Source organism: Nymphalis io, chromosome 13, assembly GCF_905147045.1.
Source record: "Nymphalis io chromosome 13, ilAglIoxx1.1, whole genome shotgun sequence".
Taxonomy (NCBI): domain Eukaryota; kingdom Metazoa; phylum Arthropoda; class Insecta; order Lepidoptera; family Nymphalidae; genus Nymphalis; species Nymphalis io.
Window position 1 is genome coordinate 4,708,709 of NC_065900.1, and position 556,910 is coordinate 5,265,618.

Here is a 556,910-nt window from a genome sequence, read left to right on the forward strand (position 1 = left end):
AAAAGCTATTTGAAAATCAATCATTTTCATTTTGAAATCCTGCTTTTGAGGTGTAGTTTCGATGTGATTTATGATTTTATGAACATTGTATTTGGCTTAAAAATTATAAAGCTCCCAATTCGATCGTGTATTAAATTATTTTATTCTGTTGCATACATATATTGGAGGAGTTGTCTTTTTTTAGTAAACTACTAAACCAAAATACATAAAACTTATACCAGAAATTGTAGCTCATTTCGAAAACGGTTTTTGTATATAATATTATTTCTTCGTAGTTTCACTTGCTTTAAATTTGAACTATTGACGTGACATGGATAGATATAATTTTTTTGTTTATGAAAGTGGGAAGAAGTAAATATCAATGATATTTTTTCCACCTTCACATAAGATATTCTATTTATGGTAAAAACCATTATCACTTTCGATATACATTTTTGTTTGCTTCTCTAATCTATATGTATCTCTACAATCTGTCAGTTAAAATATGCCATTTTATGACATGTCTTTATAGGTTAAATTTTAAATACATTGACTTGTCAGTGGGATATCATTTTTATTGCTTACTCTCAAAATTCGATGGGCTGGTACAAATTCAGGCGCTGGACTATTGGCTTTATTTATTTTTTAAATCCTTAGAACTAGTCCACTTCAGGAAAGTAGGTACGCTCCTCATTTTTACTTTCCAAATTTTGGGCTACTGCTAGGAATTTTCTTTCTGTAGATACGCCAATTTAATTTATAACGCCAAGTTATACTTATATATTTTTTGTATCGATTAAAATATTGCTGCATTAAATACGACTGTTTGTGTATACCACATTATTATAAGTCACCTATATAAAAACTTTCGCAAATATACGTAGTGTGTTCTACTCAAAGGAGATTGCCTCGAGATTTTAAACTTGCTGAAAACGAGAAATACGTACGTGATGTATTTTCAAAGACAGCCAATTGATGTTCAGATCAGTATTCTCTTTAGATAAGAATTGTCGCCGATATTACATTAACAAATTCAGAAAATTTCAATCCTTTAATATTTGTGTGTAATACTTCGAACGAAGTGTAAAATTAATTAATGTAAAACCCAACCCTTGTAATAAACTTTTCGCATAATAAACAAAGGAACAACTCATATTGTATAAGAAAGTTACAAGATTTGTGGCTTCATATGTAGAGGTAATATTGTGGAGAGCCTTTGTTATTTTGATAAATTTCATTTAATTATAAATGAGCCGATTACGGAAGTTCACAAAAGCTGAAATATCCCAGTGGATGTACTACTTGGAGCTTAATAGAAATAAAGAGTCAAGATTCAAGCATCACTGAGTTTTCATCTTCTTTATTTGTATTTATAAATAGTTAATTTCGTGCTCAACAGTGAAGGAAACAAACATTCATGTTTTGGATGAAATTCTGTCGCATGTGTGACTACTAGCCGCAAAGAAGCCACACTTTTAAGAAAAGGGGTAGGCTTTACCCAGAAATGGGATAAATACAGTCTCTTGCTCTACTTTATAAGCATTATTTAGTAGTATTAACCAACATTTAATATTTTAATACATTAACATGATTCTATAGTTTACTACATTTTACATACAACTAACAAAATGACGGGCCAGTTGGCGTGGTTGGTGGATACTTGCCTTTAACAGCGAGGATTGTGAGTTCGAATCCCACCCAGGACAGACCTTTGTATGCATGAATATGTATGTTTGTCCTGAGTCTGGGTGTAATTATCTATATAAGTATGTATTTACTAAAAGAAAAGTAGTGTATGTAGTATGTAGTAGTTATCTGGTTCCCTTAGTACAAGCTCTTCTTAGTTTGTGATCAGATGGCCGTGTGTGAATAATGTCCCAGGATATTAAAAAAAAATAGTCCGGCCCATTTTGTTAGTTATAACATATAACGCATGAATCTTTACCGAAGATGCGGTTCCTGGTGGGAAGGGTTTCAGACCTGGACAAGCATAATTGATTCTTCTGCTTTGTGCTTTATTTGCATTTATTATTCATCTCGTGCTCATGTATCAGATGATAATCTTTTACATGTGTAATGTGTTTACACATACGCACTGGAATAACGTTACGACATAAGATCCAAACTTCTTCAAAAGGAGCAGAATATATTTATTTTCAATAAAGTAATTAAAGCCTTTTTCGTACATTGTGAATGTGGTAACCATTCTTAGACTAAGTTTAAAACTATGTATACGTAACATACTATCACCGCCTCAAGTTAGAAATATTAATTAAAATACCTTTTAACATTACACACCGCATAAATCTTTGACACAATAGAAACTAGGTTCTGTTCCTTGCACACCTTTGCTATGTAAATTAGGTCGAACCACACGTTGAACAAAAGGCCTATGTTTTCCAACTGGTATTTGATCGTATTTACCTGAAACGAACTCTCTTTGTTTTACTGGGAACCATATTTGAACTTGTAAATTTTGTTCAAAACCAAATGACATTCATTTATGTGTGTGTTCCTTTTCATATTTGACTTTTTCATCCGGCATTATTATATTTACTGACAATGGTTTCTCGTGAACGCTTAGGTATGTTCGATTAATATTAATTTAGGATAACTCTTCAGACGACAAATATCATTCAGTGGAAAAGAGAGATTCGATTTTTAAATATTTTAGGAGCTTAAGACTCTTCGTATCTGGATTCATGAATAATAGTTGCGTCACAATATCGAATATTGTAAACGATATAACGTATATCGATATCAAAATAGTTTGAAAGAAACTGTAATTCGATACAAGCCCCGTACAAAACATGTAGATAAAAATAAACTTATAATGCATTCTCGAGACGAAAGTGTTTGATCTATTTTTTGCATTGTCCTATTTATCGCACAAACATTTAAATAAACTTTATTTCAGTTATATAAGATGCAAATCCGTGAATATTGTAAGGGAATGCTATTGAAAGAAACTATTGTAAAACATAAAAAAATCTTAAAATATTTATATTAATCCGGTATAATAATAGATACGACAAACGTACAATTATTTGATTTAATTTAATAGATAATGTGGGTAATAACTTACTTGATCCAATTTATAATCAGTATTTCGTTGAAACTATTACTTGGCGGAAGCTGAAACAGCAAAATTTACTATTGTTATTATCCGATTTGAAGGATGAACGAATCAGTGTGACCACAGACATAACGGACATAACATCTTAGTTCAAGGTTGGTGGTGCATTAGCTATCGCTAATAGCCTATAATAATAATGTCTACGGGCGTAGGTGACCACATACCATCAGGTTGCCCATTCGCCAGATTGCTACCTATATTAAATAAAAAAACAACAAGCGTAAAAAAATACTATCGCAAAATAACATTAAGAAATTCTACATATTAAAAATAAATTTGGAACGTAATAACAAAAATACGAACATTTTTTAAATTCACATTATCTTACATAACATTTTGTAAAACGAAATCTGCATACGAAATTAGGGTAAGCAGGTCACTGTAAAGTTCCTTCTCTATTCATGAAGCAATTTAAATAGCTCGACCGTTACGGCTAACGTTTACGGACGTGGATGAAACTCACGCACTAAGTTTCGCCAACGAAAGTACAATGGGACGGTATGGCTACAACTGTGATAACTGTAGCGAGTATAATTTTATTCTAAATGTAATGCTTTGCTGTATTTTATTTAAAGAAAAAATACCGTGATTTCCATGTATCCGTTACAATTTCGAATTAAGTTAAAATAATTAAATAATATTTAATTTAAAAATATTAGTTTTTTTTTCGCTCCCTGTTGTGTTAGTTTCTTTTTTTTATATAGGATTGGTAGGCGGACGAGCATATGGCCCACCTGATGGTAAGTGGTCACCAACGCAAATAGACATTGTAAGAAATGTTAACCATCGCTTACATCGCCAATACGCCAAGAACCTTGGGAACTAAGATGTTATGTCCCTTGTGCCTGTTATTACACTGGCTCACTTACCCTTCAAACCGGAACACAACAATACCAAGTATTACTGTTTTGCGGTAGAACATCTAATGAGTGGGTGGTACCTACCCAGACGAGCTTGCACAAAGCCCTACCATCAGTGATTCATTAAGATGTAATATCAACAGTGCTATTGTGTAGAGACTTACTTCATTACTCAACCGTGAAGTATTTGGCTACCGACTTGTTATATACTATTTCGATGCGTAATTTCTTGAAATGATTAATTATGGTCGATGTCGCGTATTACTTTCTTAAATTTCACGGCCGTTTTCTGCGATGAGTTTCGAGTTTGTTCTTGCATGTTAGCCCTACATTTCGCTATAATAATACGTCGTCTACACTTTCGATCACAATTTTGTCATTATCACCAATTCACACGAACTGTTTTATATACAAAGCGAGCTATGAATCTTTTTTTGCTCAACGAGCGACTAGTTAAATAATGCTGTGTCTTCTTCTTTCGAATGTCAAATCAATAATGTCAGAAAGAGCGAAATCAATGTTTAGCTAAGCTGCCGTTAATCAAAGTTTATAAGTAAGGCCGTTAATTTCTACTATCCTTAAAGTAGCAAATTGTTTATTATCGCGGTAAGATACGTTTACTACCTATATAAATTAATAATAACTTATAGGATCAATGTCATATATAAATACACTAATCTGCTTAGCGTCGTGGTAATTGGTTTAGCTTCATAGGCAAGGTTTATTAGCTTTTAGTGCCAACGTGGATAATAACCTTATGTAATTTAATCATCTTTATGTTAAAATGGATTATTTACTTTAAAACATTGTTTATAATATATAAGACGGAGATGGGGTAGTTGAAGCGGCTGCCTTCTTAGAAGACTTTCAATGTTACTACAATTATTTTCTCAACTCGATCCTTTTAATAGTACAATTAATAAGTTTTGATACTATAATAAAATCGGTGACCTGAGAAAAAAGTATCAAAATATTTTTAACGCTAATCCATTCAGTTCTTTATAGTCCAACTTAACAAACACTTGAATGGAAATTTGAATCTCTACAAGAGTAAGGGTACGGCAATTGAGAAGGATCTAATATCCTCACAATATATGAGATCCAGGGGCTTGACAACATCAAAGAAGAATACAAATAAAAAAAAATTGCAATCCAAACATTTTGAATGTGATGCTGCCTGGTAATAAGAACATTCAGGAATATTTCTAGGAAACTATTTGATAGTTTATTCTAAACTAAGAAAGATACACTAGAGGCACGGATAACACAAATGTGGAGAATACAAAACAACATTAAAAAATCTTTGAAATTTTTATGTAAGCTTAGAAATGCATTTAGTAAATTTTTATCGACAAAAATATTTCAACCTCTAAGTGAAGCAAATAAATATTTTTATTACATGATTGATGATAGTGCTCAAAAAAAAATTCAAATTAACAAATGAAGACCGATTAATAAAAAACAACATGGCTTAAAAATTACATCTTGAGCGTAGCGTAACGTAGCGTTGACCAAAACTAACAGCGTTTGAGAAAATATGCTAATTTTTTTATTAATATGCTTAATATAGTACCGATGACTGCCTCGTTGGTCCATTGGTTTGATATAAGGCCGCAGACCCGGAGTTCCTGGGTTCAATTCCCAGGTCGGGCCAATAAAAAGTTATTGAGTTTTTCTGTCAGATAAATTCAGTAGCATTCCGGAGTCTTGAAATTGGAAGTGTGTACACTCCCAGGCCACGTAAAGCACGTAAAGCTGTTGCTCCTGCGCCTGAACTTTTTCCGGTCACGTCGGATTACCGTCCCATCGGATTATGAGAGTTAGGGAATAGAGAGTGCACCTGTGATTGCGCACACACTTGTGCACTATAATATCTCCTGCGTAGTTGGGTAATCTCTCTTGAGATTAGCCGCCGTAGCCGAAATTGGTCTGGACATTATTATTATTATTGTAGTACCGGTATAAGAAGTATTTATTTGTAAAGATAATAATAAAATAAGTGTAACAACAATATTATATGTAAGGTTAATTATATTGAATTATTTATCTATTATCTCTTTACTAAAAAAAAACTTTCTTTTGTATTTTTTTAACGGTCATATAAGCCAATATTTGTCGAAATGCAAGTATTATAAATACTTGTATAATTTAGTTTTGTTAAATCACGTTTTCAAGAACTTCCTTAAACAATACTCGTTACGGCTCAGGTAATTTTATTTTATAGCTTTCGTAAGAGAAAAGTTACTTCTCTTAAATTGTTTTGAACTCTGAAATTGCTTCAATATTCTAAATAAAATTATGTTTCCTAATAATTAGTTGATATAATAAATAAATAACAAGGTTGAAAACGTTTTTGTTTTATTATCAAATTTTCGTATAGTAAGTATTACTTGCTTATTAAGATTTAAGGTACTGTCTGTAGACCCAAAGATTTCTTTAAATTCTTCTTTCTTTTAAAGAAAAATTTCGAAGATTATTACATTATTATAATTATTATTTGGAGTGGGTTTTGCTGGTTAGTAAATGCCTATATGGAAGAAACTCAATATTGGTTAACATCCTCCTGTTCTATACGCTCGGCCATCTCATCTCTCAGACTACAAGGAAAGGATTTTGTAACTACCAAAAATAAGTGGTGAAACATATCCATCTGTTTGAACACTCAATATGTTTTAATTGGTTTCTACTGAATGGATATAAGTAAAATCAAGAAACTTGTAATTAATGTGTTCTCTCGAGATTAATTAATAAAATACAAATAAATGGGAAATATGATAAAATACATATTATTCTGTTATTTTATTTTATTGTTCTGATCAATATCATCTTGAAAAACTTGCTATATTGTTAATGCTATTTTTTAAATAAAGACAAAAAAAATCTAATATTACAGTGTAAATGCTACAATAATATAACTAAACGACAAAAATATATCTGTCTGTAAACATAAAAAAACAAATGACCTTATTTTTTATCTTCATGGCAACCCTTACATATTCACAAAACGGTTTCTTATTTCCAGCATAAATATAATAATGTATAGAATTGAAAACGCTACCCTAAACAAGTAACATAGAATTTTGTAAACAAAGACAATTTTAGATAATGAAGTGATATCAGTTCAGCTCTATTTGGCTATATTTTTTCTATATTTTTCTATGTTTGGCTATATTTTTTCATTCTCTTTGCAGTTGGAAAAAATCTTAATGCTTTCATCAATCTTAATCCTAACATCAAAAAATCATCCGATATAATATTGGTAAGTCTGGATCATTTTCGCCATTTCTCGGTTTGTGTATATTGGATTTAGTTATCTTGTTTATATAACATTTGTTATTGTTTTCATGATTAATGGCATATTATTAATAATATCTCAAAATTGACGTCTAACTTTAAAAATGGTATAATAATAGCAAAGTAATTAATTAGCATTCCAGAAAATTAAAAAAGTATTTACTTGAGAAAAAAATAGCAAAAAGCTCTCTCACTAACAGCAATTACACTAAAAATTAAGAAATATATATAAATTTTTAAAAGGTTTCATTATATGTACTACAAAATTGAAAACGATGCCTCTGTATTTAACCTCCTTATTTTAAAATCAGTTATAAAGGAGATAACTTGAGTAATACTAGAGAACTCGTAACGAATAGTTTTTGATATTTTATTTCCATAAAAATATTGGAGTAGTTCTGATCATAAACATCAGGTAAACCATAAAACCACTATTTGATGTTCCATTTTACGAACTCAAGCTTGTAATATAGTTTGAAGACCTGCTACGTCGACTAATTTTGTTTGTCTGGACTTTAGATGCTGATCAAAATGTGCTTTATTCTAGTCAGCTTTCACGAGCACTTTAAAATGTAATTTTTAAGATTATCCTATTTTTTTTTACACTGGCTCATTTACCATTTAAAGTGGAACACAGTGATTCAAATTACTGCTAATAACACCAAATCGTATATGTAAATATATTATTAAAATAATTGGATTACTTTATTAATTTAAAAAAATCTCAATGCATAATTATTATTGGTAAAATGTTAAAAAGTAGTATTTATATAGGACACGGCGATCCGCTACAATTTCATTTGATATATAGATTTGGTTGGATGTTTTGGTTTTATCACATTTCTTTATGTTCCTGTAATAAAATAACGACTCAGTAATAAAGTTCTACAAGGAATGTAATAATAAAGTCTGACATTTTGCTATTACTTCACAATTATTGTTGTAATTCCATTATTCTTATGACGACAAACCAATAAAACACTGCACGGTATATAATCATTACCAAACGATGCATCGTACGTTGATTTCTAAATAGACATCACCTCTGGAATACCCTCTGGAATACCCTCCCGACTTCCGTTTTCCCCACCACCTACAATATGGGTACCTTCCTTAAGTCAAGAGTGAATAGGCATCTTCTAGGCAAGTGCGCTCCTCCTTAGACTGTATCTTCACTTTCCATCAGGTGTGATAACAATCAAGCGCTAGCTTATACATTTAAAAAAACCTATACACATTAAATTTGATTTGATCGTAATACCAATTTTTTTTTCTATCCTAAATAATGATTTTGTGAATAAATTACATGCAGTCATTTTGTTGTCTTTTGGATGTTAATGAACAAAAAAAATATGTTATGAAATAAATAAATTTTATTAACTTTTTGTAGTTGTAAGGTGGTATCCACTCTGCCTATCTGAATATCTGGTCTATGTATTTAATTAAAATGTATGTTGTGTACTTATTAGTTTGATAAATATTGAATAATTTGTAGATAAGAATGACGGATAAGATTATTTTTTTGTTTCGTACTTTTCAGTGTTTTTATTTTCCATAGTCAAATTTTAGTTCTTTAACTTGTTTTATGTTTAATTTTAAATTTTTATTATTTTATAATTATTAAATAATCCAATTTCAATCATCATAGAGCAGACGCGTCAAAATCATATCAGTGACGTGAAAGTCGTAATAATGTAAAGCAACTTGATTAGTTATCTATATTTTAAAACGTTAAGAGAAAACTGTTCACCCTTATTATACATGTTGCGCGTACGAAGGAGTGTGAGATTTAGCATAGTTACAGTTTATATGGAGAACAAATGTAGAAAGCTAAGATTAAAATGTAGTACGTGTTAAATGTGTTTTATATAAAGTGTATTCATGTTCATACTGTCAAAGTCAAATATATAATAATCTGTGGTCAAACTTATAAACCAATAACGCCTTTTTCGACGTTTCCTCGGGTTTATTATAGCCACATGTACTGACCAAATTTCGCCAAGCTAAGCACAATTTGAATGTTTTTAATAAATCGAAATTAATTACTTATAAAAAATCTAAATGTCAAATTTCATTTTTATTACCTAATTATTAGAGCCACCAGTTAAAAATATAATTAACACTAATAATTTAGCGTTCTTGAGTATTTTCCTTATTTAAAAAGCGTTTATTTCGAGCATTAATACTGCCTCGGTTATACTTTCAATCACTTACACATGTTCAAAGAATGGACACATTAAACGGGATATCATTTCGCTAATGGACCATTTATATTTCTACGTATGGCTGTAGATGTAGTCGCGAAAAAATCGTATGCCATGTCTGTGGGCGTTCTTTTGTTGTCGCCTCGAGGTGTTGACGGGGAGAAATGAGGATATAAATATTACTCGTGACGGAAAAATTGCACCATTTAAATGAGACGCTGTGTTTTAATTTAAATGTAGGTGTTTCTTAGTATTATTTAATTAAATATTTTTGTAATGCAATAATATTAAGAATTTACTTAAAATCTTTATTCCTGAGTAAAAAATTTAAGAATTTTATTTAACAAATACTTGAAGACATATAAGAATGAATCAATCCAGTGATTTCATCATAACTTTTCATGACATAATAACTACAAAACGAATATGAAATTAGAAAAAAAAGTTACATAAAATTAATTACCAGTTGTTATTTTTAATTTTCTATTTTATTCGATATAAATAAAATGTGATTTACATTTTAAATAGTGATTTTTGTGATTTACATACATTATCAGTTACGACGATCTCAAAACCAAAAGGTCTTTAAAGGTTTGATTTATCAAAGCATTTTTTGCTCAGACAAATATAATTTCGATAATGAAACCTTCATAACACGATGATGAACTATAATTTAATTAATAAGATGCGACATTGAACTGATTGTAATGAAGTGCAGAAACAATTTTAATTGGTTTTATGAACGTTCAATACAAGGTGAAATTAAGAAGATGATTTTGTTTTCGCCTAAACCTAGAGGTCTTATTGTGTAAAGATAATTGCAAAATAACTTTGATATTAAAATATAAATATAATAAATATATAATTCTTACATGATTTATTTATTGGTAAAGCTATCCTGTCCCTTGGATTACTCCACACTACTCGTAAAATATAATTATATAAATACAGTACAGTAACAGCCTGTTAATGTCCCAAAGCTGGGCTAAGGCCTCCTCTCCCTTTTGAGGAGAAGGTTTGGAGCTTATTCCACCACGCTGCTCCAAGGCGGGTTGGTAGAATACACATGTGGCATAATTTCAATGAAATTAGACATGCAGGTGAATTATAAACACAAATTAAGCACATGAAAATTCAGTGGTGCTTAGGTATGTGCATGGCTTTGCTTTGTGTTTAAATATATCAGTCTCATCCACGGATGCTATGTATGTTACGTCATTCTTGTGTCGACAGCGTATGCTGCGCCTTCATCTACAACCGATGTGCGCTGCTGGGGATGATGCCTTATAACCCATTGCATTTCACGACCACGCAACTATAATGCCATTTATATGTAGTACTGTTTTGTCCAATCATAATTTAAATAAAATAAATAATTAAGATAAATCAAATTTTATCTTGGAATTTTCGGGCAAATAATTTTACAAATGATTACGTAAATGAAAATTATTTAAACGTGAATGATATCAGCTAACGCATTTGTTGCGAAGCAACCATTTAAATAATGACTACAATATCTTGTGGGAAATTTGTTATGAATAATTTCAAGTTATTTACATCTTTATATGAGATTCAAGTATTATATATGATTGAAGCTTGTTTGAATAATTTATTAAAAGTTCGAGCTAAATTAAAGTCCCCACTTAAAGTTAAATGTAAGTACTTGCTTTATTTGAAACTTTACTACTTGTTAAGAGAGCGCTTAAATCCAGAAAATTTTCAGATTTCGCCTGCGCGTCCCTTACCCGCCCCTCTCAGCGAGCGATCTAATTTCTATGCTTACTGTATTTACAAATTAAGTAAATAATTTGTCTCTAATTACACAGTACAGATGACCAATATACATATGTATGTTGTTGCCTTAATTTTGCAAAATTAACAATATATTTATATTTTTATTATATTAGACAATTTTGAATTCGATGTGCCGATAAATGTTTACTTTATTATTAACAAAAATAAAATAAATCGATTCACGATATTTTTTTAAGTTAATCACAACAATATTGCCGATGATTTACTGCCCTTTCTAATCATTTAATAGACACAATAATTTCATTAATGGCTTGAAAATAATTGTTTTTAACTGATACGTATAAGTTACCCTTATGAAGATCCCTTAATATAAAATACATACAGACACGAGACATTCTTAAAACAAAGGATTTAATCGTGACAGAATATGTCAGGACTATTCCATAATCACGTATTTTCATCTCATGGACGAAGACGCGACCTATCATACCATGTCATCTCAAAATTGTGTTCAAAAATATTTTCTCTTGATTCTATGTCTATAAGATTACTATCTTCCTGGTTTTCATGGAATTAGACCAACCGTATTGTTTCGTTTCGATTAAGATTAAAGCCTACACAAACAAAGGACCTTGTGGTTAGCGTTGATGCAAGATAAGCCGAATCTATGGCTGTCGGGTTCTACGAATGGGAAGTAAGCGCTTATCCCGAGTTGCTAACTTGACTTACGATCGAATAATCAAACCAAGATGACACAGCTGTCAAGCGAAAAGTGACCTAAATATAATTTGAAAATAGAGCACATTTCCAATTGTCATTTCTTCGTTCATTTCTGGTGTAAATAGTGTTGGGCTGTATTTGGATATTCTGATATTTCAGCGAAAAAGGTTTAAAACGATCTCGATTTACGGTAAGGTGGAAGGTTAAATTTGTGAGCACAATAAAACATTTTCAAAGTCTTCGTGGTTTACCTTCACCTTCATGTCTTAATATATGCACTCTAATTCAAATATATTAAAAAACCTTCTTTAGTAATTTCAGTAACACGATATTGATTGCCATCTAACCTGAAAAAAATGTGATTGTACTCTTCATTATTATTATTATTATTGATAATGCTCTGATTGAACCTGGCGACGGCGTCCATTCTCAATATACTTGTGAATAAATATACAGGAGATATAACAATTCTCTAATATGTGCGTAAACACAGATGAACCCGCTATTTCCTTATATATAAAGAACAGGGTTTACGTACTTTCCTAGTCACAGGAGTGAAACATTGAACTTTTAGAAAGTCGATAACAAAAACATCTCGACAGAAAATTAGTTAACCATTTTTTACAGGTCAGACCTGGAGTTAAAACTTACAAACTCAGGATCTACAGCTTTATAATCTTGCTACCGAACCAACCAGGCCAGCAATTAAATATTTAATAATCTATTACCTATAGCCCAACTTAATACCACAAAATATTTAAGCACACACTCACATACAAATTTAGAATTCGTTTAATAGTAGACAAACATGTTCCGATCTTATGACGTAATGGCTCGCAATCATGACTTCAATGACATAAACTAAAGTTTATTTATATTATTTTCATTTAACTAAATTTATCATGGCCTTCCTTAGTAGTAGTAGATTTCGTTCTTTCTATCATTATTGATTTGAAATTCGACAGAAGAAGACATAGCATTGATAATATTTACGAATAAAATAATAATATACGAATATACTAAAATGACAACAAAAATAATACTAATAATTTGAATTAAATTGCAATTGGGCTCAGAAGTACAATTATTACTGGTATTGAGATTTTATTCTGTTTATTTGATTTTAAGTGTTTTCCTCATAGTTTATTTTTTCTCAATGCCATGGGAAGTGGTTTGGTATGTGATTATATTGTCGTATTTGTGTGAGCGACTATTTATGTGTATATTTATATTAAGTAAGTAAAGTAACAGACTAAAAGCCACTGCTGGGCTTAGGCTTCCTCTCCTATTTGAGGAGACGGCTTGGAGCTTACTCTACCACACTCCAATGGAGTTGCTAGAAACACGTGTGTTTTTTTTTTTGTTCCCTACGTACAGGTATCCTTATGCTGTTTTCCTTCACCACCTTGCACGAGATAAATTAAAAACAAAAATAAAGCACCTGAAAATTTAGTGGTAGCCGCCTGGAGATGAACTCGAAATAAACTTTTAAAATTCTCATCGTCTAGCCATCACGGCTCTTGGTATGTTTATGTATTACAATAAACTTAAGTTGATGGCTCATAACATAACATATTTTTTTAGAACATTATAATTGACTTTATTTACATAACGGTTATTCAATGCATTCCTATTGCCTTGTTACAAAAGTAATTACATTATTTCTTTCCATACTCTTTATAAAGTGTATTCCAATAATATTTAACCACACAATTAAAAAAAACATAAATGTATTATATATTTTATAAAGGAAACACAATTTTAATAGAGAAGTTAGGTAATTAACGAAAGAATAATCTTAAATGTTCATTTAATTTAAATTGATATTTAACAATCTACATATGGTACACAGATGCCATCGCTGTTCCTCAAGTAATCGCGCTTACACTCGCAGGATGGTAAAAAGCAATCACTAGAGATACTTGGACACGGGGGTGGATTTTTCAAATGTTCACATGTTTTGTAACATACTTCAAGGGAACATTTGTAATATTTTTCATTCTCTGGACAACCTGAAAACATAAAATGAGTTAATGTTACATACAAGTTACAATAGTTTATTAACATAAAATTAATGTTGCGAATAATATTACGTAACTTTGGTACTAAAAAGCCGTCATATCGTTTTTTTTTTATCATATATGTATATGGTTAGGTCCCATTGGTTCTAGGGGTTTATGCAAACCCGTCTGTTTCGGTAACACCCACTAATCATGTATTCTACCGCTTAACAACAATACTGTTAAGTGCCAGCCAGTGTAGCTACATAGACAAGGGGCATAACATTTCAATTTTCAAGGTTGGTGGCGCATTGGCGATGTAAGAAATGGTTACTATTTCTTACAGCGCTAATTTCTGTAGCCGATGGTCCCACTTACCAATACAATAAGAAATATATATCTTTATGTATTGTCAAAATAATTCGCTGCCTTAATGGTTTCTTTATACGGATGTAGATTCCAAAGATCTTGTTTCACGTATGACGTGGTCATGTCTTTAAAAGTTATTAGGTTTTTTGTCGGAAAGTTCTCAGTGCCAGGAAGTTTGCCGTAAATTTTTCTTACCGTCAATTTGCAGACAGCTTTTAAAAACATAATATTTTTGCTCGCGTAAGATAATTAGGTAAGTAACAAACAAAAACTAAACATTTGAAAAAGCCAGATGCGATTGACACGTAATACTTACTATACCCATATTCAAATATAATCTACAGCCTTTATTCAAAATAGGAGCATTACACGTACGTATTGATTGTCAAACTAGAAACTAAACGGTTCGAAAAAGAAATACTCTTACCTGAGAAGAAACGAAGAAAGAAACTGATGTATTGCAATTGTTTACAAATTATCAGTATAAAAAAAGAATAAAACTAAAAGCACACATGCTTTACAATTTATTTATTTTTTAATTTAGCAACAGATGCATTCTGAACGCTTTCTGGGATTTTCATACATATGTAGCGTTTGAAGTATATTGAAGAAATATTACAATTATTGTAAAGGTTATCGAAGTGTGTTTGTTTATATTTGCTTTAATCTTTGCCCCTAATAAAATTGAAGGACAGCTTGACTATAAATATTGATATTGTAATGTGCATGGGATTACTTGGAAATTTGGATCAATTCCGTTGGAATTTTCTTTTGTAATGGATATGTAACTCAAAAATATTAATAAAAATATTAAAAATAAAAAAAATGTAATATATCAGATTTTTAATTACCGACGTAAAAAAAAGTTATGTTATAAGTTTAATAAGTATCTGTGTGTATGTCTGTAGCATCGTAACTACCAAACGAATAGACTGATTTAATATATCAATATATAATATAATGATAAAACTGTATCAATATCGTGATCAGTTTTCACCCAAAGGTTAGAAGTTCAGTGACATTCCACGCGATCTATTTTTAATGTTAAATTTATTTATTTTATCTTAATTATATCTTTATACAATTGTTCTTACTTAGAGGAGTGTCTTTATCCACTGGCACCGCAACAACAAAAGACACAATAAGCACAGTCACAAATGCAAACGCGTAAGTCATGGTTATAGCTAGTGATTTCAAACAGCAATGATATTAATTATTCTCGCACGTTATTTATATACAACTAATTACGGTAAAAAAACAACCGCCGAGTCTCGTTTATTTATTTACATATATGGATATAATTATACTAATACCTATTATATTATGTAACGTATGTGTTGTTTCTTTTCATAATTAAATATAATTTCAGTGCGAATATAGATTGTATAGATCGTTCATATATTGAACATTTTTGAGAATATAGTTGTTTTTTATCAACGTAGTTGGAGAGAAATCACTGTCATTTTCTGTTTCTTCCTATTTTGATTATATTTATAATAAATAAGCCACAGATACCATATGTTGTTATAAGCGAGAATAATAAACTATGCGATTTCGACCAATAATTAATTTATAAGTTTTTTTTTACACTTAATAGGCCAGCGTTTGACCGTTGACTTGCGTGATGTTAAGCACTGGCACGGTCTAGGATGTAGCACGCTTACCTATGAGAAACCTGTTCACTCTGGATTTGAAGACACCAACACATATATAGATTAAAATATTTATATAGACATGAAAAAACGATGCCGTGTAGTAAAATATATTACAGGCGCGTAGATCTCTCGGCTGATTGTATTTCAATAATTTTGTACAATTTATACAAAAAATATTGGGCAAAATTATATCCATGCAAAGTCGAGGCCATTAAATAATATTTGTAGAATTATATGTTTATAATGATTAATTTCAATCACTGGTGACGTATATATTTACATTTGAATTGGCATCAAGGAAAATCCCCTTAGAAATTATAAAGCATACTCAACAATTATTTCTACAAAATTGCCACTATGCTATGCCACTCACAAATATCTTACAATAAATTTTAATAATATATAATATAAGATACGGGCCATTCCCAATTTTAACAATATTTTTTAACAATAGGAATAATACTGAGATAATATTAGGGTCTGTATTCAATATGTCGTCTAGGGTGGCCGGGACGGACATGTGAGCGTTATCATGGGAGTCAGACATAGCGGTTCGATAGAATTGAAACGAATTCACTCAGTTTCTACTAACCCGCATTGGAGCAGCGTGGTGGAATAAGCTCCAAACCTTCTCCTCAAAAAGGGAGAGGAGGCCTTAACCCAGCAGTGGGACATTAACAGGCTGTTACACTCAGTTACAATTTTATTGTCTTTCACAATCACAAAATATTATTCTTATAGCAGTCTTAACAAAACGATCACTTTTATTAAAAATGAAAAAACGTATGACCAATCTTAGCGTTGATGACAGTCTCTTTTTTTTTTGAGCTTTATGACATTGCGATGCTGCCAGTACTTCTCCGACAAACTATGACATCTAACAGATTTTAATATTTATATTAGTTAAGTAGGGTTCAAAGATATATGTTTTTTTGACTGCTCGATAATAAAAGGTATACGGCTACGGTATTTAAATAAGAGAGATACCTCTTGGCATATGACTTTTCTCAGAACTGAAGCTGGCTATTTCTACACTACTCAAGGGGGGGGCAGGAAATTGTGTGATGAAGGTTTTTCAGATTTTAATAAAATAGTATGATAAAATAGTATCATAATATTTATATTACATTCGCTTAACATTAAGGCCCTACTAATTTGAGTTTTAATTATATTTTTCGCCTAGCTTTTTATAGCCTTTCTTATTACCATGGAAGATGTTTTAAAAATATTATTTTATTTGTGTGCGTGTGTATATTTAAATTGACTTGATGGTTTAAATAAAAATCTTTTACCGACTTTTAATACTGTTTCAGATACGTAATGCTCATCTTATTCCTTGATACGCGCTGGAATAATTATTTTGAACTTCTTGAAAAAGTGTATTGAAATATATATAATATATAATTAAGTAACTTTCGAGAACGGAAAGAAGTAATTAAAAGTAAGTCTGCCCGTGGCATTACCAGCGTGTAATTCATTTTGTGACAAACATTCTTCGAAATCTGGCTATTGGAATTAATAATATAGTTTTTTGCATATCTAATTTTTAGCTGATTCTCTCGGACAACAGATAGACAAAAATAAAAAAAATATTGTTTTAGTAACTCGCAAATAACTTAACAAGAGGCAGTTGTTTTGAAATCACAGTATATACTTCAATTTTATTTATTTGTATAGATTAACATTCAACATTCTAAATACGGTATACAGACGCCATCGCTGTTTCTCAAGTGATCGCCTATACACTCGCAGGATGGTAAAAAGCAATCACTAATACTTGGACACGGCCGTGGATTTTTCAAATCTTCACATGTCTTGTCACATTTTGAGAGAGAGCATTCGTGATACTGTTCATTTTTCGGACAAAGAGAGATAAAAAATAATGATTAATATTACAAAAGTTAAATCACTTAATGTTTATCTTTGTATTCAAAAATAAAAGTCTGCATTAAATTTAATACACTAACGAGCGTGTACTATAAAATAACGTAATATATCGGATTTTTTAAAACGAGCACTTGAGATAATTTTTATTTTAATTATTGATTTATTTACGAGAGAGCACATCTTTATATGCTAAGAATATTAATGTGATACCATTTAGATGAAGAATTAGATTAAGCTTTAAATGTTTCTTATTTTATTAATTAATATAATTAAACTGTTTGTTTCCCAAAAAAATATACTCATTAATGCCCTCAAGTATTAGGTCATATAAATGTAATTTTACCCACTTAGAGGGGTTCCTTTATCCACTGGCACAGCAACTACAAAAGACACAATAAGCGCAATTGCAAATACAAACACGTAAGACATGGTTGAGGCTCGTGAGTTAAAACAGCAATGACTGGATCGATTATTGCCTTTTATTTATATTAAACACATTACGGTGAAACAAAGCTAGGCCTCCGGCCTCTAGGCTAGTCTCCGTATTAATATAAAGACATGATGATATTCGTTTTTATGAAAAGGTAAGTTCTGTTTGTTAGCGGATATAGGTAAAAGTTGGCACAAAAAAAAGATTCTAAAGCGTATAATATGATAGACACTAGAATTTGAACAAAATCTAATTAGTATTTTTCTACCTAAGAGACAATTTAGAATTATAGCATTTAAAATTCCTGCCTGTCTAAAAGTGGTACAGCATTTTTTCTCTCTCTGTAACCGACAACTGACACATTTAAAAGCGAGATAACAAATTAGAAACGATTTTTATTAGAATCGATCGTTAGAAGAAAAAAGATGCTCCTTAATAATAATAATTGTTAATCAATTTGCGATTCTATGGTCTCATGAAACAACATGTAAAAGAGACCAAATTTCAGAACAACCTATAAATTTAATCATTTAAATGTAACACTAAAAAAATAAGCACTTGTTATTGTCTCCACTGGAAGCCACAAGCTTAACTCCTGAATGTTTTTGAACCTGGGTGGTTAGCTTCTCGCCTAGATAATTGCTATTAAACAAAGGAATGCCACCAGAATTACATCTATCATTCCACACGGTCACGGTCACGGTCACGATTTGTACACTTGATTTTTTTATCCACTGACACCACAAAATATAACATCATAATAAGGTTGTATAGTGTATTTAATATGTTGCATAGTTTAAGAAATAATATTAAACTAACGTCGTTGATAAGATAATTGCCAGCCAAAGCTATACTAAATCACAAGAAAACTTTGCGTTCAAGATTTGTAGTTCTCCGTGTCTCTCTTTCCCTCTCGCTCTCCTGCATATACAAATATTAATAATAAGTCATAATCACAGTTTTTATTAAATAGTGAATAGGAATCCACAGTTAGTATTATTTACGAACAGCATTATCAAAATATTTACTTTAATGATTTACTAATTATAATTTAAAGAATGCAATGCTTTTTGCAATTTGGACCAGTACTTTATGATGAGAAAATATTTAAGTAAGTGTTAGAAAAAAAAAACGGGCTGATAGATCTTTTGGCTGATTGTATTTAAATATTTTTATACAGCGTGTTTTAAAAAAAATATTTTTGGTCAATACCTATACAAAGTCGGGTCTGGGGCCTAGTAAATAAAATAAAGTGTTGTATGCTTAAGATTTATAAATATTGCTCGTGCCGTAAATATTTACAAATTAAATGGCGTCAAGGAAAATCCCAACCGGAATCATAAAAATAGTCAATAATTATTATTTCTACAAAATTATATGCCATGCACATATGAAACTATAAATTTTAATGTCACGTCTAATTGTTTGAACATCATTCCCAATTTTATAACAATAAGAAAAATACTGAGAAAATCTACTGGTTATGTATCCAATATATACAATTATAAAGAGAACTATAACAACTTAATTTACATAATGATTATTTACACAATGACCACAAGTATATCCACATAAAAATTAAAAATATCTACTGTACACATGACCGAGTGGAACGGTGATATGAATGCTAGGAATTCTTAGTAGGTACTGTTGTGTTCCGGTTTGAAGGATGAGTGAGCCAGTGAAAGAGGTGCGAAGAACATAACACCTATTGAGGTGTTATGTTCTTCGCGCCTCGAAGGGATCCCTTCGTTGGGGATTGCCCCAAGGTTGATAGCGCATTGGCGGTATGAGGGATGGTTGTTGATATTTCTTACATTGCCAATGTTTTTGAGGTGAGGTGACCATTCGCCGACAGGCGCTAAATACTCTTAACCAGTTTTTCGATCAAATAAATCTTTTGTTGATGTATAATACTTTTCAATTTTATTGCTTCTAATTATTTTATTGATTAACTACTGTTGATCAGTTGATCAGTTGATTGCAGCTAAAATCGAAACATGTGAACATACTAATTGTGTATTTTTTATTATTACATTCGTGCGATGTGATTTCCACATTCATTTTCATGAATTATTTTTACATAATTTATATGCAAGAACATATACTTTTAATTTTCCTTTTCAATTTCATTAAAGTAACAGGTACAATATCGGAATGAAAAGGTTAAAAGAATTGAAAAATAGCTTTAATTCTGAATATATTTTTATTTATCTTTTGAGAATTCAATTTAATTTTCTCTGCACTTAATATCAATCAGCTTAAAGTCGTGTCGTCTCTTAAACCAAATAATAATTCATTTGTTACAAAGGTTCCATTATCAAAATTATATTTCATTGTCGTGCATTTTGTCGAATTCTAACTGTATTGTTTGGAAACAAATGCTTTGACAAATCAAACCTTGAAGATGTTTTGTCTTTTGAATTGAAATTGCTAACATGTATAATGTTGAAATAATATTACGATAAAGAATATTTGCCTCCGAAACTTAAATAATAGCTTAAAATAATAATACATCAATCGAAAATATTATAAATATAAATAATTATAATTTCTTTCCTTGGAATATTTTTTATGTAAAGTCAAAATCGAATCGTACATAAATGTTATAATGTTTATTTTCAATCAATTTCTTAAAACTGAACCAGTTATAGATATTAACTTTTTCTCCTTTTTTCTTAATTCATAAAAAAAATAATCAATAATCTTTTAAGGCCTCACGGCCACGAGTGGAACTTAGCCTAATCAAGTAGATTTCTCCTACTCGCTTTGGCTTTCTACCTCCAGTTCTTCAAGCAGATTCTATTCAGATCCAGCCATATGATCTTGGGCCTGCCTCGACTTCTACGACCGTCAGGTTTGCCGTCTAGTAAACTTTTAGGTTCTATAGTCTCATAAAAAAACCACTTTTCAATAACATATAGCGAAATGAATATAAACATAAATTTTAATTTAAAAAAAAATTAAAGAATTTGTGTAAGATGTCAAGTAGCATTTACATATAAACGAGTGCATTAATATAATACATATTGTATTTTAAAATGGAAGCAAAAGGTCTTTTTATTTCTAGAACACCAGTATAATTAAAACTTAATATAATAATATGTTTTTTATATCGCATTAAAAATATTCAATTTCAATAATATTACATCTTTCCACAGATAAAATAATTTTGTAATAAAAATTCATTAACCGCCTACAAATGATGAGATCCCGACTTATTGTAATGTTAATGAAGCAATTACTGGTACAATTGTGGTAGCGGTTTGAAAGATTTATTCTTATTAGTAGTTCCACTTCATCAACCCTTTTCATAATTTATGATATATATTATTTAAATTGAAGACTGAACAATTAACACCGATTTAAATTAAATTTACTACTACCATAAGATCATGTCTTATGAAATGGTGACAAGAAAGCTAGCCAGTGCCTGCGTTAGGGCCACTGATACCCTGAGCAAAAATCTTGTGGCACCCACTTAAGGAAATCAAATTTGAGTGTTAATGTTTTGCTAATCCAAAGAATTTCATCTTACCCTTTTTTTTTTTTTTTTTTTTTTTTTTTTCGGGGAGGAAAGGCATTTACGCCTGCCGCCCGGTCCGGGGGGACCGGGACGGGTATGTGGGACTCACGGGGCAGAGGGCCACCGTCCTACCCACTAAAACCTCCCCGGATTTCCGCCTCTCCGCAAGGCGGCGGGGTCACGGGAACGTTGTGACTTACAACCGCAACCCCGCCAGCGGTCGTCGCCATAAGGCGACCCATCTCGAGAGCGCGCCAGGATGTTAGGGGCGCGCCTCCCTCCTCTCTGTGCCTCCGTCCTGTTACGTGACGGACTCCCCCGAGTCCGCCACTGGAGGCTGGGCGTCAGGGCTTGAAGCCCCGCGGCGGATCAACAGACTGGCTCCGCCGCCAACCACACCTTAACTCTGCGGCAGCGTCCGGCCTGCGAAGGCACGTCGCCGTCGAAGAGGTCTCCTTCTTCGTTGCGGGAGCGAGTCCACGTCGTCCTCCCGCTCCCGCTCTGCCTCCTCCTTTTGCGACATGACACATGCGCTGAACCGTGACACTGCCGCCCAGATCTCTTCGCTTCCGGCCATCTTCTCGACGACGGCCGGAAGCGACAGGTCCCCACCTACAGCCGTGGATAGGACCGCGCGAGGCTCCGCCCAAGCCGGGCACTCTACGCGCGTGTGTTCCGCCGTATCCACGGCTCCTCCGCCACAATGGTGGCACTCCACCGTCGGCTCCCTACCGACCACCTCACACAGGTACCGGCCGAAACAACCGTGGCCGGTCAAAAGCTGTGTGAGGTGATACGTGGGTGGGCCGTGCTTGCGCTCGACCCACTTCCTCAGCACCGGCCGAATGGCCGCAACGAGGTCCCGGCTAGCACCCGGGACACCCAGTCTCTCCGACCACTCGGCGAATACCCTCTCGCGGGCCTCCTCTCGCCACGTCCGAACCTCACGTGGGTGGGGCCGGTTCTCCTCCGCTCTCACTGCCGCCTTGATCCGCCAATAGACCCTCGAGTTAGCCTCGGCCTCGAGGTCCCATGGCGGGCTTCCGGCGAGCAGGCACGCCGCGGTGTACGACACCGTGCGGTACGCCCGAGCCGCTCTGAGCGCCATCGCTCGCTGCGGACGTCGCAGCGAGGCGACGTTACGGGCGCTCAGAGCGTCCGCCCATATCGGCGCCCCGTAGAGCGCCATCGAGCGCACGACGCCGGTGTACAAGCGCCTGCAGGCACCTCCTGGCCCACCCACGTTCGGGAGGATCCTCCCTAGCGCCCCGGCTGCAGCCACCAACTTTGGGGCCAAGCGCCGGAAGTGCTCTTCGAACTTCCACCTGCCGTCGAGCACGAGTCCCAGGTACTTCATCGTCGACCCGACGGCGATGGAAGTTCCGCCCACCGTTATCGCCGCCCCCGGAGGTGGCGCGTTCCGAGGCCCGTGAAAGACGAGGGCCTCGGATTTGTGTAGGGCCACCTCGAGGCCCAACGCGCGGATTCGGTGGACTACGTGCGCCACCCCAGCCGTGGCGCGATAGGCCGCCTCCCGGTATGAACTGCCGCGGGCCGACACGAGGGTGTCGTCAGCGTAGCACGTGACGCTGACCCCCCGCAACGTGGCCCCGCGCAGCACCCAGTCGTAGCCGATGCACCACAGGAGCGGTCCTAGTACCGACCCCTGCGGAACACCGCACGACAACGACCTGACGGCCCATCCGTCCGCAGTCGGGAAGGCCACCGCCCTGCCCGAGAAGTAATCGGCCACGGTACGCCGCAGGTAGCCCGGCACACCGTGGAACCGCAGGGCCTCCATCACCGTTTCCCAGGGCAGGGTGTTGAAGGCATTGGAAATATCCAGCGACACTGCCAACACCACCCCGCCCCGAGACACCTCCTCCTCGGCCAGGCCCCTCACCCTGGCGATCGCGTCGAGCGTCGAGCGGCCGGGACGGAACCCGTATTGCCGCTCGTCGAGTCCCGGCTCCATACTGCCGACGAGACGGGCAGCGAGCACCCGCTCGAAGAGCTTGCTCACCTCGTCGAGCAACACGATCGGGCGGTAGGCTGACGGCTGATCGGACGGACGCCCGTCCTTGCGGATCAGAACGAGCGTGCCCGTTTTCCACCGTCGCGGGAACCTACCCTGAGACAGGCATGCGGTGAAGAGGCGCCGCATGCTCTCGCCGAGTTCCTCCGACGCGATCTTCAGGGCTCGACCGGGGATTCCGTCGGGCCCAGGGGCTGTCTTTTTCGACCCTAGTCTGATGACAGCCGCCTGCAGTTCCGCCTCGGTGATCGGAGTCACCGGTGACCCGTCGTCCTCCTCTTGGGGCCTGCTCGCGGGCGGCACCATGGCCGGTGGCACGAACTCTCCCCGCTCGGGGAAGAGCGTGTCCACAACCCTCGCCAAGAGCTGCGGCTGGAGACTGCTGGTCAGCGGAGGAGCCCAGGGTCGGAGCTTTTGTCTCAAATTTCATCTTACCCTTAGCGTAACCCAGAGCTAACGGGGTGGACGTAGATTAATGGATGGATAGTTTTGTAGCTCCTCTTTTTTTTCTTCTTATGTTTTTTTTTCAAATATTTTTTTCATAGTTTGGCGGCCCCGCAAGATGCTAGCAACATTGAATCGCAATTCCGATTAATAGTTCCATCGTAAAAAAGCCTTCATGAGCTTGACTAAATCGAATCTTAATTAAATAAAGTAGTTAGCAGGCTATTATTATTTCAAAGAACATATTATATTGTATTATATATCTACCTTTTCAAAATGTATAACAGAGCTAAGGAAATTTGTTTGTGGTCTCTTTACCGCCGTAATTGATGTTATCAGAAGATAATAAAATAGCCCTCACTAAGGAATTCCATGAAAGTTATAGCTCTTTCAAATACAAACATTTAAATTATTATTCCTTATATAAATATACTCGTTTTCATGTATTTTATCTCTGTAATTCAACTCTATAATGTACACCTAAATTAATATAAATACTTACTTATATTAATTTAGATGTATATTATAGAGTTGTATTAAGGTATTTTATCTCATGAACATGTTATTCAAAAAAGAAGATATATGTATCCTCTCTCTTTCATATATCAATCGGTAATGACAGAAAGAGATAAACCGGTGTTTAACTAAACAATCGCTGAGTAACGTTTATAAATAAAGGCCGATACTATAATTACTACACATGTGAGCAAATACAAGTGGACTCTCTTAGTCCATTAGGGCGGCAATTCGTATTGATAGGCTATTTATTTTATTTTTTTCTTGGTAGTAAAATTTTGTGCAAGCGCACCTGGATAGGTACCACCCACTTATCACATATTGTACAGTCAAATAACAATAGTTAGTATTATTGTGTAACTACGGGAATAAAGGACATAACACCTTAGTTCTCAAAGTCGGTGACTCATTGACGATGTTAGGGATGATTAGTATTTATTACAGCACTAATGTTTTTGTCTCTAGGCGGTGGTGACCACTTACCATCAGGTGTCTACCTATGATGGACAAAATCTCTCAATGGTAACAGTTACGACGTGGTCATCGTGTACATCCTAAAATCTCGCTACTGTAACTATAATAATAATAATAATAATATCCTGGGACATTATTCACACGGCCATCTGATCCCAAATTAAGCAGAGCTTATGCTATGGAAACCAGACAACTGATATACTATATATACTAGTTTTCTTTTGTAAATACATACTTATATAGATAATTACACCCAGGACAAATAGACATATATACGCGCAGTGGCTGGGCGGGCGGAAACTGAGGAGAGGCGGGAGAATCTTGTCATTGAACTCGATAGGACGTTAGAGCTCATCGCCAAATGGGGCTCTGGATAATCTTGTTGAGTTTAATGCTAAGAAAACACAGGTATGCGCTCTCACGGCGAAAAAGTCAACATTTTCCCCTCTTCCCTCCCTCTGTGGTACTCCGCTGGTGATACAAAGCAAAATCGCCATGCTGGGGATTGACGTTCGCTGCGACCTTAGTCCAAGGGATTACATCGAGGCTGTTATAAAAACAGCTTCACGGAAACTCGGAGTTCTGAACAAGGTGCGGCGCTTTTTCACGCCACAACAACTGTGCCTGCTGTACAAAACACAGGTACGGTCTTGCGTTGAATATTGCTCGCACCTTTGGGATGGCTCCGCTAAGTACCTACTTGAGGCCTTGGACCGGTTGCAGCGACGTGCCGTACGCATTATTGGCGACGTAAAGGTCACAAACACCCTTGAACCTTTACAATTGCGTCGTGAGATAGCAGCACTGAGCGCTTTCTATCGACTGTATCACGGCGAGTGCTCTGAGGAATTATTCTCTCTAATTCCTGCCTCCCCCTTCCTTCTTAAGTCCACGCGAGCTGGTTCTCGATGTCACCGCCTAACTGTGACATCAATTCCATCGCGAACAAAGAAATTTGGCAACTCCTTTCTTTGTCGCACTTCCAAAAAATGGAATTCCTTACCAGCTCACGTGTTCCCCTCCTCTTACAACCCGGGTTCCTTCAAACGAGGCGTGAAGAGGCATCTTGCGGGCCGGCAAGGCGAAGGCGGCTAGTGCAGAACGTTTTTCCCGTCTGTACTGGCCGTCGTCGCGTTTGGACTCTACTACCACTTACCATCAGGTGGAGTAGAGTCATTTGCCCTCCCGGCAAATATAAAAAAAAAAAAAAAACATGTTCATGCACACAAATGTCTGTCCTGGGTGGGAATCGAAACCACAACCTTAGGCGTGAAAGGCAGTTATCTACCAACCACGCCAAACGGCTCATCAAAGTTTAAGTATACGTAGATAGTACCCAGCCTAATATGTATGTAGACAAAATTCATTATAAACAAAAAGACATAATACTCGCTTAACCTGTTTTAAATCGTTTCGAGTCAGCAAATAATTGAACAATGAGAAATTTGAAAGGCAGTCTTCGACGATAATGAACTACTTTTTTTCAATGATGGTAATAAAAAGGTCAACTTCCGCTAGTTATGATTGTCACCAACAATCGAGGGTTCCGGATGAAGTCCGTCATTTAGCATTTTGTAACTCTGCATTCTTCAAACGCCTCACACTGGCCGATTTGCTTAAAATGTTTTATAAAATTTTTAAATAGCAACATTGCAATAAAATGTGTACAATTTTTTTTAAATTTTATAAAATTAAATTTAACATTAACATATATGTATATGATATATTTTAATATTATGTGTAACAATTTTATGCTTCATAATATAAACATTACTATGATTAGAGAAATAATAATAAAAAAATATGCATAAAATGGCTTGCGTAAATATGATCAGAATAAACAAAAGTATGCCATAGTATAACACATATTATGTCTTAAAATGTTATGCAAATGGATTAGAGAACCCTAACGAGCCAGTTATGAAATAGGTAACGGGTTCAAATGGAGAAAAGTAAACACTTAATTATCGATTGTCAAAAAATATCGTTTTGGAAAGAAAAACCTCAGATTTGAAAAAAAACCCGTGAAATAAACTCGCATTTTTATTTTTAACAATTGTTATTTAAAATGTATGTATGTATTTATACGTTCATCGTTTTATTCCTATATTGTTATCAATTAAAAATTCATTAGTTTTGTAATATAATTTAATACAAACCTATTTTTATGTCTTCAGAAAATTTGTGATTTATCTATTAAGGTACAAAGTGTTAGTAAAACAGTTATTATGAGTTCAAGTATATGAAAATATATTGCTATAAAATATGATTGAATGTATATCTATAATCGAAGGTCACACTTATAAAGTCAAGAAGGTCACGCTTTAGTTACTAGCTAGTTATATTCTATAAAAACGTATTTACATTTTTTTTGTTAGAAGTTAGAACTATATTATTTAATTCATAAATAAAATTTTTGTACTGAATCTATTTTAGATGCATAGTCAAAGCTCATGGTCAATTTTGAGAGCAATGTTTTATACGTAGCATTTTAATAAGGCGCTTTTAACGCGAACATTTTTCATTTCTGTCTTGTTTACTGAAATTGAAGGCCTTTTTATCTATTTAAATAATAAATTTAATATTTAGCAAATATCTATATAAGTCACTTGTTGTAATCAAGAAAAACTTAGACCTTTCATATTGTGACGTCACAGTGCATACCTACTAAAATATATTCGTATACGTCTTCAGATTGGCTGGAAGAGACCGCAATAGCATTAAACTCATGTTTTGTGTAATTTTATACATATATAAAATAAATAAACAAATTCTTTTAAACGTGTAATAATTTGGCCTTGTAATTTCATCTTCAGTGCGACAAACCAGTGACTTGGGCAATAATTTTTTTGCAATATACAATAACATATAATATTTATAAGTGTTCATGTAATGTCATTGCATAAAATGTTTGTAAACGTAACTAATATTAAAAATCGACCCGTGTGAACTATTTTATTCCAATTCGGATGGACTCGTCGCCTGTCGCGGGGGATTATTAAAACTTTCCTTTCCTCATAATAAAGTTTCTTATTGAAAGAGCTTGGTTACAATTTTGCAGCATTAAGCTTTTCTTAATTGTAAAAATCTCATTTTTCTAATATTTTCACTTATCAATAATACATGAGTATTATAAATTATTTTGTGCCTCTTTTATTAAATACTATCGAGATATTACAACTATATTTAAGCCAATCAGTGAATACATAATAAATATGTTGATAATTATTATTTTTTATAGAATAGGAAGGCGGACGAGCATATGGGCCACCTGATGGGAAGTGGTCACCAAACGCCCTTAGACATTGGCATTGTAAGAAATGTCAACCATCGCTTATAGCCAATGCGCCACCAACCTTGGGAACTAAGATTTTATGTCGCTTGTGCCTGTAATTACACTGGCTCACTCACCCTTCAAACCGGAACTCAACAATAACAAGTACTGCTGTTTTGCGGTAGAATATCTGATGAGTGGGTGGTACCTACCCTAGACGAGCTTGCACAAAGCTCTACCACCAGTAAATATAGTACTTCACTTGGTAGTTGGGCTTTTGGGTAGGTACCCAATCATCATATCTTTTACCGGCAAACAGCAATACTTATTATTGTTGGTTCCGGTTTAAAGTGTGAGTGAGCTAGTGTAACTAAAGGCGCAAGGGATATAACGTCTTAGTTCATATAGTTGGTGCCGCATTGACGATGTTAGGAATGGTTAATATTTCTCACAGCGCGAATGCCTATAGTTGTTCGAAAAAATTTACTATCAGGTGGTGTCCCTATACATTTGAGAGCGTGGGAGCGTGCACATGTGTTATTGTACACACATGTGCGCTATAAGTCCTGTGTATTGGCTGGTCTTATGAAAATGGCTTCCGACGTGAAATCAATCAAGAATACATCATCACAGTTGGTGATGTATCATAGTCGGTAAGATATAAACGCTTTACATAATACAATATGAATGTTTAAGTTTGGCTTAAAACAATTATGATTGTCAAATAAAATTATACTTATAATTAATTTTCAACTGGTTATTTAAGTCAACTGCTTAAGATTTATTTTATGCCTCAATAATAGAAATCCTCGACTTCAATTCTAATGAAAATTTATAGAATTTATTCAAATTGAAGCATTAATGAGTGTTTTGTTATCCGCTCTAACTTCGCAGCGGTTTGATAAATTATTTCGAGGTTTTTTTTTTATATTTATTGGAAAATTTTCTATATAAAACTCAATATTATGATATACATGAGATTTTATCTAATATATTTAAATAACTTTATCATCTTCAATGTGAAACATGTGATCGTCGTCTAACTTTTTGATGAAAAATTAATGCAATAAATCAAAAAACAATTTTTGTATATTCCCAATTTATTCGTGTCTTGTTTCGTTACTATATTATTTCTAAGTCTATGAATATCTTTGAAATAATAATTTTCAATCTTATAAGTATTATTTCTTATAGCAAAAACGTTGCAGCTGTCCTGTATCAAATTTCCAACTTGTATAATATTATCCCGTTTAGCTACTGAGGGTTGAATATATTGCACCATTTGCGTCACGAATGTCTGGTGACAGATATTGCCGCTTAAAAACATACGTCTGTCGATACGATGTATATTATTCTTATTCCAACGCCGTACACAAGATGACTAAATATAATCTATTAATATAATATACAAATATACCCATAAAAATGCTTAGCCGGATTTAAACGCGCGACCTTGAGTTAAGATGTAAGTATTTTGAAATCCATAAGGAAATTTCCATGTATGATTTTTTTTAATAAATAATTACCAGTGCAAGGAGATTTTATCCGAGCTGAACCTAAATATAATATTGAAAGAATAATTTAGTGCTAAAAATATCTTTTTCTTTAGTTAGAATTTTATTTTAGTTAGAATTTAGCGAAGGATTTGTATTATACGAACGATTTTAAATTTAATTTGACTTCTTTACTAAGCCAATTATTTATGTTCTAAATTTAATGAAAACTTCAATTGAATAGAATATGTAATTGAATTTAAGCATAATATTTCTACATAATTTGATGTCATTTTTATTTCTAGAGAGACTATTGAATACGTGGACTTAGAAAACGCTAGTAAAAATTCAAGTAACATTGATTTGTTTCGTGATCATATTTTTTTTTATTTATATTAATATTTCTCCACTGACACGTACGTCCTCGCATTGGTTTATTTGCTTTCATTATTTGTATCAAATGTTTGCTCCGATTTTAAAATTTTGAAAACTCAATAACTTTGATTGATGACTCGAGCACATTTGCAACTGTTTACATTTATATTAGTATTTAATTAAAGCATAGGCTGAGTTCTAGAAACTAGAAAACTACAACTAAACTATGTAACATGCTACATTCTTATTTCTAAAATATATATTGAGAGGTGAATATTAACTGTGAATATTAACCAATATATGTTTTGCAAGGTAGATCAACGTTATCAGAAAAAATTGTGTGTTCGGAGGACCCCGTTTTAAACGAAGTTTTTTTGCGTAAATTTAGATTTTTATTCATTATATTACAGATTTTTTTTTCACTAAATATACAATTTTCTGATATTTTCCAATAATTATTGGAATATATATTTTTCGTAATTTAGACATTTATAAAATAAAATAACTTAAGTGATAACTAAAAACAAAAACATTTAAGAATTTTCATAGACGTCGAGTGTTTGTTTTAATTGATAATTTATATCCATATTTTTTTATCATGTATGACCTATGCTTATAACATATCATGTAGCTTTGTACTTAAACTTATTATTTTATTTTTATTATACATATGTTTTCGGTTTGTTCTTATTCGAATAATGAGATCTTGAAACATGCTATCTGTAGCAGTTTCTACGTAATAGTTCAGTATCGCATATGATATGACATCGTGATTCTATAAATAAAAATTTCAAACAGCTTTTGTGTGATTGTACCCGTTAACTATCTGTCTTTATTATTATTACTCTTCTTTTTTGGTGTGTTAGATGAAATCCTTTCATATGATAAGCATGCATTATATACTTAGTTCTGTTTTAGTATTTTTTGTTCCAATTTTTGTTTTTATTAATTTTATTATTGACGCTTCTAATTGATTATTAAGTCTTTGGAACACAAAGATTTTCTGAACAAGTAGTTCCATATTGTTTGATTAGTTGAAGTCAGCAATCGTTCTTATCCGATTAATGAGATCTTGAAACTTTTTGCTTGTATTGATTCACGATCAGAAAACCCAAATAGTTGTCAGGGGAACGCGATTCTTCGTGTAATTGAATTTGGCTACTTCATGTTTGCTCCCACTTTTATTCAGTTTCGAAGTATCTCGGCTCTTTGTTGACCGTTCTTTGTTTGGTTTCTTGAAACTTGCTGGCTTTCTACTTGAAATAGCTCGTGGCTACGTAAGGATATGACTGTTTGATGGTCCTCTAAGATAGTTCAAATTCCAGCGAATAAACATTTGTTGGTCGAAATGTAATTAGGAAAGTTAAAATAAAGCTAAATCTTCGTAAATAATAATGACGATTCTTAATTTAAAATAAGCATTTAATATGTACCATTTAACTAAACAAAAAAAAATAATTCTCCGTATATTATTTATACTAATATGTTATTTTCAACTCAAAATGTTATTTTTTCAATTAAAAGTAGATAAGCAGACTACACTGGTAGTCACACGATGTTAAATGATCTTCACTGCCCATAGTTTTTTTTTTTATAAGAATTATTAACAAGCCATCACCTAATAATGTTACACTGGCTCACTCTACAGAACTTAACAATATTAAGTATTGCCGTTAGGCGGTAAAATGTGAGATGAAAAAGTAGAATCTAGATGGCCATGCACATGTCCGATCACCGAGGATACACATAGAAAAATGTTAAAAAAACAGTCTGTAGTATTGTGAAATATAACAATATTTTTAAACTGAGACTAGATGACTACAGAGAAGATAAAGACATAACAATAAATATTTCTCCTTTACATAACTCTCTTTTATGATACCTCAAAAAGACATCAGGTGCAGTATCCATAGATACAGCCTCATGTATTTTCAATGTTTACTTTCCAACTCCAAACTGCCATTGAAAATCTTAACAGGAAAAAACAACTTGTTCATTATTTCGACTTGAACCCAACCCTGGAATCGAATCCTGGGAAATGGGCATCCGTATTCGCTAGCCGAAATAGCCCAGTGGCTAGAACGCGGGAATCTAAGAAGATGATAGTGGGTTCAAGCCGCCCGAGTTTCAAACACCACTGAATTTTCATGTGCTTAATTTGTGATCTCGGGCTTTACGGTGAAAGAAATGGGCATGGTGAGGAAACCTGCATGTGTCTAGCTTCACTGAACTTCTGCAACTGTGTATTTCACAAACCCGCATTAGAGCAGCGTGGTGGAATAAGCTCCAAACGTTCTCCTCAAAAAGGAGAGGAGACCTTAGCCCAGCTGTGGGACATTCACAGGTTTTTAATGTAATTGTTACTGTATACGATAGCCACAAGATGATTGAGACAGTAAAATTAATCAATATTCGACTATCATACAAAACCAAAGCACAATATGTTTCACAATCGAACAACGATATAGTTTGTCTCCAATGTTTATTGTAGATCCACTACGCACAACAGCGATTAACAAACATTTGAACACGATGCCCACCCAACAATTCAATTAAATAGATGGAACGTGATGTAGTGATATCTCAAAAGGATTAACAATAGTCTACATATATGAATAAACTCTCAAAACATACATAACAATTATTTATTCATTGAATAAAAGAGAAGCCGTGAGTTTTTTCTAACGAGGCATATAATTTAAAAATATTTGATATCTAAATTTAAAAAAATATATGTATAAACTATATTTTTATCCTTTAAAGAAAGGCAGGCACGTGTTTATAAGATACATACACAATTGCACATATAGATAATGTAAGAAATAAAAAACATTCCTAATAGTGTAGCATAGATTTAAGATGTAATAGCTAATAGAACTAGTAGAACTTTGTCTTAAGATTTTTATCTAAACCCAGGTTTTGCACAAAGCCCTACATTTTTATTATCAGTTAGGAAACAGTTTATAGAACAGGAAATAAGCCGAGATGGCCCAGTAGTAAGAACACGTGAATCTTAACCGATGATCGTTGGTTCAAATCCGGGCAAGCACCACTGAATTTTCACGTGCTTAATTTGTAATTATAATTCATCTCATGCTTTACGGTGAAGGAAATCATCGTGAAGAAACCTGCATGTGTCTAATTTCACTGAAATTCTGCCACATGTGTATTCCACCAACCCGCACTGGAGCAGCGTGGTGGAATAAGTCCCAAACCTACTCCTCAAAAAAAGGGAGAGGTGGCCTTTAGCCCAGCAGTGGGACTTTTACAGGCTGTTACGGTAGGAAACAGTTGGGCCACTTGATAGTAAATGGGCACCATCCCTTACATCGTCAATGCGCCTTAGGATCGTTGTCTCGGGACCTAAGATATAATGTACATTGTGCCTGTACTTACACTGGCTTACTCGCCCTCCAAACTAGAACACAACAATATTAAGAATTGCCGTTTGGCTGTTGAATGTAGTATAAAATCCTACCACCAAGTAAAAAACATCAGTAATATACATATTAAATGTTACATGTTTTTCCTTGACTTATCTTATTTACTTGCGTAGAGAGTAGACAGTATTTGACTTAACTTTTACGGCCTTTCTAACCTAACCTCCCTTAGGTGCCTTTTCTGGTGGATCGGTTTCCGATTTATATACACCTTAAGTCTTATAACAAGCAAAGGTTGAGAAATGATAGGTCCATTCTACTCTTCGGATACAACGAAACCGTTATAGAAATTTTCTAAACGTATTAACGAAATAAGCTTGAAATATCTTGTTGTTTATACATTTTAATTTAATTAAACGGTAAATCGGGTATGATTTATTTAAGATTTTTTTCATTTTTATTTGGTTAAAAACAGCGCTACAATTTGCATATTGTTCTAAGTTAACTCGTTAATTACCTCCTTTGTCGCGAGATAAAAAGTGTGTCAAAATGATTAAAGTGTTTTCTTTGTTTTAGATTTTTAGATTACGTAAACATTTAATAATAGAGATAAATATAACGATACTAATGAAATATAAATAGTTTAATGAAACTTATATGATTTAATTTCGCCTATCGGGTATGTATGTTGTTTTCGTGCTCGAAATTTGAATAAACAAATGAAACAAACGATAATATCAATTAAAAAAAAAAAGAAATGTGTTGGCTTAGATTTTTCCGCTCACAATCCGTAGTAAATCCTTCCAAGTTCGGACGTTAAAGTGTCTTATACCGATACAGCTTTCCTTCAATTCTCTTTACTTGTCTCAGTATACTTTCAACCTCCATCGGATTTATTTGAAAAGCCTCTTATCCCATTTCTTGTCTGTATGGTAGTTTCAGCCCCGCAGCGTTGTTTGGATGTTATTTGTATTTTTTATCTTCGACAGCTCTTGAACGGATCGTTGTATATTTTGCTTCTATTATTCAGATTTGTAGAGAATACAAAACCTTTTGATAAAAGATTTTATCTTTAATTGACCCATCTTATAGATAAATAATATGGGCAACTATTTCAAGATAACAAATACAAAATTGAATGAAATTCGATCTTTAAAACTCTGGGAAAGACCAAATGATGGCCTCAAATTATAAGTTTTTTTTGTACCAAATTTAGTTACAATACGTTTTTTCCATGTGGTTATATTTATATCTCATTTCCTCAATAAAATATTATTTGTTAATAAAAAACAAATGTTTTATGACTCAGTCGTTCGTCATAGACAATTATGTAACAAAATTGTTTTTATATATGTATGATTTCATAAAAAAACCGTTATAAATCAATTTCAATTGCAGCTATTAACGAAATTTAAATAATATATATTATTATTATTATTATATATATATATATATATATATATATATATATATATATAATAATATATAAAAATATATATTATTACATAAATAAAAATTTAAATTGGCTGATGAGCTGGTTAGCGTGGTTGGTGGATGCTTGCCTTTGACGCCGAAGGTTGTGGGTTCGATTCCCACCCAGGACAGATATTTGTGTACATGAACATGTCTGTTTGTCTTGTTTGGGTGTAATTATCTATATAAGTATGTATTTACAAAAGAAAAGTAGTATATGTAGTATATTTGTTGTCTGGTTTCCATAGTACAAGCTCTGTACAAGCTTAATTTGGGATCAGATGGCCGTGTGTGATAAATGTCCTAGGATATTATTATTATTATTATTAGAAATACAAAAAAAAAATTTTTCATTTTTTCCTCATCAATTAAGCATTCAGATTGTACTATGTGTGCTTAATAAAACAATTATTCGTCAATTTACAACAAAGTGTATGGGTATAGAGGTAAAAGTGACCTCTCATTAACTCAACAAATTTTCTACTTCCTTAAATAAATAAATAAATAAAAAAAAAACATTTGAGTAGTAAAAACAGAAATTAATATTTATTATTATTATACATGCATAAAAAATAATAATTTATTATTCGTAAAGAAAAAAATTTGTTATCCATCAGCCCCAGGTTTATAAAAATCTGCACTTTTCATCCCTTAATTTTATGCGTCACTTGCTGTAAAAAAAAAACTTATTAGAGCACTCGGAGCAAATTTCATTAACAAGTCATAACCAGGCGACGTCTAAGTATCCATTAGGGACACGGAACCTTGTTAAGTTAAAATTTAAACCAGCGCAATCTTTTTCCTTTATCATATAACATTATGTACCATGTGTGATAATAGGAGTTTAGTTTATGAGATATTATTTTTTTATTAAATATAATGATATTATATTGCGTAGATCTTCCTACAAACCAGACTTATAGGAGCATGTATGCTTATTTCTAGTTTTATAAGTTTATGAAATCGTAATATAAAATAAAATGAATTGCAATCATTTTAATTAAATTAACTTTGTATTATTTAAGCTTTCGTGATAAATAATATTATCCATAATAATTTTATTTAAAAACCATCATCGTCATCAGATCATAAACAAAATTTGAACTATAATAACTGCTATAGTGTAAAACTGTGATGCAGTTTTTAACGCCTGCCAACAAAGCGACAATTCTCTATTTTGAAAAATAAATGTGTTGCAAAAAATATATATAAACTTATAGAGGGATGATAACCAATTAAAAGAAATAGTAACTGCAGCAACATTTTGTTGTCAATATGAACTAATGAACGTCAAAATAAATACGATTATAAATTAATAACGAATATTCTCAGAATATCCAAAAAAAAACGACTAAGACAACAGCATGTATCAAATATTATCCATTTGACAAAATCGTAGATAATATTAAAAAAAATATCAACTTACCGCAATCAGCAGTGGGTACACAAATGTCGTTATCATTTCTGAGGTAGCCATCTTTACATACACACTGAGGCTCACAGTATGAAGGACCAAATCTTATACATTCTTGAGGCGGCTCACTTAGATCTCGGCATCGCTCAGAAAAACATGGCGGTGGACAAGGATTCCATACTTCATTGGCTCGTGTACAGTTTACTGGTGCTGTGTAAGGGTAATAAATTAAATATACGGCCAAGATACGCACAGACACACACAAATGTAGATACTATCAAAATTATTATTCATTAATTTATCTTTATGTTTTTTACTCGCACACATATTTTAGCTCAAAAACAAACGCATGTTTTTAAAAACATATTCAGTGAAAATCACAAATTTATCAAGTTAGAAAAGTTTTTATTTCAGATGCAAATTAAAATACTTACGACATTCAGAAGCTAAAATGCATCGGTTATCTTTTAGGCTGAGGATTTTATAATTCGCTTTGCAAGAACAGCCGGACGGACATGGGTATGGAGGAGAACAGGCAACAATTCCCCGATTGTCATTTTCAGGACAATAACTTCTTGGACATTTCGCGTTACAGAACACAAACGTTTTATTTTGACCACATGGGTTACCACCTGGAACATATTAATCAATTAAATATTTCTAAAATAACCTAAATAAATATAATTTACCAAAAAATAATAAAATATTCATAAACTTTACGAATATTTTGACCCGTTTAAGTACCATACCATGTGCCCACAACATACTGTATTAGTGCACAATCTAGCACAATATTATAATATTGTTTTTGTTGGCTGCCTCGTTTAAGCTCAGCTAGGTTTTAGACGCACAGATCCCGAATTCATGATAACAAAACCGAGGTCGTGCCAATAAAAAAATATATTAAATTTTTTCTGTTGAGAAATTGTCAGCAGCAGCCCAGAGTCTGAAGTGTCAACACTTCCGTGCCTCGTAAATACGTGGTCGTGCGACTGAACTCCGGTCTTATAAGATTTACCGTCAAATTAGGATAATAGAGTGAGGAAATAGAGTTTGGCACACACACTAATTACTCTAAGATATATCCCGCCCAGTTGCTTACCTGGACAGTCGTCTGGTAAAATACATTGATCTTCGTTAGAAAGAACGTAAAGGGGTTCGCATTGACATCCATAGGTTTCACACTGTCGTTTACAAGTGCCATTTGGGTTAGAACATGTTGAGACACATTGCCTTGGACATGATGTAAACGATGCGTTACGATCGTCTCTGCATTTTGAATATTCTGGTAAAAATATAATGCATTGAATACGACTTAGGTTAAACATTTAGTAATTCGTATCTCCAAATGTATGAGTCCAATATTTGATCATGTACTTTTAAATTGTCATGTATTAAAACAAGACAATACAAGAACAAAAAGTGGTTAATATTTTTAAAAACTGCACTCGACTCACGATCAGAAGTTATTCTTTTTATCAATAACAATTTGTATTCAAGGTCCAGTAATAGTTAATTTCATTTTTTTTATTAGTTGATAGTTAGATTAGTTGATAGATAGAATTTAGTAGTATTAGTTAACTTACTTAATGTTGCTACAATATAATTTCAATAATCTAGAAATTGTAAGGAAACAAAGAAAAATAGCAAGTTTACAATAAAAATAAAAAATACGAAAATAATTGATATACTAACTAACAGTTTACACAAATTCTAACAACCTACAGTACCGTATTAATGTATAAGTTTATGAACATATGTACGTAAAAAAAGCATTGTACTTCGCAAGTGAGGTATGAATCAGCTTAATCTGAATACAGAATTACTTAAGCTTTTATTTGTCATCAATATTTTTACTTATTCACATCTTCTCTTTCTATTAAAATATGATGAACCTTATTTTAAAAAATATTAAGAGAAATGAAATACAAAATAAGGCTTACTTTGGCATTCCTCGATCTTAACACATTGTCCTCCTTTTTCAGATAAAATATAACCCGATTCGCATTTACAGAAATCAGGCGTGGACGACAAAGTTTGTGGACAGTTCGGAGGGTTTGGCATGGAACAAGTTGGTGTGCAATCACATGAACTTTCACCTGTAAGTAGATTTGGAAAATATTTATTATAATATTTATTTATATATAAATTCTTCTCGTTATGTAAAAAAGCCAATGAAAAGAGAAATCATCCATACACATATACCTAGAACACTTGAATCTTTGATCGAAGATTACGGGTTCATAACCAGACAAGCACTACTGAGTTTTCGCTTTCGAAGCGCTTTGTTTGTTTATAATTTATCTCTCATTCATCGGTGAACAAAAACATAGTGAAGAAACTTGCATGTGTTCCTAACCTTCACCTCATAAGGAGAGGAAGCCTTTACTTATTAGACATTAGATGGAACTCACACGACATTTCAGTTACTTACTAATTTTCTATATCAAATGCTTACCGTTTATAAATATTTACAAGTCATTGAATGCTGTTTGACTTTTACTGAAATAGTTTAAAATACAATTTGACTTACTTGGGGAATTTGTTGACGATGATGAGCTTCTTGCTGATGCAAATGATGATGACAACGACGGTGATGATTGCGCTGAAGCAGTTGCTGATGAAAATGATGAACTTGATCTTGGATTTTTGTTTTCATCTGAAACTACATTCATTAATACTGTAAAAAATCCTATTATGTAATTGAAAATAATGACTTAACAAGATTATTACTGAAAACACCATCAAGCCCATTCTGATAAGTATCAAATAGTTTGATACAGTTAAACCTCAATATCATATCAGACCAGACCTGTTGATAAACGGAGTAAACAACATTTTTGAAGAAATAATTACTAAAGTTATTTAAAAGCTGTCTTCTATTAGCTATTACTAACCAGTATAATAACAAAGGACAAATTGTCTTATAATAGTATAATATATTAATACTGCGCATGCCCGACTATTTTCTATACAAACGTAAAATGTAATAATTTTACAATTTAACGTGATTCAGCAAAAACTTAACATTATATTAATAAACCGCGCACAGCTGTGAGTTCGTTTTTTTATTTTTTTTTTATATCGCCGGGAGGGCAAATGACTCTACTCCACCTGATGGTAAGTGGTAGTAGAGTCCAAACGCGACGACGGCCAGTACAGACGGTTCAAAACTGTCGTGGCATGCGCACTTTTATGGATTGGAATCGTACTTACATTTCGGTTCTTCGTAACCACATGATGCATCAGGCGATAGAGCTAAAAATAAACAGTTAAAATTGAAATGATGTAATTGATATGATATATAATTATTTAAATAATTTAAAAATTTAAATTTTAATATTTTAAATTTAAATTTTATTCTAGGAGACTGATTTCGTTCGTTATTTTTCCATATTGCACATCTATACTTAATGTTAGCAATATTACCACATTTATTACGCAATATCTTGTCGTACCAAATTAATTCTTGATGAAGATTATAAAAAAATATATATATTACTTACACTGGCCTTCTGAAATAAAAAAAGAAGCTGACACTAATATTACAAAAAACACAAGCATTGTGACACTTGTATCTCGATAAACTCATAACAAATAACATCACTAATCATATATATATATATTATCTATATATATATAGAATATATATATATATATATATATATATATATATATAGAAAAAAACAATACAAAAGAAACAAGTCATTGAATAGTTCCGTTATTTCTGTAACTAAAATAAAAGAGGGTTTGTACAATTAAATTGGATTACTTTAATCCCTCATTTGCTTTGGGATTACAGACTTTTAAGCAATAAACCAGTCGTTACTTCAAATGTCCTAATAACAATTAAATATTGTGAAAACCCCAAACTTTTTGTTAAAAATCATTTTGGTATCATATTTATATAACGGGGTCTTATTTTTCAGATTTTAGTTTCAATTAAAAATGATTTCATTTAATTATATAAAGCACTATACGACCTCAGATTTGTTTATTGATATTTGCATGGAGCATGTCTTAATTAATATAACGCACATTTTTCGAAAGCTGTGGAGAGATATGTAGAAGAAATAAAATGGATTGCCTAATATCCATACAAGCCTATATTTTCTGGAACAGGCACAGTTTAAATTGCGCTATATTATTTGTACTAAAACATTAATAAAATTTTTTCCAATGAAGTCAGAAGATAATTAAGACGTAGTCACGAACTGTTTTTATTTATTTTATGAAGGCAGATGAGGCTATGATCTATTATCATCTGATTGTAAGGGGAAACCACAAGAAATTTATCAATTGTATCACCTTGGGATCTAAGACATTATGAGACAGTCATTACACTGTGTAACTCATTATTCGAACCGGAATACAGCAATACAAAATAGTTCTATTAAACGGTATCTATTTAACTGCATATAGCTGTTATATTCGTAGACACATATATTATATACCACAATAGGATAATTTGTTATGTGACGGAATAAATGGTGAGTAGAGTCGAATCAACAACAAAGCTTCAGAAAAATATTTTAATATTTTTTTCTGCACGACTAAAGTCATTCTCATTTACCATATTCATAAAAACGGCTTCTTAATGGCAAATTTTATCGGTTTCCAATTCCACGAACGTGTCGTGTATCACGTCCACATTTTTATTCATTTATTTCAAATATTGTAAGTAATAAATTAATATTTAAAATATTTTTATCGACATTTTTATTGCAAATAGTCGGTATGTTTAATTAACAAGACATTTAATTGAATAACACCAGCTGTTTAAATAATAAGACCAAAATGTATAGCAACACAAAATAAATTATTTAGGTAGAAATTATTCTATATACTTCTTTACGAAGATTACGCAAATTCTAATTCTTTAAGAAAATAGCATACAATTTTGAATATTATTCTGTGCAATAAAGTTTTTCTATACCTATTACATGTCACAGGTGTTAGGGCTATATACATATATATACTAAACCAATTTTATTTTATCGCTACATTAATACGTAATGCTATGTTACGGTTTGAAAGTTCTCGTATTAGTACTATTAGTACATACTGGTGGTAGAGTTTTGTGCAAGCTCGTCTGGGTGGGTACCACCCACTCATCAGATATTCTACCGCAAAACAGCCGTACTTGGTATTGTTGTATTCCGGTTTGAAGGGTGAGTGAGCCAGTGTAATTACAAGCACAAGTGACATAACATCTTAGTTCCCAAGGTTGGTGGCGCATTGGTGATGTAAGCGATGGTTAACATTTCTTACAATGCCAATGTCTATGGGCGTTGGTCACCACTCACCATCAGGTGGGGCATATGCTCGTACGCCTTCCTGTTCTATAATTTTTTTTTTTTAAATAGTTCATGTAGTTGACGGTGTAAATATTATAAAATAATTGTAAATACAGTAAGTTCGTAACGTGTATGTTTTTCAAAGAAGGAAAAAGAGAAAAGAATGAGATCTAAATAAACAAGAAAACTTGTGTTAGTACGTTACGTTGAACATCATAATTCCTCATTTTCTCTTATAAATCCTTTCGACACCAAATTGTCTCTATTGTATAAGAATTCTCGAGCTCCTACGTAAAACTGAAAAGTGGAAGTAAATCCCAGCTTTTAGGGAAGAGGCGAGGCTTAGCGGAAATCCTGGGAAAACAGATTCGCTATTGCAAAATAAGTCATCTGGAAAACAAACGTACAAAACATGAAAGGAAAAGAAATTGCTCAGCTCAGGATCAAATTGTTTGCTTTAAAGATTTTTTTGAATTGAAACCGAAGGTAAAGTAAGGTACTTCTGCTTCAGGGAATTATTTTAAATATATATATTTTAACGAAAAACTGCTTATACAATTGACATTTCCACGAACATTCAATGCAACTAGCATGTAAAGAAATTGTATGTAAGTTAACGTTTAGCTTAACGTTTAGCTTTTCGAACTGCAATAAATATCTTATATAAACTTTTTAAAAATTATTTAGTGTCTGAAATTAGTATACAATATATTTCTTATACAAGCTTATATTCGAATCAAAGGAGACACAATTAAAGGGTAAGTAGTCTTTACACCAGTAAAGTAACCAATAGTAACCAATAGTAACCAAGAGTAACCAAGAGTACCAACGTAACGTATTAGTACTACATACGATACATATTAGTACGTACATACTGGTGGTAGAGCTTTGTGCAAGCTCGTCTGGGTAGGTACCATCCACTCATCAGATATTCTACCGCAAAACAGCAGTACTTGGTATTGTTGTGTTCCGGTTTGAAGGGCGAGTGAGCCAGTGTAATTACAGGCACAAGGGACATAACGTCTTAGTTCCCAAGGTTGGTGGCGCATTGGCGATGTAGGCGATGGTTGACATTTCTAACAATGCCAATGTCTATATATGTCTATGGGCATTGGTGATCTCTTACCAGGTGGCCCATACGCTCGTCCGCCTACCTATACTCTACCTATACTTCATACAGTATCATTCTATGAAAGATGGTTGACACATTATAATCAGGTGATAAGATTTGTTATCTGCCTTACGAAAATAAACGAAAGAATATGTATAAAATCGACTTTAAATTTTTTTATCAAAATTAAGTCATCAGTTTTGATACCCATTGTTTGAAGTTCCCAGTTAAACGTAACGTAAAATAAATCACAACAATTTTTTTATAGGAGTAAGTCTTATAGGGGTTGTGTAATTATATATTTATATAAAGCAAAACTCACATTCATTGCTATTGTTTTGAAAATGTTTTTTTTTTTTTAATTTTATTAAAGTTCTTATTAAAGCGAACACTTAAAATACAAACCATAAAAACTACTTTATTTAATAAATATATATGATATTATTTTTATTTAAAATATCCTAATTATATATAATATAAAATGAACTTATAAATGTGAACCTGGTGAAACGTAATTTTTGATGTTCATGTAAACGAGATCGTTACGAGGTCTTTCGCGACGGCATAGTCCAATCTTACTTTGAATTAATGTAATATACATTTGTATGAAGCATTTCATTTATATTTTGTTATTAACCATAACGGTAGTATATTTTTCTTTCATAATATCTTTTATATGCCAACAAAATAAAATTTACTAATAAATTTTTACCACATCACAAACAACCAACGCTAATCCAATATTAATTATTTCTAGACACATTATATATATTATTTAAATATAAGATAAACTAAAGGTTTTGCAATCATGGTCAGGGATAAGATTTTATGCAATGGTGTTAGTGATATCAGAGCAATATCACGACTGACAAAAGTTCAGCGGCTTGTATAGTAGTGTTCGATAGCGTTGATATTAGCTGCGTTTTAATGGAATTCGGATTATTGTCACTAGATGGCGCTTTTTTCATTCTACACAAATCGCAGTTAACGTTGATTTTATCGAATAAGTAAAAAGAACTCGACTAGGCACATAGGTGGACATATGAACATTTTAACCTTTCGTTTTATATTGTGTTATCAATTAATACTTCCGGTCCTACATATACGGCTAGTTCGGGTACATCTTGATGATTATTTATAAGTATAGAACTTCTGTTTAACAATTTAATTAGTAATTTCATAATCAAATAAATAGTTGATTCATATTTGTTTATACTTGGAACATTTTATTATATATTATTTATTAATGGCGCCTTCTGCTTGTCAGCTTCCGGCGCAATTAATAAATAGTGCTTATTGTTTATTTATATTTTCTCAAATTATGTCGATTAATCAATGCTATAATAATTTTGTCTTATTATGTATAATGTAAGGATTAAGCTACTAGAATCTTATTTTACTGATCTGGCTAGGTTATCTGCTGCTCAACTTCCGGTGTAATATATTAATCTCTAATATTTAATGTTACATAATCCTGTATTATTAAATAATATTTGTCCGTAAATAATCATTAGAATAATTAAGATAAACAATGTTTAATATTATCTTTTAAGTTTGTAAATTTAGTATTAAATTAGGTCAAGATGTTTTTGTATAAATACCGCCAGTTTAAATATATCGGGCATTGGTATTGTAACCGTTGTAACGAGCATTACAAGTGTTTTCTTATATAACGTATCGTCATTTTCGCCGCCACCCTGGTAATCCACCTTCTATACTTCAGAAGTGGGATAATGTCTGGCCCATATATCGACGGACTTGGTACGAAGATAAGGAGACGCTGCGAGAACGCTGTACTCGACAGCGACGAATCATCAAGTTTTTTTTTCTTCATCCGATGACGAAGAGATCTTGGAGAAACACAGGCGATATAAGAAGCGGCGTGTCACCCAAACCGATGCGGAGGTTTTTCCAACGTTCCGACCGGATGAAAAATCTAGCAACGTCAAGGGATGGTTGCATAAGATCGACCAATTGGGCGACGTGTACGGATGGGACAACAAAGATCGACATTTCATCATGCAGGTACGTCTTCGAGGGTCGGCTAGAGACTGGTATGACGATCTGGATGACTATGACCTCACATGGATGGAGTGGAAGGACGCTTTAGGGACCGCGTTCCCACGTTCTACTGACTTTGTGGATCTACTTGAATCTATGCTTGCTAGAAAGAAAACGAATACGGAAACTATGACAAAATATTTCCACGAGAAGGTTTCCTTATTAAAAAAAATGCAATATCATTGGCGAGTCTGCAATTTCGTGCATAATTCGCGGTCTACCCATGGAAATAAGAGCCAACGCGAAAGCTTTCCAATGCAGTACACCACAGCAACTATACTACGGGTATTTGTCGTCATTGGAAAACTACAGACAAATTGAAGCCAGCCATCCGCGACCGACTACCACGTGGCGAAGAGCGGACGCCATTGCTACAATTGCAAGAGGGAGTGACTTTCAACCGAAGAAATGTTACGCCTGTCGAAGAGAAGGTCATGAAGCAAAGGACTGCAAGGTGCCACGCTGCGAGGTGTGCCATCGCCCGGGTCACACGTCTGCCAGCTGCTGGCATGCGGCCAGCTCTTCACACCAAAAAGTAAGTGATGTTTTATTTACAACATACAACATATACATAGATTTGTATAAAAAGGTAGTAGCAATTAATGGTTGGTCTCATCGCATACATAGATACGGGCAGCAAATTAAATATTCTCACTATGGCATATGCTGATAAGCTAAAATTAAAAATTCAGCCGTCCGTTGTTACAATGAGAGGTTTTGGAGGTGCACATTCGACCTCTTTGGGAACATCCCACGTGGATATTCACATAGACAATGTTGTTCTAAGTGGATTCGTAGAATTAACCAATTACGATATAGCTGATATAGATTTAATAATCGGACAATCAATGATAAATCAACCTAATATCAGTTTAATTATATCACAAAATTCTGTTAAATTTATTGGTAGTAGTGATACTTATATATATATATTATATTTATATTTATATACTAGTACTCTTAGTGATATAAAACTATGTGATACAGACTTTATAACAAAATTTCCAGTGTATTTGAGACACAGTTGTATAATACCACAACAAAGTGCTGCTTTGGTGCAAGTTTATCTCGATACTAATAGTAATGAAACATATCTTGTGAGTTCTGTATATGTTGAGTTAGGCTGTATGTCCTATGTAATTTTAGGGGGACTTGTAAGGTCGAAAGATTGCTTTTTAAAAATAATTAATATCGGAAACGAAGTTATTGAATGGGAACCGATTAGACTAATAGCACGCGCGGAAATTGTTACTGATAAACATGACAGTTTACAAAGTTATGAGATTTATAGAACAAAACTTGTGCAGAACAAATATTGTATTGAGAAAAATAAACTGTTATACAAAATATTTATCCATTCTTTCTATCAATTATCCGATAAAAAAAAAATCGAACTACTTTAGGATAGAGGTTGTATAAATTACATTAAATAAAAGCCGGGTGCTGTGTAATAAAAAAAAAAAGAGATATAGGATAAATTGAAGCTGTGTGATGTAGAACAAATAAAAGCTGTGTGATGTAGGACAAATAAAAGCTGTGTGATGTAGGACAAATAAAAGCTGTGTGATGTAGGACAAATAAAAGCTGTGTGATGTAGGACAAATAAAAGCTGTGTGATGTAGGATAAATTGAAGCTGTGTGATGTAGATCAAATAAAAGCTGTGTGATATAGGATAAATAAAAACTGCGTGAAGGAGGACCAATAAAAGTTGTTATCTAGGATAAATAAAAGTTGTATACTTAAATTAGATAATACAAGATTTAATTACGGCTTAGACATGTCAACTTCAGGTGTCGTACAGCAGCGACAAACCAGGCGCCAATAGCAGCGCTGATCGCCGTGTGACACGGCATACACAGGATAGCCGAATGCTATCAATTAATACTTCCGGTCCTACATATACGGCTAGTTCGGGTACATCTTGATGATTATTTATAAGTATAGAACTTCTGTTTAACAATTTAATTAGTAATTTCATAATCAAATAAATAGTTGATTCATATTTGTTTATACTTGGAACATTTTATTATATATTATTCTATTTATTAATGGCGCCTTCTGCTTGTCAGCTTCCGGCGCAATTAATAAATAGTGCTTATTGTTTATTTATATTTTCTCAAATTATGTCGATTAATCAATGCTATAATAATTTTGTCTTATTATGTATAATGTAAGGATTAAGCTACTAGAATCTTATTTTAATAGCCGAGATGGCCCAGTGGTAAGAACGCGGGAATCCTAACCGATGATCGTGGGTTCAAACCCGGGCAAGCACCACTGAATTTTCATGTGCTTAATTTGCGATTATAATTCATCTCGTGCTTTACGGTGAAGGAAAACATCGTGAGGAAACCTGCATGTGTCTAATTTCACTGAAATTCTGCCACATGTGTATTCCACCAACCCGCATTGGAGCAGCGTGGTGGAATAAGCTCCAAACCTTCTCCTCAAAAAGAGGAGAGGAGGCCTTTAGCCCAGCAGTGGGACATTCACAGGCTGTTACGGATTACGGAATCTTATTTTACTGATCTGGCTAGGTTATCTGCTGCTCAACTTCCGGTGTAATATATTAATCTTTAATATTTAATGTTACATAATCCTGTATTATTAAATAATATTTGTCCGTAAATAATCATTAGAATAATTAAGATAAACAATGTTTAATATTATCTTTTAAGTTTGTAAATTTAGTATTAAATTAGGTCAAGATGTTTTTGTATAAATACCGCCAGTTTAAATATATCCACCAACCCGCATTGGAGCAGCGTGGTGGAATAAGCTCCAAACCTTCTCCTCAAAAAGAGGAGAGGAGGCCTTTAGCCCAGCAGTGGGACATTCACAGGCTGTTACGGTAAATATATCGGGCATTGGTATTGTAACCGTTGTAACGAGCATTACAAGTGTTTTCTTATATAACGTATCGTCATTTTCGCCGCCACCCTGGTAATCCACCTTCTATAATTGATAATCTTGTTAATGTCCTCTAAATAAATTTCAGCCACGGCGGCCAATCTCAAGAGAATAAGCCAACTACGCAGGAGATATTACAGTGCACAAGTGTGGGTGCAAACAAAGTTGCACTCTCTATTCCCTACTCTCATAATGCGATAGGACGGCAATCCGACACGACCGGAAAGTGTTCAGACACAGGACAAACGTCTTTACGTCCTTTCCGAGGCACGGGAGTGTACACACTTCCAACTTCCAGGCTCCGGGCTGCTACTGAGAATTTTCTGACAGAAAAACCCAATAACTTTTTATTGGCCCGACCTGGGAATTGAACCCAGTACCTCCGGGTCTGCAGTTTTACATCAAGCCACTAGACCAACGAGGCAGTCAATATCTTGTTAACACAGTAACAGCCTGTTAATGTCCCACTGCTGGGCTAAGGCCTCCTCTCCCTTTTGAGGAGAAGGTTTTGGAGCTTATTCCACCACGCTGCTCCAATGCGGGTTGGTAGAATACACATGTGGCATAATTTCAATGAAATTAGACACATGCAGGTTTCCTCACGATGTTTTCCTTCACCGTCAAGCACGAGATATCTTGTTAGGTAGCTCATAAAGTTATACGAACTATATGTATAATATTTAATGCCTAGCACTAACCCTACTTATTGAAACATCCTTTTAAATTAAAATGAAACGCTTGACTCATCTAGTGTCAAATGGGGAATGTATATTATACAAAACATAAAATGCCGTTATTCAGAACTTAGAGACAGAGTGTTATTTCACGCTATTTCGTTGTAAGTGAGGACGGCATTATTTATTGATGTGGGTAGCGGCCTTTTTCTCTTAGCGTACCATGAGTAGATATGTCTCAACCTTAAAGAGCTTTTAAGAGAACTCCATTTTAGGGTTGGATGCTACTGACCCTACGTTTAATTAATGCTCCAGGTACGGTCAAGGGTGATATATAAAATATTGAAGTGCGGAATACGTTATGAGCGACAGTTCGGGGAGTTACTGAAAATTTGATAGCGCGACACTTTTTTTTCAATCTCCAAAAATGCTAAGCGACGGAAAAGTTTAAACTGCCGCTGTATGATTTAATTAAACTGAAAATATTTAGGTTTTTGAACATATAATTTATTTTAAAATACGTTGTGTGTTTTTGTTGATATATTGATAAAAAACTATTTGAACAAGTTAGAATCAAATTAACATATACGATTATGATTAAATTGTGGGTTTTTCTAGTCTAAACGAAATCTTAAGTTTTATTTATCTTTAAACTTATTCTTGCTCTTATTGAATCACCAGTGAGCAAATACACCATGACACCATATTACGAAAGAAAATTGAAGTCACCCGTCAACTCACAATAATATGATGTGTCAGCATTCACTATTCCTTTTTAAATAAAACAAAACATACACATCACCGAGTATATTTATTTCATATAAATCACATTATAACATTATACATTAACACAGTAAATATTATAGTAACACAAACATCGTACCTTTGATTTTGCTACCGATGCACAAGACGAACTGAGAGACAAATCAATTCACACGGCCCTTTTTTGTCCTTAACTTTTCATTATTCAGAGTACAAACAATAATATTATGTCAAATATACTTACTTTTCATTACTATCACCACTACTATGCCTATTATTATCGTTAACACTAAAAACTTAGCCATGGATATCATTTGGAAAAACTTTCAATATTCTGTAAGGACCAGAGCACTTTGATATTATTATTTTTTTACTTTTTCCTTGGCAAGAAACAGTTTTTTTTTTTAATTCTTACTAGCTTATCCACACAAAATCGTCGTGGCTTTCATCTTGATTTATAAAATTATTGTTTAAAATAAAATATTCGTTTATCTACATCCAAGCTATTTTTTTAACAAATTTATATCATCTATTCCTATCATTATCCAAAACCGACGTTAATTTACTATCTGATATTCCTGTTAATTTTACGCCAAGCACTACTTCTGCTGGGAAATAACTAATACTTTTATTAATCGTGTAATTAAGACCCTATTGCACATTTAAAATATCATTATCCTATAATATTTCTAAGTGTCCATGATTAATAGCAGTTAAAACGTCAAGTAAATACAGAGCGAATGTTTCCACTTGCTCGTTTGCACGACTGCATTCCTAATATGTTGAATGCCAATTCTGACAAAAAAAATATTATTTACTTTTTTTTCCCACAAAACTTGAATATCAATCTTTGAGAAACATTAAACGTTCCAAAGAACTATTTATATTGTGTTTTTTTAACAGGTTTTAAAGATATAAATTTGTTACATATATACGCGTCAACAAGGAATAAAATATGTTTATTTTTATTCTTACTAATATTAAAAGGGTCTGAATGGTCAGCATGAACTGAGTGAAATGTCTTGGACACTTTTGGTATTTGATGAAAAAATCCGGATTTTTTTCCTGACGGTAGTTTACTATGTGCGCATTTCAAACATAAAACTATTTATTCTTTTGGAAAATTTTATCATTTTGGGAAACCACTAATTATATTTTATTTTTGAAAAAGTTTGCTACTACGAAAAATCTCCAATATCGACATGATTTGATTTTAAAACTTGTCCCCGAACACTAATTTGGAACTAACCATTTAAGACCATCGTCAGTAATTTTGAATACAACATTATTTATAAGACAGATTATTTTTAATATTTATTATATCATTACTTTTTTAAGTCAAGTAGTATTATTTTTGCTATTACATAATTTAACAGCTTATTACCCAGACAATACAAAATTGATGATAATTTTATTAATAAAAAGGAAAGTTTATATTTATTTATTTATCTAGTTTGGTATAGTTTCTCTGCTTAGTGCATCGACGTGACACGGTTTTAAGCCAGATTTATAAATGATATTAAATTCTTTAATAAAAAACCACTAACGGGCAAACTTTTTAGAAAAGTAGCACGCAAAATTTTACAGTCCGTAACGATAGTAAAATTGATTCTCAAGAGATATGGGCGAAATCTAACTAAAGCTAGAAGACGTTAACAGTGGTGTCTACCACTGTTAACGTCTTTAATTCGTAGAACGAGAAATGTTGTTCCTCTGGAGAAGTTTTAAGAATAAAACATGCTACATGCTTAAGATCATTGGTCTTTTGCATTAGAAGTAGTATCGCGCCTATTTCCCGCTTGTTAGCATCGGTGTGCAACTCTGTATCGAGATATGGGTCATACAAAGCAAGTATTGGTTTGTTGTCGAGTTACTAATATGTTTTCTTAAATCGTCAAATGCTTGTTGTTTGTCCGAAATCCACTTAGAATTATTTTTAAGTAAACATGCAAGAGAATTTGATTCGCGAATTATGCCATTATTACTTAGTCATCTATCATTCGTAATCTTCACTGTGGCCAATCTATAGGACTATAAATAACTGGTAATTTTTCAAATAAATAGACATTTTTTTTCAATCTAATTACAGCCTCATTCGCCTTAAGTATTAAGAATTTATTATTTCAAAATTTCAATTTAAAATTATGAGGGATTTCTCCAACATTTATTTGAGATAAATAAAATAAAATGTTGAAAATTTCGATTCAATTCTATTTACTTCAATTAACCCAAAAGATACACTATTTCAACTCTGGCTTTAAGTTATCTATCTATAAATTGGATAGGCGTGGATATAACTAAAACAAAACCATTGACTATTGATGACAATGACCATTTTCAATTTAAAAATAAACATCCTTCTGTTATATACTCATTTGATCGTACCCGGCAACTACTTTTTATATAAATTGATCCGTGTACATTTGGGTCACTTATGACTTTGATCATTTCTGGGGGTCCAATTTTACTAACAAATTGTCAATCGAAGCCTGATCGTTGCCGTTTTTCCGTTTTCCTATTGTTTAATTTAATTATCGACTATTGCTATAAGGGGAATTAAGTTTGGTTTTGACACAATGGTATATGTTAACATCATATCGATTCGGTTCCGATCCGAATAAATATAGATTAGTCATAGTTTGATCGGAATTGAATAGGGAACTTATCGTAATCGTTATAAATTAGTAGAAATTGGCCCCTTGTTTGTTTAATTGTAATGTTAGAAGCAACTTTTAATTCTTTTTTTTTTTGCTGACTACATCATAGGTTCTCAATAATTAGTTATCCTTTGTTTTTTTAAATATTAACATGGGGTATAAGTTTGACCTATAAGTAAAGAATACGTCAATAACGAATCCGATACTACAATATACTATAACAACGTACATCAGCGTTATCGCCCTGAAAACTTATATTAGTTATACCCGATCCCAGCGAATGAATAACCGTGCCACCGAATCCTACCATAGGCTTATTATCACCGTCACCGTTTTAAAATTACTTTTCGCCTGATTTACGTATCGATGTTAAATTACTCCCCAAGTCAATAAATCCGATTTTTCTAATGATAGTATTTTTATATCTTGTACATATTTATCTACATTACTTCGAAAATTTTGGTTTATTAAAAGAAAGTATAATTTTTTTTTTCAGGTTTTTTTTTCCTAGGAAATGCATTATCCAAGTATCCTAACATTAAACATTTTATGCATTTTTAAAGGTTTTTGACTTTTAAAAGCTGAATGAACCTCATCTTTACGATTATAATACTTAATTAAAGTTGTATTGCTACAAATATTCGTTTTATAAAACGAAACTCCATAATCGTGTCTTAAGACACCCTCCTGGTTGCCTGGACCACTCACATAGTCTACTCTGTTGATCAGAGAGGTACCAGGAGCGGTCCGTGTGGCATGCAATCCCTTAGTCGCCTCTTATAACACCCACGAGAAGAGATGGGGCAGTGTTATTCTAAACCCGGCACTCCACGGGGAACATTCATTAACCTTAGTTAACCTATTCCTTATTGTCCAATTTATGTTAGATGGGTCAAACTCGGGGACAACATTAGAACTTGAAAAGTATTCCTTACTCTGACTACCATTTATACTCTGAATAATATCGGTAAATTTTTGAAATTAACTCACTCGCTGTATCCATCTACCTTCCACGAGTGCGAGATCGATTTCATGTTACTGGTCTCGGTGAATGATGTCACTCCCTGCTGACATTACACGTTCTGTGACCACTACAACGGTCTCGGTCCCGTCTCCGGCTGTGAATTCAACTTCGATTTCGAGGTTCGATTTCTCCCGCTTATCTTACCTTCGCTTATAGCTAATGCGCCACCAACCTTGGGAGCTAAGATTTTATGACCCTTGTGCCTGTAATTATACTGGCTCACTCACCCTTCAAACCGGAACACGACAAGTATTGCTGTTTTGCGGTAGAATATCTGATGAGTGGGTGGTACCTACCCAGACGAGCTTGTACAAAGCCCTACCATCAGAATTGGTTAGCATTCACTATTCTTTTTTTAAATAAAACAAAACATACACATCACTGTGTATATTTATTTCATATAAATAGATATAATCATTATTTGTCGATTACGGCGCGGTGACGTGCTGTTACTGTTTAGTTCTGATACAGGCCACCCTGCTTCGATGTAGTTTAGCAATGCTTAACACTGGAGATTCTGACTGACGATTTTGTTTCTTTGAATCGTTCATTATTCTTGCTGAAATATTTAAAAATATTCGGACATAATTTGTTACACAACAACACGACGAATTCGACGAATTTTTTTTTTTTTATAGAATAGGAAGGTAAACGAGCATATGGGCCACCTGATGGTAAGTGGTCACCAAACGCCCTTAGACATTGGCATTGTAAGAAATGTCAACCTTCGCTTATAGCTAATGCGCCACCAACCTTGGGAGCTAAGATTTTATGTCCCTTGTGCCTGTAATTATACTGGCTCACTCACCCTTCAAACCGGAACACGACAAGTATTGCTGTTTTGCGGTAGAATATCTGATGAGTGGGTGGTACCTACCCAGACGAGCTTGTACAAAGCCCTACCATCAGAATTGGTTAGCATTCACTATTCTTTTTTTAAATAAAACAAAACATACACATCACTGTGTATATTTATTTCATATAAATAGATATAATCATTATAACATTATACATAAACACAGTAAATATTATAGTAACACAAAAATCGTACCTTTGATTTTGCTACCGATGCACCAGACGAACTGAGAGACAAATCAATTCACACGGCCCTTTTTTGTCCTTAACTTTTCATTATTCAGAGTACAAACAATAATATTATGTCAAATATACTTACTTTTCATTACTATCGCCATTCATTCATTTTTGTCCTTAACGCTACTTAAAATTATAATTTATTTGACTACCCGTCTTGTTGATTTTCTTACATTTTAATAAAATAGTCAAATCAAAACTATATTTATGGACAATATACTTTTCTAAAAATTACATAGCTTACAGATGGATTCATTGGTGATACTTTTAAACAACTTTTTAGGAATTTCTACGACATCAAAATAAATAAGTTCCATTTTTTACTCTCAACCGGTAAACTTTGTTTGCATTTTTATTATTAGCTTTACGTTCTTAATTTCTAAGCGGTACTTAAATAAAATTCTTTAACTTGTTTTATAAGATAATGAACTAAAATTGTGTTGGGGTAAAATTGCTAACTTTAATTTCATCATTTAAAAGTGAGTGTATTTACTGAGTGACAGCCATCTTAAGGACTTAGCCGTCGCCGAGCGCCAACCATCGCCCTTTGCTAAAGTGGTGGATGGTAATTCGGAGATTTCTTATGGGCAGCCATCATCAAGACAAGGGCTGGATTATTTACTGAGTAATTACAATTATAATTCTGTATTAAGATTAAGGCAAGTGTTTGATGATTGTTTAGTGAATTAATTTTTGATATCTATACCCTATTCCAATCGCAATAGGAATTAAGGTAAAAAAACCGTAGATTTACAAATTGCATGCGATTTTTTGATTGTTCTGTTGTATTACGCACTATAAACAGTTCTTGATTGATTTACTTTTATTTATAATACAACACTATTCCACTTAACTAGTTATAACCACATTAATTTAACTTTCGAAGTTCCGATTACAAATTCGCGGACATTGAAATCGCCATTTTTTTGCGAATCCGTAGTGAATATCATAGATTCTTCAAGATCTCGACCAATGATATCGCATCAATTGATATCGGTAACCAATGATATCGGTGTTAAAGTTGTTAATTTGGGTTTACTCCTCTTGTGGCTGGAATAGGCTATACATATCTTGTGTTTTTCATATTCTATTATGGATAGTAGGTGAGGTCAGCCATGCTGAACTGTTCCTAAAAACTCGGTTGAAGATCTTAATCCGTTATATATAATCTCCATGTGTCCTATCACTTTTTTGTATTTTGTTGATCAGTCTCTTTGCTCTAGTGACTTGTTTATAAGGCCGCTAATACCATCACGGTAAGTTATTCCTAAAGTGATTTTAAGCAAATCAATTAATTTCATTAATTTATTCATTGGATACATCTCGTGTACATACGTGTATGGTCTATTCCAATCGAAGGAGTAAAGGTAAACAAACCTTAGATTTACATAATACGTGCGATTTGATAATAGCTCTGTTATATTATGCACTATAAACAGTACTTGATTAATGGGTATATCTATACAAATAAATAAAATTGAAGTGTATGTCTGTGATTTCAAAATAACTGCCTCTTTTTAAGTTAATATAGCTATTTGTGCCTTACCAAAACAACCATTTTTTTTGTTTGTCCGGCTGTTTGGGCAGTAGCCCGCACCACCAAAGCTCCGGAAATTACATGTAAGAAGAGAACCAAGTCCTTAAAGGTTCTCAAGAACGATTCAAACGTTTCAAACGAACTAGATGCCTCAGGACTAATTTAATTCCTATTCCCTTGAAGTAAAGCGTTTTGGTCCCTGTCCAAGTCGGTTGAGACGAACTTCTGTCGTCCCTCGCTGCCTACGCTGCCGAGGCCCGACGGATCCCTTCACGGCAACAGAAAAGGCTCACTTATTTTCGGCTCTGTTTTCCGACAATCATGCCAGAGATACGAATTTGCCGAAGGGAGGTTTTAAACATTCTCAGCACCTTGATTGTGAATAAGGCTAGTGGCCCTGACGGGATTCCAACAATAGTCTTGATAAGTTGTGCACCTGAGTTGTCTCCTGTTCTAACACGCTTGTACCGCCTCTCTCTTAAATCCGCTCAAGTTCCTAAGGCTTGGAAGATTGCCAACGTACAACTTGTACCTTAAAAGAATAGCCCCATACAGACCCATAGCAATCACCTCTATACTTTCAAAAGGCTTGGAACGTGTATTAAATAACAAACTCCTAACGTACCTTGAAAAAAACGATCTCCTATCAGACCAGCAGTACGGCTTTCGTCGGAATCGATCAACAGGAGATCTTTTAGTTTATGCTACTCACATCTGGGGCGAAACTATGGACAGGTACGGTGAAGCGTTAGCCGTTTCACTTAGCATGTCTAAAGCTTTCGACCTGGTCTGGCATGAGGGCCTTCTGAGCAAGCTTCCTAGCTACGGGTTACCTGGCCTTTGCAACTGGATATCAGATTTCCTGATCGGACGATCATTTCGAGTTGTCCTAGATGGCTTCTCGTTTGATCTAATGGCAATTAATGCCGGTGTAGCCATCTTAGACTGTATCATCACTTTCCATCAGGTGTGATAACAGTCAAACGCTAGCTTATATATTTAAAAAAAGAAAAAAAAATCTTGCATAAATATTGTTGTACTAGCAAATGGAATTACTATACTAAATATATTACACAAGGAGGTATAAGAATTGTTATTTTTCTTTAATTACAAGAATAATAATAATCGCATTAATATTATAAATACGAAAGTTTGGGTGTTTTCATAATATTTGTTACTTTTTCACACTTTATCGCGGCTTTCGGCTCTTTTTTATAAAATATAACATAATTTATTAATTAATTAATTTGGCTTTTATTATAACGCGGGCGAAACCCCGGGTGACGCGCTAGTCTTTATATATAATACAACCCTATTCCACTTAACTTGTTCTTTCCATTTTAATTTTACTTCGAAATTTTTAATAACAACTCAAGATGCATTTTTTTCGAAAAGCCATAGCAAAAGTTATAGATTATTATTTAACTGTGATATCACGTGAATCCAATGTTAAAGTTTTTACTTGTCATGTAGTTGGAATGGCCGTACATAGGTACACATCGCTCGATACCGAATAATGTTCGGTATTCGCATATTCGGCAGGTTTAATTTAGTTGAAATTCGTAATCTGTTAAAATGTTTTGATAAAATGGCCAAATTTATTATTTACCTTATACCTGATATTTTACAATAATTGGATAATAACATGTTCTTTTTTTTAAACAATTCTAATAGATTGATTTTTCTATTATCTTAATTCTAATTTTCATTGGAATTGTTTATTTTACTTCTTTCAAATTATTGTTTCGTCAGCGGTTTCTAACTCCATCAAACTCCTATACCTAAATATGTAATTTTAATGACTTGTGTTACCAAAACTCTTACCGAATTTTCTATCATTCGATTTAAGATTATTAGTACTAAAGCCATTTGCGACTCTACTACCGTAATTCATTGAACATTTTTAATTAAACAGGAAATGATATAATAATAAAGTTTCTGATATAAATAATTGAAAAATTACCATTCGAAAAGAAAATCTCAACTTGTCCTAGTCGTCGTAGTTATAAAATGGATGTGATATCATAATATTAAATAAAAATTTATAAGGATATTAATCTAGCTAACTTTAAAAGAGGAGATTGTAATAAGCACAACGACGATTTTTATTACACATAAACGTAGAAAAAAAATCTTTATAGTACAAAATGTCATTAATAAAGAATAGAAATGTTTCGGCAGGGAAGCCTAGTAGCAGAATTTTTTATTCCCGACGTTTCTGTAATTTCGCGAGATATAATGCTCGCCGGAGACTGCGGTACAAAGAGATATTAAATTTAAAAATGTACGCGAACGCAAAATTGCTGCCTGCACGCGTTTTGGGACATTTGAAAAAAAAAACGTAGATTGGTTTCGAAATTCGCAATAAAAGTTACGCCCATGTAGTTTCATGTATTGTTAGACTTGAAAGCTGGTCTCGATGATTGGATTTTAAAGTGAATTTTTTTGATTGATGCTTTTAAAAAACATTTCGATGTACATTTTGACGTTTGCTTAAATAATTTTGAACTTCATTGGGTTCTGTTATACATAGTCAATAGTTGCTCTTTTAAAGAAACAACGCTTTAAACAAGCAATTATTTATTATATTACGCATTACAATATCATTAAGAAGCTTTAATTAATTATTTCAGAACTCTAATCTTTTGTTTTATGTTTAGGTAGGTGGACGAGCATGTTTAGGTAATTGGCCACCTGATGGGTAAGTGGTCACCAACGCCCATAGACATAGACATTGCAAGAAATGTTAACCATCGCTTAGATCGCCAATGCGCCACCAACCTTGGGAACTAAGATGTTTTGTCTCTTGTGCCTGTAATTACAATGGCTCACTCACCCTTTAAACCAGAACACAACAATACCAAGTACTGCTTTTTTGTGAAAAAAAGGTAGATATTCTACCGCAACCTACCCAGAGGAGCTTGCACAAAGCCCTACCACCAGGCTAATATCGTAGTAAGGAGCACCGATCGACTCAGCGATCAAAATTCTAAGAATAAATATTAATTTTAAATGAACATATACTTTATGCTGGCATTTTTAACTGTAATAAAAGTACTGAATTGTATGGAATGCCGTTTTATGCTTTTACCCCAGTAATAGGGGTCATAACAGTGCAAAGAAATTGAAATTTCACGATCGAATTTTAGCACTATTATCTATGAGTTATACGTGAAACGTATCATAAAATAGTTTCACTGGCTGTCATGTATATCGAGTTTCACTTGCTTTAAAAATAAGTGATCCACTGCTGGGCTTAGTACACTGTTGAGAAGACCATGTGGAAGCTTTATACCACACATGTAGATGCGGCAGATTTTATCCGCCACATGCAGGTTTCCTCACGATCTTTTTTTATTGTGTTAGAAATTCAAGATGACCAGATGGTCTCCTGAGATAAAGTGGTCCCTGTCTGTGGACTTTTACATTTTAAATAATAAATGTGTCAACAATAGACATTGTTTTTCGACTCCCTATTATATCAACTATTTATAAAAAAAGTTTCAGTCCGCTTATTATTTTTTTCATTTTTTTTATAGAATAGGAAGGCGGGCGAGAACATGGGCCACTTGATGGTAGGTGGTCACCAACGCATTGACATTGGCATTGTAAGAAATGTTAACCATCGCTTACATCACCAATGCGCCACCAACCAGAATATTAAGATGTTATGTCCCTTGTGCCTGTAATTACACTGGCTCACTCACCCTTCAAACCGGAACAAAACAATACTAAGTACTGCTGTTTTGAGGTTTAAGAATTTATTCTCAAAAAGACAGATACACTTACATGAGAACAGTATGATAAATGTAAAGATGACAAAAAATATATTCGCCTTATAGATACTTAGTTAACGGAATGTAATATAGTAAAATAGATGTGTGTATTTTAATCGGTACAAATGTGGGTATTCTCTAAAATATATTTTGAGAGTTGAGACTTGAACCCGTTAACTGAGCTTACATTTTTTTATATAAGATGGTAATTTGTTATATAGTTGTGCTCCATCGAAAGTTATATTTTTTTTTGCAAATTTGGTTCTAATTTTTGGGAGTACTAATAAGCTTGGTCTAAGGGTGCTACGTTTATTGCTTTGTTTTATAAATGACAATTCTGAATGTATCGATTTATTAATAATTTTTCTAATGAGAATACAAGAATTATATACATAAAGTTGTCGTAAGTTCATAATATTTGTTTCTTTGTAAAGTTTAGTTGTTGATGTCAAAGGTGGATATCTAAAAAGTGATGATCAGATTTGTGTATAGGTGTTATTTTTGCGACCTTTAATGAGTCTGGGAATAGTCCCTCGGACATAAGCTTGTTAAAACAGCGTGCCAGACATTTTGATATTAAATTACATAAACATTTCAATACTTTTGTGCTAATCTTATCTATACCACTACTTGCATTCGAATCAAGATCCCCTATCAGTCTTTCAATCTCACAAAAGCTACACGGTTTGAATGTTATAAGTTCATGTTCATTGATTGTATTAATTGTGTGTAGGATGCTGTGGTGTCGTGTTGGTATTCTTTTTGCTAAGAGGAAACCTATTGTTGCGAAATATTTGTTAAATACGTTACAAATATCGTTTGTATCAGAAATTATTTTTGATTCTACTATTATTTTAGAGGGAGCACAACTTTGACTTATTTTATTACTACATAATTTATTAACTAAGGTCCAAATTTTATTAGGATTCTTTGCGTTGTTTGTAAATAGTTTGTAATAGTATGTATCTTTTGTATTTTGTATCAACGTACCTATTTCATTTCTCTTTGAATAAAATTGATTTTTTACATACTCATTGTGGGATTGTTTTTATATTGCGTCCATAAAAAGTTCCTCTGACTTATTCCATCGACGATATCTTTGCTTATCCAATCATCTCTTATGTGGTTTAAAATTTTGGTTTTTCTTTCTTTACAGTCCATAACATATTGTTTTATTATATTTTCAAGCTCTGTATAGTTCTCAATTGAGTTAATCAATTGCGAGGACTCTAGGGAACTGTACAACTTTGTGTAATCTATAGCTTCATAAGTGGTTCGTATTCTTTTTGGAGCTTTGAATTTATTCAATTGAACATATATGTTTTTGTGATCTGATAATGATGAGTTAATAATAGCAAAAGTGAAATTATTCGTGCTTAAATTTGTACTTACGTGGTCTATAATTGATTTTTTGTAGTTGAGTCTCTTGTGCAGTGTAATTCATTAATTTTGTTCAGCAGCCTATGCCCCGATTCTTGTATTATTTGTTTATATTTGGTTATTCGTTTGTCTTTTTCCAATAAATTGATATTAAAATCACCAAATACTATCTATCTTCTACGTAGTTGTAATTGGCATACTGGGTTATTGGGCATATTGGGCATATTGGGTTTTGCGGTAGAATATCTAATGTGTGGGTGGTACCTACCCAGACGAGCTTGCACAAAGCCCTACCATCAGTATTTAAGTTCCAGTAGAATTCTTAGAAAACATATTCATAATGTAACACCTTTTGTTAAATTATTAAATGTTTTTTGAAAGCCACAATCACAATTGCAGAATAATATACAATAATATATAATGACTATGCTTGTATTTTTCTCTAATAAATGAAATATGATTTATACTTTTATTTTGTGTTTTCCTATACCAAAAACCACATAATTTAACTGTAATAATTACAACTGTTCGCTGTTTTAAATAATCTTAAGTTTTTTTAATAGTAAGATATATACACTTATTGCCTGAAATTCGATTCTAATCTAAGTCTAATCAATTGTAAAGCCACGTTCTTTGAGGTTTTTATCTATTGCAATTTAATGTACCAATATTCACGAATATAAAACACCACAACCCATTGGTGTGCATTAAATTCGATACCTATGCAAAGGCCCATACAGAAATTGGCCTTTAGTCAGAAAATATTCCAAGTCATCTCCCTGCTTACGCTTTAACCTCTGTAACCTTATTGTTACGTTGGAATCTCTGGTAATATCCGGATGAATGAGAATGCTGTAACATAGGAGTTGGTGTTTTTTGGGGGGAGTGTTCAATTGGCATTTTCCCATATATGCCTTGGCAAAATGTCACCCAACTATATTTATAACAATGTCCCCTAGACAGATCTAACGATATTAGCCAACTCCGCAGGACATATTATATTGTGTACAAGTATGTGCACAAACACAGGTGCACCTTATTCCCTAGCTCTCATAATCCGATTTGACGGCAATCCGACACGATCGGAAAGAATTCAGACGCAGGATCAACGGCTTTACGTGCTTTCCGAGGCACGGGAACGTACATACTTTCAACTTCCAGACTCCAGGCTGCTACTCAGAACTTTCGACAAAAAACTCATTAACTTTTTATTGGCCCAACCTGTGATTTGAACTCATGTCCTTCGGGTCTTACATGTAGCCACTAGGCAACGATTTATTGTTTTAAATTTTAACTATTTTAAGAACAAATTTATCTACATAATATAAGCCGTCAAACACATGCACTCAGCAAACGGTCCGAGAGGGAGAGGGTGAGGAATGGAGTAGGTAGTCTTTTATAAATATAAATTAAATATAAATAAATAAATTTATTTTTTTATTCTCTCCCACAGACAATAATGTTTACATTTTCTTTTTTTATAATATATATAAATACAGTTATATGTGGGATACAGGACCCCAAACTAGGTTGCCCTGTGCTAAGGGTCTCCTGGCTCCCCCTCTTGAGTTAGTGCGACAAAGAAAGGAGTTGCCAAATTTCTTTGTGCGCGATGGAATTGATGTCACAGTTAGGCGGTGACATCGAGAACCAGCTCGCGTGGACTTAAGAAGGAAGGGGGAAGCAGGAATTAGAGAGAATAATTCCTCAGAGCACTCGCCGTGATACAGTCGATAGAAAGCGCTCAGTGCTGCTATCTCACGACGCAATTGTAAAGGTTCAAGGGTGTTTGTGACCTTTACATCGCCAATAATGCGTACGGCACGTCGCTGCAACTGGTCCAAGGCCTCAAGTAGGTACTTAGCGGAGCCATCCCAAAGGTGCGAGCAATATTCCACGCAAGACCGTACCTGTGTTTTGTACAGCAGGCACAGTTGTTGTGGCGTGAAAAAACGCCGCACCTTGTTCAGAACTCCGAGTTTCCGTGAAGCTGTTTTTATAACAGCCTCGATGTAATCTAACTTGGACTAAGGTCGCAGCGAACGTCAATCCCCAGCATGGCGATTTTGCTTTGCATCACCAGCGGAGTACCACAGAGGGAGGGAAGAGGGGAAAATGTTGACTTTTTCGCCGTGAGAGCGCATACCTGTGTTTTCTTGGCATTAAACTCAACAAGATTATCAGAGCCCCATTTGGCGATGAGCTCTAACGTCCTATCGAGTTCAATGACAAGATCCTTCCACCTCTCCTCAATTTCCGCTCGCCCAGCCACTGCGCGTCCGTGGTATCCACCATGCACTGTACTATCGTCTGCATAGCAATGTATGTTCCCAAGAGAGAGCATATCATTGATATGCAAAAGAAAGAGTGTGGGAGATAGCACAGATCCCTGGGGGGGGAGCCCAGCATTCACTACATAGAATTGTGAAGCGCAACCATCAACTAAAACACGAAGGCTACGCTTGTGTAGGAAGCTGGCAATCCAGGTGCATAGCTGAGCAGGCAGACCATATGCCGGCAGCTTGGAGAGAAGACTTCTGTGCCAGACCCTGTCGAAAGCCTTGGAGATATCGAGGCTGACAGCCAACGATTCTCCATGCTTGTCGATAGCTTCACCCCAGAGCTGCGTTACGTACGCTAGAAGATCACCTGTGGACCGTTTTGATCGAAACCCGTACTGACGATCATCAATTAAACAGTGATCCTCTAGGTAATGGATCAGTTGGTTGTTTAAAATCCGTTCCATCACCTTACAAAGTACTGAGGTGATAGCTATTGGCCGACAGGAGACAGCTCCGCTGCGCACTTCTTCAGCACTATGGCTGGTATTCCATCGGGACCGCTAGCTTTCCGTACATCAAGTGATTGCAGCTCCGCACGCACATCACGTTGCCTGATTTTAATGTCCGGCATCGTATGGCCACATGAAGGTATTGTAGGTGGCAGCGCACTACAATCATCGATGACGGAATTGTCGGCAAAGAGTTTAGCCAGGAGATCAGCTTGCTCTTGCGGACTGTGAGCTAGCGATCCGTCCGGATTTCTGAGCGGTGGCAGCGAAGGTTGGCAGAAATTGTTTTGCACAGACTTGGTCAGACGCCAGAAGCTACGGGAGCCCCTAGGATTCGAAACAAGGTCATGACCAATCTGCACAATGCGCTGTGCATCCACTCTCGTGTATGCCTTTCTACAGGACTTGGAATTTTTATTATAGTTTGCTTTCAGTGAGTCAATGTTAGATGCCCCGCTAATGCAGCCGTTGATCCACTTGCGATATGCCGCCTGCTTAGATGATACAGCATCGGCACATTCACGAGTGAACCAACGTTTACGCGTACTCCTACTGACGAGATCTGAGCTAGGAATGTAGTATTCCATTCCCAACATGATCTCGTCAGCAACAGCAGCGGCACTAGTTGTCGGGTCATTCCCACTGAAGCAACGTTCCTTCCAAGGGACCGACGCATAGTAATCGCGCATACCGTCCCAATCCGCCGACTTATACATTTGACTTATATAATTGATTGAGTGCTTCTTATAATTAAGTTAAAAAAGAAAAATGAGTACTGAGTTTGTGATGTATATGTGTGAGTGTGCAATGTGTATACAAACAATAGATTAATAACTAAGAGAAAAGAATACAGTAATAATAAGCCCGAGTCGCTTATTTAGTTTCCAAGCGCTTGAGGTCTTGTTCGTTTTTTAACCGAATTGAGGGCTCATTTTCTTTCTTACGTAACAATATATTACCTGGAGTAGCCCAGCAGAACTTGTACTTGTTTTTCGCAGCAAAATCTCTTGCAAGGAAATAGAGTCTTTTCATGCTTGGTGTAAGGAAGTCCGACACATAAACTGTTTTTTGAGGTCCATCGAGGCTCAGGTGCTTGGTGTTCAGTCTGTCGCCATTATTGTCCTTAGTGAAACGTTTTGCCGAGCTCAATATTTTGCCCTTAATGATTACCGACGAAAATTCCACAATTAATGGTTTAGATTTCTCATTTTTTGAAAATCCCCTGTGGATGTTTCGTATTTCATAAGGGTCAATCTCGACTTTGAGCACATCACCAAGTGATTTAACAATATCTTGTAATACCTGCGTTTTTTCGGTTTTCGCACTCGGAATATTTCTAATTTCTATACAAGTAGCACGACTTCTTCTTTCTAGTATTTCTATTTTTTCCTCCAAATTTCTAATTTGTGCTTTGTCTTCTAGATTCTCTTGTATAAGTGTGTCGTATTTAATTTTCAGCTCTTCGTATTTGTTACTCATGAACTCAATTGACGATGAAATTTGTGAGTTCTGATCTCTGATTGTGTTGACGGTACTTAGTAGTGATTCATACTTCGCGGCCTGTGCGGCTGTCCATGTAGTGAACATATTTTCAAATTTGCTCAGAAAATATTCCAAGTCATCTCCCTGTTTACGCTTTAGTCTCTGTGACCTCATGTTTACATTGAAATCTCCGGTTATATCCGGAGATGATTGAGAATGCTGTAATATAGGAGTAGGTGTTTTCGGAGGGGAGTGTTCAATTGGCATTTTTCTATATATGCCCCTGACAAAGTGTCACCCCAACTTTATTTTTAATAAATAATTAAAAGTGATTGTATTTAAAGTACCAGGGCAGCAGGATTTCGCAAGAGGTAGGCGGGGCCTTATAAATCGTAGCCACGAAGCGGATTGTACTAGGCGCAAAGTACCAGGCGCCGCGATGAACGTATACCTTCTTATTGGTTATGCACTCCTATTTTATAAGCCATATAACACATGCACTCAGTAAGCGGTCCGAGAGGGAAGGATTATGTTTTATTGTTGTTGTTTCTTTTTTCTGTGATGTCTAACTGTTTATTTCTTGTGTAATGAAATAAACATCAAGGTTTGTTAACAGCGTAGATAGAAATAGAAAACAAAATAAAAATAAAAATTAATTTATTCGGAAATCTATTAAACAATCTTATACAGCTACTTTATTCAGCTTTTCACATTAAAACGAAATATATATTAATTTACAAAATATTTAAGAGGTAACATAAAGACCAAAAATAAATACAGCACAGATAAAAAAAAGATATATCAAAAAACGTTTGGCACAAATCACTTCATTCTGATTATTATTTTTTTAATAAAATGAGCATTTCTTAATTATGCTTAAAAATAAAATAAAAGTTATTACTTCGAGTCGTTTTATTTACGAATTGTAACTGGCACAAATTTCATACACATTCTAGAGGTTAATTTATAATGGCGGAAATTTAGTAACAAGTAATTCACACAATATTTAATTTTGTTGATGTTCATTTTAATAGTTTTATTTCAAATCTGATGCTTAAAAACTTAAACCACCTGCGAAGCAAATTTAAATTCATTTAAAATATAGTGTCCATAATACATTTGAATTTTTTCGTAATTAATTAAATATCAAAAAGCTTTCGTGGCAAGTGTGACGCGCCATTTATAATTAGGGTTGTCGCAAATTAAACGTGCATGGCACAATGCGTCATTTTTAATCTATAATTCTATATAAAAATATAAAACATCTGTACAAAATATTTCGTACCTGTATTTACAGATCAGGTACCTAAAAAATATACACGTAATGCCTCTATTATTTACAACACTTTTATATTATGCACAAATTGTTCAATGAAAAGACTAGCCTGCGCTAAGTAAAATATTACAAATTCATAAATTTATCTAAAAATTCGTTATTCACATTAACAACTAACATTTGAAAACATTCAGTCGCACATTGATATGAAAACTTTCGTTGAACACAAAATATAAATTGTCTTTAGATTATATTATATTGTTTTAAAACTTCACTTTATATCACTTTTCACTAAACCTGTCTTAGTATAACTAAAGCTCCGTAGTTGTTTCCACGTGAGACTGGTCGTAAGTAAATCCGTTGAAATTTCTTTTTCCGAACGTAACGTTGTCATTATCTGTGGATCTGAAAATCAATGGTTAAGTTCGAAATTTAAACATCAATTATATATTTAAACCAAAGTAAAGGTTTTGATAGAACGTTTATATTGTAATACATATTATTCTATTGGTTTACGCGGTAAAACATCTAGTCAGAATGATTTTTTCATCAATCCTCATATTTCAGCCAATTTACATAAAATCCTATATGAATAATACACCTAAACTTTCCTCATGACTCGCATAGTCCATTGGCGAAAACCTTATGAGAATCTGTCTGTGTTATCTTTTTTTAACAGTATAATAAATATATATTAACTTTTTTGAAAAATAGATTTAACTTTATTAAATTTACACTTTATATAGTGTAAACATAACTTAAATTAATCATATGTCAGACACATATGGAATGGCTTTAGTTGTACTCGAATTCGACATTTAAATTTTACTCTTATCACGCCCAAAAAAGTTTTCTTCAAAAAGTATTTATGTATATCATTATATCACAACACAAGTTTTCATATATATATATATATATATATATATATCACAATATATATAATATACACACCTTTGCAAGCCAGGGATTTCATCATACGCCATAATTGGTTGCGTAGATTTCTTCTTATGGTTGTTCCCATTTATCTTCCTACCAAGAGTAGCGGCCAGCAATCCTCCGCCTATATTATTATTGTTAGCTCTCGGTAACGTTCCCAGCGCATTGTTCAATGCGTGGTTATTTGGTGTTCTGCGGTTGAGAGTCTGGGTGTTCCGCGCAATGGTCGAGTTGTTTATGTTGTCAAGGTTATGGTTGTGATTTTGGACTTTGTTCAATGTACCGCCATTTTCGTTGACACTTGAAGCTCGAGCTGTTGTCGCTGTTTCTGATAGGGTCGGGCTACGTTCACCTAAGATTTAAAAACAAGAATTTATTTGCCGATCTAGGATATATTTGACATATTATATTAAGTATTATAGTAAGAACCTCACATAAACCAGTTCCCTCAGGGGAGCCTGGTCAAAAAAAGTTAACCCAACCTGGGACGACTATTTTATTTACGAATTTCGATAAAAAATTAAAATATAAAAACTTATTTTTGGATAACTTACCATTATCTTTGGATAAGTATTGCACGCTATGAATATTAAACGCGTGGTTATTTGGACTAAAGTCTAATTGCAAATCTGCGTCATCCACAGCCATATTCAAAACCTGTAACAAAAATGTTATTTTTTTAACTATATATTGTTATATATATTTATAATATTAATGCTAGTAGATGATTGTTAAGTGGGCTTGTCTGAAGATACAGCTCTCCTAGCTAAGAATACCCGACTCTTACAACTTTAGTAAGTCAAATAATTGTTACATACCTGTGTTTCATATCTCGGTGCGGGTTCATCTTCACTGGACTCGTACCCTGAGGGCGGTCTCGGTGGTGCCATGCTCATACTAAGAGTTCCATATTGTTGCAACGCTTGCTCCTTGTGTTTTTTATATCTGGAATGAGTTCAAATTATTATTTATTGTCTTAATATAATACCAAAGAATTTAATATTGGGATTCGATTTTATATTATTTTGTACTTCCATAAAGCACGGTCGCAACTACGATATAACAGCGCCCGATTTTTACTTGCGTGTTTAATATTGTGCGTAACGTCACCTTACACGCACTGTGATATAATTCATTGCGAATTTTGTATTGAGTAAAGTAAGAGATAAGGATGACGTACACCTGCATCTATATGTGTTAACTAACGGCCGCGTGAAGCATAAAGTTTGTAGTTTACGGCCGTGTCACGCATGTAGTTGGGTGTGTGTGTGGGTGTGTGTGTGGGTGTGTGTGTGGGTGTGTGTGTGGGTGTGTTAGTGTGGGTGTGTTTGTGTGCGTGTGCGTGTGCGTGTGCGTGTACTTGTACGTGTTTGTGTGTGGTCACCTGTTCCACGAGGCGCATATGTAGACGGTGGCAGCGGTGGCGGCGACCAGCACGAGCGCGGCCAGCGCCAGCAGCGCGGCGGGCAGCGCCGAGCTGAGCGGCGCGGCGGCGAGCTGCGGGCGGCGCGGCGGCGCGGCCGGCGACAGCGGCGCGCGCACCGACACGCCGCGCGACACGGCGCTGCGACGCGACACGCGTTGTCAGTGGGGAGATTCGCAAGTCTCATTGACCGGGTTAATATTTGTTCGCAAAATACGTTAAATTACCGTACACGAATTTAAAAAATAACGTTATATTGTAGGCACTTTAAACGTTTGCGATTTATATTAATCATTTTGTATCAATTGTTGTAACGAATACTTTGAGACAACATAGATAATACTCTTTCTCATCTGGAGGAGTGGATTTTAAGCGAAGCGTGTTTAAATGATCCCAAGAACCACCGAGTTTGAAATATTTAATTTTTGTTTAAAAATGTGCATGTCCCGGGTGCTATTCTGCAATTTATAATATGTTCACTCCGCCTCTTCTAGAGGGCATCACAGGATCGCTTGCACATACTACTGTGATGCTGCGACGGTTGGGTCGCCTAAGCGGGCTTCTATTCCTAGGGAGTTCTCTGGGTACAGAACCCCCCCCCCCCGTGCCCCAAGAACGCTTACGGCGTGGGGAAAAAGTGCGTCGTCATTAGCGTCTGCTTATCCTCCCTGGTCTTCTTCGGCGGAACGTGTCATCAAAAGCACTCTCCTCACGCTCTCACTCCGCGGTCTCTTTCCACGTCATGACACTCTGGTAGCGTAGGAGGAGTGTAGTAGGTGGTAATGGCTCTGAGCCCCCACGCAGACACAGCACACTGTCAGGATGTGGTATGCCGCGTCCAGTGGGATACCACACCCTGACAGTGTGCACCAGGGACCATTTATGGGATATATTACTTTACTTTTACACTTTAATTTTAACACTATTATAACAAAAATAATACTCACTTCTTAATTGGTAGTGATTCCCTCGTTAGTATGTCTCCCGTATTCGGATCAAGCAGATACAGCCATACATTAGTACCCTTAGGATCACTTTCTAGTGTTCCATTCTCCCCCAAATATAACCTAGGTGTAAGTTTCTCCAGTCCAGCAACTAGACCACTCTTTTCTTCTATCGAAGACAATAAGCTACGCGCTTGTGACGTAGTCATTGCGTCCACATTTAAATCAGCCACTTCATAAATTAACTGGTTTTCTTTTTGGAGAAGGTTTATCTGAAATGGAAAAAATTTACATATCTTCTAAAAACTACGTATAACAAATAATATTGATTGAAAATATATATCTAACCCACACAAACGACGAAGTAAGAATTGTTGATTTACTACACGAAGTTTTACTCCATGCAATTTAATAAATTAAACAATTTTATAACCTGTTCGTAACAAATTTTTATAAACACTGATTTTATTTGGACTCCAGTCAAAACTAAATTAAATATATATTTAAGTAATTCAACTTTCAAAGAGATCGTTACCAAATGTAGTAATTGTTAATTACGTATAAATGATGAGTAATTCTATTCGCATTAACTATAATTTAAGTCGCAATTAATCATCTTGTACCATTAATTATCATTAGTTGAAACAAAAGCCTTAAAATTTCTTTGAAATTGCTAAAGTAGATGTAATTCAAACGATATTTACATTTTAAGACATAATTAAATAATATTTTGATAGAAATTACGAAGGTCTAAGTCTAAATTTGTATCTCACCTAACTTTACAGTTTGACAAATTTTAATTTAATTTTGATGTAACGTATAGTCTGATAATCTAATTTTGCTAAATAAAATTAATTTTAGGGGTTAAAATATATATATTTCCTTTAAATTTCAAAGCAAAGGCGCTATGGTCAATTACCGACCATAGATAATAAACAAAATATAAAACTCTAAAGTCAAATCCTCGCCAATCATTGCATATATGTTACTTGATGGATTGTATAAACCTACCTAAGCATACTTTAAGCAAGCACTCCTACCAATAAAAATATATTTACATATGTATGTATTGCTTAATCATCTTATTTGTTCATACAAGTAATAGAATATTTACATCGCTACTGTGGCTCCCTCTATTTTTTTTTTAAATAATCGCATACAACTTACCACAACAGATGCTCGAGCAGTTTTATAATCATCAGCCTTTGGATTATCCCTCGCCATGATATTGAATTTAAAAGGCAGCACTTCCTTGGGAACATTCTCGAAAGCTTTGATGTTGGTGATAACGCCCGTGTCTGGGTCGAGATTGAAATGTTCCTCAGCGGCTTTTGTCCAAGAGTTTTTACGATACTCTATCTTGCCATAAACACCGCTGTCTTTATCTTTCGCCTTAAAAAAAATATTAAAAAAAAACATTGAGGTTTATTTTTTTAACAATATTGATTTGATATCATATTATCTTATACAAAAATACACATAAAGTGTAATCTTTCTATACGACATCTAAATTCAACGGCTTGCTTGACATTACTCAAGCAAAAGCACTAAACAAATTATATTATATTATCTGAGCAGAATGTAAAAAAATATATATTTATATCTTTGTAAGAAAAATATAGATTTAAATATATTAATCGACTTGAAAATAAACACAAAAAAAAAAAATTACCTTGACTTGTAACACATTAGTTCCTAGTGGCATATCTTTAGTAGCGATAGCAAAATATTTTCCCTTCGCAGCTACGATGGTGGATTGTTCGGGAAAAATGAACACGGGTGGATTGTCATTAACATCTGTGACATGGACGTTGATTATCGCTTTACTGCCTTCAGGGTTTATAAGACCTTGTATAGATTCCAGCTGGACTTCTAGAGAGTATTCGGTAAGCGTTTCATAGTCGAGCGAATTGTTGAGGTAGATAGCGCAGTCTCTTTCTTGTGTTAGTTTCACGTAAAATACACCTTGGAGAAAATAAAAATATAACATTATGGACATGAAACCGAGATGGCCCAGTGGTAAGAACGCGTGATTCTTAATTTCGTGCTATACGGTGAAATAAAACATCGTGAGGAAACCTGCATGTGTCTAATTTGACTGAAATTCTACTACATGTGTATTTCACCAACTCGCATTGGAGCAGCGTGGTGAAATAAGCTCCATGCCTTCTCCTTAAAAAGGGAGAGGAGGCCTTAGCCCAGCAGTGGGACATTCACAGGCTGTTACTGTTATAGACATATGTGCACACGAAGACACACACACACACCAGAGTATTAATAAAATAAAAATGTTAGTTCAATATAATAAAAATTTAAGCAAAACTTGTACTGTATTGACTTTTTAAATTAAAAACAAATTACGCTTTTAGTGCATAAATTGTTAAACCAGTAAATAAATTATAAATTAATTTTAATATACAAATATTGTTACCTTTTTGTGACGAGTCTGTCAGCAAACACTTGAGGGGAGTATCTTTGGAGTGTTTGCTTTTATTCCATATCGGGAGAGTTCTAACGAGCGTGCCGTTGGGAGAGTTCTCCGCTACGTGTTCCGTGTACACGCTATCCGCAAACCCTAGACGTACCTGCCAACAAAAATATTTAACGTTTAAATAAGCTAAAATAAGCGTCAATAAGGGCCGCCTAGTGATTTAAGAGTCGCAGGTTCCTGACCCCATTGGGTTATTGTCGTCTTCACTCCTAACACAAGCTTAATTCGAGGAATAAATAGGAATATTAGTCATTTCTAAAAAACAGGCGTTGAAAGTACTAATTTAATATAAATATATATATATATATAATATAATATATATAATTAATATTTAATTATATATATTATATATATATAATATATATAATATATATATATATATATATAAAGTCCAAATATTGTAATTTGATTAAGGATGGTAAAGGAAAACACACAAAAATATTAAAGGTCATTAAATATATTAGAAAAAAATAACCATTGACAATGTATCAATAGATTGCAAAAACAGTGATTGATTATCATCAGCCCTCAGTAAATAAAATGTTTAGAATTACATTATTTTGATGATTATAAAATTCAAGATAAAAACTATTCATATCAATTAATGGAATACAAAAAAGATTAAAATAATATATAAAACTCACATCAGGCGGTACTGTAGCTGAATGACTAACATACACTGTTAGGCTTACAACCGAAGACATCACAGGGTCGCCTTGATCGGACGCTTGAACGTCCACCTGGAATTAAATATAAGGCTATTAGGAAGATGACGATATTCTCCTGGCTTGTTATGACCACGGCGGCATCCAAGGGAATGTAGCTAATGGTGCAGGATATAATATAATGTAGAAAAGTTTGTGGAAATAGAAGTATATTGTATATTAGTTCGAAACCAGGATCTTAGAATCCGTAGCCATAACAAATTAATACGTGAGTGTTGTAGCTGACTAAGGGGAATATTTGTTAAGAACGTCCTTCAACCTGGATGCTGTCAAATGCCTATAAATCATTACTGGTGGTAGAGCTTTGTGCAAGCCCGTCTGGATAGGTACCACCCACTCATCAGATATTCTACCGCAAAACAGCAGTACTTGATATTATTGTGTTCCGGTTTGAAGGGTGAGTGAGCCAGTGTAATTACAGGCACAATGGACATAACATCTTAGTTCCGAAGGTTGGTGGCGCATTGGTGATGTAAGCGATGGTTGACATTTCTTACAATGCCAATGTCTCTGGGCGTTGGTGACCACTTACCATCAGGTGGCCCATATGCTCGTCCGCCTTCCTATTCTTTAAAAAAATAATCATCAGCAGGTATAGTCAAAATCAGTCTCACGGTATATTCGCTGTCGGTCTCCTTCCGGAGGTCGTCGCGGACGCGGACGGCGCCGGTGTCGGGCTCCACGTGGAAGTACTTGGAGGCCTTCCCGCGGCCCGCCAGCGCGTACCGCACGCGGTTGTTGGGCGCCGTGGCGTCCGCGTCCAGCGCCACCACCGTCTCCACCAGGCTGCCGATGGACGCCGTGTCCTCCACCGTCACCGGCCGCGGTACCGACGTGAACACCGGGGCGTTGTCGTTTTTATCCTGAATATTAAACAAGAATAATAAGTACAAACGTCTTCATAGTAAAATATTGCTATCACTTTCTAATGAGCGTGTTTAAAAAGGATAGCAAGTCAAAATAGTACCAACATTGGGTACAAAATAATAAACGATATTTATAAAAAAAACAGAAACAGATTTAGTCATCAAGATCATACAAAAAATAGTACGTGCAATTTGAGCATTTGCACACGTGTGTGAAACACAATACACAAAGAAACGTTTGCTACAAATTCGACCTTGAAGTTTAACTTGTTAGTTTATTTGTTAAAGTAATCGCAATAAAACTGTAATTAAAATATAGAATAGCATTGTTAAGAAAATAGCGTAATGTAATTTAAAGAAAAGCTTATAATAAGTTTTGTTTACTTTCATAGCAAAATAAACCGTTTGGAAGTTTAATTGTAATATCATATATTCCACTACAAAATATCGAGTATACTAAACTATTAAATGTTAGCTCGTCTGGGTAGGTACCACCCACTCATCAGATATTCTACCGCAAAACAGCAATACTTGATATTGTTGTGTTCCGGTTTGAAGGGTGAGTGAGTCAGTGTAATTACAGGCACAAGGGACATAAAATCTTAGTTCCCAAGGTTGGTGGCGCATTGGCTATAAGCGATGGTTGACATTTCTTACAATGCCAATGTCTAAGGGCGTTTGGTGACCACTTACCATCAGGTGGCCCATATGCTCGTCCACCTTCCTATTCTATAAAAAAAAAAATATATTAAAAAAGTTGACTCACATCGACCAAAACCTCCACTGTAGTGGTAGCCCCATTTCCTTCACCACTATTCTCTTCAGTGCCAACGAGCAGCTCGTGCCTCGCGCTAGTTTCTCTGTCTAACATTCTTAACGTCCTGATGAGACCAGACTTGCGATCTATTGAGAACAAGTCTGTATCTCCCTTGAGGATCGTGTATGTGATCTCTGGCATTGTATCTGGGTCTTCAGCCTAGACAAAAAAATTGATATTATATTTTTTGCTGAATACACCGATTATTCATACAGATAGCCATACTTTGTTGGTTTTTTTAAATATCAAATTATTAAAAAAGAATTAATTATTGTATTTATGATATACCACCAAACAAACAATTTCACATTTATCTAATAAGTATGATATTTCATACAGAATCAATTCGCACGTAACAGAAAATAAATTCGAACACCATGTATAATCATTTCAAGAAATACACTTTCAAATTTATATACAAATACTTACGTGGACTTTAACAACGGGATGGTTGGGCACATTTTCCGGGACATGTACAGTATACAGGGCCTGAGTAAACACGGGAGGCTCATCCGGCTCATCCTGGACCTGAACTGTGACGGAGGCTGTACCCAGACGTTTATCGATAGCGCCGTCTGTAGCCGTCACTACGAAGGAGTAATCCTGGAAATTAAAAATATGATGTTTGAAATTGTTCTAAATTGTGTTAATTTTGCGAAATCTTAATATGTAACCGACAAACATATTTGAGGTTATTTAAAATATAAAAGGCGCTTCAATATTGTTCCGGAAATATGATAGTCGTTATTATTTTATAGTCATATATTTAGTCAAGTAAAAATTTAGTAAATTGTAAAAATTCCAGAGTAATAACAATAATAAATAGGTTATTTTTATTCTATACTAAATTATTAAAGTTAAAATTAAATATATAAATACAAGAGAAGGTTAATAGAAAAGGTCAAACAACAAAGAGCATTGTCCTAGATATTCTTTAAAAGTTACTTTTGGGTTAGAAATGAAATTCCAGTCAATATTTTCGTTAATAGCATAAAAAATAACAAAATACAATAAGTTAAATCTCGTAACAAACTTATATCTTATGGTAAATGACCTGATGGTAAATGGTCACCATCACCCATATACATTCGCACTGTAAGAATTATTAACCATTCCTTACATCGACAATGCGCCACCAATCTTGAGAACTAAGATGTTACGTCCCTTGTACCAATAGTTACACTGGCTAACTCATCCTTCAAACACAACAATGCTAAGTATTACTGTTTGGCGATAGAGTATGCGATGAGGGTGTAAATACCCAGATGGGCTTGCATGCAGTCCTACCACCAAGTAAATATATAATATATTAATATCTATAATATTGGTAGCGCTTGACGATTCATAAGTACTTGTTCAAATCTATTTGAATAAAAAATATTTTAATTTCGATTATTTATTATTTAAGTTTTTTAGATTATCAATTTATTACCTTGGTTTCCTCGTAATCTAGTTCAGTTTTGGTGCTGATCATACCCGTAGAATTGTCGATGATGAATGGCAAATGAGATGGGATACTGTAACTGACCATCGCATTGACGCCCTCGTCGATGTCCGTCGCATGAACATACCCAACAGTCTCGCCTGACACACCTTTAAAAATAAAAACATTATTTTTTATCTTGCTATTACGCCAAGAACTCTTCTCTTGATAGTTATATTTATGATTTAGTGTTCCAGTACTAGTAATAATAATAACAATAATGGTCCTCTAGAACGATTTCGGCCACGGCGTCCAATCTCAAGAGAGATTAGCCAACTGCGCAGGAGATATTTTAGTGCACAAGTGTGTGCGTAAACACAGGTGCACTCTCTATACCCTCCTTATTCTCATAATCCGATGGGACGGCAATCCGAAACGATCGGAAAGAGTTCAGGCGCGGTACACTTCCAATTTCCAGACTCTGGACTGCTATTTAGTACACTTACAAATTTACGAAATGATATATATTACCTTCTTTAACATGGAACAGATATGAATCTTCATCAAACTTCGGGTTATTATCGTTGATATCAGTAACTTTTATATTAACGGTTGCGGTTGTTGACAATCTTCCAGGATCTTCAGCTCTCACCATCTTATATTTATTAAAAAAAATTGTTTTAAAAAAGGTTTCTTTTTCATTATTAATAATGCTACAGACATAAGTTTTCATGTGACCATTATTTTTACATCGAATGTCAGACCGACTCAATAATTGAATACAAGGTCAATGAAATAACGTTACAAATACAGTACGAGTATCAAAGAAAATTTACTTTTGTCCATAGAATACCTACCAATTGGTATCTCGTCAGCACTTCTCTATCAAGTCTTCGTATAACTGTGATGATACCTGTATTGGAACCGATTGCAAATTGTCTCAAGTCGTTGCCCGATACTATCGAATATGATACTAATTCGTTTTCTGGATCTTTAGCCTGAAATAAAATTATTGAAACTAAGACAAGTTGAAAAACATTCCGTATTATACGAAACTTCGGATAACTTCGGTAATGGTTAATTTTTAATAAAAATTGTATATAAATTACATTTAAACACTGTATACGAAGCACGTTCCTAATTATTAAATAAATAAATATTATAATTTTCTATATTAATTGAACTATTAATCTATGAATGATCTTATTAAAACTCAATATATATCACAAAATCTTAGTCGGTCAGTAATTAGGTTTGTAACTGATCGCATCGCATTAAAAAAGTAAATCAGATATATTTTTATTATTACGTATTGTAAACGGTCTCGTTTTCAAATGCAATTTTTTTCTATATTTTTCTTAGAATCAAATTGTAATGGAGTCCCGTGGTTTTTTATTGTCGTGTCGAATTAAATGCAATCGTGATTTTTAATCTACATCTCATGTGGTTAATTTATATATAAAAAATACGAACAAGATGTGGAAATAAGCATGAAAAAATATATATAGAAGTGGTTTTTTATAGAATAGGAAGGCGAACGAGCATATAGGCCACCTGATGGTAAGTGGTCACCAAACGCCTTTAGACATTGGCATTGTAAGAAATGTCAACCATCGCTTACATATCCAATGCGCCACTAACCTTGGGAACTAAGATTTTATGTCCCTTGTGTCTGTAATTATACTGGCTCACTCACCCTTCAAACCGGAACACAACAATATCGAGTACTGCTGTTTTGCGGTAGAATATCTGATGAGTGGGTGGTACCTACCCAGACGAGCTTGCACAAAGCCCTACCACCAGTAAAACTACTTCGAATTAAGGTTTTAAATTCTAGGATATATTAGAAGTTTCGTATACAAAAATATCTTAATTAATCCAATAAAATGATACATTAATCTATAACTTACCGTAACCGTTATAACTGTGGAGTTAATCGCTGCTCCTTCAGAGACTGGCGCGTAATAATCCCTGGATGAGAACTGTGGAGGTCGTGTATTCGGTCCTGGTGCGACCAGTAATTCCACTATGCCTTGCGAACTAAGACCCTTGGCATCTGTCGCTCGTATTGTTAAACTGTACTGCTCACCGGCCTGAAGACGGCCAGTACTAGCTGTTAGGAGAACAGCGTGTTAATCAGTTGTCATATTATTTGTTCGTCTACCGTTTTGCTATCAAAATATCAATGACAGTGATTATTATTATTATTATTTCGTGACAAATATCATTAGGAAACGCTGCCGAACTGCAGAAATAACGTTCTTTTGATAAATAGTATGTCACGTGATCAAAGTGCTTAATATCTCAAAATTGTTTTGAATTCAAACTTGTTACATTAGTATCAGTTCACACACACACACACAACCACGTGTAAGAAAACAATAGGTGAATATTTAGTTTTAACTTGCAAAAACGAATTAATATATATTTTTAATAAAATTCATGCAAATATAACTATATTTTTTAAATTAAATATAAAACAGTACGCATATCTGGTTTTACCTTAAGCATCTAAAAACATTTTTAACCTTAAAAGATTATAATATTTCTTTTTTAAAAAAAAAGGTCAAACAAATATGAGCTCTATGTGAATGTTAATAAAGTGCAAAGTGCAACTCACAAATCACACCAGTTGTGGGATCAATCGTGAACTTGTTCCCTCCATTGTTAGATACGTGATGGATATTGTATGAGATGCGGGCGTTCTCACCCTCATCGATGTCAGTTGCCTCCACCTAGAAAATATGAAACAATCTTTTAACAAAAAAATATATATTTGAGAATCGATGTTTAATTATATGTCAATTGTTATAAAGTAGTTATTTTTAAATATAATCAATCCTCAATGGAAATCATACTTACTAAGTTGATTTTTTTATAGAATAGGAAGGCGAACGAGCATATGGGCCACCTGATGGTAAGTGGTCACCAAACGCCTTTAGACATTGGTATTGTAAGAAATGTCAACCATCGCTTACATAGCCAATGCGCCGCCAACGTTCGGAACTAAGATTTTATCTCTTGTGCCTGTAATTACACTGGCTCACTCACCCTTCTAACCGGAACACAACAATATCAAGTACTTATTGCTGTTTTGCGGTAGAATATCTGATGAGTGGGTGGTACCTACCCAGACGAGCTTGCACAAAGCCCTACCACCAGTATTGCATTTTAATTATTTCATACCTTATACACAGCAGTAGGTTCCAAGCTAGCAGGAACCGTATGAGGTTGGGTCTTGGGTATAACGGGCGCATTATCGTTCTGGTCTAAGAGTTGAACTGCTAAAGAATATGGCGCTGACGCCGCTCCGCCGTTCGCTTCACGAGCCACGACCTGAAAATTAGAAAATATAAAATTGTATAATAAGTATTACTATAATTGATACAAGTAATTTAAAATCATTGCTGTTCAATCAAGTTTCTTTGCTTTACATTAAATAGTATATTAAACATTTATAAATAGCAGTACTGTGTAATAGTACATTAATTAATGCCAAAAGTATGAAATACGTGTACTGAAATTTTAAATAAATATATATGTATATAAATATATAATGGCATATGGCATGTAATGTTTACATTTGAATTGTTATTTACTATATTTATTAACCGACTTATCCGGAGTAGAAAGCTAACAATTCAACTTTATATAGTTATATTTTAGTGCATCTTTATGAAACGCCTTTCATAAGTGATCCAATCTCTATTTCACATGTACAAAATTTATTAATTTATAAATTTTTATTAAAAGCAAAAATTATATTAAATGTTTCTTTAAAAATATTTTATATAAGTATAAATTAATTTGATTACAAATTGAGACAATAGTGTCAAATTTAAACCAATCAATGAAATAAACTAAATAAAACCAACACAAAGAGAAAACATTAAAATAACAAGGAAATATTTACTTTTTTCAATGAATAGGTAGGCGGACGAGCATATGGGTCGCCTGATGGTATGTCACCAACGCTCATAGACATTGGCATTGTAAGAAATGTTAACCATCGCTTACATCACCAATGCGTCACCAAACTTGGGAACTAAGATGTTATGTCCCATCCGCCTGTAATTACACTGGCTCAATCACCCTTCAAACCGGAACAAAACAATACCAAGTACTGCTGTTTTGCGGTAGAATATCTCATGAGTGGGTGGTACCTACCCAGACGAGCTTGCACAAAGCACTACCACCAGTACACACGTAAAACTTACTTGAAATCTAAATTTGCCTGGATTTGGGGGGTCTCGGTCCAAGCGATCGTCACTAACAACGAGATAACCATCTTTATCTATATCGAAGAAACTCGTGGTTAACTCGAACGTGTATTTTGGTATCAGATCTCCTGGACCCTGAAAATAAAACACACTTTGAGCAAAATAGAATTTTCGCATATAGTATTAGAAAAGTTTGTAAGCGATTACAGGAACTATTTTTAAGTAAAAGGTTAATTTAATTATAATTAATGTTATATATTAAGTTTTTGTACATATTCTATAAATTGCTTTTTTAATATGAACGGTGTAAACCTCCTGTTCATTTTATATGGCAATATTCGTGGTGTTCGCTTAAATATTATAGAAAATAATTTTATGTGCTGCAGCATTAAGGTGGCGAGTTATAACAACGTGAACCAGTTTAAAAACGTTCTCTATGAAAAATATTATATTAATTTTATTAATATCGAAAAGATATACCAATATCAATTTTTATATTCAAGATTAAAAGCATAGATGAACTTGTAAGTTCCCGCTCAAAGGAACGCTTGTGTGCTAAAGGATATTACACAACCAATGACTTTTTAAATGATTGCACACCTTAGGAATGAAACTGATCGCCTCTAGGTTATTTCAAATTAAAAAAAAAATTATTATTCTACTCTTGATGTATTTCTTGCAACGGTAAAGGATGAGATACAAAAAAATCCCGCTGAGTTTCTTTCGCCGGTTCTTCTCAGGTCTGAGGTGTTTATTTCCGAACCGGTGGTTGATTTATGACAATCAATAATTAAGTGTAATGCGTCTATATTGAATAAAGATTTTTGACTGACTGTAAAATTCTTCTTAAATAAACATTTTATTTATTGCAAAAATTATGACGAAGCAATTTTAGATAAGAAACTGAATTCTTACCAAGTCCGGATCAGAAACGCTCAACTGTATCGGCTGTCCTTGACTATCGAGCACTTTTGTCCCTTTTGGAGAGTTCTCCTCAACCTGTCCCTCGTCTGAAGTCGCAGTGACAACGGGCGGACTCGCGTCGACTGGTCGCACAGTAATGGTGAGCTTTGCTGTTGTAAAGCGTTTCGCTTCGGATGTTTCTTCGGCCTGTAATACAAGATACTTCAAGTCATGATTATTGTATCAAAACTTTTATATATATGTAATACATTAGCATATTAACAGTAATTTAAGGATATCCTTAACAAAGACAACAATGCTTTATATGTCTAATCTGATTAATGAAATATTGTGTAATATTTGTTTTATTTAGTTTTATTTCTCATCTTTTGAGATGATTTTGTATTTATTTGCATATACAAACATACAAATTTAATGGTACCTTAAACATAAGGCAAATATCCACCTTAATAAACACGTAAGAAATATAGCACTAGGAATATTTTAAGTAACTTATCGTTGCGTCATTATTAGAAAACTGTCTTGTAGAACAAATTTATTATGTACTAATTTCCGCTCGCGGCTTCGCTCGCGTTTTTTTTTGGTTCAAGCTTTCTTCATACCAAATTTCATCAAAAACAGCTTAGTGGTTTAGGCGTGAAACCGTACCTTAATTATTAACTGGAATTTTTTCGCGATGCTCGTATCCACGGGCACTAACTGCCTCACTGCGCCTGTATTGGGATCTATATCGAAGTACGTAGTCCACGATTCAGGCTCACCGCTCTCTATGGTGTATTTAATACGAGCATTCAAAGTATCCATATCAACCGCCTGAATCTTTTCCGGTTCTATCGTTAATATACCTGCTAATACTCCACCATTGACCTGAAATTTAGGGTAACATACGTTTTAAATAGATTATTAACAAATATTTAACAAAGTCCTAAAACTTTGATGTTGCTTGGCTTGGATCTGTTTCCAGCGCTGCATAATATTTTATTATAAGTATACGATTTACTACGTATAAGTGTTAAATCATAACAAAGAAAGTTAACGGGAATACAATCCACACATTTATGAATACTCATTGTTGAATAATGCTTGTAAAAAAGTGAAAATAAACTTAAGCAACTATTATCACTACAGTTTTAAAGTATCACGAAAAGTACTTACGTAACTGGTGTATTCCGGATTAATACAAGCGCCCTCGTGCAGCGTACAACCTTTATAAATAAAGGAAGGGTCTTGATCGTCATCGTCTTGTACGTTCACAGTTAATGTTGTAGTGCTTGATAGGCGACGTTTTGTATCGCGAGCGCGATCCTAATATATGTGAACATTTTTATATTAATTATTTGTTTAGAAAAGAGCGACTATTTTTTTTTCGAATAGTCAAGTCGTTTTAAACGAAGAGTTGAAATCATTAAATTTTCTGCTTATTTTGCTTTTATGATTAGTCTCTTACTCAGCAGAGTAGGAATGTAATTACAAGGACACCTGCACGTGTCGGAAGAAAATCTGGAACACGCTCATGCACCAACCCGCATTGTAACAGCTTGGTGGAATAAGCTTCAAGCCTTACCTTAGCCTTACTCAAAAAGAAGAAGAGACCTATGCCAAGCAGTGGGAGATTTGGGCTGTTTAGATTACGCCTTTTGTAACTGACAATTTTACAAAACAAAAAATATTCGCTATAAATAATCTAAAGTACCAGGCTAACATAATTTATTAGAAGTTGCGTATCATACTTACAGAAGCAACAATTGTGACTAGATACTTCTTCGTGCGCTCGTAATCCAATGTTCTATTAACTGTGACTTGCCCTTGATGCGGTAAAGGTATAGCAAAGTATCCATAGCCGTCCACAGCATTAGCAGCTTCTAGGGTTTTATTGTCCCCTGTTGTTATGAAATACTCCGCAAGACCGTTCACTCCTGCATCAGGATCTACTGCTCGAATACCGTCAAATATCGTTGTGCCTATTGGAATAAGCTGTAGAAAAATATGATTATGATGTCAAAAAAAAAAACTCTACTAATGATAATTATATACATAATATGATAAAATTAAAAGAATATTTTTGGTTTCTTGTTATATTTAATGCGCCAACGCAGAAATGGATCGACCTGATTTTTTTTTATAATCTATGGACTGGAAATTAGCATTAAAATTATTTTTTACTGACTTCTAAGAACTTTTTTTTCATAAACCTAGTTTGTCCTTTTATATTAGTGTTTCTTTGGTATTGAATATTATTAAGTTTTGATTTTTATATATATACAAATCTCTTTTTGTTTTTGATGAATGGATGTTGTCTCACGTAAAATTTTTATACCAACCATTTTATAATAATGCCATCATTTATTATATATAATTTTTTCTTTGTTTATGATGTTAGATTAATTTTCACAAGCTAGTTTTTCTAGCTATGTAAAACCATATCATTAAAATCAAAGCAACCTACCTCAGATATACTTGTTTCATAGGGCGTGCCCTGAAACACAGGCGCATTATCATTTATATCAGACACTCGCACAATCACTGGTATGGTTCGCCTCTTCTTTGTCGCTTTCACTTGACAAACCAGCTGCGGGCAAAATAATTAATTGATATTGATACCATAATAAACAGCGATAGCTTCAGGCGTTTATTTTATTAATGAGACTTTCGATACGCTAACAAATTTTGATTAGTAATTATGAACAGCTTTATGTACGAGCGATGAAAGTTAATAGACGTTACACGACAAATTGCATTTATAAATTGACTACATATTATTACGGCTATTTAAACTACGTGTTTATTGTATAACTTTATAAGTTTAGTGAACATTCTGTAACTTTAAATTAAGTATTGTCATTGTTTCATGTACATTATTATTATTACTATAGTTACTATATAAACATAAAGATTACACAATCACCATTTGTAAGCCTTAAGCTGTTTCTAAAATTAATAAATTAGTTTTAAGATACTGGTAGTATTAATGTATATGTATACAAATAGCTTTATCTAAAAAAATGTTTACGAGTGATTAGTTAAACAAATAAATTAAATAAGTAAAGCTTTATAATAATAACTATAATAGTTTTTAGAGTAACGTCAGCAACTCGAGTAACATTTTTGGCATGTCTGTTAATATATATATTTGTATTGATATTAACGTAAATGAAGTAAGTATATATTATAACAAAAGTAATAAGTAAGAAACATATACCTGAAACACCATATGAGATAAATTATCAGCATCTCTATCTAAAGGCTGGAGCAATTGCAGTCGTTTGCCATCGAGCTGGAATAAAGTCGGGCCCTTCGGAAACACGGTGGACAAAATCACGTCTACATCTGGGTCGCCAACGATTGGTAGCTCAGCCGGTACTGTTGTTTGATTGACTTCTGTAATTATAAAATAATTTCGTCAATATTCGTTGGCATTTAGTTGATTAATGATCTAATAAAAAACAAAATTAAACCATTTGTCAAAGATCTTTAGATTTAATTCTTATTCATGATAAATTTTATTTTTTGATGTCTTCCTGAAATAGTCATTTGATTTATGTGTATACTTCAAATCCGATCAAGCACAAAAGATGAAAGATGGCGGCTCATTAACAGTGGAAGGAATGGTCACTTCCCAACAGGCCCGCCATTCTTATTCAGATTCAGATTCACCGGTCTGGTCAACTGGTATAAATAAACGAATGTTCTAAAATACTTACGGTCCCCTCTGCTTTCTTCTATGTCAACGATGATGCTGGATTGACCCGTTTCCACCTCGCACGGACCTGCATCAGAATTTAATTGTGATTCATGTTCATTTCATTTTTAAAAATCGAACGTGATAATTGTGTATTGTAAGTGTAAGTACGACCTGTGCACTGACAATCCATCACTCTCATAAATTGATGGAATAAAAAAACCGAAACGACCAGAAAACGTTCAGACGCAGGAACAACGGAACACGTACTCTTCAAGACACAAGAGTGGTAACACTGTCATTATACAAATTCAGGTTACTTCTTACAACCTCAGTTTTGACAGATAGTAGATACCTTTTTTAATATTACTCGGAGTCCTAAGGCCTGAAAATGTACAGCCTTAAAAGTTAATGACACCGATCGAAATAATAATAATGATTGCTTATTGGACATGACATGAAAATATTTTACTATATAATAATATAAGTGCAATATAAAACACTGTGGTGACCCAAGCGTGATGTTATATAGAAAACGTAAACTAAATTCAACGATATAACTTTTCGTCTATAAGAAAATAATTTGTTTTTTAATTTATTGATTAATAAATTATTAAATTTTTAAGTCAATAATTTATTAAATAAACATAGAAGATAATATATAAATTACCTAATTATAATCTGTCATCTCATAAATATTATTGATTTGTATAGAAAATTTATAGTCATGAAATGTCAACATTTATGTCACGTAATTTTGTTGAAATTAACGAGACAGTTAGGGACATTTTCTATGATTCCTACGCAAGGTTCGTTAGTTGCTAATTGAGGCTTTACTAACTTGTTTTCTACTTAGATAGAGTTTTATTGGTACAGTTTATTTTAATCACCTTAGTCTTAAGCTAACTATTTACTTTACGTTTCATGAATAGTATAAGATGCAATAAATACTCTTTCTTTTTTTTATAAGTTCATATTTTGGAAATTATTAACTGATTAAAAAGTTATACTATTTTACATATCTAGTTTCTATTCGCGGTTTCGCCTGCGAGTGAGAAAGAAAGATAGGTACCCTATCCTTTTCTGTACGCCCTAACGACGTATATCCAAACCATCATGATGATCAGGTGAGTCGTTAAGACGTAAAAGCGTAAAAAGGAAACAAATAAATAAACTTACTTCCCCATTTATATATTTGATTTAATATTGATTTATGCAATCAATGGAAACAATTGAAAATCAATACATTTAATTTAATTAATAATACATGAAATTTCACAAACGATCAACACACAAACCAATTTAAAATAAATATACAGTTCATATATTCAAGTGTCGGCAGCTTAAGGTGAAAATCTCGTAGCAATTTGTTTTAAAATAGCAACTACTGTGTTAAATTTCGTTACATAAGTGACAACATAAATCAGTTGTAGGGAACGATACGTTGAAAGCGGTAGGCGCGCCTGAGACTACTAATTAGAAATTTATTCGTCATTATATAATTTCATAACTCGATATGAATCTTAAGGGTTCGATATAAAAATAGAATAATGCTTTTAATTAGATCACGACTGTACCACGAGTCTTCCTATTTAGGCGTGATTGCGCACAAACAACGTGTATCCGTTCCAATTAAGAGGTATCCACTTGTTTTGGCGACTGTATCGAATTCACTTGCAAATTGCTAGCGTGTTTACGATCATTAGCCATTTGACAATTAATTAGTCAGATAGCTAACAACATTCTTGTTAGGATCGACTCCTAGATAAAGTAAAGCAAGGTAATAAAAACTTTCAAACTTTTTAATTTTACATAGACATTATATAAAGCAATTATTGATTAGCAAAAAATATAAGAAAGCAGTCTTTAATTTTTATGTTCTTAAGTAGGAATGCTTGGAGCTAATTCCACTATGTTGCACCAGTGCAGATCGGTAGATATACGCTTTGGTGACGGATGTGGCAGAATTTCATCAGACACATGTTTTCTTCTGAGGATTTACTTCACTACAGAGCATGAGATTATAAAAACATAGGCTCACAAAAACTGAGCAATTCTTGCCCCGATTTGAACCGTGGGCTTCGGTTAAGATTTAACGGTTTTTATCAATGAACTATCTCGGCTCAGATTCAAATTTCTATAACTTTTATTGACATTGATGCAAGCAATTATTAACTCATTGATGTTTTGATTTACTTAACATAAACTTTATTAGATAATAATCAGCATTATTTTTGGTTTTTATACGACCTTCTTCGACTCAAATTTTAATTTAAATGATGTTATGACATTTGGATTTATGTTATGACATTTATTTATTTATTTTATTTGAACTAATATCTATATCAAGTAAACACTGAACTTGTTGTAAAAAACATTTCATCTTATTATACAGAGTGACCTTTACAATTAATTATTAGAAAAAAAATAATATAATTAATAGATAAAGTTCACAGCGGCAATAATTATTTAAGTAAAAAACATGTAACAATTATTATACTTAATTTCACACATATATTTATAAGTAATGAATATAAACATAAAAATAGAATAACTGTACTGGTATATAGAATTCGTTTTCCTTAAAAGCAGAGAAGGCCTTTGTTTAACATTAGGGAAATTTAAGCAGCTATTTTGAGCAGTATTATTGAACCAATGAGCTGTGGCTCGGGCTTCACTTCACTGAAGCCACTTTTAGATTATATTCATAACTAACCTGGCGTAGCCCATGTTGTCGGCACCAGACACGCGAGAAACCAAATCGTTGTCAGCCGGATAGGCGCACTCCACCGCGCCATCTCACTGTAACAAAAATAATTATAATTACACAAGTGCGTATATAACAAGCGAAACAATAGTATGACTATTTATTTTTTTAAGAACATTTGGAATACATATAAACAAAAATATTGTATATTCATAATTACTTGCATTACTGTTGCACTGTTTTGCTTTTATTAACGGCCGTTTCTAGATTGATTATTAAATAATATGAAATAGTTAATCAATTATTAAGTTTACATTGAAAGATACTATTATAACAAGATATAAAGGTATGTAATATCGGATACATTCTTTTGAAGTAATGAAAACTTTCCTAACAAGTTATTTGTGACGATTCACACGAGAAACTGATTGATATCCGACCGACAATACATTATGTATGATCAGCTGAATATGAGAATAAGAACTCGTGTACATTTGCAGACATTGATTTTGATACCTGATTCTTTACACAATAATGAAATATACTTTTGAGTATAATTCATTCAATTATTCTATTGATATAGAAGCTAACTTTATAATGGAAATAAAAAATATAAAGACTCCGCAAAGGATTTGCTGGACTAATGTCTCCTTTGTTTTTGAGGTAAGATTTATAGCTCATTCCACCCAGCTGTTCGAATTGAGCGAGTGAGTGGAAAAGCATGTGTCAGATTTTGATCCGACACATGCAGGTTTCCTAATGACGTTTTTCTTCTCCGTATTGCAAACAAAATTTCATATGAAAATTTAGTGATGAAAATTCAGGTTTGATACCTTCAAGCTGAAGGTATTATTACTATAAAAGATTATTAATATAAAAAAGATCGCTTATATTAATCACTACGCCATCTCACCTTTACATAAACAATATAAAAAAGACAAGAATATATTTCGTAATGATACACCGAGTTAAGTTTCAAGTGTCCAAACCGTTCACACATTGATAGCACGCACACATATAGCTTAGTACAACAGTAATATGAATAAAATACGACATCATTACTATTTTAAAAATTAAAATTAAATGTTGTTTTATGTGTGTGTTATATACATATTATATATTATAATTACAAGTTTTTTAACGACACAATATCGCACGTTAAGCTAATAAAATCGTAAATGTATTCTGGCACAAAGAGCATAAAAGCTTGTTTTATGCAAATGTCCAGTTGTTTCCACAAGAAAATAAATTAATTTAAATTCGAATAAAAAATTTACATATTTCTTCAAAAATTATTTCTGCTGGAATTAAGTGTAACATAATTAAGGAAAACATTTTCTACTATTTTAGTTTAGTTTTGATTGTTAGCTCCATTATATAATCTTTATATAATTACTAGACAAATTGTAGACGCCTATAAAAATAGATTAATTACTTGTAAGTAAATAAAACTTGTTAGCAGTGTAACACTTCAGCCGTGAAATATTGACAACCGACTTATGGTGATACTATTTTGATGCGTACGTGCGTATTCTTGAAATATTATGATTACTATGGTCAATATCGCTTATCACTTTGAAATTTTACGACCGTTTTCTGAGTTTCGAGTTTGTTCTTACAGAATAACGCTGCAGCTTCTACATTGTCTAAAATATCAAAATATTTAATATATAATTGACCCTATTTACGTTGAAAATATATAGTTTTATAAAGAAAAATAAACAAAATCAACCAATAAAAGAATTACGATCTCGAAAAACATTACGTAGTATAAATCCGTTTATTTTAATGCAATTACGACTGTTGAAATCCCGCAATGGTTACGGAGCAGAAACAGATATAGTTACACTAATATTATTTCAAACTGTAATAAGGTTTCACGGATTTCAAATTAAATACTAACTTATAAAAGTACCTTCATTTCTGCTTATAACTATATATTTTTTAATTAACTCCATGGCGTGCGATAAAGAAAATTACTTTTCAATTCTATTCTACTATATCGATGAAAATTTATCAGCTCTCAAAACCGGTTAATAGCTATCCACGTTACTCAAAACAAAAAGTAGCTCGCTTGATTACCTATGGACATTATCTCGTGCAGTAAATCATAAGAAAACGTTCGAATTAACCGCCGCTTAGTTAACGCGAATATAAAGTGGGCGGTGCTAGTGATAAATAAAGAATACGATACGATAAAACTTTATTGCAACGAAAAGGTAATTTTGCTTTCGTGTTTAAATTTCTATAATGCTTCTACTTTTAAAATTTCATGTGTACATCCTGCGAGTTTGAAATTAATAATGATATTGAAACACTACTCATATAATTTATTACCATAATTATCTACCAATAAAATATTGTCAAAAATGTGTGTCACGAAAGGAAAAGCTGTACAGTTTGAAAATATTAACCATATTTTCAAAAGCGAGATTGTATCCATATCGATTAGGTCTGGGCACAGTCTCCGATGAATCGAATCTAGTTACAGCACGTACCGTTAATATTTCACGTGCCTTATTTGCATATGAAATACTATTGAAGTATTTATGCAATGAACTATTCTTATGAATTTTATATAATCCTACAGCGATTCTTTTTTTTTAACTTGGCTAGGACATAAACATGTTCTATTTTTAAAATTCATGAGGTTAAGGGTGTATATAAATTTTTTTAGAATACATTGTATTGAATATAAAAAACAAAACTAAATGCTAATCTAAATACTTATATTTAGATTTTCTTTTTCTAAAAATAGCATTTTGATAACAATTTCCTTAATTATGAATTTGATTTGGATTTAGAATTCAAATAGAATCAAATCAATCAAGTCAATAATAGTTTATCATAAAGGTAATGAAATGTTCCAGCAATTCCAAAGGATGAAAATGTAAAATTTAGAGGCGTGGAAAATAATAATTTTGTATACAATTTATATTATAGTACCGAAGCCGTTACCCATCCATTGTTTGAAGTTCTAGCGGTTATTCTTGCGCACGTTCCAACATAATAGAAGATCAATAAACGTTTAGTTTGAATTCATCTTGAATTACAGCCTTTACAAATGCAGAAAATATGTTGACATTTGTGTTTAAATATATGTTTAAATGAGAAATAACGAATCAGACCAGTTTATATCTTTGTCTTGAAGTTATCCAAAGCTTAATACAATAGTGGATCTAACTTTGGTTGGTTTTCAAATTTTTATCGATTTTTTTTCTTTTTTATTCAAATTTCATACCAATTGAGAAAAAAAGAGGTAATAATGTTGATATTTTGTTAGTCGTTGTTGACTTGTAAATTTTGGCATAATAAATCCAGATACAAAATCAAATATAATTTCATATATAGTAGGAAGAAACTATGGTTTCAAATAAAGTCATGTTTAGGCAAAAAACATTTCTCATCATTGTGAGAGCATCTACCTTTCAAACTAAAGCTGTAACCGTTAGCCCGTTATCGAGTAGGTACATCTGCTTCCGCGTCTTCCCTTCGAATTATAAAGCTACATGCGATTATTACTGACTCAGATTAAGTATATGTACATATATGATAATATCTCCTGATCGATTTCAGTTGGCCAATGTTAAGAGAGATTAGCCAATTGGGCAGGACATGTTATATTGCACAAGGTTATGTGCAAACACAGATGCACTCTTAATTTCCATACTCATAATCCAATGGCAGAGCAATTCAACACGACTGGAAATAGTTTAGGCGCAATACGACTTTACAAGTTTTCCGAGACACGGGAGTGTACACACTTCCAATTTTAAGACTCCAGACTACTATTGTGTATCTTTGATAGAAAAAACCAAAAAGTTTTTTAAATGGATCTACCACCTTCCGTCGAGGTTTGAACCCAGGGCCTCCAAATCTGCGTTCTTATTTCTAGCCACTAGACTAACGAGATAGTTTTTATTGTACCTACATGTGTAATAATGAATACCTGATATTATCTTTTTATCTATTTATATCACTGATTTAAACTGCCTTAAATGTGACAAATGTCAACTCTCTGACAAAAATAATTTTGTTAATTATTTTTGCATTAGAAATATTAATAGTTACAGCAAAGCTAAGCGAACACCCTAAGTTCTTACAAAATATTTTGCTCGTCATTGATATAAGCGAATAATATTACCGTCTACATTTATAGCTTAGATCGTCTAAGACCTAGTTTAAGTAATATAACCTTTAAGAAATTTGTAATTCTTGTGGTAAACTCGAATACTAACTCAGTTCAGTAAGAAAATAAACTATAAATAGCTACTGCTAGTATAATATAGATAAAAAATGAAACTAAAGTAAAGGAATTATTATTCATACATACTATAACATTAAAGCAGCAGTCAATTTAAAGTTAGATAAAAAGCTGATTTCAGATTATGCGAAGTCGTGATATTGGTAGTGGAAATGTCGATCGACTCCAAATAACGCGGCATTTATGTTTATCTCAACGATCTCATTAAATTATCAGCACAACGCCTTAAACTAGTTGATTTCTAAACAAACTTGAGACCCTTTTGCATTGAGCATTGAGTGTGAGACCATGAACAAGATTAAAGTTTCTTGATCCTTCGTGAGACAGGTGTATAGTATTATGGAGTTACTGCGCTACAATCTACACTTTAATGACTTGGGGTAAAGGTGGTTTTAAATTATGGTTAATGCGAGTAAATTTGATTCTATTATTAGCAACTCTCGACCAATTTTGTCAGTAATATTTACCATGTTCTCAACACGATGTAAACTCATTGATAAAAAGTACAAATAGCTGAAATGAAAAACTATTTGCAGAATTGATAATGTTCCAAGATAGTTCGCCCACCCAGCACGAAGGGATCATCTCAATAGCTGATTTTACGATATTTTAAACGAGCTTGTTGTAACGACACTACTAAAAGCGCTAAAATCTGATGATATATTCATAGTATTCTTGTATATACTATTACATTATCATTAAGTAATGTTGTTTTTATTATAATAACATCGTAAAGTTTATCAAATAATTAGAAATTTAACTTAACGAATGGAAAATTAAATTGAATTAATGAATGAATATTACGAAGAATGCAGAATTCGAATAAGTTCAAGACTCAAATAATTACATCCCATTAATGATGTTGTCCATGACTTGCGACGTGAAAGTGTTTATGTGAAGACAGCTATGAATCCTCGCTATTTGCCTGACCTTACGTAATAACTCCATCTGGTAAAGATCAACAGGTCAACGCTTAGATGATGCGATCGTGAGTCAAATAGGTGTTTAAGTTGCAGTCTTAAAATTAAACTCTTTATAAGCACATATACCACTTTTAAATCCGAAAATTATTTTAAATTTAGAAAATATTGTTATAAATAAAAAAACAATAACGATACCTACGAAATTATTGTAGCAGCCTAATCATAACAATAATTGCGTAAATAATTTTTTTTAACTATATAATGTATATTAAACATAAAATAGGAATTTTATAGTAAACTAATCTGTTGGATTTTATTCAAAAAATATGAAGTAATTATGAAAACCATTTCTCGACGTAAGTCACACAACCTTTAGCCTACAATGTATTACTTTCTGAAACTGTTGGCTTGAAATATATGTATGTGTATCTGCTAACAAACATATCCTGATAGTGAATCACCTGGCAACACAGCGCCTCATTATAGCAAGGAGATGGGATCGGCACGCGAGGAAGATGCGATCTAGATGCTATCAGGGCATTGCCACTGTCCCTAGCACTAGGTACCTGTCACCATCTGTTCTTCATTTTAATCTAGCCCAGAATTTATTTAACTAGTTTTCTATTTAGTTCTTCTTCGAGATAATTCAAATTTGCTCCCGACTGGGAATAATGAGACTATTGTTCTAAAACTTGATGCTCATATTTATTAAATTCTCCTTAGTTTTCAATGCCATGATTTAATAAAATAATATTGAATACACAATTTAGCAAATGTCGTGAAAAGATCATCTATGGATTATTTAGCTTGCCTTTCTTAAAAATATCATTTCACATTAAAAGCCATTTTATAAATTGCTCAATTCTCACATTAAGAAATATACCTGATTCGAGTAATTTAGATATAGTACCTTACCATTCATTGCCTGTGTTAGGAATTTAAATATAAAAGCTAATAACCATACCGTTGCAAAGATAATAATTCCATAACAGTGAACGTTAATCTAGAATTTATGTTATGGGAGGAAGAAGGTGGCATGAATCTTAGCAAATAGATATTTTACGTTCGTTAGTAACAACTCGCAGGGTAACTAATTTAGTGCGACCCTCACTGTACTAGTTTTATGAACGTTTAAATTTAGTTTTTAATTATTTTTATTACAATTTATTACCCAATAACCTGCAACCAAGAAACTTAAATCAGTCAGTAAGTACAGTCTATTAAACTTATGCGTATTATATTAAAAGGCATTTACGAAAGTAAAACTGTTTTAGAAAATATTCATCGGCTTCCATAGCAGTTAGTTATGCAACTAAATATGAACTTGCCGATTTTACAAAGCACCACTCTGATCTAACACGGGTTGATACTTGGCTATCATCCGATATCTGCATGATTTATCACAATTTTTTCCTTTACAAGTCGAATTGTAAGCACGAAATAAGCAGCTAAACACACCAGTGGTGATTGTCCAGATCCGAATTCAGTTAAAATTCACGTGTCTTAAACATAACGCTCTTTAGGCTCACAATGGACATTGCCGATCATATGTAAACGTTAAAGACAGTTGTATCAACGCAGAACATCATCGCATTTTGTATGCCACTACGATTTCGATCGATTTGAAAAATAATTGACGGTTCCCATGAATATTTACAAACAGCAATTGTCCTGCCAAGCATATCCGATTACTGATATCCCTTGCCCTGGACGAAGAAAAGCCTCTTAAGGAAATAATCCATTAACATATTAACCGTGACTACGTATTCAGCGTATGTGAGCAATCCGACAAAGCGACAATTTCTTACGGTGAAAGAACATTATTTTACGGTGGAAATGCTGAATTTGTGGTCCTTAATGTCTTAAAGGTTAATAGATACGATAAGAAAGGGTACAAAATGTATCGTAAGTATACTGATGTATTTATTTTTAATTATAACTATTAATGAACTATAATTTATATTTGCATGTTATTATCATAAACAAAAAAATATATTAACTAAACATTAAAAAGTTTTATACTGTTTTTTTTTTCCTTTTTCTGTGATCAAACTTTAGGATTTACCATTCAATAACAGGGCTAAACCCTGCTACAAAATCGGATAAGGTGATCTCATAAAAGAAAAACTAACTTCTATTTCTCAAATTTCCCAATCAGTTATTTGAGTTGATACATCATTAAATGCTATATTTGTTTATATTATAATCAGCGAATGCCTCGTAATAAATTTGAGACTTTTATATATGAGTTCGGTAAAATAAAGCCAATATTGTTTTGAATGCATATTCAACGTTATCATTAACCTTGATATTTAAACATGCGATCGCAGAAAAGCTTTTTTGTTCTTAATAAATATTTATATTTCTTAATTTTGTCTCTACATTTATAAATAAAAGAACATCTTTTAAATATGTCCCAGACTAAGACCCGATTAAAGATATATAGCTTTACAAATATTTAGATCGTTTAATATTATAACAAGTCGCTTATAATTTCATTCACGCTACCACGGAGATGTGAAGTTGGATAAGCAGTATTCACACCATTCTATTTAATGGCCAATAGATATTGTCTTCGTTGGGGAAGTATTTAACGCATTCCTAAGCACAAAGCTCCAGTTTGTAGTACGCTCATTATCCTCAGAAACTGGTAGATGGTACGTAGTCCCTGTATAAATTCATGCAAGATGAATAAACCTTATTGTAAAGAAGATAAAGGTTATATTCAAATAAATGTATTGTAGCTTGCGCTGAAATATGTACGGCTGGAGCGTTTACTGTACCCCGGTCTGTAATTTCATTCAAGCATGAAATGTAACCAGCAACTATAGTTATAAGTGCTATTTATTAATCATTTCAATAGATTAAGCTGATAATTCTAGCTTTCTTATATTACCTTCCTAATACTGTTCCTAAATCTTTAAAAGTGACCACTTATTTTTTTATATATGTAGGTATCATAGGTATTTAAACATATATACGTAAATTAAATCTTCTTTTCCCTCGAAAAATCTTACGATTAGCTAAACTATCTATATGCGTTCCAAACCAGTGGCAGCTTTATATTAAATGACTTTTTTAAAATTCCAATTTCAAACTATCATATCGTCATTTAGTTCTTCATAGAAAGTCTACTAAGACCAATTTTATCAAAGACAATATGTGAGAATAGAAATTAATTCTTCACATAAATAGTTAATATTTCAAAGACAAATATCATAAAAATCACATTAATCACTGCCGAGTTAAACGTTATTTATCAAACACAACACACATTAAGTATTGATAGAGTTAGCCCGAACTAACCGCTTAATAATATTTATGATCGTTGAAACATTAAAGTTTATATGTAACTATGTAACTTTCGCTTATATAATGAAATAATAATAATTACCTGTAAAATAAATAATGCATTATATCTGTTTTTAATGAGCTATAAAACGAGCTTTATGAATTCAATACGAACATTTTCATTCTTACCTGAGATTAATTCGATAATCTTTCCTTATGATGATTTTACATAATTAAATAAATTTTATATAATTTAATAAATTACATATTTTTTATGATTATTATGATTACATATTAATATGATTGATTGATTTGAAATATTTACATATTTCAAATAAACAAATAATATAAAATTAACTTTTTGATAATAATTTGATGATATAATTTATAATTATATTATATTATATATTATAAATTTAATTCTATTATTTCATTGATATTGTCTGTCTATATTAATATATATTTAATTAAGACCAAATATTCAACCTAATGGGACGTTTTCCTTTGCCCATAAACACTGGTACTGCAAGAAGTATAAACAATTTTAGATCTTGTACCCATTTTGTCACTAACAGCACTAACTCAATTGCCCTCAAGTTGGAGCACAGAATAGAGATGTAGTGAGATGGGAAGAGAATTAGACGGTTCGTAAACCATTAAACTGCTGACAACAGTCAATATTATAAGTCATATCAACCAGCTACTTATTTTTTTATGTAAATATAATATACTGGTTTAACTGGTGGTACTGCTTTGTGCAAGCTCGTTTGGGTAGGTACCCACTCAGTACTTGGTATTGTTGTGTTCCGGTTTGAAGGGTATGTAAGCCAGTGTAATTACAGGCACGAGGGACATAACGTCTTAGTTCTCAAGGTTGGTGACGCATTGGTGATGTAAGCGATGGTTAACATTTCTTACAACGCCAATGTCCATGGGTGTTGGTGACCACTTACCATCAGGTGGCCCTTATGCTCGTCCGTCAATCAATTCTATAAATATATATATACAATACCAATAATTTAAAATGTTTTAAGATTGAAAAACATTTTTGGAACATACATTAGATAACAAAGACACTATCCAGATATATTCATAAATGTTTGCTACGAAATTCTATATTCAAATTATTTTTACGTATATATCACCATATATCAAAAACTAAAAAAGGCGACAATCATTGATCGTATCAGTAAAAGACAAATTTTATAAGCCTATTTACATGAATTTTATAAATAAATATTCGTTTAAAATGTTAGGTAATATTAAATTAACATTTGAATAAGACGATGTATCAATTCTTAACGCGGCATTAGAAAGCAACATAAGTTATTAGATGAAGCGAAACGTTTCGGAACTACAAGCATAATTTGCCGAACCTAACCTGTTCTCTATCTCGATATGTTTGTGACTTCGGGAGAGAAGCATAAATCACACTAATCGTTTTATTCTCTGACATTCGCATGACATTGAACATATATGACTGGAAATAATATGACGCGAATGTGAATATGATACCAGTGCACGAAAGGTCATATTACCTGGTCAAGGATTTCTTCTTGATATTTTTACACTACTGTTGCTATCGTAGTTAGAGAACTAGCTAATTAAAGTATAAGAGTACGTACGAATGTACGTACTCTTATATACTCTTATATATAACGTAAGTATATAAGAGTACGTACGAATGTACGTACTCTTATGTACTCTTATATATAACGTAAGTATATACGAATGCTGCGCCGTGGAGTACCGGCTTAGAATAGTACTCCCCCAATCTCATCCCGTGGGTGTCGTAAGAGGCGACTGAGGGACGGGGAAAAGGGGGGATGGGCAGCAGCGTCCCCCCTCCCATAAACATCTTACCCCCTACTGCGCTCGCCAACACGCCTGCCCAGCGCGGCGAGTATGGGCAAACCCCTCCCTCAATGGCAGATGCGCCCAAAAAAAAGGCCCCCAGTTACCGGCAAGCCCGCTAGGCCCGACCAAGGTAGCGGTCGCGGTATCGGCAGGGCAGGGGGTGCTAAGAATCACCGGTTCACGGCAGGCTACCGTATAAAACGACTGAAAATGGCAACGTATAATGGACGCTCGATGAGGCTGGACCATCACCTCGCCGAATTAGAAGTAGAGTTAAGTCATATAAACTGGCATATACTGGGGTTATCTGAAGTCCGAAGACAGGGGGAGGACACGATAACTCTAGAGTCCGGTAACTTACTCTACTTCCGCGAAGGTGATAACCTCTCCCAGGGTGGTGTCGGTTTTCTTGTCAAAAAGGATCTCATTAGCAGCATTGTGGAAATCAGTAGTGTGTCGAATCGGGTAGCGTACCTTGTCCTAAAACTTTCCGACAGGTACTCCCTGAAGGTTGTACAGGTATATGCGCCAACTTCGACATACTCTGATGATGTGGTCGAAGCGATGTACGAGGACATCGCAAAGGCCCTCAACGACACCTCGAGGGCCCACTACAATGTTGTTATGGGAGACTTTAATGCTAAAGTGGGAGTACAAGATAGCGGTGAATCGAAAGTCGGACCTTACGGCTTGGGCTGCAGAAATCACAGAGGGCAAATGCTGGTAAACTTTCTCGAAGCGCAGGGGCTTTTTTTGATGAATTCTTTCTTTCAAAAGAAGCCTCAGAGGAGGTGGACCTGGCGAAGCCCCGATAACGTGACAAGGAACGAGATAGACTTTATCATTTCGAATAAAAGGCACATATTTAGAGATGTTTCAGTGATCAACAGGTTTAATACCGGAAGTGATCACCGCTTGGTTCGAGGCACTCTAAATATCAACTTAAAAGCCGAAAGATCGAGAATGATGAGGTCTACTCTCCGACCTACCATGCTCCAAGCTGCTCAAGGCTCCGAAAAGTTCCAAATGGAACTTCAAAATCAATTCACCGCGTTGGAAACCATAAGCAGCATTGATGAGAGAACCGACACGCTGGTCAAAATACTGCAAAACACATCCCGCAAGTGTTTTCCGCCACAGAGAAGAGACAACGCACCAAAACTCTCTGCTGAGACACTCGAGCTCATGAGAAAACGACGAGAACTACCATCGTTTTTGTCAGATAAGGCCTTAAACCGAACAATAAAAACGCTGATGCGACGCGATCTCCGACGCTCCAATACCCGTGCCATCAAGGCTGCGATTGAGCAAAATCGGGGATCGAAAGTGTTCGCTCGCAAGTTTGGGAGGCCGCGTCTGACAAAACTTAAAACTGAAAATGGTGGGGTCGTTACCTCTAGGCCTGAGATTATCGGAGAAGTAGAGAGGTTTTATGGGCAGTTGTTCTCTTCAAGATCGGATAAACCCGTGGGAATCAGTATTGATGACCAGCGCGCCCCTCTTATGCGCCATTACTCCGAGGAGCTCCCGGTCGTTGACCAAGGAGAGATTAGGGCGGCTCTAGAACAGCTTAAAAACAACAAAGCTCCGGGAGATGACGGAATCACAACAGAGTTGCTTAAGGCAGGCGGGACTCCGGTCCTGAAAGAGCTAGCAAGCCTCTTTAATTCCGTCATCCAACATGGCAAGACCCCGGCAACGTGGAGCGGGAGTGAGGTGGTACTGTTTTTCAAGAAAGGTGATAAAACCCTCTTGAAAAACTACAGACCAATCTCCCTCCTGAGTCACGTGTATAAGCTGTTCTCAAGAGTCGTCACGAACCGTCTCGCCAGACGACTTGACGAGTTCCAGCCCCCAGAGCAAGCCGGCTTTCGATCAGGCTACAGCACCGTGGACCACATCCATACTGTTCGGCAGATTGTGCAGAAGACCGAAGAGTACAATCAGCCGCTGTGTATGGCATTTGTGGACTACGAGAAAGCCTTCGACTCCATCGAAACCTGGGCAGTGCTCGACTCATTGCAGAGATGTCATATCGATTGGAGATATATCGAGGTACTGAGATGTCTGCACAACGCCGCTACAATGACTGTCCACATCCAGGACTGTAAGACGAAGGCGATCCAACTGCGCAGAGGGGTGAGACAGGGGGATGTAATATCCCCGAAACTGTTCACCAACGCGTTGGAAGACGTTTTCAAAACGCTGGATTGGACTAGGTATGGAGTCAATGTAAACGGCGAGTACATCTCACACCTTCGATTTGCCGACGATATCGTCATCATAGCAGAGTCGCTGGAACAACTCACCGAAATGCTGCGTAGCCTAGGCGAGTCTTCCCGGTGTGTCGGTCTCGGTATGAACTTGGACAAGACCAAGGTCATGTTCAATAGGCATGTCGTGCCGGGACCGATATACGTCGAGGGGAAACCTCTCGAAGTTGTTAGTGAATATACCTACCTAGGACAGATAATACAAGTCGGTAGGAACAACTTCGAGAAGGAAGCCGATCGAAGAATTCGCTTGGGATGGGCAGCATTTGGCAACCTTCGTCAAGTCCTCAAGTCGTCTATACCGCAATGTTTGAAGACGAAAGTCTTCAACCAATGCGTCTTACCTGCCATGACATACGGTGCCGAAACGTGGACACTAACTGCGGGACTAGTCCACAAATTCAAAGTCGCTCAGCGTGCTATGGAGCGAGCTATGCTCGGAGTATCTTTGAAGGATAAGATCAGAAATGAGATTATCCGGAAAAGAACCGGAGTCACCGACATAGCTTGCAAAATTAGCAGGCTGAAGTGGCAGTGGGCTGGTCACGTATGTCGTAGGACCGATGGCCGTTGGAGCAGACGAGTCCTAGAGTGGAGACCGCGAATCGGCAAGCGCAGCGTAGGGCGCCCTCCAGCCAGGTGGACCGACGACCTTAAGAAGGTGGCGGGCACCAACTGGATGCGGAAGGCGGAGGACAGGGAGCTTTGGCGCACCTTGGGAGAGGCCTATGTTCAGCAGTGGACAACGATTGGCTGTTGATTGATTGATACGAATGCTGCTTTTCGAAAACGGCTCTTAAATTTTCTTTTAAAGATATGGGGTTTATTACAATAAATCTATTTATATTTACAGAACATTTAATACCTGTTGCCTAAGAATAATTTTTTTTTTGTTATTTTTAGGGATTTTCAAACATTCGTTTTGGTTTAAACGTTTTATTTTATTTTATTAAATAGGAAGCCAACGTCATATATTCAGAAAAACACATTTCTTATTGCATGTATAAAAATATTGTATTAAAAATAAATATTATTAAATATTTTATTAATAGTGTGACAAAAAGCAAAGATCTTGCATTCGGCGTTGAAGGAAACACCGTGAGAAAGTATGTATCGGTTAAAAGTTTTGGAAAAAACGAGATTGGAAAAGATGTTTCCGCTGCAACAGAATATTTCCAGGCAGTTACTATTTATTACAAAAATTAAGTATCTAAGCGCCTCGATCTCTGAAAAAGTACAGTAATAATATTTGAAATTACATTCACACGAGTTAAAAAACTTTGAAAAAAATATAATGAGGAGATAAATTAAAAGTAAGTAGTATATAATATTTATATATTTAAATATAGGGCTGCATGATTAAGTGCCTTAGAAAAGTAATCAATGGTTTTATAAGATATTTAATACCTCGGCTTTGAAGAATTGTTCTGACAACTGTACAAATAAAACTATATAAAATTGTCTTTTATATGGTCAACATCTGACACTGGAACAGCAATGTGGGAAGTCGGAATGTATAATAAGGAATAAACAAACAGAGGATCACATTTACATACAAGGATACCGGTATTGAAAGCCTTGATTGATGCTATCCCGTTGTAAAACGCATCTCAAAGCCAGATGTTCTGCGAGTCCAACATAATAAATTCTAATGCGCCCATAACTCTGAGATCATCGTAAAATATACACATCTAACATGTTCACAACATATTTTAATATGCAATCGGATTTTTAGCTTTACTATTTATGACCATATTTTTTAGTTTTTGTTTATATGGTTGGCCAATAAGCCTCGCTTAAAATTTATCAATAAATATACCTTGTATTTTCTCATAGAATTATTAACTACTGAAACTGCATTAAATTTTTAGTAATGATATACAATATTGATTTTATATATACGATAGAATGAATAGAATTTAATACAATAACATAGAAATACATTGATTGCATCTTTTGTAAGTTCAATACATTTAAAACATGCGCTAGTGTTGTACGTCAAAATTATCGACAATCTTAGGCCTACAAAAGCAATTTATTGTTTCAGTGATGCACCTACGCCAGTACGAACGTTTTAAATAACCCCAGCCGTGCTATCGATTAAGCATCCTCGAAAGGACATGGCCGATGTATTATCCTCCAAGAGCATTTGATCTCAGTACGCATTACCTTTAGAGGCGGAAATGTAAAGCAATACTGTATAAATCCTAACCGCATGAGTGAATATAGGAATTTCTGAAAAGCAAGTTTGATTTATAATGTTTGATTCATCATGTTAGAGCTCGGACTTATATTATTTAGCATGTTTCTGCATGAATTATTTTTCTTGTTCTGCAGTTTCTTAAGAACTCAATAATATTCATTGCATTCTGACCACTAATAACAGAGAAAATAAAACTACATTGTCATTTAATGTCTATAGCTTGATTTAAACCGTAACCGTACCGTAACAGCCTGTGAATGTCCCACTGCTGGGCTAAAGGCCTCCTCTCCTCTTTTTGAGGAGAGGGTTTGGAGCTTATTCCACCACGCTGCTCCAATGCGGGTTGGTGGAATACACATGTGGCAGAATATCAGTGAAATTAGACACATGCAGGTTTCCTCACGATGTTTTCCTTCACCGTAAAGCACGAGATGAATTATAATCGCAAATTAAGCACATGAAAATTCAGTGGTGCTTGCCCGGGTTTGAACCCACGATCATCGGTTAGGATTCCCGCGTTCTTACCACTGGGCCATCTCGGCTCGGCTGATTTAAACACAAAATGTCAAAAGATTCCATTATGGACTACGGATTATTTATTAAAACCAAACTAACTTAACTAACTTAACTCCAAACCTTCACCTCAAAAAGTGGAGAGGAGGCCTTTAGCCCAGCAGTGGGACATTCACAGGTTGTTACGGAAAAAAAAAATTACTAAACAAATTTGCAATCACGATTATTTTATAATCGAATGTACGGAAAAAATAAGAGTTTACTGTTTGATTTTGAAATAAAAGAAACAATATTTGGCTTTTGACTAAATTTAATTTGTGACGTCACGATATAGCAAATATCACTATCAGCAAGTTATTATTTTAAATTATAATTCTTATAAATAAGGGTTATCAAAAGCAAACTATCGAAGTTATTAAAGAAACATTTATTGACAGCCACTTATCTATAGAGAAATCATGGATAGCAATTAAATTAAACATGCATACGCGACTAGAATAACTAACAAGCAATTAGAAAAGCAACTCAATTCACATTGGCTACCTCATTAAAGGTTTAAATAATATTCGAATGAAGCTTGCTTATAATTGCACTGTATTAATGCGATCATTATTGTATTGCATAATACACTAATATGACGTTTAATTTGTCACGCCAACACGGTGAAATTTGAAATTTTATTCTAAGTATCGCCGTTCCGAGAACATTTTAATTTATTCATAACATTTATTTTTTAAATCCTAATATGAATTATTATGTCAACTATTTGATACAAATAAAGTGCTTGTTCTTAATTATGATCTATTGATTGTCCGAACGACTTATTTAGTAGTCATTTAATCATATCAACTCTTTCTTTGACTAATCGTGTGAAGAATTTCGAGTTATTCCATAACACATTTTAATATAAAAGCTTAGAAACAAACTCACTTTAGCATTTTTAACAGCTTTTTTAAAAACAACTTAGCTAGTTGTCTTTAATATTAGTTTTAATGCTCGTATATCTATGATCTCTGTCATAAGGAAATATATACATATAAGGTGCATTTCCCAAGGAATTTGTACAAGATATAAAAATGTAACTTAATATCTTTTTTCACTGAGGATACCCCAGAAGGAATTTAGAAAAAACACTAGAAATGTAATTCACATATTATTTTTATTATATCTTTTAAACTACATTTAGCACACGTTATCCTTTCTAACCTAACGATGACGATCTAATGGCTGACAGTCAACTGTCAAGTCATGTCATTGAATATATATTAATTATACATTGATATTACAGTGTATTTGGACATATATATTCGACATTACGGTATGTAGTGTGAGTGAGCGAATACGCTCACTCACACTACATGTACGGTATGTAGTGTGAGTGAGCGAATACAGATACGCTATCACCGCAATCTACCGCTAACTTTAACATTTTACTTTGGTAAAACTTTGTGCAAGCCCGTGTGGGTAGGTGCCACAAGGGACGTCATATCTTAATTCCCAAGGTTAACCGTGCATTGGCAATGTCAGGACTTGTCTTACAGTGCCAATTTCTATAACCCGGAGTGACCACTAACTATCAGATGGCCTACATATTTGAAAAAGCTCACCAACGATTTTTTGGTACTTACTATTTTGATATTCACATGATTTTGCTTTACTCCTATTTTTTTATAATTCTAAGCTTTAAGACGTGTCATAAATATTCAAGCATAGGTTTATCTTCTCTTTGTTCGTGAATGACTTCATTAGCGAGTGAGGCGTATTATTTACTCGTCTCATATTTATTTTAACTTTCTACAGCTACGTATACTATACCGCAATAAAGAACGCTAATAACGATGACCTATATGGACGCGAATCAGTTTTAGAAGTTGTTCTTCGACGTATTCTTGATACGAACATTTATCGTACGATAAGAAATGTGAAAGTCTGGATATTTGGTACTCAATCACGCAAAAATAATTTCCTCCAAATTTGTTGTGGAGAAAATTTTGAATAGAAATAACTTAAGCCCTAACTTAAGACTACGGAACAATTGAAACACGAACTCCAAGTTGACAGAACCGCGAGCGGTAGCTGGTAGACTATTAATATTCAAATCAACGAATGTCAATAAATTTACTGAAACATATTTAGACGTATTTGGTTATAAAATTACAGTTGGAAGTTTAAGCCGTCTCGTTACTAGTTATATTATCCTATAATTTGAGCACGTATTATAATTACCAAGTTCCTGTGCATGGGAAATTTATTTATCATTAATTACCGGCGGAATCACTTTTATATCAATTTCGTCTTCGTGAGAACAGGTCGGCTCGCAACACGAAGCCCTAACGAGGTACGTGATGATTTTTCAAACTCCTCGGTATTTAGCTTAACGAGAATGAAGTACGTTTTAAACTAAAATATAAGCCTCCTTAAACTGTTAAAGATAAAACTATAAATTAATATATTATTGAGTATGAAACTGGGAAATTAGAAAGTTGAAAACTCACATAATCAATTATATAAAGTGGATCGTAAATCAGCTTGTGTAGTAATCAAAAGAGATTAGACATATTTGGTAGAGTTTCCAAATTTATAACATTCAGAGACAAAATATGTAATCGAATAAAAATCATCTTATTAGTTGATGCTAACGTAAGCGATAATCTTCGTAAGCAAGTTGTAGGCGTTATATATGGTGAGAAGGGTGACGTGGATAAATTGACCGTTGAAAATGTGACTACTGTTCAAGTTTCACAACAATACAAAGAAACTGCAAAGGAGGTCGTGACCGTACGTGAATTCATTGGGTGCTAGTTCGCGGAACTTGTTTCGCGAAAAGGATAAAGGAAAAAAAAGTGAGTAGTCGCAATTACATAATAATATTTTTATGTAACGTTACTACTCAGATATGAATTGCAAAACAGGTGGATCATATAGCAATCAATATGAATATACAAAAGGCAGTTGATTGGATTTAGGACCTAGAACGATTTGCAATACAAGATCAATGTAGATAAATCGAAGTTGTTAATTATGAAATTCGTCCCAATCTATTAGTTTGAAAATAATATCTAACTGTTAGTCCTGCTTTCGCCAATATATCATTAGCAATTTGTCACACGGATAGTTAAAGAAATTGAGACGACATAGATTTTATTTTATTCGTGAATTAAGCCACGACAGCATCTTTTCTAAAACAGCAAAAAGTTTTTTTTTTTAATTATGCTATAAATTTAAAAATAGAATTAGATAAGATTAAATATTTTAACAACAAAGTTCATTGTGTATCGCAAATCTTGATTAAGGAGTAGTATTTTGTGGTCAATAGGTCAGACGTGTTCGCTAGTAATTGATTTCGCTTTTAAAGTCTCGACATCGATTTCAAATAGAGCAATAATAAGCCAGGAATTGAAGTTCACAGGAGCCATTGTTTTATTTGTCAGTTTAAATTATTTAAATGATAATGTAACGGGACTTGTTTTAAACACAAGCTAACAATTGCATTATTTTTCTTCAAATCTTCAATAAAAAGTTCTTCTATTATAATAGTTTTATAGTTTTTCACTTGAGGATTTTCACCTACATGAACTTTCTTTCATTTAAAAATTAATTTCGATTACGGAATCAAGTAAAAAAAGAAAAATATTATCTAACTTAAAACTCATTTGCTTTAATTGAACAAATCAGACTCATCAGAATCAGTTTCGATTTATCCAAAGAAAAAAAAAACCAACCGCAGGAAGTATCATCGCAATTATACTACCCCGGATGTTCTCTGGTCTTATGATATATAAATATGGTAGTATCGACATTAGCGGAGATAAATGTAAGATATTACGATCCATTTAAGAAGGGGAAAAGGGTATTCATAACCTGCTGCGCCCGAGTTCAAAATTATTGCTCGACCAACAAACAGATGCCATGGCTTCGCGCCGTATGTTAAGAGAAATGACGGGAGGCTTTGATTAAACACATCTTAAGGCGATGCATCGTAAATATTAAGATGAATATCTGGTTATGTCAACTTTAGAACATACTAAAGTAAGAATAACAACAGCCATTCTTAACCGGTTATAGATTACTGATAATCAGAATTTATGATAATTATAATTTATCAGAATCGATGATATTTTTATGTTAATTAATAAATAATACGACTGTCGCTACTATATTATTGTATTATATTGAATTAATATATCATATTCCTATGAGTTATCATTGGATCTGAATCATAGAAAATACTAATAATATTTTAGGCTTTTTGAGTTTTTTGTGTTTCTTGACCGCGTATATGATGTATAATTCAATCTTTTTATAATATCCCGGGAACTCCCTGACCCATAACACGTATACGCTGTATATACGTGTTTTGTACAGCTTATATACCAATAATAATATACATATGTATCTATATCAATATATATTTAAACTATAGTACGCCAGCGGCTTCGACCGCATGAAAGGAGGAGGTTTTGACAGGTGTTAGCAATGATAAAAGTGGTATATGTCCTTCCTTGGTGTTCAGGCTTACTCTATACCAAAATTTATCTAAATTGGTTCAGTGGTCAGCTATGAAAGCGTAACAGACAGATAGAGGTACTTTCGCATTTATAACAGTAGTATAGACTTCATCGATAGTTTCATCATCCACGTATAATCGCTGTCTATAGAGAAAGCAAGGATTTACTCAAAAATATGATAGGACTTTTATGACAAGTCTATAATATAATAAATAATGTTCCCGAGTTCTCTTTGTTCTGTCGGACATAAACATTAAAGGTAGGAGACAAGTCGTTTAATTCGGCGCAGGCGCAGGAATGTGGCGTAGTGTCGAAACGCAAGGCCATGTTTGGTATGCCCTAGTATGTCTAGCTATAACGTTGATAGATTGTATACTATTTATTTAAAATGCTACTAGATTACTTTACTAATAGTAATAGCATATGCCTAATTTTTTTAACAGCATTTTCCAAAACTCACGATAAATATGTTCATATTGCAGTACAAACATACAAAACAAAAATTCTACCATTAAAAGTATCCCGGGCGTACACAGAACAACTCACCAAATTTTCATCATATTTAGACCAATGGTTTAAAAACACATAGATAACTATCATAAAAACATTCATTTTTATTTATATAGGTCATACCAAAATTAATAACACAGCGCGTCGTAAGCCCTCATGCTTTCGCGAATTACGTCTAAAGTGTTTAGATTCTGTCGCATGAGGCATAAATAATTACAAACATATTATCTACCTGACCATCACAGCGCCGTCGTCAAATAAATTATCTCATTAAAGCTACAATAATTATGTTTATTACATGAATATGCAAACAAATCGCTTAGATTATAACTAAAAGCATAATAAAAATTAAATACAACGTGCATCTCAGCCCCCGCTGCGAAGCCCGTTTAAAAGACAGGTGTATCGCATTTCTCTATAACAGTTTTTATATGAACAGATATCTGAATCGATATTTATAACGATGAACGATATGAATTCCTTTTTCAATATTTTTTGCAATGTCCTCGTAATATAATTTAAAAAAACTTTATTTTTTTGCTGTAAGTATGCTTTGTTACTGAAATGGATTTCTAGCAATGCTTATAAATAATATAATGTTTTCCGACAAATACAATAGAATGTCTTATTTAATAGTGAATTGAGTTTAACTGTCGTTATTTATGAACTTGCTATTTTAAAACCTTTAACTCGAAGCAAATTCAACAATGCCGCAATCATACCTCGTAATTTATTGAACTTTACATTTTAAATGTTAACTGGTACAAACGAAATAAAATTCAGTGGTACTGGGATAAGTATTTATTTAGGTGTTTTGGACGAAATGAGTCACGTATGAAGTTCGTGAGTTGATGAATGGATTGAATTGTTTTTCTTTAACAAATATTGAACATTGAATATCAGACTAGATGTTTATTTTAAACCTGGCACGGTTTTTGGGAATTATTGACATTTTGGTAAAACCTTACACATATTTGTTGATAAAACTTTTTTATTTTTATCTCTATTTATAGTTTATCTCTTATTTATACTTTATTCAAATTTGTTACTTTATATAAGATGTTTAGTAGTTTAGTACTAAGTATCCTTTTAAATTTATATATATAATATAATTTAATGTTCTTAATTTGAATTTTATTATTGCTTTGGTTGCCTATAAAAATGAAGCGGCGCACATAGTCATATTACTTATTACTCTAGTGTAATGTAAGCTTGTGATTGTATTCCTTGTTGCGAGATCCTAATGAATTGAAAATTGAAATACGAACATTGCTTTTTGAAGTAGATAATATTTAAGCAGAAATTATTCTTAAAGTAACAGTAGTCTACGTTTTTCCATACTTGCAAAACAAGTGTGATGTTAATTAGACAAGATATTATCGAACATTACCCTATAACTTCGTTTGTATGGATTTGTAAAATAAAATTTGCTTGTTTGAGTAGTATTCCATAAAAATAATTTAATTGATTTAAACGCGAAAACACAACGGATCTTATCTCGGGTTAGACCAATAACAACTTTTTAAAGAAAACTATCAACAAATTCGGGGTAACAGAACGTAGTTAGGGAGTTTATATAACACAGCCGTGTCTAAGAAAGTCCGCGTAAATCCTGATATATATTTCTATTGTTACGAAACGTCACATTTGATTATGAATCTGAGCGAATAGAATCAAAAAACTCCCGATGTCCCCGATAAGTCTTTAGTTTTGTTCTCTTTAAGCTTATATCTTATACTAGGGAGACTTTGGGAGTTTTTGATTCGATGATTGAAATACGCCGAGACCGAAATTGAGTAAGAGATCGCCTTCTTTACTACGAAATACTTAAGAATCTGTTAATTGCAATAATGCATTTTGTAAAGGTATTTATTTTCTGATAAAGTAATATAAAAATTAGCGATCATTTGAAATAACTTGTTGCCATTGCGTGTATTTTTAAAGATTCATTTATACATTTCCCGTAATGACTTGGTTGCATGCTTAAAATCAATTGACATAAAACAGTATAACCTTATCAAGGTGTAACACCTTAGTCTGTACTTTAATGGCAATCATTAACGCTGATATTATATCAAATAGCTGCGACGTGTTCACAGCTATCATAATAAAATACGTAATTAACCCAATTTTACAGATCAAAATACATTTGCGATATGAAATAATTAAAACGCTTTTAGTAATATTTATTACGAAATAGTACATATAGTAATCTTACAAATATTATTTATGAAGAAATATGTCTTTTTTTAGCCCTACCACCTTTTTTACAAGCGATTATCCGATACTGCTCGCGCACCACCGATTGTAATTTTTATTGCACAAGAGTTACAATAACTTTATTTATCACCAATAACTAAAATTAAACAAAAAAATATAATAAAAAGAGTCAAATGATAATGTATTTAAAGTAAGGGTAACAAACGACAGGAGATGTCTTTTTTCACAAAATTTAAATGTAATTATAATAACTAAGTGAATAATGTATTTTATAAGAAATCCTGTGTAAATATTGCATTATCCAGTTATGTCTTTCTAATCTATACTATTAATGTATTCTTTCGACGTTTCGTGATATAAAATGAAATAAAAAATTCGCTATTCTGCTTACTGCAGGAAAGAAAGTTTATAGTTGAAATAAAAATAAAATGCTGATAATAATAGGATACTATGGAATAGGAAATAGAATATTTTTTAATATTTAAAAATACATATTATATTTATATTTCGTACAACGGTGTCGACAATTACAAGTGGTAATATCATAAAACTGTAATAATAGTTGGTATAATTACGACATATTATTTAATAAGGTTAATCGTACGCGACATTACTAATGATACAAAGGCGAAAAACAAAATGACTAACTGTAGTACATACATTGTTTATTGATATTTAAGTTAGATCATCCGATCTTTTTTGTTAACTTTATACAATGAAACGAATGAACGAATTGGTTGCATATGTATTTAGTATTTGTTTAAGAAGAGACACAATTAAAAATACTGGTTTAGAATACAAAATAGTCAATGGACGGGAAGAAATATTTAAAAAAAGGCAATGACACTGTCACTCGGAATGATGTTATATGTATGTATATGTATTCTAACGATACCTAATATCCAAATCTGTTCATGTATTGAAAGGTTATAGCGGAACAAAACAACTCACAAACATAAATTACCCCCAAAAATACTGCACATTTTTTGGATAATTTATTAACATTAAACCTTTTTTGACAAGGAAGCAATCGGTGTTAGTGAATCATATTGAAAGTCAGAGAAATAACAGCTCATATAAATTGAGATGTTAATATTCCCATATGCACTTAACATTTATTTCTCATTACATATCAACGGTCATATATATAATGGTATTGTATAAACACATAGCCATTAGCATTAACCTACGTTAATACATGTTACTGTTCAAATAAACAAAAGAAACAATGCTTTTAAAAGGTTTACGCTGCGTTTAAACCAACAATACTAAAGTTAATGTGATGGATAACTGCACTGCAAAATCGTACGACACCTATTTCGAACTATTATATACTAAACATTATTCATTTAAAACGCAAATTTACAGTGTCATAAATTATAGACCCTATTATAACACGTCTCTGCTTCAATGATTTTTTTTTTTCGAAACAGCAATTGCTATCTCTTGGTTATGTTTTATTTTAAGCCGGTATATTGCATGTAAAACCTCTTAACGAGAACTTATCTTGGTACAAAAGTGATATTTCGCTTATGTGGTGCAACTGGTCAATAGAATCGTGGTTCGATACCTCGGAGTAAAACTATTATTCAGCACTACTTTTTTTTGTTATTCAATATGAAAATAAAATTTTATATTATAAGAAGATGTTGTAGCCTTCTATTTCGCAGTCCCCAAACTTTTAGTCAAATAAAAAGTTATTAGGTTTTTTCTCACAAAATTTCTGTCGCAGCCCGGAGTCTGGTAATTGGAAGCGTGTACACTCCCGTGCCTAGTAAAGCACATAAAGTTTTTGGTCCTGCGGCTGAACACCTTCCAGTCGTGTCGAATTGCCGTCCCATCGGATTATGAGGGTCATGGAATAGAGAGTGCACTTGTGTTTGTGCTCACACTTGTACACTATAGTATGTCCTGCGCAGTAGGCTAATTTCTCTTGAGATTGGCCGACGTGGCCGAAATCGGTCCGGAGGACATTATTTTTAAGTAATTGTTGAGTTCTCACGAAATCTCTTTAGAATAATAATATAATTTTAGTAAAAAAATAAAGAACTCTATGAAATAGATATATACCTAAATGAATATAAATGAATATTGTAACCGATTGCAATTTATAGCACTTCCATGAACTAGTTCATCGCCAGTGTTAATTTACTTAACACGTAATTGTATACAGTTTTGTGAAATTTATATACTATTACAGGAACTTACCACAAATGTAGTAATATTTCCTTGTTAGTGAAAAATCATTTATAATAAGTACCTATACATTATTATATCGCATAAAACCACATGACGCTGTTAGTTGTTTATTTATTAAATATATTTTTCAATAAATCCGAATAAATTTATTCAAATTCATTGTGTAAATCTGTTAATGGTTAGTAACATAAGTACAGTTGAGCTCTTCTGTAAGAACATACTCGAATCTCACCGCAGAACACGAACGAGAAATGTCAAAAAGTTACACTTTTTTATGGAATAGGTAGGCGGACGTACAAATGTGCCATCAGATGGTCATCAATGTCCATGAAATTAGTGCTATAAGAAATATTAACCATCTCTTACATTCCCAGAGTGTCATTAACTTTGGAAACTAAGGTTTTAAGACCTCATATGTGACATTAGCGGAATATTTTGCGCTCAAAAGCGTAGATACACACCAGAAATAGATCAAAAAAATTAAATACCAGGTACAGTGCTTAACGTTACTTTAAAACAAAATGGCAAGCGGCAGTCATGAATCATGGCCCATGATGTAAAACAGTAACAGCCTGTAAATGTCCCACTGCTGGGATAAGGCCTCCTCTCCCTTTTTGAGGAGAAGGTTTGGAGCTTATTCCACCACGCTGCTCCAATGCGGGTTGGTGGAATACACATGTGGCAGAATTTCGATGAAATTAGACACATGCAGGTTTCCTCACGATGTTTTCCTTCACCGAAAAACACGAGATGAATTATAACAGAAATTAAGCACATGAAAATTCAGAGGTGCTTGCCCGGGTTTGAACCCACGTTCATCGGTTAAGATTCACGCGTTCTTACCACTGGGCTGGCTGGTAAAACGTTTAATACAAATTATCTATAATATATTTTAGTTTTTTTTTTATTTATTACATCATTTTAATTTTAGAGTAAATTGCTTTCAAGTTGATACATATTCTTAAATCTATTTGCATACGTCGATCATACATATAGATATCCGTAGCAGCTGTGACACACCTAATTTTAATAATTCAATCTCATTTGATAATCAATTTATTGGCATCTCGGCTAGAGAAATTGTATGTTAAAACAGGTTTCGTACGAGTTTTTACCATATTTACCGCTTGCTTTAAACTAAACCAGTCTATGGGACATCGATTTTATTATCAAAACTTACAAATATTCATCCTAAAACAAGATCATAGAGATTTTTATAATAGTAGATTTTATAATAAGACGTCATGGAAACAAACAAACAGTACCAACGTTATAATAACATCCATACTAACTTAAGTTTATTACGCTTTCACATCTTAACTACTAAATCGAACATTCAAATTTTTTTTTCAATATGTCAGCGGTACAGAAAAACAATAAGGGTATCTAACACTTACATTCCATTTTTAAAGTAAGTTATCATAAAGTATAAGCGATACTTGTGTGAAAGTTTCATGTCAATCGAATCTATAAACAAAATTGACAGGAATAAAAAACATGTTATATTTTTTAAACTCTCACAGTAGAAAGAGATAGATATGGTTTTATCATGTTCAAACTATAAGGTATCAATTCGACATCTATCTAGCATGATTGGTGTTGAATAAAGGCTGATGCTTATTCTGATGAAAACAATTAAAAGTGAACAAATTTTACAGGGTAACTTGCAGTTAAACTTGCTATCCTTTCCAAGTCATACATTAGAATGAAATAGCAATAGCTGTAGCAGTTACATTAGTAACGACGGAAGTTTTAGCCCGAACCGAAACAAAAGAAATGAAATATATTTTTTAATTAGTGATGCAAACTTGATTGTCTATGTGAGTGATATACATCCATATAAAATAAGCAGGAACCGTTGACAACTTCATAAAATTTACAATTTCACAATATACCTGGTCTCATTAAAGTAACAGCTACAGCAAAAACAGCAGTAATCATGTAGTTTAACAAAAATGTCATCCAAGATAACTAGACGGAATTAGACGTACTCTTATACTTTATGATTATTCTAGCTAATAGGATGTATTTACTTTTAAAGCTACAGCTGAATAGGTTGCCGACGGACAAAAAATATAAAGAGATACAATTTTTAAGTTATAAGTTTCGCGTTTAATAACCTCATTGGTCGGTACTATTTTCGTAATAAGCATACACATTTACAGCTTTATAATTGCATATGTTTGAATTAAAATAAGAAAACCAGATTAGTTTGTGTTAAATTGAGCAGTTATCGGGAGTTTCTTTTTTTGTACAGATATTTCGTGTTATGAATTGAACAAAAACATACTTAGAGAATGATAAAATATATTAATTAATTTAAAACTGTGATGTTCGGCATCAACTGCTTGGTTTAATTTTCCGCACAAATAATTTAGAGTTGTTACCACGTAAAAACATTACTGGCATTTTAACGCACGTCACAATTTAAGCAAAAATTATAAAATTAAATTTCAATCTGCAACTATTTATTTGTCTTTTGTTATTTTTACATGTTATTGTATGAGACAGCGACAGTTAAATATTAAGTTAACACAATTTTTTAAAGTAATAAGCAAAAAGCATCTATGTAGCAATCAGTTAACTCGGGAAATTTAACTTTTTCGATCCCTCATAAGACGTTTTTGCCCATTCCGTCACGTGTTCCTATGCAATTTATCGTACATATGGCAGAATTTTATCTGATATTTATATAGATATTTTTATAGAATAGGAAGGCGGACGAGCATATAGGCCACCTGATGATAAGTGGTCACCAACGCCCATAAACATTGGCATTGTAAGAAATGTTAACCATCGCTTACATCACCAGTGTAAAACAACAATACCAAGTATTGCTGTTTTGCAGTAGAATATCTGATGAGTGGGTGGTACCTACCTAGACGAGCTTGCACAAAGCTCTACCACCAGTAAATATCCCCAGGAAGAATTATTATAGACACTCAGTGATGCTCGTATGCGAAGCAAAAAAAAAACAGAATCTTCTATTAGGATTCTCGATTCTATCCATTGTATTATATCAGATCGTATTCGTAAGACGAATAATAGCAGATAAAAAGTATGCCAACTAATTAACGTACAATGAAACCGAAATGCTTACGTTTATGTTACGTACTACAACAATTACAACCGTGTATTTAATTTTAATTCATCTGAAAATGTTTCGTAATCTAAAACTCTGAATAATTGAAATAAAGCTGTATAAAATTTTACTCACGCAATGATTGTTATTCCCCCTTGTTCGCATTCCTCATACTATCCTTTCCAGTGCTCCATCTGTAATTGAACACATACATTATAACTTTATTAAAAGATCATCATAATATTTTATCTATGTATCCAATTGTATATAAGGAAAATCAAAAATCAATTACAATAAGTAATCATTTTTTTAAATCCGAGGTTACTATGTAATTAAATGGGTATACAGAATTCAGAAGGTATTAATAAATGATTATAAAAAATATAATCCTAATAGGATAATTGTTTTGTTAAAACCAAAAAGTGAATTGCCTTTAAATCTAAGACCATATGAGAATTTCGGCAAAACAAACCTTTAAAATATTCTATAGGTTTTAGTATTTGCTATCTTAAGTATAATTCTGATGTACCTAAATTCACTAAACAATTGGTCACATTCAACTAAAACTCCGTAGACACAAAGATGAAAATACTTTCTTCCAGATAAAAATACTTAAAGCCAAACATAGTTTTAAGAATTACAAAAGTATAGCTCTGATAAACCCAAATGCACTAAAGAGATCACCTTCAAATTAAATATCTCGTACTGCACTAAGATCAAAATGCTTTCTTGGCCGGATAAAAAGGCGTTGCGTCACGTCCTGAGGTCATCTCCCAACATTGTTTAGCCACAATGGCAATTGTGAGAAAGAATCGCCGTAAAACAATAGAGCCAGCTCAGTAATTAGCTACCAATTAAATATTTGTTTGAACACAACGCATTGTTCCCCACATTCTATTTATTAGATACACAAATAGAAGTCATTGGATGCCACTTTAATTGTCATTCTTATTAGTGTCATATAAAATATTTTAATGCAAACAAGGTTACGAATCGAGCAGTGTCTTCAATGTGAAACAACACTAAGACACTGTTGGGCACCCTTAAGTTCAAGTCGGAAACAAATTTTTATTTTAATATTAGAAATATAATATATTTACAATGATGAAAATCTTACAAAATCTGCTAAATGTTTCAGATGGTTATAGTCAAAATATGTTTTCAAAATTATTCAATATAAAAGTCTCGTTTTAAAGATTCCGCAGCGATTTGGAGAGTAAGGCTAATTTACATTGTATTAGAGATTAGCCTCTAATAAGGCTTTATGAACTTTACTTTGTATGATTATAAAATGCAAGCCGCAGGTGCAAAAACGTGGACTAAATAGAATATGAGGAATCAACGTCATTTGCATAAGGTATAAATTCCAACTGATAAATTTGAGCGCAGGTAGGAGTTGGTAATGACTCAGTTATAGAAGATATTTTTATGTTATAAACACTTTTTGTAAATATAACAAGAAAACTAACAGATAGCGATAAAATCTACTGATAAGCTTCTTAATACTATAAATGTGTGAGATAAAATTCTAAGTCAGGTAAAAACTAGTCAACTATTAATTATTATTAATGCGAAAGTAAATACCTAAAAAAACTGTCTTGAACAATAAAGAACCTCAACGACTAGATAAGGACATAAGCGTATAAATTACTGCACTTATGGAAAAATACAGGATCTATCGATCTAAAAGAAAAATAAAATTGACGCGGAAAGAGTTCTGGAGATCAGCTAACTAGTTATCTATAAAAGCACATTTAACAAAATTTATTACGAAATAAACACTAACTATTGAAAGAACGATATAGGAACAATTCCTATTTTCCTCTATATATATATATACACATAATAATTCCTCTTTTTATATATGATTTTTTAAATATAAAAACCGACGACCGACCAAAATTTTGCCTGATTGTACACTTTACCCCAAGATGGCCCAGTGGTAAGAATGCGTGAATCTTAACCGATGATCGTAGGTTCAAACCCGGGCAACCACCACTAAATTTTTATGTGATTAATTTGGGATTACAATTCATCTCGTGCTTTATGGTGAAGGAAAACATCGTGAGGAAACCTGCATGTGTCTAATTTCACTGAAATTCTGCCACATGAGTATTCCACCAACCCGCACTGGAGCAACGTGGTGGAAAAAGCTCCAAACCTTCTCCTCAAAAAAATTTTTTACAAACAGTTTATATATACTAATTTAATGAATGCAAAAGTGCCTGTCTATCTGTCTGTTACCCTCCCACGCCTACACCACTGAACAGATTTTGATGAAATTTCTATTAAGCCAGCTTGAACCCTAAGGAAGGAAAAATGAAACTTTTTAATACCAACATAAACTACGTACTGCTTTAACAAGCGGCATGAAACGACTTTTGTGAATAAATTAATTATACCCGAAATACATTAAAACAAGTAGGGTTTTATAAAAATGGCATTTTTTTAAAAACAATTAAAATAATAAAACGAACACGACATTTATATACATACAAAACGAATTTTCGATTACTGAGAAATCAAACAAACGATTACAACATCAGTATATACAGCTGTTTGTTTAAAATATACTGATATTGACAATACATGAAAGAAAACATAATAACGCACTTAGAACTCGTATTCAATTTCGTTAACGTTGCGTGGGTCGATGGGTGTGACAAGATCCAAAATCAACTATACAAATATGAACAGGTTGTTAGATCACAAAAGTATAAGACAAAGTTATCGTCGAATTGCATAAACTAGGATGTAAATCTAGACACATGAAAACCTGCTAATCTTTACAATGGGACAGGATGACAAATTTCAGAATGAAGCAAAATCTCTCTTTGATAACATTTAAGCATTTAAAACGTTTCGTTTCCCAGATCCAGGGACTGAGTTATTGAAATCTCTTAATTATATTTTTCTTAATAATATTCTCTAACTAATTTGGCAATTGTAAGCTAATTTATATACATATGAATATGGTAAAATTCGATCCTGTTATATTTGAGAATTGTTCACTTCCAACGTTTTTAAATAGGTAGTAAGAAAAAAAATACAAAATAATATGTGTCATATTTACATATGTATGAATTAATATTATAATTCAATTATTTTGAATGTATATATAATGCACCGTTAAAATATTTATAGATTTTAATTTGGGCAACATTAAGGAGCTTTTCTATTATCCCTACATAAACAATTTTAAACAACTCACAGTAACTTAGAAGCCTTGTATGTATTTTTTTTCTTCTGCATAACAAATTAAAAACCTTGTGCATGCCACTCTACATTAGCATACTGTCATAATATCATAGCATGTGCTGTGCTTACACGTGTTGTAATGTCAAGTAAATAAAGTATAAACGGGCATTCCAATGTCATCGAACTATTTAAATTATAGAGGGAAACAGAATAACACGACGTCCTAGTTTATAATTATCATTATTATCAATAATGTGATAATAGGAGACTAGATGTCTTACCACTTCTACATACACTGATGTATAATTACGATACATTTAAAAACAATTCAAGTAATTTATAGACTGAATTTATGTATCATATTCTTGATATATTTTTGCATAGATATTAATTGCGATTATACTCGTATTTAATAAAATTGCATATAACTCTATTCAAAGCTTTATTACCTTGTATAGTTAACAATTACTTTGGCAATTTCGTTATTTAAACTGAATTATGTAGTAAGGATTTAAACACACTCTAAAATTGAGTAGTTTAAAGAAATAAAACGTAAATTTTACACGGTTTATAAATATAGTAGAAGATTATATACATATGACGATTCTTATGTGTGAAAAGAACGCAACTTTTTACTGTTTAGACAGAAAAATATTAAGAATCTGATTTTTAATTTCTACTGAATTGAAAAATTTCGTATCGCACTAGATATCTTATTCAGTATATAACATCAAACCATTTCACTGCATACTATAAAACAAAGTCCCCCGCCGCTTCTGTCTCTCAGTATGTCTGTTTGAACGCGATAAACTGAAAAACTACCAAACGGTTTCTCTTTCTGTTATCGGCAATGGACGGAGCAATAAGGCAGGTTTAAATCATTTCGGTTTTGTGTAAATTGTCTAAAATGTGAAACGTTTTATTCTATCCGTGCGAAGCCAGGAAAGGTAACTAGTATTATGGATATCAGATGTTATAGATAGGTTTATAATGATTGTAACATGATTATTGCAGATAGACGATTAACATTATTAGGTCCTTTAATCAATCATCAAATCGATCAAAGCCATGTGTCTATAGACTTTCGAATTGCTGGTAATTACCTTGTATCATATATTACAACTTGAAGTAATACTGGTCCCGTCTACGTATTGACAACACATTATTAGTATCCCACGATTTTATTAGCACAATCGTCTGTCTTAGTCTGTAATAAAATATCATTAATGTTGCGTGTTAGCGAATCAAGTGATAATATAATTCTATATATAAAGTGACAGCCTGCAGTTACTTTTAAAGTCACAGGATTATCTGGATCTTAAAAATCAATAGCTTAGCGTGACGTATAATTTAAAATTGTCATTGGTAGCATAGTATAAAATAAATTAGTTTATAATGATCACTATTATATATTTAATATCCTATTATATATTAAAATCCCAAGAGAATAATGAGTTGTTTCCAAATTTTAGTTGCATCGTCTGCTAGAGCCACATAACAAATGGATAAATAGTATAATAAATTTCTCAAATATCAAACAAAACCAATTACCTTACAATCAATTGTAATGTCAACATAATTAACATAAACGAGCTCAAATAAAATCGCACTTAACAAATACAATTACGTGAACTATATTTTATAATTAAATGCAATTTGTAACTGCGTTCAGTTCAGATTGCATAAACGAAGTTAAGACTGGTTGAGATAAAAAAAGACATATCAGCCGAAAACCTGATCGAAACGCGTCCGCTCACTTTTTATCGAAACACGTGTTGCGTTGGTTCGAACTGCCCTTTGAACACCGACAAATATAACACCAATTGATTGAAAAGTAATTACTAAGTCGTGAATTAATTAACACCATAATAATTGACAAATTATATGAAGCAATTTGTCATTTGTTTGATGACCCCGATCTTCTGGTTACAACTGCGTATACTTAAGCTAGCATTGAACGCAATTATCATTATTTACCTCAACTGAATAAGGCAGCGTAATATAAACGAATGTTTAATGCGGAGACATAAATACTGAATACTTTATAATCGTATCGGCTTTGTATGATGCTCATTAAATCTTTTGAGTCGGACTCGTATCTGTGGTCCCTTACGTAATACCTGATAACATCAAAGCACAGTCATCTAAAGTACGATTGTCAAGCAAAATGTTACAATATGTCAAATTACAGAAATAAACTTGCCATGATAGATAAAATATGATGTATATATGAATAACAAAATTGTTCATATGTTGGGTCATAAGTTGCAATTGTACTGTAATTTTTGTATTAGCAATAATGTTTTTGATGCAATAAAACATAGTAAATGTCATCTCAGATAGGAAGACCTTTCTCATCGCTTTCTGTTTAACACGACGAGTCGGGTCCTAGTGACATTTAAAAGCAATAGAAAATCAAAGAGGCATTCGTATCATTGTTGGGAAAACTATAAGGATTCGATGTTAATAGATTTTATCGGTAACAAACATTTATGTTTTAGAAAACAAATTCTTTTTCATTGCATTACTTATTTGTTAATTTCTATGTTTTGTTCAATTTTATTTACTATCATTAAAAACATTTAGATAACACAAAAATTAATGATTTATGAAATTCCCATATAGTAAAATTAAGCCTTAATAGTAATACAACATTATCAATATCATCATCATTGGAACACACAACTTTTCGGGCTATATTTATACCTTTACTACGTTTAACTCTTGAAACATTTACCTTTAAAGAGAAATAATCTTACGACAGCCTGTAAAGGATGGCACGTGAAGCGCTGTTCGGTTTAATCTAGCAAGGTCCCGGCATCTCCGTTATCGGGGCAACGTTGTCACGATGCTAGCGGGGTCTTTGGAGTTGGATCCGTGAAAAGGAATAGTTATTGATAGACATCGGTGAATGGGTTACCATCGTGCTACATTAAAACTTTTAAAAAAATATTAAATTTTACTTAACTTGTAACACAGCATATATAAATGAAGTCCATGTTAAAACAAATAAGAATTATATTAGTCAAACAAACATTTTATTATTTTTTGTGTAAATAATGATAGTCATAATTTTATTTTAAGGCAATTGTGAACGAAATCATTAGAAATGGATAATATATCATGTTGTCGGATATCTTTCAATACCTGTTCATGATGTAATGAGCGATCCCGTTATGAACGAGTAAGACAGGCATCACGTAGGCTAGAATCATTTATACCCATGTATCTCCTTAAATAACATGAGCTCTGCTATATGTTCGCGTCTAATAAATAATGCAAATATAGTTCCATTAATATTAAAGCCGTTCGCGAGTAAATCAATTAAGTGCCTACTCTTATAAAATACTTCGAAGTAATTGCTTCGGGGCTGTACATTCAACTGTATTTCTAATTTCCTTACTGGTGGTTAGTTTAACTGTATGCTGTTTTGTGATCAGCGATTATATTAAACGCTGATTTTCATTACATGTTTATAACATCATATAATATTAATACAACTATGTATTTTTTTTCATTGACGATGGAAATAATGTCTTTCACTGTTTATGTGTTTACATATTACAGTTACCGTTCTCATTCACATTGAACAAATCATATATTTGCAAACTATGATTATATGATCGAAATGTGTTTATAACAAATTTTGGAGCCTTGTCTAAATACCTGAATCATCAATAAAACAATCGCAGTCCCAAAATTATCGGAATTCAAATTAAATATCGGGATTGCATTTGTTGAAATTGTGACTAAATTTCGAAAAAAGTTAATCTCAAGAACTATCTAATAGTTTATTTGATATTTTAATAGTGTACAAGTACAGTGCTTGCACTCTCATAGTCCAATAGTACGGTAATCCGACCGGAGAGAGATCATGCTCTAAGAGTAATGGCTTTACGTGCTTTCTGAGGCACGGGATTGTATCACAACCAACTTTCTAACTTCAGTCTGAAACTAAGAATTTCGTTACGGAAAAACCAAATAACATTTATTGACACGACCACAAATTATAACACTGTACAGTCCTGGTGACTGTAATGCCTTAGAAACTAGCCACCAGACCACCGATGTAGTATCGCTAATATGCCTAATATTTTTATGACTTTCTGTAATAGATTACTCGTATTTGTCCGATTATTTAAATGAAACTAACACGTTGATAGCCTCGGGGCTATAGGGGATTTAAGCAAGATTAAAAGTAGTAATGGTATCAAATTACAATCTTTAAACGAAATGGTAAGTGGTAAGCGTGGTTGGTTATTTTTGGAAAGTTGGTGATCAGTTTTATGTCGCGTTGTTTTCGAACATTTCCCGTTAAGTTTCTCGAAAGTACGCATTTGAATAAATCTAATTATTATTGATTATATTATTAGTTTAAGTAAAATATACCTGTAACTGAACGTATTTGTTTATGAAGTTAAAATGAAACTTGAACTCGACACGAAAGTGGTTTCGATTTCGTTTTCAATAGTGAATTGCCTATTATTTCTTTGGTTCAAAGGCGAGGTCGGTATCTTTTGGTCCGTCACGATAATGTCGCGGTTACAAAAGTCACGCGCCTTCTACCAAATCACATTTGTAAGCAAAAAATAGAGACACTTAAGTCGGATAATTTGCTACAATTGCGCTGTGAAACGGAATGGGCGGTAGTTTATATTTTTAGGTTTTTCTATTCGTTTTTTCCCAACGTTTTTCTGTTACAATAAACTACTAGTGCGTACACTTTTCACTTCAATTGACAAGACTTTAAACTTATTTCCATTTTTTTCCTCGGTAATAAGTCTTAAGTACAATCAAGTGCGAGGCTAATTCGCGGAAAAAAATATTTTTTCATTATAATTTATGTAATATAAGTATAACCGAGTTGTAGATTATATTTTTCTATAAAACTTTTACTCCAATATTAGAATTGATTTTCTTAATCTGTCTCTGTATAACTCAAATTGTTTTTGTTTTAAGAGAAACAACATTATTCTAAAAACTATAACGTCAGATTGAAAACATACGTACTGTATACCCCTTTTATATATCTAATTGATCCCATTTATTTTCAATGGTAGACAGTGTTGGTAGCTTCAAGTAAAATTTTACTTAAGATTATTTACGATTCCTTTGTTTTACGATTTGCATACATTCGCATTATGAAGACGTATTGTAAACACAAAGAACAATAACAGAACGTGCCAAGCTTTCTTAAGTAAGCGCTGACACAATACGACAACTTTATCTGCTTATTCATAAGCGAAGGAAATGGGAATAAGTATTTTCAATACACGGTTTGACAACAAGAGTTAGAGCAACAAAATATATTTAAAATAATAAAATCATTATAAAAACGACCAGAGTAAGTTCATAATGTATGTAACCTGATTAATATAACTTTGTCACACTTATGATGATATCTTATTCTGGCTATCTCTTATATATCTCAATACAAACTAGCCAATATTATAGTGCACAAGTTTGTACGAAATCATACTTGCAAACTCTATTCCCTCACTTTCTTTATGCGATGTAAATTTAAACCCAACACGAACTAACACAGTTCAGGTACAGAAAAATGGTTTTCTAGTGTTTTTCGAGGCTCGAGAGTAAAAGCACCTCCTAAACAAAGTCAAAAGTTAGCGTCACCTTTACAAGTAGAATAATATTGTTTACTTCTTTCAGTATGCCTTAGCATACTTCTGTTATATTTTGATCTCTTCATTCTTTTAAAATATTGCGTAATAAGATCATCGGCGATTTCTTTATCGTGCAATTAAATTATAGTTCGTGTAATGTTAACAATTACTGAATTCAATTATTTAATAGATACCTTATATTAAAGAGAAGGTTAAGTGCTACAATTTCGAGTGCCATTTGAATTGAACGTCAATTACCAATGAACACCTTTGAATTAATAGTTCATTAAAATGTATATTAAAATCGTTTTCAATTATATTAAAGCAATCATCTAAGATTTGATTGAATATTTTATAGCAAAGTATAATAAATATTTGAAATGTTTTATTTAATTTTACCTTTTACTATGTTAAGCAAATCTTAAGATTGAATTTTAAGCCACTTCCACCTTTTACTAGGTGATAGGGCTTTGTACGAGTCTGTCTTGATGTATGGTATTCTGCCGCCAAACACCAATACTTTTTATTGTTATGTTCCGGTTTCGAAGATGAGTGAGCCAGTGCTGGTGACTATACAAACAAGCATACCAAGTGTTTTGTAACAATATTTATGTTGTAATCTTGATGCTTTATCTGCTGGCCGTATATTTTATTCCTATTTATAGGTTAGATAGTTAGTTCATAGCCACGTACACAGTGCTACAAAATAACCACGCCTTGGGTGACATAAGCTTGAAGCCAATAATGTCAATTGTACTAAAAATTTGCAAGACGAAAGAAACATCAAAAAACAAACAAGACAGATAATTATTTATTTAATTAAGAAATTTCTAGAACAATGAAAAAATTTATAATCAAGAATGAATACAAAATATAATACGTGTCTTAAATATTTTATCATTAAAATCCGATTTCCAATTTCTTACAGCGATTTCACCATTGATTTTGAAATAAAGAGATATTACAAGCAATAGTCGACTAAAACAGTTTCAGAACTGATTAAGCAAAGCTCGTTTACTGAAGTAACACACAAATATATGTATTTAGGCTTCTCATTGAGAATACAGAAGTGACTGCCGTAATCATTTACGGTTAACCATTCAGACGTTGGACTGTCTTGTTACTAATATTCCGTAACTTAGAAATGTAACGAGAAGCGATTACATGTCTTCTAAAATGTAGCAAAGAACTCGTAATAACGGGAATGATGCAATATTCTGATTGTGTATTCGATATAATTGAAATTGAATTCAGATTCGAAATGTTTAGTAATACAGATCTATGAAAATAAATTAATCTATCGCTAATATTAGCTGAGAGTAAGCAACGTCTTATTTTTTAAATTATATATTATTACTCATAGTAAAAATAATATTCTATGGCGGTATGACAAACCTTGAAGTGCACAACAAGATGACCATCATTCAAAACTAAAATATACTAGGCTTTTGCAATTTTTTCTACAGTTTCGAAATGTAGATTCTATTAAGAAAACAGAACTCAGTTTATAACTAATCTATCAATCCTGAAAATCAACGAATACTAACTACACGACTCATCTATACAGAATAATGACATAGAAATGGCATGAGCATATTTAGGTCGAATATCTTAATACTGAATCAATTAGAATGTTTACTAACAATCTTAAAAGACTAGCATTGTTTAAGTTTATGCTAATAATGACACGAACACACAATAGAATTTAATCAGCATATGAATCCGGAACGATGTCAAACAAGGATGTTTACACGACAACAATAATAAAAACACGATCAGCAACTAAAACATAAGCATTCATTTTATTATAGTTTTAAATATTTTGCTGTTTATTCATGAGTGTAGAGCATTCACTAAGATTTGTCAATAAATTCTAAATAAGTTCTTATTTAGCTTCGAAGCAAGAGATATTGCTGTAACAAGTAGGAGGTAGCAAAGTAACTAGTGACAGGTATCGACATTACTTACAAAATGGTACCTTTTCTGTACTTCAGTGGGAATGAGCCACGCCCACGTAGCACCACCAATAGACGAATAAATAACCAATAAATAAACTAGATTATTTAGTTTATAAGTCGAACGCTATTCTGAACCAGTTTCTATTGGTCGAAGACAAACGATCTAATAAATTTATATCGGTCGCTTTGAAAACATCAATAAATATGGGAGCCTGTGAAAAAGAGCTCGATTGACAAGACTATGGCTGGTTTTTATCGTAGTCCATGGCGAACGAGTCGCATATTGAAGTGTCAGCTTCCATTGCGCGCACGATGTTTTTTTCTCGAACCCATGTCATCCGTATAATGCTTACACGATATTTTTTTCACGTAGATCGTATACCCAGTTCCATTGAGGTTTATTGCAATGTAGCTCCAACAAAGATTTACAGATAAGTGTTTATTTTGTACGCCTTAAAAAGATGTATTGGTGAGGAAGCTAAATAAAAATGTCTCGGTACACGTACAAAGTTCTCTGGTTGGTCGGTAAAAAGGCCACCTGCCGATTCTGTTGCCGCTCTGCATAACAAATCGCAATTTATAGAAGCGGTATTACGTAGGCGGGAACTAAAGCCAACATAACTCGCAAGGGGTATTTAGACGATCGATCCCTTCCTGGCTGATCTTCTTCAGTCACCGTTTTAATAGAGGATAAGATGAATTCAATTTAATGATACCGGGACGTTGGCTCTGATGACCACCTTGGTAGTCTTAACGTTAGATATTACATACATGTTAATTACACCAAGAAGCCAACCTTTATAATCCATTATAAGTTCCTGTAGGCTTACCTATACTATAAGAACAAACTCGAAACTTGAAATGTCAGGAAAATGATATGCAACATTAATCATAATAATTACAACATTTCAAGAATTCACTCATCAAAATAGTATATCACCATAAATCGGTTGTCAATATTACACGGGTGAGTAATGAAGTGAGTTCTTAGAATAGCAATGCTGATATAAATTTGTGCATATGTACACTAAACTACTAATGGAAGACTTCAGTGCAAACGTTTAACAATTATTCTACCATCAAATATAAATACTTTATTATACATGCGTAAAGGTGATTCTAAGCCGGTGTCACAAGACGCCACAACAAAAGCTTAGAAGGACTTGGAACTAAAAACAGTTGATATAATCAAGTCCCAATGTAAGAAAACCTTTAGTTAAAACAAATGCACTGACTTTTCTTTGCATACATAATAAATGTCAATTATGAAGATAATAGTTGCCTGCCACTATCACTTGTCCCTTAAATAAGGTTTAATTTAAGGCACATAATTAATAAAAAAATATATATTACTATTTATGTTATTACCAACCTACGCCTTAACAACAAGCAAGTGTCCACTTTGTCATTTCTCGGAAATATAGAGGATTGCACCAGTTGAATGGGAGTAACTACGAATTGTAGCCGATTGTGTATCTAGCGCATGATTCATTCGCAATAGAAATTATTTTCAATGACTCCTAATTCAAAATTTACATTTGTGATGAGATATTAAATTTCCGTCATTCTATATTAAATAAAGAAGCTATCGAGTATTCGGGTTGTTATTTCTGTTAAAAATGGTTTTATGACAGCGTCTTTATTGTCTTATAAAAATGATTACGTCAAATGCTTCAAAATGTTTTATCGTAATTTTAACATTTTTATTTATCAATTTATAAACATCCCATTTAGGAATTACATTAGAACAGATATTATTTATGTAAGTTATCAACTACAAACCAATTATATCCGAAGCGTATAATTATACTATATAGTTAACACTACAATAATTCATGATGATTCATTTAATATTATTTAATAAAATTTTCGTTGAGTAAAAGGTTTGTATAGTCTCTAAAAAGGTAGTCGGGACGTCACGGTAGAATGCGCAAGCGATCCCGTGACGTCGCCCGAAAAGACGGAATGGGTACCGCTGGTTTTTAGTGGTTATTTCTACGCTTACAGCGCCGGCGTGAACCTCATGTGGGAGAAACGCGTTAATGCATTTTTTCAGCGGAAAAAAGTTTTTGAAAAAGTAAAGCATTTGACATACTTATTTATAATATGTATTCATTGATATTTGATGACATAGTAAATGAATTAGTTTACATATTTTTAAAGTAAAATTCCATTATCCCTTGTATTGATAACAAGCGAGTAAGCCATTAATTAATTCAACTGTCACTAATATAATACAAGTTATCTCGACATAAAAGGCCACCAGGAACATTCGAAATTGATTCATTAGATAAATTGATTATAACGATATGCGCTTACGATATACAAAGCTGTATGATAAGTAACGAATAATCACAATAGCTATTATCATATACAAAGACTAGGCCTGCCAGACGCTGTAAAGTGGAAATACCGTCATAAGTCCTTTTAATTTTGTCAGTTATGGCTTTATTTTGTTTTTTTTTATGTAATATGCGTAGGGTTTTATAAACACTATGAATTGTCAGTCAGACAAAATTTAATAAAAATATAAATTACCAGAAACACATTTTTTTAAATTAATTTAAAATATAATAAATTGAACATATTTAATTATTTTAAAAATAAATGTTTTAGTTTAACTTCATATTAACGTTGTATAAAGATAATTTTAAATTAGCATTATTGTTAATGTAACAATTTTAATTACATTTGTTCATTTATTTAAATTAAAAAAGAGTTTTAAACAAATAATACAAAATCATTCGATATTCGACAAACATTTTTTTAAATACAACCGACATTACACTGGCAGGCAATAATTTGTTTTAAAAATCGTTTCATCTTATATTTCTAAACATTTGATAATATCGGAAGAAAGTAAGGAAGGACATGTCGTGTCAATAAAATGTCACGTTAGTCATAATGTCTAGAATACGAAGCGAAATACAAAACTGACGTTATGTGAAGTTTGAATTGAAATATATCTATCTCTATGAATAAATTACAAGTCGTTATATCTTGGGAACGACCTTTATCGTCATACAAATCTAGTCTCTAATAGAATCTAATTTAACACGAACGATTACAGCATACAACTGTAACGGGACATCTTTATGCAAAATTACAAGATGCTTTTATCACGGAACATTACATATCACGCAAATCGCATAACCGTAAGTAACTCACTCGGCTCGTTAGTGTTTGTGACTGGCTGCGCGTGAGTGTCGTGCTGAGGATTGACCGATTTAACGTGACGTCATACGCTAATAATTAAATCTTTGATCTATATTGATATTATAAATGCAAAAGTAACTGTCTATATGTCTATTTATTTATTTATTTATTATAATATCAACGCCAACAAGAAGTACACTTATAAATACAATTGAGTCTTTAAACATGACGTTATACAAATCAAGTGTCTCCTAAATTATAGGTGTTGCAAAATATATCAACATTTCGAGTTATATAAAATATTTATAACAAATAGAAAAGACTCTTATACTTATACGACGGAGCCACTGAGCCGATTTTGATGAAATTTTTATGAAGCAGCTTGAAACCCAACGAAGACATAGGAACTTTTTTTGTACTTAACTGCCTATTCTCCAAACATGCGGGCTAAGCCGCTGGTGAAAACTATTATACAGATTACGCCAGTAAAAAATCATAAAAACCGTTAATGATTTGCCCAAGAAATCGTGATAGAATTTCTTGTAATTAAACCAACTGACCATATGTACGTTCACCAAGCTGGTAAATACTATCCACGATTACAACAACATATTCGAATTATACCAGCAGTAACAGGCATGAGATTATTACATATGATAACACTTACTTCAAAGCGCATTTGCAAAAGAATGGCTGCCTTTTATAATTCCACTGTTAGGCAGATATGAACGCTGACCATCAGATAAACGAATTGTTTGACTGCATTTCTAACATTTATAATAACGTAACAATTGAACATCTACTTCTACTTTTAATTGTTTAAACGCTGATGGTTGATGTTTTAAACATTTTTTTAAATTACAACAGGAATTCAGACGAGCGACTGAAGCACCGCATGTTCAGTGCATTGCAAATGGAGCTTTAACCTATAAGAAATATGTACTACATTGCTGTACTTGCTTGTTGTGTTATATGTGGTGATCGATAAAGATTATTTGATTGTCAGATATCCCTTGTGCCTGTAATTACACTGACTCGTCCATCCAAACCGATACACCAAATCTGAATATAATATGTTGATATTTTTAGATATAATATTTGTCAAGGTAATAAGTAATAATTGGTAGTTTAGTATTTATAGGTAAAATGATAGGGAATCCAGAACTTACCCAAAATACGAACCAGTAATCTTATCCTAAGATCGCGAAATCAAATAAGGGCAAGCAGGAGGAATTTTTATACGTGTAATTTGTATTTAATATTTATCTCATGTTCAGCGGTGAAGGAAAACATCGTGAAGAATTATACATGCGTCAGATTAATCGCTCAACCCGCATTGGAGCAGGGCGTCGCAATAAGCTTACGATCTTCTTAAGAAGCTTTTAAATTTAATTTTATTCATACATGATAAAATTAATATAAATAATATTATTGCTTTAAAGTTTAGTACGATTTATCATTCTAGTTTATCTCATTATTTTTGATGAGTTTAATAGTAACTCGACCTTATCCTAAATTTAACAATGATCATTTACTAAAACAAACCGACAGTCGAAAATCTTCTCTTTTTACAGAGAATGTAAGAGAATGTGTTGGTTGCAACAGTTAAATATAAATTTATTTTCAATGTAAAACTTTTATTTCTGCATCAATTTATAGTAATTTGGTTAAACTAACTACTGTTTATTGTGTGTATATTTTTTATTATTAGCTACTGTTTGGTTAAACATTGATTTCGCTCTTTCTATCATTATTCAATTGACATTCGAAAGAAAAAGACACAGCATCGTTTAACTAATCACCCGCTAAACAGCATATATAAGTAAGGCCGTTAGATTATGATTTCGCTCTTTCTTTCATTATTTATTTAACATTAGAAAGAAGAAGACAGCATCTTTTAATTAATCACTCGCTAAGCAACGTTTATAAGAAAGACCATAAGTTTACATCTATAAGAGAAACGTCATCTTCAAAGTGGATTATCTTCGGTTTCGGTTCGAGTTTATTTAAAATGCTACATTGTCATAATCGTTTCAAAAATATCACTACAAAAATATAGTACGATAATTTCGCGCCGTTTAAAATAAATGTCTTAAAAATACCTTACAAATGCATTTCTTAGAATTATGTGGTGTTATAATAATAACTTATTTTCTTGGAGAAGTAAACTGCATATTTTAAAAATTACTCAATAATTTAGACTTGTATATTGCGTAATATTATGAAGTTTATTTTCTGTCTCATTGCACCTGGCTCAGTCACGCAATCCTTGTCTCATGAGACAAACGAAGTGCGAAATTAGAATCGATTAATTGGTTTTAAAAGTATTACGTTATTGTCAACAATACTTTTTAAGTCACTAGAAGTGCATAGAAATTGCTGAAATATGTTTAAATTAATACTTTACTTTACTATTGAAATTAATACTTGATAAATTTTGTGTTTAATAATTTTTTACTTAGCAACACAATATAAAAAGGTCTGTGTTAACTTATATATTAATGTTTTTCTTCAACTTATTTGATTTTATTGTTTTTTAAAAAGAAATTGTTATTTATTTAGTTATTATATTGTTATACAAAGATATTTTTGATGAAAAACAGTTTTGTAAAATCGTTTTTTTTTTTTTTTATATTTGAAATAATTACTTCTTACAAGAGCATATCATCGAATGCAGAACTAATACTAACGGCCTTACTTATAAACGATGCTTAGCGACTAGTTTCGCTGATTTCTCTCTTTCTGTCATTATTGAATTGACATATGAAAGAAGACACCGCATTGTTTAACTAATTACTCACTAAACGATCATAAGGTAATAATATTTTAAAGCAAATAATAAATCTATAACAGAACATTATTACTCATACTCCATTATAATCTCATTATTATAAGCCTACCACTTGACTACACATTATGAAATGAAATACATGTTTGAGTAGGTATTCAATATTGAGATGAGTAGAAATTTAAAACATCAAATAAACAGACGTGCATTATCTACGTGATAATATAAATAGGTTAAACGGGTCCTTCTGAACACGATTTTACACAAAGAACGTGTGAATACGTGCGAGTCTTGTTCGAACACGTTTAAGTTAAACGTGTTGTTGACAGTTATATATAATGCGTTTATTATTCTATTTAGATATTAGAAATATTTTATATATCATTTTAACAAAATTTACAATAAAGTTTCGTACAATCATAAAGTTTGATGACATAATATTTATTATATTTATAAAAGCCGAGATGGTCCAGTGGTTAGAACGCGTGAATCTTAACCGATGATCTAGGTTCACACCCGGGCAAGCATCACTGAATTTTCGTGTGCTTAATTTGTGTTTATAATTTATTTCGTGCTTGACGGTGAAGGGAAAACCTGAGTGTGTCTAATTTCACTGAAATTCTGCCACATGTGTATTCCACCAAACCGCACTGGAGCAGCGTGGTGGAATAAGCTCCAAACCTTCTCCTCAAAAAGGAGAGGAGGTCTTAGGCCAGCAGTGGGAGATTCACATGCTGTTACTATATTGATAATATTGTATTGCAATATTGTTTACATAATATTGTATTGTTATATTTAATTTTCCTCAGATATAAATTGCTGATGCTAGTTTCATTATATAAAATCGCTCTTCTTTTGATATATAAATAATTATTACCATATAATATTACCCACTTCTGTTTGTACTCATAATGAGACCACTATCAGACAATATTATCTCTGAAATAAGAAAGTAATTATAAGCAAACGGACTGGCTGTATTTTCAATATCGAAAATAGGAGAAATTAAGATAAGCCGTTACAACTAAAATGTATTAAGCTCAAATTTAATGCCACTATTAATTCTAAAGACTGATCTGATTATTAATACCGAGTTTCTAAACGAAGCTTTCTACTGAATATTATTAATAAAAAAAATATATTATGCAAATTTCACGGTACACAGTCACTAATTGGAACAATTCGCAGGCAATTTAATACCAATTACTTAGTTACAAAACAATTGTATCTATTTGATCTTATTTGATGATTTTGAAAATCGAATTTTTTGTCTATATTTCCCCTTGGCTTGGGTTCTTCTTATTTTCTTTTTTTTTTATTTACTTGCTGTTCGCTATTGAAATTATACTGTAAATAGCGATAAATATATATACGATTCCATATAACACTAATGCGCCAATAATCAAAAGATGCGTTTACAGCGATTACATTGACTTATTCACTCTTCATACCAATAGACAGCAATTCAAAGGGTTGGAGTTTTGTGATAGGACAAACATGAGATACCTACCCAGGGTTTGAACAACACCCTACTACCAGGATATATAACAAATAGTTTCCATCTGCGTGTGAGGGAGCAGAGTTTAAGATATATAGTAGTTTTTGCGTAAAATAGTAACAGAGATCCATTCATCCATCTTCAGAAACATTCGTGTATATAATATTAGTATTCTCTTCATATTCACAGTTTAATATGAAACTCTTGACGTTAACCTGACTTTTGATTAGGATCACCACTTCCTTTCAGCGTTTACAATATTCGTTTCATTTCATCTCGATTTTAATTATATTTTGGATAGTAATTTAAATAATATAATAATAAAAGTTAATGTCCCGACTTATTGATTTATTCTATCTACAACTTCAATCGAACAGTACATTGTGTATTTTGTTTTATCAAAAGCCCAGACAAATAAACATGTTAATACATACATATATTACATTTTGAAGACTAATTAAATGTAGCAATAATAACGTAATAATAATTACTAATACTAAAGCTTACAATCTGGAATTAGAAAATAGCAAAAAATATCCAGTTTTGACACGAATTAAATTGAGGGCACTTGTACTTTTTAACTAATCAAAGATTTATTTGTATTGGAAACTTTGTGTACTAACTTGGTATTATTGACCGCGCGAAAGTTTTTCTCGGATGACGCAACTTGCAATTACGGCTAGGTCTAGGATTTCGAGGTTTCAAAACAGTGGAGGTACAAATTGTCCACAAGATGGTGTAACCGAATCACAAAATTACATAATTAATATGCTTACAGCAAAATTTACAAATAATATTGGGATTTGTATTAGGCTAGAATTTCTCGCATTAGCGTCTACTTTTATTGACTGACTGATATTTGCATTGCAGTAATGATAGCTAAAAAAGCCGAGATGGCCTAGCGGTTAGAACGCGTGAATCTTAACCAATGATCGTGGGTTCAAACTCAGACCAGCACGGCTGAACTTTTATGTGCTTAATATAATATAATGCTTTTTATAATTCATCTCGTGCTTGACGGTGAAGGAAATCATCATGAGGAAACCTACAATTGTCTAATTTCACTAAAATTATGCTACATGTGTATTCCACCAACCCACATTTGAGCAGTGTGGTGAAATAAGCTCCAAACCTTCTCCTCAAAAACGGAGAGAAGGCCGTAGCCTAGCAGTGGGACATTCACAGGCTGCTACAACGATAGCTGGTTCTGTCACCTTCATCGTAATTATTAAACAAACCATTGATGTTTTGTGTTGATGTTGCGGATATCAGACAACAGATAGACTTAATATGGAGATATTTTTGGATACTAATCTATAGTATTACATAAAATAAAGAGGTTTACGGACTAAAACTAATCAATTTTATAAAAACGTGCTTAATTGCGATTATGACATTATTTGCCTAACAGAAACTTGGCTTTTACCTGGAATCTTTGACAGTGAAATATTTGATGCTCGATATAATGTTTATCGTAACGACCGTGATTACGAGCAGTTAGAAATGACAAAGGGAGGTGGTACTCTGATAGCGGTCCGTCGCGAAATTGATGTTGATGTGAGAAATGTTCAGTTGCCTAATTTTCCTAGTGCTGAAGTCACTTATATAAAAATTATAACTAAACGCGGTATTATTAGGAAAATTCTGCATCTTTTTTGTTGTTACTTTCCACAGAATAATTCTCAAACGGATTCACAGCTTAATTTTTTTGAATTTATATCTGATTTGATTATAGAAAATTCACAAGATGATATAATTATTACAGGTGATTTTAATATACGAGATGCTGTTTGGTCATTAAATAATAATAATTCAATTTATATTTTAAATCCCTCGGAATGTCTCCTTGTACATCAAATATTTGTTTTTATGAATTTTACTGGATTACAACAATTAAATTATATTCTTAACTTAAATAACAGGCTCTTAGACTTAGTACTTTCCAATCTGAATTGTAACATATCTCGTGTGGACCCTTTATCAGAACCTGAAGATGAACATCATCCTTCCCTTTGTATTAAAGTTGATATGAATACCATTGAGCGAAATTTAAATCCAGCTATTCGTGTTGTACGTCGCTTTCACAGCGCTGATTATGATAAAATTAATTTTGAATTAGCTAAAGTTAACTGGCAACACGAATTTAAAAACAAAGATATTAGTCAGGCAGTTGATACGTTCTATCTTATCGTAAATCACATTATAGAGACATTTGTCCCGTCTAAGTGTATAAATGAGATCAATAAATATCCACGCTGGTTTACGCGACCCTTGATAAAATTAATTAATAAAAAATTAAAATTCCACAAAAAATGGAAAATTTATGGCCAACAAAACGATTATAACAAGTTCTCTGAATTACGTCTACAATCAAAAAACTTAGAAGGAACGTGTTATAATGAGTTTCTGGAACGAGCAGAGAATAATATTCGTTTTAGCTCAAAACAGTTTTGGTCCTATATAAAGACTAAAAAAGGTCATACATCTGTACCTAATGTAATGTATTTTAACTCTAAAGTTGAATACAATGGACACGATATAGCAAATATGTTTAATTCTTATTTTCATTCAGTTTTTGAGGATAATAGTGGAAATCAAACAATGGATCACTATTCTACTAGCGCAAATCAGACTATCATCAGTTCTATCGAGATTGTTGACAAAAAAGTAGAACGATATTTATCGAACATAGATACATCCAAGGGTTATGGTCCAGATGGAATACATCCCATTTTCTTAAAAAACTGCAGTAAAGTGTTATGTGTGCCTTTAACAATGCTTTTCAAAAAATCATTGGACAACGGATTATTACCAACTATTTGGAAAAAAAATCTTTAATTACGCCGATTTATAAGTCTGGAAATAAAAACGATATAAAAAACTATCGCGGTATTTCTAAATTGTCAGTTATTCCAAAACTTTTTGAAAAGATTGTCTATGATAAGATATTTCTATTATTAAGGCCTCTACTTACCTGTAACCAACATGGTTTTATTAATAAGCGATCCACTGAGTCCAATCTGTGTGAGTTCTTGCATACAGTATTAAGTGCTATGGAAGTTGGTTTCCAGGTAGATGTCGTATACACTGATTACTCGAAAGCATTTGATAAGATATCGCACAATTTGTTATTACAAAAACTTAACAACATCGGTATACATGGTGACCTTCTACGTTGGCTTACATCTTATCTCCGCGAAAGATCTCAAGCCGTTGCTATTAAAGGATATACGTCTAGTTTTATTCCTGTAACATCGGGTATACCACAAGGTTCTCACCTTGGCCCTTTACTTTTTAACATTTTTATTAATGACGTAACTAATTGTTTCAAAAATTCTCAAGTTTTATTATACGCTGATGACACTAAAATTTTTAAGATAATAAAAAATAATCAAGACTGTTTTCATTTACAAGAGGATTTAAATAAATTAAGACAATATTGCATTGCTAATAATTTGCAGCTTAATGTTGACAAGTGCTGTGTAATTACATTTTCGAGAAAAAAAGAACAAATAATTTTTGACTATTCCATATTTAATACTAAATTAAAAAGGGTAACCGAGGTGAGAGACCTTGGGGTACAACTAGACAACAAACTTATATTCGATAAGCATATTGAGGAAATAGTGATGAAGTCGTATAAAATGCTTGGATTTATCTTTCGGCAAGGGGCAGACTTTAAAAATATTCATACCTTTGTAATTTTGTACAATGCTTTCGTTAGATCACATTTAGAGTATGCGTCAACTGTTTGGAATCCACAATATGCAAAATATGTCAACTTAATTGAAAATATACAAAACAAATTTATCAGGAGGTTGCGATACAAATTTACTTTTCCTGACTCTGTTTTTATGCCACTTGAAGAACGTAGAGAACAAAGAGACCAAATGTTTCTTTACAAAATATTAAATAATTTAATTGATTCTCCATATCTGCTCAGTGAGATTTTATTTAAGTGTCCTCGTTTTAACGCTCGCTCTCAGGATACTTTTTCAATACCCATTTATAAAACTAATTATTTCAAAAATTCTTTTATTCTAAGATCTTGTAATAGTCATAATAGAAAATACAACCACATTGATCTGTTTAAAAATAGTTTATAATCTTGTGAAAAATACTTATTAGTAATTAACCATAACCATATTTACGTTAAAATTTTACTTTGTCATAAATAGTTATATTTTATGTAACATCAAAATTAGTCCACTTCCCTGTTAAAACAGTAGTGGAAACTTAACTGGCATAAGTGTTAAAATATGATTATTATATTAAGTTGTAATATACGATATGCTGTATGTTTCCCTAATAAATAAATAAATAAATAAAAAAAAAAAAAAAAAAAAAAATCACTTACTAATTCTTGCTTCTGCATTTATAAATAGGATTATAACGGAAGATAGGCAAAATTTGTTTTACACATGGTCGATTCTTTTACCGTTACAATTTGTCAAGTAATTATAGGAATTCATTCGTATTTTGTCATTCTCTTCAGTCTAACAAAAAATGTAAAGAATTCTTCCATTAAAATGTAGTGATGATTTTTCTAGTTTCGCTTCCGTTAGCATTCACTATAGACTTGTTTCCGTCTCCGCTTTAATTATGTCACAACATACGTTATGATCTCTAACTTTTTATTTATTTACTCACGATCTACAAAGGATCACTTACGAGTAAATTACATCGTAGAATAACTCTTTAAAATATGTGTGCTTCTTCAATTATAGGAGACCCACATCGAGCAAATTAAATAATACTCAAAAAGCATTAAATAAGAAAATAAAAAAATGTTACATAGTGGTACTCAATAAATTAACATTGAAACTACAAAAAGGTACAATAAAAATATTAATAGTTTAAAAACTCTTTATCCGTTTCGTATCTAAAGATATCAGTTGAGATGCTGATATTATCTAAACAAAAAATCAAAGCAACCGGCCCATAATATATTTTTTTAAATACTCTAAAGTTCGCGACATGTGAAAATTAAGTGTCCAAATCGAAAAACGATTCAATATACTAAAATAAGCGATCTTAGCGTAGTTTCAATTCGTGCGTTTTATTTAAATATCATAAATCTTTAAGCATTTCATTTGTTTGAGTCAATTTAAACATTAACGTAAACAAACCGAACATATTACTTTCAAGAAAGCCTTCACTTCACTTGATAACAAATGATCAGATACAGCATGTACTACACGATATCCCACAGAACAAAATTAACGTCAACTCTTACTGAGCGCAACAATAGAATAATGGCGTTATTACTTTAGATTTATTACTTTTATCGATAAACAATACGGAGGTGATTTCACCGTTTCTGTAACGGTGTTAGCACCGGCCAATTTTAACGAGCACTGAAAACCTATCAAGTATTGCTCGACCGCAATTACACCACAGTGTAACGATAATTGGCTCAATATGTTATGGTAAAGATATTCGAATAACAATATATTTAACATTCTCTGATTATATTTTAATTGAAATAATAATTTCGAAAATATCGTAATCCAAAATCGACCTCTTTATCAAATTTTATTTAAACATGTATGCAATGCATAATTGGACTGCAAATCTTAGGTTATATAACATTAGCACCGTTTATTATCAAATCATACTTACCTTAGAGAAATTGTTAAATAGGGTTAAAGTACAGTGTATACCATCCATTAACTAGTTATTTAGCACCAAACAGTAATGCGTTTTACGATCCAGTAAAGCGAATGGAAGGAGTTAAATAATGAACATAATGTAGAACCAATGTTTTTCGCTAGAATCCAATCCACTTGGTTTATATTTATATTTACAGGATGAGATAACTTACAATAGTATATAAATCCACACGAGAAAAATAAACTCGACAAAAACTTAACTTGTATTACACGTTACCATAAATAAGGATGATATAATAAGGATGTTACCATTTATAAGATACATAAATGATCGTACTTATAGTATACATGAAATATTTTTAGTAATACATAATGCACACACAAGCAGTCATTGATACGATCAACACTTGACACTGAAATATTAATCGTGGGAATTCTGCACGTGTGAGAAGCAATTACTAAGAACGCGACGAGGTAAAGCAGAAGCTAAAAGATGTTAGATAACCTGTATCGACCTCAAAATAACCTCCATAACCGAGACATATGGTATCACGATCTTAATTTTACTGTTTATAATTAAGATTATATAATTGAAGTAATTTTCCAAAGCTGTTTCGATTCATATAAAATTGAACAATTATGGATTTTTTTTGGAAATTGGTACCTTGTATGATCTCCTTCATGTTTCACCTTTCATGTACCTATCATAATATTAGATATTTTGCAAAGTTTCACGAGCGTAAAACGTTATTGTTCCGCCTACATGGGTCGTGGCGTTTGATATATATAACCTTTTTTTAGTAAATTGGCTATCTAACGCGATATATTTATCTTTTTTTTTTAAATCTCGATTCTTAGATCTTCGATTTCTCTTCGACGTTCAAACAAACAAAATCTTCAACTATCTCTCTTGATATATTATATAACAGCTTCACGTGCTTTGCGAGGCACGGGCGTTAAAGCACTGTTACCTTCCAAATTTCAAACAACTACTGAAAAATTCTCGACAGAAAAGCCTTTTTATAATTTCACCAGCGAACCAGTCCTTTAAAAAATATGTCACTCAGATAGTAGTGCAATGCAAAAATTAAGTCGATCACACGATTACAGTTTAAAAACATAACAAGCAAACATACCGGCATTTATAATATTTGTAGATTCAATAGATCCTTTCATATCGTTGTGATAGATTTTAAAAACGTCGTTATTCAAGTGAACCGTATTAAAAGGGCGCCAGCGGTAGCGAAACGTGAGCGATAATTTAGCGATAGTACTGCAACGGTACCACGAGAGAGATCGGTATAGCTATCCCTTATCTTGAATCACCACGATCAGAATTTAAGCTTAGAATAGAGACCACGTTATCTCAACTCTACAATCCAATAGAGATATTCTTCAACTTTTCGGATTTCGTTTTAAGTAAATCCCTTCCAATATTAAGTTTGTTTATACATGAAAATTACATAATTGATATATTTTTTCAAACTTATATAATATTATATAAGTGGGTTTTTGTTAATATTGCAATGTAACATTTTGATATTATAGAAGAATAACCACAATAAAGTCATTTCTAATGGTTATTTTCTTGGTAAATCGATAGTTATATAAACGACGCGACGGTCGAAGTAAACCCAATACAGGCCCCTAGGCAAAGCAATTCAGTGGCCCTTCTAAACGGTTTTTCTAACAAAACCATAATTTTTTACACTAACTTTACTACATAATCTAATACGATTATGAAATAATGAGTTATAAAAGTAAATTTAGTTTGATACATTGAACAGTTTTTGTTTTAGTGATAGTTTTTCTAGTATGAACTCTTTTTGTATGCTATTTTAAATCTAACTGGATTTTGTTTACAGCTGCCCAGCAGTGACCTTAATGATGAGCCACTAGCAAAGGCTCTAAAGATGTACTTTTACAGTCACGGCTGCCCTTTTTGTATTTAATTTCAAAAAAACAAACGATTATTCTTAGTATTTTCTAGATTAGTGAATTATCAATGAATTGTATCACGAAGCAATACATTATATATAGTAGTGTAAAATCCTTTTGAATGTAAAGATTTATTATAATTGATATTATATAGTTAATTTTAAGTAATTTAAATATTTTAAGTAATTTAAAATTCTTATTAATATAAAACTATGAATAAAAAGAGAATTTAAAAAAAATAACTATTATCCTCTCTCAAGGTTCAAGGTGAAACCATTTAAGCGGTTTAACCGTGATGACGTAACAGATAGAAGTACTTTCGCATTTATAATATATGTATGGATTCTCTTTAGAGATCGATATACATCAATGAACAATTTAATGATTTACAAAATTAACAAAATTTACATTATAATTAATAAAAAACCGTTACGAAACTTGTATGGCTAAATATTATATCAAACAAGTCTCATCGATTAATGGCAACATGAGTACGTTTCAGTCAAAATCTTACGCACAATAACACGTAGTAAAAACAGTTCATTCAACGATGACTCATAATTCGTACGTGCTTCGGACATCGAACTTAAATGTAGCGGTTGTCTTGTACTTACGATTCCTGATCGTAATATATTATAATGTATGTTACATTCGAACTCTTTCCATTCAAAATGACTGCTTACAAAACGTACAAACGGTCAAACGTACTTTTGTCTAATGTCAGTGGTTACTTTTATTTCAACATGAGGATAATATGGGTATTACATTACCGAGTGGCCCTACTACTGTAAACATACATAATAATAATGTCCTCCAGACCGATTTCGGCCACAGCGGCTAATCTCAAGAGAGATTAGCCAACTACGCAGAAGATATTATAGTGCACAAGTGTGTGCGCAAACACACTTGTGCACTATAATCTCTCTTCCCTCACTCTTATAATCCGATGGGACGGCAATCCGACACGACCGGAAAGAGTTCAGGCGCAGGACCAACGGCTTTACGCGCTTTCCGAGGAACGGGAGTGCACACACTTCCAACTTCCTTTCCGGGCTGCTACTGAGAATTTTCAGACAGAAAAACCCAATAAATTTTTATTAGCTCGACCTGGGAATTGAACCCAGGACCTCCGGGTCTGCGGCCTTACATCAAGCCACTAGACCAACGAGGCAGTTAAACATACATACATAAACTAAACACTACACATAGAGTCGCAGACAGATGACACATAACCAAATCTATATTTTAGTTATTTTTGACACACGGATAGTAAAAACGTCGATTTCTGTCATAGATAGATTGTTCTATCAATGTGTAATGTGGATCATATTATTACAAATTAATCAGTGTATTATTTGGTCTGTCCACACTTACTACATACATTATAATTTATATAGTCAGATACGGATCGAAACTTGCCCGCCCTGATCTGGTGCCGTATAATACCGCCACTATACCAAAGACTACATCAACCGTTTAAGGATAACTCCGGTATGAACAGACACAATTCTCTGTTGAGATTTGATTGCTAATACATTTTGAAACAGGTTCCTTCACTGCGTGTTTATTGGTAGAGCGTGAGATGAATAGTTGATTTAAAGTAAACACTTATAAAACCACGAAGATGCTTGACCGCATTTTCATATGTCAAAATACATTTGAACACTCTACATTTTAAATAAGATGAAAAATGAATTAAAACCAATCAACTATTAAATATACGATATACTAATATTGTACGGACAGTATCGCCAGACTAATTAATGGAGTAATAAATAATGTGTAACATAAGATGATAAGATAAGAATCAAACTCTCACACTTTATTTAACAAAGTAATTAAAACATTAATTAAAAAATTGTTCGATTGGAAATAAAGAGACGCGGCTAGAACGTGCAATTAAAATCTTTAACGTCTATAAATTTATAACGGTATAAACCCATCGATGTTTACGTATGTGAATGTTTTATTAGAAATAAATTTATATTCATAACTAAAATAACGCATCATAAACAAAATTCAAGTGTAAACAAATTAAAAACGTTAATATATGCGATTTCGATCCTTTCAATAATTGTAGATTTTTTTATTATTTTAAATTACGCAGCGGTCGTGTCTATAGTGTAACGACCTTTTAACATTTACTTTCATTAAGTAACTTAGAACAATCATGCTCTCAAATCAGTATTGCATTCTATTGATTATATTCACTCTAATTGATACGATGAATTTTTAACATCATAGAAATCATGAGTAATATTTCATTCGAGTTTTTGTTGATAAAAAAAAAAAAAGGAACTAATAAAAACAGAACAGACCCTTTTAACGAATACTATTACGGTATAAACAAGCTGTTAGTATAAGAGCAGAGATGTAGGACGACAACTAAGAGAATTGATGATAGTGACCAAGACAAAGATAGAATGTATGTTGACTAACAAACGACATGACTTGAACAATAACGATATATGTATTAAGATTTGAATGCTAAATGTTATAAATTTCACATTGCCAACAGGTGAGATTTGAAATCATATAAACAGTATTAAATTTGCTCTTTTATTCAAAATTATACTTTTTTTTTTAATAAAATTGGCGGACTATCAAGTGGTAATAAGTGGAGCCACAAGTCCATAGACATGGGCGTTGTAAGAAATAATAACCATTTCTTACCTTATCAATGCGCCAGCTTAGGGACTTAGGTATTATGTCCATCGTGCATAGTTACACAAATTCACTTACCCTTCAAAACGGGACATAACAATACCAAGTACTGCTGATCGGCGGCAAAGTACGCGATAAGTAGTACCTAAAGCCTTATAACCTTGCACTACCAAGTAAACCTTTAAAAGGCGATGCCAAATATGTACTTATTTAACAAGTAGAATAAAATTTAAAATTTAGTATTTAAAAGCCGAGATGGCCCAGTGGTAAGAACATGTGAATCTTAACCGATGATCGTGGATTCAAACCCGGGCAAGCACCACTGAATTTTCATGTGCTTAATTTGTGATTATGATTCATCTCGTGCTTTACGGTGAAGGAAAACATCGTGAGGAAACCTGCATGTGTCTAATTTCACTGAAATTCTGCCACATGTGTATTCCACCAACCCGCATTGGAGCAGCGTGGTGGAATAAGCTCCAAAACCTTCTCCTCAAAAAGAGGAGAGGAGGCCTTTAGCCCAGCAGTGGGACATTCACAGGCTGTTACGGTTACGGTTACGGTTAACAAGTAGCCTTGCATTAAAGTTTATAAATATACACATTTTTAAAAGCGTTAATGTGATATTTTATAAGCTATTCCTTTCGAAATTACAATCAGTAATTTTCTTGATAGGCAATCGATTTTAAGCATCCAATTCATCGAACCTATAATTTACGGTACGTCCTCTTGCTCCTTACTCTAATCAACAATCGGTTAGAGAAACATTATCACCTCAAACGAGGCCAACAAAACACCGTTAGTTACTTGAAATACGAAGCATACGAGCAAATATTTCAAATATGCTCTTGGAACGTGTAAATGCATTGTTTGTTTAGAACGGCTTCTTGTTATTATACATCTTGTGTAACCAAAATTTTCGTGTCTCATATATTTTTTGAATGTTTAATAACAGTGAAAAACAATTCAATAAAAGGCATATCAATTTCAATGCATAAATTGTTAAATGGAATGTTTCCATAATAAATAATGCCACCTGTTTTCTTACAAATACATTCGGAGAGCCTTTTGAAACTGTAAAAGACCTTATTAGCCTAAGGTTCGTGTTCGGCAAAAGATTTACTTAATGCGATTTCAAAGTAGCGTGCAAAATTACGTGTGGTCCATAGTTATTTGGTAGTCAATGAGGCAATTTAACTGAAACAGTATAATAGACAGAATTAAATACGTGAGAACATTGAAATTTTATTTATGAATTAATTATTGTAAAAATGGAAAATGTGACTAGATTTTTTTCTTTAAGGTTATGAAACTGACGCGAGTTCGCTTCGAGATCTGGTCTACATTACAAAACGTGTATTGTTAGCCAGAGGGCTCCAGGCGGTATTTCTAGCCTCACAAACAATCTAGCAGACTGTTTTAAACAGCAATTGGATGCTTGTTTGCGTTGTTCTCTATTATTAAAGTTAAATAATTTACATCCTTATAGATTACTTAGATATTTAGTTATAAAACCTATTCATACTTGCATTTTTTAATGTTTAAATGAACTGTTTGTCGTTTGTGTCGAAGCCTTTGTGAGGTTTATGTGTCCAAAATCATGAGTAGTTTTAGCATCAAAAATGCGTTCGCTCTGCATAAAATCCCGCTTCTCGATTTTTCGATTGGATTAGGTTAGAATGTCTAAAAATCTAAAAATCTTGGACTAGAGTCCGAAGTGCGTTCATACAAAGCCGTTAGCACATGAATTAGTACAACTAAACCATTTGACATATCTGTTCACTAATTCTACTCTCGTATATTCATTTAAATAATAGCTCAGTGAATTGATTTATAACTGATAAATATTAGGTAGAATTTTCAAAGTGCACGATAAAGTGCGTCTACATTGTCATTTTAAACAAGTGTGTTGAAACTGGGCGTATTTGCGACATTACTAAGCTCCGTATTCAAACAGCATGCGAACTATAAGCTTACAACATAGCAATCATCTGAATCTTATTGAACGAACACGAATATAATTTAAATATGTTATTGGAAAGACATTATTTTTTTTGTAGTAAATAATATATTCAAAGAGTTAAATTAGTTCGACAGAACCTGTTTATAATTTCTTAATCGGACGTAATATGCTCCAAATCTTTCTCATTTTAGCAAGAGAATGCAAAGCAGTAAATCGTTTCACGTGTCAATATATATTGATTAATTTCATCTTTATAAAATGTGTAGGCTGATAGACTAATTCTCAAAGCTAAGCCACACCTTTACTAGTGGAGCAGACATCAATAATAGATTATCGATTATTGCCAAGCCAAAATAACCCTATTATATTATGGCACAGCTTCGTTTGCACAATATATTTCGTTTGTGGACTTACCTGGAAGCAATCTATTCTTCATAACTTCAACGTCATTTATATCTGTAAATAAGAATATATATATTAGAATAACATACAAAGGATACATTATATTTAACTGAAGAGATAAATGAATAATTTAAATCCAATAAAAATATGATCGCGTGACAGTAATGTTAACATTTTCCTATTAAATTGCATCTTGCATGCACTCCAAATTGTTCAGACTTTTTGACACCAATGATAACAAAAATGTATAAATTCATGTAATTAAAAATCTTAAATTCTAATTACCGACATAAAAGTAACATAGGCAATATAACTCTCTGACTCGTATTAAGTACTGGCACCAATTCTAATTAGGATTATAATACTGGTTTATAATTAATTACAAGAAGCATTTACGTTTTTATGTGCACCTACATGATATAATTCTAGATTAAATTGCTATCATTGCACTTATTTACCTATTAAATGTTCCTCCTATGAGGAAACATTTGAACTATTCGAAGCTATTCGTTTTTACACCGACTTGGAATCCATAGCCCTAAAATTTATTAGTATAATATCGGTTATTCAATTGCACATGTCAATCCAATGTAGTGGCAATGAACGCAGACCCATAAGACACGTGCGAAAGAAAGATATAAGGATTGGAATGCAGATGAGAATGACGTAAATATACGTTTTGCTCTCATAGTGTATTGGATCACGTTGAGGATGAAAAACTTTTTGCTCTATACCATTTCCTTTCACAGAGGTTCGTAATAATTTAATACTGAATATAAGATACTATCTGCGTCGAAAAACACTTTTGTCGGTATACCTTCTTTTATATCATTGTAAAAATTGTATGAGCGTCAATTCTTAAAGATATTCGTCAAAGGAACTTATACGGTCCAATTTTATTGTGCTTGTCACGTTTTGCCAAACATATTTACAAAAAAATCGCATAAATATTGAATGAACTTCATTTATTCTACGTCGAAAACCTTTTTAAAAGTACAAAGATATATCAAAAGACGGCATTTTAGTTTCCTTTCACATGCATGTAATATGACGTCACAAACTTACTTTAAAATGGAAATATTAAAAGTCAAGGTTTACGACAAATGAATGATAAGGTATGGACAAAAAAAAGTAAACGCAAGGCACACCTAGTTGCAAAATTATACAAGATTCTTAATCGTGGATTCGTGATCGCAACTACGTGACTAACGCAAACAAATGTTAACTATTCCATACGAAACGACTAAATATGTTAAGGACCGTTTTGAAGTAATTCAGCAAAATTTTAAGACTGGGTGCGCCGATCATTCGCGTGTCTTCATCCAGTATGTTGATAGCTTAAACGATTATATAATTTACTCATAAACTATTATTACAAAGCGCCTTAATTTAAAAAGTTTAAAATATTATTCCATTTTGGTCTAATTTTATCTTTTCTAAGAAATATAATCGTATTTATCTGTTATTACTAAAATATTAGTCATATTAAGATTATACATCACACGAGTGCTATATTATGTAAAAATACATTTCAAAAAATCTATAAAGTCCGTCTTCGTCTTAAAATGTGTAATTTGCATTTTCCTGCGATAAAATATCCACTCATCATACCTACCTCAATATGAAATCAGGTAGACGGAGAATTACAAAACTTTGCATTCATGAAGATATGTAGTTAAAATGTTCATTGTTGCTTTACATCAAACCCTTCGCATTCCTTGACAAATAGTCTCATAAGCAGGAAGAAAATTAGGCTTGGAGCTTGACGAATGTATAACGTGACTGTTCGCATTTTGAGTTCTAAATGTTTAAATGTTCTCCCACGATCGTGATTTCGTTATTAAAATTATAAGGATGTTCATGCTCAAAGTGGGAATTGCGCGTGTTGTCTAACGTTTATTCCTTGCGTAAATAACAACGCCTATTACAAAACGAAATATGTTCTCGTCTTCTATGACAGACGAATGGGTGCGATTTTAGTTTAATTTGTTTTATGTTTATAACAATAGGTTTTTCTTGCTTAATTGTTTTAACTTATATTTTATTTATACCAGATACACATAGGAAGACGTCATAGTTGCGGAACGTAAGATTTAAACAACAGATAACAGGACAATATTGCATCAACACAAGAATAACAAAGGTTTATTATCTTAAGTATGAAAATTGATGTTAGTTTTATCTGTTTGAGATTAATATTTTTCAACACGACCGATTACCATGAAAGTCGACAGTTGGCTCATATAATTATGCATTATTTCATGGAGACGGTTTTGATTCTTTTTTAAACCATTTTGTTGTAACTCCCCGCTATATAACGCTGCAGCGTCAACTTTATACACTTCAAGCAATCGCCGAGGTAATTGGTATACTTTTGAACAAGGGCATATTTTAACGCAAGTTGCATCGGATATAAAGTTTGTTAACAATTTATAGAGGCATCACGTAGCATGCCGGCTAATAAGCCGCATAATATATATATACAGAAATATGTAAAATATTATGTCTGATAAAGTCGAGATGGCCCAGTGGTAAGAACGCGTGAATCTTAACCGATGAACGTGGGTTCAAACCCGGGCAAGCACCTCTGAATTTACATGTGCTTAATTTCTGTTTATAATTCATCTCGTGCTTTTCGGTGAAGGAAAACATCGTGAGGAAACCTGCATGTGTCTAATTTCATCGAAATTCTGCCACATGTGTATTCCACCAACCGCACTGGAGCAGCGTGGTGGAATAAGCTGCAAAACCTTCTCCTCAAAAAAGGGAGAGGAGGCCTTAGCCCAGCAGTGGGACATTTACCCTCAAACCTCACCCTTCAAACCGGAACACAACAATATCAAGTATTGCTGTTTTGCGGAAGAATATCTGATGAGTGGGTGGTACCTACCCAGACGAGCTTGCACAAAGCCCTACCACCAGTATTTACTATGGTTAAATAAATGTAATCCTATGCAATTCTGTCTTATTATAGTTGTATGGATATAAAATATAACAGATAAAAAATTGAAAATTAATATGAAAAAAAAAACAAAATAAGATTAATAATTACAATGTGTTAGTCTTTGTGTCATACATCAACGCTCTTTCCAAAGTTATATATTCAATATTCTAAGGACTACTTATTTTGAATCGCTCTCAAATTTAAGCGATGGTTAAAATTGACGTTTGTTTCACGACGTTACAATGCGAGGTCGATACACGTGTGACAGAATTTCACGATATTTTAAACTAAATATAAAATAATCATTTATTTCTAAAAAAAAAAACAAAAAAACAATATAGTATAATAAAAAAATCGTAAAATAGGTAAACTTCAAAATCGCTTTTTATGATAAATTTATATACTTACCTTATATGTACGATTACTTACCCCACTGTGCGAGGTATGTTTAAACTATTTACATTACCTCATTTGTCATAGCATATGGACATAAAATTATTCAAATACGGAGTCATAAATATCGTATTTACAACGACAATTTAACTAAGACCATAAAAATTCATTACATTAATCTAAAAACGAATGTATGTAATAGGAGAGGTACCTTAAATAGTTGCAAAGCTTGCATAGTACAGTTAGGTTCTTATGTCAATTAATTATACGAAAAAAATCATGCATTAGACGAAAGTGATGATGACGTATTAAACATTTTCATTTTGGATACACTTAAAAAAAATTGTGTCAGTTCGTAAATCGAGAATACACTAGATAGCTCGGTTAAAGTGCAGTTTTTATTTCAATAATAGAAAACTTAAATTAACTTTAACCGACAATAATAAGGTTTCGTAACACATATAATGAACACAACATCACACATGTTTTTTTTTTTTTTTTTATATGCCCCGGGATGGCAAATGACTCCACTCCACCTGATGGTAAGTGGTAGTAGAGTCCAAACGCGACGACGGCCAGTACAGTCGGGAAGAATGTTCTGTACTAGCCGTCCCCGCCATGCCGGCCCGCAAGATGCCTCTTCACGCCTCGTTTGAAGGAACCCGGGTTGTAAGAGGAGGGGAACACGTGAGCTGGTAAGGAATTCCATTCTTTGGTAGTGCGGCAAAGAAAGGAGTTGCCAAATTTCTTTGTGCGCGATGGAATTGATGTCACAGTTAGGCGGTGACATCGAGAACCAGCTCGCGTGGACTTAAGAAGGAAGGGGGAAGCAGGAATTAGAGAGAATAATTCCTCAGAGCACTCGCCGTGATACAGACGATAGAAAGCGCTCAGTGCTGCTATCTCGCGACGCAATTGTAAAGGTTCAAGGGTGTTTGTGACCTTTACGTCGCCAATAATGCGTACTGCACGTCGCTGCAAACGGTCCAAGGCCTCCATTAGGTACTTAGCGGAGCCATCCCAAAGGTGCGAGCAATATTCAACGCAAGACCGTACCTGTGTTTTGTATAACAGGCACAGTTGTTGTGGCGTGAAAAAACGCCGCACCTTGTTCAGAACTCCGAGTTTTCGTGAAGCTGTTTTTATAATAGCCTCGATGTAATCCCTTGGACTAAGGTCGCAGCGAACGTCCATCCCCAGCATGGCGATTTTGCTTTGTATCATCAGCGGTGTGCCACAGAGGGAGGGATGAGGGTAAAATGGTGACTTTTTCGCTGTGAGAGCGCACACCTGTGTTTTCTTGGCATTAAACTCAACAAGATTATCAGAACCCCATTTAGCGATGAGCTCTAATGTCCTATCGAGTTCAATGACAAGATTCTCCCGCCTCTCCTCAGTTTCCGCCCGCCCAGCCACTGCGCGTCCGTGGTATCCACCATGCACTGTACTATCATCTGCATAGCAATGTATGTTCCCAAGAGAGAGCATATCATTGATATGCAAAAGAAAGAGTGTGGGAGATAGCACAGATCCCTGGGGGACCCCAGCATTCACTACATAGAATTGTGAAGCGCAACCATCTACTAAAACACGAAGGCTACGCTTGTGTAGGAAGCTGGCAATCCAGGTGCATAGCTGAGCAGGCAGACCATATGCCGGTAGCTTGGAGAGAAGACTTCTGTGCCAGACCCTGTCGAAAGCCTTGGAGATATCGAGGCTGACAGCCAACGATTCTCCATGCTTGTCGATAGCTTCACCCCAGAGGTGCGTTACGTACGCTAGAAGATCACCTGTGGACCGTTTTGGTCGAAACCCGTACTGACGATCATTAATTAGACAGTGATCTTCTAGGTAATGGATCAGTTGGTTGTTTAAAATCCGTTCCATCACCTTACAAAGTACTGAGGTGATAGCTATTGGCCGATAATTTGCCGGGTCAGACCGATCCCCTTTTTTGGGAACCGCTTGCACATTAGCTCTTCTCCAAGCCTCCGGCACACATCCCGAAGAGAGAGAAAGTTGGAACAGGCGCGTTAACACAGGAGACAGCTCCGCCGCGCACTTCTTCAGCACAATGGCTGGTATTCCATCGGGACCGTTAGCTTTCCGTATATCGAGTGATTGCAGCTCCGCACGCACATCACGTTGCCTGATTTTGATGTCAGGCATCGTGTGGCCACATGAAGGTATTGTTGGTGGCTGCGCACTACAATCATCGATCACAGAGTTGTCGGCAAAGAGTTTAGCCAGGAGGTCGGCTTTCTCCTGCGGACTGTGAGCTAGCGATCCGTCCGGATTTCTGAGCGGTGGCAGCGAAGGTTGGCAGAAATTGTTTTGCACAGACTTGGTCAGACGCCAGAAGCTACGGGAGCCCCTAGGATGCGAAATAAGGTCATGACCAATCTGTACAATGCGCTGTGCATCCGCTCTCGTGTATGCCTTCCTACAGGACTTGGAATTTTTATTGTAGTTTGCTTTCAGTGAGTCAATGTTAGATGCCCCGCTAATGCAGCCGTTGATCCACGCGCGATATGCCGCCTGCTTAGATGATACAGCGTCGGCACATTCACGCGTGAACCAACGGTTACGCGTACCCCTATTGATGAGATCTGAGCTAGGAATGTAGTATTCCATTCCTAACATGATCTCATCAGCAACAGCAGCGGCACTAGCTGTCGGGTCATTCCCACTGAAGCAACGTTCCTTCCAAGGGACTGACGCATAGTAATCGCGCATACCGTCCCAATCTGCCGACTTATAGTGCCAAACGCGACGTTTGCATACCGCTGATGGCGGCAGCTTGGCCTGTGGCACTTTGGTAGATATAAGGCCGTGATCCGAAGAACCAAGTGGAGCCTGAACCACAACCTGATATTCCACCGGGTGAGAAGTCAGCAGAAGATCCAGTAGAGAAGGCGCTTGCCCATCAATGTCCGGGATCCTGGTGGGCTGATCAACCAGTTGGGTCAAGTCGTGTGTGAGAGCAAAAGCATGAGCAGTTCTTCCAGCATGGTCAGTTTTGAGGGATTTCAACCATGATTCATGGTGAGCATTAAAATCCCCCAAAAACACCAATTCCGCGTTAGGAAACTGCTCTTGCGCAGCATCTGCCAACCGACTAAGATGGTCGAATAATCGGCTTGTCTCCAAGTCACCATTGTGGGATCTGTAGAGGCACACGTAGACTCGACTCTGACGAACCAGGTCCACACGTACCACCAACATGGAGAAGGAGGGGTCCTCCAAGCAGCGCAATCGGTGACAACAAACATCCGCCCTGACGAACAAGCATACTCCGGCTTTCGCTTTAAAAGATTCTTCCAGCATGTAGCCGGGATAGTTAAGGTAGCTGGTGTCGGCAGGGCGGAGTATTTGCGTCTCCGTGAGAAACAACATTGCTGGCCGTGCTGTCTCGAGATGGTGGTGGACAGCGTTGAGGTTAGCATGGAGTCCTCGGATGTTAGAGAACTCGACCTCAAACAGCGTGGGTATGGTGGGGGTGTGCACCGCTGAACGACCGTTATTTCTTATTTGCGCTACCATTTGGAAATTAGGAAAAGAGACGTGAGGCGAGCGACGTATTGCCACGATAGGGATGGGCAAAGTATGGAGGCGTGTTTTCCCAAATGTTTGCCAAAAAGGAAAATATACTGATCCGCCGGACGGAAGGGCCCCCGAACCCCCCCGGAAGTGGCCGCCGGGACCCCACCTTCCGGTCACCAACCGGCACGACGGTCCACCCCGAGATTATGCGTGGCCTGGTGGGGCAGCCTCGAGAGCTGGTTAGGCACGCTCGGGCCCCTGTACTATGCCACGGGCGGCCAGCGGAACAGCCGTTTCTTCGGGTCTCCCTGTCCGGCAGGTCAATACAGTTTCCCCCGGCATTGGTTCAACAGCCGTCTCCACTGGACCAACACCCATCGCGGCAATACTCGCTCGGGCACTGGCTGTACGCTGGCTGACCTCGAAACGCGGCTGCAAGCCACTTCACGAGTTTTTCACCATGCGTACGGTGGTAACAAGCCAGGCGGATGTTAGCATCCTACCACCAAATAATAAAAATAATACAAACATATTCATTCATACACGCATACATTAATACAAATATATGTTCATACATTTAAAAGAAAAAAGCTTTAATAATACAAGACAGTTTTTTTTAACATTCACAAAATGGTTTTAATATGCACAAGTCCTGACTAGCTAGTTTGTGCGACTTCACTCGCAAAACGGTGGGATTTATCTCCGTTCTAATGGCAGTTGTTATTGTAATGCTCTTAATAAGTAACAAACCGTAAATGTCCCTCTGGGGGCAAAGGTCTCCTCTCCCATTAAGGAAAAGGATTCGGTGTTTAATCTTCGCTGCTCCACTAACGGGTTGCATTCAATGAATACATCTTAGAATTTACCTATAAATATTTCCTCACGAATTAATACCAATTATCATAAATATTTGCACAATTTTTGATTATTATTTACACTATCCTATGCATTAAGTATCCATCCATACGACGAATCCATCTTATACGACGAATAAATAACATTGACTTAACATGAGAGAATTGGTTAAGAATTAATTTAAGGTTTGTTTATCTTTCCTCCTCTTGCCATTGCCATTTTATACATTATTTCTAAAATAAATACTAAGTATTCAAAAATACGACAACGCTCATACAATTATAGATGCATTAAACGTTAGATATATTCAATTAAAATTCACGCATTTACGTATCTCGTACTTTACTAGTACGCTATCTCCCTATCGCCGTGTAAGCGATTAGAGATAGGAGGCGTTGAGCCATGAGATAATGTCAATAGAGTGGAAGCGGGCTGTATGTTGGTCGCCTAACATATTAGATGTGGGGATTTCTGCTAATTTGTATACATAGATATAATTTGCTAGAATAAATAAAGTTCGTTACGACTTTTTATGCTTTTGAATATTTTATTTAATGCGAATATATTCTTTGTTTTTTTCTGATAAATTTTCACGTTTAATACCGTGTGCTGTAGCTGTGTGAGTTATTAATTTAGCGTTTATTATAGAGTATGAATTTGCATCACAGATAAGATTTTAAAATTCGTATTTAGTTTTTCACTATTGGCTGTTTTGTTATTTTTTTTATGAATTTCGACTATAACATTAGTTTAACGATATTTTCGTTTGCTAATTAGAGAACTGCACCAGTATTTATCCGTAAGCGATTAGTATATATACCCCAGTAATTGTAGAACAATTGCCAACGGCGGGAAACTAATTATTTATATCTATGATCAAGCTTCCAACTATAAGATTTATTTACTTATCTTAATCTTAAACGGGGTATTCTAATATTTACATAACGGGTCCGATCTATATAATAAAACATTCGACATATACGGGTACGACTCGAGAACAGTCTTTATCAGATATCATTACGTATAATTTGTACATTCCTTTCCATTGGTTGATAGCCAATTGAAATAGTTTGAATGAAAACTGCCGAATATATGACGAATATATTGCGCCTTGGGCGGATACATAAGGCCGTTTTAGTACCTGGTACTTTAAAAATATTTTAAAACTGGTACTATTAAAACGTTTTAAAAAAAAAGGTGACTAAGAACTCGCTCGTATCATACGTCCCAGGGGATGGGCCTCACGCCTTCAGGAAATTATAATGGATAATGATCAGTCTATATTTTTTTTATATTATTTTAAGCGATTTTATAGAACAGATTATATCGCGCTTTAATAGATATGTCCGTCTAATTGCTAGATAGATAGAATTTTGTTCTGGGTTACGAAAGGGTAAGATGTTTTTTTTCTCTCAGATAGTAATAGACAAAAGACCATGTCAAGAATACATATATTAGCGTTTGTTTATATATTTATTAGTTTGTTACGCTATCACTTCTTAACTACACAGTCGATCATTCTGAAATTTTGCATAAACATTGTCAGGATACAGTTAAACAGTTAGGGTGCCTAACAAAAGCTCACCTTCTCACGCGCTATTGAAATTATTATTGTAATAAAGCATGAAAGCATTTGCTTACTTATTAACGACGTTAATTAAAGAAATGTAATAAATACTATTAAGAAGATCAAGAATACTCACAAATTATAAGGAATCGTCTTGAAGATTCTAATTATATATAATTTATGCTCATGACAGCTAACCTGCTCTAAGGGAAATGGTACGCAATAATAAAATTACACTCGATTCTCGTTTATGTGTTTTCTTAACTATTGTTAATAAAAAAGTTCGTATGCAAAATTTAACGACTTAAAAAGTCGCAGCTAACTGTATTTTTGATGTATAAACGGTGTATAGCGGATATTTAGTCGAACACTGATTTCTCACAAACTGTCTACATTGATTTGATTATCTTAAGAAGAAACAGCAATCTTTAACTAATCACCGCTTGAACTAATATAAAGATGAAGCAATTAAATATTAACCTAATCATAGTTACCATAGAAACAGTAGATGGAGAATTTTAACACCTTATTAATGTAATGTAATTTTAACACCTTATTAATGTAATGTAATTTAATAAACTACAGGGAGAAAAACAGTTTGATTGACTGTGATCTAAATAATTCATAGTACACATTTTACTTACAACTTTTGCACTTAAAAGTAAATGAAAACATATGTAAGAGAATTTCAGTAAAATTAGACCTTTGCACCAAGATGACGATCATCCTCACGATGTTTTCCTTCACCGCCAAGCATGAGATGAAATATGTCTTGGTTTGAACCCGCAACCACCGGTTAATATTCGCGCGTTCTAACCACTAAGCCATCTCGGTAACTATATATAAACATAGTAAGGCGATAATGGTATGTCGATTTGAGTATTATTCGAGTTCTTAACCGTAACACCAACTAGATCAAAATCAATGGCTCAACAACAAATCTTTGTCAAATGTGCACAAGTTCATCAAATCGGTCTACTAGACTTCCTTACAAAGCCATTAACTTAAATGTCAATAAGAAATCAAGTGTGCCGTCCCGTTACACGCACAAAAAGTTGTTTTGGGTCAATGGCACAGCGAGACGCTCGCATCTCCAGTAACCGCGTACAACGCGTTAACTTTTTATTAATTGAATTTGAAACGGTCTGAATCAACCTTTAACCATCAATGATTGATACCAGATTGGGTTTCTTATACTTTACATTAGCTGAAAACATTACAAAACCCACATACTCGCGTTCCGTTTCAGTATTCTAATATGAAAATTATTGAATGACCTTATATAATATATTTTATTTATTATTACTGCCTCGTTGGTTTAGTGGCTATATGTAAGGCCCGTCTGTCTGTCGGAGGTCCTGGGTTCAATTCCCAGGTTGGGCCACTAAAAAGTTATTCGGTTTTTCTGTCAGAAAATTCTCAGTAGCAGCCCGGGGTGTGCAAGTTGGAAGTGAGTCCCGTGTCTCGGAAAGCACGTAAAGCCGTTGGTCCTGCGGCTGAACTCTTACCGGTCATGTCGGATTGCTGTTCCATCAGATTACGAGAGTTAGTGAATAGAGAATGTACTTGTGTTTGCACACACACACTTGCACACACTATAATATCTCCTGCGCAGTTGGCTAATCTCTCTTGGCCGCCGTGGCCGAAATCGGTCAGAACATTATTATTGTCATATAATAAATAAATTACTAATAATTATATTAATAATATGTAAAATTCATAAAATAAGTAAATTGTATGTAGTTAGGTTTATGTTGTTTCAATTACAAAATCATAATGAAATTACTTCATTATTTTGTTACTTAATCGATTTGATCACTTTAATGTTACGATATAAATTACTCTGATTGTTAATAAAAAAATCAAGATCTGTACTGAGATTAATTAAACCCATTAACTTTTTAGTATTAAGAATTGATTGACGGCCTTAATCGTTTAGTCGTAAAGCGCGTAAAGCACGAAAAGCGGTTGCCTGCGACTTCATTCTCGCTCATGCAGTGTAAATAGAGCACACATTAATGCGCATACGTTTGTGAACTATATATAAAGGGTATTAAATTAAAAATAAAATATTAATACGGTTGAGATCAATAATCGCCAAAATCAGTCTTGAGGACATTATCGTCATCATCACCTACATCTGTTTCCGACAGTTTTTTTTTAAATTATATTTTATAGTACTGATAGTATAATAACTGATAGTATTGATGTTCATGCAGGGTATATAAATATAATTGTATAATATGATTAATAAATGTAATATTTTGATTCTTAAAAAGAGTAACTTTTTTTTTATAGAATAGGAAGGCGGACGAGCATGTGGGCCACCTGATGATGATAATTGGTCACCAACGCCCATAGACATTTTAAGAAATGTTAACCATCGCTTATATCGCCAATGCGCCACCAACCTTGGGAACTAAGATGTTATGTCCCGTAACCGTAACCGTAACAGCCTGTGAATGTCCCACTGCTGGGCTAAAGGCCTCCTCTCCTCTTTTTGAGAAGAAGGTTTGGAGCTTATTCCACCACGCTGCTCCAATGCGGGTTGGTAGAATTCACATGTGGCAGAATTTCAGTGAAATTAGACACATGCAGGTTTCCTCACGATGTTTTCCTTCACCGTAAAGCACGAGATGAATCATAATCACAAATTAAGCACATGAAAATTCAGTGGTGCTTGCCCGGGTTTGAATCCACGATCATCGGTTAAGATTCACGCGTTCTTACCACAGGGCCATCTCGGCTTTTTGTCCCATGTGCCTGTAATTACACTGGCTCACTCACCCTTCAAACCGGAACACAATAATACCAAGTAGTAGTGTTTTGCGGTAGAATATCTGATGAGTGGGTGGTACCTACCCAGACGAGCTTGCAGAAAGCCCTACCACCAGTAGTTTTGTTGTAGTAGTATATATATATTTAATGGTGCATTTTTTATACATTAATATGAGATTAAAGTGAAGCGTGAAACATTTGCAATTCAAGAACGTTACCAAATGTAATGCTACTCGGTTGGGACTGGATGTGAATACCTAAAACAGATGATCCAACTGTTTGCCTATTCCAATACAAATACTATTTAAATTAGAGGCGAATGAACTCCGTACAATAACGAAGATTACCATAAGGATTTTGTTGCACTTGTATCGGAATTAATGAATTAAAAATGATTTATGTAAAGTAAATATTGCTATTTAAAAGTCACGTTTGTGGTTGATCTGCTAAATGCAAACTATCTTAGATGTATTTGGTAACTGAATTTAAATAAATAATCAATTGAATATTTATTATATTTTATGATAAGCTTTCTTCAAATTAACTCTAACCAATGGAAGTAGCTTTGTAAGAAAATCATCATGTTGATGAATATTTCAGTACCAAGTAATTATTGTTTTAAACTTTAAATGATTTAAAAATAGAAAAACGTAAAAAAAAGTATAGTGCAAGGCCAATCAAAAAGTGATAAAAGTAATTTGTCTCTAATCAAAAAAATCCTATTCCATTTTCAAATGGTATACATTTTACATATTAAAACGATATGGAATCAACATAATCAATAAAATATTATATTTATAAAGCATTTATTTGCAACAAATCCGTCATACACTCTGTTACTCACGCCTTCCGAGAAAGGGGCCGCTGCAAACCGGTCTCAGCTTTAACACGGAACCAGCACAGCGTAGTGAAGTGTATAATTCTTAAGACATCTGACTTAAAACTTACATTGCAACAGATTGAATGCGTTTGAACGTGTTGCTAAGAACACTCCTAGATATCTAAGATCCGTCTTTAAGTTATTAGTTCAGATGTGAAAAAATATAGACAAGAGGAACAAGGTACAATAATGGCGATTATATATTGAAATAAAAACTACACACGAACGTTTTCGAGCAAGCAATCGTCTAATTTTTATTTCTTTATAATTCCATTTCAACTCATCGATATAGAATCGAGAGGTAATCTGTATGAAATTCTACTGATGAGTATCCAACAGCCGCAAAGGAGCAGCCCGTTGGAATAAGCTCTTAATCCTTTTAATATACAGAGGGACTTCACTTAGACGTGTGTAATTGATTAAATTTAATTATTACGTATAATATATATAAAAGTCGAGATGGCCCAGTGGTAAGAACGCGTGAATCTTAACCGATGAACGTGGGTTCAAACCCGGGCGAGCACCTCTGAATTTACATGTGCTTAATTTCTGTTTATAATTCATCTCGTGCTTTTCGGTGAAGGAAAACATCGTGAGGAAACCTGCATGTGTCTAATTTCATCGAAATTCTGCCACATGTGTATTCTACCAACCCGCACTGGAGCAGCGTGGTGGAATAAGCTCCAAACCTTCACCTCAAAAAAGGCAGAGGAGGCCTTAGCCCAGCAGTGGGACATTTACAGGCTGTTACTGTTACTGTACTGTTAATTATTACGACACATACAAGATTATAATATGTGGAAAACAAGATACCAAAGATGAGAATCTTATTAAGAAAGCATTATGGAATCGGAATGTCCTGATAGCATACCTCAATATGCAAATTGTACATCGGATACAAGATGGTTATCTCTGTACAGGTTACGCAACATAGAACCGTTTCGGTTTGCGTAACCACCTTATTTGAATTGAATTTAAATTATAATTTTCTACACCTTATGATCGATTTTGATAAAATATAAACAAGAACGTAGCTCCCTAATAAGAAACATGAAAATAATTATGAATACATAATATACTATCTATATTTTGTCGCCATTAGAACACTTGATGTTTATATTTTACACTAAATTTATCCTGTGAATTTATTTGCGTGTGTATAAATGTAGATATATTGACATGTGCGTATGTTACGACCAATAGATGGCGCTAATTGATAAGTTCTAGTTTCTGAATAGTGCAGGCAAGGTTTTTGTATCGCATATATATAGTCTAGAACAATATTTGAAACTAAGTCAATTCTTAAGAGAATTTTCAATATATATAAACGTTGATTACTGAGTTTCTTGTCGGTTCTTCTGAAAACTCGATTCAGAAGTACTTGAGGAGCTATTTTTACTTCGATATCCCCGATAACCTATATTGCACACGTAAGAAACACTTGATGATTCAGCGTGATATCTGCAAATATAATGCATTATGTCCATTTTTTTTAAAACGTCCCTCCGTGATTTCCGTCTTTTAAAATATTAGTACAAAAGCTCTAATAGAAGTACGGGTATATGCTTCGTAAACCCATCGCGTGTCGGACGCTCGCGTAACAGGTTTCATTCATTCTCTACCTCGTTACATTTAGCAATCATTAATTGGCACTCGTAAACTAACGGCACAAGACTGTTGAAGGGATGGAATTCAATATTACTGTTAAGCCTGTTGGGTGGGCTACACACGACATCTAGCGAGCGAGTCACGAAGATGAACAAGTTTCAAACAAACTGAACGTTCAGACGAGAGTTTCCGTCAAAATGAAAGATTTTATGAGGGACTATTATTGCAATTAATTTTAAGTGCAGTTAATTGCACACACAATATTACTTTAAATACTAGTAGTTTATTCATAGATAATATTTTAACGATATGTTCATTTTAGATACATTGGTTAGAATACGTAAATCTTAATCGAAGAGAGCGGATTTAAATCCGGCCAAACACCATTGAATTTATCTGTGCTTAATCAAATTTCAGTTCAGTCCTAAAAAAATCATATTCTCAAACCAAGTCTGACAGCGTTATAAAATCTGGTTATACATACATATGTATATTATAAAAAAACATTCCGTTTTTGAATATTATAAAATCGATTTGATATGCTACCATATTGATGAAGCTAAATAGCAGACGCCAAAACTTGTACGTAAATACATCGAGTAAACAAGTACTCAATAAGCAATTATAGAAATATCTACCGTTAACAGTAATAATATAGGATGTGCAATCACAATTAGAGTCTATCATATCACAGCTTTAGCAAAAACGCTAACAGTTGATGTTACTCTATTATTTTCAAGTTGTTATCAATAAATTAAATTCCTAACTGTCATAGACGGTAAAAAGTAACCGCACCCATCGTAGCCTTTACAATAGAGTTAAAAAAACACACAGCTACTTCCTTGTATGAAGTCTTTAGAGCTATTACATATTTAATAAAGACATGCTTTAAACACATAACGGAATAGATTAAGAATCTCGCTATTCTGTTCATATTAAAAACCGTTTTTTTATTATCTTCAAGTATTATGGATACCGATAAAATAAAAGCAGGAATCAACAAATATCAAGAATAGGTCAACATAATTAAATTAATAAAAAATAATAATAATAGTTTGTTTTTATATTTGTTTTAGTAATAAGTTTTCATTTATGTCTCTTATAATATTTTTTATATCAAGATTTATATATTTAATTATTTTAGATCGCTAGGAATACGTAGCAATTATATCGACCAGCAGCATTAGTGTTGCAGCTAGTGCCTGTGTTTCTGATCGAGACTTTAATATTTCTATCATTATCATTAGTTAAATACACTTGAGCAAAGTAAAAACTATTAATGTCTTACCAATATCAATAACGAATTAAAAAAATATATTATTAAGCCGGAATAGACGATAGTACATCACATAAAAACAACGGTGCTACTTGTAACGCAATATAATTACAAAAATGCACGTAACTTGTAAACTTACAACATCGATCAATAACTATTTCAGTGTAGGTGTAATCAATTCCGACATTCATTAAAAATGTAGATACGATATTCGATACTACTTTTCTATGTATAGTAATTGATATGTTAAATTTATGAAAGCCATTTTTTCCTGCGGCGGAAACCTTTAGAAAGGTACCAGGCCCATTCGGGAGAATCAGTTATGTTGAGTTATGTGTATGATGGCCGACTTCGGCACAGATTGGAGATGCTGCGGGATCGTGCTAATATAAAGCATCCGCGACCTTTCCCGTAAATGAAAGCCCATATCTAACTTGATTCATATATAAATGAGCAATTATCCAGTTTTTCGTTTCTTTGTTTCTTGTTGTACACCTCAGCGTAATATATAATATAAATAATAATCCCTATCAATTTAATAAATAAAAATACACCACACTACATTACACCAATAATAGTGTAAACGGTTTTTAAGCTACAATAATTTGTGACACTAATGACCTGTGTGACACAACAACTTTGCCAATATTAGTAGTCACATTAGAAGAAGGGTGGGGTAAGGCAGGCAGGTAAATTCGCCTACCTATTTTTAAACGAAAAAACCGAGCCTTAATCTAAAAAATTCAGTTGCAATGAGGTGATAAAGTACAATTGTGAGATGTATCTGCTAACATCAAACCGAGCCTTAATCTAAAAAATTCAGTTGCAATGACGTGATAAAGTACAATTGTGAGATGTATCTGCTAACATCAAACCGAGCCTTAATCTAAAAAATTCAGTTGCAATGACGTGATAAAGAACAATTGTGAGATGTATCTGCTAACATCAAACCGAGCCTTAATCTAAAAAATTCAGTTGCAATGAGGTGATAAAGTACAATTGTGAGATGTATCTGCTAACATCAAACCGAGCCTTAATCTAAAAAATTCAGTTGCAATGACGTGATAAAGTACAATTGTGAGATGTATCTGCTAACATCAAACCGAGCCTTAATCTAAAAAATTCAGTTGCAATGACGTGATAAAGAACAATTGTGAGATGTATCTGCTAACATTAAACCGAGCTTTAATCTAAAAAATTCAGTTGAAATGACGTGATAAAGAACAATTGTGAGATGTATCTGCTAACATCAAACCGAGCCTTAATCTAAAAAATTCAGTTGCAATGACGTGATAAAGAACAATTGTGAGATGTATCTGCTAACATCAAACCGAGCCTTAATCTAAAAAATTCAGTTGCAATGACGTGATAAAGTACAATTGTGAGATGTATCTGCTAACATCAGTCAGTAGCCATCTAATCTCAGTGTTACGAAACAGTTCTTTGTGTAGTAATTTCCCTTCTTAAATACAGACTAATCAACAATGTAATTTGCACTCCTGCAGTCACGAACACTCATCAGTCATCTTAAGCAAGACGTTATAGAATGTTTTCATAATATAACGTATTCGAATATTTTGTTTTTTTTTTTTTTATAATATATGTAGGCGGATGGGAAATAAGCCATGTGATGGTAAGCGGTCACCATAGCTCATAGACATGAAATATTTATTTAGTCTCACATCGCCAATGCACCACCAATCTTGGGACTTCAGTTGTTATATCTCATGTGCCTGAAGTTTCACTGGCTCACTCACCCTTCCAACCGGAACACAACAATGCTAAGTATTGCTTTTTGGCGGTCTAATTTATACGTGGGTGGCACCTACCCCGACGGGCTTGCCCAAAGCCCACCACCAAGTGTAGTTTGTTATATTCAAGAATTATATTATCATAAAAAAATATGAATCGATTAAATTATACCTCATTGAGTGTGATCCAATTACGGCTTGGATTACAATTGAAATTGATTTGGAGTCGATATTATCATTTACACTCAATTTAAGCAAGAAAAATGAATATCATGAGCATAATATTTTTTTGTAGAATCTTATAAAAAAAACATTATAAAAAAAATGAGAGCTGGCTTTATTGAATAAGGAGAATATACAAAAATTGAGCCAATAACAAGTCCAAAAACAAAAAAACACAATTCAAAATTAGAACTTAGTAAGAAAATATGAATCTATTGACATAATATAATCTTCAATACAAAGATAACACTTCAGCAATAATTATTAGAGAAAAATGTATCCCAATAAACGAGAATAAAATACGAATCTTCAATTATCTATACTCAATTAACAGTTAAATAACAAATTCAAATTTCAATTCACAAAAGTTTATTTCAACATATATTCTCACATAAATAAAATTAACATAAGATAAATAAAACGATCGTAAAGTGAAGGTTTGATGCATGAGTTTGAACAAACATGTTTTAGTATTAGAATGTGAGTGTGAATTATCTGAATGTTACGATGTTCGCATTAAAACATCGAGACATCTTATTTCAATACGGTAAACGCTTAACCCTGGAGTCGAGTATTCGAATATCTCGAATCGATTACCCTTAAAGTTTCGCTTCCACCCACGGTCCCGTTCACATAGTAAGCACACATGTGTACGAACGAAGATGTAAAATAATTTTAGTTTGTGAAATACCACCCACTGGTATTTGACCATTCTTTCTGTGATGTTAGCGGCAACCTACGCATGTGACTCGAGACTTGATGCATATATAACTAATTGATTTGAAAACGTAACAAATACAAAATTAATTAACTTTAAATGTATACGTAATAACTAGAGCAATGAACATGATAATGTTATTTTATCTTACTTTCAAAATTTCAGCATGAAATTTATCTTTAAATTGATAATCAATGTTTTATGTTCTCCCAACCGAATTTCGGTCAAAGCGGAAAATTTCAAAGATTAATCAATCGTGAAGGAGATATTATGGTGCAATTGTGTGTACACTCACAGATGTATTCTCTAACCATTCCCTCACTCTCATAGTTCGATGCGATAACGATTTGACACAATCAGAGAGATATCACATTATCATAATTTCCGATACACGGAAAAGTAAAGCCTAACTTTTTTATTATTAATTATTGATAATTTATAAAAAAAAAAAAACAATAACCTAGACTCAACCCCTGACCAGATGTTATGTTAATTAAACGTTTACAATAACTAATAAAAGTGTATATTAATTAAGAAAATAATTAATTTTACCAGAATATCCAGTATAAGTAAATCTCTGTTTCGTTACAGAGTTAGCCGGGTTCAGCTATTAGCATAACTAGAGAAGAGCGGGCGCAGGTGAGCGGCTAACGGAACCTCATGCGCATATCGATGACGCATCTCTATTGCCAATCCATTTCAATTTCGCCTCTACCGATAACCATTTAAAAGACATTTTTGGTTAAATCCAAGTTATTTGTATTTTAATAATATAGTATATATCCAAAAAGTTACTTCGCAAACATAGAGACAGCGCGGCTCTATGTGAGATAGACCTGTCACAATAAATTATTCATTTTATCCAATCATCTTATATAAAATATGCGTAACTAGTTTTCATAGCTGGTTTAGTCCAGTAAAAATATTGTCTGCCTTTTTTATTATATAACATTGGTAGCAAATTTCCTATTGAGTAGTTTTAAAGTCTGTTATTTTATGGCCAGGTTCGCGTAAAAAAAAATCTAATCCGATCGAAATTAAACTTTCACACTGAGACATGTTTATGTGAGATTTATCTATATTAAAAAGCCGAGATGGTCTAGTGGTAAGAACGCGTGAATCTTAACCGATGATCGTGTGTTCAAACCCGGGCAAGCACCACTGAATTTTCATGTGCTTAATTTGTGTTTATAATTCATCTCGTGCTTTAACGGTGAAGGAAAACATCGTGAGGAAACCTGCATGTGTCTAATTTCATTGAAATTCTGCCACATGTGTATTCTACCAACCCGCATTGGAGCAGCGTGGTGGAATAAGCTCCAAACCTTCTCCTCAAAAAAGGGAGAGGAGGCCTTAGCCCAGCAGTGGGACATTAACAGGCTGTTACTGTACTGTACTGTACTATCTATATTACTTGGTCGAAGATAGCATCGTCTGTTGAAGCTGTCAAATGGTGACATAACTGTAATAGCTATAGCTTGTAACCAAACTTGTTTTTAACATTTTTCAAATTGGAGAAATAGATCTTGAGATTAGAGGTTTCCAACCAAAACAAAACCTACAGCTTTATATATTAGTATATTTAAAACCTGGAGTATATTTTAATTGGGAAACTATAACCACTTCATATGATAAGAAATAACTAAACTAGACTTTTTTACACTTAATATCTTATAATAAGCAACCGTAAAAATAAAAGCAAGATTCGTGATCTTGAAAGTGAGTTTAATAACAAGCATTGTATAAGTTAGCGTGACTAATACGCTACATAATTCTTACATCAATTCATAGCAGTAATTTAACAAAAAAGTATGAGGTTAGTATACAAAATAATAAACAATATTAGATTTATTCGGAATTTTCTTTTGACATTATATCGGTTACATATATACATATACATTATGTACAATATTTTAAATTTCCTTGAGTTTTTATATCATTTATATTTTTTGAAGCACAATAATTGTAAGTTAACATAAAAAAGTCAATCAGTTTTAATATTTTTTGAATAAATACTAGAAAACAATGACCGATATGTAAGCTAAAAATCGAGCTTTCATTGAGAATTATTTAATATAAAATGGAAATAAAAAACCGAGATTAACATAAGCTTTTTTATTAATTAAACAATTTTGTGTCTCTTTCTTTCGAATGTCAAACCAATAACGACAGAAAGGAAGAAATAAGTGTTAAACAACGTGTATAAGTAAGACAGTAAATATTTTATAAAAATGGTATAATATTCAACTGCTAATATTTATCCATATACAAAGAAATCATTTGAAATACAATATTTAAGATATGATTACTATGTCATGTGTTGGAGTCATTATATGGTTAATCTGCGCTATCGTTCATGTCACGATTTGGCGGTTTTCAAAACTCGGTTAATATAACTGAGCGAAACTAACTTGTGGCACCGATTGACGATATATTTTGAAATATTCGTATACAAGCGATCCACCTGGCCGACTTTATATGTGATTAGGTTGTAGATATTTTATGAATGTATAATATGTACTATTATCTCATAAGCGTGTATTCCGCCAAAGATGCTTAACTTTAACATAATACGCCGCTGTATTAAAAAGACGAAAACGTGTATTAGTTACTAAAATAATTATAAAATAGTCACGGTCATGTTATTAGACAATATTTAATTATTATATACATATATAATAGCAATATAACGGTGGCTTATAAGATAGATATATGTACAAAAAAAAAGAAACTAAACAAGGGAACGGACAGAAAATTCAGGAAAATTTATCTCTACACATTTAATGTTCTATTATTGGTAAAAACTCAATATTTATATTTCATTAACCAGAATTGTACAAAAAACAAAATATATCGTTTGGATTTTTATAGTCTTAACAAGGAATACTAATAACAATTATAGTTGGCAATTATATACGCGTATCTGAAAGAAATGACAAAAGACACACACACCAAGTTGTCAGTCAACATCAACAATGAAACAGCAACACAAAGAGACATCATCTTCAGTAAACGTAACTTTGAAAAGGCAAGAAAAGCCTTAGCCTATACAATTGTAATAACTAATATCACAATGATTCTCACACCTCGTCTTTTGAGCCTTTCTCATTACTATCTCGCATAAAGGCTTTTTCTCTTAGGAAGGATGTCTTGTACGAATAACAGCGCAGTGGCTGCCATTGACGACAAAGGGACGTTACGTAACAAGCATATGCGAATGCAAGAAATACTCAAACAGTAGTAACTAAACCTAGCGCATCCATCACTGATGATTTAATAACAAAAAACATTAATTCTTTTGTTACGCTCAATTATAAGATATGTTCAGTTAACGTGATCGTTTTGATTTGAATAAATAATAAAAATATTATTATATATGATTTAATTACAAAAAAAATACATTTATTTCTTGCCATAAGCCGAAGACACTATTACTACTAATTGGAACATTTTTCCAAATAAACATTGAGTCCAATAGATTATCAACAATTTTCTATAATTCTCTGAGCCCCAGACAGCACACTCCATCAAGATGAAGTGCGTTGCTTGAACTTGTTTAAGACTCGAATAAGGAATATTTCTATATCTAGTCGTGCTATATTATGAGAATAATCCGAATGATGACGTCAATGTTTCAACAACTTTTTGTGCCCGTAATTGTACTTACAGCTGTATTACTTTAGCAAAATTATACAGCGAATAGAATGATTGAAACATCATCGCAATCGTACTTAGTTTGACAGAATCAACCAAAATATACATATATAGTCTTAAAATCGTCACTCGATTTTTTAATTTACGTTAATTTCCAAGCATGTTCCAGGTGAGTATTCACGTTTATGGTGAAATCTCTCTCTCTCTCTCTCTTAATAAAAAACCTTAGATAAATATCAAATGCTAAATAATGATAACTAATTATGCATAAATCGGCCGTATGTAAGTATCAGCTGTATTTGATATGAAACTATGTTGGTAATATAATAAATAAATAAGTAATTTTATTCATACATTATTATAATGCTGCATAACCTTAGGAATAACGACATAATTTATTTCGAAATACTTATAAACCAAATACATTAAAATCGGGAATTATTACATTAATAAATAGTTTTAAAATAATATTATAAGATATAATCTATGCTAATATTATAAATGCGAAAGTAACTGTGTGTCTGCTTCACTTTCAAAGCTAAACCACTGAACCGATTTTGATAAAATTTGGTATGAAGCAAGTTTGAAACTCCTCAGGACGAACATAGCTACTTTTTTACCTAACACGCGCAAATACTAGAATTGATAAAAAGCGATTTACTCAATACAATATACGTAAATATCTCTAATTCAAATTCTATCAATACATAACAATAATTAATGGAATTAAAAAACGTTACAATTTATTTTTCAATTTATGAAATTTCCTATTTCCTTCGATAATCTCCACATACATCAAGATGTTAGACGATACACATTCACATAATGGGCGTTTGACATTTGTTTTCTCGCTCGGAATGTCATGATAATTGGAATATAATCGTGTATCACGATCGAAGTACAAGAAATCGAATCACGACCAAAACCTTGGAAAATCGAGTGTGACAAACTGTTCAAATACACAACAAAGCATTGACGTATTCATAACAGCATAACTTTGCATATTCCACGTCTCGACAATCACAATAAAATTTACTTGAATATAATAGCATATCCTTTTGAGGCTATTTCGATTAACTATTATTGTGGGTAAAACGTCTTTCAGAATCGATTTATCATATTCTTGACCGATAAAGCGAAACAGAGAAAACATAAATACACCCTCATATTAAATACGATTATTTTTTTAATGCAAACCTAGAATTATATTGAGTTGACATTTTGTTGTTCGTCTTTATTAAGTAGATTAATATACTATTTTATAATAATACAAGATTCATCCCGCCTAAGTCTGTTGTTGCATTGTATGTCAAAATGTCAGTCAGTGTTAAGTTTTATGAAGTAGAAACAATTCAATGGAAAAGTATACTCATTGTTTTAAATGATTTGATATATTTTTATAAAATTTACTTCGGATAAAACCTGAAAGTTTAACCGAAATGCAAATTCGAAATTTAATAAATACAATATTTTATGATAAACATTTTTAAGCAATTACTAAGATATAATAATAAAGTTGTCCAATAAATACAAGTAGGAATTTTAAGACTGTATACAATTAGCAATGTTCTACATTTTGTTTTAAAAAAAACTCCCACTCGAATCTTTTTTAGCTCATTATAAAGATAATAATAATGAAGAAATATTTCCAAGTCATATTTTCATATATCACAAACCAATAACCAAAACGGAGTAACAAATGTGCAAAAAATAGCACCGTCATTGTAGATTACAAAGCTAATATTCCTTTCGTGGGCCGCCAATGTAACGCCTGTTCGATGTCAATATGTCTACTACATCATCGTGTCCAATTCAACTATGTGCTTGCAAAAACCGACGAATGAAATACGTCTTTCAATAGAAAAACCCGTTACACACATGCATTTGATACATAACATATCATATATCTTAGCCACAGTATCACTAGGAATCAGCTTTTAAACAAAATTAAGATTGGAAATTTCTTTATAGTGTTAGTCCCATTATATATTTAAACATGTATTATACATATTTATGGACTCTGTTTTTATGTTTATGATTAAAAATATAATTAGCAGTAAATGCGCTGCCAACCACGGATTGTAAGAATTATATTTCCCTTGCGTATGTAATTGCGATGACTCAGTAAGTAACCCTTCAATTCGAAACTCGATTCGAAAAAGCAATTCACTTTGAACTGCTTTTTCGAATCTAACAAAGTCAGATGTTTAGCGATAGCAAAACTAGGTTGAGTACGATGTACCATCTGTAATATTTAAAAATAAGTTTAAAATATCCGCGGACACAGACTTCTTCATCCTGATACAGACTTTGGCTTCGAAAGCACTAACATACAATACAGATTGTATCCTCTATGTATAAACTATATCTAAATCAAAATATACTATACACGATTAAGCTCAATGAAATGTGAATTAAATTTAATGGAAAGACCACCGGTCTGGAATGTACTCTTTTGCTGAAATATAATACACAGTATTATCCTTAATAGAATGTATACTTATACCACGTGTTTTGTCATCTATATTACTGTAATAAGCCTTATATATACATTTTTAACATAACTTTTAGTCGTATTCATAGGTTAAGTTACACATTGAAGGTATCTGGTTATCAACAGAATCTTGAGATTTGTTTATTTACAGCTCGAGATAGATAACAATCACAGCGCTACAAAAATCACAAGTTATTGCTCGTTAGGTGAGATATTTGATTTGTTTTTTAATTACTTGTATCATGAATAAAATACATATATTAGACATAACGCATGTCTAATATGCTAATTCTAATCAAAATCTCATTATAACAGTCTCATTATGATAATTAGCTTCGTTAAAATTCTGTTTCGTTTAACTAAGCTTAATAAGGCGATCGGTTAAAAATATATAATCAGTGTATATTTAGTGCTTCTTTGATTATAATCTGATTAATTTGGTAACGAAATTATGTACAATGACGTAGATATATTACGTCTTAAAACTATTCATTATTGTTACTTTGATCAAGTTTTTTTTAATACAGTACTAAAAAATCTAGGGCATTACACTGTCTAAGCTAGACAGTTTGCTTTACTTCCACTAGCTAGTTAGTCTACCGCCAAATGAAATCCTTTTAATTAACTTCACCTGTCAGCATGTTTGGGGTCAAATATTGCAACTGAATTTTAAACCAAATCTAATAAACCGATTTAACTGAAATTTTGCCCACACGTGTCGTAAGAAAACTGTATGATAGTACATTATTACTAAATATAATTATTTCAGTTTGTGTGCAATGTGAGAAAAAAAATCTAAAGTTCAGGATTCATGCAGCGGTAATACAGACACAAGAGATTAAATATTTTAGATCCTATGATTCAGAGATTGTTTACATTATTTATACTGCCTATGTGTATAGGGTTAAAACCTCCGTTCCTCTTAAGGAGAAACTTATTCCACCTTCTCTAATGTTGATCGGTGGATACCCATCGGGTAAATGTAGATCAGTACTTGCAGGTTTATAACCAAATTAAGAACATGAAAGTTCAATAACGCTTACACATGTCAAACCCGTAATCTTCGTGTAGTATCTTGTATCTTCTGAGTCTGTATTTCCTGATAGGTACGACGTTGGTGTCTTCAAATCCAGAGTAAACCGGTTTCTTCTAGGCAAGCGTGCTACATCCTAAACAATGTCGATGCTTAAAATCAGAAATACATTATTTGTTGAATAGTTACAAAACATCAAGAATAAGACCACTAACCACCTGTTATATTAGAATATTAACAAACGCCAAACGAAATCTCGTTTAACGCCAATAAACAATGGTTCCAAAGTTCCCATGTTATACTTATTAGGTAGTAACTAGGATTAGGCAAAGTAAATGGCTTTTAATGCAAGAACTGGCCTAATCTCGGAGATCTTCAGAGAAAATGTCGCTTAGGGCGGAGTGTCGTTTAGTAAATCACGCGACACTAGTCTTGCAAATAGCGTTAGAACTTTCACATTATATATGCATTTAGATAAAATATCTATAATAATATTATAATGCTGGAGAGTTTATAGTCGAACGCGCTGATATCAGAAGCTAATTTGAAAAATATATCTTTAGACAATATAGAATTTTTCAAAAAATCTCGTTAGAAAACCAGTGGAAAAATATGATGGAATAAACTCCAATACCTCCTTAAACGTAGAGGAGGTTTTAGCTCAGCAGTGAGACATTTTCAAGCAAGCTGTCATTTAAATTTACTATAGCTCTTTTATTGATTAATGTATAGGCTATATAACTTTACGTTACGATCTGGAAGGAGCTAAGCAGTAAATATAAACGTCAACCAATGTAGCTAGCTAATAGCGTTGGCACTAAGTACAAAAAGCGAGAATAACAGACGACGAGGCGTGTTCTTTTGTCTGAAACAGGCATGTATCCTTTACATAAAACAAGTAAACGCCGATAAAACCGTGGTGCACATATAGTCACTATAAGATTTGAATTCAATTAGTTTTACCAATTATTCGATCAATATTATCTAGGATAGAAAAAACACGAAGATGAATAAGTATTGATTAAAATTAGGAATTGCTTTAAAAATTCTTAATCTTCAACAAACTAATTCTACAACAAACTAAACATTAACAGGGCAAGTTGGAATTCAAAATTATGTATAAATCGATTTAAAAGACAGAGGCAAAATATATTTTAATCGTACGATTAATTATACAGGACAGGTGATAACATTTTACTGGTTCAGTTTTTACTTTCGATAATGTTTTGTTCTGCAAAAGCAATGTTAAATTTATTACACAGATATTTCACTTAAGTAGCAATTTGTTTATATTGACAACTTACATTGAATACTTATCAATACAGTAAATGTTTTCCGCAAGTCTTAATTCATGTCACAATACCTACTACATACATATATTTAGTACAATTAAAGTTTTCGAACTTAAGTACCTACTGTATAAAAATTTTTGATATTCTAATTTACCTCTCTTCTATATTAAGTCATATTCCTCATTAGATTATGTGAGTTAGGGAATAGAGAGTGCACCTGGTTTTGCGCACACACTTGTGCACTATAATATCTCCTGCGTTTGGCTAATCATTTTGAGATTGGCCGCCGTGGCCGAAATCGGTCTGGAGGACATTATTATTATGATATATATAAGGTTTTGTATTTATTTACGTGAGTACATTATGATAAGTATAAGCACTTCATTAAAATCGATCAAGCAAGCATTAGCAGCTGCTAACAAAAATATTTTTATTGACAAAATTATACGACGAATTAATTCCGGTTGTGTCGGATTTACCGTTCCATCGGATTATGATAGTGAGGGAATATAGAGTGCACCTATTAGTGCGCACACTCGTGCGCTATAAACTACTACTAATACGACCTGCGTAGTTGGCAAGTCTCGCTTGAAAATAGCCGCCGACCGATTTCAACTAGTAGGACCTTATCATCAAAAAAATGATATATATTATATAGTAATAAAATGCGAGCTGAGATCAATGTGGGTTCAAACCCAGGCGAGCACCACTGAATTTTGATGTGCTTAATTTGTGTTTATAATTCACGTGCTCGGCGGCGGAACGAAAACATGACCACCGCGTGGCGTGGCGTGGCGGAATGAGCGCCAAAGCTTCTCCTTAAAAGGGAGAGGAGGCCTTAGCCCAGCAGTGGGACATTTTAAACGTATTATAGTAGAAAAAGTACTACAATAGACGTAAGTTAAATCGTTGTCATAATTTGTCAATATAGTGTTAATTCAACATTCAACTTGTCTCTTGTAATTCAAGATCAATAGTTTCCAAGATCTCAGCCATTGTGTTTCATTTAACTATGAAATAATACAAACACAATGAAGGTCTTGAGAAATCGGTTTATAATACTTAAACGTTCATGTTACATTTGTCAGTTTAAAAAATTTATAACAATCATAATTGTATGATATTTTTCCTATCTTTATACATTTAATTATAATTGTATTTAATATATAATAAATCTAGAGAGATTTTTAACTGACAAAAAATTGTGAACGTAGTATTTTGCAGTAAAAATGTGTAATATATATTCTCTTTTTTTATAGATTAGAAAGGCGGACGGGCAAATGGGCCACCTTACAGTAAGTGGTTACCAGAGGTTGCTGTTTTGCGGTAGAATATCTGTGTGAGTGCTACCAACTCAGACGAGTTCGCACAAAGTCCTAACACCAAGTATGTTCATTATTATTTAACCAAAATCGGACCCATAATTTACATATATATAAATTGTTTAATTCGTTTCAATGTGATTGAAAGTCATCATTAATCCTTTTAAAATAATAATATATTTCGCACAGTAAACTTTGGCATGATTTTTATCTGAGTTACTTTCGGGCATATTAAAAGATTAAATAACGCATAAGAAGCAAAAACATAAACTGCGATACACGTAATACACTGGGAATCCATACGGGTACCTTTAACAGTATTATTACGAGATAAAAACCCTGATAGTCATAAGGGTTAAAACGAGTTCGATATTAATATCTAAAAACATTTACAAGTACATACAATAGACCATCTACGAGCTAACTAGCTTAAACGCCTAATAAGCGGAAAATATCTCTCTTAGCTGTCAATTATTACAAGACATTCGTGTTGACTTTGCGAAACGGCTTCCCGTTTCTTTACAATTTAGGAATAACGAAATGTCAGCTCATTATATATTCCATAATAACACAGTAACATCTAACTATATCGTGTTTGCGTGCAAAACCCACTCATCTGCTTGTGCTTCTTGTGAAACCACGTGACCCTTGACATAAACAAAGATGGCCGACTCGATGTCAAATCTCAGGGAAGATAATATACTAGAAATGGCATCATCATATTGAATCACACATCGTGATTATTGACTATATAATCATTATTCAATTATCGATAGACGGTTTGCATGACGGCAATATGTGGACATATTAATTAATATGCTTTTATATAATTTTTTACACGGCAAGAATCGTGGTATTGTTTTCCATAGTAAATCTATAATTATGAATGAGGAAAGGTTTTTGCTACACCAACTGAAAAAAAAAACTACTAAACCTAACCCAAACTAAACCAGAAGTACCGCGTCTGGCATCGCAGGTTTTCCCACTTTAAATTTAGTCTTGACAAGTTTAAATTTTCTTATATTATATTTAATCTATAATATTAGTTCAGCTATAAAGATAAAATGTATTTATTTAATAAACTACGACTAACTATAATTTTTTTTTTTTTTTTTGTAGTTGAATAGTGACGTAAACTTTTAGCGTTTGCAAATAGATACTACATACAAAGTGCACACGAATTTAAACATAATAAGGGAGTTTGTTAACAATTGTTAAAGTAAGACATTATTAAATCACCACATTGCTTTTTAAATATTGTTTGTTTAAAAATCGACGCATAATATCTGACATCCAAGTTCAAAAATCATAATTTTTAACCAGGGGGATGTACCAGGGTATCATAACAAGTTAACAACATATTCGACGTCTTCATCAGACTTCATTGTAGATTGTTTTCAATATATCCGACCCACGGGCTATGACTACCTACTTTCAAGTCGTACTCTTACTTTCCTTATCTATTAAATTGTACATACAATTTCATTTGGATGTATTGTATTGTACATTGGACTCAGATACAATCGGCATCTTTTAAAAAATTAGTTCTTTTGTTGCTAAGTACAAACCATGTAGTTTGACCTTTATTTTAATATCATACACAAAAACTAGACGATCTCGATTTGTTTAGTTATGTTATTGAAAAAAACTATTTAATCTCAACTAGTTAATGTTTAAAATTAACAAAAATATGTACAATAAACGTAAGTATATCAAAGTCTTTAGTTAATTATTTTCATACTTATCGAATTATACAATATTTTGATACCTTGGTACATAATAACTGTATAAATCACATTTACTCGAGACTCCTTATTAATATTTATTGGTCAATAATATTTTATAGATGTAAAATCACGACCAATATAAATTCCAATTTCATAAAACATTAAAATCATTGCAAGGGTTGTCATTTAAATATAATTTAGAGAACAATGAGATTTACTACTCAGCCAGATTACATTAGTGAAATATACGCAACGAAAATTTAACAGTGTTACAAGCAATTTCGATATACGCAGATAAACCGTGTTATTTTAGATCATAAACATTAAGTAGCGGAACAAATCAACAGTCACTTTCGATGATTGTCGACGGACGTGTGTGGAAATTACAGTAATATTGTTGCGTAAACAAAACATCATACGGATATAACATTTCTGTATATAATGTACACAGCTATTAGTGAATATACGCATGAATAATTAAGATATTTTGAAAAACATTTAATGTAAAATGTTAATGAAAAAATAATCAAAATAACATTTCATTTATATTTTTTATGAATATTGTCTCGTCGTTGTATACTTCTATTATCAGCTTTAATGCTGACTGACCCTTGAATTTTTGTTGTTTCATATCCTAGTATATGCTTAATATGAAAGTTATGGGCACTTACTTTCACTTGGAGCATTTGGCAATCTGTCAAACTATTTTTTAAAAAAGGACTTATGGCGGCCATTTATACTAATGTTAACACGCCTCGGTATTTTATTGCTGATTGACGAATGTTTTTATATATACATATATCCCACCGTTTACGCATGTAAAATTAACACTTCGGAAACTATATACTTAAATATTATAATGTGGCGTGTTAACATGAGTATAAATGGCCGTCATACGTCCTTTCTATTATTAATTATCTTCAGTGATATCACATATATACATAGATACATTGCCACCATTAAAACTTTTGACCTTTAAAACAAATATAATATAATGTACTTGTTTGTTTATGATCTTTCTTAGCCCAAGACATGAGCTTCTAAAGGTGCTTATCCAGTACGTTCACAAAGCGAATATACTCCACGCATCTGCAATTGCTGTAATACTCGTCACCACGATGAGTAATACTTTGCAACAAGCAACTATTGAAGCATTTGCAAAAGAACTACGGGATACAGGTTCGAGAACATACACACCTTATATAATCCTTTACAAAATCAAATAGTTACTTAATAACCTTTGTTCATATGATATTTATCATTTAATAAATTAAAATACTGATATGCATCACAGCTTCATATCAAAACATCACTATCTTATTGCGTAGTTTATAAGCTATCAGGCATTTATTTACGAGAGAGTTAGTCGAGATTAACTCATATTTGTATTATGTTCTAAGCTTTTTAGAATCAGACCTCACTTTCTATTCGGCTTAATAGCATATTATAAGTGATAAATAATAAAAGTAAGGCTATTTTTTATTAATATATTGTATTTAATCTTTGTATTGCATAATTAGCGATTAAATAGTTGCCTAGACAACTTTTCATTGATCAGATATAATCACGTAATTTGTATATTTACACAGGTAAGACAATCGTTATAATTCATGTTCATTTGATTTTAAAAACCGGATACTGTCATCGAAAAGCGTTGAAAGAGAAAGGGATTATTTATTTGAGAGTCAATAACGACTTAAACATTGTACATCAATTAATCATTTTCCTTAGATATATACAAAATGCTAAATGTAAATTTTTCAATATTAATATTACAATACTTGTTCATGTAATTCATATATATGCACTACGCCAAAATCAAAATGAGTAAGATAAGGACAAGAAAATCTTGATGAATTTGAATGGTGAGTAAATTAATGCAATAAATTATAAGTGCACGTAACGTTTTGTAGGCATATACGGTAGCCTATATGCAACTTGAGTATTCTGCATTCAAACACTATTGACCTTACTTATTAAAGTTGCTTGGCTGTTTATTTGAACAAGAGAGTATCAGACTCTCTTTCTGTCATTATATATTTGACATTCGAAAGAAGAAGACACAGTACTGTTTAATTTATCACTCGCTAAACATTGTTTATAAATAGCAAGTGCTTATTTTAGCTAGTTTCAGTTTGGTTTGGACACCATCATTATGTCTTATATATTATCTCTTGGAATGCAAAGACGACATATCATTAGATATCAAGGCATATAGCCTTATAATATTTTATTTTCAAAAATTTAAATTTAGAAATTGACGCAGCCTGGAAATTTAAACATACATGCACATCAAACTACTTAATAAAAGTGAGATACAACAAAGGCACGGACAACACGTCTGCAGAGATTAGAAAGATGTGATAAAAAAATATGTATATATTGTTTACAATTCGTTGAAATTATAAAACACATATTGTCACGCCCTAAATAAACCGACATAGCATGCCAGTAATCCGCTAAACAGGGGAAATGGAGTTCACGGGCGGTGACCCGGCAAAACTTCATATACCGTAACGTTTCGATATAACATTGTATGGGTGACCCTGCTAATTTTTTTTAACCTATTAAAACAGCGCATATGTTTAACGTACAAACCTTAATGCTAGAGTAAACGTAGTTTGTAGAGTACTTAGAAAAATGTACTGTAATATACGACACGGTAACGACACACCCGAGATAATTCATGGACCTTTATAGGAAATATGCACTTTAAATAATATTGCACTTATATTATAAAACTGATACTAAAAATTTTATTTTTATAGAATAGGAAGGTGGACGAGCATATGGGCCACCTGATGGTAAGTGGTCACCAAACGCCCTTAGACATTGGCATTGTAAGAAATGTCAACCATCGCTTATAGCCAATGCGCCACCAACCTTGGGAACTAAGATTTTATGTCCCTTGTGCCTGTAATTACACTGGCTCACTCACCCTTCAAACCGGAACACATATATCAAGTATTGCTGTTTTGCGGTAGAATATCTGATGAGTGGGTGGTACCTACCCAGACGAGCTTGCACAAAGCCCTACCACCAGTAATACCTACTTATAAATCATGTTTAAAAAAAGTCTGTAATTTTATCTATAAACAACATTACATAATTAAAATCAATTATTAAATTAACATCCACTATGTTAAATAAGTGCCAAAATATAGGAGCAATTTATCATAAATAATAAATTAAAAAGCAATCGCCCAATGCATTGGGCGATTGCTTTTTAATGCAATTCGTTACAAAACAAAAAACAGCTAAAAGCGAAAATTGCGTAAAGTTCACAAAACGGGTTTACTACGTATTAACTTAACAGCTACTCGCGACGAATATATGACACAGGATTTATAGCAGGTCGTATATTTTATATGATACGCACTGGCCTGATCAATGCTCATCCTTTATGTCTCGGGGCGCTAGACTGACGGGCTATAAAGGAAGTGAAGTAATGCCGGCTCGCAGTACCTAATGAGACCGATTACTCGTGCACCCATAACATATTAATGGGAACTAAGCACTCTTTGCGTCTCCATAGAATATATTTGATTATTTATAGAAGTGTATGTGTGTAGTTGTTACTGCTAGAGAACTTATATGCTAGTGTATTGGAGGTTTCAAATGGTAGTACTCAAGCAAGCTATAATATTCATTGATTACCAAATTACCAAATAACGTGTAGAAACGTTGTTTAGCGGGTTGTTAAGGTTGACATCTCTCTTTCTGTCATTATTGATTTGCCAATTAAAAGAACAAGACACAACATTGATAAATTAATCACCCTCTAAACAACATGTATAAGCAGACTTCATTGTTTTAACAATAAAATAGTATTTATTTTTTAATTAGCACTTATTAATTTTTTTAAATAAAGAAGTTGAAACTACTAGTTTGGAACTGTTAAAAACATCAAACTAAACGTTACTCAGAATAAATTTAACTATTAAAAGTGTATTAGCCTTAAGCCATTGACCTTAAAATGGCAGACGATGTAGCTCCTTGTATTACAAATTTCAAGAAATATACAAACGACTAAAAAAAAGCGAGTGTCGACGAAAAAACTTCTGCAAATGTAGAAAAAAAGCAAAAAAAAAATAAATCTTATAAAAATGTCAATAAAGACAAGAGAGCAACAAGTGTCATAGATGTTATCCTGGGCGACCGTTGTGTGACTACTAATGAGACACACACACGAATTGACTGTTAAACGATAGATTATGTATCATAGACAAATGGGGAATACTAATCGTGTATTTATACGTTTATGATTATTTATAGTTCATAAAGCTGATAGCCCCAATAGCTTAACGGTATACGGGACAACTAGGGATATGAAAGGCTCAAGTTCAATCCTGACCTCTTGGGCTATATCGTTTATCGAATTACAATTAGAATGGATAGTACAACTATATAGTAAACAGAATAGTATAACAACTCATGTTCGATTTTTAAAATATTTTTATTTTAAATCGCTTATTAAGTTATTTTAAGTATTTGGATTTGAGTGATAATGACGTTACCTACAAACAAACTAACAAAATATCCACATTTATTAAGTAAATTTATTTTCGATAGTTATTTATTTGTAATGCTCATATCCAAACTTTGATTTCAGCTTTCGATGTATAATTTCTAATGTTAAATTAAGCCGCAATAAATCATAGCATTAATAAACTAAGTGTATTATAATCACCTGTCATTGCGATAATCGTTTTTACAGTATCACAAGTAAATAGGTAATCGTGATACAGTTACCATAGTTTATAATAATGATCGTTATCTTTAAGATACCAATATTAACTCTAAATATTTTGAAACGCGTAATTTAGCGAACTATTCGCATTGTTCATTAAATAATTTGATAAGTTATCTCAATCTAGTCGCAGTGCAGCTAAATTAAGTCTTGGATATCATAAATATTTAGTATGAGGAAACAATGTGAAATAACGATATTGCAATCGTTTACATCGAAACGTATAGAGATTTAGGCAATATAAAGAATGAAATGAAGAATGATACGCTTAGATAAATATTGGAGATGCAATTTCTATAATCAAACATATACTATAAATAATATGAAACTGATATATAAAAATCAGCTAAAGACCAATAGCTTTACGTGCTTATTCCGTATCCGTTTCCGTGTTGTGTTACTGATAATTTCTTTTTAGAAAAACTATTTTTTTTTTTTATTGAATCCGGAACATCATGATCTGATGCAGAACAGATTAGCCACTGGTCTAACAAGACTGTACAAAACAACCACTCAAATCACGCGTATTTATATATTATCTGTGTATGAATAGGAAACATTTTTATACCTAAATAAATAAACTGCTAATTAAGTCGCTATCTCTAAGTGGTAATACAAATGATGATGTTTCAATTAAAAAAAACACAAAGCGTAAAAAACAATACAAACATTTTAGTCGTTGCCCAATACATTAATTACAAAATAAATTATTTGTCAAAATTTTTATCTTTAAAAACCACTTACCAATATACCATAAACATATTTTTATAATTTACTGCTTACCTGAAAACAAAAAGGTATATATTAAAAAAAAAACAAATTAACTTAGATTTAATATACGATTTATTCGAGGATCATGGAAATAGCTTAGTTAAGCTAAATCATTCGACAGTCATAACAGTCAGATGCCATAAAGTTTCACGCAGACGTCTAGATAAAGTGTATGAGACCTGGATACTGTGTATAATAAAGTGCTAACAGCAAACAGCGGTACTTTATTTAAGAAGATAAAAGCGTTGCATGAATAATAATGTTTAGGTATTTTATAAGCAGTTAAAGAATTATAAGTAGCAATGTTCTTATTATAAGTGACGTTAATGTTTATGAATAAATATATAACATCTCGTTTCATCATATTAAACTCTTTTTGTATTTAGTAATGACTGCAAAATCAATTAATTATTTCAAAGTAGCTGGAGAAAAAAAGCTGTCTTGGCACTTCAACCATTATATAGAATTGTAGGTATAAAAATGAACACATTTAAAAAATTGTTACAACGATAAATTAAATACAACCAACTCAAAATTAAAAAACGGCTTAATTAAGCCCTTTAGCAACAGACATTTGAAAGGAAGCATACGACAAAATAATATTTACTACACATATTATTTTGTCGTATGCTATCATAGTATCTCTATCATAGTATCTCACCGAACCAACACAACTCGACCGTTACATCAATTAGCAACTGACGGTAAGCAGGGTTGAAAACATATGTTTCCTCAACTATGAAATTCTGATCAGATTCAGATTAACAAAGACTAAACTTAATCGTCATTGGTCAATAATAGCCGATGATGCAACAGGTGACCAATGATTGGTCAATATTCATCAGCGCTTTAGAAACTAGAAGCTAGTGCGGTACTGCTAGACAGTGCTGATAGCATTATAATATTAGTATGTAATAATTACACTTGAGCGAAGTCTAGACGGTTCGTTGGCATCGATAATTAAATATTTAATTATTATTGAAGATGTAATCTGGTTAAGTATAGAAGAAGCTTTGTAGCCACAAGCCATTGACTTGATTTTTATAAAAAACTAAATTGCGCTATTTACAATTCATTGGTACAGCTGTCACAAAATGAAAAAGTCATGAAAGTAACAATAGTATTTTAACCTCAGAGAAGGTATGAGAAATAAAAAATCTATATTGGATATATCACAAGCACACAGTCAGCAGCTAGCAGTTCAGCTCACGTCTATTTATAAATAGGCAAAAACGAAACAGTTCAGTACAAAGATTACAAAGTATCTCTTATTACATTTATAATATCAATAGTTCAGTATCTTTTTCTCCTTAATATTGCGGAGTTTTAGAGTTATCATTGAAAAAAAAATGGAAATAAAAAGAAAGAAGTGTCCAATACATGCAAATTTATATATATTTACTCAAATTTTCAATAATGATTATATTCGAATTTCGATTACACGAATATCAATAAATGTTTCTAGTGTGTCTGTTAAAGTACGCCGATTTGAATTTACTCTGCATAGGTGTAGGTATACATCGGCGCTGTGAACGCGGAAGCAAGTGAGCAGCCTGAAGGAAATCTGATTATTGCCGTCAACCTCAATCGTACTAAACGAGGAGAGAATGGGGGTAAAATGGCAATACTGCGTAATTTCAAATCAAGATCACCGGTGTAGGCTCACGTTGATCCGTGTAAACTATTTTATAATATTTACCGCATAATATGATAGAAATCTGATAGATTTCAAGACTTATGATTTTACTGTTATTTTTCTGCTTTCGTGTGCAAATTGTTCTTTCGTAGATTCTTTACTTATTTGGTTGTCTAATGAGCTATGGATGCAATCAGTCAAGATTAAACGTAAGCAAAGTTTAACTAAAACAACTGTTAACCACAATTCATCTATATTTTTTTAGAACGATGATGCCTTATGTCTAGCCACTTGACCAATGAGGGAGACATTGTAAGATATTTCTACTCTAAACATGTTATTGGATTTGTCACAAAAATTGAGTACAAAAAAACAAGAGTTATAATTAAACAGATTTCCAAGATAACACAAGAATGTAGAAGATATAACAGAACATGTCATTATCTCATTGTGTAGCTAAAGGGTATTAAATAATGTTGGTCTGAATCGCATACCTTCGCGTAGATTATAATGTCTATCAACGGAACTTTGGCGTGAAAGTCACGACCCGAAGATGTGAATCATCTACGTGACGTATTTTAAATAATTAACCGCAAAACATCAAGGTCAGAAGGTTCGAGAATCAACATTTCGGACTATGACTAAATAGAAGAATCAATTTAAGATTTAATAAACTTTTCAAAAATCGAACGAAATACAATCAATCAAAGTTACTAACAGATTTTGGCTATTAACATTAGTATGCATGCATAGCCATATTTTATAATTTAACCATTAATCTTAACTTTCACGGCAAGAAGCTGTAAGGCATAAGGTTCTTTACTTCGCCACAATACTTTATACAATCTAAACAACACGTTTAACATTGTTTGCCTTCACTGTATAAATTTCTTCAATGATCTAATCTACTTTAAGACTTTTAAAATATTTTCACTATATTATACACATATTATTAACGTAACGACACGATAAGAACTTATAACGATGAAAATAAATAACAGCTACATTTGAAGGTATATTATATATTATATATGTATATTATTGTATATTGTATTCTATATATGTATATATAACATTCATGAGATATTGATGATAATACTATTAAGATTATAAACATTATCTATAATTTATATAATCAATTATACACTTTCATTCGAACACTTAGAATTACATAAAAATTATTATATTGAAATTAAATTTGTTAATTTACTTTCTCACGTGCAAACATTTCCCGTCCACACATTTTCGCACGTCGTAGTCGCTTATTAACTCGACGAGCCGTTACGACGGCGTGGGAGATTTAAACAAAGCAGCTACTATTCAAATGCATTAATAAGTGTACGGTTAGAATTGGAAATGGAGAAATGTCTTTATTGAATTAACTCTAAGATAGTAGTTTCTCGTAGGTCTCAAACATGGTGAAGTTTAGTTCAGATGCAATCTTATAGAAAACTTGTACATAATAAGTTATTATGTTTAAGCTGTACATTACATACAGCGCCGAGGTGACCCAATGGTTAGAGCGCGCGAATCTTGACCGATAATTGCGGGTTCCAGCCCTGGTAAGCTCCATTGAATTTACATGTGCCTAATTTGTGTTTATAATTTATCGTGTGCTCGGCGGGAAGGCAATCGTAAGGAAACCGGCATGTGGTGCACGGGTATGCACTGACCCGCCTTGGAAAAGCTTGGTGGAATAAGCTCTAAATCTTCCCCGCAAAGGGAGAGAAAAAGAGTTGAGAGAGCCTTAGCTACTTTTTTTTTTTTTTTATAGAATAGGAAGGTGGACGAGCATATGGGCCACCTGATGGTAAGTGGTCACCAAACGCCCTTAGACATTGGCATTGTAAGAAATGTCAACCATCGCTTATAGCCAATGCGCCACCAACCTTGGGAACTAAGATTTTATGTCCCTTGTGCCTGTAATTACACTGGCTCACTCACCCTTCAAACCGGAACACAACAATATCAAGTATTGCTGTTTTGCGGTAGAATATCTGATGAGTGGGTGGTACCTACCCAGACGAGCTTGCACAAAGCCCTACCACCAGTAAATTTTTACATAAACTAATTTTTACATTATATACATTACATTCCATCATATAATGATTAATATAAAAAAGATGAGCCGGTCAACAGTACACATTGATCTTAACCGACGATCGTGGCTTCAAATACGCACTTCACGCACATTTAGCACCGATTTTTTATCTCGTGCTTGGCGGTAAAGGAAAACGACGTCAGAAATTAGATTTATTGAGGATGAAATACAGACACATGGATATGTATACTAACTCTTTCTCAAAGAAAACGACGCGTTTGCCTAGCAATAAAAATTTACTTTAAAACAAAAAGTACCTACCTAAGTAGATTCAGGTTACTTTTGAATTTTTTTCGTTTTCGGAGCATCCAATGAAGAATAAACAATTAAGCAAATAATTCTATCATCTGTTTGCATAACACTAATTTTAAAAAGATCGCACAGATAAAGACATATAACGCAAGATAAAAAGAACGCATCAAGAAGCCCATTGTTCCGGTACAGTCGAGATTGATTGAATGAGGAATGGAGTACCAACTACGTGGGAGAACTAGAATGTAGAACATGTGAACCATGCTTACAATAAAACATAAAGGGCCAGTTAGCAACGTTTATGGTGAATTAGTTTAAAGATAATTTAAAGATATAAGAATACTCCATTTCTGTGTAGGTAACGACAATAACTAGAGCAGATAAAAAGCAACTTAAATAAGCAATACTGCCATATTTAAAGTCGTGCGCTTTTTTTTTCGTTACGTACATATATCTTCGTTTATATACAAAAAAAAAATAAAAAAAACAACAAAATGAAAAAAACGACGAATATCCATAAAAGCAGTTGGATACCTGAAGCCCTGATTATAAGCCAACGAATAAAAATTTCTTAATGACCATGGAGATATTGCAAACAAATGAGACAGATAAATGGAGAGCAAAAAGTTGATAACCGGTTGGAGAGTCAGTCGTATAATGTTACGGAGATCCAGCCCACATCCGGAGTCAGTGACGCATGCGTATCGGATGACAGCTGCACTTCAGTGCTTTAGTTTTTATCCCTTTTTAAAGAAAAAGTATTGTTTAAGAGCAAGAAATATTCGTAGAGGAATAAACAGAATTTCAAATTGTCATCCAAATTTGCAGTGTTCATAGCTATCGATATGACATTTATTTATTTAAGCACGATAAATACCTCTTAGATAAAAAGTTAAGCTTTTGAAGAAACGACGCCAAGAAAAAGCATTATAGACTATTCGAAACATAAAAAAAAAAAAACAATTTAAATTTCCCACGCTCAGTGTTAGTATGATCGTGATTTTTTAAGTCCGAATTCTAACCAAGTATTGCCAGCAGCTTCACTCCTAATGATAGGGATCAAAACAATTGTAATGGAGTAATTTTATAAGGCCTCAAAGGGGAGTGGCATCTCGCTAAGGCAAAATCATTAACATTTTAGGTGTCGGAGTTATTTACAAGCTGTAAGTTTCCTATTGTTCGGAATTTAACTGCAACTACTGGAATGCATTTGATTAATGCGTAAATATTTTAAGTTGTATGGTTCTATAGTTTCTTGTAAGTTTAAGGAAATAGTTTCTTAATTGACTCATGCAAATGAAATCGATAGTCTAATTTAGTTCTTCGTTAGCAAAAGCGAAAGTCTCACAGCGATTGACATAATTCTTCCGGAATAATTTATTGTGGCCACGAATAGAGTACTAAAGTTAATTATATATTCATTGACAAAGGTTAATTATATTTTATTAGACAGTATAATAAATTACTTGCATTTAAATCCCAGGTTTTTTTATAAAATTTACAAGATGTAATCTATCATGACATTGAGACTTAAGTTTGCTCCAACTGATAAAAGTAATGTAATTTTATAAGAAGTTTAATAAAATGAGCTTCAAATGGAATTAAGCTGTTTTATCGGACAGATCAATTACTCGCTCTGACACCTCCATCGACGTGTCTCGGCTTTGAGACTTAGCGGTATCGTAAGACAAAAGGCTTCGATGTTTAAAATTGATCTGATAAATTTGGCGCCGATAATAGCTCAATATCAGTCAGTACATAAAAAATTATAGATTTTGATTTATTTTAGATTTTCTAAGTTTCTAGTTGTGTTACTTTTTTAAGATTTTTCTAATCGTATTTAAAAATTGTAATAAATACGAAATTTTGTTTTTGGAGGTTGTTTTACTCAATCGCGCCGAAACGCAGTTAAAATATTTCTTCAAATAGGACATCAACATTATTGTTTTGTTTTTATATTTTAAGTGGGTGGGTAATAAGTCAGTTGTATAAAATTTAATACGATAATACGAAATCCGAAAGTGCATACAGGAAGGAACCAATTATCAAAGTAATGTATTCACTGAAATAGGAACTGTGGCAACACATCATGTCCACACACATGTTAGCACAGCGGGTACAACATTCCCTAAGATACTGAGAAGTAAGTTTGATAAAAAAGGCAAATTCATGACCAAAACCCTTATACGTGTTTGTTTTGTAGCGAGTTTTACTAACAAAAAACGATTGGTCGAGGCTCGAAGATATAAGAGTGGGGAGAGAGACGACACGGTGCGTGCGTGCATTCAAAGAAGCCGCAAGATAGACCTTTTGAGGACAGGAAGCGACAACGGATACTCATTTTTGATAACATTAACCATTGAGGTGCACCGAAGCGACATTAACATTAAATTTTATTTGACTGGACTCACTCTTGCTTCAAATTTTCAACATAATACTCATTTATCGAGTAAATAGCAAAAATATCGACATTTCTAAGATCACTTGACATTAACTTTTTGGTTACAGACATCCAATAAATTATTTTTACTGTACGAGTAAGATGCCTAAAGTATATGAAATCACCAAGTCGTTCCAGCAGAGTAGTATAACGTCACCTCATCCAACACGTGAGTGACGTAAGAGTTGACTATGGGATTTCTTGTTCATAACATCCATAAATCGTTCACGTAAGTCCCTTGACCACTCGTACGGTGACGAGAATCAACCTAACAGGAGCAACATTTCCAAGGTTGTTTGGTATCAAACAGGTCACCGGCCTTAAAAGTTTATCGTATACTATTTGGATGCAGGTTGCTCATTGCACGGTTTCCAAATATATGCTAATAAGTGAAAGCGATATAATAATGATATTACTTATATATAATAATAATGATATTACATTAAATATGTAAAGATAATTTATATAAATATTAAAATAATTAAATATTGTTATTGTAAAAACAATATATACATATACTTTATACACTAATGACGAGCCGGTTGGCGTGGTTGGCAGATACTTGCCTTTCAAGCCGAAGGTTGTGGGTTCGATCCCATTCAGGAAAGACATTTGTGTGCATGAACATGTCTGTTGGTCCTGAGTCTGGGTGTAATTATCTATATAAGTATGTATTTACAAAAGAAAAGTGATATATGTAGTATATCAGTTGTCTGGTTTCCATAGCACAAGCTCTGTTTAATTTGGGATCAGATGGCCCATAATAATGTGTAAATAATGTCCCAAGATATTATTATTATTATTACTAATATTGATAAATAATACTAAAGTATTTTTTATATGTTCTTTTCCTCAGTGTTTCATGTATTTAAATATTTGTGAAACATTTATTTTTCAAATTAATATTGATATTTATGTAGGGGGTTTATACTTCTATGTATATATAATATGATATATTGTTTTTTATAGTCTTGGCAATGTGTTGGTACGTCTGATTAAAATGCGTAAGATATTTTTTTCATAAGTACAACCTTCGGCGGAATTTGTTTACAATAGCTAATACAGTTTTCTAAATACTATTTATTATTACTTGGTTAGCTATCTGTAGTTTTCTTATGAATTTGAATGAACCCTAGCCAGTCACGTTCAAAATTCCTCGTGCAAATAAAATAATAACAATAATTTTTGTTTACATCCTTGTTAAGTCTACTAACATTCAACCCGAGCCTCATGCAAATAACTGGATAACTACGAGAAATAATGATTCTTGTATAACAATAAGATAGTAGGACGTCGATCACGAAATAATATCCGCATTACGTGTTGGGGATAAGGAAATTACAACAAAATTCACTCCTACTTTAGAATTTACTTGCGGCGTTAATGGCACTGTTATTATTTTGTTGTTTGTTTGTTTATGTAAATGATGCTGTTCCAAAAGAATGAAGATTACTAAAAGGCCTTTAAGCGTTACATATAACATTTGATTTTTTAAATCAAAGTATAAAATAAAGCATATTAAATTCCAATGTGTTCTAGTTATTTCATTTAATTAAAAAAATAAAATAAACGCACTCGTTGATGTCTAATACATGAATGTCATGAGCCACCCACTGAATACGTGCCAACTGCGATCTGATTGGCCGTGTGACCTCTAAAACCCGAATATACGTTTCAAAGGACTTCCAAAACATCTGCTTCACAATCATATCATCACTTGAATTGACTTTTTGTGGTGCTGGTTCTTAGTATTTATCTTTGAATTTAAATATTAGCGATCCAATCGATCACGGTTTTAATTTATTTATAATTTGGCTTTGTTTGTAGTCATGTTTTCGGTCATATGTTCGGTGTGTCATGCTGTGATAAAGATTTCAGAATTGATATGATTTATGAAAATAACAAATTATCTTTTTGATATATACATGTATATTAAGAATCAACACATTTATTACTAGTAATAATAAAGTTGCTTTTAATAAAATGATTTTATAATATTTAAATATAAATGAAATTTGAATGACGAAACTTTTTGTCCAAATATATCGATAAATTCTAACAAAAAACAAACATAGTAATGCACCCAACAATTTTTATCGATAAATACCTAATTCGAATGAAAATAACGTTTCTTATATTCATTTGCTTATACGTTAACTTGCTTCAGTGGATTTATAACAAGCTATGACGGATTTCTCTTCGCACATATAAGGTTCAAATATGAAAGGAATGTCTGTCGTAACATATTAAATAAATATTACGTATTAGATGTACCGGACCGAGTTTTTTCTCCCTATGTGAGTATCATGCACCATGTTACTCACATTAGCCTGCCATAAAGTCACTTTGAAGTTATTTTTTTTTTTTTTTATATATCGCCGGGAGGGCAAATGACTCTACTCCACCTGATGGTAAGTGGTAGTAGAGTCCAAACGCGACGACGGCCAGTACAGACGGGAAAAACGTTCTGCACTAGCCGCCTTCGCCTTGCCGGCCCGCATATTTGAAATCAGTAAATGATTTTATTAAATGGCACCAATGTTATATTTCAATCGGACAAAGCATTAAAAAGTAAGTTTTCTTAAGATATATTCGTAGTTTCAAGTAATAATTAAAAGATCGTTTTTACGAGATAAAGTTGAATTAAAAGATGTTCCCTCGCAAATTAACAGCGAAGTATTGGTTTCAAAGAACCGTTTGAAAGATGACTAAGGCCAAGTAATACACGACTTCGGAGTTTAAATTGGCATTCCGTTGAATCGTGCCTCGATTGGAAAAGACAGGTTGACGTACCAATCAAAGGGACGTGATGCACTTTGAAACCGCGACGGAAAGAGTCGAGGAATAACGACAGAATGTTGAAAATTGACAGTGGAAAACAGATGGACTGACATATGTGATAAATTCGATATCGCGATTTTTGTTTATATGTATTATTGAATTGGTCTGAGATTGAGTTATTAAATTAATTTGCAAGTAATTATATAAATGGCACTATACTATAATAATAATATCCTAGGACATTATTCACCCACGGTCATCTGATACCAAATTAAGCAGAGCTTGTGTTATGGAAACCAGACAACAGATATACTACATATACTACTTTTCTTTTGTAAATATATACTTATATAGATAATTACACCTCAGAACAAGCAGACATTTTCATGCACACAAATGTCTGTCCTGGGTGGGAATCCAACTTCCTTCACACCGAAGGCAAGTATCTACCAACCACGCCAACCGGATCGTCAATATTATACTTATATTCACTATATATTAGTAATTATGATTCGAAGACTAATTTTTCTCAGCATATCTAGGAATACATAGAAAACAAAAAAGTAGTTTCCGTCGCTTGTTAATAGTAAAAAAAATCGTACGGATTCATTGACGCGATGTAACGTTAAGATGACACAAATATTTTTAAGTATGCACAAAGTAAATTACGTTCAACCTTTGTGTGCGTAAATAGTTATTTAATAAAATATTATATCATGCGGAAACAATTTTGCCAAGTCATACTGGTATTATGCATTTAACAAAGAATATATATAAAGCATACAATTGAAATTTTCGTCAAACCTTGGCCTTTTGGTAGTTTATTTACAATATTTAAAATTCAAATGCAATATGAAGGAAACGAAGTGTTGTCACGACACAGCACTCGGCGTTACTCATTTAGTTATAAATATATTATAGTAACAGCCTGTAAATGTCCCACTGCTGGGCTAAGGCCTCCACTCCCTTTTTGAGGAGAAAGTTTTTAGCTTATTCCACCACGGTGCTCCAATGAAGGTTGGTGGAATACACATGTGGCAGAATTTCGATGAAATTAGACACATGCAAGTTTCCTCACGATGTTTTCCTTAGCAAACAACATTTTAGTTAAAGCCAGTTTTTAAATTCTGCTAAGTTTTGCATAAAGAATGATACTAAAAATCAACTATATGCATAGTTAAATTCACACGTGTAATTATTAGATTCATGTTCCAAATACATTCTCTAATACATAACACGATCAATTCATTTGTCATAACGTCAATAGCTCATTCCGAGTGTAAAGCGACGAAGCAAGGACAGAGCAATCACGACAGTTCGATTTAATGTCTCTAAACTTGAGTTATTCTGATACTAACAGAATATGATAAAATATACAGAATATCATTATTTCTTATCAAATGGTACTACTCATTTCATTTTTACACTTTTAAACGTGACACACGCATATTATTTAGAAGATACCAGCTTAGTAATTAATACATGGAAATATGATTGGCCACTAAACTGATCTGCTTGTCGGGTTTTCGGCCTAATATCTTGTATCCTGAGTCTAGAGCATTCCAACTTTATTTTATTATTAATATGCTCTATCAATGGAAATGCTATATAGGCTTAATAAAGCAACAAGTTATTTGGTATCAAATTTGACAATGGTATTTATAAATTAAATTAATCTTCCTTTTCAACTTAGGTAGTAATTATAACGATTTATTTTTTAGGTTCTTTTATAAAATTTAAACAATACATTTTATAAACAGCTTATTTTAATTAAACTGTTTCAACTATTTATTTCTACCTTTGCATGCATTATTTTCTAAAGCAGTAATAAAATCAGTTGCCTTAGCAATAAATAAATCCGTAAGCGAATATTCTAGAAGTAAATCTTGTTTTAATCTTCAATTCTCATTTGTATCCTGATTCATTAGTTGATTCATATAGTGTGTCGAAATATGTATGACGGTCATTTCCTTGAACTGTATGCTTAAGTTATGACTATAAATTAATTTTATGCTCTGCTGTGAAAATATCGTGAAGAAACCCTTTTTTATCACAGCAAATTCTGGAGCTGCGTAGCCGAATAGAATAACAACCAATTTCTCTGGAACTGAAACGGAGGTCATTCTCCAAGATGGGACCACTTAAGGCCTTTTAATTTTTATAAATGCAATCGTTCTGCATGTAGGAATATGAATGTTCTCTTTATTTTTGTTAAGTAAATAACTGTAAAAGTGCGTCCTCACTCCACCTGCCCTTACTTGATGTTAAGGCCGACAACTATCACGTTTTCGCATTCCTTGTCGGCTACAGTATCAATAAATACTAACCCTAAAATCTATGTTATTAGAACACATAATTGCGTAACAGAAATAATCCAAAAAAATTGTAAATAATTTGTATTTAAATAAATCACTTAATAGTAATTATAGACAGTCACTTTTTACGTTTCCGCAACTAAAATTAAATTTGCCATAAATTTTTTTATCAATAAAGTTGTACCCAGTACAATAAACTGTTTATGTATAATATACATACAAAAATATTAATTTTATTGTATTTTTTGATTTAATTATTTATAGTATACTAGTGATTATGTTTTATTTTTTCCTGTCTCTCTTTTTTAATGTTTGTCTTAAATATATGTGTTAAATTTACTTTGCAAACTATTGTTGGTTAAGTTTTATTAATTTTAGTTTTTTGTTTAATATAATTATACAATTCGTTTCCAAGGAAATAATTTATGTAATGTTAAAGTTTGAGTAATATTAATTTCAAATTCTGCACATTATACATAATTATTTATAAATAGATAATATTTTAAACACTAAAATACATTACAATTATTATAATACTTGTCCATAAAATCCAAGGGCCTGACAATCGTTTAAGCTTACCGTACCACCCAAATACATAAAGCGTACATTTCATATCATTATAATATTAAATACGCCCACGTGATATACCAAAACAGTACAAGTCGAATTATCGATCAGTAGGATAACTATAGGATAAACGATATAATTTAAATCTTACGTCAGTCTTACTTGATATTAAATTTCCAGTCACGAGAGCGTACAACACATGCAATTGCATTTCATTACGCTACTTCATTGAAAAGGTTGTACACTTAACAACACAGTATGTTCACTTTGTTATTCTATACTTTAATGCTAAGAGAATAATGACTAGATTATTTTATTGCAAATCGTCTAATGGATTCTCTGTACTGTATGATTATATATTTGATACAAATAGCTTATTGAACGTTATTGGAACCGTTTAAGAAATCTTGATAATGCAATTGTTAATGTTTAATCTTTTCATATTTCCATAGTTCAGAACGATATTGTTAGAATTTCGTTCCCTTTCCGTTATTTTATTGGTAGTTTTAAGGGTAAAGGCGAAATAAGTTAGGGTCAAATGTCCTTTTCTGCATATCTGACAACAAGTATATGCAAATTTTCATGATAATCATCGGTTCAGTAGTTAAGACTTGAAAGCGTAACGAACTCACTTTCGTATTTATAATATTAATAAGGATTTGAATAGATTTTCGAAGAATTTTAAAATACATGGTTTAATTTATCGCGTAATTAAATAGATAGTCAATTATGACTTTTATATTCTTCGCACAATAGCCATTATCCAATAAACGAAACTGTGTGTGTTTTTTTTTTACATAATAGGAAGGCGGACGAGCATATGGGCCACCTGATATAAGTGGTCACCAACGCCCATAGACATTGGCATTGTAAGAAATGTTAACCATCGCTTTCATCACCAATGGGCCACCAACCTTGGGAACTAAGATATTATGTCTCTTGTGCCTGTAATTACACTGGCTCACGCACCCTTCAAACCGAAACACAACAATACCAAGTACTGCGGTTTTGTAGAATATCTGTTGAGTGGGTGGTACCTACCCAGACGAGCTTTCACAAAGCTCTACTACCAGTAAGACTGTTTGCATTTCACACTATCTTTTAATACAAAATTTGAATAATTGCACAATATACATTATTTGCATTGTTATGACACAATACCAGTTTCATATTTTGCTTGGCTTCATAAAATTCTATATGAGTTGTATTATGAGCGTAGTATAATAATTGTACATTCCATATTTAATCTGTTTTAAGTAATATAGTGATTTTAGTATATAAATTTTAATGTATTTTATACAATTATATATTTATATAAATCTTTGACTCAAGGCTATATCAAGTAACTACTATTGAACTTTCAAAATCAAAAAAGTAAAGTTTGGAAGAAATATTAAGCTCGTTAATTTAATACATCGACTTGTAGGGAAAAATATCAATGTCATGCAACAATCTGATATTTATTAAGAACATTTTAGTATTTATTTGTCAAACTATCACGGTCGAAAGCCAAAAGGAACTTATATGAAATTTGGCAGAGTTAGATTACGTCACGTTATAGTATATAATATAAATCCTTTCATATGTTTTGGCTTTATAAGGAGTTAATAACCATGGACAGCGATGACATACGATCGAGCTACTCACCAGTGTCACCGTTTCTACCATACAAATATATAACTCGCATTCTAAAAATATACATACAAAGAAACATCCACAAATACTACATAGATACGTCATTATATGCATAGCCCTTGATAAATCCGTTTGAAAAAATTTGAAAGGAAAAGCAAGAGATTCGATCCCCTAAGTGTCAACAGACTATTGCCGGCGACTTTATACGGCTTGTGTAACAGGTGACAACTGTCGCGTCGCCTGAATATTTTAAACTTACTTGACAGACAGGTGCTTTCCTTTATTAATTAAGATGTCTCAGATATACCTCTATTTAGTGTCATTAGTACGAATAAACAATTTTAAAATATGCACCGGACTGTAATTTAATATTTCACTTTGAGTGACGTCAATACGATTACAGCATATTGAAAAAAAAAACATGAAATTCATAACGCGAAAACTTGAATAGCAATGTCCCATTTATTTATAATTGCAAAACAAATGCTTATTTACTGTTAATGAAAAGGTATGGAGTTGGAAATAATAGTGATAGAATATCATCCGACTAATTCATTTGCTTACGATATAATTATCAGATTCGAACACGAAAACAAATAAAAAAAACACAAATTATTGATTTGAATTCACAATTCCACTGGCTGTATAAAGGCACGTTGGCTATTATAAACTCGGAACATCGATAACTAATGTCCTCAATCAAGGCATATGATTCTTCTTATTGATAAAAAAATGTATTTCTACATTACGCCAATCCGCTTTCAAATCAGCTGATTAAAATTGGTAATGTAAATAATTAAAATGAAGAAAACTATATCAGAACTGTCGTTCTGCATATAGTAATTCATCATTAAGTTCTTTATTTAAAATAAAATCAAAAGATAAAACCCGCTTCGATAGATTGTTTGTGGGTTACCAATCTGTATTAAGTCATCAGCCACTCGAGGTCCATTAAGCAACAATCTTTACAAACATAGAAATATTTAAAGGAAAAAAAACATAACACTCCAAATAACAACGGCTTGCAACAAAAGAATTTAGAGGCCCGAGATTGTAGCCTAAAGCGACCCGAAATGACCTTTAATGTTTCGTAATAAGAACTAAAAGTGCCCAGCGTGTACAAAATGTCGTGATTTTAAACTAATTATCTAATTTGTCATCCCGAACGTTCGTGCACCACAAACAAAACGGTTGCATTCAACTCAAACTTACATGTTTCAAGACCCTACGAGTTCTCAGAGCTGTCAGTTCGTATAGATTAGTCAGTTACTCCTTCTAACACAGGCTTTGGGCACGGCCTTTGCATTCCTTTGTCGCATATATATAATTCACGGATTCCAATGGTAATTATATGTTTTCATTATTTTGTCGCTTACAAGTTAATAACAATGCTTAGTTTAAATAACAACATAAGTTTAACTTCTGTTATATTTGATAAATTTAATATTTAATTGGTTCAATCTTAAGGTCTGTTTTGGAACAAAATAAATATATATTTATTTTTCCTGTAATCTATAAAGAAACACTAAAATGGGCAAATTTATTAAAACATATATTGCTTATTTTTAACTGTCTATTATACAAGAAAATGTCCAAAAGAAAACAATATAAAAATAATAAAAGCTTTGTAAAGACAAAAAATATGCAATATCACGATAGTCCGGACTGCTCTCAATACCGGGAACTAGTTCTAGCTACTTTATCATGTAAAAAAAAATTACAAGGTCGTTACGATAAGGCACTGGCAATAAAAATTCTTACAACTTTCCACATAACTAAAACACTTTAATATCTTTTTGCTTTTAGTTTGAATGACTTAAATTTTTACATAGATAAAGTACAATTTATACATCCATGTGTCTGGTTACGTGACAATGCGAATACGAACAGTTTTTTTTTTAATCCAAGCTATAGGCAAGAATTAGACTTATTGTGTAAAATTTTGGCAGGTATAAAAATAAAAATATATAAATGGATACTGTAAGTAGCACTTACAGTGTTATTCTGTAAGAACTTAATTTGTATCACACTCATGCGACGTATCCTTTAGAAGTTATAATTATTTACTGTAGGTAAGGTAATATCGTATATCACTCCTTAACATTTCATGATCGTTTTGTTAGGAGCTTCGAGTTTGTTCTTACAGAATAGCTTTACTATTTTGGTCTGTGTGTGAAATTTAATAATATTATTATTCGATAAATTCGGGAAGGCTTCGAATTCTAGTATTTCCGAATTATATCAGACATTCGTCGATAAATAATTGAGTGAAACCGGAACATTTACGGCTCATTGAATGGTAAAAATAACTTTTAAATCATTTTATAATATCGTCTGAATGTAACGCGGTAACCAATGAACAAAATTGGGGGTCTATTCAGGTAAATGAAAGCATGTTAGTAGTGAAACTAAGTGGTGACTCAGGCATTTTATTTGATTGTAGTCATCATACATAGTAGAATAAAGAAGATAGCTATATATCAAAGAATTTGCCATATTGGTACAAATTTATAGTTACTGCTTTACGGGGTCGGAGTGTTAATAAATTAGCAAAGCTTATAAACTTCCTCAATAGACGGACATCGCAATAAGAATTTTATGCTAGACGGAACGAACTGGTAGCTTTAGCGTTAGGCGTTTAACCATAAGGCCAATTCCAGCATGTTTTTTTTTATTGTATTAGGTAGACTTGCAAGTCTCATGGTAAGTCTCTATTTCCTTTAGACATTAGCGCTGTAAAATATTATTACTCTTTACTTTCATTGGGAACCAAGATGTTATGTCTCTTACGTTCACTCACACTTCAAAAAAGAACAACAGTATGAGTATGCTGCTTAGCGGTAGAATATATGTTGAGTGGGAATACCCAGACGGGCTTGCATAAAGCTCTACCAGCAAGCAAATTATATTTCAGGCTAAAATTAAAGTGGTACCCGAAGTCAGGGCGGGAGCTAATAGGTCACATAAAAGGGCCCGTTTGTTTTGTCTCGTCCTGTCGATGTTATCTCGTCTTGTACTGACACAAATGGAGATTTGTGGACTCGCGATTCTTGTGATAGCATCTTATGAAATGTTTTTGTTTTTTAATTTTAGTTAAGTACGTTTTATCTGTTGAATATCGCATGTTGTTTATTTATACAGCGGCCATGTTGTGAGAAACAAAGGAATGCTAGTATACAATAAATAAAAGTATTCCTTAATGGCAATAATGCCACAGGTATATATTATGTTTGACGCGTATATTATAACAACATTTTTAAAATATGCTGTTTATGTTTGTACTCTGTTAAAAAATCCAAGTTTGTGACCCTGAGGAGTGGTCGCCCTGGCTACCATCTTGGATGAAAGATGCCAAAAAATTTCTTTTCTTCAATATAACACCCCAACGGTTTAATCTACCCAGACGAGCGTGCACAAAGTCCTATCACCTAGGAATTTTTCGCATCATTGGATATAACAATATTTTTATGATTTAATTCATTTACTTGTCGCAATGGATAAGACAAAATTAATCATTTCTATATTGTGATGCAAGATTTAGACCTAAAGGCGTTGTCGTTTCAACAGATTTAGTAGCACGCTACGGTTGCAATATAAAATCAGGAAGTCGTCTTACGTGACTGCTTCCTGGCTTTAATATCCTTTGTTGTATCTTAATATTTCCGGCAATATGATTTTCATATTTTATGGAACAATAATTACTTGTGTTTTTCAAATTAGAAATGTACTAGTTCATAAATAAATCATAATTCAGTCTGTCCGGTCGAACTGACAAGCAATTCTAACTTCGTATACATTCATACTAGGAAACGTTAAAATAATAATTATTGGGAATAATATAAATTACCTTAACTAGGTAGGGCTTTGTGCATGTTCTGGGTAGGTACCATCCACTCATCAGATATTCTACCGCTAAACAGTAACACCTAGTATTGTTGCGTTCCTGTTAGAAGAGTGAATCAGGCACAAGGCATAATATCTTAAGGCTGACATTGGCGATGTAAGGAATGTGTAATATTTTATACCTCGCCAAAATCTAAGGACGGAAACGATATATATACATATAAATGTGGCATCCCACAAAAGCTCATACCCGTTCCCATCGAACAAATCATATTGATAAGTCTTTTAAAAATCTAAAAAAACAAAAGGACAAATTATTCAATGTAATTATTTAAGCGGTATTAAATTACATTGCAATTTAGAAATCGAAGACCGGCCTATAACCAAACATAAATAAATACTTTAACTCGCAACAAAAGAGAGATAAACGTTTTAGTCTAACACAAATTAACTGTAAAATAAAAATTCAAAAGTAAATTCAAAACAACACATCACTATAATGACGCGTATCGAATTTATAATTCGATAGAATCGAATACATAATAACCCACACTGCTATTTATCACGAATTGTATTTGAGTTGCTAATTTATTCAATAAATAGAGCAAGGGCAATAACACAATAGTGATATTATTATCTTAACTTGATTGTCTTGACATGAAAACTCGACCTACATGGTATCCATACGGAGCTCCTGAGGTTTCAATATGAGAGTCAATAGTAGCGGTACTCTTGCCAAATAGGGCTTAAGTTAACCCACTAACTCTCGATAACAATCAAAGCATAAAACTGAAATAGTAATGATGATCTTTTATGATATGAAAATGTGTTATTCATTTATTAATGGATAAGATATTAATATAGTTAATTGACAAGAGCTTTGCGCATTATTATATTTTACCTAATAATTATTATCAATATGTACTTATAATGTGAAATAATTTAAACATATACCTTCATAAATATCCCTATAGCATATTTATTCTAACCACAAGAGGAATAAAGAAAAACGCACAACTTTGACATAATAATTGATGCATTATCTATTATAGTCGAGATGGCCCAGTGTTAAGAACGCGTGAATCTTAACCGATGAACGTGGGTTCAAACCCGGGCAAGCACCTCTGAATTTTCATGTGCTTAATTTCTGTTTGTTAATTCATCTCGTGCTTTTCGGTGAAGGAAAACATCGTGAGGAAACCTGCATGTGTCTAATTTCATCGAAATTCTGCCACATGTGTATTCCACCAACCTATTGTGGTGGAATAAGCTCCAAACCTTCTCCTCAAATGGGGAGAGGAGGCCTTAGCCCAGCAGTGGGACATTTACAGGCTGTTACTTACTATTATATTGTTAAGAACTTTGATATTCAGTATGGATTCGCGAAGAAATTGCGTTTTAAATGTCTTCTAAGTTGGTATCCAAACTTTGGAAGTGTGTTATGTTATTCATGTTAATAATAAATACTCAAGTTGTATTATAAATAAAGATACATCGAGAACTGATTTCAGTGCATAGTTCATAACAAATGGCATATAATATGTAAATCTAAAGTCTATTAATCTTTACTCCTTCGATTGGAGCAGATTATACACACATTGTTATACTACACATACTACTACACTATATACACCACTACACATACTATTATACTGTTATAATAACTCTTTTAGATAAAATGTATCATGTCACTTCGAACTATAAGCTATCTCTAAGCACAAAATTGAGTGAAAGAAGGACAAACCCATAAACTCACTTTCGCATATATATAATACTGTTAAGGTATTAGTAAGTTATATATTTAGTATTTATCTACTGTGTTGAGCATTAAGGTTATTTGGAATAAATTGATCTTTAAGCCTGTAAAAACTTCTAACTGCAATTGTTTGAAATGTGTATTATTTTTAAAAAGAATATTAAAATTGATTGAATTTAAATATAATGTTCATATGTTATTGCCTTAAAAATTTATTATTTTTCTTTAATATTTTTTAAGACGGTAATCGTTTTATTAAATTAGCTGAAGTTGTTGATAAAGTTTAATGACTTGCACAAAAAATGCAAACGCTCCTTTAGTGTTACAATGTCAAATCTATTAAAACTTCAACGTCCATAAACAATAGATTTTATGCATCAATGCTCTTCGTTTTTTTTTACTAACTTTGTAAATGATAATGTCAATGAACATTGTATCTTATTATATTCGTTTTTAATGTGAAAACACAAGCCATAAGTAAATGTTATTTTATTAATTAAATTCCTTTTTAGTAGAGAAGTATTCAAGCATAAACGAAATATTGAACTTAAGGCTTAATAAAAACGACGAAAAAGTGACACAGAGCCAATAAAAAAGAAAATGTCCATAATATTATTATTAACCGTTCTAGTTACAATCAAATGACAGGATGTCCTTTAAATAAAATTTACTGGTTTTAGTAAATAAAAAAATCTTAAATATCGTAGTATTAAGTACCAAAGTAAATGGTTATCATTAATTATTATTGACTAATAACAATCTACAGTTTTAATAAAATCATTAACATGAAATTAACACTTTATATCCGCTGATTTTGTATTTAATCGTCACTTGAGTATGTTTTTTAGTATCAATTCGATATCAAGTTGTTAAGATGTTTGTATGATTCGACCTAGTTTTCATTTTTTTTTTTGGAAAAACCTCCTTGGATTAATTGTTACTAAGCGTCAATAGAAATCATTTGTTTTAATCAAATCTAATTTAATTAATTATGACGAAGACGGATATAATTATTTAAACCAAGAACGATTGTCAGCCATGAGAAAAATCAGTAATACGATATTATTAATTATTCTTCTGATGTATGCTATGATGCTTCGAGTCCGGATTCTTACGTTATTTTTTTCTAATTGAGATCTAATACTATTTTACAGCTTTACGAGTCGTTTCCGTTTGAGAATCTGTCCTCTACCTACATAATGTAATAAGACTTAAGTCATTAAGGATTTAGTGTCGACTAAGCCGTTAAAATCGTGTGGTTTTTTTTTTGAATACATATTTGTTTGTGGCTGCGGTTGCAGTAATATTGTAAGAGGAATTATTGTAGTGACCTTTAAGAAGCTTGAACGACTAGTTTTAAGCTTTTTATCTTTTTATTAAAATAAAACATTTTTGTCATCCTATAGACCGTAAACTCAAACCAATATTCGTCATTCGTATATCGTGATTAAAAAGACAGTACCTATTTGCTTGATAAAATACCTAACTACTTATTTAATTTCCGATTCTTCAATTAACTTGTTTAATTACTTAGGAGCTCCTTAAAAAGCTTTCTTCATAAATCCTTCTGAGCTGTTCTAGTTGCATTTATCAGTCAGGAGTATTTTCCGTTAAATCCTATTCATCATATTAATTCAAACACTTGTTCCTGCAAATAAGCTAACAGTATTGACTATGATGGATTTATGAATAGCCAAGCTACTCAACTATCGTATTTGTTATGTTTATATTATATATATTTTATATATATATATATATATATATATATGTTTTATTTATTGTATATATATATATATATATATATATATATTACTGGTGGTAGAGCTTTGTGCAAGCTCGTCTGGGTAGGTACCACCCACTCATCAGATATTCTACCGCAAAACAGCAGTACTTGTTATTGTTGTGTTCCGGTTTGAAGGGTGAGTGAGACATTGTAATTACAGGCACAAGGGACATAAAATCTTAGTTCCCAAGGTTGGTGGCGCATTGGCTATATAAGCGATGGTTGACATTACTTACAATGCCAATGTCTAAGAGCGTTTGGTGACCACTTACCATCAGGTGGCCCATATGCTCGTCCGCCTTCCTATTCTATAAAAAAAAAATATATATATATATATATATGTGTGTGTTTTGTTTTGTAAAAACACAGAGGGAGACTTGGTTTAGTCTAGGGCCCTAGGCTAGATCGCACAGTTATAAATTCTCCTTTAAACTTCTGAAGTCTATATTTCTTGTCAATACTTACCCAAGAACAAAAACACTAGAAATGCACCGATACAAAAACCTTCAACCGCAGTGTGCCTTCGCAATTGTTGCCTGACATTTAAATATTGCATTTCATACAAGTATTGTGTCGATTTTAATGCAGAAAATAATTATGTTTTTCACATTAATTCACGTATTATAAATACCTAAGTGTCTTATTACGTATAGCTGTTGACTACCAGGTGTGCTAACAACTAGAGCAATTAAAGATAATGTAATGTAGCAATGAAGTTTTATCTTCATATTTCATTTATGCATCAAAATTAAATCTATATTTATTTAGTAGGTACCTATGTACCTACTTCATTTAAACTTCATAGGTTCCCGCGAGCTCTTTTAGAACATTGGTCATTTTATAAGTTTAAATTAAACTTAAAGTTACTACCGGTTCGGCATGTAGATTCAACCGAGAAGAACCGGCAAGAAACTTAGCAGTTACTCTTTCAAGTTACTTAGCTATTAAAATACAATTGAATTCTTTCTTATATTATATTGAACATCAACAAATACTAACTACACTCGTTTTTATGATCTATATATTTTTTTATCGAGTAATACGCCTTTTCAATCAAAGCTTTATTAACTCGTGTTTTAAAATATCAATGAACAAAATTAGTAATAAAAATATCAATAAAGTATTGAATGGTTTTGTCAATGGAAATACTATTAATTCATCAATTAACTTTGTGTTACAACGGATCTTTTTATTTACTAGTACGTAAGTATTTAATTTTAAATATACTTACGTTTTAAAAAAGGGGCTTATTTAGATATCCACCTGCCTAGTTCCAGTTGTAGGATACGGAGGCTGCGTCGGCGTCCACACTGGAATGCGACACCTGTGATCACAAAACACTGAGCCAACACAACTCACACTTGTTTTTTAAACAAGAAAACTGTTCTCACACACAAAACTTGAAGAAAATCCAGTATAATGTTTCTATATTAGACACGAGTTTGATCGGCAAAAGTTCGCGAGACAAGAGACGTAAGTTAAAAGCATAAATCCAGAAACCGGTAACGAAGAGAACGGCGACTGAACTCGGACTGACGTCACAAAAATACGCGTGTAGCTCAGAGTGGGAGAAAGGGTGCGAGCGAGATAGTATGATGCGATGACAGCGCCACTGCCGCCACACCTGTCGAGTGTCGACTGTGGAGTTGTGGACCGGCTTTGCAAAGTCGTAACTGCAGTTATTGAAGCGAGCAAGCAATATTCGTTTCTCAGATTACGTAACTTAAAATAAAGTTTAAACGGGCGAGTTCAAGCAGGAAGAAATGTCAGCCAGAAATTATGGACTAGAGTGCGACTAATTGAAATTCTTTATTGTGGCACGCCATTGCGTTGCAACTTCTGTGGCATTTTATGATTTCTATGTTAATTAAGTAAACTGTGTTAATTTTTAGTGTTAATTTATACAAATACTTAAGAAAAAATAAACGTTGTTTATTTGTCAAGCCAAACAATAAATACGTATATGTAATGCAGCTATATTCAACAAATTATTTAAATTAAATGTATTTTAAGTAAAACACGAATTGAAGAAATCCGTTAAGGTAATAATTGTGATGCTACTTTCGTTAAAACATGAACAAAAAAATTACTTTCGATATAAATCCACCAAAGTCAAGCAATGACATAAAATATATTAATGGGTATCGTGTGCACTTTAGAGGACTTAAATCATAGGAAGTTCTTGAAGATAAAAACTGCCTTCTTTTAACCATAATCTCTACGACGTTGAAGTAAACCTGTTAAGCTTTCTTACTCTTGGAATTTAATATTTTCAAACCTCATGCACATAGTATGACTTCCTGAATATTTTTGCTTTTGAATATTTTTAGTATACAATTTCATACCCTTAGAATTATTGTGTCATGATCTTAATATTCATTCAATAAAAGATGTACCTATAATGTATACTTACTATTCAGACAATAATTTATCAAATGGAAACGTAAAAATATAAATCCCAACACACAGCCATCTGATCCCAAACTAAGCAGATCTTGTACTATGGAAACCAGACATATGATATACTACATACACTACTTTTCTTTTGTAAATACATACTTATATAGATAATTACACCTAGACTCAGGACGAATAACCATGTTCATGCTCACAAATGTCTGTCCTGGGTGGGAATCGTACCCACAACCTTCGACGTGAAAGGCAAGTATCTACCAACCACGCCAACCGGGCCGTCAAATCGTCAATCTATAATTAGAATAATAAATAAAAGAATATCAAAGAATAAAGTGCATAAATTCTTGGAACAAGATTATAGGATGAGTTTTGTGCCGGAATAAAAGACTTACAAGGCTTAGAAAATTTAAGTATATTTATTACTAATTAATAGGAAACTAACGCGAAAGATCTCCTAATAATATTTCTTTTGCAAAATAATGAATGAATTTTCATGAATGTTTAGTCTATATTTCTAGTTCATATTTAAGTCAAATTAGCTGTGATATTGTTTTAAAGTGTATTAGGTTATTTTACTTAAATTTTGATTGAATTTTCTTAGTAATAACGTACTATCCGGGAGTATTGTGCATTTACCTTTTCTTTTTTTTTGTCAAGACCTTTTTATGTGTTTGTAGGTCTTCTTGTGATCCGCGCTCAATTCAAGTAAAACGTTCTTTTTTTTTCTTATTTTATTACGTAGGCAGACAGGCAAGTGGGCCACCTGATGGTAGTGGTCTCCACCGCCCATTGTCATTGGCATTCTTGATTCTATAAAATAATAACCATCCCTTAGATCGCCAAAGCACCACCAACCTTGGGAACGAAGATGTTAAATACCTTGTGCATGTAGTTATACTGGCTCATTCACCCTTGAAACCGGAACGAAACGTAGGCGGTAAAATATCTAAATAATCATGTAAATGCTATTAACATTAGACACGGTTGGGCATTACATCTTTTACGAACATACTAGAATAATAAATAAAATAAATCATTATAATCAAAGAATATACAGTAACAGCCTGTGACTGACCCACTACTGGGCTAAGGTCTCCTCTCCCTTTTAGAGGAGAAGATTTGGAGCTTATTCCACCACGCTGCTTCAATGCGGGTTGGTGGAATACACATGTAGAATTTCAATGAGATTCGACACATGCAGGTTGCCTCACGATGTTTTCCTTCACCGTCAAGCACGAGATGAATTATAATAACAAATTAAGCACATGAAAATTCAGTGATGCTTGCCCGGTTTTGAACTCACGATCATCGGTTAAGATTCACGCGTTCTCACCACTGGGCCATCTCGACTTCTTTTTTCTTAAGGGGTCCGTTTCTACACAGGACAGCAGGGGAGCTGCTCTATGCTCCGCACCCGTGTTTGCGCAGTTTATCGGGGGAACTGCTCTACGCAACATGCGCGAGGAGGAAAGGATTATTTATCCTAGAGTTCTCCCAATCAAAGAATATATATCTTTATAATTAAATAATTATAGATTGCAGTTCTGTAACTACACATGTGTATGTATTGCATAAAGAATAGATAAATTGTATGCAAATGAATACATAATATTAAAGTTTAATATGAGCCACTTTTTCATAATTTATACTTTATATATTTTCAAATAAACACACAAAATCACAAAAAATTATAGACAATGAAAAAAGGTTTTATGTTCTTAAATTAAAACTTTCATATATAAACCTGTTCTATTTTACGACTAACGAAATAAAACAACATGAGATTTAAATATTTTATTATAATAATTACGTGCCTGCGTGAATAAAACTTTATTGTGTTAGGTATATTGCTTTAGTTGGTAATAGTAGATGAAACTTAATAGATATTTTTTATAGAAAATATTGCATTCCTACATTTAAATTACAGTGTTTGGCGCAGACTATAGTACAAAATGTACAGGATTATTTAGACTAATAGTATTTATATTTATTCTAATATCACTTCATCAATGATATAGTCGGCGATGCCAATGCGTTGCGACGACAGACAATAAAACCAGCTCTGCGAACAAACCTTCAAACAGAAAAAAAATATTGATTATTATCACGTAATTATTACCAAGCCATAGATAGGGAAATATATCGATGTTTCCATTTTAATACGTAAATCGAAAACAATAAGAACTTCTTTAAATACAAACTAGGTGGTCACCTCACCTTACAATTAACGCCCAATAAAACACAGAGTAATATGTATAAAAAGTGTTAATACAGAGAAGTGGACGAAAGGGTTCTTTATTAAAAAAAATGACGTAAATTATATAATATATTGTGTTGGCCAGATGACGCCTTTTTTTAAATTTCAAATAGAGAATTAAAAATTGCATTGACGAATCCTTCTGGTCACTGTCAAATGACAAGATATTTAGTTAAAAGAGTGTTATACAAGAACTATCTAAACTTACGGAAAGATTTAGAAGCCTTATCAAAGATCGGAGCTTGATATTCATCTGTAGCCTCTAAAAATTGGAACATCGCTTTGAAGCCAGTCCCGTCTAATCGATCATTTGACCGAAATGTTACTTTGAAGAAGTTCCTCTCCGATTCCACGTGAAACTCCTTCATCTGCCCACAATATCTGCCGTACCTATTATCTTCAGTCATGTAGTTTGAAAATTCGACGTAATCGCTCGCGGATACCGCCTCACATCTGGAACAATCAAAGTGAAAACATTGAATACTAATAAATCATAATGTTGTTACAATATTCTATTTCTGAGAGGGCATTGTTCACATCATTATAAATTCGATTGTTTATTTTTATTTTGAAAATCAGTTTAATTGTCAGCAAATAATACAATTTTGCGTTCGCCACCCAAAAGATAATGCAGGTCAATTATATGAATGAGAAATTGAAATGGAGAAAGAATATGTTGTATTTTTTAATCTGACCAAATTTAAAGAAATACGAAGTTTAAGCTTTACATCCAATACCAGAACAGATCGAGCCAATAAAACGCCATCAGGGTTTTTTATCAATAAATATCACTGTAACATTTCCGGCGCAGTTAGTTAAGACTTGTTATTAGATTGGCCACCAAAACGGTTCAGAAGAACTTAATAAGCAGGAAACTCAGTGCACTTTTCTATCAATTTAATTACGTACATAATAAACTACATTACAGTATAACGTACATAATTAAATCAAGAAAATGTTGCAAGAATGTTAAATATAAATTACGTAAAAATCTATACAAAGTACAAATTTAGCTTATTGTGAAAATCAAATAATCAATATGCCAAATGAAGAAAAAAATCATTTTAAAGTAAATAGAATTCTATTAAATAGGATCTTACATTTTTTTATTGGTTTATATGGTAAATAATAGTAAATAATATATGACTTTACAAGAACAGACACTTCTTGATGATAGAACAAGTAAGTGAATATGACACAAATTATTGTTAACTATTATATTTGTTATTTTTAAAGTTCGATATTAAATGACCACTTACGGTAATACACCTTCCACGTCAAAGTGAGTAAAGTGTAAGTGAACCTTCTCTGTTTGTCCACCGTGGAAAAAGTAAGAGCACTCAGTGTCTCTTGGATACGGTCCAGGCGAGTTTGGCGACGCGAATGTTCCATTGTGCGCTTCGCTACTATTATATACAAATGCGCAAGGAAATTCTTTCAGCTGTCGTCCTGTTGCTATTCCAAAATCTACAATAATTCAAATATACGATACAATTAGGTTTTCATTTTTCAATAAATACGAGCATACGGTCAATGAAATGGTGGAAAAATGTTTATATAATGTTCTTTTTTTATTTCACTAGTGGTAGCGCTTTGTGCAAGCTCGTCTGGGTAGGTACCACCCACTCATCAGATATTCTACCGCAACACAGCAATATTTGGTATTGTTGTGTTTCGGTTTGAAGGGTTAGTGAGCCAGTGTAGTTACAGGCACAAGGGATATAACATCTTAGTTCCCAAGGTTGGTGGCGCATTGGCGATGTAAGTGATAGTTAACATTTTTTACAATGCCTATGGTCTATGGGCGTTGGTGAGCACTTACCATCAGAAGGCCTATATGCTCGTCCGCCTACTTACTATAAAATAGAAAACGATTCCCCAATATTAAATTCGTAGAGCTAAATTTGGCCTTTAATTTTGAAGAATTTTAGATTGATCTTTGAGGCCTTTGCTGAAAATTAATGTTAAGAACACCATTAATTCCTTCTTTTTAATAAATATTGCTCAACTAATTTATCTTTTGACTAATATTCCTGCATCCTGACTACTCTTTCCTTTTTGTATGGTGGTATTAGCGTAAATAAACTTTCACGTATTCCAGGCTTTTTCGATCTTGTCCATAGCATTATTTATGCATTTGATTACAGATTTTAAAAGTATTAGTCACAAGATACGCAGGTATTATAAAACTGAAAGGTTAATGTGACCGAATGATAATATACGTTAAGAACCAAACCAAATCTTTGAAATGTATAATTAGTTGATATTTAGGTATATAGAATATATAACATATTATGTGTCAAAAACTAAATTTATGAAGTTAATGCCGTGTCATAAGATTTTCGCATAATGTTTTCGGTTTTGCGAACAGAGAATCAATCAATCAAATCAATGCTTTGATGCCCGTGTAGAAAAGAGGTGTACTCTTTTAGCTTACACTGATTTCGTCCAAGTTGTAGGTATAGGTAGTATTTTTCGTTACTGTTCTCCTAAAGATATAATAATAATAGATCATCTAAGTCCATTAAAATTGTCAACAATACACAATTTCTATCTATTAATTATAGAATATTCTGTTAATTTCAAGTTTATTAGCGATATAACTATTTACATATTCAACACTTGCTATGTATGTATGATGTATCTTTAATATTTACAGCTAATCTAGGATTAATTAGACCAACTTTGGTATAAGCATAGGTATGTAAACAACAAATCCTGTACAATATTATTAAAATAATTATTGTATGGATATTTTCGATGTTAATCTTAAGAATTTAAATTTTATCTTGCCTATTACTAACAAGTATCTATATTTTGTCCTATAACTGTTGGTACTGTTGTAATACTGACACTATTTAAAAAATAAAACAATACCGTACCAAATCGAGATGGGGAGTTGGTAAATAAATTTTATTAAAACGACATAACTTTATAATTTCATACGATAAAGGCAAAATCATGCAAACTTGTACATACTTTCTACGAATGCATAAGATATTTTGAATCCTCTTGAATGCCTCGACGAGTGAGTTCCTCGGAATTCGAGCATTAACTTTGGACCATTCGACATAATTGGCTTAGGAATGTCTACTCCACAAAACGTAGCGACGTTTTCTAGCCGCCCGTCTACGTTAACGAAGGCTTGAAGCGAATCCACATTTGTACAGCTGGAAAAATAAAAATGGAAATTAGAAAATATCCAAAATACTTGATGAGTATAATAGCCGAGTTATAGTAAAAGCTCATCTAGGTGGGTACCACCCACTTTTTAATCATTCTACTAACTAGTAACACTTTAGTATCCTAGTAATTTTAACGGTCAGTGCCAATGTAATGTAAGATTTTAAATTGAATGCGTTGTGTTTTATACTTCTTGTAATTATTATCATTGTCTACGAACAAAGGTGACCTCTTACTAGGTGATCAATTCGCTTGACTGACTGCTTAAAATTCTTTATTTACTGAAATAAACAAAATCGCTAACTATAAATAAGAGTTCAATGACTGAAAAACGGTCATCCCCATAAGTATTTTTTATTAACCTATAATTAAAAATCCCTTTTTAGAAAATTAAAAAGAATTTACCTTAAAGATCCATCTGAAGATTTATACAAAAAGAAATCTTGAAATATTAATCGTATTCTCTCTTTTCCTCTCCCGAAAAATTCGTAGTGACAGTGCGTGTTTGGTGGGTAGGCAAGAGGATAATGAGGTGAAGTCAGGGTACCGTGTTTCGTGCCATCACTATTGAACTCCTGGTGACAAGATGAAGCTGAAATAAGAGAAAAGTTTTTTTATTTTAAATATTTAAATGACAATAAAATATCACTATTGCTGTGTTTATCAATTCAGCAATCATTACAGACATCCCGACCTGAGATTCGATCCTGGAACCAATTACTGATCTTACAAGGCAGCACTCTTAAATTTATTAGATCACATATTTTATTATTAAGCAATATTAACCATTTTTACGTTCAAAATAATCGGTAATTACTATAACTGTTACAATTATATTATAATACCATGAATAAAACTTAGTTTCATCTTTACGAAGTTTGGACGGTAGCTAGATCTTAATAAATATGTAATCGAGCTATGTATGTAAACTGATCCACCAGATGGAAATCTTACCAAATATACCAAAAAATTAGGACCTAAAAGTTTGACAAGATATTCCTATTATGTTATCATTAATATTAAAATGTTTCATGTCTAACGTTCTGTTTTTAATAAAAAACAAGCTAATAACGATGGTTTTATTAATGCCTCTTATTTTATTTGAACAGTTTCAACAGCTTAGAGTTTTAACAGCAGTGGTTATATGGTTATATTGCAGAGTTAGAATCAATTAGGTTCATACAAGAGCGCATGCGTTAATAAAAGTCAATACTCTATTACGTTTTCAGTCACATTTCATAAGCGCTGTATTTTGCAGTCGTGCTTTATAAGATTAAACTTCTCTTACTTTATTCCACTTAGTACTCGTAGTAGAAATAATAAGTCTTTCTTAAAGTTACGGTGGGTACATCACTAATATTCAATGCTCATACTCAAATGACATTGACAGATTTGACGGTTCTAATGTCAATAAAATGTGAATTCTAACGTCGAGGTACAATTTTTGTTTATTTGTTTATGTTCAATTTATATAAATTATTTTTACAAGTGTTTTGAATTACTATGCTTTAGAAGGGTTAGATATTATATAATATATAACATAATATGGAAGCATAAACGATTCCACGATGTCAGATACAACCCCTTTTTATGTTGATCGAGCCAAAGCTGGTCGGGCTTCATGTAAGGGCTGTAAAGGCAACTGTCCCAGTGGAGAATTACGCTTGGCAAAATTAGTTTTTAGCCCATATGGAGAAAATCAACAAATGAAATCATGGCACCATATAGATTGCTTAATGAATGTTCTGTTAAAACAACGTCCGACAACAAAACGTATAGATTCAATAGATGACATAGGAAACTGGGAAAACATAACTAAAGAAGACCAAGAATTTTTATTGAAAAAAATTAATGAAATGGAAAAAATTTATGCTGACAAAAATAGCGGTAAATATACAGCAAAAGTGTTAAAAAATGAAAGATTGCAAAAAGCTCCCAGTTCTAGTACTAGTGATTTTAATACAGATGAGAAAGTCGATATTGATATAGAAGACAATAAATTCTCCACCTTCTTTTCATTGTGCCAAAAAATATCTAAAGTTGATGCATATACGGATAAAACTGCAGCAGTAAATTATTTTTTCACCAAAGGATGTGATGGACAAAAGTTTAAAGGAGATGTTATTCTGTGGTGTAAGCTGCTTTTGCCTCAAGTTTCTAAACGTGTTTATAATTTAAAAAGTAAGCAATTAATTAAACTATTCTCTAGAATTTTTCATACAGATCATGATGACATGTTGACGCATTTAGAGCAAGGAGATGTTGCAGACACTATTCAACAATTCTTTACAAAGTCTAATACTTTGAAACCTGCTTCAGAAAGTTTGTTAACAGTGCACAACATTGAAGATTTTCTTGAAGAACTTTCAAAATTTACAAAAGAAGAGGAACAAATATATCACTTTAAGAAAATTGTAAAAAGGTGCACAATAAATGATCTAAAAATGCTAATAAGATTAATTAAAGGAGATTTGAGAATTAATGCCGGACCAAAGCACATTCTAGAAGGTGTACATCCTGATGCTTATAATGTTTTTCAAACATCTCGTGATTTGGACATGGTATTAAATAGAGTATTACAGAGTAATGATGTAAAACATAAGGATGCAATTCAGAAAAATGTCCAAGCCAAATTGAGTCTTATGACTCCAGTCTTACCGATGTTAGCTGAAGCTTGCAAGTCCGTTGAAATGGCTATGAAGAAATGTCCTAATGGTATGTTTTCTGAGATAAAATATGATGGTGAACGAGTCCAAGTGCACAAAAAGGGAAAAGAGTTTAAGTATTTCTCTCGTGCTCTAAAACCAGTTATGGCTCACAAAGTCAGCCATTTTAAGGACTACCTGCCACAAGCATTCCCTAAAGGTGATGATTTGATATTAGATGCGGAAGTATTAATGGTGGATGTCAATACAGGAAAGCCATTACCGTTTGGTACATTGGGCGTACATAAACAATCTGAGTTTAAAGATGCTCAAGTTTGTTTGTATGTTTTTGATTGCTTATATTACAATGGGGAAATTTTAATCGATAGGCCAATTAGAAAGAGACGTCAAATATTGCATGAGATTATGGTTGAAGTTAGGAATCATGTTATGTTTTCTGAGCAGCAGCTTATAAACAAACCGTCTGATTTAGCTAATATGATTGCAAAGGTACATTTTATTTAGATTTATTTTATGAAAATTTTCATAACATTTTTTTTTATTCATATGGATATTTATTTATATTATTATTGAACAATAGAATTACTTTCTAAAATCAGTAGCTACTTAGTGTAATGTTTTAGTAGTGTAGTGTTTTTCTTTTAGCAACAACACTATTTATTTCATTAAAATTCTTCTAAAACATTTTTTAAATTGTATGCAAAATAGTTGTTTTTTTTTTATTATATAAAACATTGTTATTATAGGTTTTACAGTTAGGTCTTGAAGGGCTTGTATTAAAGGATCTGGAATCAACATATGAACCAGGCAAGAGACATTGGTTGAAAGTTAAGAAAGATTACTTGTTCGATGGTGCAATGGCAGACACTGCAGATCTTGTGGTTCTTGGAGCTTGGTTTGGTATGTATTTAAAAATCGAATGTATATTGCCATATTGAAATTAATAACATAATCTTTATATAAACTTGTTCAATTATTGGACAGCTGCTGCAAAAACAATTACTTAAATTAGACTTGTAGTTCCTAAAATTAGCAGTTTAAACCCATACAACCTCTAATTATTCAATAGAAATATAGATCATTTCTGAAATTCAGTATAAAAAATTAAATATACACAAAAGCTCTTAAACTTATTGCTATCTTGTCTTCATATTTGTATTATAGGAATAAATAAAAAATAGATATAAAATACTGTGAAGTTAGTTTAACTTAAAGAATTGGATTTTATTGTATAAATTTTATTATAATAAAATAATTAACATTTTTTTTATTTCATTTCCAGGCACCGGTAAGAAAGGAGGTATGATGTCTGTTTTCTTAATGGGTTGTTTAGACACACGTCGAAATCGCTGGGTCACAGTGACAAAGGTTCATACGGGACATGATGACAGTACTTTGGAAAGATTGCAGAAAGAACTAAGTCCGCTAATGGTAAAGATATCTCAAGAATATACAAAGGTGCCATCCTGGCTTGACTGTAACAAAGGCATGGTACCGGATTTTGTGGCAATGGATCCTAAAAAACAACCTGTTTGGGAAATTACTGGTTAGTTGGTGTTTGTTGATATTTTCTAAGATTTATATAAATTTTAGCTTCAATTTTATGCTATCATATCTATACCTATAATAAATAAGTAATATATTTAATTCAAATAACAAATAATAACAAAATAGAATGATTAGTTCTCAAGATCTTCGAAGTAGATAAAGATGTAAAACGTATCACATACAGTTACATCTATTCGTGTGTACTCGCTACTTTGTGCAACTGATAATAAATGAAAGTTCTGTATCACTCCGCACGATTTTTTAAAAACATAATATTTTCATGTTGAATCACAAGTGTGGGGATACCTAAGCTTTTCGATGCTATATTGCTCATAGATTTGTATATGCTGATAGATTTATCAGTCTATGCTGTTACTAATTCATAAATAAATTCAAAATTAAAATAAACTCTTTAAAATATTTCAGGTACTGAGTTAACGAAAGCTAATTTACACACAGCAGACGGTATATCAGTACGATTTCCTAGAGTGACGCGAATTCGTGATGACAAAAATTGGGAATCCGCAACTAATTTAGATGAATTAAAACATTTGTATAAAACGTCCAAAGAAAAAACTGACGTTTCACTCTTGAACAAATTAGCAGCAACTGCAGGTGATAGCTATGAACCACCGACAAAGAAAATCAAGCAAAGTCCAATTAAACAAGAGATTAAAACAAAAAAAGTTAAACAAAGTCCTATTAAAAATACAAAAATGGATAAATTTATCGTTAAAGATTCCAAAGAGTCTAAAGATAAAGTCATAAAAGAGGAGCCAAAATCAGAAGAAAAGAAAAGAAAGAAACCAAAAGATGCAAACACCTCGTCTGAACATGTAAATACAACTAACGAAAGTTTCGATGAAGTTGAAGAAAAGAAGTTTAAGAAACAACTTTTACCTGAAGATCCTTTACCAGATGCTTTTAAAAATAAAAAACTAGGATTTTATCCGGATTTTATAAGCATACCAGAAAAAGAAAGGACTTACTTTGAACGTCATTGGATAGCGTATGGAGGGACTGTGGTAAAAGCAATCAAAGCTATGGACGTGGATTTTATCGTTCACAATGAGGATACGATAAGTTTTAAGAAAATGAAGAAACTACAAAAGAATATAGCCAACAATGTTAGACATGTCACTAAGAATTGGTTAATAAAATGTATTAATAGTGTAAAGCTTTGTGACACAGTACATTATGCTGTTTACGTAGAACCTTCAAATTAAATATGCCGTTATCATCGCTTGTGAAATTAAGACGATACAAGTGTCATTTTTTTTCGCTTTCCTAAGGCAGACTAATAATGGACCACCAGATGAAAAGTGGTCAAAACCGCTCATGCCATATTACTTTTAATGCACCGTCATTCACTACTACAAACCGAAACAGAGCAATAAAAAGTAGCAATACTTTGTATTGCAGTAGAATAACATACAAATGGAAGAAACCTACCCAGACGTGCTTTTATTTGTACCAGATTGATATTTGGAGGTTATTACATATATCATGTATACTTTAATACAGTAATTGATATTATTGTCATTAAATTTGTTGAAATTTTACTTGTTTTTACTTCATATGATATGATGGAACTGTGATTTTTTTACCTACAGACCTCGAATATTAAATTATTTAATTTGGTAGTTGTAACACTGATTAGTTTGTAATGTATTATTTGCATAATAAATTTAAAAAATATGTATTATCTGTCATGAATCTTTTTTAATGTAGCCATATAAAAAAATAAGTTTTTTAAATAGTTGATTTAAATAATTAATTTCAAATATCGCAATGACGTGAAAAAAAATTCGAATATCTGATAAATATAATTATAAAGCAATGTGATAAACAACTTGATTTTTACCAAAATGTCTCATCATTATGTTTTTTACATATATACATGTTAAATTGTTATTAAAATTTTATTTTTCTGCATTTTTCTTAGTCTTGACCTGTCCATTAATTTCTTCACCACCAACCTTAGAAAGTAAGATTATATGTCCCTTGTGCCTGTAGTTGTAGACTCAATTACCCTTCAAACCGCAAAACAACATTACTAAGTATTACCGATTGGCGGTAGATATAATGAAACTAATGAAATGGTAAAAATCGACTTGAAGTGATAGTACATGTAAACGAACGTTTCTTATAGTGCGTTCCGAGTTTATTCACTCTGCGTTGTTAAACGTTATGAAATTTTTTAAACCTGTTATTTCGTGCCTATTTGTTTTATTTTAGTCATATACATATAGCAAAAAACAGTTATGCCATTGCTTTAATTAAAATTTAATCGAATTTACGTTCGCGCATATTTGAGAAAGCTTAAAAATTTAAAAAGCACACGCCAGTAGTTTTAAATATAAATACAGCGTGTTTGCTTACATATTTACAAACCAAAACCCAAGAAAGTTTTCTTAAAATGAAACATTTTGTCGTCGAGGGAGAAATAAACAGTGCAAATACAGTATGACCACTGGAAACACCTTTAGGCTGTATCGTGTTTGCCGTTTTAAATTTTCAACGACTTTCAAACTCTGCAAGGCTATCACGTTTGTGTGTGTAAAACAAATTAATTATTCACACAGGCGTATAGAACATACGTAGAATATGAAGTTACAAACAACACGGTTTGATGTTAGCAACTTTGTGTAATTTGTAAATGGATATGAGCTCATAAATAAACAGTTTTTTCACGACTTCACCTGTGTGGAATTAAATAAAGAAATCATTGTATTTAGAATTCATTAATTATGTACATACATTTTTTTAATCAGTGGTTTGTAAAATCAGGATAAGTTTTATTATATCTTCCGAGCCGAACGGCGATGTTGACCAATTTCAAAGGAGATGTGTAACCGCTAATGCATGAGCATTTTTTTTCATAATTTCAGCATCTGATGGGATAGCCATCAGACACGACCGACGAGAAACCACATGCATACGTATTTTCCAATGCACTGTGACATTGCCAACTTCGCCAACTAAAAACGACGACGAGCTAAATAAACCAAATTCATTAAAAACGAGGTTTGAGAACGATAGCTATAGATAGTGTTTTTTCGACAAATACATATTCAAAACATGTATATAAAAATAATATATATTATATTTAGACTGAGCAGACAATCAATTTTAATGTTTAATATATGCAAGATTACATTCCTCACATACTAACGAAACTAGGAGGCTAAAGGAAGTTATATACTATTGGGAGTTTAGTTTAAGATATTCAATTTGTACGATATCAAACCGCCGTCGACAAGTTAATGTAAAATTTTCCTTTATCTTACTTTTAGATCCTTAAGGTATTAGGTATCTCTATTCCTTAGGCAAATATTCCATTATAATAAAAATATAAGAAACAAGTCTGAAATTGCAATATTATTGGTTAAAGTGCTCGTTAAGGCCAAAATTAAAAGTTTATCAAATATTTGGTTCACGGAGTTAAATACAGTCGTTTTTGTTCGTGAAAATTTTAACTTGGAATTCAAATTGAAAATCGTATCGGGTTGCATAAGTCATACTAATAAAGCATTCTAATTATTAATAATAATTATCACATTTTTTATATAATTGAATAGAGAATGTTTTTACTGAGTCTTCCAACAACATATTAAGTTTATCTCTCGGGAGACTAATATTTCGTTACAAAGCTAACATAACCCTGTCATGTTACAAAGCAATGTAATTTGTAGCATAATTATTAGAGTAGGTGTTGTGATATCAAATCCGAAAAGACTATATTTGAATTGAAACTATTCTGAGCGCGATGTGAGTAAAATTTAAAGATCGAGTTTAAGTGCAACGTTTATGTATGTAACGTTTGAAAAACGAAAAGGTTTCACTTCTGTCACGTAGGTTTACTTAATTCCATGCGCTATAATATGAGGTATCTATCTATAAATTTACTACTACAATAAAGAAAAATAGCTATGTAAAGTTACACATTATGCCAGTTTGTTAAAAGTACATATATTATACTAGTTTAATAATAAAACGTGGAAATTATAATACTTACAAGCCTTATATATCCACCCTCATTTCCAGCTCTTTTTAAGCGCGACGCATTATGACAAATCAGGCGTGAAAATTACCAACTAAATATCGCTGGGTTACATTTAAACATTTTCACAATCAGAATTTAAAAGGCATATTATATTTATTTCTGAAAATATTGTATGTGAAAATATAAAAATGTCGTTTAAAATAACTCTTTAAAATTATATTAATATACGTCTTCGATACAATGTTATCGTTATATTTATTGAATTTGCCAATGATAAAAATATAATGAATTCCCATCCTCAAATTGACAATTTGAAATATGATATCCCTGACGTGATAGGGATATCTCTTAAATGCTAAAGATCCATTAAAGCGAGAACATAACAGAAATGTATATGGGTATGTGTGAGGCATCACACTCGTACTGTTTCATAAGCCATACGATACGGACGAGCAGCTGTCAACATTTTCAGTTGTTTTACATGGCGTCATATGTGTTATTTATTCATGGCGGTTGTCCCCGACCTCTAGTTAATTATGACATGGATGTGGTTCAGCGAGCGCAACTTTCAAATTGGATTATTCGCGCCATCGCTCTCCGAATAGTTAACAATGAACTAGAAATCTTTTTTGAAAATATAATTACCATTTTTTCCCCCTTTTTGGCGCTTCAAAGAGGTTTATTACATACGTTTACTGCTTGACCTGTTTTAAAAATTACAAAGAGCTATAAATACGTGTGTTATATTCACCTTTTTTTTAAAGTAAGATATGACGCGTACATAGCGATTTTATGTTATTTTTTATTAATATATATTTAAAGTTTACCCACTACTCACTAAAGATAAGAATCAGATAAAATAAACGTCGACCGTATATCAATTATACTTAATATAAAACTTACTTGATGAATAATATGCTATTATGAAATGGGTTCTCTATGCAAATTGCAGTAGCTCAGGAATATGCTTCGTTTAAAAAGACGCTTAGAATGTTTTGTCTTTGCTTAAGAATGAAAGACTGAGTCGCTATTATCTTCCGAAAAGATTTTGAGTCGATTATTACGTTAGTCAAATAACGCTATAAATGCAATAATAAAATATATGTATATTATATATGTATATAAAGCATGAAATACTTAGTTTCAGATGGTGGTGGTGTTTCATAAAATAAAAAAAGAGAGTTTGCAAATTTTCTAAGCTGTGGCTTTGGCTACAGTTCATTACAAAGAGAAAGAAACCCACCGTTTACCCAACTTCCGTGTTTGAAACAGAACACTGCAGCTCTACGGCAAAAGTTACGACCAAGTTGACATTTCGCTTGATTTTGTCGCATTTCATCCGTTTACTTAGAACTTTAAAAATACCGTACTATTGCTTGCATTAAACTCTAAATAAAAGTAATATAATTGTTTAAATAAATCATTGAAAAAAAATAAAAATATTAAAACCCATTTTTTTATTATTAAAAGCCGTTAAAATTCTACTTCAGCATTTTATAGGATAATATTTATAGACGAATGAAACATTTTTTGACAGGCACATATATGTTGAAATTCAAATTCGATTCACGCTCATCGCGGAGTGCTTGATTTTATAAAAATTGAATTTTTATATCGTTGTTATATAAAGAGACGATAATTCCTTTGTGAGGAGCGTTTCAGCTTATATTAATTTGATACGCTTTTATGGCGACATGAACCATTTGCATGTAATAATACCTCGCTGGTCTAATTGATAGCTTATAATAATGTAGATCCGGTGACCCCGAGTTCGGATCCGTGGTCGGATAAATAAACAAAATTTTATTATTGTATTTATTAAAAGTCGAGATGGCCCAGTGGTAAGAACGCGTGAATCTTAACCGATGAACGTGGGTTCAAATCCGGGCAAGCACCTCTGAATTTTCATGTGCTTAATTTCTGTTTATAATTCATCTCGTGCTTTTCGGTGAAGGAAAACATCGTGAGGAAACCGGCATGTGTCTAATTTCATTGAAACTATGCCACATGTGTATTCCACCAACCCGCATTGGAGCAGCGTGGTGGAATAAGCTCCAAACCTTCTCCTCAAAAAGAGAGAGGAGGCCTTAGCCCAGCAGTGGTACATTTACAGGCTGTTACTTACTTACTTATTGTATTTATTCCTGTAAGGAAATGTTTAGAGGCACTATATATTAAACTTTATTAAGTATATTATTTAAAAAAAAATCTATCATTTTATATAAATCATGACTCCAAATAAATCCAAAATCAATGAATTTATAAAATGTCCACCGCATTTTCTAAATTCATTGAATTTGGAGGTTTATGAGATGACTCATAACTCAGTGGTTATAACACGTTAATTTTAACCGAAGGTTGTGGGTTCACTCCTGGGCAATCACCACTGAAGTTTCATGTCTTAAATTGTTTTTATATATCTTTTTAATTTATCTCGTGCTTGATGGCGAAGGTAAACATCCTAAAAATTGTGCATGTGTTGAATGAAAATTAGACACATGTGTATTGGACCGACCCGTATTGGACCAGCGTAGTAGATAGCTCATTAGGATGTGCAGCTCCCAAGCTCATCAGTGGGACATTTAAAGCTACTGTATTTTATTATATTTAGATCTTAGAAGATATGAAGATATGACAAGATAGATACGAAAAGTTCTTTCGTTCGTTCAATCTAACGAATATTATCGTTCAATCGGCACTAATCACCAAACAAAATTATTTTCTCACAGAATAGCACTGAATAGTTAAAGTTTAAAATATTACATGTACAGTTAAAGCTTGGTAAGGATTTTTGTTTCGAGCTTGAAACATAGCAGTCCGGAACTTGGCTTAAATTGAACCAATAAGATTACGTCAAAGAGCGCTCTTCGGATAAATTGGCTAATTTTATTGGTCTAATCGAATGCTCCGCAGTGTTCCATAACGCGAAATAGTCTTTGCGGAAATAATTATTTCTAAAAAGGATTTTTTGGTTTTAATCTTATTTATCTTTTATTTATGCTAAAAATACATTCTATTAATAAGGGTGTGAATGTATGTTATTAAATAATTCTGTGTTATCAGAACTATATACAAATCTATATCTTAATTCGTTGTCAACTTATTAAGTTTTATTTTAACAAAACATTGAACTAAAGATAAAGTGATTGTGAGTCTAGGTACGGGGATGATTATATCAAAACATAAGCTTCGTTTAGAAAAAGTTCAAATTAATTCGGTGCAAAGATTTATGGTAGCGAATTACGAATGCAAACGTGGTAAAAAATTCCGGTCTCTTATATCACTCGAATGATTTATGCTTCATCTACAAGCATTTGTGTTTCCCTGTACGAATGTGCGATTATCTTTCACGAAATATTACGTTGAAATTACAACCAGGTCATGTGATTAATTTTTACAACAGACTTATATAGATGAATTATACTTCGTAAATAAACTTGTTACTTTTAAAATAACAAGCGTTCTGTTATAAAAATATAATGTAATATTGAATAACTTTCAACAAATCGCATGAGATATTATTTTGTCAATTACTTATGCCATTGCTATGCCTATCAAAAGTTTACTTACTTTGGGTCACCTTTGTTTGAGAATTAACTATCATGATAATTATAATAATTTGATTATATTACGTTATTAATGTAACCTAAATTGTATTTCAGTTTTTTTTATTTAATACAATAATCAATTTTTGCTATTTCATAATCAAATCAGAAACAATATTAATCGAATAATTTCCAATACAAAATTTCCAACGTTATCCATAATCCAAATACTTCTATAAAACGAAAATATAACGAATGAACGTATAGTTATGCAAGAATATTAAAATTTCAATTTACACTTAACCCATCCACTTTCAAAAGCGAAGTACGACACATAACCACGAGAGCTCGTTCTGTTTGTATAATACCTACGTCACACTCCTGCACGCTGAATGGCTCATTTTTATTTACACGTGCTTGTCGCCACCGCGCGGCTTTTATGCTTTATTGGATACCAAAACTAGTTGAATGTGGAATGGTTTCAAATCTTAAATTGACTAAACTTAACAATAGGCGAACTTGTTAAAATTTGATTAATAAATGTTTATTATTAATGGCGTCGACGCGATTTGATGAAAACCATAAAGCTACAATTGATTCAAAGTTAATGTCATCATTTATCCTAAAGTTAAACGGTTAAGACTAGAAAAATCACATATATGAATACACACACACACACGCGCAAAAACACACACACATATACACATACAGTGACACAAAAAAACCTAAAATATTTTTTCTATTAAAACTTAAAAATTAGAAGAACTGTAAAAAGAACTTTTAAAAATCGTTGTAATTACTTCAAAATGCTTTTATGAAAATTATGCTTCATATGTTATATAAATAAAATAAAAATACTATGTTGTTCAAGATTAACATAACAAAATACATTTATCATTGTTCCCATTTCTTCAATGCTAACATTGAGTTGTAAAAATAAATATGCAAATGATATGAATTTCTTTGTCCACCATTGGCTGGAAATTTCACACACGTTCATAAAAATATGTATGTTATAGTAAATATTTTCGGTATCCTTTTCTAGTGTTTCGCTGTATACAGAGTAGACAGCAGTATCTGCTGGTCGATGAATAATCCAAGAACTGATTCCAGAGCTAGCAGTAAAATATTTAGCAACTAAATAAAACTTTAACTGCGCATAGAAGTGACGTTTCAAACAATTGGCAAGCTGTCGAAATCTGTACGGCATTAAATTTAGCACCAAGAGTTTAATAAATAAATATCTTTATTTATAAATTTGTTTAAACAAATGCAATATAATATGTAGCAATAAAATATGTATTTATTATATCCGCTTCGCCTCCGACAAAGTTTCCAAACTATTTGTATTTTTACTACCTGTCTCGTATGTTATAATAGATTATATTAGTATTTTGTTTAGTTTAAAGTGTGTTTTAGGAAATATATACAAAGCAGCCAGCGATTTCTTGAATTAATAACATTATTATAACAGAACACTAGTAAACAGAAATGTTAAATATATAGTACAATTAATAACAATACGAATAGCATTTACTGTAAATGCCAAGTAAAAAGTTCAGTTTTGTTAAGTTTAAAAAATATCATGTGTGTATTTCATAGTATGGTATGAAGCAGAGAAGATTATTTTTTTACTAATATATTTACTAATATTATAAATGCGAAAGTGAATTTGTGTAAGTGTGGTTATTTTTTTTAATTTGTTTGTTACGTTTTCATTAGGAAATTTTGCATAAACGTTTTCAGAGGTAGGTTAGTCTACCCAACACTTGCCCTTTCGCGCACCCTCTCAAATTCAAATTATATATTACTGAAATAATAGGTAATTATTTTTTAATAGGTATGCGCGATGAAAGCCGAGATGGCCCAGTGGTTAGAACGCGTGAATCTTAACCGATGATCGTGGGTTCAAACCCGGGCAAGCACCACTGAATTTTCATGTGCTTAATAATTCATCTTAATGTGTGTTTATAATTCATCTCGTGCTTTAACGGTGAAGGAAAACATCGTGAGGAAACCTGCATGTGTCTAATTTCATTGAAATTCTGCCACAAGTGTATTCTACCAACCCGCATTGGAGCAGCGTGGTGGAATAAGCTCCAAACCTTCTCCCCAAAAAGGGAGAGGAGGCCTTATCCCAGCAGTGGGACATTAACAGGCTGTTACTGATGCGCGATTATATTTGTATAATATGATATATTTCATATTGTAAGATATCTGTCTTCTTATCTCATCTCCAGCTATACGATTAGATTAATAGGACCTTCGTTTCCTCAATTGTGTGCTATCATAGTATTATACTGGATGGTACACTTTGAGTATAAGTTTTATCGTACTTTGAAAAGCGGTTTTAGAATTTCAACGCTGCACGAGAATCTGGGAAATTTATTGTTACAGCAAGACCATTTAACAATACATAAAACATTTAAAGGAATAATTTATAAGTTTTCCATTTATTAACTCCCAAGATATATAAATAAAAATTAAAAAAAAGTGTTTTCTTTACTCAGAGTAATTATAGTAAAAAAATAAACTATAAGCATAGTAAGTTCGTATATGTATTTTTTATTATTACTTAATTTATAATCTATGTTGAGATAATCAGGCAGAAATGCTTTCGTCTGGGTGCATTTATGATAGGGGAAGCGAGAACTATGGTAATGTAAGTGAACCCAAAAATTTTCATAAGGCAAAGTAATGTCCCATTGCTAAATCAAGGCCACCACGCTGCTCCATTGCGGCTTGGTAGTTACACATGTGGCTGAATTTAATCCCATATATCTAGGTTTCCTCAAATTTATTTTTAACAAGTCTAGATAAATGATAAGCACATGAAAATGTTGTCGTTATATTATATGGCCTTGGTTTTAAACCCGTAATCTTTGGTTAAGAAACACGTGTTCTAATGAATGGGCTATATATGCTCCAACTTTCCATAATAGACTTGTAAATCATAAAAATGTCTGCAGAACACTGACCGTATCTGGGCGTATTATATTTATAGTTATGTAGGTTAAAGTGTAAAAAATATTAAAGCTCATGTAACATAGAAGATATGCGGCTTATTTTTATTTTTAATAGGTAGCAGACTGACAAATGGGCCACCTGATGGTAAGTGGTCACCGCCTTTAGACATTAGCACTGTAAGATATAAACAACCCTAACGCTAATGGGCCCCCAACCTTGGGAATTAAGATGTTATGTCCTTTTTTATATTATGGGACTTCTTGGGCTACTGGCGTCTATACTCTTAACCCAAGCTGGACACTTAATTGGAGGGGTAAATTAGAATATTAGTAAATCCATAAAAAAGAAAATTGCTATTATTCTTTTTTTTTTAAAGGTGTACAATTTTTTTTGTAATATGATTGATTTGTAGATCTTCGAAATTTCTATAAAAAATCGATCACGGTTCATCGATCTGGAAAATAAAAAATGTCATTTCTTAAACTAAGAGAAAAGTTTAATCTGAAATCATATAAGGGTTTCAATTTACACCTTCAATGCTATGGTAGTCAACTTAATAGAAAGAGTTTACTCGAACATTTCAGACCTCGATCAAAAGAAAAGTAGATTAAATCGAACCAATAGAATTACGTTGAACATCGACGGACTGATGAATCAGGTAATTTGATTGGTCAAATTGAAACTTCGCAAGATTTCACTCAATCGGTAGCAATTATTTTATTCTAAGAAAGGCAGAAATAATTCACTCGAAACACTACAATTTCAATATACCGAAAGCATATCAAATTAATAACTAGACTAATGTTATAAATGGGACGGATTATTTATTTGAATGTTATAACAATCGAGTAAGCTGACTGCTTCGTTGGTCCAGTGACTAGACATAAGGCCGCATATCCCGAGGTAATGAGTTCAAACTCAGTATGGACTGATAAAAATTCATCTCGTGCTTTACAGTGAAAGAAAACATCGTGAGGAAACCTGCATGTGTCTAATTTCACTGAAATTCTGTCACATGTGTATTCCACCAACCCGCATTGGAGCAGCGTGGTGGAATAAGCTCCAAATCTTCTCCTCAAAATGAGGAGAGGAGGCCTTTAGCCCAGCAGTGGGACATTCACAGGCTGTTTCGGTTCGGTTCGGTTCTCTTGAGATTGGTCGTCATGGCCGAAATCGGTCAAGACATCATGATCACTATAGTAAATGTGCCGATCAAATGAGCAGACTGACTGTAATAAAAGTTGACAGTAGTGATAGCTGAAATGAAATTAATGCTAAGCGAATTGGGTGGCTAAAATAGTACAATGATTTAACGATTGAATACAGAGTATTTTAATTAAATGATAAATAATTGAGCATTGACATACATATGTGCGCCACTCCATATTAACCATTCTCAATATTCTCCAGCTAATCGAGTATGTTATCAAATTTATAAAGTCTATACTCTATGGATCTTGCCTACGTTTAATCAAAACTTTATCTTTAGTTCATCCCTTTCTCTCATACAGGCTTAATCAAGAGGCTCGTGTCGACTAAATAAATAATTATAACACTTAGAGGCGTAAGACGGCTTGCTAAAGTCGAGACGAGAGATCGATAATAATTATGAAATCTACTAATTGATACAAATAAATAAAATTCAAGTGTCTGGCTGTATTTTAATGCAATTGCCTTTTTAAGTTAAAATACAACCGCAGGGCATAATTAGTGTAAAAAATGAAATGAGTTGAAAAATGAAGATTTAAAAATACTTTATTATTTCGATTTCAGCGACCACTTTCACCTAATGACTTTTCATTTATATACTATCAACTTCGTTTGTTGCTTCCAACTCACTTATTAATGTTACATTACGAACGCGATGCCTTATAAATTTTAAATACAGCACTCAAAAGGATTTTTATAAAAACGCATATCTACTCTTTATGTATTCAATTGCTTTGTGTTTTAATAAATCACTTCTTATTTTCACCGCATTTTTACTCACAAGTAACTCGTAAAACTAATATAAAAAACTATCATTTTTATTGTAAAGAAAATGTCTTATAAGTTTCATACTAAACTTTATGTGTAAAACATCGAGCAATTTTATATTTTCTATTTGAATATAATGTAGAAGTAGGTCACGAGATTAAAATTTTCCAGTTTGCGATGGATTACCTACGGTTCGCAAATAAGCTTGTTAGTTGAAAAATAAAAAAGAGCGTTTACTTTTCGACAACCATTAATAGTTATTGTTTTAAAAATGAAAAATATTTTTATATAAGACTTTATAAAAGTTATTTAATACAAAATGAATTCAAAAGTCTATTATGATGCTCCAAAAGTACGCTTAATACGGACGCTCTATAACAATGAAATAAGAAAACACAAGTAATTAGCCGAGATGGCCCAGTGGTAAGAACGCGTGAATCTTAACCGATGATCGTGGGTTCAAACCCGGGCAAGCACCACTGAATTTTCATGTGCTTAATTTGTGATTATAATTCATCTCGTGCTTTACGGTGAAGGAAAACATCGTGAGGAAACCTGCATGTGTCTAATTTCACTGAAATTCTGCCACATGTGAATTCTACCAACCCGCATTGGAGCAGCGTGGTGGAATAAGCTCCAAACCTTCTCCTCAAAAAGAGGAGAGGAGGCCTTTAGCCCAGCAGTGGGACATTCACAGGCTGTTACGGATTACGGATTACGGAAAAACAAACTCTATAACCGTGTATATTAATATAAATTATATATTTACATAACTATATTTATATAACCGTGCCGCTTTATAATAAGTATTTCCAAAAAACAAAAGATATATTATCTGCACTAATTTAGTAATTTTTTTAGGAAGTTTTATTAAATAAAATTATAAAAAGTGTGTAATTCAGCAGGGCGTATATTTTGATAATAATCAGGACCTAAGTGAGGCTCAGTAAGACGCTGATAGAAACGTATCTCCTTGTTACATTAAACTGGGATAATATTATAAAATTTTTACTGCATTATGAAAAACCTACATTTTCATTAGTTTGTATGCGTCTTTTCATACTAGATATATACAAAGACAAATTGTCAGAAAAAGGGGATTATATTATATAATTACAAATATTATTTTTGAGTTTTGTTTGTAATACTACTACCAACATGTTTTAGTTTTTTTTTTTTGTAAATGTTATTTTTTTATTTGTAGAAATAAATAAGTAAATGAGTAAGTCCTTTTTTCATTTGTATAATTTTAAACACAGATAGGCATTTCTTTTATGTATTTGTCTGGCCAATTTATTCTAATCGATTTTGTCAAATTTTACTGTTATCATGTTACACTATTTAGTATACCAATACAAGCAAATACACATATAGGCTGACATGATATCATTGGCCGAGATATTGAGTAATCTATGGTATTCAAAATGGATTCGTGAAAGCGTTTTGGGATAAAATCAACATTGGCCTAAAAACGCACTATCGAATAGTGCATTTGTACGTTTCATTAATGTTTATTAAAATTTGAACACTCGAATCGAATTAAAGAACGAGAATTTGTATCTGAATGTTTTTACTAATGAGACTGTTTATTTTAAATGTTTATTTAGATGTTCTTTTAAAATACACCAACGGATTTTCTAAAGCGGGTCAAGTGTGTCCGTCTCAGGCTACAGTTTCTTTTAAACATGCCGTATAACTTACCTGGATTTTGTGGAGACGGAATGAATTACCCCTATGGAACAAAATACAGCTAAAATAGATATATATAAGTAAATATCTTATTCCTAAAACATTTTCGCAAATATGTCAATTATTTTTAAGTGATTGTTTTACCGTACGAACCCCAGTCATTCGGGTGGCCATAACCTTATCAATATAGTTTAAAAAGGAACAAATAATAATTAATAAATTATATAAATTACACTAAAAATATTACCTTTATTTAACTTCAAACAAAGTAAACAAAAATTAGTAGTTTTTATAAATAATCATGAATTTCTAAACTATCACATTTTGTAAATTCATTAAAACGCAATTTTATACCTTTTCTAACTAAGCTATGAACGTAATGTAAGACTCATTTAGGGGTCGATAACATCATAACGCTTTATTTCCTTTTATGAGACCCCAGGCGCTATTATCAGGGTGGATGAAAAACGACCAGGTCATGCAATATATGCGTTGTTTTAAAGAAAATAAAACTTGAGACTTGGATATCATCCAACATTTCTGCCAATAGCAGTCTTAATCAAGTCTGACGTGCTAGCTTATTAGAATTTATCTTGATATATGAAGTTCTATATGTCAAAAAAAAAACAGCAAATTCTTATTTTTCCATATTGTTGTTTTAGTCATAAACTGTGCGAAATGAAGTTTTCAAAATTTTCATCGTAATTATTATGTGATTTTTGAAACAAAATGTATAAAGAATATCAAATCAATGAAATCAAATTTGTCGCGTCGCGTCCGTTCAGGTTCAGTTCAGGTCAATGCATATACAACCATGTAACATTTTAAGCCGTAGCCACTGTAAAAAATATCTCTTATAATTAGACTAAGGTTAATATATATGTAAGTAATTCGATTTTCAGTAACACCACCAATACATATGTTCAACATTAATATAAGGAATAATTTATACGCCCTACACTAATAACATGTAAAGATGGTCACTAAATTTTTCCACAAAAAACACATAGTTTTCTTGACTGTAAGATCTTGTGCAAGTCCTCATTATTTATTTTACCAAAAGCCAAAATTAGTTGCGACTTAATGGTTTTGCGACCACCAACTTTAGGTGTCCTATTTAACTGCATGCTAAATCAAATAAATATGTATATGTTCTTATATTATTGTTATAAATCATTAAGACCTCTTTGAATTAGAATGAAAGTAATTCGAATATAATTTAAAGTTCTCATAAATGAAAATCATATAAGTAAGTCGTGCTATTTGGCATTGCTTCTCACATAAGCGGTATTTACATAATGAGACGCAATTAGTGAAATCGGGCCATTATCATTTCAGTCTCTATTTAAACATTTATCTGCTTCCTTGTTGATTGGACCGCAAAACCTGACGTACGAAATAATCTGACCTACATTATTGTTGTTAACCACGGCCCCGGAAACCAATTTCGAGGACTAACAACTGTCGACTGTGCATGAGATTTTATAGTGCATGTTCAAATAGAGGCGATCTCTCTATTCCCTGACTCTTATAATCCGATGGGACGGTAATCCAATACGCCCGGAGATACATTATACGCAAGAGTAAAGGCTTTACGTGTTTTCCAAAGAGTATAAAACTGCCAATCTTCTAGCTCCGGGTTGCTTCTTTTATTGCTCCGAGCCGGTATCTGCAACCAGATCGAGGCAATTGGCTACATATGTATGTAGCCAATGCAAGTATATTAAAACTAGAATAAAGTTTTACTGCAGACAAAATGCCTTATAAATATTGATAGTTTAAGCACTACACTAACAAGAAGTCTAAGCACGTATCACTAAGAATGCATTAGACAGCTTTTAGTTTAACCCACCACGTTCTTTTTAGTCGCTGTGGTACTCTTTAATTATCCCTATCAATCCAAGAAATTACGTAGCGTATAGAATAGGAAGGCGGACGAGCATATGGGCCACCTGATGGTAAGTGGTCACCAAACGCCCTTAGATATTGGCATTGTAAGAAATGTCAACCATCGCTTACATAGCCAATGCGCCACCAACCTTGGGAACTAAGATTTTATGTCCCTTGTGCCTGTAATTACACTGGCTCACTCATCCTTTAAATCCATCCTTGTGTTCCGACACAACAATAACAAGTACTGCTGTTTTGCGGTAGAATATCTGATGAGTGTGTGGTACCTACCCAGACGAGCTTGCACAAAGCTCTACCACCAGTAATGTCAGTTAAATTTCTTATATTTAAAACTACTCTCTCGGATTTGCCGTTTATCAAAGTAATATTATAAACGTGAACTATGTCTTACCATGACGTCATAGTTGATTGCCGAATTAATTTAATTTGCCTTTATGCTACGTCATATCTTTATTTATGAATTTAAAAACCATTATTACTAATTTTGGAAAATATTCTTTTAAATTAATAAGCTAATAAAATAAAAGGCCATCGACTTTTAGAAACAACGTTTATAAGTATAGCTCTAATGTACGATGGGTTTGACATGCCGCAAGGATAAAAAACCCGTAAAAAAAAGAAAAAAAAAGTATAGCTCATATTATTAATAGTAAGTTTGTGAATCGGCACAAAACCTTCGATAAGCAATTTGTTATAGATATATGTATACTCGTTTAATAACTAGTAGTTGCCCGCGCATTCGCTTCCTTGAATTTTTCCGGTGTAAAAAGTATTATATCACTCTACAGCCCATAAACTATCCACATCAATCATATCGATCTGTCGCTCCGTAAAAAAGGACGAACCCATAAATTACCAAACGCAATTTGACTTATTTTTTCTTTACGGTACTCAATTAGTACTGAGTATTCGTTGATTTTCATAGAGGATACATAAATTTAATTGCATATGACAGTTACTGTATATGTTGATGAAAAAGAATAACTACTTATTTTCCTGACGTCCGTTCTCAGTAGAATTCCGAGTCGTGATTTTTTAAATTTAATTGATCTTGATTGAAAAGCATTTGTAAGAGCATATTTGTATACATCATATTTTCAGTTTTTATCTCAATCTTACGAAAAAGTCTCATAATACAAGTAGCCACGTATTTTATTCCATAACTTTAATGGCACAGTTTTGCAATTCCCGAAGAAATTAGGTTCATCAGATAGATTGTCTGTCAAGTTCCTTGCGAAGCGATGAAGCTATACGTCTTATATAGCATTTTGCTGCTGCATGAGAATAATCGATTACCGTCATTTATCCTGTATAAAAATAAATTTTAATTAATTTTTAGTGCATACATGTTTTAATTTATTCGTTGGATATTTTAAACTAGCTATCAATTTGTTTCCAAGCTAGATTGAACATTAATTAATCCATAAGTTTTTTAATAATTTTAGATTATAATCTAAAATTAACTAATATAAATTAATTTAATATAACTGCTACCAAATCTTTGTGAGATTTTTCATTGCTGCAACATCTTGTAGACACTGACCACTCATCACAATTTATTCTACCTCCAAACATCATTACTTAGTATTGTTGTGTTCCGATTTGAAGGGTGTTTTAGCCATGGTAACTACAGGCACAAGGAACATAATATCTTAGTTCTCTAGATTGGTGGCGCGTTGTCGATGTAAGGAATTGTTAATTCTTAAATAATTTCTTACAGCACCAATTTCTGACCGTCTACCTATTTCATCCATTTGACAGTCTACCTATTTCATAAAAAATACGACGTTTTATACACGCTTTACATTTATAGAAATTATTATCAGCTCGTTTTACCTTAAAATACTAAATCTATATATTTAATGATTAGAACTGAATATAGTCTAATAATACTAATTTTTCAAAAATAATCTCCTATAAATGAGGCCGTATATATTATTACAATCTTTTTTCCGTATATTCGAGTTACCGAATTATATAAATATAAAGTTTAAATTTCGAACTTGTTTACTAAAGCTGCGAATAAATCCTAAGCTATCCAAGTGAAAAATTAAATGGCAGGTTTTACTATTGATAATAATTAATAAAAATATTACGATATTTTTTTTAAGATACGATATAAATGTATTTCAATATATTCGGCCCTACTTATTAGTATTTGTTCGGTTATTTTAATTAATAACAGCAAAGATTCTCTGTGATAAATGACTAGTAATCGTCTCCGCCCATATACTCTCACATACACCAACAATGTAAGATGTATTACGCGCACTTTACTTTGGCAATATGCTGCCGACCGTAGGAGCTAAATTGTTAAGTCCTTTGTAACAGTAATTACTCTGTGGTCCAGTTAATTATCTTCTCATAACTAATTTAAGTCTGTTAAAAGCAATTGAAATTGTCATGATTATTATAAAGAATTCAATTTGTTACTAGTTAAATAAAATAATTTTAATTTAATAGTATTCATTACAGTAACAGCCTGTTAATGTCCCACTGCTGGGCTAAGGCCTCCTCTCCCTTTTGAGGAGAAGGTTTGGAGCTTATTCTACCACGCTGCTCCAATGCGGGTTGGTAGAATACACATGTGACAGAATTTCAATGAAATTAGACACATGCAGGTTTCCTCACGATGTTTTCCTTCACCGTCAAGCACGAGATGAATTATAAACACAAATTAAGCACATGAAAATTCCGTGGTGCTTGCCCGGGTTTGAACCCACGATCATCGGTTAAGATTCACGCGTTCTAACCACTAGGCCATCTCGACTTAATAGTATTCATTAATAATGATAAATAAACTGTACTAAAACACAAAAAACTATCAACAATTTAAGCTCGCTATAATTAATTTAGCAGCTATATACCATGTATATATCTTCTATCTAGTTATTAAGTAACGAGTTCATTTGTGAATCTTACAAACTATGCTGTGTGGTAGAATGCATCGAAAAACAACGTACCTTATGTATAGAAGCTGCTAAGTGGGTGCTTAGTTAACAATGTGTAATAATTCTTTCGAGTGTCAAATCAATAATGATAGAAAGAGTGTAAGCAGTGTGTTACTAAACACTCGCTAAGCAATGTTTATAAGTAGGGCCGAATATATTGAAATTCATTTATATCGTATCTTAAAAAAAATATCGTAATATTTTTATTAATTATTATCAATAGTAAAACCTGCCATTTAATTTTTCACTTGGATAGCTTAGGATTTATTCGCAGCTTTAGTAAACAAGTTCGAAATTTAAACTTTATATTTATATAATTCGGTAACTCGAATATACGGAAAAAAGATTGTAATAATATATACGGCCTCATTTATAGGAGATTATTTTTGAAAAATTAGTATTATTAGACTATATTCAGTTCTAATCATTAAATTTTCAAGACGAATACAACGTCATAATTAACAAGGCTGAGACCGGCCTTGCATAACTAAAGGCGACCTCAAGCGAACCCTTCGTGAACCATGGACTTTTCGAGGCGAAATATCTCCGTTCTGGTTAGAATTGTCATTTACCTGTATATTGTTATTCGAGTTTCAAACGACAAATAGAATTTAACTAACAATTACTTCAACAAACTTGCAGATTCAGTTTGCTGACAATTCTGTTTGTCTGTTTCTATGCAATAATCGCAGAATTCCATTTCTCCCATTTCAACACAAATCTTTTCCATTAATAGCCTAATAATTATCGATAAAGGTTACATAATACATTACGCCTACATCTACGGCGGTGGAGTAGTAATGTTTAATGTGGCTAAAACCGTGCGGAGCAGCTAGTATCATTGTATTCAAATAATATACATTACGTGATATTTTCAAAATAAGTGTATTTGAATTTCGTTATTTGCTTCGTGACTTTGTAATAATATATTTGTAAAAATAATTACAGAAAAATAACGTGTTTGCTGATTTATATGCAAACTTTTTAGCGAACCAAGAGAAGTTTCAATACTTTTTGGTTAACTTTAACTTTAGATATATTGAAATGGTCTTAATATTCTCGGTGGATGCTTATAAGTAGTATCCACTTACAAAATTAATGGTAGCTTCGTGTAATGTTAATAGGAAAGACTTGTAGTGGAATATCAAAGATTTCAGAGAACTCGAAAAGAAAACAATTTTAATTATTAAATTTAAATATCTACGTCACACTATAGACATTTTAAACAAAATTTTATTTAACTTGTTTGTTAGTTTGCTTAGGTCAAACCTTGAGTTAGAGCCACTCCCTCTTATCCTACGGAGTTGAAATTTTATTTACTGGTGGTAGGGCTTTGTGCAAGCTCGTCTGAGTAGGTACCACCTACTCATCAAATATTCTACCGCAAAATAGCAGTTCTTGATATTGTCGTGTTCCGGTTTGAAGGATGAGTGAGCCAGTGTAATTACAGGCACAAGGGACATAAAATCATAGTTCCCACGGTTGGTGGCGCATTGGCTATGTAAGCATTTCTTACAATGCCAGTGTCTAAGGGCGTTGGTGACCACTTACCATCAGGTGGCCTATATACTCCTTCGCCTTCCTATTCTATAAAAAAAAAATGTTCAGTTCTGGTGAAAATCCATTTTTATGGTAAACACGAACTGATTCTACATCCAGGATTGGCTCAAGACGAAGGAACTCCTCAACGGTCAACAACATAGCCATGAAATTTAATAATATTAAAAATAATAATAATGTATAAATATTGTCAATGTATTTAATATATTTTTGCATTATTTTCTGTAAACCCTATGTCCATTTACTAGTAAGTTACCCTATATAAGTACTGTTTTAATTAAAAATATATATTTTTAACAGAATAATGACGAGTATATATATTTAGCTGATTTTTATTCGCTATATCTTCGCAAATTGAAATCATTTGTTGATTCTATTTTTTTGTACTGTAAAACCCAATAGTTTTTTTATTGATAACGACAATGGACAACGGAATTGAGGGTCGGGTGTTGTATTATAGAAATTGTAATTATTAGTATCATTTATGCTGGAATAATCTACATTAGCTAGGCAAAGGTACATACTCCATGACAATTTCTGCTTGCTTAACGAGCACAAAATAAAATAACCTAATATTTAAAAAGATTGAAACTATTATTAGACATAGCCCAAAGAATTAGTAAGCTGAAGTGGCAGTGGGTTGGCGACATATATATTGCAGAACCGACAAGCGTTGGTATAGACGTGTTCTGAAGTGGAGACCACACCTTGGCGTACCAAACGTAGCGTAGGATAGCTTTAACAAGTACTTACATGCAGATCATGAACGCAAACAGCCTTACTCGTAGCCTGGGTAGTCGTAGCATGATTTTGGACCGAGACTGTGTTTTAATAAATTAAAAAAAAATTTTTTTCGGCGTATATAATTGATTACACTTTATTTGGAATATATTTTTTTAATGTATTAAATTTATTAATTATATAAAAATACGAGCATATTTTTTATTATTATACGAATTATTACTTTCATAATTATTAATCATTATAATAAATAGAATGAATTATAGTATTAATTCAATAACACCGTAACTTTTGTTCCTTTTGTATTTACATCATGACATCACTTATTTCAATAACAACAATTATTATTTTGAAAAGTTTCAATTTCATTCTCATAGTCATTTAAATATTCATTACAATTGTTGATGAAGATTACGACCATTTTAAAGTTCAATCATAAATGTTTATTACATCGCTTTATATTAAAATGTTATTACGTTTCAACAAAGGGATGCCATAGTGTAATGTTTGTATTTAATAAGCATATCGATTTGTTGTCAATAATAATTCAGTTATTTTTTATTACATAAAGCTGAATAGTTTGTTATTTTGAATGCGTCAATCTTTTTGTGTACGTAATCACGTTATGACCTAGGGAAGTGAAGCTGCAAAGCGATTCTGTAAGAACTCTCTTCAATACTCACCCGTGAAAAGTAGACAACCGACTTGCTGATGCTGATACTATTATATTAATGTTATGGTCAATGTCGCTTATAACTTTCTGACATTTCACGACCGTTTTGATACAGTAAAGTTAAACGTATAGCCTATTCAAAAATATGAAGTAAATATACCCAAAAAATTTAGATTTATAATTTCCATTCGATTTGCTAATAGCTTTGTTATATTATGAACTACAGAAAGTTCTTGATAAATATATCTTAATTTACAAATAAAACACTATTCCACTTAACTAGTTACATCTACCTTTATTTTCGATAACAACTTCGCCTCATCGAAGATCTTAAATCACTCAAGATCTCGCCAACCAACCAATTATATCGCGTAAATTCAATGTAAAAGTTGTTTTTTTGTCATTACTACTCTTATAGTTTCAGTAAGCTATAGGTGGCCGCGCGGAACTGGTAGTTATTTAAATAAAATATTACATTAATATGTTACTCGATATAAATTACAGTGCCCTAGAAACATTACAGAAAATATTAAATTCGATAGCCTAAAACACGTTTAATGTACGTTTTAAATTAAACTTCGTACATAGCCTTAATACGTGTTGTGCTGGTACCTTAAAATTTAAAAGTTTGTCAATTAGTATTTAAATATTTCTGCTAGTTAAAATAAGGGTAATGCAGCACGAGAGTCACGGTAGCATGTGAAAGGGAAAGGGCACCGCTGGTTTTTTAGTTGGTATTCCGATATTCGGGGCGCACTCGGTGCCTTGGACACCGGCGAGCCACACATACCCCCCCCCCACTGTCCCCGTGGGGGAATCGCGTAGTGCGTTTTTTCAGCGTTAAAAAAAGGGTAATGCAGCGCGTGAATGTCTCTGCTGGGCTAAGTCCTACTCTCTTTTTAAGAAGGTTTGGAGCTTATCCCACCACGCTTCTCCAACGCGGATTGGTGGATGGTACACATCTGGCAGAAATTCTGTCAGTTATTTGTCGCTTATTTATTTTAACTTGTAAGCAAACTGGTATCATTTAAAAACAAAAACAATACCAAATTTGACTTTCCAAAGAGAAGTAAAAGTGCTGTAAATAATAATATAACATTATATAAAAATTAATACTTTAAATGATATAAAACTGAAGAATTACTTATATACAGATAGCACTGTCGATAGAATGATGCATAAATTGTTGATTACAAGTAAAAATAAAATAAATAAATACATGAAATTATATGTTATATTATGGGTGCAAACATGATAGACGTAGATTCAAAATTACTTAAATTTAAAATTGTAAAAATTCAGCCTTAAAACGATTTCTAAAAATTACAAAGCAAAACATTAAACGAATAACAAAACGTAGGTAGTATTTTATGAAACACACAATACTGAATCTGAAGACAAAAAGATCCAATATAGTGTCGCAGTGAAAGACGAATTTATATTCAAGTAGGTCATAAAGCGATTTTATATCGTTTCTAGAGAACGGTCCCTGCACGAGACAGGAGTGGGATTTGTGACCCTTGTGCGGTTGAAAGCAAAACTTCCGAACAGTTTCATTTACCTTCTGCTTCGTTCATTCAGTGGATATTAGGCAACAGATAAGATCAAACCGTGAAACGAGGTGTGTTTCTGACACTGATACAAATGCGATTCTGTAAGAACTAACATCATTACTCACCCGTGTAATGTTGACAACCGACTTATGGCGATATGCTAATTTGATGCACGTATTCTTCAAATGTTATAATTATTATATAATACTAATAATAATATCCTGGCACATTTTTCACACACGGCCATCTGATCCCAAATTAAGCTTGTACAAAGCTTGTGCTATGGAAACCAGACAACTGATATACTAAATATACTACTTTTCTTTTGTAAATACATACTTATATAGATAATTACACCCAGGCTCAGGACAAACAGACATGTTCATGCAGACAAATGTCTGTCCTGGGTGAGAATCGAACCCACAACCTTCGACGTGAAAAGCAAGTCAAAATCTACCAACCACGCCATCCGGCGCATTATGGGCAATGTCGCATAGCACTGTTTGACATTTCACGACCAATTTCTACGGTAAGTTTCGAGTTTGCTATCACAAAATATTGAATAGCGGTTCGAATTATTGAAATGTGTTTTAAATGTTGCAAAATCATGATTATAGTATATTTTATTAAGTGACAATAATATAGTAACAAATCATTCAATTATAATTTTATCATGGCAACGAATTGCGTAAATGTTTCAATATAGATGACGCTACTATCGCATAAGTCAAATATAGAGTTTTACCTCGGCAGCCCCTCGGACGTCCTTAATTGACGAATCACTTCGGGTGCAAAACCCAAGAGGTGTAAATTCAAGTCTATCTTCTTGTATTATATATACATATATAAAATCCTTAATAAGTATTTATACCACAAAATCACCACATGTTCTACCATTAATCAGCAATACTTAGTATTGTTTTCCGGTTTGAGCCAGTGTAACTACAGGTACAAGGAATGTAATAGTTCACAATATTTGTGGCGTATTAAGGCTGCAAGAAATGGTTAATATTTCTTCCAGTGCCAATGACTATGAGCGGCGGTGACCACTTATCATCCACCCATTTGACAGTCCAGTCAAGCTTGCTTTGCCCTATGTTCGAAACTACAGAAAGGATTGCAACTGAATTCACCACTACTCTCTGGTCATTTAAAACTGCGTCGATGTTCTATGTTTGTATTGTATTTGCTTAAATTAGAGCAATTATTTAACTTTAAAAGTAAATATCAAGTATCACATTCTTAAATCCGATTAATATTTATTTTGTTGTTATAGTTGAATTCGTTCTCTGCGGCGTGCACAACGTTAGGAGACCTATTAGATTAAATTCTTATACAAGTTTAGTTTATCCATCAATCCAGTCTAGAGCAGCGTGTTGGAATATACTCCTTAAGTTTGTCCTTAAAATAAGCCTTTGGAATATGGCACTGATAACATTAAACGATTTAAATTGTTTTGTAAATTTAATTCAATTTAACTTTAACATGAAAAGATACTATCTTTCTCTGTGAAGGTAATATATATAAAAAACTAATTTATATAATAATAGAAAATGCTAATTGGGTTAAACATATACAACGCAGTTTCATCAAAACTCAATCATCGAAATCGGTGGTCACGTTGTTGAGAAATAAAACAAAATGTATGTATAAATGTAACATGACTTTCCGATTTTCTGACAAATTTATAAACGTAAAAAAATACCTACCTCAATAGTATACAGTTTTTGTCATTCAAATTCGTCAAGCCTTCTTCGAGTGCTAGATGAACGTATAAAATATAACCTCGCGTTTTTGAAGTCAGCTAAAAATACCTAAATTGTATTAAGTTGTGTAGTCTGTATTGAAAAATATAATAAACAAATTTTCACCAGCGATTTCACCCGAATGTTGGAAGTGTTGCAAGTATGCCCTACCCTGGGGTTCAGTGGGATGGAGTAGTTAAGCCGTGAAAGCGTAACAGACAGAGCTGCTTTGCATTTATATAATAATATAATTATAGATGAATAATGTAATGAACTAATGTAACGACGTAAATAAAATTATTACTTAAAAATAAGTGTTACCTGTTATATATAAAATAATATGGGACCACCTTCCGCTATATTGAACCCAACGCAAAAATAATATTCAAATCCGGAAAAACAAGATGTATCCTAACATACACTAAAAATGAATACATATGAATTGAACACCTCGGCCATTTTTAAAGTAAAAGTAATAAATTACAAATTAATCCTATATATTAACTGTAAATACTATATAAGTTATGTAGATAGCTTAATATAGCTAATACGTATTCGTTGCAAAAAAAATGGTGCGAGTACCATGGTACTCACGAGAATTGATGTGTAAAAAACAAAACTTACGCTGACGTCATCTGACGCTCGAAATCTTACGCTTAATCATCTGACGCTCGAAGTTTCTGTTAGCCCCTACTTTGTACCGAGCGCTAAGAAATTTACATCCAACAAAAATATTTTAATACCATCATAAAAAAAATGTATTTCTTTCATTACGCGTAATTTGCTGAAATAACTTCAATAAATATAAAGTTGATTAATTTATTGCGAACTCGTTATCTACATCGCCACACCACACTCGCAGTAATATACTTCATGTCATATATTTGGATTAGAATTGGATAAAATGCTGGAATTATTATACATTATTAAAAGCGGTTTCATTAAGCGGTAAATGTTCCGCCGCAATGATGTGGTCAACTGTACATAACTATCTATTATAGAATATAAGTATTTACATTATTGCCAAAGGTTGGCGTTCATATTAAGACACATTGGAAAATTTAACATTGACTAAATTCAAAGTGAGAAATGAGTGCGACTCTAAGCGTAGATAAGTTTTTTTTTTAATATATAAGCTAGCGCTTGACTGTTATCACACCAGATGGAGAGTGAAGATACTGTCTAAGGTGGAACGCGCTTGCTTCGAAGATGCCTATTCACTCTTGATTTGAAGGTAGGTATATTGTAGGTGGTGGGGAAAACCAGGTATAGTATTACTATAGTATCATTGAATAATCATATGCTAAATTTGTGTTTATAATTAAATCAATAATCCTCCAAACCTCCAAAAGGAGAGGAGCATATAGCCAAGCATCGTGACATTTACAGACTGTTATTATAACCCGATTTTTTTTTTATTAAACTTCACTTGTTAGTATGTTTAGGACATATTTTAACCTAATTTTTGAACCAGTAAAAGCGATCAGCCCCCCAAAACCGATCGAGCCGCAATATTGAACATATTTTCAATGCTTGTGATATGACGATACGATCTGCGACAATTTAATTTATTTCAATTCACAAATAAATAAATAAAACTTATTTAAAAAAGGTTCTATTAATTAAAATTAATATACGATAAGTAATTATTATAATTAAAAACTGCTTAATACTGCCAAGATAAGTAAGAAGAATAGAAAAACTTCTATTAGTATAATAGCAAAAGATAGGCAAGTTTGTTGATAAAATGACATTAACATTGTCCGGCTTGTCCAATAACTCGAACAATGACATCATATGAGAAAACATCGAACGCGGTATCGTTTGAACTCTCTTCCTATTACAAAAACTCCTTCACCTATATTGTAACCTTGACCTATACAAACATTTGACTTTGATAATCAAACATATATAGTCGTTGATTTATATTACTCAAGCTTAGCCCCATTCAGTAATAATAAATAAACTTGAACGGAGTTGGTTATCATTTTTCTCGTGCCAAGTTTTATTGACTCTCGCCGATGCGGCAAAACAGAATGGCGAATTATCATATAAGTAGGATTTAGAATTTATTGTTACACTAGTTTTCGCCCGAGGCTTCAACCGCGTGTAGAGGGAAGCAGGTGAGTCCTTCCTTGAGATTCATACTCGCTATATACAAAATTTTATCAAAATCTATTCTGTGGTTTAGCCGTTAACACGTAACAGACAGCGTCACATTAGTATTTATAATATTAATATTGATTTAAATTTGAATATTGAAATGAAAGAAAAATAATTCTTCCTTCCTTTTTATTTCATACTATATATATTAAGTCTTGAGTAATTGTATTTACATTATTTTTATTATTAATTAACAAACCAATGTATATTAATTGCCGAAAAAGAGTGATTATCGAGTTTCATGTCGACTTTTCTCGGTAGAATCTACTTTCTACAACGTCGTAACTTTAAATTTAATTATATCTCGTAAAATAACTAAAAAGTGCTTAAAAGAACCTACTTAAAAAAAGTATATTTAGATTTTTGAGCATAAGCTATACATAATTAACCGATCCGAATCCGAGAACGATAAAGTAAACTACGATATAATTCCCATAGGGTTAAATCGAACTTAAACCAGCTACTACTTGTTTGAGTAAATTATTTAACAATCCTTTACTTTATTTGTAGTGCTTTGTACTACCCCACTTAAATAAGCGCTAACTATAACATGATAGATTTTTATGCACATAGACATTGCAAGTTATGGTTAAAAATATACTATAAGTCCTACTTAAACAATGGTGAAGTTTATGATTATTTGTTCATAGATATGATATGATGATATGGTTTAGGTAAAAAAAATACTTTATTTAAAAATACAATGGAGAATCTATATAAATAAAAATGATTTTTTACATTTTTATTCTCTATGCGTTCTTAAATTAATCATTCGATTGTGATCTTGAAATTTTTTTTATCTTTGTATGTTTGATGAATCTATGTAGACTATTCCATCCGTGTAAGGCTGAGAAGCGTAGCTAGTATTCTAAATCACAAAAAGGATTTACAAATTCAAATATTTCTACATTCAGCTACTTTCATTTATTAACAACTTCTTTATTTAAAAACAGCAACTGTAAAGTACTAAATGTGCCACGGAAGACTTGAAAGGCATAGCCTTTAGCGCACTTCAAAACGTTTCTTGTATTAACGGGTAGCGTGAACTCTGAAGGGTTCTTGGCTCACCGGTCACATACAGTTACATTTAGGTGTTTTGAAATATATTTCCAACATTTGATTGAATTATTTAGATTAAAAAAAACAATCTAGCCATACTGTGACGAGAAGATTTCTTCTTTTGAGTTTTTTTTTAATTTTAACAAGCTTCGTAGCCCATCTTTGTGTGGGTAAATTCATATGAAGTTACCCCATTTTCCCCCTGTTAAGTTGACATTAAGAAAAAATCGTTATAAAATAAATCTATATTTCAAATTTCAGCTTTCTAAACACGAGAGTTTAGCTGGGCGTTGGTGAAACAGACAAACGACCTTAAAATATAGGGCAATTTTTTCAATTATAAAATTTCAATGTCAACGCTTAGTGCCTTTAGTGTCAATTTTTCTTTAAGACAGGCTAAGAAATCTGTTTTGACAGAAAAAAGATTGTATTCTCCCCTTTCCTCTATTAAGCTAATGGTTCCCAATCAAAGTAATGTTTTTCGATGAAACTTTGAAAATAATATCGCATTGTGAGGTATGTAATTGCGAAAACGGTTATATTACTTTTAATTTATTACTAATGCTTCTTAAATGTATCATGTAATAGCGATGTTCGCTTTATTTTCTACATTTCTATGATTTCATTGTTCAGCGATGTTTTACACGATGTTAAATTTCTAAAGGCACTTTCGAATTCGATCCCTTGGTCCTCTAGTTCCAATAAATATATTTTTCAGAATATTTTTAATATATATAAAAACTTATCAGAATTTTATATTTAATTTTCTTTTAAATTTTTTTTCTAATCGGTTATGTGTTTGATTTTGGCGATGAAAAATTTTATTCAAGGTATAATATTAAATAAATAATGTTAAAAGTTTCGTAACTAAAGTTACCTCACATTTTATTTAGTTCATTCGTAGCATTCGAAAAGCTTATTTGAATTGAAAAACTTTTGTAATTAGTTACTACCAAGCATCGATTTTAATGATTAATTGGTATGTTTTTGAATTCAAACAGAATTTAAAGGTTTTCAGTTTCCAAAGCGAACACAAGTATTCATAACTTATCGAATAGACGTCAGATATAAAGTTTGTATTGAATACAATAGAATGCAACTCACCTATATATCTGCTGGCGCTCTTTGCCATAGTTTCAGTGAGTTGACAGCAAAAGGAAAGGGAAACAAAACTCAGGAACAATCCTTGATAAGTTTCTTTAATCATCGCTTCACTTTTGTTTAAATTATCCGAGCAATTGACTAAACTTCATAACTGCGTGTAAAGTTATGTTTAGTTTAAGGCACATCACATGTTTTGATTTAATTCGTTATCAGTTCCGGTATTTCGTTCGGGGTAACGTCGAATGGATTGCAAGGTCGAGTGGTTTCGGCGCCCAAGCACCGACTGAGCGTTTCTACCCTTACCGCGGGTGAACCGTACCGCTGCGCAGTGCAGACTCGGGCCGATTCCAAGTTACTGTTTCACATTAACAGAGTTTTTAGGACCGTATTTGCTGCTAGTTAGCCTTCGTTTGCATGGATGACTTTTAGCTACTGTTGTCGTAGATATTAATGAACTCGCCGGCAGTTTAATTGAATGCATATCATTAACGTGCAAGATAAAAGGCTTACAGAGAATTGTTAGGATTTTTTAAATTCCAATTTAATGCAATTATGCAAACCTCTGAAAGCTTTAGCGTGAATGTTTTTTTTGTTCGGCCTTTATTATTCGTCTGAATCATGTATAATATTCATTTTGACTTGGTCATAAAACATGTAATCGAATAAAACCTTATTTAAACATAATTCTTTATTTAAACCATAAACTAAAAGGAACATTTAGTTTATAGGATTGCAACTCAATCGGTTGTGTAATACTGGTTTAACGTTAAAATTACAAGATTTTAATTACGTCAAGTAAAATATAAGCCTCTCAAAACAATAAGGACACTAAGATATAATAGTTTGTATATTTAACAAAGTGTAATAAAAACAATTATTAATAATAAAAAAACACTAAAGTAATTCGTCTATTTAATAATGCTTCAATGATTTTTATCATTATGAATCTAATTTGGTAGGTAGAAGATAACATATTCTAAATTTAAATTTTCAAAAACCGAGACGAACTTATTATTCAAAGAACATACAAAATTGACGCCTGCAGGTGTTTTGTTGAAAGAATACATGTACATTTATAAAATAACATTTTCAGAGCTGTTACACACTTGCCTCGAATATTCTCTTTCAAGTTTAAACCCGTTCTATCGCCGCTACTTGAATCAGTCAAGCCCGCTTCGCCCACTGAATTTATGTATGACCTGTCTCGAAATATACGAGGTTGGTAGGAAAAAAATACTAAGTCTTGCTCGTACACTGAACTTTTCTCGATAAATATAGAATGCGCTACGAATTTTTATGGCTACCGTTTTGTTTACACACAAAAAAAATATAAATATTTCAATAATTCACACAAGTAGTTAAAACACGTGACTTTCAAACCTAGTTTATAGTGTTTATTTTTTTCGTGCTCGGCCGTGAAGGAAAACATCGAGACCTTCGTATTTCGAAAGAAAGTCGCGTAAAGAAAGTGGATCATTTAAAGGCTTTACATAATAAGACCAAATTAGGATCCTTATATATCAGCTTCTTTGCTTAATGGGCTAAGTTCAAGTCTCATACTAAATTATACAAAGTATGTCATACATTTTTTATTATTATTATTTAGCTTAATTTTTGGTGTTTTAAATTTTTCATTTATTTAATATTAAATAAATTCTATAATATATATAAGATTAACCACTCCTTACATCGTCAATGCTCCACCAATCTTAGGAACTGAAACTGAAAACTGAAATCTCTGGTGCTTGCATTTATACTGGGCCACTCACCCTTCAGCCCGAAACACAACAATGCTTTTTACTGTTTGTATAATCACCGACCACCAACAATTGAGTGACATTACACTCTTAATGAGTGATATTCCTAACCTACCTCCAAGTAAGAGTGTTATTCGTTAGGTGTTTATGTTTGAGTATATCTTTTTTATTTATAAACCGATTTTAATGAATCTTGTTGCGTTTCGTTCAGTACGGCTTTAAGTTAGTCCTACTATTTAATAATGATATTCTACAATTAAAAAATATAAAATACCTTAGCGTGCGTTTATTACGAGTATGTGTTATTTTTGTAGCCTTTTTTATTTTTCAGCAGTATACATAATGAATACAATAACAATAGAATCGAACTCAATAACAGAAATCCAATATCTAAGCTTTGAATGAATCCAATCAACCGATGTTATTACAAAAATGCTATTAAATTTTGGGTTATTTGTCCATTATTCCTGATAACAGTCCAATAAATAAAATAGCGCATCAGTGCAGAAAGTTATTAATGTTTTCAGCCATGTTATCGATCATGATATTTTAAAGAGTCAGCAATTTCAGCGTTCACGTTATACATTTTGATAAAATAAGTAATAATAATAATTATTAATAATAAGCAGCTTTATTGTAAACACAAAAATGAGTACGGAATTATTAAGGTTTATATTTATTATTGTACTATGTAAAATGCATGCGTAGAGTGATATTATGATTGAGTAGTAATTTCCTCAATGCCAAGGAAAGAAGCTTGTAAAACATATCAGATTACTGCTGTGTATATAATAAAATATAAACTGACCGCGTTGTTGATATAGTTATGAGAGTGACACTAGAATAAAGAGTCGCTTACGTTTGCACACACTTGAGCATTTACGTCTCCCGTGCGTAATTAATATAATCTCCTTTTTATTATTAATAATAATAATTTATTTATTCAAGTAACAGAAGACATGTATAAAATTACAAAAAAAAGAACACGGTTTTAACTAAACAAAAAAATAAACACTACTATCTACTACATATACAATTTATTGGTCCAGCTAAAACTATACAACAGCGGTTTATAAATATACAGTCTAGTCTGTTAGCAATTTTGTTGGAGCTGGCGCGCACCATGTGAACCAAGGACGCATACCTTTTTATACCATTAATGACCATCGTGACCAAAATATATATCAAGTACCACACATATAACGAGACATAAGTAAACAATATAATTAAGAAGTAATTTACAAACATATGTAGAAAGTAAAATTAAGTATAAAGTTAGTAATCTGAAAAAATAACAAAGTTGCGAAATCGTCTTTGTGAAAATTTTGTAAATGAAAATACATGATGTATTTCAGATGGGAGTACATTACACTACCTCATTGCCTTTGTCTTAAATTAAATACGTGTAGGCGTTGGCAAGGTTTCTAATTAAAAAAATTGCATTTTATTCTTCAGTCATAATATGTACGTTAGGGTTAGATAATAACTGTTATTAGTAAAAAAGCTGGTTCGGGTTTTTCGGGTAGTGTCACATTGTCGTCCTTTTGATTAAGGTTGATTCTTATCACAAACTCGTCACGCCTGTTTTAGAGTTTGGCTTATGATAAAGCTTAAATAAGGACTATGGTATTACACAAGAGACAAAAACAGAGCAATAGTGTCTGGGTAGGTACCACCCTTTCATCACATATTCTACTGCCAAAAAGCAATAGTTTTATATAGTATTTCTTTTTAAAGTATAATTAGGCAGACGAGCATATGGGCCACGTGATGGTAAGTGGTCACCAACGGCCATAGACATTGGCATTGTAAGAAAAGTTAACCATCGCTTACATCGCCAATGCGCCACCAACCTTGGGAACTAAGATGTTATGTCCCTTGTGCCTATAATGAGTGGGTGGTATCTACCCAGACGAGCTTGTACAAAGCTTTACCACCAGTCAGTATTGTGTGGATGGTAGTGCATTGGCTAATATATTGGCATCTTATATTCAAAGTTAAATAAAAAAAAATGTATACGGGCAGTGATGACCGTTTAACATCAGGTGGCCCTTTAGTTAGTATGTATACCAATTAAAATAAATATTGTTTGAGTGATAATGAAAACATGTCGATTTTACATTTAATATAAAAGGCGATGCAAAGATAATTAACATTTTCATTACGAATTATACAAATTTGTACATAAAATCTGGATTCTTTATGGAATATTCTTCAAAGCACTACGCTTTATTTAGCTAATTGGAAAACTGCACGTAACATTGAGATATTAATGCATGTTTACATATAAAATAAACTGCTACGTATTCGGTTGTTAGTAATTAGTTATATCATCAGTTATTCAAGCTAATCTCTATGTTGATACCGCTTTGTAATTAACTCCGAATCGAAAATGTTTGCTTAAAATATTTAAGCTGTGATTAGAGGATTCAATTTGTATTTAGTTGATTATAAGCGTTGTCTATGCCGGCTTCAATAACTGTAATAGGCAGCCTTTTAGTTGTGTTATTATGTACGTTTTGTCGCCATTAAAATGACTACCTCGTTGGTCTAGTGGCTACATAAGGCCGGAGACCTGGAGGTCCTGGGTTCAACTCCCAGGTCAGGCCAAAAAAAAGTTATTGAGTTTTTCTGTCAAAAATTGTCAGTAGCAGCCCGGAGTCTGGAAGTTGTCAGTAGCAGCACGGAAGAGTGTACACTCCCATGCCTCGGAAAGCACGTAAAGCCGTTGGTTCTGAGCCTGAACTCTTTCCGGTCGTGTCGGATTGACGCCCAATCGAATTATGAGAGTAAGGTAATATAATGTGCACCTGTGCTTGCGCACAGAATTGTGAACTATATTATAGCGCACAAGTGCAATGTACATGCGATATTTAGTCAGGAGTATTTTATTTTTTGAAATTAATATTTTTAACACGCTTTAATAATTATTTTATAAATTATATTTACACTTTAGTCATTATATTGTTATTTTATTGATTCAATAACACATATATTGGTGGTAGGGCTTTGTGCAAGCTCTTCTGGGTAGGTATCACCCACTCATCAGATATTCCGCAAAACAGCAGTATTTGGTATTGTTGTGTTCCGGTTAGATCTATAGGCGTTGGTGACCACTTACCATCAAGTGGCCCATATGATCGTCCGCATACCTATACTATAAAAAAAAGTTTTCATTTTATAAAATGATTACATAAATATATAAACATCAAGTCAGTGTTAATTCACTTTATTTTTTGTATATATTAGATTAAAGATATGTAAACTAATTAATCTGATTGCTATTCCTTCAACATATTAACAACTATATTTTATACAAACTACGAGATCAAAATTGTATTCATATTTAGTTAGAGCGAGATAATATTCACTTTGTTCTCTTGATACGTAGTACATAAAAGCGAACTTAGCATATTTACTTTAACAACAATGCTTAGTTGGGTCGGATTGAAAACAGATGCCGTAACTTAACTTTCATACGCCAATTATAACTTCCAAGCAGTCACTTCACATGTGTATTGTAGACATTGTGAAAATTTATAAAAGCCTCGGAAAAACTCAAATAAAAGTCACAGAGACTGCCAATTTCAAAGGCTGTACTTCGTTTTCGTATGGTAAAGTTAAAGGAACTATGTGGAATAATGATTCCTAACTACTGCTATGAGAAAGCGAATTCGAAACGAATTTACCGAAGTAAATAATAATATTATAAAAAACTTGCAAGCAACTTTCATTGTCGTTTAAAAAACCTATCTATATGCAGAGATGGCCCAGTGGTAAGAACGCGTGAATCTTAACCAATGATCGTGGGTTCAAACCCGGGCAAGCACCGCTGAATTTTCATGTGCTTAATTTGTGATTATAATTCATCTCGTGCTTGACGGTGACGGAAAACATCGTGAGGAAACCTGCATGTGTCTAATTTCATTGAAATTCTGCCACATGTGTATTCCACCAACCCGCATTGGAGCAGCGTGGAATAAGCTCCAAACCTTCTCCTCAAAAAGGGAGAGGAGGCCTTAGCTCAGCAGTGGGACATTCACAGGCTATTACTGTTGAAAAACCTTTGCGTTCATACTTTAAAAAATCAACGAATGATGCCTATTTTAGTTTTTATTATCAATATTTTAATACGTGAACAGAAAACTTTAATTTGTAATTGTAAAAGTGTCTTATGTAGAAGGATTTTAAAAACGAATTATATATACAATGTTACAAATACATTACATTAAATATAAAACATTCATAATTTACGTTAAATGTATGTCAATCTTAAATACTAATATAAAAAAACGCGTTATGATGTCAAGTCTCAATTTTATAAGCAATTAATTGCGGTTGAATTTTGATCAATGGGTGTTCACTAGGATGAATATACAGTTGTTGGGATTCTTTTATTTAAAAATAGGTAGGCGGACGTGTAAATGAGCCACTTGATGGTAAAAGGTCATAGATATTGGCGCTGTGAGAAGTATTCATCATTCCTTACATCGCTAATGCGCCACCAACCTTGGGAACTAAGATGTTAGGTCCCTTGTACATGTAATTAAACTAGCTAAGTGAGAAGTGGTAGAATAAAAAGGCGGTAGAATGATATTTTTTTTAATACTGGACTGGTAAGGAAATCGTGAGGTTACTGCGTTCAAACAAACAAACTGTTCAGCTTTATATGTAAACTATTTACTAATATTTTATGTCCGTGTTGGAGAACAGAACCAGCCATTTCATTTATTTTTCATTATAATTCCCGTTGCCTACATTTTGATTATTTTAATTTTTTATTTATTCATTAAATTATTTTGTATATAAATTTCTTCGTTAGTATCCTGTACTATAAAAATTAAAATAAAATAAAAAACAAAATAAACACTTAGAATAAATGAACAAGAAGGTTTTTCCACTCTTTGGGCAATAACAGTTGGTTGAACACTAACGTAGCTTCAGTAGGCCTGAATGCGTGCATTATTTCACAACACGCATAAACGCACGACAAGTTTACGCACATTCTATAGAAGGGTGAAGACAATATTCATAAGAAAGTGTTTGTTTTAACTTTCAATTTGGAAGGTAAGGCAATATGTCTGATATTGGAGACTATTTCTTCTCAAAGTGAAGGCCAAAAAAGGCCAAAAAATGGTTAGAAGAGTGAGTGAGCTAGTGTAACTTCTGTTCTAGGGTTCCGTACCTCTAAAGGAAAAAAGGAACCCTTATAAGATTACTTCGTTGTGCGTTTGTCTTTCTGACCGTCGAGACCCTTTTTGTGATTCTAACAAATTAGATTAACTTTTTACACACCTGCTCCGTAATACATATACATAGTTTTATGATTAACTTGTATTTCTCATATTAAGTATATTGTATTATTTTTGAGAAATACATGTCTTTGACCGTAAATACAGGCACATACATCTCAATTCCCTAGTATATCAACATATAAATAAAACTTCAAAATATTTTGTAATATTTACAATATTTTTTTTTATGAAGAAGTAGGTAATATAAAGAAAATGTGCACCAAGGACTTAGTCGAACTTTTATTTTACCTAAATAAAACTGTGGTTCGAATAATATATTATACGTTTCACTGGAGAACAATCACAAACTACCGACGTCACTTCATTATTCAGCGAGGATCGAATATTCAGTTCTGTGACATACTTTGAATTTGCAAAGCCTTTGAATAACATACCGTTCTTAAACAAAACAGCTTGCAACATTTTTAAAGTGATTATAATGGAAGTCGTTTTGTACGTAAATGTCTTCTATTATGTTTATGTGTATGTTAATATATTTGACTACGAGTTTTATGTAGACAGGTTAATCGTGATACTACATACTACAATACTAAATGAAAATGATATATTTTATTCAAAATTATGGCTAAATAAAGTTACTCAAATATGTCATTAATATTCATAAAAGTCATTTTTAGAATTGTGCTTAAGTCTTCAGGTGATATTATAGTGCACAAGTGTGTGTGCAAACACAGGTGCATTATTTTTTCCCTAACTCTCATAATCCAATGGGACGGTAATCCGACGCGATCGGAAAGGGTTCAGGTGCAGGACCAACGGCTTTACGTGCTTTCCGAGCCACGGGAGTGTACACACTTCCAACTTCCAGACTCCGGGCTGTTACTGAGAATTTTCCGACAGAAAAATCTAATAAATTTTTATTGGCCCAATCTGGGAATTGAACTCAGGACCTCCGGGTCTGTAGCCTTACATCAAGCCACTAGACCAACGAGGCAGTCAAAATCAGATAAAACCGTCTCGTATTAAGCCTTAGTCGAGTAGTTAGGAGTAGTCGATGGTGTAGGAGCCTACAGGTTTTCAAAATGGGATGGATTTATTACTAGTGATACGTAACCACTTATGATAGTATTATAATAACAATCAGCTTATTGCATTAAGTTACTAGGCTTAAATATGGATGGCTGACGCTTCTTGTTGTTTGGTTGTATGTGTCTAATTTCACCAAAATTCTTCCACATGTGTATTTCACCAACCAGCATTGGAGCAGCGTGGTGGAATAAACTCCAAAACCTTCTCCACAAAAAGATAGAGGAGGCCTTAGCCCAGCTGTGGGACACTCACAGACTGTTACGATACCTATTTTATAAAAATATATTGACTTAACAATTGATTAATTACCATTTGCTAACATATACTAATACAAATTATATTATAATACTCGTAAGGGACTAATAGCATTAAAATTGTTTATTTTTACGTGAACACGGCGGGCCTTTGCGCATTGATGGAATTAACTAAATGCCAAGTTGTGCGAAGTGCTGATGCTATAAAATGTGTATAATATTTACCTACTACTTATAATAATTGCTCGAGCAGATGTTTTGATATAGTGAAATTATGTGTAATACTTGAATTATGTATAGCGGTTAGAAATAAATACTGTAATTCAGTTCTGTTGTTTTTACTTGGGAAATATAGGTACAGTTCTATCGATAAAAATATATGTATGTCATCTTACGACTAAGAAATAACTGTATAAAAATTTAATAAAATAAACAAAGAGGTTTCAATAAGATTATTTAGAAGAAGAAGAGGGTCCTATCAATTGATAGGTAGCTAAGCTTTATCATTTCTTGTATTTAAATTAAGAACACAAATTTATTTAAATAAAGCTAAAAATGATCGTTTGAAATATATCTCAACAGGACAGAAATGATTTTTATGAACGTCGTCTGTATGAAACGTATCTAAGTTTAGTTTGAGTAAGTTCAACTGACTGATAATTTGATTTAATCGATCTAAATTGGGTCCCATGGGTGTCCTGTTATAATGGTATTATATAAATAGGTATAACTTCATTGCTCGTATGTTTGATCTCTTTTTGACTCAATACAAAAGTTAGTTCAAGCAAAACAAAGCTACGTGTGCTTCCTATTTTAGTAGTCAAACAGGAACACTGAAACAAACTCGTGCCAGCAAATGCGACAATAAAATATAACTGTATACATACGTATGGACAATAACACTATACGAAACTAGAGTTACCATCTTTAATATCATAAAATGAGGAATCCAGCTAATCTGAGATTATGGTAGGACTGGGATCGGAAAATTGTTCGTAGTTTACTAAATAAATAAACATTGTATGTATTATATTCGGAGGCTGATGTATTATGAGCAGATTGAACGTCGAAAAATAATTCCTTTAAGTTATATTTCAATAATAGAATTTCGCTTTGTGAATTATATTAATTACAAATGATACCGTTTAGTATAGCATTGATAGATGAATATGAAGAATACAATAATAATAATAATAATAATTTATAAGTAGTGAAAATGGAAATGAATCCATGTCATGCAATTCGATGGTAAATATTATTATTTCAATTGTCCTAAAATTACGATCGCGTCTCCAGCAAATTTTCTATATAAATTGTCACACTATGCATTTCACAATTAATAATCAATATAATGACTTGTTAAAATTATTTACTTCATTTAATCTAATCGTTATTGATATGAAGGATAGTTGTCCAAAGCCTTGACAGTATTAAACTACGAATATAACGGCGAATGGTACTTGGGATGATACTCGTACGATCCGTTTTAATCATAATCATTTCCGGTAAAACTTAAACTCTTTCCGGTAATAGGATGAAATACTGTTTCGAAAATTTTATTAAATCTTAAATAATTTGCAAGCTATATCATGTCCGGAAAAGTATAATTTCGTGGTAACCGTACACTTAACGAACTTACTGGAAATTTCAGTAAATATTCGTATCTACTTAATTTTATACGTATTCATTCCAAGGTCGAAACAGTATGTTTTAATCAGAAAATTTGTATTTAAACTGGATTAACTTTGTATATTTTTAGGCTTAAGTCAAAATAATTTGTTTAATTTTTAAGTGGTTAATTATTATTTTGTTTTATTTAGTTCTCTTATCGTCGCAGATCGGCTTAAAAAAATCTGTATTTGAACGAATCAACACTTTCATAGGCTTAATTTGTGTTTATAATTAATTTCGTCCACGGATGTAAATGGAACACTTAGGATGTAAATGGAACGTAATGCGTTTTTCCAGCGTTAAAAAAATGGTTTACTTGAAACCATTTTTTTAACGCTGGAAAAACGCATTACGCGTTTCCCTGACGGGAATAGTGGGGGGGTATGTGGGGCCCGCCGGTGTCCAAGGCGCCGTTTGCGCCTCGAATATTGGAATACCCATTAAAAAACCAGCGGAATATCCATTAAAAAATCCTTTCCGTCTTAACGAGGAGCGCCACGGGATCTCTTGCGGACGCTACCGTGTCGCTTTGAGAACTACATGAAACCCCACTAACCCGCAATGGAGCAAAAAGTTTTTGTGGTGGACCCCGCAAACCATCCAGGAGAAAAGTTTTTATCCCAGCAGTGGGACGTATTCGAAATAATAGTAATTATTTAACCAAAATCATGTTGGTAAATGTAATTATAATATGTGAAAGTCCAATACAGTGTATTTGTTATTGTGTAAGCAAAAACACGCAGCCATAAAATTCATGGTCAATAAAACACTATGGGCACATACATATATATCCAACGATGGTAGATCACGCCGTTTTGTTCATTCCCACTGAACAAACCAGATCTGTGATTGAAATGTGGTTTTCGAAACAGTTCAGTGGAATTGTAACTTTAAATACCTTCTATTTAAATTGTATAATTTTTAATAATCATACGTGGATTATTATCTGGGTAATCTCAGTTATTCGAGTATGCATTGAATGAATTTGGCCTAATGCTAAGTAACTCCAAATCAATATTAAAATCAACTCACCGCGAACCCTGACCCACCTAAAAGTCCGTTACAATTCTTATATAGTGATCGCGGTCGTCGCATAGATGCAACGAATTTACGTCACAGATGTAATAATTAATTTGTATATTTTTTCACTATATATTCTCTGTTAATATTTAATTACAATATATATATATTACCAAGTACTGCTGTTTTGCGGTAGAATATCTGATGGGTGGGAGGTAGCTAGCCAGACGAGCTTGTACAAAGCCCACCAGTGTAGTGGTACAGTTATTTCGACCACTTGACCAACAAGACAGCTTAACCTATTGTTTTATTTATTTATTTAAAAACGTTATTGACCACCACAATATGCAAGTGGAACAAGAGGCGGACTTATTGCCTGAAAGCATAAAGAAATAAACAAAAAGTGTTTTAACATGTAAGCGAAAGAAAATATTGTAATCCATATTGTTTTGATATTTCGAATTTCAAATTACAGCTAAAATAAAAGTAAGTGTACATGTGCGGATAATGTGAGCATTTATATTTGCTGGGCAGCATTTGAACACTACCCTAATCTTATATCGAATTTATACCAAAGAAAATTCAATTTAAAATTTAATTAAAACCCGAAAACAACTTTGTCAGCGCAAAAATTTGCGACACCATTGCATTTGTAAGGTAAACCTTTTATTAGCAATCGCGTTGCCTCGTTAGGGCTCTTCTATTGAGAGTTCGTTTAATTGCACCGTTCTGCTCATCGGCGGGTTGTTACTGAAATTCGTTATATATTCTAGTTCACTGCCAGATTTTAACAATAGTTCCAATTATAATTATCTGTTTCGAAAATTTTCCTATTTCGTTCTTTCGTTCATTTCTCTGAAAATAATTTTGCTTTATCAGTTCATTTTATTCATATTGTTTTATAATTTGTTGATTGATTTAATGTATGAGAAATTGATGTCAGAAAATGATCTAAATCAATTAACTTTCATGAACGGAATTATTATTAAATCAAAAAAAATATTTTAAGATAAAAACAATGTAGTCTTATGTTTTATTCTGTTTCTACGTTGCTCGGATTCATTTTGAAATAAAAACTCCTTATTACATAAAATATTATTAGAGAAATTTCACCTTAAAATAGCAAAGATCTAGAATATAAAGGAACCGCCGGCTCAGAAGCTAATTTCACCCGTAATGGAAGTATTAGACAAGATGTCTATTAGAATCGGAAACACGAAAAACATATTTTCTATATATTCTATTTATTTCTTATTTAGTGAAAAAAATGCTACATTGACAACAATTAAAAGTAGTTAGTAATAAAAAAAACAAACATTTCATTCGTTTCAAGCAAACGATGCATTACCGTAACAGCCTGTGAATGTCCCACTGCTGGGCTAAAGGCCTCCTCTCCTCTTTTTGAGGAGAAGGTTTAGAGCTTATTCCACCACGCTGCTCCAATGCGGGTTGGTAGAATTCACATGTGGCGGAATTTCAGTGAAATTAGACACATGCAGGTTTCCTCACGATGTTTTCCTTCACCGTAAAGCACGAGATGAATTATAATCACAAATTAAGCACATGAAAATTCAGTGGTGCTTGCCCGGGTTTGAACCCACGATCATCGGTTAAGATTCACGCGTTCTTACCACTAGGCCATCTCGGCTCGATGCATTGTTACAGACTAAAATTTACAAATTAGTGAAACCAACGAATGAAAAAGCAGATTTTTGTTTCTTTTAGAATTAACCTTACAAATATTGATTTTAAACCGTACAAAACAGAACCAAACAAACATTCCCGGACTTATTCGACGGACAAACAGTGACTGCGGCGTAATCATTCGTGAAATTGCAAAGTCGTTTTAAAGGTTTTACCGCTAGAGCTTCGTCGCTAACGGCTCACTGGGCAAACTAGAGATAAACCAATAACAATACTGTACTCGAGATAGAAAGATAAACATGGAATTGTGGAAACTACAATACAGAAAACGTCACACTTGGATATCTTGTTAGTATAGGATAAGAGAGATAATGGAATACATATCTTGGATACAGTAGGAATCGTAAATAAACGAAATATAAAGATTTTGGTTTTTAAAATTTATATTATAATTTCAAATTGATTTTTGTTTTAATATTATATCTCTATCGAGAGTTATGACATTTGACCGTATATCATCTGTGGCGTGGAGAAAAACTTACGAGGTATTCTTTTTATTCCAATCGCTAAAGCAGTTCCATTGAGAAAATATTTCGAATGATGTTTTAAAAAACGAATGCAAATTTCTAAAGTTGCGAGTATTTGTACTAAGAAATAAGACAAACTTATTTATTTACTTCTTTCTAAATGTTAATTTAGATTGAGAAAATTGTTATAATTATATATCTATCTAAAACAAAAAGAATAGAAATAAATTTCAGCTCTCGTGAAAATGACGTTGAAGTATGAATCGGGATCAAACTAAGAGAGTTAAATATAATACAATGAAAATTCCAGCCTAACAATCACTGCCAAGTTTTGAAAGTCACCGTTTATCAATTGGCAATAGTTTATGAAAGTTTTCAAGATAACGTTCTAAGTTGGTTCCATCAGAGTTTGCTGCAATGACTAGAATATATAATATATATTAGCCAATAGTAAGAGAAGCGATATTTCAATATCTGTAGAACCGGACAAGCCATCAGGCATGTCTAGAAACTTGTACATCGAAATTTATTTAACGTTACAATTTACAGAGCTTGCAGTTCATCTCATTCCACGATGAATATTCTTAAGTTAATTCGCATTTCACACCAACTTCTTATCAAGATAGAATTCTTTCGTAACCTATTTCGCGGGCTTGTCCAGGAATGTTTAATGCAAGGCTCGCTGCAACTTGTTTGATTATTTATTTAGCAGCTAGCCTGATGTTTTATTCTGCTCCACTATTTTGCTCGGATGCATTTCGAGAGAGAAATTATTAAACATTAGTGTATATTTTACATATTTTTGATATTTGTTATATTAATAAATAATATCTGGCCGAGCGCAAGTTGGTACGAATATTACAAGAGTGCAAATAGCAAGACCATTTTTCAAATACTATCAAATTTGACTTTGCTCTGTATTAATTCGTTAAAAATAGACCTTCACGTATTAAATTACATTTTACACATACAACTTTTTGAAATTTGGCAACTCCTTTCTTTGTCGCACTTCCAAAAAATGGAATTCCTTACCAGCTCACGTGTTCCCCTCCTCTTACAACCCGGGTTCCTTCAAACGAGGCGTGAAGAGGCATCTTGCGGGCCGGCAAGGCGAAGGCGGCTAGTGCAGAACGTTTTTCCCGTCTGTACTGGCCGTCGTCGCGTTTGGACACTACTACCACTTACCAACAGGTGGAGTAGAGTCATTTGCCCTCCCGGCGAATATAAAAAAAAAAAAAAAAAAAACATAATATGTTGATAAAAATTGCTTACTTTTAAAAACTCGGTTGTAAAAATTTTCAAAGAAATAATTACAATCCTATTCTTGAAACCAACGCTAACAGAGAGCATAATATATATTTCAGCATTTTTTAGAAAGAGGTGTGAGATTTTCAAGGTAAAAATGAAGTGAATTATGACGTAATTATCAAGTAACTATCTCGTTGTTGTTGTATAACTTTATGCGCAAATTATTATTCAAGCAATAAACTTAACTATACGGAGATGGACTTAACCCAACAAGGGATCTTTTATAACCAACCCTCGACATACTGAGAAGAGTAATAAGTAATACCTAATGTAGTGTATTAAAATAAAATTAAAATTGACTTTGATATAAATAAATATTTTATAAAAAATATATACAAATAACAAAATAATATACTTATTCAGACATTCTTGCCATGTAATGTAAAAATGAAAACATAAACGACACGACATTAATAAAAATCATCAATCCGATTCAACCACTGAAACGAGTGAAAATTTTGTTTTAACTCGTGAATGTAACTCGATTAACTATTACTATTCGCTACTGGACTGGAATTGAACAACATTGAAGTTCTCTACTGACTTCGTTTTAATCAAAATAAAAAAAAGTATGTGTTTAATTTGTGTTCACAATTAAAATCAACTTTTTAAAAGAAATATGCATTCAGCGCTTGTTTAGCGCTGAAAGAATATATCCTGAGAAAACTTGCACGAGCCTGATGAAAAGCTTAGCTAAAGCCACATATGTATTAATTAACCGGCAAATGAGCACCATCACTTACAAGATATTTACTGGCTTTTAATTTACGCTACGAAAAATATTCGTTTCTTGAATATAATACCTAACCGGGTTTATTAGCCCAAAAAGTTGGAATTTAATTTATTCTTACAAATAATCAGTCGCTTAAGAGCGAACAAAAATGTTGTATTAAGATCTCAACTTAATTGAGTTCAATAACAAATCACTCTTTCGACACTCGAGTTGAAACAACGAGTGCCAATTCATGTTTTACTCAGTTAAAAATGTTGGTGTATTTTTTAATTATGCAACGGTAGCCACAAGTCGCATATAAAACTTTACATTTATATATCTCGCTGTGAAAAAAAAGAGAACGAACAAATGGGTTTATTCTTGCGTGAGAGCTTGTTGTGAACTAGAGTTCGTGTACGTCAAATAAATAAATATTGTTACAACTAACCCTAGTTAGAAAATGCAGAAACAATTGTATTTGCTTGGCTTTAAAATGAAGAGAATTGTTTCTAACATAAGGATTGCTAGAAACGTATCGTACGGTAACGTGCCTCTTAAGGCTTAAAAATCATTCGTATGTTATTTTTATTTTTGGGAATTATGCAATTGTATCGTAATTATCAATGCAATTTTAGTTGCATGCAGTATAAACATACTAGTATGGATAAGAAATACAGTTATTGTACAAAAGTGAAAGCATAAATGAAATATTCTTCACGAAGTTTTTCTTCACCGCTGAGTGTGATTTGAATTATAAGCACATGAAGTCCGATATCTCGCCCGAATATTAAGCCGCGATATTCGGTTGAGTTTCGAGTGTTCTATTCACTGGTCCATCTTTGCTCTTTAATAAAGACTACGCCAAGGCAGTAAATGGCATAACAGACTCAAAGATCCCATAATTATGGGCATAGGTATAGGCAGGTATTAAACATCAGAGAGCCTATTTGCCTTACCTATTTAACGAATTCACTAAACGGGTTGCTTATTTTACTGTGAATAAAAATAATATTGGTTTGTATACAATCAATATACTTGATCACTTTCCACTATCCGATCTCTATACTCCGCTCACGTATCTGTTGGTAAATGTTTGATTTATTTTCTATTAATCTTTTGAGTAGTGTATATGCTTGCTTCAAGTATTACTACAAATTTTAATAATGTTTTGATGTTATATAGAAGATATCTTTTTATAAATTAGATAGGCGAGCGATTAAATAAGCTATGCGATGGCAAGTAGCCACCATCGCCCATAGATATTGTCGCTGATAGAAATATTAGTCACGAACCTTGCGAACCAAGATGCTGTCCCTTATGCTTGATATTAAATAGTTTACATAAATTGGGTTGTATTTAGGTTTCACGTTGCTTGCTGCCTCTTTTATCTATTAACTAATAACTAACTTAAATAAATAATAATACATATCCTGCAACGTTGTTCACACACGGTCATCTGATCCCAAACTAAGCAGAGCTTGTACTATGGAAACCAGACAACTGATATACTACATATACTACTTTTCTTTTGTAAAACATACTTATATAGATAATTACACCCACACTCAGGACAAACAGACATGTTAATGCACATAAATGTCTGTTCTGGGTGGGAATCGAACCCACAACCTTTAGCGTGAAAGGTCTGAATCTACCAACCACGCCAACCAGCCCTTCTAGTACTATAACTCTAACTTACCAGAGCCTAGCTTCAAATCTCGGTGTGGGCCAATAAAAACTGACATTGAGTTTTTATTTCAAAAAATTCTCAATAGTTAGTGGCCGAATTTGGGAATTTAGAGTGTATATATTCTCATGTTTTAGAAAGCTCGTTATGCCGTTGGTTGCGCACTATAATTTTCTAAAATCGTGTTGGCTTGCAGTATCTTCAGCTTAATCTTGAGTGTACTTTAAAACCCCATACAGTTGGCTAGTCTAAAAATTGTCCTTTTCTTATTTTTTAGAAGTGTAGTTCAGAATTAGCCCTGTATTTTAATCATAAGCAAATGATTCTAGCCGTCTGTTTTATTTTCTCACAAATGGGAGCGCATTTACGAATATGCAGCGACATAAGACCTTTATTATTTGGTTCAAAAACAATTTGTATTGATCTGAAGTTATCCCTATCGATTGAATCATATACCGAATGCTCGCAAGCAGTGTGAAAGTGTCCTTAATGTATTTTTGTTATTGATTAGTTACTTCTAGAAACACATCTTGTAATTTCCATATACTTTCCTCGAGTTACTTCGAGACGTAATATTTGTGTACATGCAATGTTCGACAATAGGCATATTAAGATGTAAATAAATTTAAATGTTTTACAAGAAAAGTATCAACCTTTTATATGATAAAAAGCGTAATATTTTATTCATATGATAGATTACATTACGTATAATATATGTATAAGTTCAGCTCACGAAATTCGCTATATTTATAACAATACATACAGTTGTTGTATTGAAGATTTAGCTAAAATGTAATTATATAAGAAAATAAAAGCATTATTTTTGTAGTCAAATATATAAAATACAGTGAATTAATAAACTACACGTATGTTTTTGTTCTAAAAAATCCAATATTCTTTAAACGAGACGAGCGGTGAAGGTAGGTAGGCATTTTAAAATACTATACTATTAGTACTTTTTGAAATTTTATAGAAAAAAGTAAAGAAACAACCTGTTATCGTCCCACTGTGGGGCTACCACAAGGGGCGGTGTGTGCTTGTATTGAGAAGGTTAGTAGCTTATTCTTAAACGCGGTGTCAAATACAGGTGTCTTCATGAAGTTTTCTTTCACCGCCGTGAATTATATATTCAAAATAAACGTGGGAAAATTTAAAACATTTGATACACAGTAAGACGTATAGTCATATTTCTAGAGTGGCAGACTTGTTGCAAATTACTATACATAATATACATATGTAGATATCACAACACCTTGAGATTTTTCGTAATAATAAGCAGAAGATCTACAGTCCATAATAAATAATATAATTATAATAAAAATCAAAAAAAAAAAGTATACGACAACTATTGTTATAAAAAAAAACCGCCTTTAGCCGTGTCTCAGGTTAAGTATTTCAAACAACAAGCATATGATCTTATATTGAATTAAGATTTTGAATAAACATGATAATAATAATTAATATATGAACGATAACAATTTTTAAAATTTTATTCAATTCACGTCGAATTGAATAATATTTTCAATATGTATTTTCAATGTTCTACTTTTCAATAGAATCTACATAATATATAATCGATGGTAGACTTAGGTTGAAATAATTATATAAAAAAACGTATCTCAAATATTTTTAAGGGTTTTATTTATGAATACTTTATACACATCTATTACCTATTAGTAAACACCTTCACATCAATTAAAAATGCCTCAAATTAAGAAGTAATTGATAAAGATCACTCTGTACTTTTATCAATATATTTATCTTATTTTTTTAAACCTCCTTTTTATATATTTTATTAATTATAGGTGATTATACAATAAGGCATGAATAATTTTATTGTATCTATGCTTTATCATATGTCATATTGCTTATAATACTCCGAGACAATCTATGTTGATAAAAAATATTAAGATATTTATAAAAATAAAATGTCTTCAATAAAAATAACAGAAAATGCTCTAAATAGAAGGTGAGACCAGAAATTAAATTCATTACAGTAAGTTAAATGTTAATAATATCATTAAGTTCATTTTAATAAATAGTAATTACTTACTTGTGGCGCTAACTTCAGGCCCAAGAGACTCGAATGCTTTTCCGAAGCTCAGCTTCAAAAGACGATCTGAATCTAAACAAAATAAAACACTATATAGCGCCATCTATTGAAAAACGTAAAAAATATTTAGTCGTCCGCTGGTAGACAAAAATGTTACGGGCGAATCAACTCACGGTAAAAAGTTCGAAATGCTACTCATAGGTGGCGTTATTTTCAAATTTTATAATAGAACAAATACCTTTTTTAAACTGGCAGATGTTAACATGATACGCTACATATTATATCAAGCTTATTAAAAACGAATATAAAATGTATTATACATACGAGATATATGTAAGTATTAATTTTACTAGTAGTAGATCTTTGTGCAGTTCTTGGTAGGTACGACCCACTCACCTAGTGTCATGAATACTCCGAATTCCCATTTGCGGTTTGAATGGTGAGTGAGTCAGAGTAATTACAAGAACAAGAGATAGCATCACAGATTCATCATTTTCATTCTGTGCATTGACGCTGTAGGTCGTGTTTTAAATTTTTTAAAGGCCCAGTGAAAATTTCATACATATATTTTAAATAAAGCCATTTTATTTGAACCTATTATGGTCTTAATCAAATTATTCTATACCGTATTTGTAAAATTATAACTTGCCTCTATTTAATACAGGCCGGCTAAAATTCGTACATATTATACCGGTTACCTGAATTAAATGCATTGACGACACAACATTCTTTTGATTATTACACAAGACTAATTAAAATATTAAATCGTTTAATATTTAGAAATTAATACCAGCCAATCATTTATCGTGGTAATAATTTATTAGAGACTTAAGACTTATTGGTACAATTCAAATATGTATGGACAAGTTATAAGCTGTTGAGGAAACTGTAAGCCGTCTGGAAGTCCGCCAGCTCCATTCAAACCTTATTTGCTTAACTTGTAAATATATGTATATATATATATACTGGTTCTGAATGCCACGTACAGTAAACTTCTATATTTAATGTACAAACTTCCTTGTTAATATATGTATTATAATACATTTCATTAAGAAAAAATTTAAGCAATTTCTTATAATAGTAATAAGCTAAACACGATTATATTTTAAGGGTAAAAAAATTAATACTTATTAATATTTATTAATTTTTTACCCTTAAAACACAATAAAAAATACAATAAAATGCCTGATGCTAAAGTCGTTAATACATTCTTATTTTTACAATTATTCAATTTAAATACTCTACCAACAAATATAAATATTTTGTATTAATGTATTTCGGGAACAATAATTATGGAATGCTTGAAATTGAAATTGACGATCCACAAGATATAATACATCAAGTCTCATGGTTAGCAGGCCATTGGCGATAAGAGTAAATGTTCACCATCTGTACCATTTCTATATCAACAAATGTGGTAAGCAATTTTCCTTTTCATAAATGTAGTAAGTTGTGTCATTACCATAATTTTCTATTTTTTCTTTTTTGATTTTGTGTAAGTTATTTTTTTGTTTAAGTTACACTTATAGTTTAAGCGGCTTATATACTAACTTAATTTGCAATTTATGGTGTATTAATTGACATATATTTCTTTATGTTATTACATGGGTGATGTGGTCTGTTATATTCTGTATCACAGTAAATAAAACAGTATTAAAAATTACCAGCAGCGGTAGAGTCGGGAGGTGGTTGAAAATGATAAGTGGCTGCAAATCCCTGGCCCGGGGACGCTGAGTTAGCAGTGAACTGTAGCAGCAGTGATGGACCCGTTGACAGCACCTCGTAACCTGTGAGATGTATAAGACGTTATAACAAGCCAATAATGTTTCCAATAAATTATATTTATGAACTAAATGAGCTATCTCTACGGGGTCCCGGGTCTGGTTTCAGGGTTCAAGCCCCGGGACGAGCCAAGAAGAATTTATTAGATTTTTTTGTCGAAAATTTGTCAGGAGCCGGTCTAAAGTGTACTGTAAGTGCCTCGGAAAACACTTAAAGCCGTAGGTTCTGCGCCTGAACTGGATAGAGGTCGTGTATGATTGCCGACCTGCCAATAGTGCACCTTTGCTTGCGCACACACTTGTACACTATAAGCCCTGCTCAGTTCGCAAATCTCTCTTGAGATTGGCCTCTTTGGTGAAATCGATCAGGAGGTCATCATTAATTATTTTACTTCAATATAAGTTCTCATACTCCCTGCTCGGTAATTAACGCCTGACGTAAGCCTAAATTATTTCGTGTTAGATTTGTTGTCCTATTGTATTTTGAGTGTTTATTATTATTATTTATTGAATAGGTAGGCAGACGAGCATATGAGCCACCTGATGGTAAGTGGTCACCAATGCCCTTAGACATTGGCACTGTAAGAAATGTTAACCATCGCTTACAATGCCAATGCGCCACCATGGAAACTAAGATGTTATGTCCCTTGTGCCTGTAATTACATTGGCTCACTCACCCTTTCATCCGGAACACAACAATACCCAGTACTGCTGTTTTGCGGTAGAATATCTGACGAGTGAGTGATACCTACCCAGACGAGCTTGCACAAAGCCCTACCACCAGTGTGAGGGAATAGTGTGCATTTGTGATTGCAAACATAAGTACTTATGGATCATTAATTTAAATATATGATTCCTCCCGCCCCCTTTTACTATTGAACGGCCAGGCAAACGCGACCAAAGCGCCATAGGTACATAGTGGAAATTCCCCGCTTACGTACGAAGCGCTTTGAATCCACATTCATCATTCGCTCTGCGAAACTATGGAATGCTTCGCCTGAGTCCGTATTTCCCGATAGGTACAATGTTGGTGTCTTCAAATCCAGAGTAAACAGGTTTTTTATAGGCAAGCGTGCTACATCTTAGATCGTGTCGATGCTTAACATCAGGCAAGTCAACGGTCAAACGCTGGCCTATTAATTGTAAAAAAAAAAGCATAAGAACTTTTCTATGTTTACTCTCGATTGAGAATTGACACCGTATTCTTCTTCAAGTATTGCAGACTACAGCACCTTAATCTTTAAATATAATAAAATAGAATATGTTACAGATTTAAGAGTTGATATTTTAATAAATGCCGCAATTTTGAAACTTCAATAATAACGACAAATGAGCACAAATTATTCATTGAGGTTATTTAGTTCCTCACTTTTCTATGCCCCATTCTTGTACGGCCGCTAGGGTGGTTTCCGCTGTGGTCTGTAACCCGCTGGTTCGATGGTTGGAGAATACGAGGACCACGTCATCCGCATCTTATAATAATTAACGAGCAAAATATACCTATATATGCTCTATATTGTACTGTATCGTGTAAAAAAACAACATTATATAAATGTTAACTAATTATTATTTGGTTGCTGAGATACTTTTATCTATTAAATGATTAAATCTTATCGATAATTTTGTACTCTCGAAATCGGTTCTAACAATTTGGCTCAATTTTGTATTTACATAAGTTTTTGCTGTTTAAGTTCATCTATATTAGCGACTTCACTGAAAAATTGCAAAGAAAAAATATCTGGAAGTAATATTTACTTATATATAATTCATAAATGTTTTTTGTCAATTTTCAATAAACACGACTTGTTGATTAACTTACAAATGTTTACTTTTGTATTTACCTACATAACCATTCATTAAGTCGAAAACTATTTAATTCTATAACAAAACCGACGACAAATAAATTTCGTGCCCATAAAAAATTCATCCACAATTTTTTCAATAAGACCGAACGGAATGAACACTCTCGAACAAAAAAAAAGGATTCTCCAAATCGGTTCATAAGCGAAGGTCTGAGGTAACATACATTAAAAAAAAAACAGTTCAATTGAGACCCTTCTACTTTTTTTGGAAGTCGGTTAAAATTAATAATTTAATAGTGTTATATACTTTACAGTACCCGTTAACACGAGCAGGTAATATTACATTACAATACGATACAACAGGTCCCTTTTCTATTCAATATAAAATCATCACACTTACATATTGAAATGAAAATTGACCCGAAAAGAACCGGCGAAAGAAATTCAGCGGTTTTTTTTTTATCACACTTAACGAACAATATGTTACAAGAAACTATTCATATAGCGGTTTTTAACTATTATAATAAAACATATTCATTGCCCCATGAAAAAGTTACTGAGGCTAAGCATTTTATTAAAAGGTATAAAAAGTGTTTGTTTCTTGTTTTAATGTGAATTTTATAATTTCTCCAGTCGTAATATTTTTCAGATCGATACTCTTTTAATTAAGCTATTGGTCCCAGTAATATATAACACGAATAATCTAACCGCAGAAGAGTAGCAGAATTAATATATTTTATTAATATAGAAATCAAAATAATTATTATGGAATAATTACTCCGATCTTCTTTGGGATAGATATAATATAGATCACTGGTTTATGCCCGAAGCTTTGTCCGCGAGCTATGTCCTTTTCTGCACCCCTAACAAAGTGTATACAAAATTTCATAATGATCATGAATAGTTAAGACGAGAAAGTATAACAAATAAACTCGCTATTGAATTTACAACGTAAGAAAGGATTTCATTTGAAAGTGATAATAATATATTGGGGAATCAAATTTTGTTAACAATACAAAGTTTGCGGGTGTTTAATTTGTGTTATTAACATAATATCTCGTGCTTGGCGGACGAATGGCGAATGATTAAAATATATCTGTTTAATAATTATTATGTGTTAATTTTGTATTAATATAATAGATAAATATTTTAATAATGATATATTATAAAATTTGAGAGAATTATAACTGTTTAGCTAAACACTGTTTTATCTCTTTCTATCATTAATGCTTTGACATTCGAAAGAAAAACACATTATTGTTTAACTAATCACCCGATAAAGATTTATAAGTAAGGTCGTTATTTATTTAAAAATGATATTAGTAAGAGATAAATAATGTTTTATTGACGATTCAATCAATAGCTTGTGTAATAAGTTGAGAGACCATTCATATTGAATAATATAGTTACAAATCAAAATTTACTTTGAATTATTACTGCACATGCCACGACGGCGTGGAATGGAAGCATTTCCCATTTCAATTCTTTCAAAGAAAAATAACCCGTTCTCTTATCACTAGTAGCAGCGATGTGACTTCACTTAATAATATCCATCTTAGTAATGAAATTTTTAACAGAAAGGATAGAAATACTTGGAATGTGTTTATTGTAATTCAAAGCATCAACTTGTAAATATTTCACTGCTGAGCTGAAGCTTCCTCTTCGCTTTAGGAGTAAATTATTAAGGCAAAATAACTAAAGGCTTAAACCCACCGATAAATCACAATCTTCCGTCAAGGCTGCAATGCTGGGTCAAAATGCTGTCTCGGTTCTATTACAACTAACGTTCATTATTTTTTTATATAACCAATTCAAATAAGACGTACTTATTCATCAAGGATAAAGAGGCTATTTTCCTGTCTGCGAATTTCCCATTCTGTAAAAACTCACTTTGTATCTCACTCGTGAAAATCGACTTACGGTGATCCCATTTTTTATGCGTGTATCCTTTCATTGTAAGATTATTATAGTCAATATCGTATATCATATTTTGTTTGTTCCTACTTACGTAACTGTATCTCAAAGTATTCATGATTCAAAGACGATTCTTTAAAACATTGAGGTTTAAAAGCCGGAAAATTTATATATGTAATATATAATTTATGCAGTCAACTCACAACTAAACAAGGTTGCCAAAAAAGTACATTCCATATACATAGTATATATATCGTAAAATAAAAATTAAAAAAAAATTATTACTACGTAGTTTTTAACCTCTCTGAATTGAGCAGTTTTTGTTTTAAAATATTGAGTAATGCAAGATGAATTCAAAGTATCGTTTGTCAACTTCCACCATAACGGGGCACAGAGAAGGATAAATATAATAATGAACGTTCCAGACCATACATACTATTTGCAGACATGTTGTTTGCGACAAAAATGATTCTAATAAGAACACATTTTATTCATACAAAATTGTTTTCATTCACTCATTAAAATTGTCTTTTCATAAATGTATTATGTATATTTAATTGTGTGTTTTCATAATGCGTAAGATGTTTTTTTTTATTTTACACAAAAACATAATACTTAAAACGGAACGTGTTTACTTGTTTGATTCTGTCTATGTCAAATGTCAATGTAATGTCATTGCAAATTCTTCGTTGCGTACTGTTTGTGTTTTTGCGATTAGTTTCTAGTAATTTTGTTATGACAATATTCGGGCACCTTGGTTGGCCAAGACACCAAAACAATCTTTAAGCTCCGGAAGGATTAGGCAGCATATTAATAATCAATCAATCAACAGCCAATCGTTGTCCACTGCTGAACATAGGCCTCTCCCAAGGTGCGCCAAAGCTCCCTGTCCTCCGCCTTCCGCATCCAGTTGGTGCCCGCCACCTTCTTAAGGTCGTCGGTCCACCTGGCTGGAGGGCGCCCTACGCTGCGCTTGCCGATTCGCGGTCTCCACTCTAGGACTCGTCTGCTCCAACGGCCATCGGTCCTACGACATACGTGACCAGCCCACTGCCACTTCAGCCTGCTAATTTTGCAAGCTATGTCGGTGACTCCGGTTCTTTTCCGGATAATCTCATTTCTGATCTTATCCTTCAAAGATACTCCGAGCATAGCTCGCTCCATAGCACGCTGAGCGACTTTGAATTTGTGGACTAGTCCCGCAGTTAGTGTCCACGTTTCGGCACCGTATGTCATGGCAGGTAAGACGCATTGGTTGAAGACTTTCGTCTTCAAACATTGCGGTATAGACGACTTGAGGACTTGACGAAGGTTGCCAAATGCTGCCCATCCCAAGCGAATTCTTCGATCGGCTTCCTTCTCGAAGTTGTTCCTACCGACTTGTATTATCTGTCCTAGGTAGGTATATTCACTAACAACTTCGAGAGGTTTCCCCTCGACGTATATCGGTTCCGGCACGACATGCCTATTGAACATGACCTTGGTCTTGTCCAAGTTCATACCGAGACCGACACGCCGGGAAGACTCGCCTAGGCTACGCAGCATTTCGGTGAGTTGTTCCAGCGACTCTGCTATGATACGATATAGATATTCTACCGCAAAACAGCAATACTTGATATTGTTGTGTTCCGGTTTGAAGGGTGAGTGAGCCAGTGTAATTACAGGCACAAGGGATATAAAATCTTAGTTCCCAAGGTTGGTGGCGCATTGGCTATTAGCGATGGTTGACATTTCTTACAATGCCAATGTCTAAGGGCGTTTGGTGACCACTTACCATCAGGTGGCCCATATGCTCGTCCACCTTCCTATTCTATAAAAAAAAAAAAATCCTCGGCAAATCGAAGGTGTGAGATGTACTCGCCGTTTACATTGACTCCATACCTAGTCCAATCCAGCGTTTTGAAAACGTCTTCCAACGCGTTGGTGAACAGTTTCGGGGATATTACATCCCCCTGTCTCACCCCTCTGCGCAGTTGGATCGCCTTCGTCTTACAGTCCTGGATGTGGACAGTCATTGTAGCGGCGTTGTACAGACATCTCAGTACCTCGATATATCTCCAATCGATATGACATCTCTGCAATGAGTCGAGCACTGCCCAGGTTTCGATGGAGTCGAAGGCTTTCTCGTAGTCCACATATGCCATACACAGCGGCTGATTGTACTCTTCGGTCTTCTGCACAATCTGCCGAACAGTATGGATGTGGTCCACGGTGCTGTAGCCTGATCGAAAGCCGGCTTGCTCTGGGGGCTGGAACTCGTCAAGTCGTCTGGCGAGACGGTTCGTGACGACTCTTGAGAACAGCTTATACACGTGACTCAGGAGGGAGATTGGTCTGTAGTTTTTCAAGAGGGTTTTATCACCTTTCTTGAAAAACAGTACCACCTCACTCCCGCTCCACGTTTCCGGGGTCTTGCCATGTTGGATGACGGAATTAAAGAGGCTTGCTAGCTCTTTCAGGATCGGAGTCCCGCCTGCCTTAAGCAACTCTGTTGTGATTCCGTCATCTCCCGGAGCTTTGTTGTTTTTAAGCTGTTCTAGAGCCGCCCTAATCTCTCCTTGGTCAACGACCGGGAGCTCCTCGGAGTAATGGCGCATAAGAGGGGCGCGCTGGTCATCAATACTGATTCCCACGGGTTTATCCGATCTTGAAGAGAACAACTGCCCATAAAACCTCTCTACTTCTCCGACAATCTCAGGCCTAGAGGTAACGACCCCACCATTTTCAGTTTTAAGTTTTGTCAGACGCGGCCTCCCAAACTTGCGAGCGAACACTTTCGATCCCCGATTTTGCTCAATCGCAGCCTTGATGGCACGGGTATTGGAGCGTCGGAGATCGCGTCGCGTCAGCGTTTTTATTGTTCGGTTTAAGGCCTTATCTGACAAAAACGATGGTAGTTCTCGTCGTTTTCTCATGAGCTCGAGTGTCTCAGCAGAGAGTTTTGGTGTGTTGTCTCTTCTCTGTGGCGGAAAACACTTGCGGGATGTGTTTTGCAGTATTTTGACCAGCGTGTCGGTTCTCACATCAATGCTGCTTATGGTTTCCAACGCGGTGAATTGATTTTGAAGTTCCATTTGGAACTTTTCGGAGCCTTGAGCAGCTTGGAGCATGGTAGGTCGGAGAGTAGACCTCATCATTCTCGATCTTTCGGCTTTTAAGTTGATATTTAGAGTGCCTCGAACCAAGCGGTGATCACTTCCGGTATTAAACCTGTTGATCACTGAAACATCTCTAAATATGTGCCTTTTATTCGAAATGATAAAGTCTATCTCGTTCCTTGTCACGTTATCGGGGCTTCGCCAGGTCCACCTCCTCTGAGGCTTCTTTTGAAAGAAAGAATTCATCAAAAAAGCCCCTGCGCTTCGAGAAAGTTTACCAGCATTTGCCCCCTGTGATTTCTGCAGCCCAAGCCGTAAGGTCCGACTTTCGATTCACCGCTATCTTGTACTCCCACTTTAGCATTAAAGTCTCCCATAACAACATTGTAGTGGGCCTTCGAGGTGTCGTTGAGGGCCTTTGCGATGTCCTCGTACATCGCTTCGACCACATCATCAGAGTATGTCGAAGTTGGCGCATATACCTGTACGACCTTCAGGGAGTACCTGTCGGAAAGTTTTAGGACAAGGTACGCTACCCGGTTCGACACACTACTGATTTCCACAATGCTGCTAATGAGATCCTTTTTAACTAGAAAACCGACACCACCCTGGGAGAGGTTATCACCTTCGCGGAAGTAGAGTAAGTTACCGGACTCTAGAGTTATCGTGTCCTCCCCCTGTCTTCGGACTTCAGATAACCCCAGTATATGCCAGTTTATATGACTTAACTCTACTTCTAATTCGGCGAGGTGATGGTCCAGCCTCATCGAGAGTCCATTATACGTTGCCATGTTCAGTCGTTTTATACGGTAGCCTGCCGTGAACCGGTGATTCTTAGCACCCCCTGCCCTGCCGATACCGCGACCGCTACCTTGGTCGGGCCTAGCGGGCTTGCCGGTAACTGGGGGCCTTTTTTTGGGATCTGCCATTAATGGAGGGGTTTGCCCATACTCGCCATATATTAATAACAACTGAAGAATATTGGAATAATATTACAAAAGGTAAATGGTTTTTGAAAGCCGCGATCATAATTGCAAAATATGTAATATACCTATATCTATGATTATATTTGTTTTCTGTTATAAATGAATAATTATTTTACTTTCTTGGTTTATTTTGTGTTTGCCTATACTTGAAAACCACATCTGTTAACTGTTAAACTGTTTGCTATTTTAAAGCGCCTTAAGTTTTTAATAGCAAAATCATAATCACATACATATACACTTATTGCCAGCGATCTGATTAAAGGTTAAACGAATTTATGAAACTGTTTACGTCTAGTCTGTTGTAATGCCAAGTTCTTTGAGTTTTTTATTTATAGCAATTTAATATGTCAATATTTACGAATATAAAATACCAAAGATCATTGGTGTATATTATATTCGATAACTATGCAGACGCTCATATAAAAATTAGCCATGTTTTTTAGACCATCTATTGATATGTTACTTTTCAAATATTTGATACATTCCCTCAATATAGTACAACTTGATCAAATTTAAAATGTGAGTGTAAACCTTGTTACGATATACGTCAAGTACCATTTCCTACAGTTGTCGTGACGGAATAAAAGTAGAATTCACTTCGACGTCGCATTATTCATTCAGAAGCGGACTGCGACTGAGGTGACGTGTCGATAGAATGCTCGGCTGAATCGATCGATCGCGTACAATGAAATCGCGACTTCAAAGTATATTGCGAGGAATACCTCATTTTATACGTATTGGAGGAAATATCACTATTAAATTGCTTCCGATGAAATAGCCAAAGCGTCATAACTCAATACCTTATAAAAGTTATTACAACAGTTCCTTTATGTTTATAAAACATTTCAAACGATGTTTGATGTTAGTTGTTTTAAAATTGGATGTGAAATAAGGTTTTACCGCTATTTATTTCTACAGTTATCGAAGGAAAAGACGAAAAAAACAGTAGGTATATTTCCTATTTCAGTCTTTACTAAACTATTAATTTCAATGTTTTAATTTTCTAAACGAGTACGATGTTGGCATTAATGGTTTTAACATCATCGGCCGTAGAGCAAGTACTAGTTTTTTTTCTTCTGTCAAATAGACTTTACAGTGTAACCGGTTGTGAGGGCGAGTAACAAGAATATGCATGTTTGTTTGTTTGTGTGTTTGCTATGTTGTTTTATATCTGTTTGCGTGTTTGGGCCTTCACAGGCTTCGAATCTGTGTACATCATTAAGTATTCGCCCCCACGGCCTATAATACTAGAGGTATTGACATATAACATATTAAAAACTAATTACGATGAATCTAGCCAGCGTGATTTAGAAAACAAAAAAAAAAAATCAACGCCGTCTATTAAAATTTATTAAAAAAATATCACATTATACTCTTAAAAAACGCATACGCTTTAACGGATCAAACGTATTTTCAAACTTTCAATTACTTAAACAGAATATGTTTAAGTAATCTGTAACGTTTATCTGTAACATCAGAAAGAATAGTTCGTGCATTACTTGACAATATGATTGATTATAAAGATGCTGAACGCTAGCTGCGTTGTGGATACAGTTTATATTAAAACTTGTTCGCGTTCCCACGAGTGCCGTATAAAATGTTGTTTTCGTTGTGGTAGATAGGTAGCTACTCAATAAATGTCACAATGAAAAATTGTCTAACCGCCAAGTTGCTCCAACCGTTTCTTTAGAGAAGCTTTAGTGACGGTAACTCTTCATGCTACATTTATTCCAGTTCTTAGTTCCTTCCTAGAGTGTGACGATAATGACGTCGTCATTTGTAGTAGTGAATAGCTTCACTCGCCTAAATAAAATAATATCAAGCTAAGAAGTTAAATATTTGTAATCCACTATTTGGAATGTATGAACTAAAATAAATTGAATGCATTAGATACTGAATGTCCTGTTCCTTGTCGGTTTTAGAATAACATTTCGGACAGCTTAGCTTCACGTATGATATAAATGTATACTTGAATTTAGTTTATTTTGAATTCGGATTAAATTATATTCTGAAACAGCAAATATTATTGTTAGTTTGGGGAAATATTTTGTTATATTTTGTGTATATATGTGATAAATCATAAATAACGAATATTATAGGATATTGAAGTTAATATCAACTTGTTGTTAGGTTCTAATATTAGGGTACCAAATGTTTTTTTTACTACGGTTAAATGTAATTATCTTAAAGCGGAAAACTGTAGTAAAATGCCAGAATGTGATATGCGACATTGAATATTAATTAATAATTGTTTTGACATTTAAAGCGTCAGCGTAGCGTTGAACGTTTTTAAATATTTCACGAGTGAGAAACGAAGTAAGTCGTTACAGAAAAGCAAAACTGTCAATTAATATCACAACATTAGTAATTCATACATTATTTATGTTAAATAACGGATTCACTTTCCTTTTTTTTATATAGAATAGAAAGGCGGACGAGCAAATTGGCCACCTGATGGTAAGTGGTCACTAACGCCCGTAGACATTGGCATTATAAGTAATGTTAAGCATCGTTTACATCACCAATGCGCCAGCAGCCTTGGGAACTAATATGTTATGTCCCTTGTGCCTGTAATTACACTGGCTCACTCACCCTTCAAACCGGAACACAGCAATACCAAGTACTGCTGTTTTGCGGTAGAATAACTGCTGCCACTTTTGTAAGGGTACATGTCGATTATTATTTTCGATTTCACTTTTCTTCTTCTCGGTCGTTTATTTCATGCTGAAGGTCGTGTCCACTCTAATCTAGGGTCTGGGTCACGATCTCTGTGAATTTTCTCCAGCCCTTTCTGTCCTCAGCTTTCCTCAGAGCTGTGGTCACTTTGAGACCAGTGAGGTTGGTAACTTGGTCCGACCATCGTGTGGGGCAGCGGCCACTTGGTCGTTTCTTCTTTTTTTTTTTTTTTTTTTGTAGAATAGGAAGGCGGACGAGCATATGGGCCACCTGATGGTAAGTGGTCACCAACGCTCTTAGACATTAGCATTGTAAGAAATGTCAACCATCGCTTACATATCCAATGCGCCACCAACCTTGGGAATTAAGATTTTATGTCCCTTGTGCCTGTAATTACACTGGCTCACTCACCCTTCAAACCGGAACACAACAATATCAAGTACTGCTGTTTTGCGGTAGAATATCTGATGAGTGGGTGGTACCTATCCAGACGAGCTTGCACAAAGCCCTACCACCAGTAAACAAAAAACTCTACTTTGCCAAGCACCATCAGCTTGTCGAGGCTGTCAGGCTGCCTTCGCGCTATATGTAAAAAATTACGAAGGACACGCTGGTAGCAAATACTTGACAATCTCGTTTTTATGTGCAGTTGTTGCAGGATCGAGACATTGGTTCTCTTGGCCGTCCACGGTATGCGCAGCATTCTTCACCAGCACCACATCTCGAACGCGTCGATCTTCTTCCTCTCCAGTGAGCGAATTGTCCAGGATTCCGAGCCATAAAGAAAGATGGAGAATATCAGAGTCTGAACGAGCCGTTTTTTCGTTTTATTCGATATTTTCCTGTTCTGCCATATTCGGGTTAGTTTGCTCATTGCAGACTTGGCCATTTGAGATCGTCGCCGGATCTCCTTTTCACAGCCTCCTTGGTCGGTCAGTAGTGAGCCGAGATACAAAAACTCAGAGACAAATTCAAGGTCACTTAGTTCTCCGGTTCAAATTAGTGTACCAGCCCTATCTTCTATTAAAACTTTAGTCTTTGCTCTATTGACTGTTAGACCAACCTGTTCGCTTTCGTGTTGGACTCTTCTGAAGAGTTCGCCAAGTTCTTCTTCGGATGACGCGATTATAGTGGTATCATCTGCGTATCGAAGGTTGCTAATCTTCGTCCCACCTATCTTATATTGACTCTCACAACAGTTTCACCATCTTTGTACAGGTTAGAAATTAATACTGCCAGGTGCTCGGGAACTTCCATCTCTATTAAGATTTTCCAGAGACAGTCCCAACGTACGCAGTCAAAAGCCTTGGAGTAGTCAATGAAGCACATCAGTGTTGGCTTGCAAAATTCGCGGCTTTTTTCAATTAGTTGCCTTACGTTGACGATTTGCTCCCTGGTACCTCGACCTCTAACAAAACCAGCCTGTTCCTCAGATATTTGCCACTGTAGGAATGTCTTTAATCTCTCGTTAATGACGTACAGCATTATCTTGCTGGCATGAGATATAAGTGCCACTGTGCGGTAGTTGCTGCACGAACGAGTAGATCCCTTCTTGTGGAGAAGGATAAGCATTGACTCCTTCCAGTCATTTGGCCATCGACCTGTTCTCCATACCTGGTTACACAGGTCCAGTAGTATCTTAATACCTTTATCCCCAATTTGCTTTAGTTCTTCAGCGTAAACTTGTCTTTACCGGCTGCTTTATTGTTCTTTAGCTTACTTAAAGCGCATCGTATTTCGGACTCCAGTATCTCAGGTTCAAGGTTGTTAGGGTCTATGAGCAGACAATCTTTAGGTTGTTCATTGTGACTATCGGCGTAGAGGCCCTCACAATACGATCGCCACCTTCCGGTCACTTGGTCAATCTCTGTTAATAGATTACCCGCACCATCCTCTACAGCCCATGTTTTCGGCTTTAATTCCTAGCTAATATTCTTGACTTTCAGGAACAGATCGCTTGTGAGCATTGTTTTTGAGTGCCTCTCTATGTCCTCACATATGTTGTTAAGAAAACCATTGTAGTCCCTGCGGCATAGATATTGGATTCTCGCCGATAATCTTCTGTATTGCGTACGGCTAGTATCATTGTTGCTTTTAAGTAGGTCTTTTCTCTGCTTTATTACCTTTCAAGTTTCCTCAGTAATCCATTCCTTATTCGGGTTGTCTGCTTTATCCATTGTACGGATTTCATCTCTAGTTGTTAAAAGAAGTTCCTTCACACTAGTCCAGTTGGTGTTAATATCTGCACTAGTGTCTACAGTGAAGTCTAATATTTTGGTGTTTAAACATGTTCGGAAAGCTCATCAGGGCTAAGTCGTTTTTGCGGTCTGTATAACATTCTCAGACTTCTTCAGTTTTAAACTCATTGTTGCCACAATTAGTCCGTGGTCACTTCCACAATCTGCTCCAGAGTAGGTCTTCACACTTCTAATGGAGGATCTCCATCTTTTCGAGATAGCTATGTAGTCTATTTAATTTCTCGCCCGATCTCCTGGCATAGCCCATGTATAAAGCCTTCTCGGATGTTGTTGGAAGCATGTATTCGTTATCGCGAGGGAGTTTTCAGTACAAAATTGCAGCCACATTTCACCGCGCTCATTCCGCTCTCCCAGACCGTATCTTCCAACAATTTCTCTTAGATGGTCATCATTTTCTGTTGATCCTACCTTATTTACGATTTCACTTTATTTAATTGTTATTTATTATTTCAAAACTTTATCAGATCAATTTTTTTAACGTAAAGCATGCACAGTTGATATTGCATGAAAAGTTGCAAAGACAGTCTTAAGATAGCGTTGAAGATTAATATATCAGTTTAAGATAAGGATGAAGAAAAATTGCATTTTAGAGTAAAAACAGGTTGATAACAAATTGTATTTCAAAAAGTTCTCTAAGAAATGTATCGACGTATGTTGTAGATAAACTTTCTGATCAGCTTCGATGCTTATTTATTTATTTAGCTTTCAATATATATTAGAGTTATATTAGTTGTGATTATAATTCATCTCGTGCTTGACGGTGAAGGAAAACATCGTGAGGAAACCTGCATGTGTCTAATTTCATTGAAATTATGTCACATGTGTATTCTACCAACCCGCATTGGAGCAGCGTGGTGGAATAAGCTGTAAACCTTCTTCTCAAAAAAGGAGAGGAGGCCTTAGCCCAGCAGTGAGACATTAACAGGCTGTTACTGTAGAGTTATCTTCCATTAGTCAGTGAGGTTCTAGTTTATAATATAATATTTTCTTAACTACCGGATACTTAAAGCGGTATTACACCAAACTTTAATAAGGCATCTATTTTTCAGGTATCATTTCATAAATATAAACTTTAACTTTTTGATATTTTATACACATTTTTACGACATATCGTTTATTTATTTATTTTAAAATAGGTTGGCAGGCTGGTGAAGGGGACATCTGAGGGTAAGTTATCACCGACGCCCATAGACATTGGTCTAGTAAGAAACTATAAACATTCATTACATAGTGCGAGAAACCTCGGGAACTAAGAAGTTATAGCCCTTGTGCCTGTAGTTACATTACCCTAACTTTTCAAACCAGAACACAACAATACCAAATATTTTGGTGGTAGAATGTGTGATGAGTATAGACGGTCAAGAGGTAATTATAATAAGTATAAAAATATATACTTTACATGTCATTTAACATATAATATATTTATTCATTCATTAATCTTAGATCGTTCAACATTTTCTCCTAAGCCCTTGATTTCACTTTTAGTTACTTTTATATTATGATGTCTTCCTGACCGATTCCGTCAGTGGCGGCCTCTTTGAAAGGATTGCTAGCTTAGCAGAAGCTATGGTACAAGTGTGTGCGTAAGCTCTCTCCGGTTGATCATATCTCTTATCTCTATAAGGTACAGGACCAACGGCTTTACGTACCTTCTAAAGCATATAAACACTGTCAGCTTTCAATCTCCGAGAATTTAGATTGAGAATTGCGTGAAAAACTCAATACATTTTTAATGACACAAGATTTGCCCTTTGGACTTCTGTATATGTAGCCTTTTAAACTAGCCAACTAAGTATAGTTGGCTAGTTTAAAAGGCTACATATATGTATCAGTAGATACAGTGTTATACATATTTAAGTATGGCAAGTATAAATGTCAAAGCAAATAGAACGGTCAATCAAATATAAAAAAAAATCATGTTCGTTACCTGTAATTTCGTTACATAACATAGCGATAGTTGGCGCATTCGTGTCCCTGCCATCGAATACTTTGATGATATCCGCACGTCGCAGGCAACTGCAAATAAACTAAAGATTAACTTCGTTAAACTCGGACGTTTCAGTACGATTGGTGATAGTTTTGAAACTCGTTGGTATATCATTAAAATCAAAGTTAAATCAAATAAGTTTGTACGTGCACTTTATTTTTCTTTTATTTGTACCGTAACAGCCTGTGAATGTCCCACTGCTGGGCTAGGAGGCCATCTCCCTTTTTGAGGAAAATGTTTGGAGTGGAGCACTGGAGCAGCGTGGTGGAATAACCACCACGTTGCTGCAGTGTGGGTTGGTGGAATACACATGTGACAAAATTTCAGTGAAATTGGACACACGCACCTTACCTTTACCCGGGTTTAAACCCATGATCATCGGTTAAGATTCACGCGTTCTTACCACTGGGCCATCTCGGCTTCTTTTTATTTATGAGTATAAATATAATTTGACACAGACGTTAGTAATTTGGGTTGAAGCACAAAACAGCTATGTAAGCGAATATAGCTACAAGTAAGCGATTTCTTAAAATAGCTTTCCTGCGCCGTCTAGTGAAAAGCCGCTATATGTGTCACAGGAATATAACAAAATTATTATATGCTTTTACTATTCTGGTGTATAGTAGTTTTATATTCTTTAAACAGTATTAATTTTGAGCCAATAAAATAGTTTAAATTTATGCTAAGTATCATTTGAAATTAGCCTTAACACACGAAAACATTTATTATAATAATTAAGTGCATCAATAATACAAAAAGTAATTAAATTACAACCGAACATAACCGATATACAAAACAAATTTCGTCATAATTTGTCATCAGAACTTTTTTTTTCCTTTTATATATTTCATACAGAAATATTCAATGGTTGTCGTGGATTTTATATCAATAATATCATGTTCCATTAATCAACTCCTGTGCATGTCCCCGATTAATTAACTGCATAATATACAGTTGCTTCTATCGCTTTCAAATTGAATTTGCGTTCACACATCACAGAGGTATTCTCGCTTGAATCTACTCGAATCTAATTGGGAATGTGTTAATTTGTCCCTATCGTCATTGCTTCACAAGAATTCGATCGCTATCATTGTATATCAAGTTGATGTAATTTCATTCAACATATATTAATAGTAACTCATTGACATTAACATAATGAATTTGTAAAAATTCAAAATATTATATTCGAACTAAGTCAATGAATAGATTTTAAATGTGTTCTTTTTTGAAGGAGAAGTTTGTGTCAGAATTTCAGCCTTGTTTCAGGTGTATTTTCCTTCACCACCGAGAACCAGGTAAACACGAATTATGCACAAATTATGCACGTAAAAACTCACTAATAAGCTTTTTTACTTGCCCGTTTTTAAACCCGCAGTATCCGGTTAAGATTAACGTATTCGAGTAACTGACCCACCGCGGCTGTTTTTCATTATTATTTGTAGTTTGATTAGATTTTTTTTTGATTTGGGTGGGACATCGCTCGCAGTTTTTTTTAATTATCATATTATTTATATCCACGCGTTAAACCCATAAATATTAAGCTGTAAATTTAACAAGACACAATTAGTCCAGAAATTTCCTAATGGTCCTTTAACAAACTAGCTTAATTATTGCCTTTTCATAATTAATGAAACAAATTTTAAACACATTATATAGGATGTCTTTGTACAGCCTATTATAGTTTTATTACGATTATATTATTTAAATACTAAGACATTCTATGTATATACTATTACCCTTATAATATTACGTCCGGATGGAGCTATAAATGTGATAATAAAATAGGTTAAGAGGAAAATGTTGTCAGTACCTTAAATTCAGTTTCAAACTGAGAAACAACTTTGTTCCGCTGTTACTAATTGTATAGAGACAGTGGCCAAAGTAGAATATTTCTATTTGGAAACATCCAACTAGCAAAACAAGTAACTTAATAACGCCATTAAGTGGCTGCGCCGCACAAACATAATATTCAATGGCATGATGGAATTAATTAAGAAAAACAACCTAAGTTAGAGGATGTGGGATGTAAGTGGGTAGTTACGTAATCAGGAATAATAAAAACATTATCCTAAGGTTTGTGCAAAAGGTCGACAAAAAATATTTATCACTATTAGGTTTATGAGTGAATTATTTATACTTGGATGGTAACTTATGAGAACGTATTTAATAAAGATTAAAATGATACGTTTAAAAAATTACAAACTGTTTGCAATTTTAATTTGTTTTGTCTTTAAGAATGTAAATAAGGTGATTGACGTTGTAACATTGAAGTTTGACGTATGCAAATTAGTCTGACTGGTTTTGGTTGGTGTATAAATAAATTTCAGTTGTACCAGCAGTTTTTTTATACTATATACATAAGTGGGTAAAAGTAAAATAAGACACGAAAATCTATATGGGAAGTGCGTCACATAAGTCTTAGTTTGTTTTACTAATTCCTTGTCACGACCAAAGTTAAAATAGAATTAAAGGGACAGAGTAGGTTAACCAAAAACCTTAACATTTTAACGTAACCTTTGCGAAATATCGAATCGTTAATGAGACGTTATTAACAGGAAATGTCATCAGATACATAGTTGTCTTCTATATGTATATACGCGAAATACCACTCATCACGAGATCTCCTAAGCTATCCGCCCAATTGACTTGAAATTTGTCACAGTTACTCCTTCCCCGATGTACTTTTTACACAACCTCTAACCAAAATATTTTTTTCTTCTTATATACCCGTTCGAAGCCGGGAGGATTAGCTAGTTTTATTAGCTAGTTATATATGATGCATATTGTTGTCTTTAAGTAGTTCATTATAGGTTACATTTTTGAACAACTAGTTTTGGAAGTTATTTTTATTGAAGTACTTCTAAAATATTTTCATTTCAACGTTTTGATGGATGAACGATTGATGAATCGACTACTAGACGAATATATACTTAAAGTATATAGTTATATTGTTACTTAAATTATTATTATGACAATTGGAAACTGGATAATATATTTTATATGAAACAAAATTGTTACAGATTTTATTTATTTTATTAACGGTTTGGAGGTGGTGTTCGTGTTGTAGATATTATTAAGATTTTAAGAAAAGTATTGGATGATTGAAAACATTTTTTCAAACATATTATAGGAAATTTGATCCAATACAAGTGTCAGAAGTTAAACGTTTTCGGGTCAGCAATTTTATTAATACAATGGAATTGCATGCATACATTTAAACTTAACCTTGAAAGTGCTCATCGTACTCAAAGAAGTTATTCTTCAAAAATTACAAAAGCGTTGTATTAAAATTTCAACATTGAAATTTGATATCGTTTCAAAAATGTAATATTTCTTGTAATACGCTCAGATCGTGTTGTATAAAATCGCGAATGTTTAATTAAACATTATAAACGCACAACGCTGACCACAACCACAACAGTACCGCGTTCACCGCACTTCCCGTGATGCTATGTAACGAGTAAGGTTAATATTAAATTAATGGACTGGAGAGTGGTTCCAAACTAATATCGCAATAATTAAATTTTACATTCAATTTCCTACTTTAAGGATAATTTTATTTAATCATCTGTGACCTTATTGATGAATAATGTTAATATTCACTATTTTAAATGAATAGTCTTATTTAAAATATTAATCTTTATATTAACTGTTATGCCAATATAAGTTTATACATAAAAGTATTTATTTAAGAATTGAAGGGGATTGCCATCATTGTAATTTAGTCTTGCCTTTTTATTAATATATCGCAAAAGCCAAATAAGTTACATTAAATCAAATGTAATCGATAAAATCTGCGACTCAGTTTTTATAATGAGTATTTATAGTACTATTTGGAATGATTTATAACACAAATTTTATCAAATAAAAGATTACAGTTTCGACTTTCTAGCATACTAATTTGGCAACTTTGAAACGATTATGAATCACAATTTTCAGTATTATTCCAAATTAAAAATTCATTATTTATATTCAACAAAAAAATCTTGTATCATTTTCGTCGCATAACGCTCCCTCGAGTCCAGTATTCCAGTCCAGAGTTGCGCTCAAGAATTTGTCATAATAGCGCATTTTATCATCCCAAGTAACATATTTCAGGAGTGAACTTTGGCATGTTTACCCTGAATTATTATTTATTTTTCATATTACGTTGTTTCTTAGATATAGTGGCTGAACTATTCATTTAAATATATTTTCAACTTAGTTATTATTTTTATGATCATTTTATCAATGTTATATATTTTTTTACAAATTAATGATACTTCTTGACTGTTTGTTTCATTTCATTTTTGGATAAGTTTCTCGGGTGTGAATAATTAAAATCTAAAAAATTGTATATTGCGCAAAACATTCTGTTTTCATACAAAGAAAAGTATATTTTGCTTCAGTGTGCAGTGTGTCAAACATTTTGCTTGTTGTATTAGACATTAGTCTAAATAAATATATATATATGTATTTGGTTAAACATCTGGTGAAACGTATGTAACCTTGGCAAAAGATATTTTAGGTAAATTATCTATATAAGTATGTATTTACATACGAAAAGTAGTATATGTAGTATGTCAGTTGTCTGGTTTCCATAGTACAAGCTCTGCTTAGTTTGGGATCAGTTCATTCAGTGTGAATAATGTCCTAGGATATTATTATTATTAATAATAAAATTCATTTAAAATTACACGATGTTCACAAATCTACGACTTTTGACGTATCATGCATAAACTTTGCATATATTTATTTATCATTCTGATTATAACAAGGTTATGAGATTTATACGGTACGCTCTTCTTTCAGACTATTGCCTGTTTTATGACATCAAAGTCGTAAAGATTCTACCTAACTTTTAGTAGGAAATAACTCTGAGGTTATCTGGGCGTTCGTAGTGGGTTTTTATGTTCGAGTTACATTTATACGCTATTTTTCACGTGTGCTTTGTTTTCTGTTAAGATGCAACTTAAGTGCTATCCTAATGATTTTTTAAGTCAATAATTTTCTCTACAGTTGTTAAACAAAAAAGTGAGCTAGCGATTGATACAAGTAAATATCAAACAGATTTAGCAATAAGCTTATTATGGATAGAATTATCTTGTTAACTGATAATGTTCCTTGACGAAATATAGTTATGTGTTCTCAAAGAGAGGTATAAGATAAGACAACGATGTAAGGACACTTAGAGACTGTTTATTACCTTAACAAATTACTTTGTAAGATGTTCATGTTTTGTTTTAATATAATAATAAATATTATTTGCATATTTATTGAAATTCTCCAAAACTATTCTGCAAGAAATCACTTCGTATCGCATTAAATATTGAAAAGCGATTTATGTCTATTTTGATATGTGTATCATTTAAATAATATAATTTCATAATGTTCATCAGATACTGCTTTCTGAAACCTTTCACCTTATGTGCTTTACCGAGAAATGTTATTTTACGTATTTTCTTTACCTAATTTATTTATTAACTGGAAAAGAATGAATAACAACAAAAAATAAAATAGTTAAAAAGGAGGTTACTTCAAAGAGGTTTTAAGAATTTAAATCATATGTAGGTATTCATTCCGTTAGATATATTGCTTTGAGTACAAGAGTATCAATATCAATTTCGATATTCACATTGTGCCTACGCTAAATGAAGCGTTGTTCAAACGTTGAATATATTTCTCTACGCACCTTATATCTCCTTTTTGTAAGGAGATTTCTTCAAATACTATCTTCACACGATCCTTCGGCCTGAAAATGACAAGGGCTGTGTTATAATATACTATATATAAGTTTTAGCTTCACCGGGATCAAATATCGCGTGAATATTATATGGGACATAGTTTATTGAAAGCGATATATGAAGTATGAACTTATTTTGATTTTTTATTTTTATTTTTTTTTTGTTTGTGAATATAAGAATCTTTCGTTTGTTGTATTAATGCTGTCATATAACTTCGGATTATTTATATGTTTAACGGAAATATGTTCAATAATATTCTACTATAAAATATTTTGAAATGTGAGTAATCAATTCTGAAATATACAATATGATAAAAATTTTTAAGTTCTTATTTAAAAATAAATGTTTCATAATAATTTAAATCGAAATCGCTTTCAAGTTTCTAAACCGGTTTTTATATATAAAATAGATAGACGGACGGACTAATGTTATGTATATGTAATGGGCCTGATGTTAAGTGGTTAGCACTGTTTATAGCCTACATCGCCAATGCGCAACCAACCTTGGGAACTTAGATGTTCTTTCCTTTGTGTCTGTTGTTATAACCAGTATAATTTTTACCATTACCCTTCAAATCAGAACACAGCAACACTGCTTATTGCTATTTTCAGGTAGAATATCTGATGAGTGGATGGTACCTACCCACGCGCTTGCACAGAGCTTTACCTGTTATATACGTATAATTACCATTAGTTCTTGTTCTTTATGCAGTTCCGCGTGGATGAGTAAGCAGTAGTTTTAATCTGGTTTTAAGGATGAGTGAGATCTTATATCTTCGGTTGGCAGTACATTGGCAGCATATATAGAGAGAAGTGAGTGTGACAGACAAACAGCAGTAAGTGTGATTATTGGTTACTTATTATCACGTGGTAAGTAACAATTTTGGCTTTGGCTTTCCAGCATTAATGAATTAATTACCTTGCGTGAAAATGGTAGGAGCAGCGAACATTGTTGGGGTATATGGACGGGTACCGCGGGCTGTACAGCCGGCCGTGGGTCGGACGGTTGCCGGACCGGCTGAACTGGTAGTCGCATTCAGTGCCCGGTATTTGGACGCCTTCAGTTTCAAAAAGACCTGAAAAGAATATTTTTACTTAGTTAAGGAACGACTAACTTTTAATGAATACAATAAATTAAATATCTTTTGGTACGGAAAAGATTTTTTTTTAAATAAAAATATATATACTGTTAAATCTTAGATTAAATATATATATATTATATTAAATATAACTCCACATTTATTCATATATATAAGTTAGTACCTTTAAATATTTTCGCTTCAGCTATAAATTCAAAACTTCTTTCTTTTACTAATTAATAGATTCATTTATGTCTTATCGACAGATTACAACAAACAGTGATTAAAAAAATATTATATTTATAAATATAATATATTTTATTTCTGAATATAATATATTTTTAATATATTTATAATTCTGAAGGTATTCATAATTTATAGAAGATTATTTAGCCAAAGTTCAATCATAAATAAAAACCGTTTTTTTTATATTATTTAACTAATAATAATACCGCACCTTATATCTCTTGTACTTAGTTAAATATAACAAAGGTTAACATAACATTACGTGAAGGGAAGGTTGTTCATTTTGTTGTTGCCTTCACCCTGTCAGGTTATAAAATGCCCTTTAGTGTATTAAATTATGAGGATCCGACGGTTTCTAGGTTAATTGGCTCGCAGGTAACGTAGATAAAGCCAGATAAACAGAGGTAAGGCTGAGTAATGTTTGGTTCCAAAATATTGTATATCATAGCCTAGATGTATTGGGTTACCCGGATTTATTGCTTTAATTTTAGAAATAACCCATTTCACATTTCATAATCAAATATTTTCGTATCGGGATTTGTATCATAACAATTTCTAAGACGATTTTTGATATCGAGTTTCGGTTACGATTTCATGATTATAAATGCGATTGATTCGAGTATTACAAAATTAAGCTTTAAAATAACAGTCATGAGGTTTATTTTTATTAAGAGCGCGCTTCAATATTTCATATTTCACCCGCACGTTCCTTATCCACACTTCTCAAGACGCGATATCATTTCTATGCTTTTTCTACCTACAACGACCGGCAGTATTGTAATTTAATTTTTTTGGATATTTTATGAATTTTACTGAAAAATAAGGTATAAGTATTTTAACTATGATATATTAATTTATATAAAACGCTGTCATAATATTTTTTTGTAGTTGTCTTGTGATAACCCTAGATTGTTCGATAATTTGCTAATAATTTTAAGGCTTTTTAAAGTCTAATTTTTGTCTCAATAAACATATAAATATGAGTATAAATCAAAAAAGAACATTTCCTTTTTTTCCGAGAAAATTATATTCCTTATGTTTTTGATCAAACAGCGTGCAATATTTTTTTTTCTAACTTTGAACTGGATTTACACATATAAAATTAAAATAAAGTATTAGCAGTTATGATTAATAAAACCCCCTCTTATCGTCTTACCATATTATTCGTGTTATGTTAATAAATGGATATCGAATTTATAAAAGCAATCATTTTTACAGAAATTGAAAACATTTTAATGAAAAAAGTATGAAAAGTTACGATAAATTAATTACGCAAAATAATTTATAAAATGTTTTCGCTCGAATTCTTTCATACTCCAACAATTCGGGAACAAAAAAAAGTGTATTATTTAAATGCGAAGTTAATTTGCGAAGTGTATAAGCGAATGAAAGAAAAAAGTTAATTAATAATTGGAGTTAGGTATAAATTTGTTTCCCTTAATTTCGAAACCTTTATGAGCAAGTAACAATTCATTCTGTAAATAATAAAATCGCGTTGTTTCGGATTCATTTAACAATTTCACTTTGATTTCGAGCTGTATCTGAATTCTTCTCGCTTAATTTCATTTCAAAGGATGTAGGTGAGTGTGTGAAATAATGAATAAATAAAATCACTGCTCTGTGAAATGTAATGAGTTTTGTTTTTGAGACGAAGAATAAATATTTTTAAATTAAATTTCATTTTTATTAAATAATTGTAATTTTTTATAATTCAGAGCAGAGGTAAAAAATTTGTGGGGAATTATAAAAAAGCCAAGATGGCCCAGTGGTAAGAACGCGTGAATCTTAACCGATGATCGTGGGTTCAAACCCGGGCAAGCACCACTGAATTTTTATATGCTTAATTTGTGATTATAATTAATCTCGTGCTTTACGGTGAAGGAAAACATCGTGAGGAAACCTGCATGTGTTTAGTATATATATAATATATAATAAGCTCCAAACCTTCTCCTCAAAATGAGGAGAGGAGGCCTTTAGCCCAGCAGTGGGACATTCACAGGCTGTTTCGGTTTCGGTCGGGGAATTATAGTGAACATTTCTGTCAAAGGACCATCAACGTACTGTACGTACTTTAATTATGTTGATAAATTGAGATGAATTGTAATTATCTAAATTCATGTTTAATTAAAAAAATAAAGAAAGATGTGACAATATTGAGTATTAGCAAGTATTAAGTGGTTTCTCCTCTTCTATAGATATGTCTGAGATTGATATATTTGTTATATAAAGTTTTGATTTATTCGTTTGATTTATCAGTAAACCGAAACAATTATAGCACTAATTTTGTTGACTTTTTAATAAAATATCTTATTGTTTCTTAAGATCAATTGAATGATCAATTAAAATAAGCACTAATTATCCATCCCAACGCCCAAAGAGCAAAAGTAAGTTTTACTCAAGATATTTGAAATCTTCGAAAATACCGACCCAATTTACAGTCAGAATGGTAATTTTTATTTACATAAAACGTTTAAAATTAAAATGTAATTTATTATAATAAGGATTAATAGAATGATTTAAATAAATTGTTTTATTTTTCACAGAAAATTTTAAACTGAAAACATTCAAAAAATTTGTACTGTTCCTTACGTTATTTATATAAACAATTTTTATAAAATTCATTAAAATTGTTTGAACTGAGTAAGTGTGATTTAAACACAAATGTTCATTTATTATATTAGTAGGATATTTGGTGGGTACAGTAACATTTAACTTATCTTCGGAACTAAGTTAAACTTTCCTTGTACTGACCGGCTCGTAATTCCCTTCAGTCGCTGCCACAAAGTCGCTATATTGAAAAAGTAATGAAAACCAGACTGCTCGTTCAACTCATGATACTAAGAAACTATTTCTTTGAAGTGGTCGTTTTTTTTTCCAAATTGTATTAAGAATAACCCAGTTATTTTTAATAGCGTTAAGTTATTTTATTTCATTTTTAGTGGCGTAAATAAATAGTTTTACTTAACAAAGTTGCGAATAACTTTTTATTAATGAGTCCGTGGTCTGTGATAATGGTTGATACATATTTTTTGGTAGAACAGCGCTATTCAGTCAGGTGGTGGGAGAATCATTTTTTTTGTATATTTATATAGGGATAATTAAATACTATTTTTTATTGCAGGACTACGAATTGCAAGGTCTTGGGTACAAGCCGCGGGTTGCGCTATAACAAATCGCCCATGTATCGGAAAATACGTAAAGCCGCTGGTTTTGTGTTTAACCTCCGGTGATGTTAAATTGTCACCTCATCAGATTATGAGAGTGAGGAAATAGAGACCTGTGTTTGCATATACTTAAGCTTTAAACCGGCTTACAACAATAAAAAGGTAATTTTTTTTTTGTTCAAAATTTTTGTATAAAAGTTTAGTGTTTTGTGAGGGAATTGTAAGTGTCCTTGTGCTTGCGCACTCATTTAAGCACCAGAATGTCTCCTGCGCAGCTAGTATTTTAAGATCATATTCCGGGATCAAATATTAACGTTTCCACATAGTTGCGATTCCCATTTTATCGTTAATAATAATTACTTTTTCCACATCAAAACCAGGTAAGAGGAAAAATAAGGTCACGAATGCACTTTAATATCAGCCAACAATAAACTGCGCAGTGATGTACAATTTCTCTTCGAAGGTAGCCGGTAATGAAACGCAAACACACCTGTGTCATCTAGTTACAACGATCTGCAAATTGAATCTTATTCCTTCAAAAATAAGAAACAAATACGTTTGTAGCAAGCGTTTGCCGTGTTAACCACAATACGCTTTGCAGATTACGGAGCATGCGTTTTGTCACATTTTTTTACATTGTTTACAGCTGCTTACCAGTTTAGTCGTTTCCTTCTTATATACCACATATATATATTGAAAATATATACAAGTTATGTTGTTAATTCGTAATATTATATAATAAAATAATGGGGCCTTAATAAAAATATTAACGTGGTTATTTAGACGCGTCATAGTAAGTTCTCGTTTTTGGGATATATTTTATTTTTTATCTAATGATAACCAAGTTTTCTGGTGGTAGGTTTGTGCAAGCTCGTCTGGGAAGGTACCACCCACTCATCATATATTCTACCGCAAAACAGTAGTTCTTGGTATTGTTGTGTTTCGGTTTGAAGGGTGAGTGAGCCAGTGTAATTATAGGCACATGGGACATAACATATTAGCTCCCAAGGTTGGTGGCGCATGGCGATTTAAGCGATGGTTAACATTTCTTACAATGCCAATGTCTATGGGCGTCGGTGACCACTTAACATCAGGTGGCCCATATGCTCGCCCGCCTACCTATTCTATAAAAATAAAAAGTAGGTGAGTAGTGGTATATTAACCGATGATTGTAGTTTCATATGTAAAAAATAGTACAGAGTTTTCATGGGATTATTTTTTGTTCATTTTATGCTTGATTTGTTACTCGGCGATGTTTGTCAAAAAAAGGTCGTTTATGAAATTTCCATTTGTATTGTCTAAATAATTTAATCTACTTTGATTTAAAATGTGTTAAATTTTCTTCTCGATACATAAATTAACAAATAAATAATTCAACATTTAAAATAAAATAGGTAAATATTACATTTTAAAACGTAGATTTAAATATTTTAAAAGAATACAAATTATTGGCACTACGTAAAATATTGTTCATCGCAGCTGATATATGATTAAGCAGAAACGATTTATATATTCAACGGAAAAATCTACTCTTGTGTAAAAACAATAATACTCAGAAAATATAAGGCTCTTATCATTACCTACGTGTTTAAAACAAAGTATTTAGAAACGACTGTTGTCCTTGTGATAAAACCAATTAAATACAAAGGCTTTGGTAAAATTTAGAATTCGATTTCCTTGATAAACCACTTCTGAAATTGTTATTCAAATTTTTTCTGTTGCATGATTTTCCTTATTAACATAATTTATGAGATGGATATTATCTATAATATTTCCTTGCTTTTTTTTGGCTAACTTTGACAATCATTTTTAATTATCTGTGGCTTATCTCAGATTTATAATGTTTGTATAAATAGCTGTTAGCTATTCGATTCGGTGGGGGTAATTTAAAATAAAATATGTAATATAAAAGTTAAAAAAAACTATAATATTTCTTCTAAAACCTTTAAATAACTTCTGGATTGTACAAATATAAAGGATTTCCCAAAAAGTTTCATCTACTTACCCCTCCAACCTAGGAGTTATAAATAAAAAATAAAAAACTTTTTTATCGTTTACTTTCATTTTCTAAGACACTTCAAACAACAATTTTTTTTTCTACATTTTATATAGAAGATATACATATATATATTTCTTTTAAAAAATATTTGTAACAAATGTAGTTGGTAAGTTGGTAAAACGTAGATTTGTCAACAAATTTAGACTTATATTATTAGTTTCAAACTTAAGATATTGCTAAGGCTCGTGTATCCTCAGACACGTGCGAAGTCCTGAAAGTCTTATTAGAGCCACAACTCGCCTCTAACAATGTACATAAAACTTTCTCTACAAAAATGTAAGGCGTCATTTGTCGATGCCAGTTCGTCTGAAAGTTGTTATGAATTGAAAACAATTTATTTTTACATTTAGATTACTCTTCGCGGCTAAAATAAAATTAATTTTCAAAGTAATTCAAATTTTAAATATTAAACGATTAAATTATGAAATAAATGAAGTAAGATCTGTACAAAAATATTGTTAAGCTAAGCCTCTTCACACTAGGTTACCGTCAAAGCCATCGTCACGTAGGCGACATAGTGATCATTAATTATAAATTATAACTTATATAGTTATATGACCGATGACATCATCTTCAACTTTGTAATATATGTGAGAGGAATTTTCTCTCTCCGCTTGCTTGTAAGTTGCTACTTACAAGCTACTTACTACTTGTGATATCAGAAATATCATAGCAATGTCAATTATGTCAAACATTTCTATGGAAGAGTCCAATCTCTGTTACCGGTCAAATGGCATGATTAAATCCTTTACATGTTGAGAGGCGCATGTTGCGTTCGTATCATGTCTAAGTGGCTTGTGTCGAGTCGTGGTAGTGACCGTTCCATGTGAAATATGTCATAATTATATGCATTACTATTTAACATGGCACGGTGTCCGTGCAGCCAGCGCGTGCGTGTGAAAATGCGCTAATCGAAATTAATTTTGTTATTTATATTAATAGTATATTTACGTGTACTTCTGGCAAAGGTATTTTTGCCTTTAATTAAATAGTTATAAATAATGCCTCATGCATATAAATTGTCCCTTGTTACGATTAAATCTACTTTAATATTTGCGATATATTTTAGTCGATCTTAATAAAAAGAATGTAAAATTAATCATATAAAAAACCCTAAGGAGATTATCGAAAATGCTGAAATAATTAGCAGCACGTTTTAAAAAACATACCCCTATTACTTATTTATACTGCTACTAAACTAATAGATAAAAATGGTGTCTGTGGCCGAAATCGTTCTAAAGGACATCATCAGAATCTGTTATCACTTTCATGATTCTAATTTCAAGCGTTACTATTAAGAGTTTATATCCAACAAAAGATTTATTTCTTAAACCTTTTTCATGGATATTCGTGAATTTATTGCTCGCAGAAAATTGCTTTGGTGCTAAATTTGAAAAGTTTTATCATTTAATTGACGCCTTGAGCCGTTTTATACTCTTGTTTTGTACAGAATCTCTGCTTTTAAAGGATTGATAACGCAAAAAAAAAAGAAAACAGATACACAAGTTGAATCCACAGTTAAGAAAGTTAGCTATGTTCATATGTCGATGCTATTGGATAGCGCCTAGTCACGTGAAGTAAGAAATAGGAATTTAAGTATTCAAAAAAAGTAGCAAGCAACAGGCTTGGAACTTCCCTACTACGGTTGGTATACATGGACCCGAATTTCATACTCAATGTTGTTTCACTTATGCTCGCCAGGATTTGATGTCACGATCTTCGATTAAGATTCAGATCACATAACATGTTCCATTAACTAGACCTTGCATAGTGATGTTTCTTTTTCTGTTTTATTATTGAAATAACACTTCGTTTTTATTGCATTATTATTGCCTTATATAGAGTGAGTACTATAATATCCAACCTACAACTTTCACGTAGTTACGCTTACCCTTATTTTATTATATATTTCTTTGACTTTTTATATGTGTTGTATGGAATGCTCATGATGAAATAAGATTATTTTGACAGTTGATTTAACTCACACGGTATCTGATTAATCTCTGGGTAAGTAAATATGAAATGTCTGATTTTTTAAAAGAACGTCTCAATTCTATATTTTTCATTGAAACTTGGAAGCAATATAAGGTAGATTATCTTTACTTAAAAAAATCCTCAATTCCTACTTTTTGTAAAGAAAAATAAAAGTATGAATTTTTAGTAATTTTTATGAATTGTTACAAAATATTAAAATTATAAAAATGTATAAAAATAATAATAAGGAAGATAGAAGAGCAAAAGGGTTTCCGAGACTTACGTAAGAGGCTAAGGATTTACATAACGTCGCCCTAGATGTAATGGTAATTCAAAATAGGCTTTTAGGCATTATGTGGCGTGATTTGGCTTACATTTATCGTAACTGAAGCAATAATACAAACTAAGTTGGAAAAACAGAAAATAGATATACAGCTTAATTTGTTTTTATAATAGTTGAGTAAATTGATAAATAATAAAAAAACCTTGTTTGTAATTTAATTCTCAATTGATTAAAAAATGATGGCGTCCGGAAAATAACAAAATAAAAATTTGTAATGTAAAAGATATGGAACTCCACTGTTGCTTGAATCTAAAGCACGATATATATATATATTATTAAAGCTAAATAGTATGATTTATGTTGTAATATACGATAGAAAGTCAATAATCTTTGTGAAAACAATTTATCTGCAAATTAATTTATAATGAACGATAATTCGAAGAATATTACGTTTAAATGAGTAAAGATTTTGTTATGCCTGAATTAGTTTTGTCATTTATTTTAGTAGTATTCATCATTTTAATAGCATTTAGTAGTAACAGCCTGTGAATGTCCCACTGCTGGGTTAAGGCCTCCTCTCCTTTATTTGAGGAGAAGGTAGCTTATCCCACCACGCTGCTTCAATGCGGGTTGGTGGAATACACTCGTGACAGAATTTCAGTGAATTGTTATTCTTATTTGGGGCTTAATAACTAACTATTGCCAAGTCTTTGGTCCGACAAAATACAATTAAAATTTAACCTCTCAATATATTTATAATTATTGCGTATTACCCTGTATTTTTCGAAAACAAATTCTTGAAAACTATTGAAATTATTTTTAAAATTAAAATTAAAAAACCGTAAGAAAAATGGTCCTTAGAGCTTATGCAAGCAACTTATATATATATACATATATATATATATATATATATATATATATATATGTATATGTATATATATATATATATATATATATATATATATATATATATATATATACATATACATATATGTATATATATATATATATACATATATATACATATACATATATATATATATATACATATATATGTATATGTATATATATATATATATATATATATATATATATGTATATATATATAAGTTGCTTGCATAAGCTCTAAGGACCATTTTTCTTATAATTATAATATATATATATATATATATATATATATATGTTAAATAAATATACTAGACCCTGTGATAAACATTAGTTAACAGATTATCACCTTACGAAAGTTAAGTTTAGCTGTTTGCAGTCCTATCTGAAATTTCCAAGTGTTATTAGATTTTTTATAGAATAATATGGTAACTGGATACCACCGCCCATAGACATTGGCATAATAAGAAATGTTAACCATCACTTAGTTCGCCAATGTGCCACCAACCTTGGGAATTAAATTGTTATGTTCCTTGTGCCTGCAATTACACTGGCTCACTCACCCTTCAAAACCGGAACACAACCGAGTACTGCTATTTTGCGGTTGAATATCTGATGAGTGGGTGGTACCTACCCAGACGAGCTCGCACAAAGCCCTATTACCAGTATAAATTTCGAAATGGTTTCATATATAATATTTTAATACTCCGTACATTACGGAAGAAAAACAGCATATTTTTTTTCACAATATTAATTTCTCATTCAATAAATGGTCTCTGGAATCTAATAGCAGTTATTTAAGAGAAAACCGTTAAATGAATTTTCACGATCATTGTATCAACGTCAGATCGCTGCCGTCTACATCATGAATATTCAATTTTCCTCTAGGAAAAGTTGGTAGAATTTTATGTCTTATCCCATCTCAACTTTAACTGAGTTCGCTTAACATCCTTTGTTCAGAAATATACTATCAAAGATCCTAAGGATACATGGATATCATGCTCGCTATCTAATATTTTTGTTTAAAAAAGTAAATCTTAAATAAATTTTATTAGTAGAGAACTATAATATTGTAACAAATAGTTAATAATAATTATGTAAAAATAATATTTATGTAAAAGTTGAAGATTTGTTCTTACATTTTTTTATTGAAATTTAAAAGAATAGTTTATTCAGATTTTCGTTTTTAAACACTTTTATATACTTTTGCTACAATTCCGTACTCATTAAAAATAAAAGCCCATAATTAATTATGTAAAGGATAAATATTCAAAAAATATTTTTAATGTAATTTCAAATATATTAAGATATATTAATAGAAAATAAAACAAATAATAGTGAATATTATAAATGACATATTTTTTGTATAAGCAATAAGATTCCTTATTTAAAAAAAAAGACGCAAGCCTGCAACAATTATGTAATCCATAACTTTGTACTTATTAATTATTTCAAAGAAATTATTATCAAGAAAATTGATATTATTATTCCCACCCCTATTTGACAAACTATCTGTGTTAACAAATAACAATAGCTATTCCAATATAAAGCCAAAATCTAAATTACGACCTTTTCTGAACTATGCAGTAACCGTTTTATTATTGAACACAATACGAAGATTATTTTAATATACTTTTTAAAAGACTATTTGAACAGCGTGATTCAGAATAAAATGTTCATCAATAGAAAGTGTTAGTAAAACATTTATACTCTCGTCCTATCATTTCAACTTAAGAAAAGGTTTGAAGAGCACGGCACCACTCACATTAGGGCTATGCTTGATATGCCCCAGTTTCCGGGTCGGAAGTCGCTGTGTATGCTCTTCGTTTTACACAAACACCTCTGAAGGGGTAAAAAATTATAGAGTCGGGCAAGCAGGGCGTATGAAGTGCACAATTTTTAATATTAAATAAATACAAACTTATCGCTTCATTACCTTTAATGCACCTAAAATATAAAATTGTAATAATTTTATATTATTTATAAGAAATATTTAATAGGTTAATCAATCATATCTGGCTCCCGTCATCATATTTTTAAGATAAAATATATAGCAGAATTTTTAATATTGATAGGTTTTTAAACGAAAAAGTTTCATCATAATCGGTGAAGTTATTGCGTGATGCTGACAGAACTGACGAACAAACTGACAACAGATGCTAAAGCGATAAATTTTGATAGTACATTATATTTCTGATTGTCTATACATTACAAAATAATAATAAAATTCAATATAAATTCTTAATATACATATTATATAAAACCTAACAAAGAACATACATATAAATTCACGTGAACAAAATTCAGCGCTCACACATGTTTGTATGATAATAGAATTTTATACAAATTTTATTTTATCAATATTAATTCTTATTAATCAAATATTTTATCTGCTTTTACTTTATAATTCTTAAGGATTTCTAGGATATAATGTCTATTGTTTGTTAACACGCACGTATTGACTTCACTTGTAGTTATTTAATATTAGTTATTTCGGGGAAGTACTTTATATGGGACCAAGTGAACTTAATAATACAAATATACATTTTTATTTATTTAATAAAATAGACTATTATGATTTCTTAGAAAGACATTATTAACTATTAAAAGAAACATATTTTCTACTTTTTATTATTATTTATTTATTAATAAGTACTTACTTATAATACTTTCTAGTTAAAAGTTATTTAACCGGAAAAATGTTCTGACAAAAAAATTAAGACAAAAAAACGTTTAAGTTTTGTTTTGACCATTTATAAGAAAAACTAGCGTTATCGGTGTGTTTGACGTTGAAATAGCTTACTGGAATTGGGGCATTTGCGTTTGGAATTGATAATTTTGTAAGACGTGACTTTTTAATGTTTCTAAAATCATTAAAAATGTATTTATATTTAAACAGGTACAATATACAGAATTGTTTAGTGTTTAATATTTCGTGCAAGTGTTTTCATTAAATTTTCTTCAAAATGTCGAATATTTGCTTTTTGGTTTTAGCTTCGTTGCTTTGCTATGTAAGTTTTATAGTTGTATTTTGACTTTAATTACTTTTAACTTAATTTAATGGGTATAATCCTAAGAAGACTATTTTTAGCAAATTTAAAAAAGGGCTTCATTTATTTTTTTACTCTTTTAAATTGGTTAAAAATTGTACATTATACGTTAGCAAAATTTCCGTTTCATAAAACCAACCAGATCAAATTATTATAGATCGAATAAATTATAGTATTGAAATCGTAAGAAGTAAGGCTTAGTTTATAAAGCTTGCAAAATTTACGCGTTCATTATTTATTCGTTTTGTCATTGAGTTTAGAACTTGTCAAAACAAATGAAAACAAAAGTTTTTTAATCAGGCTAGTTCGAGAATACCAAATTACTGTGTTGTCCCCAAAAACAAGTAGTCCAAAATCGACGTCCTATTGTTTTTTACATATTGACATTGCTACTTATATACTGGAAAAGTTACTTTATAGAAGTTCGTGATTAATAATAAGTATGTCAATTTATTAATCTAAAAAAAATAAACATTAAATTATAAATTCGTAACGGTTGATGGTTAAGTTTCGATCATTTTTTTAGAGAATTTATATATTTTATCATGGATATTATAGGTAGAAATTTGTTTGATATTTTTTAAATGTATGAAACATTTCAAAAGGTATGTGATGGAATTAAAAACAACAATAAATAAAATTTCGTTTAGCCTTCCTATTAAAAAAAAATTGATGTAGCTTTCAAAATGGACTGCATTGTCATTAATAATAAAAAAATCCTCAATATGATTTATATTCTCAATTAAAACTTCTAATTTAAACAATATAAAATATATAGTTTTAATTATATTTCTGTACCAATAGTAAATATAGATGATAGAACAGTCATTTGTTGAGCATAGTATGGATCACTATGGAGCCATAAAGTTGGCTCATGTTTCTGTTTAATTTGGTCAAAAAATTAAACGGTGTAGTTTCAATACTATGGCAAGTAAATGATAACAATATTGATGATTCAATAGGTACAATGTCTGCCTCTTGAATCAAGCAGCAAGTCAGCTTCAAAGGATTCTCTTCATCTATTCGTGAACAATTCAACGAAATCAACTAACTATCACCTTACATCAGTTATGGATGAACTCGAAGATATAGATGATGAAATCGCTAGAGAACTGGATTCTATATTACCTTATATTAATTTCCTGGTAAGTTTTTTTATATAAATAGTTTAAGCCCGTCGGTTTCGGAAAATGCCATTGAACTAATCTAATTTTTTTACTACACCCAGTGGTTAGAACGCGTGAATCTTATCGGACAATCGTAGCTTCATACCCGGACAAGCAGCACTGAATTTTCATGTGCTTAATTCATTTCGTGCTTGACGGTGAAGGAAAACACCGTGAGGAAAGCTGCACGTATCTTATTTCACTGAATTTCTGCCACATATTGTGCATTCCATTAACCCACTCTCCAAGCCTTCTCCTCGAAAAAGGAGAGGAGGCTTTAGCCCATCAGTGGGACATTCACAGGCTTTTACTGTTACAATGAAATAAAACAGGTAAAACGGCCGTAAAACGTACTGAAAATTCCCTGATTCGAATAGAATCATATAATTAAAACACAATAATAATATTACATCATATGGATAGATTGGAGTCGAAGCTATTTTAAGCATGTCTATTTATTCTTCTAATCTCTGTTCTGCTATAAAGGTTGATTGACAACTGTGAAATAGAATACTTTAATAATTAATTATACAGGAATTAAAACAATATATGAATTATAATATAACAGTCTAACCTTGATTGTATGTAATTATATGTTTGTTTGTTTTCGGATAGAACCTTATCAAATCAACAAATTTAAGTTAAATTTTACCAAAGAGCGTTTAGTTAGATTTGTAAACGTGTTTCCACTATAATTTACGCACACATATATTATATATTGTATAAGCAAATAACATTCATAACCAATAAATATTTCGGTTTTAAGATTGTTTTGTGGTTTTTAACAGTACTTAGACAATCGTAAAAAAATTTTGGTCTTCGAATCGAAAAAATTAAATAACGCAATTATAGTTCTTTAAATTATATCTTTAGGCATATGTGTTTTATCTGCAAAAAGATAGTGTAGTTTAAATGTCAATGTCATACGCGCATATTATTTCATTCATAATAAAAAAAAACCGCTCGATGAATATAAAGAAATTCTATTAGTTATTTATTATAATTTGTAGCATCCGTTTTATATTTTCTTAGTTTAAATTTTTTCATAAAAAATATAGTTTTGTATTTTTATTAATACATGTTTTTTCGTGGTTTTGTTAATATGTTATTTTAATTTTTTTAATTTGTATTGAGTAATTGTCAATAATTAAAAAAAAATTGGTTTTTTGTTTATTACAAGCGTAATAAGCAAAACCTTACGATTTTTTTATTATCTTATTATATTTCAAATCGATATATGATATATTAATATTTATTCTCATTATATTATCATAAGGTATCCACGTCGCTGGTTGTGGTTGTTTTTTCTCGAGACTAATAGGAGGTACTCACTGATGCTTGTTTTCTGTGAATTTTCTTGCAAACTCAGTAATTTGCAGTTCTGTAAGTAGGTCGTCCGTGTCAAAGAGACAAACTAACTAAATGTTTTTGTTTATAGTAGACTGAGTTTAGCTTACTAATAAGTTAATACTTAAAAGTTATGGATACTTCATATATCACATAAACGGCAAAAGAAAATTCTTACGTTGAAATAAAAAAATCATGATTTTATGTTTTTATTTCAATAAGCAAATAAATGAATTTATAGGACAAAAGTGCAGAAATGTTGCTTTATCCATACTAATATTACACTAATGTAGTTCGTTTGTTGTAATATATAATCATAAAATGTCACACCTCACGAGCGAAGCGGGCAGAATCTAGTGCCTACATATAACCTGTTGATTTCTTTTGAAATTATCTCATAGCTGCTGTTAGTGTGGCTGTTTTTTGTACGTGTACTTGTAAACGTTAACAAAATATTTTTTTGACAAATAAGCAATTAATTGATTTATTAGGCAGGCCTCTAAGAACTATTAGCCCAGGACCCTACAAAGTCACGGTCTGCCCCTGAGTATCGACCACATTCGATGTTTCTTAATATGTGATAAAAAGTTGTTAAGTTAACGAGAGAAAACTGTTGAAAATTTTTTAATATAATTTTAAATTTAGTACCATTTATTAATAATTTTTTAATTTTATATATTATAAAAGTGACTGTATACATAGCATAGATACGTTAGAATATTTCTTTATCATAAATATTAATCTCGGTAAGAAGAAATGAGGCTTTCAGTTTGATGTTTCGAATCGATGAAATCCTTTTATTATATTACGTTAATCTTAAGTTTCCGAGAAAAATATAGTAAATTATATATACTTTTTAATTTCTTTTTCTGCAGAGCTATTAATGCTACCTCGATATTATATAATAGATATGACTTTAATATTTTCTTTATGTACTGCGTTTGCACATACGAGTTGTCTTATTTGTGTGATCGATATAAAACACACAATTACAGGAGACAAGCTCAAACATTCCGAGACAAGTAAACGTTAAGTCTAAACAAATATTATTCACTAACTCTTGTTAGTTACATATGTGTATGTAATAATGACAATGAAAATATCTAACAACATCCGTGTATAAGAATACGGTAGACAGAATAATAGGAATAAACATGGTTCTTACTATATATATATATATTTTTTTTTTTTAATTAAAAACTTTTTGCCCACCACATTGAGTAGTATGACAAAAGGCAGAATGCCTAAAAGCATTGTCTACCAGTCAACCTTTAGGCTAAGCGGAAATTTGTGAAGGCGGTAATTAATAGTCGAAAATATACATACATACACATATAACAACAACAAAGAATATATGAATAATATATACGTTGTACACCCATTCTCAAGGAGGGCGTGGGAGGGATGGGATGTTCGCCATGAGTGGCGAAAACATCCCATCATCCCATCAGATTATGTGTTCGAACATACATGCGAGCTCTATAATATCTCCTGTTGGCTATTCTTCGTTGAGCCTCATCAATTGATTATTGAGTACAGCCAAATCAGCTTAAAGACCATCAGTAGTAGTAACAAAAACGTCGTTAAGCTGATTTTGCTTCTTTTTGATTTGTACCGTCAGCAGATTAATAATGAAACAAATACTTTATATATATTTTTTTATTTTGACATCATCCTCAAATTCATCCAAAAAATCATGAAAATGATAATTTGTTCTAATATTGTATTTTAGACCTCGAGTCAACTATGAAATTACTTTTTCTCTTTAATAGTATGTACGCAAACATTTTCTACTTAGTTATTGCATTAAATTTTGTCCCAGTACGTTATTATAACATTCATTATGCTGGTAATTAGCAAGAAAAGAATAATTAACAAAATTACACTTCCAAAGCTACGCGAGAGTTCGAGGCATATTATTGCTCGCGCAAAACTGGTTCATTCCGGTTTTAGTTACAATGTGTGTAGTCACATTACGCTACTACAAACGCAGAAATGTCTTCAAGCTGATTAATCCTATTTTAAAGTTTACATACACTAAAAAATCTATTTTTTTCCAGTTCGATACACTACTGGGACGTCCTAATGATGAAGAAGATGATGATCGTTGTATGAATGACGTAATTATTCAACTTGTAGCAGATAAGGAATCTACAACAGAGGGTCAAGACAAAGCCACTGAACCTGCTGCTACAGCCGAATAATAATTATAAAATTTAACCTTAAATTGATATAATAATAATAAATAGAATATTTCAGAATCATAAATTGGTGTTTGCATAAATAATATTTTGACATGTATTAACATATAAAAAAAACTATGTACTAAAACCTTTAAAATTAAATAAAAAATTGTAAAAGTTATTGTTTGTTTTTGTTAAACTTCTTATGCTAATTTTATGTATCACATTTATAAAATTGTGTAATATTTTTATAGTGAAAGTCATTTTCTTTTTTTCTGCTATATGATAAGAATAAATATGTGTAAATTAATCAATTTATTCAATATAAATTTATTTTATCAAAAACTATCTAATAATTATAAATTAAAAAAAATATTTTCAAGAACTTCCCTTACTTTAAGTCAAGGCATTATATACTACTGATTTATTTTATTTTATTGAAAACGATTTGACAGGCTAGAAAATGGGCCACCTCATGGTAAGTGGCCACCAATGTCCATAGATATTGGTCCTGTAAGAAATATAACACATTACATCACCAACCTTGGGTACTCAGATGTTGTGTCCCCTGTGTCTGTAGTTACACTGTTACTTAACCTCAAAAACAATACAACAAAAGTACAGATTTCTGAGGGGTTCTGGTTAATAATGATTGCTGCAACGGCTGTTAATTATTAAAATGTTGTTCTACAACTGACTTCTTTATAAATTAACACAGTTAAAAAAATTACTTGATTATTATAATATACTATACGTAACACGTAACAGCTTTATAAGGCAGTTGTTTTATTTATATATTTAATGTAAATTGTATTAACCTTATTTCTATCAATAGTATATAAGAAGCAGGTATCGTGATTTATCTATAGTTTAAGATTAGATTGATATAATTCCCTCTAAAATTTTAATACGTTGTCGAAAACTATAAATGTTTTTGTGTGTGATCCTGGTGTTGGATAGCGTAACTAATTAAATATATTTTATAAAGTTGAACTCATATTTATTTAATAATAACAAGAAATAATAATCATAACTTTTTTAATGAATATAATATAAATTATATATAATATTTATATTTATACCTCGCAATAAATACAACAGAAAGTATATAATAACACACATTATTCATAATAATAATGTTAATAAATGTTTTTTTTTTGTGTATTTTAAACTATATTTTTATTTATTACAATAAAAAGTTTATATATAGTTAATATTATAGTGATAATATAATAATATAGGTTTGTTTGAAGCAAGTAACGCTTACTTGCTTTAAATAAACCTTAAGTAAACCTACGGTGCATTTTATAATATAAAGGGATCAGTTTCATAACTTTCATTAAGATTTTTTAATATCGTTTTTACTTAAGCTGCCATTAACCAGGCTTTTATTAGTTGTAAAAAATAAACTGTATCTGAATTATATATGTCTGACAAAAATGCATTGATTGAATGATTGCTGGATCTCGTGCAGGTACTAAGTGTATGTAATTTATACAAATTTGTATTAAAAAAAAAGTATAAATACCGAATTTCTTGCCCATTCTTTTTGGTAGAATCCACATTTCAAACCGTTGTTTGATTCATAAGTAGTTGTAAAAGTCTATTTGAATAAAAATATTTTGATTTTTATTTGACGAGGAAGAAAAAAAAGTTAATCTAGAATCTCTGTTAAAGAAATAGCTTGAAGCTCATCCCATAAAGCTACTCCAGTTACCGACATATCGTTCATCCGAGCATAAGATAAGGATCCGTTATTATAGCAGCCCGGCTGTTAGTTTGTTGGTTTCGGTGCTTTTGCTATACGTATGCGTATTGTAAAGAGGACAACAGATTTATTGGAACCGATTAAGGAAGCTAACGACAAACAACTTACGCAAATCTCAATTTGAAAAAAAATCCAAAGCGGTAAGTTTTGTTGCAATTTCAAACAATTTCAGTCTCTTATATTAATGATTTATGTAAAATATAAATAAAAATATTAAGCTACAGGCTGTAAACAAAATTTCTTTATGTATGTCATGCTACTGAATTCGTTTATATAACATTTCGTGTAGTAATTAATATTCTTATTCTAGCTACCGTCGTCACTCGAAGTGGTTTTGATTTTAGTAGGCTTATTTTAGTGTTTTTCATTGTATCCCTTTGTATATTTGAAAGCACCACTGTATTTTCATGTGCTTAATTTGTGTTTATATTCATCTCGTGACGGTGAAGGAAAACATCGTGAGGAAACCTGCATGTGTCTAATTTCATTGAAATTCTGCCACATGTGTATTCTACCAACCCGCATTGGAGTAGCGTGGTGAAATAAGCTCCAAAACCTTCTCCTCAAAAGGCAGAGGAGGCCTTAGCCCAGCAGTGAGATATTAACAGGCTGTTACTGTACTGTATATTGTATTTGGTTTATACCTTTAATGAAGAAAATATTATTATTATATATTTGTAACAGTACCAATTTCTAATACAAACTATCCTATTACAATTAAAATTGCATTACTATTAAAATTTATCGTATAGCAGTTCATATAATAAAATGTAAATAAAATGATAATTCACAAGGAAGCGGGATAAAAATCTTAACTTCTATAATTTATGATTTTTGTTTTCAGTTAAATGCCCTTGGATCTCCATCATCATCATCTTCAAATAAGAGGTAAATTGCAGTTGATATTAATTAACATGTGTTTTTAAAAGCAATAATGAGAATACGCATGTTATTGAAATAACTGATATATAATGAAAACATACGTGATTACGTTCCGTACGTGCTCATGACACGGTTCTGTGCGATATGAAAATAACTCGTTAAAATAATTCCGGGCATCATAAAACAAATTTTTATACGAATAAAATAATTTACAATATATTCGTCCATACCTTTTAATTCGCAATTCAATAGCAAAGGTTATATTCAGAGAAATACATTGACAAGTTAAAGTATTTGAAATATTATTGTAATTTATAATAATATAATCTAAGTTAAGATAACGTAATATACAAGTGCAAGAATAAATTTATATAAATCATTCATCTTCAGTAATTACTGTTTTAAATTAGAAATGTTTAACGTAATTGTTTATCTGATATTTCAAAATTAAATAGCTTAGTTCTGTTCAGCTCGGTCTAGCAGATTAATGAATGAATTAATTTAATGTAAATCTACCATTCAGTATATTGCATTTGACGATATTCAAAAACTCATGTACTGCATTCTTAATGCGTTTTCTATATACCATTAACAATGTTATTTCCATATGCGGGATTTGAACCACGGTTAGTTCTAGAAGTCATCTTGCGCTCATTTTCATTTAGTTCTGACCAATGAACAAGCCATTAAGGTCACGGACTCCTAAGCAAATGCATCTCTTGAGCAGGGGTCGAAATCACGAACTGGAGTTCTTATTAATGTTTTAGCAATTTATCTTCAAAATAGGCTCACATGCCGTATGTACCAAACGCTTGAAACGTAAATAAATTACGTAGCAAACCCAAGAAGTAACCCTTGATTTAACTAATGGGTTTATTTTCCTTCAACAGTCCTAACGCAATCTTTAACTATTAATTTATCTTTAATTAATAAAAGCAATTTTTCATGTTTAGCTTGTGTATATAACTCATCATGTGCGGTGAATTTGAACTTACCTAAATATTTATCAGCTTATTCATCTAGCATAACGTCAAAATAAAGTAATTCATTTAGCTCAATATTTCCGAAAACAAAAAACCGATTAACTAATTTTATTAAGTATTTTATTTGCAATGAAATGTTTTACAGAAGAGAAAGGTGTGTTATGCGTATGCGAAAGGAATTAGGAAAGGAAATCGTAATTACAGTCCATTCAGAGCGGTCTTTATTCAACATTGAAGTATTACACTTGCTTATTGATAGTCAAACTCGAAACTACCACCGGTTCGGAAAAGAAACACCCTGTTAGAAAACTTCTTGGTAACTGAACATTAACATTTTGCTGGCTTTGATCAATGAACATAGTTACAATACACGGAGTCACGCCACACACGTACAACAGGTCTCTCTTAAGAGCTCGTAAAACTTTTATCCGTTAATTGATTAAGAGAGGTGACATGAATTGGTCCAAGCTACCACTTAGCCCTAATATAAATTCTATGGACTTCTTCTGTATTGTTATTTAAAATCGACAATATACGCGTATAAACCGACCACACTGGTGCCGACTCCCTGCCGAGCCGTAATAAGAAATTCAAATTAGAACTAGATATTAGAAAATATCTGTTCTCGTTGATACAGAGGCCTATAACTAATGATAAAAATGAATTATATATTTAAGTCACTTTTAATTCGATAAACAAATTTTAATTCCTTAACAATTTATATTATTAAATCTTTAGTTCAATATTTTACTGGAAATGTCCGTTCATTCGTTTACATCTTTAGCAAACAAATAAACTGTCCTAAGCAAATACTACAAGTTAGAGTTAAACAAAAGGGTGTCGTCTGTGCCTTATCACTAAATCATAATGGCTTAAGATATTAATGAGCTTGAATACGTGTATCGTGCTGCTAAGATAAGAAGCAATTGTAACAATTTTGATTATTTACCATTTAATCATTTTGAATATTAAATAATAAAACATAAATATTTTCTTTTAAATATTCTTAGTTAATTTACTAAGAGTTGAGATCTAATAACAATACAAAACTAATATCGTTTTACAAAAGCATAAAAATGATTAGCTTGTTAGTCTCTCCGTTGTTCTCACGGGAAGGTTTTTGTGTATAATAAATAAATTTATATATAGTTAATTTAAAATAGTAATAAAAAATTATGTTTTGTATTTTAGACATTAAATAGGCTATAGAGTTCTAGGCATATATTATGTATATCATATATTATGTATATATGTGGCTAAATATTTGTAATCGTCATTATAACGACGTAACGTTCCATTAATTTAATAAAGTAGTTTTTATTTATATTGTCATGTAGTCTCCACAGACGTTTTATTTGATGTGTTTGCACGTCATAGACAAAATTGTAGAAGGTAACTTTTTTTTGTTTTATTGTTACCTTGTCTATGTCAGTTGTCTCCCTTAAAATTTTAATTTATTAATTAAGCTATAAGTAAATTTTTTTTCCGTTTTTAATCTTAGTTGCTAAATAGCTGTCCCTTATGTAAATTGTTACACTAGAATTGTACGAATTCTATAATCACCACCACCAATCTTCATATGATACGTGTGGACAATCGTGACTATTGAGTAGTGTTTAAAAGAGAGATAGAAAAAATAGTAATGGCCGACAGAACATATTTCACCGACATCTCTGCCAGTGAACGCTGAAACGGTCGAAGGAGATTTACGTGTTTATTTTGAAAACGATCCGCATCCATTTCACTCCATCCAATGTGGATAGAGAAATTTCCAATTTCCCTTATCAAGCTGATTTGCTTTTGCAATAAAATAAATTTTATATGAATTACTCTTCAAAATTTAAATTTATTGTTTTAAGATTTTTGTTTTTAGTGTTCGTTGACCTCGAGAAGTTATATGACTTAGTGCCCCGCATTAATTTGGTGGTGATAGCTGTATATATACAAATACATTTAAGTGACCAGTCGGCAACTACAATCGTTAACGAATTCAGTGTGTTGATTGGCTACACTAGGAGTCGCCTTAAAGACTTAATCTCTTCTTTAGTAATATGCGCTATAAAATTGGAAATACAGAAGGAGCAACCCTGGCAATGCTGTTTGCTGTTAAGATAGTTTATGTCGGTAATTATATGTATATATAAGTCCAGTTCACTTAGAGTATGATGATGTAATAGCCCAAGAAGTTAGGTATAGAATCAAACCAGGGTGGATACATAAACAAAACCGTGAACTAAAATTACTAAAGAAACTAAATTGTGTGAAATTTTCCCCAAACATTTTGTTACAATCGGTGATAGGCCAATAACATGACGAATGAGAGGTGAACTCATTCTTCCCAAAATTTAGAGAATATTGAGATGGATGCTTGGAATGACAAGAATGTGTAGAATACGAAATGTGTACGTGAGAGGAAATTTTAAAGAAATTCTGACAGAAAAGGTAAAAGAAAATAGATTATCACGCACTTCGACTCGCGGGTATATTCGTAAATAAATACTAACAAAGTATAATTATGGTATCGTAATATTTGGATGACAATGTAATTGTACAAACATGGGTTAATATTAATAATAACTTAATCAAAACATCGGAAATATAAAAGATGAAATATAAGAGAATTAATTTCATCGCGGTATTTTAAAAATACATCATTTAAAATTATTATAATTCGCTTCTTTTATGTTTACAACAAAGTTTATTATTTATATTCTTTTATTGAATTTTCTGAGGATATTTGAATACTATCAAAAGTCTGTTATGTGTTTTCGTCGTGTCCACTTTATGAAATTAACGGATTGACTGATATATCAACGCACAGCCGGAACTACTGGCACTAAGAACATGAAATGTAATTTTTTTTTAATAGTTTTTTAATAGTTTTTTAAACTATTAAAAACTATTAAAAAATTTACATACGAGTTTCTTTTATACATTTAGTGCTAACTAAAGAATTTTTGAAAATTTTTACTTGAAGGTAGTGACAAAAAGTCTTCATTTTTGAAGAAAGAACTATGGAAGCAATCCGAGTGAATCGCTAGTAGATAATTTTAGTATTTTACAGGATGACTAAAATTGTATGCTATGTAAATAAATTCTGTATATAGGTATGTAAGTCAATATTTTACTTAAAATTATTTCGATATGTATACAATTCTAAACTTAAACTAATACATATGTATTAAGTTTACCCAGTAACCAGCTTGAAACATCGTCAAATAGTAAATTACATAGATTATTAGAATCCACAGCGCACAAATGATGATTGCAAACAAATTTATTAATTATCTTACTGGAACTGGTGACCTCTGGTCGTAGATAAGATGAACAAACATGATTATTATTCGATAAGAGGACAGTTAAAGTAGTCAGCTATTGAGAAAGCATCAGTGCGTGATCAGGAGTTTTGTCGTAAGGTAGTGTCAAATATCAAGATGAACAAACTATTAATTGTCCTTCTGGCTATCTGCCTCGTCAATGTAAGTATATTTAATTATTTAGTCCTGTTTATGCATAATTAAACGCATGATTTACGTGCACGAAGATTGTTCTAGTGTAATAATTATGCCAAAAATAGAGATTCAAATTTATAATTGTTTTTTATATATAGAATAGGAAGGCGGACGAGCATACGGGCCACCTGATAGTAAGTGGTCACCAACGCCCATAGACATTGGCATGTAAGAAATTTTAACCATCGCTTATATCTTCAATGCGCCACCAACTTTGGGAACTAAGATGTTATGTCCCTTGTGCCTGTAATTACACTGGCTCACTCACCCTCCAAACCAGAACACAACAATATTAAATAATAATTGTCTTCGATTATTTACGTTTTTGAAAGATTTTGTTTGAATATCAGCCTCAAACGCGTATGGTTAAAATATCTATATAATTTGCTCTGATAGGAGCAAATATGTCAGCTTGAACAAAGCTACGTACATAGCTCATAAGTTATATATCGGTAATTGAAATAGCTAAGCTGAATGCGTTGTTTTTTAAACATATATATTAAAATACAGGTTCATGCTTTCGTGAAACGGGATGCAGAAACTACAAAACCTGACCCGTTCAAAGAATTTGGAGACCAAGTACTAAACACTCTTAAGGATGCTGCTGACCCCGAAAAACTTAAAAAAGGATTTAATGACTTTGTTGACAAAGTGCATAGCGCAGTAAGTAATAAAAATGTACAATGAAAACCATGACACATGGTATCCAAAAGTATTTTTCGTAAATCTTTTCACCCCATGCCGTGTTATATAGTGTTAGCATGGTTAAGACTATTTGACAGACATAAGATATTCAAATATAATTTTTTTTATTTGATGATATCATCAAATAAAAAATTATATTCAGTTATAAAATTTTATTTCGATTGTATAAATGAATAAAAAAATATGGATAACTTACATCACGAAGATTTAAAGTATAGTTTTAAATGCGATTATAAGTTTAACAGGCGCGACTCGAATAATAATAATAAAGTTTGATCGTGGTTAAAATTCAAAGAAAATGTATAAAAATGTATATCGATTATGTTTTATTTCAGTTTGATCAACTAAATCAAAAGCCCGCAGAAGCCAAAGCATAAAGCAGGTGTAAGAAAAATATTCAATGAATGTGATTTACTCCATTTAGTTATGGAATATATTATTCTTCATAAAAATTGTAATCAGCTGAAATAGTATTGAAATATATAGAAATAAAATTTATTAAAGATTAAATAGTTATTTTATTCTAATATTTTCTCTTTTAAAGATAATTTTGAACTCTATTGTAAATTTAATTTAAAAAAAAACAATCTTTAGTCAGACGTTAATATATATATTTTTTAATATTTTATAAATCCACAAATATATACATAGAACGTAACGACTTCTGTGTCGACGTGTTTTCAATGTCTATGAATAAGGATGATACTTATCGGGATATCCAATAACTCTTCTTCCTTTATCACTGAAATAGCAGGCACTATAAAATCACATTGCCTCTTGTTTATTGCTTATCACTTAGCTTGAGTACTGTCATCATCACACCTTTCAACGGATAGAATAATATTTGTTTTAATATCGTCAGCGTAATTATTCAAAACCTTAATCCTGTTTTAAATATATTTTAAGCATTTGCAGTGCTATTCTATCACATTTCTATTCCAAGTAGGTACACTTTATTCCTCACTCACGAAATTTTGACTGAAAAAATTAATTTAAAATTATATAATTATAGTCAATATCGTATATCACTTTCTGATATTTCACGACTGATTTCTGTGGAATAGCTCTACTGATCGTGAAGTCATCTGACTTTAGCTAGCTTGGTTTAATACAACAAACATATTGTTATTGTTAACACATATTTTCATATGATACCGATACATGGGCTTATCATTCTAAATTAACAAAATTCAGTGGCATCCATTCTTACATGTATTTAGCTGAACTTTGAAGGTACTCGATATCTTTCGCGATTGTGAACCGATTTTAATTTTTCTTTTTTTATCATAATATTGGTTTTCTATTTTGAATATTAATAAGTTTTATGAGCGTGCCTGTGGGTTGGAACAGTTTTGCACGGCACGTGAAAAAAATTTCAATTTCAAGGATATGCATTATTAAAAAACAACATGTAAAATTGAACACGTGACAAACATTGAAAAGTTTCTTATATAAGCTTTGCAATTTCACTCTCACAATGATCTAAGTTGTTTTTAATTAGGATGATTTAGAATTAGGCAAAATTACAATCATATGAGTTCTTGAACTTGAGTTATCAATTGTTTTAACTGTTTATCTATTTACTACCTATATGGTATAAGATAACAGGAACAAAGGTCAAAAAATCCATGATTCATATGAAAATATATTTATAGTGTTTACATTCAAAGATAAGATGCGTTTAATTTATTAAGTATTAGCTCTCGTCAATTTTACGTATATAAAACCATAAACGCATTGAGCTTAAAATAAACACGAATATAATAAATATATTGCGTAATTAAATGTATGAAGTTATAATAGTGAAAAAATATAATTCTTATGAAAAACTTTGCTTCTAACTAAATTGAACTATAATAACGTAATATTATGTGAATATATTTTCCGTACGCGACTGCACACCGACAGACAACTTCCGAAGAATACAAATATCATATCAACAATAAATTAAAAAAATAAAATAAAACATTGAGTCTTCTTTTCTGTTAGGCTTAGGCTTTGTGCAAGCTTGTTTGGGTAGGTACCACCCACACATCAGATATTCTACCGCTAAATAACAGTACCTGATATTGTTATGTTCCGGTTTGAAGGGTGAGTGAGCCAGTGTAATTACAGGTACAAGGGACATAACATCTTAGTTCCCAAGGTTGGTGGCGCATTGGCTATGTAAACGATAGTTGACATTTCCTACAATGCCCATGTCTAAGGGCGTTGGTGACCATGTGTTCAACCGCCTTCCTATTCTATAAAAAATATCTCAGCGTTAGTAACAAAATGGATATACTTTTTGTTGCTAAATTTTAGTTCAAAGTGTGAGTGAGCCAGTGTACTCACAGAGTGTATAATATGTGCGATGTTAAGTATCAAATTAAAAGGACTAATTAGCACATTTTAAAAATATATATTTCATGATAGTTCTTATTCGATGCGTTGCTTGAATTAACTCGATAATTGGGTAATATTTAAAAAAATCACGTCATATTTTTCAAGTAGTCAAATATTTTTTTAGTCGGGTTTTAGTTTTTAATTTTTTCTTATATTTTTTGCGCTACATTCTACGTGCTTTGTGTTTTTATTATAACCGATAGATTATTTAAAATAAACCGATATAGTAAATGACAAAGCATTCTTTACATATCCTGTTCTAATTTTATTTTAAAAACTAATATTGTAATATCTTCGGCACGGTAGTATGCGCAAGCGATCCCGTGACGTCCCCCGACAAGATGGAGTGGGTACCGCTGGTTTTTTAAGTGGGTATTCCGGCGCCTTCAGCGCCGGAATACCCACTTACCCCCCCACCTCATGTGGGGGAAACACATAAATGTGTTTTTCCAGCGAGAAAAAAAAAATTGTAATATCAGCAAACGATACTATACTGTGTTGGTTCACTACTAGACAGGCAAGTCATTTATGTACATAAATGAATAGAAAATGTCCAAGTAATGTCCTTGAGGGATCATTATAGCAAAAAAATCCCAGAATATATTTTTTTGGTCGACCCTCTGAATCCCATTATTAAGAAAGGAATTTAAGAAGTTGTCTGTTTCATTCATTCTCTTATTACGAAACAACGTAGATGAGTAAGTAGAGTAGAGTAGTGTGAACAGAATTTAATTCATTTCTTACAGGAAAAAGTTTTTTTGTATACATTAATACATAATGCGTTTGTATAGAAAGATTGAAGTTTTATAGTAATAAATCAGGTAAGAAAATCCATAAATTATTACTTTAAAAAAATCATTTGTTCACTTTTAAGTGTGAGGTCCGCCAAGTATAAAAGTGCGCTAGAACACATGTAGTTTTTAATTATTGAACATTCGGTCAGGTACGAGATTATGTGTCACGTTCAGCAACAACACTTAAAGAGGTAACGGGTCAATGATACAAGAGGGCTTAGAACATTAGATAAAAGTATATTATGAAGTAAAATTGATCAAGATCTTTTGACCGATCGCAAAGATTAGTGCAGAATTTGTACATATGTCAAATGTTTTGTACATATGGCACCGGAGAAGCGGACTGATAAATTTTCTATCAGTCTATGGAATATAAATTGTTAATCTATAACCCATAGCAAATATTTAACAGGTGCCTTTGTCAATCCTAAAGCTGGATATGGTGACAAATTGGAGTCAAAATTTAGATCGCAACATTCAAAATCACTAACATATCTGACTTCAATAGATAAACAAGTTAGAAGGACAAAATCGAAACATTCGAGAATTATTTTAAGATAAGACTTAGAAATGTTATATGTAATAGACAGTAAGTGGAAGTTTTTAATGATAATATGATTCTGTACTAAGAAACTGTGTCCATTAAAACTTTCGCTTTAGAAGACAAAATCGAGATTAAGTTTTCACCGGTCCGATAAATAAGTAAAAGTCATATTTTCAACAGAATCATTTTCTAGACTATTTTATTTAAACATCTTAAAATAATTTTAACATTCCAATTTGAAAGATCTTATAAAATTAATAATTAATTAGATTCCATAGCGAATTAATGATAATTGCAAACAAATTAATTATTTTCTTGGAAATGGTGACCTCTGATCGCAGATAAGATGATCATTTCTAATTGAGAGAACAGCTAAAGTAGGAAGCTATTAAGAAAGCATCAGTGCATGATCCGGAGCTGTATTGCAAGGTCGTGTCAATAATTAAGATGAACAAGCTACTAATTGTCCTTCTGGCTGTCTGCCTCGTCAGTGTAAGCATATTTAATTATTTGGTCTTATAAAATTATATTATCAATTATAAGCAATATTTTAAATGAAATGCATTTCTTTCTAAGAAAATTTTTAAGAAAATATCTTCGTCTTTAAATACAGGTTCACGCCTTTGTGAAACGCGAGGCAGAAGCTCCAAAGCCTGAAACTTTTAACTTAGATGAATTTTCGAATACAATACGTGACAAGTTTAAGATAGAACCAATTGACCCTGAGCAAATGAAGAAAGGATTTAATGACTTCGTTGAGAAAGTGCAGGGTGCGGTAAGTAATTAACTTCTAATATAGCTTATAACAACTTATATAATAACTTGAGACCCCTTTTACGTTTGTGTTTAAATCACAATATATGAAACCAAAACCTATTTTTTTATTGAAAACTAAATTATAGTGCTTGGAAACGTAAGTTAACATTTGTGCTAAATTTATGAGGTTTTGTCTATTAAAATACGAAAATTCAGAATAATTAAAAAACTTTGCCGCCAGATAGAAGATTAAAAAAAATTATATTGATTGTATTTTATTTCAGTTTGACCAACTAAATTCAAAGGTCAAGGATAGTAAAGAATGAAGCAGACGTGAGAAAAATAGTCAATTAAAGTGCAACACTCCTAGATTTAAAATAGTGATGTAATTTATTATTTTTTCCTTACAAAAATTGTTATTCTGTTGAAATACTAATAATTGAGATATAGAGAAATTAAATTATGATAGTCTAAATAGTCTTGTTTAATTTTTTTGGCTTATGGGTAATTTTTTGGCTTAAGGGTAATTTAACAATAAAAAAAATGTAAATACTGGTGGTAGGGCTTTGTGCAAGCTCGTCTGGGTAGGTACCACCCACTCATCGGATATTCTACCGCAAAACAGCAATACTTGATATTGTTGTGTTCCGGTTTGAAGGGTGAGTGAGCCAGTGTAATTACAGGCACAAGGGACATAAAATCTTAGTTCCCAAGGTTGGTGGCGCATTGGCTATAAGCGATGGTTGACATTTCTTACAATGCCAATGTCTAAGGGCGTTTGGTGACCACTTACCATCAGGTGGCCCATATGCTCGTCCACCTTCATATTCTTTAAAAAAAAAAAAAAAATTCGGCTTACAATTGATTTAAAGCTGTAGTGGAATTCTCATTTGTCATCTCTTTCAAGTAGAATTCTCTCGCGGCTCTGCTATAATTTGATAAGAATATTTTGGATATTTTTATAATAATGTCTATTAGTATATTGCTCTCCATTATAGGTATAGACTTGTATACATTTTTCAAAAAATAACTATTTGGTCTATTTACAAGACCAGAGCTCGAGACCCGCAACGGGATGCACTTAAAAAAGTTGGAATACTTATAGTGGCATAGCAGAATATTTAAAATGGTCTAAGCTATATACGTACTACAGGAACATAGATCCAAATTATTTCTATCCATAATTCACTTGAAATATTTCTCACCAACTACGCATAAATAAAACTAATGGCATTGATAGTTTATATAATAATAAGCACGAATTCAACAAATATTATAATTTGCATAATTGAATGTCAAAAAAGCCATGACAGTACATATAAAAACAATTATTTTTATTGAATGTCAATACGTTTTTGGAAATCCAATAACGTTAAAATAAGTGATTGTATTTCCGGCAACGAGAAACACATTTGTATTTTTCGGAAGTGTCGCAAAATATCGAAATATATCGTTCCTACAAAACGTCGCTGTGTATATGTGAGTTTTCATAGCGCTATTTCTTTATTACCTTATACAATATTCTCGGCTGTGGCCAAAGTGTGCAGGTGGCTTTAATATGCAAGGAGGGAACCCGATAAGCCAGCCTTACAAAGCCAGGTTTGATCCTATTTGAGCTCCTCGGTCCGTCTCTAGCTTTTCGCAGATTTACACCACGCTTTTGTTCTCGTTGTCTAAAATGGTTACAAGTGACAAGGAGATTATATTTATCACAAGGTTGTATGAAGCCAGTTCTATTTATATGTGTGTCTCTACCTCCTTGAATATCGGAATAGAATTTGTATGATTTCCTTTCACTCACAGTGATATTACTTAAATAACTGTCGTGTTAACATTGGTATGGTTGTTTCCTTATAAATAATCATATTTATTGATGAGCATTTTCTATGAAATGAAGGAATTTAAGTATATTTTCTTCTAGAAAGGTTTTATTTATAATAAGATAATTATAAATCTAATAAATTATATATAATTTAATCTTCATAAAACTTCAAGGGTAAAATATGTTTAATCAAAACGACGACGTAAGTTTTTAGGAAACAGACATTAAAATTAATATTATGTTATAAATACGAAGGGATCTGTCTGGTTCGTTAAGCAAGGTTTTTATTCTATAATTTATCGATCAGACAAGACAAAAATAAGTAGAAAGGAAATAAATTCAAATGATTTTAACACTGTCCGTTGTTTTGATATGACATGTATTAATTTATATATAAATAAAAAGATTGTTGCATTTTTGCCATCATTGCGTAATCACGATTGGTCCAAAAATAATTTTAAAGTAAATGATAAGTCTTATGTAATATTAGAGTTCAGTAAGTATGGATGATTCTGTAACTTGAGTTTATTTACCAAAAGCATTCGGAAACAGCTACAACATTGAATAATATATTTGTGGATAGTGCTTAATACTAATGATGTAAAATGATAATCGCTTTTCGAATCAAAATATCGATATCAGTGTGTTACATATACGATGTTCGCAAACAGAACTGATCCTTAGGTCATGATCGTGGCTCCTCAATGCATAGTGTTATATTGAATTCCTATTCATTAACAAACCATCAATTGTGAGAATTCTACATAACAAATGATAACCGTATTAAATAAATACGTATTATGATTTTGTAAGATAGTTCTAGACCATAGAAAAGTCGAAGACCTCAAATGGAATCCATGATACCTTCGATCATTGTCACTGTACTGAAGCGAAGTGTAATCAGTTGACGGAGATATATAGCGTGAGCACAGGTGTGGAAAGTCCTCAACAAACATTTGTCTAGGTCGACTATATTTTACGACTGAAAATGTACAATAATATACTTTACGGCTAAAGAAATACAGCTTTCTTTAGAATATTCTTTATGCTCACCGAGATTCATGCAAAGACTCGTCAGCCAACGAGTTAGAGATCGATACAATTGAGAAAAAACTTTTGGCAACTAATTAGAGGCAATCAGTGCTCTCATTTGTTACGAAGTTAAAGATACAGCAAAAAATTATAACTATTGACATTCAAGTTCAATTTACTTGTTTTGTTTTTTTTTACTAGCTACCAAATATAAAGGTATAATAAATTTGTATTCATTTTGGTTCATGTTTAATTCAATTATTGTTGTATTAATCTCCTAAACTTACTCCGTGAACTGTAATTGAGACTTGAAAGATAATAAACATTGTAATTATAATAAAACAATGCAAAAACAATAATATACTTTATATACTTGGACAATGGATAGAGAGATGATAATTGTAGCTCATAATAAAATGCTCATCCGATAAATCGATACCACTTGATTGTGTTTTTAGTATATTTTATGCATTTTCTATTTTAAACATATAATATTTTTCAAAATGGTAATTTTATCGTTAGGAGATTGTGTTTTTTACCGTTATTTGTTTACACATAATAATACAATTATTATGGTTATGGTTATATTCTCTCGTGCACTTCTATGACATGTCATTTAAATGATTTAAGTTTGAATATCTAATGTTTTTAATAAATAATAAAAGTCGGACAAATTTTGATATTTATATATATGTAAATATAATATGTATGTAATATTATATGTATGTATGTAAATATAATATGTATGTACACTAAACGACACCTCGAAGGCCCACTACAATGTTGTTATAGGAGACTTTAATACTAAAGTGGGAGTACAAGATAGCGGTGAATCGAAAGTCGGACCTTACGGCTTGGGCTGCAGAAATCACAGGGGGCAAATGCTGGTAAACTTTCTCGAAGCGCAAGGGCTTTTTTTGATGAATTCTTTCTTTCAAAAGAAGCCTCAGAGGAGGTGGACCTGGCGAAGCCCCGATAACGTGACAAGGAACGAGATAGACTTTATCATTTCGAATAAAAGGCACATATTTAGAGATGTTTCAGTAATCAACAGGTTTAATACCGGAAGTGATCACCGCTTGGTTCGAGGCACTCTAAATATCAACTTAAAAGCCGAAAGATCGAGAATGATGAGGTCTACTCTCCGACCTACCATGCTCCAAGCTGCTCAAGGCTCCGAAAAGTTCCAAATGGAACTTCAAAATCAATTCACCGCGTTGGAAACCATAAGCAGCATTGATGAGAGAACCGACACGCTGGTCAAAATACTGCAAAACACATCCCGCAAGTGTTTTCCGCCACAGAGAAGAGACAACGCACCAAAACTCTCTGCTGAGACACTCGAGCTCATGAGAAAACGACGAGAACTACCATCGTTTTTGTCAGATAAGGCCTTAAATCGAATAATAAAAACGCTGACGCGACGCGATCTCCGACGCTCCAATACCCGTGCCATCAAGGCTGCGATTGAGCAAAATCGGGGATCGAAAGTGTTCGCTCGCAAGTTTGGGAGGCCGCGTCTGACAAAACTTAAAACTGAAAATGGTGGGGTCGTTACCTCTAGGCCTGAGATTGTCGGAGAATTAGAGAGGTTTTATGGGCAGTTGTTCTCTTCAAGATCGGATAAACCCGTGGGAATCAGTATTGATGACCAGCGCGCCCCTCTTATGCGCCATTACTCCGAGGAGCTCCCAGTCGATGACCAAGGCGAGATTAGGGCGGCTCTAGAACAGCTTAAAAACAACAAAGCTCCGGGAGATGACGGAATCACAACAGAGTTGCTTAAGGCAGGCGGGACTCCGGTCCTGAAAGAGCTAGCAAGCCTCTTTAATTCCGTCATCCAACATGGCAAGACCCCGGAAACGTCGAGTGGGAGTGAGGTGGTACTGTTTTTCAAAAAAGGTGATAAAACCCTCTTGAAAAACTACAGACCAATCTCCCTCCTGAGTCACGTGTATAAGCTGTTCTCAAGAGTCGTCACGAACCGTCTCGCCAGACGACTTGACGAGTTCCAGCTCCCAGAGCAAGCCGGCTTTCGATCAGGCTACAGCACCGTGGACCACATCCATACTGTTCGGCAGATTGTGCAGAAGACCGAAGAGTACAATCAGCCGCTTTGTATGGCATTTGTGGACTACGAGAAAGCCTTCGACTCCATCGAAACCTGGGCAGTGCTCGACTCATTGCAGAGATGTCATATCGATTGGAGATATGTCGAGGTACTGAGATGTCTGTACAACGCCGCTAAAATGACTGTCCACATCCAGGACTGTAAGACGAAGGCGATCCAACTGCGCAGAGGGGTGAAACAGGGGGATGTAATATCCCCGAAACTGTTCACCAACGCGTTGGAAGACGTTTTCAAAACGCTGGATTGGACTAGGTATGGAGTCAATGTAAACGGCGAGTACATCTCACACCTTCGATTTGCCGACGATATCGTCATCATAGCAAGAGTCGCTGGAACAACTCACCGAAATGCTGCGTAGCCTAGGCGAGTCTTCCCGGTGTGTCGGTCTCGGTATAAACTTGGACAAGACCAAGGTCATGTTCAATAGGCATGTCATGCCGGGACCGATATACGTCGAGGGGAAACCTCTCGAAGTTGTTAGTGAATATACCCACCTAGGACAGATAATACAAGTCGGTAGGAACAACTTCGAGAAGGAAGCCGATCGAAGAATTCGCTTGGGATGGGCAGCATTTGGCAACCTTTGTCAAGTCCTCAAGTCGTCTTTACCGCAATGTTTGAAGACGAAAGTCTTCAACCAATGCGTCTCACCTGCCATGACATACGGTGCCGAAACGTGGACACTAACTGCGGGACTAGTCCACAAATTCAAAGTCGCTCAGCGTGCTTTGGAGCGAGCTATGCTCGGAGTATCTTTGAAGGATAAGATCAGAAATGAGATTATCCGGAAAAGAACCGGAGTCACCGACATAGCTTGCAAAATTAGCAGGCTGAAGTGGCAGTGGGCTGGTCACGTATGTCGTAGGACCGATGGCCGTTGGAGCAGACGAGTCCAAGAGTGGAGACCGCCAATCGGCAAGCGCAGCGTAGGGCGCCCTCCAGCCAGTTGGACCGACGACCTTAAGAAGGTGGCGGGCACCAACTGGATGCGGAAGGCGGAGGACAGGGAGCTTTGGCGCACCTTGGGAGAGGCCTATGTTCAGCAGTGGACAACGATTGACTGTTGATTGATTGATTGATTGAAATATAATATAAGTGTTTAAATTAAATAACTTGTTGCTAATTTAGATATTTCCTTTTCCCATTATTGAACTTTGCGTATCGTCGCGTCACTAATAAAAATAGTGCGTAATATTTGCAAACATTCATAGTATTATTTGATTGAAGTATGATTTTCATTCGACACGTTTTATTTTTATAGGACGGACTGAGCCAAGTTTCCTACGAAGTAATCTATCTATATGATAATCGAACAATCGCTCGGTGCGATTTGTATGAAAATTTCTGAAGACCGTCACAGAAATGCATTCGAATTGCCCAGGAAATATAGGTTACATTTTGCATTTGTGTATCTTCTTTACTTGATGGGATAAAATGACTACAATTTCCAGGTATATTTACCGATGAAGCAACTTTTGGTGTATGCTGCCAAATTTGTTTTTAGTCTAAATATAACGATACGGTATGTGTTTAATTCGAGAGGGAATGGAAATACGAGAAAATGTGTAATGTAATGTCTTCTGTATTATTATATGTATTTTGTCTGCTACCGTTTAATGGCTTTTAAAGTAGTTTTATTATATAGGCTCTATAAAAAAAAAACTTAACCATAACTCAATACAGTAATAATATTTACTGGTGGTAGGGCTTCGTGCACGCTCGTCTGGGTAGGTACCACCCACTCATCAGATATTCTAACGCAAAACAGCAATGCTTGGTATTGTTGTGTTCCGAACGGAAGGGTGAGTAAGCCAATGTAATCACAGACACAAGGGACATAACATCTTAGATTGCAAGGTTGGTGGCGCATTGGCGATGTAAGCGATGGTTAACATTTCTTACAATGCCCATGTCTATTGGCGTTGGTGACAACCATCATCATTACCATCAGGTGGCCCATATGCTCATCCGCCTACCTATTCAATAAAATAAAATAAAAAATAAGTCACTCAAGTATATTTATTAAACTTTTGCTCTTATATTATGTCTCTTCCGCCCTTTATATTAAAATGAAACAATTCGGTCTTACTTATTTTTATATTTATTTAAAATCACGTGCAACTTACGTAGTTACGCAGTCAATTTTAGTTGATCAATATGTTTTGCTTACCAAAAATTTTTAAATAAAAATTAAATAAATTTTTTAAATCGAATGTTTTCATTCTGAAAGATTAATTTAATCGATTTTTGTTGTTTCAACTTTACCGTTTTCTATTTAGCGGATGATCTACTTAGATATATGATTTAATGTTTAAGAACATAAGTTCGCATCACAGAAAATTTTAGACGGACGAATATGTCATTGAATAATCAATAAACTTTATTGAACGCCACAAAAATATTAGTAACAGCCTGTGAATGTCCCACTGCTGGGCTAAAACCTCCTCTCCCTTTTTGAGGAGAAGGTTTGGAGCTTATTCTACCACGTTGCTCCAGCGCGGTTTAGCGGAATACACATGTGGCAGATTTTTTGTGAAATTAGACACATGCAGGCGTTTTCCTTCGCCGTAAAGCACGAGATGAATTATAATCACTAATTAAGCACATGAAAATTCAGTAGTGCTTGACCGGGCTTGAACCCACGATCAGCGGTTGAGATTCACGCGTTCTTACCACTGAGCCATCTCATCATCGTCGTCAACACAAACATATAATAAAATGAAAATAAGCACTTTCATTTTATTATACAATATTTCATAAGACAAAAAACATATTTAATTATATTTAATAGTAAAGCATTATTATGATAATTCGTACATTCTTAGAAAATACTTACATAAATATTCTCCTGAGTCGTCCATTCTGCATCATCATGTTCACAGATGATAGCCGTAATAATACTTTTTCTAACAGCACATAATAATGTTACATTTACATAATACGTCGTTATCGTCAAAGCGTTTTCATATTCGCATCCAGAACATAACCTCGCTATATAACGGTTAGATAACAATACGTAAGTTTTACTTTGTGAAGGATCGCGAACTAACTTCCTAACTAATTTCCTTTTTGCATTAATATATACGGTATAAAGGTTTCAGAAGGATGAAACTCGTAACTCATTAAAGATATTGAAAGTGGTGTGGGAAAGTTGGAAGGATCTAGGAGTTGGTATAGGCGTGCTATCAAAGATACGATTCGAGTGGTTTAAAATCGATACCGTAATAAAGGATTTTAACAAAACTTGCAAATTACTTTCAAATTTATATGAAGATTTTGTTGACATTCATATGGAATTATAAAGAAGGTTTATCAAAACATTACAGGTGGTTTTTTAATTTGTAATATTGTAAATTATGTTTATGAATGACAAAGGCAATATTTTATTGGTCTTTAGACAAGTTTTTCTCTGTATGTACTTGATGGTCATCATGATTTTTATTGCTGTATTGCATTTTTAAGGGTAAGTCAGCCGTTAAAATTATTAGCACATCTTATATGGAATGATTAGCAACATATGGACAATATAAGTAATGGTTTTTATTTTTTACAAGCCAATGACTGTGGGCTAAGATAAATACTAAGCACGCTAGTCTATTCGCCTTCTTTTTTTAATAACAAACATTAAAATGAAACAATATACGGTACAATACAGTAACAAAATGAAATGAAACAACATAATTTAAAACATCCTACATGCCTTTGCACTCAAACTTTTATAGAAAAAGATTAAATTAAATATGATGTTCACACACACATATTTTGTTTATTATCAAAGATTTGATGTATGAAATATCAATAAAAGTGAAGTATAGGTTCTTACGAACTTATGATAGTCATTTATTATTAATAAACGAAACAATAAGCGGGGGATTAGCGACTGTGAGCTTACTACAAATGAAATAATTGTAATTTCATTCGATTCAATAAAATTTCATATTTATTATAAGAAGCTTTATTATATTTACATGTATTTAGGTATATATTATTTGACGAGCCGGTTGGCGTGGTTTGTAGATACTTGCCTTTTCACGCCGAAGGTTGTGGGTTCGATTCCCACCCAGGACAGACATTTGTGTGCATGAACATGTCTGTTTGTCCTGAGTCTGGGTGTAATTTTCTATATAAGTATGTATTTACAAAAGAAAAGTAGTATATCAGTTGTCTGGTTCCCATAGCACAAGCTTTGTACAAGCTTAATTTGGGATCAGATGGCCGTGTGTGAAAAATGACCCAGGATATTATTATTATTAAGGAATTACAGTTGAAAAATATCAAAATTGGCGTGTCGCTGTATAATTTACCCAGATGATCGTGCAAATCGATAAAAAAGTTTATTTTTAATGATATTAAAAGTAATACTAAATTGCTTAGAAGCTTACTAATGTTTCTTTATGTTGAGTAATATATAATTTTGTTTTACTACACAATTAAATAGAAAGGCCAAGTAAGATTTATTAAGGGGAAGTTTTTGATCCCAATCGGCCACTTCTTTCATATTTTATACTAAAAATTAATTTCATAAATTACTCTAACATTCTTAAAATTTGAAAAACCCTTTTATTTGAGAATTTAAGGATTTTCTCCTGCCTTTTGTTATTCATGAGTTGTCTGCGCTATTCAAAATGAGAGAATCTTAAAGAGCAGACAATGCTAGGATTTTCGTTGTTTCTTAGTCTATGCAGTGAGGAAAAAGATTATTTAATAGAAGAAAACCTTGCAAACAATTAAAAAACCTCAGCTTAATACAACTGCCAACTTGAATACATTTTTATTCTTAAGCAACTATAACAAAATTTAATATAAAGAATACAAATAATTTCATTTATTTAACTGCAAATGAATTGTACCTTACTTGAAAGTTTTCTTTAAGAGAGTGTTAAATATTTATTAAAATTATATTGTATGTAATTAATTCTTATTATTAAATAATATTTATTTTTAATAAAAAATACTTCAAGAATTTTTGATTTCCTTTAGTTTTCGCTGCCGTTGTACTTAACGAAGTTGTAAATATTTTAAATAATACTTATTAAGTAATTTTAACGAGTTTGCCTAATTGGTTTCTTAAATACGGTAAAGAGTAGTCGTTTTTGAAGATGATCTATTAATTAAAAATTAGTTCTTAATTGTTAAATAAATTCTTATTTTATCAGAAAATATAGTTTGATCTCATAAGTAAACCTTATAGTTTATGGATTAGAAACTTGTCGAGTTATGAAAAAAGTGTTCGAAGTAATAATTTTTTGTTTACAATGCATCTCACGCTTTGCGGTGAAAGTAATTACCGCGAGGATACCTCTTTTTGTTCGCTTTTTTTTCTTTTATACATTATTTTAATAAGGAGAACCAACACAACTGTGCTGCATCTACATAGGCAATCTTCGAACAATATAGTGCTTGAAATGTACATAAATATTACTCTATTATTTAAAGTTATAAGTAATCACTAAGAAGAAGAATTGACTTAAACAAGACAACAAGTTTGTGGTTATAAAATAAAAAACAGCTGTTCATAATTTTGAGAACATTAATTGATCTTTAATATATATAATACAGTGTTGCTAAGCCCTATTTGACATTCATATGTTTGTCTTTGATACATTGTTATCGAATCCATAGACTCACAAGGCACAAATTTTGCAAATCATCTTCTTTGCGAATTTTAATCTTGTACCAAATCAAATTAATAAAAATTCTTTGACAATTTACTTAAACGCATGTTGAATATGATTTTTGTCATTACTACGAGGTACTTTTAAGTATCAACCAAATATGTACTTTCAAAATGGCTAAATATTGCGAGATTGTTCTAAACTTTTTGAAAATCATTAAATCAAGGCGATAGAAACTTCCAGCGACGGGGCGGAGGGTTTGAAATTGTTCGCTGCATAGAACAGTCGCCAAGCGCTGAAATATTGTATCCGTGTAGTTTAAAATTATTTTAGTTATGTCTGAAGTTGTTATGAAAAATCGCAACATACAAAATATAAGTAATATTAGAGATCACAGACAGACAGACAGTTTAATAGCGAAGAATGAAATAAATTCTTAAATCGAGATGACACAATCGCTAGAACACTTACAATATCAATAGTAAGTAAGTAAGTAACAGCCTATTAATGTCCCACTGCTGGGCTAAAGCCTCCTCTCCATTTTGAGAAGGTTTAGAGCTTATTCCACCACGCTTCTCCAATGCGGGTTGGTAGAATACACATGTGGCATAATTTCAATGAAATTAGACACATGCAGGTTTCCTCACGATGTTTTCCTTCACCGTCAAGCACGAGATGAATTTTAAACACAAACTAAATTAAGCACATGAAAATTCAGTGGTGCTTGCCCGGGTTTGAACCCACGATCATCGGTTAAGATTTTTTTTTTTTTTTTATAGAATAGGAAGGTGGACGAGCATATGGGCCACCTGATGGTAAGTGGTCACCAAACGCCCTTAGACATTGGCATTGTAAGAAATGTCAACCAATGCGCCACCAACCTTGGGAACTAAGATTTTATGTCCCTTGTGCCTGTAATTACACTGGCTCACTCACCCTTCAAACCGGAACACAACAATATCAAGTATTACTGTTTTGCGGTAGAATATCTGATGAGTGGGTGGTACCTACCCAGACGAGCTTGCACAAAGCCCTACCACCAGTAAGATTCACGCGTTCTAACCACTAGGCCATCTCGGCTATCAATAGTTCCAGTCCAATGCACCTAATGAATTACCGCAAAATGCTTACGTACTTAGTTTATGTTTATAAAATTCAGCACGTGCTCGATTATGAAAGAAAACATCGTGAGAAAATCTGCAGGTATAGGAAATTCTGCTATATGTGTATTATTTGGAAAGGTGTGATAGAACAAGCCAACTTTCTCCTTAAGATAAATAGAGGCTTTTACCCAGTAGGATATTAATTTTATATTCTAATATTGGATATTGCTAATTATTAAACTAATTATACATACTGTATCTGTAATAAATAACATTGTTTATATAAATGAAATGATAGGTTTAGAAAAAGCATCATATCTGGTTTTTGTATAGAAACTTTACGGGCTATAAAATTACTGTAGGTGGCCAAAAGCCTCCTGTCCTCTTAAGGAAAGCGTATTGAGTTTGATCCATCACTATTGAGAGTCAGTGTAAGTGTGCCGGAATTTCATCAGTAATACCTTCATTAGACAAGGACAAGATAAACACAAGTAACTCAGCAATGATTGCACCGACCTGAATTATCTACTGAATTATCACGGCTTAAGATATATAGATATATAGAAACCGCTCTATAACTAGCTGTTTTATAGATAAAATTTAATGTCATTTGAATGGTAACTTATGACTCCAGTGTTATCATTCATATAAGTAAACATGATAATATATATGATTATGCTTCACAGAGCAAAAGCCACTATTCTGCTACAATCCTAATAAGTAGAACAGTGAGATCTTTCTCTCTTTGTTACTTAAGTCGTGCAAATTCTGAAAATGTTTTGATTTACCCTAACGCAGTAACATCATTATAATAGATTTTTTATTGTGATATGTTCCGTTATTTAATTCTATAAAAGGACTTAAGAACTAAAAAGATGACTTAAATGCTCGTATTAGCCAAGTAAGTATTAAAAATATCAAATGCTAATATAAATATTATCAGAATATATTCACGTGTTAAAAAAACTCTAACTAACGAAGTAATAATGAATTTTAATAGACAATTATTACAAGCTATAGCTTACGTAAATAATCGTGATTCAATATTTAAAGTAATAAAAATTTGAAGTAATAAACTAATAATGCATAAAAATAGTTTTTTGAATGATGAAACTGAGCTTTATGAATACTGGTAAGTCCTTTCAAACACCTCTGACACATTTTTCGTCCAAACGCTAAACAGACTTTTGTTATTTTGTTACAATATGAACCGTTAAAGAATCAGCATACTTACAATTTTAGGCTCATTAAATTAATAACTATTTTTTTTCTTGTAACGTAATTAAAATATTTTGTTTAGCGCAGAAATATAAGAACATCAATAATAGTAAAGTGTTAGCGAGTATATTGCATATTTCGGATTTTTACCATGAATTAACGGAACTGATATCGTAATTTCGTCCCAATTCAAACATTCATAACTACATACAAAATAATAACGGTATTTGATCGAAATTTATAAATTATGCAGACTTATTTTATATTTCGAGCGTACATGTTATCAAACGGAAAGTCCAATACGGTCGGATATTAGAATTCTATTGGTAAATTCACAAGTACCAAATTCATCCACGCTAGATTAGTTCAGACTCGGTTTCGACTGCGGTACATGAAATCCGGTGTAATACAGATTTGACGTTCTTCTTCGTAAATTATTACTCTGACATTTTAACACGTTTGAATTTACTAGGTTAAAATAAATGGAATTCTTATAAAGAATTTAACTGTCAATTTTTTTAACAAAAAAAATCGACATATAAACAAGAACTTGGCTTTCTTAATAATACTTGCATTTTTGCTACGATTTAAAATTAAAATTAATATGATGTATATATAAATGCATTTTTCATTGTCAAAAAACAAGGACATTTCTCGGCCGTCCGTATTGTGCCGCAACGTTGACAAATCTATTGATCTAAAATGTTATGTGATTTGTGCGATTAATTACAGCTGCCACACTCATCTTTCAAACTAAGAACACGGCAATAAAAAGTATTGCGTGTTGGCGGTAGAATAATTTATGCCCAACAACTAAAGCGAATACTGATTCCATAATCGATTAAATATTCGTGACTTACATTTATTCCAATTTATGTTTTTGTTCCATTTGCTGTTAAAACAGTAATAAGACAAACTTAAAAAAAAAACATCATCAATTTTATTGCCTCTGCTGCTGCCAGAACGGTTCATATTTCGCCCAGGGAATTGGAATTACGATTCAACTACGTTGCTAGTATTCTTGTCACCATTCCGCGCGGGCATGATTTGTACAGTTTAATTTAATTTTGATCTGTATATTCCTGAAGCCTTAATCTTGAATATTACAGTATTAGTATTTTAGTATATAAACTACTGATGTTCCATATATATGTTTTTGAATATAAATATAAAAGTCACCTCCAATTTAAGATTATCATAAAGATATGCCTTTGTAAGATTGATCGTGGCGTAATGTTCGGTATTTTTTACTCTACTGAGTGTGATATTGACAGTGACAGATGATCGTATATAATGGGCGAAGTATATTTCAAATTATATTGCAATCTTAGTATATATATGTAAATCATTATGTTTATCGTATGCAGCCAATGTTATTTTGATAACATGAATACGTAGTTACGTTTATATTTGAAGACCTATTTAAAGATACTAAAAATATTATATTATAAATAAGTACGTTCGATTTATTTGTTTGATATCAATCTAAAAGAAAAATTTCAGACATATTTCGTAATAAGCAAACCCGTTTTATTTTTTAAATATTATAAGTAAATTTAGACGCTTTGGATCATAAATATTTAATGTATATTCAATTATATTAATGGTTTGAGTAAGGTACACATCAAAATATTTAGTCCGCGATATTGCCCACGTATTAAAGGGGTGGGGTCTGTCAAGAGTTAGGTATCTCATATCCTTTTCTGTACCCCTGATCGTTTAAATGCTAAATTTCATGATAATCTAATAATTTAAAACGTTAAAGAGTAACAATCAAACAAACACTTACTTTTGCTTTTTAAATATGCTTTTATAATATAAGAATAACAAAGATGAGTGCACGAAAATCATTGAATTCATTTTCTGTCACATTAATATAATAATAATACACGTATGGAATTTCACTCAACTTACCTACCTTTGCGTAAAATGCCTGTAGCGGTGTAAATATTGTTTCAGACTTGTCAAAAGCAAACTAGAGCAGTAGGAAGTTCATGTATTCAGCAGATTCATATTAGGAAACCGATGCTCATGAAGAAATATTTTAATGACTTTTCAACAAACATCGTAACCGTTTTATTAAATATAATATGATACATTTCATAATATCAACTTTTCAATTACTTTGGTGAACTTAAATAAAAATGCTTTTTTACATTGTATTATTAATTAGTGTTCTAAATTAATTTGTTTATTAATTGCTAATACATGCTTGCGTCTTTGATGTGGTAAGTTCCACACTTCACGCTTAAAGATTAAACTAAAAATATTTAAGAGTGTGACTAATATTAATACATTCTTACTTATAATATTTTAAAAATAAACAATTAAAAATAGATATATTTTTTTAATTACTAACAATTAGTAAAAAAATAATTGAAATTTGATAAAAATGAGAATCTTTTTTTTATAAAGAATACCAAGTATACTAATACACAATAAAAACGTTTTCGTGTAGTCAACAATTTTACTTGTTTTTCGAGAAAGCAATCATTGACTCCCGGCTGCTTTTCAGAATTTTGAGACGGAAAAATCCAATAACCTTCAATTGTCCCGATCCGGGAATTGGTCCCAGAACCTCGGGATCTGCATTTTTGTATGCTGGCTAGAGCAACGAAGTAATCAAGGGAATTATATATAGAGTATTGTTATTTATGACGCTAATAATATTTTAATATATGCTCTATAAATAAAACCTAAAGAACCGCTACATTATAGTGATGTTTTTTGTATTTGGTTTTCGCCTTCCTAAAACCAAATGAGGTTTTACGTGGTTTGGCTTCAGCGTGGTTAGCTCGTTTACTTTTTAGCTTTTCAGTTTGCTTTTCACAGTGAGCTTGTTATTCACATTTTTTATCCAACAACCACATAACCTAAAAAATAATACAGATAAATTATTTTAGTCAAATATTTTTATTTTATATTTATAGGTTACTAGTGTTTAGCTGCAGGTCGAACTTCCACAACGAAATTTTGATAATCGTTAAAGAAAATTAAAGGAAAACATTTTTGAAATTGCATGATTGGAACAATTTGTTTTTTTACTCTTATTTATATCTTATTCTTATCTAAAGCACGTCAACAAAGCTCTCTAAAATCAGTCGACAAATAGAGGAGATAAAGGTACAGTTTTGTCTGAATAACGTAACGTTTTAAAAATAAATTAGTTTCATACATTCATTTATTTAGAAAAAACTATGGTATTCACTTTAGTGTAATAACATTAAAAATACATGTTTTTTAAAAATGAAATGCTTCTCTTGAGATACCTTGCGACCAATTACCACAGCTTATATTATGTCAATCGAGTTTCACAGATTCGCTTTAATTATCTTCGAATGATCTGACCACAGTTTGATGATAACTGTTTCAATCGCATAATTATGGAAAGGATTTTTAATTCTAATGTAAATAAAATAGAGTTTATTTTCAGTTGCATCTAAGTTTCAAGTTCTTGGCATATTGTTAGTCGGTTGGTACAATATGGGTTAGAATAATCGTTTTTGATCCACGCTTTATTGGCTTATACGCTTTGGACAAAGGATAAAATCAAGCTCGCATCGATATGTGAAATACCAATGATTTTAGACAAAGAGAATTTGGTTACTGATTTAGAAATGTAATTCAGTTCGTTAAAGCAAAGGTTGCAAAATGTATGACAAATATCTGATATGTATTTTATGACAATTTGGATATAATTGGGCGCTCAATGGATGAGATTAGTACAGGACCGGGAGAATTGGCGCGCCTGTGAGGAGGCCTATGTCCAGCAGTGGATTAATGTGGGCTGAATATGATGATGATGATGATTGTATATAATTTATGTTCCGGTTTGAAGAGTCGGAGAGCCATCGTTACTACTGGACAAAGGGACACAATATATTACTTTCGAATGTTGGTTGTGGGTTTTATGTAAGCTCGTCTGTATGGTACCAATATTTTAAGCAATATTTAATACTGATGTGTTCCAGTTTAATCGGTGAATGAGGCAGTGTAAATACAAGCACAAGAGATATAACATCTTAATTCCCATGGTTGTTAGTGCATTGGCATTGTGTGGTATGGTTAATATTTCTCACAGAGCCAATGTCTATGGGCAGTGGTAACTTACAATCAGGTAGCCCGTTTGCGAGTCTGCTTACTTTCTATAAATCATTTAAAAGAAAATTCTTTTTTAATATTCAAAATATAATCCTAGCTTTTTTTTTTTTTTTTTTTTTTTTTTTTTTTTTTTTTTTTTTTTTTTTTTTTTTTTTTTTTTTATAGAATAGGAAGGCGGACGAGCATATGGGCCACCTGATGGTAAGTGGTCACCAACGCTCTTAGACATTGGCATTGTAAGAAACCATCGCTTACATATCCAATGCGCCACCAACCTTGGGAACTAAGATTTTATGTCCCTTGTGCCTGTAATTACACTGGCTCACTCACCCTTCAAACCGGAACACAACAATATCAAGTATTGCTGTTTTGCGGTAGAATATCTGATGAGTGGGTGGTACCTACCCAGACGAGGTTGCACAAAGCCCTACCACCAGTTATATAATATAATATATAATATAATATTTACCATCAATCCTATTCGTAATGGTATTATTAATAGAAAATTTATTGTCTCGTTAATTGTACACCTATATAACTATAACAAATAACGACAAAAAAAGTTTTTGCGTTATAATTTCAATAAGCTTTTATTTTTAACGATACTTCGGGTTTCTTTTTTCACGTTTCACGTTTTTTCCAATGCGGGTTGATGGATAAATACAGCAGTTTTTCCTCTGAAACATGCTGATTTCTTACGAAGTTTGAAAATTATAAATGCAACGAGATAATTTATAAATACAAATTAAGTACATGAAAATATTAGTAAAATGTTTCAACAACCTGGCCATCTTGGCTTCTGAGTAACTTCGATATTGTAAATATTTAAATAATAATAACAATTTATTGACATAATCTTATATTTTTCAATTGAATGAAAATAATTTAGGTTATATGAAAGACAAGTTAAAAGAACAACATCATATTGATTTGTCCTTCCACAAATTGATTTGAATTATCTAACTGCTACCAGTAGCTTGCCCTCTCGTTTATCGAGAGCATTCCTTAACCAGCAGCATGTTCCTATGTTAAAGGATTTTAGTAAATAGTAAACAGTATGTACCAATCAAAATAAACTAAATATATGTTGCTATACAGAACTGTGGTATGCAATGTTGCAGAGATACTTTGAAGATGTCGTTATTGGGATGCGGGTCGACTGAGAATTTGAACATGATTGTTTTATATTAAATACTTTGTTCCATCCTTGTCTTTACTTTACACTACAAATTATATATAATATGGAAATAGTTTTTAATTTGTCCTTCTTCGACGTATAATATAACTTGATTTGTATTTTGGTGTTCTCATTAATTATATTATGTTGCTTCTTCCCGATTTTACTTAATAATTGATTTTGCTTATTTGAGTAGCTTTCGTTGAAAAAATTAACTTAATTTTTTTGATAAAATAAATTTTAAATGATAAAATAATATTTAGATAAATATCTAAGATCTAGAATCTTAGATATTTATCTCAAATATAAAAACACTTCTAATGAATTACAATTTCTACGGTCTTCAAGTTTTACGAACTTTAGAAGCTTTCGTATATCGTATCACAGTTTTTAATATGTTCAAAATTCATCAACAGCGAATGTATAAATAATGAAAATATTTCGTTCGTTGTCGATATATATATGTTCCGGTCATTAAAGAAATTTATTGCTTCTTCGATGAAGATTTTATTATTTTTAAATTCAGCTTTCGAATGTATGGGTTAAACAGATTTAATCTAATGTTAATTCGTAATGTTGTGTATGGGTATATTTTGTGTCTTTGTCAAGTCTTTGAAACCTTAAACTACCAAGATAAAAACCTAACATTGGATTCTCGAAGTCTATCACGGATTTGATGAAAATAAAATTTCAATGGGATTCATGACATTGACGAATGTTAAATATAAAGAAACGGTTTAGGAGTACAATCTTGTAAAATATACTCGATAGTTGTTTAGTTATTTTTACGCTCGATGGTTTGTATATTAAAACCAATGTAACTGCGTTATCGGTCCATGGCTTATGGATGTTTTGACGGGCCGGTTGGCGTGGTTGGTAGATACTTGCCTTTTACGCCGAAGGTTGTGGGTTCTATTCCCACCCAGGACATTTGTGTGCATGAACATGTTTGTTTGTCCTGAGTCTGGGTGTAACTATCTATATAAGTTTTTACAAAAGAAAAGTAGTATATGTAGTTTATCAGTTGTCTGGTGTCCATAGTACAAGCTCTACTTAGTTAAGGATCAGATGGCCGTTTGTGAATAATGCCCAGGATATTATTTATTATTATTTATTTATGTTTTTGTCGTGATCTTAGGAATTTTATATCACAAAATCATGATATGTGCTCTTTATAATTTTAAATTAAAGAAGACGTTGGTATTCCTCCTATGTAGAAATAAATAATAAAAAACCGGCCAACTGCCAAGTCAAATTCACTCGAGGCATATGAAATAACCCCATTTGGCGTCAATATGTGTCGCATACAAAGCCAACGCTGAGTACTGTAGATGTACCAGATTTCTTTTTATTATTTTAAATTATTATTTAGTAATAGTTTACACGTCTTGTGATGTGAGATATATTGCGTAGTTTTTCATTTTATAATTCTACATTTTTGTATTGATATTTGTATATTAAATCTAGGCAGCATATAAGGAAATAAGCCACTTTTGGCTAAAAGTACTTCTTCAAATGTATGATAATCATTTAGATACATTAAAACGTTCATACTTTTATGAAGTTTTGTAAAATATTATTTACTTGGTGGTAGGGCGTTGTGCAAGCTCGTCTGAGTATACCTACGCAATATTTAAAGCAATATTTAGTACCATTGTGTTTCAGTTTGATGGGTGAATGAGCCAGTGTAAATACTAACACAAGAGACATAACATCTTAGTTCTAAAGTTGTTGGTGCATTATCGATGTGTGGTATGGTTAATATTTTTTGTAATTACAGACACAAGGGACATAATTTCTTAGTTCCCAAGGTTGGTGGCGCATTGGTGATGTAAGCGATGGTTAACATTTCTTACAATGCCAATGTCTATGGGCGTTGGTGACCACTTACCATCAAGTGGCCCATATGCTCGTCCGCCTTCCTATTCTATAAAAAAATATTTCTAACATGACCAGCATCAGGTGGACAATTTCTCAGTCCGCTTACGTATTTCATAAAAAAAAAACTTTATCTGGTATACACATAAAAATGAATGTAAAATATAAAGTTATAATGAATACACTTGGCAACAATTAATTATAAAATAATGAAAATTGCGTAAATCATGACAATACTCTACGATTAGCTTAGCTTATAAAAAATTATGACGTAATAATTTGCTGAAGTTTAAAGCGCAGTAGAATATTAAATGCTCAAACGATTTTAGGAATATCAAGGTATATTCTGGAATTTCATATCCATGGTAGAATATTGTGTGATATCATTGGTTATGTGATCAAACGGGTGATTGACCGATAACGTGATAGTGGGTATTGGAATCCTCTTCGTATCGTAATTATTCTGTTAATTTTGCGCATTTTCAATTGCTGAACATTTAAAAGCGTTATTCAAAATCATGTTAAAATCGAATAAAGTAATTCAAACCAAATGAGTTTTTTTGTTTCAGCTTAATATAGTCTGAACAAAAATATAAGAAAATAATGTATAAGTGTGTGTTTGTTTATAGTTTATCCTATCAAATAAGTTTACATTATCAAATAAATATAATAAAAAAGCCATAACAGTTGATGAGCGAAACAATAAACACAATAAGAAAATTTGACTTAATTTGAATAATAATAATTTATTTATTCTCTCAAAATTTTTATATATAACTTAATGAATATCAAGGCAGACAGTTTTCTTACATAATGAGAGCTTTATAAGTCTCAAATTTAAATTCGATTAAAAAGTAATTCTTCTCTAATGAGTCACAAATAAAAACACTTAATGCTACGTATATTAAATTCTAATTTAAGAGATTGTTGAAAATGGCTATTTTCGTTTATTGTTTTGCGCTTATTACTGTCAATTTGTTTTATATATCTAAAAAATATAAAGTTTAAATACTCACGTCTATCAATAAAGTTGTATGTGCCGAGAAATCCTGTATTGTTATTTTGCCTTGAGCTCGTATAAAATTCCAGGATCAGAGATGGTCCAGGGGAGTACAAAGCCGGTGGCACGTCAGCTCGGTTGCCACAAAGCGCTCGAGACCAGGCAGAGCGCTCGTTGATGGCTCCTGGTGGACCAGGGCCTTGGACTTCCCAGTAGATCTTCACGTAATCACCATGGTTGCATCTATAACAATTGTAAATAAGATTATTTTAATATATATTAAATCTTATATTAAAACATAACAATCAAACATAAGTAGAACGAAATTGTTAAGAATTTCAAGTAGATAAATTTATAATATTTAAATTGCATAAAATAAAAAAAAAAATTAAATAAGTTAAAAATCAAAATATTTTTAAATAAAATAAAATTGAAGATAGATAACATATGGTAATACAGTTAATTCGTATTTTCAAATATTTTCTTTTATTTAATATCTATTATTTCATAAGATTACTGGCGTATTGGTCGATATAAATTACTTAATATTAAAATTTCCTTTAATTCTGAGATACTTTATAAAGTCGCTGTCACATGAATTATTCTATTTGTACACTAGACTAGAATTGCATAATTTCGTACACAAGTTTCAAATTCAAGCAACGATTTATTACGTGAAGTTTATATAATTCATTTATTATTACATAATTTGGCGCAATAAACGCTTATTAAGCGTAATAAGATGGTTTAACTATTTCATTCGCGATAGTTAACGAGCTACCGAAATAACTTCTTGTTTATTATACTTATAGTAAATTCATTATTTAGTTAAAAATTTGATATTTTTTTAATATAATAGTTGAATGCGATAATGAGACTTAAAATTACTGGTATTTATACAATAAATCTTAAATAAAATAATTTAACATAAAATGTTAATAAAATAAGTAATTTTTTTAGAAATTAATAAACTTTAAAAGTAATAATTAGAAATAATAGTTATAATATGTACTCGTAGTATGTTAATTTTTACGTAAATATATTCAACTCCAACCAAAACCACCACTCAACTCCAACCCACGGTCAAACCGCTTACCCGGTTATGTGGGAATATGTTTTACTTACGTATGTTTTTACCGTAACAGCCTGTGAATTTTTTTTTTTTTTTTTTATATTCGCCGGGAGGGCAAATGACTCTACTCCACCTGATGGTAAGTGGTAGTAGAGTCCAAACGCGACGACGGCCAGTACAGACGGGAAAAACGTTCTGCACTAGCCGCTTCGCCTTGCCGGCCCGCAAGATGCCTTTTCACGCCTCGTTTGAAGGAACCCGGGTTGTAAGAGGAGGGGAACACGTGAGCTGGTAAGGAATTCCATTTTTTGGAAGTGCGACAAAGAAAGGAGTTGCCAAATTTCTTTGTTCGCGATGGAATTGATGTCACAGTTAGGCGGTGACATCGAGAACCAGCTCGCGTGGACTTAAGAAGGAAGGGGGAAGCAGGAATTAGAGAGAATAATTCCTCAGAGCACTCGCCGTGATGCAGTCGATAGAAAGCGCTCAGTGCTGCTATCTCACGACGCAATTGTAAAGGTTCAAGGGTGTTTGTGACCTTTACGTCGCCAATAATGCGTACGGCACGTCGCTGCAACCGGTCCAAGGCCTCAAGTAGGTACTTAGCGGAGCCATCCCAAAGGTGCGAGCAATATTCCACGCAAGACCGTACCTGTGTTTTGTATAGCAGGCACAGTTGTTGTGGCGTGAAAAAGCGCCGCACCTTGTTCAGAACTCCGAGTTTCCGTGAAGCTGTTCTTATAACAGCCTCGATGTAATCCCTTGGACTAAGGTCGCAGCGAACGTCAATCCCCAGCATGGCGATTTTGCTTTGCATCACCAGCGGAGTACCACAGAGGGAGGGAAGAGGGGAAAATGTTGACTTTTTCGCCGTGAGAGCGCATACCTGTGTTTTCTTGGCATTGAACTCAACAAGATTATCAGAGCCCCATTTGGCGATGAGCTCTAACGTCCTATCGAGTTCAATGACAAGATTCTTCCGCCTCTCCTCAATTTATGCTCGCCCAGCCACTGCGCGTCCGTGGTATCCACCATGCACTGTACTATCGTCTGCATAGCAATGTATGTTCCCAAGAGAGAGCATATCATTGACATGCAAAAGAAAGAGTGTGGGAGATAGCACAGATCCCTGGGGGACCCCAGCATTCACTACATAGAATTGTGAAGCGCAACCATCAACTAAAACACGAAGGCTACGCTTGTGTAGGAAGCTGGCAATCCAGGTGCATAGCTGAGCAGGCAGACCATATGCCGGCAGCTTGGAGAGAAGACTTCTGTGCCAGACCCTGTCGAAAGCCTTGGAGATATCGAGGCTGACAACCAACGATTCTCCATGCTTGTCGATAGCTTCACCCCAGAGGTGCGTTACGTACGCTAGAAGATCACCTGTGGACCGTTTTGGTCGAAACCCGTATTGACGATCATTAATTAAAGAGTGATCTTCTAGGTAATGATTCAGTTGGTTGTTTAAAATCCGTTCCATCACCTTACAAAGTACTGAGGTGATAGCTATTGGCCGATAATTTGCCGGGTCAGACCGATCCCCTTTTTTAGGAACCGCTTGCACATTAGCTCTTCTCCAAGCCTCCGGCACATTTCCCGAAGAGAGAGAAAGTTGAAACAGGCGCGTTAACACAGGAGACAGCTCCGCTGCGCACTTCTTCAGCACTATGGCTGGTATTCCATCGGGACCGCTAGCTTTCCGTACATCAAGTGATTGCAGCTCCGCACGCACATCACGTTGCCTGATTTTAATGTCAGGCATCGTATGGCCACATGCAGGTATTGTAGGTGGCAGTGCACTACAATCATCGATGACGGAATTGTCGGCAAAGAGTTTAGCCAGGAGATCAGCTTGCTCTTGCGGACTGTGAGCTAGCGATCCGTCCGGATTTCTGAGCGGTGGCAGCGAAGGTTGGCAGAAATTGTTTTGCACAGACTTGGTCAGACGCCAGAAGCTACGGGAGCCCCTAGTATGCGAAACAAGGTCATGATCAATCTGTACAATGCGCTGTGCATCCGCTCTCGTGTATGCCTTTCTACAGGACTTGGAATTTTTATTGTAGTTTGCTTTCAGTGAGTCAATGTTAGATGCCCCGGTTATGCAGCCGTTGATCCACTTGCGATATGCCGCCTGCTTAGATGATACAGCATCGGCACATTCACGAGTGAACCAACGGTTATGCGTACTCCTACTGACGAGATCTGAGCTAGGAATGTAGTATTCCATTCCCAGCATGATCTCGCCAGCAACAGCAGCGGCACTAGCTGTCGGGTCATTCCCACTGAAGCAACGTTCCTTCCAAGGGACCGACGCATAGTAATCGCGCATACCGTCCCAATCCGAGGAGGAGAAGGAGCCTGAACCACAACCTGATATTCCACCGGATGTGAAGTCAGCAGAAGGTCCAGTAGAGAAGGTGCTTGCCCATCAATGTCTGGGATCCTGGTGGGCTGATCAACCAGTTGGGTCAAGTCATGTGTGAGAGCAAAAGCATGAGCAGTCCTTCCAGCATGGTCAGTTTTGAGGGATTTCAACCAGGATTCGTGGTGAGCATTAAAATCCCCCAAAAACACCAATTCCGCGTTAGGAAATTGCTCTTGCGCAGCATCTGCCACCCGACTAAGATGGTCAAATAATCGGCTTGTCTCCAAGTCACCATTGTGGGATCTGTAGAGGCACACGTAGACTCGGCTCTGACGAACCAGGTCCACACGTACCACCAACATGGAGATGGAGGGGTCCTCCAAGCAGCGCAGTCGGTGACAGCAAACATCCGTCCTGAAAAACAAGCATACTCCGGCTTTCGCTTTGAAGGATTCTTCAAGCGTGTAGCCGGGATAATTAAGGTAGCTGGTATCGGCAGGACGGAGTATTTGTGTCTCCGTGAGAAACAACATTGCTGGCCGTGCTGTCTCGAGATGGTGGTGGACAGCGTTGAGGTTAGTGTGGAGTCTTCGGATGTTAGAGAACTCGACCTCAAACAGCGAGGGTATGGTGGGGGTGTGCACCGCTGTACGACCGTTATTTCTGTTTTGTTGCGCCATTTGGGAAAAATGAAATGGAAAAGAGACGTGAAGCGAGCGATGTATTGCCACGATAGGGATGGGCAAAGTGTGGAGGCGTGTTTCCCCAAGTGGTTGCCAAAAGGAAAAATACACTGACCCGCCGGACGGAAGGGCCCCCGAACCCCCCCGGAAGTGGCCGCCGGGACCCCACCTACCGGTCACCAACCGGCACGACGGTCCACCCTGAGATTATGCGTGGCCTGGTGGGGCAGCCTCACGAGCTGGTTAGGCACGCTCGGGCCCCTGTACTATGCCACGGACGGCCAGCGGAACAACCGTTTCTTCGGGTCTCCCTGTCCGGCAGGTCAATACAGTTTCCCCCGGCATTGGTTCAACAGCCGTTTCCAATCGGACCAACACCCATCGCGGCAATACTCGCTCGGGCTCTGGCTGTACGCTGGCTGACCTCGAAACGCGGCTGCAAGCCACTTCACGAGTTTTTCACCATGCGTACGGTGGTAACAAGCCAGGCGGATGTTAGCATCCTACCACCAGATGAGCAGATGGTCGCTCAGATATCCCTTAGTCGCCTCTTACGACACCCATGGGAAAGAGAGGGGCAGTGAAATGTATTCTTTCTCCGTGACTGCACGGATAAAAATGTCCCACTGCTGGGCTAAAGGCCTACGCACCTCTTTTTGAGGAGAAGGTTTGGAGCTTATTCCACCACGCTGCTCCAATGCGGGTTGGTGGAATACACATGTGGCAGAATTTCAGTGAAATTAGACACATGCAGGTTTCCTCACGATGTTTTCCTTCACCGTAAAGCACGAGATGAATTATAATCACAAATTAAGCACATGAAAATTCAGTGGTGCTTGCCCGGTTTGAACCCACGATCATCGGTTAAGATTCACGCGTTCTTACCACTAGGCCATCTCGGCTTTTTTCTATATGCTATATTCTGTATGTTTTTATTGTTAGATAAATAAATAGTAATTGAAAGACCTTTTATACTATCTACCTGGGTCAGGCGGATCTTTACTATAAAATTTTTTAATAAATATTAGGCACTATGGCCGAGAAAAAAAATAAATAAGTGAAGGTAAGTGTGCAGAAGTGATAAAAAAATAAAGTCTAGGATTAGGCTTTACGAGATAGTGTATAAAAAGAGGGACATTACAGCTTAGTTCTCAAGGTTGGTGACCGACTGGCCAGTTTGTCTACGTATTATAAATATATAAAAAAATAAACTGCAAGTATTTATAGGAGACAATATCTCAGAGTAATTTAAGGTAGGTACATACATATTTTTGTTATTTATAATGTCTAGTATGTTCTTATACAGCTATTATCTCAATTTAGTTATTTACTTTAGACTTGCTTTTTATTGTAATTCATTCGACTTCAAAACTAAGCAAAGGCGATTCTCTAAGGCTGGGCTGTATCGATGGAGCTTCAGGCGGCACTTTGTCCAATTGAGCCCGAAACTCATTAATGCCGCAGCCGCCTTAGGCCGCCTCCTACCTAATGTGGGAGGGCCGGAATCACCATGCCGGCGATTATACGTCGGTGTACTGCGCTCCATGGCGCTATATGGTGCAGCCATATGGGTAGACGCTCTAATCGCTCGTAATAGAGCTCTCCTGAGGAGACCGCAGAGAGTTATAGCGGTGAGAGCGGTACGAGGTTACTGTATGGTGTCGTGGACGGCGGCGACACTTCTTGCGAGTGATCCGCCCTGGGAACTCCAGGCCGAGGTACTCGCGGAAGTGCATCGATTTCGGATGAAAGCCAGGGCGAATGGCGACCGTCTAGGATCAGTGGATGCGGTAGGGCGAATCAGGTCTGTAGCCCAACAAGCTCTCATGTGCAGATGGGCGGAGGATCTGGGATCCCCATCAGCAGGCCTGGCGACAGTGGAGGCGATCCGCCCCCACTTGAATCGCTGGGTAACAAGAAGGAGCGGCACACTTACGTTTAGACTGACGCAGGTGCTTACCGGACACGGCTGCTTCGGTAAGTACCTGCACGGGATAGCGAGGCGGGAGATATCACGCTCCTGCCATGAGTGTGGTGCGCCACTGGACACGGCACATCACACTTTGACGGAGTGTGCTGCGTGGGGGCCCCAGAGGCATACCCTAGCGGCGATAGTTGGCGGAGACATCTCACTGCCGAGCGTGATTAATGCTATGCTTGGCAGCGAGAGGTGTTGGATGGAGATGGTCTCTTTTTGCGAGAGTGTTATGTTGCAGAAGGAGGTCGCGGAGCGAGAGCGAGAGGCGAGGTCAGCCGCCGCTAATTCGCTCCGCCGAAGAAGACCCGGGAGGAGGCGCCGACGCTATGCTCACCTTCTTCCCCCATCGTAAGCGCCGTTGGGGTTAGGGGGGTACTCCGTACCCCGAGAACCCCCTAAAAATGGAGGCCCCCTTGAGAGGGCGGGTCGGTGCGTCACGGTACGATGCGCAAGCGATCCCGTGACGCCCCTTCGACAAGACGGAGTGGGTACCGCTGGTTTTTTAGTGGGTATTCCGGCGCCGTCAGTGCCGGTGAACCCCACATACCCCCCCACCTCATGTGGGGGAAACGCGCAAAGGCGTCTTTTCAGCGAAAAAAAAAAAAAGAAAAAAAAAGGCCGGGCTGTATTTCTACTGACCTATTTGATCCATAACGAGATTTGTACTGGTATATTAAAGTGCTTAATTTTTCATTTAGAAGATGCTGTTTTGACTGGTTTTCGTTTTTAAAATTATTAAGCAGGATTACCTTTTTAAGAAGAACATGTATACAAAATAACTTACGGAAATTTTTATTGAAATGATTATATAAAAAATAATCTATGAATAATACAAGATAATAATTTTAGGTTTGTTTTAGTTTAAATTATTTATTTAAATAGCGACAATTGTTTTGGCGAATCGCTCAATGATTGACACACGACAGAGACATCACTCAATATCGTGAGCCAAACGAAGAACCGGATTTGCGGGGCAATACGAAAAACATTATGGCCAGAGGCGGAAGTTTAAAAGAGGATTCAGAATTTGAACATTGAAGAACGAAGGTCACTAATTAAAATTAAATGTTGTGAGAAAATAAAACAAGTACAAATTTCAATATTGTTTTACTGGTCTGACCCAACGAACAGGAACATCTAATAATAATGAATATTTATATACTTCGAATAATATAATGTAATAATAACATTTTTCTCGTATATTTTTACAATAATAATATATAGCAACAAACCATATAATATACATCGAATAGAGAGCAGCGGTGGAGATGAGAGTATAACGGTACAAGAGCGTCATATCGTTTGCCGTCACATCATGGTCTTACCCTCTTAATAATGAGTCAATAGTGAGTTAATAATGAGAGCTAATCTTACCCCCAAGACTACCCTAATACATATTTAACGAAAATAATCAATTAAATGACGTTCGAAAGTATAATCTGCCCCCGTTTTGAAACACTTTTTATGTATACGTACATGTTCTTTTGATATTACTGGCTTAAGAAGGAGAAGGTTTGGAGCTTATTTCACCACACTGCTCCAATGCGGGTTGGTAGAATACACATGTGGCACAATTTCAATGAAATTAGACATATTCAGGTTTCCTCATGATGTTTTCCTTCACCGTCAAGCACGAGACGAATTATAAATTATATAATAATTGTAAATGTGATGTGTGAAATTTTATTTCAATAGTTAGTCCTAGATTCGTGGCGCATTGGCGATGGAAGCGATGGCTAACAGCGTTGGTGATCACTTACAATCAGGTGGCCCATAGGTGGTTTTTTATGTATTTCAAAACTGTCTGAAGTTCGCGAATGAAGAACATACTACTATGCTTAACTTAACAAACAATTAGTTATATCAGATATTCATGTACAAACAAAATGATATTATTGAATAATAATGATATATGTAAATGTAAAAAAAGTTTAAAATTAAGGATTTTGTATCAAAGTAAATGATGAAGATGATGACGATTGCGCCCCGATTTCTGACAAACGGTATGTTTTACATCAAAGAAAAATAATTAAATGGCCAGTACAACCGAATAAAGTTTAAATACAAATATTAATCATATAAACTTATTTTCTTATAATATATATATAAACTTATTTTCTTATAATATTAAAGTTAAACATATTTTATACTCATTCTTTATTATTTTTTTTCCCACTTTCACTTTCACTATATAGTATGATATTTAAAATTCCTTTAACAATATATGAATATAGCATATAATATTCATAATATTTTAATTTTAATAATTCACTGAAATATTTAAATTGCATATACACAAAAGAATTAAGTCAAAAGAGATGACATCCGGGATATGCACGAGAATTTTGCGCAATATTGAGAGCTTGTTTGCTTTCAATTCCCCATTGTTATGGCTTTTCTGAACTTGCGTAAAATATCATAAAAAATACAATATAGGTGTAGTAACCGATGCTTACGCTTGACTTTATTACATATTCACTTGCACTTGTACTTTTAAAATCTATTTGTGCTAAATTCATCTCGTGCTTGACGGTGAAGGAAAACATTGTGAGGAAAGCCACATGTGTTTAATTTCACTGAAATCCTCCACATGTATATTCCACCAACGCGCATTGGAGTAGTGTGGTGGAATAAGCTTCAAACCTTCTCCTCGAGAAAAGGGAGAACAGGCCTTAGCCCAGCAGTGTGATATTCACAGGCTGTTACTGTATTAAAATCAAAATGAAATTATATTGTATGTATTAAAGAGCAAGCAAGTAATTTCAATCGTCCCAATCGGAATGTAATCTATCTTACAGCACAGTCAAAAACTATTTCTCTTTAAGTTCCTAAGCATACACCTGAACCGCGAAGAGGATAAAACATGTGGCATTTAACGAAGTCGCGAGATTCAAGCCTGTAAAGCAACGCTGAATATTTCATGTTCTAAATTTAGGTTTTTAATTAATCTCGCATTGTCGGAGCTATGACGATATTCGCATATGCTTGGGTTATCAAAGTGAGTTTTAGCCAGAAATGGAAAAGAATGGTGGAACATTCCCCAATTATTTCACCTTAAAGGGAATAATAAAACATTTCTGGACAAAATTCGCTTTTTATGTCTTAACTGACCATTTGACAAATTATTCCACTAGATTGTTTGTCACCGTTTTTCGTATATTGACATATTCGTTTATTTTTTACATAATTATTTACGCACGTATAAATTCTTCAATCAATAAATCAATCAACAGCCAATCGTTGTCCACTGCTGAACATAGGCCTCTCCCAAGGTGCGCCAAAGCTCCCTGTCCTCCGCCTTCCGCATCCAGTTGGTGCCTGCCACCTTCTTAAGGTCGTCGGTCCACCTGGCTGGAGGGCGCCCTACGCTGCGCTTGCCGATTCGCGGTCTCCACTCTAGGACTCGTCTGCTCCAACGGCCATCGGTCCTACGACATACGTGACCAGCCCACTGCCACTTCAGCCTGCTAATTTTGCAAGCTATGTCGGTGACTCCGGTTCTTTTCCGGATAATCTCATTTCTGATCTTATCCTTCAAAGATACTCCGAGCATAGCTCGCTCCATAGCACGCTGAGCGACTTTGAATTTGTGGACTAGTCCCGCAGTTAGTGTCCACGTTTCGGCACCGTATGTCATGGCAGGTAAGACGCATTGGTTGAAGACTTTCGTCTTCATAAATTCTTCAAGTTTTGGATATTTCAATAGCATTACTGAGATGAGAGAGAAACAAAGAAGACAGGAATTACAAATGTACATCGAGTCGAAACAGGATATTTATTATTAATTTCAAATTCGTTGACTAGTTAATTTTATGATCATTGTTGTCGGTTTCGGAATCAAGAGACGTATTAAAAATACGCAAATGAGTTTTATTAATTAAGGTTATTAATAAAAAGCTTTTTCGTCTTCAAAATGTTTGAAGACGAAAGTCTTCAACCAATGCGTCTTACCTGCCATGACATACGGTGCCGAAACGTGGACACTAACTGCGGGACTAGTCCACAAATTCAAAGTCGCTCAGCGTGCTATGGAGCGAGCTATGCTCGGAGTATCTTTGAAGGATAAGATCAGAAATGAGATTATCCGGAAAAGAACCGGAGTCACCGACATAGCTTGCAAAATTAGCAGGCTGAAGTGGCAGTGGGCTGGTCACGTATGTCGTAGGACCGATGGCCGATGGCAGAGGAGTCCTAGAGTGGAGACCGCGAATCGGCAAGCGCAGCGTAGGGCGCCCTCCATCCAGGTGGACCGACGACCTTAAGAAGGTGGCGGGCACCAACTGGATGCGGAAGGCGGAGGACAGGGAGCTTTGGCGCACCTTGGGAGAGGCCTATGTTCAGCAGTGGACAACGATTGGCTGTTGATTGATTGATTGATTGAATAAAAAGTATTTCAGCAATGTAATAATGTAGACATTTGATGAGAAAACAGACAAATCATATAAAAAAAAAAACTTAAAAAAGCATAAGAAAGTCAGTAGACATAAAAATCATATTTTAAAAATTCCTCTTATATAATAAAGAGTGGAGTCTCCTGATACAAGTACAGGTAGACCTACTGGTAACTTACTAGATTAATCACAATGATATATAGCTGCTACTATACTAAGTTCAGTTTATTTTTAATATTTTTTATAAAATTTCACTAATTAATTTTACAATCGAAATAAAAATTATCTTGACAAAGAAACGAATATTACTATAGATAAAAAAAGATTTTTTCCGCTATCATTATTTCTATAACGAACGATAGCAATCCACACCAGGCACATAGCAAATAGCGGTCAGTCAATAAAATACGAGTAGGTTACCTACGTCACTTATAATCTCGTACCATCTTCGGTTTGGTGATGACAGGTCATTATTAAAAGCAATGACCCAACTCAATCGGAACGAAATGACGAGATAGATGCGAAAAACTATCATACCGTGTTCTCATTATTTTCTGTGTTTTATCTAATATTATATTTTGAGAGTTCGAGCGATATATCTAATAGGCTTCTATTATTATTTGATTCTGTAGTAATATTTTTCATTATGCTTTTATAAATGTGATGTTTATGTTTGATTAATCAGATTTGCCAGGAAATAACTTCAAGACTTATCTTTAGTGTTTAACCTAAATGTTACCAAGTCATATATTGTACTTAACGAAATAATAACAGCCACATTGCAAATCCCGTGATCTTGATATTGATCCTGGGTCGGGTAAATAAAAAGTTATCGCCTGGTATGAAATGTCCTCCAAATATCTCCATTCATAATCTAATATCAATCCTACATCTGATCTTAAGCGGTTCACATAAATAGAAATTACTCTACAGGCTAGCCAACAATATCAGATATATTATAGTGCACAAGTGTGAGCGCAAACACAGGTGTACTCTCGTTCTCGTATTTACTCTCGCGGTAGAATTGAACAAAGAGATAGATAGATAACAGCTTAACCAACGCGACTATTAACATATATTATTATATCTATATTAATATTAAGACAACGTTTTTAATGCAAATTAATAAGCATTTAGTTTGTAAGTCGTTTGTGTGTTCATTTAATGTATATTTAATTATATCACAGACACTTATTTATATAAATACCATATTTAAATTGTAAATCGTTCATTAATAATATCAAGCATTTTTATTCTATTTTCAGAAATATTGAATGAACATTTATTTATACGACAACCAAAACAACAGCATTAATTTATTCATCAAACCTTTAAAAAATCGGAAAATCGGTCTACAGATAGATTTAATTTAGAATTAATTAAATAACAAATATTTAAAAAATATAATAGGTCAGTTATAAATAAATCAAAAATTACTATTAATTAAATAGTAAGCTTTTAATAATGAATGGAAATACATTATAGTTAAATAAATACTTTAGTAGAATATGTTTTACTGTGGAACAAAACAAATATGAACTGCATATTTGTAAACGTATACCGAACAGTCACGCAAATACACACGCATAGCACACAGATACAAATTCATGAAACTAATTATAAAACATTGAGAGCTTTAGTCATATGTTACTAAAATTTTAATCACATGCGCGATTTAAGCAGAGGCTACATCGACGGAATGATAATAATCAAATAAATGTCAGTGAAAATTCATGTGACTTTGTGTCCACGCTTTCAAAAATTCTGGACGTTGACATAAAATTTTCGTCAGACATTGTATAAAATGAAAATGAAAATGTAACTGACCATGACTCTAAGAGCTCGTTCACACGGCGTTGGAACGTCAAAATATATGGAATCCGCTTTGTAAAACACGCTTTTCTCTGTGTACGTTTAAACAATGGAAAGTTAGTTTTCACACTAGTTCCGCTTTATGATAATCGTAAAAAAATAACGATGCAAAGCCTGTTTTGTTCAATGAATAACGTTTGCAGAAACTGTAAATTGTGCAAAACTATTGTGTTTTTGCAGAAGAAAAATGACGAGTTGACGCGAGCAAACGTGTTATTGGATTATGTAAAAGTTAGGTCTTACAAAAGTAATATTTACTTTCGTGTGTTAAATGGAACTAAAATTAAATGAATGTAATATAAAATGTTATAAAGATAATAATTTTATAAGACGATTTGCTTTTAAATCTGATTCCTCGTTTTAAACTATTTTAATGATTCTTAATTTATTAAACATTATAAGTAATCCCTAATTAAATTAAATAAGTTATTCTACTCATAAAAGTGAAGAAAGAGTTGAAAATTTGGCGATTCGCCACTTCGTGTGTGAGTAATAGTCGATATTTTTGTTATTTGTAACATTATTACAGTTAATATATTTTAAATAAAAGCTAACTTCAAAAATAAAATGTTATATATTTATACTAAAGGCAGAAAGTTAAAAATATTTTTTTTGACACACAACACATATATTGTCCGCGCCTTCGGTGTATTTTATAATTAATTTGTATAGATATCATTGAACTTTGAGAGTATATTTTTATCACCAGTCAGCATCGCAATCTAAATTTTAGTAATAAGAATTGATGAAAATATAGTATTCATAAAATGCAATATAAATTTAATTTTGCATTAGACGTCATAGAGTACAGGCTCCATTTTAGTCCATTTTGGTGCTTAAATTTTACACTCAAGGGTTTCTTTGTGAAACCGGCCCCCTAGGCTTGTGATGTTGTTCAAAGAGGAAAATATAAGGCAATTTTTTCGTAACTCATGTTTCCAGACTTCTCTTTTTACTTAGGTGAGTAATATACCTGTTGAATAAACTTGAATAACTGTGTGTTTTTTATAACATAGAATGTCAGTTGGGCGCGTCACCTAATAGTAAATGGTCACTACAGATAAGAAAATTACACTGCTAGTAAGAAATGTGAATCATCACATCATCATATACCGTCCAAGCGCTACTACCCATAGAAACTAAGATGCTATGTCCCTTGTTCTTATAGTTACAGTACAGTACTTGCATACTCACCATTTAAATCGAACCAAGATCAATACAAAACTATCACTAATTGTCTGATTTTGAATAATTGATAATATATAAGAGATATATACATATATTATTAACGTAATATATCCTATGCATTAATTACCGGAAACATTATATGTTTTGATTAAAATAATAATCAAATACTATTTATTTAAAAACCGTTATAAATACAAAGGCAATTATTTTTACTACAAGGCTTTTTTTAATAGTGTCATATTATGTACGTAGACGTATAATCTGAGTCTTTAATGTATCTTTTATATTATTAGGACTTGAGTTATTTTTGATGTGCTTGCGTATATTTATATCTGTAGTAACAGTAGTAAAAGTAACAGCCTGTGAATGTCCCACTGCTGGGCTAAGGCCCCCTATCCTTTTTTGAGGAGAAGGTATCTTGTGGAGTTTATTCCACCACACTGCTCCAATGCGGGTTGGTGGAATACACATGTGGCAGAATTTCAGTGAAATTAGACACATGAAAGTTTCCTCACGATTTTTCCTTCACCATATAGCACGAGATGAATTATAACCACAAATTAAGCTCATGAAAATTCAGTGGTGCTTGCCCGGGTTTGAACCCACGATCATCGGTTGAGATTCACGCATTCTTACCACTGGGCCATCTCGGTAATGGTAATATCTATATCTAGGCAATATTTAAATTTAATTTTTGGGATTAGTGACTACACAAATTTTAACTGGACTCTAATCTTGTTTATTTATTTGGGATGTAGACTTGTGTTTTATATAGCGCCAGTTTCTACATTTACTATAAGAGTTAAATTGTGTACAAATTAATTGATTCCTGTTAATCTGACAGTCACAAATTGATGTAAGTAATTGATACGACTCTCGTGATTAATCAAGATTAATGAGTAAGACTTAAGTCTAGAACTTTCCCCTTAAGTAATAAAACTTAATTACAAATAAGAAAACTATAAGACATTTAATTAGATAGAAAATCCATTAAGCCAATTAGCTAAGATACTTCAAAATTGAATTATTTTGTTGTTGATTTAATTATAATATTCGGTATTTTTTCACTTAACAAGTAAAATAAGGTTGTTTTTTAGTATTCATTTGGTAGGCGATGGCCTATTTTTTGCGGGTTGAAAAACGTGACGCTACATACAAGACCCGAAAATAATGTTGAAAAGTTGAAGACAATCCGTCTACGAACAAAGACGAGAGTGGTTAGTTCAAGGTTAATACAGCTACTAGTCTCATTCTTTAGTGAAAATAGTTTTTGTATATTATTTTTTTCCTGGTATTTTTTTATTATTATTATAATTTTTTTTTAGAAATATATTTAAAAAAAAATATACTAAAATTTTTTAGAATTAAATATATTTTACAAGAGTTTCGTATAAAATGGGTTTACAAGAAAAGTTTAGCCTTTCGCATTTTAAAATTATCTGAACTTTAATATTACACCTGCAATCTACATATATTATATTTAAAAGTACGTAGAAATTAACGTACGTACAAAATTAGTTTAAAAGAGTATTTTGTCTTTGAAATTTTCCTAGGAGTTAATAACTGTAAAATGTACTCGATAATATTAACAACTTTATTTTAAGTTCAGCGAAGCGAGCGGACTAGCTAGTAAATGGTTTGAAATATTAAATTATAATTTCTGAATGCCCTTCTTAACACAATTATTTAAATTGTCTACCTGACGTTAATTAAATTTTAGTAATATATTTTTAAGATTAACTAAACAGTGCATCATATTTTATAATTTGTAATCGACTTTTATGTCAAATTTAATTAGGATCCGGCTATTAGTTTAAGCGTGACTGTGTAACAAAAATCATAACACACAAACTTTCTTAATATACATATGTGTATATGTAAAGCCTCGAAATTCATTGTTATTTAGAAGTCTTCGAAAGGAAATGTTTGTATTTAAACTTAGTCACAAATATAAATAAAACACAAACAGGCATAAAGATGCGTCTACCAAAGAAAAATTGGTAAGGTTTGCGTTGTTAAAACGTGTTGGTGACTAATATTATCTGTATTTACGTGAGTCGTAAGCAATAATTGATGAAATATTATGTAATATTTAATGACCTTAAAATTATTACTCGGTGGTAGGCCTGTATGCAATTTCGTCTAGGTAAATACCACCCATAAACAGCAATACTAAGTGTTGTTGTATTTTGGTTTAAAGAGTTAGTAAGCCAGCGTTACTTCAGGAAAAAGGGACATAGCACCTTAGTTGCCAAGGTTGGTAGTGCATTGAGAATTGTTATGGATGGTTAATAGTTCCTCCAAATTGGTGATGATAATTTTTGATCTACCTACATAATTTAAAAAATGAACGGAAATATTGCAAATACAGAAATTGTAACACATTTCATTGGAAACACATCATTATGTCAACACTTGGTTCTTACGTAAGTCGTTTATAATTCTGTCGGCGTATCGGACACTAATGTCAATACTAATCTGCGCTAAACAATCTCCAAGTACATCGTAAACTCACACGCGGCTGTTTACACAACGAAATTGACTTTGTAAAGGATTCTGTGTCTTTTATTTGTATTTTGAATATATTTTAGTTAAGTTAAGATGTACATATAACATGTTTGGCCAAAAAATGTCGATAAAAAAAGTAGTAATATGCTAGACACATTTCTTACAGACTCCTTTTTTTTCTTCTGTGAAATGAAAAAAATGTTGCGTCGACGAACTTAAGTTTCAGCTCAATTCACAGAGTAAGAGAGCAGTTCTTAAATTTATTACATTCTTTTATATTTACAGATTAAAATTTCAGGTAACATATTTTTAAATTGAAATACATTATTTAAAGAGAATAAGTTATAACTCGATAAAGGCTGTTTTCGAACGCTAACTGCGTTACGGATCATTATCCGTTGCTATTTTTTCGGTCTAACGTATATTTTTAAAATTAATTTAATGCGGAGTATTTGTTTTTTACATGCTTACGATACTTACGATGACGTGTAGTAAGTGTATACAATATTTATCGTTTTTGAAAATATTTATTTCTAGAACTATTAAGATATCGTTAGATTTTACATAACTGTACTGAAAGTAAAAAAGATTTAATCTCATCCTAATTACACATAAATTATTTTTATATTAATATAAGTTAGCAACGAGAAATTATAAAAATATATTTGTGAAAATCTAATCTAGGCGACGAAATATACGCAACAATATATTTCTAGACTTAAGATGACTAACTCGTCTTTGAAATAGATATAATTTCCTGCGATACTAAGATTACTGCGTTTGATTAATTAGCATATATAATTAGAAGCTTAATAGCTGTGAGCTTTCAAAATACACATATATATTTTGATCTTTTGATCTTAGAAAACTAATTATTCAAAGTAATGACATCATTAATTCTAATAATCCAAATTATAAACATCGAAACTGTTATTTTGAACAAATCTTATAATTTAACAAGAATTTGTAATACATACATTAACGGAGTGTAATTGTATGTGTAATTTTATTTAAAAATTATAAAAACGCAAGCAATATTACAAAAACAAATTGTTTAAATACTAAAGCATATGGTGCCTTAAAAATGACGTCGAGCATCGGCAGATATACTGCGATGGCAGTATATCTGCCTTAATAAAGTAAATAAAAAAAAACAATAAAAAATATTATCAATTTCAGAAATTGGCGACGATACTGAAGTTCCAATTAATGTTTTAGATTCAAGCTCAATATGTATTATCTTTGAATTCAGTAATCATTTCGGTACATTAAGCCATTTAAATCGAAAGCATCACGGAGTCTATTCTGTTCAGAATATATTTAATACGATTGTCTTGAAAAAGAAATGTAATATAGTCTTTATCTTTATTGTAGTTAGAGTCACAATGTCATCATTTGTTCGGAGAGAAGTAAATAATTTCGTTCGCTTTTGGCATTGTTTTTATTACATGGATCTAACTCACGTCAGCTGGCTAAGATTTTTTATTACAATTGTTATGCCGCGGCTCTGTTTTTATATTGTCTATTTTATTAAATTTTTTTTAGGCACACACTATCTCTAAGCTTAAAATATATCATACGCTTGTATGTAAAACAGTTGTGTGTGCTCTCGTTAGAAATATTAGTTGTTTTTTGTTTTTTTTTTTTTTTTAATTTAATTAAAAACTGATAATCTGAGTTGTAATTGAGGATTTTACACTTTATACTTTACACTTTAAGATATTTTTTTATCAGTCAGTACCTTTTGAATACATAATATTTAATATAGCAGTTAAATTTTCACCATATTTCACCATAAGTCATAAATGGTACAAAAGATCCCATTCACACGGAAAGGAAATTACACCCGAATCCTTATCAGGCCTTGCCATCTATCAGGGCTCGAACCCAATGAGGGACCACAATTTAGTAAACTTTCAATAAATATCTCCATTGGTTTCAATAGCCATAATATTCATCCATAACATTGTGACTTTATCGAGGGTCTTTCTAATATTTTCCTCAATTCATACTGTGCCTTTTGCGGTCTCTGACAGTTTGGTTCATATATGAGAGGAATAAGATTAGATTTATTATATCTAAATGTATAGTAGTTAAGATCAAAATGAAGAAGATCTCTCTTCCCTTTCGTAAGTTATAGATTCATCTATATTTTTTTACATTTATTTTGGACATTTCACGAGTTAAAAATTAAATTTGAATTCTTCGAGACAATATTCGATATAAATTCGTGTTCATAGCTGGAATTAAATTTCTCGTGCTCAGTGATAAAGATAACATCGTAAAAATAAATGTATGTTTCGAATAAAATTCTACCACGTGTGCATGAGCAGCGCATTCTATGAATATGCTTCAAACTTTCTCCTAACTAGAAGCGAAAACATTTAGCCAACAGTAGATATTTATGATCTGTTACTATAATGAATAATAAACTAAATGTTCAAAAATATTGAAGTTGTAATTCAAATCGTGCTCTTAAAAAGTATTGTACATATTTTTTTATGAGTTTTAAGAAATCTTAACTCATAAAACAAGCACAGCGCTTTATATCATCTCTTACAATGGCGCAAACTGTTTTAAATACACGAAATCTGAAATAATGCTGAAGCTTAAGTACTTTAAAATCCTTTAAACTAAAGCGTGCAAAGTATTATGCAAACTGCTCTAAAAAGATTCTTTGATCATAAGACTGTCTTATATTGTATTTGAAGTATAAAATATAATAGCATTATTTTAATATAAATTGATAATTGTGATATATATTTGTAATTTGATTTGCAATAACCAACAAATGCTAGGTTTGGACAACACATTAATATTGGTATATTTATTTGCCTTATTTACTTATTTTGTGCTGTTTTTTACTTATTAGTATGTTAATAAACTCATACTACAACATAAAAGCTGGAAGCAATTGCTGGCGAATGGATCGCGATTTATCGACACAAAATTGTAAAGGTATTATGATACCTTCAAATTAGTTAGGTAATTGATTTCACAATATAAAACATAAACGATAAGACCAATTATTGAGTTTTAATCGTATCGATTACCGACAAAAGTTACGGGAATAAGTTACGCCATAAAATTTGTGATCATCGCCGTAAGCCTCTTTTAGGGTTTAAGTCTCAAGAAACTTTTTCCATTACTTTAGATTTGATTTTTTGCTTAGTACGTGCTAGGTACTGTCTTATAAAATGTGACCTCGAAATCAAATATTTATAAACCAAAATGAGACAAGCCGATTCTTGATTAGAGTTTATATCGTAAGCAGCAAGGTCAACTTTAATCAAAATATTCTTTATTCTTCATAATGCTGAACTATTAATAATTATTAGATTTTTTACATGGGATATTTGTAAACGCTCGACAATTTTACAAAGGTTTTCGTCCGCACTGTTAGAGATCCCGTATATTACGATATCCCATTATATAAATAGATTTGCTAGTCACGCAAATAACAAGTCAAAGCTTGAGATCTTCCTTTTTATTGGTTTCCAAGAACATTTGGTTAGATTCGATTCGAGTAGATTGCATATTTGTGTTTCAATGGAAACTAGCATCTCGTATAAAATATCGTCAACCATTTTATAAATGTATATATAATAAGTAAAGTAAAAGCAATCGAAATAAAATGTAAGCAGAACTTTGATACTATTTTATGCTATTCACGATTTAAAAAGCTCGAGGAATGTATCTGAATTCATCGTCGAATATTGCGTTTCCTATCGCCAATTGACGCGAGCTGCATTTCAGGATTGTACAGTGGCATTATATTTAGTGCAAGTAAGCACTTTCGTACTTGTTTGATAATTGCACGAGTAGATTTCCTCACGACTTTATTTTTCACCGCCGAATGCAAGATGAATTACACACTAAAATTAAGCTCATCAAAATTCAGTGGTGCTTAACCATTGGACGATCTCTCCTCAAAATTGTTATTTTTTCTATAAAATTTATGTGCATTATAACAACCACCCGGTGAATTAAACATATAAACTCCATCACTAAGATAGAAAAAAGATTTGCTTGCTTGCTTATCTTGTTTTTTAAAACGGCGTTCACTTATTTAAGATGAACATTTAAATGGGCTAATAATTTTTTTATGGACTATAAATTTCATTATAAAAACTACTTTACGCTGAACTTATAATATAAATAGTAAAATTTTACAAATATATAATATAAACTAACTGCAAAAGAATACTCCATGTACAATAATTCATCAAAAATTTTAACATAATATTTTTAATAACGTAAAAGAAACTTTATTTAACTTCAACTTCTATTCATAATACTTAATCATGTTCATATCTAAATCTGCTCGTACCAACCTACATTTTGGTTACGTAGTTTTATTTTTATTTCATAATGGTTTTTATACATTTTCAAATCAAATGTTTGTACGAAAAATCGTTGACAACTGTATATTCCCACGAAATCCACACTTTTTTGTAAATAGTTTTTACATCGTATTGACTTTTGTACGCGTGTCCGAACTTAATGAAACAATTTATTTTTACTTTATCAACCTTTCCAACCTACATATTAGTTTTTAAGTACATACAAGTGCATACATATGAAATGAAATAATTCATCTGACACATGCAGATTGCCTCACTATGTTTTTCTCCATCGCCGAGCCTTAGAGTGAACCACAATATTCGGTTAAGATTCAGGTGTTTTAAGTATTGGGCCATCTTGGCTTAAAAAGTATTAATTGATTATACTATGAAAAACACCGTGAATATTTAACATAAAAATGTATTTTATGTAAATATAGTAACAGCCTATAAACTTTCACAGCTGGGTAAAGGTTTTTTGAGAAGAAGGCTTAAAACATATTTCTTGAAGCTATTTCATTAAGATTTACGTACTTCTAGAATATTCTGATGAACATCGATCTTTAAATGTGTCTACGAGTTATAGTTATTTTATACGTTCTTTAGAAAACACAAATCAATCAATATATGTATGAATATAATAATAATGTTAGACATAAATATAAGGTAAATATATCTTAAAATTAGTGTTAAATATTTGGAGCTATAAGTAATACAGATTTTTTTAAATAATGTTATTAAAATAGTAAATAATAAATGTTATTAAAATAATAATGGCGTCATCATACAATTCTGGCCACAGCCAAGGTCAAAATAAGTTTTCCCTCACTCACATTATCCGATGGGATGATAATCCGACGCTTGTTTTTTTAGGCACGGGTGTGCAGCACGACCAATTTCCAACTTTCAAACTCTGGGCTGCTATCTTGACAGAAAGACTTAACAAATAAACTGTTATATCAATTGAACTGAGAATATCGAATTCTACAGCCTAATCCCAGCCTACTAGCCACTAGCCAACTAGGTTGTTAGTCATGATATTGTATCCTATTTCATGTTAATACTTAATTTAATAAAAGTATTATTCGTTTATTATCTCCGACTAAAAGAATATAATGAAATATTTCCTAAATGGAGGTAATCATTAAACAATGTCTACCAAAATTTTCTCTTACCTGATAAATGAGGTACGAGAGAACAAAAGAAATTCTTTAAGAGCTTTGTAGACAGATTTTAAATTAAGGCATTTTATCCGAATCCGGAGATCGTTTCAATGCAGCAAACGTTCTTCATTGAATTTCATTATAATTTTAACAATATTACTTGATATAGATATTTTTAAAACTGCATTCGTTTTTTAAGCATCCCGCCATCAATATTTAAGTTAAGTTCTGAATAAGATCTCGTCCAGCTAGTAATGCTACCTTCCTTTAAGCGTTTGTTTAGCAGATGATTAGTTAAACAATGCTTTGTCTTCTTCTTTGAATGTGAAACCAAGCATGAAAGAAAGAGATATCATCAGTGTTTAATTAAACAGCTGCTAAGCAACTTTTACAAGAAAGACTGTCATTTCCAATTTAGTATCGTTATTATAATTTATAGTTTTCAGCATATTTGTGTAACGAATGTTAACATTTTAGATTAATTTATATTCCTTGTTTTATTTTTATTTTTGTGTATAATTTGTTATTATAGCAGTGAATAGATATTAGATCAGATATTCTACCGCAAAATAGCAATACTTGATATTGTTGTGTTCCGGTTTGAAGGGTGAGTGAGCCAGTGTAATTGTGCCTGCACAAGGGACATAAAATCTTAGTTCCCAAGGTTGGTGGCGTATTGGCTATGTAAGCGATGGTTGACATTTCTTACAATTCCAATGTCTAAAGGCGTTGGTGACCACTTGCCATCAGGTGGCCCATATGCTTGTCCGCCATCGTATTCTAAAAAAAGGATAACTTTTTTAACATTAAGTATTTCAACTCACTCTTAAGACACCATTAAATCGAAGTTTTTCTGTTCCTTGTTCGGGAAATTACACTTATCTTCATTTAATTTACCTTTGTAAATTTAGTTCAAAAATTTTGTCGTATATTTTGCCGGAAAAGAATCAAGCAAGTTGTCTGAACTCATTAATATATCAAGAGCTGAATTAAGTATTTTTGCTAAGTATATCTATCAATACCATTGATAGTATAAGTGTAAAACTGGAAACATTATATTAATACCGTGTTAATCACAGATACTCAATACCACCATTCAAAGACGAAGACGGGTAGCGCTTTGCAATTTGTTATTTTAACCGTAACGCGAACCTTTCAAACATTGATTGATATTAATGACTTCCCCGGGGAACTAATTTGAGTGGATAATAGGAGTTTGAAAAAAAAGTAATTCTTACAGAGTTCCGACCGAGCAATTAAAAGAGGGGGAGCGTTTTACGATTAATCACGATGATTAGAACGATCGCAGCGAGAATATTGAGACGTTCCATCTTCGATCTATATCAAATCACGATTATGATTTGTGATTTTCAGGACCTTTCCATGAATTTAGAGACATTAATTAATTTGAGGCTTCAATTACAATATACAAGAATATAAAGACGTTAAAAAACGATTAAACGAAAACTAATTCGATGATTTTCTTATACGACACACATTTAATTATTAAATGGATGTTTGATGTAAAAGAATATTTACTGTTTTTTTTGGCGGTTTTCTTCAGTATGATCTTCATGTAGAATCGGTGGTAGCTTAACATTAAATTAAATATTTTAAAACAACGATTTAAAAATGCGTGCATTAGGCTTTTTAAATAAAGTATATTTTGATTTTACTACATACTTTTTGACGGCTATAACTCAAATATGTACTCGTATTATAATTTATTTTATTTCAAATCTTATCTCACATCATATATCTTATAGTTCACAAAAGAAATTTGTTCTAATGTTATTATCTGAAAATCTTTACTCTGTATACGTAATGTCACGCGTTAGTAAATCAACGTAGATCCTGTCACTGACTAGGGATATAGTCTAAATCTCGCCACGCTCTATCAGACTTTAAAGGGCTTAGTGGAAAATAAATTTGGATTACATCACCAAGGCAGATAAAGATTGGAACTGCTTGTATACTGAAATTACGATTCATTACAGAACTCTTAGTCGTATGTTATTATAAGTCAAAACAAGGAAACGTTAGTCGTAAAATAAGAACTATATATGTAGAAGCTTGCAAAATAAGCTTGTACATAACCACATAGTTAATTTCTTTCATTGATAAATTTTATCTGCGATTTTGTTTGAAAAATTGTATAATATATTTTAATATCTTAATTATTAAATCGTAAATGATAATTATATACATTTAAGTTTTAATTACTTCCAAAAAAATTTGTTACGGTACAAATGATCGCGTAGAATTTTGACCCTGAAACCCTTTGAATTAATATTATATTTAATATATATATATATAATAATCTGCCTGCCATGACATACTGGTGGTAGGGCTTTGTGCAAGCTCGTCTGGGTAGGTACCACCCACTCATCAGATATTCTACCGCAAAGCAGCAATACTTGATATTGTTGTGTTCCGGTTTGAAGGGTGAGTGAGCCAGTGTAATTACAGGCACAAGGGACATAAAATCTTAGTTCCCAAGGTTGGTGGCGCATTGGATATGTAAGCGATGGTTGACATTTCTTACAATGCCAATGTCTAAGAGCGTTGGTGACCACTTACCATCAGGTGGCCCATATGCTCGTCCGCCTTCCTATTCTATATAAAAAAAAAAAAAAAAAAAAAGACATACGGTGCCGAAACGTGGACACTAACTGCGGGACTAGTCCACAAATTCAAAGTCGCTCAGCGTGCTATGGAGCGAGCTATGCTCGGAGTATCTTTGAAGGATAAGATCAGAAATGAGATTATCCAGAAAAGAACCGGAGTCACCGACATAGCTTGCAAAATTAGCAGGCTGAAGTGGCAGTGGGCTGGTCAAGTATGTCGTAGGACCGATGGCTGTTGGAGCAGAAGAGTCCTAGAGTGGAGACCGCGAATCGGCAAGCGCAGCGTAGGGCGCCCTCCAGCCAGGTGGACCGATGACCTTAAAAAGGTGGCGGGCACCAACTGAATGCGGAAGGCGGAGGACAGGGAGCTTTGGCGCACCTTGGGAGAGGCTTATGTTCAGCAGTGGACAATGATTGGCTGTTGATTTGATTTTTGATTTGATATAATAATCTTATGTTTTGGTTCGTATCTGTTGTCTATGGGAAAATTAGCATCTTATTCCCTGTAACAATCTAACAAGAGTGCAAATAATAAGCTAGTCAGGTCAATCTGTACATAAGTAATCTATGTTTTGAAACTACAAATTTAATCAAAATCAGTTTCTCGTTTATATGACAAAATGACGCATAGAGTTATTTTCACGATTATATATATATTTAGAAGCAAATATTCCCTCTTCGCACTAACATTTTTTTTTAATAATTTAAAATAAGAACGTCTATCATATCTTCTTGTTTCTTTATTGTGTATTAAATGTGGTTTTAGCCCTATCAATCTTTCAATCGATTTTAATTCAACATTTAGATTTATAATAATATATTTTATTAGTTATATAAATATATAATAAAGATGTGGCAATTTTATATGTGTAGATTTTAGTATACATATATACAGGGCTTATGGTTCGTATGGTTCGTCTGTTTTCCACAGGAAAATCCTCGTTTTATTCCCTGAAACAATCCAACAATAGCGCAAGTAACAAGCTAGTTATTTTAATCCATAAATAATAGTAAGAACAACAATGTTAGTAGTGTTTTAAAGTTATTTATATAAATACCCAAGTATAAAAATAACCAATATTGTTAAATAACATACTTTATATAACTAATTAACTTAATATAATAATGGAATATTATGTAAATAATGGAGAAATGTTACTTTGTTGGCGGGCACAGTAACTGCATCACAGTTTTATACTATTGCTATTATCGTTCACATTTGTTTCTGATCTTATGATGGTTTTAAATAAACTTTTATATTGATGTGATTATTCTACAAATATTTAAATATTATAATTAGAAACACATGTCCGAATACTCGAAATTTTAGACAATTTTGTTCTATTTCAATCACCTTATCAATAAAATATTAACATGCACTTCAAGACCAGTAGCAGTAAAGTTGTGAGAGCTAATATAGGGCACTCAGAACTTTAGAACAAGTTGAAATTTCTGTTTGGTTCCAGTTTAATAATGGTGGATTAATAGTTGTGCATATAAAGCGAGTTTTGTTCAGTTTGTATTCCACATAGATTTAACAAGTTCCATCATCTGAATCCGTTCAAGCACCTTAGAAGGAATTACGAACCATTTTATTCCTGTTCGAAAAAAAAAAAACAGATATATCCCAGCTTCGTAAAATTCTTCTTTATTCTATTAAAAGTACAAAATAATGAAAATTTTTAATAACTCGTCCCATCTTCGTACGGGTGAAATGTTTTCATGCTTCTATTTTCAAATTTTTCAATGGACGTCCTTTGTCCATATATTTATACAAGGTTATAGCCGTACCCGTAAAGTAGAATTTTTCATTTTTTTTCAGATATCAACGTTATAAATAAAACCTATGTTCCAAACTTCAACTTCCTCATTGTCTCTGCTGAACATTGATGGTCAGTCAGGAAATGATTTAATAAGTATGGATTGTATGATAAATTTTACTTAAGAAAAAATAAGTACATTCTAAACTATTTCTTCGCAGTCAAACACAAAAAAAACTTCTATGTGTTAAAGAACGAGCAGTATTTTTTACAAATAATTTATAATATGCGTTGCAAAGAAATTTGCCTTTTCAGTGCGGTTTCCTCAAAAAATGATTTAAGGCGATCCTCTCGTGTCGTGACAAGTAAAAATGGCTATGCCTTAACAACGTAATACTTTTTTTAATATCTCAATGGGTCTTATATTTTTTTTGTTTTACATAATTTAACTATAAACTTATCTTTGGCTAAAATGATATATTTATTTAAGGTTTTATTCTTATGTATATTTTAACTACGTATTAAAAAACTTTAATTGTGTTTAATTTACAATAATTATGATACAAAATTCTTAATATTACTTTTCTATGATGCGTTGTTGGTATGTTTGCTCATAATATTTTTGACATTTAGTTTTTTTATTTCTTGATATATTTCCAATAAATAGAGATATATGTACGTTTGATTAAATGAGTTATTTATTTTACATGTTAAAGCTTCGTCTTTAATTCAATTACGTATAATTATGCTGTCAATAGTTATAATCTACTAGAAATCTTGAAAGCCTAAGTGCGACAAAATTAAAAATATACGTGCAATTTAAAATAGATCATTGTGACATAAGATCACGTAAAGGCTGTCTCAGGCTTGTTTGAGGTATACACTTGGGCATCATTGTTATAGCATCTTTTTTCTACTAAATAGCTATACATTCTTTTATATCCGGTTATATATTCATTAGTAACAAGCATTAGGAGTATAAAATCTTAGGTTGGAGTCATATTGACAGAATAAGGAATGGTTCCAATATATTTACGCAAATTTTTCCACGTTCTACCAAATAGCACATTTGCTCGTAATTGCAATTCCGTTATAAATTTAAAAAAAATGACTACGTTTTCATATATTGACAACTGACACTATATTTTTTTTTCTTGTATAAAATTAATTCAAAAATTAATTTACAAAAGATAAAAAAATATATTTTATCGATATTCAATCACATCCTTATCCCGACATTAAAAATATATTTATCTATCCTTTAAAATTGTGTGATATAGTGATGGCAGTCGATAATTTGTCACGATTAAGGACGTAATTATTCACTAACGGGATTCGCGCTAATGCAGAACGGAACCAAGGTTTGATTTAGTTAAACGTCACCGGTAGTAATCTAGTTATGTGTGAACGTTAGATCACGTCCGGTGATTATACAAGGTAAATAAAAACGAAATTATGCTTTCACATTATAAGCCATAAAGACTATTTTTATTTGGATCAAAATATTAATACGAATTTGAGAATCCCTTTGAATTATTATTGACTAAATTGCATGGGTTGAAACTCTATACTGAAAACCACAAATACAATATTCAGATATGAAAAAAAATATACATATAATAGTACTTGTAATTATTACTAAAAGAAATATCATTTAAAAAAGTTATACAATATAAAGAAAAACCTCGAAATATTTAAAAATGCATCTTCTCAAATTGTGTACTAAATTCTTACAAAATGTCTTAATTCAAATAAACAGAGTATATCGGACCTGCAAACAATTATATAATAATGATTCATCTAGACTTATCTAATGACTAACATAAGTTTGCTTCCCGGATTTCAGTAAACTAACGTCGTTACGTCATTTGTTTGCTGGTTTAGAGCCAAATGCTTTCCCGCTCAGACCGGAGCCACCCTTTGGAACGCAGAGCGGAGTTTATATGACGTAAATAGTTGGTCGTGAATACCCTTGTTTTCAATTTCAAGTATTTATGTAGGTTTTAATAAGGCATTCCTATTAATGGTTATTACTTCTATAAATATATTCAAGCGTACTTTTGCTCGTTTACAGTGCCGCTATACTGCAGTTATAAAATGTTCTTGATATTTTGTCACTGACGTTTCTGTTAGTTAACATTTTGTCACAAACTGTAGCGAATGTTATCAAATGCTTTCGTTAAATATTATTATTTAATATTAACGTTCATAACAAACAACCTCGGAAAGTGTGTGTATGATAGCAATAAGATTTTTTACAATAATGTTACGTTTTCGTCCGTGTCGCGTTAAAAGAATTAAAACAGGATCTAACATAGTAAATAAGAGTAAGCTTTTAGCTTTTTTAGTGTTATTTATTGTTCAGTATATTTAAAAAATATACCTACAGTGTGACTGCATCATTGTGTTAACCACTCGGTATATTAAATTGCTTTGAAAATTATTTAACATTTGTTCGTATTTATTGTTTATAATAGTTATGTTTTAAACGTCCGTGGATGTTCGCCTACGGATTTCATAAGATAAATATTGGAATTTATATATTATTAGTGGTCACGTACAATGTCGAAATTATTACTTTATATTATAATGTATAATTTAATAATAATGTACATATTTAATTTTATAAAATTGATAGGTGGAACTAATGGACTACCATTTGGTAAGTGTTCACCACCACCCATAGATATTGGCGCTGTATGAAATATTAAACATTCCTTACATCCCCATTTCGCCAACAACCTTGGAAACTAAAATGATATTAACCCGTGCCTTTAGTTACTCAACCCGTGCTTTTAGTTACTCAACCCGTGCCTTTAGTTACTCAACCGGTACTCAATAAAACTAAGTATTGCTGTTTTGCGGTAGAATATCTGATTGGCGGGTGGTACTTATCCAGACGAGCTTGCACAAAGCCCTACCACCAAGTAAATACCACATTAACAATAGCAGCGAAATCACAATAACATAAATCGTCGCTCTCATAAAGTGTAATGGATTGGATGGATTGGATGGAAGATAGAAACGTGAACTTTTGACTCCGAACTGTTACCGAAATCTTATTGTCCAAAAAAACGCAAAAACTTCTATGGAATACATAGCCACTTGACTGCTTTTAATAATTTTTCATCGTTACAATTGAGTTTGTATGGTAATCTTTAAAAAAAAACGCTACAAACGAAAGATTATTACATTTTTTGAAAAATAAATCAAAATGTAACATTGACGCGACATCAACGCTTCACACCGGGCTTTAGTCATCACGATGCCACTATGATTGATGATTATATGCATATTTTTATTGTATTTTGTTCGAAACCGCATAACTTCGTATTTTTAAAGGCATTATTATAGTGAAATTGGTTAAAGCTTCAGTGTATTTTCAATACAACAGAACTTAAATATTAGTGATTGTGAACGTCATTAACTCTCTGTGCGGTTGGTTTCAAACAATCATTGTATTTTTTAATTAATATTGTTATGTTAACAATATTGATTACTCATTATACAATATCAACGATATCAAATACTACAATATCACATATACAGCATAATATTTCGTGCTTGCACGTATTATAATAATAAATTAATTAACTATTATTATTTTACAACACAAGCATTTTCTTAAGTTGTGAAATCTATATATAAATAACGTATATAATTGTTTCTTGTATGTATGTTTGTTTTATATTTTTTTGTTAACTTAAATATTTTTTTTATTTATTTTTTTAACGATTTTTATAGCAACATTATTTTGCTTATAAGTTGAATATATATATATATATATATAGTTGAATATATGTTAATAATAAAATATTATTCTGTATTTTCTGTCTGTTTTATGCTAAAATAAAAATTAAAAGATGTATTATAGGCATTGAGGGGTTAGTGATTTGAATATATAATTAGTCCATAGAGTATGAAAATTATGCTCAAGTAGGCTCTTGCTAGCACTTTTCATTTTACAAGTCTTAACAATCTTCGACCGAAGTATCAGTCCCTTGTACCGGAATAATAAATGAAATAAATATTAAAAAAAAAAAAGTGCGTCATCGCCTGTCATAGAAGAAGAATATCACTTTTGGCGCGAAGTTCGGGTGCTTCGAATATACAATTACTTGAATTGTCATTTTTAATTGGTTTTGTAAGCATTTAAAGTAATTAATGATTATTTTGTTTGTTATTTGTGAATTTTATTATAAAGTCACAAACTTATTTATGTATTCTTTTTAAAAGTCATTTTCACTTTTGGTTTGTAAGACAAAATTAAATTTAAAATAAAGCAACCATCAGTGCCGTGGAGTACCGGCTTAGAATAGTACTCCCCCAATCTCAACCCGTGGGTGTCGTAAGAGGCGACTGAGGGACGGGGAAAAGGGGGATGGGCAGCAGCGTCCCCCCTCCCATAAACATCTTACCCCCCTACTGCGCTCGCCAACACGCCTGCCCAGCGCGGTGAGTATGGGCAAGCCCTCCCTTAATGGCAGATGCGCCCAAAAAAAAGGCCCCCAGTTACCGGCAAGCCCGCTAGGCCCGACCAAGGTAGCGGTCGCGGTATCGGCAGGGCAGGGGGTGCTAAGAATCACCGGTTCACGGCAGGCTACCGTATAAAACGACTGCACATGGCAACGTATAATGGACGCTCGATGAGGCTGGACCATCACCTCGCCGAATTAGAAGTAGAGTTAAGTCATATAAACTGGCATATACTGGGGTTATCTGAAGTCCGAAGACAGGGGGAGAACACGATAACTCTAGAGTCCGGTAACTTACTCTACTTCCGCGAAGGTGATAACCTTTCCCAGGGTGGTGTCGCTTTTCTAGTCAAAAAGGATCTCATTAGCAGCATTGTGGAAATCAGTAGTGTGTCGAACCGGGTAGCGTACCTTGTCCTTAAACTTTCCGACAGGTACTCCCTGAAGGTCGTACAGGTATATGCGCCAACTTCGACATACTCTGATGATGTGGTCGAAGCGATGTACGAGGACATCGCAAAGGCCCTCAACGACACCTCGAAGGCCCACTACAATGTTGTTATGGGAGGCTTTAATGCTAAAGTGGGAGTACAAGATAGCGGTGAATCGAAAGTCGGACCTTATGGCTTGGGCTGCAGAAATCACAGGGGGCAAATGCTGGTAAACTTTCTCAAAGCGCAAGGGCTTTTTTTGATGAATTCTTTCTTTCAAAAGAAGCCTCAGAGGAGGTGGACCTGGCGAAGCCCCGATAACGTGACAAGGAACGAGATAGACTTTATCATTTCGAATAAAAGGCACATATTTAGAGATGTTTCAGTGATCAACAGGCTTAATACCGGAAGTGATCACCGCTTGGTTCGAGGCACTCTAAATATCAACTTAAAAGCCGAAAGATCGTGAATGATGAGGTCTACTCTCCGACCTACCATGCTCCAAGCTGCTCAAGACTCCGAAAAGTTCCAAATGGAACTTCAAAACCAATTCACTGCGTTGGAAACCGTAAGCAGCATTGATGAGAAAACTGACACTATGGTCAAAATACTGCAAAACACATCCCGCAAGTGTTTTCCGCCACAGAGAAGAGACAACGGACCAAAACTCTCTGCTGAGACACTCGAGCTCATGAGAAAACGAAGAGAACTACCATCGCTTTTGTCAGATAAGGCCTTAAATCGAATAATAAAAACGCTGACGCGATGCGATCTCCGACGCTCCAATACCCGTACCACCAAGGCTGCGATTGAGCAAAATCGGGGATCTAAAGTGTTCGCTCGCAAGTTTGGGAGGCCGCGTCTGACAAAACTTAAAACTAAAAATGGTGGGGTCGTTACCTCTAGGCCTGAGATTGTCGGAGAAGTAGAGAGGTTTTATGGGCAGTTGTTCTCTCCAAGATCGGATAAACCCGTGGTAATCAGTATTGATGACCAGCGCGCCCCTCTTATGCGCCATTACTCCGAGGAGCTCCCGGTCGTTGACCAAGGCGAGATTAGGGCGGCTCTAGAACAGCTTAAAAACAACAAAGCTCCGGGAGATGACGGAATCACAACAGAGTTGCTTAAGGCAGGCGGGACTCCGGTCCTGAAAGAGCTAGCAAGCCTCTTTAATTCCGTCATCCAACATGGCAAGACCCCTGAAACGTGGAGCGGGAGTGAGGTGGTACTGTTTTTCAAGAAAGGTGATAAAACCCTCTTGAAAAACTACAGACCAATCTCCCTCCTGAGTCACGTGTATAAGCTGTTCTCAAGAGTCGTCACGAACCGTCTCGCCAGACGACTTGACGAGTTCCAGCCCCCAGAGAAGCCTGCTTTCGATCAAGCTACAGCACCGTGGACCACATCCATACTGTTCGGCAGATTGTGCAGAAGACCGAAGAGTACAATCAGCCGCTGTGTATGGCATTTGTGGACTACGAGAAAGCCTTCGACTCCATCGAAACCTGGGCAGTGCTCGACTCAATGCAGAGATGTCATATCGATTGGAGATATATCGAGGTACTGAGATGTCTGTACAACGCCGCTACAATGACTGTCCACATCCAGGACTGTAAGACGAAGGCGATCCTACTGCGCAGAGGGGTGAGACTGGGGGATGTAATATCCCCGAAACTGTTCGCCAACGCGTTGGAAGACGTTTTCAAGACGCTGGATTGGACTAGGTATGGAGTCAATGTAAACGGCGCGTACATCTCACACCTTCGATTTGCCGACGATATCGTCATCATAGCAGAGTCGCTGGAACAATTCACCGAAATGCTGCGTAGCCTAGGCGAGTCTTCCCGGTGTGTCGGTCTCGGTATAAACTTGGACAAGACCAAGGTCATGTTCAATAGGCATGTCGTGCCGGGACCGATATACGTCGAGGGGAAACCTCTCGAAGTTGTTAGTGAATATACCTACCTAGGACAGATAATACAAGTCGGTAGAAAAAACTTCGAGAAGGAAGCCGATCGAAGAATTCGCTTGTGATGGGCACATTTGGCAACCTTCGTCAAGTCCTCAAGTCGTCTATACCGCAATGTTTGAAGACGAAAGTCTTCAACCAATGCGTCTTACCTCCCATGACATACGGTGCCGAAACGTGGAAACTAACTGCGGGACTAGTCCACAAATTCAAAGTCGCTCAGCGTGCTATGGAGCGAGCTATGCTCGGAGTATCTTTGAAAGACTTATCCTTAATCAGAAATGAGATTATCCGGAAAAGAACCGGAGTCACCGACATAGCTTGCAAAATTAGCAGGCTGAAGTGGCAGTGGGCTGGTCACGTATGTCGTAGGACCGATGGCCGTTGGAGCAGACGAGTCCTAGAGTGGAGACCGCGAATCGGCAAGCGCAGCGTAGGGCGCCCTCCAGCCAGTTGGACCGACGACCTTAAGAAGGTGGCGGGCACCAACTGGATGCGGAAGGCGGAGGACAGGGAGCTTTGGCGCACCTTGGGAGAGGCCTATGTTCAGCAGTGGACAACGATTGGCTGTTGATTGATTGATTGACAGTTCAGAGTCTTGATTCAACTGTGAAGAATCGACGAGAAATTCAGTAGTTACTCTTTTCCACTATTACAAAGCTAGGGTAATCAAATATTCGTACAGTTACATCGCGCGTTTTGTCATTATCTGTGGTAATTATGTTCTAGACTAAGAAAGTCTATAAGAAGTTACTAATTGCTATATTTGTATATTCATATTATACTATAAAAGAAAATATTTTAATATGTAATTTATAGCACTACTACACTTTCATCTTCTCCAACCTCATAAAGAGTTCAACTAGTATATTATTTAAATATATATCGAATGTTCATGTCATCGATTACTCGAAAACGGGTTGACCGATAAGCCATCGAAAGGCGAGGTACAAATCATAAAACATTTTTTTCGAGGTATCGACATTAAGTGTATTGACCTTGTCCGGCTAAGCTTTTACAAAATTAACCTTTTCGGCTTTAATCATTAAAGTAGAATCTGAAAGAATTACACGGCACTAATTAGAGTAGAGTAAAGTAAAGCGAAATATGTCGATCCGCTCACCGTGAACCGGGCGTAAACATTTTTTTACTAAAATAAGATAGTCCGGCTTTTAGGAAAAATGCCCGACTAATTTTAATGTCTAGCTTTTAGTCTGTTGTATTTTGAGCTTAGACCACAATTTCGTTGATTCTAAATTAAGAAACATAAAATTATTAATATTATAATAAATCCAGTGGCTAGAATTCTTAAATCTTAACCGTTCTTAATTTATGTTTACAATTCATCTCGTGCTTAGCGATGAAGGAAAACATCGTGTGAAAACTTCTACGTGAAACGGATGAAATTTTGCCACATGCGTATTAATAGGCAATAGAGCAGCGTGGTGGAATTTGCTCTGAACTTTTTTCTCAACACGATATTTAGAGGTTACTTTTATGTGTAGACAATATTAGAGCTCTGCTTATTTCATATATGTATTAACATCCGGCTGAGTACTTTAAGAATCGTCCCTTGTCCGGTGACGCTGTCGAGGCTATTTAGGCCAACAGCAACAGGTCAATTCGAAAAAAGAAACTTGTCAACGTTTTATTAATCAATTTTAAGTTAGTAATTTTCATCAATTAAAAACTGCACTAACATGTGTATGAAAAAAATTCTATGACATTTTTTAAATATTATAAATTCCAGTACTTTTACAACAACCGGTAGCAAAATGTATTGAAACAGAATTCATCTCGTTTATTCAATTCCCAATTTGGATATTCACTGACAATGAAATTTTCGAACAAAGCGACTAAGTTAAAAAAAAGCAATATTTCTATTGCATTTAAATGAGACAAAGGCGAATATACAGAACCAATTTTCCTTTAGTATCGTCAACGTCGAGCCGGTTATTTTTAGGCTAGTGATACTAGTAAAGGAAATTTATTGCGCGTCTGCTTATTTTTTGGAAGCTGAGGCAGTCTTCAATTTTAGCCTTTATTATTTCAGGTTCGTACAAATTTTCTGGTTTTTTTAACACTGGAAATTTAGTACGAACATATTTTATTTGATAGCGAGAATATGTAGAAGACATGATATTTTAGGTGAAAATAACCCAATGACCAATATTGCTTTACGACTTATAACAAACCTCGTAAAACGCAACAAAACGAGTAAAACATACATCCACCAAGGTTAACTCGTAGCGGATATTGATGTTAACTACAGCTCAGTTTTGTTACGCCTTTGGAGCATGAAATAGAATTAGTTACGGTGTTTTTAGAGCCAAAATAGCAACTTGATAGACAGTGGATACATCACTAATGAACCACTGATCTTGGGAGCGAAGATGTTATGTCGCTTGTGTCTGTAATAGCTGCACCTGGCTTGTACAAAGCGATATTACCAAGACAAATTAATAATATCCTGGGATATTATTCACACAAGACCATCTGATCCCAAACTAAACAGAGCTCGTACTATAGAAACCAGACAACTGATATACTACATATACTACTTTTCTCTTGTAAATACATACTTATATAGATAATTACACCCAGACTTAGAACAAACAGACATGGCACAAAATGTCTGCCCTGGGTGAGAATCGAACCAACGACCTGTGGCGCGAAAGGCAAGTATCTACCAACCATGCCAACCGACTCGTAATCGGATAAATTATTTGATTATTAGTGTAATACGTTATAAATACGTAATAGTTCCGTCTTCATTTATTTCTGATTAATGTTTGAATGGTAAAATACGCCTTCTGGCATTAATTCCAACTTTTATACCAACTTTAATAATTAGGCCAAAAAAGTTTTTAAATAAATAAATAATGGGACTTTTAAGAAGCCGTGTTATATTGATGGGCTGCTGTCCTTTGTGTTTGCTAACGCAAACCATAATGCAACAGATATTGGTGTTAAGTGCAGTTGTGTTTCGATACGCCTTTGGAGCATGAAATAGAATTAGATACAGCTCCCGCTTGTCTTGGGACAATACAAGTCCATTAAACCATGTAATTACAGGAATTCGTCATTGCTTATAAATATATTGCAATGTGATAATTATGTAATGCTATTGGTGTGTAACACCTTATCTCTCGGTATACTTTCGTTTGGCCTGCTATATTTGCGGATTCGACGGATACGTGTAACAGGAAACAGGGAGACACGCTCGCTGTTCAATTTATTATTCTTAATATGAATTAGGTTAACTAATTACGTAATGACTACGAAAGATTTGTACAATTTTTATTTTTAGATTTATTTGAGACCTTAAAATATTGCACGACTTATTTTTTTACACGGTATTTTCAACATAAATCTACAAACAAATATATAACCGTACTGTAACAGCCGGTGAATGTCCCACTGCTGAGGTAAAGGCCTCCTCTCCCTTTTTGAGGAGAAGGTTTAGAGCTTATTCCACCACGCTGCTCCAATGGTTGGTGGAATACACAAGTGGCAGAATTTCAGTGAAATTAGACACATGCAGGTGTCCTCACGATGTTTTCCTTCAGCGTAAAGCACGAGATGAATTATAATCACAAATTAAGCACATGAAAATTCAGTGGTGCTTGCCCGGGTTAAGATCCACGTTACCCACGACCATCGGTTAAGATCCACGCGTTCTTACCACTGGGCCATCTCGGCTAAATTACTAAAATATAATCAACAAATTATATTGATAATAAATCTATTTATATATATGTATCAATTATTATATATATATTAGAATAGAAATTCAAGTCCAAGTCAAAAATCTTAATCATATATAAAAGAGTTACACTTGCTTATTGATCGGTACAAGTCTACCACTGGTTCAGAAATATATACTTCAGATCTGAGAAGAACCGGCGAAAGAAATTCAGTCTTATTTTCGTACTAGTCGATAAAGAGTAGATTCTGTGTCACAATACTTGAATTACATAAAGACATCGTGCTCGAAATGAGTGCTCAGAAATTATCTATAATTTCGTTAGCTTGGCTAATATAAGCTTTTAAATGACCCCAGTATTTTTGTTTGTATTTTTGATGTTAGGCATCTATTGGTGCGCCTTGTAGGTAAGAACGAATCGTAAGCCGTGACGGTAAGCGGCATGACGCTCTCTTATGTCCTTCTCCGTCGCCACTCGTAACTCCCTTGTGTGCGCAACGCGTTTGCTATTGTATATTATTGTAATCATAATATATATTATAATATTACTAACAATACCTTAGGTTTTCATTTGTTTTACTGCATATTTATTTATTGGTTTCCTTTATTATAAATTATTAAATAACCACCGAGATCGATGCCTAACATCTGGTGGGTGTCCCTTGATAACAATTTTTTTTATTATGTCCCCCAGAATGTTTTCGATCATGGTGTTCATACTCAAAAGACTAGCGAACTGCGCAAGACACAGTGCACAAAATGTGCGCGGAAATAGAAAACATTCTCTATTTACTTACTCTTATAATTCAACGGGACTGCAAAACTCGTGTCAGTTTTCGGTATTAATTCAGGCACTGGACTATCACGGGATTATAAGTATCCACCAACTCTGAGTTAATATTGAGAAATTCTCGACACAAAAATCCAATAACTTTTTATTGGCTCGACTCGAGATTTTCGGCCTCATAAGCTAGCCACTAGATCAACGGGTTAGTTAATTCAAATCAAGTTAATTTGCATACAACACAGTCATATGAACGCTCAGTGAGAACAAACGATCGAACAATGGACAAGATTTGATCCGAATAAGCTGTCTTTCTCCGACATATATTATTATATATTATGTTGAATAAGGACGGCAGATTCTGGCTTTAACTACGATCAGACAAACATCAATAATTTAGGCAAAACAAGCAAAAGTCGTAGTATAATTTTATTCATTAAACCTCTACCTTTTTTATCTCATCACAATCACATAATTTCTATGCGTAACGTTTGCTGTTATTTTCAATATAGATTAAAAATATTATTTGTAATAACAAAAAGGTTTTAGAACATTGGAAAAATAAAACCATTGAACGAAATAAACTTAAAAATACCGTTTAAATTTGTGTTTTTATGGAAACATTACAAAAAATTCTCTGTGAATAGTTACGGGTTAAAATAAATATATATTATATCAGTTAGTTGATAGTTCTGAAAAAAAAACAAAAAAATAAGTGTCTGTCTGTTTAGTTTGCTTACACGGGAAAATTAATCGAAATTTATTCAAAAATTCTATTATAAACTTTTAGATAGAATTTTAAAAAGGTTTTTATCACGAGGCAATTACGCTTTACTTATAAACGTTACTGATTGGTATTTTTTTGAAAAACGGGCGTGGCTACTATGAAAAAATATAATAAAAATAGGCAGTCATATTCATCAAAATACAAAGAATGTTACAAACTTAGTACAAAATATTAATACAGCTTAATTTAAATAAATAATACTTAAAATATATTTACATTATTTGTATATCTGTTAGTATATCCACAAATTGCAATCATTTTTATCCTCATTAATTTTCACAATACTTAAATTGTTTGTACTTTTAACGATTTCATTATATTAAATTAGTATATCGGTATCGCGAAGCTAAGTCTATCTCCTACGGTAAACTAGCACAACGTGCCTAAGGAAGTAGAGATTATGTCTAAATTAGGGAAATGTATGATGTGGTAAAAGCAAATATTCTGAAACCTGTGTCGGTTTAATGTATTGATGTACCGCTAACTATGAATACTCGATAAAAATCTCTAATATGCTTAAATATTAGCGCTTAAAACAATGCTAATATAATATTTGTGACATTAATAATATAACATATAAGTATTCTTACTTTTAAATTTTGCAATACTTCTTAGTTGTGTTTTTAGTTTCTCTATCAAACTTATGTCTGCTAAAATTGTCTTGAGTTCAGTTTCCATTCGGCTGTCGCGATACTTTAATTACTCTTGAAAGTATATTTAAATAAAAAACATCAGTTTTATTGAAGCTAAAATTTGTCGTCACGACCCAGTTGTAACCTACTTTTAACATGACTGAAAATATGAAAAAAAACTACACATGTCATTATTTTTACTTTCATATCCTATGTTAAAGAAGAAATGTATCGTTTTCACGAGTATATGTAAATTTGTGACCTTGATATTCATTATAATAAAATATATTATAAATAGACGAAATAGCACAGCAATTAGGATAAAGTACGTGAATAGAAATCAGAGTCGTACGTTCAAATCCATATGATCACTTGCGGCCTTACTTTTAAACTTTGCTTGGCGAATGTTCAGTTAAATACAGATTTCGCTCTTTCTGTCATTACAGATATGACATTCGAAAGAAGAAGAGATGGCATTGTTTCATTAATCACCCGCTAAATAAAGTTTGTGAGTAAGGCAAGAGTTTTTATTTTATGTTTAGTACAATTTTTATGCTCGACTATAAAGAAATATTAATAAACTTGAAAATGGTGGAAGATATTTTAAACAAATTTCCGCGAATGTTGTAAGTCTAAGTAGTTTCGTCTCATGGTTAGGACTTTAAAACTCATAATAATGAATGTGACATTAAGCAAAACCACCGTTATTATTCATTAATATATATATATAACCCCAGAAGCCAAAGCAAAAAGGCTCTATAACATAAACGAAAACATACATGGCTTTTTACAAAAGCAAGCATTTCACGAAGGGGATTTTTTTTCCTGATGTTTTCATAAACACCCTTTTATTTTTCAAATCACTGAACAAAGGCTTACAGGAGAAATTTGTTTGCTAGTGAATTACGCCAATGCCATGGTCGTTTATATAACATGAAAAATAAATTAAAATCACATATGTAATATATATTTGTCGTGACGAAAACCATTTACATTAAAAGTGAACTGAAATAAAAATTGTGTCAGACATTATCGATTTGTTTCGGATCTAGTTCGATTCAAAGTAAAGATATACAACTAATTTATATGTAATTGTAGGTACACTTTAATATACTTTTGATATCTCATAATAAAAATACAATCAATGCTTTATCTTTGATACAAAATCGGTTGTACACAACAAATAACAAAGTGTTATAAAAAATCAAAATTAGTAGTTTTGTCCAATACTAAAAATAAAACAATAAAGCCAAACTAGAGCAAATGTTAAAAAAACTAAAATAAATTAGAAATATTTAAATTAAATATGTAAATATATAAATCAGGAATATATTACTCACAACATTAAAACTCGTGGATTTAATTTTTGTTGATTTTCAGACATAATTTATAAATCTAATTAAATGTACCGAAATATTTATATTGTAGTAACTCGATTAAATGAAATTTCAATGCAAACTTTAGAATTCGTTAACAATTTAGCAGCATTTAACACACATGATTAAATGCTTAATTACATAAAAAATTTCTTTCCTGTTAACATACGAAAGGATCAGGCTTTATTTCAAAAACACGTACGTTCTTTTGACGAGTCAGTTCTCTTTCAAATGTTCCCTTTTTGTGTCGAATCTCGAAGAGCTAAAGCAAAGAGCTCCATGGACTTTTGGCTTCACAATTACGTAATTACTGTTTTAATATTATTTTACTTTCAAGTGTTATATATGAGATTTTCGAAGGTTACAATTATAAAATAAATAAATAGAAAAATTGTTTTAGCGAAAATTAATACGTAAATTAAAAACTTTTTGAGATGACATATTAAAGTTTTTGAGTGATTGAGTTAATTTTTATTTGTATTTCTATTTAATTTCTCTTTTTAGTTTAAAAACAACTTAAATTACAAAGCACTCGACGGATAGCCAAAAAATACTCATACTAATCATACTTTGATCATAAGACTATCAGTTTATTAATATTCAGATAATTATTAATTTACCTACTCACAGACATTAGTTATTGTGTCGTAAATCAACTAAACATATTATTACTGTGCTTCGGTTTGAAGGTTTGAAGGTAAGTGAGCCAGTGTAACATGTACAATTCACAAGAGCCATAACATTAAAGGTATACACATTTTTGTAGTTGCACTATATGAGTAGTTCCGACAAATAAGTTGTAAATATTTTTTTTAATTAAAAATATATTAATAAACACCATGATGTTCAAAACATCATTTAATTATTATTTTTTTCGATTCGACTTAAGTACGAATAAGAATACGTGAGACATAATATCTTAAATTAATTAACTATGAAATCAAAAATCATGTTTTGTGACAAACAGCGTAAAAGGGTTTAACGAAACAAATTTCCTCATACACTTATTTTTTTAACAAAACAATTAACAAGATGTTTAATTGGTCAACGAGATCGTTTAAACAAATTGGATAATTCCCTCATATCATATATCCAGTTGTTATTTTCAATTGTTATTACCCATGATTCGTGTATTTAATTTTAAGGTAATTGGATATAAAACCTTAACCAGCTTGCAACGTATTTTACTCTTCCTATTTTATATTCCGATTCATATATTTTTATTTGTCAACATTTTAATTGGCGCGCGGCCATTTTAAAATTCAATCAATTCATATTTTCATATATAATAAATTATGAGTGAATTTTTACTGCATTTTTTTATATTATAGCAAGCTTCCTTGAGTCACTTTCATCCAAATTTGTATTGAGTTCTTCCAGTTGGAGGGATAAGTCAAAATAGCAAGTCTTAAATGTCACATTTTCATATCGTGTGACAGAAAAGCGGGTAAAGACCCGATGATAACTGTAGCGGGAAGCTATCACAGCTGTCCTTGTCGGGGCTGCATGAAACATAGCACGCGAGAGCTCTGCTTAAGCATCTATGGCCGCATTTTAATCCCCGGTGCTTCGGAGCTGTGGTTTCGGAGGGCCTAAATGAAGATCAGAGCTATCTCAGATCTTAAAGTTAGGTGAACTAGTGTAATTACATGCATTTTTTTTAAAGTGTAAGCCTACTTAGAAAATTTAAATATGTTATAATAATGCCCTGGAACATAAAAATAGTATACGTTTTTAAAGGTTTAACTAAATTTAAATGTTAGTTGAAACTAGAGAGTTGCATATTAAATGATAACGTAATCTCTTAATATTATTTAACGCCTTGAAATTGTTCCCTGAAAATTATAATATAATATATTCAAGAATTAAATATAAAAAATAATTTAAGTTTAAAAAGAAAAGAAACGTTTGATTTTCATTTTGAAAAGACGTTTAAACAAAAAATATATTATTACAAATAAACTTTTAGCTCGGATGAGTAAAACCCTGTAAAGGAAATTCAATTCATGTCTTCTACTGCGCTTAGTGTCTTGTAACAAGAGAGGATTTATGAGCTACATAATACAGCATTTGAAGCTCGTCCATACTGGAACAAAATATATTTTTTAATTTATAGAATAGCTAACTTCGCTGGACATAATTAATAACTTTATAATTTCATTTAAAACTTAAAAGTAATTACTTAAAAATAAAAACACTTACTTCAAAAAGTATACCTACCACCTTTAAATTCGCTCTAAGGGCATTAATAATTTTCAAACGTCATCAACATCATGAACGATAGTAGAATTTGTGATAAATGAGTGCTAACTACCCAGGTGGGCTTGCATAAAGACCTACCGCCAAGTAAAATAGCACTGATTGTATAGTGGTATCATGGAAGATTTCCATACATATATTCCTTAGGTATACGAAGGATGTTATTAATATAATTATTAAATTAATGACAAACGTAATCACGCTAGATCTAGAAACCGACGACCTAAAAATTGAAGAGCAACTTCCGTCCAATGATTAATTAGTCGACGCAAACACTTATCTGATCCAGTTGCATCCGAGCGTAATAAATGATAATCTTCGTTGAAATTGCAGCGTAAATATAATATTTAGATTTAGTTAGTTTTCCAGCAGTACGCAGGTCAGACGCAGACAGTCGCAGTCGTTACGTTACCTACGAGGCAGTATGGCTGACGATAATTCAGTAAAAGCTTCGAAGCCTAAGGTAAATAACTATACCGTTGTTAAGTTATAATTACATCTTCTTAAGGTTTTATATTTATAATAAGGATATTTTTTTAAAAAATAATATTATGACCGTTTTTAAGGAAACTACTGATATGCCTATTTATCCCTCCACTTAAGCGTAAAGTTTGGGTCAAGATCGAATCTGCGACTTTTATACTAAACGGTCCATAAACTATTATGCCATGACACTTAAGGACATTATATATAAGCACTCACTTAAATGATACCAAGTTATTTTATATATTGATGAAAGTCGTCTTATAATGCAAGTGATTAATGCGTATCAAACATAGCGTTGACATTAGGTTATGTCATGTCATAACTTGTAATCAAAGTAAAGGGCTTTCCTTTAATAATCTATAAACTAATAATATAATTGCGAACGTAAGTTTGTTACGCTTTCACGCCGTAAGTACTCAATCGATCATCATTAAATTTTGTATACATGTTGTCAGGGGTATAGAAAATGACATAGGTGTGAGTAATCAACCTAACACAACAAGCGGACGAACGTGTGGGCGGAAACCAGTATTCTATACTTTAAATTATTAATTTTTAAATATAATAATTTCAAATCTTTTGTTTCAAAGCGAATAGAAGTAAGTTTTATTACTTTTATTCGACTCTTAATTGACAAACTAATAAAATAAATATATGAAATTTTAACAAGGTAGGCCTTAATACATAAAATTGTGGAACAAATTAAGAACGTAAGACAATTATTAATATTATTTTGCTCCTTAAGGACTTTTGAGTTCAATTCTAAAATAGCTTTCAGATTGCCTTCAAAACTTAAAAGAAGTTAAAGTGGCGTTTGTATTCGGTATTTGTCTTTTTTATTATTTCTTTTACTTTTTATTTGAGAATAAATTAAGGTGAGTCTTATGAAAAAAATCTTGTTACAGAAAAGTAAAGGTGAACGAAGTCGGAAGGAATCTGAAATAGCGCAGGATGAAATTAAAAAATTCAAGGAGGACCTACTTCAGTCTGCTACAACAGGAGAGTAAGTTTATTTAAGTGACCTTAAGTATGCGATTTCATATTGCAATATATTTTTTACCTTAGGTTAAGGTATACATTATTGTATATAACATAATGATAGCCGAGATAGGTTAGTGGGCGAGAATCTAAGCAAAGATTAGGGCTCAATCTCACGGAAATACAACATAATTTTGCATGTACTCAATTTGTATTTTTTATCTCGTTCTCAGTTATATGTCGGACGAAAATTTGCCATATTTGACACCAGTAGTGCGGTGGAATAAACAACAAGTCTTCTCCTCAATAGGAAACCCTGATAAGAATAAAGCACAATACAAAGGGATAACATATACAGTCCGATTGAGGAAAAATATAGTTGGTTATTTTTTAAAAAATACAATAGGATGTTAGTACAAATACGGGGCTTGGAAGGAACACGGACGGCACATATTTATCGAATATTAATTGTTAATAGTTTATTGATTATAGTTACTAATATGTTTTAACATTATATATAAATATTTAAAATTAGTTCTTTAATTTTTTTTTTATTGTTTAATAATTGACACACAAATATAAGAATCAACCACAAAAAATACATATTTGTATTAGAAAGGGACTTTACGTTTCTATATTATTTTTGAAAATATTTTGAACAAATTCTAAAGTTTATGCTAAAGTATTTTTAAGAGCTCTATCTCATATTATGTTGCCTTATTTAAAAGAGGGAATAAATGTTTCCAGCTTTTTTATGGATAATCCTTCAAAGCTCTTTGATAGCTAATGCTTTTAAACTGCTATCATAATACAATTTTTTCATTATAATTTGCGTTCTAAAACTATACGTATGTACGGAACGTTAAATTATTATAAACATTTTAAAAAAGAAACGGATTAATTATTTGTAGAAATACAAATATTTAATTTGAAGTACAATTACAATAGCCAGACTTTCATATCAAAGTAACAAAAGTAGACTAAAATTTTATTTTTCGATAATTAATTCTGACTCAGCCTAAAATACAGTTATACTTACAACTTAATATAAATTAATTAAATGAAATGTTGGTCTATTCATATCTATCATGCTTTTAAACTGCTATCATAATACAATTTTTTCATTATAATTTTCGTTCTAAAACTATACGTATGTACGGAACGTTAAATTATTATAAACATTTTAAAAAAGAAACGGATTAATTATTTGTAGAAATAAAAATATTTAATTTGAAGTACAATTACAATAGCCAGACTTTCATATCAAAGTAACAAAAGTAGACTAAAATTTTATTTTTCGATAATTAATTCTGACTCAGCCTAAAATACAGTTATACTTACAACTTAATATAAATTAATTAAATGAAATGTTGGTCTATTCATATCTATCTAAAATATGTTTCATAATCGTAAACTAATTATAATTAAAAGCTTTTAATTACATTGTAATATTTGTTTGTTAGTTTGTTTTGGTCAAATCTTGCAAGCTGTCTTGAAATCGATGACGATGCATTTTTACTATACGCTTGATCTGTTTCTACATTCAGGATTGTTGTCAGGTGTATCTTCTCAACGGTCAACAGCATAGATACGCAATTTTGTATTTAAAAGCTTGTTATTAAAGAAACTTTTTTTACAATTTTATTTTTGTACACACATCATATTTGACTTTGATTAGTCACTAAAATATGATGACAATATTTTTAACCGTGATTTAAGTAGCGGTACAAACGCAAAATTATATTACCTCAAAATCTTCATGAAACAAATCCACGTTTTTAATATCCATAGGAACAACCTTAGTATCTTATGTTTATGGTTAATGTAGTTATAATTGACTTTCAATAAAACCTATTTCATTTGTTTTTTTCTTAATATATAAATAATAATATATTCAAATTAGAAATTATAGTTCATCAGTTATCACAAAAATATCGCTAAAATTAAAAATAAAAACTATCAAATAAACGGAAGCGACAGTTTTCAATCATGATACATTAAATGATAGGAAAAATAATAATTTTCACTATTTTCAGTACGATATTTTCTGAAAAGAACATCGAACACGAACAAACCAGACGATATTCGGCGTGTAAAGCGCGCCAGTCTATATGTGTTCCCGACAACGTCATGGCTGAACTTGATGAAAATAAAATTTTTGAATTGAAAGAGGTTGAAATTATTTTATATTTTTTTATAATCAAAAAGGGACAAATCCAATACATTATGAAATATAACTCATTTATTTTCCACTAATTTTAATGTTGTAAAATATTAGACTAAACTTTGATGACAAGATATTGGGTGGGTAGCGATTATATGCCGTAGGAAAATTATGTGAGCTTATCTTTTGAAAAATATTTTAGAAAACAGAAAAGAACAAATTTCAATCTAAGTATTATAGTAAGTAAGTCATATTATACACGATATATGCATGGTCCCTTCTACCTGTAAATGGTTCACTCAATTTTCAAACTATCAACTTCATAAATCACTATCACTCTTAAAATGAAAATACAATTTAATTTTTTTTTTAAATTTCACTTTCATTCAAAGTTTTCGTCAGTATTATTAGTAGATTAACGTAAATGATTTTTCAAAAACATCACAGTAATATATTTTACAGTAATTTATAATAAAAATAAAATATAGCCGAGATGGCCCAGTGGTAAGAACATGTGAATCTTAACCGATAATCGTGGGTTCAAACCCGGGCAAGCACCACTGAATTTTCATGTACTTAATTTGTGATTATAATTCATCTCGTGCTTTACGGTGAAGGAAAACATCGTGAGGAAACCTGCATGTGTCTTAATTTCACTGAAATTCTGCCACATGTGTATTACACCAACCCGCATTGGAGCAGCGTGGTGGAATAAGCTCCAAACCTTCTCCTCAAAAAGAGGAGAGGAGGCCTTTAGCCCAGCAGTGGGACATTCACAGGCTGTTACGGTTACGGTTATAATAAAAATCACTTATGATTTGTTGATAGAATAAATGAGGATAATGTTATGTATTTTGTGTTATGCATATGCAGTTTCACAATAAAACATTGATCCGGCTATTTGTGTACACAGAATTATGAAAAGGCAAACATATAGATTATTGTACTGGCTAGCTACTTATAATATTTTTTTTTACAAAACAGGCATTTCTCCTGTTCGACCTGAACGGTGACGGATATATTGACCACAATGACTTGTGCGGAACCCTTATTAGTCTTGGAGAGCAAGTTGATGAACATGCTGTTAGAAATATGCTCGCTGAGGTACGTTAATCAGATAATAATAAAATGCATATCTAATAACAGTGATAGGAATTAAAATATACTTGACAAATAACTAAAAGTTATCTATTGGCATATTCTGTTAGTTTCATATGATTTGATTAATAAAGACGGATAGAGAAGAATCAATATTTAGCTATTCGACATTAATATATATATTCTTCTCTCTCTATCTTTAGTAATTTGACATACGAATAAAAAGACAAAACATAGTGCATGTAGCAATCGCTATGCAAGGAGTTAAATATAAATAAAGGTTAAAACAGTTTGTTTTCAGAAGTCTTGAATGAAATGAAGCTTATTCTAACAACTTGCTTGGGTTATAATATAGTGATAAATTATTATTTTTAATTATTTTGTTCATCTCGTATTTTACACAATAATACCCTCAGTAAAAGTTCCTAGGCCATTCAAGTTCAATTCGTTTGACTTATAATATCCTGTAGCTTGAAATAACTTAATACAGTTTTATAAAGTAACTCTCTCCATTATATTGTTTGAAACTCATAATGTCGTTTTATAAACCGTTATTTCCCTAATCATTTAATAAACATTAACAGCCCTACTTCAATGTTATGCCTTAAATGTTGCTTAGCAGCTGTTTCGTTAAACACTGATTTCGCTTTTTCTACTCTGGTAACCCTTTATGCTCGAAATTGAGAGATAAAATGGTCTATTGACCAAATTTTTTTTCGTTTCCAGTAAATACGTATTTTATACATATAATCTAAGTTTCCTTTAGTATTACTACGAAGAATTCGTTTCATAGCCGTTCTATAAGCGAAGATAAACAAACCATTGTTTACATGAATCCAGTAATGTCATAAAATTTTATGTTCATACGAAAAACTTTTTTTATTTCCTATAGATCAGAACTACATTACTACTAATACTACTTCTTAAATTCAACTTCACGAGCAAGTTTTAAGTACTCGTTACTTTAATTGAAATGTCCAAAAAACAACAGATGCATATGTACATATTTTTATTTTAAACATAGGATTAAAAATAGTGCATGTTTCTAATAATAAATACAGATAATGGTGAGCACAAAAGTGAACAGTGGGTTCGTAAGGAGTAAAAGATATACATAAGGCCAGCGAAGGAAAGAGCGTGATTTTTTTTTTAGAGTAGTGCTTGTGAACAACAAATTTTTGCTTACATTATTTTGTTTATTTGAATTTACCTAAAGATAATCGCTTCTATTGTATACAGTTATCATCTAAGAACTTGCCAGTTGTATGGACACTTAGTAAAACAACTTAACAGTGTTTTCAACGTTAAAGCTTTAGTTTTAACTAGTTTTAATTTTTCAAAGTTTATATTTTGTATAATGATATAAACCATTCATTAATTTCAAACTGTGATGTAGAATTCAAACAAAATATATGAAACATTTTAATGAAATATATTAGTTTCGGAAATGTAGCTACACTTATATGCCGATTTAAGAACGCAGGCACTACTCGCAAGTAGCCAACAATATTACGTTATAATATTAAAGCTTTATTGGAAACTAAGAAATTGCTTTTACTGCTTCTATTTCTTTGTAATTAATGTTTTATTAACATTATAAATATAGCAAATAATTTTGTAGTTAGTATTAACAAAGTATAATATTTGTTGTGTGTGTTATTAGGCATATTTATATAATAAAAATGTTGATGCCCAAAGGTTTGTGTGGTTAGTAATGTGTTTGTGATTTCGTGTTTACATGAATTTGTATTTCTCTCATGAGGGATGTCCTCCTAACCGATTTTTTTTTTTTTTATAGAATAGGAAGGCGGACGAGCATATGGGCCACCTGATGGTAAGTGGTCACCAACGCTCTTAGACATTGGCATTCTAAGAAATGTCACCCATCGCTTACATATCCAATGCGCCACCAACCTTGGGAACTAAGATTTTATGTCCCTTGTGCCTGTAATTACACTGGCTCACTCACCCTTCAAACCGGAACACAACAATATCAAGTATTGCTGTTTTGCGGTAGAATATCTGATGAGTGGGTGGTACCTACCCAGACGAGCTTGCACAAAGCCCTACCACCAGTTAAATTTCGGCTATGACGGCCATTCAAACAAATAATGTCTCGTGCAGTTGGTTAGGCTCTCTTGAGAAGGGCACGAGTAAGTGCTCAAGGCCAAGTGCACTCTTTCATAATCCGATGGAATGGCAATTCAAAGCGACCGAAGAGTTCAGGCGCGGGCTGTCTAATGGCTTTACGTGGATATGATAAGAACAAATAATGATTTATTTCGAATATGGAAACAATAAATAATACTATATTTGACAAGTTTATAGTATAGGCAACATTTGTACCCAAGCGACTTGTTCATTTTAGTAAACTTATATGAATAATAATATGAAAATATTTTAGGCATCAAGCCCTATGGATTTCAATTCTTTTGTCAACCTCCTCGGGTATAAGACGTTGGAACTTGATTCTGAGGAAACACTCATCGCAGCACTTTCTCGGTGGGACATTGAGAACACTGGCTACATTTCTGAAGAAAGGTATTAACATTTTTAATAATTACTAACAACTTTTTGTCATTTTTATTTATTTAAGTAGATCGGATGAGTAATGGAGAAATCTAAGGTAAAAACAAATCTCATATGCACAAAAAGTACCTACATGCATCGTTTATGCATTGCTAACATAACAAGTATTGTAGTTGCTTTGTGCTTGTGGAAAATCTACCACCGATTAAAATACAGCATAGAAGAACCAGCGAAAGAAATTCGGAGTAATAATCATATTTTTTCAGCGTACCTTGATCTACGTGCTTGATCAGCTGTTATTTGTTGAGAACAGCTTTTTATATGTATATTTGAATAGGCTTAAAGGTAACGTTTTATTACTAATCAGTATTATATTCGTACTAAGGTCGTTACTTTTAAACAACTTTTTTTCATGATATGTTAATAAATTGACGGTGAAGGAAAATAACGTGAGGAAACCTGCATGTGTAATTTCATTGAAATTATGCTACATGTGTATTCTACCAATCCGCATTGGAGCAGCGTGGTGGAATAAGCTCCAAACCTTCTTTAAAAGAGAGAGGAAACCCAAGAGTGGGACATTAACAGGCTGTTACTGATTATAATTTTGAGATTGATATGTTTTCTGGGAATCCTTGTAAAATAAACGTCATAATATCCTCAACTTATATTATATATTTATATTATTATATTATATACTTATATTATATATTTATATTATATATAATTGAGAGAAAAGAGAGGGAGAAGCCAATTTATAATTATGGGAGCTCCATTTTAGATATTATCCTAGGTAGAAGTACCAAGAACTGATTAACTCACCATTTTATAAATAGGTGGACTAGGTTGTACTTACATAGAAAGGGCCTCATAGCACCCTTTCTAGCAGATGCTCTGGGGCGATTGACTAAAATCACGATCATAATACAATAGTTTGGGTATTGGGTATAAATTAACACTTTACAAATGTATTTTTCTAGGTAATTTATAAAAAGGTTGTAAGCAAAAAAACTTTCGTCGAGTTCCTAATCCTTAGGGAGAGAAAAATACTTGATATATTTGTAAAGGTAGCTGTGATAAAAGTTTTTGTAGGCACCATATTTGTCATTTTTATTTGGCACAGTGTAACATTCTATAAGGAATGATTGTTGCGGCTTACACCTTTGGGAATATAATAAAGCATAGCGATAGTTACGATGACAATAAACAAAGAGATAATGATTTCTTCTGTGAAATAAAACAAAACGAGAAAATGAAGGTTATTTTTATTTTATAGTTTTCAGTAAAAAATTAATAAATCATTATTATATCATAAGTCATCCGAAATTTTATATCGGTAAATGGCTTAAACAGCGATTAGTCAAACAGCTTTGAATAAACGAATATATTTCATGTTTGTAGGGCTTTGTGTAACCCATCATACTGGTGGTAGAGTTTTGTGCAAGCTCGTCTGGGTAGGTACCACCCACTCATCAGATATTCTACCGCAAAACAGCAGTACTTGGTATTGTTGTATTCCGGCTTGAAGGGTGAGTGAGCCAAGGTAATTACAGGCACAAGGGACATAACATCTTAGTTCCCAAGGTTGTTGGCGCATTGGTGATGTAAGCGATGGTTAACATTTCTTACAATGCCAATGTCTAAGGGCGTTTGGTGACCACTTAGCATCAGGTGGCCCATATGCACGTCCGTCCGCCTTCCTATTCTATAAAAAAAAAAAAAAAACAAAAAAAAAAAACTGGTTCACCACTCGTCACACCATCTACCACCAAATAGCAATACTTATAATTGTTGTGTTTGTGTTGCCTGTAGTTACAGGCAAAAGAGACATACATCCCAAGGCTCGCAGCGTAATGTCAATATAAAATATGGTTAATTAGTACTAATTTTAAATAAATAAAAAGAATTATATATACTTTCACATTTATGAAAAAAGTGTTATCTCGAAGATAACTAGAAGTGTGAGTGAAAGTTGGCTGACATCAATTATTATAATAATTAATATAACAACATCACGTACGTTATAACCAAGAACTTATTCCCAACTATGCGGATGAACTAACTTATCTAATCTCTGTGGCTTCAAAACTTTGTCCAGAGTAAGATATATAAGTCTAATAACTAAGTCATTTCATTTATTTTCCTAACTTCAGAATTTGTGGGTATCTTTTACAGTAACCTTTGTATATTATATATAAAAAAGCATGCTGCTTAAATACATTCAGGATTATTTTTAATGGTATTTATATGATTGTAAAAATTGATGATGATGATGAAAAAATAAATTTGCAAATTTTGATATTTTGAAATCAAACAATTCTGACATACTTTTGTAATTACTTTGATGAGGTGTTTTCAAATTATTAATCTGTAAAATACCCAGGCCATCATAAGCTATTCATAAAATATAGTGATACAGACGGCCAGTCATGCTTAGTCAGAGCTACCTTTAATGAATCAGTTTAATTAAGTATTGAACGTTCCCGCCGCACAGTGAATAACAAAAAGCGTTTATTAATCAATTCGAAGCTTGAATGGAAATTATTTTGAAAGAGGAAGTAATATTGGGAAAATATTTACATAATAGCATGCAGCTACAAAAACCGCAACAAGAATACAAGATTCTTGAGCCAAATATTTCTTTGTAGAATATGAATAATGATTATAGATTTATCAATAGCTTTATTTTTTTTATTTTAGCAATTACCAAATCACTTGAAACAAAAAGTTTTTTATGATATCGTTATATAATGTTATATCTTATAAGATGAACTATTTGTCACCCACGTTACACGAGCTTGCTCTGTCTCCGGAGGCCGTACCAAAATGTTAAATTTCTCTAGTATTGGGCTATCAAAAGCAAATCTATTTTTCAAAAATGACTGATAGTTTGTGAAATGAGTGCATTCAAACAAAAAAAAAAAACAAACCAACTCTTCAGTTTCATTATGTGAGTAAAGGTTAAATATTTTGTGGTCTGTATTTTTTAAAAATTCTCGATAAACTTTAACTGTTATATTTTTAATTAAATCAACGCTAATGTTAAATAATTTTTACGAGCACAGTAAATTAAATAAATTTTAACTTCTAAATCTTTTGTTCACAACCTTTTTTAAGTACAAACTTAATTCTTAGTAATTATTCTTTCCCGCTTGAAGTTGTGATAAAATAAACTCTACCTCTAAGGCAATCTGGAGGCGTTTTAGAAAAAACGAAAGTCCAATATAAGCTTTTGGTACAATATTTTTTATGTGAATAGGACGTGGTCCGACAAACTGATTTTATTTGAAGAGATTTTCAATACGCCTCAGGGAGTTTCATTTTATTTGTGATATTTTTCCTTGTTTCAGATAAACCTGTTACTTCTTAGTATAAGTGTTTTTTATTATTAAATCAATGCTATAATTGACATATATATATATATATATATATATATATATATATATATATATATATATATATATATATATATATATATATATATTAATATATTAAGTTCATTAAGAGCAAATTATCCTTGAAATAACTATATTGCTAGTATAAATGCGTAATGGAAATTTATAAATGACATATGATTTTGATAGTTTTCAACTCGTTCCGTACTGAAAATTGTAATTATGGTACGTTAACATCTCACTATACACAAAGTGAGGCCAGAATATTTAAATAGAAGGAATATACCAGAGTGACTTAACTTTCTGACACAACGAAATACGTCATTTATATATGTCATTTATATCTATCGTATAAGCAATTTTACACGTCCATGTTGGTCTAGAGGTCGATAAGATCATTGAAGCAAAACAAAGGCCCCTTTTTGATCAAAACAACGTTCCCGATAGCGAAGTTCCCCGTTCTGGGTTGCCCACTACTCATTTAACGTATTCCGTAACTTTTTCCCCAGAATGTCATAAGCTAATGCACGATCTCACAGGAGAAACATTAAGGACGAACGTAAAGAACTCTCACGGGCTTTTCATCACGTCTGTGTACAATAGCAATACACATTAAAACGTAACAGTGAGCTAATTATTCTAAAATACCATAAATGTAAGAATTTAATTTTATATGATCATTTTAATTTGTTACCGAGACAATCATAATATATATGAAAAGTCAAAAGTATTACAAATTAAACAGAAGATCGAACAAAAAGACAAAAAAAAGATACTACAATGATAAAAATAAAAAGACAATGCACAACAAAAATTCTTAAAGAGTTAATTGCATTATTGAGCACAAGCCTAGTATTATATAATATTATGTATTTTATAAGAAACTAATATCACAGCTTTATTCTTTAACCAACGACTGGTTCTTTTAGTTTTTATTTTATTAAATTGGAATCTCAGGATTTGATTCAATAGTTATTTCAAATCATATTATTATTATTTTATTATTGACAACACTTCCTGACACGGCTTAGCAATAGACTGAAATAAGTATTCATGGTGGAACTTAAAACGGAATTTTATTCGCCCATCATTTCAGACCTTCACCTCCATAAACAATGACGATTGCAAATTATTGTCTTGGTGATCATTTACATAATACAATCTGAATGAAAATTATAATGTAAATTTATTTAAAACTTCTACTTGGTTTTCTAAACATTTAATCACCTTAAAAAGATTAACAAAATCAACTCATCTTTAGAAAAGAAATAAGTTATAAAAGTGCCTCAACACTTTACTTTTTGCTTTATATATTTAAATTAATTTAAATATATAAAGTATTGTTAATTTTAACTTAGTTTTCCTGGAAGAAACGGCACTGTAGCTTAATCGCGTGTAACACAAGATATATTCCAACTTCATCACTATTGATATATCAACGTGCTAAATAAGTGTTTTTTATCTTCTACAATGACGATTAACATAGTAAGAAACATATAAATGAGACAAATAAGTTTGCCAATCCGCAGTGAAGTAAAAGAACTTATTAATTTAATTCTTAAAAGTCTTTTGTTCAGCTGTATTTATAAGGTCTTGTAATAACTATGATTATTATATACATTTTTTTAATTGTTATTACTTTATATGTGACTATTTTTTACTCCATTACATATAAATTAACCTATTTCTTGCACTGGTTCATGAACTATTATGTATGCAACCACGTCGTGATGTGTTTCTTCATCACCAAACATGAGCAACAAATTAACCTGATTAAAATTCAGTGACGCTAGCAAGGGCTTGCACACGCCATCTTCGGATAAAATTCACGTTTTCTAGCTATTGAGCTGTTTCAGCTACTAATAAATACATAACTAAAGTAAACCTAATTTAGGTGTGACTTAAGGATAGCTCATTCACAATCACAATAAAGACTGGTTTAATATACTCGTACTGTATTTGTGTTTCAGAATTCGTCACGACTTAATGACATGGGGCGATCGTTTCACTGAAAAGGAAGCTGACTATGCTTTGGACGGGGCACCGTCTATACAGAAGGACGGATACACTTTCATAGATTACAAGCAATTCTGCACCAAGCTCAGTGGACTCAGGAAGCCTAACAAACAAGCTTTACAAGTTTGAGAGAGTATTCGGGATATGGGCTTGGAAATACGAATTACTTAAATGTTGTTTGCTTTTCATGTTTATTCTAAACATTTTGGAGAAAATTGTTATTAAATTAACGTTTTGTATTTTAATTCTACTGTTTTGTTTATTTACATAGTGCTTCATATTTAGAAAGATTATATAAGATTCGCTTTGAAATATATCTGATGCCAGGAGGTGTCATTATGCATATCCCGGCGTTAGCTCCGGTTATGTACTTGGTACATAATTTACCAATTCCCTTGAGATAAACTCACTAGGTTGGTTTTGATATGTACTATAAAAATAGACTTTATTTATGTTTTTTTTTTGTTGAATTATTGCACGAATTGCTAATAGCTTTACAAAGTATTTAAGAAATATTACGCTTATCTTTGCTTAAAAACAAAAAAAAAGATGTATCATATATTATAGATCTAGGGGAAAATATCCCCTTTTTATACTTTTTATGTTTTGATTCAAACCGAGAAACAAAAAAAGATCATAGCGCTTATAAATAATGCTGATAACTAATAGGCTTTGAACATTAATGTGAATTCTGTTATATTATTATGATAACGCTATAAAAATATAATGTAAAACAATTCGAAGAAACATTCAAAATTGGTTATTAAATTTTTCTACAAGTTTATTAATACCAAAGTAATTATGTGTTTCATAATTAAAATATAATATAAATTGTTCTATAACAGACACTATAAAACATGTTTTTTATTAAAAATATATAAATAACTTACTCAACGTCGTCTTTGAACACGTCGAAATCTGTGAACATCAGTTCAACTATCTGATGCGGCGCGGCTATGAATGTGTAGAGGAGGCAGATATCCCGAGGGTATGCCAGCGGATAGTCTGGACTACTGAAAGTTCCGCGCTCCTTTCCGTTTGTAGACGTGAAGCGAATACAGGAACAACCTGGTAAAATAATTAAACTTGAAATCATATTTTTAATTTGTTATATTTTTTATTTCCACAGACGTGTTGTCAGTACGTTTGATGGATCTTCAATTTATATAAATCTTATTTAATGTGCCTGCGTGTTTATATTAGGCAAATCAAATCAAATCATCAAATCTAAGTTTTTGTGTTAATTAATTACCCTTATTTTAGTCCAAACATTTAAATCTATACTAAAACCAACATAATGAATATTCGACAACAATATATGTACAATATTTGATCTTTTCAGCTCGTACAATCTAAGTTCATTTTTCAAGTGTCAGAATATCGGAATTGCGATTTAACGAATGAATGCTGCTGGCATTCCTGCTGCTAATATACGCAGTCATGATTATTATATATTTTATTTCGTTTTTTCTTTGAAAATAGGTAAATATAAATATTTACTCGTAAACAAAACATATAAGAGGCATATAAATTATAAGGCGGTAAAAATTACTCTTATTGCTGGTTTGGCCCCAATTAAGTTCGTCTGGATTTTGATAAATATGTTGTATTTCCACCAATATTTTTTTAAAGTCCTGTTCAAGGGTGAACTGTGACTCATACGATGGTCAGCCTCAATACGAATCACAAAGGCCCCGAGATCGTTTTAAGACATGCATCCTCTGCCCTTAATTTACTGTGCTTTGTTCGTGGGTCATTTTTTCGCTATTAATCAATAAATCAAAGATGATATTTCGCTGCTCATAATGTTATATGCACAAGAGAAATAAATAAAAACAATCATCAAGTACACTCGTAATATAAAATTAATCTCTTTAAATCTGTTAAAATAAGAAAAATATAAAACCGTAGATATAACAACCAAAATACTGTTTTATAAAAAGAAAATAATTAAAAATGTTCCCATTCTTAAAACCCACAATTTTTCATTATTTTCTCGATCATTTCTTTACAAAAAGCTTAAAACAAAAGAGGACCGAATTTTAATTCTCTTAAATATTTGAGTAACACCCGAGGCCTGGAACGAAATTAGAATCGTGGATAATAATTACTCGGTCAGAACTGTTATATAATCGTAGCTTGAAGCCAGAGTCCGGAAATTGGGACGGCTTGACCACACCATCCGGCATCAAGCAATATATAATTAAATTGTGAATATGGTATAACTTTATATATTAACATTAATAATGATTGCATGTGTCTGAAAATGTCATGGTATTACCACGGTTTGGTGATTATTAACCGGTTACACAATGATAAGAAGTTTTATTAATTTTGCGTTATACATAATATGCATATATAAGCAACGTTTAAATAATTTGGTTTTATAAAAATAAACGCAATATTTATGTTTTCATTTTATTTACTAACTGTTTGTTGTTTAATTTAACACCTTATTTAATGATACTTTTAATATTTTATGTTATATTTGAAGTTGTAATTATTTCATATTTTAATATATTGTAATGAAATTAAAATATCAAAACCATTTTAACAGCGTAGCCGATATTGTGCAACTATCTTAAGCAACGTTCTCTTCTATCAGCGTCGTAGTCTATTACAGTACAGCGCTATTATATAAATAAAACAAAGCAATCTCAATTGCTTACATTCTAAGCTACTTTGAAACGAGATTGGATTTTTAACATAATTGAATAAATTAAAATTATTAAAAATTAAATTTATGATAGTGAAGAGAATTTGAATGACTTTGAAACTTTGAAGATGACCTTTAATTTCAATTTTAAGTTTAAGTGCAACGTTTATATGAAACGTTATCGGTGAAACGTTTTTAACGAAATTTAATTTACATATTTTACATGAGTTTTATACGTGCTTGTCTTTTATATTATTATGCTTATTATTCCAAAAAAGGTGGAACTTGATTCAGTTTTTATTGCACTAATTTTTTTTTTGCCGGTTAATCTCAATATATTTTTAAAGCCAAACTGATTGTTTCTTCGTTTTTAATGGACTTGTAAACCTACTTGGATGTATTATACTTTGTATTATAATAACTATCTATTCTTTTGTATCTTAAATAGCAAATTAATAATTCATAATGTATAATTATCATATATAAATACTGTTTTCTAAATAGCATTTTAATTTTCGCTTCAGGCGGTGAATGTCGTTTGGCACGAAGAACGCATTTACTGAAGGGCTTTCATAGAATAGCTGCCAACAAACTTCATTGGATAAATTAAGATCAAGCACAAAAGAATGAGCTACTTCAATAGAATTAAATGGGTTGATAGGAATTATTACAAGTTCCTTCGAAGACGGGATTATTTCGGAACATTAAGATAACATATTATGTAAAAATCTTACTGGAATACATGCACTTAGTAATATAATATTACTTATTAAAATTTAACTGCTGTATAAAGCTATTGAATATATATTATGTTTATTCAGATTTTCAACGCGTTTAAATGCGATTTTTATTTTTCTTGATGTTTCGACAGTAGTTGCCGAGGTTGCTAAAAGGTATAAAGGCGATTATAACCCAAAAATAATTTATAATATCGATAACATTTTATACCGTGAGAGTTAAAAAATTACTATTTTATATATTTTCGGTAAATTCTATCACAAGTCCTATAAAGTCTTCATTACTTGTTATAGCTTTAAAAAATAAACTAGTGTTTTTTTTTTAAATTTTGTAACCAATTTTGTATCATAAATAAAAAAATTCTCAAAGAAATTTGGAAATATAATATTGGTTTGAAATCAAACGAAGGTCAAGAAATTATAAGCACGAATTAATAATATAAACAAGTTATAAAAATAAATGCACTAAAGGCTTTCATGTTCAAATATTATTAAAGTACTTTGTATTGAAGATTGCTTAATAAACTTGTACATTGGGTCAGTTATAAACTTAGTACTTAATATAAACATTAAGATCCGCACTTCTGTAGCTCAAATTGCTGTTAATTGAAACTATTTCCCGGAAATTCTCTAGATTTACTTTAATCTTCCATTGTATTTAGAATACTGCTCTTAAAGAGCTTAAATGGGAATATTGAATTACGATTAGACAAAATAATATTAGTAAATATTGAAAAAACAATTTGTTATGATCTTTTTTATGTGAAATAGTATTTTTTGAATGAAAAACCGATTAAGGGAATTGGATGGAAGTCTTGAATTAATCTTTAGAAAATTATTTAAAATAAATACAATAAAAAAGTAATTGAAAAAAGTTAAAAAAATATTATAGAAGCAGATTATAAATAAATAAATGTAATGATGAGATCGAAAAACACTTTTATTAAAGACACGAATTTTAAATTTTATCGCTTATCAAATAACTTTTTCCTTTTAAGTGTGAGTCAACGTAAAGGTAAGTTATAGTCAAAACGTGACTTAAATATTATGTTAATAATTTGTAAAAACGGCGTTATGAAAGGGAGGTAAATCTACATTTTTCTAAAAGAAAACATAAACCAACATTATAATACATGAAATGTTTCATATTAAGAATACTATAAAATTAACAAAAATATTGATTTTACGTTAAGTTAACTTAAGCGGAGAATATCTTATTGCGTTGCATGGAAACGCAATTTAAAAAGTTATCAAACTTATAGTGCTAACGAATAAATTAGCCGCCGATAAAAGTTCCTCAGAAATCAGAAATAACACAGCTTGAAGCAAACGACTCAGCTTGATGCATTAAAGAACTATATTTTGTCATTAACAACAAAAAATTTCTAAATTCTTTAAATAAAAATACTTTTTTAAATTTTATATGTAACCTATATATAAAACGAACTAAACGCTTGACAGTCGCTAAGATTTGGAACGACCTGCCTGGGTCTATTTTTCCTGATAAGTTGAAGTCTGGAGCCTTTAAGATTAGAGTGAACAGGTTTCTTTTGGATGGGCGTGTACCACCTTCGTCTTCATCTACACTTTCCATCAGGTGAGATGGAAGACAAACGCCTATTCCATTACAACTATATATAAAAAAAAAAAACCTATATATATTTATACGTGAACGTATTACAAAGCATAGTTTTGTCGCATAAAAAAGTATTTACTACGTAACGAAAAGTATAATCTTACATTATTCGAAAACTATTGAGTCACAGATATACGAGTACAGGACAGGACAAATGTAAAAACAATAGGCACATTTCACAAACGAATTTTTAGAATAAATATTCATAGATATAATTATTATGTCTCACACACAAATCTAATTCTAATAATGCTCATCCAATCCGGGTTTATGTACACACGTGGCAGAATTCCATCCAACACAATTTCTTCACCACCGACCACGGGATGAATAACAATGACAAATTTAGCCTTGAAATCTTAGAGATGCTTGCTCGGCCTTGAAACCGAAATCTCCGCTTAAGATTCACGTATTCCAGCCATTTCGGCTTTTATCTCAATTATTATATATGATTTAATAATTACGTTAACATATAAATATGTTAGTCACGCAACTCATAATATATATATGTTATAATTAAGGAGACATCCCTTCTGGGTAGTTAAGTAACGAGTACAATCTTAAGCTAAGCACGTATATAATTAATTCTGAGGATCATGTTGCTGTATCAAAGGGCGTTATTGTTAAGTTTCTGTCTTAATGACGGTTGTATGGCACGGAGTACCTAAACTGCTAAAGTTTTATCGTAAGCCGCTTCCACGGGAATTGAACGTTTTATGTCAAGTTGAAGGTCATGTTTCTTTTGATGATTTAAGTAATCTATGCTCTACTGTTATAGTGCTGAATTTAAATGAATACACTAAAAAACGTTTTTCAAATCATAACTTCTCATTCGGTATACTGTTTTGAAAAATTCAACATAGAAAACAAAGTATATTACACATTTACAAGATTAAGCCCCAATATAAAAAACTACTTAAATTGTTGCCGGATATTACATAGAATCGTAATTTAAAATTGATGACAATCAGGTATGTGAGTATACTTGAGTGAATTTTAGGTTTTGAAGTATTTCTTGTAATGGTAACAAAAACATTAAAACATTATGTATAAACTATGTATAATTATCAAATAGAATATAAAATGAATCTTGTAAATTCATGACCCGTAATAAAAGTTTATATTTAAAGCAAAACAAAGTTTGAATAGTGATTAAAATTATAACTGTAACATTAATATGGAACGATAACAATAATTCGTGTATAGACGAATGAATTATATGCGTTCTAGTTTTTACAATAGATTAAAAAAAGAGTTTAATGGAACAAATAAAAGCAAATATGTATGTAAAGTTTAATATTTGCTTTAAAAAACGATAAGAACTGATATATATGCCATATATGCTATGTATATATATATAGTGCCGATATATATATATATATATATATATATATATATATATATATATATCGGCACCAATATTTATGGACAGAGGTATAGATAGAGATAGAAATATTAACCATTCCTTACTTCGCCAACATGCCACACACTTGAGAAGTGAGATGTTACGTCCCTTATGGCTACAGCCACTACAGCAAACTACAGTTTGCACTGATTCTTTTCAGTTTGATTCTGACCTTACCACCGAGTTAAGTATTTAAGGTTTCTAGATCATAAAAATATATAAAAGCGTACTTATAATTCTAAGGTTTCGGAAATCGTATATACATCGGATAGGCAGTTAAATTACGATCGGTAACAGGAGATAAGGAAATATTTTAGAAGATTAAATATGAAGCGGATCCATATTAATCTTTACTTTATAAATCTTCTCCAATTGGCACACAGAACGTGTAAACGATTTTAAAATTATTGAACTTTTATTGCTACATTCTTTGTTTTTTTTTTAAATAAAAAACCAAAACATAAAAGATGCAATAAAATTTACCAAAAAGGATCCATCCTTTTTCAATCCGTCCTTTTTCCAGTGAAAAACGTTTTCCAAAATTTCCCGCATTTCCTAACACGTGATAAAGTGTTAATTAGGTAGGTACTGAAGTTAGTAGCTTTTTAATGGACAAACTCGGAGCTAGGTACCGCCCGCGTTGATTTACTTCGAAACTTCGTCACTCTTTAATTATTTGCTATCACGGTCGTCTACAAGATGAAAAGTTTATCACAATATTTGCTTAAAAATATAATTTTTACTGTTTTTAAGATTAAACCTTTTTAGTTTATTATTTATTTATTTAAAAAAGTTGTTTTTTTTTTGAGGAAAACCGCCTTCACGCACTAGACGAAAAGCGCCAGTTAAGAAAAGAGAGACCTAAGACATCCTACACATACACATACAACTCTGTGGGCCAACTGTATTGTAACACGTGTCGTAAGGTTTTTAAAACCAAATTTGGTATAGCGAGCCACATTAGGGCTCACGCTAGAAATAACAATCAATTTCTAGGGTCGCCGTCATCGAAATCGATGAGGAGGACTATTTAAAAAGGACTCTGACAGCATGAAAACGACGTAATATATAGAATGTGGGTAAATGATGGAAATATATTAATATCTCATTAAAAACTCGCTGCTACCCTTAAACTTGTTCAGTACATAATGTTATTTCAAAATTAATTAACAAAAAGCAATAGTAGCTATAATAAAATAATTATTATAGTTATAGCAATACTAATACATAAGCTACTTAGTATTATAAAGTAATAACACTTAGAATTATGCTCCGATTGAAGGTAGAGTGACCCAGTGTAACTACAGGCACCAGGCACATAATATTTTAGTTCTTAAGGTTGCAGTGTAAGGGATGGTTAATATTTCCTAGTCGAACTTCTATGGACAGTGGACCACTTAACATCAGATACACCATTTGCCAGTCTGCCTACCTATTTAAAAAAATAATAATAATGTAAAACAGTAATTCTTCGTTTGAATAAACAGCGTATATTATATAATATGTTATCATAAATGGTTGTAATTTTTATTTAAAAATATTTAAATGTTCAATTTATTAAAACTTATCATGTGATAATTTTAAAATATAAATTGTTATTACCCGTTGGTCCAAATACTTTCAAGCCGTATTAAAATATAACGCTTTATACATAACGTGAATTTTACTTGAATTTTTATTACTAATTTTTATAATATTATATTACTCGTAGCTGATAGCTCGTGGCCGCATTGCAAATAGGTCGAAAAGAAAAATAATATGTAAAAACGCAGCTAAAACTCCTATCTTATGTAAAAATGGTTGTTACTATATTGAAAGTCTGCCCGGTTTTGCTAATATATATATATAAATCTCCGCTTGGCTCTAATAAAATGAACTGTCGAATAATGTTGTTTTTTCTGGGATAAATTGAATTTCTTAAAAAAAGACGTTGATATAGATAAACTTAAAAAGCAGTTTTGCTTTTTAATTTCAAATTTTGAAATTAAAAAGCAAAACTGCTTATCAAATTCAAAATTTGAGCCAAATTGTTAGAGCCGATTCCATAAAAGCAATATATGAAATCGGCGAATAGTATGTACTCGAACAGGAATTGCTCATTTAATATTTTGAAATAAGAAAATTTAAGAAAAACCAAAACGGTTTCATTTTTTTATTATTAAAAATGAAATTATTATATCTATAATCTTATATATTTTTTTCTTTTTAAATTAAATTTAAATGAGTAATGCTATTATGTAAAACTTTAGAATATAAAATTCAATTCCGTAGGTCGTACCGAATTTTAGAATCTTATGACATTCGAGACGCCTGTTTAATAAATGATCTTTGATCTTAGAGTATTCATAATGAGACGCTGTGACTATTACAATTTATCGACCTTAAAATAAAACAGATTAATCAGATTTGAACATCGTCTCTTACATACCTTGATTTAGCAGTTATTCTAAGAATGTTGCATTAATTAGATTATACTACAATTTACGAAGTCGGCGAAATGTTCTTGCGTCATTTGTCTTTTTAGAGAAGTGCTTATGACAAGCTACATTTAAAGTGATAGCTAGAATAAAATGACACAATAGTTTTTAGACAAATTTTTAGTCTCATATTCAAATGTTTAGGAATCACACACACACATACACACACACTTACACACATTCACACACGCATATACACGCCTGCGCGCACACGTACTCACGCTCACATAAGCATGGACATCATATTTATTTCATTTTATATATTTTTTATTTCTTACTTCTCATTTTATACATTTATTTTTCTTTATTGTTCATACAAACGGGAGTGGAGGCCTGGTGTTTTGTAGAACAGTTTATCTATCGCAAGCACCCGTCTTCACATTATTTAGTTGATATTTAAATTTTATATATCAATTTGTGAACTTTTTGTGAAGAAAAAATAAATAAATAAAAAAAAAATATTTATATAAAGTTAAAGCTTTTTTTATTCAAGAAGCAACAAATTTTATAATTCTGTATGTTTCAATAATCTTAGTTTATTATACGAAATCATATGTTAAAATTAAAAAATGTCATTTAAATTTATAATAATAATAATATCTAGTGTATATTTATTTTATGGTCACGAATTTACATATATATTTAATTAAAATAGGTAGACGGACAGATAAAACGGCCACCTGATGGTAAGTGGTCACACCGCCACCTTTGAAATTAAAGTGCGTATGAGGTTAAGGAACGTGTCTATAAAACCGCAGTCTCTTCCTTGCTGTGCTCTTATCGTGGCTTGGTGTAGGTGGCTAAATGTGATCATGCTCCCTGCACGCTTCGCTAGTGCACACGGCAGCATGAGGATATTCCGGTTGCCGTCCTCCTCAGTTCTTTCTAAAATATGTGTGAGTTCCTAACCTCATACGTCCCAAGTTCATGCCCTATCTTTTAAGCCCCGGAGGCTGTTTCTGGACATATAATCCCAAGGTACACTAAAACTCGTAGCCACCAAGTCTGACTCTAACAAGTCCCGACCGTTAAATATTGTAATGTTATATAATTACAAGGCCCAAATAGAAATATAATTTATGGAATAACACATATTAAGCGCATGTGGACCCGAAATTTCACCTTTAATAAAACAGATCTTCCCGCATTTTTATCGTCCTTACTTGAAACATTTGTACAATTTTGCTTTATAACGTTGGAAAGCACGAAGTGAGGGAAATAATAATTACAGTGTGCGAATTCCATACTGTAACTAAAACTCTGACTATTACATGAGTAAATCCAATGTTCAGATGATAAAAGTGTTACCAGTAAAATTATTTCTTATTTTAGTACCTATTATTGTTAGTATTAACTACTTTTTATTATTGATTATAATAAACAATAATAATAAAAAAAAACATCAAATTTCAATCAATATAAAAAATTAAATTAAATTTTTTCAATTTTTAAAACTCAAATTTAAATTGAGGCCTGAAATATGTATTTTATCCACATCACAAATAAATAAAAAAAAATAAGAATTTCATTATTAAATTTCATAAAACGTTTTATTTGTAATGTTTTTATATACTAAATATAACAAAGGTAAACTGTGCAATGTATGTGTCCAACTTTAAATTAAAAGTTATCGCTACCACCTTCATTTTTGTTAGTGTTCAGATTTCCAGGTTTATTTTTATCCGCACAATGACAGTAACGAATTTCGTGCTATTCATTACTTTGATAATGAACTATAGAAATATATAACTCAATAAGATAAACGAGCAAAAATTTAAATGTTCTAAAATGTAAATTCATGTTCATTAAATGCAAAATGATAAAAAAAAGTTTAAAAAGCGGTTGGCGCAGGGTGATAAAGAAGTCATTGCAGTAGCTCCCCGAAGGATAAAAATTACCGTGAAAGCCCGCAGAGTTACCATAAAACCAAGCACGCTTAATAATTTTACGCCAACTCATTTAATTTACATAGAGTAAGATCAGAAAAAATGCATTTGAACTTTTAACTTAACATCCATAAAAATGATCATTTTATATTATAGTGTTTGCGCATTACAAGCGTAAATATCTTTATATAAAATCTGATTTCTGAATTATTACGAAATTTTTAAAGTTATTTAAAACTATTACAACTATGCATTATATTAACGTTTATGAATGAACTATTACATATTTTTATGTATTCTTTTTTCAAAATTGTTACCTTAGTTTTATTTTGATCACTTTTCGGGTTTTTTTATTTTTCCTCCACAACGTTGATGAATATATTTAAATCTTATTATTATTATTATATACAAATCTAATGATGGAGTAGAAAATAATTTTGCACTTGGTAGTTTTAATCTTGTTTATTTATATTTTGCGCTTGGTTCATGGTGAAATAAAAAAGTTGATTAAATATATTTAATGAGTTTCAAATTTAAAGATATGATTAATCTATCATACATTTAAATCTTTTAATGAAAAGAATCTATTATGTAGAACATAAATCGACTGGTACTTAAAAAATTCTAAAACAATATAAATATAAAAAAATATATATATTTTTAATTATCAGATATAAGAAAACACAAGCCATATTAAGTTCTTATTAACTTTAAAAGAAAAAAAAATATGTGTGCATACTTTTAATTTAAATGCATCGTATTAAAAATGACACCGTCTTAAGCGCAAAGCGCAATTGAACGAAAAACATACCCACGTAGAGTATTCTTTAGTTTTGCACACCAGTAAAATACATTTGTATTGAGATCTTGACAAGATAATGATGATAACTGATGTCATAAAAAACGAATAGAGCTTATAATATAATAGATATATGCACTGAGAATCGAAATTGATATAGTTTATACTTAGGACAACAGTTTAGTGCTGTTGCTTGCAAATCAGGCTTAACTTAAACAGTCCTGCAAATTGCCAAATGGGTCGATCAAGGCTTATTTCATGAGCTACACGATTAGTTAATAACATCCACATAGTAATTAACATCTAAATATAGTCTATTCCTTAATTGCAATCAAATAACACTCTAATAATCGTTAACACAAATAATCTTCACGTCATCATCATTAGAGTCCAAATGTTCTACCGGGAAAAGACTCTCTTTAATTAAATATTTGTTACCATGTGCCGAAGGATTGATTTAAAATTTTCAAAAATGATTATAAAAATTATTTGAAAATACGAAAAAAAATATATAATTACAACATAATTCATAAACATTTTGCTCATTATAGAGCTTTGTGCAACTGGTTTGGGTGGGTTACAACTACATACACATACGAGTATATAATATATGTACATTATACATTATACATTATACCGTCAAAAAGCAACACATTTTATGTATCCACTTTGATTTGATAATAACAGGTTTAGTAATAGCCTGTTAATGTCCCACTGATGGGCTAAGGCCTCCTCTCCCTTTTTGAGAAGCCACGCTGCTCCAATCCGACAATGTCACATGTGACATAATTTCAATGAAAATAGACACATGCAGGTTTCCAGGTTTCCACACCGTCAAGCACGAGATGAATTATAAACACAAATTAACAGGTTTAAGGGACGCTCATGCCATAATCCTGTTGACACATTGTGTGTGATTGTGAGTAAGCCTATATATGTCTATGGTTACCATTTAACATCTGATAGTTTATTTGCTCCATTACTAGAACTTCCATACTTTAAGCTTATATTTATGCTTTGAAGTAAATTAATCTTTTGCATGTATTGTTGTAAGTATTACCTATTTATAAGTGATATTTTTTTCTAATTTCACATTATTATGGTGTGAAGATGTTGTCTATAATAAAAACTTAGATTTTTTGGTCATCTATTGATATATTCTCTGTCCCGTCATAGGGACTTATATTAGTTCTTCTATCTTTTTTTTAACTCATATAGGCCAGCGTTCGACAGTCGTCTTGCCTGATGTAAAGCATAGACACGGTCTCATTCTAGCACGCTTGCCTAGAAAAAACCTGTTTACTCGGTTCTATTACTAATGTATTGGATTACCAACCAATATTGGGTCAAAATGGTGGAATAAATATCCAACCATCTCCTCAAAAGCAAACTTTGTTCAGCAAATAGAAATTTATAGTCTGTTACTTTTACAACATTTACTTACTCGGGTTAACAGCCTGTCCTTCATCGACAACGTGCATTGACAAATGAAGCAACACCAGCAATGTCGCCGATAACTGAAACAAAACAAATATATTATGTTTATTCTGCTACAATTATTTATTAATTAGTAAACATAATGTAAATAGCTAGATAAACTGATATAACCGATCAAACATTTTCATCGGGAGCCTAGCATATATAATTTAGTTTCGCTTTAAGTAATAAATAAAACTCCCCTGTTTGTAAAACTTTACTGTGTATGATAACACGCACAGCACGATTCGATAACGACAAACTCCATATGAAACATCATAATATAAGTTATACAAATATTTGTCAGTAGCGAACATGGTACTCGCTACATATAGTGAATTATTACGTCGTCTATGCGTCAACAATACATACAATTAAATATTACCGTACTGCGTTTATGTGGTACGTCAAATAAAGTTTTCTTTTTTAAACAGTAAATGAGTGAAAGGTTTTATTTTAAAATCTTAAATTAATTTATAAAAATTAGAAAAACATTGAAAAATGAAAGCTTCGAATTAATATTCGTCGATGTTTATACAGGATGCATAAATATAATTGTGTATCATTATTACATATATGTTTTCGATCGATCAAAAAGACTAATTACTGGGTCTCTTTGCAAATTCTTCTCCGATTGAGTAGTTTTACATTAAAACCAAACATGAAAAATAACGATTCAAAAGTGCTCGTGCAAGGGCGTATTTAAAATCAGATATATTTTGATTTTGAATTAGTAAATCAATAATTAACGCTAAATGTTTAATTTCTTGCTTTATATTATTCAAGTCCAATTAAATACGATACGCTCTTGATATTGTAACATATAAAAACTTACTTTACTGTGATTGCGTCAAAATTAATACATTTCTGATTATTACAATAGAACAAAAAGTCGAGTATTTTTTTCTGGATATTTTTTAAACAATGGATGTTACTTACGGATACCAATCTTAATTAATATACTTAATTCTGACGTAAAAAAATAAATGAAGTGCAAGTGAATTTGATTTTTAAACCGAAACTTAATTTGGACTGATTTTCGAAAGAAACTCTTGGCCGTAAATTCCTGAAATTAACTCTCATATAAATCGCAATTATTTAGATAAACACAACTCGCTCGGAACAATTATCATTGCTAATTAATTAAAAATGCTTTCATTTTCATGTAAGGTAAAAGAAATAAACACAGCAAATTGATTTTCGAAATCTATTCACTTATTAAAGATAGAAACGAAGAATCTAAAGAAGTTCTAAAAATACCTTCTTTAAACATTTGACTAAAGTGTTAACAGATTTTCTATTGTTAAATTAGTGAAATATAAAACAATTTAATTGGTAAGCTGGTCCGTATGCTGTTTATATACTAAAATTGCCAAATATAAAAAGCATTATCTTTCAAACAATTCAAAATGCGGTTCGTATACTATATAATAAAAAAAACTATGAATATGACTCCTTATGTTTGTAAAATAGTTGTTTATTATTACTAATCTTTTTTTATAGTATAGGTTGGCGGACGAGCATATGGGCCACCTGATGGTAAATGGTCACCAACGCCCATAGACATTGGCATTGTAAAATATGTTAACCATCGCTTACATCACCAATGCGCCACCAACCTTGGGAACTAAGATGTTATGTCCCTTGCGCCTGTAATAACACTGGCTCACTCAGCCTTCAAACCGAAACACAACAATACCAAATACTGCGGTTTTGCGGTAGAATATCTGATGAGTGGGTGGTACCTACCCAGATGAGCTTGCACAAAGCTCTACCACCATTAAATCTTCATATTGATTCATGGTATTGTTTATTATATTATACTTACATGACTTTAAGCATTGTAACTGATTTAATTAAATCTAATAATAACTTTGTAAACACAAGTTCAGACAATATTCATATCAAATTCATAATATATTAAATTTATCTTACATTTTGTTTTTTCCGCATAAAAATTGGCAAAGGAATAAATTACAGGTCAAGAACGATGGAAACTTAAGAGTACGTTAAGTATTTACAAGCGGGATACATTTCAACTCGTTTTTCCTTACCAAAGTTTGTTCTAAGCAAACAACTAAAATGTGTGGCCAACGTGCAGTTGAATCCAGCATCGTTGCCGAGGAAAATTTTATTTTGTATTAAACAAACCGTGAACTTTATTTTATCCACATTCGTTTGCAGTTAAAAATGTGAGGGCCACAAATTTCGACGGTATTACCTGTACGTTTTTAGCCACGGCCACAGTTCATTTTTGGAGATTTGGTTTACTTTATAAGAATTAAATTTTTAGTTGATCGTTTTGTTTTTTGTTACTTTTCACAAATCTGATGTTAAGTTGTATGCACAATCGTTCACTACGTTCATTATGCTAGAGCAATATTTATTTAGAATATTAAGGTTGTGGAGCAATAACCTAATTATGAAGAATAGTATTCAAATTATATTCTAATGCTACAAACATAACAAAATAAGCATATATTAAATTTACTAGCTTATAATTTAAATTAAACAAGCGAATATAATTGCTCATTATATATTAATATAATGATCAGACTAACTGAAAATATAACTTAAACCAACAGCTGGTTAGCGCAATGCAATTTGCTACTGCGATAAAGGTTACGAGTTTGAAAGGTGCCCTTGCATATATTTACGTAGGCCAGACGGGGGTAGTCGTGTTTGCGTAATTGAAATGTTACAAACGTTATCATGAAAGATTTTAATTTTTATTATATAATATTCATTATACATAAATCAACAACGAAACACATCATTCGATAGGTATTTTGGATAATAAATATTCATCATCAAAGAACTTATGCAATATTATTAAAAATATAATCAGGGTTGGATCAATTCAAAGCGCAACAAACCTCTTCGTCGTCGTCGGTCTTCACAAAATAGACGAACACAACTGCTTGTTTATCAAACCCTACAATTTCCGTTAATTGATTGCAAAAGAACTCTTCCATTTTTAAGAAGTCAATAATGCATTTTTTTGTATTATAAATGTTCGTTTGTAAAAATATAATTTTTATATATATTTTCTATAATAATAATTAAAATTTTATTCCCTTCAACAAATTTTACAATAAACAATATCTCGAATAATAATACTTTAAAATTATAAGTAGAAACTATTATCATATAACAATTAATAAAAATCTAAAATTAAGTAAATTATATTTTACTAACTGTTTTGTGAATGTGTTTTTTTATGTCCGTGTTATTTAATTTTATTGACATTATTTTGAAAATCAGATGATTTAAAGAAAAAAGTCGTATGTTGTAAAATTAATCTTTTCCAAATTGAAAAACAACAACGAATACAAATTATAAAATACATTAAGATTATGGAATCTTGTTCCTATACAAGAATGGTCTTGTATAGGAACACATTATCTTTAGAAGCGGCTTCAATACCTGTTTGCTTAAAGCCGACGCTCATTGCAGGAGACTAAACTCAATAGTCGATAAAAAGTCAGCCTGCACGTATTGACTCTAAGTGCAACAACTTTCATATCTGTGATCCAACTTTACTTTCGTTATAATGTTATTAAATACCTTTACGTATATCAGTTATATTATTTTAATTTAGGGAGAATCAATGACAATCAACTTAAACAGAATGCCTAAATGATTAAAGGATCTTGTAGACAAGATCCTTTTTTTATTATATAATAATAATATCCTGAGACATTTTTCACACACGGTCATCTGATCCCAAATTAAGCTTGTACAGAGCTTGTAATTATAATATTTTTCTTTTGTAAATACCTATTTATATAGATAATTACACCCAGACTCAGGACAAACAGACATGTTCATGCACACAAATATCTGTCCTGGGTGGGAATCGAACCTTCGGCGTGAAAGGCAAGCATTCACCAAACATGCCAACCGGCTCGTCAAAATTAATACATTTAATAATATGTTACTGTCATGCGTATATAAAGTTAATAAAAGTTAAACACGTTGGATGTCCTCAGAATTAGAAAAACTTATTAATAAAAACAAGAGGCTAATATTAAGACCCTTAATCGATCATAAATAATAGAATAGCTTTTAAACAGACGCCATATTTACGGACGGGTGAAAACGGAGCCACAGCAAAAGTTATAAAAGTTCTTAAAACTTCCACGAGTTAATAAATCTCTTAATAAATTATCTTCTAATAATATTGATATTTAACTCTGTAATAAAATTTTTTATCTTTAAGATTAATAGATGATGTTGAGAAGAAGATTCCTTCGATTTTAACTCAACGTTAAGTTAACCTTAAGTTTTCAATGTCAAATGGAGTGTACTCTCAATATCCTAATAATACTGTTGGTAGGTCAGCTGTAATATGATTTTACCTACTCCTCATATTATTTGACATATAACTCTATTCTTGATATTATTTAACCTTTAATCTATAACGTTCAGTATCCGCTCATATTCCCTTTTTTTGTAAATTCTTTATTTCAAAACATAAGTTCACACACATGCCAAAGATTTACAAAGGAGATTGACAAAAAGTGGTCTAACGAGACCTATGTTCACTTATAGTCAACTAAACAGAGAGCAACTTTTAGCATGAGAAAAAAAATAAGCTGTCAGTAAAGTTATGACTATAAAAAATAATCATACCAAAAATTTTCGATTTTTTTGCTTTTCTAATTATTTCAATCCATTTTAAATGTGCGCAGATAGTTACTCTTAATGCTGCGCTAATGATGGTTCATCGATAACCCCGCGCAAAACACTATTTTTGATTGAAGATAACACTATTTTTATTTCTTTGGCACTTAGCAAATAATGAGCTAGAGCACTAATACAATCGGTTTTTTATCTGAGTATCTATTACTAGTACCAGGTACTTGAAACACGCATTGTATTTTCTTTCTTTCAAGCCGTTGATTAAAATCTATTTCAGCGAAAACCTAACACAGGACGGACACTAAGCAATATTTTTTTCAAAAGGACTTGTTGCTGTTGACAAGCTGTGCTGCCGACAGCGTCACCGGGCGGGCGGTATGACATAACATTCGTATATGCGTATATATTAACGATATTTTTCGCATAAACTGTATATGTTTTGTTACGGCCTGGTTATAATGACTTACTATTTAGTAGACTATTTTATGATATAGATCTCGTTAGTGGTGGATATTTGGACTAAGATCCATACATTTTTGGTCATGCTCCTTTATGCTGAAACGACGCATACCTTCCGCAGCATCTGCCCCTAATCATGACTTAACAACAATCCACCAACTGAGTTAATCCTGGCAAGTTGCAAGTCATTGTAATTGGCAATCCAAATTGTACTTTAAAATTGAGTAGAAAATAGATTTTTTACTTTAAATTTACTGCATTTTATAGAAGACCGACAAAATTTCTGGACATAAATATACTCTTCTTTGTTCTTGCCTTATTAAATTCAATAAATCATTACGGCATTTGCTTTATTTTCTTCCTATTCCTACTAAAATTACGCAAGTGTAATCCTTATTTCTTCCTGTATTTTATTAAGCATATCATTTCTCTTTTAAATGATAATCTAACACTGTTTTCCTAATTGGCGTTTGAAGTTTGTATTTATTGGATAACGCAGCGTTATTGCATTATTGCGTTATTATAAAAATCTGCAACTTAGATTAACCGTACAAAAAACAAAATACTTTTAACACTCGCTTGAAGTGCAGGAAATTATTGTGTTAAATGCTCCAAACGTTTGATGGGATGTACAATAAAGTATCATCTGTCCGTCTAACTTACATTTAGAAACTGATAAAATATCATTTTAAAAGAAAGTCAACTTTATATTGCTATAAATAATATTGTGTCATAACCTCGCACAAATCTGTTCCGTTACAAGTAACTTAGGCAATAACAGAACGTATATTGCGTATCGTAAATAGCTGAATGATAGAACGTAAACGAGTATTGCTTTGAACTTTGAATCCACCGATATATGATATAAAAACTTACGACATCATTTATAAAGGTTATTAAGCTGGTGATTAGTTATACGATGCTATGTCTTCTTCTTTCGAATGTCAAATCAATTATGACAGAAAGAGCGAAACAATGTTTAACCTTTGTAAGTAAGGCCGTAAATATTCTTATTGTAAGAATATATTAGACGTTTCTGTTGTAGATACCATCAAGTTGCGAGTTGTTCTAATGCTAAACAATATTATTATTAACATTTTAATTTACCTATAAATAAAGAAATTGTTATAAAATATTACTGACTAAGGCATATTATTCAATATATAGATCTGATTATAGAGACGATCAATAAGCTTGGAGTTTATGTTTATTGGTAGAACATATATTTCAAAATAGTGGTTGCTTTAAATTTATTCGATCTAAAGGCGATGATACAAAATTGCTAGTATAAAGTATATGATGTAAATAATAAGTAAAGTATATAAAGTACTCGTTTTCGCCAATGTGTTGGAGGGTGGGCAGAGGTTGGTTGACAGTAAAGTAGCCAATGCCTTTCTTTGAGGGTCAAGCTTGTTGCAAAGCAAATTTTATCAAAATCAGTTCAGCGATTTAGCCGTGAAAGCATAACAATCAGACATATTAGCTATCGCATTTATAATAATAGAATAGATATGCAGCGTATTTGATTAAAATATTTTTTTTCCATTTTTCGCTTTAATATGAGTGACCAATTCATATTCTTAGTGTTAATTAAAAATTTATAAGACCCGTTTAAAATCTATAATTGCTACATATCATTTCTTTCTCTCCCTCAAAACTCCGGGTAATTACTTTTTCAACGGAAAAAACGCAATAACTTTTTATTGACCTGACCCGCTAAACAAACTAGGCAATTAGTGTTCCTATTAAGTCTCCTACAATATAACTATACTATATAAAAGTCCAAAACGCTTGACATATTTATGACAAATACGTTTTCTTGGAAATTGTATAAGCAGTTATTGTTTATATAATTCAATATATAGAATTCTAATATAATTAGGTTTTATATATTTTTTTTTTTTTTATAGAATAGGAAGGCGGACGAGCATATGGGCCACCTGATGGTAAGTGGTCACCAACGCTCTTAGACATTGGCATTGTAAGAAATGTCAACCATCGCTTACATATCCAATGCGCCACCAACCTTGGGAACTAAGATTTTATGTCCCTTGTGCCTGTAATTACACTGGCTCACTCACCCTTCAAACCGGAACACAACAATATCAAGTATTGCTGTTTTACGGTAGAATATCTGATGAGTGGGTGGTACCTACCCAGACGAGCTTGCACAAAGCCCTACCACCAGTATATATCTGTCGTAATACATATTTTAGAATATTACATTTAACTTAATTATATATTGTTGTACCATTACATAATTAACATTATGTAGTAGATTTTTATAACAATTGAATATTCCGTTCGTATAATTTTCATCTAAAATATTAAATTACATTCAGCTGGTAGCAATATGTTCATATCCCATATATTATTATGATTCTAGCCAGCGACCACCCGCCAGGGGTCGAAACCATATGTCGTCCCACGCTTAACGAAGATTTAGTGAGTTAGTAATGTCGCATGCCTAAACCGTATGTAATATCAACGTGCTAACAACCGAATACCGTGTTAACATTCTGAAACTACCATGGAATATTAACATTATATCTTTATAGATCATCCAAATTTAGCAATGTTCAGATATTTTTTAAATCATTTAACTATTTTTCTTATTACAAAGTCAAAATGCAGTTTTATTAAATATCATTGTTAGATAATATGAAAATAGTGTTTGTTTGTTTTAAAGGCATCAGTGTATATTTCACCTCTAATGCAGATAGAATATAATCTTATTAAAGATAATTGAATATAAGAAGTGAAAAGTGTAAGACGAGAGGAAGATAGAAAAAAATTGTGATAGGTGATTACGACGCGCTGTTCTATTTTCAAATGCAACATGGAAACTTCGAAGTCAATCTCGGTATTATGATAGTTATAGTACTGACCCCTTTCAACTCTAGCGGAGAAGATTTGAAGCTTAGGATTTAGTGGATTTGTTGGAGTGTTTTCAACGATACTTCCCTTCTCCGCTGAGCACGAGATGATTCTTATGAGGACAACATCGTCTTAGTATACTTTAATATATATATTTGATTGTTGAATATCGTTAAAATTGATAAACATTTTTAGGCTCTAAGATAGTTTTTTTTATAGAATAGGAAGGTGGACAACGCCCATAGACATTGGCATTGTAAGAAATGTTAACCGGCGCTTACATCACCAATGCGCTCGTGTTCGGTCAATTTATTATACATATTTTTAAAGCTTTATATCGTTTAAATAATTAGTGGGATGCTATCAGGCAGTGATAACTAAAACTTTAAATTAAAAAAAATCAGCTGACTCAAAAATTCTTTTAAAAATATTTTTTGCAAATCTGTAAACTTTTAATTGAGACTATTCAATGAAAGAATTCACGGGTGACTCTTCGTTGGTCTAGTGGTTAGATATAAGGCGCAGATCCCGAGGTCCTCTCGAGGTCGGACTGTCAGCCCGGAGTCTTGAAGTTGGAAGAGTGTATGCTCCCGTTCCTTGGAAATCATGTAAAGTGTTGGTCCTGCGCCTAATCTTTTAATTATACTGATTCCAGATGTTGCTGCAGCATTAGGTCAGAGATACCGTGATAATATCATTGACCTCACAAGATAATTAATTTTAAATCATATTATTTAACTACAAGAAAAGTGCTGTTGATTTTTAAGCAGCTGAATAAATTTACTTCAATAGTCACATTTCAAACAAAAAAAGAAAACAAAACAAACATAGTTCAAACGCTTAGGAACTACGATGCCAAAGACATCACAAATACACATATTTTTTTCGATATACCTTGTAGGTATTAGTACAAATCGCTGTAGCTACAATTGCACATAAGCTGAGCGATAGCCCCATCATCACCACCTTAGTTAGGTAATACAGGATTCATGGCGTAATAACAATCACTCACAAAATCACGAGTATATACTGTTTACAAAATAACCTCGATAAACTAGCAAATCCTTTTGGACGAGTGACCCAGTTGGTGTTCGAATGAAAAACTGAACTATCCACAATACCTAGTATCAAATACGTGGCTGTCCCCGTACCATCATTACAATTACAAACGATGTCACAGTGTTTACAACTCCGAATATACTACAATTTATTTTTTATTTTTTTTATTTTATTTTATTGACATTGACAATGGTCAAATCAGTAACATATTATTAAACAATACCGTTTTTTGAAAAATATGATCCACTAATCTTTGAATACACGTTTTTTTATTTTAAAATATTAGTGCAGATGATTTAAATTAATCCCTACTTTAAGAAATATCGTTTTTAAGAATTTCAAAATGCCCACGGTTACGAAGATTGTTTACGCTGGCTAATACTTGAAACTGAAACACTAAAATACAAAGGATTGCTCTTTGACGCAAGAATATTTAATGAATAGTCAGACTATCACAGTATTTACCATTGTATGCTGATTCGAAGAGTGAGTGAGCCAGTGAAGTTACAGACGCAGGAGACAACATCTTAGTTCCAAAGGTTGGTATTGCGATGTAAGGAATAGTTAATATATCTTAGAGCGTCAATGGGCGGTGGTGAACACTTATCATCAGTTTATCACGTGGCTGTCTTTCTACGTCTTTAAAAAAAAAAGTATACTGAACTTGAAAAAAATATACCATCGCTGTTAATAAAAGTGAGTAGTGCTTTGTATTGTTCGGTGATAGAGTACATTAAGATGTTAAAGTAGTCTAGTCGGCCTTGGCGCGTCTTTGTCTTCACTTGAGATATTTTGTCATCGCGCTTCGTAACGTTACTTATGTTTCTTAATGCACTTCGAGTTTGTTGCACGAAAAAGATACATCTTTTTTAAAATGTTTTTATTTTATTGTAAATGATAAAATTGTAAAAAAAATAAACGCGAAGATTCTTTTCTTTAAGTAGCAGTCTAAGCTATCTAAGCTTGTCAATCTTAACAAACTATTAAGCATAATACTAAAACCATAACAACAGAAATAAACAAGACATTCGATATTTAATATCACAAATGTTTAAATGTTCAAAATTTAATTATTACAGTAACATAAGTTAATTAATTAAGGGAAAACTTAAATATCTGTTTTTGATAAGAAAATTAAATTGAGATTAAAAGATCAATTTAAAAAGCTTGTAGGATATTTTAATTAAATACTAACAAGTTACGAACACCAGCTCCGGTAATCGAGTCCTTAACTATTTCTTAGTGACTAATTGAGCGCCTCGTGGCCTCGTGTTAATGAGACAACTCTCTCGGTTTCAAAGACGTCAGCAAATACTTTGATAGTATTACGTTTGTGCAGTTCATAATGATTTAGTTGTCTTCAGCAGATTCTTAGTAGAATGCAATGTTTAACTTAACAAACTAAAGAGAATAATTGCTTTAGAATTTTGTTTCTTTTCGCGTCTCATATTTTTGACATAATGTTATGTACAAGAAGGTCGACAATTAAAAAAAATACATGCTATACATGCCACATTAAAATCTGGGCAAGAATTACAATTTTTAATTGTTTTATTTAGTTGAAGAAAATTATCTTACATCAGACACTCATGTCAGTTACATGATTGTCGGACGAAATTCTGTCACATATAAAAATGCTACACTAAGCAATCAGCAATGGAGAGGAGAAGCTTTCTTTAGTAAAGTAGGTTATTTCCATCTTATAATAAAAATTATAAAGTTTACACAAATATTGCAGAATTTCTTTTCAGGTCTTTTTATTATATTTTGCGAATCATTGATTTTATTTTTATTTTGTTTGTCAATAAGTTAGTGTAATATTCTAAATTGAATAAAGGAAGAATTCGATCCGTCTATGTTACAAAATCTTATCTATCGGCCTTAGTAAGATATTGTTACTATTCCATTTTGGACTACATAACATTACATTGTTGCTCGGAAATAGAGTTAGATATGACTGTAATAACGTAGACGAGAATGCATACAATTCTAATTGTACTGTGGACATAACTTTATATATTAATCCGCATTAATATTTCCTTTCTTATGAAATAGTTAAGTGGACAAAGATATGGGCTACCTGAGGGTAAGTTGTCACCACCGCGCATTTAAATTGGTGGTGTAAGAAATATTAATCATCCCTTACATTGCATTTACATTATTGCCTTGATGCTTGTAGTTACACCCGCTCACTCATCCTTCAAACCGTAACACAATAATACTAAGTACTGCTGACGGTAGAATATCTAATGAGTGGGTGGTACTTACCCAGACGGGCATGCACAAAGCCCTATATAAAGTAAAATTGTAAGATAAAATTTAAGAACAAATAAAAAAGCATTTTTTTAAACTGTCTATATTTTCCTGTGCAAAGAACACACTAATATAAGGTATTTGATGCGAACTCAATATAGTACTACGCAATACGTGATCAATATACAGACTGAATATATTCCGAAAACTTTAAGGAAAGATGAAGACAAAAATGACGTTATACAGTATATCCATAAATAAACTCGAACAAATAGTTATAGACAACTTTAAATGTAAAGACAATTAAATTTAATTATTTAAACGAATATATTGTATCGCGAAAGAAACTACAAAAGGATTGTAGGTTACAAAAGCCCTTTCTACTGTTCTTTTAATGTGAAAAAGCATTAAGTCTTGATACTCTTCAACGGTTCTTCGTTGCCTCTTTTGTCTCAAGACATTTTGTCATCGGCCTTTGTGTCGCAGCTAATGGATACGGATGCGGATAGATTGCTTTATTTCTTTCATTATGACGTCAAATCATTCATTATTCCGCTATATAGATGTTGCCATAGTAATAATTACGTTATATGTTATTAATATTAGCTTTTAGCTCCCCGCTTTGTTCGGAAGATCAATTCTTTTATGTAATAAATATATATAGAATAATAATAATGTCCTCCAGACCGATTTCGGCTACGGCGGCCAATCTCAAGAGAGATTAACCAACTACGCAGGAGATATTATAGTGCACAAGTGTGTGCGCAAACATAGCTGCACTCTCTATTCCCTAACTCTCATAATCCGATGGGACGGCAACCCGACACGACCGGAAAGAGTTCAGACGCAGGACCAACGGCTTTACGTGCTTTCCGAGGCACGGTAGTATACACACTTCCAACTTCCAGACTCCAATAACTTTTTATTGGCCCGACCTGGGAATTGAACCCAGGACCTCCGGTTCTGCGGCCTTACATTAAGCCACTAGACCAACGAGGCAGTCATATAAATATATATATTTATTGCACACAAGATTTTCATAACACAGCTTAAACCTATTCCAATTAAATTCAGCTAACTTTTTGTAGTGTTCAATTGATTACGATATAAGCTATTGCGATCGATAAATAATAGTCATTCAAATGACCTCAAAATTCTTTTTTTATTGTGGCTTAAGAAGCTTAACTTAAAAAATAAAAATAGAATATATTTGACATGTATTCAGGGAGATATAATTGTAAATATGAACAAAAAGCAATTATTGATACCTACTCTCTTAAAACATTGCGTATCTTATCCTCCCGTTACTTTAACTAACACGATACGCCTTGGACCTTTTTTGATTGGTTAAAAAATATCAAATTTGCTCTTCTTTCTTTTCGACTTTCTTCAATTTTGTCGTCCATTATATTTGTAACGAAGTTTTTCTTGGTGTCGTATTAAATGTGCTAACATCTCGCTTCTTTTGTTTACAGGCCTTCATTTGTAATTTTTTACGCCATTGTAATATTTTTCGCCATCAAAAAATTGTAAGCGCCTGAATGTTATTATTTTTCCACTTTTATTAGACATAACAGTGAATTATAACATTGTTTTATTATTAATTTTATAATGAAAAAACATCATATAATATTATGAAACAAATTACGTGTCATCAAATATGGGCAAGTTTAGACGTTTTAAAGCCTCTCATCAATTATAGCCCTGAAGGTTTGTTTGGTTTTCTGTAAATTCTTACTTTTTTTAAATTCATATTATTATTTTAAATACAAAATATGTTTAACCAATTAATCCTTAAATATAAATAGGGATATTTTCTTTATAGAAATTAATCTTTGAAAACTGATAAAATGACTTGTTATTCTGTTAATGTAATAAAAAACCTCTGATATAAATCATATTTACGGCTTAAAGTCTATTATGATTTATTTTTATAAAAAATCTAACAACTTACTCCGTCTCTTGATCGAATTTTCTGTGAACACATTCATTTATTTAAATGCAATAGTGTGACAATCATACAAGCTTGTCATTTTAAAACAAAAAACACGAATCGAACAAAACGAATTTTTGCTATTATCTGTCTCGGCTCAGCTTTCCACTAACAACTTCAATTTTGAACTTGGGACCTATGCTGTGAAAATAAGTAGACTCCACCAAGCCAAGCCTTAGTTCGTGCAGAAGAGAGACACCTACATTTATATTAATTAGTAAATTATACGAATATCGCGGAGCAAGGGAATATGAAACATATCAAATGTTACGACGTGAAGATGGTATGTATGTACAGTGAGTTGATATCTTAAATATAATATAGTTCATCCAATTTGTAATTTAGATCTTACGCTGTGAGTTAAAATGGTGAACATTACAGTTGGCTTTTACAATATCCATCTAGTATGAAGCCTCTATTAGGCTCTTCAAAAAAAACACGTGAACGATTAACTATAGTGTTTTGTAAAAAATTTGTAATTATATTTACAATATAACAGGTGATAAAGAAACGTAAATCTCCGTGTGAAGTAACCCTAAACCCATGTAATAGCCGGAATATTCGACAGCACCTTCAGGATTGTCGTTAAATTTCCGTTTTACATCGCGATAATGTCGCTCTCGGTGAGAATCGAGGCTTTAAGGTTTAAAGAAAGGTTCATACAATTTTTTTTACATAGTTAAAACAAAAAGATAAAACGTGAATATTACCTTTTGTTTTTTCTTTATATAAATATAGAGGAATTAGACATTTTGAAGCAGTCACTAGACTACTAGAAGTTGCGGCTGAATAAGAACTAGGCTGAAATCAACTGTCACGACAATTTTGCCGTTATATACATACTTACACATCCATGTATTTTCTATTATAGTCACGTATTATCTTATAATACAGGGCGAAAATTTCGCCAATAAAAATTTTCTGGTACAGTCAATATGTAATATCAAAATTATTATATACAATTTCAAAACTATTCCTTCATTCATTTAAAAACTCTCAAACTTTAGTTTATTCCTTTCAGCTTATTATTTACTACATAATATTTAACAACTTGAACTTATTTTCAACCAGATATATTACAAAGCATCTAGTTTCGATTTAATTACTTAAATTATAATTTTAAATCAACTATTTACAAAATTTATAATTATAAAAAGGCAAGCAATATTCATGATTGAAATTGAAAAAGGTTTTTGCTCCTTACTTAATAATCTAACTATAAAATTAAAATTTAATTTGACTAAGCTGCACTTAACTATACCAACAAACAACCACGTGACGCTTTCAATTTTCAATCTATCATCAATCAAATCAAATTTAAACAAAATTAAACGCTTAATTAATTTCAGGTCACAGCGATCGCTTACAGATTGCTATTTAGTTAGGCATTTAGAATAGAAATAAATCAGAACTGTTTTCAGATTAAACTACTCGATCAAGTAGTTTAGGAATTGTGCTTGACCCAGAAATGAGGCAAGCCGTCGTTGATTTTCATCTCCATTTAACTTTGCTTTAACGTCCATCGATGGCTCTAGATAAGCGGGTTCGAAAGAGAAATACGGCTAGTTTAGTAAAGTGCTTCGTAAAAGCCGTTTCATATCCGAAGGATAGTTTACGTAAATCACTTTTGCAGCGCCTTTACTTTATAAGATGAGTTGAAAATGCTATCTAGCCTTTCAAAGACTTAAAATATCATTTTTAATATAAATATTTCATTTGACTTTAGTGTTTCTTGGATCTATTCAAAAGCGGTACAAGTCTATATTTTTTATAACTAGAAATTTGCTAGTCTTTTTGATATTTATTATCTTAATACGTAAACTAAATTCTTTACAATTTGTTTGTTTGTTTTGAAAGACACAAAGCTATGCTATTCAATGACCTGAGACTGAAATAGAAATATTTTTATTCCTTTATTTGTATTTTATAGTACAGTATAGTAACAGCATGTTAATGTCCCACTGCTGGGCTAAGGCCTCCTGTCCCTTTTTGAGGAGAAGGTTTAGAGCTTATTCACCATGCTACTCCAATGCGGGTTGGTAGAATACACATGTGACATAATTTCAATAAAATTAGACACATCAAGTGTCAAGTACGAGATGAATTATAATCACAAATTAAGAACATGAAAATTCAGTGGTGTTTGCCCGGGTTTGAACCCACGATCATCATCAGTTCATCATCATCGGATCATCGGTTAAGATTCACGCGTTCTAACCACTAGGCCACCTTGGCTTGTATTTTATATAATATTCATTATTTATAAGCAGCATAAGGGCAAAGGAGACTAATGAAACTCATCGATATAAAATTAGAATGGAATTATTTCTTAGAACATTTACCTAAAAAAATAAAGAGGTTTATCAAAAAAGCGATCTTCTTCAACGAATTAGTTTGCACTATCAATTTAAAATTCATATCATAAAGTTCAAATCATATCAATATTATTACCGCTAACTAAATCGTTAACATAAATTTCTTATAGGAAAGATACCGATCTTATTTTGATTTACGAGTGTGTATATTGCATAACCTGCAACTTTAAAACTACAGACTGTTTTCGATGTCAGCTTATAATTAATTGACTTGGTTTTGGTGAACAGATTCAAATGCAAGATTGTAAAATATGAATTTTCGTATGATATTGAAATCAACTATTGTAAATAGCATAGGATTTTATTAAATACAAAAAATGTAAATGACATTAGTTTAGTCGGATATTAAAGTTAACCAAAATTCGTTACATAATTATTTATAATGATACGAATCTAAAACGACGCTGCATTACATAAATGACTTAATTCACAAAGAGACCATATTAATTTGTTCTTAGCATGTATTTAATAGGATTACTGTATAGCTGTGGCATTGTTAGTATCCAGGCTCATTGTAGAGATTTAAAAAAGAAATAATAGAATATATATTTCCTTTGTGCATGTTGGAAAAGTGCCAGTTACGAGTAACTAGCTTAAATACCATGACGGGATTTCAACTTAAATGAGGAAGTCGACACTAAAACCGTTACGACTTTTTAATTACATATTCTTTTTTTTTTCATTTTCGTAATCTTAACAGACAAATGAGGCTTGTTTAAGTCTTTTAAATACAATTTATACATGAACAACGAAGATGGTTTTACAACGGTCAATCGTCATACTTTATAATAAAGATAATTCCAAGTTTAATGTTTTATGTTAAATGTTTAAAAAATCTCAGATGCATTTCTGAGAATTAACAATCTCTTGCTTTTCGATAAACAAGTAAAATATCCTGATTTGCGATGTCATCGGTTTATGAGCGTGAAAGATAGAGAGTAGTTGTGTTGGCGCACTTATCACCATCAACTTTGTGTTGATGATGATGAGTGCGCGCAGACACTTTTTTTCTTCTTTATTCAAATGTCAAATTACTGAGGACAGAATAATGTAAGCAAATAATTAGTAAGCTTTAATACGTGCGCCCATGATACGTTGTTCTAGTGACTTGATGTCAGGCCACAGACCCGGAGGTCCCGAGTTCAATTCCCAAGGGCCAATAAAAAGTTATTGGGTTTTTCTGTCAGAAAATTCTCAGTAGCAGCCCGGAGTCTGGAAGTTGGAAGTGTGTCCTCGTGCCTCGGAAAGCACGTAAAGCCGTTGGTTCTGCACCTGAACTCTTTCCGGTCGTGTTGGATTGCCATCCCATCGAATTATGAGAGTTTGGGAATAGAGAGTGCGCCTTTGTTTGCGCACACACTTGTGCACTATAATATCTCCTGCGTAGTTGGCTAATCTCTCTTGAAATTGGCCGCCATGGCCGAAATCGTTCTGGAGGACATTATTACTATACATGCGCCCTGTAGCTAGGTGATGATGATAATGATGATGATAACGTATGCACCTCTTCACCCGCTATACAACGTTTATTAGTAAGTAAGGCCGCGATTATTATTTATATTTGGTGCTAATCGATTGTTTCCATTTTGCTATTTATTAATTCACATTCATTAAATAACAAAATAAATGAAAACATAAATTCTTAGTTACAAACGTTAAAATAAAAAAATGCATGTGAAAAGTTGACAAGCGTTGGACTCGCAAACTTTTTAAAAATAAATTAATCCCATTGCTCGGTTTTGTGAATATCCGTTGTTACTGTTATAAAACAATTCGAAATGGTTTTATTATTTTTATTTCATTAATAGTTTCGCTGTTTTATTTATTAAAATATGAATAACAACTTATATAGATTAAGAATGTTTTAAATTGAATTTATTTTAGGATGTTTTTATACATTGATTTGTGCTAAGCGATTGATAAAACAAAATAACATTACATATAATTTAACGCAACATTGTAGTACTTTATAGATGAATAAAGCAGTGTATCTACTGATAGGCCGGAATAAATATTTTAAATCCTATTTTTAACAGCGTATTGACAGTATTATAAAATATTTATATTATTTATACTCTCAGCTTATCACCGTCCACTGCTCGATGAATGCCTCCCCCATAGAACGCCAAGCATCCCGAGCTTACTGCCGCAACCCGCGGATTCTTAGCACCCACCGTCGCACCGTTACCGTGACCTATACCGTGGCCAGGGGCACATTAAGGGGGGTTTTAAACCCCACTAAAATACTTATATTAGTAATTAATTATATTACATGTAAAATATGTACGTGTAAAACTCATCACTCACAACATAATAATCCACTTATCCGTCTTACTAATTATTACTAAAGTCTTACTAATTAATAAAAAAGAAAGCAGCAGACTACTTTAAAACATAGCCTAAGTGATCGATACACGAATTCATTGTGAATTATCATAATAAAATTCTCTAAACTTTCCCTCACTATAATATAGCAGTACAAGTACTGGCTTTATTTTGGGCTTTATGCAAGCCCATATGGATAGATACCACCCATTTATCAAATATTCTGTCGCTAAGCAGTAATACTCAGAATCGTTGTGTTCCGGTTTGAAGGGTGAGTGAGCCTGGTACAAAATCTTAGTTCTCAAGGTTGGTAAAACTTTGGTGGTGCAAGAAACGGTTAATATTTCTTATAGCACCAATGTCTATGGGCGGTGGTGACCACTTACCACAAGATTTCCCATTTACCCTTCTGCCTACTTATTTTTTTGAAAAAAAGTATTTATTAAGTTGATGTTGCCGATTATTATTGATAAACTAAATAATTGAATGTAAATTTATTAATTAGCGAAATATGCTCGAAGCTTGGCTCGCATAGACTAAATATCTTTCATTTTCGTATATCGTATGTTATATATATATATGTATTTAAAACGTACCTTCATTGCACTACCGTGTCCCATAGCGGCTTAATATCGCCATAATAATGTTAATGTATCTGAAACAAAAAAAAAAACATGATTAACATTCCTGTTTTAATTTAATATATTAAAAGAAAACACATTTATCCGTATGATTTCAAAAACTTTTTTTATTAAGAAGGATAGAAACGCCCAGTCAGACATCATTCAATCTTGGTTAAAACAACTACGTTTTTAAAGGGCTTATTTGTATGTAAAAATCACTTAGTGTTCTGCAATAAACAAATATATCTCGCGAACTATATTATGGCATAGAGATAGAAGCTAAGGAATTAAATATTAAATAAAAATTCACAAATAATGCTAAATAAAAAATCGATGTAATTTTACGAATATCTTTAGATTATAGCGTCCAAGTTCCTTTGACAATTAAATAATGTCACAGTGTCTCTCTTAGTGTTTATTTATTGATACAAATCTTCTGTAGGAATTATTTACATTACTATTAATATTATGAATCTCTGTATTTTTCTCCATTATTAACAGCTAACTGATGAAGCGTTTTTTTATTCAAATTATTTTAAAATGAGAATTCATTAAGTGATATCGCACAGTGGGTAAAGCACCGAATTTCAAATAAATAATACGCATTTATACGGGTAGTATGTATCACATCACATACATACCATCTTACGCTAGACGATACAAGAAATATTGCATATGCCAGCCCTCAATGAGTTGGTGAATGAAACAATAAACTCTAAAGAGACCTTGCCCAGCACATTAAAACATTTAAGTTACTTAGAGAAAAGCTCGAGTATATATTAGGTATGCGTTTAAAATAATAGTTTTTAATTCAGCTACGTTACGTTGATTGCAATAGTTGATTTTCATTTTATATGCAAACACAATGGTGAAACCATATAACATACTCAATAAGGATTATTAATATGAATGCGAATGTTTATGTGTTTGGAAGTTTGTTACTCAATAATTATTATTATTATTAAATAAATTTATTGCACACACAAGGAAAAAAGAAAATACAAACACAAGTAAAAAAAAAGAAAAACTTAAGTTAAAAAGAAGCCATGCTATATATATAAAATTGCGGACCTGATGCGTGCAAGGGCGGTCTTATCACTCAAGTAGTGATCTCTTCCAGACAACCCTGCATTAGGATACTTGCAGGACCTAACGGGCGAGTGCATTATACATACATATATATAAATTTAAACAATACATAAACAAAGATACATATATACAAGCATGATAAAACTGCTGAACATATTCGACACAAACTCACACGTATAAAATCGTTTATTTCTGAACATTTTGACACATTTTAGGCGAAAACTTTTGCTATTATGAGCTTCTTGCTTTAGAATTTTAGTGAACAAAATATTTATTTATGACAGTATTTAAGTTTAAAGAATTTATTTCTCATAAAGAATTACAGAAATTCACTTACATGAGAAAGTTGCAAACTAATATAAAAATCTAAGCGTACAGTGTAACAAAAATTCATAAGAAAGAAGGTAGATGCAGAAATTTTTCGACGATCGACGAGCTTGTTAAACATATCGCCCGCCGTGTCACCTCAGGAATACAAAAGTATGGATGCGGCATATTTATTGAAATCTGTTCATCATTTTATTTTATTATTATTATTTTTTTTTAAATATATATTTTACTTTTTTTCCATTTTCTTTTTTTTTTCATTTTTTATGTATTTGATTTAATTATTTAATTAATAAAACTTATATAGAATAACCAAGCCCAACGTACTTTAGGAAAGTCGATGAAAATCGCGCCAGGAACACAGATTATTAAGTACATGACTGTTATATTATTTATTTATTTTATAAAATATTTCTTAACTTGTGTATAATTAATAATATGCGTGTGTGTTAGTTTAAATGTGTGTATGTTATTATTGAAAATCATTTTTTTTATTTTAAAGTAATCGTTATCAATATCAAGAGATGAGAGAACTTCAATTGAAACGATTTTACTTTTCAGTAAAACTAGAAAATATTTATAGATATAATAGATTAATAGAAGTTATTCTGGATTGCTTATTAATCTTTTTCGAGATTAAATGTCAAACTGCAAGCTCTCTGAATTTCGTTTAAACGGATCTGTACAAAATTAATGACATTACATTGATTACATGATCGTGTTACTAATGGACCGGCACGTCAGTGTAATTTTGATTAACATAACAGTATGCGATATTATGCAAATTAAGTTACCTCTATATAATCACATAAATACTTACTTTTTGCAACGTTAAATTATAAAACTGTATTCAATTAAATAACAAGCTTAGTAACCTAGTAAAAAACAGGTTCTCAATTCAAAATATAAGTTAAAATTGTGTTCGTATTTTTTTTATAAATACATTTGAAATAAAAGAGGTTTTAAAAATAATAAGAGTGATGGGTATGGGTAGGATTTATAGTTACAGACCCTTGCCTACATAAAATGGAAAATACTAAAAATAAAACATACAATAGTATAAAAAAACTATCACCAAACAATTTAACTAGAAGACAACAATGTCTTATCTCTAGACTCGTTATACATATGTAGGTACACTCAAATTATATTATATAAAGTGAAACGAGTGTCTAGTGGGTCTTTTACATTTGCGAATATGTATTAAGATATGCCTCTTCTAAGAACGTTACTCTCATATTTTAATAGCAAAATTATCATCTGCATGAGGGAAGGGGGATAGGTATCTTGACAAAGTATCTGCGAAATTTCAAAAAACGGACAAATAAGCAAAAAAATACTTTGGCATATGTAATATTAGTAAGATGTATGATGATTTAATAACGTAAAGAAGATTTATTTTTATATCCAAATTTTTCATCACTACGATTTTGTGCGATCTTTCTACAGAAAATTTTTATTCTTTCAAATCGTAGTATATATATATATATATATATATATATATATATATATATATATATATATATATATATATATATATATATATATATATATATGTATATATATATGTAAATATATATATATTAATATATATATTATATACACACTCGCACCGAGTACAGTTCCCTCTCATCTTCGGGAGTGGTTTTTGTACTTATTCCACAATGAGGCTAGGTGGCACATTTGGCAGAAAACTCAGTGAAAATTGTAGGCTATGATAAACATATATGAGGATATACATGGACGTATTTTAACGATGTTTTCTTTAAGACTCTGCCCCAGCTCGAATTGAAATGTTGCCCTCGCGTCATCGCGTATATTGTCAGTTATCTCTCCTACATTCAAGCAACTCTTAAAGATATCAAAACATATCTCGAAACGATTAAAATATATCTAAGGTAATTCTTTTTTTTTACAATAATTTGCAACATATTGTATTAAACTCTAACTTGTCTAATACTAGTCTTCGCACGCGAATTCGCTCGCTTGTCCTATCTTATATTTTAAACTTGCTTCTATACCAAATTTTTTTTTTTATAGAATAGGAAGGTGGACGAGCATATGGGCCACCTGATGGTAAGTGGTCACCAAACGCCCTTAGACATTGGCATTCTAAGAAATGTCAACCATCGCTTATAGACAATGCGCCACCAACCTTGGGAACTAAGATTTTATGTCCCTTGTGCCTGTAATTACACTGGCTCACTCACCCTTCAAACCGGAACACAACAATATCAAGTATTGCTGTTTTGCGGTAGAATATCTGATGAGTGGGTGGTACCTACCCAGACGAGCTTGCACAAAGCCCTACCACCAGTAATAATATATAATAGTAGTAATTTCATGAAGCTCGGTTTTGTGGCTTAGCAATGAAAACGTAACAGACAAACAGATAATTAATAGTTATGTTATTTAATAAAATTAACAGTATTAATATAATTAAATTTATAACTCTAAGGATTTAGACCTTCATTAACGACAGCGTAACGCTTGATCATGGATAGACGTTAAGGGTACATTTTATCACGTAATATATAGGGTAGTATAGAAATACCCGAAACCCGTATCTTTGTATCCTAATTCGATGGGACAAATTCGTGAATAAAATATCGTTAAGCTAATAGCGCTTAGGATTTTATAAAAAAAATTAAGAATATTTAAATCAATTAAGCGGCTTTTAAACATTTATGCAAACATATTCGAGAGTTTGTTTGTATTTGCTTATTACATTCAAAATCGCTTAATGAATAACGTTTTATTAAAATGTACTCCAATTTTATTTTATATAAGGTACATATTTGAATAACACAGCTAAACTAAAATTTACGATCCATGATTCATCATTTTTATAATCGTTTAAAAACGCTCTGTGTAATTAATATACATTGTAAACTAAATACTATATTTCCGTTCATGAATTCTTTTTCAAAACGTTGTAAGTATTATATATAATCAAAATTAAAATTCTTATTATTATTATAAGCGTAAAATAAAATTGTGTTTATATCTTTTTCGTTCGTCTTTCACGCAGCGACTGGGAAAAGGACCATGATATCTGCGGGTCAAGACTTGTGTATTATAGATTGATGTTGATTTGTAGAAAATAATTACGCAAAAGAAGCTTGGAATCCCTTCATGATACGAATCGTTCATGCATTTGTCTAAGTCCGCTGTTTTGAGAATGTTTCAGGGTCGAAGTATGATATAGGAAGCCGAACAAAGACGTGGTTAAAGTATTTTGTGATGTTGACTCTGTTTGTGTGTGTGATTTAAGCGGAAACCTTTGGATGAATTTCAGGTTATAGGTACGATCTGATATGATATGATAATATAAATATCATATTAAAATATAAAAATTATAATGGTCTTATAGAATGAATGAAATCAATATTTTGCATATCTTTAGTACAAAGCTATAATTACTAAACTTATTGCTTAATTTTAATATCTTATCGTTATAAAAATGATATGCAGTTTTTTTGACTAATTTGCTTGAAGTTAAAACGAAATATGTGTATAATATTTTGTCAAATTTGGTTGAGAAGCTTTAAATTAAAAATATTTACTCTTGGTAAATAGGGCTTCATAAATAATCATTTATATTTCTCATACGGCAAGACGCTATTACAATGAAATATTAATGTAATGTATATTTTTCTTAGAAATCATTTACATGGATACATCGCTAAATTAGCGAGAAACACTGATGCGATGTATCTGGCGGTATTTTGTAATGTTCGACTGCCTAGACAGCCATTATGTGGAAAATGGGTCAAACGCCACACTGTACCCAGTGAGGCAAATTTTAGAGTCGGCTCGTTCTTTGAGTACATTGAGTTTTCAAAGGTACAGATTTAGACGCTAGTAATGCTTTCGAAAAATTTTATACGAGCAAATTAAATGACTGAAATATACAGTTAAAAATTACATTGAATACGAGTTTATATAAAATCACTGCGGTATAGTGTTCTCACGTTTTAAAAACTTAAAATATATTTTTATTGGAAACGTTATCTACCAAATCGAAATAAAAATGGGTTGCTTTTTAATATATCGACAACCCAGTTAATTAAAGGCACAGCAAGTAAAGTTACATTCCATGGTCGGCAATGCATGCCTTTTCATTTTCCTGATAAAAATATTTTTCATAAAAAAATGGTTATTCTAGTTATTGTAATATATTAATATCATGTATTAATGTACAATATTGATAAATTAGACTTTTTTTAAAATACCCAAACATAACAATGTATACTCGCTTATCGGCGGTTATCATGTATCTTTATAAGGCACATTTTAATTATAATACAAGTATAAAATTAATTACAAAGTTTTACATAAAACCACATATTATGTAACGTATATTTTATAAAGCCTTAGTTTGCGCAGCGCCTGTTTAAATTTATAACATTAAATGGTTTTATAAAGTAAATACCTTGAACGCAAAATGCTATAAATATACAAATAATTCATTTTGAACGAATTAATAATGGCGTTGTTACTGCCGTTCTGTCATCATATTTCATTCGTACGTTTCATGATCATCAACTATGTGACATTATTTAAATCTAGATATTACATTATTTAATTACGAAATATGCCTCTGGCTTTCTTTGTATATAACGAATTTAGTAACAACATAAAGTTATAATTAAATGCGAAATATCTTTTAAAACAGATTTTTACCTGAGCTCTTTAGAATCGACGTTTTACAAGATTATATATCAAACCAAATCAACTTATTCAATATTATATATTTTATTAAAAATTTATTACATTTACTTATTAGTAATATAAAAGTCAAACTAGTAATTACCACCGTTTTGAAAAAGAAATACCCTGACCTGACAAGAACCGGCGAAAGAAACTCAACGGGCCTTTTTTATTATCATGTAAAATTAATGTCAAAGTTACAACCATTCTTGAATATATAAGTGCTACACTTTCTTATTTAGAAAGAAATGCCTCAGACTTAAGAAACAACAGCGAAAGAAGAGGATACATATGTATATAATAATTAATCTTCCTAATTATATAATTAAACAATTGGTTCTTCTTCTTATAGGAAAAGAAACGCAAACAATTTGGGTTTGTTAACACCTCATAATGGTATGCTATAGCCGATGGTTTCCATTCTGGGAGTCATGGTGGATCAAATAAAAAATACTTGGTTTTATAATATCCTTTAGCTGAGTTCTTTAAAGATTCTTATATTTTTTTGTTACTAGTTGATAGTTAGACTAGTTGATATATTTTACCCCCAAAAACAATGCTTAGTATTATTGTAATTTGAAATGTGAGTGAGCCATTGTAACTACAGATACAATAGATAACATATTTCTTCCCAAGGTTGTTAGCGAATTGACGTTGTAAGGGATGGTTCACATTTCACAGTGCCTATGTCTATGGATGGTAGTAATAATTACTATTAAGTCTTCGATTTGCCAGTCCGCAAATCTATTTGAAATATTTAAAAAAAACAGTCTTTTTGAATAAAGCATATTTTCATTTTTCTGTTGAACTATTAAGCTGAATAAAATGTCTTTACAAACAAAGAGTATGTAATCTTAGTCAAACGTGATCGTAACATCACCGCTAGCTAATGGCAGTAATTTAAAATAAAATATTTTATACTTCCATTTTTAAATATTTATCTTAGTATCCAATTAGTTTTGGCTAATATAGTATACTCGTAATATAGTTTACCTTACTCGTGAATATTTACATTCCTTTACCTGACTCGTAGTCTATATCGTTTCTTTGTTTTGTTAGAAATGCCGTTTTTTCATTTGAACTTTAAATAAAATATTAATTGGATCACCTGGCAGTAGGGCTTTCTATTTCGTTAAAGTTTTAAAAAGCGAAACTCAAAACATTTCTTATTAAGTTATATGAACATAAAAAATAACTCTTACTTAAATATATTCAATTTGATGTTTTAGTTAAGAATTTAAAAAAAACCTTGAAATCGTTAATATAATTTTATTTTTGTTTTTATTTACAGAATATTTATCTTTTTTTTAAACTTTTGTATATAGATTCATAATTAGATCATAATAATAGTTTATGTTATTGTCAAAATTCAGTCATATAATTTGTAACACTATTTTTATAAAAGCAATAAATATTATATATAATTCTTAATATATAACTTTGGTTTTCTAATTAATAAAATAAAATAAACTAATAACATTTTTAAATCCACCACTTTTGAATTTGGAACTGGCCAGGGTTCTGGCTACTTTTAAATGTAGAATTAAAAGGCGACTATCGTGCTATTAGTAAAAATATTCGGATCTTTAAAATAAAGAAAAATAAATACCACCGAATAGCAGCATTAAGATATTTTACATTCTATGGTTGGATGCTCCTTGGCGATGTAAGAGGTATTAATAATGTTGTCCATTCGCCAGTCTGCCTATGTCAAATAAAAAAAAATAACGGATTTTCAATTGAATTTTATATGAGAATGTTTTTTTTTTTTATAAATATAATAAATTTATTCAAGGGAGATATTTAAAATCCGTATATATTGTTCTCCTCGCCGAATTCCGGCCGAAGTAGCAAGCTTGAAGATTACTTTTTATATGACAGACAACATTTTCATTACATCGGGGAGCGAAAACTTAATATTTTTAAAGGAATCTAATTTATGCGTGCGCATGTGGATAAACTTTTTTAAGATAATTCTTATTTTATATGGAATTATCTATAATACTTATTATGTTATAAAAACAAATCCAGAAGATAATATAATTCTCTATTTATGTAAATAAGCACATTTTCAAATAAAAAACGTCTTATCTTTAAATATTATTAAAACCTATACTGTAAGAACTAACACAAAGCCGCAGAACACGATGGTAAAATACTAGTGATATGCAACATTTACTATTCCAATTAAACATTATTAAAGGGTACACGCATCAAATTGCATATCACCGTAGGTAGGTTTTATTTTTATTTTAAAGGTAGGCGGACGGGCAAATTGGTCACTTTATGTTAAGTGGACGCCACTGCCCATAGACATTGGCGATGGCATTGACAAAGAAATATTAACTATTCCTTACATCCCTAATGCGTCACCAACCTTGGGAACGAATATGTTTTGTCCCTTGTGCCTTTAGTTACACTGGCTCACTCACAATATATATTTTGAGTGGTAGTATTGGTATTTAGCGGTAAAATATCTGATGAGTTGGTGGTAACTACCCAGATGGGCTTGTCCTACCACGTAGGTAGGTTGGTATTAGACGGATGTATACATTTTAAATACACCAAAAGTTTTCTTATAATTAAAATGTATAATACTTTTTAATTATAAGAAAACTTTTACTTAACAATCATATATTCTTCCAGAATAACCATATTAAAGTCTAATTCCTTCTTACATCACTGATTCGAAATACAAAATAAATACTATAAGCGTTTTTCCGGCTAATCCGAAGCTGAAACAATTTTGACAATAATCTCTCCCAGAACTAGGTCAGAACCGTGTCACGATATGTAATCATGCAACCGGATCACAAGAGCAATACACACATAGTTATAGTGAAAATTCTGTCTGAATTATGTAACCGACTTCATAATTGACACGCACTTGAAGCACTAATTGCGTGTCTCGCGTTAATAAAGAACCTTACCGCGGTTAAGCTTTTGATATTATCTTATTAATTGTCAAGTTTAAAAAATATGAAGTTGCTATGATATGATTGCTCTTCAATTTTAATGATTTAGTTACTTACGTTTATTAAAGATAAGATCGTGGTCAATACTATATTTTGGTTCTGCCCATTTGGTGTCATAGCGTGATATTATAAATATATAATATTTAATAAATAATCTCGTAATAATCTAAAGCAAAATTCAAATTGGAGTTAATAGTAGTAGTATTTAGTAAATAGTGATAATTGTACCAAGAAAAAGTTACTACGCTTATCTGTTGAACTTGTTATTGGTGGATAATCTCAAAGCCTCGCATCGATTGCCTTAAAATTTAGAGGCTTGTTATCCTATTATGCATGAGTAAAACATAATTTTTTTTTCCAAAAATCGTGAAGTACTATTACCACAAGGAAAACTACTATTACCACAAGGAAGCATAAACTTGTGACTTATACCAGATAACACTGGGTTAGTAATTGTGTTGTACATTGTACACGATTTTTCAACAGAAAATATTAAAATAAAAATTGACATTGTACAATTTAAAAGAACAAAAAACAAAACAAAACCCTTTTATAAATGATTAGTTTAGATTAGTCTACCCGCGGCTTCTCCTGCATGATTATTTTAGGTACCCTATGTCATTTTCTGTACTCCTGGCAATGTGTATGCAAAATTAATTACGGTTGAACAATTAAGATATGAAAGCGTAACAAAAAATGCATTTTTACATTTAAAGTAAGAATAGCAAACCTTGAAAGTGAAATGGTCGACTCCAGGCCACTTCAAATAAAAATGTCATATTATTAAAATATTATGATATTTAAATTTAAAAAATTAACAACAAACGTGTATGTGGCGGAAGATTTACAACATGTACAGCAACAGCAGCGTAGTGGAATAAATTTAAAATCTCAAAGGGAAAAATAGTCAGTAGTGGTATGTTTGAAGGCAATTACTTATTTTCTAAGCTCAGTTCTAGAAAAAGGTAATAAATAAATTAATAAATAATCGATCAATAATTCTGTCAACTAAGATTAAAGTTTATGTTCGTTTACGTTGTAAAGCTGGATAACTTGAATGGTTGTACGTGTTAACGTACCTATCAGTCCAATTTGAAAAAATGCTTGTCCTTTTTTTAAAAGAATTCTAGCAATGCCCGTTTTTTGTTTCCATGTTTCCTCCAATTAAGCGTATGTTAGGAGTAGGGACGACAATAGCTCGAGAAGTCAGGACCGAAACTGCGACTAACGGTGAAAACTAGTTTACTATAACAATAATCTTACTCTTAAAAGCATAAATACTATTTTGTGCTTTTAATTTTTAAGTATCTTTTAATTTTTTAGTACAGATTATTTAAATTAAGTATATTTTGATTTTAAGCTCGATTTCGCTTGCGTATTCAAGTTCGATTATGATTGTATATACGATATTTATAACTGGAACTATTAATATTTACGACACTTGTAGAATCAAGTTATTATTCTTACTCTAAAGAACGATTAAAATTACCGATAAATAAAATGTCGATGTATCAAAATCAAATTGTAATTAAACCAAACCATGTCTAGTAACAAGGTTTTAATTTTAATATTAGTTACTTTGGTTTATATTTTTCAATAATAATATTGACATCTTTAAAGAGGTGTTTCGTAAAATCACGGTATTGTTACATATACAGAGTGTTGTGACCCGGCCCTGTCCGGCGGACTACTGTCCGCCTACAGTATTTTAATTTCATCTACCTATTTGAGTTTCTTTATGTTTTTGCGATTGTAAACATTATATTTTTTATAAAAAAATTAAATATGTTGTGAATAAAATTAAAATTTAACATTTCCTGTACAGTTACAGCCCGTGAATGTTCCACTGCTGGGCTAAGACCTCTTCTCCCTTTTTGAGGAGGAGGTTTGGAGCTTATTCCACCACGCTGCTTCAATGCGGGTTGGTGAAATACACATGTGGCAGAATTTCAGTGAAATTCGACACATGCAGTTTTTCTCATGATGTTTTCCTTCACAGTCAAGCACGAAATGAATTATAATAACAAATTTAGCACATATAAAATCAGTGGTGCTTGCCCCGGTTCGAACTCACGATCATCACGATCACATCAGCCTATGTTAAATAAAAATAAATGTTGTGTTTTTTGTTTAGTAAATTTAATAAAAAAAATCACCAAAATGAATACTAAATTACAAATAAAAAAATAATTTAAATTCAAATACTCACATATCGCACGCTTACTGCTTATAAAATCATCACGCCGTTCGTTTGTGACTGCGGCATATTCGCGACAATAGTCGAGTGTACGAGTATACCGAACTCGACGCTCGTTGGTATTACTCGCGTTCCGCCTGTTTGTATGTATAGAATACTATATATATAACATGACTGTGGTCTGTGTGTGGTTTTTAATTTTAATGCTTAGTAATAAGTTAATCGTATATTACTATTTCAATTATTTATTGAACATGTAAACGGAAGTAAGCGATTTTACGTAAATATTTTGTACTCAAAATAAATTGATGCTAGTACGAATAAATTTTCGTGGAGTAAACTTCAAATTTTCAAATTGCCCGTGGCAATTTCCCCTACCTTAAAGTGCTTTCAATTTGCGTTTAAACATTTAACGGGAATGCCATTTTTGTGATAATGGCTGAACAGCCTATCGTTACTCGAAATACAACATCGTAACAGAGAACATAAAATAAATTAATAAACATTTCATTTACTTTTATTTTTTCTGATCCTCCCGCTACATTTAGCACAATCATCATCAATGCCCGGATTTTCACATAATGTAACGTCCTTTTTATTTTATTTTTTATTAAATTAGCAATATTAATTATGATAATAATAAATTTATTTAAATAAGAATTATTTACATTAAAGCTTTAAATAAAATTTTAAAATATCTACTGCAAAAATTATAACCCCGTGGCAAGAATGCTAGCAGCTTTTCCCCTTTGAATCGCAATTCCAATCCTCTGAGTGAAAAATTAACCTCCTGTCACCGGTAGAGGCAATAAGACGTACTGTTACTCCAGGGTCCAAACGTTTAAATAACAAATGGAATAAAGGCAATATTTGGAAATAATATTACATCATTAATGAAATATTGACCGGGCCCACTGACTGAATTTGGCCATAGTGGTTAGTAATCTCAAGAGACACTAGCCAGCTACGCAGGACATAAATTATAGTCTAAACTCCATGCAGCTACTGAGAATTCCCTCAAAAAAAACAATAACATTTTATCTACCCAACCCAGTTTGAATTCAGTGCCTCAGGATCTGCAGCCTTTATAAGCTATGCACTCGAACAAAGAGGCAGTCATGACACGAAGCAATGAGAAAGAAATAAATAATCTATAATCAGCATAAAATTATCGAAGAATTTTTCCATAAAGTAATGATGTTTATTTTATTTCCAATAAATTAATTGATTAGACGGTTAACGATATGGAAGTTAAGTCTAATAATGAACTTGTGTGTTTTACATAAAGGTTTGACTTTATGAGCGAATAGTTTTCACCTGCGGCTTCGCCCAATTGTTAGGAGAGCAGGAAAGTGGTAGGATAAAACATAGTTATGTCCTTCCTTGAGTTTTAAGCTAGGTTCACACCAAGTACCATTAAGATCAGTTCAATGGTTTTGACGTAGCAGACGGACTTACAGACAAAGAACATTACGTTCGAATTTATAATATTAATATTAATGTAGATAATATCAGCGTAGATAAACGATATTATTACGTCCACGGTAAGTTCAGAAAATGTTATACTAGTATTACAATGAAATTGTGTTTATAATTTATTTCGTGCTCGCTAATGAAAGTTAAGCATCCTTAAGAAACCTTTATATGGATAGCATTCTGCACATGCTTATCCACAAGCCCAACATCAGAGCAGCGTTGTGGAAAAAACGCTAAAAATTTCTTCTTCAAAAATAGAGAAGACTTTTGACAAACAATTGGAATTTAAGACTGTTATTTTCTACAAAGAAAATAATAATGATTGAATATTATGCATGCCTAAGATTCGAGATAATAGTGGCTAAAACTGCGGTGGCTGTGAAGGATAAGTTAGTTAGGAAACTCGCAAGTGTGGCATGTAATAATTATACTACATCATCATTTACGTCATTACGAGTGTATACGAATACTCGTAATGACTCGTAGTGGATGAACGTGGTTGAATAGGCTTCAAGTCTATACCGAAACAAAATACGAGACACTTGCCCAACTGTGATAGATACTATTAGTAATAATAATGTATTCCGTACCGGTTTCGGCCACGGCGGATGATCACAAGGGAGATTAGCCAACTGCGCAGGACATATTATTAATAGTGCACAAGTGTGTGTGTGTGTGTGTGTGTGCAAACACAGGAGTATTCTCTATTCTCTATTATAATCCGACATGACCGGAAAGAGTTCCGGCACAGGACCAACGGCTTTACATGCTTTTCGAGGCATGGGAGTGTACACACTTTCAACTTCCAGACTCCGGGCTGCTACTGAAAATTTTCGACGGAAAAACTCAATAACTTTTTATAGGCCCGACCTGGGATTCGTATCATTCATCTAGCCAGTAGACCAACGAGGAAGTCAAACTGATGTAGTACTGTTAGTATTACTTATACATGACTTTTTATACTTAAATTAATCATATTCTGTATCATTTATTTTTCTATTTAAGGCTTACTAAATTTATAAAAAAATAAATTTATCATATTGAAAACCAAATGTATAAAACTGAAATTATACTTTATATTATATATATAAAAACACTTGATAATTAACAATTACTTTAATATCATTACGTCATTACGTTTATCATAATATTTAGACACTTATTACTCTAATAGACTGCGAACGTTATTTGAATGTTATATTGTATGTATTATGAGTATATAATGTTAGGAAAATTGCTTAATTTTGCACGGAAGTACTTACTATAAACATCTCGTTACTAGCGAAGTACTTCCCATTTCAATGGAAACGTTTAGAGTACAATGTACACACAGCTGTAGTTACGTGAGTAAATTTATATCCTAGTATTTATTCTTAGTGTATTTTATCTCGAAGGTATTTTCTTTCTCCAAAATCAGAAATTGCACAAGTCTCCGAAAATCGTACCTTACGAGTAAAATCCACCGCGATGATATGTTTATTTCGTGAAGTTTTCGCGTAATTAATTTTGGTTCTATTTCACATAAAATACTTATAAAATTAGTACTCATAGTATTACATTACTTCTGATTTATCGTAACGAACATCGCGATCCCACAATTTATCATTGGTTTGTTTAATGAAACGAAGAAAACAAATTGTTTTATTAGTTTCCTTGGTAGACGCTATAGACGCTATAGCGTCTACTGAACGGAAAACAAAGTAATTCCGTTGAATAATTTAGAGCCGGAACCTCATTTACAGATGGGAACTGTAATTCAATTATATCCACATAATATCACGATTAAACTAACAATGGAAATTACATTAATTTTCAACAATACACTTAACCAATTTTCATGTGCTTAATTTGTGTTTATAATTCATCTCGTGCTAGACGGTGAAGGAAAACATCGTGAGCAAACCTGCATGTCCCTAATTTCACTGAAATTCTCCAACTTGTGTATTCCACCAACCCGCATTGAGGCAGCGTGATGGAAAAAACTTCAAACTTTCTCCTCAAAAAGAAAAAGAGGGTCTTAGCCCAGCAATGGGACATTCAAAGGCTGTTACTGAAACATGTAATTTATAATGCTTAAAGCAAATAAATGAAATTGGAATTAGATAAATTGGTGGCTCTGCAAAGCCGAAAACATGGTACTATAATATATTTGTATCAGATCAAATCATTTCAATCAAAACGATACTATTTGCGTTTATCTATTGTATTTGTTTTTTTGTCTTTTAATTATGTATGTTATTTAAAATAATATTTATCGACAGGATTTGCGTACGCTCCGTTATTAATGAGCGTCTAAATCACTACGGAATAACTATTCTATAATTTCAAATAGTAATAATAATAATTCTATAACTTCAAATAATAATAATAATGGTATATATAAATGATAATAACTTTAATTATTTTCAAAGAGTATCATAGGGAAGACTGCATTATTCACAAGAAATCAGGCTACAAGTAGAACTATAAAATGGAAGCGAATAAAAACCCGCAAACTCACATGTATTAAGACAAGCGCTAAAGACTCAGAGATTTAATACCGCATTTCCGGAATAGCTGTCCTCAAGAAGTAGGAATTTTGAGGGCTACGCGCTTGTGATGTAAAACTTAATGCAAATCCATAGCAGTGAAGCGTGTATACGTCAAACATTTTCTCAATTTAACGGAGCGTGCATCATTGACTAAGCGAAGTCAATTTAGTGAAATATTTTGTGTATATTTTAAACGATTTTGATTAACAAGAAAACGTGATAATATCGAATATTTTTTGCGATTGCGACAAAATTTGGACTCAACAGTGTCACTTTTCTGAAAAGTTTTTGTAACATCCAAATCGAGAGTTTTATCTAAAACTATTTCACGTACGATTTCATGAGTACCAACTCATGAAAGAAAAACATTTTCATGTAAGTAATGTTTTAATCAAACGTTTCACAAAGAATCGTTACACACAAATTCAAGAGAAGAACTTCAATAAAATTCCATATTCAAATATAATTGTTCTATTTTATAAATAGTTTTGTCTTCATCTCCTTATTCAAGAAAGGTCCATATAAGTTATGTTTTGTTAAAACTTTAATAGGCGTATCGAACTAGTGAAAAGAACGTTGCCAATCTTACTGTTGCCAAACGGACTCAAAGTCTTAAACGTGGCCGTCGTCCAAATTTACAATCTTCACGAATATTAAAAGAAACGTCCTACGACGGAAATTAATCTTCAAAACAATTTTCCAATTTGTTCTTTTAGAATATTCTTGTACTTATATTATCTTCTTTGGAATATTTATGTACTGAAAATTGGCGTTATTCTATCGAATAAATAAATAAGTAAGTAGCAGTCTGTAACAGTTGCTCTGGAAAAAGGGAAAATTGTCCCTTTTTTTAAAATAGGTTGGCAAACTAGTAAATAAACCACTTGATGGGAAATGATCGCCACCGCCCATAGACATTGATATTGTAATAAATATTAACAATCCAATAATCATCTTAACGATGCGCTAACGATCTTTGAAACTAAGTTACAATATTACTAACTCGACTCGATTGATCTCATTGAATCGACTCTAACGCCAGGAATATTTTTTTTATATAATATTGGTAGGCGTACGGGCAATTGGGTCAACTGATGGCAAGTGGTCACAATACTTAGACATTTACACCGTATGAAATTGATTTTTGGAGGAAAATTATATACAAAGAGATTTAGATAGATAAATAAATGTATATAGTTGGTAATTATAGATAGATAGCTTAATATCAAAAATTCTATTTTTCAATTAACTAAATTAAATTTTAATAACAAATCGCTAGAGCATATGACTTAAAAAGCCTGTTTTAATATTATGGGATTCAATGTAGTCTGACTTTCTTAGACGACAAGTAGGAAATGGGTTAAGAGCTCTTTGAATGGTGCGTATAAATGCGGCGATGAGTTGCCTGTATATGATAATGTACTAAAAAAAAAATATATATATATATAAAATATAATATAATATAATATAAATACGACCATAAAATTGGCGATAAGATCCTAAACGTGAAATTCCATTTTCAAAATATTTTTATACATTAAATTGAAAGCATTGTGTATGTATGTGTTATCACACATTGGACGAGCCGGTTGGCGTGGTGGGTAGATACTTGCCTTTCATGTCGAAGATTGTGGGTTCGATTGACACCTAGGACAAACATTTGTATGCATAAACATGTCTGTTTGTCCTGGGTCTGGGTGTAATTATCTATTTAAGTATATATTTACAAAAAATGAAGATCAGATGGCCGTGTTTGTATAAAAAATAAATAAATAGAAAATTAAATGTATTTCATAATAGTAATATTAATTGAATATTTTCTAATGACTGTTTAAACAATTGGGTGTAGCAGACGATAAGGGCGGTTTGGAAAATCTTAAAAACATAATTTCGCAGAAAATCTTTCTATGTATTTCCACATAACGAATTGAATGTTTTCTTCAAATTTCGACTATGTGTTCTAATTCTTATAGTTTATTATCTATCTTATAGAATATGTGTTAATAACATAATTTCCATACACTTTAGAGAGCTTTTGACCTTCCATCGTATTATAATGCTTCATGCAAGTTTAAATTTAATTCTAAAGAAAAATGTCACTGCGTTCTGTCCTATGTGAAATTTAGTCCTCTTAATCCTCTTTGTCCTTAAATGTCAACTTATAGTTAAAAACGATACGATTTTATTTTGAAACAAATTTGAATGAAATTCTTCTTGAAGTCTATCTACGGTTTTTCTTTTTATATGCGCCGGGAGGGCTAATGACTACTCCGCCTGATGGTAAGTGGTAGTCGAGTCCAAACGTGACGACGGTCAGTACAGTCGGGAAGAATGTTCTGCACTAGCCACCCCCGCCTTGCCAGCCCGCAAGATATCTCTTAACACGTAAGATGGTAAGGAAATCCATTTTTTGGAAGAGCAACAAAGAAAGGAGTTACCAAATTTCTTTGTGCGCGATGGAATTGATGTCACAGATAGGCGGTGACATCAAGAGTCAGCTCGCGTAGACTTATGAAGGAAGGGGGAAGCAGGAATTAGAGAGAATAATTCCTCAGAGCACCCGCCATGATATAGTCGATAGAAAGCGCTCAGCGCTGATATCTCTCGACGCAGTTGTAAAGGCACTGGGTGTTTGTGACCTTTATGTCGCCAATAATGCGGACCGCACGTCGCTGCAACTGATCCAAGGCCTAGTAGGTACTTAGGGGAGCCATCCCAAAGGTGCGAGCAATATTCAACGCAAGATCGTACCTGTGTTTTGTACAACAGGCACAGTCGTTGTGGCGTGAAAAAACGCCGCACCTTTTTCAGAACTCCGAGTTTCCGTGAAGTTGTTTTTATAACAGCCTCGATGTATCCCTTGGACTAAGGTCGCAGCAAACGTCCATCCCCAGCATGGCGATTTTGCTTTGCATCGCCAGCGAAGTGCCACAGAGGGAAGGAAGAGGGGAAAATGGTGACTTTTCGCTGTAAGCGCGCATACCTGTGTTTTCTTGACATTAAACTCAACAAGATTATCAGAACCCCATTTGGCGATGAGCGCCTCTCCTCAATTTTCGCTCGCCCAGCCACTGCGCGTCCATGGTATCCACCATGCACTGTACTATCGTCTGCATAGCAACGTATGTTCCCAAGAGAGAGCATATCATTAATATGCAAAAGAAAGAGTGTGGGAGATAGCAAGGATCCCTGGGGGACCCCAGCATTAACACATAGGATTGCGAAGCGCAAACATCAACTAAAACACGAAGGCTACGTTTATGTAGGAATCTGGCAATCCAGGTGCATAGCTGAGCAGGCAGGCCAGCAGCTTGGACTGGAGAAGACTTCTGTGCCAGACCCTGTCGAAAGCCTTGGAGATATCGAGGCTGACAGCCAACGATTCTCCATGTTTGTCGATAGCTTCACCCCAGAGGTGTGTTACGTACGCTAGAAGATTACCTGTGGACCGTGTTGGTCGAAACTCGTACTGACGATCATTAATTAAACAGTGATCTTCTAGGTAATAGATCAGTTAGTTGTTTAGAATCCGTCTATCACCTTACAAAGTACTGAGGTGATAGCTACTGGCCGATAATTTGCCGGGTCAGACCGATCCCCGTTTTTGGGAAACGCTTGCACATTAGCTCTTCTTCAAGCCTCCGCACCCATCCCGAAGAGAGAGAAAGTTGGAGACAGCTCCGCCGCGCATTTCTTCAGCACTATGGCTGGTATTCCATCGGGACCGCTACCTTTCCGTACATCAAGTGATTGCAGCTCCGCACGCACATCACGTTGCCTGATTTTGATGTCAGGCATCGTGTGGCCACATGAAGGTAATTTTGGTGGCAGCGCACTACGGTCCATGACTTTGTATATTATTCATTCACGGCGGACGACCACTGACAGCCACGCAACGCAACAGACATTTTAAATGATACTTGGCAATCTGTCAAATTGACAAGATTCGCATCGCATCTTTGAAGTTACTGACTCGCGGGGGATCCGACGCACCGGATACCGCTAAGGGTATGCCTGTGCTTCCGAAAATATTCTTCCCATTGTACATCGGTGATGGCTGATCCACGGCTCTACCTAATACGGTAAGTACGTACATAATATCACGCACTATGGGAAGTTACGCACGCACATTGATACACAAATGTTGAATTCAAATTTCGAGTAAATACCATATTTGGAATCTTGTACTATTTTGACATACATCCTAAATATGTATGTCAAAATAGTACAAGATTCCAAACCTAGTTGTTTGAATTGTATGCTGAACAAGTATGAAAATATCAGTTTTATGGCTTATTTCATTAGAACTTCGGCAAAGCATAAGCAAGAATGTCAAAGAAACCTTAAAGAAACGGTCTTTGAGAAAACTTTACGTGATTCAGCAAATAAAGTATATGATATTTATTTCCGATGTTCTTTACGTGTTTTCATAGTTTTATTTATCTATTTTACTTATAGGTTTATTAAAATACATTTTAACCCAGCATTAAAATCTAGTTACGACATCTGTTGAAGAAAATGGCGTACTCGATACGTAATCTATAACAATTTCTTTCGATACCTGCATATATACACCGTACACTTTTCCATATATAAAAAAATATTATTATTTTATTTATTTGACTAGAGATAAGGCATTGTGCAGCCCATAACGGGTGGATGTACACACTCATCAGATGTTAAAAATATACAATAAAATATTATATAACACTAAGTAGATTTGCGTTCACGTTCGAAAGGTGTGTTACATAGAATTACACGCACAAAAATGAACATCGCATAAGTCACGGTTGACACTGATGGGTTCTTAGGGCAAAATTTATTTCATATAAGTTATAAGAAAGGCAAATGGGCCAACAGATGACAACTTGTGACCACCCATTGAAATTTGCACTGTAATAAGTATTGACCATCATAAATGAACTAAGGTGTATGCCTGTAGTTACCCTGGTTCACTCATCTTTCAAACAGATTTACAACAATACAAAGTATTACTATATATATAATTGTATATAGTAATACTTTGTATTGTTGTATATCTATAATATATATATATATATATATATATATATATATATATATATATATATATATATATATATATATAGAATAATATTTAGAATAATATATATATATATATATATATATATATATATATATATATATTATTCTGTTTTAGGAAGCAATTCACCTGTATCTCGCATATGTGGAATTTTGAATGAGCACAGTGCTGTTTTAGACCCTTTTGGAGACTCATCAAACAAGTTTCACAAAAAAATATTGTCAAAATTGTCAGCTAACTAATTTATTTTGTTTATATTTGTATTTTATTATTTTACTATTATTGTTAATTCTTGTCATTTTTAACCTTGATTTACTAACAATTAATTATTTATAAGTTTGTCATCTCCAACTTTATCTTTGCAAGTGGTATTCACCTTAATAGGTAATGCATTTACTTTTAAGTTGTATTAAAATTGTATACCTTTGTACGTGTTGATGTATTTACCACTGGTGAATCTTAAATAAATAAATAAAATAAAAAATAAAAAAATTCTAAAATGAGCATGGTTGTTGGATTTTATGCAACCTCTTTTGGGTACCACTCACTCACCACTTACTTTACCGTTAAATAAGCCCTATTTAATATTTGATTGAATAAATAAAAAGCTATTTTATTAAAATATTTTTATTTTTTTTGTTTTCTTTTACAAAACAATAAACGTCAATAAGTAATAGAGAAGTTACCTCTCCTACCTACCTAGTAAACTCTTATACTTCGCAAAACAATAATAGATTGCATTGTTTCCAAAGGTCGAATGAGGCTGTGCAATTATTCTGAGCACAACTACGTATGTTATTACTTAGTGTAGTTCTCGAGAAATCAATTTTATATAGGAGACGATACATTGTCAATAACTATAGATATCTAAATTCCGTAAAGTATTAAATCACAAATATATTTTATGGCTAGGAAGCTGGCGAGCATTTCGGTATATGACTGGCTCATGTTTCTTATTTATATTAAATCAGACATCTAGGGATCTCAAAATTATCAATGTGGTGAAAGTGCCGTACCACTTTATAATGTCTACCGCATAAGCAAATCATACATATATAAATTGTGTTCGCTCCCTATCCATTACTATGTCCATCTAACTACCTTATGGTGTGACAACTAACTTACGTAACTGCCTGGGAATGTCCCACTGCTGGGCTAAAGGCCTCCTCTCCCTTTTTTGAGGAGAAGGTTTGGAGCTTATTCCACCACGCTGCTCCAGTGTGCACCCTTACGCCCGGGATTTAAAGATAGGGCGTAACCCTGGGGCCGTGAATGCGTGAGGTGTGGGTCTTGCGTGTCCTATTTCAGATGGCCGTGAGGAGGATGGTAGCAGCGATGGCCTTACATTGCCTTACGCACTAGCAAGTAGTGTGGGGGACGATTACCTTCGCCCCCTGAGAAGAGCTCCGCTGAGCCACGAGCGAAGCACAGCACGGAAGAGGTCGCGGATGCGTTATATCAACACGATCCTGTAGCCTCTCCGATCCGTACCAAGGACGGCCATCGCAGTGATTTTTGTGAATAAGAATTCCACATAACCCAGTTCCCCCCGATGGGAGCCGGGTTTACCTATCTGAAGGTTTCGACTGCGTGAAAAGAAAAAAAAAGATGTAGCTGTCACAGCTTTGATCCCTTGGATTGTTTTACCGTACCGTATCCACGTCCTTAATACCTTACCTTGAAATGGAAGGTTAAATAAAAATATATAAATATTCAATAACAGGTTTTTGTTAAAAATCAATTCGTTAATTTATTCAAAAAGCAAAATAAAATAGAAGTTAATTAGTGCTATTTTGTTTGAGTCATTTACTTAAAAAATCTTTAAAAAATCACGTGAAAGTTTTAAAGCTGTTTTTCGTTCGTAATGGAAATATAGTACTTCAAACTTTTGCCCACTAGTTTTTATATTTTCCACTGTGTACCACTTTGTAAACATATTATGCAAAAAGGGTAACATTATTTAAGAACTATATGAATGCATCAAATTGTAGTTTATCCTGCGTGAATTTTATATTTGATCACAGAAATAAATTACAAAAAATCTGCTTAATAAAAATATTCTTATAATTTTTTTTTTATCATTATTAAAATCTTTTTAATAGTTTTAATAATGGTCATAGATTTGAAAGTTAAGAGTGACTACCCGTAAATGACCCACCGCTGGGCAAAGAATTGCTCTTAATCATTGATATATTTATATTAAAAAAATACATAACTTGTAAATTGACTTGTAATAACAAGGATGTCGTAGTTTATATTAAAATAACAAGACGATAATTAAAACTAGAATAATATTAAGTAAAGTTTTAGAATATCTAATACGTAAAAGAAAATCACTTCATACGTATTTCTATTTTCAGAATGAGCATAAATTAAGTATCAATAAATCGTTGTATGCCTTTTTGTAATTTAAATTTATCGATTTGCATTTGAATTCAATAACAATGTAATGGGTCGTTTCTATGAATACAATACAATGCCGTTCAGCGCTTTGAATTGGTTATAACCTGATTCGTTCATGCACAAATATTTAGTTTTTTTAATTTTTTGTTCATTTGCCTTTTCTGCTTCAGAATCGTATTTGTTTCTACGACTTCGTTTTAATTTAAAAATATATTTCCTATAACGATTATATCAGTGCAACTTAAAAAAAGAGAAGTATGTAAAATAATACTGTTATTTAATAAATATTGATGATTATTATTAAATATTGATGGTTATTATTAAATTATAAGTTTTAAATAGTCTTAACATAATAATACAACTTCTCGCATTATAATATATAATACAAGTTTCCGCACGCGACTTAACCCTTGAAAGAACTACGGGTCACCTATGTTCTTTTCTGCATCCCTGACAACTAGTAATATATTTTCACCAAATATTAATAATATTTTAACCAGATCAGTATTTGCTTAAAACCACTTACATTGTTGTAATATGGTAATCTGCTTTTAAGTTAGGTCTTTTAAGAATGCTAATAAATAGGTATTAGATATTGAAGGCCTTTTCAATTTCAAGATGGCTCCAAGTGATAACATCGTAACTTGACTTTCATCAACCTTTCTATAACACTTCAAAAGCTATTTACATTTTATTGCGTCTGTGTTGCTTGAATATCAGAAACGTTATTTATTTGGTTTTAAACTTTATATTTAAAATTATTTAAAATACATGAGTATTTAAGAACACGATAAGTACATTAAAGTTAAAAACATACAGGCAACACTCTTCTCAACCCTTGAGGATTACTCTTCCAATTCTAATCATCACTTACACCGCCAATTCTCCATCAACCTCGGGAACTAAGATCTGCCTCGTGCCTGTAGTTACACTGGCTCACTCATTCTTCCAACCGGAACACAACAATACTAAATATTGCTGTTTGGCTGTAGAATATGTGATTAGTGGTAGATTTATTCAAGCCTGTCTGGGAGGCTTGAATAAAGCCTTCCACTAAGTAAAATAGTCATTATAATGTTATTTGGTGTAAAATAATGTACGCAATAATGTTAAGTATGTAAATATGTATGGAAAATAGTTGTTATGATGGTCTCACCACTGATCAGTCATTTAGTCAGTAATATAATAGACACAAGACGTATATCTTAGATCTTAAGAAATTTTAAAAATTGAATATTTTACTTTTATTTTTGTTTGTATTTAAAGATTTTTTTTTTTACTTTTGATCTATAGATTCATAATTGCATTATAATAGTATTCACTAGTTTATGTTAATGTCAAAATTCAGTTATTTATTTTGTTATTTAAGTTAAGAATGTTTTTTTTTTCGAAAATTAGAGATTTTTTTTATTTGAATGTTAAGTTAGTCTATAATAGATATATATCAAATCAAATCAAAAATCAAATCAACAGCCAATCGTTGTCCACTGCTGAACATAGGCCTCTCCCAAGGTGCGCCAAAGTTCCCTGTCCTCCGCCTTCCGCATCCAGTTGGTGCCCGCCACCTTTTTAAGGTCGTCGGTCCACCTCACTGGAGGGCGCCCTACGCTGCGCTTGCCGATTCGCGGTCTCCACTCTAGGACTCGTCTGCTCCAAAGGCCATCGGTCTTACGACATACGTGACCAGCCCACTGCCACTTCAGCCTGCTAATTTTGCAAGCTATGTCGGTGACTCCGGTTCTTTTCCGGATAATCTCATTTCTGATCTTATCCTTCAAAGATACTCCGAGCATAGTTCGCTCCATAGCACGCTGAGTGACTTTGAATTTGTGGACTAGTCCCGCAGTTAGTGTCCACGTTTCGGCACCGTATGTCATAGCAGGTAAGACGCATTGGTTGAAGACTTTCGTCTTCAAACATTGCGGTATAGACGACTTGAGGACTTGACGAAGGTTGCCAAATGCTGCCCATCCCAAGCGAATTCTTCGATCGTCTTCCTTCTCGAAGTTGTTCCTACCGACTTGTATTATCTGTCCTAGGTATTATATTCACTAACAACTTCGAGAGGTTTCCCCTCGACGTATATCGGTCCCGGCACGACATGCCTATTGAACATGACCTTGGTCTTGTCCAAGTTTATACCGAGACCGACACACCGGGAAGACTCGCCTAGGCTACGCAGCATTTCGGTGAGTTGTTCCAGCGACTCTGCTATGATGACGATATCGTCGGCAAATCGAAGGTGTGAGATGTACTCGCCGTTTACATTGACTCCATACTCAGTCCAATCCAGCGTCTTGAAAACGTCTTCCAACACGTTGGTGAACAGTTCCGGGAATATTACATCCCCCTGTCTCACCCCTCTGCGCAGTTGGATTGCCTTCGTCTTACAGTCCTGGATGTGGACAGTCATTGTAGCGGTGTTGTACAGACATCTCAGTACCTCGATATATCTCCAATCGATATGACATCTCTGCAATGAGTCGAGCACTGCCCAGGTTTCGATGGAGTCGAAGGCTTTCTCGTAGTCCACAAATGCCATACACAGCGGCTGATTGTATTCTTCGGTCTTCTGCACAATCTGCCGAACAGTATGGATGTGGTCCACGGTGCTGTAGCCTGATCGAAAGCCGGCTTGCTCTGGGGGCTGGAACTCGTCAAGTCGTCTGGCGAGACGGTTCGTGACGACTCTTGAGAACAGCTTATACACGTGACTCAGGAGGGAGATTGGTCTGTAGTTTTTCAAGTGGGTTTTATCACCTTTCTTGAAAAACAGTACCAACTCACTCCCGCTCCACGTTTCCGGGGTCTTGCCATGTTGGATGACGGAATTAAAGGCTTGCTAGCTCTTTCAGGACCGGAGTCCCGCCTGCCTTAAGCAACTCTGTTGTGATTCCGTCATCTCGCGGGGCTTTGTTGTTTTAAGCTGTTCTAGAGCCGCCCTAATCTCGCCTTGGTCAACGACCGGGAGCTCCTCGGAGAAATAGCGCATAAGCAAAACTGCCCATAAAACCTCTCTACTTCTCCGACAATCTCAGGCCTAGAGTTAACGACCCCACCATTTTCAGTTTTAAGTTTTGTCAGACGCGGCCTCCCAAACTTGCGAGCGAACACTTTCGATCCCCGATTTTGCTCAATCGCAGCCTTGATGGCACGGGTATTGGAGCGTCGGTGATCACGACGCGTCAGCGTTTTTATTGTTCGGCTGAAGGCCTTATCTGACAAAAACGATGGTAGTTCTCGTCGTTTTCTCATGAACTCGAGTGTCTCAGCAGAGAGTTTTGGTGCGTTGTCTCTTCTCTGTGGCGGAAAACACTTGCGGGATGTGTTTTGCAGTATTTTGACCAGCGTGTCAGTTTTCTCATCAATGCTGCTTATGGTTTCCAACGCGGTCAATTGGTTTTGAAGTTCCATTTGGAGCTTTTCGGAGCCTTGAGCAGCTTGGAGCATGGTAGGTCGGAGCGTAGACCTCATCATTCTCGATCTTTCGGCTTTGAAGTCGATATTTAGAGTGCCTCGAACCAAGCGGTGATCACTTCCGGTATTAAACCCGTTGATCACTGAAACATCTCTAAATATGTGCCTTTTATTCGAAATGATAAAGTCTATCTCGTTCCTTGTCACGTTATCGGGGCTTCGCCAGGTCGACCTCCTCTGAGGCTTCTTTTGAAAGAAAGAATTCATCAAAAAGAGCCCCTGCGCTTCGAGAAAGTTAACCAGCATTTGGCCCCTGTGATTTCTGCAGCCCAAGCCGTACTTTAGCATTAAAGTCTCCCATAACAACATTGTAGTGGGCCTTCGAGGTGTCGTTGAGGACCTTTGCGATGTCCTCGTACATCGCTTCGACCACATCATCAGAGTATGTCGAAGTTGGCGCATATACCTGTACGACCTTCAGGGAGTACCTGTCGGTAAGTTTTAGGACAAGGTACGCTACCCAGTTCGACACACTACTGATTTCCACAATGCTGCTAATGAGATCCTTTTTGAATAGAAAACCGACACCACCCTGGGAGAGGTTATCACCTTCGCGGAAGTAGAGTAACTTACCGGACTCTAGAGTTATCGTGTCCTCCCCCTGTCTTCTGACTTCAGATAACCCCAGTATATGCCAGTTTATATGATTTAACTCTACTTCTAATTCGGCGAGGTGATGGTCCAGCCTCATCGAGCGTCTATTGTACGTTGCCATGTGAAGTCGTCTTATATGGTAGCCTGCCGAGAACCGGTGATTCTTAGCACCCCCTGCCCTGCCGATACCGCGACCGCTACCTTGGTCGGCCCTAGCGGGCTTGCCGGTAACTTGGGGCCTTTTTTTTGGGCGCATCTGCCATTAAGGGAGGGGTTTGCCCATACTCGCCGCGCTGGCCAGGCGTGTTGGCGAGAGTATGGAGGTAAGATGTTTATGGGGGGGGTGACGCTGCTGCCCATACCCCCTTTTCCCCGTCCCTCAGTCACCTCTTACGACACCCACGGGATGAGATTGGGGGAGTACTATTCTAAGCCGGTACTCCACGGCAAAATAAATAGATATATATATTGTTACTATATTTTTATATAAGCAATAAGATATTATTTTTCTCAATAAATAATATTGCCATCCTAATTAATAAAATAACATGTTATAGATGGCGCTGCATTGGCAGTCTATGGAGTGGCTTATATGTATCATTAACTTTACTATCAAAAATATACAATTTAGTCTCTTAATTTGTCATTACTATTTGTATTTTAAATAAATAAAAATAATATCTCGGTAATTTTTAGGCAACTCGTTAATTTTCTATAATAAAAATTTTGAAGCGTATTCTTATTAAACTTGGTCGATTATTTGACATTAAATGTAAACCTATTGTATCAAGCCGTCTCTTAAGCTTAAGTGGCTTTAGACAACAGATTTCAAGTTGAGAGCTTGTCGACACTTACAATGTTAACTTGAACTAATTGATTTTCAAAGAGCTGAATTCATGAGTTAACATTGCCCAGTGGAAAGAAGAAGTGCATTCTAATTGAGAATTGAAATTCAAACGAGTATTTATATTACTTAGACAAAAAATCGTAAGAAATTTCTAAATAAAGAAAAACTGATTTCAATGTTAATGTATGTTTTTTTATTAACGGAAAGAGCATTACATGTTCCTTGCATGATATTAAATAATATATATTCATCGAATTAAAAAATATTAACAGTTTAAATAGGAAGAATAATATTATAAACTCTGAAAAGTTAAGAACACACAAGAAATGATAGAAGAATAACATTTTTTGAAAATAGTTCACTCATGAGACCCTTTATAATATTCAAATCCAGTTGAATTATTTATTTAAATAATCTATAAGTCTATTTTTAAATAAATTAAATTAATTTATGTTCTTTAAAATTATCCAATTTCGATATTTTAGTGTCACTTCAGACAATATTTATCTGTTCCTCTCCCGCTCTTATAGGAATGAAAATAAATGGAATCAATATCGTTCTATTAACGCTGTGAAGTCAAAATGATCGATACCACAACAGTCGAGGGTGGCAGTCACGTCGTGACCTTAATTTGATTGAACATGTCGCAATGTGATATACTGGTATTAAATCGCTTTTATATAACTATTACGAACTTATTTATTAAGTAAACACTCATATTACAATACATATTCATCTTCTGGATTTTTTACTAGTTTTAACCGCCTTTAATAAAAGAAGAAGGTTGTATGTTCGATGCGTAAAATAATACGCGAATATTCGAAGACGGCTTGAAAGATTTTTGATTATTTCAATTATATTATCTTAATAATATTTTCTATAAAATCTAAGATAGTTCTATCTAAATGTTTATTAAAATACCATACATGAATATGTACTTCACTGGATTTAGTATCATTTCTCAGTAAAATAACAACCGATATTTAAACTGTATTTTAATGAATAGATATTTGGGCAAAAATACGTATTTTGTTAACTTAAAATCGATTAAAGTAATTAAACATATTTTAGTAATGGAACCTACTTTACCACTAATATTGACTTCGCCAACTTCTTCATAACTTTAGCCATTATTTAGTGTAGTCAAATTAGTTACCCACATACTTAATGTATTATTAATTTTAAATGAATGACACATTTTAAACTGTTTCTTTAAAATCGTCAAGATCATACACCTGAGTAACCAAAGATAGGGTGTTATACGACTTTTAAATAGGATCATATATAATGCTTTAGTACCAAATAGCATTAAACGATACAACTATTGAGCGCTGGTTGAAGTAAAACCGTTCTGATGAGAGAAACTCGAATAGAGGCTGTGACAATTTAGAGATTGACGAAGGAGACGTTTTGATGCAGGTAAAAATTCGTAAATGGAACTCAAATTGATAGAGAGGAAGAATATGTTTTAGAAACATCATAAAACTTATTTTAAACTCCACAGTAAGCTTTTAAGGGGTATTTTTAATTTGCATAATATTTATGACAAGACAAGACTAAAATAAGAGATGTTGCTCTAGATCGATCTAGTACCCGAAGATGCTTTAATTATTCAATGGGTCATTGAGCAATTACATTTCCTTTGGTCATATTTTACAGGTTAGTTGGCATATAAACATCAAACTATAAGCTTACTCACCTAACCATATAAGATGCTAGATAGCTTACGTGATCATGGGACGCTCGCCAGATTTTAAAAATAACAACTGGTGGTAATTGATAGAACTCATAATTGTAAAAAACAATCATAAAAGAATTAATTTCAACCACAGAAAATACTAGTAATTAATTCAAAAAATTAACGCTTATAAAGTTATAAAAGAAAGGAAAACACTTCAGATATAATTGCCCGTGTTAAACCACAATGGTCTTCCATCAAATTCTATTAATACGGTAAAAGAGAAATTTCGAGGTATCTTTTGTAACGTAATTAATCAAATTTCGAAAGACGTCTCCGAACCACGGGATGTAAATATCATTTGTTCTTTAAATAATGAAAATAAATTGCTTTTATAGAATACGACCAATTAGAAAAGACAATTGATGAAACAAAAGATGACGTGGAGAGAAAATGATAAAGGAAAATTATTAGGGCTACGTTTTTCAAAGGCTTGTTTATTTAATTAAGTAATGAATACATTATGAATTTTACAATAATTTTCATACTTATATTGAATATTAATGAACGAAACCCGTACTTTAATTATTTATTTTAATTATTATTAGTTCCAATTTTAAAACTGACGAGAGACGTATATTATTTTATTTATTTAATATATAAATTAAATGCTTTAGAAGTTATATTATGAATTAGGTACAAAATATAACACAATGTACCTTTGACCTATTGATGACATTTAGTATTACCTCGAAATGGAATACAGTTCATATTCGGTTCAATAAATCCAAACAGTAACGTCCAAGCAATTTCTGTCTAAATACTAGAACTTAATTTTGATGGACTGACAGACGACAAACGATTGACTCTGTAGGATGAACGTACATTTATGACTTCCGGCATTTGCTCTCCGAATATGACAGCAATTGTTACACACTATTTATTAACTGTTCTTATATAAATAAGAAAAAAATCCCAACAATGTTATTTTGGTACATATCACAAAGAGAGATTGAAAACATAATAAGATGAATTATAATATTTGGTCGAAATAAAAAAAAACATAGAAACATTGGGTACGGTTGAAGCTTAGGTAAGCTTAGTATAGAAAGGGTTAGGCCCATATAGGGATTTAGACGTCCAGAAATTCTCAATAGCACCAAGGAGTTAGGAAATTGGCAGTGTAAGACATCCATACCTCGAAAACCACGTAACAGAGCCTGCCTTTGTATCTGATCATCGGATTACGATCCTTTCGGATTATAAGAGTGATAATATAAAGAATGCAACTGTATTTCCGTCCTCACAATAATATATCTATCTACATACATAACAATAATTTCTAAACAGTTGTTTAGTTTCCATTGAGAAGTGTTGTCGTGGCTGAAATCTGTCTAGAATACATTAAAAGTAAAATAACAGTTTTAAATGTCCCACTGCTGGGCTAAGGTCTTCTTTCCGTATGAGAATTGGTGGATACACATGTGTTCGATTTTTATACAACACATGCAGGTTACTTTACGATGCTTTCTTTCACCGCCAAGCACGTGATGAATTATAAACACAAATTAAACACATGAAAATTCAGTGGTTCCTGCCCGGTATTAAGCTGTTCTTACCTTTGGGCCATCTAGAACTCTAAGACATTATCACAATAATACATGTGATAGATTGTAAACAAATATAATAAACGCTGCAAATAAAATAAATGGTACTCTCGTATTATGTAGAAGCCGCACAAAAAATACATAGACAACTAAATATGTACAAATAATTGCCACGACTAGGATTCAAATCCACTAAAATTAATGTAGAAATCGATTGCAGTAACCACTGAAATCAATTGTCTTATCATTTATTTATGTATTTATTAGATCACCAACAAAGTACACAAAGATACATGATAACACAGTCGATAAAATAAAATAAAAAGTGGTACCTCAATTACAGGTGATAACTACAAGAACAATAAGGCAACATAAACGTTATAGTACAAAAAAACAACAAAAAAACGACATCAAAATTTCAAGTTACAAAAAATAAAATGAACAAAAATTTAATAAAGTAAAATTAAAACAATAATAATAACTAAATATGGATAGTTAAGTGTTACTCATTAATCGCATTATGGACTTTTAAATTTATGTATATTATTGGTAAAGATGTCGACATCCTTCCCCTTATCTACGCAATTATAGGTCCTTATAATTCTATTTATAGATGAACTATGTCCTAGGTTCGATTTTGAAGCTTTAGTTTTAAACAACTTACGCCTGTTCAAGTGTTAGCATTTTGTGGACGTGGAAATACAACAAGATAATATATAGACATATATTTAACAGAAAATATAGATATAGTGTGTGTATATGATGTAGTTACCGAATTTATATATATTTAATGATAAAATCACATACATAATAGATGTTGTATTCTATAATTATTAATGGGGCATTTAATTAAATATGAACAAGGGTATTTCTAATAATATAATTTACTGCTGTTTTCACTGGCACTATAAATGAAACCTCTAAAACAGATTATTAATGTATTCATTCAATGTAACATTACATAGTAGTAAATTAAATTGCTTTTACCATTCGATAAATATATACAGCTTTACTTAAAACGTCACCCGCTAGGGTGATTAGTGAAACAATGCCGTGTCATCATCATCATCATCTTTCGAATATCAAATCAATAATTATAGAAAGAGAGAAATAATTGTTTAACGAAATAGCTATAAAGCAACATATATAAGAAAGGTCGTTAATATATAATATTTGATTTAAAACAAAGAATAATTGCTAAATTGAAGTGGCAGAGGGTGGGGCACATCGTTAGCAGAACTATCGGCTGGGGCAGAAACGGCACGAACGGCAGGGCCGCTACAAGGTGGCCCGACAACATAAAAAGAGTCGCCGAAAGCCGTTGAATGCGGGCAGCGCAAGACCGGCCAATATGGAAATATTTGAGGAAGGCCTTTATCCAGCAGTGGACGTCTTTTGGCTGACGTGTGTGTGTGATTTAAAACATATGACGAAGTCAAATAACACCAAAAATTAAAATGAATCGTACCAAATTACAACACGTTATTATATGAATATCACATTGAAATTTATATATATAGAAATATAAATTAATATATTATAATATAAATATATGTCATGTGTGAGTTATACTTAGTCTATTAGAGCATGGAAATCTTTTAAAAAAATAATGAGCTTAAACCCTGGAATGCACCGCTAAATTTCCATGTGCTTAAATTGTTAATATTATTTATCTTATGTTCGGTGATGGCATGCATGGGTTGAAATTCTGCCACATGTGTATCTATCAATCCGCACTAGAAAGTTCCAGAACTTCTCAGAAAGAGAGAAACCCAACAATAGGACGTTTACAGGCTGTTCGCTTACTATTTCAATCAAGACAGCATTTAATGGCAACAAGATACAATCAGCTTTACTACGTGGAATTGCAATTCCGAACTCTCAAATTATTAGTGAAGCCAATGAGGTATGGTTGTTTGAGCTTAAAGGTTATTAAATTTTTCAAACAAACTTTACTTATATTTAATAATTTATTAGTTTTTTAATACAAAAGTTAGAGACAGATGAGCTAATAATACCTTAGTCACGTGACATTAAGCGATCACTTCTGCAATAAAACATTGATAATCTCAGAATATGGTATCTATATTAATATATAAAGTTAAATTGTTTGTTTGTACGCAGTTATCACGATGTGTCTGACTTGAAAACATATTTTTGTATTAGATAGTTCATTCATTGATCAATTTTAGTTGTTTTCATTTGCAAAAAAGTTTTTAGAATAAAACCGTCGACGTACAAGTCGTATCGGACAATAGCTTACAGCATTTTGAAATATGTATAGAAAGATATATAATAAGTTATGAGCCAGTTTGAGATATACACGTATTCTGAGACACTAAGAGGTTTAACATATAAGAGTAGTTTCTATGTTAATTTGTAATAACCTTAATGGCTATTCAAGAGCTTGAGATATTCTCTTGATAATAATATATTATATTTAGCAAACACAACAAACTCACAAAGACGTAAGCTCAAAACTCATATCGTATATTTCACAACAGCAGAAGAAGTTTTTTTAATGTCGGTATACAAAATAAAAGGAAATAAGTGAAAACTGATATCTAAAATAGAGTAAAACTTCTTGGAGAGAGGTTCACAGAGGTTCTGTTCAAACATTATTGAGAATCATATTATTTCTAAGTATCATGTACGGGAATAAAAATCTTATAATGTATTTCTGTAAATATTTTTACTTATTTAACACTTTATTATATGTAGAAAACAATAGATACACAAAAAATACAAGATAACTATGTATAAGAGGTCTGCTTATCTGTCGAATTAATTGTGATTTTTATATAACATATCTTAAACATACAACTATTAGCGAGAAACGTTCAATCAAACAAATTCTACATTACAATGTACAATGAAAATAAGATACAAATATTGTATTTTATACTTTATTTTGTAATGTCTACAATTACTAAGCCAATAATCATATAACTTACAACAGATGATACTGCGCGTTGCGGAAAAGGTTTTAGTATATTATTATTAAAAGTAACTAAGCTACGTAGTTTAACCAACTTTAAATTTAAACTATTAATGTGACAATCATGAATTAAATATTCTTGTCTGATATATTCAATTGTTAGGTTATATAACCTTACACTACGAGTCTAAGAAGTGAAGGAGAAACAATGAACTCCAATCGGGCAATCAGTATGAATAATGAAATAAAAAAACCACATTTAACGAGTAAGTACAAATTTTCTTATTAAAATTAAAATAATTTGTTACAAGTATTGGTAAATAAAATAAACTTCTGCTGAAAGCAATTATAAATAATCATTCGTAGTTAATGCAATTTATCTAGAATGTTTGAAATATCCTTTAAGAATAATTATTGTTGGAGGGAGATGTGATGTGGACGGCAAAAAACATTTTTAATAAATTTAGTATCCCATCACACAAAACCAAGAAAGCCAGTTTTTAATAAACAAAATATTGCATATGATATATTTTTCACCTTTATAAAAACAAGATATAATCAAAACTTTGCTTGTCCAAGCAAAATCGCAAGTAGTTCTCGTCACAACAAAAACATACTTTAAAAGTTAAACTGAATCTTTCTAGTAAGAATATAAAAGCGTTGACACACGGGGCGTTAGCGGGAAGTATTATAAAAGGGCAATTTAAAATCCATTAATAACGTATCCCGACACGCGACCGCGACGCTCCAAATCGATTTTGTAGTTTAGATTCGCATACCTAGAAGATGTTTAAGTTGGACCTTTTTTTTACAATAAAACTGTGTATTATGTGTTATGTGCAATTTTATTACCTCCAGATATGAAAATGTGCCTGCAATACCTTAGATCTCTTATATTAGTGTATAATATAAATATACAAAATATAATCATAATATAAAGCACGTATTAAAAAAATATTAATAAATAAAATATATTATACTGCACAATATAAAATCAATGATAAAAGAGCTTTGAGCTAGTATTCTTTAAATTTAATGGTAATTGATAATTACTATTATATAAATATAATAGTGTTTTATAATTTTTTGTATAAAAAAGATATAATTACATATTATAAAACAAAGTGTCCCACGTTGCATCTGTCTGTCTGTCTGAACATGATAAACTCAAAAACTACCGCACGGATTTTCATACGGTTTCATACGTATAACCATGGACAGAGGAAAGATTCGGTGCTTAACTAATTAATGGTTTGTGTTGATTGGCTAAAATATGATTGTGATTGTTGATGATGATTGTTAAAGATGTCGAAAAAAAATCATGCCGACTGTGAACTTTACTGGCGTGTGCCATTTAAACCAATCGACTAATATTTATTAACAAATATATAATCGTTTTATGAGGATCCTTATTCTATTTGTGCAAATGGAACGGGTAGTTCTTGACGGTAGCTACGTAATATCACACAAGTGATTTTTACATTAAAAAACCTTCTAATATTATACTTGAGTGACATACTAAAAATATAGTTTAGTAAAATATCGAGAATAAAAATTGCAGCTATATAACAGCAATTTTTATTATTAATCGAAGTAAACGAATCCGCTGACACTTTGTAGAAATTAGTGTAGAAAAGACAAGTACGTAGTACTTATTAATTGGTAACTAGTAAATTATTTGTAAAATACAATCTCATTTATTTTATTTCACTTATCATTAGAAAATGCTTAGAATGTAGAAATTACTAAACATGTACTGAAGTACATATAAGCTTACATCTTGTATGTCAAAATTGAAGAGTTAAAATCGTTAAATTGTTTAATTTCCTTGTGCTCCTGTAATAGTGACATTTAGGCCTAAGGTTAGGTTGTTAATCTTACGCCACAATATCTTAAGCCGCCTCATATCAAGCTAGACAGGTATTCGGCACTTGTGTTATATAAAGTCAAAGAAAAAATTCAAAGTAACTTCAAATTGATTTAATAACTTAAAAACTTCAAATTTCTTTGTGGCCTACAAATTACCTACTTGTAACTATAAATTTATGGAAACAATTTTAACGAGAGTAATTTAATCTTATTAATACTTAGATTAAACTAAAAATTAAACACAAATAGAACAACTAAAATTAGCAAACGTAACATAAAATGCTTTAAATAAAAATATATTTAATAAAGGTACTGAATATTTTACACCATATTATATTTAAACGATGAGAGACAGGCAGACAGCCTGCCCAGAATATAATATTTAAATCGAAATGAAGAAGAGTATTTTGCACAGCAAAAAACTTTTATAATGGTTTATTTTTAATCATATTTCTGTATGAATCATACATTAGCTTTTTTTGTCGATTCTCTTAGAACCATATCGGGAACGACAAAATTGACATGCACGTTATCTTGCACATTTTTTTAAATAGAGAATCCGACCTACAGTTTAAGTTATTTATAATAACAATGTGAAACGTTGAAAACGTATAACCAAATTAAGCATGAATACATAATGCATAAAACATACGAACTCTCATACACACGTTGCAATACTACGTATGCTAATTGGCAAGCTGCCGACGTTAACATTACGGTTTTAATCTACAAACTGCATAATAAGCACTAGTTACGCCAATTTTTGAAGAAAAGTACTTACTTTTGGCAAATAGTATTTTTGCATTTACATTGGATTCATTTACATTATAGATTCATCTTAAATCATCTTCATATAATCCATTTCCTTGATAAATTAAAATCTTATGTTCAAATACATTAACAGATAAGGCAATTGCATCGTGTGACACAATACATGAATACGAGGTGTGTTCGTTGACTTTCATGAAGAGCATATATGTAAATGTAATCGTGTATTTAAATTAAGTCCATATTTAATTTGAGCAAATAAGTTTTAAGTTTGTTGCCGGTTTATCTTGATACAATCTATTCTCAACCTGTGATAGATTTAGATACAGTTAACTGTAATATTTCAAATGATTTGTATTTATTCGATAGAATAAATGACAAATTTTAACATAAAAAACCTAAGATCTCAATTTAATACCTGACGTAAAGAATCAATAGCAAAAGCTATTCTTTCTCCTCAGAACTCATTTACGAGTATTGATGCAATAACAATTTTACGTCCAATGTTTTATAAGGAAAAACACTTTACTTATAAAAACATTATACTGCTAGTGATAAATGTCATGAATAAAAATGCAGTTCATCGACAAAAAACAATTTTTAACTGTTTGGTTTTTACGTGAATACAAAAGTTAACACATCTTCTACTGGGTAAAAATTACAACTATAATAATGTCTTCCAGATAGATTTCAGCCACGGCGGCTAATCTCAAGAGAGATTAGCCAACAGGACCTATTATAGTGCACAAGTGTGTGCGCAAACACAGTTCCCTAACTCAATTCCCTAACTCTCATAATCCGATGGGACGGTAATCTGACAAGATTGGAAAGAGTTCAGGCGCAGGACCAACGGCTTTACGTGCCTTCCGAGGCATGGCAGTCTACACACTTTCTACTTTCAGACTCCAGGCTGCTACTGAGAATTTTCTGACAGAAAAACCCAATAACTTTTTACTGGCCTAACCTGGGATTTCAACCCAGGACCTCTTAATTAAATAAGTTATCAGACCAATAAGCCCAGGCAGATAGCTAGAAAAATTGTTATTGGGATATTTCCCAATAACCAAATTAACCAAAATATGTAGCCCTGATAGAGTCATACATTCTGACCAATGAAGTACAAGGATTAACAGCAAGCAGGATTGCTATAATTATGCGTGTAAGAAAAACAGCATCCAATAGAGCATTCATCTTACTTAGTCGATACAATTATGCGTCACAGCGATAAGCGATTATAGCACTTCGGTTTCCGTAGCATTAACTAAAACTTAAAACTTTTAATTCGATATTATCTTCATATAATTTACTAAGTTGAAATAACATTAAAGTTCACCTAAATATAATACATAGTAATAATAGGTTTAATGGCTGTTGAGATGTTGGGCTATAGTTTTCGTTTTAGTTGTAACATCACTATACACATTAAATATCAGAGCACTAATAATTTTATATAATCTAAACTATAAATTAAAATTAAAAACTTACTCTTGAATGAAAAAAATTGAATCTTCATAATTATAATAATCCTATTTTAATAGGTCTACGGGGAGCTAATACTTTTCTATAATACGACCCAGAAAAGCCGGCAAGAAATTCAGTAATTCCTTTAGACTTAATACAAACTAAACTTAGTTTGTATTAAGTTTTCAACTGTAAGTACCAATCATCCGTTTTAGAATAACCTTTGATATGTTAAGCTCGGAATTAATATCAAACAGCCAAGTAAAAGTTAATATCCCGTTTAGGAGAGAAAACATAGTTCGATCCACAGCTTTCTTTCTCTTTTTCGCCTTTGTCGAACTTTCAGTTCCCAAAATATCTGAATACATATATAAAAAAATTCCGTGATGTTTGCTGAATTAACGAATTTCATTCGTTCGTTTCATTGTCATTTTTTATTTAATTGTACTTAAGTATAAGCAAGAATGTAATAATTAACAATCACTTTGTCCCTCTGCTTGACAAAGGGTTTCTCTTGTCTGGTTAAGAAGCTTTTACTATTACAGGTCAAACACTCCAGCGAAGGTTGGTGAAAGTATGACAGAATATCATATAAAACATGCAGGTATCTATTAATGTTTTCCTTCACTGCACAGTCAAGGAAACATTAATTACGAGGTAATTTTTTATTTAAGATCAACGTATTCTATTTGTTGCAACACCGCGGCTATAATATATCGATTCAATTAATCCCCATGAAAGATAAGTAAGTTATTATTATTTATAAATATTTGTTGTATTATTTATTATTTGCGTGTATCTGTTTACAGATTATTTAGAAAATTTACCAGCTATCGTTATTATTTTTTGTTTGCCTATCATAAATGAAAACCAAAAAGTCGGAGACGAGCAAATTTGAGATTATAATATTATACCAGTATAATAAATATTATAAGTAAGACAACTAAATATGTCTTCGATAGAATATTGTAATTGCTTTAACTACACCATACATTTGAAAGCCACAGCTTACTTGGATATTTTAAACATTGTTAATGCAAAATAGCCTTTATTGTGAGGTAAAAAGATCTACATATTAATGCAAACACACTAACTATCCTCGTATTTTGTTATTTCCAGGGCTGTATTCTAAAATGCAGTCACGTCAGCCATAGCTGTAGCTTACGTGACCGCCGGCTTAGATCTTATCAATTTTACTAACACAATACGTGCCAAAAATTCATTTATTACTTACTTTATAAACTCCTCATTTGGAAGTTTAGGTAATGGGTATCAGATCCATATAGAAATTTAAAGTTTTCATGTTTTCAGAGTTCCCTTATATTTTACTATAATTCGATTTTGCATGTATTTACATCCGTCCCATCGGATTATGAGATTGCATCTGTCCTGTGCTTGACTTATCTCTCTTGAGATTGGCCGCCGTGGCCGAAATCGGACAAAAAGACATCATAACATATGCATTATGCACGTATAATTAGTAAATTGATGAATTTATATCACCTCGAATTTCTTATCGACTAAACTTTATTAATGCGTTAATTAAGTTACAAGCTGTCATTGAATTCTTTTTAATTTTTAGTGATAACAATTTTCAAGAAAAATAAATTAATTTAATCTCTAATTGACGCCAATTGGATTTTTTTCGTATTTTAGTGTTGCCGTTTCTGGCTTTACTTGCAATGACATAATATAGCATTATTAATATAAAATAAAAGTCCATCTTTAGGTCATATAAATTTATCTGTATTAATGTAATAAATCTAAATTGGGTGATGTATAAACTTATTATCGTTACAGACGTTTAAATTGCTACTCTAAAAATTGTAAATACTGTCATAATCGCATATATCACAGGAAACCACAATTTCTGTTTTTTTTTACTTTGCCTTCATTGCTTTCAATAATTTTTTAAATAAATACAATGAAATAAAATCAATTCCTTTCAATGAAATAAAAAGAAAATAAACGAAACGATTAATTATAATCTATAAAACTTACTATATTGCTTTTTAAAATCCTTTGAAAATAATTGATTTGATCAAAATAGTTTACTAATTTATAAAACAGATTTGTAGATATTTTAAAATTTAATAAATTACCAGAATAAGCGTGATGGTTCAACGAAATAATGATTCCGACTAATGTTAATGTAAAATCTATATCAAAATATTAAACAAGTATAATAAAACGAGACCGTTTTGATGATATTTGTGCGAATTTCCTTAAAAAATTACTTAACATTTAATTGAAACCCGCATTTAACTACCTTATAGAAGAAGCTTTACCAGATCTTACACTTAAAAGGTTTATTAATACATTTTTCCATGTAATAAATAAACTTAATAATCGTGCTTAAAATACACTTAAAATAAGTGGCGGTGCAATGTTGACCTTAAATTTGACCTAAAGGTGAATTCATTACACTCAATCTTACAATGGGTTTAGACTGATATAAAATAAAGAAACTTTCATGCATAATTTTATTATTATTGAATTTATAGATAAAAAATATGATAAGAAGATTTCCGATATTTTATTAAAATAATATCTAAATAATAATTAATTTAATTATATATTATAAAATAACTAGGTATATTTGATTCGCTAAAATTTAATTAAAATATGTAGTATAGTACTCTTTCTATGAATAAAAAATAAATAAATAATGTATTATATATTCTATATACAGATGTGCACTACCAAGGTACAAAACTTATTTCGAATTCAGGAGTTTTAATGTGTTTGTGTGTCATACAAAACATTTTTTTGTAGTTAAAATATTATACGATTTATCATATTCAGGGGTTGCCTCAGTGTAATTAATAACACTGCACGAACAGCAATTTCAAACAATTTTACGGTCCACCGCCTTTTTGACCCCAACCCTTCTTAGGATCGTTTTTACTAAAAGGTTGGTTTCCCTCCACCGTGAGGGTTGCTGAGTTTTAGTAGGCCATAGAGCCATAGGCCGAGATTCGGTGAATCTATTACTAGTTGAAAATAACACATTACTCTATTAGTAACATAAGGAAGTATAAACATAGTGATGTTTTTATCTTCATTCATTTTTAATTTGAACGTTTAAACAAAGTAATTTAACATTTTAAACAATAAAAGTGGTAATTAATTAACGAGAAACAATTGCAACGCTTTTTATTGCAGCGGATAAAGACAATACTTGTGGGATTAAAAAAAATTGATGCCAAGCCGCAAAATTAAACAGGTTAATCAATTATTCACAAGCAATGCAATATCGTAATATTCAGTTATAATAAATTTAATATTGGTTTTTTACTTATTTAAATATTTTATTGATTACAGCATTTTATATATATATATATATATATTATTTGATTTTAGTGTTGGAAATCATTATTCAATGTGAAACTTAAATAAAATTGATTAATTGTTTAGATATCAAAAAATATAAAAACTTACCATTCGTTCCTGAGAATATCGAAGTTAAAATCACTTTTAATCCTTAAATTTAAGTTCTAAATTAACACAGAAACTATTTCACTTTTTAAAAATACTTTAAACGCATACAATGTTATAAGTCATATAATTACATCGACGCTTTATGACTTTGTACTACGAAACAAAGTTACACCATAGGTGTAGCGCTACGTCGTAGACGATCGCTCCCGCTTACAGACCGCGTGGCACTGAAGTCTACGCTTAGACTAGAATCATCACGCTTTTCTACACCAGGGAGGTCGCATACAAAATCATATCAAATCTGCAAGATATTCATGCAAAGTGTTACACAGAAATATGAAATATATACATTGGCGTATTTTAAATGTAACGAGATAAAGAATGACAATAAGAAAAATTACTCAATGTGATATCACATTTCTTGTTCTACTTCGTTCATCACAAAGCGAACGCCCCAAGATGTGAAAAGTTAACATATATTATAAAATTTTATTAACCTTTAAAAAACTACTCACTAACTACTTTACAGACATTTCGAACGAGGGTATAACAACATAAGATATTGATATTGTAAAAGTTACATCGAATGAAAGAAATTTACGATTTAAAAATAATCATCAAAATGTCGTACATTCTATTTTAGTTCCAGAAATATTTTTATCAAATATAATATGATAAAGGTATATTGAATTATATTAATTTAGAAAACAAGATAATTAGTAGTAAGTCCCCTTAATACATATTATATGACATTTATAAATCCGCGTCAAATGAAAATTGACACGGTTTTCCACTCATGTTAAGTGTGATACTTAGTTGCATAATCCTTATGGAATGTACCGAGATCGTGTGTAATACCCTAATGTAAGCTGTTAATTTTATTTTGTATAAACATATTTAAGTGAGCTTAATTTCTAATAATAAATTAAAGTAACAGCAAAATGTTTCACTGCTGGGCAAATACCCCCTCTTTTTTAACTGAAGGTTTAGAGTTGTTTCCACCACTTAGTTCCAATGGGGGAAGGTACACACGTAGCAAAATTTTATTAAACACATGAAAGTTTTCTGACAATGTTATTATTTATAAACACAATTTAAGCACATGAAAAATCACTAGAGCTTGCGCGGGTTTGATCCAATACTCTTTAGTTAGGATTCATGTATTATAGCAATCTTCAATCACTGAATTAATTTTTTTTATTTAATAATATTAAATAGTTAATAGCTTGAAATCTCGAGTTAAAATTATAAAGGAAACAGATTGATAAAAAACAGTCAATTCAATAACCAATTTCAATAAAGTTGCTCGATGAACTAAAAATATCATCTTGTTCAGTGTAGAAGTAATAAACGCAAAGCTTCGAGTATATTAATTTAAAATAGTAAAGGTGAAATGGAATTATCGGGGTTCCAAATTTGAATATAGAACACTAAAAAAACTAAGTCTCATCCACATCACCTAACGTTAACTTCAATGCGGTTTTGTTATGAATATTATACTTGATCCATACATGCTAATGTATCATATCATTGTTACATACATTACCCGATCCAATATTCCACCAGTGCAAATAACCATCGTCCGTCCAACTATAATATGATATAGCAATATTATAAATGTAACAGATAGTTTGCTTGCTGTAATTAATATTGATTGGAAAAAATTGTTATGTGTCATCGTATATAAAAGTAAAATAACACGGTTAAATTCCGTTTCCACCACAGCGCTTTATAAAGGAAACATGTAGCAGAATTTCACCTGACGTACTATACAGGTTAGGTCACGAGTTTTTCCTTCAACACAGAGCAAGAGATGAATAATGAATATAAATCAAGCACATCAAAATCCAGTGATGCTTACCTGAGGGTTAAGCCCGCAATCTCCTTATAAGATTCACATACTCTAGCCCTTAGGGCATCCCCGCTATTACTCTATATAATATAATCAGATATAGTAATTTATTATTACTTAAAATAAAATCTTCTTCGAATTTATTCGTTATAATATTTAGTGATTTATACGCAACTTGTCCAAGACAGGACATATGGAATTTTTTTGCTACTAATACACACTACATAGTATAAATTAAACGAGAATATCCGGGTGCAGAGTCTAGTTCCTGATAAACCTCCAGTTCCAATGCTGAGTGTGTAGTTAATGATCTCTTTGGTGGCGCTTAACCACGACCTCGGCTTAGTTGTTCCGCTAATCCGGGTTCGATAGGCGTTTAACTATTCATTGGAATGGCGATTTCGCATCTTATAAAGATATGTGTTTATATAGAGGAAATGGACGTTGCCTTAATATTGGATAAGCTTGGGACATGTACATGTTACATGTAGAATGGAAATTGGCACTTAAAGTATAAAGGTTTAGGAACTTGTAGATATTGATATTGCGTAAGCTTTTCTCTATTACAGATAGATCAGACTTACATTCAAATTTATAATGACTATTAAATAAGTAATTCAGAAGTGATATAAAATTAAATTTCAAGGATAAAATATTAAAATAAAATAAGTTTAGACAGATTATGTTGTGTGTGTGTGTGTGTTGTTAATGATTGTATCCTCGGAAAAACCCTCAATAAACCTAACTAACTAGTTATTGAATAAGATTTTCTTTTAATATAATCAGAACTTTTAATTTATAGCAGTAAAAAGTAAAAGCTTATTAATATCTCACTGTTGGGCACAAGGCGCTCCGTTAGAGGAGACGATTAGGTGCTTATTACAATACACTCCATACACGTATGGCAGGTTTTCATCTGATTCATGCAGATTCAATATAGATTCATATAATTCAGGCAAAATTTTCTCCGCCACCGAGTACGAAATAAATTATAAATATAATTAAGTACTCGAAAGTTCAGTGGTGCTTGCCCGGGTTAGAACACGCAATCATCGCTTAAGATTCAAATATTCTAATCATTAGCAAATAAAATACAAAAATAAATAATATTATCTAATTTTTATATTAAAGCTGTTTTATAATTTTTTATATTACAAAATCTGTAATTGGTTGGTATTCAACCGTTCAAGCGAGCAGTATAGGACTTTTGCAAAGTTATATTATTTTGAAATGACTTATTTAGTTAACATCAAAGATCTGAAGGATCAAAGAGTTGGCAACTACCACCAGCAATTGATCTCAGCCATATCTGCTCTATGGTCAACTATAGATGCTAATGTATTAGGCCTACTATGAAAATCATATCACGATATATATTTTTTATAATTATGTAAATCATTATTTCTTTTATATATGTTATGAATTTTTGGAAGTATTGTATCCATTTATATTGCATTCCAAAGATTGTATATAGAGATTTTATAATTTGTAGGAATAAGCTCCAAACCTTCTCCTCAAAAAGGGAGAGGCGGCATAAGCCCAGCAGTGGGACATTCACAGGCTGTTACGATAATTTGTAGGCAGTGAGAGAAAATAAAATAATTATTTTGAGAGTCAAGGTATATGTTTTTATCACTAATTACAAGATAGTTAGTAATAAATGTCACTAAAATATATAACATCATTTATTACTAAAGTATTATAAAAGCAAGTTTATTCATTTGTTACGCTGTTGTTGCTAGTCAGGGTTACAGATAGTCATAGGGTATATAATGCGGTAGCTACCCCTATCTCATACACAGGAGACGTCTCGGGTTGAAGCTAAGTCTCTATTATGTTAAGAAATAACGATGCTATTACCAAGTCACATAGTCCATAGTAAAATTTCATTAGTTACTTAAAACGATCCCAAACCATTAACGATTACTTTGACTGATTAAGAGCATTCTCATGTTAATCATAATATTAATATTAATAAACACAGTAATATTATAGAGATATAATATGCTAATTAATGTATCTAATATAGTTTGGTGATCAACTACCGCAGTGACGCAGTAAGGTCCGCCACACTAATTACAAATAACTTAATCAAATTGACTGTCTATTGATTTTGGAAGCACTCGTAAAATATACGAGTGACATGTTTTGAAATTTTTAATGATTTGTCAACTTTACGTTAATAAGTCAGTTGTTTTATATTTGGTTGTTGTATTGAAGAAACGTTTGTATTTACTCACGAATAAGTTTCTAATGTGAACTATTTTACAGCTGGTTACTCAAAATGATCGGTTACCGATGTAAAATAAGAATTCGTTAAGTGTAGAAACCAAAATATAATGGAATATGCTCAAGAATTGATGGAACACGTAGATTTTAGGATCATTTGTAGGTTCAATTCTGGATAGTGATCTATCTAGAATTGAACCTACAATTTTTTTTTTTTATAGAATAGGAAGGCGGACGAGCATATGGGCCACCTGATGGTAAGTGGTCACCAACGCTCTTAGACATTGGCATTGTAAGAAATGTCAACCATCGCTTACATATCCAATGCGCCACCAACCTTGGGAACTAAGATTTTATGTCCCTTGTGCCTGTAATTATACTGGCTCACTCACCCTTCAAACCGGAACACAATATCAAGTATTGCTGTTTTGCGGTAGAATATCTGATGAGTGGGTGGTACCTACCCAGACGAGCTTGCACAAAGCCCTACCACCAGTAAATTTTATTTAATTATATTATTTTAATTAATTATTATTTTTTATGTGCTTTTAATGTTTCATCTGATAATTAATGAATGTAGCATTAGTTGCACAAATACATACGTGTAAGATGTATGTATTTATCAACTGACACGCAGTGGAGCAGCGCTGAAAAAGTTTAGAATTATTCTTAATAATATGAGGATCAAAATTCGCACATTACGACGAAAATTTTATTAACAAAATCATAAATAAATAATTTTATTAAAATGCAGCTATTTTTATTATTTGAACAATAATTATTTTTTCAAACTTTCATTGTACATAAGTTCAATACATAGTTCGCTTAACTTTGTCTTATTTCGCAAATAGCGTACACAACTTCTCGTCCTTAACAGTACGTTAAATTTAAAACACTTTATTACTTTTAAAGTTGTATCGTGTTCAGTGTCTCGTTATATGCTTTGTATGCAGTTAAAAACAGAGCGAGCTGACGGTGTCAACATTTTCTGTTAGGGACATAGAAATTAATGAGATTTCTCCGAAGTAGAGTAGGATTCAGTTTTGAAACCCTTTTCACTGACAGGTCTTTGTTCAGACGAGATCAGAAAATAGGATGTTACTTTGCACCTACTCCGACTTCGCGAGAGTGTTGTTATCCCTAGATTCATTTTCAATTTACGGATCGTGAACTTCAGCTTCTTTTATCATACTTGTATTATAGAAGGTAGGTTTTGATTGTAGATTGCTTGTGTTTTGCTTGTCTTTTTTGTGTCGTTATGTACTAATCTAGATCCTCATAATATCAAGAATAATAATTTAAAACTTTTTCAACGCTGCTTCACTATGTGTCAGTCATTTTACAAGGTTACCTACTTAAATAAAATACATTTTAATTTTATTTATTTAATTTCGACAGGGTTAACCACGTTAACTTAAAATTAAATCATTTTTAAAAACAAAAAACTAAATACATTACCTATTAAGGTCAATATCGCATGCAAATTATTTATTATTATTATTATTATTATTATTACCAGATATTTAGAATAAATAAAATAACGCATATTTATTACTAGTTATTACGTAGCATTAATAAATTCTACTTAAATTAAAAAAAACCTCAATAATACAGGAGAAAAAATTAATTAAAGAGCAAACAGTTTAGATAGTATTTTTCTTGCGGATTTTTTTATTACTTAACTAAATTTAGTCGTTCTGACGAAATTGTTCTTAAGGATTTATAATAACTGAAATATAATTTTGTTGTACTGTTATTTTTTGATACAATATCTAAAATAAGTTAATTACGATTCTATTATAACTTAATTAAAAATAAAACTGGTACATATTATACAAGTTCGTTATAGTGCAAAAGTTAAAGAAAAACTATAATAATAATTATAATTATTATTATATATAAAGTACAGCAAAACAGATTTATAATAATCAATAAGTAAGTGTAATACTTCTATATTGAATAAAGATTTTTGACTTGACTTTTAACAAAAACATAACATTATAGTAATTTAAAATAAATTTCAATAAAACTTTAATTCTAAAATATAATGTCATGTCAATTCAAAGAAAGTTTTAGAATATCGTTTAAAATTTTAATCAGTATAGTTGAAGCGATATTTGTAGATACATCAACAAATATCCATATATATAAAATAATTCCATCAAAACAGAAGCATGAGTGTACTAGCCTAGTCATATTATATTAATTAGATAACGCGGTGTTAAAAGTTGCGTGACATTATTTTTTTTTTTTTTTTTTTTTTTTATTTAAGTTTACAAAACTGACTTACAACTAGTGCATACAAAATAAAATCTACGCTAAACAGAGTGTTAATAAGTTGCAGTCTTCTGGATGTAAACCTAGCATGCTTTAAAAAAACATATTTAACAAGAACAGTACTTGTGCAATTACTAACTAGTTAATTATTTAATTATTACATAAACTAATGTGATTTTGTTTTAAGTTTATTCTTAAGAGAACCAACAGATTCACTAAAGACATCTAGGTGTTGACGACTACAATTCGCAAGCGAGCAAATACGGTAAATTGGCGAATGTTGACCAAGATTTGATTTGACATCAGGTAGGCTAAATATTTTACGATTTTGTAAACGGCTACCTTGACGCGGAATGTAGAAACTAATTTTAGCAAGTAGATCAGGTGCATCAATATATCCGTGCAATAATTTGTATAAAAAAAGAAAGTCAGCAGCTTCTCTTCTATATTTAAGAGTTTGCACTTTATAATTAATTAGGCGTGCATCGTAAGAGTTAAAATTCTTAGCATTTAGATCTGTGTACGCTAAGTAATATAGAAAACGTTTTTGTACACGTTCTATTCTATCAGAGTGCACCTCATACCCAGGACTCCAAGCAACTGAACAATATTCTAGGATACTCCTTATTATACTATTGAAAACTAATATTGTCAAGCTTGGATCTTTAAAGATTTTCATTAATCTTAACACCAGACCAGATACTTGCGAGGCTTTTGATATGATGTAATCAATGTGATCTCTAAAGCTTAAGGTGTTATCTATTATCACCCCGAGATCCCTTACACTCGTTGACTCCGTAAGGGGCGTACCGTCGATGTAGTAAGTGTGTTTTAGTGGTTTTCGTTTTCTACTAAATGTAATATGAACACATTTATCCTTATTTAGAGTCATACGATTTGCAAGACACCAACAAACAAGGTTGTCGATGTCACTTTGCAGGATTACTATATCCTCTGGTGATTTAATTTCCCTGTATATTTTTAAATCATCTGCGTATATTTGATATTTGGATTTAAGTACTTTTCCAACATCATTAATGAAAACAAGGAAAAACAAAGGTCCTAGGTGTGACCCTTGCGGTACACCAGAGGGTATATTACATTCGAGAGATTTAAAACCTTTCATGGCAACTAATTGGGATCGATTCTTTAAGTATGACTCACACCAACGTAACAGGAACCATGAATACCCATACATTCCAATTTGGTTAAAAGAATGTCGTGGTGGACTAAGTCGAACGCTTTTTTAAAATCCAGATATATAGCATGTACCTCATTATTCTTATCCACAGCTTCAGAAATATCAGATATGTAACTAACTAGATTAGATGTTGTGGATTTATGTGGACAAAAGCCATGCTGGTATGAATCAAAGTAAGGTTTTAAATGAGAATACATCTTTTTTTGAATTAGTGACTCAAAAACTTTCCCAAAAGTAGATAGTATGGATATTGGTCTGTAATTAGTTATATTATTAATGTCTCCAGACTTATGAATTGGTGTTATATAAGCAACTTTCCATTTAGCTGGGAATATTCCCGATTGAAGTGATTTATTATATATAGTTGTAAGAGGGTTAACTAAAACTTTAGCACAATTTTTAATAAATATAGGTGGTATTAGATCGGGTCCCGCCCCTTTATTGCAATTTAAGGATAGAAGCTGTGTTTTAACCTCATGGTCTGTTACAGAACATTTGGCGTATGTGTTATTAGTACATTTAATACTAGTTAAATATTTTGGGTTGAAAGGTGGTAACTTATGTGTGGTATCATAGATCGACTGAAAATTATAGGAAAAAAGATTACATATTTCCTGTCCTCCTGTAGCTTTTCTATCATTTAATATCATTTGATTGGGAATCGACTTAGAATTGCATTTTCTGTCTTTAAAATATTTCCAAAAGTATGTAGGGTTGTTACGAATATGGTCTGATATATTTTTTTTGAAGAAATCATAGCATTCAAATATCATTTCGTTTGAGCGATCTCTTAGGAGATCATAAGTGTATTTATCCATAGGATTTTTATACTTCTTGAATACTTTATGATATTTTGATTTTTCCTTAAGAGTACGTATTAGAGAACGTGAATACCATATGGGATGCTTGCCATCACGGGGTTTGGATTTTGGGGTATTTTTGTAAATAGCATTTAGTAAAGTTTCATAAAAAACTTCTATCATTTCATCTACAGAGCCACAATTTTTCCATAAATGTGCCCAATCAATCTTTGAAAGTTCCTCAATAACAGTATTATAGTCGCAAAAAGCAAAATTATATTTAGGTTCAGTGTTACTTTTAAGATAGTGTTTTTGAGTAGAATACTGTAGGTCTATTAATAAGGCTGGGTGATGACAATCAAGCGGAACTAAGGGTTTTTCTTCAGATACCGTAAGAAAAGATGGATGTGAGCTAAGTACTAGGTCGAGAATTCTATCGTTATTATTAGAAATTGAGTTGCATTGATGTAGGTTGCAAAAAAATATTGTGTCAATAAATAAAGAATCCACATTATTGTTTGTACGTACAGGTATTAGACTACGACTGTAAGTGCTATATTCCCAGACAATATTGCTCAAATTGAAATCCCCAATCACCACGTTTATTGTGCCGTCATCTGTATTAGAGTTAATAACTTGTGCAGTATTTTTAAGAAAGTAATTAAGTTCCAACTCCTTTACTGGAGGTGGAATATAGACACCACAAATATTAATTTGAGTACTTTGACCTATTTTAAATGAAACCCAAAGATCTTCACATACAGATTCCCAAGTGATTTTTCTCAGACTCTCAAACTTTTTGTGTATGGCAATTACAACACCACCACCATCTTTCAAATAAGATGAAGTTGTACTACGATCGCGCCTAAATACTGAATATCGAGTGTCAAATAATTCATGATCAAATATTGTATCATTCAGCCAAGTTTCCGTAAGAATAATGACATCATAATCACAACAGAGAACAGATAAATAGAGGTCCTCAGTCTTGGTCCGCAGGCCCCTCACATTTTGATAAAAAAATTTAATATTGAATTTTAAAACTAAAAAACACAATAAATGCTTACTCAGGTAGAAAAAATAAATAAAAAAGAAATAAGCACAATAATATAACCAAAAAATTACTTTAGACTATTTAAAAAATCGTTATTTCTTATTAAAATTGCAGGTGAATGCTTATTTTTACGAATATAAATGCGGCTATTTCGGATCCAGACAAACTCGTATTTCTTCTCTTTTGCGACGAGTCTCGTGGCTGCATGAAGTTTCTTGTTCGTTGGGGACAAATGTTCACTGACGTATATTGATTGCTTATCACCCGCGATGCCTAAATGAGTCGAATTGAGTTTGTTGTTTTCATTCTTTTTGTTGAAAATTTTTACCGCTGCAAGTATAGTATCACGGACGCGCGGGCTGGTTAATTTGACTATGATATTGCGAGAGCGCTTCGAGTCAGAATCAACCTTAGCAACGCGATGGAATTCTTTAATATCACTATCATCTATGTCACACGAAACGACTCTAGTGAGTTGTTTCACAATAGTAAGCAGGTTTTCAGACTTATGCTCCGGAACACACTGTATTTCAATATTACAGTCTCGAGCACGTTGCTCAAGCTGTTCCATAAGGCTGGCGACTTTGCTAAGTTGCGCACGTAGAGATGTGCTTTCTGTTTTTAATTGAGAGATATCTGTTTTGTAACGATCGTTAATGAGTTGTTGTTCGTCAAAATTATCAGATAAAAACTGCACTGTATTAGTTACTTGATCTAACTCCTTTCGCATTATATAAAATTTGGAGTTTAAATCTCGCACTTCACCGCGAATCTCACTTAATTTCGTATTGAAATCGTTTAGGCTTAATTGTTGGTATTCAAATTTTTCATTCATTTCTCTACGAAGATTTCGAATTTCTTGAAGAATAGCATCTTGGGAGTCTATGTTACTTACTAAGGAAACTGGTGAATCTATTTCAGATTCTTTAATACTCTTGCCATGATCGGAAGGAGAGCTTTTATTCCCTGTTTTTGATTTCGGCCCTTGACATATTGGGCAAACCCATTTAGCTCGGCTCGATTGTGCCTCATTGAACTTAATACAGTCCGCATGAAAATGACGGTTACATGATGTATTTGAACATTTAACTCTCTTCTGAGTTACAAGTAAATTATTGTTACATGTGTAGCACACAACCATACTTATAAAAATAAATAAATAGAAAAAAAAAAAAAAAAAAGCTCGGTGTATTCAGGATTTGATCTTGGTACCCCTCGATGTCTTTGAATTACAGTCACTTTTACTACCGCGCTGCTATTTGTGCAGATGGTATGGAGGTCGAAAATGTTGATCAGTAGAGTACTTAAGCTTAGCAGCAAATAATTATCAGTGCTAAGTGGGTGGTGTAAAATAACTTTGTTCCACTAGCACTTAATAACAGCAACTTAGGAGTATAGTTTTAGGTAAAAAACTGCACTTTTTGGACACGATTGATATGAATTATGGTTAAACTAATTATAGGCACTATAGTCAATTGCAGATTTTGCACTAAAAGCTATTAGAACTATTTTATTTTATTAATTTTAATCGACACAGGTACAAACTGATGTTTACACAAGTACTACGAACGAACACTCAATAATATTATTATTATACGAGGCCTCACGAAAATGATTGCTTTTATATTGATTGGTACAAAGTTTTTTTCGTGAATGTGCTTTTAGAATATATTATTTGGATACTGACTCTTTTGTTATAGCTTGTACGGCTACATATAGTAATGTCCCAGGTTCAAATCCTAGATTAAATAAATGTTATTGGATTTTTCATTCGAGAAATTCTCATCAGCCATTTAGAAGTTAGAACGTAAGCAAAGCACGTAAGTGCTACGCCACTTTAATACATCGTGCGCAGCTGATTGTCTCAGCTGAAATGACGTCATCATCATCTTTGTATTCTACAAATATTATACGTCATTATTGTTATTTATTAATATGGTTTCACTTATATTATTTATTGAGAAATACTTGACATGTTTCAAAAAGAACAAAAACTTTTTCCATTATATTATATCACATGAAGCGAACGCGTCTAAATAATTGCCGTAAGTGACATCGCAAAAGGTATAATAATAATATTATTATGAACACGCACAGTACTTTTAGTAGTAAAATCTCAATTTAAAGATTAATGAAATGTATTTATATATTAAGTGGAAATGTGAAATATGACCCGAGATGCTCAAGTGGCGAGAACACGTGAATCTCACAAAAGATCTCGGATTCAAAACCGTGGCAAGGAAAAATACAGTAACAGTAACAGTAACAGCCTGTAAATGTCCCACTGCTGGGCTAAGACCTCCTCTCACTTTTTGAGGAGAAGGTTTGGAGCTTATATCACCACGCTGCTCCAATGCGGGTTGGTGGAATACACATGTGGCAGAATTTCGATGAAATTAGACACATGCAGGTTTCCTCACGATGTTTTCCTTCACCGAAAAGCACGAGATGAATTATATGAGAAATTAAGCACATGAAAATTCAGAGGTGCTTGCCCGGGTTTGAACCCACGTTCATCGGTTAAGATTCACGCGTTCTTACCACTGGGCCATCTCGACGATTAGGAAAAATAGCGCTGTAAGACATTAGGCATTCCTTATATCGCTTATGCATTACTTCGGAACTCAGATTTTATGTCTCTTTTACCTGTTGTTACATTGGCACACTCAGAGAGAGCCAAACCGGAACACAAAAATACTAAGTATTGTTGTATGGCAGTAGAATATATGATGAGTGTTCCTAATAAGACGGGCTTTGCCTTACCACCAAGAATTATAAACAAAGATTGCGATAACTCAGTGGTGCACCGGCTTGAACCCTGGGCCATGTCAGCTTTCTAGCAAAATTCCAGACTGAATTATTAAATGCGTGTGTATCACAGATGTTTTGACTACTAAGGCAGTCTGTTTAGAACTTTTGCTCGCCTGCCAAACTTGCTGCACGATTGCAAAACACGTTTACAATTGCAAATACACCGAAACAGTGTTTGCGGACTTTGGGGATTTAACTGACCATCGCACGTAACAGATGGAATTGTGTATTTGACCGCAGAGTATCAATTCCCTATAGCGAAAATGGTTTCTATTTCAATTCACAAGGGAGTATAATATGATATCATGTGTCGTATCTCATAGAATTTCTGATCTTTCAAAGTATATATTATAGTATCTATTTTATAACAAATGTTTTATATATAAAGGCATTTTATTACAAGTGTTTTTATGATAGTTAGTTGTTTTTGTGTGTCGTATTATTGATATAATATTTCAAAAAAATTATCAAAAAAAAATCACATTCAAGTTTTCTATAAAGTATATGAAATTTTTAGTTAATATTATTAGCTCCGTCATCAATACGTCGTCTTCTTTTACATCATTTTTTGACATACTTCGTTATAAACGTTTTTTAACTGGTATTTATTTAGTATTGATTTCTCTCTTTCGGTCGTCATTGATTTTACATTGGAAAGAAGAAGACAGATTGCTTAACTAATCACCGCTTAAATAAGATTTATAAGTAAAGCCGTATGTGTCTAAAGTGATTGCACTTATTGAGTGTGCGTATTTCGTATCGGTACGTCATTAATATGCATAGAGTGCAAACGACGGTCAGGCGTGATCAATGCCTCAGTCGGCTATTCGTGTTGACTTCGTTCATGTTTGCCAACACCCATTGAAATTTCTAGTTGGATTTGTAATATTGATTTTAAATATCGATAATTTAGTCTAATTAAAAATTTATTTTTTTAAGATTGTAAATTAAAGTCGAATAATTAGTTTTTGAAACTTTTACTGACTGTTTTATATGTTACTGTCAAGAAATTTAAGGTGGCTTCCGACGGTGGGTTTTTCTCCACGGACAGGCTCTTCCGTGTGTGTCGGTCTGTGTCTGTCTTGAGATTCGAAGCAATTTCAAAAATTTGCACCATTCTTTTGAAGCTACCGTCTCGCAGCAGATCCAACGCACCGCTCCGGACTTGCCTGCACTTTCACAGACGATACTCTTCACATGGTGCGTTGGTGCGTTGGTCCGTCCATAATATCACGGAGCAAGAGTAAACTACCTTTATAAGCATAAATTCACTTGTATTATTTTTTTAATAAGCCCACCTTTAATAATACGTACTTACCTACCTACCTTATAATGTTTCATTTCATTAGAAAGAAAACTCATTGATTAATGATTAATGTTGATGTAATGTTTACTAATCACTATTCGTTAAGTTGATCGTAACCACGGTATATGTTTAAAATATACATTGACGATGAGAGCCTAGATATTCAAATATCTAGAGCATGTAAATCTTCTCCAAAAATTGTTTATAATAAGTCATCTCGTGGTCGGGGGTGATGAAAAACATCGTGAAGAAACATGCATATTATGTAAAATGAAATTCCGCCAAACGTGTATTCACCAACACACACTAAAGTAGCGGGATAAGCTTAAAACTCTTTATCTCCAGCCTTTGCCTAATTGTAAGACGATCATAGGCTGTTCGCTGTAAAGCACGAAATGAATTATAATCACAAATTAAGCACATGAAAATTCAGTGGTGCTTGCCCGCGTTTGAACCCAGGATCATCGGTTAAGATTCACGCGTTCTTACCACTGGGCTTTTCACATCAACACTTCACCCGATTCTAATTACTTTTATATTGTATATCAAGATAACTTATAAAATTAAAACTCAAATGATACAACTCATTGCAAAGTTTAAATATGACGTATGACGTAAATGTAACGTCGGGCAAATAGAAAAATATATGATCGCTATTGAAACTATGGTAATATGTTGTATATTCAAATTTCAAAATCGAAACATACTTTATTTGAGAGCGCTTTTACGGGTAAAAGCAATATTATATCGTCAATTATCAGTATTGAAATAATGTCACGCAAATAAAAACGGTATGATCGCTTTTAAAATCGGAGTAACATATTGTACAATTTAAACCAAATAAATATTTTTCAAAGGTTATTAGAAGCACTTTAGAATATTAAATATTTTAATCTTAATAAATCAAATGTTTAGTATAGTAGCATTAGTTACTTGGTGGTAGGGATTGGTGATGGCCCAGTGGTAAGAACGCGTAAATCTTAACCGATGATCGTGAGTTCAAACCCGGGCAAGCACCACTGAATTTTCATGTGCTTAATTTTTGATTATAATGCATCTCGTGCTATACGGTGAAGGAAAACATCGTGTGTAAACGTGCATGTGTCTAATTTCACTGAAATTCTGCCACATGTGTATTCCACCAATCCGCATTGGAGCAGCGTGGTGGAATACCTCCAAACCTTCTCCTCAAAAAGGGAGAGGCCTTAGCCCAGCAGTGGGACATTCACAGGCATACGCTGTACTGTAGAGCTTTGTGCAACAGCAATACTTAGTAATTTTTTGTTCCGGTTTGAAGAGCGAGTGAGCCCGTGTAACTACAACTAGACAAGGAACCATCTTCATTACTAAGATTAGTGGCCCATTGAAAATAATGGTCAACAATTCTTAAAATGTTAATGTCTAAGAGTACTTGTCAGTTTGGCAACCTTTACAAAATGAATTAAAAAAAGAAAAAGAACCGAAAACAAAACTAAATAATTACGTTTATGTCGATTAGATGATCAATGTACAATTTAATATAGATATGAATATATAGCATTAAAATTTTCGACTAACTCTTTGTCATTATCCCTGACCTTTGTCATTAGACCTGAATGATTTTGTTTTTTTAAACTTAGGGAAGTAAACTCATTACTTCGTAAAATTATAAGAACCAATGTTCGGTTATTACATTAGCTCATCCTTCAATAGCATTGTTGGTTGAACTTTATAAGGAAACTTTACATCGTTGAGAATATTTGATAAATGAATTAATATTTACACAAATGACAAATTTATTTTATCATTCTTGATATTTCTATAAGCATACATATGTAAGCACAAAGCGCTTGGAGATCTTCAACTTAGTTGACCTGATGTTTATTGGTACTTAACTATGACAAACAATACTTGATGACGACAACATCATCTTCAACTTCATTTGAGAGCAAATATACATATTGCATTCAATGGACTGAGTTCAATATTAGTAATAGGATATTGAGTTAAATACTTAAGTAAATAATTTGAAATTAGAAATTAAAAGTTTAAGTTTAGTCTTTATATATATATAAAGACCCGGAGGTCCTGGGTTCAATTCCCAGGTCGGGCCAATAAAAAGTTATTGGGTTTTTCTGTTAGAAAATTCTCAGTAGCAGCCCGGAGTCTGGATGTTGGAAGTGTGTTTACTACCGTGCCTCGGAAAGCACGTGAAGCCGTTGGCCCTGCGTCTGAACTCTTTCCGTTCGTATCGAATTGCCATCCCATCGAATTATGAGAGTTTGGGAATAGAGAGTGCATTTGTGTTAGTGCACATTCTTGTGCACTATAATATCTCCTGCGTAGTTGGCTAATCCCACGCGAGAATGGCCGCCGTGGCCGAAATCTGTGGAGGATATTATTATTATATTAAAAATGTATTATAAAAATAATTTATATAAATAATTATGTTCAACATCGCAGTTATTTGGCAGTTTATATACATATTTAAAAGTTAATTCGTAAGGGTTTCATTTAATAGTAGTATTTGAATAAAATAAGACGCGTAATATAACTCACGCTTGTTATACTGCTCCGGGGACTACGATACTACCAATGTGAGGATATCGAATTAAAAGTCATATACAATTTATAAACCAACCTGAATAAAAAGATAAAAAAAGATAGACATAATGTAATTATAATGGGATATACGTCGAGGGGAAACCTCTCGAAGTTGTTAGTGAATATACCTACCTAGGACAGATAATACAAGTCGGTAGGAACAACTTCGAGAAGGAAGCCGATCGAAGAATTCGCTTGGGATGGGCAGCATTTGGCAAAAGTCTTCAACCAATGCGTCTTACCTGCCATGACATACGGTGCCGAAACGTGGACACTAACTGCGGGACTAGTCCACAAATTCAAAGTCACTCAGCGTGCTATGGAGCGAGCTATGCTCGGAGTATCTTTGAAGGATAAGATCAGAAATGAGATTATCCGGAAAAGAACCGGAGTCACCGACATAGCTTGCAAAATTAGCTGGCTGAAGTGGCAGTGGGCTGGTCACGTATGTCGTAGGACCGATGGCCGTTGGAGCAGACGAGTCCTAGAGTGGAGACCGCGAATCGGCAAGCGCAGCGTAGGGCGCCCTCCAGCCAGGTGGACCGACGACCTTAAAAAGGTGGCGGGCACCAACTGGATGCGGAAGGCGGATGACAGGGGGCTTTGGCGCACCTTGGGAGAGGCCTATGTTCAGCAGTGGACAACGATTGGCTGTTGATTGAATTATAATGGTGAATGAATGAAACTATATTATTTTTTGAGGCAACAACATACGTTCTATGGCTTTTTACTAAATCAAAATAGATCCGAAAATATACGTACAAGTTTTTGTTGCTATCTCTGACCCTTTATTATACGTCTGTATTAAGTAGTGAATTTAACATTATTATTAGTAGTGGATATAGTCACATCTCTTGTGCGTTGTGGTTCACAATAATAATTCGAAGTGTCTACCCAAATAATGTATCAACACTTAACATGAAATTACCTGGACCTTATACAAAATATTTACTACCATATTTCCAACGTAAAATTACAACTTATATATAGTTATATTTGGTAGGCTAGGTATACTACATCCATAATCACTAGATGTACCTAAGTCTCGTAGTCCAGGCTTAGAACTGGCTACATGAAAAGAACCATTTAATTATAGTATGCACTGGGTACCGAAAATTGACTTCCAAACATAAGCTGCGCGAGCACCTCTTAGTGAAAGACTGATTAATGACCGCAAATAAATAGGTCAAGTTCCCGATAGGATAAGCTCCCAATGCTCTTCAGTTTTACAATTCATATGTATGTAGGAAATCATAAATAAGAATTAAATAAGATAAATAAGATTAGGTAGGTTACGAATTATATTATTAAACATTTTAAAATTAACTTTTATATAATCTGAACCAGTTCGATTCTAAGGCATATAATAAAAATGTGAATCACTAATTTTAGAGAGTATAGTGCTTTCTTTGCTAATATTTAGAGAAATCAATTTTAATATGAAATATTTTTTTATGAACTACTAAAAGTCATAGAACAAAAGTCTCTTGGTCTATTGTGAGGTTATTAATGTTTAACAAATAACCCTAAAATACACAGCAATAACTTATTTATTGTAAACGTTTTTAGTAATTTATCCCATTTAGGGTTAAAGTAGGAGATAAAAGTGAAGAACTACGAGTATATATGTATGTATATATAAGGTTATATGTATGTATATATTTAAGGTTTTTAAAAATGTGATAGAGTTACAAGGGTTACCATAATATTTTGACCTTTAATATACAGGGTTTGAATTCCAAAAGGGAATATTCAGTGTCGTGTAGGTATTATGAGAGCATTTGGCTCTAAACCAGCAAACAAACGACGCTACTGGGAAATTTCCTTACCATTGAAATACGAAGCAAATAATAGTCTCACGCTACACAAATCTTGATAATTAATTTTATGATCCAAATAAATCGTATTCTTTTTAATTTTTATTATAATGAAATAATTATTAATATGTAAATAATATTTTAAATTAAAAAAATATGTTTGCCTAATTTACTTATTAAATATATATTATATAAAAATTGATGCCAAAGGTATTATCGTTACTTTAAAAAATGAATTTCACATCAGTTCAAATTCTCTGAGTAAGAGGTTACACGAAGAATTTAGATATGTACCGACTGCGACCAAAACTTTACACATAAGGTGATCTGTACTACAAACGAAAGTCGTTGGCAAAATTTTGGTTATTATGAAAAGCTCACCTTAACTTAGCTAGGCTTCAACCGTAGAGAAGTCAAAACTATTGGAACTTTATCACGCAAAGTGAGCGAATTTTGTCTTCAGGTTATAGTTCGTTTTCCTTAAAATAGTTCATATTTTCTATATTCGCAACAACTGTTTGCAAGAAGTTACCAATAAATATCAATTATTATTTTTGTTGACAACTTAGGATAATATCATAATTATCTGTCAACGAGAGAGCCGAGGCGACCCAGGGGCTATACACATAAATCTTAATTGAAAATTGCACTACTGAATTTTCTTGTGTTCACTTTGTATTTAATATTCATATTATTTTCAGCGCCTTGGGAAAACTTTGTGAGAAAAACTGTACGTGTCGGATGAAAGACTATCCACCAAATCCATCCATATCATCCATCCACCAAACACGAGACACAATAGCGGCGTGGTGGAATAAGCTCTAAACCACATCAAAAAAGGAGCGTATGCCTTCGCATCGCGTTGGGTCATTTAATTACTTTATTTTTCCAATTCTTTGTCGCTTTTTGACGGAAATTAGATGGAGAACTCCTAGTGTTTTTTTTAATTAATTTTTTAATATTATTTTCTTCAGTCAGGAGTAAAAATTATTAATTATTAAATTATAACCATTCAAACAGTCAACACAATTCCTTTTAGAAAGTTCAGTTTCTAGACTTTTATTTTATCCTTATTGCTATTTGTAATAAGTCTTACAAATAATTCAAATGTGTACTATTAAGAAGCTTTTATATTTATTTCTATCTAAAACATTTTTTTACAATTTGGGTACAAGTTTCTTCAACAATTACTTAATTACATTACATTACACGTAGTGGATTTATAAAGTACAATGCTTAAAATAAAATATAACATATTCGTTTGCTTATTTTTTTATGATATTGAATTTACAATTAATTGCAAAAATGCAGTAAATCACCCAAATGTAATAAGAGAATATTTTTAATATTTCCGTAAGAAAATGTAATAGTTGAAAACACAACAACGACGTTGTTCTTTCCGTTTCGGACTGGTGGAGTATAAATACTTTACAAGCAATTCAACTATACCGAACTACTTTGAACTAAAACAGACCAAACTAATATGAAACTGGGAACAAAGAGAAGCATAGAATCGGGACAAGAGGCGTTCGCGGCTTATATGCAGTTGTATAACGTCATACTCTCGACCGTGATGTGATACTTAGATACAGAATGATGCACAGCTTACTTCGTATGCAAAAAAAAAACTGGAACATTCAAATATCGTCAGATTAATTCGGGGTAAGTTCGTTAATTTCTATGAGAATAAATGATTATTACTAACGACTAGACTTAAAGGCGAACATTGCTTATTTTGATAAGATTCAATAAGTGGCGTTTTAGTTTTATATTTATGTTATAGGTAAGCGGACAGGTAAATGGACCACCTGATGTTAAGTGGACACCACCGCCCATAGACATTGGTGACGTAAGAAATATTAACTATTCCTTACTTCGTCAATGTACCGCGAGTGTTAGTATAGCTGCTATTATATTGTTAATCAGTTTGTTTTTTTACAGGTAGGACTGGCATATGAGCTATCTAATGGTTAACGGTTACCACAAATTAAATACCGTAACCGTAACAGCCTGTGAATGTCCCACTGCTGGGCTAAAGGCCTCCTCTCCTCTTTTTGAGGAGAAGGTTTGGAGCTTATTCCACCACGCTGCTCCAATGCGGGTTGGTAGAAACAAATTAAACGGGGTCATCCTCCTCGCGGTAAGCCAGTAGTCAACCTGGTCCGAGTTGACAAATCAATCAGATGAAACTCTAATCGAGTTTACATCACTCATTGACAAATTAAATACCACAAGTTAAATATTAACATTTATAAGAATATTATATAGTTTAAATTTATATACAGTTTAATGCTCCTTGGATCCAGGTAAATTACCTTCTATATAAAAATGTTATTAAAAATTCCTACGTCAATTTTCTAAAACTAACAATAATTAATTCAATTCATGTGTGAACGCTTTCTCAACGTGTTAACGTACAGGTTAGTCTAATTAAAACGCGATACAAGAACAAATTAAATTTAAACTGTTGCTGCGTCTCCCGTAACATTGTGCATACATAACTGCTATAATAATAGTTTAACGTAGCTTAGATTCTAATTAAAATAATACCCTGGAATTGTATGCACAAAATGTTTTTATTTTAAACACATTTTATAAATTCGTGCACTTAGATTCGGCAATATTTGCGTAAAATTTATTTTTCGATAAAAACTAGTTTTTGAGATAAAAGTGTTTTTTTAGTGTACGTTGAAATAATTCACACTGAGTTATTATTGAAAATTTGTGCCTGTTATTTAAAATGTATAAAAAATCGTATTCAGAGGAAATAGTGTTACGTTCGGTACTAGGTTTAGATAGATTCCTTTCTTAATACTAACTAAAACCTGGCATTTTTTATTGAAATTATCTCAAATGAAAGTTTGTTCAGACGGATTAAAACGCTTGCTATTTAGCAGACGATTGACTAGAATAGATTCTTGTTAATCAGATGTTACATTACAAACAATATATTGATCAATTCTCAATCTAATTATTATGCAATCTTGTGATCGTATTAAAACGATATTCTTATATCATAATCCCTTTTTAAAACGTCAAATCTATTTTAACATAATGACTACTGATTTATTCGTTCATTTTAAGAAATAAAGATATTTATCATTTACTGAATACAGATAATCTGATAATCTACTTATTCATCCTTTCCACGTGACTTTGACTTATCTGTATCTAATCTACTTAGCAAAAGATGAAGATTTAATTAACACTTAATCGTAGACTTAGTGAAGTTCAATTTCAAAATGTAATTAAAAGGATTATATTTAAGTATTTAGAAAATAAAAAACTTTATATAAAATTAAAAAATATTTAATCTTATTTTAGAAAACAATGAAAATCTTCCGCCTTTTATTTGTAATCTTTTTAAGGAAAGTGTCTCTTTTCCTAAACTTTTGATAAAAGGGATAGAAATTGCTTCCACTTTGCTATATCAGATTATTTATTTACAAAAAAATATTTTCTTTTGTACGTAAGTCTTACGATAATTTGTCAAAACATACTTTTATAAGCGCAATGATAACTTTGGCGCTAACATTATCAATTATACTAGATTATACTATTTTAAGGATTAACTTTCTAGTTCAAAATAATATTATTCCAAAAAATATTTGATTGCATAATTAAAATAAGCATCATAATTTGTTACGTAAGTATAAAGAGTATTAAGTCTAAAAAGTATTTATAATATTTTGATAAAATGTTATATACTGTGATTAAGTTCGTTTAACTATCAACATGAAATGAAAAGAATGGCGGTTATTACCCTATTGAGATTGATTGCTCCTGGGACTTTTGTTCTTATATTGAAAGTGAACAGGTAGTTCGATGAGATATGTAACATATATATTTTTTTACTTTTTATATTAATGCTTTGCTCTATAAGTTAGCTGTTGTGCTTGTAAAGCCAGAGTTTCCAAGGTCTTGGGTCAACACCCCCAAAAGTCAGTTTGGGCCATTTTACATTTTTGTGCCTCGAAAAGTACGCAAAGACTGAAGATTCCTCGTCCCATCGGATTATGAGATTGGGCTAATGGGGAGTGCACTCGTTTGCGTACACACTTGTGCCCTATAATATATCACGCGCTGATGGCTTACCTCTCTAGAGGATGGCCGATGTGGCCTAATCGATAGAGAGCATAATTGCTATACAAATCTATTATAATATTTATTTCATCATTTAATATCAACATACCTAATGACCTACTAAATAATAATAAAATTACTTGGTGGTATGGCATTATTCATGTCTGTCTGAAGATACCACTAACTCATCAGATATTCTGAAGCCAAACAACAATACGTACTTAGTATTGTTGTATTCTGGTTTGAAGGGTGTGTGGGCCAGTATAACTTCAGGCACAAGGGACGTATCATCAATTTTCAGGGTTGGTAGCAGCACTTTGGGTATATAAGGAACGGTTACCATTTCTTACAGCGCCATTTTCTATACGCCCACATTTTGCGAAAATGGCCCACATATGATAAAAAATAAAGCTATGAAGCATGGACGAAGAGAAATTAACCCGATTTTTAAATTAGAAAACACAACAACTGGGAAACATTACTAAAATAGCGATATTTATCAATGAATCCAATTACGAACTTGCTGGCACTCGATACGTCTTTGTACTGAGCTAGTGAACCGTAACATTCCTTGTTTTCTATCATCTTTCAAGCGTATGCCAACTACACTAGGTGTAATTGTTTTCTTATTTCGTTAATATTTAAAAGTTAATGTTGTAATATGCGCTTGTGTTATGCTAATACTCACAGTATTCTAGTGAAAGCGCTTCTGTATATTTATTAATAAAGTGTTTTTTTATATAAAATGTTATATATAAAATCGTTACGCCTTCAAATTAAATATTCTCCTCATTTTGAAACATTGCATAACATGTCAATTATATTGTAACACTGATTTCTGCAACTTTACAATAAAGTACCATAAATATACTTTAAGAGGTTTTTGTTAGATGTCAATAAATGTAACATAATAGAATAAACTCTCATACTCACATATAATAAGACGATGAAAAGTCCACTATTTACTTCATAAAACATTATTCGTATATTAAAAATTAAGTTATTATGTACGCATTGAATTAAGCTGCAATTAATATAAGGACTATATATTACTTTAATTTATAATATGGTAATCTGATAGTATAAATATTACGCCAAAATCACTTCATAATTCGATTATTTGTTAATACAGCTGTAACGTGTATTTTTTCAAAGACCATGAAACAAAAGATAAAACAATGAATAAGGCGGACAAGCGTGAAGATTGCCGTTATAAATGATGCATGGATGACGTCACATGATCGCGAAATGTAAAATGAAATACATGTTAATTTTTTATGTCTAGAGAAAGACCATTTCGTTATTAAAAATAATATTATTCACTTAGTATCGATTTTTATGTGTATAAATTATATAAGAGCCAGGATACATATTGCGAAGCGCAGCACTGAGCTTTCTTGCGCAGTGTTTCATGCCTAACATGCTCGAATCTATTTGTGTCCGCTCAAAAATTACGATCGTATAAGTATGCGTATGCGCGCGCAAACGTACTCTTTTTGCATCTGACCACTTTGATGCGTTTTAATTCCCTCGAGAAGGGAAACATAGGTTGGTGTATTTTTTTTTTCAGCTTTTATTGTAAATATTGTACACCAACTTAAAAATGTAAGTCAACAAAATCGATTGCTGTCTGTTTCGTAAATCTGAAAACACTTATAGTAACCAAATTTATAACGCATGCTTACTATTTATGTTGAAAGAAATTAAAAGTTATTGAAGATCAATCCAATATCCTTGTAAGTTTAAAAAAAAAAACTTTTAATCCTACTAATATTATAAACGTGAAAGTTTGTATGTGTGGATGGATGTTTGTTACTCTTTCACACAAAAACTACTGAATGGATTTCAATTAAACTTTCCAATAATATAGCTTATACATCAGAATAACACATAGGCTACAATTTATAAAGATATTGTGTGATCTGTCCAAAATATGACATTAAATGTCAAGTAACTAGGAAAAAACCTACCTTTCTGCGAGCTATTCTGGCGTGCGCTGCCATAAACGTTAGTTACACATAATTATGTAATGTATGATAGACATCATTTAGTTTAAATGCGCGATACTACGGGTGCGGTGTAGCGAGCGGTACGGCGCGGTTCGCCTCCGGCGGCGGTGGCGGGCGGTGCGACGCACTTGTGTGGGGGAAGAAGGCGCTCATCGCTGAGTGCGCGACCCGAACGCGGGCAGACGCGTGAGGGCAGACATCGTTGACTGTTGTCTCCGTTTTGCGAATTTTCATGGTTATAGCGATTTTTTAAAAACGGATTGTACTTCAAGTAATATAGGCCCAAGATTAGGTATTAGCAGTTTTTTTTTGGTTAGGAGTTACACTTAAATAAGATACTTCATTTTTATTTAAATTAATAGATATAGGTTACTTACCTGTTCATTATACCGAATTCCTTCTTTTTTTTGTAAATTACAGAGGTTATAGGTAGGTTAGTAATTGGTCCTTTTTTGGTTGATTTATAATATTGTAAATAACGTGTTATTTTGTTTTCTAATTAGCAAATTTGAATTGTTTTCTGCCTAATAGGCATTACTATACTATTTAGCTATAATTTTGTTTGAATATGCAAGTATTGCACTTTTTTAAGTATTAATTTATATTTAACATAATAATTACGTACTGTATTGGTTGATGTGTAGAAAAAGCATTTAATAAGAATTATGCCGCGAAATCGTAAGTCTAATCTTTCCCAAAGTTCTAATAAAGCTCGAACTATGAAAGTAGCTAGACTTAACGAGACGTTTCCACAAGCCGAACAGCGAAGACTTGAACAGGCAGAGCTTCAGGCAGCTCTCAGAGCTGCCGAGACACCAGAGCAGTCCCAAGCTCGGTGTCGACAGCATGCTGATTATTTGACATCTAAACGGACTAATGAGACACCAGAACAGTCCCATGATCGACGTCAACAGCATGCCGAGCATCTAGCATCTTAACGGGCTGCGGAGACACCCGAACAGTCTCAAGCCCGACGTCAACATAACGCGGAATCTATGGCATCTCGACGGGCTTCTGAGACACCCGAACAGTCTCAAGCTCGGCGTCTTCAACAGGCAACATACTTAGCATCCCAAAAAGCTACAGAAACCGCTGAAGCTGCTGAAGCTCGCAGACGCGCTGTTGCTGAAAGGGCACAACAGCGATGACTAATATTTACAAGAAACGCCTGGGGGGTATTCGATAAAGCTGCATGTGACTACGACGAGACACTTGATTACGAAAGCCACAAGCTTATAAAAATAGAAGCGATGAATAAAGAATGCAGATTTCGCGGTGCACTTAAATGGAAAGAGGAAGCTGCAGGCATGTGTTGTTCGGGAGGAAAAGTAGCTCCTCCTTTAATAGACGAACCAGTTGAAACCCTTAAAGAACTTTTTTCAAATGAAACAGACGAGTCTCGCCGTTTTCTAAAACACATAAGGAAATACAATACATGTTTCCATATGACATCTATTGGAGCTGATAACATTGTGTCGATGCCAGGATTTTACCCGACTTTTACAATCCAAGGGCAAATATACCACACGATTGGCTCTTTGCTTTCTGCTACTAATACGCAACCAAAATTCTTGCAAGTTTATTTCATGGGTGATGAGGAAGCACAAGTTGATAGGCGTTCTGAGTACGTACCAGGTGTGGAGAGAAACACAGTCCAAATAATACAAAAAGTTTTACATTATCAAACGTTTTAGTGCATGAATTTAAAATGGCTAAAGATAGAGTGACTAGCGATGATTACAAGGTTGTGATACACCCAGATCGTGTTCCACGTGGTGAACACGAAAGACGATTCAATGGCCCGACCACAAACGAAATAGCTGCCGTAGTTGTAAGTAGTGAACAGGCTGCGTCTCGGGACATTGTTATTCAGGCGCACGATGGCCGGCTCACTAGAGTTCCGGACACTCATAGATTTTATGATGCTCTCGAGTACCCGTTCATTTTTTGGAAAGGACAAGAAGGGTACAGTTTTGATATTCCTCAGACAAACCCAGTTACAAAACAACCCATACCGAACAAAAAAGTGTCGTGCAAAGACTTTTATGCATATCATATGATGGTACGTCGAAATAATTTTAATTTATTGCTTCGATGTAGACTTCTCCTTCTTCAGTTTTTGGTAGACATGTATGTCAAAGTGGAGAGTGAGCGCTTAAGATTTATTGCCTTAAACCAAACAAAACTGCGAGCAGAAAACTACATACATTTACAAGACGCGATCAGGAATGATGCGAATTTAGATCCAAACAATTTGGGTCAAATGGTAATACTCCCATCGTCATTTGTAAATAGCCCTAGATATCTTCATGAGTACACGCAGGATGCGTTCACATACGTGCGTAACTACGGGAGGCCTGATTTGTTTATTACAATGACATGTAATCCCACTTGGCCAGAAATTACTGAAGAGCTCATTCCAGGTCAAAATTCAACGGACAGACATGACTTAACAGCCAGATTATTTAAAATAAAAGTTCAAAAATTGGTTGCTTTACTTACAAAAGATAAAATATTTGGAGACATGAAATGTTTCATGTACTCGATTGAGTGGCAAAAAAGAGGTCTGCCTCACGTACACTTACTGCTGTGGTTAACGGAAAAATTACGCCCTAACCAAATTGACGAAGTCATAAGTGCGGAGATACCAAACCCCGAAAGTGATCAAAAACTCCACGTTACTGTTACGAAAAATATGATTCACGGTCCCTGTGGTGCACTAAATCCGTCATCACCATGCATGAAGGAAGGGAAATGTACCAAAAAGTATCCAAGGGCGCTTTTAAAAGATACACAAACTAACGACAAAGGCTATCCTCTGTACAGGCGTAGAGCACCAGGAGATGGCGGCCGTACGATAACTTTAAAAACCCGAGGTGGAACACAAGAGCTATTGGTTGACAATAGCTGGATTGTCCCATATTCACCCCTTCTCTCTAAAATTTTTGATTGTCATATAAATGTAGAGTTCTGCAATACGGTACAGGCGATAAAATATATTTGTAAATATATAAACAAAGGCAGCGACCAGGCTATTTTTAACATTCGAGAGCAAGGGAATGTTAATATTGACCCAAGAGATGAGGAGGAAACGTTTCGAGCCGGTTGATATGTAAGCAGTAATGAAGCAGCTTGGCGGATTGTAGGTCTGCCTCTACATGAGAGACACCCAACAGTCACTCACCTTGCGGTTCATCTGCCTAATGGTCAGCGGATTTACTTCACTGAAAATAATTTTAGAGAAAGAATGGCCGCACCACCTAAGACGACACTAACTGCATTTTTCGTGCTTTGCCAAAATGACGCATTTGCAAAAACATTACTTTATGTTAACGTACCCCGCTACTATACATGGAATGTGTCGTCGAAAGAATGGAATCGTCGATTGCAAGGAATACCTGTCGACGGCTGGCCAGGTGTGAAGGCAGGAGATGCTCTTGGGCGCATTTACACAGTGCATGTTAGTAACTTCGAATGTTTCTGTTTGCGAATGCTGCTGAATGTAGTACAGGGCCCCACTAACTTCTTGGATCTAAAAACAGTTGACGGTCAAGAACTTGAAACTTTTCGACAAGCGTGTGAGAAGTTGGGGTTGTTGGAAGATGACAACCACTGGGATGCCACAATGGAAGAGGCCGTGCTGTGTCGCTCTCCTTCACAAATAAGAGAACTATTTGCAATATTGATATGCACTTGCGGTTTATCCAATCCTCTTCAACTATGGGATAAGTATAAAGCTGCGTTATCGGAGGATATCTTGCATAGATATGAAAGGATAGATCAAGTCAACAATGATCTATGTTTTAATGAAGCACTGAGTCATATAGAGGACAAAATAATAATGATTTCTGGTAAGAAATTGTCCGACTTCGGTATGCCTACACCGCAGCGTCGAGGAGAGTTGTCGACAGATTTGATCAGAGAGCTAAGCTACGATACCGTCTTATTAGACGCTCAAGTCAGCGAAACTGAACCACGCCTGCTACCCGAGCAAAATGACATATATAACAAAATATTACAACGTGTTGAGCTTGGCGAAGGCGGTCTTTTTTTTCTTGACGCCCCGGGCGGTACAGGTAAAACATTTTTACTTAATTTGATTCTTGCAAAAATTCGTAAGGAACGTAATGTTGCGTTAGCGGTGACTTCCTCTGGGATCGCTGCAACATTGCTGAGCGGTGGACGGACAGCAAATTCGGTTTTTAAATTACCTCTAAATCTGGCAAGCGAAGAAACCCCAACGTGCAACATTAGTAAGAGCAGTGCCCGCGGCGCCCTGTTGCAACAATGTAAGCTGATCGTGTGGGACGAGTGCACTATGTCACAAAAACGCGCAATTGAGGCGCTTGATCGCTGTCTACAAGACATTCAAAGCAATCGAAAGTTGATGGGTGGTGTGGTAGTGTTACTGGCAGGGGATTTTAGACAGACTTTACCGGTTATCGAGAGAGGTACTGCAGCAGATGAAATTAACGCATGTCTTAAAGCCTCAAATCTTTGGTCTAAAGTTGAAAAGCTTTATCTTACCACTAACATGCGAGTCCAGTTATTCAGCAATATCGAATCAGAAGCATATGCTCAGAAACTGCTAGAAATTGGTGAAGGCCTCCTAGACACCGACCAATATGGTATGATTCCTTTCACACAGCAATTTTGTCATGCTGTGGAGTCAGAAGACGAACTTATTGAACAAGTTTTTCTGAATATGCAACAAAACATTGTTGACGAAAATTGGTTGTGTGAAAGAACCATACTAGCACCGAAAAATGAGACTGTTACGAAAATAAATAAAAAAATCTTGGCCGAAATAAACACCGAAACTTCAGTGTTCAATTCTATTGACACAGTTATGTCATCTGATGACACAACAAGTTATCCCGTAGAGTTTCTTAACTCTTTAGAGTTGTCCGGAGTACCATCACACAAATTGGAATTAAAGGTAGGTGTACCTGTTTTGTTGATGCGTAACCTGGACGCGCCAAGATTATGCAACGGTACTCGGTTGCGAGTTACCGAACTAGGAAGGCACATTGTAAAGGCCACAATTTTAACTGGAGAAGCCAAGGGAGACAATGTTCTTATACCGCGCATCCCAATCATACCCAATAACTTGCCATTCAATTTTAAACGCCTGCAGTTCCCGTTAAAAGTCGCATTTTCAATGACGATCAACAAATCGCAGGGTCAAACCTTAAAGGTAGCAGGCATACATTTAGGCACGCCATGTTTTTCTCACGGTCAGCTCTATGTGGCTTGCTCACGTGTTTCCAAAGCAAAAAATCTGCATGTTTATGCTGAAGGAAAAAAATCGTTAAATATAGTTTATAAGAGCATACTGCAGTAGCTAGATAACTATAGGCCTATGATCAGGGTGCTGCAGTGCCTAATTACCGTATATTTATTATATTGCCAATTTTCTTATGTTAAAATATTGTCAAGCAGTTATATTTTTCAAATGCGACTCAAAAAATATTTATGTCATAATGTTAGTTCTTTTCTACGCCACGCTAATATAAGCTACTCCAAATACTAATCCTCCGTAGACGAAGTCGCGGGCACCAGCTAGTTTTAACATAATGCAATGCAAGCTTAACTTATGTAAAAATTCAAACAAAAACTCATTAACAATTAATTAATTATGATGCTCAAAAAGTGTTTGTAAAAAACTTAGCAAGTTTTTTTCTGTGGCTCAGGGATTTTAGATTATCTTATATTTTCTTTGAAATGCCTGAAGCTTTTCTAGCGCCGCGTGAAATTATTTAATAAAGTCTACTTTATGGGTAAGTGTAGAAATTCACGGTAAAAATTTTAGATTTTAGAGAATGTCTGTAAGCCTTCTAAAATTATTTTGCTCAGTTAAGCGTCATAAATTGAAACAATCCTTTAATCTCTATTGATTTATTACAAGAATATAAGACGGACCAAGTTTTATATTGTCGTGAGAGGCTATAAAACAATACAGATGCTGTGGTTGCGCAATTTATGGGCAGACTAAAGCGTTTTTCAAAAAAGCTACTAAAATGGGCAGAAATACTATTATCGATTGCACGCAACTTTTCCTTTGTATAAAACTTTTTGATTTATTTATTTAAATCCACAACGCTGATAAGACTTTAAAGTATAAAAATAAAACATCACATTAAAAGTAATTTTCTTAGTCATAATGCTGAACAAATCTAATAGAGAATTAGTAGGGCTTAGCACAAACCCGTCTACAGAGGTACCAGAATCTCATAATCTATCAAAACAGCAATACTTTAGTACTGTTCTGTCCCGGTTTGAAAGGTGAGTCAGTCAGTTCAACTACTAACACAGGGGACATATATATTTTTTTTTTTATATTCGCCGGGAGGGCAAATGACTCTACTCCACCTGATGGTAAGTGGTAGTAGAGTCCAAACGCGACGACGGCCAGTACAGACGGGAAAAACGTTCTGCACTAGCAGCCTTCGCCTTGCCGGCCCGCAAGATGTCTCTTCCCGTCTAGTTTGAAGGAACCCGGGTTGTAAGAGGAGGGGAACACGTGAGCTGGTAAGGAATTCCATTTTTTGGAAGTGCGACGAAGAAAGGAGTTGCCAAATTTCTTTGTTCGCGAAGGAATTGATGTCACAGTTAGGCGGTAACATCGAGAGCCAGCTCGCGTAGACTTATGAAGGAAGGGGGAAGCAGGAATTAGAGAGAATAATTTCTAAGAGCACCCGCCGTGATACAGTCGATAGAAAGCGCTCAGCGCTGCTATCTCTCGACGCAACTGTAAAGGCTCGTGGTTGTTTGTGACTTTTACGTCGCCAATAAAACGCACTGCACGTCGCTGCAACCGGTTCAAGGCCTCCAATAGGTACTTATTGGAGCCATCCCAAAGGTGCGAGTAATATTCCACGCAAGACCGTACCTGTGTTTTGTACAGCAGGCACATTTGTTGTGGCGTGAAAAAACGCCGCACCTTGTTCAGAACTCCGAGTTTCCGTGAAGCTGTTTTTATAACAGCCTCGATGTAATCCCTTGGACTAAGGTCGCAGCGAACGTCAATCCCCAGCATGGCGATTTTGCCTTGTATCACCAGCGGAGTAACACAGAGGGAGGAAAGAGGGTAAAATGGTGACTTTTTCGGTGTGAGAGCGCATACCTGTGTTTTCTTGGCATTAAACTCAACAAGATTATCAGAACCCCATTTGGCGATGAACTCTAATGTCCTATCGAGTTCAATGACAAGATCCTTCCGCTTCTCCTCAATTTCCGCTCGCCCAGCCACTGCGCGTCCGTGGTATATACCATGCACTGTACTATCGTCTGCATAGCAATGTATGTTCCCAAGAGAGAGCATATCATTGATATGCAAAAGAAAGAGTGTGGAAGATAGCACAGATCCCTAGGGGACCCCAGCATTCACTACATAGAATTGTGAAGCGCAACCATTAACTAAAACACGAAGGCTACGCTTGTGTAGGAAGCTCGCAATCCAGGTGCATAGCTGAGCAGGCAGACCATATGCCGGCAGCTTGGAGAGAAGACTTCTGTGCCAGACCATGTCGAAAGCCTTGGAGATATCGAGGCTGACAGCCAACGATTCTCCATGCTTGTCGATAGCTTCACCCCAGAGGTGTGTTACGTACGCTAGAAGATCACCTGTGGACTAGCGACCTGTGCTAGCTCACAGTCCGCAGGAGATCGGCTTTCTCCTGCGGACTGTGAGCTAGCGATTCGTCCGGATTTCTGAGCGGTGGCAGCGAAGGTTGGCAGAAATTGTTTTGCACAGACTTGGTCAGACGCCAGAAGCTACGGGAGCCCCTAGGATGCGAAATAAGGTCATGACCAATCTGTACAATGCGCTGTGCATCCGCTCTCGTGTATGCCTTCCTACAGGACTTGGAATTTTTAGTTCAAAAGGTTAGTGGCACATTGTAAGGAATGGTTAAGATTTCTGACAGCCCCTATGTCTATGGGCGATGATGAGCAAATTATCTTTTTATGTATAGCTAATACCTTACATGTATAAAACCAAATAGCTTTAAAAGCATGCTTCTTTCGTGTAAACATAATTTACCATACACGAGACGTCAGAACGCATGAATCTTAACCGACGATCGCAGGTACAAATCCATGCAAGTACCACTGATTTTAAGTATTTTATTTTTGTTAATAATTTATCTTATTCTCTTTATTCTTATTTCTCTTATCTTTTCTTCGGCGGCGAAGGAAAACATCGTGAGGAAATCTGCATGTGTGTGATTTATTATTATATATTTACCCGTAATGGAGCAGACTGGTGGAATAAGTTCCAAACCAGCTAAGGCCTCCACTCACTTTGAAGAGAACGGTGGGACTTTCAAGGCCTGTTACTTTTCTTTTATATCTTATATGTAAGGTTCAATCAAATTATAACTTTTTATGCATATAGTAATCCTTTTTTAACAACCGACGTCTTCTTTTTCGCGTTATTTGATCAACACCGCAACTGTGCTAAATATACATACAATTTCTTTATATCGAGAGGTAAATTTATTTTAAATAAAATACTACCTATGACTGACGATAAGAGGATATCATTCATCAGCTAATCGTTCGTAATTGACTGATGGAAACACAACTGATAGAATTTACTGACGCTTGGATAATCGTTTAATAGATGCCTTTTAATATAAATATCTATTTTATATGGACATTTAGAGAGTTTTTAAATAGAGAGTAAGTAGAGAGTAACAGCCTGTTAATGTCCCACTGCTGGGCTAAGGCCTCCTCTCCCTTTTGAGGAGAAGGTTTGGAGCTTATTCCACCACGCTGCTCCAATGCGGGTTGGTAGAATACACATGTGGCAGAATTTCAATGAAATTAGACACATGCAGGTTTCCTCACGATGTTTTCCTTCACCGTTAAGCACGAGATGAATTATAAACACAAATTAAGCACATGAAAATTCAGTGGTGCTTGCCCGGGTTTGAACCCACGATCATCGGTTAAGATTCACGCGTTCTTACCACTAGGCCATCTCGGCTTTTTTAACTATCATAAAAACACTTGTAATAAAATGCCTTTATATATAAAACATTTGTTATAAAATAGATACCAATATATACTTTGAAAGATCAGAAATTTTTAAATGATTTATTCAATTAGTATTTTTACTAAGTCGTAAAACTTTACCTTTACATCTAACATGCACTGAGGTAACTCCATTTTTTCAGCCGTTTTTACGACTTCAGTCAGAAGTAACGTTTTTATGACGCAAGTCATATAGTGACACGTATATTTTTCTGTATTAATAAATTATTATACAGGCCTGGGACATGGCTGACTTTGTTTTTTATATTCTGACACAGCTTTGCATGTAATAAGCGAGAGTGGATCAAACGTAAAATATGAATGTTAGGCCTGGGTAACGTAGACATGAGACAGTTTGATAGAATAAAATTAAAAGAAAAGTGATTATATAAAAAAAACATGTTCTAGAATATTGCTTTAGTAGTAATAGTTTCTGTTTCTAATATCTGCGAAAATAAACGTACATTAAGTATAATATGGAGAAAATATGTACATAATCCAAAGCCAATAACTTTTTAAAAGTAAAAAAAATAATTTTCCTTACAATTGTAGAAGAAAATATTTTTTTTTTAAATTCATTTGAAATACAAACATAATCGTTTTTAAATAAATTTTTGCCAACGTATTGGACTTTAAAAGCGAACAGAGAGTAAACCTGTACCTCTGCGAACATTTGTGCACGCTAATCATTTTTGGTTCAAATGAAATTCTACCCGTATTGGAATAGCGTGGTGCAATTCACTCAATACTTTCTCCACAAGAGGATAGAAGGTCTTTATCTAGCAGCAGAATAATAACCGGCTGCTACGACCTTATTGAAAAATAACAAATAACACGGTCTAATGTATGTGTCCACCCTAATTCTTTTCCTACTTGTAATGGAAGGTTTTTAGTGTCACGCCTCATAGGGATCATACACTCACCGCGAGACCTTGCGTTACTTAATTCATTACATGTTCGGATAAAAGCTAATACAAAGTATTTCAGTGTTTTATTATTATGATGGATGGAGTCGAGATGGTCCTTGGATAGCTATAGATAGGATAAAAATCTTTTATGTAAATACACATAATGTATTATATAAAGCTATGAATATATTCGAAACAAAATATATAGAAAGTGTAGCCGACAATTTATTTATAAAACATATTTCGTAGCAAGAGGAAATAAAACCAAATCAACATGTTTCTGAAAATATTCTTGCGGAAGATGCCCAGGAACTAGCTCTATCAAAATTTGATTGCAATTTTAATATAATCAATAATAAAAATACGTGAATCAAAAACTTTGAACTCATTTCTACTACGATTACGTGGACGGAGAGGAAGAAAATTTTGCACAGTTTAAATTTAGACGGAGGAGTGCAGAGAGCTAAGATTTTTTTTATAATATGCATTAGAAATACGTTATATTAATAAAATAAAACATCACACACACTACTATGCATTTGAAACACATACGCATATATTTTAATGTAAACGGCGAGTACATCTCACACCTTCGATTTGCCGACGATGTCGTCATCATAGCAGAGTCGCTGGAACAACTCACCGAAATGCTGCGTAGCCTAGGCGAGTCTTCCCAGTGTGTCGGTCTCGGTATGAACTTGGACAAGACCAAGGTCATGTTCAATAGGCATGTCGTGCCGGGACCGATATACGTCGAGGGGAAACCTCTCGAAGTTGTTAGTGAATATACCTACCTAGGACAGATAATACAAGTCGGTAGGAATAACTTCGAGAAGGAAGCCGATCGAAGAATTCGCTTGGGATGGGCAGCATTTGGCAACCTTCGTCAAGTCCTCAAGTCGTCAATACCGCAATGTTTGAAGATGAAAGTCTTCAACCAATGCGTCTTACCTGCCATAGACATAGCTTGCAAAATTAGCAGGCTGAAGTGGCAGTGGGCTGGTCACGTATATCGTAGGACCGATGGCCGTTGGAGCAGACGAGTCCTAGAGTGGAGACCACGAATCGGCAAGCGCAGCGTAGGGCGCCCTCCAGCCAGGTGGACCGACGACCTTAAGAAGGTAGCGGGCACCAACTGGATGCGGAAGGCGGAGGACAGGGAGCTTTGGCGCACCTTGGGAGAGGCCTATGTTCAGCAGTGGACAACGATTGGCTGTTGATTTTGATTTTTGATGATTTTTTGATGACGCATATATTTACACATCCATTCTTTTGGTAATGGTATAGTCAAATGTTTGCTTATGATTTACTTTGAGTTGTGTAGTCATCATCTGTTTAAATATTTTATTAATAAAAAATATATCGAAACTTAAAAGACAAATTAAAAACAGTATTAAAAAAAATCTTAAAATATTTATTAGCCAATTTAAGATCGCTGTGTAACAGTTGCGGTCTTACAAAGAGTTCGCTTCAAAAGAACGATCAAAGCAAACTCAGAAAGCGTTCAAGGAATAGTTTCATGTTGCGCTTCTGTTTAGTGTTTGAGAAAACGTAGACAATTTTAATACGTCTTATTTTATTATGTTTTTCTAAGAAGATATGTTACAATTACTTTATTAAAAAATACGTTTTCTGTGTTAATTCCTTTGAAATTCTCAGTCATCATTAAATATACTTAATTCAAATACCTCTGCTTTCTTTTCTGTTTTTATTGTTTTACTGTAGAGAGTCAGCAGGAAAATCAGAAGCTACTTTTTTTCATTAATCATAAATATTTTTTATATAGCTAGGCGGATGTGTAAATGGTCCACCTGTAAGTGCTCACCACCATCCATAGAAAGTCCAAAGAAATATTAACTGTTTCTTACATCGCCAATGTGTACTTGTAGTTACACTGGCTCACTCATCGAAATCAGTACACAACAATAAACGGTATTACTGTTTCGGTTAAGAATATTTGGTGATTATTATCATTTCGTATTTTATAATCTAAAACCAATTTTCCATAAAAATTTTGATATGTATTAATTTATTAAGAAGCCAATTTTATTTATTAAAAAATACTTTTTCTTATTGCGTGTATAGTTACAAAATATATACCAATTTTAAGCTAACTTAACATCCAAATATGTCTAAATATCTCTTATTGAGGAAAAACAAAAAAAAATAATATTTAACTGAAATTGCAAAATATAAAAAATAAAAAAATAATAATATTTTCAATTTTTTAAATTTCTTATCTAAAATATTAATTGAATTTAATATGTATATATTACTTAATTGTTTTACTGGTATGACTTATATTATAAAAGAGCTAGCTCATACTGATTGGTTTAACTCTTTCTTCTTATAATATTTATGTAGCTGACTATTGTATTATTATATTGACTATTGTATATTTATGTAGATGATTTGCATAGTACAGGAGCCCGAGCGTGCCTAACCAGCTCGTGAGGCTGCCCCACCAGGCCACGCATAATCTCGGGGTGGACCGTCGTGCCGGTTGGTGACCGGTAGGTGGGGTCCCGGCGGCCACTTCCGGGGGGGTTCGGGGGCCCTTCCGTCCGGCGGGTCAGTGTATTTTTCCTTTTGGCAACCACTTGGGGAAACACGCCTCCACACTTTGCCCATCCCTATCGTGGCAATACATCGCTCGCTTCACGTCTCTTTCGAGGCGTGAAGAGGCATCTTGCGGGCCGTCAAGGCGAAGGCGGCTAGTGCAGAACGTTTTTCCCGTCTGTACTGGCCGTCGTCGCATTTGGACTCTACTACCACTTACCATCAGGTGGAGTAGAGTCATTTGCCCTCCCGGCGAATAAAAAAAAAAAAAAAATTCCTTTTTTGTTACTACAATATGTTTTTCATCGACAAAAATTAGTTACTTTAATTTAATATTATGATTTTAATTAATATTCTGATACCTAGTGACTTATTTTAAAATATTTTTTAAAACATTTTTGTAAATAATAGCGATATACATTCGTTTAATTGGATATAAAATGGACTGTGATTAAATAAAAAAATATTTTTTCAAGTAGGCTCATAAAGATACTTTTTGATTTGAAACATTGATTTCATTCAATGTTTGTTTGATATGAGGTTCAAATTTATTAATAAATTAAAAATAACTGAAATTTTTAAAATTATAGAAACGTTAAGTAATAAGTTACCCACAAGAATACCCACTAACGAATCAGCGGTACCCACTTCGCCTTTTCGGGGTACGACACGGGATCGCTTGCGCATGTTACCGTGGCGTAGTTATATTACCTGCTTTAGCATACTTTTTATAGATATATGAACTATCAGGTAATTGTGAAAATGACTCTGTAAGCAATAAAACAAATATTCTATGTCGGAATATAATTGTTTTTTTTTTTTATTAATATTAATGTAATAAAATTAATTAATTAAAATTCAACGCAATAGCGGATTCGATTGCGATTTCATTATAATTATACCTTTGCAAAATTAATGCAAGAACAAAAAATATCAACGGTGATACTATAATTCAATGTAACATCATATATGAAAATATATTGAAACCCAATTTATATTCAAATCCTTCTCGAAATGAATGCTGTTAGACATTTGACGTGAATTTACGTTTTATAATTTGAATTTCTACAAGACCAACGTAATTATAGCAACGATTTTTTAAAAGATCACAGTACGAATCAATAGATTCGTAAGATTAAATACAGCTATCTGATTACATACTCATTCGGTGAAAAGTGGTTTTTTAATCAACCCGGAGCGCAGTGGTTTGTGTGTACAAATGCAATGGAATTAAACCGGATCGAACCGTAGTGGGGCGTTGCGGAACGTTGTGCGTCTTGAACCGCAATCTAAGGGTGATTGAGTGCTTTGTGAATTATATAGTTGCAAGATGTAAAATAGAACGACAGTCAGATTTCACTTTTTTCTTATTAATAACAAAATTCGTCACTTACAAAAACCAATTTTTAATTTTATTCATACGCACGATCGTGTTTACGCATAAATAAGTTTCACTGAAAACAATTATACTGTTATTTCGTATCGTCAAAGAGCCAACGACACTAAACCTATATACTTTAAAATATAACGAAAGACTTAGGAACGAAATAATAACAACACAATGAAAACGGCTGATATCACATACAATATGCCGATTTCATTTGTTTAAACAATGAACGACACGTAAAATTATTCGTTCGACCGTGACACGCGTATTCAATCAGTACAAATCGAAAGCAGCTTTGGTTTTTTGAGGTGGATCATACTAGATACCTAGGTACGAGGCATCGCTTATCTTGCTGCTAATAAGGCCACTCAAAAGGCTTGCAAAATGACGTGACTAAATATAACCGTATCATCTGGTAGTCTTATCGAACTAGGTTTAGTGTCATGGACTCTCTTACATCAATTATATTAATTATATTTGCCGAATATTTACATAATTCATATTAGTTCTGTTATAACAGTCTTTTATTTTTATTGTTGTTTTAAGAATTAGTAATAAAATATTATATTTATATATAAATATTATATATAAATGATACAGTGTGTAGAACAAGAGATAAACCGAAATTGCTAATTTTTTATTTGATTTTGTAAGAGTAAAGTTAAAAATATAATGTTTTATGTAAGCTACATCACGTTTTTAAGGATTGTGTCAGATCAAAAACATAAAAGCGTAAAATTTTCTATAGAAAAAGTCACGAAACGACCGTAATGCTAGTAGTTTTTAGTAGTTTAGTTATTGAGACAAAAATTGGATACTATATATAATTATATTTACACATAATCTAGGGTTGTCACTAGCAGTTTTTTATAAAACCCTTACGTTTTATTTTTATTTTCTTTATTCAATCTTATTCGAAGATTGCTTGTTCAAATATGGCCAGCCACAGCTGAGTTCTTAAGTGATTAATTCCTGTTTGTAATTCGTGCTTGGCAGTAAAGAACCTCAACTTGAGGAATTCCTGACATGTTATATGCGTACCCATCAACCTGCTTAAGAGCAACGCATTAGAATAAATTCCGAATCTTCTCATTGAGAGAATATGCCTTTGTACTACTATTTACTATGACTATTTATACTACACATAATGAAAATATAAAGGCATAAGACTATGGTAATTATAATTTAAATACGCTTTATATATAATAGGTATATTTCGTGTATCAACGCTGTATGAAAATTTTGAACTAATGTCGTCTGACCTAGTTGTAGACAAATTGTTAAAATTTGTTAGAGCGACCATGTTCACACAAAGTTTTAAAATTCAATTACTGACAAAAAACTTTGAAAACAAGCTATAACAACATTGTTACTTTCATTTTTGTATCAAAATACATGACATAACAAATTAGTTAAGTGAATAGTGTTCAATGTGAAATAAAATATACTTAGATAGAATAAAATTATTGGGACACTTTTAAAACTGGAATGAAATAGTAACGTCGAAAAATCCATCGTTTTTTATTTAATATAGACATTGTTAATACAAACGCGTCGTAACAACAGTGTCGAGCGTGCCTCTGTAGTGTGCCACATAATCGGCACAATCGTGATACGTGGTTTCGCTATTTTTCTTTAATAAGATCGTTCCTAAAATTATTTTTATATCACATTTATTAAGTTTCAGGTTAGGTAGGTATTATATTACAATAAATTAATCTTGCCGATATGATATGGGGCATGTTAATGTGCAGAGAAACATTCGTATTTATATTGACGTGGAATATAGAGAAATATTCATATAATATAGTAACAAACAGTTATCATGACACCAAGCATAATTAAAATTAGTTAGTTAATTATAAGGTTTCATAGGTTCATATAAATTGTCACGGTAGCATGCGAAAGCGATCCCTAGCGCTCCTCGTTAAGATGGAAAGCGTACCGCTGGTTTTTTAGTGGGTATTCCGATGTTCGGGGCGCACTCGGCGCCTTGGACACCAGCGAGCCCCACATACACCCCCCCCCCACCACGGATCCCGTGGGGGAAACGCGTAACGCGTTTTTCTAGCGTTATAAAAAAATAAGGTTCATATAAATTATATATGCTCATAATGCCACAAAGATTGACATATTTCTAAATAATACGTAACGAACAGGCAAAATCAAAACGTGAACATTTTTCATTTTATAAAAACGGACTCATGACAATAACATTACAAATTTAACAATAAGAAAGTATATCGGTTTCAGTATTCTAGGTAAAAACGTTTATTATTTTTCTTGTATTTTTTAACACAATTTCATCCGGTATATAAAGATGAATGTCTATAGACAGCGAGGATTTCACCCACCGCATTTTCTCCGAGAATATGAACAACACATTGTCGTTGACAATACCAAGCTTGTGTCAAGAAAACAAAAAACGATTGTTTTTGTGCAGTGGACAAAAACGGTCTTGGAAAAAATCCTTGGAAATTTTCAGCGCTGCAACGAAAGTTACACTTTTCTTGATTATTACGGTTATGTGCGAGTACTTACTGTGAAAACTAAGCTGGACTTTAATCCCTCGTGAGTTACTCGCTTAAATATAAAAAACAATCGTACTTTTTTAAATACGATATTTATCATCTTGCTTTTATTTATTTATGCTTTATACCGGTTCAGAAAAATTACTTACTCAGTGTTGTTGGAAGAAAAACCAGTTTACATTTACATTATATTATCAAATATATATTTAGAAGTCATATTAGCCCCACTGACGCCATCTATAGGATTGGTTACGTTTGTTTTTTTTTGCATATTCTCATCATAAAAGTTATGAGGATGAAAAAGGGTATTGATAAAAACAAAAAAAAAACCTAAGTAAGATTGGCTTTGTATTAATTATCATATTATAGTTTTTTTTTTTTTATAGAATAGGAAGGTGGACGAGCATATGGGCCACCTGATGGTAAGTGGTCACCAAACGCTCTTAGACATTGGCATTGTAAGAAATGTCAACCATCGCTTATAGCCAATGCGCCACCAACCTTGGGAACTAAGATTTTATGTCCCTTGTGCCTGTAATTACACTGGCTCACTCACCCTTCAAACCGGAACACAACAATATCAAGTATTGCTGTTTTGCGGTAGAATATCTGATGAGTGGGTGGTACCTACCCAGACGAGCTTGCACAAAGCCCTACCACCAGTAAGTAGTTAAAAGAACCACCATATACTTCATTCTTCATACTAATTTATGACTTATTTACTATTAATAATAATATGAGCAACACGAAAAAAATACAAGCTTGCTTGTTGTTACAGATAGAAACAGCATAAAAATGAAATTGTCACGCAAGGAGCTTGTAAGGGACACGCTAGTGAAATCTAAAATGTTACTGCGTTCTTAATTTAAAAAGGCTTAGTAGGCAAAAGAAACGTCATTTAAAATCCACGAAATTGAAGTCTGGGTTGTAGAGATATTTGTTATTATAATTCATCTCGTGCTTAACGGCGAAGGAAAACATCGTGAAGAAACCTGCATGTGTCGAATTTTACTGAAATTCTGCCACATGTGTATTTGACCAATCCGCATTGGAGCAGCGTGGTGGAATAAACTCCAAACCATCTCCTCAAAAAGGGAGAAGAGGTCTTAGCCCAGCATTAAGACATTAACAGACTGTTACTGTTGTAGAGATTAGTTATTTTATTTTTTAATTCCATTAAACTAAACACACATTACTAAGTTGAAAGTCGTCGACCTTCAAATAAACCGTAGCAGCCATTATTGATTAAATACCGTGGCTTTGTATGACCACAATACAACTAACACGACACATCGTGTGGAGTATAACATTAATCAAAAGAAAATGTAATAAATTATACAAGTCTTGCTTCTTTAGCGGCCTTTGAATATTTCATGTAGAATCCATGTTATTGCTATTTTGTATGTGGTAGTATTCATAAATGATTAATCGAAGCGCTCTTTGATTGTGTAGCTGGTGAAATTTATATTATGATTCGTTATAAAATGTTTTAGTTAATAAACGATAACTTATACCTACAAATATATTTAGAAATGATTGAATTGATAATTAAAATTTAGTTACATTACTTTGTTATCAAAAAAATTACGTCAAATATATTGGCAGTGATTTCCTGGTATTTTTATATAGATTACTAACTACTAATGCCCAATATTCAATACAGTACGTATTTAAAAAAAATCTAATTACCTCTTATATATTTTAGACACCTACGTGACTCCCCCTAGCACCTACTATGCGTTGATGGTATAATGCCAGCTACTTCTATACAAGTCTTAACAGTAACTGTGCGTAATTTTAACTCGATAAACGTTGTTTGAACACATAATACGGACAAAGAACAAGCACTCATTTTAATAAATAAAATATTATGAACATAAACAAACTGGGACGGACTCAAATTTAGTTTTTCGCATCTAAAATTTGTACGCGAGAAAACTGTTTGTTACCGAAGTCCTTCTGTATACAATTATAAAACACCCAAAGAACTGCTAATTTTGTCATCAAATATATTTAATTAAATAATATTTTTATAAAGCCGATTTCCATAAATTTATTACAATTTAATTCCAAAATAATAAAATGTTTATATACTATATTATATTTTCGCAAACAAAGCCTGAACTAAATATGTATAAGTTGTTAAGTGTACTAAATATCGTTAGTAACATATGTTCCTAAGTGACTAGGAGATCCGGTTTCGTCTCAGATGGTTTTTATTTGTTGATACAAAGCAATTTTTTTCTATGAATTTGGACGGATAATCATATTCGGCAAGAATGCTAAAAGAATAGTTAACAATTGTTAGCAAAGTCCTAGTGTCGCAACAATACAAGCCAGATATTACAAATATCTAAGAGTTTCGGTCACATGATTCCACTTGTAATTTATATTAAATAAATTAATTATTTTGTAAACAAATAATATATAACCGAAGTGTATATCTAAAAGAACATCATAAGAAGTATTTATTTTAAATTAAGTTAATATGGCTTGCAATTAAGTTGTTAATCCAAAATCTATTATTTTTATTTTTGTATATCTGTCCGAGGTAATCTTCAAAACGGGTAATAATTATTAAAATAAATAAACATATTATTGTATTAGAGAGTATTCCGAGGAGTATTTATTTCATCAAAATCGATTGATACTATAAAAAGCTGGTGGTTACTTGTGGTAAGGCATTTTACAAGCTCGTCTGGGTACCACCCAATCATCAGATATTCTACCATAAAACAGCAGTACTTGGTATTGTTGTGTTCCGATTTGAAGGGTGAGTAAGCCAGTATAATTACAGGCACAAGGGACATAACATCTTAGTTTCCAAGGTTAGTGGCGCATTGGCAATGTAAGCCTTGGTTAACATTTCTTACAATGCCAATATCTATGGGCGTTAGTGACCACTTACCACCAGGCCCATATGCTCGTTCGCTTTCCTATACCATAAACAAAAAGGTTAATGTAGACTTAAGCTACATGTTTGCTTACACATATTTTAAGCATATAAGTACATAAATATAATCACGCGATTATACCCAGGATAGCATAATTTAAAATAATGTTTATTTTGCTTCCGTTATAATCGCGAAATTCTGTTAATTATGGTTGGAATAAACGCCAATACATACACTATTAATGTTTCTTTACGAACAGATTTCAGTAAACTATTTTATTGTATTCTAGTAAGTTACGTACCTGGTATGGTAACATATGTTGTACAGAACGTGCTTAAACGCAGTGTACCGCACTGAACAAGTTTGTACAAGTTATAAACAACGGTACAAGGAAGACGAGGAAGTTTGTCGAACATGCGATAACGAGGCTTGTTGTTGTGATATTCTGTTAACGAAAATGAACTATATTTCTGATAAAAAAAAATTTTTGATCACACTTATATTTTCCATACAATACAAAAACATATTAAAATTGCTTTGGCATTATTAAAATAGTTAAAACCACTTTAAGTCATATGTGTGACACTTGACACTAATGTTTTGGTGGTAAAGGTAACTTAAGACAATATAGGAAACACAAAGCACGATAAATTTAGAAAGGCTTCCCTTCCTCAGTGTATAAGTGAAGTCCGTTGTGCATCTGATCTCACGACCGGAGTAGAAGAGTAAATAAATACAAAATGTAACTGTTTACAAATATATTTAGGTACTATAATATCCTGAGCAGACTAGGTTTTGCGATTGGCCCCAGGCCTTAATTTGGTTAAGAGGATAGTTTATTTGTTATTATGTTTTGTTTATTTTTATTTTGCAATAATCGGGCAACATTGACGAACCGGTCGGCGTGGTTGGTGGATGCTTGCCTTTCACGCCGAAGGTTGTGGATTCGATTCCCACCCAGGACAGATATTTATGTGCATGAACATGTCTGTTTGTCCTGAATCTGGGTGTAATTATTTATATAAGTATGTATTTACAAAAGAAAAATAGTATATGTAGTATATCAGTTGTCTGGTTTCCATAGTACAAGCTCTGTACAAGCTTAATTTGGGATCAGATGGATGTCCCAGGATATTATTATTACTATTAACAAGTTCGTTATCTCCGTTATTGTCATATATGGTGGCTTTTTACGTGTATGCATTTGTTAAAGCAATTATAAGCGATTTAATAACATAACTTTCTGTAAGGAACCAATGGGTTTTTACGCTTTTTTTTTCAATTTGGTCCACTGTCAAAATACAACTTAATTAAGTGACTTTCGAAAAAAATTCAATAACTATACACTAGCAAATCTCATATATAAAAATGGATGTTCATATCGGTATATCTCTTTCCAATAAATAGATTTCGTCTCATCAGTCAGAACAAACGCTACATGAATTTTAAAAATATATATATAAATTTGGTGTTATTAAGATCCCTCTTCCCGCACGAAGGCAGAGAGAATAGCGGACGATTTTATATATTTGTCAAATTCCGTATTAAAAGGTAAAAAAAGATTCTTTTCATATTCATATATAGTTAAAATAAAAACTCATTCAATTTCAGATTCCTATCCTTCAAAATAAATTCGATATTCAAAAATATACCAATGTGATTTATAAAAAGAAAATGTTTTTGTTTGTTTTCATTCAATCTTTGGTGAGCATACCCGATATAATTACAAAACATACACACAATATATATATATATATATCATATCTTCAATAGGAATTGTTTTCAAGGTTTAAATCATTTCAGCTGGCTTAGGGATTTCATTACGTTGTCACGAACGCGTCCTTTTATCATTTATACATTTATACATTCGAATATTCGTTTTCATTTATTATTTTTATCGTATTAATTGATAAGCCAGTACGAATTGATACTAATACGTAGTCTTTTGTGCTTTATAATTCTGAAAAGTTTGCTGTTTTTCAAATATGAAAAGTTCATGTTCGAGAAATTTATAAGCGGATTACGGTGTCAAGCTCAGATTATCTCTTGCTAATAAGTCCTGCGCAGAGTTGAATGTTGACATTTTTACTTATAAACATTTGTGTAATGCTTTTTAACGTGTATGGGCCGCAAAATGTTAATTCTTTCTTAATTTCTCTGCACTGAGCTGCGATATAAATAATTGAATTCGATGCGAAGATGAAATCATGAAAATTTTAAAATTGTATAAATTATTTAATACAATTTTAAAAATTACTGACTGAAATACATACATATGAAAATTAAAAAAAATAGTGCCGAGATAAAATTAAATTGGGCTACGTAAGCTATAGTATAAGTAAAAATTCTAATACTAAAGAAAATTCAGTGGTTTTCTATATATCCGATACATCGACTGTCCGGCTGCTAATATTTATAAAATGTATGTTAAAAGCATTGTTGTTTACTATTTCCCTATTATTTAAATAATTATTTTTTGGATTGTATTTAAATTTACTTAAAGTTTACATTTTTTACAGCATTTTCCTCTTGCTGAAAAGTTTTACCATTTCGTTATTTTTGTTCCCTTTACTATCGTCAAATTCGTTTCGATATTCATTCCATCATATAAAAATAATTATGAGTATTATTTTAATAGTTGTATGGCCTTCACATATTTCTGATTACCTAATCACTGGTAGAAAATGCCTTCTGGCGGCGTTAAGTCCATCTTTTGTTTGAATACATTTTCATCAATAAAGATTTTTAAATAAAACAAATAAATACTTTATTATTTTATAAGCGAAATACCTTTATACGATTATAGAATAAAGCATTTTTAATTCTAAGATTTTCATTAAACTAAGCAAACAGTTTGAACGTTTCGTTATTGACATCAGTTAAATGAAATACTTCGGAAATGTCAATAGGAATATAGAACAAGTATACAGCAAAGTTTTGTCTAGACTGCACGGAATCTATTCTATTCTAGGAATGCTTCAACGATATTAATAGTTGAGATGTTATGTAAGGATTTTCAAAAGATTTGTGATTTAAAATATATATATATTATCCCGCCACAATAAATAAGAACTTTGATAATAATATGTTATTGTAAAAGGAGCGGATTTCACTATATTAATATATTTCAAAGCTATTTGATCCAGTCTTACAACTTTTGAACACTTTTGAGATCGCGCAGTGGTTCAAGCAATAATAGAATACACACTGTAATGTACAATAGTTCCCCTATTTGAGCCTAAGCACCTACCTTAGCACACAAGCACAGCACCAATTAGCTTACGTAGACTGGGCACAGTACGTGTCTTCGATCCTCCTATTTATACGTCTTCTATAGGTTACCAATTGCCGAAGGAACCAGGGAGAATTGTTCACACTTATATAAGATGATAGAATCCACAAAGAACACAGATTACAGTTTTTATGAGAGCGCGTAAAATATCAAACTTTCAATTCGGATATTAAGTTTAAAGAATTTATTTCTCATAAAGAATTACAGAAATTCACTTACATGAGAAAGTTACAAACTAATATAAAAATCTAAGCGTACAGTGTTACAAAAATTCATAAGAAAGAAGGTAGATGCAGAAATTTTTCGACGATCGACGAGCTTGTTAAACATATCGCCCGCCGTGTCACCTCAGGAATACAAAAGTATGGATGCGGCATATTTATTGAGATCTGTTCATCATTTTATTTTATTATTATTATTATTTATATATTTTTTTATTAATATATATTTTCCTTTTTTTCCATTTTTAGGATACATTTTAACTCATCAAATTTACCCGGTTTAACTTTACTGCGTACATTTGCATAAAAACATTTGATCGATTTGCTAGTGGTTTTGATTTCTGAATAGGTATGTGCCATTTGATACGATACGTTATTGTTAAAAGACATACCTAGATTTTCGTTATTGTGGCTGTAAAGTTTTTTGGCTGCGTTTTTATTATTTTGGGGACCCCTTTTTCATATTTAATGCGTAAGTTACACTCTCCATTGGCAGTTCGGTGTTGGAGCTCTGTTTGTAGATTCTTTAAATTCTCTTTGGTAGGGTGTCTGATCAGAAAATATTTTAAAGTTACTTGTATTGATTAACGTTACTTATATTGATGACAACGTTCAACGCATGTGGCGATGTAGTCACTGCTAGTTCAATGGAAAATATCAAATTTAAAATATAATTTATTTAAGTACCTTTACAAGCTACTTTAGCTTACTTTAGAATCGTCAAGATTTTATTAAATCGGAATGAAGATTCTAACGAGACGAACCGACTTAAAATTCAGTACTTATTATTTTCAACCAAATGAAATGTCTTCTATAATTATTTAAATTACAACGTTTAATTCAATATTAACTAAAACCCTTTTCATTCGAAGTAAAATGTACATAAAATTTGTATATTATCACAAATGATCTGAAAGAGACGAATACGAGGCTGCAGTATATTTTAAGTTGAATACGTGATCCTACCCTCGTTCATCATTGACTTATTTTATACACATTTTGGTTAAAATGAAAACAATTTGTACATTGTGTCAGCAAATTTGTTTGGATTAATTTAGATCCAAGCCATTGTAACCTAAAACTGCCATACAATGCCCACAGTCCTTTGTACCCTAATTTATCTTTCTCAAATGAAAACGTCCGTCATTTTTTACACCTGAAATGTGCGTTTGACATATTTAAAATACTATTGTCCTTGTAGTGTGTAATGGTAAACTTTTACATAATATTTATTCAAATCATAATATTTTTTTGTCATAACATTTTTGTTTTTATCAGCCAGAGTTCTATTTTCAATTTATTATTCAATAGATTGTACATATTTAACGAATTGCAAAAAAATAACAGCTTAAAATAATATATAATTTATTTTCTTTATGGCTTAACGAAAATTCAAATTACATAATAAAATAAAATAATTATTTGTATTGTATAGCGAAAAGAGCAACTGGACTGAACTGTGACTGATGGTCCTCGACGATATCAAAAATGTCAAGTAGTAAAAATTTTTTTAAAAAGATAGAAGAGCGTATTTAGAAATATCTCTCGGGTGTTTTTATTTTATTTACAAAGTAACTTGTATTTAAATGCTAACTTTTTAAAGTGTCAACGAAAAAACTTAAAAGTACCTTCTAACTTATGAAGCTACAATCAAGTTTGAACTTAAATATTTACTTCATCTCCCATTTCATGAAATGCAATTTCATAAAAGGGAGATGAAGTAAAATTAATTAAAAAACTTGTCAATTCTGAGTGTAAAAAAAATGTAACAATAGTTTGAAAAATTTAAACAATAAATTAAGAAAACGTGCAAATTGATGATGCTATATATAATATTATTTAAAATTGTGATTAAATTTTTTCTATATTCCAAACAGCAAACACAAAATTATGCTAAATCAGTTATCACCTACATAAATCGTTTTGTTGAAACTGAAGTAAAATTTATTTATAAGAATTGACTTACACAATGACGTTCATAAATTAAAGAAGTTTAATACATGTTTATAATATAAACAATACACAATAGCAATGCTTAGTAGGAGCAAATGGTGAGCAAACCGTCTAACTACAGGCACGAGTAATCTTTACTTTAAATCCCAAGATACGATAAGATTGATTACGTCATAAAGCTTGGTTAACATTTGTTATAACGCCAATGTCTATTTACAGTGGTTACTACGTGACACTACTGAAAAAAGTTTTTAATGGCGTTGATTTTCGCTTCCAAATCCGAATACTCTATACAACAATTATTGATTCATCTACATGGGTATCAAATTGTAACTAATATTTATCCAATAAATTCGAAAACGGGCTGTGTCAGATGAAAAGAGATATACGTTTTCTTTTTTTATCAGATTAATTACCACAAGAACAAAATTAATATTATAAAAACAAGTTCTGAGGTGTAAACTAAATTATGCTAATGATGAAGTGATCTTAACAAACTTAATAAATTATCATTGTTTCAATTATTGTAATACATACTATATGTAATAATTTTGGATATATATTTTTAGAATAATGTATGTATTCATGTTAATTCTTATATGCATTTTATGGACAGCTCATCGTTTATAATCAAATGCAAATCAATTTCACCAGATGTGTAAATTTCACATGCAAACGGACAAATGTGCTACCTGATACTAAATGACACGAATCCCAATATAACTCACACAGGCACCTCGAGAAGTGTAAAACATTACATACCACCAATAATGGAATTTGAAATGTTTTATCCCTCGTGCTTAGTCTCCATTCAAATCAGAACTCGGTTCGTTCAGTCAAATAATTGAGAATTTGACACGGCTCTAGCAAGTCATTAATAATAGAAGAAGAAATTAATGACTAGTGAAATAAAATAATGTAGAACGAATTTCAAAATCAGGTTTTACCTCTATCGTCGACCAGACAATATATACATTTCAATATCCAAACTAATTAAGTCGCATTTTAATTAATGCGACATTAAGTCTAGTAGTTTATAAACTATTTAAAAACTCGGTAACATATACTTTAATTGCGTTATATATTTCATTGTACTATGGCCACAATTTGCTACGAGCATGCTTTTTCCCGTCCATTCTTTTCCGCCACTTTGACGACATCGTTCGCCCGTTGCGTCAGATAACGACCTACATTCCTGTAACTTCGAAGTTGGGATGTATTTTTATACCAATGCATGTATGTTACATAAATCGTATAATTTTCTTTCAATATTTGAAAGCAAGCTACTGATTTACAGCACAAAATCATTAAAAAATGGTCCGTTTTCATTACGTTTGTGTTACATTACAATTACAAGTCGGCTAAATTGGTTCAAATTTTTCCTCAAGACATGCGAAATAAAATAATCACTAACAAATACGCACACATACATAAAGACCGGTATAGAAAGAGAGAGAGATCCATTCACACAAAACATTGACATTTGTTAAAATTTTGATTCCCAAAAATAAATATTACAATAATTTCCTGATAATTATTAATGATAAGAAAATGAAAATACCTTAACATCAGAAAATAACTATACTAAAATCAATTGCTACTGCAGATTAGTGAACCGGTGTAATTTGCATTGATTAAATATAAAAATAAAAACCCTTTAACCGCATTACACATATTTTAAAATAATAGCCAAAGTCTCTCGTGATAGGATCATTAGTTAAAGTTTTCTACTAAGTATGTGTATGTACGTACAACATTCACACGCTAATATATGTAAATATTGTCGGCACTGGCAGTTAATAAACAGTTCTTATTATATTAACATAAGCTTGAAATGTATCAATTTTTGTAATGAAATTGTAATAGCTTATGTATATTTAACCAAGCAACTAAGCATAACCATAAGCTGAAGTCGTCAATTTACTCCCTAAATTGTTAATTTTTAAAGTTTCCTCATAAGACTATTGAGATTAACAAGGAATCAGCTATAATTAGATCGAAAGCCGGAATGGTCTAGGAAGTTTAATAAAGAGAGCCTTCGCATTTAAATCCCCCATTTAACTTAGTCGCGGCATAAGTCCAAGGATTAATGGAAAGACAGTGGCGGTAGTCGTGACACTTTTAATCTTTTTAATCAGGTTTAGTTTCAGTCGTCTAGAATTAAATCTTTTAAAAGAATCTCTAATTGGGCGTATATAAGAAAAACTTCTCATTCATTAAAGCTATTTCGTCTTCTTTTAGATTATTTCATTTAATTCTTTTGCTTCGTTTGAAATCATATAAATAATAATTAAACATTTTTATTTTTTTAAGCCTTTAATACTATAGTTTCAGCCTAATTTCTTAACTAGCTGTGCTAAAATGTTTACACAAAATTAAATGTTCGTGTATGTGTACACGAACCATACCTACCTGTTTCATACACATGATGTACTCATTGTCATTAAAACCAAGTGCGTCTCATTAGCTAAGTACTGGTATATCTAGCTAGCTATATTGGTTGATATTCATGGTTACTGTCCGATTCTTAGGATAACAGCTTCAGTTATAAGTAAGTGGCTTTTCTCGATCAATGGAGAAATTTTTTTTCGAATCGGATCGATTTCAGCTTCTGAGATTAGCATATTGAAATATATGTATAAGCTCTATAGTAACTTTCAAATGTTTTTTTTTACATTTTAGTGAAATTCAACGTTGTTGTTGTTTAAGTTAACAATAATAATTTTGATCTAAGAATAAATGAAGCTAATTTTTTATATATAATAACTGATACCTTTTTTTTTCGCTGGAAAAACGTGTTTACGCGTTTCCACCACTTGAAGTGGTATGTGGGACTCGCCGGCGCCGAGTATGCGCCGGAATACCCACTAAAAAACCAGCGGTACCCACACCGCCTTTTCGAGGGGCGTCACGGGATCGCTTGCGCATACTACCGTGACGCCCCGACGGTTGGCCCGCCTCTGCAGGCCTCCAAATCCTAGGGGGTTCTCAGGGTACAAAGACCACTTAACCCCGGCAATACTTAGGGCGGGAGGAGAAGATGCGCATAGCGCCGACGCCTTCTCCCCGGTCTTCTTCGGCGAAGCGAGTCAGCGGAGGCCTTCTCCTCACGCTCCCGCTCCACTGCCTTCTTCTGCGACATGACATTTTCGCAGAAGGAGACCGTCTCCAACCAGCACCTCTCGCTACCAAGCATGGCATTTATCACACTCAGCAGCGAGAGGTCTTCACCGACTAAGGCCGCCAGGGACAGGCGCTGAGGTCGCCAAGCGGCACACTCCATCAGAGTGAGGCACGCTGTGTCCGAAAGCGCACCACACTTATGGCAGAGGGTGTCACCTCCCACCTCGCTATCCGGTGCAGGTACTTACCGAAACAACCGTGTCCGGTAAGTACCTGCGTCAGCCTGAATGTGAGTGTGCCGTGACTCCGTTCCACCGAGCGACTCAAGTGGGGGCGGACCGCCTTCACTGTCACTAGGCTTGCCGAGGGGGACCTCAGGTCCTCCTCCCACCTACGAATCAAGGCTCGCTGGGCTAGGGCCCTGACTCGCTCAACCTCTGCCGACCCTGGACGGACGCCACTTGACCTCGTTTCCACCCGGAACCGGTGCACTTCCGCAAGCACCTCTGCCTGGAGTTCCCAGGGCGGATCGCTCGCGAGAAGTGTCGCTGCCGTCCATGACACTGTACGGTACCCACGTATCGCTCTCACCGCTATGACTCTTTGCGGCCTCCGCAGAAAAGCTCGGTGAGAGCATCCACCCAAATGGGTGCACCGTACAATGCTATGAAGACTGTTAAAGGCGCTCGCTACGTCCAGCAATACCACCAGGACTACGTCTCCTCAGGCCACCGCCTCGGTGGTCCAGTTCTTTAGGGCGTCCAGGGCGTCAATGGTTGATCGACCCTCCCTGAACCCGTACTGAGCCTCTGAAAGACCCGGCCCCACCTCGTTGAGGTGCTGAATAAGACGGGCAGCAAGGATCTTCTGGAAGAGCTTGCCCGTCTCATTCAGCAGCACAATTGGCCTATATGCCGAAGGAGAATCGAGTGGACGGCCCTTCTTCGGCAACAGAACCAACTTTCCCTCCTTCCACAGCTTCGGAAACTGCCCACTGGAAAGTCATTCATCAAACAGTTCCCGAAGCCTCCCACCTAGATGTTCCAGGGCGTCACGCAGAACACGCCCTGGAACCCCGTCCGGACTGGCCAAGGGACCACCTAGGGAGCGTGGTTGGCACCCTCAGAGGTTCCGCTGGACTGCAAGAGGTGGAGATCTTAAATCGGATGTATCTATGATAATAACTGATACCTACACCTAGTATTGAAGCATACAAACTCACCATCGTTATAATTGTATTATTATTAACCTTTAGTGAAATTGTTCATTAGTTGTTTAAGTAAACAATAATAGTTTTAATTAAAAAGTAAACGGAGCGTATATATTACTTTCAATAATCTACTGTACGTTATTTTAATCACATTATTAACGCTTACAAACATAGCATTTAATTAATAGTATTTTGATATCAAAAACTCTATTTATGAATATTAATTTGTGAATTATAATTAGTAGACTAACACTTAACTTAATTGATTTTGAATGTTTTAAGCGTTCGATCATTTCAACCCAATTTTAATCATTGGAATTTCTGGTTATTTCGTTAAACAAAAAACTTTCCAAAGCAATTTACAAGCGTTGTCCTCAAGCATGCAGCGGTGTATTTTAACCTGGACAGTGACCGTCGTATAAAACATGTCACGACAGGGTAATTTAAAAGATATTTCCCTGGATTTTTCGTTAAAAGCCTTTCCAAGCGAATATTTTACAGAGGAATAAAGTACAACGCTTGCTTTGTGTAAATGTATAGTTGCCAATGTATAGAAATTAAAATATGTATAAAAAAATTACGTATTTATAAAAATAAATAGAAATATCAAAGATTAGTATGATTTAAGACGTATGAACGTAAGGTTTTTGTTTTTTAATATACTTAATTAATTACTCGGTTTAGCTTATAGTAAAATATTGTTAAGTATGTATCTAACGAATCAATTGATAAAATCAATACTTTGTCACTTATTATTAAGATCACTTTTAAACGGTCATTTTTCAAGATTAAAAATAAAATAAAATTCCAACGTTTCAGAAATTAAAAGAACAGTGAAGATCTTCGAGCAACTAAGTAGTTACTCTTTTTCAACACTTAATTACACACGTGTGTCGTTATTTTGTATAATATATTGTATGTATGACGTCCTGGCAGATATCATCACTCCAATGATAAGCCCTTTGCGTGTTTTTTTTATTTCTTTGTGTGTGGGCGCAACAAATATATTTATATACATATATGTATATAAAATGTTCAAATGAATTACACCGAAGCGAAATGTAGCATACCTATGTTACAATTCGCATCGATGGATGTGTGAGTAATACCACCCACATCTCATATGCTACCACCAGCACGCATAATATTGTTAACAGTGCAAGTGCAACTACAGGCCCAGGACTTAATATCTTAGTTCCCGAGATTGGCGGCTCACTGTTAATGTAGTAATGGTTAATATTTCTTACTGCGCCAATGAAATTTGACCACGAAATGTTACTCATGATTATGACGATATACCACATAAAAAACTCACAGCTAGCTATAAAAATCTAAATGCTGGCTCAAAGTAAAAGAACGCGTGCTACTTAATATATATACAAAAACAAATTATAATCTTTTAAATATTTTTTGTGAGGTTTATTTTTATTGCAATTGTTAATAATTTGTGAGCAATTTACCTTGTTACTTAATTGACAAACTGACATTAACAGAATACCGTGAATAATAATTAATCGCTTTGTCATTGTAGTGACAGATCCTGTTAATATCTAAATCTTATCCTAATCCACGCTAAATCTGAACATTATCTCATCTATTAATCATAACATTTAGGCAAATATAAAAACACAATTTGCGTAGACAAAATATAAATAAATCATCTCGAGTTATGTAATATTCAATAAAATATTTATATTAACTATATTATTCGATTTATTATAAACTATGTTTCAAGAAAAAGCCGAGATGGCCTAGTGGTTAGAACGCGTGAATCTTAACCGATGATCGTGGGTTCAAGCCCGGGCAAGCACCACTGAATTTTCATGTGCTTAATTTGTGTTTATAATTCATCTCGTGCTTGACGGTGAAGGAAAACATCGTGAGGAAACCTGCATGTGTCTAATTTCATTGAAATTATGCCACATGTGTATTCTACCAACCCGCATTGGAGCAGCGTGATGGAATAAGCTCCAAACCTTCTCCTCAAAAGGGAGAAGAGGCCTTAGCCCAGCAGTGGGACATTAACAGGCTGTTACTGTTACTGTTTATGTTTCAAGAATCATTGCTAAATATGAAGGTCGTATTGAATTGATTGTAAGGCAAGGAAAAGACGCGATTTCACCACTGGAATTATTGATTAAAGGACGGTTGCGTGTAATTATCAAAAAATAAACTTAGTGAAGTTGATTTTTTTATATATAAATTTTAAATAAAATTTATTAATTTAAATAATTCCTTGACATTTTAACATTAAAAAAAATAACATATACAAATTTTAGTGTGACAAAAAAACAGTAATAAAATCAATAAAAATCTACAATTAAAACACGTTTTGAGTTAAAATTTATCGCAAAGAACTTCGTTCCTGACGGGGGTTCATTCATGATTGTATTTTGATGTATGACATACTTTCACGTGTGACCGTGGCGAAGTGTAGTGTAGTGTAGTAGTGTAGCGCCATGTTGTAAGGTCATTTAGTGTAACGAAGTATCATTCTCCTATCCCACAATACTCTTACCTATCCATTGACTTGTGTGAAGATGGAGCGCTCTAAAGAGAAATGTCTCTACGAGTAAGGGTCCTAATTTCGAGCTAAATTCTTACTAATCTTAATACACTTATCCACTAACCTATCGCGAGTACCGAGAGTTATTATAATTGCCAATTCATTGACATTTGTATTTACTACAATATGAAATTTAATAAAGTTATAATTTTTAAATGACATCTTCAAAATATCATCTCGTAAATTATACTGTTAAATTAAAAGTGGAACTACGAAACTAGAAAATAAAGGAGTGCGCTCAGCACATCCCCGGGACTAGTTATAAAACTGTACCGAGACATGGAACTTTTAATGTGGTTTGTTTCTTGATAAACTAAGTCTCCTGTATTTAAAATTTAAATAGCGTTACACATTTTGACTTATAAGTCATATATAACATAGCAATTGATGTTATAGAATTAAAAACATTTTTTACTCAATAAAAGCAATTCCCATAACTTGTATGTATGTATAGCATAAAAAAACTAATTCTGTATTTGGACTTTAACTTAGGTAGCAAATAAGAAAAGAAATATTTTTTTATGAGGTGCCTATTATTAGATTAGATCGCTATAAAAAATCCCAAAGGATATAGAGCACTATGTCCTAACATGGGTGACACGGTCCCTTAAGGCGATAGAGAATATTAATGTATTAAGTAATTATATTTTTTTTTTTACAAAAACACCATTAAAATATCTGTTTTCATGGAGATCATACTGATCAAGTCACCGTCAAATCACATTTTATTACTCAAGCGCTCAGAATAGTTGAAATGTTAATATATACATATATATATTTTATAGATAAGGAAGGCGGACGAGCATATGGGCCACCTGATGGTAAATGGTCACCAACGCCCATAGACTCACTCACCCTTCAAACCGGAACACAACTATACCAAGTACTGCTGTTTTGCGGTAGAACATCTGACGAGTGGGTGGTACCTACCCAGACGAGCTTGCATAAAGCTCTACCACCAGTGATAGTATAATAATAATAATGGCTTAATAAATTGATATATCATGTAATTACTTAAATACTCGCTTATTTTCCATTGTTGAAATGTGGGTAATATTAATCATATCATTCGCGAAATTTTATTTTAAAAATACGTAAAATAAAGTAATCTGATATATGGAAACGAGAAGACCTATAAGTAATACCATTCGGATTTAAAAGTTTTATTACGAGGAATAAATTCCTATATGCAATATTTTGTCTTCTAGTACTGATGGTACTCCAATGACAGGTGTAGCTATATAATAAAAATGAGGAAGATAACAATCTTGCTGCTGCACATAAACGCATGTTGGTTGTATAATGGCGTTTATCTAAATCGTTTTCCACTATATTTGACAGTACTGGACTTGAAGAGAGAGAGACAAAAAAATTTTGATAACCTAATTACGTCACAAAAAATCATTGCTTATTTTAATTAGTACTCATTGCCAACGATTAAAAGTTCTTCATCGTTTTTACAAAGCGTTTCCTTTAAGCGTGAATATCGCAAACATATACTGAAGAAAGGAAGAGGAAGTCTCAGAACACACGATTGACGAAGAAAGCAAAGTAAAATTCCACAAACGCAAACCATCAGTACTGGCTTTGAAAAACTATAGTTCTCTCTTTTCTTTACTTGAAGGCATAAAAGAAGTTTAAAAAGCCGAGATGGCCTAGTGGTAAGAACGCGTGAATCTTAACCGATGATCGTGGGTTCAAACCCGGGCAAGCACCACTGAATTTTCATGTGCTTAATTTGTGATTATAATTCATCTCGTGCTTGACGGTGAAGGAAAACATCGTGAGGAAACCTGCATGTGTCTAATTTCACTGAAATTCTGCCACATGTGTATTCCACCGACCCGCATTGGAGCAGCGTGGTGGAATAAGCTCCAAACCTTCTCCTCAAAAAAGAGGTGCGGAGGCCTTTAGCCCAGCAGTGGGACATTCACAGGCAAAGAAGTTTTGAATTGCATTCAATTCCTTCATCCTATACGGCATTTAATAATGACTAATTTACTATCAAATACGAGGAACAGACTACCCATCACTGAACGTGACGATTGATTTTAAAGAAATAAGACCACTCTAGCAGCCTCAACCATCTCATTAATTAGTTTTTATTTATTATCAATTAAGTTTTTAATGAAGTGTTTATCTCATTATTTTTATGACTGATTGGGTTGACGTTTATCACTTGAGATATTAATTTATATTTTTATCATATTAAATAAACAGATTAATGAATTAAAGATAATATGCTATAACATTTTCTTTTATATATATAATCAACTTGCAGGGGCGTTAGAATCTTTGTTCCGTAACTGAGAGCCGAACAGTAGTCCAATTATATTTATTTTCTAAATAATAACAAAAATATATAATAAATAAAGCCCTCGTGTTACGTCAATTAAAATATTTACATTTTTGATGAATCATTTACCAACCTCAGTTTCATAAATTTGACTGGAATTAATATGACAAAATGGCAATAAAAATAATTGGAAATAAAACTCCACTTCAGAGATGTGCAATCAATATCTGTTACAACCGAAACCACACAAACAGATGATTTGTGGTCGCGTGCCCATGGAACGATTCATAAATTGCTATCGACACGAAAACGGTAATGACTTGGGCATAAAGGATATTACTTCATACTTTTAAGTTATCTTATACGAAAGCGTTGTTACAGTAAATAATATTTTCACAGATATAAAAATATTTGAATATTTACGCATATCAGAACATACTACCTGATTAAAGTCTAAATAATTACAACATATATTTATTTATGTCTGTCTGTGTAAAAAACCTAATATTTCATATATTTCTTGTATTTCTGTTTTATAATAGCCTTTTTCTTAGTACTGTAGCTGCATGTCGTAACAGTCCACATTACATATACATACATAATATTTCAAGTACTTTAGTTAAGTAGTTTTAATTTAAAGCTGGATTAGCTTTTAAAGACAAAAAATTTCATTAGGTTTTTCGCGGTACTCGAACAGACAATTTAAAATTTTATTAAAGGCATAAATTGAATTATATTTCTAAAAACAAAAAGAATTTGAGTTAAATGACATCATGCTTTAAATTAATGCGATAAATAATATATAAATTATCTCCTTTAGTTTTGTTACGTAACTAAATGATTTCTTGTATCAGAAACAATTGACTTAATAAATTTATAAACGTAAAAGACACAAGACAATGTAATAATATAATTTATAAACGTATTTATCATAAATTGCAAAACATAAAACAGATATTATAGTTTCGGAATACGATTTTCACGGTCCATTGGAAGGGTAATAAATGAGCTGGACAGAATTATCGTTGATAAAACATGTTATGTACGTGAATATAAATCAATTATTTTAATAACATATTATACGAGTACGTTAAGTTTTTAAATATGAAGCGGATATATTTGATTTTGATAAGAAATCTGTAAACGTATTTAAATTTTCTGTTTTCATTCATAATAGATTGTAAAGAATTTTTTGTTACACATTTTTTTACATGTCTTTATTTAATTTCATCATAGTATGACATTTTCAACAAAGTTTTCATGTTTTTTTCCAAGCAATCTACCTATTTAAGTAAATTATTGTAATTGATTTCATATTCGTAAATACTCTAATCTAATATTTATTGATGTAATATTTCATTATAAATTTAAATCTTAATTCATAATTAAAAGTCAGTTTAAGTAATTACTGCTTACATATATCCAAACTCCGCCGCTTTTCCTCCCGCGGAAAGGCTTCTTGTATTAAACGTATTTTATTAATTTAATTCATATTTCGAAATGGTTCTAACGCAATATATATTTAGATGGTTCTGATAAATGTTGTATGAAAACCTCTAGGGATAAATAAATTATATTACAAAAGTTTATCTCAGTTCCTGTTAATTAAAGTACAACTGAAAATTCATTTCGTTTATATAGGAGTATATAATAAAACTATAACGGAGCATTTGTATGTACTTGTTAATTATAGAGCAAATATTAAATTTCAGTAGTGTTTTCCCGGATTTTAGCTCGCGATTTTCTGACGATCTACCTGGTCATCAACAGCCAATCTTGTGAGCACCAAAATAGAAATAGATAAAGAAATTCTTCACTGGTATGTTTTAGTCCAAAGAATTAGCAACTATAATGCGATATTTACTCACATTTAAAATGTAGTACAATTTTGATTATCCCTTGAGATAGTTTTATTCAATAAGAAATGCAATTTTCAAAACTCCACGCTAACGACGCTGGAAGAGCACAACTTGTAATATATAATCTTATAAAATAATGTATTACTTTATTGGCAACTTAGTTACTGACTAGTTTTAGACAAATAATTAACAAAATTAAAAATCAATATATACTTTATTTAACATATGCACAATTAAATTCAAATTTGAGAAAAGTATAATTATTAAATAACCCAGGCTACCACCGGGTTGGCATGTAGATTCTATGAATATAGTCAAACGGTAAACATCGAATTTGATTGCAACGTCGGTAACATTGGAGCGAAACATTTCACTTCTCCCACATTACATTTTTTTTTAAATAATTTATTTTTTATTTCCGTTTCAATTAAATAATTTTATTATTGATTTCCAAGTAAACTAAATTTGTACTCTGAAATCTATATATAACGAATTTAATCATGTAAAAGCGATAGTGTTCCGACTCGTGATCGCCTGTCTAGACGACCATTATGTTGATAAATAGGTCGAGCAAAACGTACTCAGTCAGGTATTTTATACACTCCAGCGATCTTTGCGCTTTAATTTTTTATTATTCCGACTAGGCCGCGTCATACCTAAAATAGAAAACTGCAGTTGCCATATAACATAGATGGCATGTGCCTGTTTTAGCTCTGATTTAAAAATTGAGTGCTGTACAGGAGTTATGACTTATCTTGTATCTACTTTTAGAAAATTAATCGAGTAGAATACACGAACTCAGTAACATTGTGAAAGAAACAGTATATGTCAGATGTAAATGTACCACATTTGTACCTAACCGTATTGGAGTAGCGTGGTGTAATAACCTCCAAGTGTTTTCCTTTAGAGGATATGATGCCATAAGTATTATCAGGATATAATCTAAGAAACTAATATTGTTTGAGGATTGTTTTAATAGTAGAACAAAATAAAATTTAATTTTTTTATTAATATACAAAAATCGTGCAAGGATAAATAAAAAAATAAATGGATGCGATATTAAAACTCCATGGTAATTTAAGCCTAGGCAGACGAAGCCGTGGGCATAAATAAGTACATCATGATGTTATCAGAATGGCGTTTAATATCATTACGTGTGACTTTAGAAATGCTTAAAGCATTAAATCCATCTCTCACATTCAGTGATACTTATTATCCTTCTAGTATAGGCCGACTAATTTAATTTAAACTTGTATGTAAGCCGAGATGGCCTAGTGGTAAGAACGCGTGAATCTTAACCGATGATCGTGGGTTCAAACCCGGGCAAGCACCACTAAATTTTCATGTGCTTAATTTGTGATTATAATTCATCTCGTGCTTAACGGTGAAGGAAAACATCGTGAGGAAACCTGCATGTGTCTAATTTCATTGAAATTCTGCCACATGTGTATTCTACCAACCCGCATTGGAGCAGCGTGGTGGAATAAGCTCCAAACCTTCTCCTCAAAAGGGAGAGGAGGCCTTAGCCCAGCAGTGGGACATTAACAGGCTGTTACTGTACTGTTACTGTTAAACTTATTACTTCTACTACTAATATTATAACTTATAATATAGAATATACTATAATATAATGTAGAAGTAAATATGGCCTGTTACTGTACTGTTACTGTTAAACTTATTACTTCTACTACTAATATTATAACTTATAATATAGAATATACTATAATATAATGTAGAAGTAAATATGGCCCCGGCACTTTAGTAAAAAAAAGAAAACTCAATTTTATGGGAATCCATCTGAGAAGACATTCTAATTAGGTTAGAATATCTACCTTTGAGTTTGTGAACTTAATAAAATAGATAAATATTCAAAGAATTTTATTACATTACAAAATATTTTTACGAGCTGTTCTGCATACTGCATCTGAGATGTTCCACAAGAAATCTTTTCCTAATCCTGAATAAAAATCACCCATATATTAAACTTGGATAAAAATTTGTCAGCACGCTGAATTCCATTGATCCGGCCTTTTACGTATACATTGCTCAGTTAAACATCTATCATATAAATAAAGCTAAATAAACATAATATTTTTATGTTCCATCGCAAAAATAGTTTTTGTAACCATTTCTAGACGGTTCACTTTTGTGTCAGCTGCACTGCCCATAATATTTTAAACAATGTAATCGTGTTGTTTTATGGAAGTAGAAACCTTGGACAATAAAGAAAAATAGTAACATTACTTTTGTATCATATTATAAAAGCCAAGCGACGACAGTCTGGCGCACTGGCAGCGATGCCTTTAACAATATGTTGGTTATACAGATTGTCATAATAGCTTCCTTTGGTTTAGATATTATTCTTTTCCAAATGCTATTATAAAATCTGATAAAAGTGATTTACTATTCTATGTATATATTATTGTGTGTATTGACGAGCCGGTTGGCGTAGTTGGCAGAACACTTGCCTTTCACGCCGAAGGTTGTGGGTTCGATTCCCACCCAGGATAGACATTTGTGTGCATGAATATGTCTGTTTGTCCTGAGTCTGGGTGTAATTATCTATATAAGTATGTATTTATAAAAGAAAAGTAGTATATGTAGTATATCAGTTGTCTGGTTTCCATAGTACAAGCTTTGTACAAGCTTAATTTGGGATCAGATGGCCGTGTGTGAAAAAATGTCTCAGGATATATGTGTGTGTATTGTGTATATGTATTTAACATCAACGCTGACTTAATCAAAATACTTGTCTAAATTATCTGATCTATGTAAACTAAATTGAAATTTGTTATAAATCTTACTTATATATAAGTAGAAATCCTCATCACATTAAACATATTTATCGATATATTATGTATATGATAGAAGTATATTCGTCAACAATATCATATCGCGTAACACTTTATTCGGACCTACATTCAATTAATAAATTTATTTCCAATAGGCACCATCGGCCGCGATATCAAGCAGTTTTATCTATAAAAGAAATTTTCAGCTCTACGTATTTAAAAAATGAAAAACCTTACGTTTACGCTTACCTTTTAAATATTTACTTTGGCGCCCAATTAGTGTGGCTCTAATTCAATTTTCTTTTCCCTCCTATCTATTTTATATCTCGCCCTCTCTTTTCTCTTGAACCTAAAAAGATTTACTCTTCACAGAGTTGGGAGCAAGCCGAAAAAGCAAATTAATTCAACTTTTAAAAAAATCGAGTTTATTATAATAATTTTGCTTACTTAGCCCATTTCAGGTTTAATTATAGTTCAAACAAATATTATAAAATTAATATCAATTGTTTTCCAGTTCATTTGTTTTTTTTATTTAAAAGGCTTATTTTATATTTAAATCGGGTATTTAAGCTGGCAAAAGAGTCACCTTATGGTAAGTATTCACCACCGCCACCGCATAATAATATTTATTATTGTGCCAATATACATATATTAACTAACAATCGCTTACAGTTGTCAATACGCCACCACCTAGGGATGTAAGATGTTATGTCCCTTGTGCCTGAAGTTACATTGGGTCACTCACCCTATAAACTGGAACACAACAATACTAAGTATTGCTGCTTGGTGGTTGAATTTATGATGATTGGATAGGTACCATACGGACTTGCAGAGAGCCCTATTAACAAGTAAAGCTTTATCTTGTATATTTTTATTTAACTGTAAATGAAATTGGTATTTTTATTAAACAATTTTATTACATTTTTTCAATTACATTGATTAAAATAATATAACAAAAGTAAATTCTAAGTGTCACAATTACTTAAAGAAGAACTCAACATGCACAAAAAGAAAACAAATCAACATCCTAACCTAATATAGTTTCTTATATTTAAAACTAAATGTTTTAAATATAAGAAACTGTACTGAAACATTTTTAGAGTAGTATTTTAGTATATATATATATATGATAAAAGATGGATGCATGAATTTATTATTATTATTTTCAATTTAACACCGTCTCAAAAACATACAATACAATAAAACGGAACAATTGAATTACACTGATAGTTATTTAATTTCTTCAATTCCTTCTTTACTGTCGTGAAGATATCCGTCTCAAGCCAATAAGGAATCTAATCAACCTGACGGAATTCTTTTTATGGGTAATTCTCGTTCCTAGAAGTTCTGTCGCTACGAAAATTAACTCAATAATTCGACCAATAAAAGAGCAAGGTAAGTATCATAAATACTGTGGCCAAAATAGCCAACCTCACTTGTTTTTATCTTTCCTCGTCTTGGAATACAGTTACATAATGTAATAAATAGAAATATTTAAATAAAATAATGCGTATGAGTTATTAGTATATTGAATGTAGAATTAATAAAATGATTGTGGAAATTGGCACCGATTTAAAAGACTTAAATAATATATAAAACCTTAAACAATGCAATTGCACTTTTCAGCATATTTTCGAGCATTTTATAATTATTTATATAAGTATGTATTTACAAAATAAAAGTAGTATATGTAGTATATCAGTTGTCTGGTTTCCATAGTACAAGCTCTGCCTAGTTTGGGATCAGATGGTCCGTAACAGCCTGTGAATGTCCCACTGCTGGGCTAAAGGCCTCCTCTCCTCTTTTTGAGGAGAAGGTTTGGAGCTTATTCCACCACGCTGCTCCAATGCGGGTTGGTAGAATTCACATGTGGCAGAACTTCAGTGAAATTAGACACATGCAGGTTTCCTCACGATGTTTTCCTTCACCGTAAAGCACGAGATGAATTATAATCACAAATTAAGCACATGAAAATTCAGTGGTGCTTGCCCGGGTTTGAACCCACGATCATCGGTTAAGATTCACGCGTTCTTACCACAGGGCCATCTCGGCTTCAGATGGTCGTGTGTGAATAATGTCCCAGGATATTTATATTTTCCGTTTTATTGAAATTTTTTCACAAATATTTTTAGTTTTTAATTTTATTTAAATTTAGGGAATATAAACGTGGGATAACAGCTGTCACATCAATGATTAAAAGAGAGAAATCAAGCTCATATTACTTACGCTATATTGTGTAACTCAAAGAAGATCTTATACCTTTCCCCTGTACCACTTTTTTATAGTAAATATTCATAAAAACGTGATTTCTACATAAGTAAATAAAATATGAGTATTTTTTCGGATGTATTATGTTGCTCTTAGTACCTTTACTAAGATAAATTTATTAATATTAATATAAATTTCAATGTCCCTAAATGTTTGTCCTTACAAACATTAAGGGACATTGAAATTTATACCGACCCATGAAATTATTTAGAAAATAATAGTTATAATCTATCCGCCTGTTTCTACGAGACGTCAAAAAACATTTTACTGTAGGTCCAATTTGTTGTCCTTTTTTATTGAATAGGTAGGTGGACGAGCATATGGACCACCTGATGATAAGTGGTCACAAACGCCCACAGACATTGGCATTGTAAGAAATGTTAATCATCACTTACATCGCCGATGCGCAAACAACTTTAGAAATTAAGATGTTATGACCCTTGTGCCTATAATTACACTAGCTCACTCACCCTTCAAACCGGAACAAAAAAAATACCAAGAACTGCTGTTTTGCGATAGAATATCTGATGATTGGGTTGTATCTACCCAGACGAGCTTGCACAATGCCCTAACACCATTCACAAAGCCCTACATCAGTAAATTCTTCTCATATATTTATATTTATACACAGGTGGTAGGGCTAGTAGCCAGTGTAATTACAGGCACAAGGGACATAAAATCCTAGGTCCCAAGGTTGGTGGCGCATTGGCGATGTAAGCGATGGTTAACATTTCTTACAGTGCCAATTTCCAAGGGCGGTGGTGACCTCTTACCATCACGTGGCCCATATGCTCGTCCGCCTATATATTATATATAATATATCTTGTAATATAACCAAATATATCTCTTATATAAAATTGCATGGAAATGTATTAAATAAATAGTATTATTATATTTTATTTAAACGCTTAGAAAACATCGTATAAAATAACCAATAGTATTTTTAGTCGAAATTAGAAATTGTAAGCCATAATTTTGATAAGAAATTATGTGAAATAATTTGAACTATAATTACTATCGGAAAGTGGGCGAACGGCAGTAAGTTACCATTAAATGTAAAATACATTGCTATATAATTAAGAAACTATTAAGCCGATTTCGATAAAAATATACTTGCTTTTGCCCAAATGTCTAAGCGATTTCGTTACCTTAAATTTGTATTTTATTTAAATACAAAAAATCGGTTGACACTTTATTGGACAAAGTTCGTGTAAAGAATGCATTAATAGCAGCGATTTTTTTTTTCTATTCGGAAAAACAATATGTGTGACGTCAGAAAAAAATGTTTAGATCCAAATTGGTCAAAGGACGTTTAAGAAATCCGTACCGTAACAGCCTGTGAATGTCCCACTGCTGGGCTAAAAGCCTCCTCTCCTCTTTTTGAGGAGAAGGTTTGGAGCTTATTCCACCACGCTGCTCCAATGCGGGTTAAGAAATCGATGAACACAAATAATAATAAAAAAACACATGTATCAAACATTCTTCTCTTTTTTTAATTACTTGATGTTATAATATGAATGGAAAATAAATAAATCTGTTTTTAAAATTCAATAATGTTTATGTCTTGAAAAGTTGGTTGGTTCAAAATGTTTTTATTATAATCATAATAGATTTACTGGTGGTAGGGCTTTGTGCAAGTTCGTCTGGATAGGTGCCACCCACTCATCAGATATTCTACCGCAAAACAGCAATACTTGGTATTGTTGTGTTCCGGTTTGAAGGGTGAGTGAGCCAATGTTGGTGGGTGGGTGCTTCCCAAGTTTGGTGGCGCATTGTTGATGTAAGCGATGGTGCATTGGTGATGGTATGCTCGTCCGCCTTCCTATTCTATAAAAAAAGAAACATTTTACGTATGTACACGTATGTTTAATCAATTAAATTTTTTTGTTCTTGATAATAACGTCTATATGATTCCTTATAGGAAAAGCTGCTTAAAGGTTAGCATCCAACCGCAATGAATAGTTGCGTGCGTGGTTTCATTATACCAAGATATGTGAAAATTTACCATTTCCGCGCCTATTTTCATACAATAATCACGCACTAACATGGTTCATAGTTGTTAAATTTTGACCCTTATTTTCAGAACAACAAAGACTGTACGTGTGATTCATAAATGTTTTGATTATTTCTGAAGTGGTGAGTAGAAAGAATCGCGTGCCTCGAAGGCTAAAGGAGCCTATTAGTATTATTACGGGACCCAGCAATATTATTATCATAAAAAAGTATAATTAAAACCGTTCTAATTACTTTTCAGCTACACAATGAGCGTTCAATGTTCGTTGGTGAATGTTTTTCGATGCTTTTCAAAAACAGCATAGTAAACCACATTAATCCCATTAATCAAACTGTGATAAAAATAATTATTTTTCATCATCACAATTTATTATACGAGCCTTGTTAATAATAAATACAATCAAGTCTGGTGAATAGGATTTTATTGAATAGATAAAGAAAAAATAATATAATTATTTTATGCTAAAATATGTTATTATTAAAATATTCTTTCGACACTAAATTCCAACTCTATACATATTGTTATATATCTACGTACAATATAATATAACAATGGACAATTTCGTCTTAAAAATGGCAAAAAGTTTATACTTTTTAGTAATATGGTATGAATAGAATTTGTACCGTTATCACGTAGTACTTCTTGAAAATAACATCTTAAAATGCAAACTTTAACACTACGCGGAGAAGTGATTCGGTATGAATACAAACTGTCTGTCTACATATTTTAACAACGCTTTCCAGCCGAAAATGCATTGTGGGCTTCCAAGAACAAAGCCGAGGAGAATAATAGTTTGAAACTGAATCAAAAGATTTACGGAATGAATTTGGAATTTTTAGCTCCATTGTCTGGATGTCTTCGATCAACTCCAGCATTGTATACTGTTTTACTACCTATATTCAAGTATCCATAAAGTTTACAGCTTTCTAGAAATTTCTGAAAATATTTCAGGTCTGATTAGTAAATATTTTATCTTACTATCTCTATATTATAAATATGATGATTCAATTGCTATCAATGTTCATCGTTCACTGAATAGATTCCCATAAAATTTGGTATAAAAGCCAATTATAATATACATCAAAGATGTCAGACTATATATATAATCAACTATTCACATATTGAATAATTTAGACTAAAGCTAATCCCAAAATCAGTTTAAACTGTCGAATGAACTCTGCTAGCCCAGATAGTGGTTAATAATAGACAAATTAATAAATCAAATCAAAAACATGGTAATTTACATTATATTTTTAGCTTCCACTTTTAAAATAAAATAAATTTCACTAAGATTTTTTAAAGCTCTTTTTGTAATCATAATAATTATTTACGAGGACACTTCCATGTGTCGCATATCTACCAACACCCATTGGAGCAGCGTAGTTGAATTCAAAATATCACATTTAACGAAGAATAGCCGCATTGTGGTACATTCACTGGTTGTTACTTTTAAAACCGTACTGTCATCAAGTTTCAATTACTAACTTTTAGCTTTGAGCATCCGAACTATAAAAATTATAGGCCTAAGGTTGAATCAGAATAATTTTCTCATCCAGAGTTAACGATTAATAATATCACACATCGAATCCATTAAATATCGCATTTCTTGTACTATTAACCGGGACTGACGACTTAACCGTTTTCGTTGCCGTTTTCATAACAATCGAATCAGCTTTTCACACCAAACCCATCTTTATTCATTAGAATAGAAGATGTAAAGCAAAAGGAAATGTAGGATCATTTTTAAAATTTTCAAAAATAGAATACAATATCAGTGGGATTTCATTGATAACTTCTACAAAGTATAGAATGTAGCAATCGCTCCGTGCGAATAGGCGGCATGTCAACAACGTTAGGGCGGAATCCTATCGCGCGTGTCATACCAGAAAGGGATGTTGGAATTAAATTGCTCCATCCACATACATTCCCGTTTCTAGCGGTTACTGTGTCCTTTGAAATACCTTTGTTGATTTGTACAGCATTCACAAATTACTTTGCGAGGTGTTATTTAGACTTAAATACGAACTACGGTCTTCAAAAGCAACTTCGTGAATACAACTTTGGTAATGGAGACGGTGTTTCCATTCTTTATTTATATTTAGATAACATTTATTTCTTACAATAAAAGTATCTTTCATATAAGCTACATATCTTGTATTTTTATCAGAACGAGTTCTTTAATTCTTTTTGTTCTTTAATTGACCGTAAGGTTAAGCATTAAATAACTCTTTCTGAAACTGTTAAAAAAATTAAATAATAAAAATAATTCAAAAACTATGTGAGCACATTAAAGAATATAGTAAATTATATTTTTGTCGTAAATAATTAAATTCACCTTCAATTAATTTCTTATTTTATAATAAACCTTACTAACACTTACATATTAATTTTCAAAGTGTAGTTACTTAATTAAAGATACGGAAAAGAAAACACTAAGACCTGAAAAGAACCGTTGAAACACTATAACGATATCGAAAACTCAAAAAGTTGTTTTTTTTTAATACATGATCATATATTTCTGTTATTTAAAGCGATAATTTAACGCCTCAGTGAAATTTGCAACTAAATTGTATGTTACATTTTAAACTTCTGTTGCTTTTCATATTGTCAACGATACAATGTAGTATTATGTTTCATTGGCAGTAAACCAATGCAATCACAAAATTCATTGTCTTCTCGAATCTACATTTCAAGCCGAAGTCAGTTTTACATTACTTCGAAATTTGAAAAGTAATCTTCGGAAATTGTCATTTAACGAAATTTTCATCGATATGTTAGAATAACAATATATTCCAGTAAGTTCATAATAACATAAGGCTATTTGTCCGGTACAAATGTTTTCCCTTATTACCGTCTTATAAAAAAAATAACCAATTTAATATAGATATTATTATCAAGTAAATATAAAATATATTTATAAGTTTCAATTCATTTTAAAACTCGGTTCTTAGCGACAGTATTGAAGGGGATTCCTGAGACGTACAACAAAACTTTTCAACTTTAAGTAGGTTTCAAACACCGAGTCAATTTGTTCGACGCTGGAGTGCCTTTGAATCTAGTGGCTTTATATACATGTGATATCATAGATCGTTTTCTTTTAAGACGAAAGTGTTTTCTGTTTTTTTTGAACATGTTTGTATATTTTATGTTGCATTTGATCTTATACAATTATTGTCACTATATATTTTTTTAATCTATTTTAGACGGGTAGACGAACAAATCAGCCAACTAATGTTAACTATGCCTATAAACACTTTTAATGTAAGAAATGTAGATCATGTAGATAAGAGGTTGAATTTGTTATAAAACTGGCTCACTTACCATTTGAACCAGATTACAGCAATACACTGTATAACTCTTTGGTGGTTTAAACAGGTGGTAATGAACCAGACCAATGAACATATATGTACTAACAAAATAATTATACTTCAGGTATTAAAGAGTTATTTACATTTGTTAAATAAATTAAATACATATATGGATTTTCTCTTAGCAAAGATTTATTTAACTTTAATACCACTTGAAATATATTTAGAACGATTTTCGACTACATTAGAAAAAATTATTATTTAATATATGTTCATGTTTGTATATGTAATTGGTTGATAAATCTTTTCTGTTAAGTTTTTAAAACGTACTCACCGTAAAACGTTGTTTCACATTATCCAAAATACATTCTAGAACTTCTGCTTTTTTTTATTTGTTTTAATATTTAATAAAGAAATAATCGAATAGTCATGATTACATTCGAATATTCCGTAAACCAAATTGCTTATAAAAATAAAATTTCAGATCACACGCACGAATATTTTCGCATCAAGGTTCATACCACAAGTCCCGTTGATTAAAGCGGACGAAGAAAGGGGCAAGACGAAATAGGATCGCCCCATATATTAATAACAATAAAAAATATTGCTTCGAATTATACCTTATTACCAATATATGAAATCCAAAATTCTTATGTACATCGGGTACAACATATTCTCTCGTGCGATATTTTTCGTAATAAACCGAATCCAATATTGCAATATTATATATAATACGAGTTAATATAAAATATATTCGAATAGAATTTCAAAGCAAATTTATCATCAATACACAGGAAATAAATGAACCATTGAAGTCAAAGCGCCCCTTAATCAATCCCTGAGGTGAAGTGAACAGATCTCTCTGAACCATTTGAAATATTCTCTTTGCTAGCATAAAACGAATGCCTCTACACTATAATCTACCTAAAATATCCACATAAGGTTCCAAGATATTCTATCCAAATAAATAAACCTGAAGTAATATCATGCTGTGCATAACAAACTGTTTTAAAGTAAAATAAAGTAACTGTCTGGCAATATCCCACTTCTGGGCTAAGCCCACTTCTCCTTTTAAGGAAATAGTTTGGCGCTTATTCCACCATAATCCAATCTAAGGGTAGGTAAACAGCAATACTTAGTATTGTTGCGTTCCGGTTTAAAGGGTGAGTGACCGAGGATAACTTCAGGCACAAGAAACATAACATCTTCGTTCCCAAGGTTGGTGGCGCATTGGCGATGTAAGAAATGGTTAATATTTCTAACATTGCCAATATCTATCGGTGGTGGTGACCACTTAACTTCAGATGGACCATTTGTCTGTTCGCCAACCTATAACATAAAAAGACTGGTTGATGGATACAAATGTAGCAAAAATTCATTAAAATTAGACAAATTCAAGTTTCTTTGCGATGTATTCCTTCAGTGCTGAGCACGATGAATTATAAACACAAATTATGTACATGAAAATGTTGTGGCACTTGCCTGGGTTTGAACTTTCAATAATAATAATGCGTGATATGGTGCAGAGCAAAATTCGAATTATAATTTTACCGCGGAACACAACATTGAGTATAATAATTATAATATTTAAAGGAATCATGCATCAAATAGCGTTTGAACATTATTACATTATTATATTGTGTTTGGTAGGCGCACTGTCAAGTGGGAAAACTGATGTTAAGTGGTCTCCACCGTCTATAAATTTTGGCAGTATAAGAAATATTAACCATCCCTTACATCGCCAATGCACCATTAACCATGAGAACTAAGATGTTATACCCCTCTTGCCTGTAGTGAGCCAGTGTAGCTCACCCACCCTTCAAAAATACAATAATACCTAAGCCAGCAATGCTTAATGGTAGAAAATGCTTAATGCTTGGTGGTAGAATATATGACGAGGGGGTGGTACCTACCCAGACTGGCTTGCACAATACTAGACTTATTTACACTCGTTTTTACATTTTAATATCAATAGATGTATGGCAGATGTAATATTTATTGAAGAATCGCGATCAAAAGCCAAGTAATATTTAAATAATAGAGAGAAATAACTTAGAGAAAATCATTTTACGTACTTATTTTAGATTTTTAATAATTAGTAAACAACACCTTAATATATGTATGATTTATAATGCGCTGCCAACTACAGGATCTAAAATGTACCTTGTGCCTGTAATTACTTAGTCTCACTTGCAAACATAATACAAAGAATTTGTGGTACAATAACTTGTGATTAAATGTTCATAATAATAATTATAAGGTAAGTTTAATTTGTTTTCACTTAGATATATGTTTATATATATTATATGTCGAGTCTTAAATTACATCTTACGATTAGAATTAACACTAAAAGATATAATATATTTTTATCAGGAATACTGACAGATGCGAAGGTGGCGTCAGAGGGTGTGAGGAGTACAGGATAATATCGATCGAAAAGATAATTTTAATTAAGAATACGATATAATTTATATGTCAAAGGTTGTACATCAAACCAATGAACGATATTAATAATTATCTCTGGTAGAATATAATATATTTCCAACAGCGAATGAAAAAACTAGCTTAAGCTTTTTAGAAATTTTAAAGGTCGTCAATAATAATCGTTTTGCAATTGGTGTCATTTCATAAAGTCATTTAAAAATAATTTTATATTAATGTCGTCGCGCTTATTTTTATTATAGTTTGAGATGTCAAAATATATAAATATATTATATTTACAAATTTCGGTTAGAATTTATTATAATGAAATGATCTTATGAAGATTCTGATGCAACTATTCATTATTTTTATGTATTTTTTCGTAACAATAAGATGATTGTTGAATTGGATTTACAAATGAATTATGTTTTTTATTCGTTTCTCACAATGGAAATGGAAACGTCAAACATTTAGTAAAAAAAATTAATCTGATTTATTATGAAAAGGTAATTTAAAAGACATTAATAACTTTCCTTTCCTGTGAGTGCGGTGGCGCCAGTGAAGATCGATACGATCGCTTTGTTATTCTGATTACTTAACAAATTGCCTTCGACATTCGTCCTGTACTACTTCTTGGAAACGAAAATTAACAGAAAATAAACATTTTTATTTATTTCAGTTCTTACATATATTATTTAATATTATATCGAACAATTCATATGAAAAGATTTGAATCTGTGTAACGCAATCCCAGCGACGGAAGTGGCCGGCTCGCTTCGTAAGACGTCGATTCGTTCTTCATCCCTAAGGCTTTTATCAAATTCATACAGCTGGAAACATAGTGATAATGTTAAGCGTCCTTCTTATTTACATATGTTGGAAATAGAACAGTATCTATCATAAAACCAATAACAATTTTTAATATACCAAATATTTGTTTTGTTTTGTTAAAACAAATATTAAAAATACTTTACTTCATCAACCGCCTACAGCGTCATACCGTACGTCACAATGCTTACTAAGACAAGAAATGTACTGTTGTGGTCTCTTTAAAAAGCTGATATCATCATATTGACGACGTAGGAAGCGTTCAAACGCTTTGGACCGTGTGTGTTTGATCGAAATAATTAGTATTTCGAACCATTGCTGCGTAAGCGTCGTGTTTGCGCTAAAATCGGACGTTACATATTGCAATTAACAGGAGTTATGCAATAGGCATGTACTGAAACCTTAAATGACAAAAATATGAAAAAAGTTACGAAAGAACAATACAACGCTACTAAGTGAAAAAGTATGCACGATCAAAGCAAATATTTGACTCATGTGACTTCTTAATGTGTAACTAAAAACCGTTTAGTGGACGAGAAAATACGTATTTTCTATTAATACAAATGTTTGCACTAATATGGGAAATTTTGAATGAAGAATGGAATGAGGCATATACAATTAATTTGGTTCTGACACACTTCCATGTTCGGTCAATTAATGCAGGTACTCGAACACACTATACCTACAATTGAAGTTCCATATCACACATAAATAGTGAATAGTGTAACAAAACAAAATAAAATTGAACTATATAACATTGTAACTATATTCGAACACCGCACGAATACATTTTACATTCCTAGTTTAAAATAACTTCGTTGAACGCGATGTGTTGCCAGAGAAATTTTTGAATGAACTTACCTTAGATAATGTCAGATAGAACGTACTTTGTATAGCTTACAAGAGTTTTAGTTATTTTTAATTTTTCATAAAGAAACTGCTTGGTTATAATAGACTATAATTTTAAATATTTTGAAAATTAAATTTTTAAAGTGAATAAACGGTTTTGAAGAACAATAATTTAAAAAAATATGTTGTATTCGTTTTTATTCCGAAAGTGCTCTTTCTGAAAGATGTTGGCTATAGGAATGTAATATTATAAAATATTTAATTTTTTTATAGAATATCATTAAATGATAATGACATTAAAAGGGAGAGGAGAGCATTGTCAATAAAAGCTAACATAATTGTCAGATTTGCACGTGCGTCAAGTGCTGTAAAAAAACATTATATAGACTGTTTTTACGCATTAATGCGAAAAAAGTGTGCATCCTTAGTTCATTGGGTGCGGGCCAGCTCAAAAAAAATTCTAATCATGGTTGCTAACAGGCTAGACTGTATATTTATAAACCGCTGCTGTATAGTTTCAGCTGGACCAGTAAATTGTATAACTAGTAAATAGTAATGTTTATTTTATTTTTTTGTAATTTTGTTATTTGTGTCTTGTTACTTGAATAAATAATTTATTATTATTATTAAGTGTTAATTTATAATTTTCATTATAAGTCAGATAGCTATTGCTAAATTATATGTGCAGTAAGACAATACCTATATGGAACCACATTATAATTATGATATAAACTGGAATATATAATTTCTGGACTAAATATATACTCTATTAATTTGGAATTAATTAGTTTTGGACAATTTATACAGCACCTAATTTAAAAAAGGCTTTCTTTTTTTATAGAATAGGACGGCGGACGAGCATATGGGCCACATGATGGTAAGTGGTCACCAAACGCCCTTAGACATTGGCATTGTAAGAAATGTCAACTATCGCTCACATAGCCGATGCGCCACCAACCTTGGGAACTAAGATTTTATGTCCCTTGTGCCTGTAATTACACTGTCTCACTCACCCTTCAAACCGTAACACAACAATAGCAAATACTGCTGTTTTGCGGTAGAATATCTGATGAGTGGGTGGTACCTACCCAGACGAGCTTTCACAAAGCCCTACCACCAGTAAATTTCTAATAATTACGTTCCTTGACACTATTAAAAAAACAAGTATCTATTCAGTCTCTCCAGTAATTACAGGCACAAGGGACATAACATCTTAGTTCCCAAGGTTGGTGGCGCATTGGCGATGTAAGCGACTAACATTTCTTACAATGCCAATGTCTATGGGCGATGGTGACCACTTACCATCAAGAGACCCATATGCTCGTCCACCTATGTATATTGTAAAAAAAAAACTTCTTTATACCTACGCATATACTGATATATATAATCGTCTACAGATGGTTAAGTTACACAAACGATTTTAACTCAAAGGGTTTGTTCAACTGCAGTGTATATAATTTCTTAACCCTTACAGGCGTAACAAACTACTTGAAACATTAACCCCTTAACATGTTAAGTGTATTTTCTTCTTAAAGGAATATGGACTTAATTCATATTGTTCTATAGACTTTAATTGAGTGTAGGCTTGTAGGCCTCTTGTAAGAACGTCGTGCACAACAGCTGATGAGGGTCGATCTTTTATATGAAACATGACTGCGTTCACTATATTTTAAGTAAATATTTAAATGAAAGGAAAAATATGATAAACATTGACCGGCAAAACAGATTAAATCTGTAAAATTTGAAAAAGTAATATGAGCATAATTAAGACCCAATCTTACTTCGCTTGATACCGTAAGGGCGCAGACCACCACGTTAATTGAATTATTATTATCCATATCATTATTATTAGACATACTTGTTATTGTAACCACGGCTTTTATTTTTAGCGTGGATGAATTAACCCCATTATATATATTCGCAATTGGCGAAAAAGAGTTTGTAGTTCCTTCTTGCGATATTGCATTCATAAGTAAGGATTTTTTATTTTATCATTTCAAGTTCCTTACTATTTTTTCGTTCACATTCAATTACTAGATGAATTATTATAAACACAAATCAAGCACATGAATACTCATGATGGTATAAAATTAACGTATTATAATTAGAAATCATTAGTCAAATATATTAAATCACAAATCAAAAAGAAACATTTTATCAATCCACGTACTAAATTGAATCAAATTTAGTATACTAAACTATACGAGTATTGTCACCGGCACCGAAACATGTGCAAATTTTCAACTAAAGCGGTTGAGTGGAGCTGATTTAATATTCAGTTGCAAAATTTGACTCACACATACTGTTACAAGTGAAGTTAAGCTGTAGTGTCGAAGTGAAGTGTGAAGGACTAGGTGGGTTTTCTGCTTAGGTACGATAAATTGGCGCGACATAAAAAAAGAAATAAAACTTAAATGCATCTGGGCAAAGGCTAGATAGGTAATTATAAATATATTATGTCAATCACGAATAATTTAATTGTAATGAAACCACGTACGTGCGTGGTACGTCATACACTTGAAATTTGCAGGCACTTTGTATTCAGAGTGATTACGCAAGGCAAGACAGGTGCGCAGTGATGTATGACTATTACATGCTCTTTGTTCTGAATCGTGGAAATTCACATTTCAATTTTCTCGCTACCTGGGGGATACTGCGATGAATATAGAGGACGGTATTAGGGTTGCTGATATAAAAAAATATATGAAAATTATCAAAAATTATGAAATATTTATTTACTAATTAATTATTTTAGAAAGTTATTTTAACTGCAACAACTGCTTAAGAGGAGTGTGATTTAAAAAACATAGATAACAGAAAACTTTTAACGAGATAAATAAAACAAGACACATTACATATTAAGAAGTAAAAACATTCTTTTCTTTTAATACAGTAAATATATTTTAGCAGTGTAAAGTTACTTTTATAAAAAATAAAACAAATAAAATAGTTTATTTAGTATTAATAATACAAATTTCTTGTATTTATCACAAATTCTAAATAAAACACAAAATCACAACGGAGGAAATCAAATATCTTCAATTCAAAATAGGTTAAAACTTTCAGCTGCCGTTTTAAATCTTACAAACCGTTTCGTTAAAGATTGAATTAATATTCACTCTATCGAAGTTACGCCAATGCGCAGCGTATTCGAATTCTGATTCTCTTCGCCATTGCCGGTGTTAAGCGTGTTATCACATTAACTGGTTCAATTGATGCTATACAGCGCTTTGTGGATTATAAATTGATTTATTTTCGCAATAAATTAAGTACGTATTGTTCTCTTAGTATTAATTAAATATAATAATATAATAATATTTAAGACATTTAATAAATATTATTTTGAATGAAAAAACGGAATAAAAAGATACAAATTGTACAAAAAATTTTCAGAATAATCTCAGGCAATCTTTGACTCAAGGATATTAAATATTAAACTCGTTCGGTTCGGAGAATTATGAATATTACAAATTAAATAAAAAAGTAAACATTAAACGCTCCATCGCTAGACAAGGATTTTCTCATCTCTTATCTTAATGTTTTGAAGATCATTCCGTCAAGCTGTTCGAGGGTGGGATGGAGGCTACGTGCATATTTGTGTTTTTAAGTTAAAAGACACTTCTTTACAAACAAGCTTTTATTTATAAAAATCTATATATTTAAATTATATGCAATTTTAATAATATACTAAATTGTGCTGTCATAAATTAATGCATAATCATATTCAAATCGGATGTAGGAACTGTTTTTAATTCAATTGCAAGATTTGACCTGATTGATTTGGCCTACACATAGTTTAAATGGTAAATAAAATATTGTAAAAACTTCGAACTACTGCTTTTATACATTGAGTCTTCACGTTAAAAAACACTTAATAAATAAAGACATATATCGAAACTAAAATTACTTAAACTTATAAACTTCTTTTCATACAAGTGGCTAGTAAAACCAGTTTCAGCCAGATAACAAACTATTATAAAACAACTCAACAAAAGAAATATATAGAAGAATCCCATAATAATTATAATTATTGCATAATTATATTTGTATATAATAAGTCTCTAATGGATTACGTATTTATGTTGTAAGCTGTAAGTATGTAATGTAAATATGATTTTACACTCACGTCCGCGTGAGTTCAGATCATATTTAATATACATAAAATACAAAATTCTACACCAAATAAAAATATATAAAGTCTACATTATCAGGAATATAAAAATATTTCTAAAAAACTGCCAAACTAGAGACGACCTATGCATAGAGGAGAAATATTACTAAAAAATAATCACGTGCAAAATTTATCATTCATTTTAAAGCATTTTATCAAAACACCGGTCTTCGAAATTTAGAGTAAAACGAAAAATGCTTTTGTTCAGCAGTGACTCACAATGGGCTAATAAAAAAACTTTTTTGACCGACAAATGTTGAAAGAGCTAGTTTCCTTTATTGCCATTGGCTTGCGTGCAGCAACAATTTAATATGAAGTAACTATATACCCAGTAACATTTTTTTCAAAGTTTGTTGAAAATACGTTTATTCAACATCTCAATAAAACATATATACATACATATATTTTATTTCAAACATTATGTACCTACAGTTTTATTTGAATGTGAGCTATGCTTATTGCAATAAAAAAATGTCCAACAATATAATTACTTTTATTTTTCATTTACATTTTTAGTAACTCGACTTTTTCATTACTTACTTTTCATTAACGTTTTTTTTAATCATGCACTATATATATCGCAATCAATGTCTTTGTCTTTTCACACCACCTATGCCCGACGAATTTCTCTCGAAATCCTGAATAACGCACTACATGTTAGAACTATAGTCTACAAATGGATTTTCCGTCGTAAATTTGAAGCGCGCTTTTCATAGAGCATAAATCAAGTCACTAACGCGAGTATTAATAACTGTGGGCGCTCTGATGTTGACTCGGTTCGTTCGGAGCTACGACGTAGGTCAGTGGTGAAAAGTATTACGCCATTATCGACTTTATCGCTTACATTATAAGATCAATATTTTCTTTTAAGCTCTTAGCTTAACTTCCCAATCCCAATCCCAATGAAATCGTAGTTTTAATAATATTTCAACTATGAACTTTATAACTTACTAAAAAGCCGATTAACTAGTTTCATCTTGTAAATATATATGCCTAATATATTGAGTGTGTTATATTCGATTACATAGTTCATTTAATCTTATTACAAAAAGTAACAAATTTTCAAATTAAATTTATTCATAAATTCAAAATTACATTCAATTCATATTAAGCTATCTCAGAACTGCAGGTAACCCGTAGGTAAAGTTCAACGACCATTCGTCATTCCAGTTGCTGTGAGCCGAAATATCGTAGACTTTTCATGATATATGAATGCATTCGAAACATTTCTCATGTACCTATACATGTATAACTACACATTTCAAACAAGCTTACATAGTTCTGTTTTAAATTAAAATATATATTTGTTTAATCATTTTGAACGTTTAGTTAATGATAAATCATTTATTCATTAAATTTTATTTATATTGAACTGCTCCAAGATCATATTCATAAAATAGTACAAACTGTTTTCTAATTTTCATGATCGAATTGATAAGGTCGATGACACACGCAACTATAAATTAGATAATATTAGAAAGATAGGTAACAATCAAAGCGGTGACATAGTTTGAAAAAGTTGTTACCAAAAAAGGATAAGGCGAAGGCTGTCTCGAAAGTTTTCCCTCTTAACTGAAGGTTCAGAATCTATAGATATATATAGCTTCATAAGCCATTGAATATATTATAAAATCCAACGCCAGAAAATTTATGTAAGGGCTTTTTAAGTGGAGAATATTGTTATTTGATAAAAATAATAATTATTATTATTGTTACAATAACTAATAACTATGTACAATATTTAATCTCAATACATCCGGGATTTAAAAAGTTCTATAGATCCAATTGTAAATTAATTTTAAAAATGTTCAATCCCGAACTCTCTTCAAGATATCTGAAGAAACATATATCTCCTTATTATTAGTATTATTTATCAACAACAAAATGTTAGTACATACAAAAAACATAAAGGTTTCCTAGTTTCGCTTTTTCATTGCAGATTGGTTTGATTAAATAAATATTTCACACAAACATTTTTGCATCTCAAGAATTTTCACGTTTTCTAATTTCATCATCGATCTTAACTTTAATTTTAAATATAAAGTACTTGAAAATATATCGTTGTTCTTGAAGAACTGAAGTTGTTTGGAAATTGTTGTTGTACGAAATTTAACAACAATTATATAGTTCACTAATAAAAATTAATAGGAAAATAAATGTAGATGTGGGCAGCTTAAATTAAATGAAACTAAAATGGATGGTGCAGTTTTAATTCGAGCACTGGGATCAGTAAGAGTAGATAATGGTCTTCGCTTGTCTATGGGCCGAATGAAATGATGCCCGCGGGAGTTTCAGCACTGCAACACTGAAGCTTTTACTTACACTGTTTTATTGGTAGCACACTTTTTAATCGTTTATTTTTTAATGGTAATTGATTAAAAACTTTTAGTTCAAAAGTAACAGCCGTAAACATTCCATTGTGGGCCAAAGGCTGAATCCATGTATATATCCATGTTAAATCCATCTATAAGATGCCCCGACTTCGTCTGGGTCAAACATTTATCTGTTTACGCCAACAATTACTTATACAGAAAAAAATATTTATATATATCATATATATAGCCTATGTTACTCGCTGAGTTAGTAGCTTTCTACAGATGACGGAAATTTTAAAATCGATTAAGTGGAATTTGAGTTTATCCCTTACAAATAAACATACAAAAAATAAAAATATTTTCTCTTTATAATATTAGTGTAGACAATCAACGTCCTCACTATGTTTTACGAATTAGACTCCGTTGCCCTTGAATGGATATGACTCTTTGTCCTTTGTGATCTTCCGTTGAACTCCAGGCATTCAACTGGGAAATCTCTGCTAGATTTACAGCTTTTTAAAATTATGCTTGAATAAAATATACTTTGAGTTTGATTATGAAATATGATCCACATTACATTCACGCCTGTAATCTGTAGCTGAAGAACTTGCTAAAAATCTTCAAGAAATATAGAACTTCAATCACTTATGCGTTATGTTATTCACTTAGCGATAGGAGCTACTTTTTATGAATTTAAAATGTTATTATATGTTATTTATACTACTTATATATATTTGCTTACAGGAATAATAATTGTTACGCATTGCGACTTAGGCAAAATACGGAAAAAAGCAAGTTTCCCTATGATTCTAACATTTGAGAAGTTAGATGTTAGCGTATATATTATAAGTACAATATATTGCAAGAACAGAGATCTAACATTTTAAGTACGTAATATAATATCATACAAATTATTTTTTAAATATTTTTATTACAATACTATAATATAATGTCACGTTAATGTCGATTCTACATATTATCATATAAAATACCCATTAATAATTAATAAATATATTCATACTACATAAAAGCCGTGTAAGCATATACCCATAAAATCGCTATTTTGGGATGTAAGGTAAAATATGTGATCGTATTCAAGAACACGAACTTGTTGGAAACATCTCATTTTATTCAAAACATTTCAATCAGCGACCTTTTGCATAATTGGAAGTGTGTCCCGATGAAGATATACGTGTCTTATCTAAAGCTGAATAAGCCGATTCAGATGAATGTCCTTTCATAAAACTGGAATTGGATTATACTACGATTTCGTTATCGGCCTGACCTTAACGTTTCGCCAAAACGTCTCATATTATTGAAGTACTTTGAGATTTTAGTGTAATAGTTTCGTGAAATATATTTAGTATTACTGCTGGGCTGCGTTGTGATATATAAAGTTGCAGGATCGAGCTTGACTGTTCTCGTAAGCTTTAAACTTAATTGGAGGAAATAGGAATACTAAAGGTACGCGGTGAGCGGAATTGTATTGCAGCGGTGCAGCGCGGCACGACGTGGTTGTACTTAGTAAGCCGCACTTAAACTGCAGATGGCCATGATGGCCCAGTGGCTAGAACAAAAGAGTTATACGCTAAGGTTGTGTGTTCGAACCCGCAAACAACACTGAGTTTTTATGTACTTAATTTCCGTGTATTTAACTCGTGCGCGGTGAGGTACATCGTGAGGAAGCCTGCGAGTATATAGAATGAAATTCTGCCGCATGTAAGAACTCGCTGTGAAACAACTTAGTGGATATTAAACAAGTAAACTCTAAAGAATCTCTTTTTGAGAGATCAGGAGGCCTTTGCAAGCAGTGAGATATTTACGAGCTGTTAATTTATTCACAATACTATACAACGCAGGTTTGATTCCTTCAGCAACTCCTGAAAGAAACGACAAGGATGCGAGTTATATATATGATAATAATAATATTATGTATTATAGGCTATTAAAGCATCAACTTTGTAACAACACTAGTAATAAACCAATTGACTATCAAAACTTGTACAATCAAACAATGAAAAAACAACATCAAAACCGGTCGTTATTTGTTTTCCTAGTTCACTGCTGAAGTCGGATTAACAAACAAAAATATTGAATAGTTTTCATATAAAAAATAATGAGTTCTTACGAATAATACTATTTGCACCCAAACTATTTGGTTAAGTTATAAGATTTATTCGTAAGGAATTCCGTAACCGTAACAGCCTGTGAATGTCCCTCCGCTGGGCTGAAGGCCTCCTCTCCCTTTTTGAGGAGAAGGTTTGGAGCTTATTCCACCACGCTGCTCCAGTGCAGTTTGGTGGAAAACACATGTGGCAGAATTTCAGTGAAATTAGACACATGCAGGTTTCCTCCCGATGTATTCCTTCACCGCAAAGCACATGAAAATTCAATGGTGCTCGTGCCCAGTTTTGAACCCACGATCATCGGTTAAGATTCACGCATTCTTACCACAAATATAAATGTATGTATATTAATAATAAGATTAACGTTTATCTAATTTGAATGAATTTTATAATTTTTTTCGTTCAGATAATAATTTAACTTAATAACTTTGCTTGCTGCGTTAAATATATTACCAACACACAGTTATGTATACACCTAATATATATTTTTTATTGATTGGCATTATATCTTCATGTACATATATAATAGTCTTTAGTCAATTTAATTCGATATTGAGCTTGCAAGTTGTAAATGACAAGTGAGTTATGCATAGTGAACGTCATATACAAAGTATTACGCCTGATGGCCAACGTCAAGCAAATACACACATTCTATGCCTTGCTTTATTCTATGCATTGGTGAACGATCGATAATACTGGTTTAAACCTGAAATAAATACAAATTAGTTGATCAATAAAATAATTTTCATTTTATGGTATATTTTGATGTGCAATTAACATTCCTAAAAAAATACATGTATTACATATTTAGTAATAACTACTTTAACTGGTTAATCGTACAATAAATTAACTCTTCGGAAATTTTTGACATGCTTGAAAGCCAATATATATAAGTAGAGCTTCCGTCCCGCCTTGTGACGATTAAATTTTTTTATTTTTATCCCGAGATAATTTTTAACCAATTTGCGATTAATAGGTAATATTTAAATAATATATGATACCTGTTAAGAAGTGCCAGGAGGCTGAAGTGTAAGGGTCCTAATTAAGTTTTTCTTATGAAAGAAACAAAAACTAATTGGTAGGAGAATTTATGAAATCTGAATGTCATGAAAACAACGCCGTCTACTGGGTCAAACTAAAGGTAAAACTATCCAGGAGTCACCCCTTTCATCAAACTCAACTAAGCTATTCAGGAGAAGGATAACAGGAGACCTTTACTGGTGGTAGGGCTATATGCAAGCACGTCTGGGTAGGTACCACACACTCATTAAATATTCTACCGCAAAACCGCAGTACTTAGTATTGTTGTGTTCCGGTGAGTGAGCCAGTGTAATTACAGACACAAGGGATATAACATCTTAGTTTCCAAGATTGGTGGTGCATTAGCAATGTAAGCAATGGTTAACATTTCTTAAAATGCCTATGTCTATGGGTTGGTGACCACTTACCATCAGGTGGCCCATATGCTAGCCCGCTTCCTATACTTTATAAAAAACGAACAATTTTATATCTTAAAATAAGAGTAAAATATCCCTGAAAATTTAAAGTTGATACAAAAAGTACTTTAGCTAAATCTAGTACATTTCATGCTTCGTTTGAGTAAATTACGTTAATGAATAACTGAATAGCGACTGAGCAACAATAAAACTTGTTACAATTAATTCATTCACTATAAACTCGAGGAAACATTTACGTGACTATTTCCACTTCAATCTAATTATCACCAAACATTTCTATAATATTAATATATTACATGGTTCAAATATATTGTACAAAGATAATAGACATTGTTATCGTATAATAGAATACGTCATTCTATTTATGAAATTTATCTTGCTGGTCGATTATATTCTGAAGTACATGATATATGTTTTGCAGCGTTTTGAGTGCCAAAGTTAAAGTCAGTTATTTAATACGAAGAAGCACCAAACATTACACCTACTTATTGATTGTCATAAAACACCTCAGCCCTGAGAAGAACCAGCGAAAAAACTCAGCGGGATGTTTTTTAACCCATCCTTTACAATAATAGAATAATATTGTTTTATTTGAAATACCCTGGAGGCGATCATTTCATTTCATTCATAGTGTGCAATCATCTAAAAAGTCATTGGTTGTGTAACACACAGCACACAAGCGATTCCTTAACGATTCTTTTAAATTTCACAATTGAATATTTTTGAACGTTCCCTTTTTTGCCGAACTCTTTTGCCTCGCGAAGAAGAACAAGAAGGAGTATTCAAAGCTGCCAACCTTCGCTAGTCGGAGTGGCACTCGAAGAAGAAGAAGAACGTTTTCTGGGATCCTGTTTTAAAAGCGTATATATTGACTCATAAAAGACTTAATAACCCTGTGTAATCGAGTATAGTGGTTGTAAGTATATACTTGTTCCTGGTATTAACATGGTGGTATTGTATGTAAGTCACAATTTTTGGGAACTTCTTTTCTGTTTTTGCGTACATACATAACATTATCAAATATATATTGAGAAGCGACAGTCACTATTTTAATTTCTTTAAATTATAAATAATAATAATAATAAATAATCTTTATTCACATAAAAAGTTACAAAGTATAATGAAGTCCCTGATTTCTGAGCTAGGCTCAAATACAGGTCGTATTACAGAAATCAGTGTCCTTTCTAATATTTTAGTACCATATCGTTCTAGGTAAATAAAAAATAAATGATAAATAATTATTTCTTAATGTATACTAGAGTGAAGTATGCAGGTATGTGTGTGTTTTCATGTGTGTATTTGTGTATTTGTGTGTGTGTGTGTGTGTGTGTGTGTGTGTGTGTGTGCAGAGGCCTATATATATATATATAGGCCTCTGCATCTTTGACAGATGATTTAAGCGGCATCGCGAAGGCACTTGCGTTCATGACTGAAAAGACCAATGCGAGAGAGGATCCTTCGGCCGCACTTCCGACAAGTGTATGCGCCCCCAGATGGGCGGGGGTTTGAAGCCCGCTCATGACGCCTAGTGCGTTTTTCTTTTAGTAGTTTAAACCAGTCATTGTCATGCTTTGATTGACGTTCGTGAATAAGGCGTCGCCACTTGGCACGGTCCTCTGCCAGTTCCTCCCATCGATTGCTAGGGATGTTAAACGCAACCATATCATGCTTAGCGCAATCTTTGTAACGGAGCATAGGCCCCCCAACAGACCTCTTTGCATCCACAACCTCTCCCAGTAGTATTTGCCTTGGAAGACGAGTCTGCTCCATTCGATGCACGTGTCCCAGCCACCGTAACCGTTTTTTTTTGAGAATGGCCATGATGCTAGGCAGCTGTGCCTCGCCTAGAACAGACTCGTTTGTCACGCGATCCTGCCATGTGATGCCCAGAATGTTCCGAAGACAGCGCAAGTGAAATGTGTTTAGTCGGCGTTCTTGTTTTGCGTACGTTGTCCACGTTTCTGCTCCATACAAGAGTGTGCTTAGGACACATGATTGGTAAACAAGCATTTTCGTTTTTACCGTAAGGTGTCTGTTATCCCAAGCCCTTGTACAGAGCCTCCCGAACGTAGAGGCTGCTTTGCCGATGCGGAAGTTGATCTCTGCATCAAGCGAGAGATTGCTCGACAAATGCGACCCAAGGTAGCAAAATTTGTTAACCACCTGTAAAGGTGTGCCGTTTAGCAAGATGACTGGTTGCTTTAAACATCCTTGCGCTAAAATAACGGTCTTCTTGCAATTTATGGACATTGAAAAGAGGTCACACGCTCTGGCAAATTTGTCCATTAGACTCTGGAGTTGAGCTTGGTCATGAGCAACGAAGGCAGCGTCGTCAGCGAAGAGGAGACTATCTACAAATAGGTACTCCCTGTAGCGTTTGGACTTGAGCATTGAGATGTTGTACAGCCTACCATCGGTTCGCGTGTGTAAGTGGACGCCTTGCTGTTCATCTTCAAAAGCAACCTTCAGAAGCACCGAGAAGAATATTCCGAACAAGGTGGGGGCCAGTGCACAACCTTGACGAACACCACGGCGTACGTCGAATGGCGTGGCTGTGTTGCCATTGTGCAGGACGGTGACTTCCATACCTTCGTGGAACGATTGCACTATCCTTAGGAGTTTTGGGGGGCATCCAATTCTGACAAGAACCGAGTACAACCCCTCTCTGCTCACGGAGTCAAAAGCCTTATTTAGGTCTACAAATGCAATGACTAGGGGGGTATGTTGCTCCCTACACTTTTCTTGTAGCTGTCTGAGTGAAAATATCATGTCGACAGTTGACCGTTGGGACCTAAAACCACATTGTGCCTCAGGGTATACGCGGTCGGCGAGCCTTTGTAGTTTGCCTAAAATGGCCCTGGCAAAGGCTTTACCGACGATGCTAAGAAGAGATATTCCGCGGTAACGGTTGCAGTCGCCACGATCACCTTTGCCTTTATAAAGAGTGACGATGTTAGCATCTCGCATATCCTGAGGGACGTAGTTTTCTTCCCAGCACTTAGCCAGGCGGTTATGAAGGATGGGCAAGAGGCACTCAAGCTTGACGACTTCGGTGACAATATCGTCTTTTCCGGGGCTCTTTCCGTATTTGAGCTTCTTGACGGCCAGATAAAGTTCCTCTACTGTGGGTGCAACGTCTAGCTCGTGCCAAGTTGCCAGATTCGGGACAAGCTTCATTGCTTCTGGCTGAATATACACTGGGCACGAGTAGAGCCCCTTGTAGTATTCTACCCATCTTGCCATCTGACGGGTGCTGTCTGTTATAACAGAACCGTCGGTTTCCTTGAGAGGTGCCGTCTTTTTTGGAGTAGGTCCAAGAGCTCTTTTGATGCCCGCGTACACCCCGCCAATATCCCCCGCGTTTGCGCACGCTTGGATGCTTTGCTACGCTGCTAAAAAGCGCGTGCTACGCTGGAGTGAGGCTTTTGCCTTCGTGAGATCTTTATGCGTCGCATCGCAAGGGTTAAGGCGAAAATTTAAAGCGTCTTGGCGTTTCGAATCAATCAAGGGAAGTAAGTGCTCCTCGTTTTCTTGAAACCAGTCGTAAGATTTTGCCTTTTGATAGCCAAAAATCTTGCCTGCAGTGTCAGTGAGAAGAGACTTGACTTTTTCCCATTCGACTCGCGCTGATGCCGTACTGTCCCAAGTTGCAACTTCTTCGCGGACGAGATCCCCAAATGACTCCACTACTTCCATGTCACGAGTCTTGAAAGGATTTATCTTTTTTCGACCGAGTGGCTTGGAAGAATGGACTCTCCTAGGGACAAGTCGGACTTTAGTAGCAACGAGGCTGTGATCGGTGTCGCGCTTGGCACTGTGAAACGCCCGCGTGGAGCGTTTCCCGTAGATCCCTCCTTCTTGTAAGAGCAAGGTCTAATTGGTGCCAGTGTTTAGATCGAGGGTGCATCCACGAGACTTTCCGCAACATTTTGCCTTTAAAAAAAGGTGTTGGTAACACACAGCTGGTGCCTTGAGCAAAACTCCAACAATTGTTGTCCGTTGTCATTAAGCTTGCCTATGCCGTGTGCACCGAGGAATTCCCTCAGAGGAGTGCCCTGACCGACGCGGGCATTAATGTCACCCAAAATGTGCAGTCTGTCAGTTGGATTCACCCTGCGCACTGTCTCATCGAGCTGGCCGTAGAATTGATCCTTGGTCTCAGGTTTTGAACTAAGCGCCGGTGCGTAAGCGGAAATTAGCGTGACAAAGCCGCTTTTTGTATTTAGACGCAAGACCATAATCTGCTCGGAAAAGCCTACAGGTGTCTCTATGGCGTTGATGAGATGGTTTTGAACCGCGAAACCTACACCATGCTCTCGTGTTTCCAAGGAACTCTTGCCCTTGCAGTAAAAAGTGTAGTTAGCTTCACGCAAAGACCCTTCGTCTTCAGTTCTGGTCTCTTGTAAGGCTACAATATCAATATTGAGCCTTGTAAGCTCCACGTCGATACTGTAAGTTTTGCGCAGTTGTTGGGCGCAATCGGAGCTTCCGTAGGTGTTCGGGAAGCCTGTCCTCATCGTTCGGACATTCCATGTCGCAAAGCGCATGTAAGCAGCGTTGGTGTGGGTTTTGGGATTTTTGTTCCTTTGAGCAGGTGGTTAATGTCACAGCGTCAACGTCTAGCTGTAAGGCTTGTGTTCCGTTCACCCAGGCGGAACAAGTTAACGCTGAGGCGGATCAGTACCTTATTGATCGCGGACTGCCCGACTTAAAGCAGGCGGTAGCTGATCAATGGATCTACGATGGATCCTCCTACTGTCAAGAGTGGCCCCTGGCGTCCGCACTTACGCCTATTCGTGCTGACTTATAACCGGTGACTGCCACTCTCCGTGTTGTTTTCCACCTGCAAGACAGGTAGCGAAGTGTCCTCTCCGTGGATGCTGCTACGCCTGCGCCAGGCGACTTTATGGCAACACGGGCTTGCCCAGTACCCATGCCACCCTCTCCTCCTCCCCAGCAGAATGACCGCAGGAATGACGAGTCAATAGGTGTGGTGCTGGTTTGGCCGCAGGTAACTGGCTTACGCCTGAACGGAGGCACCGCTCCGGGTTTAATATTAGTTTTCCTCCTTTTTTAGAGACTCGGTTTTGACGTCTCTGCCGTTGGGACGTGGGACGTCGACGACGGGAGCAAGGGCGTGACGCTGGGATAATTTTGGGAAACAGCGTATCAAGGTAAGGGGTGAGGATACTGTGATCACGGAAGATACAGGAATGTGACACTAGTAGCTAGAGCAGTCCGGGGTCGCGTACCCGTAGTGATTCCAACCAGCTATCGGACAGATAACTAGTAGATCCACCCTCTGGACATGACTTTATATACATTCGTTAAAATAAGAAAAACTTATATATATACATATATATATATATATATATATATATATATATATATATATATATATATATATATATATATATATATATAAATAATTATACATATATATATATATATATATATATATATGTATATATATATATATATATATATGTATAATTATTTTTAAATAATATATATGTGTAATTTATTTCACAAAATATTATAGCAACAACAGTTCAGTTTGTTCATAATCTAGTCCTAGTAGCCAATTTTTAATAATTACTTTAGCTTCACGATTACATAAGGGGTGTATATTTTTTATTTTATTTATTCTGTTATACAAATAAACTGCTTTTAAATTATGTTGTCGTTTGGCTGAAGCTGTTCGACATATAACAGGTGGACATACGTTTTTAATGACACGTTGTTTACTGTATTCGTCGGCATGATAGGGGGTGATTCTATGTTGTTGGATAACTAATTGATAGACTTTTAGTTGCCTAACCGTTAGGAGTTGATATTTTTCATACAACTCAGTTGTAGAAAGTCTGTATGGGCTAGAGGTCATAACTATTAAGATAGATCTATGCGCTCTTTCCAAGTCTAATATGAAGGTTTAAAGGTACAAACACCACCCCAAGCTTTTTACAATATCCAATGACTGACTGACCTAGTGCATAATATATTTAAATTTACATCTTAGTGAATATTTTGACCCGTGGTTATAAAATGCACGAACAGCCCTCTTCTGCAGTACAAAATCGTATCTACAGCATCTAAAGCTTCCCCATTTAAAAGTTCATCGTTGGGAACAGTCAATTTAATACATTTTTTCTTTTTACTGTTTAAAAGTAAATTATTAACACTAAACTAATGTACTATTTCAGAGAGAGATGACTATTCAATGAAGTCAAAATATATCAAAATTACAAATGAATAACGTCGTAGCAATATATACTGTAATTTTAAAAATTATGTAAAATCAATCATACTATTATATTAAATAATGAAATTTGTTAATTTAAATTCCTTATTGAGAGATTTAAAAAAAAATAAACGGTTATTTCACACCAAATCTTGGACGGAAGAAACTTCCCAAACATTTTCCAAGTTTTCACTTAAGCGCTGATCTTCGTTGATTACGCCAACGAATTCTAACATACCTCCATTTCGCTTTGATCTTTCGACGATCGGTTTATAAAATGAACGGCTTCGGGTCACGAGCGCATCTTTTACTTGAAAGCATCTGTTAAAAAACTTTTAGGTTCATTTCGTATATGGAACGTTTTATCATTCCTTGAGATTCTGAATTGCGATATTAAGCTTGTAATAAATGCATACACAAATATACATAATATTTCTTGTATATATAATATTATGCAGACTAAGTTAGACATTAAAAGAAATAGTAACCGTAATAGGAGTCTAACTTTTTTTTGCATCGAAATCGTTTTACTTTGTTGCACCTAACTTTAAAAAAACAATCTCGTCTCTCCAAAACAACACAAATAAAATTGAAGTGTGTGATAGTGATTCGATAAGAACGTTATTAACCTCATTTAATTATTAATACGTTAATAAAACGTTATCTTCAAAACGACAACTAATTCTAAGGAAATTTTTAGAGAGAATTTTTTTTTAAAGGTACTAAGGTACACACTTATCTTACGAGGATGAAGAAGTGAAAACTATAAAGAATTGATAAATACCTAAAATATTTATAAAAGGAGTCTTTAATGTGTTGTTGTTATTATAACATAATATAGTTCGCCTAAAACGATTTATTATTTTTTATTTATCAAGACAATTGGAATGTGTATAATATTTAAAGTCATGACTTACCGTTGTCATCTAATAATTTATAATGAATACAAATAATCACAAATTAGGCACATGAAAATTCAGTGGTGCATGTGTCTAATGCGTGGTGAAATAAGCGCATAACCTTCTCCTCAAAAGGGAGAGGAGGCCTTAGCTCAGCAGTGGGACATTAACATGCTGTTACTGTATTGAATACAAATATTTGGATGGCTGTAACGTTTAAGAATTTAATTTAATGCTTTTTTTTATTAACTACGATATAATGATAATATATATGTGTATTTTCTTTACAAACATTCGTCAAATTGTGGTGATAATTCATGATGCCAGTACACTCCATTAAGTACCAAGTTGTGGAATATATTGCGCACGGTCATTTTTACCGCACCGCGTTAGTTTTAAACAAACTTCCAAATGTTGGTGAAAGTTT

At 32.7% G+C, this 556,910-nt stretch overlaps 10 protein-coding genes and 1 long non-coding RNA gene across 12 annotated transcripts; 6 read left to right on the forward strand and 5 right to left on the reverse strand.

Annotated features, from left to right (window-relative positions):
* Nucleotides 1–13,741: 13,741 nt before the first annotated feature.
* LOC126772890 (uncharacterized) lies at nucleotides 13,742–15,578 on the reverse strand. Its single transcript, XR_007669697.1, has 2 exons — nucleotides 15,412–15,578; nucleotides 13,742–13,960 (listed from the first exon to the last, which is right to left on the reverse strand). It is a non-coding gene; the product is annotated as an uncharacterized LOC126772890 (long non-coding RNA).
* Nucleotides 15,579–35,936: 20,358 nt separating this feature from the next.
* Nucleotides 35,937–39,346, reverse strand: LOC126772945 (zonadhesin-like). Its single transcript, XM_050493554.1, has 6 exons — nucleotides 39,227–39,346; nucleotides 38,637–38,792; nucleotides 37,796–37,978; nucleotides 37,128–37,325; nucleotides 36,706–36,903; nucleotides 35,937–35,950 (listed from the first exon to the last, which is right to left on the reverse strand). The coding sequence occupies exons 2-6, from the start codon at nucleotides 38,755–38,757 to the stop codon at nucleotides 35,937–35,939; spliced, it is 714 nt and encodes a 237-aa protein (XP_050349511.1). The 5' UTR covers nucleotides 38,758–38,792; nucleotides 39,227–39,346.
* Nucleotides 39,347–44,995: 5,649 nt separating this feature from the next.
* Nucleotides 44,996–47,008, forward strand: LOC126772876 (uncharacterized). The gene is made up of 4 exons (XM_050493483.1): nucleotides 44,996–45,155; nucleotides 45,419–45,447; nucleotides 45,486–45,697; nucleotides 46,954–47,008. Exons 1-4 carry the CDS (start codon nucleotides 44,999–45,001, stop codon nucleotides 47,006–47,008), a joined length of 453 nt encoding a protein of 150 aa, XP_050349440.1. The 5' UTR covers nucleotides 44,996–44,998.
* A 17,631-nt stretch (nucleotides 47,009–64,639) lies between these two features.
* Nucleotides 64,640–65,515, reverse strand: LOC126772946 (uncharacterized). Its single transcript, XM_050493555.1, has one exon. It carries the CDS (start codon nucleotides 65,513–65,515, stop codon nucleotides 64,640–64,642), a length of 876 nt encoding a protein of 291 aa, XP_050349512.1.
* A 373-nt stretch (nucleotides 65,516–65,888) lies between these two features.
* LOC126772779 (cadherin-99C) lies at nucleotides 65,889–204,547 on the reverse strand. Of its 2 annotated transcripts, XM_050493352.1 has the most exons (31): nucleotides 204,239–204,547; nucleotides 146,333–146,374; nucleotides 115,658–115,716; nucleotides 87,689–87,774; nucleotides 84,995–85,060; nucleotides 84,493–84,671; nucleotides 83,740–83,862; nucleotides 83,028–83,267; nucleotides 82,449–82,598; nucleotides 81,942–82,160; nucleotides 81,285–81,479; nucleotides 80,367–80,504; nucleotides 79,336–79,485; nucleotides 78,770–78,884; nucleotides 78,060–78,262; nucleotides 77,007–77,147; nucleotides 76,681–76,804; nucleotides 76,159–76,319; nucleotides 75,156–75,329; nucleotides 74,676–74,885; nucleotides 73,658–73,906; nucleotides 72,963–73,058; nucleotides 72,259–72,412; nucleotides 71,500–71,792; nucleotides 70,995–71,219; nucleotides 69,831–70,099; nucleotides 68,845–69,024; nucleotides 68,279–68,405; nucleotides 68,015–68,117; nucleotides 67,476–67,812; nucleotides 65,889–66,929 (listed from the first exon to the last, which is right to left on the reverse strand). In XM_050493352.1, exons 4-31 carry the CDS (start codon nucleotides 87,768–87,770, stop codon nucleotides 66,836–66,838), a joined length of 4,797 nt encoding a protein of 1,598 aa, XP_050349309.1. In that variant the 5' UTR covers nucleotides 87,771–87,774; nucleotides 115,658–115,716; nucleotides 146,333–146,374; nucleotides 204,239–204,547; the 3' UTR covers nucleotides 65,889–66,835. The 2 variants fall into 2 exon arrangements, with proteins under 2 accessions (XP_050349309.1, XP_050349310.1); XM_050493353.1 differs by lacking the exons at nucleotides 115,658–115,716; nucleotides 146,333–146,374; nucleotides 204,239–204,547 and adding an exon at nucleotides 87,900–87,964.
* A 2,654-nt stretch (nucleotides 204,548–207,201) lies between these two features.
* LOC126772801 (suppressor of lurcher protein 1) lies at nucleotides 207,202–423,514 on the reverse strand. Its single transcript, XM_050493387.1, has 14 exons — nucleotides 423,455–423,514; nucleotides 404,842–404,914; nucleotides 392,692–392,869; nucleotides 336,780–337,006; nucleotides 286,841–286,997; nucleotides 285,871–285,930; nucleotides 280,140–280,228; nucleotides 265,362–265,484; nucleotides 263,698–263,769; nucleotides 211,268–211,454; nucleotides 210,659–210,849; nucleotides 208,939–209,146; nucleotides 207,888–208,132; nucleotides 207,202–207,496 (listed from the first exon to the last, which is right to left on the reverse strand). Exons 1-14 carry the CDS (start codon nucleotides 423,476–423,478, stop codon nucleotides 207,429–207,431), a joined length of 1,902 nt encoding a protein of 633 aa, XP_050349344.1. The 5' UTR covers nucleotides 423,479–423,514; the 3' UTR covers nucleotides 207,202–207,428.
* On the forward strand, nucleotides 212,281–216,735 carry LOC126772787 (DNA ligase 3). The gene is made up of 4 exons (XM_050493363.1): nucleotides 212,281–214,017; nucleotides 214,275–214,428; nucleotides 214,811–215,074; nucleotides 215,503–216,735. The coding sequence occupies exons 1-4, from the start codon at nucleotides 212,431–212,433 to the stop codon at nucleotides 216,300–216,302; spliced, it is 2,805 nt and encodes a 934-aa protein (XP_050349320.1). The 5' UTR covers nucleotides 212,281–212,430; the 3' UTR covers nucleotides 216,303–216,735.
* On the forward strand, nucleotides 298,474–303,538 carry LOC126772879 (uncharacterized). Its single transcript, XM_050493485.1, has 3 exons — nucleotides 298,474–298,622; nucleotides 299,624–299,806; nucleotides 303,235–303,538. Exons 1-3 carry the CDS (start codon nucleotides 298,578–298,580, stop codon nucleotides 303,376–303,378), a joined length of 372 nt encoding a protein of 123 aa, XP_050349442.1. The 5' UTR covers nucleotides 298,474–298,577; the 3' UTR covers nucleotides 303,379–303,538.
* LOC126772888 (uncharacterized) lies at nucleotides 310,315–311,717 on the forward strand. The gene is made up of 3 exons (XM_050493494.1): nucleotides 310,315–310,469; nucleotides 311,013–311,165; nucleotides 311,543–311,717. Exons 1-3 carry the CDS (start codon nucleotides 310,425–310,427, stop codon nucleotides 311,582–311,584), a joined length of 240 nt encoding a protein of 79 aa, XP_050349451.1. The 5' UTR covers nucleotides 310,315–310,424; the 3' UTR covers nucleotides 311,585–311,717.
* On the forward strand, nucleotides 379,387–392,046 carry LOC126772864 (myosin regulatory light chain, smooth muscle). The gene is made up of 6 exons (XM_050493472.1): nucleotides 379,387–379,598; nucleotides 380,527–380,624; nucleotides 382,636–382,771; nucleotides 383,748–383,867; nucleotides 386,266–386,402; nucleotides 391,756–392,046. The coding sequence occupies exons 1-6, from the start codon at nucleotides 379,560–379,562 to the stop codon at nucleotides 391,928–391,930; spliced, it is 705 nt and encodes a 234-aa protein (XP_050349429.1). The 5' UTR covers nucleotides 379,387–379,559; the 3' UTR covers nucleotides 391,931–392,046.
* A 68,689-nt stretch (nucleotides 423,515–492,203) lies between the features above and the next one.
* On the forward strand, nucleotides 492,204–494,300 carry LOC126772947 (ATP-dependent DNA helicase pif1-like). Its single transcript, XM_050493556.1, has one exon. The coding sequence runs from the start codon at nucleotides 492,204–492,206 to the stop codon at nucleotides 494,298–494,300; it is 2,097 nt and encodes a 698-aa protein (XP_050349513.1).
* The last annotated feature ends 62,610 nt before the right edge of the window (nucleotides 494,301–556,910 follow it).

What these genes read in the sequence shown, in the direction of transcription:
- LOC126772945 (XM_050493554.1), bottom strand. Translation starts at nt 38,757, where the DNA reads ATGCCAAACCCTCCGAACTGTCCACAAACTTTGTCGTCCACGCCTGAT. An exon ending in TAAGATCGAGGAATGCCAAA is followed by an intron (nt 37,979 to 38,636) that starts GTAAGCCTTATT and finishes TATTTTTACCAG; the next exon opens with AATATTCAAAATGCAGAGAC. An exon ending in TTTACCAGACGACTGTCCAG is followed by an intron (nt 37,326 to 37,795) that starts GTAAGCAACTGG and finishes AATATGTTCCAG; the next exon opens with GTGGTAACCCATGTGGTCAA.
- LOC126772876 (XM_050493483.1), top strand. Translation starts at nt 44,999, where the DNA reads ATGCGGAGGTTTTTCCAACGTTCCGACCGGATGAAAAATCTAGCAACG. An exon ending in CCACAGCAACTATACTACGG is followed by an intron (nt 45,448 to 45,485) that starts GTATTTGTCGTC and finishes GACAAATTGAAG; the next exon opens with CCAGCCATCCGCGACCGACT. An exon ending in CCAGCTCTTCACACCAAAAA is followed by an intron (nt 45,698 to 46,953) that starts GTAAGTGATGTT and finishes TGTCAACTTCAG; the next exon opens with GTGTCGTACAGCAGCGACAA.
- LOC126772946 (XM_050493555.1), bottom strand. Translation starts at nt 65,515, where the DNA reads ATGCCAATTGAACACTCCCCTCCGAAAACACCTACTCCTATATTACAG.
- LOC126772779 (XM_050493352.1), bottom strand. Translation starts at nt 87,770, where the DNA reads ATGGCGCGGTGGAGTGCGCCTATCCGGCTGACAACGATTTGGTTTCTC. An exon ending in CTAATGTGTTACAAGTCAAG is followed by an intron (nt 71,220 to 71,499) that starts GTAATTTTTTTT and finishes ATTTTTTTTAAG; the next exon opens with GCGAAAGATAAAGACAGCGG. An exon ending in CACCGAGATATGAAACACAG is followed by an intron (nt 68,118 to 68,278) that starts GTATGTAACAAT and finishes TTTTTGTTACAG; the next exon opens with GTTTTGAATATGGCTGTGGA.
- LOC126772787 (XM_050493363.1), top strand. Translation starts at nt 212,431, where the DNA reads ATGTCAGATACAACCCCTTTTTATGTTGATCGAGCCAAAGCTGGTCGG. An exon ending in GGTTCTTGGAGCTTGGTTTG is followed by an intron (nt 214,429 to 214,810) that starts GTATGTATTTAA and finishes TTTCATTTCCAG; the next exon opens with GCACCGGTAAGAAAGGAGGT. An exon ending in ACCTGTTTGGGAAATTACTG is followed by an intron (nt 215,075 to 215,502) that starts GTTAGTTGGTGT and finishes AAAATATTTCAG; the next exon opens with GTACTGAGTTAACGAAAGCT.
- LOC126772879 (XM_050493485.1), top strand. Translation starts at nt 298,578, where the DNA reads ATGTCGAATATTTGCTTTTTGGTTTTAGCTTCGTTGCTTTGCTAT. An exon ending in TAGCTTCGTTGCTTTGCTAT is followed by an intron (nt 298,623 to 299,623) that starts GTAAGTTTTATA and finishes ATGATTCAATAG; the next exon opens with GTACAATGTCTGCCTCTTGA. An exon ending in TACCTTATATTAATTTCCTG is followed by an intron (nt 299,807 to 303,234) that starts GTAAGTTTTTTT and finishes ATTTTTTTCCAG; the next exon opens with TTCGATACACTACTGGGACG.
- LOC126772888 (XM_050493494.1), top strand. Translation starts at nt 310,425, where the DNA reads ATGAACAAACTATTAATTGTCCTTCTGGCTATCTGCCTCGTCAAT. An exon ending in TGGCTATCTGCCTCGTCAAT is followed by an intron (nt 310,470 to 311,012) that starts GTAAGTATATTT and finishes ATTAAAATACAG; the next exon opens with GTTCATGCTTTCGTGAAACG. An exon ending in TTGACAAAGTGCATAGCGCA is followed by an intron (nt 311,166 to 311,542) that starts GTAAGTAATAAA and finishes GTTTTATTTCAG; the next exon opens with TTTGATCAACTAAATCAAAA.
- LOC126772864 (XM_050493472.1), top strand. Translation starts at nt 379,560, where the DNA reads ATGGCTGACGATAATTCAGTAAAAGCTTCGAAGCCTAAG. An exon ending in CAGTCTGCTACAACAGGAGA is followed by an intron (nt 380,625 to 382,635) that starts GTAAGTTTATTT and finishes CACTATTTTCAG; the next exon opens with TACGATATTTTCTGAAAAGA. An exon ending in AAATTTTTGAATTGAAAGAG is followed by an intron (nt 382,772 to 383,747) that starts GTTGAAATTATT and finishes TTTACAAAACAG; the next exon opens with GCATTTCTCCTGTTCGACCT.
- LOC126772801 (XM_050493387.1), bottom strand. Translation starts at nt 423,478, where the DNA reads ATGGGACACGGTAGTGCAATGAAG. An exon ending in AGGACAGGCTGTTAACCCGA is followed by an intron (nt 392,870 to 404,841) that starts GTAAGTAAATGT and finishes TTATTTTACCAG; the next exon opens with GTTGTTCCTGTATTCGCTTC. An exon ending in TCCTACCATTTTCACGCAAG is followed by an intron (nt 285,931 to 286,840) that starts GTAATTAATTCA and finishes TGTCATTTTCAG; the next exon opens with GCCGAAGGATCGTGTGAAGA.
- LOC126772947 (XM_050493556.1), top strand. Translation starts at nt 492,204, where the DNA reads ATGGCCGCACCACCTAAGACGACACTAACTGCATTTTTCGTGCTTTGC.